Below are 521,530 nucleotides of genomic sequence, written 5' to 3'. Positions count from 1 at the left end.
TACCAGAGCGCCCCCCTAGCCAGGGAGGCCATGAAGTTATGCCAGTGGGCAGAGGCGAATCTGGACCAGCTGTCTGCGGCTCACATTGCGGAAGTCCTGAATGTCGAGGCGGACTTTCTCAGTCGCCATACCTTGGCTCCCGGAGAGTGGCAACTATCTGCTCAGGTGTTCTTGGAGATCACGAAGCGCTGGGGCATGCCGACCTTGGATCTGATGGTGATCTCGGCCAATTGCCAAGTGCCGCGGTTCTTCAGCAGAGGACGGGACCCTCGATCTCTGGGGGTCGATGCTCTTCTCCAGCAGTGGCCGGTACAGGAGCTTCTCTACGTGTTCCCGCCTTGGCCTATGCTGGGCAGAATTCTCGGCCGGGTGGCGAAACACCTAGGCCGGGTGGTCCTGGTGGGTCCAGACTGGCCCAGATGCCCTTGGTATGCGGACCTGATCCGGCTTTCCGTAGACAGTCCTCTGCGGCATCCAGCGGAGCGGGGCCTCTTACATCAGGGTCCCGTGGTGATGGAGGATCCCTCCCCCTTTGGTCTTATGGCCTGGCTCTTGAGCGGAAGCGGCTGAAGAAGAAGGGCTTCTCGGACAAGGTCATCGCCACTCTGCTGAGAGCACGGAAGCACTCTACTTCTACTACTTACGCCAGGGTATGGCGTACCTTTGTATCATGGTGCGAGGCAGGATCCCTGTCACCCTTCACGGCGCCAATTGCTTCAGTGTTGGCGTTCCTGCAAGAAGGTCTGGAGAAAGCTCTCTTAAGGTGCAGTTAGTGGCTCTAGCTTGCTTCAGGAGTCGTCTGAAGGGTGCTTCCATGGCTTCTCATCCAGATGTGGTGCGTTTTCTCAAAGGGGTTAATCACCTATGCCTTCCTCTGCACTCGATAGTGCTTACGTGGAATCTCAATCTGGTGCTGCGGGCCTTGCAGAATCCGCCCTTTGAGCCATTATTGTGGCTGTCTCTGAAGGACCTGACGTTGAAAGCGGTCTTTTTGGTGGCAATCGCTTCAGCCAGGAGGGTTTCCGAGCTCCAGGCGCTCTCGTGTAGAGAGCCGTTCCTGCAGTTCACGGAGGCAGGAGTGTCTATTCGCCCAGTGCCTTCCTTCCTGCCCAAGATTGTTTCTCGCTTCCATGTGAATCAGCAGCTTTGTCTACCATCCTTCCATAGGGAGGATTATCCAGAGGAGTATCGTGCTCTCAGATGCCTGGATGTTAGACGAGTTATCAGATACTTGGAAGTGACCAACGATTTCTGGAAGTCGGATCACCTGTTCTTGCTGTTTGCAGGCCCCCGTAGGGGTCTGCAGGCATCTAAACCTACCATGGCACGTTGGGTAAAGGAAACGATTGCGGTGGCTTATGTGGCCGCAGAGAAGTTGCCTCCTATCCAGCTGAAGAGCACAAGCGGCTTCAATAGCAGAGTCCAGGTCCGTTTCCTTGGAGGAGATTTGCAGATCGGCGACTTGGGCGTCGGCTCATACCTTCTCACGGCATTATCGCATGGACGTGGCAGCACGGGCCGAGGCCCAGTTTGGAGCTTCAGTGTTGCGTTCTGGGATTTCCATGTCCCGCCCTGGGTGAGTACTGCTTGGGTACATCCCACTAGTCTATGGATTGATCTGCTTGATGATATGGAAGGTAAAATTATGTATCATACCGGATAATTTTTTTCCCATTAATCATAGCAGATCAATCCATAGTCCCTCCCACATATCTGTACTGTTTGTTCTAGTTCAGTTATATTTCAGGTTCAAGTTTAGACTTCAGTTCCTGTTCAGGAGGACTTCGAGTTCAAGTTCTTCCACTTGGATTTCCCTGCAGTTGGGACGACTTTGTGTTACAGTGAGCTGCTGCTTCTTTCCCCCCGTTTCGACGGTGGTTGGATTCATAACTAAATTATGCCAGTGCTCCCTCCCGCTTCGTGCGGCAGTAGGGTACCTTTGTTTCCCTCTCGCTTTGGCGGTGATGGGTTAAGCCAGCTCCTCCCGCGGTTGCGGTAGCAGGATATGCCAGTCCCCCCCGCGTCGGCGGTGGGTGGGTGGCGGAGTGTCCCTTTTGTGGGTGTAATTCTCTGTGTTTGGTGATTCCTGCGGATGGAGCTTTGATATCAACTAGTGATTTCCTGGTAGCACATGACCACATATAGAGAGGCAAAAGATTGCTCTCTATCTCCACCTGCTGGTAGATGGACACAACCCACTATGGATTGATTTGCTGTGATTAATGGAAAGAAAATTATCAGGTATGATACATAATTTTACCATATAGGTTGTTTCTCCTAGTCAAAGGGACTTTTTCAGCTCCCAGGGCAATAGCCCAGAGTTTGTGGTCCCTGGGTAAACATGTCTCAGGCAAACAAAAAAAGCAAACACTGGGCCTTCAGGATTGAGAAAAATGTAGTCCTTTAATATCACAAATACCCGACACGGGCCGTGTTTCGGCGTACAACCGCCTGCATCAGGGGTCAATAAACTCCTATCGGTCAACTTGCAAACTGTGGCGCAAGAGGTAAGTGAAACAATCGGGGTAAAACTCCTCTTGTGTTATGGCGAAAAAGCTTAACATAAGAGTAAAGTCAAAGTTCTGGCTGTTGAGCCTCTGTGAAGTCTGTGTGGGCTATGTCTCAGAGCAGAAATCTTTAGGCTGATTTTCCTGGTCGAGCTGGACCTCCTCCTCCCAAAGAAAGTGTGTGGGCTGTCTCATCCGGTTGAGCTAAAGTTGATCTTCTCTTACTGGGGCCTAGGTTGGTGGGATGGTTTAACAGAGTCCACAACAAACAGGAAAAACAGAAGAGTAGAAAGTGCAACACGAGCTCTAACATAGAAAGTGTTGATCAAAACAACTTTATTGCATCAAACAGACCTGACAAGGGGCTGTGTTTCGGCGGGACAAACTGCCTGCCTCAGGGGTCAAAGGTTTACACTGTATAAAAAGTGTGGTAAACATAATGTAATTAAAAAGAAAGCATATTATTGAAAAAACATTGTACACAAAATTATATAAGAATACATTTAAAAGAACACATTGGACTGCATATTAAAATGTAAAACCAGATTTAAAATCTAGACAATGTAATAATCATAGTAGTGAGGCAAGACAAAATATAAGTAAAAATAAAAAATGGTGTACATTATGTATATGATATCAACCTTAGATATGATATTACTGTGAAAAGTTGAACTAGGAACACATGTGTAATGGTTTGAGCATCACTCATAAGAAGAAAGAAGGAACAAAGAAGAATCACTCATATACAAAAAAAGAGCTGGCAAAATAAACCCACCTGCTGGTGAGACAATAAGATAAGGGTGCCTGTGGTGAAATGATCCTTTTTGGATGTTTTTTCAATAATGCGTTTTCCTTTTAATTACATTATTTTATTACATGTGTTTTTATACAATGTAACCTTTGACCCGTGAGGCTGGCGGTTTGTCCCGCTGAAATACTGCCCCGTGTCGGGTCTCTATTTGGTGCAATGAAGGTGTTTTGATCAAAACTTCCTGTAATGGAGCTTGGAATGGTTTAACACTATATTGCAGAGCAAATTAAATCGGTCCTCATGACCTGCTTATGATGTATTAGTGTTCCTGGTTTAGCTGCTTCAGACTGCTTTACAAATTGTGCACATGTTAAGCAATATTTAACACTTTTGAGTTTTAAAAATATGTACTGCTCTTTCATTAAAATATACAAAAGTCTTCACCTGAACAGGAACAGAGGAACTTTTTTAAAAAGAAAATCTAGAGATCCAATGGCCTGTTTAGTCAAGTGTAATAAATCTCCTTTCCTGTTATCATTTTTTCACTCTTAATGTTGTATTGGACATAATATAGATATTCTGCAGAATGAACTCTGGTACTACAGACTATCTCTGCTTGGTTGCAGTGCGCCCGTGCAAGCATGGAGACGTTAACCCTGGCCCGGTTCATTTGCGAGTTGACCCTGCAGGAGTATGACTTTGTCCAGGAGAGCGCCTCCAGGCTGGCAGCCAGCTGCTTGCTACTGGCTCTCAAGATGAAGCACCTTGGGGGATGGGTAAGTTTCACTGCATACCTTTTCCAGTAGAGGAAAGGAGGATGAGCTCTCGTAGACCCCTAAGAGTGGGGCCAACTGCCAAAGTTCAGGCCCGTTGACTGTTGAAGCATGACAAGATTCCGGTCATCCCAATACCACCAGCAGGTAATAGTGTTCAAAATTATGCATATCAAAACAAGGAAAGTAGCCTCTATACAGGGCTGTGGAGGGGACTGATAGTATTTGTGCCTCTCTGCTAGGAAAAGAGATTTAAAAAACAACAACAAAAAACTCCCTTTTGTCCTGTTAAATGGATGGGAAGAGGGTACTGCTTTTGTAGAGGAATGACAAGGGGAAGGACAATATTGAACCGATGCTGTTGAAAGTCGCTAGTTTCACCAGTCAACATGCTTTCCATGATGTTTGACGTGATAGTGAGCATGTGTATGTGATGGAGAGGAGGAGCTAAGCGACAAGTGACAAGTCTCAGGGCCTAGAAGCAACTATAATTGTACCCTGTGCAACCTGCAGACCCCCTCCTCTTCCCCCTCCTCCCATCCTCTGTTTCTAATGAGCAAGTGGTGTGGCAGTGGTGTGTCCGTTACTAAAGAAGAACAACCTTGACCAGGACAAACTTGAAAATTACTGGCCAGTATCTAACAGCCCATTTCTAGGAAAACTTATAGACATCTGTGTTCAACTCAGTGATTGGCTAGAAAAGAGAAACTGGCTAGATCCATGTCAATATGGATTCAGACCCTGATATGGAACAGAAACGGTCCTCATATCCCTACCAGATGATCTTCACAAAAACCGAGACAGGGATTTGCCATGGTGTTAGTGCTGCTAGATTTCTCTGCAGCTTTTGACACTGTGGATCATGATGCGCTAGCATAACTGGCAGAAACAGGTATCAGTGGAACAGTACTTGCTTGGTCCAGATCCTATCTATCAGGCAGGCAACAGTCCATACTGTTTAGCAGCAGCTCATCACCACCATGGTACTGACCTGTGGGGTATCACAAGGATTGATACTGTCACCCACTCTGTTCAATATCTACCTCAAGCTATTAGCCGAGCTGATACAGTTAATAGACAGTTTAATATTTATGTAGATGTGCAGCTACTCATACCCACAGCCCTGAATAAACTGACTACCTGTCTAATGTCAATTCAAGATTGGGCTAAAAACAACAAACTTTGCCTGAACCCAAGTAAAACCAAGTTTCTATGGGTCCCTAACACAAGTAGGTACATACCTGACATCAAAATCTCTTTTGGGAATTCGAGCTTCCCCTCAAATTACAAGTCAGGAACCTTGGAATACAGTTAGATTCAACACTTACTCTGATCCCCCTAATCCAAGCAACCTTTAAAAGCTACTTCTATCATTTGCAGCAACTATGCTGCCTTTTTCCTTACTGTCTACAAAGGGTCTGCGCTAGCTCCAAATGAAGTAAATCTGTGGCATGACTCGACACAGCCGTGTTTTGTCACTAAGCCTGCGTCATGCGGCAAACAGTAGTACAAAGAGAACATCGGACAGTCCAAAAACCAAAATATAAGTCTGTTTCTATATTTGTTATTACATAGTAAAGCTTATAATGAAAAGACACGAGTTCATGAATAAACGTACAATGTGTCATGTGATGGAAGTGTTGATGTTTCCTGGCATCTTTTAATAAATAATATAGAGGGTATTTTCATTGATTAAACAAAAAACTAGAATTCAAGACACACAATTCTGAAAAATAAGTATAAAAGAAACATACCCAAACTATGGTTGTAGTTCTTACAAGCAGTAAGAATCTTGTTAGATGGACTCAGGCAAAACCAAACTTCAAGGTAACACCTAAAATATAAACACATACATAAATAAAATACAATTTCTGTGGTTATGGAGGTTCTCCGAGGACAAGCAGGCTGCTTGTTCTCACGACTGGGTGACGTCCGCGGCAGCCCCCACCAACCGGAAGAAGATTCGCGGGCGGTCCGCACGCAGGGCACGCCCACCGCACATGCGCGGCCGTCTTCCCGCCCGTGTGTGACCGTTCCCGCTCAGTCTTGTTTTTTCTGCGCTGGAAAGAGTTGTGCGTCACTGCTCTCTCTTGTCAGCCCCGAAAAACCGTCGCGTTTTCGCGAATTTCTTATTTTTTTGTTTCTGGTTCCCGCGCGTTCCGGACCCTTTTCTTTTCTTGTTTAAAAAAAAAAAAAAAAGTGAACGCGCTTGTTTTTCCCTCGTTTTCTAGCGGGGGCGTCACGTTGCGGCCACGCGCGGTCGATTTATTTTTCGAGGTGTGATTTACCGCCACCATCGACGACTTTAATTTCGCCGACGCGATTTTTCCGTCGATGTCCTCGAAGGTCCCGAGTGGATTTAAGAAGTGTGATTGGTGCGGCCGGCCTATCTCGCAGACCGACACCCACGTTTGGTGCCTCCAGTGCCTCGGGCCGGAGCACAATATCAAGTCGTGCTCTTTGTGTCTTGGTCTCCGGAAACGGACTCAGGTTGCGAGGCAAGTTCTTCGGGACCGTCTTTTTGGAACTTGCGCCGGCCCCTCGACGTCTACCTCGACGGCATCGGTATCGACGGCAGGTTCTTCGGTACCGGTATCGATGTCCGCGAAATCGGCACCGATGGCATCGACCCCAGGAGCACAGGTCCCGTCGGCCTGCCGGTCCTCCGGTGAGGGTAGGGGTGAGAGGCCGCGTGGGCAATCGGCCCCGGTCACTCCCTCTGCCCATGGCCCTCGGGACCGAACCCTGTCTGACCCGGTCCCTCGAGACCGAGGGGGATCGACCTCCTCCTCCTCCATTCCACCTGGCGCTGATGACGGGCACCGCAAAAAATCAAAGAAGCACAGTCATCGGTCGCCTTCGAGGCATCTGGCTCTCGGTGCCGGTGAGGAGTCGACGTCGAGAGGAGAGGTCCCCTTCGGTAGTGGACGTATCGACGCGTCAGGGTCCCAGCACTTCGGTGCAGTCTCCTGGACCCGAGCAGCTTCCGGCACGACACCTCTACCGCCCCCCGCCCCCCCCCCCCCCCCCCCCCCCGTCTTTCCCGACAGCGGGCCTGGACGAGTGCCTCTGAGCCATCCTTCCGGGGATCCTGGAAGGGCTGATGCGCCAGGCTGTGCCAGCGCCGGGGGTGCTTGCGCCCTCGGCGCCGTTGACTGTGGCGCCGGCGAGCTTTAGCCCGGTGCCGAGGCCTTCGACACCGCCGCTGCTTGCGGCGCCGGTCTCGACCGCCACGCAGGTGGAGTCGATGGAGGGAGCTTCGTCCCCGCCGGCGCGGGAGTCCACCGTTCGACGACACCGAGGCCTCGGTGCCTCGACGTCGAGCCGGGCCCGATTAAGGACTCAGCTACATGAGCTTATGTCCGATACCGAGGAAGAGGCCTCGTGGGGGGAAGAGGAGGACCCCAGATATTTCTCCTCAGAGGAGTCTGCGGGCCTTCCCTCTGACCCCACGCCTTCACCAGAGAGGAAGCTCTCGCCTCCTGAGAGCCTCTCCTTTGTAAGGGACATGTCCATTTGCATTCCCTTCCCCGTGGTCTCTGTGGATGAGCCGAGGGCTGAGATGCTCGAGGTCCTCGACTATCCATCACCACCTAGAGAGTCCTCCACTTTGCCGTTGCACAATGTCCTCAAAGAGACACTGCTTCGGAACTGGATGAGACCATTATCTAATCCCACCATTCCCAAGAAAGCAGAGTCCCAGTACAGAATCCACTCGGACCCAGAGTTAATACGGCCCCAATTGCCCCATGACTTGGCGGTCGTGGATTCTGCTCTCAAGAGGGCACGGAGTTCGAGGGATACCGCCTCGGCGCCCCCAGGGCGGGAGTCTCGCACTCTGGACTCGTTTGGGAGGAAGGCCTACCAATCTTCCATGCTCGTGACCCGCATCCAATATTACCAGCTCTACACGAGCATCCACATGCGGAACAATGTGAAGCAACTGGCGGACCTGGTTGATAAGCTCCCGCCGGAGCAGTCCAGGCCTTATCAGGAGGTGGTCAGGCAGCTGAAGGCGTGCAGAAAGTTCCTGTCCAGGGGTATCTATGACACCTGTGACGTGGCATCTCGTGCTGCGGCCCAAGGTATAGTGATGCGCAGGCTCTCATGGCTGCGTGCCTCTGACCTGGACAACCGCACCCAGCAGAGACTGGCTGACGTCCCTTGCCAGGGGGATAATATTTTTGGTGAGAAGGTCGAGCAGCTGGTGGACCAACTGCATCAGCGGGAAACCGCTCTCGACAAGCTCTCCCACCGGGCGCCTTCAGCATCCACCTCAGCAGGTGGACGTTTTTCCCGGGCCCGGCAGGCAGCGCCCTACTCTTTTACCAAGCGTAGGTTCACCCAGCCGGCCCGAAGGCCTCGTCAGGCACAGGGACAGCCCCAGCGCGCTCGTTCTCGTCAACAGCGTGCGCCTAAGCAGCCCCCTGCGCCTCCACAGCAAAAGCCGGGGACGGGCTTTTGACTGGATCCACGGGAACATAGCCGCCCTCAAAGTGTCCGTGCCGGACGATCTGCCGGTCGGAGGGAGGTTAAAATTTTTTCACCAAAGGTGGCCTCTCATAACCTCCGACCAGTGGGTTCTCCAAATAGTGCGGTACGGATACGCCCTGAATTTGGCCTCCCTGCCACCAAATTGTCCTCCGGGAGCTCAGTCCTTCAGCTCCCATCACAAGCAGGTACTTGCAGAGGAACTCTCCGCCCTTCTCAGCGCCAATGCGGTCGAGCCCTTACCACCCGGGCAGGAAGGGCAGGGATTCTATTCCAGGTAATTCCTTGTGGAAAAGAAAACGGGGGATGCGTCCCATCCTAGACCTGAGAGGCCTGAACAAATTCCTGGTCAAAGAAAAGTTCAGGATGCTTTCCTTGGGCACCCTTCTGCCAATGATTCAGAAAAACGATTGGCTATGTTCCCTGGATTTAAAGGACGCTTACACTCACATTCCGATACTGCCAGCTCACAGACAATATCTCAGGTTCCGCCTGGGCGCACGGCACTTTCAGTATTGTGTGCTGCCCTTTGGGCTCGCCTCTGCCCCACGGGTGTTTACAAAGTGCCTCGTGGTGGTAGCGGCGTATCTACGCAAGCTGGGAGTGCACGTGTTCCCATACCTCGACGATTGGCTGGTCAAGAACACCTCGGAGGCAGGAGCCCTCCGGTCCATGCAGTGCACTATTCAACTCCTGGAGCTGCTGGGGTTTGTGATAAATTACCCAAAGTCCCATCTCCAGCCAGCCCAGTCTCAGGAATTCATAGGAGCTCTGCTGAATACCCAGACGGCTCAGGCCTTCCTTCCCGAAGCAAGGGCCAACAACCTACTGTCCCTGGCTTTGCAGACCAGAGCGTCTCAGCAGATCACAGCTCGGCAGATGTTGAGACTTCTGGGTCATATGGCCTCCACAGTTCATGTGACTCCCATGGCTCGTCTTCACATGAGATCTGCTCAATGGACCCTAGCTTCCCAGTGGTTTCAAGCCACCGGGAATCTAGAAGATGTCATCCGCCTCTCCACCAGTTGCCGCACTTCATTGCTCTGGTGGACCATTCGGACCAATTTGACCCTGGGACGTCCATTCCAAATTTCTCAGCCCATGAAAGTGCTGACGACGGATGCATCTTGCCTGGGGTGGGGAGCTCATGTCGATGGGCTTCACACCCAGGGTCTGTGGTCTCTCCAGGAAAAGGATTTGCAGATCAACCTCCTGGAGCTCTGAGCGATCTGGAACGCACTGAAGGCTTTCAGGGATCGGCTGTCCTACCAAATTATTCAAATTTGGACAGACAATCAGGTTGCAATGTATTACACCAACAAGCAGGGGGGCACCGGATCTCGCCCCTTGTGTCAGGAAGCCGTCAGGATGTGGCGTTGGGCTTGCCAGTTCGGCATGTTCCTCCAAGCCACATACCTGGCAGGTGTAAACAACAGTCTGGCCGACAGACTGAGCAGAGTCATGCAACCGCACGAGTGGTCGCTCCATTCCAGAGTGGTACGCAAGATCTTCCGAGAGTGGGGCACCCCCTCGGTGGACCTTTTCGCCTCTCAGACCAACCACAAGCTGCCTCTGTTCTGTTCCAGACTTCAGGCACACGGCAGGCTAGCGTCGGATGCCTTTCTCCTTCATTGGGGGACCGGCGTCCTGTATGCTTATCCTCCCATACCTTTGGTGGGGAAGACCTTACTGAAGCTCAAGCAAGACCGTGGCACCATGATTCTGATAGCGCCTTTTTGGCCCCGTCAGATCTGGTTCCCTCTTCTTCTGGAGTTGTCCTCCGAAGAACCGTGGAGATTGGAGTGTTTTCCGACTCTCATTTCGCAGAACGACGGAGCGCTTCTGCACCCCAACCTTCAGTCTCTGGCTCTCACAGCCTGGATGTTGAGGGCGTAGATTTTGCTTCGTTGGGTCTGTCTGAGGGTGTCTCCCGTGTCTTGCTTGCCTCTAGAAAGGATTCCACTAAAAAGAGTTACTTTTTCAAGTGGAGGAGGTTTGTCGTTTGGTGTGAGAGCAGGGCCCTAGAACCTCGTTCTTGCCCTGCACAGAACCTGCTTGAATACCTTCTGCACTTATCAGAGTCTGGCCTCAAGACCAACTCAGACCAACTTAGTGCGATTAGTGCTTACCATTATCAGCCTGCTGTCCTCGGAGAACACCTGCTACAGGTATGTATCATTCACTTTATAAAAGACTGAGGAGAGCTGCCTTATATAAAATAAAACTACTAGGGAGCTGTTCGTTTTGGGTATATTTCTTTTATACTTTGGTTTTTTAATTTTTGGTTTTTGGACTGTCTGATGTTCTCTATGTTCATGTTACACATGCCTTTTGGGGGATATTGATGTTCCTGGCATCTTTTAATAATTAACACTTATATCACATGTGACACACATTTTGATTGTTGGATGTTCTGTTTGTACTATTGTCTGACTCTTAATGCATGCCTGGTGCCGAAACATGGCAGTGTGGAGTCCTCTGTGCCATGGATTTACTGCAAATGTGCGCTATAAGTTGTCATTATAGACTGCAATTTCTAATAAAGATTGATTGATATGACTCTTTATCATCTGTTGGCATTCTTCGCTGTTTGTCCTTATTTTATCATCATGGGGACTGTTTCCTTTTTGTCTACACCTGCTCCAGTTGGTTCAGAATGCTGCAGCAAGACTAATAGAAGGTTGTAAATGGCACATTACACCATTTTTGCAAAAGCCTCACTGGCTACCAGTACAATACATGGATAAATTATGTCTAACCTTCAAGGTCTTTAAAGGAAATGGTGTAAAATACTTGAATAGGATCACCCTCTACACACCTCCAAGGACACTAAGGTCCTCCCAAGGAGTATCCCTAACCACACGCTCTCCAAAGGATATCATATGATGTGATACCCATCAGCGATCTTCTCCGGCCCCACATTCTGGAATGCACTCTCTGAAAGGCTTTGCTTAACACAAGACTCTGTCTTCCAGGAAACAGGTGAAAGCTATGCTCTTCAATCAGGCCTTTAATGGAATAAGTAACTTGCTAGAAACACACACAGGCACCAGCTGCACATGTTATTCACTCTATCCTAGCTAAGATAATATTCTAACACCTTTCTGACCTCGTGCAACTTTCTTAAATGAATCCTCTTATTTTCTTACTCCTGTTACTCTCTTACCTATCTATATGTTCCATCTTTGCTTATACCCTATACTGTCTATTAAATGTTGTTAATCTGGTCGTGAGCCCAGTCAGAGGCCTAGTATAGGGTTTTGGCCAAGGCCTAGGGTAGACCGAACAGGGACTATGCACTACCCCAGCCACCAAGCCCCCCACATACACAACCAAACTAGCACCACCAGAAAATGGGAGATAGGCCATGAGGCCCGCCTGAATGCTCTATCCGGAACCCACTCGCACAGTGTTCAAGTGTGCGGGCCTCACGGCCGAACAGGAACCGAGTCATACACTGGGAAGGGAGACAGAACAATGAGGGGTCCCCAAAGGGACAGGAGCACCAGCAACACACACAGCGCTAGCTAAGAACGCAAGAGAAAAGGGACTGATAGACGTTTCTATAGGAAACACAAGGCTGTGTCACAGGCAGTCAAGGATAAAGGAAGCCATTCTAGGCTGTACCATACAGCACACAAGGGAAAGGGAAAGCCACTTAAGAATACACAATGCTAACCTCACAACATACAGGGATAAAGGGAACTGCTAAAGAGGAATAAACAAGGCTGTTCCACACAGCACTCAAAGGTAAAGGGAATCCACACAAAGGAAAAAAGGAACTGCAATAAAGGAATCCACGAGGCTGTGCCACACAGCACACAAGGGAAAGGTAAGCAAACAGAGAACGTTGCCTTAACACACACAGATCAGATGAGGAGCAGTGCTCACCAGAAACAGGAGACAGACACAGCAAAGAAGGAATTAAAGCAGGCTAAAGGAAAAGACTGCTTCAAAACACAACCTGCCAGAAGCAGGGCTTCCACTGCAGACAAAGGGTTAACACAGAGGAAAGGGAAACTTAAACACAAACTGGAACATACAAGGGACAAGCTTACCACAAAGAATACAACACCAGCCAAGCAGAGAATAGACCCAGGTGCAGTGTAGTGAGGCAATCAAGCACTCGCTGGGAATACCCAGCACTCACACAGAATCTAAGCGACCAGGAGAGAAAGCAAATCTCCAATGTTAACACAGTGTGCACTAGCACAAACAGAGAGAGAGGAAAGCTGGCTTCAGCTAACAGCAATCAAAGTCTAAAGCAAGAGAGGTAAGGAGAAGTAGGCTTAAGTAGATCAGGCTTCTGACGTCTGCTGCTTCAGCTGTCAGCTCAGCCCCTGACAAGCCAATCAGGAGCAAGTCCCAAACATCCCCTTGTCTGTCTAGTAGCAGAATCATAACAAATGTTTTATTATGTGTTGTGTTGACATTGCCTGGCTCTATGGCAGCCAGAAGGACATGCAATTAAGAGTGCTCCAGCTGCTAGCTGCAAGGAAGGACGACTGATAAATTGCACTGTAATTCACTGGGCTCTGTGTGCCTGGTAGCAACTCTGACCATTTGTACTGTGCACGGGTCTCGGCTCCTCCCTCCTCTCTTGCTCTGACACATCTGTAACGTAATTTTGCATCCCTTTCATATTTGTGCCCTGTATGGCTGCACCGTTATGGTGCTGCCTAGAAGAAAGGGGATGATCTTGGGGAAAGGTGGAGATGAGCTGATTTTTAAAGAAGCAATACAAGGAAGTAGTTCTGAAGTAACTGCTCAGTATCTCACTTCCTAATCTGTCACTTGTGCTCAAGGTTTAGTTAGTTCTAGGAATTCATATTAAAAATAAAACCTGACAGCAAGAGATTCATTCAAGTAGCTTAGTATATTCTGTATCGATGGTAACTAAACCTCCCAATCTTTCCCCATACCAAACATATCCCCTCCACCTTTTGAATTTAACCTTATTTCCTGTTCTGGATTCCTTGATGCTGTGACTGGCCTGTCAGGGCAGTACAATAGTATATCTGCAAACACTGGGATAGAAGCATTTGTATTCCTTCACCGAATGAACTTGCCATGCACATTATTATGCCCTTACTATGTGTTTAATTTCTTGACTCCTCTTCTTTCAGACTCCTACTCTGGTTTATTACAGTGGCTATGAAGCCATAGAGCTGCACTCGCTGGTCAAGAGGTTAAACTTTCTGGTGACGTATTGGCAAGACAAGAATCTAAAGGCCGTGCGGAGCAAGTACTCTCACAAGTGAGTCCTCCACTGGGGTACCCTCTGGGCTGACTGGCACAGTAAACAGCCAGTTATACTTGCAACATAAAAGTGGCTTTCCTTGCTTTTAGTATGTCATATAATTTTTCACTGCTATTCCTAGGGGCTTATTTTCAAAGCACTTAGACTTACAAAGTTGCATAGTAATCTATGGAACTTTGTAAGTCTAAGTGCTTTGAAAATAAGCCTCCACATATCTTAGGGTTAGCTCCAAGGACCCTGGGAGGTGATTTTATAACAGGGGCCTAGTGTAAAGTGACAAAACTTTACTCAATAAAATAAAGGTGCTTACAATACTACTTTCCATATCATCAAGCTGATCAATCCATAGACTGGTGGGTTGTGTCCATCTACCAGCAGGTGGAGATAGGGAGGCAAACGTTTGCTCTCTATATGTGGTCATGTGCTGCCGGAAACTCCTCCTGTATGTTCTCTATCTCAGCAGGTGGTGGTCACACACAGCAGCAGCTCTGGCTAGGCCTCCAAGCCTAATTTTTAGGTTTTGTTGAGTGCCTGGGGTTGAGGGCTCTTTTGAGCAAGTGCAAACCTGGTGGTGCCAGGTCCCTCCTTTTCTCCCCCCTCCCGCTGGCTCCGTTTAAAAAAAAAAAAAAAAATTTTTAAACGTCCTTAAAGGCGTTTATTTCGACGTTTATTTAAACGTTCATTGCAGCTACTCACTGGGACACCAGTTCGTTACAGCTCGGAGCGGACAGCAGGTAATTTTTACCTTTTTATAGCGGGCAGGGGGTTCCCCGATTCTTCTCCTCGTGGCATATGGCGTCGGAGGGCGAGGGCGCAAAGGGTCGCTCCCCGGATCGCTTGAGCGCTTCTAGAGGGGATGCGGGGGTCTTACAGCCTAATTTGCCCTTGTTGGGTGACAGTTTCGTGACCGATGAATGTCCCGGTCCTTCCTCCGGCGTGGCGGTTTTTCCCGCCATAAACGCCCATCCCCCGCTCCTCGCCTCCGCCATCTTGGCCGGCCACGCGGCTCGGATGGCTTCTTCGTGGGCCGCCCTTGAGGTTGGAGACATTAATGCCATGAACGCCCTTAATTTGGGCGACGGCACAAAAGCGGCTAAAGTTAAGCGCCGTTCTTCCCGCGCGGCTCCTTCGCGGAGTGTCGCGCCGGACGCCATTTTGGATGCGCAGCATGTCTCTCCCCCGCTCTTACGAGCGCCGGTTGAGGGTGCGTCTAGGGCTGTTGCCCAGGCTGCGGACAGTCTGGGGGGTTTCTCCCCCGAGTTTGTTTTGCTGCTGCATCAGGCTTTCCTCATGCAAAACGCTGCCCCTGCTCCCTCGTCTGGTAAAGAGGTTGAGGTTCCCAGAGGTAAACGCCCTCGGGTTGATTCCCAGGCCTTGGAGGAATTTGTCTCCTCCGATGTAGATGAGGGCAGCGTGTCTGAGATCTCCCAACGGTCCTTTGCGGATTCCTTGGAGGAGACGGATCCCCGCTCGGATGGAGCGGATGACCCCTCTGCAGCGCGGCTTTTTAGCCCAGGGGATTTGCCCAACCTGTTGTTACAGGCCATGGACACTTTGAAGATTTCCTCTCCGGAGGACGTCTCTCCCTCAGCCCCTGTTGGCTCTGCCATTATGCTGGGGACGAAGCGCCCGCCTAGAACCTTCCACATGCATGATGCCATGCACTCCTTAATTTCGGCTCAATGGGATGTCCCGGAAGCGAGCCTTAAAGTGGCTAGGGCTATGTCCCGCCGCTATCCTTTGCCTGAAGGTGAACGTGAGGCCTTTCTGTGGCCTACCGTGGATTCTTTAATCACTGCGGTGACTAAGAAAACGGCGTTACCAGTGGAAGGTGGCACGGCCCTAAAGGACGCCCAAGACAGAGGATTGGAGGCGGCCTTAAGGTCGTCCTTTGAGGCGGCTGCTTTAAGTTTGCAGGCCTCAGTTTGCGGCTCCTATGTGGCCAGGGCGTGCCTGACTATGGTGCAGCGGGCTTCCCCCTCGGATCATTCCTTGAGGGCTGTTTGGCCGGCCCTGGAATCGGGCTTAGCCTATTTGGCAGACTTGCTGTATGATGTCTTGAGAGCCTCAGCTAAAGGCATGGCTCAGACAATCTCTGCGCGGTGGTGGCTTTGGCTGAAACATTGGTCTGCTGACCATGCCTCTAAATCCCGCCTGGCTAGATTGCCTTTTAAAGGCAAGCTGCTCTTTGGGGTCGAGCTGGACAAAATCGTGACCGATCTCGGCACGTCTAAGGGCAAGAAGTTACCAGAGGTCAGGGCTCGGGCTAGTACTCGCCCTGGTACCTCCAGAGGACGGGCTCAGGAAGCCCGTCGGTACCGCCTGGGCAGGTCGGGCTCCTCTGCCCTCTCTTCCTTCAAGAGGAACTTCTCCCCCAAGCAGCATTCCTTTCGCAGAGACCGCCGTCCCGGAGGTGCTCCCTCCGGTCCTCCCCCAGGGTCTCGTACCCAATGACGGGGCCTTGGTCCACGCCTCAGTGCAGATTGGAGGACGGCTGTCCTCGTTTATGGGCGAGTGGACCACAATAACTTCAGACGCTTGAGTGCTGGAAGTCATCAGAGACGGCTACAAGCTAGAGTTCTGCCGACCCTTAAAAGACGGGTTTGTACTCTCTCCCTGCAAGTCTCCGGTCAAAGCTGTGGTAGTGTAGCAGACCTTGGACAATCTGTTCCGCCTGGGGGCGGTCGTTCCGGTGCCAGAGAATCAGCCTGGCAAGGGACGTTACTCCTTTTTCTTTGTGATTCCAAAGAAAGGAGGTTCTGTACGGCCTATCCTCGACCTCAAGGGGTCCATTGGGCCTTGAAAGTTCGGCACTTTCGCATGGAGACCCTCCGCTCTGTTATAGCGGCAGTGAAGGCAGGAGAGTTCCTGGCATCCTTGGACTTCAAGGACGCGTACTTGCATATTCCCATCTGGCCTCCTCATCAACGCTTTTTGCATTTTGCAGTACTGGTCGACACTTCCAGTTCAGAGCCCTCCCGTTCGGGTTGGCTACTGCTCCGCGGACCTTCTCCAAAGTAATGGTGGTCATCGCGGCCTTCCTGTGGAAGGAAGGAGTTCAAGTCCATTCTTATCTGGACGACTGGTTGATCCAAGCCCCTCTTATGCAGAGTGCGGCAAAGCTGTGAACCGGGTGGTTGCTCTTTCGAGCTCCCTGAGGTGGATCATCAACTGGGAGAAAAGCCAGCTGCGCCCGACTCAGTCCCTGGAGCATCTGGGAGTTCGATTCGACACCCAAGTGGGCAGAGTGTTCCTGCCAGACAATTGGATTGTCAAGCTTCAGGCTCAGGTGGACTAGTTCCTAGTAGCCTCTCCTATTCGGGCTTGGGACTATGTGCAGCTGTTGGGCTCTATGTCGGCCACGATGGATGTAGTGCCCTGGGCCAGGGCTCATATGAGACCACTTCGACAATCTCTGCTGCTGCGCTGGACTCCGATGTCGGAGGATTATGCTGTGCGCCTTCCCTTGGACCCAGCAGTGCGCAAGGCGCTGAGCTGGTGGACGCAGACAGACAGGTTGTCTGCAGGAATGCCTCTGGTGACCCGGGAGTGGATTGTCGTCACGACGGACGCCTCTTTGTCGGGCTGGGGAGCCCTCTTCTTGGGAAGGACAGCGCAGGGGCTCTGGTCTCCTGCAGAGGCAAAGTGGTCTATCAACCTCCTGGAACTCAGAGCCATTCGGTTGGCGTTTTTTGGAGTTCATCCCGGTACTGGCGTTGAAGCCAGTACGGGTCCTGTTGGACAATGCCACGGCTGTGGTCTATGTCAACCGCCAGGGAGGTACCAAGAGCGCCCCTCTAGCCAAGGCAGCCGTGAATCTATGCCAGTGGGCGGTAGCGAGCCTGGAGCAGCTGTCAGCAGCCCACATTGCCGGAGTCATGAATGTCAAGGCGGACTTTCTCAGTCGCCATACCTTGGATCCCGGAGAGTGGCAGTTATCGGCTCAGGCGTTCTTGGATATCACGAAGCGCTGGGGCCAGCCGAGCCTAGATCTATTGGCGTCATCGGCCAGTTGCCAAGTGCCGCGTTTTTTCAGCAGAGGACGGGACCCTCGATCTCTGGGAGTCGATGCTCTCCTCTAACAGTGGCCAACACAAGAGCTTCTCTATGTGTTCCCGCCCTGGCCCATGTTGGGCAGGGTGCTAGTCCGATTGGCAAAGCATCCGGGCTGGATAATCCTGGTGGGGCTGCCAGTGGAGCAGGGTCTGTTACATCAGGGTCCCGTGGTGATGGAGGATCCCTCCCCCTTTGGGTTTACGGCCTGGCTATTGAGCGGCAGCGTCTGAGGAAGAAGGACTTCTCAGACAAGGTCATCGCCACTATGCTGAGAGCGAGGAAGTGCTCTACTTTTACTGCTTACGCCAGGGTTTGGCGTACCTTTGCAGCGTGGCGAAGCAGGCTCATTTTCTTCATTCGCTGCTCCAATTTCTTCAGTGTTGGCATTCCTGCAAGAAGGTCTGGAGAAAGGCCTGTTGCTCAGTTCCCTTTAAGTCCAGGTAGCGGCCCTGGCTTGCTTCAGGGACTGCCTGAAGGGTGCTTCCCTGGCTTCGTAGCCAGATGTGGTGCGTTTTCTCAAGGGAGTTAAGCACCTGCGCCCTCCTCTGCACTCAATGGTGCCTGCGTGGAATTTTAACCTGGTGCTCAGAGCATTACAGAAGCCGCCTTTTGAACCCTTGTTGAGGGCATCTCTGAAAGACCTGACGTTGAAAGCAGTCTTTTTGGTGGCTATCCTTCAGCCAGAAGAGTTTCCGAGCTCCAGGCACTCTCATGTCGAGAGTCTTTTCTGCAGTTCACTGAGGCAGGAGTGACTATTCGCACAGTGCCTTCCTTCCTGCCCAAGATTGTTTCTCGCTTCCATGTGAATCAGCAGCTCTGTCTCCCTTCCTTTCGTAGGGAGGACTACCCAGAGGAGTACTCTGCTCTTAAATATCTGGATGTGAGACGAGTCATCATCAGATACTTGGAAGTGACCAATGATTTCCGGAAATCGGATCATCTGTTTGTCCTGTTGGCAGGTCCTCGTAAGGGTCTGCAGGCTGCTAAGCCTCCAGTGGCAAGATGGGTCAAGGAAGTCATTGCCGCGGCTTAGGTGGCCGCGGGGAAGGTGCCGCCTATCCAGCTGAAGGCTCACTCCACTAGAGCTCAGGCGGCCTCGATGGCAGAGGCCGGGTCCGTCTCCTTGGAAGAGATATGCAAGGCGGCAACTTGGGCGTCGGCCCATACATTCTCCAAGCATTACCGCTTGACTGTGGCGGCACGGGCGGAGGCCCGGTGTGGAGCTTCAGTGTTGAGTTCAGGGATTTCTATGTCCCGCCCTGGGTGAGTACTGCTTCGGTACATCCCACCAGTCTATGGATTGATCAGCTTGATGATATGGAAGGTAAAATTATGTATAATCATACCTGATAATTTTCTTTCCATTAATCATAGCTGATCAATCCATAGCCCCGCCCAGATATCTGTATGGTTTCTATTCTGGTTGCATTTCAGGTTCAAGTTTAGTCTTCAGTTACTTCAGGAAGACTTCGGGTTCAAGTTTTTTCACTTGGATTCTTCAAGAGTTGAGACGAGTTTGTGTTACAGTGAGCTGCTGCATTCCTCTCCCCTCCGTTTTACGGGGCTGGATTGAGACATAAATTCTGCCGGCACTCCCTCCCGCTTCGTGCGGTTGTAGGGCAGTTTTGTACCCCTCCCGCTTCGGCGGTGCTAGGGTCAGTCAGCTCCTCCCGCGGTTGCAGGATAAGCCAGATCCCCCCGCATCGGCGGGTGTGGTGTCCCTCCCCCGCTCCACGGGGATGAGCTGGACGGATTCCCCTCCCCCACTTGTGTGGGGATGAGCTGGGTTAATTCCCCTCCCCCACTTGTGTGGGGATGAGCTGGGTTAATTCCCCTCCCCCGTTTCGGCGGTGGTGAGCTGGGCAGAGTGTCCCTTTGTGGGTGTAATTCTCTGAGTCCTGCAGATGGAGCTTTGATATCGACATACTGAGGAGTTGCTGGCAGCACATGACCACATATAGGGAGGCAAAAGTTTGCTCTCTATCTCCACCTGCTGGTAGATGGACACAACCCACCAGTCTATGGATTGATCAGCTATGATTAATGGAAATAAAATTATCAGGTATGATTATACATAATTTTACCTTGGTAGCTATAGACTTTATTTATTTATTTTGGTGCATTTTTACCCCACATTTTCCCACAAGAGCAGGCGCAATGTGGCTTACATTAATTCAAGAGGATACAATACAGTACAGAGATGGCACAGATACGGAATGAGACAGGAGGGGAAGGAACATGGGATAACACGAGGTGAATGTCAGGGGCGAAGCAACCGGCGAATAACCTGTACAGTCAACGAGAGAGAGGTTAAACAGTGGAGAAGGGTAGTTAGTGGGGTCCCTCAGGGGTCTGTGCTGGGACCGCTGCTTTTTAACATATTTATAAATGACCTAGAGATGGGAGTAACTAGTGAGGTAATTAAATTCGCAGATGACACAAAGTTATTTAGGGTCGTCAAGTCGCAGGAGGAGTGTGAAAGATTATAGGAGAACCTCGCAAGACTGGGGGATTGGGCATCCAAGTGGCAGATGAAGTTCAATGTTGACAAGTGCAAAGTGATGCATGTGGGTAAGAGGAATCTGAATTACAGCTATGTCATGCAGGGTTCCGTGTTAAGAGTCATAGAACTAGAAAGGGATCTGGGAGTCATCGTTGATAACGTTGAAAACTGCTCAGTGTGCTGTGGCGGCTAAGAAAGCACACAGAATGTTGAGTATTATTAGAAAAGGGATGGAAAACAAACACGAAGATGTTATAATGCCGTTGTATCGCTCCATGGTGTGACTGCACCTCAAATATTGTGTCCAATTCTGGTCGCCGCATCTTAAAAAAGATATAAAGGAATTGGAGAAGGTGCAGAGAAGGGTGACGAAAATGATAAAAGGGATGGAACAACTTCCCTATGAGGAAAGGCTAAGAAGGTTAGGGCTCTTCAGCTTGGAGAAAAGGCAGCTGAGGGGTGATATGATAGAAGTCTACAAGATAATGAGCGGAGTAGAGCGGGCAGGTGTGAAGCGTTTGTTTACACTTTCAGACAAAAATGAAGCTAGAATATGGTAGATTTAAAACAAATAAGAGAGAGGTTTTCTTTACTCAGCGTGTAGTTGGACTCTAGAACTCGTTGTCAGAGAACGTAGTGACAGCAGCTGGCCTTACAGAGTTTAAGGGGGGTTTGGACAGATTCCTGAAGGAAAAGACCATTGAACATTATTTAAAAAAAAAAAAAAAGTAAAACATTATTTACTTTTTTTTTTTTTTTTTTTGGGGGGGGGGGGGGGGGGGGTTGCCGGGTTCTTAAATTGGCCGCTGTCGGAGACAGGATGCTGGGCTTGATGGACCCTTGATCTTTTCCCAGTATGGCGGTGCTTATGAATAAGCCTTGTCAAATAAGAATGTTTTTAAGGTCTTCTTGAACTGTTGGTGGTTGACTAGCTCTTTTAGTTGTTTTGGCAGGACATTCCAGCTATAGAATTTTGTTTATATATTGATTTATTTTTGGTACATTTTCCCACAAGAGCAGGCGCAATGTGGCTTACATGAATGCTTTATTCAATGTAATGCTGGTAGGAGCCTTTATCAGTGAAGATTTCACTTGTAGTTTATCATTTTCTTTTTTTTGTGATGTGGTGTTATTTTTTTCTAGGGGGCTATTTTGTCTAGGAGCCATTTTGTCAAGGGTTATTTTGTGGGAGGGGCTATTTTGTTAGGGGCTGACTTGTCAAGAGATATTTTGTTACAAAGCTGTTTTGTCGGTGCTATTTTGTCAGGGCTATTATGTTGGGGTGCCGGGTGGCAATACATACTTTAAACAGACATTTAAAAACTTTATCCCATTGTTTTGGGTTGCAGGTCTGTGATTAAAGTGTTTCCCATTTACTAATATATTTCTGAACAGATATATCGTCTTTCAACAATGCTTGATATAGTCTACAGATCTCCCCTTTCCCAGTGACCGAGTTCATGGCCAGTTCTATACAAGTAAGGAGAGCTCCTCCCTAGCCCTATGCAGTATGAAATCTCTCAACTGCATACAATGAAAAAGGTCAGTACTGGGCAAGCTATAGTCATCTTGGAGTTCAGAGAAGGAGAGGAGTTCATCCTCAACCCATATCTGCCCAAGGTACTTGGGATCATGCAGCCCAGAGTGCATAAGTAGTATCAAGGAGCCCAGGGGTAAATCTAGAAGCGTACTGGTCCTGTGGCCAGATCTGCTCAATATTTGGGTGAAAATCGCAACAAAATTATCCCAAAGTTACTACTATTTTTATAACTGGTTGGACCATGAGATAGCAAAGACTGTAGCCCACTATAATTTCAAACAGCACTGAAATAGCTCCCAATCTTTATGGGTCCAGTTACTAATTATCAATCTTCTTAAAACTCTTTCTGCAAAAGTCTTTATACAGAAAAGAACATTTAATTAAGCATAGTAGGAAACCTTCCTCAACATGAACATATTGCGTATAAAATGCATCAGGACGGAGGTTCCCCAGTTCTTCCTCCAAAGTTTGCAAGTACAGCTCGCTTCTTATTCTGTTCAGTATGGTGGCTGCGTTCTCAAAGCAAGGCCTCCCTTCCTTTAACATACCCATATAGTTGTGGACTTTGTTAGGGGGAGGTGGTATCCCTACATTCTCATTGATCTGGTAGATTCTTCCTCCTGCTTCCAGATCAATGGAGAACCAGGGCTGGGATCTGGCACCACAAGTCTTCCTTTGCAACCATACAAGCAGTTCACTCTCCTCTCCCACCCGTTCAGTATTCCTACATCCTTTGCCCCCCCCCCCCCCCCCCCCCCTCAGCATACCTAGTGTGGTCCTGGGCCAAGTGCCATATACAGGGCTCCTTTCAGGTCCCTGAATCTGGCCACTAGGAGTCACTCTTAAGCAATGACTCATTAGCCCACGCAAGGAGTAGAAGAACCCATCCTGGTGATCAAACCAGGGACCTTCCCTATAGCCACTAAACTACCAAGCTGACTCTCATTGTCTATTTTGATGGCTGCATTCCCATAAAATGCCTCATATATGTACCCTTCCTTGTCCTGGCTTCCTATCATAGATCTGAATAGCTTTCGCAATATGGTGTTAATTTTTTGTTATGGGTAACTTTGTTAATGTGCTAATACCTGGCTCTTCGATTTCAGAGTCTTCTTTGAAGTAGCCAAAATAGCCCCTTTGGACATGATGAAATTGGACGAGGAGCTGAAGAGAGATGCTGAGAGGCGAGGGCGCCCCCCAGGAAGCACGCTTTCCTAGATCCTTGTTTACTTTGTATATAGTGTGTAAATATCTATATGTATATTATAAGTTTTGTAACTTTGTGGACTAAGCTAATGTAAATATAAAGGTTTTAAAATACCTCCATATAGAAGGAGGAGCAGAAAATAGGAAATGGGCACTAATTAAAAAAAAAAAAAATCAGTCAACTGTTAATAAAAGATGCAAAGATTGTATCATGCTTTGGCCATTATTTTAGAAACATCCATTTGTAAATAGTGCCATTTACACATGTCTCGCACTTGTGTAAATATCTATTTTAGAGAGCTGCTATTTACACATGGAGATCTTTCCCATGTAGAAATTTGAAGGGAGCATGGCTTGGGCAGTACTCAAATCTGTGTGTGATGAGGGAAAACTTGCCATGTTTTGGCCAGAGCTTTACATGAAGGATTAAGGTAGCCATTCTCCTTAATCCTCCGTTGGTTCTATTTTGGAGGCAGAAAAGTTAAATTTGTTACTTAAATATTTAGCTTGCAGCACTTACACCTGTAGGTTTATGAAATGGGGCAGCTACATATTGAAAGTGATTCCACATATACATGGAAGCTGTGAAATCACCACTCCATGCAGAAGCTTCCGGATTCCTATTCATTTTTTTCAGTGTGTACATCTGTAACATTGCAGCTGTAAGACCCTTATTGCAATTATAACTTTTAGCAAACAGTGGGGTTCTTAACACCAGAAATCCTAGTCGGATTGCTTCAGTTACTGACCTAGCATGACAGTATTTGCTTTTTGAGGTCTGTATTTTGCTGCTTGGTAAAGGATTCTTCTACATGTCTGCAACCTCACTGAAATCAGTTCTTCCCAAATACTGCTTTTTATATCAAACCTCTGCTCCATGTTGAGACCTGTGTGTTGAAGCCATAACTTCTAGGTAAGCTATCCCTCTGCTAGTGGACATGCCTTTTGCTTGGACTTTGGGGTTTGAGTTCATTATGTATGACGGGGAAGAGACTTCTGGGCAGGTCATCGGAAGGTTCACACTTCCGTTTTATTTTCCTATTGTTTGTGATTGCTAATCTCTCTCCTTGACTCTTAAAGCTGGGAGTCTGTATCCCCCATTTCACCATTGCTAAATGTATCCGTAATAAGGAAGGTATTTCCAGATCAAGAGGTGGTTTTACTTATCCCTCTATTAAATTGGTGCAGAAAAATGCCAGTATTTTTTTTTTCTTTTTTACTGCACATAGCAAGTAGTGCAGATTCTCGGCTTTCACAAACACTTGCACTGTTACTCTAGTTATTTCAGTTTTTAAGATATGAAGATATAAGGCTCAAAAAATACCCAGTGTACCTGAATGTAACTCACCTTGAGCTACTACTGAAAAGGTGTGAGCAAAATCTAAATAATAAATAAAGAAAGAAAAGTTGTAGGTAGAAGCTAGTTCAGCAATCAAGGTTTATATTTTTTATCAGGTTAGTACACGGACCTGTGTCTTTACAGGCCTGAGAAGAGAGCAGAAAAGAGAAGTGAGACTCTTAAACCTGGTTAAGTCAGTATAAAGCTATTACTTACCATTTGACCTTGTATTGCTAATATTCAAGTGGACTAATATGGAGGGCAGTTTATAAGTGGTAGTAGGGAAGAGCATCACCCATCAGCACACCATCAGTCTGCAGATGCATCTTTACACTTCAGTGAGAGTAGGTTTAAAAGGTGGACGGGCTTTTCTCCATTTTTCTTTGTGTTGTACTTATGGTATTTGCAGTGGAGCATTCTAAAATCTTGGGTTTCCCCATGGGTGCTTTTGGATGACAGTACCAGTAACATACAGTGTCACCTGTGACCCATGCAGCTGCTCTTGTTCTGTAAGACCTCCCCAAATTGAGCAACCCTGGTTCATCAGCTGAGACCTCTGTTTTATGAGGCTTCCATGGTTCTGTTACATAAGGGTTTAGCTGCCTTTAGTGCTATCAATTAACTTTAGGCCAGTAGGGACAGCCTAACCTAGTCCTGGGTTTTACTACGTTGCATACAATGGACATGTAACATAGCAGATGATAAGTAGTTATCCAGTCCAAATTGCTACGGCAGGGGTGGGCAATCTCGGTCCTTGAGGGCTGCAATCCAGTCAGGATTTTCTCAATGAATATGCATGAGATCTGTTTGTATGCACTGCCTCAATTGTTTTGCGGATAGATCTCGTGTGTATTCATTGAGAAAATCCTGAAAACCTGACTGGGTTGCTGCCCTCAAGGACCAAGGTTGCCCACTCCTCTGAACTAAGGGATATATCCCAGCTACCTGCTGTAGAAGCCTGATGCTTGTGGGATGCTGCTGTTTTTCTAAATCTATTTTGATTGCAGAAAGCTTGTCCTGTGTGGTAACGAATGGTTTAAATATTGAGATTTTGTTGTCTGTGGCAGGCATTTGAGACTCCTCCTTCAGAGCAATAAGGGCTTACCATTTGCAGCTGATGAACGAGTAAACAACTGACATTTAAGGTGTAGGCAGATCCTTGAAAGAACTTGTGTTTCTGTACAGTTCTAGCAGTTGTGATTAGTCGTAGATTAAAAATAAAAAAAAGGGGGGGAGGATCTTGTTAAAAACCAAATAAAAATTAAGAGGCTAATAAAAGGGTGTCTCTAGGCCAGTGATTCCCAAACCTGTCCTGGGGGAACCCCAGCCAGTCAAGCTTTCAGGATATCCACAATGAATATGCATGAGATGTGCATACCAAGGAGGCAGTGTATGCAAATTGATCTCATGCATATTCATTGTGGATATCTTGAAAACCCAACTGGGGTTCCTCCAGGACAGGTTTGGGAATTGCAGCTCCAGGCCCAGGAATTGTGAGACCCCTACAAGTGGGATCTGAAAAAGGGACTTGCGAGGGTAATCGCAAAAGGTCCCAGCTCTAACACATTATTTTTTTGGTCCTGTTAAGATTCTGCTTTCTGGGTAATGGTAGTAACCTCAATGATACTCTGCATATTCTGATACTGTTGGATGTATATCATATGATTTGCAATTTTTGTATTTCCTACTGTCCTGACCCCCCCCCAAAAAAAAAAAAAAAAAAAAAAACCAAAACTTGGCACTCTGTAAAATTTGTAATACTGATGGTTGTATTTTAATCTATACACAGTTTGTTAAAAGTTAAGTATTTATGAAAAGCTTGGATTGGGGGGGGGGGGGGGTATAACCTTGGCATTATGTAATTGTTTTATTGAAGTGACTCCCCCAGCCACAGCCTTGTAATTCATTTTTATACATACATATTAATAGAAAATGTTTCTTGTTTTGTTGTTTTTTTTTAAATAGATAAATGTAATAATGTATCTGTTTCTAACCACAACTGTCTTGTGTTGTCCTTGTTTGGTGTGAGACAGTACTGGAAGTAAAAATCTCTCCATTGGCAGTCCTTGCTTAAGTTTTGTCTGTACCTGAATCCTGTTTAAGACAGCTTGTCCCGTGACATCTTAGCTTGCTGTCTAACATACTGTTTGCTTTTTGGAGAACCGAGTAGAAGGGAGTTTCCTATTCCTCAGCCTGGTTCTCTCTCCTCCCAGCATTTGCGTCCTCCCTACTCCAATTCTACTATTACTATAAATCACTTCTATAGCGCTACCAGTCGTACGCAGCGCTTTACAATTGAACATGAAGAAAGACAGTCCCTGCTCAAAAGAGCTTACAATCTAAATCAGATTCACCATGTCTCTTTCATTCTCCATCTTACTCTTGCCTTGCTGCCACAGCAACTGCCCCCTGCCTCAGTGGTGTAGCTAAGTGGGGGCCTGCCCCTCCTCCCCCCAATTTCCTATGGGCCCCTGGTTTTGCTGGCAGGGGTCCCCAACCCCCACCAGCTGAAGCCTTGTCCAGCACCGGTCTCCGGCACCACCACGCTGCCTGCCCTGCTCAGTTTCACTAAAAGAAGTGTTCAGGTCCAGGACGTGAGGGGAAGACAGCAGGGCAGGCAGCGTGGTGGCACTAGAGACCGGCGCTGGACAAGGCTTCAGCTGGCGGGGGTTGGGGACCCCCACCAGCCAAGGTATTTGCTGCAGTGGGGCGGCAGACCAAAATGTCCCCCCCCCCCCCCCACCCACCTTGGGCTCTGGCCCCCTTCCACCACGAGGTCTGGCTATGCCCCTGCTCTGCCTGTGCATCTTCAATAGGAGTCAGTGCTGCTCTTCCCAGTCTGTGTTTATGGGTAATAAGATTTGTTCCTTGTCAGCAGCAGATGAATCCATTAACTGATGGGTTGTGTCCGCCTACCAGCAGGTGGAGATAGAGAACACTGAAAAACCATAGTGCTCTATGGACGGCTACCTCCATCTGCCTTCAGTATTTCTCTATCTCCCAGCAGGTGTGGACGTAGCTTGATCAGCTCCTGGAAAAATTTCTGCCTGGGGTGGCTCTTGTGCTTTTGCCAATTGAAGCTGGGGTGTTGTGACTGGTGGTGCCCACTTTGAAGGCATATAGGTTTGCCCTTTCCCTGCCTTACCCGTCCCCCTGCCTACTGGAGTACCTCTGTTGCTGCCTGCCTCCAACTTTCATCACAGCGTTTAAAAAAAAAAAAAAGAGTACGCATTGGTTCTGCATAGCTATTCTGAGGTTATTTTCCACGTGCAGCTTGACTGGAGCTCGTTTGACTCAGTCTTTTGAGGTGAGAGTGGTGCCCAGCTCCTCCGGGGAGGTCCCGCGGACGCTGTTCCAATCAGGGTAAGTTTTGGTGCGAAGCCGCCATTTTACTTATATAATTCCATCCGGTCTGTTGATGGCTGCTGAAGCAATTAAACGCTGCTCCCGTTGTGGTAAACGTAGATCAGCGGCGGGGCTCTGTAAGACGTGCTCTTTAGATGCCAGAGCTGGTACGAGTATGGCGAGGGATGATTGTTCCCGCTCAATGGAGCTGGCAGCGGGCGCCATTTTGGAAGCGCCACAGGCCTTGACCCTCGCTGTTGTGGAGGAGTCTGAGTGCAGGGGGACGCCTCGGTTAGAGGCTACCAGAGGAACTCCTGTTCCCGTTTCTCCTGATTCGGAGACGGAGGGTCAGGGTGAATGTTTCTCCCCGGAGTTTGTGTTTTTAATGCATAAAGCTTTCATGCTGAAAAGAGCTCTGCCGCACGTGTCTGATACTGCAATGCTACCTGGTTTCCCACCGGGTGTTGATGGCCCAGGTCTGGCTGATTCCCCCCAGCGTTGGAAGGACGCAAAACATAGACGGGTAAATTCCCCGTCGGCGAGCCGATTTTCTAAGCAGGCATCAAATCGACCCAGCGGAGTGGGAACTGGCAGACGAAGTGTTTCTTCAGATCTGTGCCAAATGGGGAACCCCCGTAGCGGATCTAATGGCATCAAGCGCAAATGCCAAAGTCCTGTGCTTTTTCAGCAGACGGAGAGATCCTCGCTCGGCGGGGTTGGATGTGTTGGCTCAACCCTGACCCCTGGGCCTCCTGTATGTGTTCCCTCCTTGGCCCTTGATAGGGCGAGGAGTCCTGCGAATTCGGCTACATCAAGGAGTGGTGATTCTCATTGCCCTGGATTGGCCCAGGCGGTCGTGGTACGCGGACCTCCGACGGATGCTGGTGGAGGCCCCTCTTCCTTTGCCTCTGGTACCGAACCTGTTGATGCAGGGACCGATGACCATGGAGGATCCCTGCCGCTTTGGTCTTACGGCATGGCTCTTGAGAGGGCGCAATTGAGAGACAGGCTATTCTAACAAAGTCATCTCCACTCTCTTGCAGGCCCGCAAGCGGTCCATTTCCGTTGCTTATGCTCGGATCTGGCGCCAGTTTGAGGTGTGGTGTGTTTCAAAGGCGATCACACCCACACGGGCTACTGCCTCACCGATACTGGACTTTTTGCAGGATGGTTTACAAAAAGGCCTGGCCTACAATCCCTGCGAGTGCAAGTGGCAGCATTGGCATGCTTTCAAGGTAAGGTCCCTGGCTGCTCATCCGGACGTTGCCCGATTTCTAAGAGGGGCACTCCGGCTCCGCCCTCCAGTGCGGCTGCCGTGTCCGGCTTGGAACCTGGGGCTGGTGTTGAAGGCTCTCCAGTGTTCGCCCTTCGAGCTGCTGAGGCGAGCTACAGAGAAGGATGTGACTCTAAAGGCAGTCTTTTTGGTGGCCATGACCGCGGCGAGAGTGTCTGAGATCCAGGCTCTGTCCTGTCGAGACCCCTTTCTGCAATTCTCAGAGTCCAGAGTAACGGTATGTACTGTGCTTTCCTTCCTGCCTAAGGTGGTTTCAGCGTTCACCTAAACCAGCCTATTATCTGCCCTCCTTTACTAGGGAGGAGTTTCCGGAATCTTTTGGGCAGTTGCATCTTCTGGATGTTCGCAGGGCTCTCTTGCAGTATCTGCAAATGTCAAATGACTTCAGGACCTCTGATCACCTGTTTGTCTTGTCAGGTCCTCAAAGAGGGTCTCTGGCGTCTAAGGCCACTATAGCCCGTTGGCTCAAGCAAGTCATTTTTTCTGCGTATCTGCTGTCAGGACGGTCTCTGCCTGACGCATTTAAAGTGCATTCCACGAGAGCGATGCCCTCTTTATGGGCCGAAACAGGAGCACTCTCTTCAGGAGAGCTGTACTGCAGCTACTTGGGCTTCTAAGCTCTCCTTTGTCCGGCATTACAGGCTGGATGGTGCAGTGAAGCGGGACGCGCAGTTTGGAGCGCAAGTGCTTGCTCGGGGAGTGACATTCTCGCCCTAACTAGGGAGTGCTTTTGTACATTCGATCAGTTAATGGATTCATCTGCTGCTGATGACAAGGAAGGGAAAATTAGGTTCTTACCTTGGTAATTTTCTTTCCTTTAGTCACAGCAGATGAATCCATGATCCCTCCCTGTCTGATTTTTGTTTGTTTGTTCAGTTGTTTCCTGCAGCCATGTTCCCTCATTGGGAGAAGTTGGAAAACAGTCTTCAGGATTTCTGTTCTGTTACAGGAGGTTGAGATCGTCCCTCCTTTGTGTGGTTTTTGCTCCTGTTCTGGGGCATTTGTTCGCTGTGAGGAAAGTTCATGTTATTCTACTTTGAGGATACACTCTACTTTGGAAGTTTCAAATACTGAAGGCAGATGGAGCTAGTCGTCCATAGAGCACTTTGGTTTTTCAGTGTTCTCTATCTCCACCTACTGGTAGGCGGACACAGCCCATCAGTGAATGGATTCATCTGCTGTGACTAAAGGAAAGAAAATTACTAAGGTAAGAACTTAATTTTCCCATATACCACTTTTCTGTGGTACTGTCAAAATGATTTACTATTATTATGTGCAGGTACTTTCTCTGTCCCTAGTAGGCTCACACTCTGTTTTACTTGGGACAATAGAGGCTACTCCTCCCTTAAAATATATCAAAACTTGTGGAAGCTAGAACGTTGCTGATCTTATGTGTTGAGATCAGCATCCAGTAGGTGGGAGTCACTGACTTTGGAATAGGCTCTTAATGCTAACTTAGTCTGCGAGGAGTAAGGGCAGCACTGGATTGGGATCTAGAGAGCTGCACGGGAATGGGGTTAGCGGGAATCTCCTCCAGGTCCATGGGACTTCTGAGAAGTGTAGCGCCAGGCCCACCTTTCTATCCCTTCCTTGTGCCACAGCAATTATAATAGCACTAAATAAAATTAATGAATATGGTTGATAGCATTGAGGTCCCCATAACCACTGAGAGGGGAAGTTATCAACATGGGCTACTGTTAAGTTTGGTTATTTTAGTACAGGGGACGGGCGGGGATGGAGGAGATTCCAGCAGGGATGGGTGAAATTTCTGTCCCTGTGCAGCTCTGTATTGGAGAACCCTGTCATTTACTTTAAAAGGAATAGTGCTCCTATCATCAGCTTGGTTAAAACTTGCCTCCTTTGGCGGGATCTGCCAAGCACTGCTCAGGCCTCAAATGTACAGGTGCCTTATGCTGGCAACCTCCTATCTACCACCATGAGTTCCTGCTTGACATCAGTAAAGTTAGATGGTTTGCCCGGGCAAGGGACAAACAACTTTAATGCTGGAAATATCAGACCCAGCCTTGTAATTTCAGGAAATGAGGATAGCCAGCGTGTCTTGCTGTGAGAAAGCAGTTTCTGTATTCAAACACCCACACCTTTGCAGTATTCTTTCAGAAGCTTGGTCTAGGTGTAGTAATGGGCCGATGCTCAGAACCAAATGTGGGCACTTGAGACAATTAGCGCCCGCATAAGTGCGTGCAGAATACTCAGAGGATCCAGTATGGGAGACACTATGCATGACAAAGATTGGTGCAAATATGCTAATGTAGTCAAAATGGATGTTAATGAGGTTATTTCCTCCCACTGCTCAGAGAACAGTGCACAAAACAAAGCCACCTTTACTGCTGAAAAAATAATGCCAGATCAGAGCAGGCATTAGAGTGTTTGAAGAGAGGATTTCTCATGATTCTTTCTTTAAAATCTGCTGCAAACAATTAACGAAATAACCAACTTTCACAAATCTCTGAAAACCTATCTCTTCAACAAGGCCTACAGCGAAAAGCCATAGCTTAACTACACCACTTCACCACTCCACCATCATTCTGAAAGTCACCTTTCTATAACTGTCTGCTTAGACCTTATTTCTCATCCTTGATCTTTTTGTAACACCAATTGTATCTGCTACCCTGGAATGGCGATGCCATAACAGGTCTTTGTAAGCCACATTGAGCCTGGGATACAAATGCAATAAATAAATAATTTGGAAGCAGAAGGAAACTTGTGCAAGCCCCTAAGAGCTGGTAGTGAAAGACGAATGTGTGTGAGTCAGAGCAAACCCAAAAGTGAAAGCACACATTTGTGCCTATTTCCTCTGTTTAAATATAAGCATTCCAAGTTAAAATTGAAATGCTTATATTTAAAAGCACAGAAAACATGCCAATGTGTGCTTTGCTTTCCAGTTTGCTAGGCTAGGCGCATGTGCAGAGCAGCTGAGTTTACTCTTCCGCGTATGTGCTAAGCACGTTCCCTACACCCCCCCCCCCCCCCTTGATTTTGACCCCTGCATTAAATCGGCAGCGCCTCAGCTGCTCTGGTTGGAACGGGCAAAGCCAGACTTTGGCGGGAGGGGGGTCCAGAGCCTGAGGTGAGGGGGCACATTTTAGCCCCCCCCCCCAGTGCTGCTGACCCTGCCCCTTGCCATTGCCACCCCCCCCCCCCCCCGCCAATCACCTCCTTGACCCGCCGTCGCCTACCTTTGCTGGAGGAGGACCTCAACCCCCGCCAGCTGAGGTCCTCTTCTTGCGGCGCAAGGCTTCGTTCTGTTTCTAAGTCTAATGTCCTACACGCAGCCTCACAGAAACAAAACGAAGCCTTGCAGATCAGCCAGTAATGCGGCCGCTGGCTGATCTGCAAGGCTTCGTTCTGTTTCTGTGAGTCTGACAGCCTACAAGTACAACGTGTAGGATGTCAGACTCTGAAATGGAACGAAGCCTTGCTCCGGAAGAAGAGGACCTCAGCTGGCGGGGGTTGGGGTCTCCCGCCAGCAAAGGTAGGTGGCCGGGGGAGGGGGGGGGGTCGAGAGGGTCGTCGGCAGGGGCGTCCATGGCCAAATCTACCGGGGCCCAGGCCCCACATAGCTATGCCACTGCGTTGGAAAGGCAGATCGCCTCCCTTCAGGCCTTCCCTCACTGTGTCTCGTCCTCGTCTGATGTAACTTCCGATTTCTGTGAGGGCTGGACACAGGGAGGACCCAAAGGGAGGCGATCTGCCTTTCCAAAGGGAGCTGAGGCGCTGCCGATTTTAATGCAGGGGGCCCGGTGCCAGATGGAGCTGAGGGCAGGCAGGTGAGACCAGGGACTGCAGCGCTTGGCGGCCTGACCCTGGCGCCGGGCCCCCCTTGGAGGTCTGGGGAATTTTGTTCCCCCTGCCCCCCCCCCCTCTCAGCGGCCCTGGTTGGCTTACTGCAGGAGTTCTGAGCATCGGCCCCATAAATGCGGAATCAGTTGTAAATTGCTAGACAATGTTCTCAATGTCCACTACAGTATATGTGCCCCATAATAGACTTGAATGTTTAAAACGTGTACTGTGCAATTTGCAGCAATTTCAGTAGTTCTACATCATCTTCGGCTTAGTAAAAGCATTCCTTCCTTCAGCTCACTGCAATGGTCACCAGGAAATTCTCACTTGGGCATGTTGGTAGGAACTGAAAAAGCATTTATTTTTCAGGTGGATACATTATCTGATTCATAATAAATATATGATTTGCTCCTGATGCAGAAACGGGCTAAGTTATAATTGTTTGTGGAAGTCTGGATATTTTACCTCTGGTATTACTTTTGATATATTGGTAAATTTGAATAAAGCAATTTTTGATCCTTTCTAAGCTACTGCACTACTTATTTTTTACCTGTGTTAGTTACAGAGCACGAATAGCTCCTGGGGAAAAGCAGCTACTTGCTGCACCTATGGTTAACCTAAAACCAGTTCAAAACTTTACCTTTTAATGTACATGTTAATTTTTTGAGGGGCAGGGAAGCAGCAAAAAAAAAAAAAAAAGAGCTTGCTTGGGGTTATGAACCTCCTTCTCCATGGAAGTGTTAAGAAAATGAACATTCAAAGGTACAATAGTTAAATTCTGATCCCATTTTTATTAATATTTTTAAAATTTTTTTAGAGTTGTATAATGTTGAAATACAGACCATTGCAGTAAGTTAATTTTCATTTCAAAATGCCCCTTTTCAATGCGTACCTTCCAGTGCTAGAAAGAGGTCCCTATCCCTCTCTCCACAAGATGCCCAGGGCTCCCATTTCTGAGATTCTCACCTTTGGTACACTAGCTAAGACAAGAAGCCTTAGAAGTTTCCTCTTAGCATTCACATGCTCACTCAGGCCAAATCCAGGTTTGCCATCAGTCCTCCTGTAGCCCTACACTTGCATGAATTGCAGAGCTATTTCAGTACTTCCTTCAGAATGAAGAAGCACAGGATTATCTAATTGGTATGTACTGAACACTGAAAGCTGACATCCTTTGCAGTGTGCACTCCCCCAGTTACTGGGGACAATTTTTTTGTCTTGGTGGAATTATAGTGAGATTTGGTTGCACTGTTCTCTGTGTGTTTGCCTGTTGGTTATTAGAAAGCAGCAGGGGCTCCTCTCTCTTCTGTTTTCAGTCACTTGAAAAATGTTTAGATGAAACCTAGAAGACAACTTAGGGAGGAGGGTACCTGTGTGGTCACAATGACTCGTTCACCTACAACATACCCGGTTCCAGGCTGGAGCCTTTTGGGACAGTTCTGGATTTCTGACCACCCCTTTCTAGTGCATTATGGGACTTGCAGCACTGATTTCGATGGGCAGGATCAGGCACTACAAATTTCATACTGCTTTGGGATGTAAGTTCAAAACCAGGACTGACCAAAAAGTTTCCAGCCTAGAACTTGGCATCTCGGATTCTGTTATAGTCTCCTTTAAAAGGTGTTGCAACCTACACCGCCAGTACACAGGAAACCAAATTTTCTTTTGGCAGTTATCAAATTCAAACCATACATGCAATTGGCAGAAAAGGCCCACCTGGGACAAACAATCTGATCTGATTTTAGTTGGGAAGTTGCATGATCAAACAAAGCAGGGAGGTATGGCCAGGTGCAGCAGGCTTGAAATGTGATGGTACAGGTTGGGCAAAGTATCGCTATTTTCAGAATTCCTGAAGGTGGTATCTTAAGTTAGGAGGAAAACCTGGAGTAATTGGGTAGCTGGTACATAGGCATCAGAATGGGGAGGGGGGGGGGCACGGGTGCTATGGCACCTTTAAAACTTTCCTTCCTTCCTGCTTGCTCCTCTGCAAGGTATGTGTGTGTGTGGTTTTTTTAAACCTTCTGCCCTGGGGTGGCAATGCTACTGCCAATTTAACAGAAGTATCATAGCTGCTGGTGTGAATCCTTGAGCATCGGCACGTGCTCAAAGCCTGCTGGCTTCCACTTCCTATGAAACAGGAAGTTCAGAGGGGGAAGGAGCCAGAAGGCCCTGAGTATGCACCAATGCGTGAAGCCTCACGCTGCTGCAATTAATTCCTCTTCTCATGCTGACTGTAGTGTTGCCACCCAGGAGAGGTGGTACGAAAAACACTGCATGTGTGGATGGGGACAGAAGAAGAAAGATGCTATAGACTTGGTGGGTGGGGGGGGGGGGGGGGGAGAGAGAAGAAAGATGATATAGACTTGGTGGGGGGGGGGGGGGAGAGAAATGCTGGAAACCATGGGGCAGGGGCAGGGGCAGGGATGCAGGAAAATGCCGCAGGCCAGCGGGGGGGGGGGGGGGGGGGAGAAGGGATGCTGAGAAATTCTGGAGACAATGGGTGGAGAGGAGAGAAGATAAATGCTAGAGACCTTGGGGGGGGGGAGGGGAAGAAGAAGAAAAATGCTACAGCCTACTGTGAGGGAGGAAGGGAAGAAGTGCTGGAAACTTCCCAGGGGTGGAAGGGAAGAACAGAAAATGCTGGAGGACCCAGTGGAGGGAGAGGACGAGAGAAATCGTAGAGACCATGGCGGAGGGAATGAGAGAAATGCTGGATACTTGGGGGGCGGGGAGGGAAGAAGAGAAATGCTGCAGACCACAGAGGGTGAAGGGAAGGAAAATGGTGGAGACCACCTAGGGGTGAAAGGGAAGAAGAGAAATGCTGGAAACCCAGTAGAGGGAGGGAAGGACAAACATGCTGGAGATCATGCGGGGGGGGGGGGGGGGGGGGGAAGGAGAAGGAGAGAAATGCTGGAGACTTAGTGAAGGGAGTGGAGAGAAATGTTACAGACCACTGAGATAAGGGAAGGAGAGATGCTGGAAACCAGCCAGGGGGAAAGGGAGAAATGCTGGAGACCCAGGGGAGGGAGGGAAGGAGAGAAATGCTGAAGACTGAGAGCACAGTAGGGAGTGAGATACTGCAGACCATGGGGGAGGAGGAAGAGAGATGCTGTAGATCACAGTGCTGGGGGGAGCAGTTGGAGACCAGGGAGGTGGAGGGCAGTAGGGAAGAAGAGAAATTCTGGACACCCTGGGTTGGGAGAGGGGGCACAGAAAGAAATGTTGAAGATCATGGGGGGGGGGGGGGGAAGGAGGTAGGGAAGGAGACAAATAATGGACACCCTGATGGGGGGGGGGCGTGGTATGAGAGGGAAGGAGAGATGCTGGATGCAGGGGCAAAGCTGGTGGTGGGGTTAAGGTGAAGTTGTTGGAGCTTAGGCACCCCCCCCCCCAAAAAAAAAAAAAAAATTAAAAAGTGTTCCGTTGCCCCTGAGTTGGTAGGTTGACCTGGTCAGGCCGATTGAGCTATTTTTTTTTAGTAGCAGTAGTCTTCATTTGTTGTTTTGTTGTACATGTTAATTTCATTTTATTAACATTCATCACTTGGGGCAATTCTGTTGTAGACCGAGAGAAGTCTATACAAATTTTCAAAAGATATTTAAATAAATAAGGTTCGATCGGTGGTGGATTTAAGATTTATTACACGCCTTATTCACATTGGAGCTCAAAGCGAGTTACATTCAAGAACATAAATTATCATTCCTCCTTGCCCAATTGGGCTCACAATCTAAGCTGTACTTAAGGCAATGGAGGGACCTGTGACTGTTAGACTGAGATTGAGGACCTGTCTGATGGGAGGGATAATGTGTTGCCACCTAATCCCTTGGTTTTGGGGGAGGGGTGAATTTCACTCATTGGAAATGTTATGCTGGCATTAACCACAGACTAGATTTGTTACTGGAGGTGAAACTGGAGTTTTCTCATATCTATTAATTTAAAAGGAGGGGGAAAATCTACCTAGTGTGCACATGAAGGGTTGTACATATATTTGAAACCCTAGTGTGCACGCACACATAAAAACTCATGACCTTAGTGGGTATAAGTGATTTTCATTTCTTTCTGACCATCTTCTTCCCATTGCAGGTGAAAATGGGTAGGGGATCCAGCTTCATGGTCTTCCCATATTTTATATATCATTGCAGAGATAACCCTTGGCAGGGGCCACACTAAGGTTATTTTCAGAATTCTGCAATTATGGACCCTAAATCTAGCCACTAGGTGTCGCTCTTGTACGATGACTAGGACTTGCACTCTATAAGGAGCAGAATCTTAGCACTACAAGAACAACCATAATCAAGTGTATAATATCATGTTCATTGTTGATTTAAATCTTGAAATGATAATGAATGTGACTGTTGGGCAGACTGGATGGACCATTCAGGTCTTTATCTGCTGTCACTTAGTATGTTACACCGATGCTGAGCTACTGGCCCAAAACATGTATCATTGTTAACAAATACTCTTTTTAACTGATTGCATTACTGTTGTGAGTGTTAGGGCCAAGACTGCATTATGTACGCAGGCCATGAATTATGATCATGATTTTTTACTTTTAAAACCAATTGTGAAGCAGTCGGTAAAAGACTGCAGGATTTTTGTGACTATCTTGTTTGGAAGATTTTGGACATGCTCTCAAAGCAATGGTTGCTAACAGACACCAAGAAAAAAAAAAACTCTGTTAATGAGTGGAAGTTCTGGACTGAGTCTCACCTCGCAGGTCATTGACTTTCCTTCATCTACTTCCTTTTTCACCTTTGCTGATCACTAAGCTAGCTAGAGTCAAAGAGAATACTGTCAATGTGTTTGTAGCTCTTCCTGCTTGATTTCAGTCAGGTCTCAGAATTAAGTTCCTGTACCATCCTTCACAAGTCATTGCTTGGTTTGTGACTTGAAATGCCATAGACACTGATAAGGAAAGCCAAGCAATGTGAGAGCCAGCACCCAGGAAATAACATGCACTGACTGGAGAGGGTACAGGGACTGACACCCAAATGTACAAAACTTAACAAGCCAGCAATGTGGTTTTTACACTAGTTCTAGTTGGTTTAGCGAGCAAGCTGTAAAACGAGACATGCACAAAAGGGTTTGAGCTATTTTCCTGGCACAGTAGCAGCAAATGAAAATTGTATGCAAAGCTGTTATAATGAGCTAATTACTATACAAATGTGCATGCAAAGCACTGCACAGAAGCAGCCCCTAGCTTTAGTGCTGAAAATTTAACGGGAGGTCTAGAGCTGTCAGTACTGCCTGACTGGAGCTCAAAACCATTGAAAACACAATTGCAAGCAGTGTAGAAGTCAGCCATAATGCCCAGCATCCACAACACAGCAGAAGAAGGGTTAACAGACAAAGGACAAAGACTTGAATTTTCCCCTTTCCCAGAGCCAGGGTGGCCTCTGCCATGTATCTAAAGATCTCTGCCTTTTTCTCCTACTCCAGCAGCGACCATAAGATAAAAGGCTAATATAAATAAGGAGGGGGTTGGAGAGGGAGACCAAAGGCAAGAGAAACTGGAGATACTTTTAATTCTTGCTGTGCTGTAAGTGGAGAGCTGTAAAGTAGCTCTAATCAGGTCTAATTAAAACATACATGAAACAATAATCGATGAACACCTGCAGTAATAAGCTGTGTTTGTTTTAAAGCCAGGGGAAGTTCTTCTCCAGAACTCTCTCCCCACCCTCCAAAGGCTGGGTTCTAACTCGCTTCATCAAGACTGCCAACAAGCATCAGCACTGTTGATTTCTCTTTGCCAGTGTATCTGAGCGGAAAACAAACAAAAAAAAGGCTACCTGCTTTCATACACTCAACTTATCTGCATGTATGACAGCCACCTGTGGCATGAACAGAGCAGCCATGCTTAGCTGACTGACTTGCTTCCTCTCATAGCATGCAAATGAGCCTGTTTGCAAAAGCAACGAGCAGCTCGTTTGCATGTGCTTCTCTTTGGGAATCCCTCTGCATTTCCAAATCGGTAATTTTTACCGATTTGGAAATACAGAGAGATTCTTAATGTGGACCTTTGTGCATCTGGGCCTCAGACTAAACCCACTACTACAGGTCCATTAGGAAAGACCTGGGATTTGATCTAAGCTTTCCTCCTATTCTGGTGAATGTGGAAAATCTTTGATTATTTACACCAGAGATGGGTAATCTGCAGCCTGTTCTACATCTAGGCTGTAACAGTGGATTATATTACTTCTGCCTAAAAGAGTCAGAAGCTATGTGAGGCCATTATACTGCAGTTCCCCCTGCCCAGACCTCTTTGGTTACCTCACCTGGACTGGGTTCCCACTATAGCCCTTGAGCCCAAAGGTTTGCCTACCCATGAATTAGACTTTCTAAGAGTCAATAGCTTGACACAGTAACATTCTTTGTTATATACAGCATAGAAGCAGAAGTAAGGAGCCTCTGACTCTGGCGGCACGAAAACAGTGTCAGATATTTCAACATTTAACATGTAAACCAAGCACCCCTTTCTTCCACATAGGTACAGTAATTTTAGCAGAGGTTCTAGAGAGACCAGTCATTCACTAAAATAAACTGAACTTTATAGACTAGAGAATACTATGACATTATCCACTGCTACAATTACTAAGTCTGAGGGAAGAAAGATGTAGCCCCCAAACATCTGTTAAATATATCTGTACTGTATAATTTTAATTAAACCTCCCACTTTATATTTGCCATCATTTGGTCCATATTTGGTGGAATTATATCATTAAATAGTACTTATGTCTGCTTTCAAGTACTCACCCTTCTACAAATGTATGCATGCTCCATCAAGGCAGGGCATCTATAGCAATGGACACGCTCACTCCATCAATGCAGCATGCACATCATAGCAGGTCAATAACAGGACAAAACGGTGTTTTTTTTTTGGCACCTGCTTACCTTTTCAAGCTTATATGTTCACAGACTAACTCAAGAGGGTGGTGTAGTACTCCAGGCTGGTGGTTCTCTTGCCCACCTCTTACAAAAACTGTGGGAATGGGATATGCATGCTCCATCAGTGCAATACACATAGGTCATGTGACATTTTTTCACCTCTGCAATGCATATACATCATGTCCACATACAATCAATAACTTTATGTAGGAGCACTTATGGCATTAGTAGTTTTTCTGCACATTGTTATGTCTACTGCTTGACAATGGAATCCGGCAACAATGAGCCTTATCATTGGTCAAGAGGCTACAGTAATAACGCAACAGACTGCTAACTAGAGTGATTTGGAAATGTCAACCTTGTTTTTTATATTGAATGTGTAATAATGCCCAAGACCCACCAATCCCAGTGATTGTTCAGCTCCACTGGAAAACAGCTGGATGTGAATGGCTTCCAGAGCAGTTTCTACGTGATGGTGGTATCTGTATATGTGGCACCTTCACCTAGACACTGCTTCTGACTGGAGATTTCATAAGTGTAGGCCAAAGATTTGTGTATGCAGGACAGTATCCAAGCTAGAACAGGTTTTCTTAATACAAAAGATCCACTTAACAGGGAGGTAGCAGACACATGCAAACCATGTTGCCAGGATCAGCAGTCCTTAGCAGAGAGTCATCATACCCTAACTCTGATCAGACGAGCTGCATTGTATGCAGTTCTTAAGTATTGCACATTCCCCATCTTTATTCTATGATGACTCTCAGCTGAGGCACGAAGAACAGCAGAAAAAGTACAGGCACCAATGGGGGATCCACCCCACCATCCAGTTCTCACTAACTACAGCAAGAAGCACAATTTCTTCAATAAAAACAAACAAATAAATATTGCTTCAAGGTATCACAGGTAAGCCGTACTACCACAGCCTAGAAGGTGGGTCACAGTTTCACAAACTTCATTTAACTTAAAGTAAATAGTCTTTTTTTTTTCTGGTTCATGTGTTCCATGCAGCAGACGCATCATCATTTTCAGCAGTGAAAACAGAACCTTTGGCGCTGTTTTGAAGTGGGCCCACAGCATAAACCCAGTGCAGTGGCTGGGTTATTATGAATAGCTGAGGCCTTAGTGTTCCTCCAAAACCATACACAGACTCTGTTACAGCTTGTTGTCCATTTTCTAGAAATATGATCTGATATGTCAATAAACTGGCTCATTCGAACTGTCCAGCCTTGGTAAACATACATAAAAAATACAAGGAAACCTTCTTTGGCCAAACATGGAAATGTAAACCTTCTGAGAAGTCTTCCTCTTCAAAGTCCTTAAGAAATATTCCAGTGTAAGATTTTAGCGTTCTCTTCCATTGCCCAATGCCAGGTGTCTTCTAGATCCAAAAATCCTTTAGAGTTACTGCCTAGATTCTTCTCAATCCAAGACACCTCCTTCTCCTTGGTCTCCAGTTGCTCTACAGGTGGCAACTAATATCTTTAATTCCCTGAAGAATCCGCTTCATATGACCCACTTTTGTTATCCCAAGATCCTTCAAGAAACAACACAAAAGTTTTATTATTTTTTTATGAGGGTAGGAGCTACTTGCACAGTTCAACCACTTGACATTTTACAAGTCCACTGGTCAATGCGAGAGGAGATTTTGTGATGAATGTATAAGAAAGTCATCTGAGGCTTTACTGGGCTCTCACTTTTGTAACTCTGCTTGTTTTTTTAATACCTTACTTAAAGAATCTGTTGTATTTAGAGTTTCCAAAAATTTTTCCTATTTACTCCCAATAGTACATTTATTTATTTAAAACAATTTATAAATTGCCTATCCAACACTACTCATGTGGTATATAGAAAAACTTACAAAATTTATAGTGTTAAGTACGAGGCTTGTCCAATTCAGTTCTCAAGGGCCTCAAAGAGACCAGATTTGCATTCCCTGGCCCTTTGTAGCACTTCAGGCCATGCCTGATTTAAGGAAATGGGGAAAATGCTAAACTGATGCTCTCAGAAACCCAGTTGGGCAGTGCAATGGTACGTGCTTGCACAACGGAAAAGCAGACTTGGGGACAGATATTTGGAGAGATCTATGAAAAAAATTAAGGGTCCGATATTCAGCTGGTGGTGATCAGTATTTTACTGACTGCCACCGGCATTAAATCCGGAAATTCAATGCTGGGCCATGTCTGGGCACAGGCATTGAGCTAATGCATAGCCAGTTAAGTGTGATATTCAGCACCTAACCAACAATGGGTTTCGTACTTAGGGGGTGTTTTAGAAAGGCACACTAGCGTTTTTAGTGTGCACTAAGGATTAGTATGTGCTAAATGCTAGAGATGCTCCTAGAAACGCTAGTGCGCCTTTGTAAAAGGGCCCGTTAATTGGCCAAGTGCTGATTCTGCCCCTGGAACTCCCCCAAAATAGCCGTTTTTTATTTTTATACTAAATGGTTATTTTCAGTAGCAGTAAGTGTCACTGAAAATGAGCAGTTAGCTCTGAACAGGGAATTTAACCGGCCAGTAACTGTTTCTGGTTGGTTAAATTGCTTTGAATATTGACCCCCCCCCCCCCCCTAAATACATTTTTAATTTTCAAATAGCATACAATGCAAACAGAAGACAAGAGCCTTCAGGGGAGGAGATTTTTAATAGTTGCAAAAATCATAAAAAAGTTAAGAAACCCAGTTGTGCAAAAAAACAAAACAAAAACCCACCTACAAGCCCGAACACAGAGGAAGCTAGAGAGCCAGAATTAAATAAACGGATATTTGGATGAATTTATTAGGTGTAACAGGGCAATTTAAAACATATGACTAAAAACACATATGTACATTTTAATTTTATGGGGCTATGAAAAGAATGATAGTGGGATAAGGATGTGTCTGGTGGCATTTTAGGACAATTTCCCATAGCTTGCCTGAAGGTAGGGAGAAGTGCTAGTCCCAAAATTATCAGCCTGACAAGAAACAAATCATTTTGCAAACTGTCCACTCAATATTCAGCACTATTTAACCAGCCAGGAGTGGCTCCTGGCCGGTTAAATAGCGCTTAACTAGTTATCCACAAATATTCAGCGGGGAAATAACAGGTTACCTCCCATTGAATATTCGCGGTCAGTGCTTAGCAGATGACTGGCTATATTGTGCAATGTAGCTGGCTATCCACTAACATTCAGTGCATCGCTGGCTAAGTGTGGTGGCCACACTGGGCTGCCAAAATAGCAGGCCTATCTTTGGTCAGTTTCAACTTGACCAGCCAGAGCTGAATATTGATTTGGCCAGTTAAGTTGATACCGGTCAAAAATAAACTGTATATTCCACGCTGGTCACCGGAAGCTGCCCAGCACTGAATATCCAGGCTCAGCATTGACTGCGGGAGGCAGCCCAGCTAACTCCCGTGGTCTGAATATCGACCCCTGTGTGTCTAAAATAGGCATTCTCAACCCAGTCACGTTTTCAGGATATCCACAATTAATATGCATGAGATACATTGGCAATACACTGCCTCCATTGTATGCAAATGTATCTCAGTTCAAAAATAAAGAGGCTGGTGCTCTACTAAAGAGGACGAGTAAAGTAAAAAAATGCATTCAGTTGTTAAACACGCACACAAATATGCTCTGAGTTTTAAATATTCTAATACAATTCAAAATTCATATCACACCTGACATGTTTCACCATCTGACTACATCAGGGGTAACTGTTATGTTCAACACTGAAATACACTTCATACACAAACTGTTGCACAGGTATAGAAGAATATTCCCAGCATAAGACTGTGCTCAATTATTTATACCCTCTTATGGTACAATCACAATGGACTTGAAGGGATTTTTTTAGGAGGAAAAGACCTCGGAAGCCTACAGTGCTCAGTGCCGAAGCACAGACAATTTTAGCACTTAAGAGGCACCTTGCTCAATCATAGGTCGGAAAAGCCTCCATTTTTAAAATAAATTTTGCAGTTGAAATACCCAACTGAAAATATCAAATCTTCAAGCCCAAAAACATCCAACACTTTGCTTAATGCAGCACTCCTGACGGGGACCCGTTTCGCCCACCGGCTTTTTCAAGGGAACCAGACAGCTTCTATCTTGTGCTCATGGGCCATCTGTCATCTCTTAAACAATGCCGAAAAAAATGTTGTTTAAGTCAGAGAAGAGGAGGAGGTTCTAGCAAGAGTAGCAGAAATGAGATAGCTTTGGACCCTAAGCACTAGCAGCAAACAGAGGCAGGGGCAGGACCATGTGGCATGCTGGCGGCAGGGAGAAAGCAGCAGCTGTGGGTATTAATGGCTGGCTAAGAGTTTGTCGCAAAAATTCTATGGTCTGGGACAAATTCTTTGGCAATAGCAGCTTCAGAATTGCAACAAACTGTGAAGGGGGTGGGATGCTATTCATATTACATGGCAAGTATTTTTTCTACTTGTGGACTTTGCATGCACAGTGAACATATGCACACACTTCCGCCTGGAAAAACTGCCGAAGGAAAATGCATCTGCACACATCTGCACCTTTATTGTTCCCAGCTAAAATAATGTGCATGCTTTTGAAAATATAAGAGTAAGCATGTTGTTGCAATTCTCATCCCTGGGAACTGACTCTGCTACACGCAGGCATAAGTCTGCTTACCGGCACACAGGGTGGGCAATTTTCAGACAGCCCATTTGTGCAAGTAAAATACTGCTTTACCCATGGGAATGGCTTTGAAACTTGCCCAGCCTATTTCCATAAAGTTGTTGGAAATCCGGCTTTGTTCAGCGATACTTAGAAACAGGCAAAGCTCATTGCAGATTCTGGGCTTCATTTGGTTTGCAGTATTTTGCTTCTCCATTGCAAAAAGTACAAAAAAAAAGGGATTTCTGTGTACGAGTACCTTCAGGTCTCTTCTTTCCAGTAGTACCAGTTCTGAGCCCTGGATGTCATGACGGATAAAAATATCTTTGTATTCCCCTAAGCCAAGAGCTTCCAGCCAAGCAGCCACCTCCTCTGTGCCCCACTTATCCACTAGCAGAAAAAAAAGAAGGAAGATGGAGAGGACAGACTGAGAGAAGATACAGCCCATATGAACATAAAACTAAGCAGGCTATTAGCAAAAGCAAAGATGACAGTGCATAGCGGGGTGGGCAGCTGGAAAGTGCTCATTTTGTGTCATTTCCCATATTCTTTTTGGGAATTATCATTTTATTCAGGTTTTCATGGCCATGATGTTGTTATGGGACCAGTGTTATTAAGAGTGTGCCCTCTTTGCAAGTAATGGGGTCCTTTTACTAAGCTGCGCTAAAAAGTGTCCAGTGCTGCTGACATTGCATGGGTTTCCTGCGTGCTGTGGCCACTTTTATCGAGGCAGTAAGATTGTTATTTTTTGTAATGGCCATGCGCTAATTTCCCCATTAGCATTGTGGCCATTACTGCCGGGAGTCCGTACTGCCACCTACTTAGGAGGCAGTAAGGGCTTCCGTGCTAATTGGGTAGCATGCGGTAACTTACGCATCCAGTTTTTCCTACATAAGCACACAACTGTGGAACGCATTACCAAAAGCCTTGAAAACGGCTTATGACCACCTAAACTTCCGGAAATCACTAAAAACTAGCCTGTTTAAAAAGGCATACCCTACCGATCCAACTTAAATGCCTGATCTCTGCAACACAACCAAACTAAAGCACGTAATGGACATAACACAACTCCTCCGTACTACGATTCCCTAATGTGGCTGTACCACTTTATCTTACCACAATATCACTTTGTATTTGCTCTCACCGGAGTCTGCAAACGCCTCTCCGGTACTATGTAAGGCACACTGAGCCTACAAATAGGTGGGGAAATGTGGGATACAAATGTAACAAATAAATAAAATGCCTGTGCTATCCAATTAGTGCAATTAAATCCCTGGGTCTGACATATTGAGATAAGTAACAAATTTAAAATTTGAAAATTATTACTACATAGAAGATTATAAAATTGGGTGAGCCGATGAGGAAGTTGGTGCTGAATACATTGCCATGCTTTTGGGTTTGAGCAACAAGCACTGCTGAGGTCACCAAATGTGTAAAAATGAATAAAAGTGGAAATGCTCTTGTGATGGACTAAAATGGATTTATAAAGTTTGTTGCACTGAATCTCTTAAGAAGAATACCAGTTGGTGCATTGTGGGATTCGAGTGGAAGTTGTTTGAATCATTTGCTAGTGATTGGGGTGTACCCAATTAGTGCAGGCACGCCTATTCCGTTCCCAGACACACCTCCCGTGCTGGAACATAAAAAATATGTTCCAGCGTGGGATTAGTGTGCGCTATGTGGAACACTACTGCAGGCCACTTCAGCGCGTCCTGTGGTAGGTGGTTCTTTTAGCTTGGGGTAGGCCTACTGTGGCTTAGTATAAGAGCCCCAATGTCCACTGTTGCAAAGAGCATGCACTATTTGCAAAGGATCAGCAAACAACCCCCCCCCCCCCCCCCCCCATCAAATTTGTTTTTTTTCTGCTCATTTTTTTTTTGTTAACAACATGCAAAAACATGTGGTATATTGTTGACATTTTCTAGTTTGTTGCAAATGACAGCCCATCTCTAGTGCAGCACAGGTCCTTCTTATGTGGTATGCAGCAGGTTCCTCCTATACTGTACAGCAGCCCCTCCTACAATTTATGCAAACTCCTCCTACATGGCACCCTGCAGGGCTCTTCTACATAGTATACTGCAAGCCCCTCCTACACTGTACATTAAGACCTTCCTATATATTATTCAGCAGGCTCCTCCTACACTGTACAGCAGCCCCTCTTATAATTTATGCAAACTCCTCCTACATGGCACCCCGCAGGGCTCTTCTACATGGTATATTGCAAGCCCCTCCTACACTGTACATTAAGTCCTTCTTATATATTATTCAGCAGGCTCCTCCTACACTGTACAGCAGCCCCTCTTATAATTTATGCAAACTCCTCCTACATGGCACCCTGCAGGGCTCTTCTACATGGTATATTGCAAGCCCCTCCTACACTGTACATTAAGTCCTTCTTATATATTATTCAGCAGGCTCCTCCTACACTGTACAGTAGCCCCTCTTATAATTTATGCAAACTCCTCCTACATGGCACCCAGCAGGGCTCTTCTACATGGTATATTGCAAGCCCCTCCTGCACTGTACATTAAGTCCTTCCTATATATTATTCAGCAGGCTCCTCCTACACTAGGAAAGAAGACAATTGGGACTGGGGAGGGTGGGCTCTGGATCCCGGACAGCCTAGATTTAGTCAGTGAAGTTAGGAAGCTAGGACTACAAATCAGTGCTAGCTGTTAACTTTTTCCTCTAATCTAACACAACACGATTTTCATTTCTACGATCCGTTGATGGGTCTGCATTCAGGCACTTCAGTACAGTGACAGAGAAGATCTCTTTACTAATTCAGGGTTTCACATTCACTAAGGAATGGCAGAAGGAAAGAAGCCCCACAGTGTACTACAGATTCTAGAGATCTTAGGAAATGTTTGCTCCAGTATGGCTCTGCCCTCTAGTGCGTTACAGGTAAAAGAGAGATGCTGGTCAACTTTCTGAAGGCCACTGAAGAGTAAACCAGTGGAAGTGCTTGATGTCTGGTTGCCAACAATGAAATGGCTCAAACAAGCAAAAGCTCAGTGTCAGTAAGTCCCTGGAAACTCTGCTTTGCCTGGTCTGCTTTTCACAATAGCAACAGTGAACAGTCAACAGATGGACCTGTATGCATTCCGTCTCAGGAACCAATGAACTGGTATGTATTGGCTATCCTGAAAATAAAACCCATTGGCAGTTCTTAAGAATCAGAGTTGGCTATCCCATAAAAACAAGAACCCCCCCCCCCCCCCCCCCCCCCCGTCCCTTATATATCAGTTTGCATGTAGAATGTAGAAAGTCAAGGGCAGGAGGAAGGAGATTCAAATTTACTCATGCTAGGACTACTACTACTACTACTACTTAACACTTCTATAGCACTAGCAGATGGCTCACTTATTGGGCAAGCTAAGCCCAGTGCATCTGCAGATTTTGTTTGTACTATGATCAGCAAAAACCAGGAGAGGCTTTACATGTTCTAGAGAACCTGGAGCACAGACGAGAGACTTCATCATACTCCCTGCTTTAGAGAGGCCCAAATTGTAACCTACCTTAAAGCCTCAGTCCTGCTGTGGCAGCCAAACCATTCAGCATGATGTTGTGTCCATGCTCTGAATTCAAGAAGTTAGGATAAAGCAGTACTTCTCAACCTGGTCCTCAGATACACCCTATATCAGTCTGCTTTTCAAGATATCCACAAAGAATGAGCAGGAGATAGATTTGTATACAATGGACACATGCATTTTCATTGTGGATATCCTGAAAACAAGAATGGCCAAGTGCATTCTGAGGATTGGATGGAGAAAATTGGCTTAAAGAAAACACAAAAATACCAGGCCCCATGGCTCAGTGTGCCACTAGTGGTTCAAAACCTATTTCTAGAGGACATCCTAGCCAGTTTGGTTCTCAGGGTAGATTTGAATGCATTTGCTCCATTGTATGGAAAGCCATCTCATGCACATCCTGAAAACTAGACTAGCTAGAGGCTCCTCTGGGACAAGACTGAAGACCAGTGAATGACCTAACCATGCATGCTGCAGTGCAATAGACCCAGGTTCTAGTATGCCATCTGGAGTGCAAAGCGTAAACTGTGAAAAATGGGTTAGAGAGAGAGAAAAGGGTCACTAGAGAAAAGCAGCCTGTGAGCAGCATCCTGGCTATCTTAAAGACAGTGTGGACCATATATTGCTTTTCCATAAGATTAAGGATTATAACTCTGATAAATTCTAAAAGAGCCGACACACACCATCCTCCAGAGAAAGTAATAGGTCAACTTGCAAATAGACCCTTAACATTTAGAGTTAAGGGCCTAGACATTTAGGATTTCAAAATTTGCTAGCTCTGAGCACCTAAATTCAGACACTCATGCTGGGACTACCAGTTGGCTCACTTATTGGGCAAGCTAAGCCCAGTGCATCTGCAGATTTTGTTTGTACTTTGATCAGAAAGGCTCCTAAACTGAGGCATACTAAATGGGGGCAGGGGATTAAAGTTAGGCACCCAGTGCTGACTTCAAGTGCTGGGCACCTTAACTTAAGCATCTCTATAGCAGGCCTAGCTTTAGGAGCCTCACTTTACAGCACCTAAATTCAAAAGTCAAGGTGCCTTTACTTTCTGAATATAGGTGCCTAAGCTTAGCTCCTAACTTAGGTAATCTTAAATGAGGTGCTCAGCCCTTTCTGAATATTGGGCTCTCACCTGATAATATGACTAGCTTCCCAGTCCAATACAGGAAAAAGGCCTGCCTGGGAATGAGCAACATCTCTGGCATGCATGGAAGTACGGCACCTCCCAGCACTAAGCGCTGAATAAGGCTTCCCACTCAGGAACTCAAATCACCTGCTATGGAGCCACTGGACTTCTGCTTCTGAAGCTTCTCTTTCTCCTTCTTGGGCTTTGGAATAATCCGTAACTTCAAGCTCCCCTTGGAACCACTCCTGGTGCTTTCCTGGAACCCGAGAAAAGAGATCTGGGGATCAAGGATTATTCCAGCTTATAGAACGTCAATGGAACATTCTGCACCAAGCAAACCAGGGAGTCCTTTTACTAAGGAGCAGTGAAAAGTGGCCTGCACTGGTGTAGATATGTGTATTCGATGCACGCAGGTCCATCTTTCAGTGCATCTGCAAAAAAGGCCATTTTTTTTTGGCCAAAAATGGACGTACGGCAAAATGAAAATTGGGCCTGAGACCTTAACGCCACCCATTCACTTAGCGGTAAGGTCTCATGTGTTAATCGGGTGGTAATCGTCAGCGCGCGTACAATACCGATTACCGCTTGGTTATCGCCACATGCCAGAAAATAAAATATATTTTCTGGCGCACGAACTGGACGCATGTAAAAAATGAAATTACTGCCCGGGCCATGCAGAAGCCGGGCGTTAGTTCTGAATTGGCGCACGTAGGCACCTACACGGCTTAGTAAAAGGGTCCCTAGAAATGATGTTCCCTAACTAACCACATATTCCTAGGTAAATTTCAATACTACACCAATTGGTAGGGTGATGAGGATGGCCGTGTGATAGGAGTGGCATGATGGGACTTCAAATATGGCAGGGATGGTGTGACAGAGCTGAAGTGAGGCAAGGATTGCAGGATGGGACTGGAAGTGAGGTGGGGATAGTTTGAAAGGACAGAAAGTGTGACAACGGTGGTGTGATGGAACTGGCATAGTGGCAAGGGTAGTACAAGAGACATTTATTAAAAAATGACAAGTACAGCATGAGAGAACAGCAGCACTCAGAGGAAGGGAACAAAGAGAGAACAGAGAGAGAAAAGCACAGACAGAGAAGTGGAAGGCAGAACAGAGGCTGAAGGTTAGTAAGCAGAGGGACAGCAACAGCAGCAGAACAACAACAACAAAGAGGAAGGACACACATAGAGCATCTACGTATAAGCATGAATGAGGATGAAAGAAAGGCAATCACTTTCCCTGTCAGTTTCTAGCTAGGATATAAATAGAAATAAAATAAAACATTGAAAAGAAAATAAGATGATACCTTTTTATTGGACTAACTTAATACAAATGTACTGTTAGTCCAATAAAAACAGGTATCATCTATTTTCTTTCCTCTGTTTTGTTTATTTCTGTTTACTACCTTTAAAAGTGGACTAACACGGCCACTACAACACTTGACTCTAGCTAGGATATGTTGCTATTAGTGCTGAGCAGTCCAGCAGGCTTTCAGCATATGACGCCAAGTTTCTGAACGTGGTCCCCAGACTCACCTCCTCAGACGAATTGATAATATGCGCCATCCAGTGGTAATCAGCCACTTTCTGCAGGTTGTGATTTACCGTGTTGAGCAAGCACTGTAATCCCTCCTCCTCCTGTACGGAGTCCAACTGCTGAGAGAGAGAAAAAGAGAGAGAGAGAGAGTTGTGACTGAGCTGGTCAATAGCAGGTCCATAAACTGAAAGCCAGAGAGCAATGCATGGGGGGGGGGGGGGGGGGGGGGGGGGGGAGGGGGGAGGTCTTTCCAACCTGCAAGGAAAAACTGACCACCTACCACAATCATCTGCCTATTTAATATATGGGATCAGACTGCTGATGTGCCATTCTACATACAAGAAATACTGCCTGCCTAGCTGTGCACAAGCGTGAACAGAATGCAGCTATAGACCTCTACATTCATCTAGTCTGCCTTTTGCCTTATCTGTTGCAGTACCATAGATCTAACAGTCTCCAGTGTTATCTTTGCTTTTCCCCTGCTAAAGACTCTATAGGGGAAATTCTATAAGTGGTTCCTCCTTTTAGGCGCCCTGATACTGCATGGTGAGATCCTATTGTATGCCCAGATTGGCCGCTGTTGGGGACAGGATGCCGGGCTTGATGGGCCTTTGGTCTTTTCCCAGTATGGCATTACTTATGTACTTATTATAGAATACTAGTATAATTTGGTATTAAGGTATCTAAAATCCAAGAACCCGCAGCTACACCAGCCATAGATCTGACATAACTGCAGGCACATAAATTGAGCAGGGGTGTGTGTAACTTACAGTATATTGTAAGTGTCATGGGTAAGAGGCAGCACCACCCACACCTTTCCCATGTTCCACCTATTTGAACAACCCTCTTTCTTTTACACACTATGCCATTAATGCGCACCCTTACAAAATAGTGGTTAGGGGTTTTGCTGCCACTTAACATATAGATGTTAGAGGCCAACTGAATTTCAGTTTTGGCACTAAAACCAGCCCAAAATCTGGGTTCGGTCATGCTTCGGTAGCCAAAACTCCCTCCCCCCTTAACCACACTCTGCCTGCCCCCATTATCACCACCACCAGAGCAAGTCCTTCTGGGCAGGCCTCCACACTCCCCTCCCTCCCCCTCGGGAGACAGCAGATCCTGCTGGGCCAGCCTCTTGCCCATCCCCTCTGACCACAACCCATATGCCCTTCTACCACCCGAAGGCCCTCCTCAGGCCTACCTTTGAATGCCCTGGTGGTCTAATGGCCTCTTCCAGGCAACAGCAATTCCCAGTCTTGCGAGGCTGCAGCGGGAAGTCTTGGCAGCCATTTTGACTGAGGAACCGGCAGAGGCAAGAGCGACTGAGGATTGCTCTTTTGCTCTTCCATGGAAGTGGCCACTAGAGCATCAAGGCCTTTTGAGTGGTGGGAGAGCAGAGGGGTTTTGGTCCGGGGGGGGGGGGGGGGGGGCGGGGAGTGTCATTTTCAGTTTTGTTTTCATTCAAAACTAAATGGCAAATTTTGACTGGTAATTCCGTTTTAAAATGGAGGAGTGGAGGAGTGGCCTAGTGGTTAGAGCACCAGTCTTGCAATCTAGAAGAGGTGGTCAGTTCAAATCCCACTGCTGCTCCTTGTGATCTTGGGCAAGTCACTTAATCCTCCATTGCCTCAGGTACAAACTTAGATTATGAGCCCTCCTAGGACAGACAAATATCCAGAGTACCTGAATGTAACTCACCTTGAGCTACTACCGAAAAAGGTGCAAGCAAAATCTAAATAAATAATTACCCTCTAGCATAAAGGTACATGTACCTGCAAAATTGCAGGTATTCTGTTCATTCATGTAGCAAGTGGCTCTTATAGAATGACCCAGAATATTGCCAGCCTGTTTTTTCTAGAATTGTGTTACTAGTTTGTTATATTTGGTGACTACTCCATGTATTTACCACCCTTTATATTTCTTTCTGTGTCTTTTCCCTTTTGCCTCATATCATGAGCTCTTGTTTTAGAACTTATTTTTCACTGATAAATGCTGACTTTGTGTGCACTATTTATACCTGTGAGGTACTTGAACATATCTATCATATTTCCCCTTTCCCTCCTCTCTTCCACAATATGCCTTCTTGAAATTGAAATGTATTACTTATCCAGGGCAGGGTACAGAAAAAACATACATAATCTAAACAAAACAAAACATACAAAATCCAGCAAATTTACAATAAAAATATGATACACACAGCACCAACAAAGGGTCCATCCTAATCCAAATCACCCTTCCTTTAGCTAGTAACATGATATGCTTGGTACAATATGACGTCTTTGGAGCCTTTTTTAAAAGCAGATAAGGAAGTCTTGCTTTTAAGTCGCAAGTGCAGTCTGTTCCGTTCAATTGGCCCACAAAATGAAATAGTTCCAGATCGAGTAACCTCCAGTCATGTATTCTGAAGTGCAGGAACAACAATTTCATATTTATGTTGTGACCTCAAAGATCATGAAGGCAAATATCATTGTATTGCGTGTCGCAAATAGAATGTACAATCCTGATAAAGGGTTTGACGAAGCATTACCGATAGTTCAAGAAAGACCGAACAGCAGACACACATCAGAATTAATAGCCACCTAAATAGCCCAAAGGCAAGAACTCGGGAGACTATGATAGACGATACTACAATAAGCTAAACTACTGAATATCACGGTCGGCACAGCTCTTTTAAAATCAGCCCGATGCAAGAGGGGCTTCAATTTACTCAACAATCTCAGTTTAAACAAAACAGTTCTAATCATCATTTGCACCTGTGGTCAGAAAGTAAAAGCAGATTCTAATAGTACCCCCAGACTTTTCACTTGTTTAGAACACTTTACTTGGGTACCCATCAAATAAATCACATCAGGGAGTTCCATTGATGCATCAGAAACAACCCACATAACCTCAGTCTTAGAAACATTCAATTCCAATCTGTTTTGTTGGAACTAAGTTGTTATAGTTTCAAAAACAGTCTGTAATCAGGGCACAACATCAGCATTAGCTGGTAACCCGGGGGGGGGGGGGGGGGGGGGGAGCTGTATCATCTGCATAGATCCTATAGGAAAGCCCCAAGGACTGAAGCAGATGACACACAGGATTGTTTGAATTATTTTGTATCTACACATGAGTATGAATGACTAGAATAGCAGCATTTATGCACATTCTTGCTGAGTAGCTTGCTCCTTATGGAATTATCCCCAATTTGTCCAAAACTGAGACTCTTCAAGTCAGTCAGTGTCTTCCACCAGCTGAGCTGAACAACATCTCCATGGGAAATCTATGCTGTCCATAGTTGGTAATCTGCAGGACTCATGTTTGTAAAGAAGTCAAGGCAATCATCAGTACTGCTTTACAAATTATGCCTGTTGCACTGCCTGAAATATCTTTTTATTTAATTTATTTAATTTAAAACTTATAACCCACACAATTTAAAAATCCTTGGCAGCTCACAATCAATACATGCATAATTCAATGTAATATAAACACATTAGACAAACATACATTAAATTAAACAAGACCCTGTATATCCATTATATTTAGCCTTATTACATCCAATTGATTTTTGCTCCATACTGCAAGTGTCTGTGCTCAGTGACATGGATTACTGTAACTGCATTCACTTGGGTTTGCCCAAGTTTCTTCTGAGGGTTGTACACGTCAGGGCTGTAGCAAGCTATGTGCAGGCGGTGTGGCCACACAGGGTGCAAGGCAGGAGGGGGGTTGCAAAAATTCTGCCTTGTCCATTGCCTTCTCTACTTGGCTGAGATGCTGTGGGCAGTCCTAGGGAGCATATCGCAAAGGACGCGTTTCTGACTCAGGACACTCATGCTGCAGGTTATTCATAACTCTTCCCCTCAGTTGAGGAGTCCTTTTACTAAGGTGCGCTGAAAATGGCCTGCGCTAGTGTAGACAAGTGTTTTGGGCGAGTGCAGAATTATTTTTTAGCGCACCTACAAAAAATGCCTTTTTAAAAGTTTTGCTGAAAATGGACTTGCGGCAAAATGAAAATTGTCGCGCATCCATTTTGGGTCTGAGACCTTACCACAAGCCATTGACCTAGTGGTAAGGTCTCACGTGGTAACCGGGCATTAATGGTCTACACACATCAAAATGCCACTTGACGTGTGTAGCTGCCACGCGTCAGAAAATATAAAATATTTTTCAGACACACGTAGTGGATGTGCAACAAAATTGAAATTACAACAAGGGCCACGCAGTAACCAGGCGGTAACTCCAATTTGGCGTGCATTGGGTGCGCATAGGCGCCTACACAGCTTAGTAAAAGGGCCTCTTAATAAGATATGAATGTGTCCTCATAGGACATAAAACTACATTGGCTCCCAGTCTGCACTCATATATTTCCACTTCTTCAAAACGGAATCCCAACCTACTTAAAAAAGGTGCTGCAATGATATGATCCGATATGTTTATTACATTCAACTAAGAAGAGCCTATCAGTGTTTCCTGGACTTAAAACAGCAGTTTAGTCAGTCACTAGGGGTTTGGCTTTCTGTGACCGGATCTGTTCTTTGGAATTCTCTTCCTGAATGTCTTACAATAGAGTTGGGCTCGTTGACACTCAGGAAGCAATTAAAGGCCTTCCTATTTCAAGAGGTCTTTAATACTTCATATCATTTAGGGGTCCTTTTACTAAGAAGCGGTAAGTACTAACGCTTGCTTACCCTGAGGGAAAATGCACTACCGCAAGGGCATGCTCAGGCATCCCGCGGTAGTGTTGGCATCTGCACATACTTCCCGTGCGCTAAAAAATACTTTTTATTTTTTAGTGCTGGGGCATGTTTGGGGGGCACAGAGTAGGTGTGCTCAGCGCTAATTGATTAGCGAAGCTACATTGCCACCTACCTACCAATTAGCGCATGAGCCCTTTCTGCCTACTAAAGACCAAGAAAGGGATCTAGGTTTCGTCGTTGATGATACGTTGAAACCTTCTGCTCAGTGTGCTGCTGCAGCTAAGAAAGCAAATAGAATGTTAGGTATTATTAGGAAAGGAATGGAAAACAAAAATGAGGATGTTATAATGCCTTTGTATCGCACCATGGTGCGACCGCACCTCGAATACTGTGTTCAATTCTGGTCGCCGTATCTCAAAAAAGATAGTGGAATTAGAAAAGGTGCAGAGAAAGGTGACGAAAATGATAAAGGGGATGGGACGACTTCCCTATGAGGAAAGGCTAAAGCGGCTAGGGCTCTTCAGCTTGGAGAAAAGTTGGCTGAGGGGAGATATGATAGAGGTCTATAAAATAATGAGTGGAGTTGAACGGATAGATGTGAAGCGTCTGTTTACGCTTTCCAAAAATACTAGGACTAGGGGGCATGCGATGAAGCTACAATGTAGTAAATTTAAATCGAATCGGAGAAAATTGTTCTTTACTCAACGTGTAATTAAACTCTGGAATTCATTGACAGAGAATGTGGTAAAGGCGGTTAGCTTAGCGGAGTTTAAAAAAGGTTTGGACGGCTTCCTAAAGGAAAAGTCCATAGACCATTATTAAATGGACTTGGGGAAAATCCACTATTTCTGGGATAAGCAGTATAGAATGTTTTGTACTTTTTTGGGATCTTGCAAGGCATTTGTGACCTGGATTGGCCACTGTTGGAAACAGGATGCTGGGCTTGATGGGCCTTTGGTTTTTCCCAGTATGCAACACTTATGTACTTATGTACTTACAGGTGTTGGTAAAGGCTCATGCACAAAATTGGCCATTTTACAGCTGTGCTAAATGTGGCCTCAACACTGTGGGAAACCTACACACTAGTCACAGCTCAGGCCACCTTTTAGCGCAGCTTAGAAAATGGGTCCTTTACTTTGCTGTCCAAACCACCATACAGATGCTGGCTAATTTGCTGTTGTACATTCAAAATTATGTTGTGGACAGTTGTTTCTAATATTATTGTTTTCATTCTGGAATTTCTGAGTTTTCTTTGGAGTTCTGACATTTTTTACTTCTTTATGTTTGTCCTGTGTGCAGTGTTTAACGTGATTATGTTCGGGTTGTGATCAGCCTTGATCAATTTTATCATGAAGCAGGTGATAAGTGCAGTAAGGGCTTCTTTTACAAAGCCGTGCTAGCGATTCCCTTGCAGCAAATGAGAGGAAGCCCATAGGAATTGAATGGGATTCCTCTCATTTGCCACACCGAGAATCGGTAGTGCGTCTTTGTAAAAGAAACCCCAAATTATTACAACTGGAGCATGTGTAAAGCCAAATTCCTTTTAGTAAAGGGATACTGTTGACTCCCTCACATATTCGTTTCTGCTGACAACCCATCCTATTACTCAGAAAAAAGGAATCTCATGAGATTTGCCCCTACTAGTAGGATAAAGCACACAACCTATTCCACCCACAATTAACAGCAAGACTCACCTGTTTCCCTTCCAGAAATGCTCTTGTTTCCGTGCACAGTGCCTTCACACTGAGTGACAAATCCACCGCAGTGTTTCTGCTCAGACCCTAGGGCAATAAAACCAAGAACATGGAATAAGAGAGAGGAGAGTGAATCTCTTCCAGTTCATCTATGGCGACACTTCATATAAGAAACTGGATTCTGAAAAGCCAATGGATCAGAATCCTGCAATCCAATTGTTACTGATAATAATCGTGATCATCTCTTTAAATACAAGATCATGGAATAACTGTATGAGCATAATCATTTTCTATTTGTGTGTTTGCAAATTATGTGTGATGTACATGCATGAGACAGATCTGCATACAGTGGCGTCAGTGCATGCAGACCTATCTCATGAATATTCATTATGGATACCTTGACACTAGAGTGGCTAAGTGTGTCCCCAGAACTAGTTGGGAATTCCTGCTGTAAAGAAAGAAGATGTGGGCGATTTGCAAACACACAAATCTAAATCTAAATTTACTGGATGTGTTCTGAAGACCAGGTTGAGAACCACTGCCTTACAGCCATCCCATGCAAATGACACCAGTTTGCAGATAATTTAGGGCTGGCTTAACCATTAGGCAGACTAGGTAGTTCCTGAGGGTGGCAGCAGAGAGCAGCTACACTCAATGCAAAACAGTAAATTTTGAGAGTCACACTAACTCAAAGAACCATCAGTGAGTACTTGTATGTGGAGGGAGGGTAGGCAAAACCAGTACTGCACAGATTTCTGTGGTCTGTGTCCTGATTGTGACTGGACAGATTCAGCTTCCATAACTGGAGAACAAGGCCAGTGCCAAGGAGACTTCTATGGTCCATGCACTGAAAATAGCAAGGACAAATCAAGATCAAGTATACATATCATACCTTATACTTTGAGTTTATTTTATTGGGCAGACAGGATGGACCATACAGGTCTTTATCTGCCATCATCTACTATGTTACTATGCTATGTAAAGCTAACTGGTAGCCCAATATCAAACTAAAAAGCTTCCCTCCCCAAATAAGAGGTGAAAAGTAAGAAACTTCCTCATGCATTATTTTCAGCCCATCTCAAATAACCCCCTGATGTAATGACATCTCAGAGCAGGGATACTGTTTGTGATATAAACTGCTGATGACTTCTTGTTCTGATTCTTGGCACATTTTCATCATTTGGTTGACCTCCCACTTGATGCTTCTGCTGGTTCTTACCTCAGGGCAGTTGTTGGATTTGTTGGGAAAGGCTTCGTTCAGCGCCAGAGAGCTGCCATTAACCACATGGGCCAGCTCCTGCTCTATGGTCTTATGTGTCTTGGCAGCCTCATGGATTCTGTAGCATGACAAAGAAAGAGGTTTACTGCAGCTCTGATAGTCAGCATGGCTCATTTCCCCAATGCTGTCCTCATCCTGTCTTTATTGTTGGTGAGTGAGCTCTTTGTATACTAATTTAAAAAATACAGGAGCGAAACACTGCTGGAAATGGAAGGAGAAAATTAAAAAAGTAAATAGTATCATACCGTTTTAGAGTCATGTTGAAAGTTGATCCTGAGACCTTTACTCTATGGGCAGTGTGCCCAGATCTGACCAACCCAAATGAATAGGATTACTCCTTGGGCAACAAGCCCTGATCCGACCAACTAAAATGAACAGGATTACTCCTTGGGCAGCGTGCCCTGATCCAACCAACCCAAATGAACCAGATTACTCCTTGGGCAGTGTGCCCAGATCTGACCAATCCAAATAAATAGAATTACTCCTTGGGCAGCGTGCTCAGATCCAACCAACCCAAATGAACATGATAATCAATTGCGCTTGTTCTTGGAGCCTAACTTGTAGCATACTCTAGAGCTCTTGGAATCTACTCTGTAGACAGATGGCATTTTTCCCATTCCTCGATGGCTGCCAACAGGTTGCCAGTTGAATGCCCTATAATGTTCAGATTTGCCTGTCTATTTTACAAGGGCAAGCTCCATCGTATTTAAGCCACCTTATAATGTTTCCAAAACTGTTTGATCATCTAGGTTAGGACATAATAAGTTACATTTTCCAGAACCCAAAGATGTGAAAAGTAAAAAGATGTTAGATCACTCATTCTCATACCGAGCTGCATTGCTGTGGAACATGTCGCCATTTCAGATTAAATAACTAGGGATTATATGACCTTTCATAAGAAATTGAAGACATTTGTGTTTAACAAATTTTTGAATGTATAATTTTCTTTTGCTTTGGTTGTAAACTCTAGAAATGGCTAGTATAATTAGTTAAGGCAACTTGTAGAATATAAGTTGATATTTTTTTGTTTTTGTTTTCAGGGTATTGCTAATGAATAGGCAATGGGACTAGGAGGCATGCAAATCTCTCTCATGTGTGTTCATTAGGGATATCCTAAAACCCCGACCCAACGGCAGCCTTCAAAGACTGGGAGTTAAAACCTAGGCTGCAGACTATAACTGAGGTTACTCTGGAGCCCAGTCTACAACTTGCCCTGGAGCCCAATGAGAACCTGAGGAATAAGTAATTACTGCACCTGCTGATGAGGGATTCTGCAGCCTGAGCTAACTGCTGCATCTGATTGTTCTCCTCCTCCGTGAGATACTCCATGGACTGTTGCGAGTTCAGCCGGGGACGTGTTGTGACCCTATAATTATCACCTTTCCTCTTGTCCTCCCATGATTTCAGAGTGTTCTCAAATGCCTATACAAAAACAATCACATTATTTACAGTCACTAACAAAAGATTTCCAGGGATGGTGACAGCAACATCTTTGAGAGACACAATAATCCATGATGTTTTATGAAGGTCAGTTTGGCTCTTAATGATCTGCATTTTGCAACAATAATTGCTTTATTTTACTTTTGATTGACTTTAACCAATTATCCAGAGTTACTTTTATGTTTCAACATTTTTATTAATGACAACTTAGAAAATGCACATACATAATATTATGCATTAACAGTCATCTGCTCCTCAACTTGTTGTAACTTCGATTTGGAGCCCAACAGATCCTTAAGGCCTTTTCTCCAGTAATGGTTGGTACTAGGGATGGGGGGGGGGGGGGCCTGCCTGGACTATTAGAGTCCAAGTTCAGGGGGGCAGGGGGGGTTAAGGAATTAAAGAGGGGAAGGAGGGTGGGCTTGAGATAGAGGGGGAGAGGAGGAATTGAGAGGGGGGATGGGGGGATAGGGGGAGGGATTAAATGTTCAATGAGATGTTGAAGGTGGTAAAATGTTAACCATAAGAGAGTGGGGGGAGGGGGAGATAAAAGTTAAAAAGTCTGATGACAGTATGTTTCATTATGTAAATGTTGAGGATTGTTTATCCAGAGTTACTTTTAAAAAAAGAAGACTGGCCCTCAACTGAAGAAAAGAAACAAAAAAAAAAAGAGTGAGGGCAGACAAAGTAAATTTTGATGAGGATCAAATTGAGAGACACCAGAATAGGGAAAAACTTTTAATAAGATATAAAAGATATAATAAAGATATAAAAGAAATACAGCTAATTTAATAAAATCCATAGGTATACATTACTTTGATGCATAGTTGGGCATCTAATAATTATTTAAAACTTAATACAGCTAAAACTAAATTACTTTATCTTTGTGACACATTGTTGGATATACCCAAAATAATTTCTTTAAATTCAGGAGAGATACTTAATTTTGAAACATCTTTGAGGATATTGGATATTATACTCAATACACAATTAACTATGGAACATCAGATAAATAGTTGGAGTAAAAGGATATTTTTCAAGTTGCGTCAATTGAGGGCGGTGTATTCATTTTTTTTCCAGAACAGTTTCGTGTGATAATTTAAATAATAATCCTTTCACACATTGATTGCTACAGTGTTCTGTACGCTGGTAAACAACAAAAGCTATTGAACAGATTCCAGTTGTTGCAGAACACCGCAACAAAACTGATATGTAGACGGAAGAAGTATGATCAGGTATCTCTTCTATCGCGAGAACTTCATTGGTTGCTGGTGAGAGCTCGGGTGGATTTTAAAGTGACCTGTTTGGTTTATAAGATCTTTACAGGCTGTTACCCAGTTTCTCATGTTCATTTGTTAACTTTTCCTTCCAGTAGGATAATGGCCCATTCTAGCTCTTTGTTGAGACTTTTCAACAAAGTCAGAAAGGCTTTGAAATAGTATTTGTTTGAGAAATATTTAGGGTTTTTTTTAAAAAATGTAACCTGCTTTGATTTCTTGGTTGACTTAAGCAGGATATAAACAATGGAATGAAATTAAATTGAAAGTGGGGATTTTTAAAAATTTGATATAAACATAGAAGTTCCCTATATAGCATGAAGAAGGAATAAAAGTATAGCATATTTCAACTAACAGTGAAACTTATATAACTTTCACAGATTTAAAGAATAATACTTAAAAAAAAAATAAAAGAGGCAAATCTAAGGTCAAAGGGGAGGTAACTCAAATGGAGTTGCAGGTACAACCATGGCTGCCTTTCTGGACAGACTGGATGGGCCATACTGGTTTTATCTGCAGTAATTTACCAAGTTACTATATTACATCTGCTAGCAGGGATTGAGTCCTCATTAGTAGACATTACAGATCAAAGTCAAAGATTTTCTTCTGCTGAAGGGGGCTTGGAGTCCCTGTTGGCACCAGTGGTGTACCAAGGGGGGGGGGGCGGTCCGCCCCGGGTGTCAGTGGGTGGGGGGTGCTCCGTTGCTGACTGCAGTCAGCCCTCGTCTCCTCTCCATCCTGTGCCTTTAAAATAATCTGAAAAGCAGCATGGCAGGCAGCGCTTCGCGTCTGCCCTGCTTGCTTGTAAAAGAAAGCGGCAAATCTCCTCGTCGACGTCATGACGTCGCGTCGGGTCTTCCCTCACTGGGTCCCGCCCTTGCGGGGGGCGGGAGCCAGTGAGGGAATACCCGACGCGACGTTGCGACGTCGACGAGGAGATTTGCCGCTTTCTTTTACAAGCAGGCAGGGCAGACGCGAAGCGCTGCCTGCCATGCTGCTTTTCAGATTTTTTTTAAAAGCCCCAGATGGAGGCAGGAGACAGGGCTGTCGTCGAAGGTGGTAGGTGGGTCGAGTTGGGGGGGGGCTTAGATGGGCGAGGAGGGTTTCAGATGGGAGAAGGGGACTTGAGAGGGGGGCCTCAGATGGGAGAAGGGGACTTGGGGAGGGGGGTCTCAGATGGGAGAAGAGGGGAGAAGGGGCCTGGGCTGGGGAGAAGGGGGGTGGGGGTCTCAGATGGGAGAAGGAGATGTGGGGAGGGGGTCTCAGATGGGAGAAGAGGGGCGAAGGGGACTGGGCATCTCAGATGGGAGAAGGGGACGTGGGGAGGGGGTCTCAGATGGGAGAAGAGGGAAGAAGGGGACTGGGCTGGGGAGAAGGGGGTGGAGGTCTCAGATGGGAGAAGGGGACGTGGGGAGGGGGGTCTCAGATGGGAGAAGGGGACATGGGGAGGGGGGTCTCGATGGGAGAAGGGGACTGGGGTGGGGAGGGGGTCTCATGGGAGAAGAGGGGAGAAGGGGACTGGGCTGGGGAGGGGGATCTCAGATGGGAGAAGAGGGGAGAAGGGGACGGGAGGGGAGAAGGGGGGTGGGGAAGGGGCCATGCGAGAAAATGGGAGCCATGCCTGGGGCTGATGGAAAAATGGGTCTGGGGCAGAAAAGGGGTCCCTAATGCAAGGCATGTGGATGAAGGGGGCTGGAACTGGGGGCTGAAAAGGAGGGTAGGTGGGTTAAGGGGGCTAGTACTGGAACTGGGGGCTGAAAAGGGGCAGAGGCTGAAGCTGGGGGGACTGGGGGCTGAAAAGGGGACAGGGAGAAGTGGCTGGGGCTGAAGCTTGGGACTGGTGAGAGAAAAGGGCTGGGGCTGAAACTGCGGACTGGTGGGATAGTGGGACTGAAAAGGGGGAGCAAGTGGGAGATGTGGGCTGGGGCTAGAACTAGGGGCAGATGGGATAAGAGGGCTGGAACAGGGGACTGAAAAAAGGGGCAGAGAGAGAGAGAGGGGACAGACGATGGATGGATGGATGGGGGGGAGAGGGAGGGCAGACCCTGGATGGATGGGGGGAGAGGGGAGGGCAGACCCTTAATGGATGGGGGGGTGAGGGAGGGCAGACCTTGGATGGATGGGGGGGAGAGAGGGAGGGCAGAAAGTGAATGGAAGAGGGAGAGAGAGGGCAGACAGTGAATGGAAGGGGCAGGGAGAGAGGGCAGACACTGGATGGCAGAGAAAGAACGAAGACAGATGCTGGATGGAAGGAAGACAATGAAAAGAAGATGAAACTAGAGACAACAAACTGTAAATAAAATATATATTTTAGTTTTTTTTTGCTTTAGGATAAAGTCGTATTGTAGCTGTGTTAATAAATGTTTATAATAGAACATGTAAATAAGGTAATCTTTTTATTGGACTAATTTTAATACATTTTGACTAACTTTCGGAGAACAAAACCCCCTTCCTCAGGTCAGGTTAGGACACTGTAACACACTATACTGTATTGACCTGAGGAAGAAGGTTTTGGCCTTTGACAGCTAAATGTATTAGTCCAATAAAATGGTATTTTATTTTCTATTTTTGTTTTATTTCTATTTGTTAATTTGTAAAGTGGTGATTGGTATTTGTTAGTTTTTTTTTTCCAAATTTACATCTGCTGCCTTTATATTTTGCACAGTACTAGGGGACATTTTCTGTTTCTGTGGTGTTGCATTGCATGCAGAGTCTGGCATCTTGGGGGTTTAGTTTAATTTTTGCCTAAATAGAAAGTTTATGATTACTTGTTCTATAGTGGATTAGGGTGTATCTGTGTTTGTGAAAAAGACATGACTTTCAGTTGGCATTGATTGTGCAGGATTGACGATCTGTACTATCTGTCTGGTTTTGTTTTACAATAGGTGAATTGTTCTAGTGCTCAATGTAGTGTTTAAGATTTCTTTTTCCATGTGTGACTCATAGAAATGACTGCTTATGGTATGGTAGAATTGCTCTATAGGTCCTGAGTGTTTTGTATTCTTGGTATGCCTAGTACTGGAGTTTGGAGGGGGGTGTTAAAAAATGACCGGCCCCGGGTGTCAACTACCCTAGGTACGCCACTGGTTGGCACATTCAAGATTGTGGGATTTCTCTTTTTTTCTTCAGATTCCTCCTCTTCTGGTGGTGGGGCCTGACTTACATGTCACTCTACTCTCCAGTCCACGCTCCTTCCGTCTCTGTTGGTATGCATAGGTTTGTTTGCAGATAGACAGAGAGACAGATGGATCCTCCCTAACAGTATCTATTACTTCAGTGAAACGTGACTATTAATCATGCCAATCCTACCAAGGATGTCAAACCCTAAAGAAACCATTGATCATGTTGAATGCAATTTTATTACGGAGAGCCTATGTACTTTTTATAACCAGTTTGGTTGCTTTGCCCTGAATCATTCTAAGTCTTTTTATGCCCTTGACAAATTCAGTCTCCAAAACTGAACACAGTACTCCAAATGCAGTCTCACCAAAGACTTGTACTAGGGCATTATCACCTCTTTTTTTTCTGCTGGTATAACCTTCTCAATGATTCCTTTTGAACTTGGCCACTGTCTTGACATATTAGTTCACGAACTTGAGATCCTCTCCAGGTCCATACACATCAGCCTTTCACCTCCTATCGAATACAACTCCTGGGGATTTCTGTACCTCAAGTGCATAACCCTACATTTCTTCATATTAAAGCTTAACTCCAATGCTTCAAATTTTTGGTAGATCATTTCTCACGCATTCCACTCCCTCGAAGCTATCCACTCTTTTGCTAGTCTTCATGGCATCCAAGAAAATGCATGCTTCTTTCTAACCAGAGGCATAGCCATGGGGGGGGGGGGGGGGGCACCTCACTTCAGCCTCAGTTCCCCTCCAAAATTGCAGCACCAGATATCTGGCTGGTGGGGATACTCAAGCCCTGCCAGCTAAAGAGATTCACCGCCTGAGCCCCCGCCCATGCTGCCTGAGCAGCAGGAAGTTAGTGTGGTGCTCCAGCCACCAATGCCAGCACTTCTGCGTATGCTCAGTTTGGGCAAGGGCTCAGGTGGTGAATCTCTTTGGCTGGTGGGGCTTGAGCATCCCCACCAGCAAAGGTATGATTCGGCAGAGGTTGGGGGGGGGGGGGGAGAAAGGGAGAGGAGAGAACCGAGAGGACATGCTTGCCCCTCCCCCCAGTCCATTCCTGCCCTCCCCCAATATCGAGTTCTGACTATGCCCCTGCTTCTAACAGTTTGGCAAACAGCAGGAAAGAGAGGGCCCAAAAGTACACAAAATATAACAAAAAAGCACTGAACGGCCTCCAGAGCTGGAACGATGGTAAATCTTTATTAGAAGTGACCTGACATGGGCTGTGTTTTGGCGCTCACCAGCACCTGCCTCAGGGGCAGGGCTTTTTTTGAGAGGGTACTTGGGGGTACTGAGTACCGGCACCTTTTCCATTGCCTGCAAAAATTGACCCATGGACCCCAACTTTTAATGAAAGAGCTCAGGCACTACATACCAATTCTGCCTCGTCATAGATTCTGTGACTGGTTGCAGGGGGGTCTGGCTATTGTGGACTTGATCCCTCAGTGATCACCGCACCCCTGAAGGGTGACCTAGCATTTGAGTACCGGCACCTTTTTTGCTAAAAAAACCAGACTGCTCAGGGGTCTAGAACACATGTAAAATCTAGTATTACAAACATAGCAGAATACAATAATTAAGAAAAATATGTATTTTAGACATAAAACTGTAAGAATAAAATTGTGTAAAATCAAAAGTATGAAATATAAAAAAACATAAAAATTAATAAATAATATGTAAAACATCATACTTGGACGAATGCTTGATACGTGATAATACTTAAAAGAGATACGTTTAACCGGTTGTGATGAAAGAGTGACTCAGTGCTAGTATTAATACTTTGTTTCTAACATTTTGGCAACATCACTTACAAAGATATTGAACAGAATCTGCTGCTGAAACCCACCAGCAGAGCATGATAAGAAGAGCCACATCCAAGCAGTGCTGTGCTGTTTGCTGGTGCTAACCCAGTCCCCACTGGCAGAAAATAATGACAAGGACCCTGGTGATAAACTCTGTGGTCTGCTGGTCAGAACCCAACATCTGTTTGTTGGGAAAAGGAAGAGGAGATAAAATGAAAGAGGGAGAGGGTAGAAAGATTTGGACGGGAAGAGAGGAGATGGAGAAAGAGAGGAGAGGGGAAGAGAAATGCAGAGGAGGGAGGAGAGAGGAGATGGAAGAGAAGGGGAGAGAGAGAGTGATGGGGAGCAAGGGTAGAAGGATGGGAGGGGAACTGAGCACAGGGGAGAGACAGATTGCAAAGGGAAGTGCGAGCTAGCATAAGTGCTTGCACCTAAAGGTAATTGCATACATTTATTTAGATTTTGCTCATACCTTTTTACATTCAGGTACACTAGATATTTTTCTGTCCCAGGAGGACTCACAATCTAAGTTTGTACGTGAGGCAATGGAGGGTTAAGTGACTTGCCCAAGATCACAAGGAGCAGCAGCATCAGGATTTGAACTGGCCACCTCTGGATTACAAGACCAGTGCTCTAACCACTAGACCACTCCTCCAATGCAGGAATTATGCTATATTCTATAAATGGCAATTGTAAGTGCCATTGTCATTTTAGAATCCACACTTAGTGAGCATCATCCCAGTACCTTTAGGTAATCTATACAGAATGACCCTCACTGAAGCCCAATACTGTGTCTATCACGGTTGCTATCACAGTCAAGCTTGCATGGCCCTGACAAAGGTTCTGATCAGGACCATTGAAAGAATCTGAACAATATCCAATACCCCTTCAATTGTTTAAGAAACATGAAATAAAAGCTAGATAGATCACATTTATTATCCAAGCAAGATCCTGCTGCACAGTGTAATAGCAAGGGGTGACCTCTTTATGTCATAAACATCTTTATCTCTTCAGCAGTGTGTTCCTGTGTATGTTAGTAAATGGCGCCTATGAACACCCAACTCACCCTGTCTCTTGTCAGCATCTGGGCTCGGTTCTTGTGTTGGATTTTGATGATTCCTGGTGGCTGGATCCAGGCTTCTCCATCCACTTGTACTGGAACACCTTCATCTCCAAGGATAGTGATCTTAACCATTCGGCACTGCCAGAAAAAGAAAAGGGAAAGTGTTGTAAAAAAACAAAGAGGTAAGCAAGGCATGAGCGGGATTACTGCACAGCATTCACCCAGGTTCTGAAGATGTCCAGTGCTTGATTCATGGTTGCACTGCCATTCGATGTAGGTTAACCTAGCTGTGTCTCTTTTCAGTTCCTTTCAGGTTAGATTTAGCAGCATGTGTTTATGGCAGCAGGGTCATAGCCCAGCAGTGGTGCACCACTGTTAAAGCAGACAGGATCTCCAAACTTCATCAACTGAAGCCATCTGATACCCCCCATAACCCCATCAGAAAAATGCAGCAGTTAGTGGCAGTATTCAGAGCTGTTAACACCAGTACTCAGTGTATGCTAGGAGGCTGAGAGTGCTGCTGCTGACTGCTGCAGTTTCTGACTGGAGTTATTAAATCATTTATTTATAATTTTCATTTTACAAGGGTCACTTGCAAACAGTAATACAGAGATGACTGTACATTAATACAATATTAGAAGAAAACAATCTCAACTAGATAAATGGATTATATACAATCTTTCTCTTTCTTAGACCACAAAATAAATAGGGAGAGTGAAACAAGACAAGGAGATCAATTAAACAACAGAAAACAAAGAAAACATGGTATTCACCTGATTATCCCCAGTTATTATTTAAATGAATCATTATTCCACATTGATCGTCTGGTTGGCTTCTTCAAACCCAAAATGGTGTATAGTCAATTAATTTTGTTGGAAACATACTTATTGTCCCAATATTAGTGAAAATAATACACCTGATTTCATTTTTTCTCTTTTAAAACCAGAAATTATTTAACAATACAAACACTTGAATCTCTAATCCATTTCCCACTGATTAAGGTAATCCCAGTTTCACAGGCTTCACTCCTTTTGAATTAATATATTAAGAGGAATCATTTCAGAGGAAAAAAACTTTAGGAGTCATACCTGGAACTCTGGGAAAACAACAATCTCGATATTCATCATCTGTAATAATATTCATTTTGTTCAAATTTTTCTGGTCTATTATCATTTTCAAAATCTTAACCGTTTCCTACTCCTGTAGAACTTCATTTGCTGTATCAATTTTTCATTCTCAAAGGATTCGAATAGATTATCCATGTGGCTCACTAATAAGATTATATCTGAAGCAAAATTATTTACTACCAACGTTAGGTCCTGGAGTGCCTTCCAGATGATATTCAATGTAACCTCCACGGGAGCCAAAACCTCCAAGCTGGTAACTCTTATGGGTTTAGGAGTGGCACCGCCGACACGGGTTCAGCTGTAAACGACTTCCGTTTCAGCATACACTCCTAACTCACTCCTCCACTCCTTTGGACATGGTGGTTAAATGATTTGGGAGCGATGAAGTTGTTTCCAGTTCCAAGAGCATCGACGCTCCTTCGCCGGCGCTAATCAAAGGACTCATCAACCCAGTCATCTGTGGGCAGCTCATCGCGCAGCAGTCCCACACTTGCTGCACAGGGGACAAAACGCTGGCCATTGGCGGCTGACCCCCCATTGTCCCCTTCCTCTCAGTTAAGGTAACTGCAAATGCAGAGAGGAAATTTCAAGTAAACAAAGACAGAACGTCAGAGGACAGCTGGGCTGTCGAGCTTACGAGCTTCAGGTCACCATCTTTCTACTCTCCCTAGTTTGGGACACTCTTTGTCTGGTTTCTCCTCAGAGGCTTGTCTGATATGGGTAACCCTTCAGCATAGCCCTCTGAGTCATTGAAACACAGAAGCCCCTCCACCACTACAAGGTGGTGTCCCTTCGGAGGGGTCTGACTGGAGTTATTACGGGCTGCAAATGTCTTCATCTGGTGGAGCTTGGGAATCCCTGCTAGTTATGGTATTTATTTTTTATGGGGGAGTAGGAGGGTGTGTGGGAGGGGGATCAGGGGAATGGGGGAAGGGGCAGGGATCAGAGAGAAAATGCATCATGCCTACCCATTGGATCACCCAGAAATTGCCTTCTGGCTATGGAATGGAACCTATGTACTAATAATGTGCATTAATGGAGTAGACTAATAGTACTGTGGACTGGGTTTGATTCCTACTATAGCTTCTGGTAACTCTGGGCAAGTCACTCACCCCTCCATTGCCCCAGGTACAAAACTTAGATTGTGAGCCCACTGGGGATAGAGAAACTGCCTGCATATAATAAATGTAAACTGCTTTGGTTGTACCACAGAAAGGCAGTATATCAGATCCATGATGCTTTAATGTAGTAGTGTATTATAGTAAATTTAGCCCTTTGATTGCATTCTGGGTCTTTCTCTACTAAGAGCATTAGATGATAAATCTCACACTGCTATTGGAAAGAGGCTTTTAGAACAACACCAAGCTTGGATCAGTCTGTAAAAATTGTTCTAGCTTGGGTGGGACATTTCTCAAATATTCTACATGATTTGGTTCATAATTCTCCTATCAAGGCCTTCTGGGAGTTGATGTCCTGCTTAAGAAAGTTGCTGAGTGTGAAGAAATAAATATCTTATAGCTTAGAAGGGGTGACCTGACTGTGTCTTTTAGTTTAGCATCAAAGATTGTTGAAGCAGTAGTACCACTTACAAGGAAGATCCATACATGAGCAGCAGATGTGGGACTCTCAATTCATTCTTCTAAGGCACTGCTACAAAACCTCCTGTACACTCCACAGGACACCCCATGCTAACTGACCCAGTCAATGGAGGAAGATTTTGGGCCACTCTTGGTGCTCCAATGCACCCTTTTTTTTTTTTACAGGTGTCCTTTTTTCATTTGCAACAAACATTACAAGTACCAAAATGCATTGGAGGTGAGGAATAGGGGTTGTAACAAAAACAATATGGCAGACTCTACGTCTTCCTTAGGAACTTGGGCCCCAGTACTCAAAGCTGTGGTATCTGCTGCAAATGCTAATTTTCAAAATGCTAACTCAGTTTTCAAGTTTTTGTTTCAGCATATTTATCACTGCCTCCACATGGTATGCTGGTACAGAAAGCAGCCCCTTGCTACTGCAAGGCAAAGCTAGCACTCCACTGCCACATCACCGCCCACTCTTTGTACCTGGGCAATGCGATGATGTTGCAGGTTGATGACTCGAGACACCGCCATCTGAATACTTCCAAAAACGGCCACCACCTCCAGCTTCTTGTCATCAAAGGATGGTGCTCCAAAGTTCTGCAAGGGACAGGGATGGTATCAAATATGAGAGGAATATGAGGGAGCATCTCCCCATTATCTAATATATATATATATATATATATATATGAGATACAACCACGAACCCTTAACATAGTTAGATAGTGCAGAGCCTTCTTCTATACACAAATCATTGTGGTATACAATTGTACGTTTGCTCCATTCTGAGTAATTTTACGATATACCCCAAGATAAATGAAGAAGAAAAAGAAAAAAACAAAAAACCCCAATGATGATGAAAAGAAAATAAACCCCCTCTGCCTTCCTTGATTAGATCATATTATAATCAGGCGAATCTCCCGTCTCCTCTGGATCTCCTCCATGGACGGGAAGAGCAACATATTAGGCTCTTGAATTCCCTTAAGCTCAGAGTTGCACAAAATTTACTCATTGTCAGAGTTGTCAACTTTTCATTTTTAAGAGTGAGACTCATGCACTGTTTCTCACTGTTCCAAAATGAATAACATTTTTTTTATATTTCTCCCACCCAAAAGTTCTTTGACTCCAATATATGATGAATTAACACTGAAAGTGACCAGATAGTTTTTGGCTCCTGAGGGACAGGCTGAGCCAGAGCTGGTTTTGCATATAGACACTTGTAGTTTTAAATTATATAAGAAAAGTGAGTTCAGAATTATAATGGGATGGACCATATCAGCATGTGATGACATGGAAGTGCCACGAAAGACTCTCCTCTTTCTTTGACCAACTCTCTATCTTACAAACTTTCAATGTCAGCACATATTTTATGACCATCACATACTGGAATCAAGACTAGCCCACTAGGATTGAGGTTTGATCTCAAAAGTATGCATTAGGCCAGTGGTTCCCAACTCTGGTCCTGGAGGCACCCCAGCCAGTCAGGTTTTAAGGATATCCACAATTAATATTCATGAGAGTTGCATGCAATGGAGGCAGCGTGTGCAAATCTCTCTCATGAATATTAATATAAGCTTTAATAAAAAAAATATATAAAAATAAATATCAGTACTAAAGGTGTCTGTATTAGTTTGGGGTGAACAGAGGAACTGCCAGATGTATGTCAGGATGGGTTTAAGCTTTAACTAGCTAGCACTGGTATTCAGTTAGTGTTAACCAGTTAAGTCTGAATGGCAAAATACCTGTCCTAAATTTAACTGAATACAGAAATCTGGTTAACTTTAACTAGGTTTATTCAAAACCAGTGACTCAAATCAGTCATCTTTTTTAATATTCCAACTAAAGTTAACAGTTAATTTAACCCAATAGCCTCTGCTGAAGATCAGTCCCTGAGTCTCAATGTACTGTAAAAACAGTTTTAAACCAAGAGCTGAGATGTTATTACATTACTCTGAAAGTGACTCTTTGGCTCCCTGTGACTTGGGGGTCTTTTACTAAAGATTAGCTCGAGTTATCTGCAGCAGGGCCCATTTTATTCCTACGGGCCCTTCTGCAGATAACTCGAGCTAAGCTTTAGTAAAAGACCCCCATAGACAGCTGACCTCCTAGTCCTCACTCTGTAGTGCTGCCTGAGGCTCTAACAAGTGTAGGATGTCACAGACACAGTGTGAAAGTGGCTGGCACTCACATTATCCTCCTTGGTGCCTCCCCAGAAGTTGATCCCTCCAGCATAGCTGGGGATGTTCAGTATGGCGATACCCTGCAAACTGGGCAAGGAGATGGTGACCCCATCACACTGAAAGAGAAACAGAAAAACATGGGTCTTTTCTACAACAAGAACTTCCGTTGGATTCAGTCCTTCTGCTGCCAAAAACCTTCTCAAAGATGGGTAGGAAAGTAATTAATGTCCAAAGTTTGCTCTTTTTATACTTTAAATATTTGGGTGTTATTATATCATTATTATAGGATGATTTCTAAGAACAGGAGATATCTCCAAATCCAGATATGTGGAATATCACTTTTAGAAGCAAAAGGGTCATGGAACTCAAGTTACCTACCCTACCCTGTCCTACCCATTACTACTACTACTACTATTTAGCATTTCTATAGCGCTACAAGGCGTACGCAGCGCTGCACAAACATAGAAGAAAGACAGTCCCTGCTCAAAGAGCTTACAATCTAATAGACAAAAAATAAATAAAGTAAGCAAATCAAATCAATTAATGTGAACAGGAAGGAAGAGAGGAGGGTAGGTGGAGGCGAGTGGTTACAAGTGGTTACGAGTCAAAAGCAATGTTAAAGAGGTGGGCTTTCAGTCTAGATTTAAAGGTGGCCAAGGATGGGGCAAGATGTAGGGGCTCAGGAAGTTTATTCCAGGCGTAGGGTGCAGCGAGACAGAAGGTGCGAAGTCTGGAGTTGGCAGTAGTGGAGAAGGGAACAGATAAGAAGGATTTATCCATGGAGCAGGGTGCACGGGAAGGGGTGTAGGGAAGGACGAGTGTGGAGAGATACTGGGGAGCAGCAGAGTGAGTACATTTATAGGTTAGTAGAAGAAGTTTGAACAGGATGCGAAAACGGATAGGGAGCCAGTGAAGGGTCTTGAGGAGAGGGGTAGTATGAGTAAAGCGACCCTGGCGGAAGACAAGACGGGCAGCAGAGTTTTGAACCGACTGGAGAGGGGAGAGGTGACTAAGTGGGAGGCCAGCAAGAAGCAGATTGCAGTAGTCTAAACGAGAGGTGACAAGGGTGTGGATGAGGGTTTTGGTAGAGTGCTCGGAAAGAAAGGGGCGGATTTTACGGATGTTGTAAAGAAAGAAACGACAGGTCTTGGCAATCTGCTGGATATGAGCAGAGAAGGCGAGAGAAGAGTCAAAGATGACCCCAAGGTTTCGAGCTGAGGAGACAGGGAGAATGAGAGAGCCATCAACAGAAATAGAAAACAGGGGGAGCGGGGAGGTGGGTTTTGGGGGGGAAAATGAGAAGCTCAGTTTTGGTCATATTTAATTTCAGGTGGCGTTGAGACATCCAGACAACAATGTCAGACAAGCACCCATCTGGGTATTACAAGGCCATTTCCTATTTCCTCTGTGCTTTCTGGTTTGTACCGTGAAGTTATGCACAAGGAGATAGATGGCACACTCAAACACCCCTGAGCATACTCTGAGGCAATGTTAGAACATAGCCTTAAGACAAACAGTTCCTTGCCATTTTGTCAAAACCTAACTGGTATAGCATCAGGGTTTAAAGAAAAAAAAAGCAGTACTCTTCAAAAAGACCTCGGAAGGAAGACAGACAAGATACTACAGCTCCCACTGGTACAGAAGAAAGATCTAGGAAATGCACACAGAGGATATCAAGTCTTCAGGGCTCTTGCTGAAAGTAATAAAGGACATTCTTCCATTCCCCAAAATTCCAAACCATGTACTTACCTCAAGCTTCACCCGTTGCTCCAAATTCTTGTAGGTCTTCTGGAGAAGCTCCTTGGTTCCCAGAACTCCATACCACATCATATTTCTGGTGCGACTGCTGGCAAGGGAGGAGAACACAACACACACAGAATTAGCAGTCTACAAATAAAATGACATCACTTGAGTTGTAGACATATTAACTCAAGCTTCATGTGACTCTTGATTGTATATGAGATGTGAATAAGTAAGGGTCATGCATTTTTAACAGTGAAAGGTACATCATCAATCCACTGAGTCTGATTCATTATTTTGTATGTTCCATTTTTTACTGGGCCTTTTTTTTTTTTTTTTTGCATTGCTGTATTTTTCTGGACCTAACAGGGATTTATTCCAGCTCTACAACAAACATTGAGACTGAAATACCACTGGACAATGATTCAAGTTGTTAGAGGTTTGCTTTGTTAGATCCACCCCCCTGAGGACTCTACGGAGACCCCAGTTCTTGATCAAGGCCTGAGCTGGCATAAAAAAAACCTTAGGGGGAAATTCTATAAAGTGGCATATAACCATGCCTTGCAATTTGCACATCTGATACTAGTCTATAAGGTACACACATTGCTAGGTGCAACAGCCATGACATGCCCATGCTCTGCCCACCGGTACAGCTTATTTGTACCATGGGATGGATTTAGTAAATGGCACTCATAATTTGGCACCAGAAAAAATCGGCACTAAGCACAATTTTATAAAAATTGTAATCGCCTTTTTGCGCCAGACTTATTCATGCTGAAACCTGGTGTAAATGTTGGCACACAAGTTAGGCATGCTGAGGTCATATTCTATAATTCTGCATGCAACTTTTTGGAACACCCCTGGCACGCCCATGGCCATGCCCTCTTTTGAGTTACACGCTAGTAGAGTTTAGGGCGATACATTATAGAACAGCATGCAGCCAGATGCACATGCAGATTTTAACGAGTGCTGATTAACTTCAGTAATTGGGTGTTAGCGCCCAATTATTGATAGCTAAGGACCCGTTTCTAAATTAAATTGTGTGTGCATCTTAGGCACCCACCTAAATGTGGGCATGAAAATCTGGGTACCATACACAGAATCTAGGGGTACGTGACTACCACACCAATATTAGAGAACAGTGCCTAGAACATACACTGTACATGCCAATATGTAATGTCATTCACGCGCTTAGGTGCGCCTGTTTTATAAGGGGTCCTTTTACCAAGCTGCAGTAAAAAGGTCCCTGCACTAGTGGCAGAGGCCATTTTTACCGTGCACTGCAGCCTTTTTTACTGCAGTGGGTAAAACTGGCTAAAAATAGCCATGGCCACGTGGTAAGATTGCTCTGACCACGTGGCCATGCAAGGGGGAGCACTTACTGCCACCCACTGAGGTGGCAGTAAGGGCTCCCGCGCTAACCCCAGCAGTAACCGGGTAGCGCACGGTGCTGCTTGATTATCGCCAGGTTAGTGCTGCACTACAAATTACAACCCTATTATCCCCAGCATGGAAAATGGCATGTGCTGGAGCTGGAACTACAGCTGATGCCTGCGTTGGGCCGGCGGTAGCTCCAGATTAGCCTGTGGTAAACCCATGTTGGGCTTACCACTGCTTTCTAAAAGGGCCCCTAAATTAATACGTGCAACTGACAGCTAGATTTAGATACCCTTTAGGTTGTGAGCCCACTAGGGACAGAGAAAGTACCTGTATATAATATATAAACTGCTTTGGTTGTACCACAGAAAGGTACATACCCATACCCATACCCATCATTTCTCACTTGACTGCCATCTTTCCTATACAAGGGATCTCTCACTGTTGCTGCTAAACAGTCTGTTACATACCTGCATTTCTTAGGGTGTTCGTCCCGTTTGTGGTTGAACTCCAGGGAAATTTTAGCATCGAGCCCAATACCAAAGTAGTTATTCATGGTACACCTTTCAGAAAATTGTCTGCAATGAGACAGGACATATCGTACTGCAATAAGTTGAAGGTACCTCACCCGAACAGGGACAACTAGTACCATAGTTATTATATATAGCAGATATAACTCCAAAATAAAATTAGTTTTAAATGTAAAATGTTAAAACAAGCTCTTGCTGCATAATTCATCCGAGGCTAAAAGAGACTTGGTGGTGATAGTTCATTTCATTATGGTTTCATAAGAACATTAATATTATTATATTGTTTACTGGACAAACTTCTGCCTAGGTCTCCAAATTTAGAAAAAAAAATCTCTCACAAGATGTTGTGTAATAGGATCTGACTGGTCTACAACAGCTATGGCTGTAGCAAATGCTGCAACACGCCGAATTAGTCAATCAGATCTCAGTGTACTATTTCCAGAACTCAGGGGAATTGCAAGAGGGCAGTTTCAAAACATTTGAAATAACCTTCAGCTCTTTGTAATGGGATGAGAACAGTTGATATCTATATGTGGGTGCTTTTGAAATGATAAAATATGCAGGGCTAGTTCACATAGAATTTAAACATTTGTTTTCAACGATACATGTTTTGTCTTTCCACGAGATGCTCAGTCTTCTCAGAGCTCTCCAATGATCCCTGGGTGAGCTCTGGCAAAAGGGTGTCTGGGCTGATTATAACTTACATGGTATTGGGATCCTCTGAGAAATGGAGCAGACTGAGTGCATCTGGTCGGTCCAGAAAGATGGAGGATGTAGTGGAAGACACAGTTCCACGTCTTGAACCTGCTCAGAAGGAAAACATCTTTAGGAATCATGCTCAGATATACAATCACACCTCGCACTAATCCCCTGTTAGGAGGAACATCCCACGTCACAGAACTCAATTCACCCTCAACTCGTGATTTTCCAGCATTTCTTTTTGCCACCAGAAACAATGATCAATAACAAGTAGGCAAGCCTCTTGAAAAAGAGCAAACTTAGAGCAACAACAGAAGAGTGAGCCAACCATGTGAAAGCCAAAACCAATGAAAAAAGAATATTAAATAACAGTAGACCCTCACTGAATATTCGGGTGTAAGATGGCCACTGGGAGTTACTTGGGCATTATCAAGATTCAGCAGTGATGTTCAAATAGCTGCTATCAAAAAGGCTGTCCTAATTAACCAGGTACCTATCTGGGAACTGCCATTGAATATCATTGGTCCCCCCTCGTCCCCCCCCCCCCCCCCCAGGTAACTCCCGGTGGCTGCCTTGTGCCCAGTGCTGATATTCAAATAAGGCCTGACAATGAATATTCAGGGACAATACAGTCAGTGGTGACCAGTGTTTAACAAAGTGCTGACCGCTCTTGGATTAATATTTCCCTCCCTCTCATGCTTTTTTCACTATACTGTCTCAGAACTATAGTGGAGAAGGAGCACTCTGATGGTACCAGAACAATAATTTATGCGGTTAAGGTCTGTTTTGAGTGTGTGTGTGTTTGAGATGGCTAGGATTGTGATAGGAAGACTATAGGGTCCTTTTACTAAGATGCAGTAAGCCTGAGTGTGCTTACGTGGGTCGTTCCCATGCGCTAAGGCCATGGGTAAAATGGCTAATTTTCCCATTAGCGTGAGGCCATTAGTGTGAGTTTAAAGTTAGGTTGAAAACTTTTTTTATTTCAGGAAACTTTTGATATAAATGCGCTGTAATTCTGTAAAGTTTTGCTGTGATAATCTAGAGTGATAATGCCTGACTTGGAGGAATATGGGTTACTGAGTGCTGATGATAATATTGTATTATGGAATTTGTTTTATTTTTTGTTGAGTCTGTTTTAGGTTTAACTATTGTGTATGTTACATTGTGTTCCGCTTGGAATCTGCAACATAGGGCCCTGTTTACTAAGGTGCATTAGTGTTTTTAGCGCGCCTACACTTAGCACGCGTGCTAATCATGTAGGTGCCTATAGAGATATTGTAGGCACTTACATGGTTAATGCGCGTACATAGATAACACAACACACTTTAAAAATGTTAACGCACCTATAACGTTGCTTAGTAAACAGGGCCCATAGTGCAGAATATAAATATAGAAATAAATAAGTAAATAAAATTACACTAATTGGTTAGCATGCTGCAGTGTAGCTGTCCAGCTTATTTTCGAAGGAGAAGGGTGCCCATCTTCTGACACAAATCGGAAGATGGGCGCCCTTCTCCTAAGGGTGGCCACATCGGCATAATCAAAAGCCAATTTTGACCACCCTCAACTGCTTTCCGTCACAGAGATGGCCAAACTTCAAGGGGGCGTGTCGGTAGTGTACCAAAGGCGGGACGGGGACGTGGTTAAGAGATGGCCGTCCTCGGCTGATAATGGAAAAAAGAAGGGCGGCCCTGACGAGCATTTGGCCGACTTTACTTGGTTCCATTTTGTTCACAACCAAGCCTTGAAAAGGTGCCCAAACTGACCAGATGACCACCGGAGGGAATCTGGGATGACCTCCCCTTACTCCCCCAGTGGTCAACAACCCCCTCCCACCCCCCAAAAAAATTTAAAAACATTTTTTTGCCAGCCTCTATGCCAGCCTCAAATGTCATATCCAGCTCAATCACAGCAGTATGCAGGTCCCTGGAGCAGTTTTTAGTGGGTACTGCACTGCACTTCAAGCAGGTGAACCCAGGCCCATCCCCCCCTACCTATTACACTTGTGGTGGTAAATGGGAGCCCTCCAAAACCCACCCGAAACCCTCTGTACCCACATCTAGGTGCCCCCCATTACCCTTTAAGGGCTATGGTAGTGTTGTACAGTTGTGGGGAGTGAGTTTTGGGGGGGGGGGGTTGGGGGGCTCAGCACCCAAGGTAAGGGAGTTATGCACCTGGGAGCAATTTGTGAAGTCCACTGCAGTGCCCCCTAGGGTGCCCGGTTGGTGTCCTGGCATGTGAGGGGGACCAGTGCATTACAAATGCTGGCTCCTCCCACGACCAAATGGCTTGGATTTGGCCGTTTTTGAGATGGCCGCCTTTAGTTTCCATTATATGCAAAAACCGAGGTCAGCCATCTCTAAGGTCGCCCCAAATGTTGAGATTTGGCCATCCCCGACCGTATTATCGAAACGAAAGATGGTCGCCCATCTTGTTTCGATAATACGGTCAGGGAACGCCGCTTTATGGGGCCGTCCTTAGAGATGGGTGCCCTTATAGATGGGCACCCCCATTCAATTATGCCCCTCTGTGCTAACCAATTAGCACAGAACATGCCTATTCTCCACCCTGACTCACTCCCAACGCTAAAAAATAAAAACTATTTTTTAGAACATGGTTTGTGTGCACATGTGGAAAATTACCGCGGTATGTCATTTAATGCTGCAGTAAGCTCACATTAGTGGATAATGTTAGTGGATGTATGCTGTTTTAATTTTGTTTTGTTGTGAACTGCCTTGAATGACTATTTTTTTCCAATGTAGCAATATATAAGTTTTTAATAAATTAAATGAAATCTTAGGCAAGGTTCCAGCAACATAAAAAGAAAATTAAGGTTCTATTGATCAATGTATACCATCTGAAAACACACTTCCTCCATGAACTATGGAAAGGAATGCTAGATCACCCTCTCCTGTGCTCAGTGTGTTCCAAAATGTGTCTATTTAATACAGCATTTTCTAGGAATATTTAGCCACAGTGAGATCACCTATTGCTGAAAGTGAGTTCATACTAATATAAGAATAGCCAAATTGGATCAGACCAATGGTCCATCTAGCCCAGTATCCGATTTCCAGCAGTGGCCAATTCAGGTTGCAAGTACCTGGCAGAAACTCAATTAGTAGCACCATTCCATGCTACCAATCCCAGGGCAAGCAGTGGCTTCCCCCATGTCCATCTCAATAACAGACTATGGACCTTTCCTCCAGGAACTTGTCCACAACTTTTTAAAATCGCCATTACCACATCCTCTGGCAACGAGTTCCAGAGCTTAACTATTCTTTGAGAGAAAAAATATTTACTCCTATTTCCATGTAATTTCATCAAGTGTCCTCTGGTCTTTGTACTTTTTGAATGAGTGAAAAATCGATTCACCTCCACCCATTCCACACCACTCAGGATTTTGTAGACCTCAATCATATCCCCCCTCAGCCATCTCTTTTCCAAGCTAAAGAGCCTTAACTTCTTTAGCCTTTCCTCATATGGAAGCAGTTCTATCCCCTCTATCATTTATCATCCATACTCATGTTTTAGATATACACATGTGGCCCATATAGAACCAAATGTACACTGCCTTGGGTGAATGTCCTCATAAAGGCGGTTAATAAATCCCAATAATCGTAGGATAGGGGAGCAGAAGCCGACTGGCAAATGGCACAAGCAGGTTGACGGGTTGGTGGAGAGCCCAGGCCTCACCAATCTGAAAAAGACCTCAGAGTTGCCAGACTGAGCCATGCAGTGGGCAGGGAGCACTAACTTTGCCAAACTGAAGATGATCCTGGACCTGCCAGCTTGAACTGTGCAGTTCATAGGGAGCTCAGGCTTTGCTAACCCAAGGAGGAAAGGGTGCTGGGGAAAATGAAGACAATGAAATAACAGGAAATGTGAGAGGGGGAAGGAAAGGTGGGGGTGGGGGAGAAGGAAAGGTGGGGAAAGGGAGTAGAGAGAGTAGAAGGGAGAAGGGGAAAGTATACAGAGTGGAGTGTGAAAGGGGAGAAGAGAGATAGGGCTGAATGGAAATCAAGGATGTGAAGAGCAAAGGTGAGGGGAATTAGAGAACTTGGAGTGGAGAGGGAAAGAAGAAAGTGTGTACTCCACATCCCTAACCACCCTACCACATACAAATTTCACATACAACCACTCCCTTTTTCACAACATTCCCATATCCCCCCTGCACAAACATGCATACAAACAAAGAGGATAATTTTATAATTGCTTTGTATGTGTAAAGGCCATGTAGGCACGGTCTTTATCTGCCTTCATTTTTTATGTGCTGAATTCGAGGCTGTTTTATAAACACGCATGAAGGCGTATTTTCAAAGCACTTAGACATACAAAGTTCCATAGGTTACTGTAGAACATTGTAAGTCTAAGTGCTTTGAAAATACTCCTCTATGTGTCTCTAATCGCAGTTAAATTGCAGCCATGTACATTTACATCTGTTTTCAAGCAAGTGGAAGAACATGCAGCTGAAATATATGCGTAGCTATGTATTTTATAATTACCTCATGATGCTGCTAACATTCCACCCTTTAATGCCTTCTTGTCACCACACATTTTATAAAAGGCCTTTATATAATTACCTCATTCTGTCCAGACTCCCATCTCCTACTCTATAACCCCCTACATACATACATTGCTCCCCCATATCCACATACCCTATAACCCCTCACACGTTCCACATACACAACCCATTGCTGCTGGATCGGCAAGTCTGCTAATGAAGGAAGGGGAAACAGCACCATTCTGTCCTACTGTAAGCCCTGCACTAACTTGTTAACATTCATGACAGCTTCTTCTGCTCCCCTGGGAGTATCCTTTAAATACTTCTGTCTCTTCCTCCCTCTCTCCCTCCTCAGAGATGCCCAGTAAAACCTTCTGAAGTGACTCTCGACTTGAGTGTGATGTTTTGCAATTGTAAAGCAAAGCATTTCTCATCAGTGTTAAACTAATGTCTCTCACTTGTTAGAAATAATTAAAGCTTTACCATTTAAGTTAGGAACCCTTTATAACTCATTTTCCTGCACAGCTCCAGTAATAAGAGCTCTCAGCAGCATGGGCTCTGCTGGTTGTGCTCAAGAACAATGCAAAATCTTTTCAGTTTGCACAGGGTACAGGACACAGGGGTCCTTTTACTGAGGTGCACCGAGAAATGACATGCGCTGGTGTAGACACGTGTATTGGGTGTGCGCAGGTCCATTTTTCAGCACACCTGCAAAAAGACCTCTTTTTTTGGCAGAAAATGGACGTGGGGCAAAATGAAAATTGGCGCATGTCCATTTTGGGCCTGAGACCTTACTGCCACCCACTGACTTAGCGGTAAGGTCTCACGCGTTAACTGGGCGGTAATCGTCAGCATGTGTACAATGCTGATTGCCATCCAGTTAGCGCCGTGCGCTGGAAAATAAAAAAGATTTTCCGTCACACGTAGCGGACGCGCGTCAAAAATGAAATTACCGTCCAGGCCATGCGGTAGTTGAAAACTGACGTGTGTAATACGTACATATACATCTACGTGGCTTAGTAAAAGGGTCCCACAGTTTGTTAGGGGAACACTGCAGTAGGACGCTATCCACCTTATAATTGAAAGAGAAAAACGCCTAGATTTCGACCCAAATCGGGAGATAGACGTTTATCTCACAAAAACGAATAAATTGGTATAATGGAAAGGCGATTTTGGACGTTTTCAACTGCACTCCATCGCGGAAGCGTACAAAGTTGACGGGGGCGTGTCGGAGGCGTGGCGAAGGTGGAACTGGGGCGTGGTTATCGGCCAAGGAGAGATGGGCGCCTTTCACCGATAATGGAAAAAAAGTATGCGTTTGTAGCTAGAATTTAGGGCAATTTTCCTGGACCCTGTTTTTTCACGAATAAGGCCCCAAAAAGTGCCCTAAATGACCAGATTACCACCAGAGGGAATCGGGGATGACCTCCCCTGACTCCCCCAGTGGTCACTAACCCCCTCCCACCACAAAACATGATGTTTCACAACTTTTTATTTTCACCCTCAAATGTCATACCCAACTCCCTGGCAGCAGTATGCAGGTCCCTGGAGCAGTTGTTAGGGGGTGCAGTGGACTTCAGGCAGGTGGACCCAGGCCCATCCCCCCCCCAACCTGTTACAATTGTGCTGCTTAATGCTTAGTCGTCCAACCCCCCCAAACCCACTGTACCCACATGTAGGTGCCCCCCTTCACCCCTTAGGGCTATAGTAATGGTGTAGACTTGTGGGCAGTGGGTTTTGAGGGGGATTTGGGGGGCTCAACACACAAGGGAAGGGTGCTATGCACCTGGGAGCTCTTTTACCATTTTTTTTGTTTTTGTAAAAGTGCCCCCTAGGGTGCCCGGTTGATGTCCTGGCATGTGAGGGGGACCAGTGCACTACGAATCCTGGCCCCTCCCACAAACAAATGCCTTGGATTTATTCGTTTTTGAGCTGGGCGCTTTCATTTTCCATTATCACTGAAAAACAAAAACGCCCAGCTCACAAATTGTCGAATAAAACATGGATGTCTATTTTTTTCGAAAATACGGTTCGGTCCGCCCCTTCATGGACCCGTTCTCGGAGATAAACGCCCATGGAGATAGACGTTTTCGTTCAATTATGCCCCTCCATGGCACTTTAGTCAGTTCAAGTGTTTCTTAGTTAATGAACATTGTCACGCAATAAAGAACATTGCTTTGCTGGTTCAAATGCTAATCCTATTACACCTAGATTACTGTAATGTCTTATTTCTTAGTATTTAAGTGTCAATATCAGAAAAAGCTGCAGATCATACAGAACACTGTGGCCAGACTAATCTTCAAATTGAATAGATACACTAGTGTTTCGTCTTTTCTTATCAAACCTCATTGGCTTCCCATAGCAGATAGAATCAGGTTTAAAACTGCCTGTTTAGTATTTCAAATCTTACAGGGTTTTACATCAGAACTGCTAACTAAAGCGTCTTCACTGGGTTTGACCCAGTCCAACAGGCTAAAAGAACAATTACCATTTTATAAGGCAATCCGATATCAGAAGATCTTTGGCTCTCTATTCCCTGTACTTGGAGTTACAATATGGAACTCTCTACCTACTACTACTACTACTACTACTAAACATTTCTAGAGCACTACTAGGGTTACGCAGCGCTGTACAAATTAACGAATAAGGACGGTCCCTGCTCAGAAGAGCTTACAATCTAAAGGACGAAATGTCAAGTTGGGGTAGATGAGATTTCCTGAGAAGAGATGTAGTGATTAGGTGCCGAAGGCGACATTGAAGAGGTGGGCTTTGAGCAATGATTTGAAGATGGGTAGGGAGGGGGCCCGGCGTATGGGCTCAGGGAGTTTGTTCCAAGCATGGGGTGAGGCGAGGCAGAAAGGGCGAAGCCTAGAGTTGGCGGTGGTGGAGAAGGGTACTGAAAGGAGGGATTTGTCTTGAGAGTGGAGGTTACGGGTAGGGTAGAGAGGTAAGGAGGGGCTGCAGATCGAGTGCATTTGTAGGTGAGTAGGAGAAGCTTGAACTGTATTCGGTATCTGATCGGAAGCCAGTGAAGTGACTTGAGGAGAGGGGTGATATGAGTATATCGGTTAAGGCGGAAGATAAGACGTGCGGCAGAGTTCTGAATGGACTGAAGGGGGGATAGATGGCTAAGTGGGAGGCCGGTGAGGAGTAGGTTGCAGTAGTCAAGGCGAGAGGTAATGAGAGAGTGTGCTCTGATATCAGAACAGATATCTACCTTAGCTTCCGGAAGAGGCTAAAAACCTTTTTCTTCCCTAAGTCTGTTTCATAACAATCATTAATGAAGCCTGATTCTTCATATTATTCATCTGATTTTCTTATAAGGTTCTTCTGTCTCATGCATACACTTTATCAGTTTACGCTTTGTCACACCTATTATGTAAATCGCACTGAACCTTGGTAAGGGGATTTTAGTGGTGTACAAGATCTGATTATATTTGATCTTCTTCAGGCTGCATGAAGGTAATAAGTTCAGGTCCCTCAGGACAGTCCAAGCTGGATCCTCTTTGGATCACAGAGGTTTCCATCTTAAAACCCCATTGCTATTAAACTACCATGTACAAATAAAACCATCACTATTCATACTTTTTCATTCTGATTTGTGTTTTATTCCAGATGACACATTGATTTGTAAAACTCACAAAGACTTTTCCTTCCACCTTTATGAATCTCATGCTATTTTCACACACACCAATAATCGAGCAGTAAATTTATTGTCACTCCAGATTCACTGTGGAGACCCCTGCCACAATATTGGAACCAGAGTATCAAATCCAGGTGTATAAGGACTGTAGATAAAAAAAAGCCCTTTAGCAAGCAATGAAAACCTTTTTTTTTTTTAAAGGCTTTTCTGTCTGTAATTTTAAAAACTTGAGTGTCAGGGGTTGTCAACCTCCTGCTCTAGGGTTTGGGCTGTCAGAGTTACTGATCCAAGTCTGAACCATTTTTTATGGTGTTTGAAAATTGACCCACTAATTTCTAAAGATCTGATTTAAGGAATTGCCAGTCAACTCTGTCAAATACTTACTCCATGTTCAGAGGGTATTGAGGTTGGAAACTTTTCAGAACTGGACCTATGAATTATATTTAGCATCTTCCAAAGAGCTGCATAAATTTAAATTTGAGACACAATAACATAAGAATATCCATACTGGGTCAGACCAATGGTCCATTTAGCCCAGCATCCTGTTTCCAACAGTGGCCAAGCCAGGTCACAAGTACCTGGCAAAAACCCAATTAGCAGCAACAGTCCATGTTACCAATCCCGGGGCAAGCAGTGGTTTCCCCATGTCTGTCTCAATAGCAGACTATGGACTTTTCCTGCAGGAACTTGTCCAAACCTTTTTAAAACCTAGATACACTAACCGCTGTAACTACATCTTCCGGCAACGAGTTCCAGAGCTTAACTATTTGTTGAGTGAAAAAATATTTTCTCCTATTTGTTTTAAAAGTATTTCCATGTAACTTCCTTGGGTGTCCCCTAGGTTTTGTACTTTTGTAATGAGTAAAAAATCAATTCACTTCTATTCATTCTACACCACTCAGGATTTTGTTGACCTGAATCATATCTCCCCTCATCCGTCTCTTTTCCAAGCTGAAGAGCCCTAACCTATTTAACCTTTCCTCATATGAGAGGAGTTCCATCCCCTTTATCATTTTGGTCGCTCTTCTTTGAACCTCCAAGCCTAAACTATAGAAGATCTACTGTACGATCGGAGGTAGGGAAATCCCACTGAGGATCCAATAGCACAGGAAGGTAGAGGTTTTAACCTTAATGGGCCCTCCTTTTTCCCCATGCTGCTGCTCTAGGCAACTGCCTGGCCTAACGGTTAAAATGGCCCTATTAAGGGGGCTCAAAGGTCTTTAGCTGCCCAGGGCTGGTGCTTTATAGTAATCTTTCAGCAGCAGATAGTGATGACATAGAATGCCAGTACAGGACCTGTGAGCAGGCATGCAGGATCACAGGCTAGACCACAGACCACTCTCTGCCTAGGTTTCCTAGGCAACTGAAAGCCCATGTAGGAGAAGAAGATGGATAACAGTTGGGCCTGTAAGCAGTCATGTCAGCTCAAGGACTCTGCACTGGTTATCTGTATTATTACTGACTGCCATGGAAAGATTGCCTTAGGGTGCTGGCTCTTGGCAGCTGCTCCAGGGTTGAGGATTGCTTGGGTCCTCTTGAACTGCAAAGGTGGCTTGGGAGAAACATACCATTGCTTCCAGACAGTGTTGATTTTCTATCTAAGAAAAAAAATCAGTTTGATCTTTATCAACCATACTTAATCTAACAGACAATACTTTCATCAATATTTGAACATCAATGTGTAATAATGAATTTGCCCAGTAAGATCCACAATCTGGGTAGGTGATTTTTAATTCCACTTAAATAAGGCAAAACTGGGTCAGCGGTCCATGTTTATCTTGGTGCTTTATGAACAAGGTAAATATATCTTACTGAGATCTTCTGAATCTTTGCTGAACTCCTCAGAGTTCTCCTTCCGAATGGTAAGTGTCGAGGGAGTTGTGTACACTTGAGTGTGTTTATTTTGTTCATCAACAGCTGGAATAAAAACACAGAAAGAGAATTGAAAGAGTGGATTATTTCACAGACTCACCTTATAGTTGAGGTGATATTGAATAGTCTCAGGTGTGTGTTTAGCCCTTTTTTTTGTTTGCCTTGTTTCAATCATTTTTATTATCAACATCAACAACTGCATAATACAATATCCATAATCAAACATGCGGACCACAGACTTTTGAAAACTATAACTTAGAATTCTTATTCTACTCCCCCCCCCCTGGCTAGCTAGCATTTGATTGTTTTTATAATGTAAACTGCCTTGATGGGCACTGTTCACCAGCAAGGTGATCTACAGGGCTGCCAAGTTACCCAATTCCACGAGGAAGACTTTTTGGCCAGTTCTGGTTTTAAACTTGCATCTCAATGCAGTATGGTATTTGTAGTCCCTGATTCTAGCCACTGAAATCGGTGCTGCAGGACCCAAAATGCATCGGAATGAGGTTGGCAGAAATCCAGGGATGGCTTAAAATCTCTCTCCTGGAACTGGGAAATTTGGAGGCTATGTGTGGGCTATGTGTCTAGCAAATCTTGGAATAAATACATGAAGAAATAGATCGAGCAGGGACCGTCTCTTCATGTTCAAGTGTACAGCGCTGCATACGTCTAGTAGCGCTATAGAAATGATAAGTAGTAGTAGTAGTAACCTTTCTGATTGTTGTAATATTCAAGATGATAGGTACAGAAACTATTCAGTACTACGCTATCCTTAATTCTCTTTTGTCCTTCAGCAAGTTGGTTGAAAACTGAGAAAGGAATCTTGGATAGCATTTAAAATGGTTTCAAACCAGTTTCATATGCATTGTAGAAACACTAGTAAAGTAAAAACAGAGGGAGGGGACTTCAAGACCACAGCAGGCCCTCCCCACCAAGAGGGATGTACTGTTTTCAAATTATCCCTGATAAATATAGAGCTGCCAAGTTACCATTTCCATAGGCGATTTGAACCAGCCCTGGATTTCTGACAACCCCACCCTGTTGCATTTTGGGATCTGTAGCGCTGATTTCAGTGGGTAGAATCAGAGACTACAAATACCACACTGCTTTGGGATGCAAGTTTTACACCAGGACTGGCCAAATAGTCTCTCCTCCTAGAATTGTGTAATTTGGCAGCTCTGATATTTATGAGATATATTTGCAAAAGAACCAGGTTAACTTGCATAGTTTGGTTATCCGGAAGTCAAGATCTGTTGGTGGCAATTAAGGATTGAATTTGCAATTGCTGATCTATGCAAAGAAATTGTGCTCATCTAAGAGCACTTGTTTTCAAACCCGCCTGAACGTTAAGCATAGTGTCATCCTGGTGAGGAGTAGGCAAAGTGCACAGGTTACATGGAAAGCTGCATAGACTGGCATTTAATGACATCACCCATGGTCTAATCTTGATATATCTCAGGCACACCATATGGTAGAATGATGAACAGATGGGATTCAATATTCAGTGTAGTTTAAGCGGGTAGGAGAGGCCCTTATGAAGAAGGTTGACACCCTAGCTGTAGTAGCATAAGACTACCACTAGGGGGCCAGCACCTCCCTATTAAGACCCAGTGCCAACAGGGTAAGCCCTGGGGACTCAAGGGATTGGGGGGGGGGGGGAAGAATCAGGGGAATTGGAATAGGTGAGCCATTGGGACTGGGGCGGGACATGGCGGCACTCACAATTGGGGGGGGGGGGGGGACCTGACATCTCCTTACGTGGGTCCCGGCTGATATTCAGCCGGGACCCACATTAATTTCCGAACATGGTCTGGCATTGAGTTCTTCGGTCTAATTTAGCCAGCAACAGTCAGTGCTAAAAAATGCTGACCATGTCTGGCTGAATATCAGGGACATAGATTTCTGTAGGGTTATGGAAAGGAACCAGGGGAGTGTGAAATGTATTATATTGAACACAGGGGTCTTCAGCATTGTATGTGTAAGCTACTGTCTTTACCAGTAAGGGCAGTCATACTTGGCTAATCTATGCACCTTACCCTTTTCTGCTTGCTCGATGATCTGTCGCAAAGCCTTCTTAAGGCTGTTGGCTCTGAGCATGAGCTGCTCCTTGGACTTGAATATCCTGGACACGGTGCTGATGTTCTCTCCCAGGTTATCTTTCTCACTGGGCTCCTTCATGTTCTTTGTCTTGTCCGAGAGACTAGATGTGTGGGTACCTCCTGTGGGGACAATGATGGCCTGCGACTCCTCATGCAACGCCTTCACCAAAGAGTCCAATTTTTCATTTAACATGGCACACTGCAGAATAGGATAGCACATAGTTGGGGGCTTTAGTTTGGAGTGTGCTTGAAACTTTGACACATCAATCACGGACTCAACTCACTCGATATAATCCCTCTTCACCAAACACTAAGACGGTAATTCTATAACTGGGCACCTGATAGAAGCCTATTCTATAAAGAAAAGTAGGCACCTACTTTCCTATATAGATTACTAACGTAATAGGTGAGATATAATGTATAACATAGTTGTAAGCATTTACTGCCCAATATTCAACGCTATTTAACCGGCTAGGAATGGCTCATGGCTGGTAAAACAGTGCTTAACTGGCTATTCGCAAATATTCAGCAGGAGAATCTCCCACTGAATAGTCACAGTCAGTGTTTAGTGGATAACTGCCCATATCGCGTGATATAGCCAGCTATCTGCGAATATTTGGTGCATCGTCAGCTAAGTATAGCGGCCAAATTGGGCCACCAAAATAGCAGGCCTATCTTTGGCCAGTTTAAACTTAACTGACCAGAGCTGAATATCGGCATGACCGGTTAAGTTTAAAGCAGCCCAAAACAAACCGGATATTCAATGTCAGTCACCGGAAATGGCTTGGCATTGAATATTCACGCTCAGCGCTGAACGCGGGAGGCTGCCCGGCTAACTCCCATGGTCTGAATATCAGCCCCTTAGTGTGTACTTAACATTTGGAGATACGCATATAAGTTATAGTAATCATAAGCCCCACCCAGATTTCACCGATATGTAGTATGCCCAACCTCAAAATACATGGAATTGATGATATGCTTATATTTATAGAATATTTGGCATGCATGCACATACATGTACACATATGCTGGGATTCTAATGTGACAGAAGCAGAATGACCTGACCTAGTGGCAAAAGAACCTGCCAATAGACTACTTCCTTCCCCCACCATCTTCCCTCAGAAAAAGCAGGAAAAGGTCTTTGGAGATAGTTGGGAACCCTGGCAGCTGTGGGAGCAACAGAAGGAATAAGAGAACTGTGGGGTGGGAGGAGGAAGAGGATCCCAGTGTTTTGGGTCATGCAGAGATAAAAGGAAGGGAGCTGTAGAGCCTGCGGGAAGAGTAGTAGATTAGATACTGTAAGTTTGAATTTTGAAGGGAGAGGGCAAAAGAACAAAATAGAAGCGCAAGGAGAGATGATGACAATAGAACCAAGGATGGTGCAAGGTCATAGAACTCTGGAATTCGTTGCCAGAGAATGTGGTAAAAGCAATTAGCTTAGCAGTGTTTAAAAAAGGTTTGGATAATTTCCTACAAGAAAAGTTCATAGGCCATTATTAAGATAGATTTGGGAAAATCCATTGCTTATTTCTAGGATAAGAGCATAAAATGTATTGTACTGTTTTGGGACCTTGTCAGGTATCTGTGACCTGGATTGGCCACTGTTGGAAACAGGATACTGGGCTTGATGGACCTTCGGTCTGTCCCAGTATGGCAATGCTTATGTTCTTATGTTAGATGAGGGAGCATTGGAACTGGAGTGGAGGAGTGGCCTAGTGGTTAGAGCACTGGTTCAAATCCCACTGCTGCTCCTTGTGATCTTGGGCAAGTCATTTAACCCTCCATTGCCTCAGGTACAAACTTAGATTGTGAGCCCTCCTAGGACAGAGAAATATCCAGTGTACCTGAATGCAACTCACCTTGAGCTACTACTGAAAAAGGTGTGAGCAAAATCTAAATAAATAAATAAAACTGGGGAGGGAGATGGGTAGGAAAGTGGCAGAGATGACTGAAAGTAAGTGGGGAAAGAAGTGATGGAACTGAAGATGGTGCTCTGAGGATGAATGGAGAAGTGGTGAAGGACTCAAGGGGGGCAAGAGGATACGAGTTAGAAGTTGATGGAACTGAGGGCTTTGTATTGGCTCTAAATATTTTGTGATGCTCACTACTCGTACTATGTGGAACAAATGTCCCAGATTCTTACACCAAAAATCTGATAACCTTACTCCAGCCCACCCCATTTTACAACAGGCTACTATTAATATACTTCAAGTGTTGTCTGTGGCAGAGGAATCGTACCTGCCTGTGGACAAATGTCTGGAGCACTGCGACTTACCTTCTTGGCCATTGTATCTGCTTCCTGTTTGTTCTCCGTGGCTCTCTCATAGGCTTTGCCAACTTCAACTACAAACTCGTTCACTGTTCCACACAGGAACCTGGCACAGAGAACACAAAGCTCACAAACAAGTGTTGAGGAGAGAGTATAAGGAGGCCTAGAGGAACATGATGGGAGGAGGTCTTAGCAGCAGTGGGGCCTATACAATGTGCTCTTACCCCCAAAGAGAAGTCACTCTTTATTTATTTAATTTATTGCATTTGATATTCCACAATAGGCCTAAAAAGTCTTCTATGCGGTTTATTAAAAAATATGCAAGGATTTAATTTATGAACACGTTCTACTGATGGTCCCATGTACCGCATATGAGTCCACTCCACATCACATTAAGGGGTGAACGTGGCACTGATCCGCTCAGAACTATGGATGCACAGACATAAATGTTTTAAATAAATAAAATAAAGATTGAGAGGTGGGGAGAGACGGAAGCACAGGGTAGGATTCCCACTGTTGTTTTTGAAATGCTAATGACCGGTTTTTGATAGCTTTTGAGGAACTATGTGAGGAAGAGGTTAAAATAGTAATATGTTGCCTCTGGGATCATTCTCAGCCCCACTAGTCAGAGGCCCAGTTACAAACATTTCGGTATCATCAGCAAAGAGGTAAACGTTTCCCAATAGCCATTCCTAAACATTGCTTACAAAAATGTTGAAAAGAGCTGGACCAAGGATCAAATACTGTGGTACGCTACTGGTAATGCCTCTATGCTCAGAGTAAACTCCGCTTACCACTATCCCTTGTCGCCTCCAACCCCACCAGTTTCTGACCTAGGTGGTCACTTTAGGGCTCATAGCGAGGATTCTCAATTTATGAGCTGCCTACAGTGTGTGGAACTGTGTCAAAGTGTTTGCTGAAATTTAAGTACACTACATCTAAAGGTCTCTGGTCACCCAGTCAAAGTATGATCAGATTCATATGACAAGACCTACTCATAGCAGCATAGGAAGGGCGCGGCGGTGGAGGCGGTCCGCCCCGGGTGCACGCTGCTGGAGGGGTGCAGAGAGCAGCCGCACGCCTGTCGGCTCCGCTGTTTCCTTGCTCCCTCTGCCCCGGAACAGGTTACTTCCTGTTCCGAGGCAGAGGGAGCAGGGAGCCAGCGGAACTGAGAGCCGCGCGGCTGCTCCCAGCAGCCAAGAATGCACCTGGGGAGGGGGGGGGTTGATGCGCTGGGGGGGGGGTGTCATTGCGCCGGGGTGTGTGTGTCGTGCTGCACCTGGGGGGGGGGGGGTGCGCATCGGTGATCCGCCCCGGGTGACAGCCGACCTAGGATCGCCGCTGCCTACTCGTAGTACAACCATGCTGTTTCAGATCTTGTAATCCACTGGATTCCAGAAACTGCACTATCCTCTTTTTAGCAGCTGGTTCTGGATTGGTCTCCCAGGACAAGGCTCATATTTGACTTATATTGCATGGTCCGGTGTTCAGAGATTTCAAAGTACAAGCATGCATGTTCTCCTTTCAAAATTTATTTACAACTGTCTTCTTTTTTGGGGGAGGGGGGTGGGACACAGATTTTCTGGGTAAAATTACATGCAGACAGTTCAATTTTCAAAAGTGCACATGAAATTATAAATTCCGCCCTCTGGAACATCTCTTCAGACAGTGGGTAAAGTTGCATGTATACAGGCTGCGTGTGCATATGCTTTTGCAGATAGGAAGAGACCTTTTCTTTTCTTTCCTTCTTTGTTTCTTTTTTATTTAATGTTTTCTGAGGTTTTTTACAATAATTAACCTCCTCCAATAGAGGGGACTAGGGAGAGGCCATTTTTGCATGTAAGCAAAGAACTTACCTGGCAGAAGAAATGACGTCACAGTGTTTGTCTGATTCTAGAATTTTAGCCAAATGACATGCCACAGAATCAGCATAGTGAGAAATGTGTGTCTGAAACCAAAAAGAAAAAAAAATCACTGATGACAACTCTATACCAGACTATTTATACCTGTGCAGAGATCACAGGGGCCTGGATGCTCTGTGGGCCTGATCTACTCATAGACACAAAATCAGGTCCATGGCTACGGCTGATGTACTGATAGAGAACTGCAATGCGAGAGTGAAATGGCCTCTAGATACAAAATCTGCCATATCTGCCAATTATGGGGTCCTTTTACAAAGGCGCGCTGAAAAATGGCCTGCGGTAGTGTAGGTGCAGGTTTTGGGCGCATGTAGAATCATTTTTCAGCGCACCTGTAAAAAAGGCCTCTTTTTTATCCCCCCCCCCCCCCCCCCCCGAAAATGGACGTGCAGCAAAATCAAAATTGCCGTGTGTCCATTTTGGATCTCAGACCTTACCGTCAGCCATAGACCTAGCGGTAAAGAATTTGGGCGGTAAGGACCTAGGCATGTCAGATGCCACTTGGCGAGCGTCTGCTACGCACGTCCAAAAATAAATATCATTTTTCAGATGCGTGTTGCGGACTCACGACAAAAATGAAATTACCGTAAGATCCACGCGGTAGTCGGGCGGTAAATCCATTTTGGCACGCATTGGGCACGCGGAGGCACCTACGTGGCTTAGTAAAAGGGGTCCTATGTCCAGCAATATCAAATGATGATGCTTTTTGTCCTGTATAGAGTGGTGCTGTCCATCTTTCAGAGTTTGCTTTTTCCCCTTGTTCCCCTTCTATTCCTTCCCCTTTTTCCATGGATGATGACCTACCACCCTCCCTCCCTCCCTTTTTCTTTTACCTTGACTTTGCGTGAATGTATGAGATTTCTTTCTTATCCAAAATTGTAGTTCCTTTCCTACTAATAGTCAGTTTTTTTAGTCTATACACTGGCTCTGGTCTGCCAGTTCATAAGGGCGGTATAGAAAGTGTAATAAATCTTCATAAAGGTGTTTAATAAATCCCAATCAATCAATCAATAAATGAAATAAAGATACTCTGGAGGTCATGTACCCTTCTACAGGTTGCATTGAGAGATTATAAATTACAGAGGGGTTGATATTCAAACATTTTTTCTTTATTGTATGCGGCTGACATTTATTTGTGCCCTGTTCAAGATTCTTTGGGGAATACTTTTTCATTACTTAGGCATTATATAGCAATAGTAGAAGATTGGGCTTCGGCTAACTTTCTTAAACTGAATACGCAGAAAACAAAGTTAGTATGGTTTGGTGACCAGCAGAGGAACTCTTCTGAAATAATAAGTCTTTCCTCAGGTACTTCTTTAAAAGTTGTTAATAAATCAAAAGTACTTGATACAATTTTGGATTCTAAGCTATTTTATGAACAACAGTTTAATGCTTTGGTAAGGAAATTGAGAGCTATTTGGGCATTCTTAAGCCCTGGTGAATTTCGAACAATAGCACAGGCAATTTTGCTTCAATTATTGGATTATTATAATTCTTTATATTGCGGCATAAATAAACAACAAATGCGACGACTCCAACTTCTGCAGAATATAGCTGCTAGATTAATCTTTGGATCTGGCAGGTTTTGTGAAGTTAGCCTCCTGTTGAATAACTTAGGGGTCCTTTTACAAAGGTGCGCTGAAAAATGGCTTGCGGTAGTGTAGGCGTGGGTTTTGGGCGCATCGATCCATTTTTTAGCGCGCTTATAAAAAAGGCCTCTTTTTTTTTTTTGCTAAACATGGACGTGCGGTAAAATCAAAATTTCTTCACGTCCATTTTGGGTCTGAGACATTATCGCCAGCCATAGACCTAGCGGTAAAGAATCTGGGCAGTAATGACCTACATGCGTCAGACGCCACTTGGCATGCATCCGTTACACACGCCAGAAAATAAAAAATATTTTTCAGATGCGCGCAGCGGACACGTGTCAAAATTGAAATTACCACAAGGGCCACTCGGTAACTAGGCGGTAACTCCAATTTGGCACATGTTCGGCGTGCGTGGGCGCCTATGCAGCTTAGTAAAAGGGACCCTTACATTGGCTAAGATTAGAACCTCAAATTAATAGCCTGTCTGGTCTATAAATGTGTTTATGGTGCTAATTCAGTTATGGTAGGAAACTTGCTTATATTCCGAAGTCATAGAGGGCATCTAAGGAGTTTTAAAAATCTGTCTCTCAATGCCCCTTCTGTAAAAGACATGCGACTGAAGTCTGTTTGGGAACATTCTTTTGCCTTCCAAGGCACAAAAATATGGAATAGTCTACTTACAACAGTTCATTTAACTACTCCTTACAGGTCTTAGAAACTTATCTGTTCATTTCTTAATGTTAGGTTTTATTGAAAATGACTTAGATGGATAATTTTTATTAAGATTAGATTATTGATTTTAATGTAATTTGATCTGGTTGGGATATTTCTGTGCTCTGTGATCCACTTTGAATCGCAAGTTAAAAGTGGAATAGAAATTGCAGAATAGAATAGAAAGTGATTTAACTGGCCAGGCTGGGGCTATCCACTGAAGTTCCGTGGCTCTTAACTTTTTAATGCCACTGAATATCAGCACTAACCACTAAAGACATAACCAGAGATTTTGTGGGCAGTCCACAGTGGAGTCAGCACTTATGCAATTAAGTGCCGATATTCAGCTTTTAAGCACCTAAGTTAACCGAACAAATAGGACTGCATAAAACTCAGTCCTATCATTTTCTGGTTTCACTTAGGGGACCAGTTATTAAGCTGTGTTAGTACTTTAAGTTGCATTATTTGCCCCTAATGTGACTTAAAGGGGTCTAATGCAGCTTGACTTATTTTACCATAGCGATATTTAAGTCACTGCGGGTTGAATAGTAATGAGATGCAAAACATGCAAATGCATGGAAAGCAGCTGATTACTATGTAAAAAACCCTAACACGACTTGTGGTGAATCACAGTAAAATAAGCAGCTGGGGTTATTTTATTGCCCGGGACATCAGGCCACAAAGCTGAGGCCTGTTGCTCCCAGATCTGCAGAGTAGCTACTCCAGCCCCCCTCCAGCTTCAGACCACCCACCCCCCAAAAGGTTCAAGCCCCCTGCCAGCTCCAGACCCCAAAATGCTCCAGCGCCCCTCCCCCCACTTTAGATCCTTCATCTCCAAAAAACCTCCAGACCCTTGAAAGGACCTATCGTGTTATTATTGGTGGTCTTCAGGCAGGAGCAATGCCTAGCTGCTCCTGCCCAGTTCAGTGCCATATCAAAATGGCTCTTCTAGGCACAACTACCACTAGAAGATCATGTTTCCATACTGACCTCTCTGGACCACCAATAATAACATGGTAAGCCCTTACAAGAGTTTGTGGCGTTTTAGAGGCTGAAGCCGGGGGGGGGGGGGGGGGGGGGAGAATGAGCCTTTTAGGGTCTGGACATGAGCCTTTTGAGGTCTGGAGCCGGGGGCAGGGGGCTGGAGCTTTTTGGAGGTGGTGCTTGAGCTGGGAGTGTGTGTGTGTGTGTGTGGGGGGGACCTACTCTGCCAGCCTGGGAACATCAGGCTGAGGCCTTGCCGTCTGATGCTCCTGGGCTTCTGGGATAATGTTGGTTGCAAGGTAGCTCACAAACAGTGTTATTCTTTTACCATAGGATTCAGCAGCTTGTGGGACTGAGATATCACAGGTTGCTGAATAGTGTGGTACATGAAGGTGCAGTAAAAGATTGCCTTTTACCACACCTTGATAACTTCACCCCCCTTAGGCAGTTAAATGCTGAATATCGCACTTAACCACATAAGGGATAGCTGGCTGCACATGACCAGATATTCAATGCTGGTGACCAGATCTTGCCTGGCATCGGATATCTGGGCATAAGCCAGTGGCTGCCATAAAACTGCTGATTGCTGCTGGCTGAATATTGTGTGTACTGCTTCAGCTCACATGGGAAGATCTGCAGGGTTCTGTAACTGGGTATAATTGAGAGTAACAAAGTAACACAGTAGATGATGGCAGATAAAGACCTGTATGGTCCACCCAGTCTGCCCAACAAGATAAACTCATAGCATAAGGTATGATGTGATATTACATATGTATACTTGATCTTGATTTCTCCTTGCCATTTTCAGGGCATAAACCGTAGAAGTCTGCCTGGCACTTTCCTTTTGTGAAGTTGTCATCGAAGCCCCAGCTAAGCCCATCCAAACGTGTCTCCAGCCAGTGTTTTCAAGTTGTCCAGAAAGACTCAAGAGTTTGTGAATACGGCCACATTACTCTGAGAGTTTGCAGGTACAGACTGTTCTGAGAGGTTGCAGCAATCCTGATTTCTACAATAGAGGCTTATTTTATCCATAACAGCCAGGGACACCTGGGTACGCTGCAGTACCTATAAGCTGGCACTAGAGTACCCATAAGCTAAGAATGCCTGAGCACACTGCAGTACCTGGATGTTGGAGTCTCCATTCTCCTCTTCCTTGATGCATGGAGGAGAGTGTTTGGGTGACTCATATGTCAAAATACTCCACCTTAGGGAAAAGAAAAAAATATATATTTTATATATTTATATTATATTCTGTTATACAATCTGTGTGGGTCCTCTGTAGTAATGAGGACTGACCAAGATGGCTGAGTAGTTCTTAGGTCATAGAGATGGGATGCAGGAAGACTGTCCCCATGATATTCAAAACCATTTAATGGTACTTAGCCGGCTATCCAGAGATATTCAGCAGGAGATAGCCGGTTGTCTCTTGCTGAATTTCGCCAGTTAGTGGATAACCGGTTATATCGCCTGATTTTCAGTGTGAGTTTGGTAGCCATATTTGGCCGCCAAAATAGATGGGATATCTTTGGCCGGTTTAAACATAACCGGCCAGCGCCGAATATCAGCTTGGCCAGTTATGGTTAAATAGGCCAAAATTAAATTGGATATTCAAAGCTGGTCACCAGAAATGACCTGACAGTGAATATATGGGCTCAGCGTTGACCATGGAAAGCAGCCTAGCTAGCTCCCTTGATCTGAATATCGACCCCTGTGTGTCCCAGTCTTTTTACCTGTCCAGCATTTTTGTGGTTGCTCGTTCCATTTTTTCCAGGATTTGCAGCAGCTGGGCATCATCGTCACAAAGGCTCCCCCAGCCCAGCACTCGGGCAAGGTCATTGCCAGTCCCCAGAGGCAGGACTCCCAGCTGGCACTGGCACAAAAGCAACACAGTGTGAGTAGTAAGCGAGAGTGATAACTTGTATGCACCAGAGGATCTTTTGTCTAAACAAGCTCCCTAGGTACTCTGCAGGGCCACCGAGAGACTGAGCCAGGCGCAGGGCAGGGCTGCTGTGCCTCCCCCCCCCCCCCGGATCACCACCGCCATCCCCCGGATCGCCACTGCCCCCCGGATCATCGCCACTCCCGACCCCTCCCCCCAGGATTGCTGCTGCCGCAACTGAGATACCTTAGGGCTGGCGAGGATCCCGAGGCCCCACCAGTGGAAGAATCCAGCGCTGCTCTTCACTCCATGCCTGCCCTGCCCCTGTAACTGCTTATTTCTCTCATCACGCATGTTTGGTTTTAAAACTGAGCATGCGCCTGAGGGGGAAAAGCAGCCGCTTGGCACGGCGGTAGAGGCAAGCGAAGAGCAGCGCTGGAGGGGGGCCCGGGGCCGGAGTTTTCTCTTTTCTGCTCCTGTCGGGATGCAATCACTCGGGGCCCATCAGGAGCAGGAGAGAGAGAGAGAGAGAGAGAGAGAGAGAGAGAGAGGCCTTGGCACCGGGCCCCCCTTGGAGGCTAGGCCTGGGGAATTTTGCTCCCCCCGTCTCCCCTCTCGGTGGCCCTGGCACTCTGTTGTCATAACATCATATAAATGGACAGCCACTCCAGGGGTGGATGTCACCTGGTCTGCCCTTTGTTTTGTTTTGTATATATAGTTGCAGCCAATTTTCCAGCCCATAAATAGACCTAAAATAGAACAATACTAATATAACTATTAATAAGGTCAATGCTAATATTAATAAGGTAAATATGAATATTAATAAAGTCAATGTAAATATTAATAAAGTAATCAGAATCATCAGAATCAGAATCAGCAGCAGCATCATAATCATAATTAGCACAAATTCATAATCCATCCTTGACAGCTGATTTAAATATACTCATCAATTAAGGTAAGCATAATGAGGTCTTAAATTGTAATTAGTGTGGATAATTAGTAAAAACAAATGTGCCAATCGATGGAACTGTTTAATCCATTAGGTTCTAATGTGTTAAGATCAAAAATCCACTTTCATCTAAAGTATGTGTATCCATGGGTTTTCTCATTTTGTGCTAGTTTCACTTCTGTTTAGCATATTCTTTATAGCATGTCTGTTTATTTAGACTCTCAGCATCGCGATCTAGCACTACGTTCCTGAAGAAGCCTTGTTTCCGGGGTGAAACGGTGGCCCCCGTCGAACACTAATACAAGAGTGCTTCATACAGTAATGTTAAGTTAATGAAACTTTACCTTTTTTGATGCTGTTGACTGATTTACAGAAGAAGCACATTAGTGGTTTATTTCAATAATTAAGAGTAAAAATACACTCTATTGCTTTGTGGAGTTTTTATGCCCAATGATAGAATCTGAGCGCGTGTTACAGATAAAATCATTTTCTTGTAATCACGCTCAAAACCTCAGGCAGGCTGCCTACGGTTTCTGAGGGCTTTTCTCCACAGCATAATAGAAGCACCATTTTCTTCAAAATTGTTCGCTAGAGTATTGTATATCATAGCCATGTTTGCATACATGACAATCTCCAGAATAAACTAGGTTCTTCTGGGTCAAAAGGTCTTCAGCTAATTAAAACTTGTGGGCAGAAAGCCCCTTTCACACTCACTTGCTTGTGTAATCCCAGCTTGTCGATTTCAGACAGGACCCAACCCACACTGCCATCTCCACCGCACACCAAAATTCGGAATGTTGAGAACTTCTGGAACAGACGCAGGCTGAAAGCAAACAGATGGAAGGGGCAGGTTTGATTAATAACCCCCCCTTGCTATATGCGGAAGGGAACAGCTTCTGCTGGACCCACAAAAGAACTGAGATGGAGCCAAGATGATTCTACAGTTAGAAAGACTGTGTCTGTTCCCCAGTTCAGCTAGCGCTTAAAGCAGGGCTTGTGCTGCCATGGGCCTGCAAGCTAATTTTTAAAATTCCTTATGGAATTTCTCATTGAAAATATGGGGACAGGGTGACTTTGCTTCTGCTTTAGAGCAAGTGCAAAGTACTGACTGTAAAGTACGTACAGAGATTAGGCTTCCACAGAGTCTGCAGGCCAACCTTGTTCTTTACATTCTATGAAAACAAAGATTTTTTTGCAAAGCATCAAAATGTCTTCAGATTCCAGAGGCCATTAAGGACCAGAAGACCCACTGGCTCAGTAAGCATTCTAAACGGGAAGCCCTTTCCATATTTTCCACTAGTTAACTATGCGGTGTCATATCAGACTCTCAGGGTGCATAGCCCTCGCAGGCCTTTGAATTGTCCTCAGGTGCTTACTTTAGAGCTAAGTACTAGCCAAGACACTCAGAGAAAAAAAATGACATGAGCACAGGCCACAGAGTATTATGATATAGTGATAATTCTAGTCAGGAGCTGTGATGGCCACTCATGAGTCACCAAAGCTTTTATGCACAATTACAGCTCTGTAACATGGAACTGCCAGTTCTGCTATTTTTAGCTGCTTTGCTTAGGCTTCCATATTGCTGTAATCCTGGCACCAAGAGCATAGAAGACCTGCAGAAAAGAGAGGGGGAATCTCTTCTCAGCTCTGAGCAACTGGAATGGAGGCTTTGGAAGGCGTGAGTCCATTCATTTAAATCCAGTGACTCTCAGGGAGCACAATATATATTGTGTCTGTTGCTAGAAAAAATATCAATTATGTTCCTCAAGCCTATTATATTTAATGAGGCACATGAAGATAATGTCTGAATCTTCTCTCCATCCTTCCCCCAGCTGAATTAACTCAAAAGAGGTTAATTTAATAACTGGGTGCCTAGGATGTGAAGGTACATAGGTGTATATGTCGTACCTCTTTTGCAAAACTACCCCACTAAAAGAAAGTAAACACAGTTACACCTGCATTGAAGCAGGTGAAAACGGCCCACCTAAGTCTGTATGGAAATGAACGTATTTTGCAAAATGTATGCATCTTAAAATTCTGCTCTCATGCCCCCCTCCCCACAGGAATGCCTATGAGCATACCATGTAAAATTACGAGCCGTGCATCAGCAGTATGTACTTTTAGGGTTTAGACTCCTGGACAATTTAATAAGCATCTGTTTCTGTTTGTAGAACACTGTCTCACATGCAAAAAATAAGGTTTAAAAAAATAACCAAGATGGTGAAAAACAAAGAGCAGAACAGACAAAATGAAAGTCCAGAATATGTTTATTGGTGGATTAAAAATCCAACAGTACCCGACACAGGCTGTGTTTCACCCACTCATGGGTTGCATCAGGGGCAATCAGTGTTGAAATTGAAACCTGGACACATCCACATATGATATGTGTAAATATTCTAAGCTTGATGATAAAACAAAGAAAACCACACAATGGCAGCATCTATCAGCATCTTCGCTAGTCATTTATCATCGAGCTTACAATATTTGCACATATCATACACGGATGTGTCCAAGTTTCAACACTGATTGCCCCTGATGCAGCCAATGAGTGAGCGAAACACAGCCTGTGTCGGGCACTGCTGGATTTTTTATCCACTAATAAACGTACTCTGGACTTTTATTCTGCCTGTTCTGCTCTTTATTTTTCACAAACTTTGATTTTGCAGAAAGACTGCCCTGTTGTTTTCTTTAAAAAAATAACCTACAAAGAAACTGCTGCTGAGGACGTAGATGACTTTAGACAGGGAACTATAATAGATCCAATGACATATAATAAAGGATTTTGGACTACAACACTTTGCAGGAGCTTTTTCCACTAAAAATTCCGTATACTTTCTCTAGGAACCTGATGAGTTACTTGGCACAGTTGTGCCATTAAGCACAGTTATTACCTGGTGTTAGCGCTCACCAGTACCTTTCCCATGTCACCACCATCAACACCTCTGGGTTATGAGGTCCACCTCCTCTCGCTTACCCTAGGTGAGGTCCTCCATTCATTAGGTCAAAGACTTGCGCTGGGTTGAGGAACTGTTTAAACTTCCGAAGGAACTTCACACCTTGGTTATCGCCACTCTTGGAATTCACAAAGACCAATAGGGGGCTGGAACAGGAGAGAGGACAGGTGGCCTTCCAGAAACCTGGAGGAACCAAAACCATAGAGATACAATTTATCAATATATAAATGAAACCCAGAAATGAAGGGGGTGGGTGCAGCAACCTATCTCTCTCACCCACAGGTCTTCTGCAGGTGTGCATAGATCTCTAGTCCCACTTATTCTGTTACTCACTGTGATTTGGGAGCAGAACATCATTCTCCAAAGCATTTAGTCTAGCTCAGTGGTTCCCAAACTTGGTCCTTGAGGCATCCCAGCCAGTCAGGTTTTCAGGATATCCACAATGAATATTCATGAGAAATATTTGCATGCACTATCTTCACTGCATGTAAATCTCTTTCATGCATCTTCATTGTCGATATTGTGGAAACCTGACTGGCTGGGGTGCCTCCAGGACCAGGTTTGGGAACCACTGGTCTGTCTCCATTCAAAAACTGGCACAAAATGAAATAAGCTAGTGTGTACATTTGAGGTTAACAGAACACTGGGTAAATGTGATACCAGTTCAGCACTTATCTAACGGAACCAAAAGGACAAAATAACACTGTGGATCATAATATCATGCTTACAAGGCTGGCAGAAACAAGTATCAGTAGCACAATATTTACATGGTTCAAATCCTATTTGTGAGACAGACAACAATCAGTTCTCTTCAGCAACAGCACATCATTACCTTGGGCACTGAACTGTGGAGTGCCACAGGGATACTGTATCCCATTTTATTTAATATCTACCTCAAGCCTTTGAGCTACTTCGGTCGATGGACATAAAATTCTATATCTATGCTAATGATGTTGAATTGCTCAGACCCATTAAACCTGATCTACCCACAGCTTTGAGTAAAATAACTGCCTGTCTAACTGCAACTCAGGAATGGGCTAAAACAAAAACTCTACCTGAACCCAAGAAAAATGGAGATTCTTTGGGTACCTAACTCAAATGGACAAATACCTGACTTCAATATACCTTTTGGGAAGTAGGAACTCTCTTTAAAATCATAGGTCAGGAATCTTGGGATACTGCTAGACTCACTCATTTTGATACCGTAAATTCAACCAACCTTTAAAAATCCTCTCTCTCACCTGAAGCAGCTACAAAATCATGACTGGACTGGACTGTACACTGGTCAAACCAAAAAAGATTTACACCAGCTCCAACTAATTCAGAATGCTGCAGTATGACTGAAAGAAGTAATGTGACCATCATACCTGTCCTACGGAAACTACATTGCCTTCCAGTACCTTACAGGGCTAAATTTAAAGCTCTATGTTTGATTTTCAAAGTCCTCAGACAAAATGGATGAGAGTACTTGAAGAATTGGTTAGCCCTCTACACACCTTTGAGACCTCTATGGTTCTCTCAAGGAGCATCACTATCTGTACCCTCATCAAAAGAAATTGCATGATGTGATACCTAAAAGAGGAGTGGAAGTCACCATAAGCAAGTTCCTAAAAAAAGTGACCAAAAATTGTATCCAATTAAAAGGTTTTATTCTTCAAACCACATTAGCATCATATCTATGTTATTCGAATGTTCTAATGCGTGCATATTAAGTGTTTCATTGCTAGTATGCTGATATTGTATTATATCTATGTTATTTGAATGTTCTTCCATGCTATTATGGTATTGTTTCTATTGTACTGACATTTATCATCTCTGTTATATGATTGATCTACAGTGTTGATAAATGTGTGTATTTCTGATACTGTTTCATGTTAGTACTATGACTAAGCTTCAATTCACCGTTTCCAACTTTACCTCAATGATTGTATTTATTCGTATATTTGGTCATTTTACTACTGTTAACAAAATTAGAGGTTTTATGTTAAACTACACCACCTTGAGTGAATCTCTCTCTACAGCAGCTCAGGCAGCAAACACTGTGTACTACAACATAGCAGGTCCCTGGTTCAATCCCCAGTTCCACTATAGACCAAACTAGGCAGGTTGGGTGCAAGTGGGGTTATAAAATAAGAGAAAACTCCCAAATAGTTGTGAACAAAAGCACATGGTACTAGGTCATGGTTCTGAGGATGCTAAAATTACAAAGGAGCAGGAGGAAGTTGTCAGATAATGAAAACATAAAAAAAAAGTAGATGGCCCCAATTAATATTTCACATTAAAGATGGGCTAAATTTTAGATTGAAACAGTCATGGGGAGGTGGGGGGGGGGGGGGGGGGGGAGACTGTTTCCTAAATTATACTATCCATTATTGGGTTTTTAGTAACTTGATGAAATGAAAATAAGCCACAAGTAAGCTCAGTCTTTCTCAGTTCAATTAAACTGCTGTATCAGATTGCAGATCAATATCCACAAAGCTGGTCTCTTCCTCCCTCTCTCCAAGCCTTTTTGACCCTTGATTGTAGCAATCCAAAAATTGGTCTAGCTGTACTTTAACTGCCCATCTGGTTGTCTCTCTGGACTTGTGATCTCTGGAAAATTTGAACTACATGACCCTATGTACTATGCAGCAGAGCCAGAACTCTTAGCCTGCCCCTTTCGAACTGGTGTCCTATGGTAAGCCTACGAAGGAAATTAGAAAAGTTTAGTAATGTAGGACTGCTAGTTCCAGAGTGCAGCTGGGAAGGATGTTGGAAGGCTGCAAATAAGCTTAATCTTTGTTATAGCCTGGAGTTCCTGTAGAATGTGTGTGAATGCTGCTATTCTAATAACTGATAGGTAATGACCAGTCCTGCTTCATGGAGATACTTCCAGTGTCAGCAGACGGGTAGAGTCATTTTCCTCTTCATCCCCTATCTCAACAATGAATGGCTGTGGAGGAGGGAAACCCTTGGCTTGATGAGACGCAAGTCCACCTTTAGAATTGAGACCTCTGTGATGATCTGAGCAGGAAAACTTGGAGGGTTTCTTGACAGTGTTCTGTCAAAGCTGGTGCTGTTTAGGGCTACACCGAAATTCGTATTCGATTCAATTCAGCCTTGAATAGTGCCCAAATATATTATTCGTATTCAGCCGAATAGTGATTTAAATTCGAATATGAATAATCAGAGGTTCTTCTGTGCTAAATCCTACTGAAATAAACACTTGATCTCTGATTTCATGTTACTTCTTTTATTATTTGTTATGTTAAAGCTCAATGCCCATTATTCGTATTCAGCCAAGTAATATTTGTTATTATTTGTATTGGGCTGAGAAATATAAACATGCTATTCAGTACAGCTCTAGTGCTGTTGATACATTACCTCCCTGACAGGCCGAAGATCAGAAGCCCCACGCTGTTCTAAACAGCACTCTAAAAAATAGCATTGGAACGGCACAGGGCTATAACGCCCCTATCATCAGAACTAATAGCATTCAAATTTAGGAACGCTATTAGTTCTGATCATAAGGGTGAACTGCTGGAGGATTGTGCCTGAGCATGCGCTCAGGCGCAATCCTCCTGCACTTGTTTGACAGGTCTGGAATTTTCTCTTGGGCCTGTCAAACCTAAGCCCACCCCCCAACACAAAGTCTGGAGGTCCAGTGGACCTCCAGGCCCCCCCACATCCAAAACACAAAAACCCTGGTGGTCCAGTGGGACTGCTAGCTTTCTCCCCTCCCACCCCCCCCCCCCCCACATTGAACAAAAATGCCCTGGTGGTCCAGTGGACTACTAACTTTACCCCCTCCCAACATTAAATAAAATGCCCTGGTGGTCCAGTGGACAGTTATCCCTCTCTCCCGACGCAACCCCCACCCTCCCACCCACAGCCTACCTTGTTGTAGTAGTTGGAGGAGGGAGGGGCTAGAGCTCTTTCCCTCCTCTTTGGGCACCTCCTCAAAATGGCGGTGCCTTGCCCTGCCCGGTGCATCCCGGGATGTGCTGGGTGATTTAACTTCCATATAAGGGTTATGCCCCACCCAGCACATCCCACAAAGGATAAAAGGACTTATTCACCCTCAATTGTGGCCATATATTTTTGTATTACTCGCTGGACTCTTCACTATATTGTTTGTTATGTTTCCTTTCCTTAAATTCACTGCAGAGAAGGACATTTAGAAGCTGATGCATGAATAACATGACCTTCCATTTAGCTTTGCAGATGTTAAGTACCTCAAATATCAGATGTCTCCATACCTCCAAGTCTGAAACTTGATTTTAACACTTAATTCTGCCCAGGACGGATAAAAGAGCTTTCCTGCTGGGCAATTAATGGGGATTCTCCTTCCGCTAAGGCAGCAGTTTCTGATGATGCAGATCCCTGTCGTTTGACACAGTTTCTTCTGCATGATACAAAACTGCCTTCCAAAAACACACGAGTTTCTGGTTTCAAGCCTCCTATCTGCCAAAGACACCAAACCGAGGAAACCCTTTTAAATAAGACCCTATATTGTTGCTGTCTGTAAGGTGTCCTGAGCAGTGCAAGGTACATCAAGCAAGCTCTGCAGACTTTTTTTTTTATACATTAACTATTATTAAAAAAAAAGCATTACTATCTGAAGAAATCGTCAGCACCATCTGTCAGCTCCAAACTAATCTGCCTGCTGTACAAGTAAAGATGATCCATCACCTATATACAAATTTTATGTGTATGACCTGTCATTTCTGTTGATTTTTCATGTTCATATGTTATTCATGAATATCATATGTGTCCTCAGTTTCTGTGAGTTCTATATTTACCAGAAACTGATCCACAAATTTGACAGCTACCCATAAACAACCCTTAACATTTTCATTTATCTGTGACTGACTGGTGAATTTCATATTCCTGCTCCTGAACTACCCATGACGTTTACATGCTTTACCTATGAAGTATCTGTGAATTCTACATGTTCAGCTAGAGCTTAACTATGCACAAGTAGACCTATATCCTACCCACACTTTTTGTTACCTGTTTACTTATGAACGTTGTATATTGCTCTGTGATTTATTGATGCTGCTGAGCTTAATGGTCAAGTTACACTCCTGCTGGACAGTGGTGGAATCTTGGCACAGAGTGGAGGAGTAGCTGGGGGAACTGGGTTCAATTCCCACTGCTGCATGATGGTTAGCAGTGAGTTGAGATCCTGAGGAACTAGCCTCAATTCCCTCTGCTGCTCCTTGTGACCCTGGGCAAGTCTCTTCATGTTCAAGTGTACAGTGCTGCGTACGTCTAGTAGCGCTATAGAAATGTTAAGTAGTAGTTTCAACCCACTATTACAGCCCGTAATGATAGGAAACATTGGGGCCTTTTTCTAAGCTTCATTAGGCGATAACGTGTCTATTGCAGCTTAAAATGGTGTACTGCGGGACACATTTGGGTAACTGCCAAATTAGGGCATACTAATCCACGTGCTAAAAAATATTTGTATTTTTTTAGGGGGTGTATAGGGAGTGGAGAGTGGGAAAATGTGTGTTAAATTTCTGTGGACGTATCTACTGTCCACCAGAACAGCAACCCGGCCTGACTAATGATGTAATCCTAGTCGACTATGTTGTGACCTTAATCGACTCTCTTTGTACCTCTCTAACAATGAAGCATGTCAACCACATTGAATCTCCTAAGGTCTTAACCTGGCTCAATACCTCCGCGAGAGACCTCTATAAATTCTCGCTGTCCCTATCGAACTGTTAACGCCACTCGATCGATACCTGTAACTGTTAACCCAACGTAATACCTTGTAACTGCCCCCATTGTTCCATGTAAGCAGGGCTTTTTTTGAGGGGGTACTTGGGGGGTACTGAGTATCGGCACCTTTTAAATTGTCTGCTAAAATTGACCCATGGTCCCCGAGTTTTAATGAAAGAGCTCAGGCTCTACATACCAATTCTGCCTTGTCATAGATTCTGTGACTGGTTGCAGGGGGCCTGGCTATTGTGGGGTAGGTCCCTCAGTGATCACCCCACCCCTGAAGGGTGGCTTGGCATTTGAGTACTGGCACTGTTTTCGCTAGAAAAAATGCACTGCATGTAAGCCACATTGAACCTACCAATAGGTGTGAAAATGCGGGATACAAATGCAATAAATAAATAAACAAATAAATAAATAAATAATAAACCCTCCATTGCCCCAGGTACAACAGTAGTACAATGCACTACTTAGACTGTGAGTCCACTAGGGACAGACCCAGTACCTGCAAACGGACCTCTAAACTGCTTAGGTCTAAGTGATATATAAATACTTAAATGAATGATCAAATGCAGCTTTGGAATGACAGCATTTAACATAGTAAATGATGGAAGATAAAGACCTGAACGTTTCATCCAGTCTGCCCAACAAGATAAATTTGTAAAACAAGTCTCCTGACAAAGCTTTTCAGCCCATTGGCCCCGTTCACTAACAATGAGCAGTTTTGTATTCCTCTTGTACAACATTAGTTCTCAGAGGGAGATCAGATCTGCACTTATCTTTCATGCCATAGATTTGAAGGTTCTTGGTCTTTTTTCCCCCCCCTCAGAAAGATAAAGCACTCTGTTTGACATATTGGAAGGATTTTTGCAGGTCCCCTGCTTCGGTTGCAGTTGAGCGGAGGGAAGGTGGGAAAGCATGATGCTAACGCTGGCTGACATTGGGTCTTTGCAAGCGAGAATGAAATTGCTTTTTGCAGTCCATTTTAGCAGCTGTCTGTTTGATGACTGTAGCAGTGAGAGAGCTAGGAGTGCTTGCTTGATTTAGAAGGTGTGATTCAGGGCTTTTAATAAACACTTTTCCCAGTCTCCCATGTGCCTCCTAACAGTGACTCTATCTCAGAGACAAGAGATGCAGCAGGGCTAATTGAGTACAATGAATGCTGTACAGATATTGTCCATTTCCTGCAGAAAATCAATCCCACTGGAGAGCTATAGAAACAGCTCTGAGGCAGAAACAGGCTTTAATTGAAAGGAGATTAGAAGGAAATAATTCTCCTCTTGGAATACTGTGTAGATTGCTACATTATGGGACTAAGGTCCAGATGCATCAACCTTTCGTAAAAAAATGTAAAACGTAAAAGTCCTTAACGAATTTTAAAAAACGAAGAATGCACCAAAAACACAAGTCTTTAATGTTCGGTACGGTATTGTAAAGTGCAATGCATTAAAGATACGTTAAATTGGTGTAATCCCCGTTGGTAATCAGCCCCTAAAGCATGCACAGAGCAGCCAAGTGTTATGCTGGCTGCTCTGCGCATGCCACAAACGTCAAAACCAAAAAAAAAAAAACCCAACACAAACACGTGGCTCTCCGCTTTCTCCTACATACAATATAAAATCTTAACAAACATCAAAAAAGGATCAGGAGGGGCAAAGGCGCTCATCAGGAGCGTCTTGTATGGATGGCCTTGCCCCCTCCCCCCGCCCGAGGTCACCGCTGCTCCCCGCTTCTCCCTGTATGAAAAAAAACCTCAAAATAAATATCAAACCTTTTGCAGCGCCGGGCCCCCCTCCCTTCCTGTCTCTCTCTTCTCCTTCTCCCACCACTGCTCCGCCTCCCGCCATCCTCCGCCTCCCGCCATCCTCCTGGGCCCGCCCCCATTTGACATATGTTACTTACGTCAGACAAGGGGGGGCCCAAGAGGAAAAGAGAGATGCGAAGATTGGAGGCATCAGCTATTCTTTCTGCCCGTGCAGCGCCTTCACATAGAGGTGAGAGTCGCTGCGCGGGCCCGGATACGGAGGAGGGGGGAGCGGTGGAGGAGGGAGCAGCGGCGACGACCTCAGGGGGGCGGGGCATGGGGCGGAGGATGGCGGGAGGCAGAGCAGTGGTGGGAGAAGAAGAAGAGAGAGACAGGAAAGGAGGGGGCCCAGCACTGCAAAAGGTTTGATTTTTATTTTGAGGTTTTTTTTTATACAGGGAGAAGCGGGGAGCAGCGGCGACCTCGGGCGGGGGGGGGGCAAGGCCATCCATACAGGATGCTCCTGATGAGCGCCTTTGCCCCCTCCTGATCCTTTTTTTTCACTTTTAGATTGATACAGGGGGAGCGGGGAGAAGCAGCGACCTCGGGTGTCAATAAAGGACGCCCCTGACGCGCGTTTTCACCCCCCTCGCTTTTTTTGGGGTGGTTTTTACATTGAAGATTTTAGTCGGACAGCCCTAATGACAGGTACAGACCTGTCGTTAGCTTTCCGGCAGTTTTCCTGCGTTAGGACAGGAGGAAAACTTTAGTGCATCTCGTTTCAATAGGGTTTCTGCACAATTTGCTCATCTGCATTCTGTTTTCGTTCTCTGCTACCGTCGTCGGAAAATGGCCTTTAATGCATGCCACGGTTCAAAAATTCTTCTTTAAGGGTCGTTAAAGTTTAGTGCATCTGGGCCTAATTTTCAAAGCACTTAGACTTACAAAGTTCCTTGGGTTACTATGGAATTTTGTAAGTCTTTGAAAATAGTCCTCTGAGTCCTGTAGTAGATAAACTAGAAAACACACATAGATATTATTGTATACAAATGTTTCATTAGATATCATTAGGCAGTGCGCTTTTTCTAGCAAAAAAGGTACCGGTACTCAAATGCCTGGCCACCCTTCAGGGGTGGGGTAATCACTGAGGGACCTACCCCACAATAGCCAGGCCCCCTGCAACCAGTCACAGAATCTATGACAAGGCAGAATTGTTGTGTAGAGGTTGATCTCTTTCATTAAAACTTGGGGACCATGGGTCAATTTTAACAGACAATGAAAAAGGTGCCAGTACTCAGTACCCCCAAGTACCCCCTCAAAAAAAGCCCTGTCATTAGGTAATCTCATCTCATTAGATGTCACAGACTCCAAAGAATTCTGCTTTTTCTCAAGCCCAATGTGGCAGTAAAGATTTGGTGCCATTTTTTTTTCACTCTGCACAAGCAGATGTCCTGTCCATTGCTCTGACCCTTCCAAAACATTCAGCAGCTCCACGAAGGATAAAAGGGACTTATCCACCCTCAAGGTCTATACCCTTGAGCAAGTTGAGGACTTAGTTGGTCTCCTAAAAATTACTATCCCGCTGATGATGGAATTAAAAATAGTCAGCCCAATATTCAAATCAAGTTATACATTCACTGGCAGCCAGTGAACCTTGTCCATGGATTTTTGGCTGCTGTACAGATAGTACTGTACTGAAAATCCCTCTAATTATCCCAATACTATTCTAGGAAAGGTTGCTTATGGGAGGTGTGACTCTCTAGCCTTAAATGTTCTTATCAGACATTAAAACTAGATGTTTCTAGCAAGCTGTGCAAGGGACCTGGGAGACTCAGTTGTAAGGATAGTTATTTAGATCAGGCTTTAATGAAACATAAAACTAGCAGCTGGGTCTGTCTGGCAGGCTAAAGGTTAAGGGGTAAATATGCAGCCATGTACAGCAAAGGAAATGGGACTTTATATACTGCCTTTCTGTGGTTTTTGTAACTACGTTCAAAGTGGTTTACATAGTATATACAGGTACTTATTTGCACCTGGGCACTGGAGGGACTTCGAAAAAAAGATTGCGTTGGAGGCAAAAACACATAGTGAAAATTTTTCTAGGTATATTAAAAGCAGGAAGCCGGCAAAAGAATCGGTTGGACCGCTAGATGACCGAGGAGTAAAAGGGGCGATCAGGGACGACAAAGCCGTAGCGGAGAGATTAAATGAATTCTTTGCTTCGGTCTTTACTGAGGAAGATTTGGGTGGGTTACCGGTGCCAGAAATGATATTTGAAGCTGACGAGTCGGAGAAACTTAATAAATTCTCTGTAAACCTGGAGGATGTAATGGGGCAGTTCTACAAACTGAAGAGTAGCAAATTTCCTGGACCGGATGGTATTCATCCCAGAGTACTAATTGAACTGAAAAATGAGTTTGCAGAGCTATTGTTAGTAATATGTAATTTATCCTTAAAATCGAGCGTGGTACCGGAAGATTGGAGGGTGGCCAATGTAACGTCGATTTTTTAAAAAGGTTCCAGAGGAGATCCGGTACATTATAGACCGGTGAGTCTGACGTCGGTGCCGGGCAAAATGGTAGAGACTATTATTAAGAACAAAATTACAGAGCATATTCAAAAGCATGGATTAATGAGACAAAGTCAACATGGATTTAGTGAAGGGAAATCTTGTCTCACCAATCTACTACATTTCTTTGAAGGGGTGAACAAACATGTGGATAAAGGTGAGCCGGTTGATATTGTGTATCTGGATTTTCAGAAGGCGTTTGACAAAGTACCTCAAGAAAGACTCCAGAGGAAATTGGAGAGTCATGGGATAGGAGGTAGGGTTCTAATGTGGATTAAAAACTGGTTAAAAGATGGAAAACAGAGAGTAGGGTTAAATGGTCAGTATTCTCAATGGAGAAGGGTAGTTAGTGGGGCTCCCCAGTGGTCTGTGTTGGGACCGCTGCTTTTTAACATATTTATAAATGACCTAGAGATGGGAGTAACTAGTGAGGTAATTAAATTTGCTGATGACATGAAGTTATTCAAAGTCGTTAAATCGCAGGAGGATTGTGAAAAATTACAAGAGGACCTTACGAGACTGGGAGACTGGGCGTCTAAATGGCAGATGACGTTTAATGTGAGCAAGTGCAAAGTGATGCATGTAGGAAAGAGGAACCCGAATTATAGCTACGTCATGCAAGGCTCCACGTTAGGAGTCAAGGACCAAGAAAGGGATCTAGGTGACATCGTTGATGATATGTTGAAACCTTCTGCTCAGTGTGCTGCTGCGGCTAAGAAAGCAAATACAATGTTAGGTATTATTGGGAAAGGAATGGAAAACAAAAATGAGGATGTTATAATGCCTTTGGTTTGCTCCATGGTGCGACCGCACCTCGAATATTGTGTTCAATTCTGGTCACCGCAACTCAAAAAAGATATAGTAGAATTAGAAAAGGTACAGAGAAGGGTGACGAAAATGATAAAGGGGATGGGACAACTTCCCTGTGAGGAAAGGCTAAAGTGGCTAGGGCTTTTCAGCTTGGAGAAAAGGCGGCAGAGGGGAGATATGATAGAGGTCTATAAAAAATTGACTGGAGCTGAACGGGTAGATGTGAAGCGTCTGTTCACGCTTTCCAAAAATACTAGGACTAGGGGGCATATGATCAAGCTACAATGTAGTAAATTTAAAACAAATCGGAGAAAATGTTTCTTCAATCAACATGTAATTAAAGTCTGGAATTCGTTGCCAGAGAATGTGGTAAAGGCAGTTAGCTTAGTGGAGTTTAAAAAAAGGTTTGGATGGCTTGCTAAAGGAAAAGTCCATAGACCATTATTAAATGGACTTGGGGAAAATCCACTATTTCTGAGATAAGCAGTATAAAATGTTTTGTACTTTTTTGGGATCTTGCCAGGTATTTGTGACCTGGATTGGCTACTGTTGGAAACAGGATGCTGGGCTGTTGGACTTTTCCAGAGTCAGAAGCAGCTGTAGTGAGAATTGAACCCAGTTTTTCAGGATCAAAGTCTGGTGCACTAACCACTAGGCTACTCCTCCCCAGGACTTTAAGGATAGCAGCACAGACAGGAGAAAGTAGAGGCTGGCCAAAGGATGATCCACCACAGGAAATGTTACTTAAACACACTTTATTCACAGCACCAGTTTAGGGACCTGACACGGTCGGTGTTTCGGCTGTACACACCGCCTGCCTCAGGGGTCACAGTCAAATTCTCTGAAAGCCGAGGAAGGTATAAAAATCGCTGATGCACAAGTGCTTGTAAAACGCAGGTATGCAAGTAAAATCAATCAGCATAAACAAAACAGAGCAGCCTGTCTGCTCTGCTTTATTTATGCTGATTAATTGTACTTGCTTCACAGGTTTAATACCTTCTTTTGCTTTCAGAGAGTTTGATTATGGCCCCTGAGGCAGGCGGTGTGTTCCACCAAAACACGGACCCTGTCGGGTCCCTAAACTGGTGCTGTGAATAAAGTGTGTTTAAGTAACATTTCCTGTGGTGGATCGTCCTTTGGAGAGTCTCTACTTTCTCCTGTCTGTAAATATGCAGCCAGCATTTTTTAGCCACCACTGGCTCTACGCCTCGATATTTAATGCTCGGCCGTGTCCGGGCTCTGACACTGAATATTCAAGTTTGTGCAGCTAGCTCTCTTTTATGCATTTCAGTGTGATATTTAGCACTTAACCGCCTAAGCGCAATCCCCCACATTCTATATTGTGCACCTAAAGATTGGCGCATAATTAGCAAGCCTAATAAGCTAATGAGCACTGATACAAAACTACAAAACTGATCTACAAGACTGTCCACGCTGCAGATTTCACTTATCTAGGAACCAAATGGTGGACCTCCTTACCACCCAAAATAAGAAATGTACAGGAATATACTAGATTCTACAAAATCCTCAAATCGTTCCTATTCAAACAAATCCTCACAAAGGACAACCATATCTCAGACAACTAATTATTACCTGAATTGGTTCTTACTCTGTTTACCATTAACTTTCTCTTTGCTTCATGTGCAATTTCTCAATCATAATAGATTTTCTAAGTGTTAAACATCCATAGCTATCCCAGTATGTTTATGATACTGTATTGTAAAATTGGATTCTTACAACAAATTACTTTCTTATGCATTATTCTTGGTTATGTATCCTATACTGTTTATTATAAGCCACAATGAACTCAAACTTGTTTGGGATAATGTGGGATATAAATGCACAAATAAATAACAGTAGTTAACGAGCAATAATGAGCACTAATTGACACTGATTTGATGTTATGCGCACAACTTGCTAAGTGTATTCTATAATGAAGTGCATTGAATGTCCAACATGCACAGGCAAAAAGGAGCGTGGTTATAGGCAGGGAAATGGGCGTTCCGTGGGTGTTCCAAAATTTATGCGCTTATTTATAGAATATGGCCTAGTGCACCTAAATCTACGCGCAGGGACTTACACAAAGTTTTCATTTGTGTAAATGGATGCACGTAGATTTAGGCGCTGAAATATGAACTAATCTTATTCTATAATTGGCGCCTAAATCTAGGCTGAAGAAAACTCTTCGGCTGGCGGGGATTGGAGACCCCTGCCAGCAAACAAGGTACCTAATGCAGGGGCAGGGTGGGGGGGCGATGGCGGGGGGCTCAAATGTAGAGGGGGCCAGGGCGTAATCTGTGGGGGCCCATGCCCCCGTGGCCCCACGTAGCTTCGCCCCCACTAACCAGGTAACTCCTGGCTCTGACCTCTCTGCCAAGATCACTCCGGTACTAAATTAATAGTGCCGCAGCAGTTTGTGCTGATATTAAGTAGCACTAACTGGATCAGTGTCGCTGAATATTTATTTATTTAATTTATTTATAGTCCACCAATCTTCAAAATCCTCAATGGAGAACAAATAAAACATCCATAATAATCTTGTGAGGTTAGAATCGAAGTCACATGTTTTCCTTGACCCAGACCAGTTAAAAAATTTCCTTGATGCAAGAAAACCTCTAGATCTATTACGGTCTCTACTTCCAGTAGTATTTGGTGAATGAAAAGTCTTACTGTAATAATGACTGGCTCTCACTGTAAGAAATTTCCTTGATTTTCCTTAATTTACCAGTTTTAAGAAATCTCCTGCTAACTTGTATTTTCTCGAATCCCCACCTTCCCTCCTCCTTGGATTTTTCTTTTCCTTGTTTTCTTAAGTTTTGTGGTATAAAGTTCTTTGTTATTTCTTGATTCCCTTTTGCATTTGAGATGGAGAATTTTGTAATGAGGAATCTTTTTCTATTACTCAAGAATTCTCTTGATTGTATTTTGATCTTTGTTAAGTCCTGTCTGGTGGGTGTCAAAATATTTAATCATTTTGACTTCAAAGGTCTTGCGCTCCTATATTGTTTTAAAGTTTCCTTTAAATATTCTCACTATAAAATCATTAGTACAGTGTTCTGGTTTTATAAAGTGCCGTCCCACAGAGGTAACATCTTGGTTGTCACTGGCATTTTTCATATGATGTCTATGCAAATTAAATCTCTTCTTCAGCATCTGACTTGTTTCTCCAATATAGCACCCTTTGTCACATTTTTTACACGGGATGACATGACATATACTACATTGGAAGATGAGCATGTGAAGGATTCCTTTATGTTGAATATTTTTCCTTTGTGAATGACTGTGGGGTCTTGTGAAATGTTTTGGCATAGTTTGCAGCTGGTTATATTGCAAGGATGTTTGCCATTCTCTTCTTTTTGGGTCTCTGTTGAGAGCTTGCTACCTTCGAAAGGGCTACCTTCGAAAGCTAATCAAAAAATGTATTGTTAGTCCAATAAAAAAGGTATCATCTTATTTTCTTTTCTATGTTTTATTTTATTCTATTTCTACAGACTGGCTTTAGAAGTGGACTAACTCGGCTACCACATCTCTCTACTATAGTATTGAGAAACCAAGTCATATCTTAATAATGAATAAATGAGGTGCAACGCCACATTTTGAATAGTCTGCAATTTCTTTAGAATATGTTTAGATGCTCCTAAATAAATGATGCTACAATAATCTAAGGAGCTCAAGATCAAAGACTGTACTATAAGCTGAAAGTGTTTTTGAACAAAATATTTTCTTATATGTCATAAATTTCACATCAACAAAAATGATCTTTATATAAGTTTAGAAATCTGTGAATCGAATGACAACCAGCTGAATCCCCAGAATTCATATTGAAGAAGAAAAATTGTATAAATTCTGATTGATCATCACAGAGATTTCAGCTTCTTCTCTAGAGTGGCTAACTAACAAAAATTTAGTTTTATCTGAATTCAATTTTAACTCATGTTGTTTCATCCAAAAATCCAAAGTATTTAAAATATTATGAAGTCAGATTGAGAAGAAACTGAAGAGAGTATAGGAGCCATAATCATAATAGCTGTTTCAGTGTCTGTTTACTCCATAAGCTTGCTAAAATAAAAATGTTTTTAACTCCTTCTTGAATTGTCCTAAGTTTTGTATAGATCTTAAATAGAGAGGCAGTGAGTTCCACAACTTGGGACTAATAACATAAAAAAATTGAATAACGATATTCCGGCAGCCTTATCATACAAAAAGAGGGTACTTCCAATAGAGCCAACTTAGCTGATCTCAGTGGTCTGAGTGGTTGGTACATATGTAAACTTGCTGAAATTTGTACAGACACACAATTATTTAATACTCTATACACCAGAAACAAGATTTTAAATTTAATTTGCTGGTAGATTTTTCAAGACTGGGAAAATATGAGGATAGCGTGAGCAACCATTTTGCAGCATTTTGCGCCACTTGCAGGGCTTTTAGAAAATTTGGGGGGATCCCAATCAGCAACCCATTGCAATAATTGAAGCAGGGTGCGATGATACTTTGTACGACAAGTCTAAAATTAACATCGTTTAGAAAATCTCTGAGTTTCCTGATTAATCTAAATTTTGAGAAGATTAAACTAATCATCTTCTGAATATAAGTGGCAGAGCCAGCCAGGCAGCGAGATTTAACCTTCCTATGTCACTGTGTAAACTGGAGAATTGTTCTCACTCTCCCATGGGCTAAAATCCAAGTGCAGGGACTGAGATGTGAGCTGAAGTGAAGATGCTCCTTTTTTTTTTTTAACCAAGATTGAGAACTTGCATATTATGGTGAGGAGAAAGGCTTAAGGCTCTGCCACCTAATTCCATTTCAGGAAAATGCCAAAGCAGAAGATTAATCACCTCCTATTTAAAAAAAAAAAAAAAAAAAACCTCTTCCCATGAACACATGCATGCACCACTCCCCCCCCCCCCCCAGCTATAAAGCGCAAGTTGACAATGCACTGGGGCTGTGGCAGGAAGTTACCAGCTGGGGTAACACCTGCCCCCATGTCATTCCTCTATCCCTCCTCCTGTCAGCTATAATTCAGTCAGAAGCTTATCTCCTGTCCTGGGTGTGCAACCAGCTGTGCTCTGTAAATACTCACCATCTGAGTCAATGCTGTTCAGTGCGGTGGGGGGGATGATGGACACCTTGCACTGTCCTAAGGGGCATTTCTTCCCCAGCTGCTCCTTGCAGGCACTGTGCACCTGCCAAGTAGAAAGTATGAGAAAAGCCGTCAGCAGTTAGCCTGCACTTGGACAAACAACCCCTCGTTCTCCTTAGCAAACAACCAATTCTTTCCTGATCCAAAAGTGGCCTGGTGTCCTGCTTTATACCGTAGCATGCATGCCATGTTAGTTCACTCAAATCTCAAATGCATAGAAATAAAGGTTTGCAAATTTTAAAAATATATGTATTTATAAGATGATCCTCCTTTTATCAGACTAACAAATGCATATCTTCACTCTCAGAAGAAACTCCTCTGACATGAGGTAGAGGGTATGAGCTCCCACAGCAGTGTAAGTCCAATAAAAAGGTGTAAGGGAAAGGGAAATGGGACTTGAAATACCACTTTTTTGCAACTACGTTCAAAGTGGTTTACATATAGTCAGGTACTTATTTTGTACCAGGGGAAATGGAGGGTTAAGTGACTTGCCCTAAGTCACAAGGAGCTGCAGTGGGACTTAAACTCAGTTCCCCAGGATCAAAGTCCACTGCACTAACCACTAGGCTACTCCTTCAGGTCTCAGGTTTGATCTTTGCTGAGCTAACAATGGTTTCATGGGTCTTAATCCCTGATAACTTGGGTATGCTCCAGAGGTTAAACTAATGTCTGAGACATTGGTATGAGAGACTGTAAACACTCTCCATTTTCTAATAGCAGTGTGTGTATATTATTCTAATGCGGCTTAGTAATTTAAAAATCATTCTGCTCTCCTTGCAGAGTAGCTGGGGATCAAGGGCAGCATCCTGGGAAGTAGGTTCTTAGGACAAGGTGGTCTCTGAACAAAGGAAAAGATGTCCTTGTTCCAAAGATGTCCTACTTGTTCCAACCTTCCTTGGTGGAGCTGGGATTCAAGGTTGGAAGTACTCAGGCTGCATAAAGAGGGATCCTTGACTCAAGGTGGTGCCAGAACTGGAAACAAAGCATCCATGAAATGTCTCTGTCTTCTCACAGGACTCCCAAGGGAAACCCAGAAAGAAATGAATACCTGCTATTAGGGTCCATTTCCACAGGTCTCCAAGGAGTCTTGGAACCTATCACAGCAAAGATCACCAACTGACAGGTCTATGGTGGTTACACACACTGGGGTCCAGGGCAGAAACTAAGGACTAGTTCTAGCCAGTGCCAGGCACTCTGAATCTGACTCAGGGATATTATTTAGCTTAACCAAGGATGCTCCCTGGGGAGCAGGAGCCTTAGGCAATTGCCCTGATTGAGGACTGAGGGGATGGTGAAGCACTAATATCATCAAATCCCCTGACTGTCATATTACATGGCTGGTTGAGGACCAGGGAAACATCTAGCTCCATATGATTTATCAGAAGAAAAATGTAAGGCACAAGAAAGAGAGAAAGAGAAACTGTGTCTTACAATAGCTTTACACCAGAGACACCTCCAGTCTTGCAGCTTGCGGACACTACCACAGGCTCTATCGCACACGGCACACTTGGCGCTCACGGGCAGGTTCCCTTCCAGCCATTGGTGAGGCATGGTGACCTGGAGAGAGACAGAAGGCAGGGGGAGATGAAAGCAATTCCCCAAACCAGAACTTTATCAGAGTAAGCAAAATGCATATTTCCCTGACCATCTTCTCTTCAAGCCCAATGATTTAGTTCGTGAGTTTGCTTTCTTGTTTTCTTTCTAAAGATAAATTCTGAATTTCCATATTGTTTTACTCTATAATGCAAAATGGGAATCCAAACTTGATTAAATGACAATTCTATCAACTTAGGAAGTTTGAACTAATAGTTTGCGGGTGTCTCTCATATGTTAAACAATTAAATAATTAAATAAATTGGAACCTCAAATCTCCAGATAAAGGAAAATACAGATGCCCTTACTTCTAGGAGTGGACATTAACCCCCAGATTCTATAAATGGCATCCAAAATTACACACAATCCTAAGATCCACATGCAAATATATTAGTTAATGAGCCGTTAACAATCAACAATTGGCTGTTAACAATCAATTATTGACTTTAATTAGCTCTAACTTGAATTTGCATGCAGATCTGTCTACAAGTGATTCTACAAGGATTTGTGTTCAAATCCTCTCATGTGCAACCCAAAAGGGGGCATGGCTATGGGAGGGGCATGGGTGTGTCAGGGGTGTTTCCTAGAATTACGCACACTGTTGCAGAATTTGGGAGCTGAGGGGCAGATGCACTAAACGTTTTTCATCGTTAAATGAGCCCTTAAGGAAGAATTTCCTATCCTTTCCATGCACTAAAGCCTATTTTTCGACGGTAGTAGCAGCTAACGAAACTGGAATGCAAATGAGAAACTACCATTGAAATGTAGACAATTCAGAATGCACTAACCATACCGACGATAGCAACGATTCACTTACCACCAGAAATTTAACGTCAGCTCAGACCTGTCGTTAAAGCCTGAGCTGTCATCTCCCCACTGCCCCCTGCACGATGAAAAACCAAATTGCTGGCATGTTTTAAAAGAAAAGTGGCTCCCTGCTTCCCTGTGCCCCCCCCCCCCCAAAGTCCCCGCTGCTCCCCGCTGCTCCGTTTGTGAAATAAAAGCTTTTAAAAATCAAACCTTTGCAGTTGCTGGGCTCCCCCTCCCTTCCTGTGTCTCTCTTCTTTAGTCGGCAATGCTCCGCCTCCTGCCCTCCTCCACCTCCGTGCCCCACCCCCCCCGATTTCGTCCCCGCCGCCCCCCCCCCCCCACCGGACCCCCCCTCCACCATAATGGCCGGTGCAGCGCCTCTCACCTATGTTTGAAGGCGCTGCACAGGATGGATCAGCTATTCTTTAGCTCTTATGTCTCCTCCGATGTCTCCTTTTTCTTCCAGTGTCCGCCCTCCTCTGACGTCAGCTATCTACGTAGATAACTGACGTCAGAGGAGGGCGGACACAGGAAGAAAAAGCATGCTTTGCGCATGCTTTACGAGCCGATTACCGACGGGGATTAGTGCATCGTTCTTTCCAATACCGCACCAAACTTTTTGGGGCTGTGTTTTTGGAGCATGCTTCGTTATTTGAGATTCGGTAAAGGTTTTTACGTTTCTGATTTTTTTACGTTTGCTTGATGCATCTACCCCTGAGTGCCCAAGTTACGTGCCACAGAGAGAATCCTTCTTGTAGTGACATACAATCCACGGCTAGAAAAATTTAGAAGATTCATAAAGGATCTACAGCCACTACTCCAGGAGGATGAAGTACTGAAAGAGATAATCCCAACCCCACCAGTGCTGGCCTTCAGACAGCCACTTAATTTGAAACAGAAATTAGTGAAAAGCAAAATTCCAATAGAACTACTACTACTACTGATATGCATGCTGTACACATTATATATAGGTACTTTCTCTGTCCTTAGAGGGCTCACAATCTAAGTTTTTGTACCTTGGGCTATGGAGGTTTGAGTGACTTGTCCAGGGTCACTAGGAGCTAAAGTGGGAATCGAACCCAGGTTACCAGGATCAAGGCCTGCTGCACTAACCATTAGGTCGCTCCTCCACTCCACTCTTTGTGGAGCTTAAAAAGAAGAGAATGGCATACACCCCTGCAATATTCCCAGCTGCAAAGTGTGCCAACACGTTTTACAGGACCCTACAGTCACTCACATGGGAAAAACATTCAGAATAAGGGGATCATTCACATGCCCATCCTCAAAGGTGGTATACGTCATTCAATGTAAAAAGTGTGAAGAAGGATGCTATATTGGAGAAACAAGCCAGATGCTAAAGACACAGCTCAGTTTACACAGACACAATATTAAACACTCCAATGCCAACCAGGATGCCACCTCTGTGGGACAGCACTTTACAAAACCAGAACACTGCATCAATAATCTTATGATAAGAACACTAAAAGGAAATTTTAAGACAATCCAGGAATGTAAGACCTTTGAAGTCGAAATGATGAAATATTTTGACACCCACCAGACAGGACTTAACAAAGATCTGGGCTTTCGATAAACCATAAAATTCTACTGCATTGTCACTCTCTTATCTGCCATACATTTCTCTCTGTCTCTCATCCGCCCAGTTTTCCCTGTTTCTCACCTAACCTACCCCTTTCTTTTCCTGTGAGACTGTCATTGGAATGCCTCTGTGTTTCACTTTATATTCTGATATTTGTCAACATTTGCTTATTTCCGATCTGAAGAAGAAGGGTTACCTTTGAAAGCTAATCAAAAGATGTATCAAGTTAGCCCAATTAAAAAAGGTATCATCTTATATTTTCTTTTCTCTGTTTTGATTTATTTCCATTTATTACCTAAATCAAGCCTGCAGTGAGGATGCTTTCCTGTTATCTGTGTGCTGTGTGCCACTTAGATTCTCTTTGTAGTGTCCTTAACAATTAGTCCTTCAGTGTTGCCTGGATGGTTTCCATGGCCTGGAACACCATTAATAAACAAAGATATCATTTTCTCCGTTGTTCTGCTTTCCTCTAATTAATTGCTTCTTTAATGAATGCAGATCTAACAGATTTGACTTTGGTCTTGATACTGTTGGTGTTTGCAGTAAGAAGGCTGTTATTACCCCATTGCTTCTTAATGAAGACACAGCACGTCTCCGATTCCAAGAAATGTGGCTGCAATTGATGCAGTGCACTCAGGGCTGCCAAGAGACTAGGCTGGGCCCGGGGCAAGGCCGCCCCACCTCCTCCCCCCCCCCCGCCGCTGCCGCCCTCCATCGCACCCCCGCCGCTGCAGTCCCCGGTCTCACCTGCCTGCCTCCACGGCTCCGGGCCCCCTGCATTCAAAGCGGCAGTCGCAGATCGCCTCTTTTCTGGCCTTCCCTCCCTGTGTCCCGCCCTCGTCTGATGTAACTTCTGGTTTCCACGAGGGCGGGACACAGGGAGAGAAGGCCCAAAGGGAGGTGATCTGTGACTGCCGCTTCAAATGCAGGGGGCCCGGAGCCGAGGAGACAGGCAGGTGAGACTGGGAACTGCAGCGCCGGCGGCCTGACCCCGGCGCCGGGCCCCCCTTGGAGGCCCGGGCCTGGGGAATTTTGCCCTCCCTGCCCCCCTCTCGGCGGCCCTGAGTGCACTCACAGGTTTCACACCTCCTATCCTCTCCACACTGAGATCTAGAGTGGAGGAAGGTGCTTGAGAAGTACTTCTAGAAGGGGTGAAAACCTTCCTTAATTATGTTTTATGCTTTCCAATTGATGCCACGATTCTCTTATAGAACACTAGCGTAATGGCATTGGCGCATCCGTATGTAGGTTTGCTGTCTTACATCATATCAACAGGAAACAACAGGGCAGTTGATCTGCAAATTCCAATGTGGAAAGAAAAAAAGCAGATCAATTGCAGATACAAGCACATCTTTATTGGTGAAACACAAACCAAAGTAATGCCTGACACAGGCTGTGTTTCGCCTATACAAGGGCTGCGTCAGGGGCTATGTGGTATGCATAACTATTCATCACCAAAGTCACTCTTGGATAAGGCACCATAGAAGACCAGCAAAATGGTAACACATCTAACAATACTCGGAAAAACTGGAAGAAAACTGGAAGGGACTCTGCTGTTTGTTTGCGAGAATGCAGTCATCTCCTGGAGATCTGTAGGTTTAACCTTTCAGTTTATCTGAGTATTGTTAGATATGTTACCAATTTGCTGGTCTTCTATGGGGCCTTATCCAAGACTGACTTTGGTGGTGAAAAGTTTTATGCACACCACATAGCACCTGATGCAGCCATTGTGTGGGTGAAACCTACATTCAACAAGGCTTATCACAATGATCAGCAATTGTAAATGTAACACATCTCCACATTAACTATGATCAGAACTGTCTTTTCCCTATACCTGCTTGTTTAAATTTCTATTATGTTAATCATGGTCTTTATGTAACACTAATTGTCATCTACCTATCTATTATATACCAATTATGATACATTGTAAGCCACATTAAGCCTGCAAAAAGGTGGGAAAATGTGGGATACAAATGCAATAAATAAATAAACACGGCCTGTGTCGGGCATTCCTTTGCATTGTGTTTCACCAATAAAGATTTGCTTGTATCTCCAATTTATCTGCTTTGTTTCCACATTTTACATCATGTCAATGGCAGACACAGGTTAGCACACCTAGGTGCATCAAACGACATGCATAATTTATAGTATTCTATAAATTATGCACATATATACCCCCTTTGTAGTTAGGTGCAATGGCACTTAGATGCTACCTTACAGAATAGTACCTAATGCACATAGGTGCCTAACTGATAATAAGATAAAATAAAGGAGAGAAAACTAATCTGCAAGCAGCACCAAGCAGTCCAATAAGAAGGCAGAAAACATGTCTCAAACGTGGAGGAGCTTTATTCCAACAGATTCAAAATAGCAGAAAGCCCAACATGAATCACGTTCCGTCCTATCAATCAGCTGCATCAGGGGCCAAAGTGGTCCGGTCAATCATATAACACTTGCTCTTTAAAAAAACCATAAGTAACTAGGAACACTCCTAAAGGGAAGTCCCCATGGGATGATGGCTACCCTGGTGAATTTTATCGGGCGCTTGGATGAGAAGTTTCTCCTCTTCTTTGTAGAGGAGTGTGGTAGCCGTGTTAGTCCACTCTCAAGGTTATCAATAGAAATCAAACAAAATAAAACATGGAAAAGAAAATAAGATGATACCTTTTTTATTGGACATAACTTAATACATTTCTTGATTAGCTTTTGAAGGTTGCCCTTCTTCGAAGAAGGGCAACCTTCGAAAGCTAATCAAGAAATGTATTAAGTTATGTCCAATAAAAAAGGTATCATCTTATTTTCTTTTCCTCTTCTTTGTAAAACTTTTAATGGGGTCTTGGAAGGGAAGCAGCACCCAAAAACCATGTATCAAGCCAATGTAGTAGTTCTATCCAAACTGGTCCCACTGATTCTCTCCAAAGACCCGTGCAGAGTTCACGGATGTGGGGGAAGCTGAGCACAGTACAGGTGTTATATGAGTGACCAGGCCACTTTGGCCCCTGACACAGCGCACTGATAGGACGAAACGTGATTCACATTGGGCTTTGTGCTATTTTGAATCCTAAAGCTCTATCACATGTGAAACATGTTTTCTGCCTTCTTATTTAACTTTTAATTAGTGACATCTTTGCCATGTGTGGCACATACCTCTAGGTAAAAGTTTATAGAATTGTCTCAAAAGGATGTATCTGGTGGCAAGATAATTCTCCAAGGAAGGGGTAGAAAGTCACCAGGTTTGGCTTGCTGGAAGAGAAAGGGAATTTCTTGCACGAGACTGAAATCCGAACACATTTGGGCTCATTTTCGAAAGAGAAGGGCGCCCATCTTTCGACACAAATCGGGAGATGGGCGTCCTTCTCCCAGTCGCCCAAATCGGCATAATCGAAAGCCGATTTTGGGCATCCTCAACTGCTTTGCGTCGCGGAGACGACCAAAGTTCCCAGGGGCGTGTTGGAAGTATAGCGAAGGCGGGACTGGGGTGTGCCTAACACACGGACTTCCTCGACCGATAATGGAAAAAAGAAGGGCGTCCCTGACGAGCACTTGGCTGACTTTACTTGGTCCATTTTTTCTTCTGACCAAGCCTCAAAAAGGTGCCCGAACTGACCAGATGACCACTGGAGGGAATCGTGAATGACCTCCCCTTACTCCCCCAGTGGTCACTAACCCCCTCCCACCCTAAAAAAAACTTTAAAAATATTTTTTGCCAGCCTGTATGTCAGCCTCATATGTCATACCCAGCTCCCTGACAGCAGTATGCAGGTCCCTGGAGCAGTTTTAGTGGGTGCAGTGCACTTCAGGCAGGCGGACCCAGGCCCATCCCCCCACCTGTTACACTTGTGGTGGTAAATGTGAGCCCTTCAAAACCCACCAGAAACCCACTGTACCCACATGTAGATGCCCCTTCACCCCTTAGGGCTATGGTAGTGTTGTACAGTTGTGGGTAGTGGGTTTTGGGGGGCTCAGCAAATGGGAGCAAATTTGTGAAGTCCACTGCAGTGCCCCCTAGGGTGCCCGGTTGGTGTCCTGGCATGTCAGGGGGACCAGTGCACTACGAATGCTGGCTCCTCCCACAACCAAAGGGCTTGGATTTGGTCATTTCTGAGATCGGCGTCCTCAGTTTCCATTATCGCCGGAAATCGGGGACGACCATCTCTAAGGATGACCATCTCTAAAGGTCGATCTAAATGCTGAGATTTGAGTGTCCCTGACCGTATTATTGAAACGAAAGAAGGACGCCCATCTTCTTTCAATAATACGGGTTTCCCCGCCCCTTCGTCGGGACGTCCTCAGGAAAACTTGGGCGTCCCGTTCGATTATGCCCCTCCACAGATCAGTATTTTCAGAGAGTAAACCCTCCCCAAAAATTCTCATTGCTTTATTTTGTGAAGTAGCTAGAGGCTGTGAAATGTTAATGACTATTCCACTGCAGAAGAGAAAGACAAAACCAGGCAGGGATAAAAAGACATGAAATGGGTGGGGTGATAGTTGGGAACTTGGTATGTAGGCTGTTGAAAATTGAATTATATTTATATTATTAATCCGTGGATTTTCTGGGTGGGAATGTATTGATGTTACTGTTTTGGTCTCTATTGCACTCTGTTGTCATTCCCTAGTGAGAGTAGGGGATGGGATAGACTGTAGTAGGGAACTTATATAAATCTTCTATCTACCTTGATGTATCTTTATATTTACATTTAATGCTGATGTAATTGATAATTGACATTGTGTTATGTATTGTAATACACCGGGAACAGTTTATTCATAGAAAGGTGTGCCCCAAACTGAAATGACATAACATGACATTAGAGAACAAGAGAAGGTGCTAGATTCCTTCCTGATACAGTATATGTTTATGTTTCTGAGCTGTTGAAACTCTACAAACTGTTTGTTTCTGTATTACCAAACTCCATTTTTTTTGTCTTCAGTAAATATCATTTTTATTTTGGAACAGCTTGTATGTGGACTATTTAATTAATGGCAGCTTTGTTGACCCATAGAAGAATCCTGAATCCATTCCTGCATTTGCATTAAATAATGCTCACCAATACTCAAAGGTGGCCCTTTCTTGTTTTCAGGGAATACCTTGAGAAAAGGAGGCTACAAACAAATCACTGTAGGAAAGCATTCCTGAAGCCACACCTCTGCATGCTTTCCCCACTTATTTAGATTCCTTTAATGTTCTGGTTCTTTAGGTTGGTTTGGTTGGCGACATGAGTATGGGAAACTGCATTGTCCTGCTATTGTGAAGTTGGTTTCATGAAAAACAGAAGCCCGCTTTAAGCAGAGTTAGTGCAGCCCCCCCCCCCCCCCCCCCAGATATTGATCATTAAACTCAACAATCATGATCATCACAAAAATGTAGGTTAAAGGATGTGTTGATGGTGCTTTGTGTTGCTGTCAGGATCTATTGATTTGCTTCCACTGCAACTGCTCTTTGCTGCCCTAAGAAGCTGCTGACCTAGGTAACTGTTTCGTTTGGCCTAATGGTTGGAGTGGCCCTGACTTAAGAAGGATATGCTGTAGACATTGAGTTAAACATACTCCTCTATGAGCACTGTCAGTTACTGGCTCATGCAGTCTGAATTTGTACCAACCTTTTTGCTCTTGCTCAGCTTGAGTTTAACAAGGAGTTGAAAACTTAAATCTGTTGAACTGAAACTCCTCCATATCTCCAGGGGTATCAAAGAACAGTTCAATCAATTTTGTTAAGTTTGTGTCCCCATTGAGTTCTAGGACTTATAGAGCAGCTTTTCACGGTGCATCTGAACTCCAAGCCCCAGGATGCCGTAAGACAGCAATTAAACAAGCGGCACTGAATCATCTTTTTCTCATGAGACAGAACCATCTGTTGATTCGATTTTATGTCCTTTATCACATCTATTATTAACCTTGACATTTATCTGAAACATCACACACCCAAGGTTTTATGTTCCAAGACAAAGGCTGCTCAGTTTCCGAGCAACGCTATACCTCCTAGAACAAGGAAAAATGGGTCTCATGCTTACCCCATCTTCATCTTCAATTATGTCATTCCCAACGGAAGCCAGAGTGGTCCACTTGCAGTTGCTGATTGCCCTCACAGCACAGCGTTTGTGGGCTTTGAATTTGCAAACTAGAATTCAGAGATGAAGGAAAGTTACATGAGCAAGGGACACTGATTTGTTCTTTATTGTCTACTCTCAAAAGAGCTTCAGGGATAAAATATAGAGAGGGCCACTGAGAGACTGAACCGGGCCCAGGCTACCACCTCCGCCGTCGCCCCCCCCCCCCCAGATCAAGGCCACCACCCCTTGGATCTCCGCCACACCCCCAGATCATGGCCACTACCCCCTGGATTGCGGCCACCCTCTCCCCACCCTAGATCGCAGCTGAAATACCTGTTAGCTGGCGGGAATCCTGAGGCCCTGCCAGCAGAAGATGATTTCCTCCAGCACTGCTCTTCTGCTGACTGCCTGCCCCTGCGGCTGCTTTTTCTCTCAGGGCATGCTCGAGCATGTGCCCTGAGAGAAAAGCCGCTGCTCAGCTGGGCAGAAGAGCAGCGCTTGAGTTGCTCCTCCGAGTCGTCCCCAGCTGCCAAGAGGGGCCCGGCTGCGGTACCGGAGTTTTCTCTCTCTTGCTCCTGTTGGGATGCGATCACTTGGGTCCCGGCAGGAGCAGGAGAGAGAGAGAGAGAGAGAGACTCCGGCACCAGGCCCCCCCTTGGAGGCCCAGAGAATTTTGCCCCCCCCCCCTCTCAGCGGCCCTGAATATAGATGGCCTCTTATACAGTCTTGATTATCCTTCCTTCGGTAATCTGATCATCCGTCATATCCGGCAGACCCCCCCAGTGATGTCATCACATTGCTATTAAGAAGTGCGGAGGTTCTCTTCCTGTTTTCCGGCTTCACACACTGCTGGTTAGCGTTAATAAACAATACTGTATTTTAAATACAGGTACCCTATGCCTGTTATTTATGCATAAAGCGTGTTTTCTGTGCATTTATTAAGGGGTTATCAGTGTTTTCCGTATTATCCGACTTTTCACTTATCCGACAACGGCTCTGTCCCGTTTATGTCGGATAACTGAGACTGTACTGTACTTCCAAACATAGGCGTTCAGCCTTTCAAGCAGTGTCACAGCTCTTCTGGAGTACTTTTCAAATCATTGCTGAAGACTCACATATATCGAGTGCTTTCTAAACTAGAGAGTCACATATGAGAAGCCCTATTTTACAGAGAACGTAGAGACTGGAATTGAGACATCCAGGTCAGGACATGCTTAATTCCGGTAGTATTTTAGAAAAAGATCTGCTGACCCAGAGCCTTTTCAAAAATATCTGCAGGAGTGGACATGCATTTGCCAGCATGTGCACCAGGAACAACCATTTTAGAAAGAAAAAGTGAATGGCAGAGAGCCTGTAGCTTCTAGAAGGAGGTGCTGGCATTTACAAATGGAAGGGCTGATTTTACAACTTCTATATATGAGTGCTGACACTTACACATGGAGTTGCCCCAATTTACAACCCTGTATATGTAAGAGCAGCTAAGCAGTAAGGCTGCAGTTGTAATGTTGTTTCATTTTGGAGGTGGCCAAACCTACATGGGATTAGGCAGAATGACTCCCTCAATCTCTTGTTTAAAACCCTGGCCAAAATGAGCACTTTAAAAAAATCTATATGTGCTGTTGAGCAGGTGGAAAGCCAACATGGAACTTTTCCGCTATACACATGTACATTTTAGCCCCACCCAAGCCAGGCCCAAACCACACCCCTTCAAAGCTCTTCGTAGTGGATCTCCAAGTGTAAATAGCAGCTTTCTGAAATCGATTTTTATACACGTGTGTGATATACACAAGTAAATGCTGGCAAACAACCCTAATTATGCAGATCCTAAGTTCAACAAACAAATATTAATGTATTTTAAAGTTATTTTATACGTTGCCTTTTCCTAGGATAAAGAAATATGTAAAGTACGTACTGGCCGATATTCAGTGCTATTTAACCGACCAGGAACGGCTCCCGGCTGGTTAAAAAGCACTTAATTGGCTAAGCGCTAATATTCAGTGCAAGATAGCTGGTTATCTCCACTGAATATTACTACTTAGTGCATAGCAGCTAACTGGCTATATCGCGCAATATGACTGGCTAGCTGCGAATATTCAGCACATCGACAGCTAATAGCAGGCCTTTCTTTGGCCGCTATACACTTAACTGGTCAGCATTGAATATTGACTTGGCCAATTAAAAGTTTAAACCAGCCAAAAAAACCTCTGGATATTCAATGCCGGTCACCAGAAACGGGCATTGAGTATCCGGGCTTAGCGCCGAATGTGGGATTTTACTAGCCTGCCTCCTGTGGGCTGAATATCGGCCGAATAGTATATAACATAATGCGGAAATTGCCGAAACTGTGTGGCACATGATATTAAACTGTAACAGAACAATGAAATTCCGGAAAAAAGTTGCAAATTGCATAATCTGTGGAAGAAAATGCATCAACTGTAGAGTGCATTGTAAGAAAATATATAGCTGAGTACTGAATATCGCAAACTCTTACCTACAACTAGTAAAGAGTGGAGGTGGTACCTGATGCATTGGGAGGGAAGCTCTATAAAGAGACGTCTATCTGGAATCTATTCTATAACAGAATGTAGGCGTCTACTTTTCTTTATAGAATAGCAGTGGAACTGGGTACATATGCCTGTATGAGTTTAGGCGTGAGCACTTATGCCAGCCATAGAGCCGGTGTAAATGCTCCCACTGCATCCCCTTGTGACTTTGAGCAACTCACTTTACCCTCCATTGCCCCAGGTACAAAACAAGTACCTGTACGTAATATGTAAATGCTGTTATTGTAACCACAGAAAGCCGGTATATCAAATCCAATCCCCTTTTTCTTCTGCTTAGATTCAGGACATGCATGCAAAACGTACAGTATTCTATAAGTTATCTGCATGTGAGCCCTGTCCATGCTGCACCCAGACTCCACTCATGTGAATGCCAACCTGCAAACTACGTACTATTGAAGATTGTGTAGTTAGATTATTATTATGAGCATATGTGCTTAGATACATACATAAATGACTAAAAAGCCAGCATTTACATGTGTACTTGTCACCTAAGTTTAGATGGCTCCTTATAGAATTACCTCCTAGGCAGGGTAAGCTGGTGCCTACTTCAAGCCTATTTTATAAAGAATTGAAGGTGCAAACACTTACAGCAGCCCAATAGCTGCTATAAACGCCACATCTAGATGTTACAGCAAAACAACAAAGATCTGAAATCTAGGCGTAGTAACAGAAGACATGCAGACCAGCAGTCTGGAAAGATGTGCAGCTTTATTCTAAACAGTAACCCGACGTGGCCACGTTTCACCCACAGGCTGCATCAAGGGTAGGAACTAATATTCAAACAAATATACAAATCAAAATCATAAAAATCCATAAGTGTCAAAATCATATAGAGGGGCATAATCGAAAGGGGCGGGGAAACCCGTATTATCGAAACAAGATGGACGTCCATCTTTCATTTCAATAATACAGTCGGGGACGCCCAAATCGCAAAATTTAGGTCGACCTTAGAGATGGTCGTTCCCGGTTTTCGGCGATAATGGAAACCGAGGACGCCCATCTCAGAAACAACCAAATCCAAGCCATTTGGTTGTGGGAGGAGCCAGCATTCGTAGTGCACTGGTCCCACTGACATGCCAGGACACCAACCGGGCACCCTTTGGGGCACTGCAGTGGACTTCACAAATTGCTCCCAGGTGCATAAATCCCTTACCTTGTGTGCTGAGCCCCCAACCCCCCCAAACCTACTCCCCACAACTGTACAACACTACCATAGCCCTAAGGGGTGAAGGGGGGCACCTACATGTGGGTACAGTGGGTTTCTGGTAGGGTTTTGAAGGGCTCACATTTACCACCACAAGTGTAACAGGTAGGGGGGAATGGGCCTGGGTCCGCCTGCCTGAAGTGCACTGCACCCACTAAAACTGCTCCAGGGACCTGCATATTGCTGTCATGGAGCTGGGTATGACATTTGAGGCTGGCAAAAAATATTTAAAAAGTTTTTTTATGGTGGGGGTGGGGGGGTGGGGGGTGGGGAGTAAGGGGAGGTCATCCCCAATTCCCTCCGGTGGTCATCTGGTCAGTTCGGGCACCTTTTTGAGGTTTGGTTGTAACAAAAAATGGACCAAGTAAAGTCGACTAAGTGTTTGTCAGGGATGCCCTTCTTTTTTCCATTATCAGTCTCGGACGCCCATGTGTTAGGCACACCCCAGTCCCACCTTCGCTATGCTTCCGACACGCCCCTGTGAACTTTGGTCATCCCTGTGATGGAAAGCAGTTGAGGACGCCCAAAATCAGCTTTCGCTTATGCCGATTTGGGCGACCCTGGGAGAAGGACGCCCATCTCCCGATTTGTGTCAAAAGATGGGCGCCCTTCTCTTTCAAAAATAAGCCTGATAAGCATGCATATTATCTTAAAAGCTAAAAACTTAAAATAAAAATGATCCACACCAAAGAAAATTAAAATCATACATAAAAACACAGATAAAAGTGTCTTAAGAAGTATTGTATAAGTGAAAGTCACCATAAAGGCTATATATTCAGTGATAATGCAAAAACAGCAGTAATCCCAACTTCCAGCAAAATTATATCAGTTTATGTGCACAGTATTCAGGTAAACCACAATAGTGACAAAATTGTGTTTACATGTATTTGTTAGAAAACATCAAGAACAGGGCACTGAAAGGGAGCACATACCTATACGGGAATCAAACCCACTTTCCCCTAATACTTAAAAGCAAATCCAAACAACCTAAAAAATGAATAAATAAAAGACTTCTTTTAAAAAGGCAGAAATAAAGAGAGTCCCTAAACTTATTTTTCAACAGCCAAAGTCAAACAAAAATAGAATATAAATATAATACTTACAGTGACGCTTTGGTATGGATGGTTTTTATGTGAAGTTTGTACTTGTAAGTTAATATGCATGTTTTATATGAGACTTGTATGGATTTTTGTGATTTCTATGATTTTAATTTGTATGTTTGTTTGAATATTAGTTCCTATCCCTGACAGACTGTGGGTGAAACGTGGCCATGTCGGGTTACTGTTTAGAATAAAACTGCGCATCCTTCCAGACTGCTGGTGGTCTGCTTGTCTTCTGTTACCACACCTAGATGTTAGCCAGACCAAGCATAAGTTATAGAACACATGAGATAGAAAGCAGCTAATTCTTATGCAAAATGAATAATACAGCTTGTTGGGTTAAACTCTGCAAGCTGCATTATTAATTGAAAGTTAACACCTCGGGAAGTACCAGTTCTCCCAAACTGACCATGAATCTCCTGGAATTATCTTTGTCTTTCTGTAGAGGCCCCAAGCTTCCGGAATGACCTTAATACTTAGTTCTCCCCACTTCCACTTTGGGTGCAGTAAGAAGAGCAGATGCGGTGCAATCTATGTTGCTGCCAGCACCAGTGACAACCTATTTCTGTGGCTGCCATTCTCCATCTCCACCCCCTCACACTACAGTTGATAGCTCACTCCTCCAGTTCTCTCTTCACTCAGGGTTATTAATTGAACCCTACCTATCAGGCTGGCTCTTGGAAATGACTAGGCAGAGGAAAGTGAAGAGAAAAAAGACAACAGGACATATACACATACATACTTAGTTTGATTGAAAGAACACCAGTGCTGAATCAAGTCCAGCCTACTGATGGATCAAAAGCTTTATTTATACAGTAAGCCAGGGGAAGGTTAAAAAACACCTTTTTTTTTTGTTACATTTGTACCCCGCACTTTCCCACTCATGGCAGGCTCAATGCAGCAGGCAATGGAGGGTTAAGTGACTTGCCCAGAGTCACAAGGAGCTGCCTGTGCCAGGAATTGAACTCAGCTCCTCAGGACCAAAGTCCCCCACCCTAACCACTAGGCTACTCCTCCACTGCCATACATCTGTCAGCACTTCTACAACAGTGAAAAAGCATCTTCCTAATCTCAACCGTGTCAATTGGCTTAGGGTTGCTACAGCAATACATTTGCCTAGCTTGTTATGTCATTTCCTACCATTATCCACCAGTATCTTAATTTGCTATAAACTTTTGAAAAATGGAGAAGAACATGCAGATACCTTCACAGGACAACCCATGGGAGGTGACACCCGAAAGGGCTTCACGGCATACATTGCAGAAGGTAGGACGGGCATGGGAGCATGCATACCAGTTATGCATCCCAGAAAAATGCTCCATGTTGAATTGAGTTGCCTATAAAACAGAGAAGAAAGCTGATTGATTTTTGCAAATTTTTTAGGATGTGTATCAGGGGCTTAGAAGTAGAGTTGTTCAATAAACTCCATGCTGCCAAAGATAGGAACTGAGCTGGTCCTGGTTGCCCAACAGTTTCAATAGAAAATTGGACTGGTATTTCATTTGTTTTCCCTATATGAGCCTTCCCTAGATATGGGCTGGCATTCTGTGGACCTTGTGGTAGTGACTTTACCACTGGGCTTCCTGCTCCTAATAGTTCATAGATGCTATGAGATAAAACCGGAACCGGCTAAGCCTGTCTCATGACATAGAACAAGACCCATTATAGTCACTCAAGCAAGAAAATCAAAATAGCAAAACAGAGCAGCAAGGTAACCAGTGTTATTTTACCATCACAGCACCACACCGAAGGCATTGCACTTATTTATTTATTTATTTATTTATTTTATGGCATTTGTATCCCACATTATCCCACCTCTTTGCAGGCTCAATGTGGCTTACATTTCGTCATGGATACTGGAAATAGCAGTGAGCATACATTTGGTTTACAGAGGGTTTTGTGTTACATGGTGGTGAAATACATGAGGGCGTTAGAGCAGAAAGACATTATAAAACATTAAAAGACAGTCTGGAAGTTTTAAGACTATACAGTTATACATGTTAATTTATACAGTTACACATGTTGATCTTTGTGATATATCTTGTAGAAGAGATAGGTTTTCAATAGTTGTGCAAAAAACCTCAAAGTATCATTTGAATTTTGAAGGATTCTTGTTTATTTTGTGTACTTATTGATTTTGTTTTAGCTTCTAAGTGTTTGAGGTGTAAGTCTGGCGCCCAGCGTTTGGGCACGGGAATCAGCGCTACAAGTGATTCTATATAGGGTGCACGCTCTTTATAGAATTGCACTTAATAGTAACATAGTAGGTGATGGCAGAAAAAGACCTGTAGGGGCCATCCAGTCTGCCCAACAAGATAAAATCATATGCGCTACTTTATATGTATACCTGACCTTGATTTGTATGTACCATTTTCAGGGCACAGACCATAGAAGTCGGCCCAGTACTAGCCCCGCCTCCCAACCACCAGTACTGCCACCCAATCTCCGCTAAGCTTCTGAGGATCCATTCCTTCTTAACAGGATTCATTTATGTTTATCCCACACATTTTTGGGGTGTTTATGATGAACTCTAGTAGTTTCAGCACCCGACTAGTTCTCTGCATTGACTCCCTGCCTACCTTTTTTGGGTGTCCATTTTTGAGTGCTATTTACAGAATTCTCCCATAGCATGTATTTGCAAGGGGGTATGCACAGGAGTAAGTCATAGGCAGGGCTCCCATTTACTCATGTAATTTACACAATACTGTAAGTTATGTGCGTTCCTGCTGCATTTAGGTGGCCGCACTTGCACCTGCTCTGTTAGGTGCACTAATACTGGGTTATGCCTTGGGGTACCTAAACGGAGGCACCCGGTTATAGAATTGCACCCCCCCCCCCCCCCACCCAAAACTCTAGCCACTGTTCCTTCTAAGCTGAGCAGGAGTCCTCCAACTGCATTGCCGCCACTAGAAGGCAGTGCTTCAGTATTGTGTTTTCAATCCCTAGGGACAGACAGGTTCCCTGGAGTCCTGCAGAGCTTGCCGGTCCCTCACCAATGAAAATGTGATTGTGAAATAGCACCTCCTACTGGCAGGACTGTATGTGGAAGACTCCCATTCAGCTTAGAGGGAACAGTGAGTGCTGTGATCATATTGGAGAATGACTGTATTCAGGTCAGTAATTAGTCGCTATAAACCTTGTCTAGCAGGAGTAGCTCACTTATCTCTTTCTAGGATGGAGGGACCAACAACATTATTCTCTTCCTATTTCGGGATGGCCTCCTCTTATTCAAGCTGTCCTCCATGAGATGTGGCATGTTACCTTACAAATACTTGCATAGGTGCCTGCTCCAACTTTTGGCTTAAATTTAGAAAAACATTTAAGCCCCAGTGGAACCCTGTCTTATTGTTGCTAGACCTACAAAAATGGAGTTCTGAAAAAGCAACTAACCCAAAGAAAACAGAGAAACAACATTTGCAAACAGAGGAAAAAAGAGAAAGGAGCAGGCAGTCTGCAGACGTGAAGAATCAGTTAGATAAGGATGAAAAGAAAGAGGATAATGTGAGCAATTATTCAATCAATAATGGTAACAAGAGGATGCACAGAGAAAAACGTTCTGCTCAGGAATCACACAACAGCTTCACAAAGCATTAAATTGTATCTATCTACAGGTGACCAGATATAGGGGCCCTTTTACTATGCCGCTTAAGCATCTAATGTGCGCCCAACGCTTGCCAAAATGGAGTTACCGCCCAGCTACCGCGTGGCTCTTGCGGTAATTTCACTTTTGGTGCACGTTCGAAAAATAATTTTTATTTTCTGACACGTATCCGCTACACGCGCCAAGTGGCATTTGACGCATGCAGGTCATTACCGCCTGGTTACCGCATGAGACTTTACCGCTAGGTCAATGGCCGGGTGGTAAGGTCTCAGACCCAAAATGGACGCGTGCCAATTTTGATTTTGCCGCACGTCCATTTTTGGCAAAAATAAAAAAAGGCATTTTTTGCAGGTGTCCTGGAAAATGGATCTGCACACGCCCAGAACACGCACCTACACTACCGCAGGCCATTTTTCAGCACACCTTAGTAAAAGGACCTCTCGGTAATTTACAGCCTCATAAAACCATCTTTCTTACCTCATTAATATCCCACTTCTGGACAGATTTGAGAGCACTTATCCAGTCCTCCATCTCCTTCCTGTTTTCTGCACAGAGGATGAGTTTTCGGAAGGGGGTTATGACCTGCAGAAGAATTTCCCCCACCCTTGTCAGTCTCACAATTCTTCAAAGTTAAGAGCATCAAGTACAGTGTCTTTGCATAGGGACAGGCTGTGAAAAAGCCGACTGCTGTAATTGTTCCCACTCCTGTAGTGAAAGTATAGTGCTCGTTGATTGGGACCTCAGGGTTCAAGGGAGGTCATAGCTGACATAGCGCAAGTCTTATATACTTTTCTGCTGGAGCTGTCCTGTCTAACATGGCTGCTCAGACAGCATGCAAAACAATTCTTTGCTACCAGGGCTCCTACTGCACCAAAATAATTACATTATTCTTGTGTCAAGAAGGACTTTTCTCTCTAGTCATGATCTTGTGGGGCCTGCTATTCACATGCACTTATCGGGATAAGTGGATAAGTGTCACTGACCAGGCCATCCCTTGATTTTCAGAAACATTATCCACATAGTGCTGATAAAAATCATTACAGATCACCCCAGCACAATCCAGATAGTGGTACAGAGGTGGAGCAAGGGCTGAGTCAGAAGTTATCCAGTTAGCAGTGCTATTCAGAACACTAACCTCCTCATTCTATATAGTGTGCCTGACATAGGCGCCAATTAGTCACATAGGACTAGATTCTATATATGACGCCTAAAAATCAGCACCGAAATGAAATACGCCTAGGTGTATTCTATAAAGTATACTTAAATTTAGGCATACTTCATAGAACAAACCTAAATTTCCACGTGGTTTATAGAATATGCTGAGTGCCTGACTGAGCAACTAAATTTAGTCACGGGAAGTTACGCCAAGTAAAACTTGGAGTAAATACCAATGCCTAAATTAGATGCAGACCGGGTGATAGATTTTAGAAATGCGCATAGATTTTAGAAATGCCTGTGACCAGCCAATTCCACACCCATGGCCACACTCCCTTTTCAGCTATGTGACTTAGAATTTACGCGTATCACGTTATAGGATACACTTAGACAGTTCTGTGTGTAAATTCTAATTAATGCCAATTAATGTCAATAATTGAATGGTGAGTGGCAATTATCGGCGCTGATTGGCTTGTTAACTAATTAAGTTGCATGTATAAATCCATAATATGCCTGGATTTGCGTGCACAACTTAAGTCACGCTATAGAATCCCGGGGAGAATATCTGTGTTAAAACAGCAGTTACACAACTAAACAGTGAGAGTATGGCAGTTAATCACACAACTGCACTTAGGTGCTATTCTATAAATTCATGCCGAGGTGCTTTAGTGCAGTGGTTTTCAACTCAGTCCTCAAGGACTACTTGGACAGTCGGTTTTCAGGATACATATGAACATAAGAGTAGCCATACTGGGTCAGACCAGTGGTCCACCTAGCTCAGTATCCTGTTTCCAAACAGTGGCCAAGCCAGGTCACAAATACCTGGCAGAAACCCAAATCGTGGCAACATTTCATGCTACAAATTCCAGGGCAAGCAGTTGCTTCCCATGTCTGTCTCAACAGCAGACTATGGGCTTTTCCTCCAGGAATTTGTCCAAACCTTTTTAAAACCCGGATACACTAACCACTGTTACCACATCCTCCAGCAAAGAGTTCCAGAGCATAAATATTCGTTGAGTGAAAAAATATTTCCTCCTATTTGTTTTAAAATTATTTCCATGTAACTTCTTCAAGTGTCCCCCAGCCTTTGTACTTTTGGAACGAGTAAAAAATTGACTTACTTCTACTCGTTCTACACCACATAAAAAAAATATTCATGAGAGATAGTTGTATTCAGTGTAGGAAGTGCATGCTAATACATAGTAACATAGTAGATGACGGCAGAGAAAGACCTGCACTGTCCATCCAGTCTGCCCAACAAGATAAACTCATATGTGCTACTTTTTGTGTATACCTGACCTTGATTTGTATCTGCCATTTTCAGGGCACAGACCATAGAAGTCTGCCCAGCACTAGCCCTGCCTCCCATCACCGGCTCTGCCACCCAATCTCCGCTAAGCTTCTGAGGATCCGTTCCTTCTGAACATGATTCCTTTATGTTTATCCCACACATTTTTGAATTCCGTTACCGTTTTCATCTCCACCACCTCCCGCGGGAGGGCATTCCAAGTATCTACCACTTTCTCCGTGAAAAAATAATTCCTGACATTTTTCTTGAGTGTGCCCCCCTTCAATCTAATTTCATGTCCTCTAGTTCTACCACCTTCCCATCTCCGGAAAAGGTTTGTTTGCGGATTAATACCTTTCAAATATTTGAACGTCTGTATCATATCACCCCTGTTTCTCCTTTCCTCCAGGATATACATGTTCAGGTCAGCAAGTCTCTCCTCATATGTCTTGTAACGCAAATCCCATACCATTCTTGTAGCTTTTCTTTGCACCGCTTCAATTCTTTTTACATCCTTAGCAAGATACGGCCTCCAAAACTGAACACAATACTCCAGGTGGGGCCTCACCAACGACTTATACAGGGGCATTAAAAGCTCAAGGCAGGGCTGAAAACATGATTGTTCCAACAGGCCTATGCTTATGTCGATGAATAATGAGGCAGGAAGGCCTCAGACAGAATGTGAATGAGTCTGTGATTGAATGTCTATTCTACTATCTTTTTGGTTGACTATATTTCTTTCCTATTTTATATTGTAGTTCTTTTCCTATTCTGATTAATTTTACTATAGTATTTGTTAACCACTTTGCTCTGTTCATCAGTTAAGGCAGTATATCAAGTCATGAATAAATAAATAAATTGCATTTTCAGATCTATGCACATTATCGGAGTAATTCTATAAGGTGGATGCCTACCCTTATGTGCCAGATATGCATGTAAATGTTTAGAATATATGTATATCTGCATGTATATGGCAGATATCTTTGATAACATGTATTTGTGGGTGAGCATACACACATGATGGAGTCTGGGCGGAGTATGGGCAGGGCGCAAAGTTACACATGTAACTTATAGAATAGTATAAGCTATGCACATTACCTCTAGAACCCAGGTGTACACAGTTACACCAGCCCTATGGATGACAGAAGTGCTCATGCCTGCATTATACTGGTGTAACTCATCTGTTATGCCTGCCCTCTGGACACCTTCTGGTCAATATTCAAAACCAATTAACTGGCCAGGAACTGCATCTGGCTGGTTAAATGGTACTTAGCCAGCTATCCGCTGATATTCAGCAGTAGATAGCCAGCTGTGTCCCACTGAATATTCCCAGTTAGTGTTTAGCATATAGTCGATTATATCATGTGATATAACCACTATCCACTGATTTTCAGCTAACTTTGGAGGCCTAATCTGACTGCGTCAATATACTAACTTTGGTCACTCTGAACTTAGCTGGCCAGCACTGAATAGCGGCTTGGCTGGCTATGTTCTTAGTGGCCAAAAATAAACTGGATAGTCAGTACCAGTCACTGGAAACAGACCGGCATTGAATATTCATGCTCAGAGCTGACCGCGGGAGGCAGTCCGGCTAGTCCCCATGATCTGAATATTGGGCCCCTTATATATAAGTGAACTGTCATAGAGTCATCCAAAAATTCCAAGAAAAAATGTACTCACAAAGAAAGCAGATGCAAAATTCAGTGGGTATAAAAGGTTTTAAAGAGAATTTGTTACAAGGTATGTGGGTAAAAAAAAATGTCTAAATTGCCATCAAAAATAAGAGTTAGCAAGAGAACCTTAGTAAGAAATCTGAAACTCCTCGGGACCCTCCTCATTCTTGTCATCTTTGCTATTTGTCAGCCGTTTTCCTTTGCATTTTCTAACCACTGCAAAAGGCAGTGGCTTCAGTTCCACAACTAAGTCTCTTGATTCCTTCCACCTAAAATTACACTGTGACCCAATTAACTCATGTTTGCCCCTTTTCCCCTGCAATATAAATACTCTTACCGTGAAACTGTTATTAATATTCTTGATGCTGGTTTCTGCCACACTGGCATCAGAAAGATCCACCTCATCGAATATTAGAGACTGTAAAAATACATGAAAGAGAGACAATCAAAGAGGGCAGACAACACATAAAAAGGGGACCAGGAAGAATCTAAAAGTCAAAAACGTAAGTAGGAGGGAAATATGGGTGAGCTCCTACTACACTGATATAGACCATAAAAACTCAGTTAAGGGGTTCCATAATAATGCACACTTTTCAAATCTAAAAAGCTTCTCAGCTATATACATCTCGTATCTACAGTGGTGGAAATAAGTATTTGATCCCTTGCTGATTTTGTAAGTTTGCCCACTGACAAAGACATGAGCAGCCCATAATTGAAGGGTAGGTTATTGGTAACAGTGAGAGATAGCACATCACAAATTAAATCCGGAAAATCACATTGTGGAAAGTATATGAATTTATTTGCATTCTGCAGAGGGAAATAAGTATTTGATCCCCCACCAACCAGTAAGAGATCTGGCCCCTACAGACCAAGTAGATGCTCCAAATCAACTCGTTACCTGCATGACAGACAGCTGTCAGCAATGGTCACCTGTATGAAAGACACCTGTCCACAGACTCAGTGAATCAGTCAGACTCTAACCTCTACAAAATGGCCAAGAGCAAGGAGCTGTCTAAGGATGTCAGGGACAAGATCATACACCTGCACAAGGCTGGAATGGGCTACAAAACCATCAGTAAGACGCTGGGCGAGAAGGAAACAACTGTTGGTGCCATAGTAAGAAAATGGAAGAAGTACAAAATGACTGTCAATCGACAAAGATCTGGGGCTCCACGCAAAATCTCACCTCGTGGGGTATCCTTGATCATGAGGAAGGTTAGAAATCAGCCTACAACTACAAGGGGGGAACTTGTCAATGATCTCAAGGCAGCTGGGACCACTGTCACCACGAAAACCATTGGTAACACATTACGACATAACGGATTGCAATCCTGCAGTGCCCGCAAGGTCCCCCTGCTCCGGAAGGCACATGTGACGGCCCGTCTGAAGTTTGCCAGTGAACACCTGGATGATGCCGAGAGTGATTGGGAGAAGGTGCTGTGGTCAGATGAGACAAAAATTGAGCTCTTTGGCATGAACTCAACTCGCCGTGTTTGGAGGAAGAGAAATGCTGCCTATGACCCAAAGAACACCGTCCCCACTGTCAAGCATGGAGGTGGAAATGTTATGTTTTGGGGGTGTTTCTCTGCTAAGGGCACAGGACTACTTCACCGCATCAATGGGAGAATGGATGGGGCCATGTACCGTACAATTCTGAGTGACAACCTCCTTCCCTCCGCCAGGGCCTTAAAAATGGGTCGTGGCTGGGTCTTCCAGCACGACAATGACCCAAAACATACAGCCAAGGCAACAAAGGAGTGGCTCAGGAAGAAGCACATTAGGGTCATGGAGTGGCCTAGCCAGTCACCAGACCTTAATCCCATTGAAAACTTATGGAGGGAGCTGAAGCTGCGAGTTGCCAAGCGACAGCCCAGAACTCTTAATGATTTAGAGATGATCTGCAAAGAGGAGTGGACCAAAATTCCTCCTGACATGTGTGCAAACCTCATCATCAACTACAGAAGACGTCTGACCGCTGTGCTTGCCAACAAGGGTTTTGCCACCAAGTATTAGGTCTTGTTTGCCAGAGGGATTAAATACTTATTTCCCTCTGCAGAATGCAAATAAATTCATATACTTTCCACAATGTGATTTTCCGGATTTAATTTGTGATGTGCTATCTCTCACTGTTACCAATAACCTACCCTTCAATTATGGGCTGCTCATGTCTTTGTCAGTGGGCAAACTTACAAAATCAGCAAGGGATCAAATACTTATTTCCACCACTGTATATACTAAACCAACATTGTTCCACCACACATTATAGCTTGCTGACCCAAGGTCTTTCCAATTTTCCAAAATAACTTTAGTAGTCAATGTTAAAAGAAGATCAAAAAGTGGACCCACTTGCTTAGGAGTAATGTGGGGAATGTCTACGGATTTGAAGATGATAATTTGAAAAGAAAGTGGAGTAGAAGTGAGAAATAAATCCTAGATAGTACCCCATCCTCTTTCCAATATAAACTTAGATGAGGGCAGGAAAATAATATATGACTCACACTGTCCAACTCCGTCTTACAAGACCAGTAGAGATCTGAAACTTCACGATGCATTATGTGCGTGTACAGAGGTGCCCAGAAAGCTCAATGAGCTAAACAGTATATAGATTGCTTATTCGAGGTTGATCTGGTGTATGAAAATTTTGAAGCCAGAATTCCACCCAGGTCTCTGGCTATAGAGCCTGATTTAAACTCACCCTCCCAAATTCTCTGTAACCCTATGATTGTAGATGGGGCATACATTCTAAGGAGTTTATAGAACATAGATGCTTGATGCCCCAGCAAAGAACTTGATCACATAATACTTTCTAAGTCTGGAATAGGTTGCAGCATTAAATCAAAAATCCGTCTCACCCACAACACATGAATTACCTGAAACCACATAAAAAATTGGATGCCCAGCAGTTGAAAATACTACATCAACTCAAAGGATAGCAATCTGGACCCTTCTACAATTTCTGCAGATACCTTTAGATTGCAGTAATAGCTACCATAAAGGAGTCTTACCTGTAGTCTTAAAAGGTTCAGTAGTTCTACTGCCGCTCTTGTCTCTCTGCACTGGCTTCCTATTCATTTGAGGCTTTTATTTAAGTTGGCTTGTATAATTTTTTAAATGTTTGATGGTACATCCCCAGATTATTTTTCTTTAGTTTGATTTCTTTTCCTTTTGTTTGTGGAATCTCGAGAGTTACAGATCCATTCTGTCTGACTTTACCCTCTTTTTCAAGTATTAGATATAAAAAGATTTTGGGGATGTCCTTTTGTTATCAGGCTCCTCATTTTTGGCTTTCACTTCCTATTGAACTTTGAAGTTCTTTTAGTTATTTTTCATTCCACAAAAATTTAAAGACCTAGTTGTTCAAAATATTCTTGTCTTAATTGTTTTCTATGCTACAGTCCTTTATTTTAGTTTTGTTGCTTTGAACTACTAATAAGTGGGAGTTGGCGGGATACAAAAACCACATCACATCATATCACATCATACATCACGTCTTGTCAATCAAAAGGTCCGTGTTGTTCCACAGGGAACAATGAAACAAATTATGCCAGAGGACAGGAAGGCATTTGTTCAGGGAATCAAGAGCAGAGTGTATAGACTGAATAATTGGATTTGCTCTAAGACTAGCTGGTAATGATATGGCAGCTAATTTGTAACCCTCTCTGGGAAAACATGACTAAAGTCATTAGACATTAGTCATTTTTTCCCAGAGGCGGTCACATTTATTTTGCTTTATAATTTTTAACATTCAGTTTGCTTTTTTGGCCACCACTGCACACTGAGCAGAAAATTTCAGTGTATTTCCACAATAACACCTTGATCTTTTTCCTGGATGGAGACTTTTAATGTGGAACCTAGCATTGTGTAGCTTTAATTTGGATTATTCTTCTCAGTGTGCTTCACTCTACAACTGTCCACATTAAATTTCATCTACCATTTGGATGCCCAGTCTTCCAGTGTTGCAAGGTTCTCCTGCAATTTCTCACAGTCTTCATGAAATTAAAAATGTGATTAATTTTGTGTCATCTCCAAATGTGATCACTTCCCTGGCCTCATTGTTTGCAATTTTAAATCATTTATAAATATGTTGAACACTGATCCCACTAAAGATCCTTGGGGCACTCCACTATTCACCTTCCTCTATTGAGAGAAATGGTCATTTAACCCTACCCTCTGATTTTTATCTTTTTAACCAGTTCCTAATCTACAACAGAGCACTGCATCCTATCCCATAGCTTTTTAGTTTTCTTAGGAGTCTTTCTGAAAATCTAGGTATACTACATCAACCAACTCTCCTTTATCCACATGTTTATCAAACCTTCAAAAAATGTAGCAAATTTGTGAAGCAAGACTTTCCTTGAATGAATCCATATTAACTCTGTTCCATTAAGGGGCTTTCAACCGGGGTACGAATGTAACAACGTGGAGGAGTGGCCTAGTGGTTAGGGTGGTGGACTTTGGTCCTGAGGAACTGAGTTCAATTCCCACGTTAGGCACAGGCAGCTCCTTGTGACTCTGGGCAAGTCACTTAACCCTCCATTACCCCATATAAGCCACATTGAGCATACCATGAGTGGGGAAGTGTGGGGTACAAATGTAACAAAAACAACCCAGTCCTCAGGGCACACCCAGCCTGTTTGGGTTTTCAGGATATCCCCATTAAATTCAATGGGGATATCCTGAAAACCCCAACTGGCTGGGTGTGTCCTGAGGACTGGGTTGAAAACCTCATCTGTTTTTTCCTGGCACTGACATCAGTCTCACTGGCCTGTACTTTCCTTGCCACCCCTGAAGCCATTTTAAAAAATTGGCCACAAGCCAATTTTCAGGTCCACAGATGATTTTAAAATGAAAGGTAACAGGTTACTAATAGTAGATCTATAATTTCATTTTTGAGTTCTTTTTGTACTCCAAAATGAAAATGCAGATATTCCCATTGCGCTGGAAGAAAAAAAAAGGAATATTTAGCCATAAAAGATACCAGCAATGTCATTGTCTGATGTAGGAACATTACCTGGGTAAAAATGATATGTATGGTACTATGAATTGGTACAATACTTTATAATTAGCTAAACTATTGAGTGGTATTTGTTAGACACTTACATGACTGAGGATGAGATAAAATCAGAGTTAGAGAGAAGTGATGTTGGAAGGAAAGGATATACATGACCTTCCACTGAGATGAGGGATCTTGTAGCACTCAGATCCTCTGTACACAGTGTAAAGAATAGCGTGTGTGAGAACTTTCTCGTTCTCATGTTGCAAAGGCAAATTTCTGTGCACACAACATCTCTATAAAGATTGAAATTAGCATTCTCAAGAAGCACGTTTGTTTGACCCTCCATCACTGCGCATCTTTCTTTCCTTGGCTGTCTGCATGTCACGCTGTGGGAGCCTCAGCACTTGAGCTCTGCATGCAAATGAAGATGTTTCCAGTCCAACACTCAGAGTGAAAAACATGACAAAACCAGAGGGAAAACATGAAAAGAGCTTGTCTACCACATTCTAAGGAGATCTGGATATTTTAAATAAATATAAGCTCCCCTTCCCCCATAAACAAATCAGAAAAATATGATTTTTAATAGTAAAATTGCACTTGTGTTCACTCTCTGCTCCTGGGGCTAGGGGTCCTAAGGAGGGCAGTCTTGTCCCCAGGTTCATTCACTCTGGGGTCCTTTTACTAAGCCGCATAGAGGGGCATAAGTGAACTGTGCCGGCCAAATAGCTGGCCAGCCATCTTCTGGGCCGGCGCCATAAGCGGGCGAAGCCAACCATATTTTCGAAAAAGATGGCCAGCCATCTTTTTCTTTGCTAATATGGTTGGGCCCGGCCAAATGGCCAGGTTTGAGATGGCCGGCATCGGTTTTCAGCCATAATGGAAAATAATGCCGGCCATCTCAAACCCGGTGAAATCCAAGGCATTTGGTCATGGGAGGAGCCAGCATTTGTAGTGCACTAGCCCCCCTCACATGCTAGGACACCAACCGGGCACCCTAGGGGGCACTTCTAAAAATTAAAAAAAAAAAATCAAAATAGCTCCCAGGTGCATAGCTCCCTTCCCTTGCGTACTGAGCACCCCAAATCCCCCCAAAACCCACTCCCCACAACTCTAAATCATTACCATAACTCTAAGGGGTGAAGGGGGGCACCTACATATGGGTACAATGGGTTTTGTGGGGGTTTGGGAGGGTTCCCATTTACCACCACTAGTGTAACGGGTGGGGGAGGGGTGGGCCTGGGTCCACCTGTCTGAATTGCACTGCACCCACTAAAAACTGTTCCAGGGACCTGCATACTGCTGTCATGGAGCTGGGTATGACATTTCAGGCTGGCATAGAGGCTGGCAAAAAAATGTTTTTACATTTTTTGGGGGGGTGGGAGGGGGTTGGTGACCACTGGGGGAGTAAGGGGAGGTCATCCTCGATTCCCTCCGGTGGTCACTTGGTCAGTTGGCGCTCCTTTTTGAAGCTTGGTCGTGAAAAAAAAAGGGACCAAGTAAAGCCGGCGAAATGCTTGTCAAACCTGTTTTTTTTTTTTTCCATTATCAGGCGAAGCCGGCCATCTCGTGAGAATGCTCCCACCCAGCCCCATCCCACCCTCGTCCCGCCTTCACTACCCTACCAACATGCCCCCTTGATGTTTCGCTGGCTCCGCGATGGAAAGCAGTTGAACCCGGCCAAAATCGGCTTTCGATTATACCGATTTGGCCGGGTTCAGGAGATCGCTGGCCATCTCCCGATTTGTGTCGGAAGATGGCCGGCGATCACTTTCAAAAATGAGCTGGATAGGCGCCCAGGCATGCCCAACATGCGTCAATTTTGAGTTACTGCCCAGCTACCACGTGGCCTTTGCGGTAATTTCATTATTGACACGAGTCCACTATGTGTGCCGGAAAATATTTTTATTTTCTGGTGCACAGGCGGTAATCGGCATTTTACGTGCATAGACCATTACTGCCTGGTTACCACGTGAGACCTTTCCGCTAGATCAATGGCTGGCGGTAAGGTCTCAGACCTAAAATGTACACATGGCAATTTTCATTTTGTCGCACGTCGATTTTCGTCAAAAATTTTAAAAAGGGGATTTTTTACAGGTGCGCTGAAAAATGATTCTGCGCGTGCCCAAAACACACATCTACACTACAGCAGGCCGTTTTTCAGCATGCCTTTGTAAAAGGGCTCTTCTGCTTCTAAGATCCAGAGAGAGGATCCCCCAGCTCTGTACCACCTCTGTCTTCTGTCCCTATTCTCATGCTCTCTGTGTTCCTGGGGACCTGGGACAAGATTCCTTGGTTCCACATTTTCTACAGTTGTGTTCTTAGAGCCCAGAGAATGGCTCCCTTGGCTCCCCTCCTTCTTGGACTGGAGCAGTGGAGACCAGGTGCTGCATTCACTTTTCCCCACCCTGTCAACATGAGAGGAGTCTGCAGGTAACATGTCAGCCATTTGTATAGTGTTTGCTGTAACACTGTAACACCGCCTCAAGGGGATGTTTTGCTCTTTTTGGATCATGTCACTTTATCTTGCAACACTGGGATTTAAATTCAAAAAGACTTATGTAATTAGCATCAGATATTAACTGCATAAACCCTGTGATTTGAAAATTCAGAGCTGGCAAATGAATTTCAGCCAGGCATCAAGAAGCCTGCATAACTACATAGCAGCAATATTCAGGTGCTATCTGGATAACTTTAGGCAGATATCTGTACTATAGAGATTGCAGGATTATGATATCCAGATAAATTATTAAGAATCTTTAATCACCTTTTAACCTATGATATTCAGTAGTCTGGGAAATCCGCATATCTTGCTGAATATATGGGTAAAGATGTTGGGGGTTAAAAACCTTTGGTGGGGGGGAGAAGAAGAAAGAGGCGGATTGAATCAGGAAATGGGTCTTTGGTCTAGAGAGGAGGATGCTTTGACCTGGGGGTGGGGGGTGGGGAAGAGAAGGAGTGGACTCTTCTTTTGAGGAGGGGATGCAGAATGGAGTGGGGGGGGGTGTGATTGGATTTGGGGAAACCTAACCAGAAACACTTATGCGCATCTCAGTCCATATTCAACCTGGATCCATATAAGTATCTTATGCAGGTCCCGGCTGAATATTGGCCGGCACCCGCATAAGTTCTGGGAGCTAGCTTCAGTCCGGTCAGGCCCAGACTTTCAATGCTGGTGCCTGCACATGGCTGGCATTGAATATTCTGGGCTAATTTAGCTGACAAGAGTCAGCGTTTAAAGAAATGTTGACCACTGTTGGCTGAATATTAACCAGAAACTGTTCAATTGTCAAAAGGAATTATATGTTTACTGGTGACTGGCAAAAGTATAACTCCTTAAGCCACCAATATGCAAGGTATTATACGGATAGTGGCAAGCAAAAATTGACCTAACTGATTTGGCACTAGTTGTATAGGGGACAATTTCTATATTTGGGTGTCTCCATTTAAGCACCTGAGCTGCACAGTATGAGCACACATACATGCACATATATAATGATTTTAAACATTTATGTGTGTTATGTGTGCATAAATATGAGCCCCCAACCCCCCAATATTCAAAGCCATTTAACTGGGCAGGAACGGCACCTGGCTGATTAAATGGTACTTAGCCAGCTATCTGCGAATTTTCAGTGGGACGTGGCTGACCATGACCCACTGAAAATTCACGGTTAGCGGCTAGCCAGTTATATTGCACGATATAACCAGCTATCTGCTGATTTTCAGCGTGGGTTTGGCGGCCATGTTTGGCTGCACGCATACCTGGTATATCTTTGGCCAGTTTGAAGTTGACCAGCCAGCGCCAAATATCGGCTTGGCTGGTTAAGTTCAAACCGGCCAAAAATAAACCAGATATTCAATGCTGGTCACTGGAAATGGCCTGACATTGAATATCCGGCATCACCGTGGACTGCGGAAGTTAGCTGGGCTAACTCCCGCAGTCTGAATATTTATAGAATTGCCCTTACAGTGCCGGGGCAGAGTGAGGGCAGGAAAAGAAAACTCTTTGTATGGTGGCGGTACGCAGTCTCTATAATCTCCAGGTCTTGGCAGTTCTCTGAAGCTACCCGGATAAGGCTGATACTTGGTGCTGTACCTGCATAGCTAACTGGACATAGTTAGGACTGCCTTTTATGCAGTCCAACATGCCCAGTGAGCACCACTGGGCACCAGCACTGAATTACACCAGCTCCACCCTGACTCCACCTCCGGACCACCTTGACACTCAGCGGACTGCCACAGTGGTCAGAGCAGACAATCAATGGCACTGTCCAGTTAAAGTGCCACTGAATATCAGCTCTTGGGCCAGCCAGCACAAATTTAACAGGGCACAAATCTCTCCTGCCTGGTTAAATCACTTTGAATATTGACCGCCTATATGGATAGTCTATGCTGCAAAGCAGTCCTAAAGTAAATGGCATAGAATAGCCATATAGCAGCTGAATATATGTATTTTCTAAAATGTCATGGCTGGTGTTTAAAAAAATACACTGACCACCAGGTTTGAAAATAGACTCCAAAGAGCCCTAGGATACAGATCTCCCAGCTAACATGGCGGACTCATTTAATGTGCTAGAATCTCGACTATAATTTAGGCTATAGAGATGTGAAGGAAAGAAGTATGAGAAGAAGGGGAGGGGGGACAGCTATATTCCAAACAGGAACATGGACCATGATGGCATGGGATGGAGGTTTAGCGCCCGGACCCCAAGGATGGGCAGAGTTTTACCTTTGAGTCTTTAGCGTAGTAAAGCGTCCTGCCACGCAGCTTGAAGTATCGTCTTTTCCACCTCTGGAAGGAGCTGGTTTGCTTCAGTAAAAGGCCCTCCTTTACGCTTTTCTGTGAAAAGAGAATTAGCAAGGAATGAAAGGGGCAGCCAGGCTCATCTTCCTAAAACAGGGATCTCATATCAAAACACAGCTGCTGTGCTCAGCCAGTCCTTCCCAGCTTGCCCTACTCTCTTATGCCCTGCCTGGGTACAGTGACAGAGCAAAGTTGCCTGGGGACAGCACACAGACTCCTGCCTCTTCCAACCTGACTTCACTGCTAACCTGGTTCAGGGCAGAAGCAAAGCCAGTCCGTAAACTTGAAGCCTCCATTCACTACCTCTTGGGAGAAAATAGCATAGAGAATGCATGTGAGGATCAGGGGTCAGAGAACAGCTGGTGCCTACATTTATATTGATGAGGGGGGTTTTATTTTGTGAAACTGAAAAAGTATGCATCATGTGTTAGAGATGTCACCATTCCCAGAAGCCGAGCCCAGTTCTCTCACACTTTGTATTGCCACTATGGACGCTGCATTTTCTTAAGTGCTTCTTCGTGTTTATTAGTTCTTAAATTTAATGAGCATGTCAAGAAAGACAGAGAGCGTGAAAGACAGGCCGATATACACAGATGAACAGATATGTGAGTAAATGGTAGTTTCACTCAACTAAAGTTGCCCATTCCTCAATTAATCCCACCTATTATTCAGCTCATTTAGTTCTTTCTAATCACAGCCTCCCTGATTTAGCTGTTATGGGTTTTCTATATGGGTGTCTGCTGTGTCTGTCTCAACTGAACTATATGCTCAGGAAGCAGGGACTTTTAGTGGGTTTGTAGAACGCTGTATGACAGTAAAACATGAGATCTAATTTAAAATACACAATGCTATATTTGATATATTTCAAATAGCGTTCAATTAGAAAAATGAAAAGAAATATAGAAAAAAATTATATTAATGGAAAATAGAGCCAATAAAATAATTTAAAAAATCATTTAGACCACAAATGGGGCCAATAAGAAAAAACAAATAGAAAACAAAGGTAAAAATATTTTTTTTGTTACATTTGTACCCCGTGCTTTCCCACTCATGGCAGGCTCAATGCGGCTTACATATTATATACAGGTACTTATTTGTACCTGGGGCAATGGAGGGTTAAGTAACTTGCCCAGAGTCACAAGGAGCTGCCTGTGCCTGATTGAGACAGGCCTAAAGAGAAGGCCGCAACTACTAACTTAAGCAAAGTACTACTTGGAGTTCTTTATCATCATTACTCTGGGCTCAGTGAGCTGTTGGGGTTGAAAAACAAATTCCGCTACCCCCCCCAAGGAAACAAAACATCAAAATACATAGAAATCTTGGTCCCCCCCAAACAAATTCTTAGTTATAGTCCTCCCATACACTATCACAAGCTATTGTTAGAAGAGGATTCTTGGCTCCCAGTTCATTTATTGTTAAGTAGTTACTCCCATTATTAAGATATGGGGTGCGTTTATTTGACACTGGTCTATGATGGTGTGCATTGAGTTTCTCTCTGTATCAAAGGCCTCTGTCCTAGTCAGAGAAATTCTTAAACCCAGTACAGCACACAGACCATTTTGGCAGGAAACAGAATCAGAGCCCCCACCTCCCCCAGCAGAGCACCAGCACTTTCCGCTCACCTGCCCTTCCTCTATGATAAGGGCATAATTAACTTCTGCTTACTGGAAATAAGCGTAACCCCACTCAAGTTTGTAAGAGGACCCTCCCAGTCTATTCATAGAAACAAACAAACAGGACTAACTCTATGTACTGCCCTTCAGGGACACCAAGTAAGAGGCTTAGGACACTTTTTGGTGTGGAGCTGAGATCTGGAGGATTACAGGCTGTCAATCAGCCCCACAGATAGAGGACATTCACCATGGAGGCTGGCCATTAGCACCAGATCAGTCAGTTGCTTGCATATTGAGTAACAGAGCACAAAACTTGTCAACTGCAACCTGCAGCTAGATCTTTCTATCCCATTTCTACTGCAACCTTGTGCTTTCACCAAGGTCAGTTCTGACACTTCGAGCACTGATGTTTCAAGGTGTTTCTCAAGGACACAATTTCCTCCTGCCTAGTCATCTACAACATAATGATGTTGTGTCAGACCTTGAATCTTAATAACAGTGCCTTCACTTTTGTTTGCTGAATTTTACAACTGCTCCTATTTGCAGTTAGGAGAAATGTTCCTGTGAGAAAAACAAAATACCATTATTAGAATGCAACCTAAGAACATGAGATGTGCCAGACGAATGGCTCATTGAACCCAGATTCCTATACTTGACAGTAGCCAATCTGGGGGCCGATGCAGAAAGGCTTGTGGCAGAAGTGTAGACAGGTTTTGATGTCAAGGGGAGCAAACCCAGTGGAGTACTGAGGGGGGACAGTGGGGGGCGGTCCGCCCCAGGTGCACGCTGCAGGAGGGGTGAAGGGAGCAGCCGCGCGGATGTCGGCTCCGCTGGTTCCCTGCATCCTCTGCCTTGGAACAGGAAGTAGAGGGAGCAGGGAACCAGCGGAGCTGACAGCCGCGCGGCGCACCCGGGGGGGGGGGGGGGGTCGTGCTGCACTCAAGAAGGATGGATGATGCTGCACCCAGGGGGAGGGGGTGTGCAGCGGCCATCCGTCCTGGGTGGCAGCAGACCAAGGAACGCCACTGAGCGAACCTTTTGTAAAATAGGCACCAGTGTGAGGCTGAAGGGCTGAGCCACATAGGTGCTGTTTCAGCCAAAATCTGTTTAGGGGAACAGCTGCTCCCCTTGCGCCCCACCCAGCTATGCCTCTGGTTTGCAGTAGAGCCCCACGTGGATGTGTGAATATGTGGCTTCAATACCGAGTCATGCAGAAAGCTAATGGCATACAAATTTTATGCGCAGAAAACTTGCAGCTAATGGGCACGAAGTGTGCTGGACACATCTATACAAATGTTTTGTGGTAAGTGTGGCTTTTGTGTAATGATCCATCCTAAGTATTGACAACTAGACTCTTCATGAACTAGACAAAACCGAAATCTCCACACTAGACTGATAACCTACGTGCTACTAATGAAAGTTACGCAATACGCACTACCACTTTATTTCACATACCGGAAATGAACTTTCTATAGTTGATTGTCTAACTTATTCTATAATTCACTTTATCATTTAGGAACTTCAATGCAATACCACTGTGTATTCTACTTTACCATTTATGCACCTTAATGCAATACCACTTGTATTTCTCTATCCGGAAATGGCGATCGCCATTACAGCATAATATAAGCCACATTGAGCCTGCAAATTGGTGGGAAAATGTGGGATACAAATGCAACAAATAATAATAATAATAATGTTCAAACAAAATCTGGAAGTAAAAGCACACAATGGTGTCTGCACTTCTGCACCTAAATATGAGCCCCACAACAAATTGTTTATATATACGTTTTGAAACATTCATATTTAAGCACATAAGAACAGGGACTGGTATGTGTGCTTTCACCTTTTTCAGACACGCGCACATGCCTGCTACCGTTTGCCTGCCTTTGAAACTTGCAGGGGCTTCCTTCTAGTTGCAAAACAAGGCAAAACCAGCAGTTAAAACTCAAAATCTGTCACGAAATCCTCTCCATAAACCCATGTCCACGGTCCCGGTGCTGGCAAAAAAAAATTCTCCTGGGAACTGTGCCTCAAAAGCCCCTATTTATCTCTTTGCATTGCTGTGGAATACTCAGTAGCCCCATTAGCATTCATTTTCGTGCAAAGGGTGGCCATGTATTCTGTGCCAGTTTATCCACTCCTACCCTAGTTGAGATAATATTTAACCATCTCTCTGACCTCATGTGCACCTTCCTTCAAATCAGTCACCTTACTTTCTCTTTCTACTTTCTTACCCATCTATATGTTACAACTTTGCCTTATCCTTCACTATCAATTATAATGTTCTATTATGTATTGTGTTGACATTGCAAATAGTATACCATGCCATACTTTGTATTGTTAGTTGAATATTTTTACTGCTGTAACTGCCTATTGCTCATGTTTGATCTATTCTTACTGTATACCGCCTTGAGTGAATTCCTTCAAAAAGGCGGTAAATAAATCTTAATAAATAAATAATAAATAAATAAGTTAACACCAGTGCTCAATCCTCCTCTGCATTGCTCGGCGCATCACGTTCACTCCATGTTAACCATATAGCTAGGCCTTCAGTAGCCTTACGCATCAGCCTCTGGGTTACTCAGAAGATCTACTCTTACACGGCTGTGTAGAGAAAGAGAGCAGCGTTCCAAAAGAACATAAGTGTTGCCATAATGGGACAGATCGAAGGTCCATCAAGCCCAGTACCCTGCTTCCAACACTGGCCAATTCAGGTCACAAGTACCTGGCAAGATCCCAGGACAGTAAAAAAGATTTTATGCTGCTTATCCTAGAAATATTGCACCTGTAACTGCCAGAAATAACACATGGAAGTGGTGATTTCGCAATTGCTCTTAAAAGGACTGACAATTATTCAGATAGGGGGCAATTTTCTACAGGTTGCCTCAAGTTCGGTGTCGGGATGATGTGCTCTAAGTGTGAATTCTACAATGGCAATTATGCATGTAATCGCTTTTATAGAATACTAGCATAACTCCGCAGTTACATGCCTAACTTTAGGTATGATCAGTTAAGTTAGCGCAATGGCCGGTGTAAATGCTCACACCGAACTGCTTCCAGTTATGCACTTACCTGATAGCATTTATAATCAGTGCACATAAGTTCTAGACACGCCCCTGACCCGCTCATGCCTCTCCCTAGTCCATGCTCCCTTGCAGTTGCACACTATGGATTTTGCATGCAACTGCAAATGATTGCAAATGAGCACCAATTAATACCAATTATAGTCAATTATGGGTTGTTGATGCCATTTTGCATCTAATTTAGCAGTTAAACTATACACTCCTAATTCTATAAAAGTCACTGAAAATTATGTGCGCAACTTAATTGAACAATGAGCTAATTAGTGCCAATAATGGCTTTTTAAAAAGCAATTATTGGCACTATTTAGATTTAATTGGCATTTATACAAGTAAATCTTGTGCCTAAAATTTACACGCGATCTGAAACAGGGGGCGTAGAAAAGGGCGGGTCGTGGACATAATGGGGGCATTCCTAAAATTTATGCAAGTTGTTATAGAATAACAGGGATATGTGCCTAGTGTAGGCATGTACATCTGCATCACATTTCAGTTGGTGCAAATGGCCACGCTTAAAGTTAGGTGCAATTTCTGGGAATAAATGCTATTCTATAAACCATGCCAAAGATTAAGCGCAGTTTATAGAATAGTGCTTTTTTTCCAGTACCTTTTTTTGGTGCCATATATAGAATCTAGCCCCAGGCATCAAATTGTATGCAGAACTTTCTAGAATTAGGAGAACGGAGAGCCCATTAAAAAAAAATTATAAATAGAATTGGATCCTCTTAAGCAGTGAAGCCACAAAAGTATTTTTCCCCCATGTTGATGGTAAAATTTTAAAATGAGGGGTTGATATTTGCCCTCTCAGGAGGTCTTTGACAAAGGTATGCTAAGGTTTTTAGAATGCGCTCATTAGCATGTGATAAATGTTAGAGATGCCCATAGGAATGTATGATCGGCAAATCTTTTTTTCTTAAAAGATCTTTTGGATACAAGCTAATAGTCCAAACACTTATATTGTATCCCACTATAAACCTTAATAATCACCTCAATTCATACAACAAGAAATTTTTTGAATTTTTTAAATTTTTTAAAGTATTTAAATGGCCTCAGCGATGTCCATTGCCATCCAAAATTATCATAATGGCAATGTTACACGACATCCATCATCTTCATAAGCCCACTTAAGTTGCTCTTTATTTATTATTTCAAAAACTATTATTAATATAATGTTAACTTAGCTTCTTTGTCTTAGATGTTCATTTCTTCTAACTCAGGGGGGAATGCCCGACATATGTTTCGCCCGAGACCGAGCTGTCTCAAGGACCACCCCCTAAGAATTTTTAGCGCCAGCTCTGCCCTGAATTAGTTTGAACATAGGAATGTATGGGCATCTCTAGTGTTTAGCGCACGCTAAAAATAAGCACCTTTGTAAAAGGGGCCCTCAATCCCTCCTTTTAATCCCTGGCCAAAGCAAGCCCTTTTCTAAAAGTTATGTGCAACTCAGAGAAGATATAAAACCCAATGGGGCAATTTTGAATATTTGTGTATTCCCACTGTAAAATGGAAAACACACATATAAGTGTTTCGCCTGCCCAAACCATGCCAATGACAGCCACTCTGTGCATTCCTGGCCTCTACGTGTGTACAATATTGACTTTCTGAAAGTGCCATGTACACCTCAAAACAATTAACATGTGTAAATATTACTACATGCACGAAAGCCACTCAAGGCTTTTAAAATGATTCCCTTAGTCTCTTAACTCTAACATTAAGGAACTGGGTTGCTTTCCTGGTTTAGGGATAAAGTATTAACTGTTAGCCCCTACTGATAACTATACACAGATCTCAAGTATGGGAGATGAAATGTTTGGGTAGTATCAGTAGATGGCAGCACCACGGGACTATAAAAGGGAATGAAGCCATGAAAAAGGGGAATGATCACCTCACTCATTGCTTCCTTTTACAGATTGTTTACCAATATATTAAAAGCATCACCGCCAGTACAGATCAGTGGGGTACTCTGCTACTCACCTCCCTCCACTGGGAAACATTACCATTTAACTCTCTTTTCAGTCCATCCTTTAACCAAATACCAGTCCACAACAGGATATAAGCCCTACTATCCCATTACATTTTCATTTCCTCAAGAGTCTCTCATAAGAGATTTTATCAGTGTTTTCTGAAACTTCAGACACATTACAATGGATACTTTATCCATTTAAAGTTAAACAGCTGAAAGCCACGGGAATATTTCCCTCCCTATATCTTGTCTATGTTTCTAGTCAGTGTGTTTGTCTTATGAGATTGTAAGCTCCAAGGAGTAGGGGCTATCTGTTATGTGTGTCTGTAATGACATGTATCCCTGGTAGCACTATATAAATGATGATAACAACCATAATACAGAGTTGTGTGCAAAACTTTATGCACCCCTGGCCAAATTATGGGCCCCTTTTACTAAATCGCTCTAGCGATTCCCGGCATGGCAATGCTGAAAGCCCATTAGCATAACCTCTATATGGTGCAAAAAGCCATGACATCTTTCAGCAAATTTTTAATGGATAATTACTATTTATTTGCAGTATTTTACAGATTCAAAATAAGAAAACAGAAAACATGGTAGATGCAGAAGTCTGTAGACAAAAAAACAGGAGTGGGAAGTGGACCAATGACTCCAGAGACTGGGACAGGAAGGTAAAACGAGAAAACCTTTATTACAGACTTGACACAGATCCATGTTTTGGCCACAGGCCTGCCTCAGGAGTCTCTGTGAGATGAAATCAAAAGGAATATGTCTGAGAGATTGTGGGGTCTTGAAAAAGACCTGAAAGTTTACAATCTTAACAGCACGTAATTTTGCTCTATCAAACGGGGCTCAGACGGAAAAGCGAAAGTATTACTGCTCTTTCTGCAAAGTGTAAATGTAAAACGGATCTGTGTCAAGTCTGTAATAAACCCTTCTGTCCCAGTCTTTGGAGTCATTGGTCCACTTCCCACTCCTGTTTTTTTTTTTGTCTGTTTGATTTGTGGGATTTCATTGTTCATCCACCTAGGTGGATTACCTGTCCCCTACCCCAGATGCAGAAGTCTGGACATCCTTTCAGTCAGTACCTTATATCACTGTCTTCTGGCAGAAATAACACCCTCTAAACGCTTCTTGTAGCCAGCTAAGGGCCCAGTTTACTAAAGTGCACTAGCGTTTTTAGCACGCGCTAACACAGAGACACCCATGCCTATAGTATGGCTTAGTAGACAGGGCCCTAAGAGTCTTTGGGCCCTGTTTACTAAGCCATGTTATAGGCACGTTAGCATTCTTAACATGTGTTAACCATGTATGTGCCTACAATATCCCTATAGGCGCCTACACGGTTAGCGCACGTGCTAATTGTAGGCACATTAAAAGCGCTAACACGTCTTAGTAAACAGGACCCTTTATGTTCTTCTCTTTTAAACTTTTCCCCTCACTCTTCCTTGGAGTCCTCTTCTAGTTTAGAAATATTCTTAGGTCTGTTTGCATACACTGCCCTTAGGGATCTCACAACAGATTTTCAGTCTGGGGACTGTGAAGGCCATTCCAAAACCTTTAAGTTCTTTATGGTTGATATTGAGGAACGCTTCAGATCATTGTCTTGTGAAACTATCCATCCTCTTTTCAGCTTCAATTTTTTAACTGACTTTGGGACATTAATTTCTATGATGCTGATATTTAATTGAATCCATTCTTTTTCCCGTGTGCATAATATTTTCTGTGTTACTGGCTGTAACATAACTCCATAGCAAGATAGATTCATCCTTGTGATTGGCAAGATGTTCTTTTCTTTCAATATGTTACCCTTTTTTCTCCAAATGTATCTTGTGTGGTTTTGGCCAGACAGTTCCATTTTCATTCCAAAGCACTTTGCTCAAAAAAGTTCCAGGTTTATCATGGTTTTCTTTTGCGTACTTTAGATGAAGACTTCTGCAGATCACTTGTGTAAGTAGCACAAACTACTCCAATGTCACCTAAACTTTTCAGCAGGTTGTTTGCAGTGATCTATGGGCTCTGTTTTGCAGATTTGATCAGTTTTCAGGCAGTTCTATCTGAAATGTTTCTTGTGGATTAAAAACTGGTTAAAAGATAGAAAACAGAGAGTAGGGCTAAATGGTCAGCATTCTCAATGGAGAAGGGTAGATAGTGGGGCTCGCAAGGGATCTGTGCTGGGACCGCTGCTTTTTAATATATTTATAAATGATCTACAGGTGGGAGTAACTAGTGAGGTAATTACATTTACTGACGACACAAACTTATTCAAAGTTGTTGAAATGCGGGAGAATTGTGAAAAATTACAAGTGAACCTTACAAGACTGGGTGTCTAAACGGCAGATGACATTTAATGTGAGCAAGTGCAAAGTGATGCATGTGGGAAAGAGGAACCCGAATTATAGCTACATAATGCAAGGTTCCACATTAGGAGTCACTGACCAGGAAAGGGATCTAGGTGTCATTATTGATGATATGTTGAAACCCTCTGCTCAGTGTATGGTGGCGGCGGCTAAGAAAGCAAATAGAATTTTAGATATTATTAGGAAACAAATGGAAAACAAAAATGAGGATGTTATAATGCCTTTGTATCGCTCCATGGTGCGACCACAACTTGAATATTGTGTTCAATTCTGGTCACCTCATCTCAAAAAAGATATAGTGGAATTAGAAAAGGTACAGAGAAGGGTGACAAAAATGATAAAGGAGATGGGACGACTTCCCTATGAGGAAAGGTTAAAGCAGCTAGGGCTCTTCAGCTTGGAGAAAAGACGACTGAAGGGAGATATGATAGAGATCTATAAAATAATGAGTGGAATGGGTAGATGTGAATCACTTTTTTACTCTTTCCAAAAATACTAGGACTAAGGGGCATGCAATGAAGCTACAAAGTAGTAAATGTAAAATGAATTGGAGACAATATTTCTTCAGTCAACATGTAATTAAACTCCGGAATTTGTTGCTAGAGAATGTAGTAAAAGCAGTTAGCTTAGCAGGGTTTAAAAAAGGTTTGGATTGCTTCCTAAAGGAAATGTCCACAGACCATTATTAAAATGGAGAAATCCACTGCTTATTTCTAGGATAAGCAGCATAAAATGTATTGTACGTATTTGGGATCTTGCCAGGTACTTGTGACCTAGATTGGCCACTGTTGGAAACAGGATGCTGGGCTGGATGAACCTTCGGTCTGCCCCAGTATGGCAATACTTATGTACTTATGACTTGGACAGTTCCATGTAACTTACATTTTTGAACAAAATTTCTGATAGTTGAAATTTCTAGCTGGAAGCATTTAAAAAAAAATAGTCTTCTCCTGCTTTGTAAGAATAAATTTCAAATGTTCAGACAGCTGCTTAGAGAAGTTCAAGAATGGTGAAAGTAGATAGAACAACAACAACAAGCTGAAAAGGGTCAGAGTATTTGTTCAACCACTGATTTGTCTTCAACTGACTAAATGATGGACTAAGAACTTCTCAAAAAAGTAATAATGAATTAACTGTAAGGGTGTCCAAACGTTTGCACTTGCCATATTCTTTTTTTTTTTTAATTATAATTTTCAATCTGTTAAAAAAAACATAGCACAAACAGACAACGAAACAGCAGCGATCCAGGGAAGGACAAACACAGCAAGAGAATGTCCAAATGTCAACGTTAATGGAAACAGGGCAGATCTAAAAAGCTCTCGCTCGTTATTACTTCCCTTTATTGTAAGAAAAATCCCTTTTCAGGGCTTTTCTAATCATTTTTCTTTTCGTCTTCAGCCTGGTAGTGTAACCAGTTAATTTGCTATTTTAAAATTGGTTTCCAAACTCACTGAGGAAGAAAGATAAACAAGAACTGGACTGCATACAAACAGCCCCCTCTGTCATTATGCTTCAGCCTTCACCTAAAATACTCTCTGCTCCTCTCTACTCCTACAACGCACAGCAGAAATTTATGACTCATTTTAGACACAGTAGTTTGAAAGTTTTCTTTTTGTTACATGAGAAATTTTTTTTTACAAAGAACTGAATGGAGAATATATCTCCAAAACCATTTATCACCATAGCAACTGCTAATTAGTTTGAATTAGAATACTAAGTAAAATCTCCATTTTGTTGGGCATCAGGTTTCTGATGAAATACTTTATTTCCCCTTACAATAGCACCTTCTTTTCAGTTTTTAAACTGCCTCCTCAGATGCTGTAGGACCACAGATAAATTGCAGGAAAAATCAGCCAGGGCACAACCCTCTTTTCTTTCTTCAGACACTCCTGTCTTTCTCTCCTTCCTCCTCCATGATCACCCTCACCTTGCTGCTGCACCAGCTGCTATGGCCTCAGACCTGCATTGTAGTCTTGCTTTCCTTAGAGAATCCAGTTTGGAAATCCAAACTACAGGTCCCTGCATGCAATGGGGTAAAACCTGGACTGGATCAACTACGGCAGGAAGAAGGACCTGTGGCCAGCAGAGTTAATGCGATAACTCTGCTCTGCGGCACACAGGAGCAGGAGAGCCATGGTAGCGCCAGGCGGGGAGACCAGACCCTGGGGAATTTTGTCCCCCCCTGCCCTCCCTCTTGGTGGCCCTGAAGTCAGTGTTCAAATCCTGCTGTGGTTCCAGACTCACACCTCATCACCTGGCCCACATCAGATGTTGCACATCCAAGTCCTCCTCCCTTAAAGATGCTTTGGATTTTCCCCACAATGTATCTGTGGTCCTACAACATCTGAGGGGGGAAGTTTAAAAACTCACAAGAAGGGAAATGCTGCTATTGTATGGAAATATTTAAAACAAATCAGAGAAAATATTTCTTCACTCAACGTGTAATTAAACTCTGGAATTCGTTGCCAGAGAATGTAGCAAAAGCAGTTAGCTTAGCAGGGTTTAAAAAAGGTTTAGCTAGTTTCCTTAAAAAAGAAGTCTATAAGCCATTATTAAGATGGACTTGGGGAAAATCCACTGCTTATTTCTAGGATAAGCAGCATAAAATGTAATGTACTGTTTTTGGATCTTGCCAGGTACCCGTAACGTGAATTGGCCACTGTTGGAAACAGGATGCTGGGCTTGACGGACCTTCAGTCTGTCCCAGTTTGGCAACCCTTAAGTTCTTATGTAAGAAAGTATTTCATCACAAACCAGCAAGAATTCCAAGGTTGCCAGCCAGCAAATCCTTGCACTTTGATGGAGTAGATTTGGAGTAACTGCCACCCTCACAGCACTGGCCTGCACTACCTCTGCCTGAATGCCAGATCCACTGGAGGATGCCTGACCTCCTGATACAGCTGTGGAGTACACAGGGTAAAAATAAAAGCTCTGAAATGCCAGCATGAAGCTTCATAGTCGCTTTCAGTTGTGAGGCAATTGAATGCTGGGCAGCAGAATGAGAGTCGACCTGAGGTCTAGTGAGGAACATTCAACCTCTCGAATGAGGATTGCAGGTTCCTGAATGAAACAAGGTGTACTGTGGCTATAGAGTTGCCGACTGGCTCCAGATTCACCCAACAGAGTTGACTCATTCCAGATTTTACCCCATTGCATGCAGGGACCTGTACTGATTTCTAAACTGGATTCTCTACAGAAAGCAAGACTACAAGTCCCTGCATGCAATGGGGTAAATCAAAGGCTGGATCAACCCTGTTGGATGAATCTGGAGCCAGCTGTTAACCTTATGTGACTGTGGAAGATTGAGTCTACAGCAGACCTCAGTTTACTTGCCTTAGGTATTCCACTGGGTGACCATTAATAAATCATGTAACTTTCCTATACTAAAAAAGCCACACATATAGTACTTGCTATTCCAATTATTGTTTCTGACCAGACAGTTTCAGCGCTGCCAAGTTACCCATTGCCGGAGGGAGACTTTTTGGCCAATCCTGGTTTTAAGCTTACATCCCAAAGCAGTGTAGTATTTGTAGTTAATGATTCTATCCATTGAAATCAGTGCTGCAGGTCTCAAAATGCACCAGGATTGGCCAAAAAGTCTCCCTCCTGGAATGGGTAACTTGGCAGCTCTGCAGTTTCCTCCTGCTCCTTTGTGCCTCAAGTTCATTTGGTATTGGGACTGAGATCTGGATATATGATCCTTCATTTGCAATTAGACAGAGGCAGGGCCCGCTCTAGGTCTTCTGCCAACCAAGGCAATTTGTGGCTGGCCTCCCTCTATGAACTTTTTGTAAGTTTTTACACATGCCTGTGCTTTGCAGTTTTTACAATTGTCCTTAGCACTTTAAAATGTGCAGAAATTGGCTGTATGCACACTCATGAGTTAACACAAGCAAAAGAGGCAGTGATCTGCAATCAATCGCAGTAGAGAACAGCACAAAGTCTTATATTAGTTGATGTTTTATATTCATTTAATTTCTGTGATTATTTATCATTTAGATAATATTATTTGATTTTTAATTGTGTGTGTTTGAATTAACAGCCCTACCCCTGTTGAGGTGAAACGTGGCCACATCGAATACTTCATGTTGAAGAAATTATATGTTTTCTACATCTACTGGTCTGCTTTGTGCTGTTCTCCACTCATAAGTTAATGCACCTTAACTCATAAATTAATGCACTTTAACTTCGTAAGTTAATGCACATTAATTCATAAGCTAATGCATGTTAACTTGATCTTGCATGCTCTAAAAGGTTTAAGGCATGTTAACAAACCAAGGGCCTGATGCTTAAAAGTTGCCGTCAAATACCGCGTGCGTCTATATCTGTGGTTGAACTTACCAATTTTGAAACAGCAATTGATGGTCAAAGAAAATTGGATGCAAATGAGATATGTGGAAATTCTGCAAGTGGCTTGGTAGGCAAAGCACCTAGCACATGCGTAGAACAGTCTCATGGTAAGCGCTGATGTTATACGCATGCCCAGTGAAAAAAGAAAACAACCATTTCATAGAGTTCCACAACTGTTAACAGTGCTGTTATGTGTAGGACACACACACACACATACAATAGTACACACACATAGCACATTTCACACACACGTGCAGATTCTATTAACAAATGTTCCACTGCAACTTTTTCACATTACTGTTACATGTGGAACATACACATATAATACACGCACATCAGGGGCAGCCCAAGGCAAGATGCCACCTGAGGCAGAGCTAAGATGCCGCCCCCCCCCATCCTGGGCCGAGATGCTGCCCCCTTCCTTCCTCCACCCCGTTCATGTCATTTACCTTGTCATTTCATCACATTCCAAACGCTGATGGCAACAGCAATTCCCATACGTTGTCCTGCCACTGGCACCCACCTCTTCCCTTTACTGTGGCCACCTCTGATGAAACAGGAAGTTATATCAGAGAGGCGGCCGCAATTAAAGGAAGAGGCGGGTGGCGGTGGCAGGGCCACATATGGAAATTGCTGCTGCCACTGGCTTTTGGAACATGACGAAACAGGTAAATGCTGCGACGGGGTGGAGGAAGGAAAGGGGAGATGCCGTTCCCCAAAGAGTGGGGGGATGCTGCTCCCTGAAGAGTGCTGCCCGAGGCCCCCGCCTCAGGTGGCCTAATGGTTGGGCCGCCCAAGACGCACATGGCACATTTAACACACGTGCAAGTACTATTAAAAACTTCAAGCAGACTGCTCCACAGAGAAGTCACCCTCATGCAATGACAGCTTCAGACCTGCCGGAACATTTTGAATGTTAAAGGTAGGCACTCCTTTCTGCACGAAAACGTCTGTGCATCACATAGAATGCTCATTTTAATACTAATGAGCTTGTTGTAATACATTTGATAGGATTATCGGTAGCTACTCCCGCAAACGGTAAAAGTGACGCAGAACCCCTTTGTTCATTAGGCGCTGAATAACGTGTGCGCTAGGCTGGCTACAACCAGTCCAAATCAAATGTTCTAAGCACGGTAAGCTTTGAGCATCAGGGCCCAAATGTGCACCAATGAATGCATATTCATAGTCTTTTACTTGTCAAAATGATGACCATAATGTTGGCCCTAAGCATGTGGTTACTTTGTTGATGCCTAGAGTCAGCCCTGACAGGGAATTTTCTCTTCTTCCCCCAATATGTCTCATCTAGTCCTTGCAGCAAGGGCTCTTCAGCCAGGGACCCTGCCACAGGGCTCTTGCTAAATCATATAATCATAAGCCTTGAATAGAGCCACTATTAGTATAATTGGTAATCAGGACTCTGACTCCTCCCCCATTCCAGGGGATGTATATGCTTCATTTACAACATCCCCAGCCCCAGCTAACCCAGGGAGTAGAAGACCCAGCCTCAGGCTTACCTCATACTGTAAAAGAAATAAAGATCCCAAAGAAACCTTTTAAATATTTTCGCTGCATGCCTGGAATGGACTTCCTGAGCCTGTACGCCTAGCTCCATCTCTACCTGTTTTCAAATCTATGCTGAAAACCCACCTTTTCACCACTGCTTTTGGCTCCTAACCACTACTCAATTCCCCTATCCTTGTTCCTTCTCACCCAGTACTTTCCTCGCCCTTAATTGTCTTGTCTGTCTGTATTTTTAGATTGTAAGCTCTATCGAGCAGGGACTGTCTCTCTGTGTCAGGTGTTCAGCACTGCGTGCGTCTGGTAGCGCTATACAAATGTTAATAATAATAATATGGAGATTCCACAGTTAGTGGGTGGCATTGCTACCCAAGGGCATTCAGAGAGATAGTTACAGAGGAGATTCCAATATTTGTACCTGGAGACACTCTCACTCATACTTCAGTGCCCAAACCACTACAAAACAAAGAGGAAACAACTAAATACACCTGAACAAGTTCAGTGTCAGAACATAAAAATATTCCTCCCCATATTTCTTGTTTTCCAGTAGCTCTGTTTGCATTTTCTACAAGATTGATTTGGCAGAAACTCTGGTAGAAGACAGTTTGGATTCAGGAACTCATTGTAAAGCTACCAAATCCTCTTTTGTGAGAGTTACAAAGAGATCCATTACATTTATTTATTTAGATTTACGCTCACACCTTTGTAGTTCAAGTGAGCTACATTTGAGTGCAGTAGCTAAGTCCCTGTTTCTGGACGACTCACAATCTAAGTTTGTACAGGAGGCAATGGATGGTTAAGTGACTTGCCTAAGATCACAAGGAGCAGCAACATGATTTGGACAGGGCTTCCCTGGTTGTCAGCCTGCCTAAGAAAATCTGTGCTGTTTTTTCTCTTTCAGGCCCCACCATCCTGAAAGTTTCCTCAAGTCTTCAGTGAAGAAGAGACTAAGCCACTGTCTTCATTCTCTCATCAAATTTCCACATTCTACAAAAAGTGGAGGAACAGCTTAGCAGTTAGAGCAGCAGGCTGCAAACCAGTAAAGTCAGTCAGGGCCGCCAAGAGGCAAAGCCGGGCCCAGGGCAAACACTCCCCCCCCCCCCCGGTTCTGTGACCACCCCCTCTTGGGCCTGCTTTTTTGCTTGCTTGTCTTCTCTCCTGCTAGCTCCGCTCTACTGCACAGGTACTTCTTCCTGTCGTGTCCAAACAGGAAGTACTTTATACAGGAGGCGGGACATGGCAGGAAGAAGGATCTGCGGCTGGCAGAGCAGAGTTAGTGCGATAACTCTGCTCTGCAGAACACAGGAGCAGGAGAGCCATGCTAGCGCCAGGCAGGTGCCGGGCCCCCCTTGGAGGCCAAGCCTTGGGGAATTTTGCACCCCCTGCCCTTCCCTCTCAGCGGCCCTAAAATCAGTGTTCAAATCTTGCTTCTCCTTCTGATGTTCCATAACCTTGGGCAAGTCACACTCCAGCCAATATTCAGCCCACAGGAGGCAGGCCAGCTAAGCTAACTGCCATGATCAGCAGTGAGCCCAGATATTCAATGCCAGGGTGTTTCTAGTGACCTGAATTGAATATCCATTTTTTTCCAGGTAGCATAAACATAATTAAGTTAATACAAAGATGTTGCTTTGCTTCATTTCCAAAGCTAAGGAAGTCTGTTGTAGCTACCACCAGGTCACTTCCGGAACAGCCTACCGTGTATTATCGAGTACCGTGCATTAATTTTATGATTTTGGGAGGCAGGTTATTACCGCATATAAAACGATCAGGCGCTTTAATGGTGTGCATACTAACGGTGCTCCACTGTGTTCAGCACTGGCCAATTAAGTTTATAGCGGCAAAGATAGGACTACTATTTAAGTGGTCCAATTTGGCCTTTCAAGTTAGCCAGCAAAGCGCTAAATATTTGCGGCTAGCTGGTTATATCGCGTGATACAGCTGGTTAGCCACTATGCATTAAGTGCTAATATTCAGTGGAGATAACCAGCTATCTCATGCTGAATATTAACCCTTAGTTGGTTAAGTGCTATTTAACTGTCCAGGAGCCATCCCTGGCCAGTTAAATAGCACCTGAAAATCAGCCAGATTATCTTTCACTGCTTCAGGTGAAAACTGAGACAAGCAAGTATCTATTATACCTTGCTTTCAGCTTAGCTTTAGAAACGTGAATAACCAAATGCAATATGTTCTAACATATAAGGCTGGAATATTCGGAAAGATTTGAACTACTCCATGACATCTTGTCAGTTAATATTCTCTGAAAAATTAGATGCACTTTGACCATGATTTTATTATTAAAAGTAAGTCAGAGGAAATTCAGCTTACAGTAAAAAAAAAAAAAATAAATTTTTTTAAAAACTTTGTTGAATCTATAATGTCTCTAGTCTCTTAGGTTAGGTGGTTAAGTACATAAGTAATGCCACACTGGGAAAAGACCAAGGGTCCATCGAGCCCAGCATCCTGTCCACCAGGGGCATAGTCAGACAATAGATTTTGGGTGGGCCTAGGCAAGAAGTTGGTGGGCACCGAGTGTTCTCCACACCACCACCATCAAAAAAATATCTAAGCTGGCATGAAAACGCTTCTTTCCACCTTGGCAGTCTGCAGAAGGCATGCGCTGAAAACTGAGAATGCACAGGTTCCGGTATCGTTGAGAGTAGCGTTTTTGTTACCATTAGGTGGAAGTCTTCAGCTGACGGAGCTTTGGATCCCCACCAGCTACCACTAAATGTGTGCTACTGTTGGGTGGGCCTGAGCCCTAAGTGGGTGGGCCCTGGCCCACCCAGGTCCACCTGTGGCTACGCCACTGCTGTCCACGACAGCGGCCAATCCAGGCCAAGGGCACCTGGCAAGCTTCCCAAACGTACAAACATTCTATACACGTTATTCCTGGAATTGTGGATTTTTCCCAAGTCCATTTAGTAGTGGTTTATGGACTTGTCCTTCAGGAAACTGTCTAACCCCTTTTTAAACTCTGCCAACCTAACCACCTTCACCACGTTCTCCGGCAACGAATTCCAGAGTTTAATTATACATTGGGTGAAGAAACATTTTCTCTGATTTGTTTTAAATTTACTACACTGTAGTTTCATCGCATGAACTTCTCCCAGAAGTACACCTAGTTGGTTGGGTTTTCAGTATTATGACAATGAATATGCATAAGACAGATGTGTATACAATGACTCTCCAACAACTGAAGACCCATCTCTTTGACAAGATAAACCACAGAGATCAACACATGTGAAACTCCCCACATATATCCAGAAGTGTTTTATAATGCCTTTTGTTACATTACTATCATGTATTCTATTACCATTCAACCCAAAATCCTTCTGTAATACCAAATATCTATTCTCTTCTTACTTCCACTATCCATGATGTATTGTAAGCCACATTCAGCCTGCAAAGAGGTGGGAAAACGTGGGATACAAATACAATAAGTAAATAAAATAAATAAATAAAATATGTAATTTTCCTCATGCATACTTGCATAGTCATTATGGTAACTGGCCAAGCATGCATCTAGGAGAAGCTTGACAGGCACTTCAACAGTCCACGACTCTCGCTGTTCACTATTGTTTGGTTTCTTTAAGTTTAAGACTGGATAAAATATTTGCTCTGTGCCTGCAAATTTTCTTTTAGAAAGCTAGGCTTTTACAGCTGACCCCTCCACAGGCCCTCAGTGACTGAGTACAGCACCCCTGCATACTCATTAGCTTTTCTTGGCTGCTCTGCCTGCTTTAGGAAGTGACCAGAAAAAGCAGTGCTTTTAATCACTGGCATGGGTACACTTTATAACAACCAAAAAATGTTCTTGATCAACAGACGTTGCTCTCATGGGTAGGTATAATGCAACTTGTCCACTTGTATTTCTACACTGTAGCAAAGCACCACTTCTGGGAAGGTATGGGTGAGGGAGCAACCGACAGCCACTAAAGAAAGCCAACTCAGTGGTTTCCCAACCTGTAACTCTGGGTCAATACTCAGTCTAGGCCAGCAGGATCTAATATTTATGACTGAAACTGAAAAACACTTGGCAGCTTATGTGAAATGAGTCCATGGTCACAGTCCAGTTCCCAGGTATCCACCATATCACTAAAGAACCAATATCCCAATGGCAGAGAAGCAAGGCTAGAGCTATTATGAACTTACTTTAGACGAGATTCCTCAGGAGTAGGTAGGAGACATAGCACAGTGGCAGAGCAGTCTTCAGGAGAAGCTTGCAGGGACACCGCCTGAGCTGTGTCTGCTTACATAGAGGACTCTGGTACTCAGAGGTGCTTATCAGATTCCTCTCAGCGACAGTGCATTCAGTTAGAAATGAGAAAAGAGAAACCTCCACAAAGTACATGCCATTTACAGGAAGCTTTGTCAAGCTTCATGGGGCTGAGCCTGGCCAACCACAGCAGTGCCCTGTCCTATCTCGTAAGCCCATGCAGTCTTCCACTTCATGTGTTAAAAAAAAAAAAAACAGTTCAAGCTAAAAACAAATATCTGACAGCCCAAACCATTTTCTGGACACCAGTTTTGAGGACATAATGCTGCCATAACTCACTTATACAAATGTAAAGATCCTTTCAGGAGCATCACTAGCCCACTACACTCCTGGTTTTAGGCCCATACCAACTTATTGTAGTAAGGAAGTGTATGCCGGGGTGACTGCAATTTTTCTGCCTGTCCTCACATAAACTCATGACCCCCCTGAGCTGTATTACAGATTTCCATCAGTGGTTGTTTTGTAGTGTTGTTTAGAGAATCAGCGCTTTTAGTAAAGGCTCAGCTTTTAGGCCTAGTTAATTTGTGTCCAGTGTGAAGCCTCCCTCAACTTTAAGTTAATGTCCTGTATGAACTGTATGTGAAAATCAGGGGTGTTGCCTGCCCTTCTGCCTGACTGTTGAATTAACGAATGAACTCAGGAGCTTGAGCCACAAGCAAAAGGCTGAGGGACAGCAAGACTCACCAGCAAGACTCCTGCTTAACTGCAGGAAAAGGTATTGTGGGGAAACAATTCCTATGTAGAGAGAGTCTATCTAGAAGAGGATGCCAGAGAGGAGGGAAAAAACCCTGTGGAGTTTCACTCAGAAGGAACTACATTTTTGCCCAGTAATCAGGAAGCTCCTAACCCAAAAGTACTGACAAACAGTGAGAGGGATGACAGAAGATGTAAGATGTGTGACTAAACAGTGTTTATATAATGCTGAATGACCTGAGGAAAAAAAAGCCTACTCAAAGCAGTACTTGTTTTGCACAAGTCATCAGTAAAGTTGGTTGTAGCACTCTCACATCTGTCTTGGAGTGTTTGTGGTAAAAGAGAAATCTACACCTGGTCCTTGAAGAGAATTCCTTGCCCCTTGAAAAGAACCTGCTCCTTTAGAGAAGAGGGGAGAGAATCAGGACTTTAAAAAATTTGTTAGGGATGTCATTCAGAGTAGGTACACCCACAGGCCACCCCTTTTACACAAAGAAGGAGCTGCAGAACTGGCTGGGTCTCTGCTATACAAATGTTCATCCAAATCTAATTTGATTGTGAGATTCAGATGTTGTCAGTTTGTTACTCAACTTCCTTCTGCTACACCCAAGAGTTAAGTAAGAGATTAAGAAAAATATTCCATTGATTTATTTGCCTCTTGTATTGTAATTTCTCTGTCTTGAGTGATTATGGTTTCTAAATATATTGCTGCTTCTAGAACAATATAGCCTGTTCACCTGGAGAAAGGTGAACAGATAGCATCTCTCTACCTTAAGGAACACATCAGAACAAAAGACAGTACAGGAAAAAATTAGTGGACTGAACTGCTAACTGTAGTACATTTGGATTTTCAGTTTTACCACCATGAATATGCACGAGAGAGATTTGCATACAAGGGGTCTCCAACGTATGCAAATTTCTCTCATCCACATCCTGAAAACCTGTGCCTCCAGGAGAGGGTTGAAAAGGACTGACTTAGATAATATCAGGTTACTATTAACCACGATGGTGATCATGTGTTTTTTTCAATGCCAGAAACAGAGGAGTAGCGTCATCAACAGGACGCTTCCAAAAAAACCAAGGAGACGAAGAATAAGTAGTAAAAATGTCCTTTAATACTAGAGTCTTATTTTCTACTATTAAAGGACATTTTTACTACTTATTCTTTGTCTCCTTGGGTTTTTGGAAGCGTCCTGTTGATCACACTACTCCTCTGTTTCTGTTCTTCCCCTCGTAGCAGATCCAGTTTCTCCACTTTTGTGGTTGTTTTTGTTTTTTTTCAGTGCCAGCCATGACATATTGAGAGACACTATACAGACAATCAGAGGCACTGAACAGAGGTAGAGACTGACAATCATGGCTGCCTATATGCTTAGTGGTGATATTCAGCCTTTACAAGGGTAATTTTGTAACAGGGCACTATGGGTAAATACTGACAGAGGTGCCTACATAGGTGTTATTTTATAAAGATAGTATATGCCTACTAGTGTCTAAAATATACTAGTGTATGTGGTGGATAATGTGTCTTGAATGTAGGTAACCACTCCCCCACATTAATTGATTTGCTTGCTTTATTTCTGTCTATTAGATTGTAAGCTCTTTGAGCAGGGACTGTCTTTCTTCTATGTTTGTGCAGTGCTGTGTACGCTTTGTAGTGCTATAGAAATGCTAAATAGTAGTAGTAGTAGTAGTAGTAGGTGTGATTTACACCTGCCCAAGAGCTGTTATAAATGAAGGTTTGTACTTTACACACGTATGTAATCTATGCACATGAGTGACCTTCCCTGGGAAAAATAACAGATCCAAAATGTGAAGAAATAAAAAAGTTAAAGAGGTTCAACCGTAACTTATATGGACTGCTTATGAACTCATGCAATGAAAAATCAGCCATTCCCAACATTTTGGATCTGCTGCTTTAGTCACCTTTTCCCAGAGACGGTCACACAAGTGCACTGATTATGAAATACCTTCACTTATGCTCTCAAGCAGGTGTGTATCACACCTACCTTCAAGACACATTCCCCCACATTCTATATATCATGCTGAGATTTCCGTGTGGAAATAGAAATGTATTCCATAACAATGCTTATAACTCAGTTAACAAGATAATCAGCGCTGATAATTGGATGTTAACATGCAATTATCAGCTCTAATTGGCATTAATTAGAATTTACCCACACTACCTGCTAAGCTCATTCTGCAAAGCAGTGCGCATAAATTCTATTGCACGCTGCTGAAAAGGGGGCATGGCTATGGGCGTGGAATGGTTGGGTCATGGGCATTCTGAAAACTATGCACAGGGTTATAGAATACACCTGCTCTGTGCCTAAATAAGGCGCCGGTATTTACACCAAGTTTTACTTGGCATAAATGGCCACGCCTAGAGTTAGGCACTGTCATGGCCACTCTATATATATTGCGAGGAAATTTAGGCTTATTCTATAAAGTATGCTTAAATTAAGGCATACTTTATAGAATGCGCTTAGGCGAATTTTATTTTGGCACTGAATTTTTAGGCGTGATGTATAGAATCTAGTCCATTATCTGCCACATACACTAGTATATTATACACACTACTAGGTATGTACTATCTTTATAAAATAACATCTACGTAGGCACCTCTGTATTTACCCACGGTACCCTGTTATTAAAATTACCCTTGTAAAGGTTGAACGTCACCACTAAACATATAGGCAGCTGTGATTGTCCGTCTCTATGTCTATTCAGTGCTACCAATTTTCTGTATAGTGTCATTGAATATGTTATGGTTGGCATTGAAAAAACACACAATCACCATCATGGCTGAACATTGACATGATACTGGCCAGGTTAACCGCGTAAATAGGACCGCATAAAAAGTCAATCCTATCGTTATGTGGTAACCTATAGGTAGTTAAGTGCTGAATATCGCACTTAACTGGCTATTTATTTATTTACAGATTTCTATTCCGCTCCAGCCACAGTTCTGGGCGGGTTACATAAGAAACGCATAATTAGCAACAAACAATTTACATACAATAAAAATATAAAAGCCTTAAAATCTAGGATAAAAACCTAAGAACAATTATCACACCCTGGTGACGTTATAGACTAATCTCTCATTGCATCTCTTCAGGGTGCCTAAATGGAGATGCCCAGTTATAGAACTGCCCCGCCCCATAGTATCAGAATGTTAAGAGGAAATTTTCTGAAGCACTATCCAAATAGTGCCACCACAAATTCATAGATAAAGCACTTCTACATTTAGCAGTGGCTGCTAAATATAGTCCCTTTGACTACTGGCCCATATGTTTACACAGGGGTCTAGAGGAAGATATGAGTGCACCACTTGATACAACACGGGGAAGATTTCATTTGATGATACAGTGTATTAAGCTAGTCTGATCAAAAGGTATCACTTACAACAAATTTGTTGACCCTTATTTACACATGTTTATAATATATCCAAATGGACTAAACTGGCAACTATAATCCTTTGTATGCGACAGTAAGAAAGATTCATTTTGCTATTAGGATACAATACAATAGGAAAACTTCTATTCTGCTACTTGCCTTTAGGCTTATTGTGGATTACAAAAGGATTTAAAAAATAGGGAACATCCCTGATTACAGTTTAAACTTAGTGCAGAGCACAAGTTATGTCTAGTCAGGCCATGTTTGAATGTTGCTTGAATGAGAAGACTGGGCAATTTTATGGCAATGGCCCAAGCGTGGTTTCAGTATACCTGCTGATGGCATACATTAAGAGGAGTAGCATAGTGGTTAGAGTAGTGGGCTGAGAACTTGGGGAATTGGGTTCAATTCCCACTGCAGCTCCTTGTGACTCTGGGCAAGTCACTTAACCCTCCAATGCCCCTGGTACAAAATAAGTACCTGAATATATGTAAACTGCTTTGAATGTAGTTGCAAAAACCTCAGAAAGGCAGTATATCAAGTCCCATTTCCCTTTCCCTATATGAGATTCTAGATGGAATGTTGCTACTATTGGAGATTCTAGATGGAATGTTGCTACTATTTGAGATTCTACATGGAATGTTGAGATTCTGTTGCTACTATTTGAGATTCTATATGGAATGTTGCTATTCCACTAGCAACATTCCATGTAGAAGCCTGCCCTTGCAGATCAGCAATGCGGCCACTTAGGCTTCTGTTCTACTCACAGAATGGTTATCAATAGAAATCAAACAAAATAAAACATGGAAAAGAAAATAAGATGATACCTTTTTTATTGGACATAACTTAATACATTTCTTGATTAGCTTTCGAAGGTTGCCCTTCTTCGTCAGATCGGAAATAAGCAAATGTGCTAGCTGACAGTGTATATAAGTGAAAACATTCAAGCATTACTATGATAGTCTGACAGGGTGGGAGGATGGGGGTGGGTCAGAGGTATGCATGGGGACATCAAAGCATATCATTGATATTCTAACAGGATGGGTGTGGGTAGGTGAGGGGAGGGTGATCAACAGAGACATACAGTTTTATGGTTTATAATGGGCTAGGAACCCCAGGTCCTTGTTAAGTCCTTTCTACTCACAGAATGGAATGTTGCTAGTGGAGGAGTAGCCTAGTGGTTAGTGCAGTGGACTTTGATCCTGGAGAACTGAGTTCAATTCCCATTTCAGCTCCTTGTGACTCTGGGCAAGTCACTTAGGCTTCCATTGCTCAAGGTACAAAACTTAGATTGTGAGTCCACAAAGGGCAAAAGACGTACCTGCATATAGCATATGCAAACTGCTTTGGTTGTACCAGAGAAAGGCATATCAGATCTGTGATCCTTTACATCATGAGGTAGGATCAGTTGCACTAGACAACTAGTAGAAGACCAACCCATTTGAGAAGATCCTTTAATAAACCTAAAAATAACAGGCCTAATACCCAAAAGGGTTTAACCAGGCAGAAGAGGTTTGCGCTTGGTTAACCCCCCTCCCCCCTCTGATCTGGCCATCCACCAGTATTCAATGGCACTTAAATGGGCAGTGCCTCTGAATATTGGTTCTGATCACTGCAGCATGGTCTGTTATTGTTGGGAGGGTCCATGGCCTTAACGGGTTAGTGGCAATATACAGTTTACCAACCAGTTAAGTGGATAAAGTTAGGACAGCAAAAAAATCTGCCCTAATTTTATCTGCTAAGCTAACCATTTACTGGTCTGAATATCAACTGGTACATGGTTAGCAGCCGGGTGACCACTGTAACCTGGACATGGCCTGTCATTGAACCTCTAGGTTGAGTTCAACTCAATGCTTAAAAACCACTGACTGTGCTGAATATTGATTCGAACTGACTAGCACTATGTAACAGTAGTAATGAGAGAGTAAAAGATTCAAGCTTGCTTTGTTATACAGTTGTTAACTGGCTTCAGACTTTCAGGACAGGTTGATCTAGTTCTGGTTTACCCCAGTGCATGCAGGGATTTGTAGTTCTGATTTCCCTTCTTATTTCCTAAGAAAGCAAGTCCATGCACGCAGTAGGGTAAAACTAGGGCTGAATTAGCCCATTCTGAAAGTATGGAGAGATCTGGCAACCCTACCTGGGTAAGGTACAGAAGGTGTTGAGCAGAAAGGAGGATGATGGCAAGAGACTGAGAAGGGTCTGGGTAGCAAAAGTACGAAGAGGCTAGTGAGCAGGCTGGATGAGCTTTTGTGCCAAAAACTACCAAGTGACTGTGTTTTACTGCTATGTAATTTCCAGCTCAGTCTGGCTTTGGACATGGTCTCATTTATGTTTCCACAAAATGTTCTTGTAGCTTGCTTTTCCTGCTTGTCACTGTGCAAAGTTCACCAATGGGAACTGAAGCAAGGTATGTCTCCATCCAGCTTCTATTTATGATTTAAAAATAAATCTCAAGAAACCAGGGGACAAAGAAATAAAGCCACAAAATAAACATGAAGAGCAAGCTCCATAAACTTTTTTATATTTCCTGTTATTAATCATTATACTCTAACTACATCAAGTCAAACTAGATTTCAGATTCATCAGGATTTCTGAACCTGTAACAGGCAGAATTCTCAATATCCATGGTCTTCTCTCCTAGCACGTTTCAGGATATCGCTAATGAATATACATGAGAGATTTACATAGAATGGAAGTAATAGGCATGTAAAACTCTTTCATGCATATTCACTGTGATATCCTGAAAATCTGACCCGTTCACAGCCCTCAAGACTGGGAGTGAAGAACAAGGTTCAACAGATGTGGAAATGTCTTCTTAGATCAAGGGTGCTTAACCCAGTCCTGAGGACATATCTAGCCAGTCTACAAATACTACATTACATTGGTATGTAAGTTCAAACCAGGACTGACCAAAACATCTCCCTATTGGAACTGAGTAACTTGGTAGCTCTGGATCAGGGGTTCTCAACCAGTCTTCAGACACACCAGGAAAGTCTGGTTTCATGATATCCACAATGAATATGCATTATACCACCTACTGAGCTCTCTCTCTCTATATCGAGGTTACACAATACTTTAACTATTTTGCCACAAAGTAACCACTCTAATATATTATATTGCTTGTATAATTTTTATTTTCATATTCTTGTAAGCCTATGGCTCATCCTTACTATACATCAGTTTTACCATGAATTATCAATACCTATTTTCTCCTAATCACACATGCACTCATATCATCCACTCATCCCTTAATCAAATATAGTCTAACCTAATAACTCTCTGGTTCAATGAACATATACACAGTTACACAAGTCCATGAATAAGTCCACACACAAGGCATGAAATAACAGACTCAATATATACTTCAATGCAACCTAATAAGTGCTCTAGTCCTTTTATCAATCCCAATTTCTGTTCACTCTTTGAATCTTCTGAACAGTCTGTTCTTTAGTTGTATCTTAAATCTCTATTAGGTGGTTAAACAGCAGCTTGGTGTAAATGTTCTTCAATTATGTACATGCCTTATTGTCCAATCATATCATGCTGGAATACATATGACTCATCTCATCCCGGTCTCGTGTTGTGCTTCAGTTCAAAACTTTATAATTTGTACTTCACAAATACTGTGTAGTGTCACCGCTTATGGGTTTAATCACAGCTATGCAATCATCGTTCAACACCGGAATTTTAGGTGGTCGTACGTCGTTTTCAAGGCTTTTGGTAATGCGTTCCACAGTTGTATGCTTATGTAGGAAAAACTAGATGCGTAAGTTGTTTTGTATTTAAGTCCTTTGCAGCTTGGGTAGTGCAGATTTAGATAAGATCGCGTTGATTCGGATGTATTTCTAATTGGTAAGTCGATCAAGTCTGTCATGTAACTCGGGGCTTCTCCGTACATGATTTTGTGAACCAGGGTGCAGGTTTTGAAGGCGATGCATTCTTTGATTGGGAGCCAGTGTAGTTTTTTGCGGAGGGGTTTTGTGCTTTCAAATCGCTTTTTACCAAATATAAGCTTAGCTGCCATATTTTGAGCGGTCTGAATTTTCTTTAAGGTTTGTTCTTTACATCCCACATAAATTCCATTGCAATAATCTAAGTGGCTTAATACCATTGACTGTATCAGCTTGCGAAATGTTTCCCTCAGGAAAAATTGCTTCATGCATTTGAGTTTCCACATTGAGTGGAACATTTTCTTTGTTGTGGATTCCATTTAGCTCTCTAGTGTTAAATTACAGTCCATTGTAACGCCGAGGATTTTCAAGCTGTCCGAGATAGGAAGGGTGTGATCTGGGGTGTTGATACTTGTGTGGATGTCCGTGCTGTGTTGGGATGAGAGGATGAGACAATGAGTTTTTTCTTTATTGAGTTTTAGTTGAAATGCATTTGCCCATGAATCCATGATGTTCAGGCCGAGCTTGATTTCGTTGGTGATTTCTGTTAGTTTGGTTTTGTAAGGAATGTGTATTGTGACATTGTCTGCATATATGAAAGGGTTAAGGCCATGGTTGGATAAGGACTTGGCAAGTGGGGTCATCATTAAGTTGATTAGGATCAGTGATAGCTGTGATCCTTGCAGTACTCCACAGTCTGCTTTCCACGGTGATGATATGTTTGAATTTGGATAAAGGTAAGCCGGTTGATATTGTGTATCTGGATTTTCAGAAGGCGTTTGACAAAGTACCTCATGAAGACTCCAGAGGAAATTGGAGAGTCATGGGATAGGAGGTAGTGTTCTATTGTGGATTTAAAAACTGGTTAAAAGATAGAAAACAGAGAATAGATTTAAATGGTCAGCATTCTCAATGGAGAAGGGTAGTTAGTGGGGTTCCCCAAGGGTCTGTGCTGGGACCGCTGCTTTTTAACATATTTATAAATGACCTAGAGATGGGAGTAACTAGTGAGGTAATTAAATTTGCTGATGACACAAAGTTATTCAAAGTAGTTAAATTGCGGGAGGATTGTGAAAAATTACAAGAGGACCTTACGAGACTGGGAGACTGGGTATCTAAATGGCAGATGATGTTTAATGTGAGCAAGTGCAAAATGATGCATGTGGGAAAGAGGAACCCGAATTATAGCTACGTCATGCAAGGTTCCACATTAGGAGCCACCGACCAAGAAAGGGATCTAGGTGTCATCGTTGATGATATGCTGAAACCCTCTGCTCAGTGTTCTGCGGCGGCTAAGAAAGCAAATGGAATGTTAGGTATTATTAGGAAAGGAATGGAAAACAAAAATGAGGATGCTATAGTGCCTTTATATCGCGCCATGGTGTGACCACACCTCGAATATTGTGTTCAATTCTGGTCGCCGCATCTCAAAAAAGATATAGTGGAATTAGAAAAGCTGCAGAGAAGGGTGACGAAAATGACAAAGGAGATGGGAAGACTTCCCTATGAGGAACGGCTAAAGAGGCTGGGGCTCTTCAGCATGGAGAAAAGACAGCTGAGGGGAGATATAATAGAGGTCTGTAAAATAATGAGTGGTATCTAGATTGTAAGCTCTTTGAGCAGGGACTGTGTTTTGTGTATGGTGTACAGTGCTGCGTATGCCTTGTAGCACTATAGAAATGATAAATAGTAGTAGTAGTAGTAGGAGTGGAACGGGTAGACGTGAACCATCAGTTTACGCTTTCCAAAAATACTAGGACTAGGGGGCATGCGATGAAGCTACAAAGTAGTAAATTTAAAACAAATCAGAGAAAAGTTTTCTTCACTCAACATGTAATTCAACTCTGGAATTCGTCACCAGAAAATGTGTAAAGGCGGTTAGCTTAGCAGAGTTTTAAAAAAGGTTTGGACGGCTTCTTAAAGGAAAAAGTCCATAGGCCATTATTAAATTGGACTTGGGGAAAATCTACTATTTCTGGGATAAGCAGCATAAAATGTTTTGTACTTTTTTGGGATCTTGCCAGGTATTTGTGACCTGGATTGGCCACTGTTGGAAACAGGATGCTAGGCTTGATGGACCTTTGGTCTGTCCCAGTATGGCAATACTTATGTACTTTAGCTTAGGCTGTGACTATGCAGGGTACCTCCAGCCACGCAAAACTGGACCTGCTCCAAACATAAAACAGCCACCAAAATATAAAATTCCCAAGAGGAAATAACATGAAACAGACAGGCAAGGACACAGAATTAGAAATTAGAGAGCTTCAGGGAAGCAGAGAGTGGCTGAGTCAGTCTCTACCACATGTATAGACTCTTAGTTCCTTTTCCTGTAAGAAAAACAGGTGATATAAGAGCCGAAGGAGCTCAGCTTCTCCCTTGAGCACATGACGTTAACTGGGAATTTTAGCATAGAATGATAAAGAATCCCACTGAGAATCAAGTACTTTTTTTCTGTCTAGCAGGAAAACCTTTCACAGGTTGTTCCTGGTTTGCAGCAGGTTCACCAACGTAGCTTGTCTGTAACGTGCCAGTATTCTACGGAAGAGCAGCCAACAATTTCTTAAGTCATGTGGAACAGTCTAACCTGGTCATGGCTTAACTATAGCACAGAGATTCTCAAACTTGTTCTGGAGGGACACCAGCACGAAACGTTTTCAGGGTATCCAATATTAAGAGGCAGGAGATGGATTTCTATATGCTGCCTCCATTTCTTGCAAACCTTGTGCTTATTGCTTGCCGATACCCTGAAAACCTGGCCGGCTGGTGCTCTCCTGGGAGAGGTTTGAGAACCAGTGCTCTACTGCATGCATGAACTTATTGTTCTGACTTCCTTAAGAACAGCAGCACTAGGAAGTATATGTCAGGAACTAGTACAGTGAATGAATCACAACTCTTTAATATCATTCAGTAGGAAGAAGAGAAATCTCTTGAGGATGCATTCTTAATTAGTTTCTCTTCTCTTTCTCAGCTGCTCCAATGATGCTAGAACCAGCTGGAGGAAGGACTGATGCTAAGGTGGGGAGAAGAGGGAGGTTGTCCCTCCCCATCAGATGCATAAACACACCTACCAGCTCCCACCAACGATCTGACTCTTTTCCCTCCACAGGTCACAGGCGACTCTGTCTGAGAAACACTTTTGTATGAGTGAAGAGAGATGGAAGGTTTTACTCCCATCACAGTTATGGTTTTGCCCTTCAGGAGTTAATAGAGAGAGAGAGAGAGAGAGAGAGAGAGAGAGAGAGAGAGAGAGAGAGAGAGAGAAATGCAGATACAGAGAAGATAAGTAGGTCTTTTTGTCATTCTGAATATTCTTTATTGAATAAGGTCCAGTATTTTTCTGCTAGAATATGCTTCTCTGTGTCTGCCTGCAGTACTGCCAGCTTTAATCTGAAGTCTGAACAAACAGGGCCTTCAGAAAGAAGCCAGCAGAGGAAGCAGATTTAGGGGTGTAGATATCAACATGGGCTACTGTTAAGACATGTTATTTTACACCAATTCGTGCTATTTTCGCACAGATCCCATTTTATGCAATGAGACCTAGTTACTAATACCTAGGGTGAACAGTAAATTAATAAATCTTACAGGGAGTCTACATTGATAACTTCCCCCTTAATTTAATTTAAATCATCATTTATTTTCCGCCTTTACCCAGAAATTTGAGTTCAGAGCAAATCACATCATCAATATAGAACCCCTCCCTCAATAAAGGCTATCAACAAATATAAACCACATACAATAAACAATTCCAGCCGATCAAAATACCCGAAAGAACTAAAATGCCAGTTAACAGCCAGTTAGGAAATTCAAGGCAAAAGTCATGAGGTCAGCTTTTTACAAAATATGAGGTAATCGATCTCAGGTTCATTCCAGGGCTATGAAGCTATTCCAGCTAGCATTCCCATATGGACTGAAGATAGTTTAAACTCTTACAAACTGATGAAATATTTAAATGACAAATCTTGACTGGAGCAAAGTGCTCAGGATGGTGCAAATTCATGCAGATGCAAAGAAATGAGCCCACTGATATTCAAACACCACAAACACAGAAGAACAATCCTCTATGGATATTGAACAGCAAAACACATAATGGTGGAGGAGACCAAGCAGAGGTGACTGTTTTACTGCCTGCTGCTAGCGATATTCTTGGATATTCAATGTTGAGCCCTGTCCGGTCTTCAGGAATGAATATCTTTTTTTCTTTTGAGCCAGCTAATACATAGCCAAACTTAAAGATAGGACTGCTATTTATGTGGCCTGATTTAAGCGGCTTAGTTATACGGTGAGGGGCTGAATATTTGCACTTAATCTAACCACCCCTGCAACACCCACAAGTTAGCCACTTTTGAATTCAGTGCTAACTAGTCATTTTCAGTGAAGATAACTATTAAGTGCTGCTGAAAATGACGGGATAGCCATGAACAAACAAGTTAACCAGTTGGCGGGCATTTCCAGCCAGTTAAATCATTTTGAATATCAGCTGGGAAATTTCTAACACTGAGGACCAAAAATGTAAAAAAATACACTTATAATCGCAAGGGGAGCCAGTGAAATGCAGCAGCTACAGTAAGCTGAGAGGACTTATATAAAGAGATGACAAAAAAAAGTCCCCAAATAGTTGTAGATAAAAGCTCGTGGTACTAGATCCTAGCCCAAGGGTACATAAAGAAACTACCAGGTCAAAACAACAGCAAAAAGTAAAGCAATTGAAAAGACTCTGAAGAGATCTTAGAAAAATTATCCTAATTTTTCAAAGTGCTTCAGCTAGTGAGGAAACTTATAAGTTAATGAATTTCAGCTATTCTAGTGGTACTGTTAACATAGGTTGTGCCCTAGTTAAGGAAGAGGGCAGCAGTGCAAAATGCGTAGAGACTCTTCAAATGGTTCTATTTACAGAAGACCAGCAGTTCAGATTTAGTGAAAGGAGGCAACTTATTTCCAAAGAAATAATCAATACTGTACATAAAAATTATACACACAGAGGTTGCCTAATGGTGAAAAAGTTGAAAGAAAGTTATTGATACACTTGAAGAAAGCTGATGCAGATTTTTGCTTCTGCTGTGAATTGTATGGCTTAAATATAGCACCCAAAATAATCAAAGAGGGTTGTAATGACTGGACACGTCTCATTGAGAGAACTGGATCTCTGAAATTGTCTGAGTCATACAATAAGCTCAACAAAACTGATTAAGATAAAGAGAAGATTGCAATGAAGAAAATAGGGGGCCCTTTTACAAAGGCGCGTATGGGCCTAACACATCAAATTGGCCTTATCGCCCAACTAGCACGTGTACCTGGTGGTAATTCTGAGTTTAGCACGCACCAAAAACCCGCAGTAGAAAACAATTTTCTATTTTTTACCATGGGGGCATTCCTGGCAGTAATCGGCATTTGGCGCGTACTGAATGGTTACTGTGCAGGTAACAAGTGGGCCAATGGGTGGCATTAAGGGCTCAGGCTGGTTTTAATTTTGCCACACATCCATTTCCCAGCCCCCCCCCCCCCCCCCCAAAAAAAAAACCTTTTTCCCAGACGCGGTGGAGAAATGGTCCAGCGCGTGTCCAAAACACGTGCCCATACTACCTCAGGTGCACCTTTATAAAAGGGCCCCTAGATGAATACATGATGCAAAGATAAGGAGAAAAACATGGATAATCAGTGTTGACACATATTATAGCAAATGTATAGCAACTTGCTCGGGAAAGCTCTGCACATTGTGGAAGAAAGGTAAGACTTTATGAACATGACAGTGATCATTTTCTGGGATCAATTGACATGACAGTTAAATTCAATCTCAAGACACAAGGGTTTATCAGATGCATCTTAAGGAAAGAAATTCATGACCTTTATTTTGGACGTCATATTGAAATGAAATCTTGTTGATAGTGTTGCAGGTGAAGCAACACATTTTTGCAAAGGTGAAGACTGTCAAATACTTTGCAGTTATTCTTCATTCCAACCTTGATCTGAATTACCAAGAATAGATAACCCTACTGTTTCCATCATAATGACTTCTGAAGAAGTAAAAACAATGAAGAATCTTGTTGAGTTAAACTGCTTCGATGCAATTTTGCAATTAGCGATATATCAAGCTTCTGTAAATAAAATAAAGACCCTGATATTCAACTGGCGGCGATAAGCGTTTTGCTCATTGCCAGTGGAGTTATTTCTGGATATTCAAAGCCGGGCCCTGTCCGGGCTTCAGATATCCGCTTACTTTTAAGCCAGCTAACACACAGCCGCATAAAGATAGTCCCATTTATGTGCTAAACCTTGGCCGCTTAGGGCTAGATTTTCTATGTGGTGCCCAAAAATTCTGCGTGAAAAAAAATATGCCTAGGCATATTCTCTATAGTACGCCTACATTTTATAGAATAGGCTTAAATTTCCATGTGTTATGTAGAAGTATGCCGAGCGCCTCTCCATGAGACCAAATTTAGTCACGGCCATTTACGCCATGTTTTACTTGGTGTAAATACTGACACCTAAATTAGGCGAAGAGGGGGTGTATTCTATAACAATGTGCATAGATTTTAGAAATGCCTATGCCCCGCCCATGGCCATGCCCCTCTTCAACTATGCAATTTAGAATTTACGCGCACCACATTACAGAATATGCTTAGCAAGTTGTGTGCATAAATCTTAATTAATGCCAGTTAGTTCTGATAATTGCTTGTTAACATTCAATTAACAGTGCTGATTGGCTAGTTAAACAATTAAGTTAAGCGCATTGTTATAGAATATGCTTCAATTTCCGCATGGAAATTAAAATGCGATATATAGAATCCCGGGGTTAAGGGCTGAATATCTGCACTTAAGTGGCGAAATGCTGGCTCCATCCCAGGAATGTCCCCAGCATAACCGGCTTTGAGTTAGACGCTAACCGTGAATTTCAGTGGTTAAGTGCTGCTGAAAATTAGTGGCTAGCCCTGACGAGCAGTCAGCGCAAATCACTTTGACTATTAGCCAGAAATTTCTTCCAGATCAAAGCAAGAATGGGCAAGGACTATCCTCAGATTCTCTCATGACCTCATTGGGTAGGCTTGGCCTTCATATTTGCAAACCGCTGTGATCTGCACACCAGTCCAGGCAATATATTAAGATTTTAAATAAATGTAAACATATTAGTGATATGACGTTGGGGAACATACGAATGACCAGAATTAAGGTGTACGGATGCATATCCTTCAGACAACCACTGAATCTTTTTCATTCTGACTGGTACTGGGAGGTATGTTGAAGCTACTTCTAAAGTTATCACATTTTTGGAGAGGTGGGGGTAGGGGTTGTACAGAAGATTTATAATATATTTGCAGCTTCAACTAATAGATGCCAATTATTGCGAGTAAACGCTCCACTCTAATTCTAAGGTCATTGTAGGAAACTAGGTAGGAATGTTGAGAAGCAAGCATAAAACCAGCCCATGACCACACAAGCAGTATCAGAAATACTTCCCTTGAAGTGACTGAAGAGCATGATGACTTGAAAAGTGAGATAGAGCCCTTGATCAACTACAGACTCCAAAATTTTGAATAACCATTTGCAATGGTTGTATGCTATGCATCCTGTTTGTCATAAACACTGCCAGCAAGACATGTCACTTCTTGCTATAGAATTCAATTAAATTGATTGCCAGCATTTTATTGAAAATAGCTGCTTTCTCTTTCCTTTGGCATGAGCAGTGTTACTGTGCTATACTGTAGGTCAATTGTCTTTTTTGCTTGCTCTCATCCAAGACTTGTCCTAATCTGTACAGACAGAACCAAATAGGTGGCCCCAAGATCAGGGAACCCACCAGTAAAAGAGTGAGTAAAATATCAGTTACAGTTTCTGAGAGGGAAAGAAGAGGAAAGATTCTGCCAGACAGGCCACCAGGACAAGCTGAGAGGAGCATCTGTTTAAGAGAATCTGGATTGAAAGGTTCTGCGCGTGAGGAGAATAAAGATGAAGACTTTGTGAGTTCAGTTCTTAACTTCTGGAATTGTGTCTTTCCTTTTCACTTTTACAACTCATGCCAAATATTCCTTCCTCCCCCCTCCCCCCGCGTGGTGCTGCAAATGCAATGGGCCACCGGGGGACCAGCTATATATAGTTTAATGATTTATATAGATATGTACAAAACTATTTCTGTATCTACTGATCAAAGGGTTGCAGGAGTGCCTTCTCTGATATGAACCCTTATCCTGCTGGTTCATTGTTTTATTTATTCAGATGGAGCTCACACCTTTCCAGTGCTAGCTCAAGGTGCGTTACATTAAGGTACAATAGGTGTTTCCCTTTAGCCAGAGGACTGACAATCTGGGATGACGTGCCCAAGGTCACGAGTTAAAGTAGCAGGATTTGACCCTGCTTGCCCTGGGATTTGTAGTGTGGAGTGTTGCCACGTTTTGGGTTTCTGCCAGGTACTTGTGACCTGGCTTGGACACTGTTTAGAAAACAAAATACTGGGCTTGATGGACCATTGGTCTGACCCAGTATGGCTACTCTTATGTTCTTATGAACCTGGCTTTGCCACTCCTCCAAAGGATGGCGCAGTAATGGCAGTCATCTTCCCTCCTTCTCTAAGCCTGGGCAAGCCACTTCTGTGAGATCCCTTGTACCGTAGCAGGAAGCACTGTGGCCATAAGATTGGTCCCCTTTGGGTATGGCATTTTATATGCATAGACCCCTCAGGTCAGCTCCTTGTTGAGGGTGATCTCTGGCACTACACAAGCAATAAGATGATGGATCCTGTGGAGCGGGAAGAATTATCTCCAAGGTTCTCAGTTTTTACAGCCTGCTGGCCTCTGATTACCAAGCTGTTTCCTGCCCTGGGGTGAGGGGTAGGAGTGGAAGTGTGGGAGGGAGAGAATGTTGTTAATACAAATAAGTTCACTCCACACAAGGACAGGTAATGGAACTCCAATTTAATAGTAACCCTGCGGTTGTGCTGATCAATATTTTTGTGACCATGAAACTATCATATTGGCCAAATAAAACTGTATGACCCCCCCCCCCCCCCCCCCCCACCAAGGATGCACCTATGGAGAGCTCACCCAGGTCCTAACTCAAAATGTGGGTTTTGTGACCCCATTTGAAGTCCCAACCCCCAGTTTAGGAAGCTCTTTCTTACAGGGGTCAGACTTTAAGATCAGGCATCAGTCAAGGTGAATCGTAGCAAAATGAGCACTTGACATTTCTCCTTCTTCTGTGCAGATATATGTGGACCTCCATCTATCCCCCATTAGCTTTTTTTTGGTCCCCAATTCCATGAGAGCTCAGAGACCCCACGGGTTTGGGCTAGTCCAGCGTTTAAGCCATCTTGGTAGAAAATGAAACCATGTGTCCACTTCCACACTGTACTTGGGTGATGCTGAGCCAGGTGGGAGAGTCAAGTTTAATATTGATTTTTGTTACATTTATTTTTTAAATAAATAAATAAGTTAGGGTCTCCAGGTTAGCATGCAGATGTAAACAGCCACTTTACATTTCGTTCTCTTATTGGAACAGAGTGTCTCCCTATCCCAGGTCTTGCTACCTGAGTGCAGTAGACCAGGCAGTTGGTTTGAGTTTCAAGGGCAAGCTGCTCCCTCCTGGCTTTTCTACAATTCTTGGTGGCTGACAATACCTAACATAATCAATAGTATAAAACATAACCAGTAATGTAAAACCTAAAGCACATCATGTCATTAACCAAAGATACTTTCCCTCCAAAACTGTGAATATATAGTCTCACCAGCTACCCTCCCAGTCATTCCTTTAGGGCTTAACAACAATTCTATGGAAAATTCCCAGACCTCCCTACATGATCCAGGCTGTCCAGATCTAGGGATTAGTGACACCTGGATTACATAGAAAGTATTTCATGGTTATTACCTTTTGTAATGTCTCTCTCCAGTACTGAGGGCAATTCTCTAAAGAGGCACCTATTTGGAGCCTTTTCTATAAAGGAAAGAACATAACATAAGAACATAAGTATTGCCGTACTGGAACAGACCAAAGGTCCATTATGCCCAGTATCCTGCTTCCAACAGTGGCCAATCCAGGTCACAAGTACCTAGCAAGATCCCAGAACAGTAAAAAAGATTTTATGATGCTTATCCTAGAAACAAGTAGTGGATTTTCCCAAGTCCTTCTTAATAATGGTCTATGGACTTTCCTTTTGGGAAATTAGCCAAACCTTTTTAAACCCTGCTAAGCTAACTGCTTTTACAAAATTCTCTGGCAACAAATTCAACAGTTTAATTAAACATTGAGTGAAGAAATATTTTGTTTTAAATTTACTACTTAGTAGCTTTATTGTGTGTTCCCTAGTCCTAGTATTTTTGGAAACAGTAAACAAACTATTCACATCTACTCATTCCACTCCACTCATTATTTTACAGACCTCTATCATATCTCCCCTCAGCTGTCTCTTCTCCAAGCTGAAGAGCCCTAGCCGCTTTAGCCTTTCCTCATAGGGAAATCATCCCATCCTCTTTATCATTTTTGTTGCCCTTCTCTATACATTTTCTGATTCCACTATATCTTTTTGGAGATGCGGTGATCAGAATTGCACATAGTATTCAAGGTGCGGTAGAAGTGAATCGCTTGTTTGCTGTTTCCAAAAATACTAGGACTAGGGGGCGTGCAAGGAAGCTACTAAGTAATAAATTTAAAATGAATTGGAGAAAATATTTCTTCACTCAACGGGTAATTACATTCTTGGATTCGTTGCCAGAGAATGTGGTAAAAGCCGTTAGCTTAGCAGGGTTTAAAAAAGGGTTGGATAATTTCCTAAAAGAAAAGTCCATAAGCCATTATTAAGATGGACTTGGGAAAATCCACTGCATATTCTACGATAAACAGCATAAAATCTGTTTTGCTGTTCTGGGATCTTGCCAGGTACTTGTGACCTGGATTGGTCACTGTTGGTAACAGGATACTGGACTTGATGGACCTTCAATCTGTACCAGTATGGCAATGCTTATGTTTTTATGTTAGCTGTCTAAGCGTATTCTGTAAAGTAGTGCATGTAAATTCTAAGACGCATAGTTGAAAAAGGGGATGGCCATGGGTGTGGAATGGCGGGTTATCGGCATTTCTGAAAACTATGCTTGTCTTTATAGAATATACCTAGTTCACTCCTAATTTAGGCATAGGCATTTACACCAAATTTTACTTGGCGTAATTACCCGTGACTAAATTTAGTTGTGCAGATGGGCATTAGGCGTATTCTATAAACTATGCCTAATTTAGGCATACTTTATAGAAAATGCCTAGGCATATTTTTTTTTCAGTGCTGATTTTTTAGGTGTGATAGATAGAATATAACCGAAAATGTCCAAAATTAGATTTAGATGTCATATTGAAAATGCCCCTCCACACTTTTAACTGACAGTTAATATCTGTCTTCACTTCTTAAACAGTTATTATATACATGTGAAGTGTCATATTATTATTCTATAGCTGGCGTTGCTTAAGTACAGCTTAAAACATTTACAATTTGCTTTCTGCATATGATTGGTGTATAATTTAATGCAAAAGTTTGCAAATTCAGAATTGTTGCAGATAGCCAGCCTTAAGCTTTGGTGATAAGTGCTATGCACTGTCATGTGAAAGATGACCAACTCAGTCCCTGGGATGGAGCTTCCACTTCCTAGGCTCTCTGGGACTCGAGATGTTACAGCAGCAGTGTTTGGAGCCCTCAGAGGAAGGAATCATGGTCACTGCTTTGCCTGACAGCTGGAGGCTGAATTCAAGATTTCGGATTACAGGGTTCCAGAAGCAGCCCTGGTGTCTGATCAGCGGTCCAAAGCCATCACCACAATAAACTGACCAGGTCTCTTGGGGGAATATATTTGGGCTAATGGTGAATGAGGCCTCATGACACCAGGACTCAGACCTGGGTCCAACTGAGCTGGAAGTCAGAGCAGGATAAAATAGGCAGGTAAAATAAGTAAATAAATAAAGGAATTGCCACAAAATCTTAAAATCTGGTGCAGAATTGGCTGACACTGGTTGTGGATTCTACCCACAATTTGGCACTGACCGCTGAAGCTCTTTGTAACATATTTGGAAATTCAGCTCCATCCTTTGGAGCACTGTTCCCTCTAAACTGAGTGGAAGTCCTCCAACTGCATTGCTGCCAGTAGGGGGTGGTGCTTCAATATTATGTTTTCAATTGCTAGGAACAGGCAGGTTCACTGGAGTACTGCAGAGCTTGCCTGTCCTTCACTACTAAAAATGCGGTAGTGAAACAGCACCCCCCACTGGCAGGACTGTCGATGGAGGACTCCTGCTCAGTTTAGAGGGAACAGTACTTTGGAGAGTTACTCCCACGTGTGATTTTCTTTGCTAATCAAGAATTTATTATTCTTACTGCTAGAACCACATTAGTACAAGCAGTGGTCTAGGTTCAGTTTTCGCAAGTGTGATATCCTCACGCAAAAAAAAAAAAGAGCAGTTCTCCAGCAGCAAAAATAAATAAACAAATAAATAGATGCTCAAAGTGAAATAGATCTGTAGTTGCGACTGAGTTGCATCAGTGTAATACTTGCCAGCTTTAGAGTCACCATTCGTATGGGAAAACAATTGGTGAGTTCTTTCCCTTTCTTGCCTTTCATCTTTACACATTTTAAATTACTGCTTCTGGAGGATTCTGGAACTTAAGGAAGGATTTTTAGAATTTTACTACAAAAAAAATAGGATCAAAGCTCTCTAAAATGAGGACTTACTTGGTAACAACGGTGTTTTTCATATGCCGATAAGTGAAAACTCACTACAAAAAAATAAATACATACATGCAAAGTTGTCAAACCTCTGGAATCTTTTGCAAGAAACGTTGTTAAAAAAAATGACAATGGAAGGCCTTAGGTCTCCATATATTCCTTAAAATGCAAGTATTGTATGTTTGTTTTATATTTCCAAAAAGTATTTACTGAGTTTGGTATACTAGGAAAATAAACCTTTGAATTATGATGAAAATTACTATTGCAGCTCAAATTCTGTCATAGATGAATGATCGTCACTTGAGCAACATCATTTCCTGGCACTGCTTCATTCCCTTTTAGGGGCTGTTTACTATAGTGTGGTAAGCACTTTGAATGTGTTTTATCGTTCAGCAACTGTTAGTGCAGAGCCACCATAAGGGGCTATATGATGTTCTCAGGGTTAGTGAGCAGCAAACTGTGCATTAAGGGGTCCTTTTAGCAAGATGAGCTAATGGATTTAGAACGCACTAACGAATTAGTGTGCGCTGTGCCATGCAGCCTTTAGGCATATAATGGGCTGAGCAGCATTTAGCGTGTGCTAAATCTGTTAGCGCACCTTAGAACATAAGAACATAAGCATTGCCATTCTGGGACAGACCAAAGGTCCATCAAGCCCAGTAGCCTGTTTCCAAAGATCCCAAAATAGTACAATACATTTTATGCTGCTTATCCTAGACATACACAACCTAAGTCAGACAAAGCACATGTACTGCAACAAGTGTATATTGATTATTGAAGGTGTCTCATAACGTCACAAAGACATATTAATGTCAAAATTGCTTTCGAGCTCGCCGGCTAGTGACTTAGTATAATCATAGACCACCTCCTACCAACCAATAGTGCACATAAACTGCGTCTTGTGCAAACCTAAATCTCTACGTGTCCATCTGTGTACTCAACAACATGTATATTTTTTTTCAAAAAAGATTTTTGGTGTGCACTACGGTCAAAAAATTAAATATTGTTGCAGTAAATTTACTGGTAATGCAAAATCCACTTAACTTGATAGCTCTAAGCATTACTCGCCGTCATCCTGGACTAGAGCTTATCTCCTGGGGGCTGGAACCTGTCACATTGCCAGAGTCCAATATATCCCATGTACATAAAGTCTCCGGTATCACTGTGTGCCCGGACACGTAGAGATTTAGGTTTGCACAAGACACAGTTTATGTGCACTATTGGTTGGTAGGAGGTGGTCTATGATTACACTAAGTCACTAGCCGGCGAGCTCGAAAGCAATTTTGACATTAATATGTCTTTGTGACGTTATGAGACACCTTCAATAATCAATATACACTTGTTGCAGTACATGTGCTTTGTCTGACTTAGGTTGTGTATTTCTACAAAGGTACTTTTGGACAAAGCAAAGCCATTTTTTGTTTTATTTTTTGGTATCCTAGACATAAGCAGTGGATTTTCCCCAAGTCCATCTTAATAATGGCTTATGGACTTTTCTTTTAGGAAGATAGCTTAGCAGGGTTTAAAAAAGGTTTGGCTAACTGCTTTTACCACATTCTCTGGCACTGAATTCCAGAGCTTAATTACATGTTGAGTGGCCTGAATACAAATCAGTCAGATAGCATCTCTCTTGAGAGCTGAAAATGGACCATGCATGAATAGTTGATTGTAAAGAAGGACTCCTGACACAGGCACATATGTTGAAACACGGCTGTGTCAAGTCACCTCCATACATGTTTTTTTTAATTTGGATTTTATGAGTGCATATCTATTAGGCTTGGACCTCCTTCCATTCTTTTGTTTGGCATGCCTTTTGGCACAGTAGAGTGGGTTTGTGCTGGTGGTCTATAATGACTTAGTTAAGCCTAAGTGCCATTATAGAATTGGCACTAAGCACCCCATTGTGGAGCCTAAGTGTCATGACCACAGTCATGCCCTGTGCCCCAACTCACCTTTGGTGGGCAGTGGGTGTCAATGGCTCTTCCTGGGCCTCCTGTTCGCCCCTCCAATGCGGGAGGCTGCTGGTGTCGCAGTCCCTGGTGCCTTGTGGCATTCTGCTGCTCATGTGGCTCACCTGGGTTCTGCTGCTTCTAGCACAGGTTCATGCTGATCCTTCCTCTAGGCATGCACGCGCACCCCAGCTCTACCTTTAAAGGCCCATGGTGTGAATTATTCAGGATGCCCCCTCCAATGATATCATGGGCTGGGGGTGTTATAGGGATCCTCTGACCTGCCTGCATTGCCTTTGCAACACAGGTCTCCAGCATTCCTCTGGTGAAAGTTGCCTAGCCTTGTTCCAGCTTGTCTTCAGCCAAGCCTTGCTTTAAGCCCAGCCTTGTCTTCAGCTCCAGTTTGTCTTCATCTATAGCTTGTCTTTGGCTCCAGCTTGTATGCAGTTCCAACTTGTCTCTGGGACCTCTGCTGACTTGTCTCCAGCCTGCCAGACCAAGCATTGATTAGACTGCCTTGTATATTGCCCAAGAGTGACTCGCCTTCCGCTGGCTGGGGCCTAGCTAATCCTCAGGTTGGCTAGGCAATGTCAGTCCAGCTGTGGCCTACTTTTGGCATGACACTACTTCTTGGTGCCAAATGATAGAATTGGCCCCAAAGAATTATTAGAAAAGGAATGGAGAATAAAACAAAGAATACCATAATACCGCTGTATCACTTCATGGTTCAACCACACTTTGAGTAGTGTGTGCACTTCTGGTTGCCACATATATAAAAAAAAAATATAGCAGAATTAGAAAAGATAAAAAGAAGAGTGATCAAAATGATAAAGAGGATGGAACGACATCCTTATGAACAAAGGCTACAGATATTAGGGTTCTTCAGCTTATAGATGATACAGGGGATGGGACGACTTCCCTATGAGGAAAGGCTGAAGAGGCTGGGGCTCTTCAGCTTGAAGAAAAGGCAGCTGAGGGGAGATATGATAGAGGTCTATAAGATAATGAGTGGAATGGAACGGGTCGATGTGGAGCGTCTGTTTACGCTTTCCAAAAATACTAGGACAAGGGGGCATGTGATGAAGCTGCAGTGTGGTAAATTTAAAACGAATCGGAGGAAATTTTTCTTCACTCAACGCGTACTTAAACTCTGGAATTCGCTGCCGGAAAAAGTGGTTAAGGCGGTTAACTTAGCGGACTTCAAAAAAAGGTTGGACAGCTTCCTGGAGGAAAAGGCCATAGAATGTTATTGAATGGATGAGGGAATAATACACTATTTCTAGGAGGGGCGGGACAAATTGCTTGTTCTTTTGGCCGCTGTCGGTGACAGGGTGCTGGGCTCGATGGACCCTTGGTCTGTCCCAGCATGCGATGCTTATGTACTTATGTAGATGGCTGAGAGGAAATATGGTAAAGGTCTATAAGATAATGAGTGGAGTAGAATGGGTAAACATAAATCAATTTAATCTTTCAAAACATAACAAAGATTACTGGGCACACACTGAAGTTTCTAAATAATACGTTTAAAAATAAATCAGATAAACATTTTTTTCTTCCAATGAATAATTAAGCCCTGGAATTAATCTCCAAAGGATGTGGTAAATGCTGTTAGCATAGCTGGATTTACAAAAAGGTTTGGACAAGTTCCTGGAGGAGAAGTCCCTAAATCATTTCTACAGTAGACTTGGGGATAGGCAGTGTAAAATCTATCTACGTTTTGGGTTCCTGGCTTTTCACAAGTTTTATTAACCTAGCTCTGATTCATTGCATTTTGATTATAATCGCAGATTGTAGGGCCCTTTTAATAAGCTGCATTACTTGCTAACATGCACCTAATGCAAGAAAAATAGCCTAACACAGGACATGCTAAAGAGTTCTACATTAGGTTTTCCATCTGCTTACGCTAATTGCATGGTATTTATTTTTCGCGTGCCAGGGGTATAGAATGGGTGTGGATGTGCGGGACCTCTTAGTGATTTCTAAATAGGAAGCGGGAGGTGCTCTTGCATGATTTAAAATGGCTGCATGCTAATGCTAACATAAGCGCTCAGCTAGAAAAAGAAATAATACAAATAGACCAAATTTACAGCTATGCTAGAAATAGGCTTAGCGCGGGGAAAAGACCTGCATAAGGATGTGCTAAGCCCATTTCATAGCGCAGCTTAGTAAACGGGCCCTTGTGTAAATGGGTTCGGATTTAAGTAAGTCTTGATTTATAACAGGATGAACAGTACAAAATCTAGTACTATGTAAGCCGCATTGAGCCTGCTTTTAGTGGGAAAGTGCGGGATACAAATATAATAAATAAATAAATGAATGTAGGAATATTACTGTGACTTGGTCTGTGTGAAGTTTACATGGTTCAGTTGGGTTGCCTGCAGATTTATTGCTGGGACACTGAAAGGATGACTGCATGTGACATCAGCTGAGTTAACATAAACCTAATTGATGGAGTGGGGGAGTAGCCTACTGGTTAGTGCAGCGGACATTGATCCTGGAGAACTGGGTTTGATTCTCACTTTAGCACCTTGTGACTCTGGGAAAGTCACTCAACCCTCCATTGCCCCAGGTACAAACTAAGTACCTGTACATAATATGCAGGGCGACTGAGACACTGGACCCTGAGGGCTGCTGCTACTGACCCCCCCCCCCCCCAGACCACCGTGTAGCTAGACTACAAAAATTGGGGGAACCATAACCCAAAGTGTGTGTGTGTGTGTGGGGGGGGTCCTCCCAAGCCCCATCAGCAGAAGCCTCTGTGAGGGGAAAAGCAGCCACAGGGCAAGCAATGCGGTGGAGAACAGCGCTGGAGGAAGGCTTCTGCTGTCATGGCTTGGGGACCCCCCTCAGCCAAACCAGAGGCCCCAAAGCCCTGTGTCTGCTCCTCCCCAGCCTCTAAGGGGGGCCCAGAACCAGAGTTTTTTCTCTCCTGCTCCTGTCAGGATGCGATCACCCGGGTTCCGTCAAGAGCAGGAGAGAGACAGACCTCAACGCCAGGCCCCCACTTGGAGGCTGGACCTGGGGGAATCTTACCCCCCCTGCTCCCTCTCAGGGACCCTGATAATGTGTAAACTGCTTTGACTGTAACCACAGAAAGGTGGTATACCAAGTCCCATTCCCCTTCCCTTTCCCTTTAATCACAAGCTGCTTCTTTGATTCAGTCTTCCTCAAAACATATTAGACTGAATTCATGCTTGTCTTGTGCAGGCTCATACTTTTATAGCCCTTGAGGCCCACTCTTCAAGTGACCGCCTCAAGTTCAGGCAACTTGTTAAACCTTTTCTCCCTCCAAGCTTTTACCTGATCCTGATTTAGTAGGAATGGATTATTCTACCATGACCCCTTGCAGATTCACTATTATTTTTATTACTCTGCTTTATTGTTAATTTGTCCTTTCAGTAAATGACTTTAGATTTGATTTGTATTAAATGCTCACTGTGGGACGTATGGCTGCTTTTATGCATCACCTTTTCTATGATTAGGCTATTTTCTCAAATGTGATATAGCTGTTATTGTTTGCTTTATTTTCATTTGTGCTGCTATTCAAGTGTATATTTGCTGACTATTCTTATACTGTACATTTGGTAGTACCTCGCTGAGAGTACCTTTGTATTCTGGTGAGTAAAATGCTTGAAGAAATGGAATGAAATATAAAATGGAGTCCTGTGGTGCCTCTATGCAATTTGAAAAGACTTCCAGAAGTTTCCAGTGAAATGCAAAGAGCATGCAGAGAATGACTGCATGGAAATCCTATAGATAGGTGTCAGTACATCATTTAACTTTGAACGTGAACCTATGAAAAGCCTATGACTTGAACAGAAAAGGTGTAGATGAAGGTCTTTCAGAGATTCACAGGAATCTGACACAAACCCCTCCTAAAACTGAAATGAAACTGCCATCCAATTTCATGTAAGCCACCTTAGCTAAGATTTGAACTGGATGCCTAAAGTTGAAAGACTGCAACATTTTAATCATGCTCCTGGGCCATACACATGTAAGAAAATATATTGTTTTTGTATAAACTTTTCTATTAAAAAAAAGATTATGGGAAGGTTTTTTTTTTGGGCTGATGAGATCACTACCAATGAAGACTAAAAGATAATTATACATTTCAGACTGGGTTCTGAGGCTTTTCCCTTCTCTATAAATTATTTACATAGTTGAGACTGTTCTGTATTAATATACAATTTATTATTGTTGGTTTCAGTGGAAATTTGGAACAATTAGAGAATTCTAGAAAGATCCAGTTAATCTGGTATCATATGGAAATTGCTAGATGAACTACTGTAGATCTTGTTCATGCAATGATGTGATTTTTGAAATTTATGATTGTTGGTGAATCTATGCCAGGGATGCAGGAGTTCAGGCCTTGAGTGCCACAAATAGGTCAGGTTTTTAGGATATCCTTAAAGAATATGCATGAGATAGATTTATATACCATGGAGGCAGTATCCATGCAGATCTATCTTATACATATTTATTAGGGATCTCCTGAAAACCTGACCTGTCAGTGGCACTTGAGGCCTGAACTCCTGCATACCTGATCTATATCAAGGATTTTGAACTACTGAATATGTAGTTTCAGTTAAAAAAAAAAAAGACCTGGTTGATTTATCTGCAAAGTGTAAAGGCTTCTGGAGAGTTCCTGGGAAATGCAGCAAAAATGTGGAATAAGAACTATGAGACAATGAATCTCATGACTTTAAATGTGAAATTTGTTAACAACCACAGTTTTGTTTGAAAATTTGGAGAAGAGGCTTAAAATGCATTATGTTGTAAAGATTCTATATGGCAATGTGTTCTGTGAAAGTGATGCATATAGGGAAAAACTACAGGTACAAAATGCTGGGCTCTGAGTTAGGAGTCACCACCCATGAAAAAGACCATGGAGTCACTATAGACAACGGGCCAGATTCCAGGGGCGTAGCCGCGGGTGGGCCTGGGTGGGCCCAGGCCCACCCACTTTCTGTCCAGGCCCGCCCGCCCACGTCGGTCGCAGAAATTCGTTCTCCTCCCCGCCAGTGCTGCATTCTTTTCTTCGATCGTCGCCGGCAGCGCTGCCATTCACACAGGCAGCTCCGCCCCCCTTTGCTGTGTCCATCTGGCCCTACGTACACAGGAAGTGCATCAGAGTGGGCCGGATGGACGCGGCAGAAGGGAGCGAAGCTGCCTGTGTGAATGGCAGCGCTGCCGGTGACGATCGAAGAAAAAATGCAGGGACCGAAGCTGCCTTCTCTCTTCTGCTGCGCCGGTTCAAAGGGTTGCTGGCAGCGTGCAAGAATCACTGCTGCTGGCTGAGTCTGACCTGAAATCCGCGCAGCAGAGGGAAGGCTTCTGGGTCATCAGCAGCAGTGCAGCAATTCTCTCTTACATGCTGCCAGCAACCCTTTGATGCTCCTGATGCTGCACGGAGGGGGGGTTGGAGAGGATAAAATTGTTGCGCTGCTTGGGCATGGGAGTGGAGGGGAGGGAAAGAAAAGAGATGCTACACAGGGGGTGTAGGAGTCAGGGAAATTGTTAGGGAGGGGAGGGAGAGATGCAGGGGGGTGTAGGAGAGGGAGACATGCATGGGAGAGTAGAAGAAAGGGGATCATTATTGGGATATGGGGGGAGAGAGAGGGATAATTGCTGGATGTAGGGTGGGGAGGGAAGGAGGGATGAATGACAAAAGAAGGAGAAATGTTGGACCTGGGAGGGAGGGGAGGAAAAGGTACTGCACAGGGGAGAGAGGGATGAAGGAGAAATGTTTCATGGTGGTGGAAGAGATGCTGCAAGGGGGGAAACAGATATTAGACTTGGGATGCAAGGGTGAGAGAGAAGAGGAAAAGAGGGAACAATGTTGAACATGAGGGCGGAGGAGGGGGAAGAAGGAGGGAGATGTAGGATCCAGGGGTAGAAGACAGTGAGGGAGAAATGCTGGAATGTGGGTGGGAGGGAAGAGGGGGAGAAATGCTGGCCCCTGGGGGAAGGGGCAAGAGGAAAGAGAGAAAGGACAGGAAGATGCTAGGAGGGGATAGAGGGTGGAGAGAGGAGAAAGAGGGAGCAGATGCTGGGCTAGAAGGGTTGGAAGGAGGCAGACACTGGGATGGTGGAACCATGTGGAAGGCCAAGGGGGTGGTAAGGAAATGAACGAGAGGATGATAGTGATTACGGGGAGTAGATTGAAGATGAAGGCTGGAGAAGGAGTGAGATGGGGAATAGGAGAGCTAGTGGGTGAAAGAAGGAGATGGAAATCAGATAGCTATCTGAAAAGGAAAAAGGATTAGAAGATGAAATTTGAGTGGACAGAGAGCAGGAAAGAAAGAAAAAAGATAGGAAAGAGCTAAAATGAAACAAACATCAATATGTCAGGGAATGGAATGAGAGTGGAGAAAAGATAAATGAATAGCAGCTGCTTGAAGGAGAATTAACAGAAAGACAGGAAAGTGGAAAAGAGAAACTTGAACCAACATAATGGAAAAATAAAATGACCAGACAACAAAGGTAGGGGAGATGAGGAGAGTGCGGGGAGGAAGGGGGCAGAGACAGAGAGAAAATTTTGTGCCCACCCACTTTGGGCTCAGGCCCACCCAAAATTGGCCGTCTGGCTACGCCACTGCCAGATTCTATATAAGGTGCAGCAAGTAGTGCGTGTTAAAATTGTGCCTGTATCCAATTTATGCATGCTACTCGAGTAACAAGCCAATTAGTGATGATAATTGGTCGATAACAACCAATCATCACTAATTGGCAATAATTGGAATTTACGTGTACTGGGTGTATTCTAAAAAGAGGAGCGCATAAATTCCAACACGCATAGCTGAAAGGGGGCGCAGCCATGGGAGAAGTGCAGGCATGTCTGGGGTGTCAATCACATTTACGCACATTGTTAAAGAATTCTGGGGAACTCGCATATATTTAGCTGCGAGTATGTATACCAGTTTTTCAGTGGCATAAATGCCTGTACCTAAATTTATGCATGTTCCCCCAGCCTATGCGTCATTCTATAAACCACGTCTTACCAAAGATACAGTTTATAGAATTGCGTTACGTGTATTATTCCGTCACACTTAAGTTTAAGGCGCTTTATATAGAATCCTGCCAAATATCTTGACATTTTCAGCTCAGTGTGCTGTGGCTGCTAAAAATGCAAATAAAATGTTAGAAATTATTCAAAAAAGGATTGAGAACAAATCTGAGAATATCATTATGTCTCTGCACAGATCTCTTGTTCCACTGCACTTCGAGTGTGTGTGAATTTCTAGTCACTGTATTTCAAAAAGGACATATTACAACTAGATCAAGTTCAGAAAAGGTGACAAAAATGATAAAGAGGACAGAACATCCTTGATGAACAGAGGCTAAACAGGTTAGGGTGGAAAATTTAAATATGGAACAGTTGTTTAACCTTTCAAACAACACATAAACAAGAGGACACTCCAGGACACTAAAGACCAGCAGCATACTGAAAACAAATCACAGAACAATTTTTTTCACACAGCGGAAAATTAAGCCATAGGACCTGCCGCCAGAGTTTGTGGTCAAGACAACTAACACAGCAGGATTCAAAAGATGTTCAGGCAAGTTCCTGGAGAAGAAGTCCACAAAAAGTTAATTGCCAGGTAGACTTGAGTGAGTCTTGGCCAGTATTGGAGATAGGATGCAGGGCTTGATGGATCTCGGTCTGTCTCTGCGTAGCTTCTCTTTTCTTATGTTTGTAAAACGTGTTCATATGTTTGTTTTATGTTTGTGATACTTGTTTATACATTGATGCCCGGGAACGGGTTGATGTACATATGCCAGTTAAAATGAATGACTTGGATTAAATTAAGAGATGAATAGGTACAAAGAGCGAAAGTCAAAATAATAGGTCTGGAATAAGTAAGATGGTGCAAATAGAAAAGTATATATAGACCAGAAACCATATTAAATCCAATCAAATCAAAACAAAACATCCATAAAATGTAAATTAAATTATTGAAATGATATGTGCTCAGTATTTTTGGTGTATATACAAAGACTCAGGGATTGAGATGTAATAACACCTTCATAGACATCATAGCATGCCCTGCCTCCTCCTCCTAATAAAAAACTGCTCAAAATCTTTCTTCAAAATGCAAAATTGTATACAAATGTAAAGCTGTTACTTATCTTGAGCAGTAGATTTAATCCAGTTGCTTGACGTGTATTAAACATTCGGTGCAGCTTCCTGGTCAGTGCAATACTTTTATAGTGCAAAATATTTCCATTCAATCATCAAATGAAAAAACAAATTCCCAAGTTCCCTACATGGGCCATGTTTCGCCAGCAAAGTGGCGTCTTCAGGGGAACTAAAAGTGCAGCAGCTTTGGAAGGAACCCTCTCCAAATCAGGGGCGTAGCCAGAAAACTGATTTTGGGTGGGCCTAGGCAAGAATTGGGTGGGCACAAAGTGTTCTGCCTCCCTCCAAAAAAAAAAAAAATCTCAGCCGGTGGGAAAACGCTTCTTTCCACCTTGGCAGCAGGAATGCACTGAAAACTGAGCATGCGCAGGTGTCGGTGTCGTGGAGAGTAGCGTTTTTGTTACCATCAGGGGAAATCTTCAGCTGGCGGAGCTTGGGATTCCCACCAGTTACCACTAAACATGTGCTACTGTTGGGTGGGCCTGAGCCATAAATGGGTGGGCCCTGGCCCACCCAAGCCCACCTGTGGCTACGCCACTGCTCCAAATCGATCTATATCCTGGCAATAGAAAAGTGCCAGAGTGAAAGAGAAACAGGAATCGATTTGCTTTCAAAAGAACTGCTTTCAGTATATATGGGACTGATTCACTAAGGGGTCCTTTTATGAAGCTGCGGCAAAAGGGGGCCTGCGCTGGCGTCAGCTCTTGTTATTGACGTGCACTGAGGCCACCTTCTACCACAGCGGGTAAAAAGGCGTCTTTGTTTTTTTCAAGAACTGGCAGTGTGGCAAGTGAAGCACTTACGCCGTGGCCATTTCGGGGGAGGAGCACTTACCACCACCCATTGAGGTGGCGGTAAGGGCTCCCAAGCTAACCCAGCAGCGCGCTGCCCGATTACTGCCAGACACATACCAATGCTACAAAAATTGAAATAATTTTGCAGCACCAGAAATGGAACGCACTGCGGGAGGGAACTACGGCTCGGCTGCTGCGATAGCCCGGCAGTACTTCCCTTTTAGCCAGCGGTAAGCCCATGTTAGGCTTACCACCGCTTCATAAAAGGGCCTCTAAGGCTTTTCTCCCATTCTGATCACTTAATGGCCCAAATTCTGTAAATGGTGCGCAACTTTGGGTGACAAAAAAATAGAACACTGAGCATTGTTCTATAAACAGCGCTCTGAGTTGGGCACTGTTTATAGAATAGCATGTAGTGCCGGGATTCACGCCGCAAGGATTTACACCAACAGAAACCTGGTCTAAATCCTCATACATAAATTCTGAATTCTATAATAGTGTTCGTCTTTAGTGAATGCCCCTGACCTGTCCATGCTTCTCCCATGGCCACGCCCCCTTTTCAGTTGCACACTAAAAGATTTACACATGCATCTTTATAGAACAGTGCTTAGCAAGATGTGTGCATAAATCCAAATTGTTGCCAATTAGTGCCAATAATTGAAAATCGGTGCTAATTGGCTTGTTACTTGATTAAATTGTGCACCCACTGAAATTTGCATGCACAATTTTGAACGCCATATATAGAATCTGGGAGAATGTGTGGAAATGACAATATTTATTTATTTATTTGTTACATTTGTATCCCACATTTTCCCACATGTTTGCAGGCTCAATGTGGCTTACATAATATCGTGAAGGCATTCACCAAGTCCGGTATGGGATAAGTACAAAATGTTGTAGTGGGGTAAGGAAGATAAGATTCAATCAAGTTGGGTTTCAGGTAAAAGGGTTTGTCAATGTTCAATACGATCTTTGATAGTGAAGTGTTGCAGGGTTGAGTCACTTAAGTTGGGTCATTCGGATATGCCTTTCCGAATAGGTGAGTCTTTAATAATTTTCTGAATTTTAGGTGATCATAAGTTGTTTTCACCACTTGTGGCAGTGCGTTCCACAGGCATGTGCTTATGTAAGAGAAGTTGGACGCATGGATTGTCTTGTATTTTAGTCCTTTGCAATTCTGTAAGCATGCGTCAATATTCAATGGTGCATACTTTACAGGTGGGCATTCACATGGGTGGAGTTTGGGTAGAACATTGGCAAAGTAGAAAGTTAAGCAAATAATTTATAGAACACTATGATTTATGTGCTTTTATTCACAATCTAGGTGTGGGCATTTACACTAGCTCTATGGCTGATGTAACTGGTTCAAATAAAAAAAAAACAGGAAAACGTATTAATACAATAATCACATCTTTAAATGAAAATAATAATGAGAGGAGCTCCCTCAGAAAAAAACAAAACACCCATTTGGTAGCCTCACTGGACCAGTCTTGGGTGAAGCATAGCACTTCATTCATTATGTATTGTGTTGGCATCGTTAGTATACTATGAAATACTTTGCATCCTTATTTGAATATTTTTACTGCTGTAATTGTCTATTGTTCATGTTTGATTTATTCTTACTGTTCACTGCCTTGTGTGAATTCCTTCAAAAAGGCAGTAAATAAATCCAAATAAAATTGGAAGCTCACCCTCTAAAGTGGTATTGTGTATAACAATATGCTATGAGTGCTCAAAATTAGCGCAATCGTGCCCTTATAGTCTATGTTTGATATGGTTAGCCATGGTACTCTACTGAACATTCTAGAATATTTTGGAATTGGAGGAAATGTATTGAATTGGTTTCGTAGCTTCCTAACTGCAAGAACATACCAACTAATATCAAAATCGAGTATATCATCACCATGGAAACCTGAATGTGGAGTGCCTCAAGGATCACTGCTTTCACCAATCCTCTTTAATTTAATGATGTTACCATTGGCCAAATCACTATCCAACCAAGGCCTAAACCCATACATCTATGCTGATGATGTTACGATATATATCCCGTTTAAAAATGACATCAGAAATCACAAATAAAATCAATCACAGCTTCCAAATAATGAACTCATGGGCGGATGCATTCCAACTAAAGCTTAATGCAGAAAAGACACAATGCCTTATCCTTTCATCGCAATATAATAGAACCAATTATGCTAATATAAATATACTAAACCACATTCTTCCTGTTGCGGACACCCTGAAACTCCTGGGAGTCACAATTGACCGAAACCTTACTCTAGATAGTCACGTGAAAAATGTAACAAAGAAGATGTTCCATGCAATGTGGAAGCTTAAAAGAGTGAAACCTTTCTTCCCAAGGGAGGTATTCCGCAACTTGGTGCAATCACTAGTATTAAGCCATTTGGATTATTGCAAATCCATCTATGCCAGATGTAAAGCCCAAATTATTAAGAAACTCCAGACAGCCCAAAACACTGCAGCCAGGCTCATATTTGGAAAAGCGAAATATGAAAGCGCCAAACCCCTTAGAGAAAAATTACACTGGCTCCCACTAAAAGATCAAATTACATTCAAAATCTGCACCCTGGTCCATAAAATCATTCATGGAGAGGCCCCGATATATATGTCAGACCTCATAGACCTACCAGTAAGAAACACAAAACGTTTTTCACGCACGTTCTTAAACCTCCATTACCCCAACTGTAGAGGACTTAAATACAAATCAGTATATGCATCTAGCTTCTCCTACATCTGCACGCAACTATGGAACGCACTACCGAATGCCATAAAAACAACACACGATCTGACAGCATTCCAGAAATTACTGAAGACTAACCTGTTCAAAGAGACATAAAAAGAATCCTTCATAAAAGACTTAACATCAAAACTGTACCAGAACAAGCCAACATTGAACTCTTTAATTTGGTTACTTTAATCACATTGTTATTATTGAACATTATACTTTATCCTTGATCTCATATACCTGATAGGAATTATTTATTTATTTACTTCTAATTTACTTGATATTTTTGTACCTTAATTGTAATAATACTCTGTACTTCTCATTCCGTTAATGGCGATCGCCATTGTGGCATAATGTAAGCCACATTGAGCCTGCAAGGAGGTGGGAAAATGTGGGATACAAATGCAGCAAATAAATAAATAATTGTAATGCACTTTAAAATGTCACTGAAGCCAGATATAATTTCAAACCAGATGAAACAAAGAATACTAATAATGTTGAACTGTGCACTTATCTTGTGAGCCTGGCGTCTTCAGACGCTAAGGGCTCCAGAAAGGTAATCACTGTCCTCTATAAACTGCTGCTGAAAGACTGCTCTGCCCTGGATATAAAGAACACACCCGACACCGCGGGTTTCACAGCTTTCCTCAGGGACTTGGGTTAGGGCTGTCTCTCTCTCCTGGATTGTGGACAAATAAAATATAAAATATCTAAAATATAGACACTTATTAGACCTTTTGGGGGGATTCTAGGTATGTGGCGCCTAAAGAATCCATGTGGAATAAGTTTCCGCCTAAGCGTATTCTATAAGCAGCACCTAGGCGTGGTATATAGAATACACTTAGTTGATATCCCAGTGCCTAGAACTATATTGAGGTGTGCAATAATCATGCATGTATGCAAATTAGCACCTAATTTTAAGGGGGCCCTTTTACTAAGCCATGGTAGGGCTAATGCGCAAGTAGCGCATGCCAAATCAACCCTACCACAGGGGTAAGATGGGCGCCCTGCAGTAGTTTTGAAGTTGGCACGCATTGTTTCCCACGGTAGAAAATAATTTCTAAAGCGGGGGGAATGGGGTGTTCCTGGCGGTAATCGGCAACGCAGCCACATTGCCGCGCACTGCCTGATTATTACAGGAGTAGCACATGAGCCCCTACTGCCAAGTAAATAGGTGGCATTAAGGGCTCAGGCAGTAAATAGCCACGCGCTACTTTCATTTTAGCACACGGCTATTTACCGCCCCATTAAAAAAAGGCCTTTCTACCACCTGTGGTAAAAAATGGCTCACCGAGCGCCATTTTCATGTGCTCACACTAGCGCAGGCCAGTTTTTATCGTTGCTTAGTAAAAGGGCCCCTTAGCGAATCCGGTCCATAATATAAATGGCTCTGGAGGAAGTATCGTCTCCCATGGGGCATGCAGGCTGTGGGAAGAAAAGTGGAATAATAGATTCCTCTTCCAGGTTTTCTGAATGCAACTTTGAGATCAAATGCTTGTCCTAGAGTAATTTTATAGTTCGTAATTTGTTCTGGGAGGTTTCACATGCAGAAAATGCAAAAGGTATAGGGGTATGTTGCTTATCTATATTAAAATAATCTTATAGATAAAACTATGTTGTATAATGTGGTGGTTGTATCTTGCTGATGAGTTAATGATATTTTGCTCAAGTTATATTCTAAAATATTATTGTGATCTCAAGAAATAGGCATGAACTTCTCAAAAGAGCAGGGGGAACTGTATTGTCAAAAAATATATATGAACACGACACAAATATCTGCTCAGGAAGTTAAAATATAATACAGAGTGATTAAAAAAAAGGATAATTATAATGTTTTGGTCTCTTAACTGCTGAGTGATTCACTGAAAACAGGTTGATCGTATTGTTACTAAAAACAAAAGAACTGTGTGCGTGGGTCTGATTTTTCGAGGAGAAATCACTGTGTACTCAAGGGGAAGAAAGCTTTAAATAAATTGGACTCAATAGAATTTGAGAAAGGGTTGGGAAACAATAACTTTGTGTGTGTGTGTGTATATATATATATATATATATATATATATATAGATCTATATTTATATCTATTTATAGGTAGAGCTATCTACCTATGTATATTTAAAAACTCTGTTTGTATATATCTAATTATTATTTTCTGTGCTCTATTAAGGTCAACTGTTCATCTCAGCTCTCTAAAAGGAGTTGGCCTGAATTCTCTGTGGACAAATAAAATGTCTAATTTTTTTTTTAGTAGTACACGGGTATATCAAATAAAAAAAAGCTTCTTCAGCAGCAATACCCTCTTCGGGCCATAGTGGCACATAAATACTGCTTATATACAGTGATGATAGTTATAGCTTTACAATTGTAATACAAACATTTAAAAGAAACTGAAAAAAGCTACGATTGAGTAATGGGAAAGCACACACTTCCAAGACCACCCATGCCAAGAACAAAAAACTTAAAACAAAGTAAAACTCTATTATCAATTTTTAAGTATCAGATATCAGGCCAATATCCCATCTAATCCCCTGGAAGGTCGACACCAAATGCCAACATTAAATAATGTACTTTCAAAAGGCACTTAAATTGGGTAACAGTTTTCACTTCTTGCAAAGACTGAGGGAGAGAAATCCCTTCCTAGTGGATTTCACATGAGCCTCCTTTACTGATGTGACCACCAATGTCAGAGTATCCAACGACTGCAAATTTCTTGCAGGCACATAAAGACACATCACATTTGTAAGTGTCAAAGGCACTTTTTCATCAATAACCTGATAGGTAAGACCCATCAAGTTAAATCGAATCCTATATTGCACAAGCAACCAATGATAATATAGGTAACATCCTTTCAAACAATTAAAATGTTAAAACATTTACAGTAATTATTCTGTATCTCTGCTAGAAGTAATAATCTATGCAAATCAACACCAAGTCAGTAGCTAAAATAATGGATGTGGAGGGGCATTTTCAATATGACGTCTAAGTACAACTTTGGACGTTTTGCTACAAATGTCCAGAATTCAAGTGGGGAATATAGCCATTTTCAAAACAGAAAAACATGTATCTTTTTTTTCCCCGAAAATGGCTATTTACTAGATGTTTTTGTGCTGTGTGCGTTTATCTTTTTGGTCCATTTTTGAAAAAAAAAAATTCAAATGAATAACACACAAAATCAAGCCATTGGGATGTAGGAGGAGCCAGCATTCTTAGTAGACTGGCCACACAGACATCCCAGGAGAGCAATGGGGCACCCTAGGGGGCACTGCAATGCACTTCAAATAAATGCTCCTAGGTACACATCTTACTGTGGCTCCCTTATCCTGTCTACTGAGCCTCCCAAAACCCACCCAAAACCCACTATCCCCAACTGTACATCACTACAATAGCCCTTATGGGTGAAGGGGGCACCTATATGATTTCCAGTGAGTTTTGGAGGGCTCACAGTTTCCACCACAAGTGTAACAGGTAGCGGGAGGTATGGGCCCGCCAGTAAATTACTCCAGGGACTTGCTAGCTGCTCTAACGGATCTGAGTATAACATCTGAGGCTGGCATAGAGGCGGGTAAGTAATGTTTTAAATCACATTTCTGGGGGTGGGTGGGTGAGAGGGGGTTAGTGTCCTGATTCCCTCCAGTGGTCATCTGGTCATTTAGGGCAATTTTTGTGGCTTATCTACTATAATAAAACTCACCTTCAACGTTCTGAAGACAACGTTCTGAAGTCACTCAGTCACTCCCTGAAGGGTTCATGGATTCATGGTGGTGAAGCCACAACACTGACCATGTCTCTCTGCCCCGCCCTCGCATGACGGACAAATCAGAAAAAACACCCTCAACATTCTGAAACACAAAGGACCATCACAACACCGTTCCCAGGCAACGTAAGACGGACCAATCAGAGGAAACTACGTGACAATAAGGGAGGAGCATTCCCCAGCAGAATGGCTCATTATCTGTGCAGCACGGAGAGCACAGAACCACCGCTGGAACGAGAGAAGAATATTCCTGCTGTGGGTATGTGCAAAAATAGACCGGGGGGGGGGGGGGTGGAGAAATTTTTAAATGCCTAATGCCAGTACTGAAGAGTGCCAGAGGGCCCATAGCAAAGACTATATTTGGGATCGCTTGACATGGAGTCAGAGGAGCCGGAAAACAACGTGCCCGTCACCATCTGGGATGTGGGCGAACAGGACAAGCTGCGGCCCAGCTGGAAGGATTACCTGCGACCCAGCCAGCAGCAAACAGCAACCAAGGACAGCACAGCACATCCCCCAACCCCCAAGCAAAAAACAAAACAAAACAAAAAAAGACACACATCAACAACCTGCACACACACCGCACCCTCACACACTCACACAGACACACACACACACAAAATAACTCTGTGACACATACACACACACACAAAAAAAGCCACATGCTAGCGCCCGTTTCATTGGTTTCGGAAACGGGCCTTTTTTACTAGTTCATTAATAAAACAGGCGGTGAGGGCTCACGCAGTAATCCTGTGCTAACCAGTTAGTGTGTGGTAATGCACTGGAGTGACCTATGCTGTTTCCTTAGCTTTTTCTTTATAGTATAAAGTAAGATAGTTTTTCTTCGATTTCAAGTGATGTTCTTCTTGATATTCTCCCCATGATGTTGGGGACTGAAGATACTAGTGTAAGTCAGCAACAGTGCGCCTATATTTAGCCACTAACATTTATAACAAAAAGTGAGATGCAAAATGGACACACCAAATAGCAAAACATAACAGGAAGAATGAGGGGAGACCAATCTAGTTCCAACACATGGGCAATCACTTACTAAAAAATACACAGCAGACGCTACACAGTAGGCCTTTGGCTGGCGTAAATGTTAACACCTATATGTGACACGTACATTAACAGGGGAATTATATATATGGCATTGAACATTAGGTGCTACTTCTGCACCAAATTATCAACACAGAAATTTGTTCTAATGGAAGTAAGGCACCAAAATGGGGCAGACATGGCAGATCTGTGCGGAAACACATGTGCCCATTTTTAGAATAGTGCTTAAGTGTTTCCTCGTGGGTCTGCAAAGGGGGCGTGGCCATGGGAGGGGCATACATCCCCTTAAAATGTGTATAGTGTTGTAGAATAGTGTGGCTCTGCATGCAACTTGCACACTGGGATTTACTACGTCATACAAGGTTCAGTGTTGCGAGTCACGGACCGAGAAAGGGATCTAGGTGTCGTTATTCATGGTACGTTGAAAACCTCTGCTCAATGTGCTGCTGCGGCTAGGAAAGCAAATAGAATGTTGGGTATCATTAGGAAAGGGATGGAAAACAAAAATAAGCAGGGCCGGTCTTAGCAAGTGCGGGGCCCTATGCAGACCAATTTGGTGGGGCCCCATCCTAGCCCCGCCCCACTGTAGCCCTGCCCACCCTAGCTCCGCCCCCACCCTAGCTCTGCCCCATTGATACGATTATTCCATTTTTAGAACATTTTATAATGAAATTTCAAATAACGACAAATGAAGCTAAACTTGTACAAAAAAACTGATTGAAATAATAAGCACAATGCTATCATGAAACCTCCCCTCCCCAGAAATTATTCAGTTCAAGTCCACTACAATTAGTAGTTCCAATTCTCATAACAAAGGAGAATAAAGGAAAAATATTAAGAAAAGATTCAGTACTTTCAAATTCCCCTATTACTCTGTAACCCATATATGCAATAAAATAAAAATGAAATGAAAAGATATACAATAAAATTAAGTGATGTGTAAAATATAATGTACAATATAAAAACATATAAACCACCAAGGTATTAAAATTGTTTTAAAATATATACCACAACTCTCTGACTCCAGAAGACTCCGACTCTGTCTGTCATCCATAATTGTCTGACAACACATAGAAAAAAAAAAGTAAAAATAAAAGACACAATTAATACCTTATACACAAATATACCAGCTATACGGAAAATGCAGACCGTCAACAATATGAAGCTAGCAAGGGATCATAATACCACAATTCTCATGTAGAGCCACAAATCACCCTTTTAGAGGTAGTGTGTCATGATTTAGGCTCTACACCCTTTCTGATGTTTGGTGCCACCTTAGTAAGGCCAACACACTATCTCTCCACTGCAAAACACTGTACACAAACTTGTGCAAAAACACACTCATAACCTTAACAAACCATAAACAGCACTAATTCCAAGGACAGGGCGAGCTACAACCTTATGCGTGACGTGGAAAGGCAACTGTAATTACACCAGGCTCTAAAACACCAGTGCACAACCTAGTGAAAAAAAAACAAACAAAAAGGGCTGCAAACTATACTCTAGCAGAATACTGTACCTTCCTTGATCACACCTGAAAAACACATGAAGGCAAAATACTGAACTGGAAAGTTACCTCAAGAAGTCAGACTCAGCATGCAGCAATACTACAAAAATTGAAACTTACTTGAAAATATCACAGATGCACATTTCCAAAAACTATTCAAATTACAGCCCACCAGATAGAACAAATGTGGGGACTAAACTTCCATCCAATATCCTATTAGTGTCCCAAACATATATATTCACTGCAGGGTTTACAAATTTTTATAGTCATCCACGATTTACTCCAAATTATTTTCGGGGTTCATCAGATCTAACTGCCTCTCACATCCATCTGAACAGTTATGTTCTTTGCATCACAAGCGCAATGGTGTGATGCAAATCCTCATTGAATCCCCTTCTTATCATTCATATCACACTGTTTAATTTCCAAGTCGTATAATTTATGTAATCCAGCAAAACTGTTTTTAATAATAAAATATGCCCAACATATCTCAGTGCATAACAGTGGCGAAGCTACGTGGGGCCTGAGGGGGCCGGGGCCCCCGCAGATTCACCCCAGGACCCCCCTCCTGGCGAACCCGCCCCCCGCCGCCGCCTACCTTTACTTTTGCTGGCGGGGGATCCCACTCCCCGCCAGCCGACGTCTTCTCAGTCCTGCCTGCTCTTCAATTTGTTTCCTGACGTCCTGCACGTAATTGTACGTGCAGGACGTCAGACTCAGAGAACAGTTCTGTTCTCTGAGTCTGACGTCCTGCACGTACAACGTGCAGGACGTCAGCAAACAAATTGAAGAGCAGGAAGCGACTGAGAAGAAGACGTCGGCTGGCGGGGAGTGGGATCCCCCGCCAGCAAAAGTAAAGGTAGGCTGCAGCGGCGGCGGGTTCGCAGCGGGAGGGGGGGCGGCAATGTCGGCGGTGGGGGGGGCGGTGCCGGGGGGAGGGCTAAAATGTGCCCCTCCCCCCGGGCTCTGGACCCCTCCCCCACGGAAGGCTGGCTATGCCCCTGGTGCATAAACTTATCTTTAAATGACGGCAGCTTGTAAACGCTAGGGAACCCCCACCATTTCCAAAAACTGACATATTCCAATTAATAAATCCTGAATAAAATAGTTTTTTTCTACCTTTGTTGTCTGGTAACTTTGTTTTTCTGATCATGATGGCTCAGTATCCGATTGTGCTGCTATCTGTCCTCTTAACTCCGTTTCCAGGGCTTCCTTTCCATTTATTTCTTTACTTTCCGCCTTTCTTCTTCATTTCTTGCCCTACATCCGTAAGTAAAAGCTGGGTCCTCTGCAGACTTGACTGTCCAGTGGATCCCGCTTCTGCCTATTTTCTATATCCATGTGCACTTTTTCTCCTCTCTTCCTTTTCCCTCACCTCATCGCCTTCCTCACTCTTCCCTCGCCTCCATCCATGTCCAGCATTTCTTCTCTCTCCTCCATGCAGCCATGTCCAGCAACCCTCCTGTCCCCTCCTGCCATCCATCTATGTCCAGCAACCCCCCCATCCCCTCTGCCATCCACCTATGTCCAGAAACCCCCTCCCCTGCCATCCACCCATGTCCAGCGACCCTCCTGTCCTCCCTGCCCGCCCCTGCCATCCACCTATGTCCAGAAACCCTCCTCCCCTCCATCCACCCATGTCCAGCAACCCTGCTGTCCCCCCTGCCATCCATCTATGTCCAGCAACCCCCCCGTCCCCTCTGCCATCCACCTATGTCCAGAAACCCCCCTCCCCTGCCGTCCACCCATGTCCAGCGACCCTCCTGTCCCCCCTGCCCTCCCCTGCCAACTGCCATCCACCTATGTCCAAACCCCCCTCCCCTGCCATCCACCCATGTCCAGCAACCCTCCTGTCCCCCCTGCCCTCCCCTGCCAACTGCCATCCACCTATGTCCAACCCCCCTCCCCTGCCATCCACCCATGTCCAGTGACCCTCCTGTCCTCCCTGCCCGCCCCTGCCATCCACCTATGTCCAGAAACCCCCCTCCCCTCCATCCAACCATGTCCAGCGACCCTCCTGTCCCCCCTGCCATCCACCTATGTCCAGAAACCCCCCTCCCCTGCCATCCACCCATGTCCAGCGACCCTCCTGTCCTCCCTGCCCTCCCCTGCCAACTGCCATCCACCTATGTCCAAACCCCCCCTCCCCTGCCATCTACCCATGTCCAGTAACCCCCCCCCTGTCCCCCATGCCCTCCACCCATGTCCAGCACATGACTCCTCGTTTCCCTGCTCCCCCTCCAGGCACCTTAGCCCCCCTCCCGTCTGAGCCCCCCCCTCCCCGACCCACCAGACGACCCTCTTCTGCCACCCGACCCAGCTGGCACCTCACCTGACCCAACATTAAAAAAAAAATTTTCAAGCGGTGATGCCTGCGTCTGACTAGAAGAAGAAAAACTGCTTCGCGGTTTGTCCATTGGCCGGCCTTTCCTCATGTCCCGCCCTATGATGTAACTTCCGCAAGGGTGGGACATGAGGGAAGGCCGGCCAATGGACGAACTGCAAAGCAGTTTTTCTTCTTCTAGTCAGACGCAGGCATCGCCGCTTGAAGATTTTTTTTAAAATGTTGGGTCAGGTCAGGTGAGGTGCCGGCCGGGTCGGGTGGCAGAAGAGGGTCGTTTGGCGGGTTGGGGGGGGGGGCTCAGGTGCCTGGAGGGAGGGGGAGCAGGGGAACGCGGAGAGTCGCGTCGTTTGACATGGGTGGAGGGCGGGCGAGCAGCGGCAGTCCGGCGGCGAGGCAGAGCTGAGGCACGCCGCGCGAGGCCCCCATAAATTCTACTACTTGACAAATTTGAGCACACAACAGGCACATAAATTTAAACGACCTGTTATAGAATGAGGGGCATAGCGCTACAAAATGTACATAGCACTATACAGATATACACATCAGTCAGGCCCTTCTCAATGGAACTTAATATAGTCAAGAGACTCAGATAGGACAGAAAACAAGTTAAGAGTCAATGAGCAGGAAGAATTAAGGGTCAAATTTCAAAAGCAGCCTCGCAGACATGAGCGTTGAAGAGGAATTTGAATATGGATTTTATTAAGCCACTTTCCTAGGAAAGATCTAAATAAGGATTTTAGATTTAATTACCCACTTTTCCAAATGCAAGCTGAAGTTATTATTATTACAATTATTATTAGGATTTATTTACCGCCTTTTTGAAGGAATTCACTCAAGGTGGTGTAGTTGCATTCAGATGTAGTAGGCATTTGCCTGCCCCAGTGCATTTGGAAGGCAAACGCAGGGCTTTTTTTGAGGGGTACTTGGGGGTACTGTGTACCGGCACCTTTTCCATTCTTTGCTAAAATTGACCCATGGTCCCCAAGTTTTATTGAAAGAGCTCAGGCTCTACACACCAATTCTGCCTTGTCATAGATTCTGTGTCTAGTTGCAGGAGGCCTGGCTATTGTGGGGTGGGTCCCTCAGTGATCATCTCACCCCTGAAGGGTGGCCTAGCATTTGAGTACCGTCACCTTTTTTGTTAGAAAAAGCGCACTGGGCAAACACCTACTAACACGTGCCTAATGCAGCTTAAAACGACGTACCGCAGGATGCGCTCATACATCCTGCAGTACCTGCTGAATTAGCACGCTCTAATCCGGGCACTAACATTTTTTATGGAAGGGGTATGTCAGGGGGTGGAGAGCGGGTGTTCCTGCACTAATCAGTTGAGTGGGTCCGCATTACCACATGCTAACTGGTTAGTGCAGGATTACGGCATCAGCCCTTACTGCCTACAAAACAGGTGTTAGTAAGTGCCCATGTGGCAATTTTCTTTTTATTGCAGTCTTCAAATACAATCCAAGGAATAATCACTTGTTTGGAAACATGGAAAACGTAAATATTATTACCAATATAACGAGAAAAATATAAACATATCAGTACAGCAATACACTAGTAAGTCAGCAACAGCAGTTACATGTGTGGGATAAACATAAAGGAATCCTGTTCAGAAGGAATGGATCCTCAGAAGCTTAGCCGAGAGGCAGAGCTGGTGGGGGGAGGCGGGGCTGGTGGTTGGGAGGCGGGGCTAGTGCTGGGCAGACTTCTACAGTCTGTGCCCTGAAAATGGCAGATACAAATCAAGGTAAGGTATACACAAAAAGTAGCACATATGAGTTTATCTTGTTGGGCAGACTGGATGGACCGTGCAGGTCTTTTTCTGCTCTCACCTACTATGTTGCTATCCTGCTTATTTTCGAAGGAGAATGGCACCCATCTTCCGACACAAATCGGGAGATGGGCATCCTTCTCCTAAGGTTGCCCAAATCAGCATAATCGAAAGCCGATTTTGGGCGTCCTCAACTGCTTTCCATCGCGGGGACGACCAAAGTTCACGGGGGGGTGTCGGCAGTGTACCGAAGGCGGGACGGGGGCATGATTAAGAGATGGGCATCCTTGGCCGATAATGGAAAAAAGAAGGGCGTCCCTGATGAGCATTTGGCCGACTTTACTTGGTCCATTTTTTCTTGCCACCAAGCTTCAAAAACGGTGCCGGAACTGACCAGATGACTACCGGACAGAATCAGGGATGACCTCCCCTTACTCCCCCAGTGGTCACCAACCCCCTCCCACCCCCCCAAAAAATTAACACACATTTTTTTCCAGCCTCTATGCCAGTCTCAAACATCATACCCAGCTCCATCACAGCAGTATGCAGGTCCCTGGAGCAGTTTGTACTTGGTGCAGTGCACTTCAGGCAGGCGGACCCAGGCCCATCCCCCCCTACCTGTTACACTTGTGGTGGTAAATGTTGAGCCCTCCAACCCCCCCCCCCCAAAACCCACTGAACCCACATGTAGGTGCCCTCCTTCATCCATAAGGGCTATAGTAGTGGTGTACAGTTGTGGGGAGTGGGTTTGGGAGGGTTTTGGGGGGCTCAGCACACAAGGGAAGGGAGCTATGGACTTGGGAGCAATTTAGGAAGTCTACTGCAGTGCCCCCTAGGGTGCCCAGTTGGTGTCCTGGCATGTGAGGGGGACCAGTGCACTATGAATGCTGGCTCCTCCCATGACCAAATGCCTTGGATTTGGTCATTTTTGAGATGGGCGTCCTTGGTTTCCATTATTGGCGAAAACCGAGGTTGCCCATCTCTAAGGTTGATCTAAATTTCATGATTTGGGCATCCCCGACCGTATTATCGAAATAAAAGATGGACGCCCATCTTGTTTCGATAATAAGGGTTGCCCCGCCCCTTTACAGGCCGTCCTTAGAGATGGCCACCCTTAGAGATGGGTGCCCCCGTTCGATTATGTCCCTCCATGTTACTATGTTACATCAATAAGTGCCATTATAGAATAGGCTCACATTCCATATAAAGGGCCAGATTCTATATATGGTGCCTGAAAACTCTGTGTAGAATAAATTTCCGCCTAAGCGTATTCTGTAAGTGGTGCCTATATTTAGGCACTGTATATAGAATACACTTAGTCAATATCACAGTGCTTAAACCGGCAACAGAACTTACAATAGCAAAACATTATGCCACAAACAAACTGCACAACCAACACAAAAAAGCTCTAATAAATCCAAATCAACATACAAACGACAACTAATAAATGTTCCCACTTTCACCATTACAGAAGATCCATACCTTACAATTCAAATAGGTTACATCAATGCCAGATCAACCGTAAACAAAACAGAAATTATAAAAGATTGGATCACATCGGAAACCTTAGATTTACTCTTCATCAGCGAAACCTGGATCCATGACCAAAAAGATCCCATAATACTGGACCTTTGACCTCCGGGATACAACATTACACACTGGACTAGAATAGATAAAAGAGGCGGAGGCATTGCCATAATCTACAGATCCCATCTCACTTTAGAAACCACTGCTGAATCAATCAGTCCTCAACTAGAAATTGCCTCAATCAGATTGCAACATAAAAGTGTACCCAGCAATCTAAATTATGCCCTATTCTACAGACTGCCAGGCACTTGGAGCCAGGGGCGTATCTGCGTGGGGCCACAGGGGCCTGGGCCCCTGCAGATTTCGCCCTGGCCCCCTCCCGCCGCCAGCCCTCCCCCGCTGCCGTTTCTTACTTTGCACCGAGGTCCGCTTACTCCTGCGCCTTTAAAAATATTTCTTCAGCTGGCGGGGGACCCCAACCCCCGCCAGCCAACCCGAGGTGACGTCTTTCAAGTTCTTCGTGCACCGTGGCCGACATGCTGGAGTTCAGTGGCTGAATGCAGTTCGGAGTCCGAACGTTGCACGACGTCAGACTCCGAACTGGATTCAGCCGCTCAACTCCAGCACGTCAGCCACGGCGGATGAAGAACTTGAAAGATGTCACCTTGGGTTGGCTGGCGGGGGTTGGGGTCCCCCGCCAGCTGAAGAAATATTTTTAAAGGCCTAGGAGGAAGCGGACCTCGGCGCAAAAGTAAGAAACGGCAGTGGGGGAGGGCTGGCGGCGGGAGGGGGTGGAGAGAGTCATTGGTGGCGGTGGGGGGGGGGGGGTCCGGTAATGGCGGCGGGGGGGGGGGGGGGGGGGGGTCGGCAGCGGCAGTGGGGGGGCTAAAATGTGCCCCTTCCTCTGGCTCTGGCCCCCCCTACCGCCGGAGGCCAGATATACCCCTGCTTGGAGCAAAGCATATATAACCCTAATGGATTTCATATCAGCCACTTGCACATCTAACTCAAACATACTAGTCATTGGGGACATAAACCTTCATTTAGAAGACCCAAACTCAACTGGTGTCCAAGATTCTTCCAACTATGGGATTTCGAATGGCCATATCCGAATGCATACTTTGCAAGGCCATTTCAAAACAAAAACAACCTAGTCATTCTTTTGGGCTTATACTGTATTTTGCTGAGACAAAAGATCACAAAGGCAATTAGAAGCAGATTGATCATGATGCACCAGTCTTCCACTGACCTAACTGAGGGGCCCTTTTACTAAGTCGTGTAAGTGTCTTCGCGCGCCCAACACATGCCACAATGGAGTTACCGCACGGCTACCATGTGGCTCTTGTGGTAATTTCATTTTTGGCGTGTGTCCGATACGTGCGTCCAAAAAATAATTTTTATTTTCTGCCACACACCAAATGGTATTTGGTGCACGTAGGTCATTACCGCCTGGTTACCGTGTGAGACTTTACCACTAGGTCAATGGCTGGCGGTAAGGTCTCAGACCCAAAATGGACATGCGGCAATTTTCATTTTGCTGCACATCTATTTTTGGCAAAAAGTTTTGAAATAGGGCTGTTTTACAGGTGCACTGAAAAATGATTCCGCGCACAGCCAAACCCCTCACTTACACTATCGCAGGCCATTTACAGCGCACCTTAGTAAAAGGACCCCTGAATATGTAACTGTAACAGACTTGGCATACTCAGTGAAAGGATAATAACTTAGAGTTCATGCTTTCACAGGATGATATTGCACATTGTGTTTATTAGTTTGGTGCTGTCTACTAACATATGGTCTTTAAAGTAACACTATTCTACTTTCTCATGCTGCACTACTTCCCTGTGAAGGTAACAAACAGATGCAACGAAGTCCACTCCACAGTGCTTGTAAGAGAAAGTACTTTCAGATATTGTGAAGATAAAAAGGACTATAGACACCCAAATGGATATTATTATTAGAGCAAAAAAACTTAATTAGGTTAATTAAGAACAAGTTGATAACAGAAAGTTCAACTGCATAACCACCTTGTCCAGAATCAAACTTATCAGTAAAACCCGCCACAACACAACAAGAATCCGGAGGCTGGCTTGTGCCATTTCTAACATACATGTCCTTGATTGAAATACCAGTAGGAAGGATCAGCCTGGGAAGGCATTTGTCAGGAATCAGCCTGAAGTCATAAGACAAAATCTTTTGTCCAGAATTAGTGGTTCGGCTGTAATAAAAGAAACTACATGAGAAAAGAGAAGAAGGTCTGAGAACCAGAGAAAGAGAAATGGGGTGAAACGGAATGAGTGTTTAGCAACATGCCTAAGAAAAGGGACGAGCTGAAACAGAAAGAGTGAATGTATTTAAGAAAATAGTTCGGGGGGGGGGGGGGGGGGAGAGCAAGAGGTCAGAGGAGGATGGTTTAATGCAGTTGACAAGAAGAGACTGAAAGCTGAATATATTTATGAGCTTAATAAAGGAAAGAGAACACCTGTGTAAATCTATTACAATATTTTTTTACAAGAAGGAAGACAAATAAAAGAGGCTGTGCTACATTTTCTAAAGTATTCAGCTATAAAGCTTCATCCAAAGTTATGCACCTAACATTAGATGCATCAAAAGTGGAGAAAGGTTCTTTATCTCACCAATACCTTGATACAGAGTATTCTATTTTAACTTCCACATTTAAAACAAAACACGTGTATTATAGTATGTATTCTGACCTTTAATTCTGGGAATTTCAGATTTCTATCCAACATTTCGTTGCTTGTCCTGCTGCTGTGTCCAGTTCACACTGTCATATTCTCCTGAAATGGAAGCCCTCTGGACCCAGGGTTTCTGATCAGCCTTAGGATTTACAAGTCCAGCTCACAGGTAATCAAAGAATCAATGGAGACACGGACCAAAGGAAAGGAAAGGAGGAGGAGACTCCTTCTAGCCAATGAAAGGCTGATATGCAAATCAGCTGCACTAGCCTCATCCTTCCCATGCAGGTAAATAAGGAAGTGAGTCAGAAGAAATTTGAACAGAGACAGGGTAAGTTTGAGGTTAAAAATAGATGGGGAAAAGAAAAGAAGGCAGGAAGACCAGAAAAACCAGACAGGTGTTACACACAGACAGAAGTTAAAAATAGTCAGGTCGGTACGCCCTAAAACAGGGCTATATGAACACTTGCCAAGTAGTTCCAAGCACTGAGAAAGGACTGTCAGTTTGGAGCTTTCAGCTTTCCCTTGCCTAAATAATGGCTTTGCCCAAATGTAGAGAAAATCCCAGAATTCTTAGGCAAGGGAGTCTAAAAGTCCAGGCTAACCTACCTGGTTTGGAGTCAGCTGATATATTTCAGTACAAATATAGACATATATAGACATATACTCTATACCTCACATCACTCTGTGCCAACATGCATAATCTGTTTATATGCCAACACACATTACCTGTGTACATATATTTTATTTATTTATGACATACCACATTATTCCAAACAAGTTCGAGTTCGGTGTGGCTCATTTTCAAAGCACTTAGACTTACAAATAGGTTGCTATATAAATTTGCAACTCTAAGCACTTTGAAAATCGCCTCATTGTATAGAAACAATTGATAACCAGTCATAGTTACGTAGAACATGTAGTGCCAACATACATTATACTAGCACCAGCCTGCCAACTCATTTGCATCAGAGTTGTATAACACACAGTTTAGAGTGCATTAGTGCACTTATAGAATATCCTGGGCTATAAATAGATCCTTTTTTCCTTCAGCTGTCTCAGGTGAATCCCTAGAGCTATCATATGAACTGGATTCTGCAGGGAACTTTAGGTCAGTCCTGACTATTGACACCCTCTTTCTGATGCTATTGTGTTAAACCTGAAGTCGTAGGGGCCCTTTTACTAAAGTGTGGTAATGTTTTGCAGCTACTGTGCAGTAACGGCCAAAATAATTGCAAAGCTCATGCCATTCAGTATTAGCTCAAGGCAAAGTATATTCAGATAATGTAAGTATTTTCCCAGCTCAAGGTAACATATTCAGCTGATGTAAGCATTTCCCTTACAATCTAAGAAGGCAATTCTATAATTTGCCATCTCCAGTTAGGTATGCCAATGCCATGCACTGAGAGCCAGTTCTATAACAGCAGGCTATATACCCTCCACCACTGGTCCCTCTAAGCTGAGCAGGAGTCCTCCAAATGCATTGCTGCCAGTAGGGGGAGGTGCTTCAATATTGAATTTTCAATCACCAGGGACAGGCAGGTTCCTTGGAGTCCTGCAGAGTTTGCCTGTCCCTCACTATTGCAAATGTAATAGTGAAATAGCACCCCCTACTGGTCGGACTGTAGGAGTTGCTTAAAGACAATCACTTCACCTCAGTGCATTTACCCCCCCCCCCCCCCAGTTCTATAAATTTAGCACCTGATGTACCATTTGCGTGCTAAGATTATAGAATATTATTTATTTATTTATTTGTTGCATTTGTATCCCACATTTTCCCACCTATTTGCAGGCTCAATGTGGCTTACAATTTTCTGTCATGACTTATGCCATTTCAGAGTAAAGATACAATTGGTAATGGATATAGAACATGGATGATAAAGTGAACAGTCAAGTAGAAAAGGAAAAAAAAAACATACAATAGGTATCACATATTGAACATGGATAACATAATAAAATTAGGCAATACAATATAGGGAGAAAATAATCCGATTGTTAAGTAAATGATGTTGAATTATGATTCAATTATGAGTCATTATGGTATGTCATGTTAAAGAGATGTGTCTTCAGTGCTTTACGGAAGTTAATTAGGTTGTGAATTATTTTCAGGTCAAGTGGTAGAGCATTCCACATTTGCGAACTCAAGTATGAAAAGCTGGATGCATGTATTAATCTATATTTTAGACCTTATAGCATTTATACATATTATACGTGTGAAAGTGCTGTTTTACATGACATAAGTAATAGTGCCTAAATGTTGGCACACAAATGCTGACATGCTCTATTCTATAATGGAATCTGGGTGCCTAGAAGCCATAAGAACATAAGAATAGCCATACTGGGTCAGACCAATGGTCTATCTAGCCCAGTATCCTCCTTCCAACAGTGGCCAATTCAGGTCACAAGTACATGGCAGAAACCCAATTAGTAGCAACATTCCAAGCTACCGTTCCCAGGGCAAGCAGTGGCTTCCTCATGTCTGTCTCAATAGCAGACAATGGACTTTTCCTCCAGGAACTTGTCCAAACCTTTTTTAAACCCAGATACTCTAACTGCTGTTACTACATCCTCTGGCAAAGAGTTTCAGAGCTTAAATATTTGTTGAGTGAAAAAAATATTTCCTCCTATTTGTTTTAAAAGTATTTCCATGTAACTTCATTGAGTGTCCCCTGGTCTTTGGACTTTTTGAAAGAATGAAAAATTGATTCACTTCTACTAGTTCTACATCACTCAGGATTTTCTAGACCTCAATCATATCCCCTCTCAGTGTCTCTTTTCCAAGCTGAAGAGCCCTAACTTCTTTAGGTTTTCCCCATATGAGAGGAGTACCATCCCCTTTATCATTTTGGTTGTTCTTTGAACATTTTCTAATTCCGCTATATCTTTTTTGAGATATGGTGACCAGATATGTTGACCCTGCATTTTAGTGGCCCAATTTGGTTGACCTTTATAGAACTTCCCTTACTTTGCCAAGGTTCGAAAAGTTCAAAGAAACTTAACAGCAACATCAGGAAATCCTTTTTCACAGAGAGGGTAGTGGATGCCTGGAATGTTCTTCCATGGAATGTGGTACAGTCAAAAACTGTAACAATTCATAATCAATTATAAAATTCTAATGAGCTCAAATTGTATGAATTTTTTGGATACAAGTAAAATTTAGTGTCTGCTCACATGTTTAACTGAAATTTAATGCCAAAACAAAGTTGTTTAATATTATTTTAAAAACCTATATTAAAATTGGAAAGTGTAGCTGTGCCTGAGGTTATGAGAGCTGGATGCGGATTGGCTGCTGAATATCATAGGAGCTAGATACTGATTGGCTACACTCAGGGCTTTTTTGTGCTGGTACGCACCAGTATGGCATACCGGCACCTTTTTTTTTCCTTGTCGCTCATCTAATCTCCAGCAGCTGCCGCTGCTGCTTCTCTAAATGAACAGCATCAGCAGCCAAAGCAAGCAATAGCAGTCCTTCTCCCACTATGCAGAAACAGGAAGGTGAAACAAAGTAGGCGGGACTTGCAGAGGGAAGGCCCCGACACTGGCAGCCTCTCTTAATCGCTGCTCTGTTCTGCCAAGTCACTAAAGAAAAATAAGGAGGGTGGCGGGGAAGAGGGGCGTGAGAGGTAGGGTGCATGCCAGCTGCAGGATTCGCCAGGAAGCGGGGGAAGAAAGGTAAAGAGTGAGGGATCAGAGTAGAGGTGTAGATGCCATACGGGGGGGGGGGGGGGGGGCACAGAGGAGGGAAAGATCATTGAAGCCATACCTGGAGGAGGGAACAGAGGAGGGAACAGAGGAGGGAACAGAGGAGGGAAAGATGCCATAGCGGGGGAGGGCACAGAGGAGGGAAAGATGCCATAACGGGAGGGGGGCACAGCTCAGAGGATGTAAAGATTCCTTATGGGGGGGGGGGAATGGCACAGCTCAGAGGAGGGAAAGATTCCATATGAGGGGGGCAGGGAATGGAAAGATGCTGGCTACAGGGTGCGAGAACACGGGAAGAGAGGGGGTAAGCTGAACATGTGGATAAACAGTGACACAGAGAAGAGAAGGGGCAGGCAGGAACTATAAGGATAGGGATGCAGAGGGGCAATGTTGAAAGAGGAGAAGAGAAGGCCATAGAGGGGGCAATGCTGAAAGGGGGATAGATAGGGACCCAGAGGGAAATGTTGAAAGGGGGGTAAGGGACATGGAGGGCAATGTTGAAAGGGGGTATATAGGGGCACAGAGGAGCATGCTGAATGAGGTAGATAGGGACACAGGGGGCATGCAGAAGGGGGGTAGAGAGGCACACATATGGGGCAATACTGAAAAAGGGGAGGGGAGATAGGGACATAGAGGGGTCAATGCTGAAAGAGAGGTAGATTGGCACACAGAGGGAAATGCTGAAAAAGGGAAAGGGTGATAGGGATATGGGGCAATGCTGACAGGGGGTAGCTAGGCACACAGAGGAGGGCAATGCTGAAAAAGGGGAGGTGAGATAGAGACACAGAAGAGCAATTCTGAAAAGGGGGGGTAGAGATAGGGACACAGAGGAGCAATGCTGAAAAAGGGGAAGGAGATAAGGACACTGGGAGGGCAGATGGTGAACATGGGGGGATGATAGGTGCTGGACAGGACAAATAGGGATGCAGAGGGAAGATAGATGGTGTATACAAAAAAGAAAGGGGAGGTGTGGCCTAGTGGTTAGAGTGGTGGACTTTGGTTCTGAGGAACTGAGTTCAATTCCCACTTCAGGCACAGGCAGCAATGTCACAAGGTCAGGTGGGACTGGGAAAGAGAAGAAGCAAAGAAGCTGAACAGGCAGAAAATGCTATCTGTTAGTGAGCTGTGGGGCCCTTTTACTAAGGTGCACCAAAAAATGGGCTATGCTGGTGTAGGCGTGTGTTTTGGACGTGCGCGGGTTCATTTTCAGCGCAACGAAAATGGACGAGCGGCAAAATTACAACCAGCATGCGTCCATTTTCAACCTGAGACCTTACTGCCACGCATTGAGTTAGGGGTAAGTTCTGACATGCTAACCGGGCAGTAATCATCAGCGCACATAAACTGCCGATTACCACCGGGTTAGCGCCACGTAGTAGAAAATAGAAAATATTTTCTACCACGTATTTTGGACGCGTGTCAAAAATGGAATTACCACCTGGAGCACGCGGTAGCTGGGCGGTAGTTCCAATTTGACACATGTTGGATGCTTGTAGGCACCTATGCGCCTGAGTAAAAGGGCCCCTATGTGAGTTGTGGAAGCTTCCATAAGTGAGATAATTTGCTTGACTGTTGTTAAGAAGCTTGAAGGTATTTTGAGGAAAAGAAAGCAAACAAAAGAAGTTTTGGCTCTTCAGACCTGATTCAGACCTGAGGGTTGTTTGAGTGCACTGAATGCCCTGAAAGGGGGTTTTGGATTTAAAAAAAAAAATAAAAAATAAAAAAAAATTATATATATATATATATATATATATATATGTCATAGGACTTGATGTTATATCAAGAAGACAATTTATTCTGATAGAAAGGAAATTCTACTCTTGCAGGGAAGGCTCAGAAAGCATATTTTAAGCCTGTAACTTAGTCACAGTGATCGTAATTGTGTGCAATTAAGAGGCAGTAGTTGTACAGCTTCCAGTCATAGCTGGTTCACTCCAAAAGAGGACTAGATCCTGCTCTGAGAGGAATTAAACCAGGACCATTTTCTATAAGCATCTCACATGCATAAGAGTGAAGTCTGAATGCTAGTTTGAATGTTGTGGACCCTGCTAGAAGCTCTCCCTGGTAGTTAGACCAGGAGAAGTAATCAGGACGTATAGAGAGGGACCCTGAATAATTTATTTTATTTATTATTTGGATTTTGCTCACACCTTTTTCAGTAGTAGCTCAAGTTGAGTTACATTCAGGTACACTGGATAATCATCTTTTGAGATATTCCACAACCATTAAAGAGTCTATAGGCTGGAACTCAAAGCACAGCACACACCAAGGGAGGACAGTGGAGTAGCCTAGTGGTTAGTGCAGTGGACTTTGATCCTGGGAAACTGAGTTTGATTCCCACTTCAACTCCTTGTGATTTTGGGCAAGTCACTTAACCCTCCATTGCTCCTGGTAACATACATACATAGTAACATAGTAGATGACAGCAGAAAAAGACCACAAAATAAGTACCTGAATACATATAAACTGCTTTGAATGTAGTTGCAAAAACCTCAGAAAGGCAATATATCAAGTCCCATTCCCCTTTCCCTTTTATTTGATTAAAGCTAGCACAAGTATCAAAAGGCAAAGCTGGAAGAAATGAACATTTGCTGTGTCAAGACAGATGAACAATGGAAGATAACAAGAGAGTTGAAGATAAGGACAAGTTGGGATCCCAGAGCAGGTATGGGCATTTTTTATTTTACAAATATAAACAAACTTTAAACTGAGCTTAGTAATATTTACCCTATTTGGTTTCTATAAGAGCCTGAGAGACAGAAACAGATTTAAAGGGTGTCCGGTCAATTGATCGCAAACAATTGATCGCCAGTAAGTTGGTAGCGGTACAATTGACCACCAGGATTTTTGATCGTCTGGTCAGTTAATCGCATGACAATTGATTGCACGTACCATTGATCGCGAATACAAGACTTCATGAGAATTGATTGCACACAAGACTTCAAAGTGAAACGTCTTTGATTGCAAACACAAGACTGGTTGCGAAAAGATGGCATTAAATGGTGTACAGAGATTTGTATTTGCGAACGTAAGACTTCAAAGTGAAACGTCTTTGATAGTGAACACAAGGGATTACACATATGCATATAAGCTATGTAAAGTGTTAAGAAACAACAAGAAGATAGGCTATCCACAAGCAACAAGCAATTGATCGCCAAAACTTTTGATCTTCTGGAATCGAAAACAGGCCATTAAGTAGCATAAAAAGATTAAAGTGAAATGCTTTAACTACTGTTTTTATGAAAGTGAAAGCCAATAATAACGGGTGTTAGTAGGAATAGTTCATGCATTGTTCTGATACTAGCATTTGTCAGACAGACGTAGGCCTATGATAAAGTTTTCAATATTTAAAAGTTGTAAGTCAGAAAAGGCGTTTGAATGGCATTGAATATGTAAATAGTGAGAAAGGAATACCTAAACTTATAGACAATGGTTATACATTTTTTAATGAAAAATACAGCAATAATAAGATCTAATCGAAGTGTGACAAGTCAAGAGAGTCAAGCTGTAGGGTGCGGTTACATACAGATGGACATTGCATCATTGCAAGAATAGGTGAACATAATCACACGGCTGATGTTGCTCACGTTCAAGCAGCCAAGATCATGCAAAGAGCTAAAGAAAAAGCTGTGACCACTCATGATTCAGGTCACCAGACTGTCACACAAGTATCCGTAGGAATTTCTTCGGCTGTTGCTGCTAAGCTACCGGCACAAAATGTAATAAAGCATACTTTACGTCGTGTGCGTCAGAGTGCTACAACGCCACTTCTGAAACCACAATCTCGACAAGACATGCAGATTCCAAGAAAGGTAGTTATGCTAGACAATGGTGAAGAGTTTTAAAAATATGACAGGGGTGCTGAAGAAAATAGTATGAATCGAAACATGCGTTTACTTTCTCAATTGCAACATTGGTTTTAGATTGGAACTTTTAAAACTGCACCCCCTCTATTCGAACAACTTTACTCCATTCACGGGATTGCAAATGACAAACGTCATTCCAACAGAATTCGCACTGCTGCCTAATAAGATTGAGGAAACGTATGGACATTTCCTGGCAAGTCTCAAACAGTTGATTCCAAATGCAGCTCCTCAATCAATATTGGCTGATTTTGAATCAGTTGCAATTAATGCAATGTCCTCTGCTTACCTGAATGCGAATCAGCAAGGTTGCTTCTTTCATTTCAATGCATGTATCGAAACCTTCATTCAAACGGTCTCCAACAAAGATACATGAGTGATGCAGACTTTGCTCTGACAATGTGATATTTACCTGCTCTAGCATTTGATCCACCTGCTGATGTAACAGAGACATTTGGTTTGCTCTCTGAGAGTAGCTTATTTCCCCCTGAGGCACAGTCGGTACTTGATTATTTTGAGGACACTTGGATCGGTTGACCAATTCGTCGTAATAGACAAAGGCCTCCACGATTCCCATACACAATGTGGAATTGTCACGGATCTGTTATCAATGGGTTGCAGAAAACAAACAGTTCATGCGAGGGTTGGCATTGTAGCTTTGCGGAAATGCTAGGAAGTTGTCATCCTTCTATATGGAAATTCATAAATGGGCTGAAACTTGAACAGGGAAAGAGCAACGTAAGCATTGAACATTATTTAGCCAGACGACAAACTTTTATGCAACGCAAGAAATACCACAACACAGCAACACAACTTGCCAGTGTTGTGGGTCGTTACGGCAACATTGATCTATTGGACTATTTACATGGTGTGTCGTACAAATACAATTTCTAATTGACCAAATTTTTGATTGCTTATGGGTAGCCTTGTTTTTCTTATTAATGCTTCACATATGTATTTAGTTTAGTATTTAGTATTATGTATGTAGTTAAGCATTGGATAAACTGCAGTGCAACATAATGTGGCTTAATAAACATGATTCACTTTGAAGTCTTGTGTTCATGATCAATTGTCATAAGATTAATTGAACAGACAATCAAAAGTCCAGACAATCAATTGTACCATGACCAACTGAGTGGCTATCAGTTGCAGGGGCGTAGCCAGACACCCAATTTTGGGTGGGCCGGGGCCCAAGATGGGTGGGCAGAAGAACTCTGCCTTCGCCAACAAGTGATTTGGTCTCTCCCTCGCTCGCCTGCATGCCATATGGTCTCTCAAATATCCCCTTCCCCTGCATACCTTGTAAATAGCAGATTTTCACCGGCAGCGAGCAGCAGCTAATACACAATGCTCATGTTGGCCCCACAGCCTTCCCTCTGATGCAACCTCCTGTTTCCGCATAGGTGGGAATACATCAGAGGGAAGGCTGTGGGACCAGTGCAAGCAGTATGTATCAGTTGCTGCTCACTGCAGGCTAAGATCTGCTACTTAAAAGGTATGCAGGCAGGACAGTTGTTGGGAGTTTTCGGCTAGTGGGGCTTGGGGATCCCTGCCAGCCACATCATAGGTATGTTGCTACTGGGTGGGCCTGAGCCCAAAGTGGATGGGCCTGGCCTTGGCTACGCCACTGATCAGTTGACTGCTGATCAATTGTTCATGATCAATTGACCATAAACTGGTTTAAAGGCAAGGAAATTTTGGTTGTCTCTTAAAGAAGGTTATATGTACTGAAATTGGATCCAGTTACTAGGGTTATAAATTTTCTCACATTTCATATACAATTTGTAAATATTTCAACTGATCCCCCCCCCCCCCCCCCATTATCAATCTGTTCAATGTTAATAGTTGTACTGAATTGACTATCTCACAGTTAATACTACTAAGTTCAGAATGTAAAGTTGTGCAATAAAATACTTTTTGCACATTTTTATTTAACCTGTGTCTTCTTTGAGAATCTTGTAATAAATTGTGATTCTCTTTTACAGCATCCATCCCCCAGAGTTACCAATATAGTCTCTAGTTTGGGTCAAAATCCAAAGCTGCACGGTTCCAAGTTGAACTTGGCCTACTTGACTGTAGTTTTGCAGTTCACATGTAGGTGGTGAAGGCAAATGCAGTTGGGTGTCACTGCTTCCCTCTGGGCTTCCATAACCTAGCTGTGCCCCGGACTTTTATACTTCCTGGACAATGCCTTCTTGGCTCCACCCCTCTTGTGAGACTTCCCCCTTGGGCGGGACTATGGGTTTTTAAGGTGGCTCTGACACTGTGAGGGAGTATCCCTAAGAGGAAGTGGCAGCATCCTATAGACTCCCTCACATGGTGCTAGCATCAAGCCCTAGCACATACACACGTAAATGCCAATTTGTGACATCATTCACGCATGTAAGTGCACCTATTCTATAACTGCCTCTCCCAGTCACACACGCAAAGAGTCAACATACTCGCATTCATACAGGTGCTGTTACAAATTCTACTATGAAACCAAGTAACTGAATAGATAACTTTATTATTGATTTCCAGGTATGGTGACTCCTAGTAGGAAATAATTCTATAACTGTGCACCTATAAAAAGGTGTTCAGAGGGCACCTATTCTATAAAGGAAAGTAGGGGGTCCTTTTAAAAAGGCGCGCTAGCATTTTTAGTGCGTGCTAAAAATATGCTTGTGCTAAACACTAAAGACACCTATATATTCCTATGTGCGTGTCTAGCATTTAGCACACACTAATCATTAGTGTGTACAAAAACGCTAATGTGCCTTTGAAAAAGACCCCCCTAGGTGACGTAGAGGTATATTTTCAAAGCACTTAGACTTACAAAATTCCACAGTAACCTATGTACCATTGTAAGCCTAACTGCTTTGAAAATATACCTCCATATGCCTTTATAGAATACTAGCTTAACTACTACTACTACTTATCATTTCTATAGCGCTACAAGGCATACGCAGCACTGTACACCATACACAAAAGACAGTCCCTGCTCAAAGAGCTTACAATCTAGATAAGACAGTTAAACAGACAGAACAATTAAGGGTAAGGGAATGAAGAGGTGAGGATAAAGGACAGGGTAAGTGAGTTAGGAGTCAAATGCAGTGGTAAAGAGGTGGGTTTTGAGTTTGGACTTGAAAACGGCTAAAGACGGGACTAGACGTAGCTTAACAGCAAAAACTACACAACTGTAATTTAGACCTGAGCACTTATACCATGGAACTGGTATCAGTGCTTGTGCCTAAATGTCAGAGATACGAGCATAACTTTTAGTGTTCTATACTTTTCATGTGTAAATGCGAGTGACTCCATCTATGTTTACACCTACCTTAAAATAGCCAGTATGTATCTACAAAATAGTGCTTAGACAGAATTTTGGCATTTTACATACACACACACACATATATATATATATATATATATATATATATATATATATATATGTGTGTGTGTGTATGTAAAATGCCAAAATTCTGTCTAAGCACTATATATATATATATATATATATATATATATATATATATATATATATGCATAATGATTTACGTATGTGTTAGCATGTGCTTTATAGAATTACCCTCCTAATGACTGAACTGTAGTGTTTGTTACTCTCTGCTATCTGTGCAACCTCTTAATGGTGGAGAAGCATGGCAATACCTGTTGCCATGGGACAGTGGTGTCTTGTGGTTAACCTGAGAACCCATCCTTTGAAATCCTTTGACAGTGACATCTAATAATTAGATATATTATCACACATAGCTTTGTTTTATTATTCTTTCTGAACCAACAGAATGTTTGTGTATTGCTGTAGTCTAACCATCCCTAACCACACAGACGCAGAAGGGTGGTAAAAAGTTCCATGATCACGTTGTGCCTACTTTTTCCATTTGTTTGGGCAATCACCTATTAAAAACTGCTTTAGTGTACCCTACTGAATGAAATGTTATCTATATCTTAGAATCCAAACCTACTTTTGAAAGCTTTTTTTTATTTTTAGGAAATTTCTGTTATGTTATTTTTCTGTTTTTATGTATTTGATATTGGTTTTATTGCTAACTTGTAATTCTCTGGGGATTGTCTAGAATTCTTACATGTGATTGTCATCCAAACAGAACTTGATGGTTGTTGTGGAATATAAGAAAATTTTGTATTTGTGTGATTATACTTATTTGTGATAATTTAGAGTGGTATTGTTTTTTAATGTTTGAGTTTTGTGATGGTTAGCTTTGCTGTTTTTAAGCTTTGTTTATTTTATGTAAACCACTTAGGTGTAGGCAGTATAACATTTATTTTATTTTAGAATAACATAGAATAACATTTATTTTATTTTATTTATCACTCGCACACTGACACTTATATTCTACATCCTTTCCAAATGCATAAAGATTTATATTATAATATCATTCTACTTTCATTCTATTGTGCTCCGTATCAATTAACCCTGATGAATCAAGCTCCATCTCTGTCCGTCTTCAATTCTAAGCTAAAAGCCCACCTTTTTGATGCTGCTTTTAACTCCTAACCCTTATTCACTTGTTCAGAACCCTTATTTTATCATCCTCACTTTAATTCCCTTATCTCTTGTTTGTCCTGTTTGTCTATCCTAATTAGATTGTAAGCTCTGTCATGCAGGGACTGTCTCTTCATGTTCAAGTGTACAGCACTGCGTACGTCTAGTAGCGCTTTAGAAATGATAAGTAGTATTAGTAGTAGTAGATGAATCAAAGACAAAGTAACAGTTATATTAGCCAAAGAATCTACACTTATGGGATTGTACTACAATATAACAAATACTACACTCCCATTCATAGCTATCACTGTATCATACATACTTTTATATCTGTCAACAATCACAGCACTCAAGGACTCATTTATTCATACATTACTATAAAATACTATAGGACTACAGAAAACACCTGACACAACAATGTATATAGCATCATTTTTTTTTTATTCTAGTGGATTTCAGGAAGAAAACTAGAAGTCTCTGGCATACGTGCCTTCGTCCTGGTGGCTTAAGGGATTTCTGTTCTTTTCCGACATCCTTTGTCCTGAGAATATGGATGTCATTCTGCAGAGGAGAAAGAAAAACATCACTTCCTGTAGGAGATTATTAAAGCTTTATGAAACATTAGCCTACAGTGGCTTCAGTAAGGCCAGTGGTTATATCAGGCTCTATAATGCAGTTAGTCGAGGCAGAAAATGGCATATGCTAACATAATATTATACAGAAACTGAAAGCATTTAAACATACTATTACTATGTAACATGAATTAAAAAGACAAATGGAGAGCAACCCTTCCTACAAAATGGTTGTGAATGGCTTCAACAGATGGCACTGGAAAAGAACCAAGAAATGAAATATCATTACGACACATAACTCAATTAACTAGGGGAAAAAAACAGAAGCATTGAAAGCCACATAACACAACCCTAGCTTTTGCCACAGCCTGATGTACAGAAACTGATCATCGAACTCATTCCTTCATGAATTGATCAGAAAAAAGATCTATAAAGGAAAAGAGAGGGCCCAATATTCAACCACAGTGGTCAGTATTTATTTTAAACAACAGCTGCTGCAGCCAAGTCATTCTGGGGTACTCAGTACCAAATCTTGATTTGTCCTTTTTTTCAGGGCATAGACTGTAGAAGTCTACCTGGCACTGTCCATGTTCTAAAACTTCTGAAGTTGTCGCTGAAGCCCCTGAAAAGCTCCAGTCTAGCCCATCCAAATCTATTTGGCCACAATCAAGGCACTGAATATCCAGGTATAATGGACAGAGCTGGGAGTTACCCGAGTAATGATGGTATCCTGTGCTGTTACCTGGATATCATTCGGAAAACTTAGGCCACCATGGCTGGTGTCATGATCTCTGTGGCTGTCCAGGTTGTGCCATGTCCAGTTTCAGCACAATGGCTGAAATGTTGGATTCACTTACTCGGCTATGGTACAACCCGGTCAGCCACAGTGAACAGTTTAGGAGAGCTTATTTGCTATCCTAACTTCCTGATAATTATCTGGATACAGGTTTCAAATACTGCTAGTTTCTGAGTAACACCTGACCCTGGCCCTGCCCCAGACGAACCTAGATAGTGCAAGGGCAGTGCAGAGATTTTCAGTGACATTATTTTGATAATGCCACTGAAAAGCCGGGTATGACCCAGGTCATAAGTGCATAAGTAATGCCACACTGGGAAAAGACCAAGGGTCCATCAGCCCAGCATCCTATCCATGACAGCGGCCAAACCAGGCCAAGGGCACCTGGCAAGCTTCCCAAACGTACAAACAATCTATACATGTTATTCCTGGTCAGTGACATCTGTCTGATAGCAGTACTGATAAACAATTCTGAACATCAGGCCAGTAGTAGCTTTTGTACATACCTAAAGAGCGAGGGTTCTCAACCCGTCCTTAGGACACACTAAGCCAGTCTGGTTTTCAAGACATCCATAATGAATACACATGAATACATTTGCATGTACTGCTTTCATTGTATGCAGATGTATCTCATGCATATTCATTGTGGGTAACCTGAAAACCTGGCTGGCTGGGTGTATCCCAAGGACTGGGTTGAGAACCCCTACTATACAAAGAGAACAAGGAGCCTTCAGAAATGGGGGTGTCAACTCAAACTTTTATTGAACAGACCTGACAAGGTCCGTGTTTCGATGAAATTGCCTGCGTCAGAGGTCTTGCAATGATAGTGAAATCCAAAAAACATCAAAATGACAATGGAGATTGTCAAATCTTAATGTTATGCTGCTGGTTTGACAGTAGACTTTGCTCTTGTGGTATTCCTGTTTTTGAGATTACAGGTAGCAATTTTTGGCATATTTTCTGAGCTCTAAGATTTGACATTTTTGTACTTTTTGGGGATCTTGCCAGGTATTTGTGACCTGGATTGGCCACTGTTGGAAACAGGATGCTGGGCTTGATGGACCTTTGGTCTTTCCCAGTATGGCAATACTTATGTACGTATGACATTCTCCATTGACATTTTGATGTTTTTTGGATTTCAGGTCTGTTCAATAGAAGTTTGAGTTGATGCCCCCATTCCTGAAGGCTCCTTGTGCTCTTTGTTTTCATTCCTGTTTGAGTATATTTTGGATTCCCTCTCATACAGCCATGCAAGCAGTTGTAAAAGGAAACAAGACAAATACTCACAGGGAATGAGAAAGAAAACACCATATACAGCACCCAGGGCATGGTATTCTCTTGGCCAAAGTACCCTGCATCCTGCAGTTCATGCCCCCTACATCAATATGGGGCTGTTTGCTACACCTGTAAGTGTCTAAAGACCTTGTGGGGGGGGGGGGGGGGAGGTTGAAGGGAAGAGAGAGAGGGATGTTTTTGATCTGAGGGCAGTAGGGAAGGAAAAGAGATGGAAATATATTGGTCCTGTAGGACGAGGGAAAACAGAGTGAAGGAAGAGAGAAATGGAGAGATGCTGATCTGGGAAGTGGGAGGGGGGCAGTGTGGAAGGAAATGAAGAGTTAGGGTAGAGGAAGGGATTGGGACTCAGAGGCAATGCTGGTCATGGAGAGGGAGGATAAAGATACAGAGGGGTGATGCTGGTCATGTGAGGGGCTAGGAACACAGTAGGGTGATTCTGGAGAGACATGGCGGACATGGACAAAGAGAGGAAATGTTCAACTTTTTGACTGTGGTGATGTTTTGAGGAAGAAGGTAGAAGATTCTGCTGAGGAAGAGGAAGTGATCACCTAGTAGAGGGAGAAGGTCACAGGTAGAGAATGAGCTCTGCTGAAGAGGACCTGGCAAAAAAAATGAGGGCATAAAGGGCTCAGTATGAACAGCCTCCTCCTGCTGAGAAGTCTTCCCTGTGCTAATCATCTCTAAATTTGGACTAGTTATTGAGACAGTAAAATTGAATGCCTATCATTACCTTGGTACATATTACATTAAAACACAGCTTAAGGTGCATATACAGGCCCCTAAGTTTTTAAAAATAAACCAAAGCTATGAACAATCCATTAACTACACATTCAAAGACAAGATTGAACAATAACCTGCATCCTACTGTATTGCTATGCAAACTATGGCATACACGTAACAGTGATAGAAAGATACTACTTACCAGAGAGGGTAGACGTAGCTGTCAGGAGACCATGTCATATCACAGTAGTGCCCTAGATGGACGAACTGGAAAAGGCTTTGTGATACTTGTGCTTCAGCTTCTGTTATATTCAGCCAGGCAATGTAAAATAAACAATCTAGTCGATATTCAAAATGATTCAACTGTCCAGAAACAGCCGCTGACTAGTTAAATCACTTGTTTGGGGTTGTCTGCTCATTTTCAGCAGCACTTAACCGGTTAATGCTGCTGAAAATTAGTGGCTAGCACCTAAGTGAGAACCAGCTATTTGGGGGGTGTTCCAGGGGCGGAGTCAGCAGTTAGCCAATTAAGTGACAACCTTCAGCACTTAACTGGCCAGTGCAACTGCATAAATGGGACCAAATAAAACAGGTGCATAGCTGCCTAAATTCTGAATATTGACTTAATCGGCTATTGCTCCTCATAAACTGGATTTTCAATGTCAAAGCCCTGACATGGCCCTTCATTGAATATCTGTGAATAGCATCGGTGGTGGTCAGCAAAATGCTCAACGGCTGAATATTTACCCCCAAAATAACTATAGTTTATTGTATGTCTGTTAAAGTCTTCTATTCCAATATATAGCCTCTTCCCCACCAAGGTTCCTGAGGTGTTTCTTCATCATAACACACAAATAAATAGGACCTCATAGCCTCAGAGAGTAGCATGGACCCCAGGGACAGTATGTATAGGACTGCAATGTATGGACACACGTTGGTATCTTCTCAACCGCGTCCAGTTCTGAGTCAACTAATATGAATAGGTAAGTCTCCTTGGAGTATGATGGAGTAGGTAGGTCTTCTACCTAGGAGAAGGTTAGTCCATCATAAAACCTGCATTTATACACACTGATGAAACTGTGGCTACTTTTGCATCAATCAACATATGTTGTGTGTAGGGTAGAGCAGTGGCGTAGCCAAGGGTGGGCCTGGGTGGGCCTAGGCCCACTCACTTTGGACTCAGGCCCACCCAGTAGCAGCACATCTATGATGTGGTTGGCAGGGATTCCAAAGCCCCACTAGCTGAAAACTCCCAACAACTGTCCCTCCTGCATACCTTGTAAATAGCAGATCTTCACCTGCAGCAAGCAGCGACTGATACATACTGCTCACACCGGCCCCATAGCCTTCCCTCTGACATATTCCCGCCTATGCAGAAACAGGAAGTTGCATCAGTGGGAAGGCTGTAGGGCCAACGTGACCAGTGTGTATTAGTTGCTTCTCACTGCCAGTGAAAATCTGCTATTTAAAAGGTATGCGGGAGAGGGGGGATGTTTGAGACCATATGGCATGCGGGCAAGAGAAGGAGAGACCAAATCACCTGTAGGACTGGGTGGGGTTCTTCTGCCCACCCATCTTGGGTCCAGGCCCACCCAAAATTGGGTGTCTGGCTACGCCCCTGGGGTAGAGGATAGGATGTGGGTTGTACAAATCTCTCTCACTATAATCCTGTGAATTATTCAGCAATACCAGGTGACTAAGCACAGTTATTACATCTTTTAAGTCCTATGGAGACAGGCAAGTGACGTTAAGGACATGCTGAGGATGCTGCTGCTAAGAGTCTGATCACAAACCTGCAAAAGGCAGCCCATGTGTGATAGCTGTCACAAAACATCATGCATAGGTGACGGAGCATCTCTATCCAAGGATAGTGAGGCTTTCACCAAATTTAAACATGATTGCTTTGCGCTAGACGCTTAGCAGAAACAAAATTTCCATCACAGGTCTGTCTGCCCTTAACTGTTGTTAAGCTATTTACTCTCCAGTTGTTCTCATTGTACCCTGCATTTTTGTGTGCTTAATGCTCTTCATGCCTGTATCTTTCGACACTGCAGCACTGAGTGAAACTTGGCTTTCAGAGGACTTGAGTCTGGAAGAGGATGGGGCAGAGTAGATATTTTACTGGATAGGGAAACCTACAGTTCAGTGGAAACATCTGAACTAGTATTTTCTATTTATACACTGTGCATAGGCTGGCTCAACCACTAATTGGACTGAGTATCTGCCTAGGGAGCAAAATTTGGGGGGTGGCACTGCTGTGCATGCTCAAGGCCCATAGGATCCTGTACCCTGCAAACTTCCTGATTCAGAGGCAATGGGAACTGGTGGACCCTGAGCATGCATGAAAGCTCAAGGCCCTGTGCCAGCCATGATGTCTTCCATAGGTATGCTGACTGCCATGTCAGTGCAACGCTGGATGGGGGATAAAGAAGGGAAGGGAAGCGCCTGAACACTAGAGGGGGGGGGGGGGTTGTGAGTGGGAAAGGAGAGAGATGCTGCACACTATGGAGGGGGGAGTAGGGAAGGAGAAAGATACTGCTGGATACCTGGGGGGAGGGAGGTAGAGAAGAAGAGAGATGCTGGAGAGCACAGTGAAGAAGTAGGAAAGGAGAGAGATGCTGAACTATGGGAAGGGGTAGAGAAAAAGAGATGATGAACTATGGGGGTGGGCTACAGGAGATGCTGGGCATACATTAATGATAGCTCTATGGCAGACCTAAATGCTCACGCCTAAATGCAGCAGTTATGTGTATAACTGATAGTATTCTAACTGTTTAGGATATAAGTGCTTGGTATGCCTCCGCCCCTCTATGTCCATGCCTGTCTAGCAGTTACATGCTACAGAATTTAGAATTCTTATTAAGTAGACCTAATTACAAGTGTGGGGATTCTTCTCAATTAATTCACATAAGGTCCCAAACACATATCTCTCATATCCAATATCATCAAAGTAGTGATAGCATACAAATACTATTCAAACATTGTTTTCTAACTTTTATATATATTTTCGGGGATCTTCAGATATCCAATTCATTTCCACCATATGGGGAATCTTACCCGTTCTTAATGGTGTTTTACAGATCTTCATAGATCTACCCGATCATATAATATCTTATAAAAATTATCTTTTCTATCTTATCTAGTAGTTAACATTACTTAGCTTCAATTAGGAAGTAGTAGAGCAGCAAATTTTCTTTCTGACTTGGCCAGGTTTCGTATATACTTCATCAGGGGAGAGGTTTGCATCATGTGTTCACTTCCGTGTTCCCAGAAAATGGCATTTTCTGGGAACACGGAAGTGAACACATGATGCAAACCTCTCCCCTGATGAAGTATATACGAAACCTGGCCAAGTCAGAAAGAAAATTTGCTGCTCTACTACTTCCTAATTGAAGCTAAGTAATGTTAACTACTAGATAAGATAGAAAAGATAATTTTTATAAGATATTATATGATCGGGTAGATCTATGAAGATCTGTAAAACACCATTAAGAACGGGTAAGATTCCCCATATGGTGGAAATGAATTGGATATCTGAAGATCCCCGAAAATATATATAAAAGTTAGAAAACAATGTTTGAATAGTATTTGTATGCTATCACTACTTTGATGATATTGGATATGAGAGATATGTGTTCGGGACAGAATTTAGAATAGCACCAATTACTATAATTAACACCAATAATCACTGATTATTGGTTCTTAGTATTTTTGCTCTTAGTGGAGGAGTAGCTTAGTGATTAGAGCACAAGTCTTGATATCCACAGGTGGCTGGTTCAAATCCCACTGCTGCTCCTTGTGATCTTGGACAAGTCATTTAACCCTCCATTGTTTCAAGGAGAAACTCAATGTGGGAGCCCTCCAGGGACAGGGAAATACCAAGTGTACCTGAATGTAACTCACCTTGAGCTACTACTGAAAAAGATGTGAGCAAAATCTAAATAAATTTGCACCTAATCAAGGAATTAATTTCCATGCATAATTGGCACTATTCTATAACAAGTGTGTGCTAAGTTAGCACAAAAATGTGCATGCAAGATTATAGAATGAGGGGTAAGTGTGGGGGAGAGGGGAAGGAAGGTGAAATATTAATACCCAAAGATTTCTTCCAGAGTTACCTTATTCGGACAAATGTAACATTAAGTCATTGCTAGATGTAAACTACTAGCACACCAGCCTGAGGCATTAGCAGTTAATCTCTAGGTAGAGGCCATGTCCATTCCTCCCTCCCCCCCCCCCCCCCCAATACATTTTATAAAAATTACTCCCACTGCTGATTCTTGTCCCATTCATGTGATAGTGAAAGTAATAGCCTTCACCTTGATCACCATTGTAACCTTGATCAAGAAAGCAAATGCCACCAACACTCTACTGAACCCCTTCACCATGCCCCAGAATTCCCCCCCCCCCCCCCCGACCTTCACAAAGTTACTAATATTCAGCCAGCTGGAGGAGTCAGTCTTATCTCCTATTGGACCCGTGTGCTGCAATGATGAGGCCTAGAACCTTGAGTAGGACCAGGGTATTTCTGGATACCAGATTTGGAGGAGATTAGGCTCTCTTCTCCATTTGGTTTGACATTAGATACCTTTGTGGAAGGTTGTTGGAGGGGCTGGGGGGGATGGGTAAGTGGCGTTCTGGAGAATTATAATTTTCCCCATCAGATGAGTATGGAGGTGAGGGGGAATTGGACTGGGGATTTCACTCTTTTGAGTTAGTAATATGTATAGTGAATGAATGTGATACTTGGTTTGCCTTTCATTGCACATTTTTCATAAGGCTCATGCATTAGACATATTGGCCAACATTCTGCATATATCCCCGGATTCTATATATGGCACCTAGATTCCGCTCGGAGATATGCATACAACTTAATTGGCATAACAAAGTAATCAGCGTTTTTATCAGCACAAGCAATAACGAGCACTAATTGGCAATAATTGCAATTTATATGTGGAAATTGCTAAGCGTATTCCATAAAGAACTGTGCCTAAATTGCAAAGCACGCAGTTCAAAATAAACACGTGTAGCTTAAAAGGGGTGTGTTTATGGACATTTCATGAGTCTTCCAAAATTTCCACACGTAATTACAGAATATGGATCAGTGCGCATAAATCTATGCGCACAGATTTACACCAGGTTTTTATTAGCATAAATGGACGCACATAGATTTAGGCACTACGATATTGACTAAGCGCATTCTATACACTGCACCTAAATCATATAGAATATGCTTAATTCCACACGGATGTTTAGGCGCCATATATAGAATTTGGTCCATGGCACCTGAAAAATCCACATAGAAATAAACCACGCATAGGCATGTTCTCTAAAGTATACCTAAATTATATAGAATCAGCTTAAATTTCCACGTGGTATATAGAATATGCCAAGCACCTCTCCATGTGACCAAATTTGGCCATGTCCACTTAGGTGACGTTTTACTTGGTGTAAATCCTGACACCTAAATTAGGTGCACAGCAGGTATAACTATAATAATACGCATAGTTTGTAGAAACGACTATGGCCTGTCCCTGGCCACATCCCCCTTTCAACTATGTGACTTAGAATTTAGGCTCACCACGTTACAGAATACGTTAGTGAGTTCTGCACGTAAATTCTAATTAATGCCAATTAGTGCTGATAATTGCTTCTTAACATCCAGTTATCGGCGCTGATTGGCTTGTTAATCAATTAGATTATGTGCATTGCTACGAGATCCGCTTGGATTTCCATGTGGAAATCTAAGTGCGATATATAGAATCCGGGGATTATCCCTCTCATTCTATTACTCTATAAACGATGCGCTGAACTCACTTAGTGCATAAATGAATGTGGGCATTCACAGGGGAGGTGCATAGGTGAACCAGGTGCAGGACAAACATTTATATATGTAATTTACAGAATACTGTAAGTTACTCCCTAAAGTATTGCATTTAGGGGACATATTTATGCCTGCTTTCAGCATAGCCTAAGTGAGCATGCAGATGCCTATCCAGCTCATTTTCGAAAGAGAAGGGCGCCCATCTTCCGACACAAATCGGGAGATGGGCGTCCTTCTCTCAGGGCCGGCCAAATCGGCATAATCGAAAGTTGATTTTCCCCGGCCTCAACTGCTTTCCGTTGCAGGGACGGCCAAAGTTCAAGGGGGCGTGTTGGCAGTGTACCGAAGGCGGGACGGGACGTGGTTAACAGATGGCTGTCCTTGGCCGATAATGGAAAAAAGAAGGGCAGCCCTGACGAGTATTTGGCCGACTTTACTTGGTCCTTTTTTGTTCACGACCAAGCCTTGAAAAGGTGCCCAAACTGACCAGATGACCATCGGAGGGAATCGGGGGTCACCTCCCCTTACTCCCCCAGTGGTCACCAATCCCCTCCCACCCAAAAAAAAATGTAAAAACATTTTTTTGCCAACCTCTATGCCAGCCCCAAATGTCATACCCAGCTCTATCATAGCACTATGCAGGTCCCTGGAGCAGTTTTTAGTGGGTACTGCAGTGCACTTCAGGTAGGCGGACCCAGGCCCCCCCCTACCTGTTACACTTGTGGTGGTAAATGGGAACCCTCCAAAACCCACCTGAAACCCACTGTACCCACATCTAGGTGCCCCCCGTTACCCTTTAAGGGCTATGGTAGTGTTGTACAGTTGTGGGTAGTGGGTTTTAGGGGGCTCAGCACACAAGGTAAGGGAGCTATGTACCTGGGAACAATTTATGAAGTTCACTGTAGTGCCCCCTAGGGTGCCCGGTTGGTGTCCTGGCATGTGAGGGGGACCAGTGCACTACAAATGCTGGCTCCTCCTATGACCAAATGGCTTGGATTTGGCCGGTTTTGAGATGGCCATCCTTAGTTTCCATTATCGGTGAAAACCAATGGCGGCCATCTCTAAGGTCGACCCAAATGTTGAAATTTGGCCGTCCCTGACCGTATTATCGAAACGAAAGATGGTCGCCCATCTTGTTTTGATAATACGGTCGAGGACGCCGCTTTACGGGGCCGTCCTTAGAGATGGGTGCCCTAATAGATGGGTGCCCCTGTTCGATTATGCCCCTCCACGTATGCTAGTATTTTATAATGGAATCTTGGCACCCAGATACCGTTATAGAATTAGAGCTCAGTGACTGGATTTGAGCACCTAACTTGCAGTGCCCAGTTATAGAATTGCCTCCTATTAGTTTACTACTATCTGTAATTGTGTTAGTAAAATCTCTATATGACTTCATGGGTGTGGGAAGACAATCAGAAGTACGATAAAGCTGACCATGGAGTCATACTGACAATCTTGTTCTAGAGCTGATTGTGATGTCATCTACTACAGCATCTAATTGGTCCCTCCATTTTGAGATCTCTAGCCCATGAAATGAATTCCAGTGATACTGCTGGTATGGTGTTTGGGGCAGTTGGAAGTCATTGTGGACTTTTCACCCTCCATCTTGTGAGGTAGCAGTCAGTAGTCAATAGAAAACAGGGGTCCAACAGTACAAGGAGCTTTGTGTCTGTTCTTTTTTTTTTTTTTGCCTCTATCTGACTAAAAGGGCTTATTGCAGTCAACCTGAATTAGAACGGCTGTAGCAATTAACCTCCTATTAATTACTTTACGTCATACCATAACAGAAACTTGTCCTGCTGCTAAAGTCAGGTTTATTTGCTATCTGTTGCTTTAATCATTCTTGCTTTCCTGACTCAGAGAGTGTTAGTGGGTGATGCCTTCACTGCCAGGATCAGTGTATGCGCTGTAAGAAGGTGGACAAAAATCAGATGTACTGGAAGCTCAGGGAAATAATAAGGCACTCATAAATTACTTTTGGAATTCAAATGCCTGGGGCCAATGGTCTGCTCTTGAGAGATCCAGTAACATACATATCGGTTTATCTGATTTCTTTTCTGGTTCAGAACAGACCCCTTTCTACTCCTGCTTCCCTTCTGCTTCTTCACAAACAAGAATCTTCTACACTTATCTCATTTTTTGAAGTTTATTTTGTCCTTCTTTACTAATGCCAGGGTCCAAACTCATACCATCAAACAACTGCACTTCTATCTTCAAAATTACTGGTGAAGTTGCCCTATACCAGCACCTCCTCAGCACTGTTCTGTAAGGGTACATGTAAGTTACAAGGTGTGTATCTGCAAAGGGGGTCATTTACATGGGCAGAGCATGGAAGGGGTATAGTTAGAGGCTGTAAGTTATATGTGCCCTTGGCACCATTTCGTTGCCCACAGTTATATCACGTTTATTTATTTGTTGGGATTTATTAACCAACTTTATGAAGAGATTCATCCAAGGCAGTGTACAGCAGGTACAGTTTAACATGAAACTTACAATTTTGTTAACAGCTTAGCAATAGTAAAATAACCAAGAATAAACATAAATACAATAAATGAGGTAAACTTGAAAACAGTACATTGAAACCTAATAATAGAACTACCGTGAGACAATATAAAAAACATACACATTTAACAACATTGGAGTTCAAATACCAGAGATATAATACAATGTTAGCATAATACTAATGATACGCCTAATAAGCATGCATTAGAACATTCAACTAACATAGACATAATGTTAAAGATTTTCTATAATGGCTTACCATATAGCTGAGGGTCCAAGAGCAGATATATGATGGGAACAAGTTGCGTGGTACAGAGTCAGTTGGGATAATTTGATGGTTAGCTGAACTCAAGGCAAGTTTATGGCTGGTGCATAAATGTTAGATGTGCCAATGCCAGGTTACGCTAATCTTCTATAATGGAAGCTGGGCACCCAGATGCTGTTATGAAATAGACTCTCACCATATGGCACTGGAGCACCTAAATGCCTCTTTTGTATGCAGAACCTATATCATTTGATGACCCCCCGTGTACATAACGAGGACCTACAACCTCTGACAGTCATGCCACTAGGACTGGGGTGGAATTGTGACAAAAAACTGGCCTGGGCATGAGGAGCCTGTCCTAGGCCCATCCTCTCTCTCTCCCGCCTTCTCCCCACCTAACCTTGATTTTGTAACATGTGCTGCTCCAGGCTCAGGCTGCTGGGCTGTAAGGTAATGGTGAAGATAGTCCCCTGTATGCAAGTTCCAAGTTGTGAAGGACTTATGATGGTTTCTTGGCAGACTATTAGAGGAGTGGTTTGCCATTGCTTTTCCCAGTCATCGTTATCCCCTCCCCCTCTAAAGCTGGGTACTCATTTAACAAAAGTGGATAGATGTCTGAGTTCGCCAGAGGCCAGCTACCTGACAGAAATCCCAGTGTCAATCACGGGCACAGACCCTTTGCATGCCCTATTTGCCCCCCCCCCCCCCTCACACAATCCCTGGCATATGATATCTTTATATTTTCCACAGGAGGAAATGCCTTTCTTTTTTGTTTCTTTAGTGTTGTACTACATGCAAGGACTGGCTTCTTGGGGTGTCTATTTAATTTCTATTTATAGAGTTTGTGGTCACTAATTCTATATTTGGCATTTGTGTTCTGAATGTGTGACCCCGTGGTATTCTGTCACCATGAAGTTTCTATGTAGCATTCTATAGCAATTTGGCGTGATCAATTTTTTCGTTAGATGTATTGATATTTTAGGGCCCCACAGTAATATTTAGGGCACTACCTTTTCATAGATAGGAATGGGATCCTTGTTTTGGAAGTTAGTGCTGGCATGGTAGATTTGCTGTAGATTCTGAGTAACTTTTTGTTTATAGATTTTTTTTAATTACTTTACAATATGTCTATTATTGAGACTACCAAACCAGGGGTGTAGCCAGACTACAGATTTTGGGTGGGCCTAGGCAAGAAGTGGGTGGGCACCAAGTGTTCTCCCCCCCCCCCTCACCCCCCAATCTCAGCAGGTGGGAAAACGCTTCTTTCCACCTTTTCAGTCTGCCGCAGGCATGTGCAGAAAAACAGAGCATGAGCAGGTGCCGGTATCATGGAGAGTACTGTTTTCATTACCATCAAGGGGAAGTCTTCAGCTGGCTGAGCTTGGGATCCCTACCAGCTACCACCAAATGTGTGCTACTGTTGGGTGGGCCTGAGCCCTAAGTTGGTGGGCCCTGGCCCACCCAGGCCCACCTGTGGCTAAGACACTGTACCAAACTTTCTTTGTATGGTGAGTTTTATGGGAAAATGTCCTTGCTCTGCTCTGCATCTATTGTTGCTGAAAGACCAGGAGGTTCTCTGTATGCGGAATGTATTTGACTTTCAATACCATATGTGTGTTGGAGGACAGTGGCTCAATGAGGGCTGAAGATGAGTGCAGTCTCTTGTACTTCCTTTTGCTCTCAATTGGCTACTGAAGCCTGCACTGCTACCCTCATTGAAGTAATTGGGAGTGAGGTAGAGGTAGAGCATGGGGTGGGATATGGACAAAGCATGGGTGCATTAGGTGCCTGTTTTTTTTTCTCTTTCAAAAAGTTGGCAACTCTAATGCCCACCCATCCAACCTGTTGACCCACCCAAAAATTGCCTATAGACTCTGACAGCATTTTGCTCTAGTTTTTTCAAGTAACCCTAGAGATCCTAGGTTGCTTTTTTGGTGAACTTTTGCTTCCTGCACGTGCTTGGAAATCAAGACCTTCTAGCACCAGAACCTTCCAGAGATTTGGAGAAATGAGAGTAAAGGAGGGGTTTGATTTTTGAGGGCTGTTCTTGGTGGCAGTAGTGAACTCCCCCCCCCCCCCCCCCCTCCAATAATTTAAGCTTATGTATTTTGCCTGCCAAAAATGTCTTTGGTCATCTCCTTCTCAAATTTTCCTGCTATGCCTGTACTGGTATTCTGAACTGCAAGAAACCAACACAGGCACTTTCTGAGACCCTAAACAGAACTGAAAAAGTTGCTGACTGGCACTGTGTGGTGGTATGAGGAACCATTGCACCCTAGAAGGATCCAGGGAAAGGAGAGGAAGATTGTTTGGAACCATATATACCATCCAGGCTACAACCCTGCAGTGGCGTAGCCACAGGTGGGCCTGTGTGGGCCGGGCCCATCCACTTAGGGCTCAGGCCCACCCAACAGCAGCACATATTTAGTGCTAGCTAGTGGGGATCCCAAGCTTTGCCAGCTGAAGACCTCCCCCTGATGGTGCTGAGAACACTGCTTTCCACTTCAGCAGTCTAAGCTTCCTAAGCTGCTGATACTGGCCTCATTGCATTGGGGGTGGGGGGGGGGGGGGGGTGGGAGGAGAACACTTGGTGCCCACCCACTTCTTGACTAGGCCCACCCAAAATCTGCTGTCCGGCTACGCCCCTGCAACCCTGTGTAAGCTAATCATCTTATCAGAGGGGGATTTTATCTATCTTTTAGCATGCCTTATGCAAGTTGCAGTACATACATGCCTGCCTGCTGTGAACTGTCATCAAGATGGCTGCTATTATTCCATCAAGGTACCAGTAATTGAATTTTAACATCTGTCAAATGGGAACATTAACGAACATCTTTAAAAGCATTTTCTATACTGAAGAAAAGAATCAGAGGACTGATGCATATAAGTTGGCCACCTGTATACGAACAGTTATGATAATGTTTGGTTTCATCAACTGGAAATAAAGTTTTAAGTTTGGTTCAAACTGACAACTGGTGTGGACTAATTTAAGTTTGGTGCTGTGCTTGCCCGGACTGACAGGATATTCCTAAACTCGGCTCTGGTCCCAACCAAATAAATTCTTTGTGTGCCCTTTCCTCCTACCATCCAGGGCAGTGACTAGGCAGCCACCTAGACTATTGCACCAAGCAAGGGGTTACACACACCCTAAAATTAGCACTAGGGTTTAAAAGGCTGCAGGGCACACTAATCCTCTGCTAATAAGGCTATATTAAAACTGAAGCAGGTGTATTAAATTTAAAGCAGATTTCTACGCTGAATAGGTAAAAGCCATGGCAATTAGTTCATTAGCAGTTATCACAGTAATTATGAAGACGTGGAAAATATATCATTAGCACATTACCCAGATAAATTTACTCTGACCTCTAGGCATGTCCTGCCTCTCACCTTCTCATCTTTTGCTGCAGGGGCCAGGGCTGGGAAATCAATGCTATGTGTCCCTGCTACTGGCTCCCCCCACCCCCTCTTTGGCATACTGTGCCTGAATGCCAGCATGCCATGAGTGACTGAGCCAGTATAGAGGGTCTTTTGCAGCCCTTCGTGTATCATGCATGTTTTTTTTTTTTGTTTCTGTTTCTGCTGCTTCCGTTGTGCCGGCATGAAGGTTTGAGGAAGGACTATTGTTTCACCAGTTGCAGTGTGGTAAAGAAAGAGATTTCCTGTTAAGCTCAAGCCCCAGGTAAAAGTGCCTGATGGCCCGGGTCAGAAGGTTGGATAGGGGAAAGGATCCTGGACATGGTTTCAGCATGCCCCTACTGCTGGTGCTTGTGAGAACATAAGATGATGGAGGGTGTGAGAGAGGGGACAGTGGATGCATTTGTGTGGGAAAGAGGGGAAGGAATGTTCCCGGGAGGCTGGGGGGAAAAGGAAAAGGAATTTTCCTTGGGGACTGGGAAAGGGGGGGGGGGTAGAGGGATGAGAGGAAATGCACCTTTGGGGCTGGGGGGGGGGGGGAGGAGAATGGATGACTATTGATTAGTTCCAGGGAATCTTCCTTCAGCTTTATTGGCTCTTCTCCTTGGAACGCACTGCCATCTCATCTTCGTCTTGAACCATCATTTGCCAAATTCAAAATCCTGCTCAAGACGCAGCTGTTTTCTGAGGCCTTCAGCTGAACTGTACCCCCTGAGATTCCTCCCTTGTGTATCTCTGCCCCCTTGATTTTATTGTATTGTAAACTGTGCAGTAGCCATACTTAGACCCATGGGGTATATCAAGAACTTGAGAATAAATAAATAAATAAATAAATGTTCCCTGGGGCCTGGGTGGGGAGGGGAAAAGAGAGGGGAAGGAATGCTTTTTGAGGGCATGGGGAGGGGGAGAAGGGGAATGTTTTGGGGCTAGGGGAGGGAGAAGAAAAAGAGGAATGTTATCGGGGACTGGCGGAGGGAAAGAATATTCCAGGGTGCTAAGGACATACGTAATGCAGAGATGCCTAGTTACCCAGCTCTAGGCTAGAGATTTTGGGATAGTTCTGCATTATGGGACTTGATTTCAATGGCCAGCATCAGGCACTAAAAATCCCACACTGCTTTGGGATATAAGTTCAAAACCAGGACTGGCCAAAAGTCTCTAGCCTGGAAATGGGTAACTTGTCATCTCTGGTAATGGCTTTAATTTAAAATGATGGCTTCCTACCAATATAGGGCCAGTCTTAACAATATGAACCCTGAGATCTGCTTGGCTCATACCATGACACTGACTCAGATGGTGGTGGAATAGGAAAAGTTTTCTTAAGACACCACAACCCCTTGAGCTGGCCCTGCTCTTTGGAAAGGAAGAATTGTGAAGTGGGGATGAAGCTGCAAGTTCCCAAATCTACTGACAAGAAAGAATCCCTCAGGTGGGGCATCCTGAGTTGGAGGAAAGGGAGAGGATCAGGGTTTAGAAAAGGTTTGGAGAAGCTCCTGGAGGAAAAGTCCATAGTCTGCTATTGAGATGGACATGGGGGAAGCCACTATTTGCCCTGAAATTGGTAGCATGGAATGTTGGTACTAATTGGGTTTCTGCCAGGAACTTGTGACCTGGATAGGCCATTGTTGGAGGCAGGATACTGGGCTAGATGAACCACTGGTCTGACTACAGATCTGACGTGCAAACATGCCATTATAGAATACTAGCTGAATGCCCAAATTTTAGGCGTCCAAGTTTTAGCGTCATTTATTGAATTGACCCCTTTCCATATACTGTTGATATCTGGGTATAAATTTAAATGTCATAGTTACATTTGAAATCAACATTGACCATGATGTTTCAATATCAATGAATGTCTTTCTATCAGAGACTTGGCCTAGACTTGGGCTTTTGTAGTGGGTCTGAGGGAAAAGTGATTGACACAGCCAGAGAAGGAATACAGCATCCCACAAAGTAGAGCCTTTGCAATTTGCTCTTGTCCCACTGAACCCTGCTCTAGTACTCGGGAGTCTGGAGCTTGTTCCTGCCCTACAATATAAGCCTGGTGTTCACTACCTCAGCCACACAGGCCACCACATGAAAACTCTGTGAAGGTGGCGTATTCTGCACTGCCCAATGGTGCAAAACTTCCCCTCCCCAGGAGTAACTCTGGTGTATGTCACAAGCTTTACCTATCCCATTAATGATCCCATCCCCTGTGCACTGTAGCATCCCTCTGACTCTGTCTGTGGTTCACTTGTCACACTGTTTTTGCAACCTTGAAATCAACAGATACGATCAACCTGCAAACTCTTTTCTGTAAAACCGCAGGAACTTTCTAAGTCACTAGAGACAATCTGACGGTGGCAGGTGTTCTTGTAACATGCTTGCCACGAAACAGTGGTTTTGTAGCTGAACAGCATGCTCTGCTATCCGACATGAAAACATTTTTTTCTATGATGCTACTTCTAGTAGAATAGTAGAGAATCCCTCCACCATGTAGCAATGCATTCCTTTTTTTAAAGTGTGCAGTGCCTGTTTTCCTTTAGTGCTTTCTCCTTCAGATGCACGTGGAGAAGCCGTTGAGTTGCGCATGTCTAGTGTTTGCATCGGATCCGCTCAGGCTCCCTCTCATGGCTTATTATTGGCTGCTGCAAGCCAGTCTCTAAAAATAGCATGACCCTACTGATCGCATTGCCAGATTGCCTTCAGAAAGCGTAGGCGGGCAACACACACACCACCAGGCCACATCCCTTCTAAGAATAAGATTCATTTCTGCCTTGTGCGATGCTGCCGCATCAAGGACCTCACTGTGCTTGCTTTTGTTTTATAAAGCTGCCCAACCCTGGGTGTTGTCTTTTGTGCCTCTCTGTGTTTAACACATAAACAAGGGACAGGTATTAAGTGCGGGGCTTTGGTGAACCCCAATTCTGAAGATCTTTATACCTGAAAACTTCCTCTAACAATTGTTCTTTAACACTGAAGGCTTTTTTAAAACATAGAAAAATAGAAAAATTAAGTAGTTAAAGGCCATATGACCTATCCAGTCTGCCCATCCATACCATATCTACTATTCCCTCCTCTCCCTTGGCGGTCCAATGCACTTGTTGCAAGCTTTCTTGAATTCAGATACAGTCTTTTTCTCCATTGGGAGGTTGTTCCATATATTCACCAGACCACCACCCTTTCCATAAAGATTTCCTCAGGTTACTCCTGAGTCTATCCCTTTTCATCTTCATCCTATGCCCCCTTATTCCAGAGCGTCCTTTCAGTTGAAAGAGACCCACCTTCTGTGCATTTATACCACGGAGGTATTTAAACATCTCTATCATATCTCTCCACTCCTGCCTTTCTTCCAAAGTATTCATATTTAGATCTTTTATTATTTTCATTTCCAAAGACCTGGAGGATAAAAGTCTAAATTCTGATGTTTAGATGTTTCTAACCACCTCCCCCCCACCACATCTGATCCTCAAGTGAATCTTTCTCAGATGATTACAGAGCGATATAGGAAACTGATCACATCTCCAAATGTGTTATCTCAGGTGCCCATTACAGTGCCATTCCCAGTGGTGATTTTCTGTCAAGTCATTCCAGGTTGCTGACCTGAAACTTTCCCCATTAATCCAAAACTTTTTGGAACTTGCTGCCTTTTCCCTGCTACGGCTGGATTGGAAGGTGGACACCATCAAATTGACCTTGACTTGGCATCATTTTTATTTTTCAAATTATCACTGTCTGTGACAATGAGGTCCTTTCTGGTTATTGACTACATTTGCACTGGAGGAGCAGCTCTCTTTTAGTCTAAAGGATTTTGTACAGAGGAAAATACCAGCTGGAGAGCCAGCGTCGAAAAACATTCCTGCTTGACCAACAGGAGATGATCCGAGCCGACACAGAGTCATGATATCTCACATCCCATCTAGTGCCACAGCCAGTCTCTGTTCTTTTATCCAATGCTTTTTTGTATGAAAAAAGGTATTGGTGCTCATACAGGGCCAACCTTATGGGTGGAGTCACTATCAGGCTTATTTTCGAAAGAGAAGGATGCCCATTTTTCCGGAAGATGGGCGTCCTTCTCCCAGGGTCGCCCAAATCGACATAATCGAAAGCTGATTTTGGGCATCCCCAACTGCTTTCCATCCCAGGAATGACCAAAGTTCCCGGAGGTGTGTCCGAGGTGTAGCAAAGGCGGGACTTGGGCGTGCCTAATACATGGGCGTCCTCAACCCATAATCGAAAAAAAGGGCGTCCCTGACGAGCACTTGGACGACTTTACTTGGTCCTTTTTTTGTTACGACCAAGCCACAAAAAAGTGCCTGAACTGACCAGATGACCACCAGAGGGAATCGGGGATGACCTCCCCTTACTCCCCCAGTGGTCACTAAACCCCTCCCACCCTAAAAACAAATAGTTTAAAAATATTTTGTGCCAGCCTCAAATGTCATACTCAGGTCCATCGCAGCAGTATGCAGGTCCCTAGAGCAGTTTTAGTGGGTGCAGAGCACTTCAGGCAGGCGGACCCAGGCTTCCCCCCCCCCCCCACCTGTTACACATGTGGTGGTAAATGTGAGCCCTCCAAAACCCACTAGAAACCCACTGTACCCACATCTAGGTGCCCCCTTCACCCGTAAGCAGTGGTGTGCTGGAGCCGGCTCGCACCGGCTCACAAGAGCCGCTTGTTAAATTTACTGGCATCTTGCGAGCCGGTTGTTGGCCAGTGCGAGCCGGCTCACCTCTGCTCCCCCGCTGCCCCGGTCGTCCATCATCCGTCTTCCCTCTGCTCGCCGACAGACCTGGATTCCTTCCTGCGCCGCTGTTTGCCTTTAAAAATTATATTTTCTTTCGAGGCGTGCCAGCGTTGAAGGGAAGGCAGCAGGCTCAGCTCGGTTTCAGCCTTCCGTTCCCTTCCCTTGCATCATGGCTCCGCCCTCACGCAAACAGGAAATACGTCAGAAGAGGGCGGAGCCATGATGCGAGGGAAGGGAACGGAAGGCTGAAACCGAGCTGAGCCTGCTGCCTTCCCTTCAATGCCGGCGCGCCTCGAAGGACAATAAAATTTTTAAAGGCAAGCAGTGGCGCAGGAAGGAAACCAGGTCTGTCGGAAGAAGGCAGATGGAGGGGAGGAGGGGAGGGTTGCTGGACATGGGTGGATGGAGGGGAGAGGAGGGTTGCTGGACATGGGTGGATGCAGTGGAGGGGGGAGAGGAGGGTCACTGGACATGGGTGGATGGAGCATGGAGGGCAGGGAGGAGAGGAGAGTTGCTGGACATGGTGGATGGAGGGCAGGGGGAGAGGAGGGTTGCTGGACATGGGTGGATGCAGGGCAGGGGGGAGAGGAGGGTCGCTGGACATGGGTGGATGGAGCATGGAGGGTAGGGAGGAGAGGAGGGTTGCTGGACATGGGTGGATGCAGGGCAGGGGGAGAGGAGGGTTGCTGGACATGGGTGGATGCAGGACAGGGGGGAGAGGAGGGTCACTGGACATGGGTGGATGGAGGGGAGAGGAGGGTTGCTGGACATGGGTGGATGCAGTGGAGGGGGGAGAGGAGGGTCGCTGGCCATGGGTGGATGGAGCATGGAGGGCAGGGTGGAGACAAGGGTTGCTGGGCATGGGTGGATCATGGAGGGGATGGCAGGGGGAGAGGAGGGTTGCTGGACATGGGTGGATAGAGGGCAGGGGAGGGGAGGGTTGCTGGACATGGGTGGATGGAGGGGAGAGGAGGGCTGCTGGACATGGGTGGATGCAGTGGAGGGGGGAGAGGAGGGTCACTGGACATGGGTGGATGGAGCATGGAGGGCAGGGAGGAGAGGAGGGTTGCTGGACATGGTGGATGGAGGGCAGGGGAGAAGAGGGTTGCTGGGCATGGGTGGATGGAGGGCAGGGAGAGGAGAGGAGGGTTGCTGGACATGGGTGGATGCAGGGCAGGGAGAGAGAAGGGTTGCTGGACATGGGTGGATGCATGGCAGGGGAGAGAGGAGGGTCGCTGGACATGGGTGGATGGAGGGAAGGGGGAGAGGAGGGTTGCTGGACATGGGTGGATGGAGGGGAGAGGAGGGTTGCTGGACATGGGTGCACGGAGAGCAGGGGAGAGTAGGGTTGCTGCTGGACATGGGTGCATGGAGGGCAGGGCAGGGGGGAGAGGAGGGTTGCTGAACATGGATGGAGGAGAGAGAAGGGAGAGAGAAGAAATGCTGGACATGGATGGAAGGGAGGGAAGAGTGAGGAATGAGATGAGAAGAGGGAAAAGGAAGCGAGGAGAATAACTGCACATGGATGGAGAAAATAGGCTGAGGCTGGATCCACTGGACAGTCAAGTCTGCGAAGGACCCAGCTTTTACTTACAGATGTAGGGCAAGAAATGAAGAAGAAAAGCGGAAAGTAAAGAAATAAATGGAAAGGAAGCCCTGGAAATGGAGTTAAGAGGACAGATAGCAGCAGAATCGGATACCGGGCTGGCATGATCAGAAAAACAAAGTCACCAGACAACAAAGGTAGAAAAGATCATTTTATTTTCATTATAGTGTTTGGAACATGTCCACTTTGAGAATCAGGTGCTCAACATTAAAAGTTTATTTTTATTTACTTATTTATGGCATTTTATCCCACATTAAACATGAATTAGATTGCCCCCCCAGGCTCTCTCCCCGGCTATAACCTGCTCTGCAGTTTGGGGGGGGGGGCGTAGAGGTGGATGAGGGGCGCAGAGGTGGATGGGGGGGGGGGGGGGGGGGGGGGGGGCGTAGAGGTGGACCAGGGAGAGAGCCTGTTGTTAAACATTTACCAGCACACCACTGCCTGTAAGGGCTATGTCAGTGGTGTACAGTTGTGGGTAGTGGGTTTGGGGGGGGGGGGTTGAGGGGCTCAGCACACAAGGTAAGGGAGCTATGTACCTGGAAGCAATTTCTAAAGTCTACTGCAGTGCCCCCTAGCATGCCCGGTTGGTGTCCTGGCATGTGAGGGAGACCAGTGCACTACGAATGCTGGCTCCTCCCACGACCAAAGGGCTTGCATTTGGTCATTTCTGAAATGGGCGTCCTTAGTTTCCATTATCACCGAAAATCAGAAACAACAAAGTCAGGGACACCCAAATCTTGACATTTAGGTTGTCCTTAGAGATGGTCGTCCTTGACCATCTCTAAGGACAACCTAAATGTCAAGATTTGGGTGTCCCTGACCGTATTATCAAAACGAAAGATGGACGCCCATCTTGTTTCGATAATACGGGTTTCCCCACCCCTTCACCGGGATGTCCTACGAGGACGTCCTCAGGAAAACTTGGGCACCCCTTTCCATTATGCCCCTCCAAATATGGCTCCACCCCTACAGTAGCCACACCCATTTTACCAGCTATGGAGCATATAAAAAGGCATCATTGAAAATAGTAGACAAGTTCCTAGGTTCTTGTCTACTAATAAAATATGTAGACAAAAAAATCAGCTGAAAACCCCAAAAACCAGACTCTGGCATACAGGGTAACACCAGAAAAACAAAAATATTTTCCCCTTGCATTGCTTTAAAGATAGCAGATGTAAATTTCAAAAACTGACATATTCCATTGACTAGATTACATATTAATAAATACAAATAAAACAAAAAATTAACACAGCTACCACACTACTTTATCTTAAACTAAAAATAAAATTCTTTTTTCTACCTTTGTTGTCTGGCCATGTACTTTTTTTTCAATTGTGTTGGTCCCAGTCTCTGGTTTCTACTTTCGTCGTCTTCTCTTAACTCTATTGCCTGGATTTCCTGTTTATCGTTTTTCTCTCTCTTCCTTTTCCTTTCAGTTTTCTTCAATTTATTTTCTGCCTCTGCCCACATTTCTTTCTTACTATCCAATCTTAAATTTTCCCTTTTTGACTGTGTCTACCTACAGCTTGCCCCTCTTTCCTCCCCACTTCGATTGTCTGCCCCTCTCTTTCCCCCCACTTCCATCCAGCATTTCCCCCTCTCTCCTCCCCACTTCTATCATCTGCCCTCTTGGCTACAGTGTTTTTCCCCTTTCTCCCTCCTAGGTCCAGTGTCTTCTCCCTTCCTCTCCTCCCCTCCAGTCTCTGTCTCTCTCACCCTCTCCCTCCCTTCTACTCCTCCCACTGGTCCAGCATCTATCCCTATTCCTCTACCTCTCCCTCTAATACCTGGGGTCCAGCACCTCTTCCTGTCTATCTGTCCCCCTCCCTCCAAGATCCAGTAGAAGAGCACCTCCATATCTCTATCCCTGGGTCCAGCACTTGTGTTTCCCACTCCATCTATTTTTTTTTTCATATCAAGCATTTTGTTTGGATAAGGCTATCAAGGATATCTTGATTTCTGAAATCTCTTATAATGAATTCCGCAAACAGATTAAAACTTTGTGCTAAATATCGTTAAATAGAATATGTAGCTCAGGGATGTTGTGTTTTTGTTAGGTTATGTTTTGTTATTCCTGGAAATGTCCAGTCTTCTTTAATGTGTGATCCTCATTGAACCAAAAGGTATATGGCAGAATATAAATTTATTGTTAATATTAATTTGGCAGCTCAATCACTTGTCTCCTTTCCTTCCCCTCCTCCCTTCCTGGTTCCAGCATCCCTCCCCTTTCTCCTTCCACCGTCTCCCAATTCCAGTGTCTGTCCCCTTTCCTTCCCCCACTTTCTGGTTCCAGTGCTCCTCACTTCTCTCCTTCCACCCACTCCTGATTCCAGAGTCCCTTCCCTCTCTCCTTCCACCCTCTCCTATCTCTCCTCTTTCCTTTCTCCTCCCCCACTTCCTGGTTCCAGTGTCCCTCCACTCTCTCCTTCCACCTTCTCTTGGTTCCAGCGTCTCACCTCTTTCTCCCCCCCTTCCTGGTTCCAGTGTCTGATCCTCTCCCTCCCTCCCTCCCCCCAGTCCCTCTGACTTTTCCCCTTTGCCGCCAGTAGCGGCACTGCATCAATTAAATCAGCCTACTTGGGGGCTTCAGGCCTTCCCTGTGACACGTCCTGCCCTCAAGGAAGCAGAAAGTTGCATCAGTGAGGACTGGACACATCATACAGAAGGCCCAATGTTCCAAGGCAGGCTGATTTAACTGATGCAGTGCTGCAACAGGCGGCAAAGAGAAAAAAGTCAGAAGGACTGCAGGGAGGGAGGGAAAGGACCAGACGTTGGAACTGGAAAGGCGTGTGGGGAGGGGGGGGAAGGGAGAGAGTTTGTAACCAGGATGGAGTGGAGAAAGAGGGACTGGACCCAGGGAGAGTGATGCAGGCAGGTGGGAGATGGGGGGAAGAGCAGATAAAGGAAAAAAAGATGCCGGTAGACTGTACTCGCACGTACCGGCACAAAAAAAAGCCCTGCTTTTATTCCAATATAAAATCTCTACTGCCATCTAAATAAGCATCATGCCCACCCCTCTTCTCTTCTGCTGATCTGCTGTTAGTAAGCTGTAACCTGTCGTTACAGTTGTTTGTAGTACCTGAAGATTGGAGGGTGGTCAATGTGAAGCCAATTTTTAAAAAGGGTTCCAGGGGTGATCCAGGAAAGTACAGACCAGTAAGCCTGACATCAGTGTTGGGTTAAATAGTGGGAACTATTATAAAGAATAAAAATACAGAACACATAAATACACATGGTTAAATGGGACAGAGTCAGCATTGTTTCAGCCAAGGGAGGTCTTGCCTCACCAATTTGCTTTATTTCTTTGAAGGCAAGAGTAAACATGTGGATAAAGGTGAGCCGGTTGATGTAGTTGGAAAATGAGGGGTACAAATGCAGTAAATAAATAAATAGTGTATCTAGCTTTTCAGAATGCTTTTGACAAATTTCTTATGAGAGACTCCTGAGAAATTAGAGTCATGAGATAGGAGGCAATGTTCTGTTGTGGATTAGGAATTGGTTACTGGACAGAAAACAGAGGGTAGAGTTAAATGGCCATTTCTCTCAATGGAGGAGGGTGAATAGTGGAGTACCGCAAGGATCTGTACTGGAATCGGTGCTATTTAACATATTTATAAATGATCTTGAAATCGGAATGACAAGTGAGGTGATTACATTTGCAGATAACACAAAACTATTCAAGGTTGTTAAAACACATGCAAACTGTGAAAAATTGCAGGAAGACCTTAGTAAATTGGAAGACTGGGCATCCAAATGGCAGATGAATTTTAATGTGGATAAAAGCAAAGTGATGCATATTGGGAAAAATTATCTGAATCATAGTTACCTGATGCTAGGGTCTACCTTGGGGGTCAGCAGCACCCATAAAAAAGATTTAGGTGTTGTAGACAATACGCTGAAATCTTCTGCCCAGTGTGCGGTGGAAACCAAAAAAGCAAACAGGATGCTAGGAATTATTAGGAAAGGGATGATAAATAAGACTATAATGCCTCTGTATCGCTCCCTGGTGCGACCTCACTTTAAGTATTGTGTTCTGTTGTGGTCGCCATATCTCAAAAAAGATACAGTGGAATTAGAAAAGGTTCAAAGTAGAGAGACCAAAATGATAAAGGGGATGGAACTCCTCTTATATGATAAAAGGCTAAAGAGGTTAGGGTTCTTCATCCAGGAAAAGAGATGGCTGAGGGAAGATATGATTGAGGTCTACAAAATCTTGAGTGGTGTAGAACAAGTAGAACTGAATCAATTTTTTACTCTTTCAAAAAAGTACAAAGACTAGGGGACACTCAATGAAGTTACATGGAAATACTTTTAAAACAAATAGGAGGAAATATTTTTTTCACTCAATGAATAGTTAACCTCTGGAACTTTTTGCCAGAGGATATAGTAACAGCAGTTAGAGTATCTGGATTTAAAAAAGGTTTGAACAAATTCCTGAAGGAAAAGTCCATTGTCTGTTATTGAAACAGACATGGGGAACCACTGTTTGCCCTGGGTTTGGTAGCATGGAATGTTTCTACTATTAAGGTTTCTGCCACGTGCTTGTGACCTGGATAGGCCACTGTTGGAAGCAGGATACTGGACTAGATGGACCATCGGTCTGATCCAGTATGGCTATTCTTATGCTCTTATGTCCCTCTGTTCCTTAATCTCATCCTGTATAATATGCACATATTCACCAGGTACCTAACACTTCAACTCTCGGTGACCATTTTGAATCGGCGCCGAGATCAGCAACAGGAAGGATGCATGCAGGGCAGCACTCCGGGCAGGAAAGAGTGGACTTTTTCCTGCCCCGAAGGCGGAAGAGGTCACTAGAGCCCTGCCCTGAAGGCGGAAGAGGTCACTAGACCACCAGGACAGTAGTAAGTAAGGGGAGGGGAGGCTAGCAATCTGCCCGTTTGTCCAGATTTCTGGACAAACGGGTAGGCTGGCTTGTCCAGACATGTCCTCAAAAAGAGGGCATGTCCAGGTAAATCCGTTCATATGGTAACCCTAACATGGGGCAAAATGTTAGACAGGCCATAGCTCCAGTGAGTGACCCATCTCATTCAGCTGCCAGCCAATTTACTAGCTCCTGGCACTTGTGTTATGCAGTGAATGCTTCCCCTTTAGGAACTGAATTGAGGCCACCATTCATCAACCCACTGCAAAAAATGTAATAAACTTTCTCTAGTAGCAAGAGATAAGGATTCCAGTTTAAAAAAAAGGTACCAAAGGTTCTAGGGATGTGACAGCTGGGCCCTCTTATCAGCTAATTTGTACAGTTGCTATTTCTGAGCTAGATGATTCCTGATACGTGTACAGTTTCTCACATAATTACTGCCAGCATGTGGGCAGGAATCTAGTCGGTGCTTTTGCTCTGATCTGTTAGGCCATACAGCCCCCACTGGCATCTCCATTTGCAGTGCTTTAGGTTTTCAGGCCTCTTGCTCAGCCTTCATTTCGGGGTTGAGGGTTGCTCAGTCAAAACACAGCAGACTCCCACAGAAATAGGTTAATCAATTGGTCTGTTCATACATGATGTCCCAGCCTTTTGTAAACCACTATCACTGAGTCATTCATAAAAGACGTAGTGACAGTTTGGTTGGTGTGATATTATCAGAGAAATGCTAAAAATAGCACAGGAAGAAACGGTTTGCATCTGAGAACGCTTGCTGTTGAGTGTCCCCATGGAGAACACCTACTATTTACAACAAATTAAACCCTGTAGAGAACTCGCAGCTGATAAACACTATAGGCTACATTTTCAGAGGCCTATTCTGGATGCACACAGGTAATGACAAAGGAATTAAGCAGGTAGCATGGCTGACTTTGTACAAGTGGATTTTCAGTATTTTCATAGAAGACTAGATTCTGTTAATAGTGCCCAAAGAGAGATGCCAAAATGAAACATGCTAAGTGCGAATTCTATAATGGAAGTTCTGAGTGGAACTGTCTTTACAGAATACTAGTTTAAGTCATTTTCGTACCTAAATTTAGATGCAACCATTTACGCCTGCCAAAGGCTGGTGTAAATGTTCACACCTAAGTACTGTTAGGTACAGAAACTCCGCGCCTAAATCGTGGGAACGCCCTTGACCCGCCCATGTGCTTCTCTTGGCCACGTCTCCTTTGATGCATAGGAGGGGGGTGGGGTGAGGCAATTTAAATCAACAGTACCTAGCAAGAAGTTAAAAAAAATAATAATTCAGGTAGTAATTAGTGAAAACTTCAAAGATTCTGCATTTTCTTGTTATTTTTAGTGTTTAAAGTGTATGAAAATATCTTTTGTTCAGGGATGTGAAGAATAAGTAAATTGGAGCTTTGCTGTACTAATACTCATCAGAAGCCCAAGCAGAAAACAGTGGACAGGGATATGACAGGCCTTCAGAGTGATCATGTGCTGAGGTCTGGCATGTCATTGTTTTAACTACTGGCTTGTCTACTCATTCCCACTGTTCCACCAGCTGCTGATTGGGAGGGGGGGAATTTAATGCTTGCCCATACTGCCCACTATTTTGCCACCCCTCCCAAATCTCAATGCTATAGGCAACTGCCTAGTTAGCCCAGTGGAAGCACCAGCCCTGCCCATTCTAATCCACAATATTCAGAGTTGCCAGCTTTGCCAAGTCTTTTCAGAGAGGTTAACCAAGTTCAAGTTTTGCCCCGTTGCATGCACGGGCATGCAATCTTACTGTCCTTAGAGAATCAGCAATACCACTTAATGCATGTATGAGGGTTTCTTTGGGAAGAACTGGGTGAGTTGGCAACCCGAGTTATACTAAGCCTGAGCTGAAGCTACATGTGTGAAAGCTATGAAAAATCCCTGTGATTGCACGTAAAAATAAAATATCAGTCACAATTCTAACTACTCTATTAAAGGGATAGGTTATAGTAACATAGTAAGTGATGGCAGATAAAGACCTGAATGGTCCATCCAGTCTGCTCAACTGTCACACTAATTATCAATTCATGATTAAATCAACAATGAATGTGATGTCAAACACTTGATCGTGGTCTTTGTTTGGTGTTTCTGGGACATAGACCATAGAAGTCCGCCTGGCTCTGTCCTTACGCTCCAGCTACTGGAGTTGCTGTTGAAGCCCACTCCAGTCTGTCTTGTCATTTGTGGGACACAGATCGTAAAAGCCTGCCTAGCACTGTCCTCAGGTGCCATCCACTGAAGTTGCTGCCGAAACTCTTTTCAGCCTATCCTAAACCGGACTGCCATATACTGGACACAGACTGTACAAGTCTGTCCAGCATTGACCCTAGTTCATCACAGCCAGCGTCACCATCTAAGCTTCACTCAACACATCCACACGCATGCAGCCATTTAAGTTTAGGGATTTTTTTAATACCATCCATTTTCTAATTAGAGATCCTCTGTGTTTATCCGATGCCATTTTGAATTCTATCACTGTTTTTGTCTCTACCACCTCTCTTGGTAGGGCATTCCAGGCTTCGACCATCCTCTCTATGAAAAAGAATTTCCTGACATTACTCCTATGTCTATCACCCCACAACCTTAATTCATGTCCTCTAGTTTTACCATTTCCCCTTCTCTGGAAATGATTTGTTTCTATATTAATACTTTTCAAGTACTTAAACGTCTGCATCATATCTTCCCTGTCCCCTTCTTTCCTCAGTGGTTCCCAAACCTGATCCTGGAGGCACCCCAGCCAGTCAGGTTTTCAGGATACCCACAATGAATATTCATGAGATAGATTTGCATGCAGTGGAGGCAGTGTATGCAAATCTCTCTCATGAATATTCATTGTAGGTATCTGAAAACCTGAATGGCTGGGTTGTCTCCAGGACCAGGTTTGGGAACCACTGTCTAGGGTATATATATTCAGGTTTTCCAGTCTCTTCTCATATGTCTTTTATCGCAAACCCCATACCATTTTTATCACCTACTCTGAACCGCGTCTAGTCTTTTTACATCCTTTGCAAGATATGGCCTCCAAATCTGAATACAATACTCCAGGTAGGGCCTCACCAACGACTTATGCAGGGTTATGATAGCATCATTCAACGATGCCAAGTAGGCTGGTGTAATAAAATTCCTCCAGTGATGAGAGAGAGCAATTACAGAAGAGTAAAGGTTACTGGCCTGATATTCAAAATGTTTTAAATGGCCAGGAGAGGTTCCTATCTAACCATTTAAATCACCTGTCCAGGGCTAACCTGGCATTTTCAGCAGCACGTAGGTAATGCCATTAAAAATGCATGGTTAGTGTCCTTGCAGAAACTGGCTGTTTTAGGGGTGTTCTGGGGTTGGAGTTGGCACTTAAGTCTGTTAAGTGCTGAGATTCAGCACTTAGGGGCCTTTTTACGAAGCAGCAGTAAGCCCACTGTGGGATTACCATGCGTCAATCCGGACCTACCGCCGGGCTACCACAGGCCCTCTTGCGCAGGCTCTCTTTTACCGCAGCTTAGTAAAAGGGCCTCTTAACAAGCTACGATAACCACATAAATCGGACCTCATAAAAAGCAGTCCTTTCTTTATGGGGTTCTTCATAGCTGGTCAAATGCTGAATATCGCACTTAACCATCTATGTTTTTGCTGGTTCTGTATACCCGAAAATTTAATGCCAGAGCCAGGACATGGCCTAGCACTGAATTTCTGGGTATAACACTGGTGACAGTGGCAAAATGCTGCTGGTTGAATATTGGGCCCAGAAAACAACATGGCAAATGACCTGCAAACTTCAACGTGGAAACAAACAAACAAAGCAGATCAGTAGTAGGTATGAATAAATCTTTATTGTAGGGTTTCAACCTAATAAAACATCCGACACAGGCCGTGTTTCGCCAAAGGGGCTGCGGCAGGGGCTATGCTATGATCTTCATCACCAAAAGGTTAAATGGTGTATACACTAGCTTCCACTATACATAGTTGATGGCCAAAATGATAGCACAATATTGGTGTTTTACATGCTACTCAACAATTGTTTCTTTCACCAACGGTCTTTCTAAAGACCAGCTCATGTTCTTTTCACAAGATGTATCATCAACGATAAATGTGATTATCAAGTATATGCATCAAGACTCCTGAAGCAGGCACGCATGTGCCGAAACATGATACCACATTGAGTCAGCTTAAATAAACATCTATAATTCCATTTCGGCATCCCGAGTGTTTTTGAAGAGACTGATCTAGTTCCCATGCCTTGTTTTTTGGTTCTGTCCACCCTGTGAGACCTAAGTGGTTTTTTCACTTTTTGTGGTCTTTTTGCAAATGATTACGGCACCATAACAGGTTAAAAAAAAAAAAAACAGCACAGTTTTTTTTTCTCAGAACGCTCTCCAGAAGATAGCAACATGCTACCACACATTTCAGTATCCACAGACTTCACTATGGTACCATAGTCATTTGGCCATCAACTGTGTATGATGGAAACTAGTTTATACACCATTTAATCTTTTGGTGATGAAAATCACAGCACAGCCCCTGACATAGCCCCTTTGGGCAAAACATGGCCTGTGTCGGACGTTTTATTAGGTTGAAACCCTACAATAAAGATTTATTCGTACTTTCTACTGATCTGCTTTGAATATTGGGCCCTACAGACCTACAACAGCTTGACAAATAGGAATGTCTAGTTTGAGCTGACTGGAAAAGCTGTTACCTTATCTAGACCAAATGGCCATGAGAACATCCGAGTTGTGCTCACCTTACAGTTCATTGTAGGTCACCAGAAGGAGAGGCATGCCAACTTTTCTTTTTGCATTTCACACCCAATATTTGTGTATTTAGATTTTGCTCACACCTTTTTCAGCAGTAGCTCAAGGTGAGTTACATTCAGGTACACTGGGTATTTTCCTGTCCCTGGAGGGCTCACAATCTAAGTTTGCACCTGAGATAACGGAGGCTTAAGTGATTTGCCCAAGATCACAAGGAGCAGCAGTGAGATTTGACTCAGCCACTTCTGGATGTCAAGACTGGTGCTCTAACCTCTAGGCCACTCCTCCATTCAGAATACTTAGATTCAATTTACTTCTCACACATACACAATCTCTATCTTCCCTCCAGAAGACTCATAATAGGATTTCAAAAATTGTCTAAAGATTTCAGTGCTTTAAGATTTAAACAAAAAAAAGGTGGAAAGGAGATTTTAACTCCACAATAAACAGATAATGCAGTGGCCAGGAAAACTGCTGAGTGCTAAGTCTGACATGTTTTCCATTTGCAGTTTTTAACACAGTGAAGAGATTTCATGCAGAAAGAGTCAATTTATTTATTTCCATATTTGCTCAACCGTCTAACATTTTCTAGGTGGTTAACAAGCAATGCAGCAAAGACAGCATAACCCAGCAGGGCCCCTCTACCAAGAGAGAATGAAAATGGCTGTATTGCACATCAGGCAATCATGGAAGACCCTGTGCATTGTGCTTCAGTCATTAAAAATAATAACAACATCATCGAATATGATAAGGTGTATAAAGGTGAACTCCTAATATAAATGTTCCAGTCAATGTTCAGCCAGTGGCGGTCAGTGATTTTTTAAATGATGACCATTGTTGGCTACTGGGCCATGTCTGGGCGCTGGCATTGAATATCCGGGTCTCATCGGACTTTTCCTAGCTGCCAGAACTTCAGCCGATACTGAGCCAGGACCCACGTAAGCAGTGTGTTTTTTCTAGCAAAAAAGGTGTCGATACTCAAATGCCAGGCCACCCTTCAAGGGTGGGGGTGATCACTGAGGGACCCACCCCACAATAGCCAGGCCCCCTGCAACCAGTCACAGAATCTATGACAAGGCAGAATTGGTGTGTAGAGCCTGAGCTCATTCTTTAAAACTTGGGGACCATGGGTCAATTTTAGCAGACAATGGAAAAGGTGCCGGTACTCATACCCCCAAGTACCCCCTCAAAAAAAGCCCTGCACGTAAGATTAAAAAATTCAATATCAGCCAGGACTCGCATAAGTGGAGTCTACAGTTCCTCTCTCCTGTCCCCATGAACAAAGTTCAATCCCCTCCCACCCTCCCCCAAACAAAGCCTGATTCCCCTCTCCCTGTTGCTTCCTGAACAAAGTCTGAGCCCACTTCCTGGCCCTCCCCCCAAAGTCACAGCAGTTATTCCCTAGGCTTACCTTAACAGGCCTGGCGGTGGTGATTGGGGCAGGAGCACATCCCACTCGCTCCTGCCCCTTGTGGCTCCTATTGAAAATGGTCACTGTGAGTTTTAACGTAGTCTCATGGTACTATCGCTAGAGGCTGGCCAGGGCAGGAGCAAACCCCACTTGCTCCTGCCCCTTATAGCTCCTGTTGAAAAAGGCCATCATAACTTCTAGCATAGTTTCACAGTACTACCACTAGAGGTTTATCTCAAGTGGTAGTACTGTGAGATTAGTGCTAATAGTGATAGTACCATGAGGTTGTGTTGACCATTTTCATCAGGAGCCCTGAGTAGACAGGAGTGAGTGGGGTTTGCTCCTGCCTGAGCATTGCTAGACCACCAGGCCAGGAGGGATTGGCCTTTGTTAGAAGGAGCAGGACGGAGGGGGATTGAAGCATTTTGGAGGTGGGAGGGAGGGGGTTTGAATATTTTGGGGGGAGGAGCAGGAGGGAGGATGGAGCAACTTCAGGCCACAACCTGGAACGTATGAGGGTGCTAGCTGATACTCAGTGCCAGCACTTGCATAGCTAACTGGGAAGTTAGGACTGCTATTTATGTGGTCCAACATGCGGGCACCAGCACTGAATGTTGCCGACATCTACATAACTCCTGGCTCCTCTGTAACTCCACCCCTCTAACACCTTGCTGCTGCCCATGTGCAGCATAGCCGGTTAATGCCGATATCCAGCAACACTCAGTAGCTGGGCACATGCGATTTAAATGGGCATTTCTTATGTTCTTACATTTTTGGTGCAAACACTGTTTTCCATGTTTGTAAAGAGCTGGCACAGAATGTTATACAGGAGGAATTAGGGAAGCTGTACATGCTGCAAGTCAGAAAAGAGAACAAAAATAGGCTCATGCTTATTCTACACTTTCTCCTTCCCTTACTCTCTCAAAGCCCCCCACATCAATGCAAGGAGGACCAAGATTTCACATAGTACACATCTCTGAAAGCTACATCTCCAAGAAGGTTTTGAAGGATTTTACAGTATAACATCACTGTAAATACGAGTATATGAATAACTGTGTGGAATGAAGATTGAATGTAGCCTTAAGCTCTTCAAAGGAAAGTAATTAAACTCTGGAATTTGTTGCTAGAGAATGTGATAAAAGCACTTAGCTTGCAGGGTTTTAAAAAGGTTTGGAAAGCTTCCTTATAGAAAAGTCCATAAGCCATTATTAAGATGGACCTAGGGAAAATCCACTGTTTATTTCTAGCAACATAAAATGTATTGTACTGTTTTGGGATCTTGCCAGGTACTTGTAACCTGGATTGGCCATTGTTGAAAACAGGATACTGGGCTTGATGGACCTTCGGTCTGTCCCAGTATGGCAATGTACTTATGTACTTAAATAAGGGTATAGATATCTTTATTATGCCAAGTTCTAAAACCATTTGATATAAAGAAGATCACACCCATATCCTTCTTACATAATTTCATTTTACTCTGCAGTAGGGTAGACATTCCGGATGGTGTGGATAATATGAGGAAGGATCAAGCAAAATTTGAAGAACAGACTACAATTTGGCAGCTAAGACTTAAAACTAAAAGCTCCAGGGTCAAGCATTTGAGCTTCAAAAAACCAAGGGAACAGTACAGTATTTCTGCATCCCAGAATCTGAATTACAATTATAATGCTTAAAAAAGGTTTTTGGCAACACTTATGTTCTTAGGTTCTTATGAAAGGCAGTTCACTAATTGGGCATGTGCAGTTTGGCCTGCCTTGTGCATGTAGGTGCACAAAAAAGTGGCACTTACATACATGAGTGCACTACACTCTACTCTATAAGTATGTATTGCGAGGGGGGTATAAAAAAGGGCAGAGTCCGGGAGGGGCAAGGGCAGGACTCCAACTTAAATACACAACATATAGAATACTCTAAGGTATGTTCATTGGGTGAGCCCATTTATGCCTGCCATTGACCTGGCGCAAATACCACAGATAAATTTAGGCACGCCAGTGCGAGTTACGCTAGCATTCCACAATGGATTCAAGATGCCCTGTGCAGCACTGGTTTGCCTAAATGGAAGTGCCTTGTCATAGAATTTCCCTCATATTGTTTCCCTTACTCCAGTGAGGTTAGACAAAATGAGAGTTAGACAAAATAGGAGTTTTCATTTTTCCTCCTTGTGAAGATGCAAAGCAGGAGGGCACATCGCTTCATGCGAAGGCACATTTTAGAGTTTAGACATGCATCCATAGGTACTGAAAGAACTCAAACATGAAATTGCTGATCTGCTGTTAATAATCTGTAACCTGTCTTTAAAATCATCTGTAGTACCTGAAGATTGGAGGGTGGCCAATGTGACACTGATTTTTAAAAAGGATTCCAGGGGTGATCCGGGAAATTATAGACTAGTAAGCCTGACGTCAGTGCCAGGTGAAATAGTGGAAACTATAATAAAGAATAAAATTACAGAACACATAAATAAACATGGTTTAATGGGACAGAGTCAGCATAGTTTCAGTCAGGGGAAGTCTTGCCTCACCAATTTGCTTAATTTCTTTGAAGGCATGAATAAACATGAGCTGGCTGATGTAGTGCATCTAGATTTTCAGAAAGCTTTCCATAAAGTTCCTCATGAGAGGCTTCTGAGAAAATTAAAGAGTCATGGGATAAGAGGCAATGTTCTGTAGTGGATCTGGAAATGGTTATTGGACAGATAACAGAGGGTAGGGTTAAATGGTCATTTCTCTCAATGATATGGAAATTGGGATGAAGAGTGGGGTGCTTAAATTTGCAGATAACACAAAATTATTCAAGGTTATTAAAAACAAATGCAAAGTGATGCACATTGGGAAGAATAATCCAAATCATAGTTACCTGATGATAGGGTCCACCTTGGTGGTCAGCAACCAAGAAAAAGATCTAGGTGTTGTTGTAGACAATATGCAGAACCCAGTGTGCAATGGTGGCCAAAAAAGCAAACAGGATGCTAGGAATTATTAGGAAAGGGATGGAAAATAAGACTGAGAATACTATAATGCATCTGTATGGCTCCATGGTGCAACCTCACCTCGCGTATTGTGTTCAGTTCTGGTCACTGCATCTCAAAAAAGATATAGCGGAACTAGACAAAGTTCAAAGAAGCATGACCAAAATGATAAAGGTGATAGAGCTCCTCCAATATGAGGAAAGGCTAATGAGGTTAGGGCTCTTCAGCTTGGAAAAAAGATGGCTGAGGGGAGAAATGATTGAGGTCTACAAAATCCTGAGTGAATTGATTGTTTACTCTTTCAAAAAAAAATAGAAAGACTGGGGGGGACACTCAATGAAGTTAAATGGAAATACTTTTAAAACAAATAGGAGGAAATATTTTTTCACTGAACGAATAGTTAAGCTCTGGAACTCTTTGCCAGAGGATGTAGTAACAGTGGTTAGCATATCTGGGTTTAAAAAAGGTTTGGACATGTTCCTGTAGGAAACGTTCATAGTCTGTTGCTGAGACAAACATGGGGAAGCCACTTCTTGCTCTGGGATTTGTAGCATGAAATGTTGCTACTATTTGGGTTTCTGCCAGGTACTTGTGATCTGGATTGGCCACTGTTGGAAACAGGATAGTGGGCTACATACACCATTTGTCTGACCCAGTATGGATATTCTTATGTTCTTATGACAGTATGTAGAAATTAGAATTGAGATGTTCAAGTCAGGGTGTATGAAATTCTGGTGGCCTTTTAGAAAAGGATCTGCCAACATAGAGCCTTTTCTAAAATATACGCAGGAATGAATGTGTATGGCTACATGGAGTGGCAGCATCCATTTTGCATTTGCTAATGCATTAACAGAGGCAACTCGACAACATACACTTCTAAGTATAGACACTTACATGTGTAAGTTTGTATTTCAGAATACAGACATGTAAGTGTAGACAATTAGATATGTATTTCAGCCATTTTGGAAACCTACACGTCTAAATTTTTTGAATTAGGTAAATAAGTACATAAGTATATAACCCACAATCATTTGGCACTGTTGATTCAAGGGGGATTAAGGCAGCAAGCTCCCCTAATTCCTCCTGTACAGGACTGTCCAAGGTGAGCAGAAAAGCTAGACATCTCTGTGAGCAGCTGTAAATTCTGACAATGATCTTGAAGATCATTGATATACATTGTCCTTCTGAAATAGGGAATATATATATTTTTAGCCCCACCCTAGCGCTGTACAAAATACACTCAAGCCATACCCCCTTACCATATGCATGTACTGAAGATTTACATGTGTAAATCTTGGCTTTCTACCTGCATCCAAGATCCATGTGTAAATCACAAATAGGGCTTCTAAAATAACCACCATGTTATAATATGGTAAGTGGCAAAATGAGGCCATTCATGCCTTTTGGATCAATGGATAACAGTAATTAATAAGGTTTTTATGGAATTTCTACCCCCCCCCCCCCCCATCACACCTATCTATGTTTACTACCATGCATGAGAGTTCTGGTGATCGTAGGCCCTCGTCTAATTCTTTGGTCATCCAATCAAAGAAATTGTTCAGAATTGCTTGTAATTGTTGGAATGTATTGTATTTTTACATGCATTGCCTGTCACCTATTATTTCTCTGTGATTACTCTGTGACCTCTGATGTGAATTACTTAGAGAGGTCACACTGCTATGCAACTTCCTGTGGGGGATAGATGCAGCACATGCAGCACATGGAGCACATGGAGCTCATGATCTCTCCTAACCTGAGAGGATCTATGGTGGTGTGAGCATCCATTACCATCTAAGCACATGGAAGGAGCTGATAATACAAATGTATAGTAATATGTATATATAAGCCTGTCTGATTATAATCTAACTGCAAACTGTGAGTAAACAGATGTTTTGTTACTTCAACTTTAAAGTGACTCAGCAGTGAATTATTCAGGGGTGAATGAGAGAGAGATGAAGAAAGAAATTAACATTTCTAAAGCTGAAGCTGTGTGTACTAAAATCTGCTAATTATTTACTACAAATAATCCAACAAAAGGGTTATGGGCCCAGGGCCAGGAATTGAAAAAGAAGAGAAATATTACCAGGCAGAAAAAAAAAAAAGGCCACATTTTTCTCTTAAGTTTTAAAGGAAAGATTCAGTCTGTCTCTCTCTCCCCCCACACAGCAGACAGAAGGCTAAGAAAATGGCTGAGGGAAGAAATTCACCATTGTTCTATTCTCTCAAGGTGCCTAGATTAACTGAGTTTAATTATCAGCAGTGGGAATTAAGATTCATATGTCTCCTTCGAGCAAAAAGATTAGATATATGCTTAGACCAAGACAGAACAGCTGAAAATATGGCTGAATGGGACAATGCAAACTATTATGTGAAGTGCATGCTTTTGGAAGCTCTCTCAGAGAAACAAGCCATATTAGTGGAGGGAAAAGATACACCAAAGGACATTTTATATAAACTGAGAACTATGTATGCAACTACATATGCAAAGCAGCAACCAATTTGGCTGGCAGAGTTGAATGAAACCAAATTAAGGGATAAAAGTAAATGTAATGATCACATTATGCATCTTATGTCTTCATTTCAAAAGTTAGAACTTTCTGGAATTCCCATGTGTGATGCATTGAAAAGAGCATTTCTTTTTACCTCACTATCAAAGAAGTTTGATGTTTTTAGGTCTGTAAATGAGGCCATTGAAGGGCAATCTTTTGAACAGGCAACATCAAAACTAAGGCAGGAATGCATAATAAATGATTCTGAGGAGATGTGTTCTCAAAGCAAGTCAGAGAGAAATGAAACAAATTTCTTGGCAAAGAACAGAGGAAGGCGGAGCTATGGGAAAACTCCACCCAAGGGCAAGCTGATTTGCTACTCATGTGGAAAGGAGGGACATGTATCTAAATGGTGTAAGGAAACACAAAACACTCCTCTAGCTCACCTAAGCCAATGGAACTAAAGAATTTTCAAACCAGGAAATGTATGAAGGACAAAGATAAACACAAGGGCTTTCTAATGGCAGAAAAATCTTTGACTATGGTAAATAATAATTCAAATGAAAGTACTTGGATTTTGGATTCAGGGAGTACATGCCATTTAACCAATTGTAAGAATTTCTTTCAGGAAATGTGTCCAGAAGAAGGTATTCTTAAAACTGCAAACGCAGGGACTGCTAAGATCCAAGCAAAAGGTATTGGATTCTTAAAATGCAAAGTGTCTAATGAAGTTAAAGAAATTCCTGTAAGTGATGTCTTGTATATTCCCCAAGCAGTTTGCAATATGCTTAGTGTATCTACATTAGATAAGAAGGGATTTGTGATTCATTTTGAAAACAGTAAGTGCACAATCTCTAAAAATGATGAAGTGTATGCTGAAGCTTTTATGCATAATGATGTTTATAAACTGAGCATTTCAGGTGAAGCCTCACATATGGCGCAAGTAAGGAAGAATGATGGTAAATGTAGTCTGGAAATCTGGCACCGCCGCCTGGGACATCGTGATTCTAAGGTGATCCAGGATCTTTACAGTAAGCAACTGGCCACCAGCATTCAGATAAGTGCAGATGCTGGTAATATGGAGAAATGCATAGACTGTGTTACTCAAAAAGGTGTAAGACCCTCATTTCCTGCATACACAGGAAATAGGAGTAATAAAGTGCTGGACTTAATACACAGTGACTTATGTGGACCGTTTAATATCCCATCATTGGGAAATAACAGATTTGTGCTAATATTCTTGGATGATTTCTCTAGATATTGTGTGGCCTATTTGCTGAAAGAAAAAAGTCAAGTCACAGACATGCTGAAGAAATACGTAGCCATGGTGAGCAACAAATTTGAAAGAAAACCAAAGGTTCTTCAGACCGACAATGGTGGTGAGTTCACTTCACAAAGCATGCGCACATTTCTAGAACAAGAAGGCATTCAACATATCACAACAGTAGCTTATACACCAGAGCAAAATTCTGTTGCAGAGAGAAAATTTAGGTCACTTGTGGAAATGACCAGATGTATGCTGTCAGATAGCAATCTCCCTAAAAGACTATGGGGGGAAGCCATTCTCACAGCAGTGTACCTACAAAACAGAATGCCAACTAAAGGCGCTGAGCGCACACCACATGAGACATGGCATGGTAGGAAGCCAAACCTGTCACACATAAGAACATTTGGAAGTACAGCATATGCTCATGTACCAAAGCAAAGAAGGCATAAGCTGGATTCCACAACAGAAAGGGGCATTTTAGTTGGCTATGCTCCAGGACACAAAGGATATAGAATTTTGAATCTGAAAACTGGCATTGTTGGCATAAGACATGTTACATATTTTGATGAAAACAAAAGGGTTGATAAAGGCTGGATTATCCCAGATGAGCCTTATCATCCAGAATATGAAACTAGAACCATAATAGACATGCCAGTGTATATAAATGCCATACCAAGGCAGATGTCTGAAAGCAACTCACCTGTATCTAACGAGGAACAGGCAGAGGAAGCAGACACAGAAAGGATCATTGAAGAAGACAGTACAGTTGGAGAAGGGGAATCAATTGGAGAAGGACTCTCAGATTTAGAGGATGCAGAAAGGTCAGACCAACCTGTTGTCAGACGCTCATCCAGGGAAAACAAAGGTGTTCCACCCCCAAGACTGTCTTACCTAACAAAGTCAGCAGAAGCTCAAGAGCCCTTAACATGGGATGAGATTGAGAAAATGCCAGCAGAAGAAGCTGCTGAATGGCATAAAGCTGCACAAGAAGAAATTGATGCATTGGATAAAAATAATACTTGGATTCTTACAAAATTACCTCCTGGCAAGAAGCTATAGGATGCAAATGGGTATTCAAGTTAAAAAGGAATGCACAAGGAAAAGTGGAAAGGTATAAAGCCAGATTAGTGGCAAAGGGATATCTTCAAAAATATGGAGAAGATTTTGATGAAGTGTTTGCACCTGTAGTGAAACACACGACAATTAGAACACTTCTGAGCATTGCAGTCTCAAAAGGCATGCAAGTCAACCACATTGATGTGAAAACAGCATTTCTTCACGGAGATATAACTGAAGACTTGTACATGGAACAGCCAACAGGTTTCATAAATACAAAACAAAGACAGCTAGTATGTAAATTAAACAAAGGTCTTTATGGATTAAAGCAAAGTGCAAAATGTTGGAATGAAAAATTGCATGAAATATTGACAAATTTAGGATTTAAGCAAGGTGAAGCAGATAAATGCTTGTACACTAGGTGCACAAATGGACAATATGCATACATTTTAGCTTTTGTTGATGATCTGCTCATTGCAAGCGAAAGTGAGCAAGAGTACAAGGACATTGTAAAATGTTTAAACCACAATGTTGAGATAAAAGAACTGGGTAATGTGTCATACTATCTTGGTATAGAAATTGAGAAACAAAATGATGGTTCTTATCTTCTAAGCCAGAAGCAGAAAATAAATGAGCTTATTGAAAGTTTAGGTATGCAAGATGCCCAAGTTGTAAGCACTCCCATGATCACTGATTTTCTGAAGGATGAAACAGTAAGAGAACCTTTACCAGATAACATCCAATATAGATCAGCCATAGGTAAGCTTTTATATCTAGCTACCACATACAGGGCTGATATAGCAAATGCAGTAGGAATTTTGAGCAGAAGGGTCAGCTCACCTACCAAATCAGATTGGACTGCAGTTAAAAGGATGGTAAGGTATTTAAAGGGTACCATTGATTGTAAATTAAAGATTTCAGCCAATAGTAATCCAAAACTAATATGTTACTATGATTCAGATTGGGCAGGGGATCATTCTGATTATAAATCCACAAGTGGATATGTGTTTATGTATGGAAATGTACAAATTTCATGGGCCAGTCATAAACAAAGTATTGTGAGTTTGTCTTCTACAGAAGCTGAATATGTGGCCGTATCGGAAGCGTGCAGAGAACTGATGTGGATTGAAAAACTTTTGCTGGATTTTGGAATAGCTGAAAAGAGACCAATCCAGATAATGGAAGATAATCAGAGCTGCATCCGACTGTCACAGAATGACAAGGTTCAGTCACGCACCAAGCACATCGCAACGAAATACCACAACGTGCGAGAGTTGGCAAAAGAAGGGGTCATCAGTCTACACTATTGTCACACCAGTGAGATGACAGCTGACATCATGACCAAACCGTTACCCAGAGAACGTTTTGTGAATCTGCGTATAAAGCTTGGACTTTGTATGAATAAATAATTGCATGACAGTTATGCATGAGAAGGGGTTTGTTGGAATGTATTGTATTTTTACATGCATTGCCTGTCACCTATTATTTCTCTGTGATTACTCTGTGACCTCTGATGTGAATTACTTAGAGAGGTCACACTGCTATGCAACTTCCTGTGGGGGATAGATGCAGCACATGCAGCACATGGAGCACATGGAGCTCATGATCTCTCCTAACCTGAGAGGATCTATGGTGGTGTGAGCATCCATTACCATCTAAGCACATGGAAGGAGCTGATAATACAAATGTATAGTAATATGTATATATAAGCCTGTCTGATTATAATCTAACTGCAAACTGTGAGTAAACAGATGTTTTGTTACTTCAACTTTAAAGTGACTCAGCAGTGAATTATTCAGGGGTGAATGAGAGAGAGATGAAGAAAGAAATTAACATTTCTAAAGCTGAAGCTGTGTGTACTAAAATCTGCTAATTATTTACTACAAATAATCCAACAGTAATGACCTTCCTCTGCCTTGAATTCAGGAGCCCATAGAATTCAACAAACTTCACTATTCTTTCCTTTAGTAGTAAGTCCATTAATTTACCATTCAGTGAGTCAGACTAATTGGGCGGTAGTTGTTTTCCTTTTTCTCTCCTTGGTTCCACTTCTCCTCTGGAACCATTCTGTCTGTAGTGAATGATTAAACAGAATTGTGATTGGGACTTCCAGAAACTTTCTGAGTAGCATTAATATCATAGAATCTGTCTCATCTGTCCCCTCCCCCCTTGCCATGTCTACTTTCAGTTTTTCAACCCTATCTCCTGTAACTGAAGTGATATCAACAGTATCAGTGGTCTTTCTCCAATCCCTTTTTTGGTGAATATTGGAGATTAGTATTACTTCAGTGCTACTTCTTTTTCTTGGCTGGTCTCCACATATTTGTCCTTTTTACCTCTCAGTATTTCAATTCCACCTCTGCACTTCCTCTTTTTTACTAATGTATCTAAAAAAAAGGTCTTGTCATCTTGATTTAGTATCTGATTATTTTATTTTCTCTGTAACTACCTTCTCTGTTTCCCATTGCTTTTTCAGATAGTTTCAGAGATGCCAAGTTTCACTCATTAGAAGTGTGTCACATTAATTTAAATTTTTTTCTTATTCTCACACTCTTTGAGCCCTGTTTCTCAATCAAAAGAGCTTCAGTAGCAGTGCACTGATTTTGATTGGTGTTTTCATGAGAGGCAAGTCTTAGAGGTGTAAACCAAGTGGTTCAACCAGTAAGAAGACATCTGAACACACCTTCCTGCCTATTGCTCCCCTTTGCCCTGTCCCTTTTCCCTTTACTGCTCTGAAACTGATGCACATACTTTTAACTACTGGGTGGATGACAATTTTCAGGTCAACAAATTTACCCAAACTGCTTCCCACTTTCTCTGTGTTTTTTTCAGAGGCTCCAAAGAAAAATGAATATCACTCAATGCTGCCTTGATTCATTTGCAAATGCAAAACACTATTACACTTAAATCATTCTAGACTTATATCCTTAATGTACCGTCTGAAAAATCTCACTCCTTGGAGTGGTAAATCTCACTCTTTGGGATGGTTCACCGTTGACATCTCTGTAGTTTCCCTGTACTTTGGCCCTGTTCAGTCAGAAAATATCCGAAAATACATTGTCGAATAGTGGCCCGAGCTGAATTGCCAGATAAGGTCATCACCAAAACTTATGTGGGTAGTGGCAATATTCAGTCTGGCATAAGTTATCTGGATAAGTTATCCACATGGCAGGCTGAATATGTTGCTATTCGGATAACTTCTGGGACTGGCCTGTTTCCGCCCACACTCCGCCCTGCCGCTATTTGCATAGTGATCTATAAGGATATTCAGAGGCCCTATCAGGTAATGCCTCTGAAAATCCAGATCTGCAGCATTTATCTGGATAACAGGTGCTGTTATCCGGATAAATGCCTTTGAATATTGACTTGAGCACCCTTTAATTTAGCCCACGTTTCTTCTATATGGAGATCTTCCCACCATGGCAGTGTTTCCATGAAGTAGTGCTGTTCCAAGGGCTTTGCAAGCAGTGCAGTCACACAGAGCGCATATATGAAGACGTGCAAAAATTACTCTTGGTCCATGTTCTCCTCTCATTGGGGATGATGAAGCAGCTAGTGGGCAAGTGGCACAGGGTGCTGCTATAGCTCAGTATGATCTTGCCCTAAGGTACTACCTGTCCTAACAAGTTGGCACTTTTGACATCAAGGACCCTAACTTTTATTGATCCCTCTCTGTCTTTGATCTTATATTCAGTCACAGTGTCTTGTGATTGCTGGAACTCAGGTGACCACCAGCCTGGATAGGAGAAACATTTTTCCTTTTTCTAAACACCAGGCCCAGTATCTCACCTCCCTCATGGGTTCTACTACCATCTGCCTGAGGAAAGACCCGTGGTAGGGATACAGAATCTCTCTACTTCTAACTGATTCTGCAGATGGAATACTCAATTCAACATTTGGCAGCCCACCTCCCTCTTCATTGCAGTCTTATATATGTCTTTGACAAAACAGACTGTTGAGCCTTTGAAGGAGGTCTGCAGCAGGGCCATCGTTAGGCTGGTATGGCCTGTAGATGGAATAGCTCCACATTGGGCATACCCACTTATGCCTAGAGAGGTGAAAGTGGAAACGGTGGCAGAGCTGCCGGCAGTCAGGACAAGCAGTAGGACAGTCAGTCCAGTGATTGGTCAGCATGGCTGCCTCTCTCTCTTTCAGGTGGTTGGGCAGGTATCAGGACCACATAAGCACTAGAGCAATCAGCACTTCTGAGGTGCTGCTGCAGCTGTTGTCTTTTCACCTCCCATCTTGCAGAGCTTTTACTGGTAGCACTGTGCCACTCATTGTGTGTTTCTCCACTTATCTCACTTGTTTCTTGTGTAATAGGTGTTGGATTATTTGTAGTAAATAATTAGCAGATTTTAGTACACACAGCTTCAGCTTTAGAAATGTTAATTTCTTTCTTCATCTCTCTCTCATTCACCCCTGAATAATTCACTGCTGAGTCACTTTAAAGTTGAAGTAACAAAACATCTGTTTACTCACAGTTTGTAGTTAGATTATAATCAGACAGGCTTATATATACATATTACTATACATTTGTATTATCAGCTCCTTCCATGTGCTTAGATGGTAATGGATGCTCACACCACCATAGGTCCTCTCAGGTTAGGAGAGATCATGAGCTCCATGTGCTCCATGTGCTGCATGTGCTGCATCTATCCCCCACAGGAAGTTGCATAGGTGTGTGACCTCTCTAAGTAATTCACATCAGAGGTCACAGAGTAATCACAGAGAAATAATAGGTGACAGGCAATGCATGTAAAATACAATTACATTCCAACAATAGGGAGCAGAAATGTACCTTCTCTGTAGTAACAGAGGAACATTCTGAGTCCCTGCTCCAGAGTTGACCCCTGTGATTTGTGCAGTCATGGAAGTTGGGCCTGTCCATCATGACTTTAGCAACATGTGCCTCCCTCCGTGTTTTGGAGGGAAATAAAAGAGGTGTTAGTCTCCAGAAGCCAGGGATCTTCATTCCTAACTGCTTACTCCTGAAGGAGTCTAGGGAAAGAAAGACGAAGCTGTAGGATCCCATAACGGGCTGCAGCACTGCATCCCTAAGCCAGCTAAAAGTACTCAAAAGCTACAAGTTTAACAATGAGAAGAAGAGGAAAGACCCAAAAAATGAGGTCTGTGCCAAAAAAGCCTGGTGACAGAAGCCTAGGCCTCTAGGGAGTAGTGCCCAAGGACTGTCTACTTTCGTAGTGATTTTCCTCAGTGGATGAGTGAGTCCAAGGGGGTACACCTCATCTACCCTCCTGACAGACCCATACCAACATGCATCCTATATACTCAATCGGTAGGGTTAATTTTAGAATTTTACCTAAACTGGTTTATATTTGTTGGGGAGGAGAACAAACATTCCCCTAACCATTCTGTACTTGCATTCTGGAGATATATTTTGCTACTAGGGAGACTAGAATTCTTATTAGAGACTCCCAGGCACACTGATCCTGAAGCACTTGCTTAAGGGAGTTTTGGGAGAGTGTTTGCAGGTATTTTGCAGACACCAGGAAACGGCAGAGAGAGAAACCCAGCCTGGGAACCACTGAAGAAAACTGAGAGGAAGAAAGAGGATACCATCCAAGCAAATCAACTTCCTTTGACTTTCAAGGATTTTTGAACTTTACTGTTTGCCCTTTTGCTTTTTCCACTTTTATCTTGTAAATACATAAAGGCGATCACCAATAAAGGTGTTTTATTATAACTTGACCTTTGGAGTGTGCCTTATCTTGGGTGGAGTTTAACCCTTACTCACCCTTAGTGAGGTTCTTGAGCATCGCCTGCTCCCTTGTTCACTAGAATCCTTTTACGTTGTGCACTGGTGGGGGGGGGGGGGTGTGAGGGGGTGGAGTTTTTTCCCTGTGGTTTTCAGCATCAGTGCCTATTTACAAATATTTATATAGGGTTTCTGGCAAATGACTGCTACAGTTATGAATGGCAGCTTGATTTGAGTAGGTATACCATTAGGTGAACTAAGCGGCTGATTAAAGAGGCAGAATTTGGAGAGTGTTGAGGTCAGTAAAATCATCCTGAACCATGATCCTGCCACTAAAGAGAGAGTGGAGCCCTCAGGTAGAGCAGCACGGCTAGTAGGGTTCATCATACCCCACCAGTCAAAGAAACAGAAAGGGAAAGGAGATGGGATTTGATATACTGCCTTTCTGTGGTTACAATCAAAGCGCTTTACATATTATATATAGGTACTTATTTTGTACCTGGGATAGTAGAGGGTTAGGTGACTTGCCCAGAGACAAAAGGAGCTGCAGTGTTTTACAAATGCTGCACTAACCATTAAGCAACTCCTCCACTCCAGCAGAGCAGCCAGGTGGAGCAGTGGAGCTTGCAGGGATCCTCAGGCTGCCAGCTACAGAGACAGTACAGCTAACTCATGGGTGGGCAACCTGCGGCCCAAAGGCTGAATACGGCTTGCCATTGAGTTTTATGTGGTCCCTGAGACCATAGGAAGTCTACACAGAAAACACTATTAACCAGAGTTTTGGCAATTTAATATATTGTATCTCGCAAATATTTTCAGAACAGCCACTCTAACAGTTTGTCTCCATCATTTTTAGTTAAATAAATAAATAAATAAGTAAAAAAAAATCCCGTAACAGAAAGTCTAAGGAGTTCTGTGCACTTCCTGTTCCAACATTATGAAATGTTGTGGCCTGCTAGGGGTAGTATAGACATTGGTGTGGTCCTCTCTGTATAAAGGTTGCCTTCCCCTGAGCTAGATGCCCTGTCTTCTCCGCACTTCACCTTCTCCTTGATACAGACACCAAGAGCACATCCAGACTCATGGAACATAGTAGATGATGGCAGATAAAGACCTGTATGGTCCATCCAGTCTGCCCAATAAGATAAACTCATTATATATGGTATGAAGTGATACATATACCTGATCTTGATTTACCCTTGCTATTATTAAGGCAAAGACCATAGAAGTCTGCCTGGCACTGGCCTTGTTCTAAAATTTCTGAAGTTGTTGTCAAAGCCCCTGAATAGCTCCACTCCAGCCCATCCACATCTATTCAGCCTTGATCAGGGCACAGACCATAGAGGTCTGCTCATCATCAGCCTTCCTACCTAATCTCCGCTAAGCTTCTTTGGATCCGATCCTTCTAAACAGGATTCCTTTGTGTTTGTCCCATGCATTTTTGAATTCCGTTACCGTTTTGAATTCTACCACCTCCCATGGAAGGGAATTCCAGGTACTTATCATCCTCTTGATGAAAAACTACTTCCTGACATTATTCCTGAGTTGGCCCCCTTTCAACCTCACTTTCTAATGCTGATTTCATGCATTGCAGGACTAGCACTATGGAGGAGAACTGAGTAGAGTACTGAAGAGTGCATCAGTTAATACATTACTGTAGCTTGAGTTTTGAGCATCTGGGCATTATATTTATTTAGATTTTGCTCACACCTTTTTTAGTAGTAGCTCAAGGTGAGTTACATTTGGGTACTCTGGATATGTCTCTGTCCCAGGAGGGCTCACAATCTAAGTTTGTACCTGAGGCAATGGAGGGTTAAGTGACTTGCCCAAGATCACAAGGAGCAGCAGTGGGATTTGAACCAGCTACCTCTGGATTGCAAGACCTATGCTCTAACCACAAGGCCACTCCTCCTCTCCTATATTATAGTGTAACTGTTAGGGTGTGTGAACATGGGAGGGGTATAGGCAGGTCAGGGAGGTGCCCAGCACTTATGCACTATTTCGTGGGCATTTACACCAGCCATTGACATGGTATAAGCAGGTGCACCTAAATGTTGGCTCATAGATACTGACTTAATTCTATTATTCTGTAATGCAATTACATGTGTAAGTGCCAATATAGAATTTGTGCTTATTGCACAGCATCCCAGCGACTAACTATAGGCGACCTGTGCTTGAATTATCCCCAATATGTTAGCTCTTCCCCTGCATATTCCAGTTACAATACAGTTTTGATTATCTGATCTGCACTAAACCGACCATCCAGCATATCTGACAGACCCCCCCCCCCCCCCCAGTGACATCATCACGATTATTTCTTTTAAAAATCTTTGATTTAGAACAAGCACATGTGCAGTAATTCTGTTTTAGCGCTCCAATCGGGAACTCTATGCCTATGTCCTGTTTCAGGGGTTACGCTGTTTTCCATATAATCACTTATCCAACAACGGGTTTTGGTCCTGTTTAGGTCAGATAATCGAGACTGTGCTGTATCGCTTTTCAGGCTGTGACATATTGTCTTTTTGTTTCTAAATATCTCATGAGCATCTGCTTTTTATGACAGCCGTCGCTATTCCACTTTTGTCCAATATTCACCTGCTAGAGTCCAAAATGATCTTAAACAGATCAAGCCCAGACCGGACAGCAAAGAGCCTGGGCATAGTGATGCTGCCAGGCTTCCACGGTACAGAAAAAGGAGAGAGACCTACGCTTGCAGAGTGGAAAATGTGACTGTAAAAGGGACAGCATGCTAGAAAACCTCAAACATCCGGCAGCTGTAACTAGGCTATTTTTATCACCACAGACATGGACCAGCAAGAACACCCAGTAATAAGACAAATAATGACTTCTAAGATCTTACTAATCAAATAGCTGCTCATACCAAACATGAGGGGGGTGGGGGGAGGCTAAGAAGGCACCTATTTTGGGGCTATGTTTTAAAGACACATACCTCAATTTTAAAAGCATCTCCATATGTAAACAGCAGGGGCGTAGCCAGACCTTGACGGGAGGGGGGACCAGAGCCCAAGGTGGGGGGCACATTTTGGCCCACATCCCTGCCACCGCCGCCACTTCCACCCCTCCCCCAAGGCTGCTACTGCCTCACCACTGCCTCCCTCCTGCTGCCGCTTCCGCTCCCACCACGCTTCCCCCCCCCCCCCACCGCGATGGTACCTTGGCTGGCAAGGGTCTCCAACTCCTCCCAGCTGAAGCATTTGTCCCGCGCTGGTCTCACATTGCCTGGTGCCCTGTCCTGTTTTCAGTTGCTGTGCACACTCGTTTTAATGAAACTGAGCATGCTCGCACAAACACTTTAGTTGGCGGGGGTTCGGGACCCCACCAGCCAAATCAGGGGCCCCAGAGTTGATTTGGGGGGCCCAGGCCCCTGTGGCCCTTCGTAGCTATGTCACTGGTAGAGCATAACATATATGTGTAAATAGTGGCTTTAGAAAAACTGCTATTTACACGCAGAGATCCAGGCCACACTGAGATTTCAAATGGGTGCGGTTTGGGTGTGGCACAAATCTACAGATAAATTTCCTTCCCTTTCTCTGGGGTAAACTATCTCTGTTAGGTTGTACACCAGCTCTGAGCGACACGCAAATTTTTAAAAAGTACCTGCTTCAGCCAGGGCTTTACATGAGGGATTAAAGGAGTCATTCTCCTTGATTCCCTGTTGTTTATTTCCATCTCTAAGATGAAACTACATTAAGGGACCCTTTTACTAAGCTGCATCAAAAACTGGCCTTAGCATGGCCTTGCACAGGGCTTTCCCACACGCTAAGGCCATTTGTTACTGCAGCAGTGAAATGGCCGATTTTCCATTTTTTTGTATTAATGGTCATGCACTAATGTTATCATTAGAGCAGCCATTAAAAAAATTACCATGTGAGCACTTATCAACACCTATTTTATAGATGGTGTGAGCTGGCCATCCTTCCAGGACTGGGCCAGGGCTGACGCTGCTTAGCTTCCTACACACACAGTCACTGCTGGGCTCTACACTTCCCGGTAATTCACCAGGACTCTGCCTCACACACAGGGGAGTTCTCTGCCTCCTCTTCTCCTTTCACAAATATTCATCAACACTAGGCTTCTTATAACCAAAGGCTTTATTAGTTGCCATTTAACATAAGCTTCATGGCTTATTTCTTCTTCAACTCAAACATTTCTTCTTCAACTCAAACATAACAAAAGGCATTTACTCAGAGTCTTCTAATTAAACCCTTTTCAGACTTAAAGCAGTCCCTCAAATATTCACAGTTTAAATAGCCAAACAAAAGCATTTACTTCTCCTTCTCAGAGGGTAGTGCAGCGGTCACCTTTTCAGCAGAGCGCTTCCATCTCCCCCTTCCAGCTTTCCACCATTGTCTTAATAAAGCTGCCTGAAAACCTCTCACACCTGGTTAAATTTCCCAATCAACTCCTGGCTTCTCACTCTCCTGCCTAGAGTCCTTCCCCTGACTCTGATTCCCTTCCTGCTTCTGGACCTTGTATTTCCTGCCTCCTCACAGTGGTAAGGGCTCATGCGGTAATTCTATGCGGCTTAATAAACTAATAAACAGGGGGTATGTCTAGTAGAGGCAAATTGCTAACGAAAACCCAACGGAATGCACAAACAATGTTCCGTAATCGAACAAAGAGTTCTCTGAGGAACATAGGATGTAGTTGTTGCTACTAAGTAAGAAGGTATCTCAGTACAAAGAGCTTTATGATATAAATGTTCACGCTTAGTTGTGGGTAATACCTAGGTAACATAGTATTCTATAAGTCTCATGTGTGTAAGTTCCACCCATTCTCTGCCCATGTGAACAAGTATGACTATCAAACATATGCATGTATTTACAGACTAGCAGTGGCATATTTAAACAAGGTGCATCGGTGGCATATGCACACCCTGTCAGACCCAGCCTCCCCCACCTTAAAGTCCTCTTGGCTTTAGTTTTCACCTGGGCAGCGGCAGTGGCACTCATAGACTGCTTATGGCCTGCTCCAGGACTTCCTCCCTGAACCGCCCCGCTCCTCACAAAACAGGAAGTTGCATCAGAAGGGGTAGGACGATTCAGAGAGGAAGTCCTAGAGCAGGCCGCAGGCAGCCTATGAGTGCTGCTGCCAGGTGAAGACTAAAACTGAGAGGATTTTAAGGTACAGAGAGTGGCATGGAGGGGGGCAGCACAGGGGGCAGCACGGGGGGCATGGGGAAACACACCCCCTGTAAACCTTCCTGGCTATGCTACTGCATACTAGCACATAACCAGATTCTTGGCATGTATATGCATATGTGCTGATACTCTGGTCATTTATGCACATATTTGCTGTGCAAATGTTCTGCCTTCTTTAGAGAATTACCCCCATGTGTCTTTACTAAAATAGGCTTGCAATAGGAATCTTTATAACCTGCCCACATAGGTGCCCTGTTATAAAACTACTCTTTGTGGATGTATTTTGCTGAAAATAAAAGAAGATCTTAATGAATATTGCAAATAGACCAATTTATAGTTTATACTTCCTGAGGAGCTCATGATGAAAAGAATAGGCACAGCATGCCCAAAGCATATATTAGATTTTTATTATGAAAACCATTAATTTAAATATGCATAGTTTTTCTTTATTTTCAGAAGTAAAATACTTGTTTCCTTTTGTACAGATTTTAAAAGATTACTGGGTGAAAACACTAGGTAAAGCGCCAATTAAAATAAAATATTTCATGCACCCTGTGTTTGGCTCCATTTGTTCTGATTTTCTACCTGACTGTTGCCTGATTTTTTTTTCAGTTTTCATTTTGCCTTTCTATTTCTTCTTTCTACACCATTCATCTCTCTCACCATCCTTTTCTCTTCCTATTATCTGTTGTCACTTCCACATTCATACTTTATATTTAAGCCTGAGTCCTTTGCTTTTGGTCTCTCATCCTAACTCTTTCTGTTTCTCCTTTCTATTTTTTTTCATTGAATATTATTCATATACCCTTTATTTTCCTTCCTTCTTTTTTGTATCATTCTTTATTCTGATTCATTTTTCTCTCCTTTCTGATTTCCTTTTTCTCTGTCTACTCTCTTCCTCCCCATTCCTTGATTTTTTTTGGTCTCCATCTCTTTCTCTTATCTTTTCTTTCCATTAGTACTCCATTTCCTCTTCACTAAAGCTTCCACGCTATCTTCCCCCAACCCCATCTCTCCCCCTTACTGTTTCCTACTTGCCTCACTCCCAACACTGACTGTTCCCATTTCTTCCTGCTCAGCTTGTTACCTGTCTTCCCATACCAACTCCCCCCAAAGTCCCTATCTCTTCCATCTTTATATCTATCTTCCTATCATGTCTTCTACTTCTTCTTCACCACTGTCTTTAAGTATCAAGCATCCTCTTTACCTTCACTGTGCTATGCTATTTCTATCACTTCCACTTTCCCATATTGCTTGCTTTCTGTCCATTGCTTTATGCCATTCCATTCATCTTCCTGCTCCTTACGTAGCCCATTACCTACACTGCCCCTAGGCTATCGTCCTGTAACACTCCACCTATGCTATCCTCCTCTCCTTCATTGTCCTTATCCAATCCCTTCTTTCCACTGCCATGCATGCTACCACCTTCACTGCACTGCCCATACTGTTCTGTTCACCTTTATTACCACCTGCTGCCCTCTTTCCCTACACTGCCCCTCCCCCACCCATGCCTATCTCCTTATAACCTGTAATCTAAGGGGTTGATTCAATAGGATTTAACCAGGGGGAAGGCTCTTACCCAGTTAAATCCCACTGAGAATATGGTTAGTGCTGGGGCAGTCCAGGGTGGAATTGGAGTAGTCCCTGAAGTTATCCGGGCAGCCGGTACCCGGATAATTTCTGGAAGCTGCCGTGAGCCTGGATATACAGTGCTGTTACCTGGATATGGGCTGGTACTCAAAATCTAAATCAGCTTGCAGTGGTGTCTGTTGCCATGGGCTGAATATTGAGGAACAATTTTTTAGTGTTCATTCTAAAATATAATTCTTACTGAATGCATATGTTATGATATGCAATGAATTAGAATATGAGCAATTAGACTAAAGGCGGTGAACAGCAAGAATAAGTCAAACAGAAGCAACAGACAATTACAGCAGTAAAAATATTCAAATAATACAAAGTATGGCATAGTATAATACATTACAATGTCAACACAATACACAACAAAACATTTTAATAGACAGCATAGGGTGTAAGCAAAGGTGGAACATATAGATAGATAAGAGAGAGTATGAGGAGTAAGAAAATAAGGGGACTAATTTAAAGAAAGTTGCATATGAGGCCAGAAAGGTGCTGAGTAATACCTCAGCTTGGATAGAAGTGGCTAAACATGTCCTGCTACAGTAGGTGCAGTCGGTGATCCTATATCGTTTTTATGGTTGCCATTCATAGTAACACTGAAGTCAGTTTTCAAAAGACCTTTAAGCAGGGCCACTTTAACTGCTCATGGGACCCTGGGCAAACTTTTACTGATGTCCCCCTTCTCCTCCCCACCAGCGAAGCCACATCTCATATGCGGCATAAAGGCGCGAGACCACTGTCTAGGGTCATGATGCTGATGGCTCTGCTGGTTCTGTGCCTTACAAATAGGAAGTCCACGTCCTTTATACCTTTCAGGAAATCTAGACTGCCCCTATTTGACTGACTGTACATTTGTCCTTTAGATTGTAAGCTCCTTTGAGCAGGGACTGTCCTTCTATGTTAAATTGTACAGCGCTGCGTAACCCTAGTAGCGCTTTAGAAATGTCAAGTAGTAGTAGTAGTAGTACTATTACTACTACTTAGCATTTCTATAGCGCTGCCAGGGTTACGCAGTGCTGTACAAGTTTAAACATGGGAAGGACAGTCCCTGCTCAAGAGAGCTTAGTAGGATTTGCAGAACCATTAACTGCGCAGCCTAGGCAGCAGCTCCATACCTTTATACTGCTTTTTTTCAAGGCTGGAGGGGTATTGGTGGTTGGGGTTAGGGTGGGGGGCAAGGAAGCTACTGACGCAGGAGAAGGGAGGGGAGGCGAGGCAAGATGCTGGACCAGAATGCAGAGATGCCAAGGATGGCACATTCCAAAGACTGATATTGAAAGCCAATGAATGAGGGTTTTTTTTCTGTCGCATTCGGGGTATAAATTTGGTACAGTGGCCTCGGGAAGGGCTGTTAGTTACTTTTATTGACAAGTAATGCCTTCACATTAAACTAAAAATGGATTTCTGTATCATGGCATGTTACATTTTTTAAATTCAATTATTTCAAGCACTTACCAACACTAAACCACATACATATCTATGGAAACAATTCAACTGTATTTAAAGTCCTTATCTCCCCCTTTTCCAGCACTGCCTCTTTGTGTTCCACTTTCCCTACCCTCTCCATATCCACCATGTGTCCCTGTTCCTATGGTTTCTCACTGTCCAGCATCTCTTTTCTATCTCCTCATCGCTCCCTCATCTCTTTCTGCTCTGCTCTCCTCTTCCACTCCACCTTAGGGCCACATTTCTCCCTGGACTGCTCCTATCAGTCCTGCATCTCTCCCCCTCTTTTACCCTCCTCAGTTCAGTCTCTCTCTTTTCCCTCCCCCCTATGTGTCCTGCATCTCTCCCTCTGCCTTCTTTCACCCATCCTTGTAGTCCGTAGTACTTCTTCTCCAGTGGAAGTGATTGAGACAGACAGCCCTCTGTCAGCCTCCGGGCCTCTCAGGTGCATCCCGTCTGAGCAGAAAACAGGAAGTTATATCAAAGTAGGCGGGACGTGCATGAGGTCAGTGGGGGGGGGGGGGGGGTGCGGCGGCACGGAGAACAGAGAGAGTCTCAGGAATAAATTAGGCAACAAGGTGGCTGGGCCCCGTATATACAGGGACCTGGGGCAGCCTAACTGCCACCTAAGTTATGGTGCACTCATTACCCCCATAATGCATAGTTTACCAAGTGGTAACTGATAAATTACCACAAAGAGGGGCATAATCAAATGGGGCGCCCAAGTTTTCCTGAGGGCGTCCTCGCAGGACGTCCCCGCGAAGGGGCAGGGAAACCTGTATTATTGAAACAAGATGGGCAGCCATCTTTCATTTCGACAATACGGTCAGGGATGCCCAAATCTCAACATTTAGGCCGACCTTAGAGATGGTCGACATAAATTTTGAGATGGTCGACCTTAGAGATGGTCATCCCCAGTTTTCGGCGATAATGGAAACCGAGGACGCCCATCTCAAAAAATGACCAAATCCAACTCATTTGGTCGTGGGAAGAGCCAGCATTCGTAGTGCACTGGTCCCCCTGACATGCCAGGACACCAACCGGGCACCCTAGGGGGCACTGCAGTGGACTAACTGATGCACTAACTGAACAGAAAAAGCCCTTCCCTTACCGATCCCTTAGTGATTCGGAAAGGAACGGGCATGCATGAAGGAAATCGCATGCAAATGAGCTGCTTGCTGCAGGGGCATAGCTACGGGTGGGCCTGGGTGGGCCCAGGCCCACCCGATCTCAGCTCAGGCCCACCCAGTTTACAGCAGCTGAGCAGTCAGCCACAGTGTTGCCACAGACTTACTTTATTCTGTCGGCGCGGCCTGCTCAGCCACCTCCCACTTGCTTTTATCGGCAGTCAGCACGAGAGCTCCTCCTCGTCAGCCAGCGCGGCCTCATGTTATCTTGTGCTGTGCTGTTCTGTGCAAGTGTGCGGCTAAACACAGTTTCACGGAGTCGCAGATTCCCGGCTGCTGTTAGCAACCTCTGCTGCACACGTGCGCCACCACACTGCACTGCCATCTCCCTCTTCCCCAGTGCCACATGGGAAATGTCAGGGCGCGGCTCCAAGTCCATACTGTGCCTGCTTGTTCCCTGCTGGCTGGGTCTATAATTGTTTTCAGTTGGTTCGTCCGATCACAGTCACAGTAGCACAGTCACAGTAGCTGGCTGGTGGTGGTGGGCTTCTGGGTGGGGTAAGCACTTCACTGCCTAAGGCAAAAAAGGTATATTTAATGATTAAAATATAACTTTTTTTGCCCTAGGCAGTGAAGAGCCCACCCCCACCCAGAAGTCCACCACCAGCCAGTATTTTGATTACTCTTGTAATCAAAATGATGGCTCTGGTCTGGTGGGGGTGGACTCTTCACTGCCTAGGGCAAAAAAACCCAAACCTATATTTAATCATTAAATATATTTCTTTTGCTCTAGGCATTGAAGAGCCCATCCCCACCCAGAAATTCACCAACAATAAATATTAATAGTGCCCAGGCAGGTTCATTTTTAAAAAGTTGTCTATTTCTCACATTTTGGTGGGTTTTTGGGTGGGGATGGTCTCTGCAGTGCCTAGGTTAAAATTTAAAAAAAAAAGTGTAGGCAGTTTTCTCTAGGTGGACCGGTGCGGAGGTGGGCTCTGCATTGCCCAGGACATTAAAAAAAGGTCTTTTATATTTAATGCCATGGGGGGTGGGTAGGGAGTAGGACAGGGCTGATGCTAGGCTACAGGGAGGGAGGGGTGCGGTGGTAAGATAGGGCTGATGCTTAGATATGGGATGGATTGTGGGGAAGGGAAGGATTGATACTGGGCTACAGGGATGGATTGGGGGTAGAGAAGGGAAAAGCTGATGCTGGGCTGCTGGGATGGATGGGGGGAATAGGGAAGGTTTCTATGTTTTATGTTTTTGTAATATGTTTTAAAATTATGTGTGTTGAATTGTGATCTGTTTAGAATTGCAGCGATAGTGTGGCATATAAATTTAGAAATTAAATCAATTAATTTCTAATTTTTGGTCCTTTATTCTATAATTGATGAGGGTTGGTCTGTGGTCTGCATGTGACCGAGCACCTGAGAGTTTCTGCTGGCATGTGATTTGTATGGGGATCTATGAGTCTGACTTGTTTGGCTTTTCCAATGGATATATATCCATCTGTCATATCCTCAACCTCTCTCTCTCCACTGTAACTGTCCCTGACACCTTCAAACATGTTGTAGTCACACCACTCCTCAAAAAACCATCACTAGACCCCAACTGTCCCTCCAACTTCCGCCCCATCTCCCTCCTACCCTTCCTCTCCAAGATACTTGAATGCGCCGTTCACAGCCGCTGCCTTGATTTTCTCTCCTCTCATGCCATCCTCGATCTGCTTCAATCTGGTTTTTGCCCTCTACACTCGACAGAAACGGCACTCACTAAAGTCTGTAATGACCTATTCCTTGCCAAATCCAAACGTCACTACTCCATCCTCATCCTCCTTGACCTATCCGCCGCTTTTGACACTGTCAATCATAATTTACTTCTTGCCGCACTGTCCTCATTTGGGTTCCAGGGCTCTGTCCTCTCCTGGTTCTCCTCTTGTCTCTCCCACAGTACCTTCAGAGTACATTCTTATGGATCTTCCTCCACCCCCATCCCGCTCTCTGTCGGAGTTCCTCAGGGATCTGTCCTTGGACCCCTTCTGTTTTCAATGTACACCTTTTCCCTGGGCTCCCTGATCTTATCTCATGGTTTCCAATATCATCTCTGTGCCAACGACACCCAGCTTTATCTCTCCACACCAAACATCACTGCGGAAGCCCAGGCCAAAGTATCGGCCTGCTTATCCAACATTGCTGCCTGGATGTCCAACCGCCACCTGAAACTGAACATGGCAAAGACACAGCTTATTGTCTTTCCACCCAAACCCACTTCTCCTCTCCCTCCACTTTCTATCTCAGTCGATGGCACCCTCATCCTCCCCGTCTCATCTGCCTGCAACCTTGGAGTCATCTTCGACTCCTCCCTCTCCTTCTCTGCGCATATCCAGCAGATAGCCAAGACCTGTCGCTTCTTTCTCTATAACATCAGCAAAATTCGCCCTTTCCTCTCTGAGCACACCACCCGAACTGTCATCCACTCTCTCATTACCTCTCGCCTTGACTACTGCAACCTACTCCTCACTGGCCTCCCACGTAGCCATCTATCCTCCCCTTCAATCCATTCAGAACTCTGCTGCACATCTTATCTTCCGCCTGGACCGATATGCTCATATCACCCCTCTCCTCAAGTCACTTCACTGGCTTCCGATCAGGTACCGCATCCAGTTCAAGCTTCTCCTACTAACCTACAAATGCACTCAATCTCCAGCCCCTCATTACCTCTCTACCCTTATCTCCCCTTACGCTCCTACCCGAAACCTCCACTCACAGGGCAAATCCCTCCTCTCTGCACCCTTCTCCACCACCGCCAATTCCAGGCTCCGCCCTTTCTGCCTCGCCTCTCCCTATGCTTGGAATGGACTTCGCTCGAGGACGCCCAACTGTTAGGCACACCCCAATCCTGCCTTCGCTACACCTCCGACACGCCCCCGGGAACTTTGGTGTCCCCACGACGGGAAACAGTTGGGGACGCCCAAAATCAGCTTTTGATTATGCCAATTTGGGCGACCCTGAGAGAAGGACACCCATCTCCCGATTTGTGTCGAAAGATGGGCGCCCTTCTCTTTCGAAAATAAGCCTGAAAGCCACTTAACGCAGCTCTGCGCTAGCAATTACTGCACTGTAAACTGCATTAAATGCTTAATGTGGTTTAGTAAAAGGGCCCATGTCTGCTTGTACTCAGACTGAAAATATATCAGGGTGCTGCTGGAAAAAGATAGCTGCTCCCCAATGTACCAAAATTAACAACAGACATGGTTATGCAGGTAGTGCTTCTATAACCTCACCACTTTAATTTCCCTCAGAAACATGCTGAAATTCCAAACATATACGGCTGAATCTTGCATCTTTTTTTTTCTGCTTGTTCTAAGTGCAGATAGATTTATGAAATTAAAAGCTGTGAAAGTACCATTAATTTGTTTTATAAAGCCCTTACATCGAAAATTCTGGCAGCATGGCCATGCAAACTGAGCACTTATGGCAATTTCGGGTCCCTTAAAGTAATGAGACCATAAATAAATGAAAAACCCAGCCTGTGCTATCTTTAAAAGCCACCTCTGACAGGAAGCATGAGATGCTGTAAGAGCCTGGGAGAAGATCAAAGATACAAAGGATGGCAAAGTTGATTACAGTGCTGACTGTGAAGCTATTGTTTTCAGAAACTAATTCTAGAGATGGAGGTAAAAATAAATTGAAGTGGGGGGGGGGGGGGGGATGCAGAAAGATGCTGTGCTATGACTTTCCTTTGCATAAACTTTCTGTAGGGAAGAAGAATCCTAGCATAGGATTGTGGGGCAGGTATGGTCTAGAGGGAGGAGGAGTTGAAAGCCCTGCAAATGTATTTTATCAGGTTGAGGGCATGCGCTGGCGTTTTACAGCAGCAGTGCCATTTCTCTATGAGTCCTGTATGGATTCTGTCCTGCGGGAGCAGCCGATACAATTTTGAAGACACACTTTATGTACAAAGAGTGAGTATTTTGGAGTTTGTAACATGTGGTATTGTTTAGTTAAGATGGACACAATCCTACGCATTTAATCCATTTTCCTCGCAGTTAAACCCCTGATGACGCCTTCGGGTGAAACGCGCCGAGTGTGTTGGGTTTGACGGTGCTGGAAGAAGATGGCGACTTAACCAACTAAGAGTTTAAGAACATATGGAACATATGGAAAGTTGGTGGAGATATTTTGGATACCAAAGTTGCATGAGACTGACGAGCTAAAGCAAAGTTAAGAACAATTTGGAGATAATTGTGATCCGTGACAGCTGGGTGGTGCCGCAGATTGGAAAGACAATTTGAACTATTGACTAAGCATTGCGGATCATTACGTGATCACATGGACATGAGTGGAAAATGCATGTATAACAGAAGAACAGATTTGGAGTATACACCACAACAGTGATATAGTATCACTTGTGGAAGTAGAGAATTTAAACATTGTAATACTTTACCTAGCAAAATTGTCAGAAAGACTAATATAAGGTGTTGGATACAAGTATCTCTGTCAATCGTCAACCATACACGATTTGGTATCATAGATATTGCATAAGATTGTATATGTTGAATGAGAAGTATAAATGTAGTGTGGAATGACTGAGAGTATGACTGTTGAAGGAAAGATGGATATGGTGATGGGAAATTGTTAAAAATAGATATATGATCATTACAAGTGGTTAATAAAAGTTTAAAAATTCACAAAATAGAGAGGTGGTTACTATTGGAAGTTTATAATGAATATGAATGAGAGAGATTTGCATATAATGCAGGCAGGGGTGGCCCAAGGCAGGATGCCACCTGAGGCAAGGCTGAGATGCCACTTTCCCCTTCCCAGGCTGAGTTCTGGTATCTCCCCCTTCCTTATTCCACTCCGTTCCCCAATTTTACCTTCTTTTTATGTTTTTTGAAAGCTGTTGGCAGCAGTGATTCCCATACACTGCCCTGCCGCTGGCACCGGCCTCTTCGCTACTGTGGCCGCCTCTGAGGAAACAGGAAGTAACATCAAAGAGGTGGCCACGGTAAAAGGAAGAGGTGGGTGCCGGCGGCAGGACAGAGAATGAGAATTGCTGCCACCACCAGCTTTTAAAATACATAAAAAGAAGGTAAAATTGGGGAACACGGTGGAGGAGGAAAGGGGGGAGATGCTGCTCCCGAAAGATTGCTGCCTGAGGCCCCCACCTCAGGTGGCCTAATGGTCGGACTGCCCCTGAATGGAGGTGACAGGAATGCAAATCTCTCTCATGCATATTCATTAGGAATATCCTGAAAACCCCTCTAGCTTGAGGACCCCTTTGAGTATCCCTGCCCTAAGCCACAGCACCAGATCTATTTTCAGATACCTCAGTGAGTGTTCACTTTTACTGTGCACCTTTAGAATTCCACTTTTCTTTTGTTTTGAAAGTACACACAGGTTCCTCCACTTCGGTGCACCCGAATTCCCTTTGCCTGTCATGAGAGCACAAATACAGTTTCAGTGTTAACTGAACCAGCTCAAAGTGTTGTTACTAACCTGGAACTAGTAGGCAGCTCTCTGGATAATTGTATTGGTGGCACTGCTGAGCATATGGTGAGCTGCTGATATTCTTTACTTGTGCTAAATAATGTCTTGTCTAAGACCACAGGCCTCTGGCTTGACTCTAAATACAAGTTACCCTAATTCTGTCTGCTAATGGGAACAGCTGATGCTAGTAACAGAGGAGTCATGCTGACTCACTGAATGCTGAGTAATCTACAGATGCTCCTCTCTCCCATGCTGATTCAAAGCCAATTTTTCTCTGCATCTCTGCAAGCACGTGAACTTAGCATGGAACAAAAGCATTACAGCTATAAGAGCAATTTTATAACTAAACACATGGTTAGGGGTCCCTTTGAGTGCATATATGTACCAAAAGGTAGCACTTATGTGCAAAAGTGCCCTAAGCCAGTGGTGTAGCTACAAGTGGGCCTTTAGAGTAATTGTTTCTTTTCATGATCACTGGGATGAAGCAGACAAAGAAGCTGAGGATGGTCCCACTAAAAAAGCAAAACACAAGACAGATACATCATAATGATCACAGGAAGTTTCTGCTCACACCAACCACTGTTTCAGACCATTGTTCATTGCTCCTCTATCTAATCTAAGCTTACACTTATATCCTGCCTTTTCAATCAGAGAGCACTAGCCAAAACAAATTACAACATATAAACATACAATTTATGCATTCAATTTAAATTCATTTCCTAAAACAATTTTAAAAAATCACTAACATAGTTAAGTACATAAGTATTGCCATGCTGGGACAGACCAAAGGTCAATCAAGCCCAGTATCCTGTTTCTAACAGTGGCCAATCCAGGTCACATGTACCTGGCAAAATCCCCAAAATGTTCAATACATTTTATGCTGCTTATCCTAGAAATAAGCAGTGGATTTTCCTCAAGTCCATTTTAATAATGGTCTATGGACTTTTCCTTTAGGAAGCCATCCAAACCTTTTTTAAAACCCGCTAAGCTAACTGCTTTTACTACATTCTCTGGCAACGAATAGTTACACGTTGAGTGAAAATTTTTTTTCTTCAATTCGTTTTTAATTTACTACTTTGTAGCTTCATCGCATGCCCCCTAGTCCTAGTATTTTTGGAAAGAGTAAAAAAGTGGTTCACGTCTACCCGTTCCACTCCACTCATTATTTTATAGACCTCTATCATATGTCCCCTCAACCGTCTTTTCTCCAAGCTGAAGAGCCCTAGCCGCTTTAGCCTTTCCTCCTAGGGAAGTCATCCCATCCCTTTATCATTTTCATCTCCCTTCTCTGTACCTTTTCTAATTCCACTATATCTTTTTTGAGATGCGGTGACCAGAATTGCACACAATATTCGAGGTGCAGTTATATCATGGAGCAATACAAAGGCATTATAATGTCCTCATTTTTGTTTTCCATTCCTTTCTTAATAATACCTAACATTCTATTTGATTTCTTAGCTGTCGCTGCACATGAGCACAGGGTTTCAAGTAGCATATCATCAATGATGACACCTAGATCCCTTTCCTGATCAGTGAGTTACAAAATATATTCAGCTGACCCACAATTTATAAACGTAAGATATTAATTCCCAAAAACAGAATGCAGATATTGATGGGCAGGGGAAAAAATACATCCAACAGGACACCCTACCTCACAAAGGGGTCCTTTTACAAAGGTGCGCTGAAAAGTGGCGTGTGGTAGTGCAGGCACGGGTTTTGAATGTGCGCAGAATTATTTTTCAGCACGCCTGTAAAAAGGACTCTAAATGAACGTGCGGCAAAATGAAAATTGCTGCGCGTCCATTTCGGGTCTCTGACCTTACCACCAGTCATAGATCTAGCGGTAAAGAATATGGGCAGTAAAGACCTACGCACGTCGGATGCCACTTGGTGCGCATCTACTACACGCATATGAAAATAAAACTTATTTTTCAGATGCACGTAGCGGACACGTGCCAAAAATGAAATTACCACAAGAGCCACGCAGTAGTCGGGCAGTAAGTCCATTTTGGCACGCGTAGGCATCTACGCGGTTTAGAAAAAGGGGCCCTATATGATACTACCTCCTTATCAAGTAGAGAAAGCATACAAATGCATGACTTCAAGATTGCTTTCCTATATAAACTTGTAGAAGGAAGTTGTGTTAGTATGCAAGGACTTGCAGAAGATGTGTACTCTAGTGTGTGTAGGTAGGATGTGCAGGGTGGATTGAAGTCCATGAGGGGAGGAGGAGTGATGTGTGTATGTGAGTGAGTGCATATGAATGATAGGTGTATATATGTGGATTTGGGGTTTGTGTGGGGGTGCACGAGTATAGAAATGTGTTGATTTTGATCTGTGTGTATCTCAAGTGATCACAGCTTCTTCTTTCTCTACAATCTTGTCAGGGTTGTGGACCAGTGTTTTTCTAGTACAGCACCATAGAAAGCCCATCATCGCGGTCGCAGAAAGCACACAAGGCGTAGGCTGATGACAGATGTATAGAGAGGTCTCCCAGACTGCGACCCTGAATGTGGGTTTTGCTATTCCATGTAGGATCACGACTAGAGAATGAAACAGGGACGAAGTTTGTTCCTATCCCTTCTCTGTTCCCTTGAACTCTGTCCCCATCCCTGACTTGTCCCCATGAAATCTGTCCCTGTCCTGTCCCTGCAAGCACTGTCCCCATCCCCACGAGCACTGTGTGATCCCATCTGCACAAGCCTCGAACAGCAATGGTTTTATATTCAAATCATTTTATTAAAGTATAAAAATAAAAAATATTCTGTACAATTGTTGTTTTATTAATCACAAACAATAAATTAACAAGGATTAACAAGCCCCCTGTCTACCCTCCCCCCTCATAAATATCCCCTCCACTAGTGGGAAAACTGAACAAGCCAAATTATTACAGAATACTACATAGAAAATTCATGCTAACAGAATATCTCAGTCACACACACAAAACACAAATGTCAAAAACATAATAGCTGACCAAAAATGATAAACAAATAGTAAACCAAAATCCCAAGAAGCAACACCAAAGAAATAAAAAGAGATGCATTTCCTCCTATACCGTGCAAAATATAAAGATCACACATGCCAGGGATGGTGTTAGAGGAATGCATCTAGGACAACTGCCCTGGCCAGAGAAAGCCTTAATCTTGTTGGATGCTGAAGAAGGCACAGCCTGGTAATGGGCTTTGGGGTCACCTCCCAAATTTCTGCCCTGGGCCCCAGCCATGTCTAACATCAGCTCTGACAGAATTGTGTACTTAGCGTATTTGACACCCGGGGCCGATCATTTTTTTAACACAACAAGGGTGTACCTAGGAAAGGCAGCATCTTACACATTGCAGTGAGCACTAGAACATCAATACATCCATTGTAAAACTAAACAAGACATTAGTAAAAATGATCCTGCCAATAGAAAACCATGTCTTTTTCACAGACAGAGAACACAGATACATCCTCACCAAGTATAGAATAAGTAACCACAAACTAAAATAGAAATATGTAGACAAAAATTAAACTGAACCCCCAAGAGGCCAGATTCCGCATACAATTCAACACCACAGAAACAGTGATGCCATCTCCCCTAGTACTGTGCAAAATATAAAGATAGCAGATGTAAATTTGAAAAAACTGACAAATACCAATCACCACTTTACAAATTAACAAATAGACATACAACAAAAAATAGAAAATAATACCATTTTATTGGACTAATACATTTTCAATGAGCTTTTAGAAGCCAAAACCTCCTTCCTCAGGTCAGTACAGTGTACTGTTAAAATGGTCCTGTCCTGACCTAAGGATGGAGGTTTTAGTCTCTGAAAGTTAGTCAAAAATGTATTAAAATTAGTTCAACAAAAAGATCACCTTATTTTCATTTTCTATTTATCACCACAGCTACAATACTACTTTATTCTAAAGCAAACAAATCAATCAATCAATCTTTTTTTTCTACCTTTGTGGTCTCTGGTTTCTGCTTTCCTCATCTTCTCTTCACTCTCTCCCTTCCATCCAGCATCTGCTATCTTTCTCTCTCCCTTTCATCCAGTGTCTGTCTGCTTTCTCTGCCCCTTCCATCCACTGTCTTCCCTCTCCCCCTTTCCATATGGTGTCTGGCAGCTTTCTCTGCCCCTTCCATCCAATGCCTATATTTTCTTTCCTTTCTGTCCAGAATGTGTCTCTCTCTCTCTCTCTCTCTCTCTCTCTCCTTTTTACACGATGCATTCCAGCATCTTCCCCTCTCTCCATCTTTATTTCTCCTCTCTCTGTTCCTCATCCATTCCATCTTCTGCTTATCTCCTGTCTATTTGACTTTTTTTCTCTCCATGTCTATTGTCATTCCCTCTGACTCCCTGTCTCCCCTATCCATAACCTCCCCTCTGTGTCCCTGTCCCTATTCACCCCATGTTCAGCATTTACTCTCTGTGTCCCCGTCTCTGTTCCCCCCATGTTCAGCATCTGCCCTCTGTGTCCCCTTTCCTTCCCATGTTCCTCACCCTTCTTTCTCCCTCTCTCCTGCACTCCCACCCCAGGGCCAGTATCTCTCTTCCTCTTCTCTCCCCTGCTTCATAGTACTGCACTTCGTTCTCCCCCTCCCCAGATCCAGCTTTTTCCCAGTCTCCTCTACCTCATGCGTCTCACCTTTGTCTCCCCTCCCCCTCTCACTTACCTTTGATCTGACATCACTCTCACTCTTTTCTCCACCCCCTTTTCCCATTCCCCTGTCATCGCTTTCTTTCCTCTCTCCACCCCCTCTTCCCCTTAGATCTGGCATCACATCACATCTTCCTCTCTCCACCCCCCTTTCCCTTTCCCTATGGTCTGGCTGGCATTGCTCTCCCTCCTTCCTCCTGCTCAAAAGCAGGTGCAACTCTCCTCTCCCCCCCCCCCCCCCACCAAAGCAAATGATTAGCAAATCAGTTGCCTCCCTGGTGATCTCTCTCCTTCCCCCTGAAGCAAATGATCAGTGTCAATTCCTCTCATCTGGAACACCCATGCTTCAAGTCCTGGCAGCGTCTGAGTACCAGAGGGAGCTGTTATAGGTGAAGATGTACTTCCTAAGACCCTGGTGGTACCTACAGTACCTGGATGTCTCCCTTGAGTGCAAGGAATCCTGACAGTGAGGAGTTAAGAACTGGAGTATGGACTTCATGTGTTCAAATTAAGGCCTTCTAAATCTGTTGCGGTTTTATTTCTCTGGCTTACATAGAAAAATGTAGGCAGATAAAGACTATAAGGCTTATCCAGTCTGCCCATCCATGCCATCTATTCTCCCTATCACTCCCTTAGAGATCCTAGGTACTTGTCCCAAGTTCTCTTGAATTCAGATACTGTTTTTGGCTGCACCACTTCCACCGGGAGGCTGTTCTACAAATTCACCACCCTTTCCATGAAGAAGTATTTCCTCAGGTTACTTCTGAGTCTATCCACTTTCACCTTCATCCTATGTCCCCTTGGTTCAGAGCTTCCTTTCAATTGAAAGAAACTCGCCTTCTGTGTATTTAAGCCGCATGAGTATTTAAATGTCTGTATCATATTGAGATCTTAAAGTCTGTCCCCATACGCTTTATGACGAAGACCACTGACCATTTTAGTGGCTGCCCTCTGGACCGACTCCATCCTGTTTATATATTTTTGAAAGTGCAGTCTCCAGAATTGTACACAATATTCTAAATGAGGTCTTCATATGCACCCAAACATCCTTCTAGCTTTTGCTGTTACCTTTTCTACCTGTTTGCCACCTTAAGATCATCACATACACACATACCCAAGTCCTGCTCCTCTTTCATGCACAAAAGTTCTTCACCCCTAAATTGTACCATCCCCTTGGGTTTTTGCAGCCCAAATGCATGACCCTGAATCTTGTAGCATTAAACCTAAGTTGCCAAATTCCAGACCATTCCTCTAGCCTCGCTAAGTCCTTCCTCATGTTATCCACATCATCAGGGTGTCTACCCTACTGCAGATTTAGGTATCATCCACAAAGAGGCAAACCTTACCAGACAGCCCTTCAGCAATATTGATTACAGAACCAGCCCACCACTGGTGATATCCTTTTTCTCAGAATGAGTTCCATTTACTACTACCCTCTGTCGCCTTCCACTCAACCAGTTCCTAACCTAGTCAGTTATTTTAGGGCCCATACTGAGGGTACTCAGTTTATTTATTAGTCATCTATGGGAACTGTGTCAAAGGCTTTGCTAAAACCTAAATAGCGTTTTCCCTTGATCTAAATGTCTGGTCACCCAGTCAAAGAAATTTTTTTTTGTTACATTTGTACCCCGCACTTTCCCACTCATGGCAAGCTCAATGCAGCTTACATATTGTATACAGGTACTTATTTGTACCTGGGGCAATGGAGGGTTAAGTGACTTGCCTAGAGTCACAAGGAGCTGCCTGTGCCTGAAGTGGGAACTGAACTCAGTTCCTCAGGACCAAAGTCCACCACCCTAACCACTAGGCCACTCCTCCAGATTTGTGTGACAAGACCTGCCTCTAGTGAAACCATGTTGCCTCAGGTCCTGTAATCCACTGGATTCCAAAAACTTCACTATTCTCTGTTTTAAAAGCATCTCCATTAATTTACTTACCATAGAAGTCAGCCTTACCACTTTTGTTGAGAAGGACTACATCTGTTCTTCTGCAGTCCCAAACCTACAGAAGCATTGAATAGGTCAGCCAGTAGAGCCGCTAGAACTTCCCTAAGTTCCTTCAGTACCCTTGGATGTATGCCATCCGGCCCCATTGCTTTGTCCACCTTTACTACTGCTACTACTTAACATTTCTAAAGTGCTACCAGGGTTATGCAGCGCTGTACAATTTAACTCAGAGGACAGTCTCTGCTCGAAGGAGCTTACAATCTAAAGGACAAAAAAGTGCAGTCAATCAAATTGGGGCAGTCTAGCTCCTCACAAACACAGTCCTCTGAAATTCATTCAGGGACTACCAACCCTCTGTTGCTATTTATGTTTGCCTTCTGCATTCAATTTGTATTCATTACTACTCAATGGTATATCTATTCTCTTTCAGGACTCTGTTAAAGTTTTAGGAATAACTTCAGATAGGCTATCAGGTGACCGTAGTAGTGGAAAAGTGCTTGGCCATTATTGGTTCTTGGAAGTTGAGACGCAAACTCAAACTAAATGCTAATAAAACAAAGTTTTTATTACTCAATAATAAACCTAATCCTTTATCTGATCACATTATTTTATCTACAGTTATTAAGACCGTATGTTGATCAGACACTATCCTTTGATTCACAAATAAATGCTTTGGTTAAAAGCTCATTTTTTTTCTTAGAAAACTGAGACATGTTAGGTGTTTTTTTTGAAACAGACAAGTTTAAATTGTTGGTTCAGTCTTTAATATTGTTTAAGTTGGATTATTGTAACCTTATTTATCTTGATGGTACCAAACAATATTAAAAACTCTCCAGACTATACAGATCACTGTGGTTCATTGATTTTTTCATTAAAAAAATATGACAGGATTTCAGGGTATTATATAAGGTTACATTGACTTCCTATAGAAGGTAGGATTTTCTTAAAGTTTCTGTGTTTTTTTTTTATTTAAGATTTTAGATGGTATTGGCCCAGAATATTTGTTGGCTCATTTTCAATTTTCTTCTTTGGCTAGACATAGAAGAACTATTAATAATTCTCCATCTGCTTTTCCATCTGTTAGAGGCTGTAAGAGATTTAAGTTGCATGAAATATTGTTAGCTTATCAAGCTCCCAAAATTTGGCAGGAGTTTTCTATATGTTTTAATCAAGTTTATTCTTATCAGGCTTTTAGAAGGAATATTAAGACCTGGTTATTTAAGAAATATGTTGTAAACTGATTATTATTGTGCATTACTTTTCCTGTATTTTTATTGTAATTCCTGGGAGAGTGTCCCAGTCTCTTTGAGTCTGTGAACTGCTTAGAAAATTGTGGTTATATCAGTATATAAGTTCTATTGTTATGTTATGTTTTGTTATAGGCACTCACCTTTTGATCTACGTATCTCTAACTTTATGAAAAAATAGTTCTTTGTGTTAGAACAATTGCATAACATTTGCTCCATTTTGGATCATTCTACTCTCCGTCTTGTTCTTCATTCTTTTGTGCTTTCACATCTAGATTATTGTAATTCTATACTTCACAGCTCAAAGTTATGAACTCTCAGGAGATGATTCAAAATACATCTGTTAAACTTCTCTTTGGTGTAAAAAAAAAAAAGGATGATCATGTCACTCCACTGTTGGTAAAAGAATGCTGGCTTTTCACGTCCTATCGGATACCATTTGAAATTCTTGACATCACTCACCATGTTCATTTTTCTGGATTAACTTCATTCGTGTTTACGATTACTTACACCATATTATCCAGCTCAAACTCTGCATTGCTTGCAACAAAACCTCTTGGTTGTCTGCTCTTATCTTCACTTGCACTTTGATCTCACTAGGAACTCCTATTGTAGGATCATGGCACCTACACTTTGGAACAGTTCACTCTTGAGCATCCATCTAGAGATTTCACTCAAGAAACAGCTCTGAAAGCCAAATATTTTGGTCAGGCTTTTCTGGGCTAACATGTTTCTACCAGGCCCTGAGACCTCCAGCACTGTTCTGTCTTGTATGATTTATATGTTTTCTGTCCTTCTCCCATGTTAATTTAGTGCCTTTTTATTACTAAAATGAATGTGCTAGTGTATCTTACTGTTAACTTAGACCTCATTTTGCCCCCCCCCCCTTTATGATTTTTATAGTAAACCACTTTGATATAATTGTGATTTAGTAGTATATCAAATAAAGGGGTAAATATTAAGCTGGTGATGGTCAGCGTTTTTTTGGTTGCTACTGGTGTTATGCTTGGATATTCACTGAGTATCCAGTTATGTGTGGCTGGCTATCCTTATGTTAGTTTTATTTTTTTTATTTTTATTTTTAATTTGCAGCATTCTATGTTATGTCTTGTTTAATGTGTCTGAAGAATAGTGTATTATTTGTAAAGATTTTTTATTTTGGAAACCTTCTAGAATTGTAAGACAGTGCACTCTGGAATTCGTTGCCGGAGAATGTGGTGAAGGCGGTTAGCCTGGCAGAGTTTAAAAAGGGGTTAGACGGTTTCCTAAAGGACAAGTACATAAACCACTACTAAATGGACTTGGGAAAAATCCACAATTCCAGGAATAACATGTATAGAATGTTTGTACGTTTCGGAAGCTTGTCAGGTGCCCTTGGCCTGGATTGGCCACTGTCATGGACAGGATGCTGGGCTCAATGGACCCTTGGTCTTTTCCCGGTGTGGCATTACTTATGTACTTATGTACAAATTTTTTATATAAATAAAATACATAAATAAATGTAACCCCCTAAGTTAAACTGGGCAAAGATAGGACTGTATTTTACGTGGTCCAATGTGATAGTGAAACAGTACCACCCACTGGCAGGACTGTAAGTGGAGGACTCCCACTCAGCTGAAGGGGAACAGTGCAGGCATCTATCATCATTTCCATGAAAAGTATTTCTGGAGTTGCTTAAGTTTCCCTCCGTGCAGCTTCATGTCCTGAAGTTCTGTAGTATCTCTATTTTTGGAAAAAGTTTGTTGTTCATTAATATCATTTATGTGTTTAAATACTACTACTACTACTACTACTACTACTTAACATTTCTAAAGCACTACCAGGGTTACGCAGCGCTGTACAATTTTAACACAGAAGGACAATACCTGCTCAAAGAGCTTACAATTTAATGGACAAATGTAGAGTCAGTCAAGTAGGGGTAGTCAATTTGGGGCATTCTCGATTACATGAAAGGTATAAAGGTTAGGTTCCGAAAGCAATATTGAAGAGGTGGGCTTTGAGCAATGATTTGAAGATGGGTAAGGAGGGGGCTTGGCGTAGGGGTTCAGGAAGTTTATTCCATGCGTAAGGTGATGCGAGGCAGAATGGGCGGAGCCTGGAATTGCCTGGAAGGGTGTTGAGAGGAGGGATTTGTCCTGTGAGCGGAGGTTTCGGGCGGGAACATAAGGGAAGATGAGGGTAGAAAGGTAATGAGGTGCTGCAGACTGAGTGCATTTGTAGGTAAGAAGGAGAAGCTTGAACTGTATGCGGTATCTGATCGGAAGCCAGTGAAGTGACTTGAGGAGAGGGGTGATATGAGTATATCGGTTCGAGCGGAATATAAGGCATGCAGCGGAGTTCTGAACTGATTGAAGGGGGGATAGATGGTTAAGAGGGAGGCCAGTGAGGAGTAGGTTGCAATAGTCAAGGCGAGAGGTGATGAGAGCGTGGATGAGAGTTCGGGTGGTGTGCTCAGAGAGGAAAGGGCGAATCTTGCTGATGTTAAAAAGGAAGAAGCGACAGGTCTTGGCTGTTTGTTGGATACGTGCAGAGAAGGAGAGGGAGGAGTCGAAGATGACTCCAAGGTTGCGGGCAGATGAGACGGGGAGGCTGAGGGTGTTATCAACTGAGATTGAGAGCGGAGGAAGAGGAGAAGTGGGTTTAGGTGGAAAGATGATAAGCTCGGTCTTGGCCATGTTCAGTTTCAGGTGGCGGTTGGACATCCAAGCAGCAATGTCGGATAAGCAGGGCGACACCTTGGCCTGGGTCTCCACGGTGATGTCTGGTGTGGAGAGATACAGCTGGGTGTCATCAGCATAAAGATGATACTGGAACCCATGGGATGAGATCAGTGAGCCCAGGGAAGAGGTGTAGATTGAGAAAAGAAGGGGTCCAAGGACAGATCCCTGGGGAACACCAACAGAGAGAGGGATGGGGGTGGAGGAAGATCCATGAGAGTGTACTTTGAAGGTGCGGTGGGAGAGATAGGATGAGAACCAGGAGAGGACAGAGCCCTGGAATCCAAATGAGGTCAGTGTGGCAAGAAGTAAGTCATGATTGACAGTGTCGAAAGCGGGGATCAGAGGAACAGGTTGTGCATTTCGAGGAAGAAAGGAGGCGGGTGGTTTCCTCCTCGGTGATAACAGGAAAGGAGGAGAAAGAGTTAGTTGGTTGGTTGAGGGAGGGGGCTGAAGAGAGAAGAGGAGGTGGCTTGGTAGTGAATTCAAGGCTGATCTTTTGCACTTTGTCGTGGAAGTAGTCAGCCAGAGATTGAGGAGAGAGAGGGGGGTGGGGGAGGAGGGCACTTTGAGGAGGGAGTTAAGGGTAGCAAAGAGACGACGAGGGTTGGAGCTGAGAGAGTTGGTTAATTGGGTGTAGTAGTCCTGTTTGGCAAGGAATAGGGAGGACTGGAAGGAGGATAGCATGAATTTGTAATGAAGGAAATCTGAATAGGTGCGGGATTTCCTCCAGAGGCGTTCAGCAGATCGGGCGCAGGAGCGAAGGTAGTGAATGCAAGGGGTCAACCAGGGCTGAGGATTAGTATGTCTTATTAGTACACCTCTATCTTATGTCTCTTGTCTCTTCCACCCAGGTCCTGTCTGTCCTATATAATTATGGCCTGGGGTATTATGTACAGAATTCTACAGGTACATCATTGCATTATTTCCTGAGGTTTTCCTGATGCACTGTACCCAATTTCTACATAGTGCCTTTAGCGCTGACTTCTGAGCTGTAGGAGCTGAGCTTTCTATGCCAACAAGAACTGCTCTATAATAGCTACCTTCTGTGATGATGAGACCTGTGGTGTTTTGTGATCTAGCCCTGACATCTTGAATGTGCTCATCTTTGAAGGATATCACTTAGGGGATACCATCTCCTTGGTTTCTTTTGAGAAGAAGCTAGTTCTGGAAGAAGAATGGCATTTCAACTAGAAATGCCTCTGCATGTAGAAGAACTGAGCCACCTTTCTCACCTTTTATGTGTTTGTTAAGTGGTGAAAGTGAGTCCAGTTAGAAGGACTTAAGATCGTTTGGTGCTCACTTTCAAAGCAGATAGACATTTTAAAGTGTCTTTAAAAACTCCAGATTCAACCACAAAAGTGAAAAGAACAACGATATCCTAGCCTAGAAGCCACACCATTTAGCAATATCTTTATTGCTCAACCTCACAAAGGTCTTTCTAAAGACCACTACCTTTTACAGCTCCTTTCTAAAAATTTCATCTACAAGGATTTTTAGACATGTTTACCAAGACTCCTGAAGGAGGCACTTTTTAGTGCCAAAACATGGTACCGTGTTGAGTCACCTTTTAATAAATAGTTCATATCGACCTTGGACACCTCAGGTCTGTTTTTTTGAAGAGCCTGATTCTGTTCCCACTCCTCTCCTGCTCCTATAAAAATCCCCATCCATCAGATGGATCCGACAGAAATTGGAAGTTTCACACTGCAGTTCATCCAAACAGCAAGGGGGCGTGTTGTGGGTGTGTTTTGGGCGGGACTAGGGAGGTCCCAAAAGTAGGACATCCAATAGCGATTTTTGAATGGGAAGAAACATCCATATCTAAAAAAGAAGGATGCTTTTATCTAGACCTTTTTCAGTCACGTCCAAGTTGCTCTAATTGAGCATCTAACCATTGGAGGGATTAAGGCATGACCCGTCTTTAATCCCCAGTAGTTGCTGTTCCCCCCTTTCTCCCCTGAATGTGAAACTTGAAAGGAAAACTAGGCTCTATGTCAGCTGCAGGCAGTGATGTGCTGGAGCTGGCTCACAAGAGCCATTGTTAAGTTTTTAAGAATTTTGGGAGCTGGTTGTTAAAGTAGCCTCCCGTGGCTACTTTAACAACTAACTGCTAAATAACAACTAACTCCTGAAATTTGGGCTCGGGCCCCCTTCTGAACTCCCTTTATTTTGCTAGTAGAGATGCTAAGCCCCGCCAACCAAATAAATAGACTTCCACTTCTCCCCACTGCTTGTTTCCAGCTCAGAACAGCATGCTGGGACTTCTCGTGCATACTCTGGGCATGTGCAAGAAGTCTCGATATGCTGCTCAGAGTCAGAAACAAGTAGGGTTACCATATGTCCGGATTTACCCGGACATGTCCTCTTTTTAAGGACTTGTTCGGGCGTCTGGACAGGTTTTGCCAGTCCGCCCGTTTGTCCGGATTTCTGGACAAGCAGGCGGGCGGTGTGCCTATCCTAGCCTCCTCTTCCCTTTCTTACGATCTACTGCCCTGGTGGTCTAGTGACCTCTTTGGGGCAGGAAAGAGCCCCCTCTTTCCTGCCCGGAGCGCTGCCCTTGCCCTGCATCCTGTTGCTGTGACAGTCTCGGGATTCAAAATGGCTGCCAAGAGTTGAAGCGGCCTCGCAAGACTTCAACTCTCGATGGCCATTTTGAATCCCGAGACCGTCACAGCAACAGGATGCAGGGCAAGGACAGAGCTCCGAGCAGGAAAGAGGGGGCTCTTTCCTGCCCCAAAGGGGTCACTAGACCACCAGGGCAGTAGATAGTAAGTAAGGGGAGGGGAGGTGACCCGGTGGAGGGGAGGTGAGGGGGGGCAGGGGAGGGGAATATGTGACACTAGCACACCTACATGGCCCTTCCCCCCAAAATTGCAGGGCTAACTAAGCCAGAGAGAGAGCCCATTGTTAATTTACAAGCACACAACTGGCTGCAAGTATTATGGCCATTATGAACAAAGCAGCAAGCAGGTCAGAGGAGTAGTCTAAGTAGTTAGTTCAGTGGCCTGTAAGCCAAGAAATGAAGGTTCAAATCTCAGTTTAACTCTTTTTTTAAAAATAATTCTGAGCCTTCCAGAAACAGAAGAATACCAACTGTACCTAAATATATGACACCTGCAAGCTGAAGGCTATTGAAGTGGTGAAAAAAAAGAGCTACAGTGGGGTTTGAACCTGTGTCCCTTGATTTACAGCTTACTGCACTAACCACCAGGCTACTTCTCTGTTCGCAGGGGCGTATCTGGAATCCGGCGGTAGGGGGGGCCAGAGCCAGAGAGGGGGGGGGCACATTTTTGCCTGCCTCCCTCCCCCCCCCCCCCCCGCCGCCTCTCTCCACCCCCTGCGACGTCAGACGCCGAACTGGATTCAACGAATCAGCACTGCAGCGTTACTTCCTTGAAGCACATGGCCACGGAGGAAGACGAAATATGGAGATTGCGGGTCGGACCTCGGCTGGCGGGGGTTTGGGCCCCCCGCCAGCAAAAGTAAGCAACGGGGGAGGGTTGACGGCGGGGAGGGGGCCAGGGCAAAATCTGCGGGGGCCCAGGCCCCTGTGGCCCCACGCAGATACGCCCCTGCTGCAGAGATATCTGCAGAGATAGCTGTGTGGCCATATTTTTTAAAAATGATGCCAAACAGACCTTCATGTCCCTGGCTTTTTGTCGTTCAAAAGTTGGACGTTTCACTTTGGAAAAATGCCTATTAATTTTGGACATTTTTAGTGAAAAAATGTCCATCTCACAACCATAATCGAACAGGAAATCTAGATGTGAGATGGACATTTTTGTGGATATTATGAGCAGGAATTTTTTTTTTTTGGACTTCAATGTTTGTTTGAAATTGCCCCTCTTTATCTTGTAGCTTGTAGCCTGCAAACTGTCTTGCTCTGGGAAATATCCTAGTCTGGTCTAAAACAGCAGTAGCATACGCAGGCACATTTCTTAAAACCTCCAGGCATATTGAAGAAGTGTGTTACTAACGGGCTCATTTTCAAAAGAGAAAAATGAATAAAAAGTGGCATAAAGCAGCATTTGGATGTTTTTCTCACAAAAACATCCAAGTCAGTATTTTCAAAACCTACTTGATACATTTTTCTATGAAGTCCGTCAGAAGTACGTCCAAATCTCAATGGGGTGTTTCAGGGGTGTGTTCAGGGCGGGACTTGGGTGTTCCTAAGACTTAGACATTTTTCAGCCATAATGGAACAAAACAAAAACGTCCAGGACTAAAACGTAGACATTTTGAGCTAGACCTGTTTTTATATCGAATAAGGCACAAAAAGGTGCCCTAAATAACCAGATGACCACTGGAAGGAATCAGGGGTGATCTCCCCTTATTCCCCCAGTGGTCACTAACCCCCTCCTACCCCCCAAAAATGTGATGAAAACATTACTTGCCAGCCATTATGCCAACCTCAGATGTTATACTCAGGTTGATTAGAATAGCATACAGGTCCCTGGAATAGTCTAGTGGTGGGTGCAGTGCACTGCTGACAGGTGGACCCAGGCTCCTACCTCCCCCTACCTGTTACACTTGTGGAGGAAACTGTGAGTTCTCCAAAACTCACCAGAAACCCACTGTACCCACATATAGGTGCCCCCTTCACCCGTAAGGACTATGGTAGTGGTGTACAGTTGGGGGTAGTGGGTTTTGGGGGGCTCAGAAGACAAGGTAAGGGAGAAATGGTGAGATGTGTACCACTGCAGGGCCCTATTGTTGTCTTGGGATGTCAGGGGGCCCAGTGTACTAAAAATGCTGGCTCCTCCTTCATCCCAATGGTTTGATTTTGCTTGGACTTTTTTTTTTTTTTCTTTCGAAAATGGACCCCCCCCCCCCCAAAAAAAAAAAAAAAACGTCCAAATCACAAAACGTCCAAAAACTAAATCGTCCAAATAATATAAAAAAAAAAAAGACGTTTTTCTTTTTCTAAATGACCTTCTTTCCTATTTAGATTTTGGATGTTTTTTGCAAAACATCCAAAGTCGGACTTAGACGTCATATCGAAAATGCCCCTCCACAACAAACTCAAGAGGGAAGGACAAGAAAATAATTTTCTTTCTCTTATATTTGTTGGAGCTGGGTTGGGGAGAGGAACCAAGCAGAGCTTGGAGGAGAAGAAGAAAAAAAGCTTTAGCAGCAAGGAACCAAAGGAGCACCTGGTTGGGTTGCGAAGTCTGAGGAATAGTGAGAACCAGGAAAGGATTGGATGGGTGGAGACAAGCAGATCTCTCTTTCTATTGAAACTCCTGAAGGCAGTGGTATGATGGTTGTGATGATATGATACATTCAGCCCATTCAGTAACGCCTGCCAAGTTACACCTACACCATGTAGGAAGCAAACAGAAAAGCCTGTACTAGGTCAGATCGTGCAACTGCAGCAACCCACGTTGTTGGGAGAAGGGAAAAATTGCTGAGTCAACGTAGTGCAAAGTGATGACGTGTGGATACTTGGTGCAAAACTTGCAATCAACACAGGGAACAAAGTACCTCCAGGCTAAAGACTGTTTGTAGCTCAAAACTGAAAAGTTTCCACAACAATAATGTTAGTATCAAAGCAATAAGATCCCACAGAGTGCACACATTTATTTATAAAACTATAACCTACTTCCTTGCGATGGTGGAAGCGGATGTCATGCATGGCATACATGTCATACACAAAGGCCAATTTCAAAGATTTATGTATTTATTGAGATGCCAAATGACCCAGTTCCAGAGGGAGATATTAGACCAGTCCTGGGCTTCTGTCCCCCCAGAGTGGAGGAGTAGCCTAGTGGTTAGTGCAGTAGACTTTGGGTAAGTCACTTAACCCTCCATTGCCCCAGGAACAAAATAAGTGCCTATATATATATGTAAACCACTTTGAATGTAGTTGTAATATATCAAGTCCCATTTCCTTTTCCCTCATGACAAAGAGCTAGATTCTATCTATAACGTGCTAGGCGTATTCTCTAAAGTACACTTAAATTTTATAGAATACGCCTAAAGTTCTGCACGGTTTATAGAATATAACGAGTGCCCATCCAGACCACAAAATTTAGTAGCAAGCAGATAAACCAAGTAAAACTTGGTGTAAATGCCGATGCCTAAGTTAGGTATGGATCAGGTGTATTCTATAACAATGCGCATAGATTTTGGCAATGCCCACGACCCGCCCATGCCATTCCCCCATTTCAACTAAACAACTTAGAATTTATGCGTATCATATTACAGAATACGCTTAGACAGTTGTGCGCATACATTTTAATTAATGCCAATTCGTGTCAATAATTGCTTGTTAAGTGGCATTTATCGGCGCTGACTTGTTAACTAATTAAGTTGGGTAAGCAAATCCAGAATACAACCACTGGGTACAGTCCAGCTCTACAAAAATAAGTAAATTTTTGTAGTGCCATAAATGATGGCGCTGTATGGGTGGGACTTACTGCCGGGCTGCTGCGGTAGCCTGGCGCAGTGGCTTAGCTAGGGGGGTGCCAGGGGAGCGGCTGCTCCCCCAAACGATGTTCTGCCGGTACCGGCGCCTATTTTTTTCTCGATGTGTTGCATTGAAAATGTGTGCCAGTGCCGGCAGAAGTCTGCTCTCATGCCGCTTTCGCTCTCCCTGCACCGTCAACCTGACTCCGCTTCTGGCCTGGCAGTACTTCTGTTATAGCGAGGACCTCCGCTTAGTAAAAGTAGTCCTTATTTAGTAGTGCTGGGAATATTTAAAACAGGTACTGCAAAAATGAGATCAGTGCCTAGTGAGCACTCCTCCACAGCAATGACCAGGGCTGCTACGGAGTCTGACAACCAAAAAATGAAAACCAATCTATTACACCAAATGAAAACTAATGAACCCCATGTATATTCAGTATGAATACCCCAAAAACCAAATGAATCCACAACCCTCAAGGACTAGGGAGTCCTTTTGCAAAGGCCCGCTGAAAAATGTCTTGCGGTAGTGTAGGCGTGGGTTTTGGGCGAAAGCCGATCCATTTTTTAGTGCGCCTGTAAAAAAAGGCCTTTAAAAATTTTTGCCGAAAATGGACTTGCGGCAAAATGAAAATTGCCACCGTCCATTTTGGGTCTGAGACCTTACTGCCAGCCATTGACCTAGTGGTAAAGGCTCACATGTAAACGGGCGGTAATGACCTATGCGTGCCAAATGCCAAAATATCGTTCAGACGTGCGTATCAGATGCGCGCCAAAAATGAAATTACTGCAAGATCCTCGCAGTAGTCGGGCAGTAACTCCATTTTGGCACGCATTGGGTGCAAGTAGACGCTTACGCAGCTTAGTAAAAGGGCCCCTAAATGCGGTCTCTCCTACGGTACTGCCCTAAGAGCTAGAGAAAAGTCAAAATTAATAAAAACTATTGTGTAACAAACTTCTGTTCTCTGTGGCAATGATACCCTTTCCTAGAAATAACCGTTACAAATGAAAACTGCTGATAGTCCTATCTTTCTGTACAGCACAGATAATAGGTCAGTCATTTCAAAAGAATATGATGGTGAGAGCTTTGGGCCACTGTTCTGCGTATTTCTGATTGATTTATGATTTCTCTCTGTGATCACATTACTGAGATAGAAATGCTTCTATCACTAGCAGTACTTATCAGAAGAGCAACATGTTAGGTCTAACATTAACCCTTATACACATCAAAGCCCAGAGGAATACTAGATAGCTCTTGGTTATCAGTGTCAACCTCAATAATCATGGGTATCAAACTTTTAAAGCGTTGAAGACCCATCTCTTCAAGATTGCCTACCCCAATGATCCAACTTAACTAAATCCCGCCCACATGATCCCTGTCCTGACGATTGTTATACATTAGACCATATCTCCCATTCTCCCCATGCTCACCCCTATCTTTTCCTTCCCATTCTTCCTATACCTTCCCTCCCCATTTTCTTTCCCCTCTATGCTCAATCCCTTCTATGCTCAATTTACTTATCCTTTATCCCATTATTATTACATTTACAATAATTCGTTATAATCTCCTTTAAGACTTTGTAATTCTATTTACTTTTTTACTATGTAAGTCGCATTGAGCCTGCTATCTGTGGGAAAGCGCAGGGTACAAATGTAATAAATAAATAAATAAATATTAAACTTTGCTTTGTATGTACAGTGGTGGAAATAAGTATTTGATCCCTTGCTGATTTTGTAAGTTTGCCCACTGACAAAGACATGAGCAGCCCATAATTGAAGGGTAGGTTATTGGTAACAGTGAGAGATAGCACATCACAAATTAAATCCGGAAAATCACATTGTGGAAAGTATATGAATTTATTTGCATTCTGCAGAGGGAAATAAGTATTTGATCCCCCACCAACCAGTAAGAGATCTGGCCCCTACAGACCAGGTAGATGCTCCAAATCAACTTGTTACCTGCATGACAGACAGCTGTCGGCAATGGTCACCTGTATGAAAGACACCTGTCCACAGACTCAGTGAATCAGTCAGACTCTAACCTCTACAAAATGGCCAAGAGCAAGGAGCTGTCTAAGGATGTCAGGGACAAGATCATACACCTGCACAAGGCTGGAATGGGCTACAAAACCATCAGTAAGACGCTGGGCGAGAAGGAGACAACTGTTGGTGCCATAGTAAGAAAATGGAAGAAGTACAAAATGACTGTCAATCGACAAAGATCTGGGGCTCCACGCAAAATTTCACCTCGTGGGGTATCCTTGATCATGAGGAAGGTTAGAAATCAGCCTACAACTACAAGGGGGGAACTTGTCAATGATCTCAAGGCAGCTGGGACCACTGTCACCACGAAAACCATTGGTAACACATTACGACATAACGGATTGCAATCCTGCAGTGCCCGCAAGGTCCCCCTGCTCCGGAAGGCACATGTGACGGCCCGTCTGAAGTTTGCCAGTGAACACCTGGATGATGCCGAGAGTGATTGGGAGAAGGTGCTGTGGTCAGATGAGACAAAAATTGAGCTCTTTGGCATGAACTCAACTCGCCGTGTTTGGAGGAAGAGAAATGCTGCCTATGACCCAAAGAACACCGTCCCCACTGTCAAGCATGGAGGTGGAAATGTTATGTTTTGGGGGTGTTTCTCTGCTAAGGGCACAGGACTACTTCACCGCATCAATGGGAGAATGGATGGGGCCATGTACCGTACAATTCTGAGTGACAACCTCCTTCCCTCCGCCAGGGCCTTAAAAATGGGTCGTGGCTGGGTCTTCCAGCACGACAATGACCCAAAACATACAGCCAAGGCAACAAAGGAGTGGCTCAGGAAGAAGCACATTAGGGTCATGGAGTGGCCTAGCCAGTCACCAGACCTTAATCCCATTGAAAACTTATGGAGGGAGCTGAAGCTGCGAGTTGCCAAGCGACAGCCCAGAACTCTTAATGATTTAGAGATGATCTGCAAAGAGGAGTGGACCAAAATTCCTCCTGACATGTGTGCAAACCTCATCATCAACTACAGAAGACGTCTGACCGCTGTGCTTGCCAACAAGGGTTTTGCCACCAAGTATTAGATCTTGTTTGCCAGAGGGATTAAATACTTATTTCCCTCTGCAGAATGCAAATAAATTCATATACTTTCCACAATGTGATTTTCCGGATTTAATTTGTGATGTGCTATCTCTCACTGTTACCAATAACCTACCCTTCAATTATGGGCTGCTCATGTCTTTGTCAGTGGGCAAACTTACAAAATCAGCAAGGGATCAAATACTTATTTCCACCACTGTATCTATGTGTGTGTGTGTGTGTCATGATGGCAGTTTCCAAAAGTTATTTACTCAGGTAAATGGGCTACTTGAACACTGCAGCAAATAAGAAAGAACCTCTACAGTTACCTCCAAGGACAAACCAAAGCGGAGACAGCAAAGAACGCAGATGTGACCACAGGTCCAAATAGCAAAGACTTTATTGACTGACCCGACACAACCGTGTTTTGGCACTATGTCTGTTTCAGGGGGCATAAGCTGGACGGTAAAGTGATCAGTCTGAAAAGGTCTTTGCATTAACACTCACAAAAAAAAGTGAGTGATTAAGTGCTTAAAAATAAGTCGCTGATGCCATTGCTATGAGTGCTATGCATAGACCTTTTCAGATTGATGACTTTACCATCCAGCTTACGATCCCTGACTCCATATGGTCCCTTGTTAGCCTTTTGGCTAAAACTGAAGTATAACTACTGGGGACTAGGGATGTGCTGGTATTTAACAACAATAGAAAAATACTGTATCAATGATATGTTTTGTTTTGTTTCCAGTCTGAAAAGTATGTGTTTTGTTTCATTTCTGTCAGCATGAGTCAAAGCAATTACCCCCTAATTCTATAAATTTGCATGCCCAACTTTAGAGCAGAAAGGTACATGTGTAAGTTATAGAATTAAGTCAGTTGTGAACGTAACATAATTAAGGTTAACTAGCAATAATTGGCACCCAGTAGTGTGAACTGGCACCAATTAGCAGTTACGCAGGCAACTGACTTTAGTTGGTATTCTGTGAAATGTGCAAAATCCATAGCGTGTAAGGGAGCATGGACTGAGGAGGGGCATGGGTAGGCCAGGGGCCTGCCAAGCTGCCTACATTTAAAAGCGAGCACTTACATCAGCCTATATGCTGGCATAAGTACTTGCACCTTAAGTTCGGTGCATAAATTTATTTATTTATTTGTGGCATTTATACCCCGCTCTTTCCCGCTCGTTAGCAGTGTTAGACTGTCACTGAAATGCTTTGATGTTTCAATCATCCCCTGTCTCCGTGCATATAGACTGTCACTGAAATGCTTTGATGTTTCACTCATATATACTGTCATCTACCAACATTTGCTTATTTCCGATCTGACGAAGAAGGGCAACCTTCGAAAGCTAATCAAGAAATGTATTAAGTTATGTCCAATAAAAAAAAGGTATCATCTTATTTTCTTTTCCATGTTTTATTTTGTTTTATTTCTATTGATTACCTTTAAAAGTGGACTAACATGGGTACCACACCTCGCTACAGAATTCATACATAGTGCTGCAATCTTTAGCATCTTTCTTTAGGTGACCTTTCTTGAATTTAGCCCTTAATGTGCATGAAAGGAAGGAGATGGAACATGAAGCAGATGGAGGTTCTTCTATGGGTCTTCTAAGCAATATATTTATGACCTTGCAGCACTGGGCCCCCTTGTGTTCTGCTTTTAGTCCTGTGATGATGTAATGTATGTTCTGCAAATGGTTCAATTTTATTTTTGTGTTAGTTTAGTCATTTTTTAGTCTTGTTTCTGTTTTGTTTTGAGAGTATATCGTGCAGTCTGGGCTGCACTTCTGTTTATCACTTTCGATGGCTACTACTGCTGAAGCAGTATATAAATAGTTTTAAATAAATTAAATATAACCACCTTTCCCCCAGATATAAATTGAAAATGAAACAAAACACCAAGCAAAAGATTTTACGTGCACGTCTCTTCTAAGGGTCATAAGAAGGTTTCTATCCTCTACCATATGGGTGAATGAGTTCATCAGCTGGATTTTTGTTGCTAAGACTTTTCCAGTTCTGGGTCCATCACAGTGATTGCATAGAATAGGAGTTCTGATTTTCCCTAAGAAGGAATATTTTAGATAGATGCAAACTTATCCCACCTACTGGTGGGATCAGTCATTTGTGGGCAGAAAGAACGGTGCTAGTTAGCCCAGAACCAACCCGACTTATACTCAAGAGGCACCAAGGGCCATTGCAAGAGGTGAGCGAGAGGATGACTTCTCTGGGCATGGAGATGGGGTAGAAAAAATACAGCAGAGATGACCAAAAAAAGGAATGAAGAGGTCTGATTCCCAATGAGAATCCTTTATTATATCCAATGCCATTTGTCTAGGTAAGCTCTCCAGGACTCAACTATTTCACTCCCTGAAAGCCTTTGCGTACAACACTCCCACAACACTCTATTCACCGTCTTCAGCCAGTCCAAAATACAGCTATCCGAATTCTTACTTGCGCTACCAGATTTGATCGTATTACCCCTCTTCTCATCCATCAACACTGGCTACCTTTCATATTTCGCATTCACTATAAGATCTGAGTCCTTACTCATAAAATACACTCTTCTGCTACCCCTTCTTACCTGTCCTCTTTGTTCATTCATTGTACTCCAACTAGAGCCCTCCGCTCCCTTAATGACAACTGTTTGCGAATGCCCTCTTTGAAAGAGGCCCTTTATGAATCCACCTGAGCCTGTGCTTTTTTTTGGCTTGTTCCATCGCTCTGGAACTCCCTCCCTCCCTCCAACTATTCGCTTAGAGCATTCCTACCCTAAGTTCAAAGTATTACCGAAGACACACCTCTTCGAAAAGGCCTTAAGCATGCCTTTACTTTCCTCTTTCAATTTCTCTCCTTTGTTTTTAAATTTGGCATTCTTTTCCAATTTCCTTATTATTTTGTTGAATTGTACATCGCCTTGTTATCTTTCTGAGGAAAGGCAATCAATCAAATTTTAATAAATCACAATCATAATCACACAAGTGGTTTCAATCAGACTCATGTGACACCTCATTGGTTCTGCTGATTGATGTATTCCACCAGAACCTTGGACTTCTGACACACTCACCATTGCTGAAACACAGTCTGTCTTGAGTCTTTAGAACTGTCCTGTTGGATATGATAAAGGATTCTCATTGGGAACCAAGTCTTTTTGTTCGTTTTTAGGTCATCCTCACTGTATTTTTTCTATCTACAGCCCTGTGGGGAACTGTTTCTTTTATCTATTGGCAAGGAGAGGGGGTGCCCTATCACCATTTACAGTCAGTGAGTCTGCAAAAGGTGACTCCAGAAAGGAAAGATGCAGCAGGAGCAATCTTCCCTGGAACATCATTATGTCCAGCACCTGCCCTGTGATGCATCTTAGTCTTCTTTGCTCTTTTGAGGGTGGATTCAAAGTCAAGGAGCAGCCAGAACCAAGGGCGGACTGAGAGTGGTCTGGGCCCTTGGGCACTGAGGGTGGTCTGGGGACTCCTGCCCGGCCGCTGCCCAACATCCCTCTACCGCCACGCTGCTGCCTCCCCTACCGCCGCAGCCGATGCCCCCACTGCCCCGGTCCTACCTGAAGGGCCCTGGTGGTCTGGTGGTCTCTGTGGGGGAGGGGGAGCATGTTCTTTCCTGCCCACTGAATTGCTGCTATTCCTCCGCCTGCCAACCTCGCCATGTTTTCAAAATGGCAGCCAAGACTTCCTGCGGTAGTCTCGCGGGTCAGTCTTGCAAGTCTTCTGCAGGGAGTCTCAGCTTCCATTTTTAAAATACAGAGGGGGGGGGGGAAATAGCGGCAGCACAATAGGAGGAAAGAACGTCCACCCCCCCCCCCCCCACACACACACAGAGGCCACCAGATCACCAGCGGCACACCTTTAAAGGTAGAACGGGGGAGGGCTGTAGTGTGCGGCGGGCATCCAGGCAGAGCATCTGGGCCCCCTAGAGTCTCTGGGCCCTCAGGCACTGCCTGGTTGCCCGAATGGTCAGTCAACCCCTGGCCAGAATAAGGTATTTCATGACTGTCTTCCTCTCCTTGAGAAGTACAGAGTGTGGAATTTTGCCAGCAGTTTTTCGGGGGCATCAAGTTATACAACAAAACTTTTCAGTTGCCACCTTGTCAGAGAGATTTCACAAGGCCGCATGTTGTATTGTGGGTTGCAGGTATGCACAAAAGTATGCATTATACAGTATTTAGATAACTAACTCAAAATTAATGAAAGCAAATTTAAACTCTGAGAAGAACAGAATACGTCATTAAGGGGCCCTTTTACTAAGCTACAGTAAAAAGTGGCCTTAGTGCGCCTTTACACTGGTTTCCCCCACAGGTATTCCTCACATGCTAAGACTATTTTTACCACAGCAGAAAAATGGCTGATTTACTATTTTTCCTATTAATGGCCATACGCTAATGTTAAAGTAAATATAAAAAAAAAGAGAATCACTATAAGAATGTGCACATACCAAAAATAAAGATAGTGGATCAATAACACTTCAAATGTACTCCAGAACATAAAACCTATAATATATAATAGTCACAGATCCACACAGTCTCCATAGAACTGTGAGCTGTTTATGAATTACAAATGTCTATCTGACTGTGGGTTTGCCTGCTTTTTTGGTTAGGTAACACAGTCACAGCCAAATGAGGTCTTTCTCCTCCTTTTTTAAGAAATATATAATAGTAACAAAATATTAAATAAAAAATATAGAAAATAGCAATGCAAAAGGATATTTATTTATTTGTTACATTTGTATCCCATATTTTCCCACCTATTTGCAGGTTCAATGTGGCTTACATAGTACCTTAATGGCGATCGCCAGTTTCGGTATGAACAAATACAAAGTGATATAGTAGTAGAATAAAAGTTCATGTGTGACAGACACATTGAGGAATCAACGGAGGAGGTTGTTATGTCCAGTACGAGCTTTGGTTTCGTTATGTTGCAAGGTTCAAGCATTTAAATTGGGTTACTTGTGGGTTTGAAATGCTATGAAGACTATGTGGATGTATGAGTATTATATATTATAGGTTTTATGTTCTGGAGTACATTTGAAGTGTTATTGATCCACTATCTATATTTTTGGTACATGCGCTAATGTTGCCATTAGTGTGCAGCCATTAAAATTAATTACCACGTGAGCAGTTACCGACACCTATTTTGTAGGCAGTAAGAGCTCGCATGTTAATCCTGCACTAATCAATCTCCACCAACAAAAATGTAAAAATGTTTTTTAGTACACACGGATTTGGAACATACCACAAGATGCCTGAGTGCATCCTGCAGTAAGCCACTTTGAGCTGCGGTAAGCTCATGTTAGCACTTATGGCAGCTTAGTAAAGGGACCCCTAAGTTACTTTAAACAAAATAAGAGTCCATCTGCACAATAAGTCAAAATTAAGACCAACCCCAGTGACAAAATACACATTAAACACAATGCAATGAAAACATCTTTAAAAATGAAAAAAAACCCACCATGCTATATTTGATGTGCAATAAGACGTGACCTATAATTCCAACATGTTGCAGTTTTTAATGTTATTCATTTATTTATTTATTTATTACATTTGTACCCTGCGCTTTCCCACACATGGCAGACTCAATGCGGCTTACATAGTAACAATATAAAGAATTACAAAGTCGTAAGAAGAATATACAGTTTGTAGTAAACGCAATATTAATGGGGTTAACGGATAAGTAAATTGAACATAGGAGGAATTAGGTGCAGAAGGAAATGAGCGTTGGGAGGTAGGCGTAGGAAGATGGAGAGGAATGGATATGGGGTAGCAAAACGGATAATGGGAAACATGGTCAATGTTATTGTTGCAGGAATTGAGATAGGAATTTGTGATACTTCAGGAGTCAGACAGCACACACCAGTATGAGAGAGAAATCTTCTTTATTTGCCAGCAAACAAAGCAGGACATCAGTTCTAGCTCTCTTCTCTTCTCTTAGCTCTTTGTGTCTTTCTCTCAGCTCTCTGTGTCTTTCTCTCAGCTCTCTGTGTCTTTCTCTCAGCTCTCTGTGTCTTTGTCTCAGCTGCTTCTCTTCTTATGCTGTCTTCTCCTTCTTCTGTCTGTTCCTTCTGTCCTTCTCTTTCTTCTGAGCTCCTTCTGTCCTTCTCTTTCTTCTGAGCTCCTTCTGACGTAAACTGCTTCTGCTCCCACTTAAATAGGGTCCTAAGCCCTCCTCCTAGCCTAGCCCCCTTTACTCCCAATTGGTTAAGAAACTGATTGGCTACCTTGCCTCAACCAATCATTACTTTTGAAATATCAGTTACATAGGTTCCAGACATCCTAAACTGACCTGTGACCTGGGGCCCCTCATGCCAGACATTTGGTCTCCAGTCTCTTACATTTCTCATTATGATTGATGTCTCATCTATAGCTTAAACTGGATTCCCTTAGAGACTAAGAGGCCCCATCTAACATTGGTTATTCTCATATTCCTAATCAGCTTCATACTACCTACTAACTAAACTCTGGCATTCATTAAAGAGGTCAAAAGTCAGTCTTACTTAATAGCATACCTATCAGGCTATTACTTTCAAGATCATTTCTACATTTTACCTATAATTAATCAAGGAGAAGAGAGCTGACTAGTCCTGACCTTTTTCACCTATCAGCTCCATACACAGAACTAGCTAAGACCATAGTTAATTCAAAACACATGTTGATCTCCTCACTGCAGCCTTAAACAGCAGACAAAGGATCATTTTAAAAGTAACACAGAGTTGAACAAACATCCTACACAGAATTATTAATTTACATAGAATACAACATATTCTAAAGTAAGCATTCTTATAAGACATATCTAAACATCAGGAATATCTAGAATTATTTAGAATCTAACTATTTCCTTATAACAAAATCTACATATCAAGAACTTCTGAAATAGTATTTCAGCCTTTTAAACTTCAGCATGTCTGGCTCATTCCTTTGTTCATTCATAATAGTTTACAGCTGTGCCAGCATTTAGCAATCCATCCCTCACAAGGGTCTTTCTGACCTTTCTGACCCAGCCCGGCAAGACTTTCAAATAATATGAACCATCTGGCATACCTTCACTTCAGTTGCAAAGTAAAAAGTTAGAATTCTAACTTCAAGCTTTTAACAGAATTAACCCTTCATATGATTTCTTATATATATAATTATTCTTTGCTCATGGCTGCCTCATTCCCCCCTTTGAGACTAAAATCAGCTTATGCAGAGATAAGTCTCACATCTCAAACTCTGGAGACTATAGTGATCCTAACTAGGAATAGACTTGTGAATCACCATTACCCTACTTGTTAAGGTCCGACGGCATACTGCCGAAGCACATGAGGCCAAGAAACAAAACAACAACCCTGCTAAAACTAAGACTATTAGGGAAATGAACAAGGGACGTATCCAGGAGGTCAATGACCACCACCAGGAGGTAAGGTCTAATCCTCCTCGGTAATCCTCCACATTAAGGCTGGCCAACTGTAGGACTTTATCCATGGCATGCCTAACTACATGCGTCCTATTTATGACAATAGTACAGCACTCTGAAGAATTTAACACTGTGCAGAGACCACCCTGGGCTGCAAAGAGATAGTCAAGGCCCATACGGTTATATCTAGAAACTATACTTAATTCATTAATTTGATCCTGCAATGCATTGACTACCACGTTCAGCTCATGAACTAAAACATGGAGTAGGGATTGAAGTCTCCGGGTAGCCATACCTAGTTCAGTAATACCCGCTACCGGGCCTCCAATTGGAATCCAGGCCATGGCAGAAAGGGCTACAAGTCTCTTTTTAGTCAGAGGATAAGTAGAATTAATATACTGGAGGGCTAATTCAATCGCCTCATCCTCTGTGGCAACGGAGGAGGGTAAGGACAAAGCCTCTCGCTTAGAGCGGTGCGGGGATAGTGGCTTAAGAGGAATGACTTTAGGAAAATAATTCAAGGTTACCAATACACAAAAATCATATGTGGAGGGAAGAATCATGTGGAGGACATTATCACAGAGCCAGTAATGACCAAGGAGAGGGCGACGAAAGTTCCCAATAAATGTAGGCACAGGATGGAGATTAGGATGCCCATAATGCGAGCCCCTATCCCAGGGGGAACGAAGAAGAAATGGAGACTTTGTACACCATAGGTGCCAATCTCCAATTGTAACAGACCGCTCATATGATGCAACCCCTTCATCCCCCGGGGACTTATGAAAGTAGAAAATAGGATGGGACACTATAGTCTTCTCAGTAGTATAGTTAGGAGCCAGATAATCACCTTGGTCATAATCTACAGGTATGGTAGTAGGGCACATAGGAGTACCTGGAGAAACTACCCACACAGGTTCCTCCTTCTCTGGGAGAACATTAGTATAGTTACAGGGAATGGGAAGAACAGTTGAGATGCTTCTTGTTAAACAAAACACTCCAGAAGCTGGATAGGGAGACGTAAAAACTGGCCTTAGAGAAGAGTCAGAGGGGGAAGTAGCATTATAAAAGGACCACCAAGTATAATCCTGGCTCCAAGGGCCTGAACTCGAAAAGTAGGGAGGTATAAGAGCTGGGAGTTGCACAGGGACAGGAACAGCTGGGACATCTGTAGTATAAGGAGAAAATCGGGAACACACAATACAAGGGGAAGTAATCTTTGCCTGGCTAATTAGTTCCTGGACTGAGTGTAACCAAAGGTTGGAGCGAGTTGGGGTATTAGGAACAAGGAGGCAAGGAGTAGAAAACAACAAAAGCATCCAAACTACTAACATTTTCTTTCTTCCTAATCTAAAACAAATACAGCAAACTAATTAAGCAATAATATTTCAACAGTCTGTGCTAATCACAGATTACTCTAATATAGTGTTCTCAGTCTTTGAGTTCTTATACCAGTTGGGATAGACCCTCAACTGACAAGGATCAAGCTCTCAAATTCCAAGAAAGCCAGAATCCGGCAAGAAAGAGTCTCAGTATGAAGCCGAAGTTCAGCCGCTCCTGCAGTATGCAGTTGACCCTTCTTTTCAGCTAGTAGATTCTTTGGTTCGGGTCAGGCGCAACTTCAATGGCTCCGCTGGATCTCTTTCTGCTCTCCACTGTCTAGGCTCCGTCTGATCCGTGCTGGGCTCAGTCTGGTCAGCAGACTTAATTCGAGACCAATGGACCCATGGAGTTATCCCTGCGACCTTCACAGCTGCAGGGGTAGAAAGCAAAACAGTAAAAGGTCCTTTCCATCGGGGCCCCAAAGGCTGGAGCTTCCAGTCTTTCACCCAAACTCTATCCCCTGGCAGGAAGGAATGTACCTGAGCCTGGAAGGGGACAGGGTTTATTTCTCTCACATAAGACTGAAGCTCAGAAATTATCTTCCCCAAGAGGGCTACCTGCTCCTGCACCTGGGCAGACCCTAAAATCCCTATGTCTCCCTTAATTCCTTGTAAAATGGCTGGGGGCTTCCCATACACAATTTCAAAGGGAGAGAGGGCTGTTCCTTTAGTTGGGGTGCATCGGAGGCGGAAGAGGGCTAGTGGCAATGCCTGTGGCCATTTCAATTGGGTTTCCTGACAAATCTTTGCTAGGCTATTTTTCAAGGTTCTATTTGCTCGCTCAACCTGCCCTGAACTCTGGGGACGATAGGCACAATGCAATTTCCAGGTAATGCGCAATGCGCGGGACAGGGCCTGAAGTGTAGCTTCAACAAAGGCGGGACCATTATCTGAACCTATGGCAAGGGGCAGTCCATACCTGGGGATGACATCCCTAAGGAGAGCTCGAGCTACTTCTGTGGCTTTCTCAGTGACTGTAGGATATGCTTCCACCCACCCAGAAAAGGTACAGACCATGACTAAGAGGTATCGGAACCTACCACTCCTGGGCATTTCTGTGAAGTCTATAACTAGGGACTCAAAGGGTGTTAGACCTCTAGACTGAACTCCTGGTGGAATACGGGGTCCCTGACGAGCATTATTCTGGGCACAGAGAGTACATCGGGCAGAGGCAGTGGCAACCAGACTATCCAATCCTTCCAGCACCACTACTCGATTGAGTAGGCGGGCTAGTGCTGTTTTCCCTAAGTGTGATAGGTCATGAGCTTGAGACACTACAGGCCAAGCTAGGTGGCGTGGCACCAGAACTCTGGTATCAGGGAGATGTAACCAGCCATCAGGTCTCCTTACTGCACCTTCTTCTTGAGCCCATTTCTCTTCCACTTGGGTATATATAGGTGTCCATTCTTGCAGTCGAATTTGGAACAGGGGGGTCACAGTACTTGCTGGGGGTCCTCGAGCAGCTTCCTTGGCCACCCGATCAGCATGGCGGTTCCCTCGGGCCACTGGAGTATCTATTCTTTGGTGTCCCCTGCAATGAATAACAGCTACCTTCTTAGGGGCCCACACAGCCTCTAGCAGCTGAAGTATTTCAGGTCCATACTTAACAGGTTGGCCTGCAGCATTTATAAGTCCCTTTTCCTTATACAAAGCTCCATGAGCATGTAGGGTTGTGAAAGCATACTTAGAATCAGTATAAATGTTGGTCACCAGTCCTGCTGCTAACTCCAGAGCTCGTATGAGGGCCACAAGTTCTGCTTTCTGGGCTGAAGTTCCTTGGGGCAGGGCTCTTGCTTCTATCACCTTGTCCTCTGTCACCACAGCATAGCCTGCCAATCGCTTGGAGTTCTCCACATAACTGCTTCCATCTGTGAAATAAATTACATCTGGGTCCCTCCACGGAACATCTTTAAGATCTGGTCGACTGGAGTACACTTCATCCATAGTTTGGATACAGTCATGATCCGGTGGTCCCTCAGATGCTGGCAAAAGAGTAGCAGGATTGAATGTAGCCACTGTTTCCAGGTGTATCCGTGGATTCTCACACAAGCTGGCTTGGTACTTAACCATACGGTTATTTGTAAACCAGTGGTTGCCCTTATACTCCATGAGGGTGAGAACTGCGTGGGGGACTTTAACAACCAGTTCTTGCCCCAAGGTCAACTTATCAGCTTCCTGGACCAGTAAGGCTGTTGCTGCAATGGCCCTCATGCAGGCTGGCCATCCTTTAGCCACTCCATCCAGCTGTTTAGACAGGTATGCAACAGGCCTCTGCCAGGATCCCATCATCTGGGTCAGCACACCCAGAGCAACCCCCTGTCGCTCGTGGACATACAATGAGAAAGGTTTCTCCACATCAGGAAGGCCTAACGCAGGGGCTTGGAGTAGGGCTTTCTTTATGGCAATGAAGGATTGTTGAGCAGTAGGTCCCCATTCAAATGGTTCCTTTTCACCCCCCTTTGTGGCTTGGTAAAGGGGTTTCGCCATCAATGCAAAATTTGGAATCCAAATTCTGCAGAATCCAGCTGCTCCCAGAAATTCCCTAACTTCTCTTCTGGACTTGGGTTGGGGAATTGCAGCTACTGCTTGCTTCCTACTAGCATCCAGTCTCCGACTTCCCTGGGAAATGCAAAAACCCAGATACTTCACTTCTGACTGACAGAGTTGGGCCTTTGAGCGTGAGACCTTATAGCCTGCATCCAAGAGTAGCTCCAGCAATTCTCTAGTAGCCTCAAAACACTCTTCCTGAGTCACTGCTGCAATCAGGAGGTCATCTACATACTGGAGTAAAACTCGCCTGGAAGGCTCAGATTTAAAAGTCTTAAGGTCTTGCCCTAGGGCTGTCCCAAAAATAGTGGGGGAATTCTTGAACCCCTGTGGCAGGCGGGTCCATGTATACTGAAGCTTCCTTCCTGTTACTGGGTTTTCCCATTGAAAGGCAAAAAGCAATTGACTAGCGGGGGCCACCCGAATACAAAAGAAGGCATCTTTTAGGTCTAGTGTTGTGAAATGGGTAGCTCCAGAAGGTATCAATCCTAGCAGGACATATGGATTAGGCACTACAGGGTGTAATGAGATAGTGGATTTGTTGACCACTCGTAAGTCTTGGACTGGCCGGTAGTCCTCAGTCCCTGGCTTCTGAACTGGCAATAGTGGCGTATTCCATGGAGACTGGCAAGGTCGAATAATTCCATGGGATAACAGACGATTCAAATGTGCTTGGATCCCTTCCAGAGCCTTTCTGGGAATTGGGTATTGGCGAAGATGGATTGGCTGGGCACTTGGAAGTAAGTCTACATGTACAGGAGGAATATTTCGGGCCAACCCTGGGGGATTATCTTCTGCCCATACCCCACTGACCTGAAAGCTGTCTGCCAGGGGTAGGTCAACTTGGCCATGCGACTGATGCAGCCGCCATTCTTCTTCAAGAGGGCAGCAGAAACTCAATATACCCTTAGGGCTGGATGCTGGGGGCCGAAAGGAGACTGAAGTCTGGCCATCAGAGTCAAAAGAAATTTGGGCCCTAAGCTTGGACAGCAGGTCTCGACCTAACAAAGGGATTGGACAGTCTGGCATATACAGGAATTCATGAGTGACTATGTGTGAGCCTAATTGGCATCTACGGGTTGTCAGGAAGGGCCTCCGGTTCTGCACCCCCGTGGCTCCCACCACTCGGACAGTTTTTCCAGACACAGGCGCTAATCGCTCCGTCACAACAGAATGTTCAGCTCCTGTATCAATCATGAATGGAATTGAGCGGCTCCCTATAGTTAGCTTGACCATAGGTTCCTGGGAGCCCAGTTTATAGGAACCCGGTCTGTCCTATTCGTCCCATTCTGCCATCTCGGCTATCCCGATGATGTCAGATTCAGGAGGCTCATATCTTCCCTCTCGAACTCGGCCTCGGCTTCCTCGATCTCCTGGTCCCCTTCTCAGTCCCTGGCGCCTCTGGGGGCATTCATCTTTCCAGTGCCCTCTTTCCTTACAATAGGCACACTGATCCCTCTCCAATCTTGGTCTGGGATTCTCCCCCCTTGGCCGGGATTGATTGAAGGAATCTCGGGCCCTGGCTGGTGGTCCGGGGTCCCACTTTGGCTTCCCATTAGCTAGAAGTCGACCTCGGTTAAGGGTGGAATTAGTAATGGCTGCCGCTAAAAGGTCGGCCTTCTTCTGCATCTTCCGGTCAGCCTCTCGGCGCACCTCCTGATCTCTATTAATGAAAACCTTGGTTGCGATCTCAATTAGCTGGGTGGTATTCATCCCTGCGAATCCCTCCTGACGCTGCAACTTCTTCCGGATATCTGGCATACTCTGGGCCACCAATGCGCTATTCACCATTCTCTGGTTTTCTTGGGCTTCAGGGTCAAATGGGGTGTATGTTCTGTAGGCTTCAATTAGTCGCTCTAGAAAGGCCCCAGGGGATTCAGTTGCCCCTTGGAGAATTTCAGAGACCTTTGCCAGATTAATGGGCCTCTTTATGCCTTTCCTCATACCTTCCAGTAAGTCCCGGCAATAGCCAGACAACAGTTCATAGTGCTGCCCATCATTTGGATCCCAATCTGGAGCTGCGCGAGGAAACCGAGCTCTAACCCATCCCTCTGGGTCCTGTGTCCTCTCGGGAACACGCTCTCAGCGTGATGGCCTCAGCATTTTGCAAAATCTTCCGCCTCTCCTCAGTTGTGAAGAGGGTCAGGAGAAGTTGTTGACAATCAGTCCAGGTTGGGTTATGGGTGGCCATAATGCTAGTCACTAGGTCCACCACTGCCTGAGGCTTTTCAGTATAAGAGGGGTAATGCGTCTTCCAATTCAGGAGATCGGTGGTTGTGAAGGGTACATACTGGTAGGCCTGTGCCTGTATAACCTGACCCTGATTATTAGGATCCGGTCGAGTGGTAGTTACCTGACGAAGTGGCAGAACTCTCGAGGAAGTGGGAATGGAACCTGAGGTAGAGCTAGGAGCTACCCTCCTATCATGCTCAAAGGTGATTGCAGCAGGTCTAACCCATTCAGTGGAGGTGTGTTGAACCCCTGAGGGATGGGGAGGGGTACTCATAGACTGAGAGGTGGTCACAGGTGAGTCAGTCCATTGAAAGGGATGCCGGGCCCCTAATGAGTGGGTAGGGGTACTAGAGGGAGAGGCTGGGCTGTCAGGAGTTGAGGAGTCAGGGAGTGGAGCCCAAAGTGGGTCTTCGGAGGTTAACAGGGGAGGATGTGGCACAGAAGGGTAAAGGCCAGGTGAAAAGTCCAACCTAGGGTGTGGCAGGTTTGGCACAGGAGGGGAAGAACTATCCGGAGAAGCCTGTGCTGGAGAGGCTTGGGCTGGGCGGCGTGGATCTCTAGGGGTGGCACGGAACCCCAACAATGGGCCATAAGGTGGTGGCTCAAGATCTGAGGGATCATCAGAGAGTATGGGTTTCTCAGACAGGGTAGGGGCGGAAGCCACCGATTGGGTGGTAAGCTTCCTGGGGCTCTTTCCCTCTTCTAGTTTAGATTTTCTAATCTTTCTTTGAACACGGCCTAACATGAATTTTACTGGGGATCCCATATAAGTTTTCAACCAGGAGGGAGGGTCAGTCACAAGGCTGTCCCAGGAATCTATATAAGGGAGTTGTTCAGAATATTCTGATTCTCCTACAACTATGCTGTAGACCTTCCGGATTACTTCAATATCTAAGCTGCCACTAGGGGGCCACCCCACTCCCATAGATGGCCACTCAACTTCACACAAGGTTCTTAAAGTACCTGAGCTTAAAGTCTGTCCATAGTCATTAATTAAAAAGCCTTTTTTGAAATTTCTAAGCATACAATCTAGGGGGGTAACAATTTGTCTAGATGATGTCCCACCCATAATGCTTACAATTACAACACACAAAAGGGAGGGAGTTTTTGAGAGTGCAGTAAGGGGTCCGCACTCTCGAGACACTAGGTAGACAGACAACAATCGCTTCCTTCCGTTGCTGACCAATTGAACTCGCGTTAATTGGAAATGCAGCTATAAGAAGTCCGCACTCAGTTAGCATTCACGCATCACACATTCCATACAGAAAATCCCACCCAACAATTTCAGATTTCTCAAATACAGATAAGCTCAAGCGTTTTCGCTTCTAGTCCCCGCGACTAGAAGGTACTAGGGCCTTTGCTGAGAATTGATCAGATTCTCCTTCCTCAATTTTCTTGAGGGGCTGGTTTACAATTTCCTAGCTAGGATTACAATACAAAATACAGAATACATACCCGGCGAATGTTCTCCAGTCAGTTGGGTGCTGGGATTAATGCAGGATTCATCCCACCGCTGCCACCAAGAATTGTTGCAGGAATTGAGATAGGAATTTGTGATACTTCAGGAGTCAGACAGCACACACCAGTATGAGAGAGAAATCTTCTTTATTTGCCAGCAAACAAAGCAGGACATCAGTTCTAGCTCTCTTCTCTTCTCTTAGCTCTTTGTGTCTTTCTCTCAGCTCTCTGTGTCTTTCTCTCAGCTCTCTGTGTCTTTCTCTCAGCTCTCTGTGTCTTTGTCTCAGCTGCTTCTCTTCTTATGCTGTCTTCTCCTTCTTCTGTCTGTTCCTTCTGTCCTTCTCTTTCTTCTGAGCTCCTTCTGTCCTTCTCTTTCTTCTGAGCTCCTTCTGACGTAAACTGCTTCTGCTCCCACTTAAATAGGGTCCTAAGCCCTCCTCCTAGCCTAGCCCCCTTTACTCCCAATTGGTTAAGAAACTGATTGGCTACCTTGCCTCAACCAATCATTACTTTTGAAATATCAGTTACATAGGTTCCAGACATCCTAAACTGACCTGTGACCTGGGGCCCCTCATGCCAGACATTTGGTCTCCAGTCTCTTACATTTCTCATTATGATTGATGTCTCATCTATAGCTTAAACTGGATTCCCTTAGAGACTAAGAGGCCCCATCTAACATTGGTTATTCTCATATTCCTAATCAGCTTCATACTACCTACTAACTAAACTCTGGCATTCATTAAAGAGGTCAAAAGTCAGTCTTACTTAATAGCATACCTATCAGGCTATTACTTTCAAGATCATTTCTACATTTTACCTATAATTAATCAAGGAGAAGAGAGCTGACTAGTCCTGACCTTTTTCACCTATCAGCTCCATACACAGAACTAGCTAAGACCATAGTTAATTCAAAACACATGTTGATCTCCTCACTGCAGCCTTAAACAGCAGACAAAGGATCATTTTAAAAGTAACACAGAGTTGAACAAACATCCTACACAGAATTATTAATTTACACAGAATACAACATATTCTAAAGTAAGCATTCTTATAAGACATATCTAAACATCAGGAATATCTAGAATTATTTAGAATCTAACTATTTCCTTATAACAAAATCTACATATCAAGAACTTCTGAAATAGTATTTCAGCCTTTTAAACTTCAGCATGTCTGGCTCATTCCTTTGTTCATTCATAATAGTTTACAGCTGTGCCAGCATTTAGCAATCCATCCCTCACAAGGGTCTTTCTGACCTTTCTGACCCAGCCCGGCAAGACTTTCAAATAATATGAACCATCTGGCATACCTTCACTTCAGTTGCAAAGTAAAAAGTTAGAATTCTAACTTCAAGCTTTTAACAGAATTAACCCTTCATATGATTTCTTATATATATAATTATTCTTTGCTCATGGCTGCCTCATTATCAAATAAAAAGTCTCCTGCTTCCCCTGAATGCCCAGTGTGCCTCCCTTTCATACCTCCCTTCTTCCAACAGCAGATTTAAAAACAGTATCAAGCACCATGGAACCTTCGCACACCTGTGCCACTGAAGGTTCTGCCATTCCGCCCCATACTGCAATGGGAAGTGATGTCAGAAGAGGTCAGGATGACAGGGCCCTCAGTGGCACAGGAACACAAAGGCTCTAGTGCTTGATATTTGTGCTATGAACACATCATCAAACAAAAAAAACCACCCCAAAACTTATTTCTATAGTATACCATTTTATAGTATACATATCAGGCCACAGTTTCCTCATCGCTGTCTTAGTTCATTTTGGATATATTCTATAGAAAAATGCATATAAACGTTTCTCATTTTATCAAAGACTTTATTGTTTCCTCTGTTTTGCCATTAAACGAGTTGGTTGAGAAATGGGCCAAGCCTCTGCTTCCAGAACCTAGCAACAGCCATCCTCAAGTAAACAGCATATGACTAACTCAAGGTGCAGTGTAGGCCAGAGGCCCATCCACCATCTCTTTGCTAATGAACATAATGAAACTACAAAGCATTTGCCAGAATGTTTTCATACCCAGACAGTCACAAATGCTATAGTGTAACCAGTCCTTCTGGCCACAGCTACATCAGCTGCTTTGTTTACGTGTGTGACAGTTTTTCGGGAATCGTTAAGATTTTGTACTGCAAATCAACAAACCTAGAAGAAACAGAGGCCCAGATGCACAAAACTTCAACGACCCTTTAACGACCCTTTATCGAAGAAATTGCCAACCGTTGCATGTACTAAAGCCCATTTTTCGAGGACCGTAGCAGCTAACGAAAATGGAATGCAGATGAGCAATTAGTGTAGAAACCCTTTTGAAATGACATGCACTAACGTTTTCCGATTGGTTTAACGAAGGAAAACGCCGAGAAATCTAACGAGAGGTCTGTACCTCTTGTTAGGGCTCTCCGGCTAAAAACTCTAATGTAGAACTTTAAAAAAAAAGAGCAAGGGGGGTGAAAACACGCGCCAGGGGCATCCTTTATTGATGCCCCAGGTCGCTGCTGCTCCTTTGCTCCTGGGCCCGCCCTTGTCTAACGTTAGTAACCTATGTTGGTTACTTACGTCAGACGGGGGCGGGCCCAAAAGGAGAGAGACGCGAAGGAAGAATGGGCGAAGACAGAGGCGTCAGCTGATCTTCTTGCCCATGCAGCGCCTTCACATAGAGGTGAGAGGCGCTGCACGGGCCCAGTAAGAGGGAGGGGGGCCCGATTAGGGGGGGGAATGGCGGCGACGACCCGCGGAGGAGGCGGGGCACAGGGCGGAGGGTGTCAGGAGGCGGAGCTGTGGGGTTGACAGAAGAGTAGAGAGGAATGGAGGGGGGCCAGCCGGGGCTTCTAAAGTAAGGATTTCTTCATTTTGCTTTTTAAATTTATAATGCGGGGAGCAGCGGCGACCTCGGACGGGGTGGGGGGGGCAAGGCCGTTCAAACAGGACGCTCCTGACGAGCGCCTTTGCCCCCTCCCGGTCCTTTTTTGACTTTTGTTTTTATTTTGGGAGCCACGTGTTTGTTTGTTTTTTGTTTTGACAGTGGCATGCGCAGAATAGCCAGCATAACACTTGGCTGCTCTGCGCATGCTTGAGGGGCCTTTTACCGACAGGGATTACGGACTATTGATACCTTGTACTTTTCAATACCGCACCAAACATTTCTGAGCTGTTTTTTTACTGCATTCTTCGTTTTTTAAAATTCGCTAAGTACTTTTACGATTTTTATTTTTTTACGTTTGGTTGATGCATCTGGGCCAGAGTACTTAAAGTCAAGTCATATACTATGCAAGTTTTCCACCAAGGAAGGGGGTGCGATTTAATTTTTCCACTAGCATTCATATACAGCTACTTGAATCTTAATCCATAAACTCAATCCTCTCCCCTCCTCACCTCACAAAGACAGCAGAAAATAAAATATTCTCAGTAGGCATAGGTGCTCCTGTTCAGAGCCAACTCAAGGGTGATAGGCACTCTAGAGGAACCCAAGGTTCCCAAGAGACAAAGCCAGACCTACGGCAAACAATGTTAAAGGGCACACTGCCACCACATCCTCCATCACTGTGCCCCCACCCGTCGCCACCACCACCACCACCACCGCCACCGTGTCCCCCCTCCTCCCGCTGTCGCAGCAATGCCCTCCCCTAGACCTCTATTTGCCTGGAGTCATTGAATTGCAGGCAGCAGCGATCGAGAGAGACTGCTCTGTTGGCCACGAGTCCTTCTTCCTGTTGTGTCCCGCCTCCTTTGAAGGAATTTCTTGTGGGACACAGCAGGAAGAAGGACCTGTGGCCAGCAGAACAGTCTCTCTTGATCGCTGCTGCCTGCCACTCAATTACAGGCAAGTAGAGGATGGGGGAATGGGAAGGAGGTGTTGGAAGTAAGGGAAAAATGCTGGATTTCACCAGGGCTGTCGGCATCAGGCCCCCCTTGGAGGCAAGCCCTAGAGGAATCTTGCCCCCTGACCCCCTGTCTGCAGCCCTGGGGGAACCTTTAACTTTACATCACTTTCAGGTTCCTAGCCTGCACCCCCCCCCCCCCCCCCCCCCCCCCCCCCCCAGGATTTTGATAATTAAAGTCAATAATCCTATTCATCATGCAAACATCCTGTAAAAATGCAGATTAAAGTATGTGCTGATGGCTCTTTGTGTTTTTGTGGCTGTCAGGATCTACTGTTTTGGTTTGACTTCAGCTGATCTTTGCTCCCCCCAAGACGCTGCTGTCCTAGGTAACTGCCTAGTCTTGCTTAATCATTGGGCTGGCCCTATTCCTGTCATATGAACCTTCCACACCCTCCTGCAGCATAAATAATAGCTCATCTGCAGCAAGCTAAAGAAGGGGCATCTGAGAATATTAAAAAAAAATTGGAGCTTATTGAATGTCATAAAAATGTTCCCTGTCTGTTAATGGCCCTTTAAAATAATTAGTGTACGAGATCGCTGGACAAAACAGCACCCCAGGCAAGGGCTGGTTTTGGTGCCACCCCTACCTTTCAAGCTCATGTGTTTGCAAACAGAGGCCCTGATGCTCAAAGCTTACTGTGCTTACAACATTTGATTTAGACAGGTTGCAGCCAGTCTAATACACATTTTATGCAGTGTCTAATGCACGAATGGGTTCTGCATTGCTTTTACCATTCGCCATAATAGCTACCGCTAATCCTACACAAATGTATTACAATGAGCTCATTAGTATTAAAGTGAGCATTCTGTGCAAATGCACAGACATTTCTGTGCAGTGCACAGAACGGAGCACCTAACTTAGCATTCAAAATGTTCTGGTAGGTCTGGAGCTGTCGTTGCATGATGGCGGCTTCTCGGTGGAGCAGTCTGCATGCATTTTTAATAGTATCTGTACATGTGTGTGTGAAATGTGCCACGTGCGTGTATTATACCATGTGCATTTATTATATGTACGTGTGTCCCACACATAGTAGTAACATTGAAAAGTTGTCATGGAACATTATTTAGTAGTATCTGCCATGTGCATATATTATACCATGTGCATGTATTATCTATGTTTGTATCCTGCACGTAAAAAGTTGCCGTGGAACAAAAAATAAAAGGAAACACCGTGTGACATCACTGAATGCACGCCTATGACGTGGCCGCATTTTTTTTCCCTGGGCATGCGTAGAACATCGATGCTTACTGAAAGACGCATGTGCTAGGCACTTTCCCTACCGAGCTGCTTGCAGAATTTCCATGCATCTCATTTCCATGCGATTTCCTTTCAGCATCAATCGCTGTTTCAAAATCGGTAAATTCAATCGCAGATATAAACGCACGTGGTATTTAACGGCGACTTTTGAGCATCAGGTCCAGAATCAGAAGAGTGATGTGGCACCTCCCTCTACCCAGGATATGCCCACCCCTTGTGACAGCCCTGCTGACATGCACTTACTGATCTTCTTACTCCGTCCCCTGCACTATCCAGCCAAAGCTACTTTTCATGTTTTTTTTTTCCAGTGGTGGGCGAGGGAGAAGCTGCTTGTTCTGTGACTTTAGCTGGCAAACCACCCCCAGGCTCTCAGAAATGAACAATGGAAAGTCAAGCATCTGATGGCACCACTTTAATAAGGATTTGATTGCTGGCCCATGCATTTTGCATGCAATGTCAGCTGTTTTAATAAGGACACTGGAAAATACCAGTTACATTTCTGTCCTGACTGTTCAAGTTCCACTGCCATTAGAGGTAATTAGTTAATTGAAATTGGTTCCTTCCAGCCCTGTTTCACTTCCCGCTACTCCTGCTGTGTTATATTAGGTGCTATTCTGGGCCTCAGCTGCCACAGCTGATAACCAGCAGCCTGGCTCCCTGTACTTGTATTCCTGTCAGGAACTCAGAGGTCTTTTAACTGCTCATCATTTTCTCTTTGCCTCACTATCAACCAAGCTTTTCTCTGCTCCCTCCATATCTTTGTCCTTGGCTGGGGGAGATGTCAGAATCCATAGTCTGCATCCGTAATTGTTAATGTACTGGAGGGAAGGGGAGCAGACAGTGGGGCTCCAGGGGTGCACAACTAGATGTCAAAGTCCCTACAAGGCAGCACAAAAAGAGTAAAGGCTGACCACAGACTAAACCAGCTCTGGAGATGGTGTTGAGAAAACGCTTTATTGGTCAATCAAAGGGCCCGACACGGTCCGTGTTTCGACGCACCAAGGCATTTCCTTGCTCGTACTTTGGTTGGTTGTTCTCTCCTTTGTGTCTATATGTGGAGAAAACTTGATTTGAATTGTAGAGAGTGCACTTTCGGTAGCAAGTCTATTTAGTGTGTGTGCTCTAGGAATTTCAATTGTGACCCCTGAGGCAGATGCCTTGGTGCATCAAAACACAGACCGTGTCGGGTTCCTTGATTGACCAATAAAGCGTTTTCTCAACACCATCTCTGGAGTTGGTTTCATCTGTGGTCAGCCTGTACTCTTTTTGTGCTGTGTGGATTCGTCATAGAGGCTCCTCCTGTTTTGGTGCTTCTCATCAAAGTTCCTGCAAGGGCAACTGATTTGTTTAAGGGAGGAAACGTTGGAAACCTTAAATATGTTTTCATGGGATGGCAGGAAGGTGGCACCTTTTTCTTAACATTCACACTGTAGAACAATCCTAATGGAGGGCAGAGTCGCTGTCTTCTTCAAGTGAACCAAACGGGTTGATGCCATCCCGGTTTTTACCCCACTGCATTCATGGATGTGTGGTTCAGACCTTCCATGACATTCCCTAGGAAAATCTGAAGTATAAATCTGAATGCAATGGGGTGAAAACCAGGTCTGTTTGGTTGATCTGGGATGATTTGGCAAATGCTCTAGAGGGGTTCTTATGGTTTACACTGCAGAGTCTGAAAGTCATTTTCACTCTCACTGTATGTTCAGTGGGAACTAGCAGCCAGAACCTGCTCGGCCTTTGAAAGATCTGAGTGCAGACAGTGTTTATGTACCTGCATATTGATTAGTTAAAGAGCCTTGTATCACTTAGGAGCTAATATTCAGTCCTCAGCGGTCAGCAGTTTTTAAGTCGCTGACTGCCATGGACAGAATAAACCCTGGATATCCAATGCCAGGCCAGGTCTGGGCTCTGGCTTTGAACATCTGGGTATGTGCGGTCACCCAGAAGATAACCAGGCGCCGATCAATATTCACACAGGTGACCAGTTTGCTCGATGGATAAAGTTAAGGTAGCCATTTTTTCAGACCTAACCTTATTCACTTACTTAAGCAGTTACGGCCAGATTCTGTAAATTGCGTCTAAAATCTAGATGCATCTGATTAACGCACCTAGTGCTATTCTACATAATGTGCCTAAAGTTAGACGCAGTGTACAGAATAGTGCATAGGAATGGAGAACGTGCCTACATTTACGCACAGCCATTTACGCCACTGAAAACCTGCTGTAAATACCTACACCTAAATGTAGGCAATTCCTCAAAACTCTATAATAACGGTCATAAATTCAAGTAACGCCCCTAACACACTCACACTCCTCCCATGGCTGCGCTCCTTTTTCAGCTACGTCCATTGGAATGTACACGCACCCCTTTTTAGAATACTCTATAAAGAAACGTGCATAAATTCCAATTATTGCCAACTAGTGATGATAATTGGTTGTTATTGGCCAATTATCATCAGTGATTGGCTGGTTACTCAATTGAATAGCATGAGTAAATTAGCCATGCAGAATCCGGCCCTTAGTCGACTGAATATGGCAGCTAAGTGATTAAGTAGTGGCTTCACCCAAACTCTGCTCACAGATCGCCCCCTGGCTAGCTGGTGCACGTATGGTCAGCTAGAGCAGATATTCAGCAGCACTATCCAGTTAAACGCTGGCCGGCCAGCTCAGTGGGGTTTAATCAGGCAGGAGCCTCTCCGTTAAACCCCTTTCAATATCGTGCCCTTAATATATAAGTTCAGTCCCCTTCCCTCCCCATCTAAGTACAGTGGCCATTCGTCTCAAACTGCATCATTTTATCTAAGTGTTCACACTATACACGATGCCTCATGTTTTATTCAGAGCTACTCTTTCCTTCCAAGACAATCAGATTCAGGAGAAGATGCAGACAGCTACCCTGAGCCGAAGTACGCGGTTACTGTGGATTGTGTGCACACGTTACTGGCTGCAAAATGCAGAAGTGGGTTGAGCGCTGAAGTTAACTTGTGCGGTGTACATGGACACACATCACATTAAAATGAACGGCAATGAGGCTGTTATTTATTCATCGGCAATGCACAGAAGGAAGCAGTGGTTTGTAACATGCGCACAAAGTGAGAAATTGCCAGGTCCGGAGCAGCATAGAAGGGTTGGTCGCAGTGGCATAGCAAGGGCGGAGCAGTGGCCTCGGTCCACCCTGGGTGCATGTTGCAAATGGGTGCAGGGAGCAGCCGTACGGCTGTCGGCTCCACCAGTTCCCTGCTCCTTCTGACGTTGCTTCCTGTTCCGGGGCCGGGAACCGACAGAGCTGACAGTCACCCGACTGCTCCCTGCAGCCCCAGGAGGTAAGAGTGATGCACTTGGGGGGGGGTGATGTGGTGGTGGTGGTGGGGGGGGGGTGTTGTGATTTGCTGGGGGTGAGTGATGCGCCAGGGAGAGCACAGTGGCGATCTGCCCCAGGTGGCAGCCAACCGAGGAACACCACTGGTTGGTCGAGAGGATTGAGTACCAGTTTTTGGAGTTTAAATAACAGTTTTGCATTTTTCAGTGACCAAACAAGAGGCCTGCAGCTTTAAAAAGGCAGATGGGAGCTAACAGCTCATATGTGTGTGTTCCAACAAAAACAAAAGTGCCAGCACACATTTGCACCTGTTGTTTTACGGATAAATATCAGCCTTGCAAAAATTTTATGTGCAAGAAATTTTTGTGAGGCTAATATTTACTGCTGGACATGCCCCTGACCAACCCATGCCCTCCCATGTTCACAACCCTTAGCAGTTACAAATTAAGGGGGAGATTCTATAATGATGCCTAAAAAATCGGCACGGAAATCAATGCCGACTAAGCGAATACCAATGCAAGCGTGGCGTAAATACCAGCAGGTAGATTTAGGCACACTGGGCCATATAACTACTTGCGTAAATTTTAGAACGCCGACAAAACACCCATTTCCCCACCCATAACCACACCCCTTTTTTGCCTGCACATATTAGAAGTTAGGCACATTGCATTGCAGAATGCACTTAGCGAGCTGTGTTTGTAAATTCTAGTTATTACCAATTAGTGCTCATTATTGCTTGCTTGCTCATTATTGCTGTTATCAGCGCTGATTAGCTTATTAAGTCAATTAAGTTGCATGCATTTTTATAAAATATGTCTGAATTTTGATGCAGATCTCTATGCGCGATATATAGAATCTAGGGGTAAGGGGTGAGTTGTATATATGGTCATGAAAAAAAAGCACTATTCTGTACACTGCGCTTAAAGTTAGGTGTGGTTTATAGAACAGGACTTAAGCCCAGTGTCACTTTTGTGACCATTTCCTTGTCTGTGCTCACCTCGCCCTCTGGTGGCCAGACCTGATGGCTGCAATGGACTGTCTGTTTACTGTCACCCGTTGCAGACTTCAACCCAGTTCAGTCCAGATCTTCCAGGCTTCCAGAATTGCTTTCCTTGTTTGTACCTGAACAGCACCCATAGTTGCCTTGTGATTGCTGCAGCTGAGCTTTAGCAGCTGATGGGCTTTATTAATCACCTAGAAACTTCTGTGTTTGCCTTTGCATCGTCTAAGGTCCCTGGTATGTGGGTGTGCTCTGTGCACTTCTGCCTAGTCCAGTTTTATTCTGAGTTCTTGCCTGGTTCTTGTTTGTTTGTGTGTAGTTAGCTTTGGTTTTATTGTTTAGTTCCTAGTCTTGTTTCTGGTCTGCATTTCCTTGTCTTGTGTCTATGTTCTTTATTAGTGGCTGCTTGGCAGCTTTTAGTCCTGACTGCCTCCTGTCTGTGTTTCTGTCTTAGTGGCTGCCTGGCAGCTTGTAGTCTTGAGTCTGTTGTGTGTTTCCTGCTGGTATCCAGTTCCTGCCCAGTCCGGTAAGTCCTGCCGGCCACCTGCACCCAGGGGCTCAACTCCTGGGGAAGGGTGGTCAAGTGCAGGTGAAGCCTTGCTCCAGTCCTGTGTTCCAGTCCGTGTTCTTGTCCAGTGTGTTCCTGCTTTGCTTATCCCTGTCGGCAGTCCCTGCTTTGTGTGTGTGTTAGCCCAGTGCTGGTTGGGGTGGTTTTGCCTGCCACTGCCGCTCCTTGGCAGCGGCCCAAGGGCTCACAAACCTAGTTGCTGCCTTGAGACCTGACACCCAGGAGTTGCACTGAATTTTAGGTGCGTCCGTTTGCACAATATTTATGTGCTGAACATCTAGCGCAGATGTGTGCTGATATATTTGAGGTTTTTTTCAGACATGTGCACTGTGAGTTGCCCTGACCTTCCCCTGATCAGTTCACAAATTCTGCACACTTGAAATTAGCATCTCATTAGCTTACTGCATCACTCAGTTTTAATTTCAAGGTAGAAGCTGTGTGCTCAGCTGTATGTGCACGGCTCTACAGAGTGGTTTTCTCCTTCAACCCCTCGGTTGGCACATATGTACTTCCAGCCCCTCTCTGATTCCCCTAAACTTCGGGACTATGCCGCGTTAGAATTCCAATTGGACTTTTCCACTGTGAACCCACAGTGATGGCAAACCTATACAAGGCTGACATCTTCCTTCATCCTGAAGGCTAAATAGGTTTTTTTTGCTCACATGCTAGCTGAAAGGTTCATTGTTCTTGCTCCCTTATGTTCAAACAGCAGTTGTGGTCTGAAACCAGCAGATACACAAGAAGCAGAAAGGAAGAGATTAATGAGCAGAATGACATCAGGAAAGAGCAGAGAGGAGACTGGGCTCTGATAAGCCATGGGAGCACACATCCATTAGTCCTTCACTGCTGCAATGGGCTAGTAGCTAACGGCTTCTGGCATTCTGCATGACCTGGGGCAATCTTTTTATTATGTTGTGTCTCCGTTTAATCTACTGCAGGTGGCTAAGAATGGATAGTGAAAAACAGAGTGGCTCACAGCAGTGATACTAGAATACACAGTTTTTCACCACTAAATCACCTGTTGACTAAGAAAAGTTGGTGACTGTATCCAGTTTCCAGTGGGCTTGAATCTAGGGGAGAGTTTTGCTCTAGAGCACGCTGCTCACAATTTAAGGTAATCTATTCCAGAATTTGCCAAGGAGGAAAAGTCACTGGGGAAAAACTGGAGCAAATCTTTGGTACCTCTGTTCCCACGTCGCTATCACACCACCCCCTGAACCCTCACTCACTGGTATTCTTGTTAGGGAAGATGAGGGTGGGAACATGGAAAATCAATGAACCATGCCTTGTGGGGGGGGGGGGGGGGGGGGGAGGGGATGGGATTTGATATACCGCCTTTCTGTGGATACAATAAAAGCGGTTTAAATATTATATACAGGTACTTATTTTGTACCTGAAGCAATGGACAGTTAAATGGCTTGTCCAGAGTCACAAGGAGTTGCAGTTTCCCTTGTTGGCAGGCCACTGCATTATCCATTAGGCTATTCCTCCACTCTGATACTGGGCATGTGCTAACCATGGGCACAGCCAGACCTCACGGTGGGAGGGGGCCAGAGCACAAGGTGGGGGAGCACATTTTGGTCTGCCGCTGCCGCCCCCCACCGCCTCGCCACCCCCCACCTCCCTGCCACTTCCGCCCTGCCGCTTCTCACCCACTGCTGCAGCAAATACCTTGGCTGGCGGGGGTCCCCAACCCCTGCTAGCTGAACTGTTTCCAGTGCCGGTCTCCAGCGCTGCTGCATTGCCTGCCCTGCTCTGTCTTCCCCTCACTTCCTGCATGCTTCTTTTAGTGAAATTGAGCATGTGATGGGGAAGACAGAGCAGGGCAGGCAACGCGGCAACTGGCGCTGGACAACGCTTCAGCTGGCGGGAGTTGGGAACCCCTGCCAGGAAAACCAGGGGCCCACAGGAAATTTTGGGGTGCCCAGGCCCCCGTGGCCCCGTGTAGCTACACCACTGGTACTAACTGCTGCACCAGTGAGGTGGAACTATCCATCCATCCATCCATCCATCCACAGAATGGAGAGAGAGATCCCAGTGGGAGATTTCTCCTGCCTCTGAAAGGGAGACAAAGACAATCAGCAACCGGTACATGGGAGCATTTGCTTTCCAGACCATTCTGCTGCCTCTTCATTTGGCAATAGCAAACTACTTTTTAAACAAATTCTTTAGCAACAGAGAGATAATTACTAAATGCTAAAAACTGTTTGCCCTGCAGCATTTTCTAAAATTACATCCTTAACGTATTATATAACATTCCCAAACTGAACAAGCGTAGGTGCTGTTTAATAGCTGAAACATGCTGGAACCAGCACCTCTCATTATATGAGCATTGCCACTTCCATATTTGCATTATTGAATCTCCTCACATGCTCCTCTGGGCTGCTGTGTGCATGACAATGGCATTCTTATTTAATAAGAGGTACAGGTTTCTGCATGCCTGAGTCTTCTAAAAGAATCAACCGTGTTTCATTTCCTTCCTCTCCTTGAAATGACAACTCAGGTACTGTCATGCAGACCTCCAGACAGAGTCCTTGTGCGTTCTTACTCTTGTCCTGCTTGGTTTGGCAGCCGTTTTCCTTTAGGTACTTCACTTTCGGACTTTCCTTGTTCACTTCTGCTGCTGTGAACACTAAGAGCAGCCAATACCCAGTTTGAGGAGTACTGTCCGTATATCCCTTGGTACATTCCAGGATTTGATAGAACCTTAATCTTCTTTAAGGACCCTGAAATGTCCTGCAACATCCCCAAGCAGACATAGCAAACACAGATATCAAGCAAGTTATGGGCTACATACAATTATTTCCTGAGGTTGCCTCGATTACATGGAATTTGTTATTGGTAGAGTTCAGGATAGAGTGTGGTTACTTAAAGTTTAGGTAACAAAAAGAGGGTTCAAGAGTACACAAACACAAACAGTAAAAGAAAAAAGTACAACACGGCCTCCAAGCCTGGAATAATCGAGAGTCCTTTATTCATAAAGACCCGGCACAGGCTGTGTTTTGCTGTAACAACGCCTGCCTCTGGCTTTTCTTTTGGCACGTTTTTTTAATGCCGACAACGGTCACTGTGGCAGTCTCAATTGCTGTGCTACTAGTGCTTATGTTGGATTTGTTTTACTGTGTGGGAGTATTAGATACGCTAAGGTGTTTGTTGTCGTTTGTTAGCGTTGTTCAATTTTCTGTGTAGTTCAGTTACAGTGGGCCAAATGGAGAACTAAGTTAAAAGTGGATGCCGTTCCAGATTTCTGGCAGTTGCCCTTAACTTTTCTGAGAAATTTTTTGCCTCAAGTGGAGTCACATTTTCAGTTGTGTTGGAACTCAAGGTGTTTGGGAGCATGATCTGCAAGGTACACTGGAGGATTCCCAGTGGCAGTCTTTTTGGTATTATGGTCCACGAGCTACTTTATCTGCATTAGTAACTCAATCTTTGTTTTTCCTTTCCTTTCGTGCTCTTTGGATGCTAGTTATGTCAAGGAAATGTAAGAAGGACTCAAGTGACACATGATGGTCTGTGGGGACTTGAATGCCATAACTTGCAGGCATTCTGGAAGGAGGTTTGGCAAAAAAAATTATGAGTGTCTGCATATCGATGTTGACCTGTCATTGAGGCTGGTCGTTTGGAAGTCATTGTTTCTTATAGAATATATCCCTAGGTCTACTAAATATCTGTTTTGATTTCTTAATCTTTTGGTTTAAACTTATTGTAAATTCAAGCGAGCTTGGGACAAGTACATAGGATCTCTAAAGGAATGATAGGAAGAGTAGACGACATGGATGGGCAGACTGGATAGGCCATATGGTCTTTATCTGCCTACATTTTTCTATGTTTCTATGTAAATCATTGGAAAAATAATGGTGACTTCTATGCCAATTTATGGTAGAATTGGGTTTGTTTGTTTGTTTATTTAGAAGATATGAGGAAACTGTAGAACAAAGGTACACAAAGAGGAAAGTTAATAGGTGGGAATAGTTGGACTGTTTTATTTTGGGGGTTAACTGAGATGATTTCTGTAGCTTTCATTTTTTTTATTTTTATTTTTTTGTTGATTTGTATTTTAAGTGTGATAAATCAATAGAAGAGAGTCAAACAAAAACATGTGAAGGGAATTCTATAACCAGGTGACCATATCTACACACCATGTCTGCATGTAAATGTACAGAATACCAGCACTTTTGTGGATCAGTGAGCAGGTAAGTGACGTAGCACATAAAGGGAAGAGGGGCATTCACATGGGTGGAGCATGAGAGGGAAATGGGTGGTATTTCCACTTACATGTGCAACTTCCAGAATACTGTTGGTTACATGTGTCCCTGCTGCATTTAGGTGCTTGCAGTTTTGAAAGGTCTATGGTTGGTGTGACTGGGTTCATAAATGTAAGGTGTCCTGATATCGGGGTACACTAGTATTCTACAACTGAATCTTAGCGCCCAAGTACCATTATAGAATAAGCATTAATAGGAGGTGCCCACTTATAGAATTGCCCCCTCCCCTCCTCTTGTGGGTAGTGTATTAACTGGTACACTTGTACCCTGGGATATAAAAACAAAAAGTGAGGAGAGTGGACGAGGATACCAATTAGTTTATTCATTCACATAAAAAATAACGTAATTAACATTAAAAGTGACCCGACACGGCCTTGTTTCGGCCCGAAGGCCTGCCTCAGGGGTCTTTAAAACCTCAGAGAGTATGGCTTGGGATGTGTACTCCAAAGAAGGTAATAAGAAGGAACTCTCTTGGGTCTCCTCTCTTTAAAAAATTTTTTTTGAAAAACGGAACAACCTGGTTATACTCCTCTCCAAAAGGACGTGTACAAATGTAGAATGCTTGTACCCTGGAACAGTTTTGTATTAAGGACCCTTAGTGGATACATGGAATGCCCTCCCGCGGGAGGTGGTGGAGATAAAAACAGTAATGGAAATCAAACATATGTGGGATAAACACAAAGGAATCATGTTTAGAAGGAATGGATCCATGGAATCTTAACAGAGATTAGGTGGCAACATCGGTAATTGTGAAGCAAAACCAGTGCTGGGAAGACTTCTGTGGTCTACCCCCTGATCGTGACTGAATAGATGGGCTGGAGTGTAAATTTTAAGGGGCTTTGATGTTAGCTTCAGAACGTTTAGTACAAGTAGAGTGCTGGGCAGACTTCTACGGTCTGTGCCCTGAGAATGGCAAGGACAAATCAAACTCGGGTATACGTATAAAGTATCACATACCATGTAAATTGAGTTTATCTTGTTGGGCAGACTGGATGGTCCGTACAGGTCTTTTTAAGCCATCATTTACTATGTTACTATGTGTATATCACTTTCTATAGTGTACTAGACTACTCTTTTGTCTTTGTAAGCATGGAGAGACATCTGTGCACTATATTGTATGCAAATTGACTTGTTTCATAATGTGTTACATGTATGTGCATTTAGGCATAAGAGAACTGTATGGATCTTAAAGCCTACCTTATGTTGGGCTAGAGCACAAGGAAAGCAAAGCTGAAGTGGAAATAAAAACGAGCACTGGCCTTGATGGCTCTTCAGAGAAATAGTGTTCCAGAGATGGGACCTTTTGGTACAACAGCTGGCTCTCAGCCTTGCCAGTTGAAAGGGAGGATTAGAAAGCGGGTCTTCCCTCATGCACATCAGCTGCAATGGGAGAGGCAGGCTCAAAAATATAGGCAGTCCATCAAGTAAGACAGGCAAGAATGAAAGTACTTGGGGTATGATAAATGCTGAGGCCTGATGTGTGCTCTCTGACTGACTGGCAGATTGCAGTCAGAGGACAGTCTTTCTGATCTAACTGCAGCCAGGTATAGAGCATAAAATACAAATTCCCTCACAAGGTCAGAATTAGGTCCACATGGAAGGAAAGGGCCAGGAACTGTGGCTGCTGAATATCGACTAAGGGGAGAAGTTATCAATATGGGCTAGCGTTAAGACCCCAATTATTAGTAACTAGATCTCAGTGCATAAAATTTTATTTATTTATTTATTTATTAGGATTTATTTACCGCCTTTTTGAAGGAATTCACTCAAGGTGGTGTACAGTAAAAATAGATCAAACATGAGCAATAGGCAAAATGGGAGCTGTGCTAATATAGCACAAGTTAGTGATAAAATAACAAGTCTTAACAGCAGCCCACATTGATAACTTCCCTCCTAATTGGTTCTCAAGAGCAGGGAAAGGACAGACTTGATCATTTTGAGTGGGGATGGGCCGGGGTACCCTTCTCCCTCTGTTCTGATATGCAGCATATAAACTAGATACACGTCTGAGGTCCCCATCTGAATTCTGATTACTCGATTTAGCATTAATCAAGTATTCCCAGGTTATACATGTACAGTTTGGCATTAGAGTCATTAAAAGCCCACAGTACATAAATACAACCTCACTTTTTGGTATTTGATCTCCTTAGACTAGCCAGCATTGCAGAAGTGTCTCTGCATTTTATGTTGCCCTTTAATTATAGATGGATGTTATCAGTCTCTCTAATGCTTGTGGTTGCTTAATAATTGTTTACCAACCTAGGCAGCAAACTGTTATCACCAATAGGTTTGCTTTATGGAGTTGTGAAATATTTCCTTTTAACAGTTGTTCATTTCCTGTTTGCATTGAATTCTCCATTAATGCAATACTCATCTCACTGTAAGTAAATCTCCAAGGGCTTATACTTCAATAGATAACAACAGTGAGGCAATCAATATTCAACAGAATGACAAATACATAAAGCTGTATGGATACATTATGCAGGTAATTCTGTACAGGTCATTGAAAGTTAGGCACCTAAAGTATGTGCATGAGGGACTAAATTCTGTATATGGCACCTGAAAATTCTGCATGGAAAAAAACATGCCTAGGTGTATTCTGTAAAGTACAGCCAAATTTTATAGAATAGGTTTAAATTTCCCTGTGGTATGTAGAATAACACCGAGTGCCTCTCCATGTGACGAAATGTAGTTCTGGCCATTTACACCACGTTTTACTTGGCGTAAATCCTAATGCCTAAATTAGGTGCAGAACGGGTGTATTCTATAACAATGTGCATAGATTTTAGACACACCCACATCCTGCCTATGGCCACACCCACTTTTCAACTATGTGACTTAGAATTTAGGCAACTGAAAAGTGGTGCAAATGTACATGGCTAAATTGAGTGCATACCCCCTTATTCTATAACATAAGCAAATGCTAGGAAAGCCCCCATTCTGCCCATGACCCTCTCATTCCTGTGTCACTCGCCTAAATTTATGCATGTAAATTCCAATTAAATCTAATTAGTGCCAATAATTGCTTGTTAAGTCAATTATTGGCACAAATTAGGTCATATTCAATTAAATTGCACGCGCAAATTAGGTTCTTGCTCAAATTTGCACACACGATTTTTGGTGACTTTATAGAATTAGGGGGCAAAGGATTTATGCACTAAAGTTTACAGAATAATGACTAAGTGGAGTTACACACGTACCTGCAAATTAGTCCCACTTAGCACCAATTACCTCCAGTTATAGGTAATTATTGGTAGTTAGTACCAATCAGCACCTAATTTATCCATTATGTTACGTGTGTAACTAGCTCTATTCAATAACCTGATTGCAGAAGTTTGCGAGCTAAGTGGAAAAATGTGCAGGCAAGATTATAGACATCAAGTTTACTGGTCTATAGTTTCCCAGAGCATCCTCAGAACCTTTTTTTAGAAATTGGTATTACATTTGGCAACTTTGTAGTCTTTAAGTACATAAGTATTGCCATACTGGGACAGACCGAAGGGCCATTAAGCCCAGTATCCTTTTTCAAACAGTAGCCAAACCAGGTCAGAAGTACCTGGCAAGATCCCAAATCAGTACACTACATTTTATGCTGCTTATCCTAGAAATAAGAGGTGGATTTTCTCAAGTTCATTTTAATAATGGCTTATAGACTTTTCTTTTACGAAGATATTCAAACCCTTTTTAAACCCCACTAAGCTAACTGCTTTTACCACATTCTCTGGCAATGATTTTTTAAAGAGAGGTTACAGGTTACTAATAGTAGATCTACAATTTCAATTCTGAGTTCTTCCAGTACTCTGAGGTGTATACCATCCGGTCTAGATAATTTACTGCTCTTTAACTTGTCAATTTGGCTTATTACATCTTCCAAGTTCACCAAGATTTGTTTCAGTTCCTCTGTCTCATTACCCTTATATACCATTTCTGTCACAGGTAGCTCCCTACGTCAGGAGCAAAAAACAGGAAAAATCCCTACGGGTTGGGTCCCTTCTTTGGTGCTTTACTCAATAAAGACTGTTTGGAGATTTATCCTGTGGCTGGAAGTCACAAATCATTGTGTCATCCCCTACTCTTTTGGCTCTGTTGCTGTGGACAGGTAGCTCCCTTACATCCTCCTCACTAAAGACCAAAGCAAATTATTCAGTTTAGTTTCTCTGCTGTGGTCTTGTCCTTCCTGAGTATCTTATCTCAAAAGAAGATATAGCGACACAACAAGGTTCAGAGAAGGGCGATGAAATGATAAAGGGGGTGGAACTTCTCCTATATGCAGAAAAGCTAAAGAGGTTAGGGCTCTTCAGTTTGGAGAAGAGACAACTGAGAGGAGATAAGATAGAGGTTTATAAAATCATGAATGGGATGGAATGGGTAAACAGGGAATGATTGTTTACCCTGTCAAACAGTATTAAGACTAGGGGACACTTCAATGAAGCCAATAGGCGGTGTTTTAAAACCAACCAGAGGAAGTAGTTTTTCACCCACCATATAATTATGCTTTGGAACTTGTTGCTGAAGGATGTGGTGAAAGCATTTAACATAGTTGTGGTGGTAAGTTTCTAGAGAAATGGTAAATAAACCATTATTAGCTAGGTAGACAAGCCACTGCTTACTCTGTGTAACAAGGAAAGGACGGATTCGTTGGGATTCTGCTGAGTTCTTGGGACCTGGATTAGTCACTGTTGGAGAGCGGGTGCTAGGCTTTATGAACCTTTGGTCTGACCCAATATGGTATTTCCTATGTTCAAATGTCTTTAGGAGGAAATGATTAACACATTCTAGTACTTGTATTGGTCATGGAAAAAAACTGGATCCTTTGAGAATTATTCGATCAAGATAACGATTTCACAGCTAGAAAAGAAACTACTGTAAAGTGGACTATCAGGTAGAAAGAACTCGTCTTATAACAGGTGAGCCAGAGACTTAAGAATTAATGATTCATGTACCAAAACAATAGGTCTTCAAAAATAAAGGATTTATCCCACAAATAGATGAAAAGATAGTATTTGGAAATAAAGATAGAATATACTGTGGAACTTGTCTCGCAAGAGATTACATTAGAACTATCATCATCCTCTCAGGATGGATCTGTATATAGGCTAGACTCTCACAAGCAAAGTTCCAAGGAGTCTTCCTTTGGCTCTTCTGTTCCCTCCACCCCCCCCCCCCCCCCCCCCCCCCCCCCCCCCGACACACATTCTGGTTTCTGTAAAGAAAAGGAGGAAATCAGAATGAAATTAACTATGATGAGGTATGGATGAAACTCCTCTGGGCATTTCTTGAGAACAATAGAATTTGGGCTGTGTGTGGTGATATATTTAATAATAATTGGATTTACTGTACATAATTTCTTTCTTTCCTTCTTCAGAAACATGTATAAAGCCACCTCTGGGGTAGAATGTCTGGCTGCTATTTTGAAGCCAAACTTGTATGACGCTTCCATGGTAAAAGGAGAGCAGCAGGGAAGAAATAATTTGAGTCTTGACCGTAGCAGAGCAACTGATCAACCAGAGGCTCTCAAACTACTTCTCCAGTCCCCCCAGTCAGTCTGGTTTTAAATGATATTTATAATGAGCATGCATAAGATAAATTTGTCTGTGCTGCATCAATTAAATGTATGCCAGGCCTAGCTGATCTTCAGCAGAGCCTGGAACAAGCAAGAAGAAATCTTCATAGAGATTCACAAGAACAACTATGGACTGCAGAATATCTAGTGCTACCCAGCAGGAGTCAGCCATAAAGACCTGCCCTGGAGAAACCCTCCTGAAATTCTGATTTCCTGCTGGTACAGAAAACTCTAAGGACCTATTTCTCGTAGCTCTGCTCTAGCTTGGTTCTGCTTTCCTCCCTGTATTCTTGCCTTGATCCTGCTTCTGTTCCTGCTTTCTTTATCTCATACCTGGCTCCTGTTCTCTGTCTGCTTGGACCTCTGCCATGTTCCTGAATTTTCTTTTGCTTTGTTGAATTTCGGCCCTGTCCTATGCTTACTCCCACCCTCCTGTCTCATTGATCCTTGAGCTGGTCTTTCTATGACTTCTGCCTGGATCTGATTCTGCCGCATGCTGATTTTGGTGTGGAGAAATGAGGTATTTTCACTTAATTACTGAAGGTCTCCTATTGTCAGTCACCTATGGCCCAACTAGTTCCTAACAATACAAACTGATCTCATGCATATTCACTATGAATATCTTGAAAATACAGGCACCCAGTACAAAAGGCTTGGGAAGGCTAAAGAGTCCTTTTACTAAGCTGTGGTAAAGGGGCCCTGTGTTAGCGGTGGTGGCCATTTCTGCCGTGCACTAGGGCCCCTTTTATTGCAGTGGGTAAAAAGGCCAAAAATAGAAATGGCCATGTGGTAAGTCCATACTTGCCATACAGCCATTTCGGGAGCAGCACTTTCTGCTACCCATTGAGGTTGCAGTAAGGGCTCCCATGTTAACGTGGTGGTAACCCCCTGTGATATTAATTTTACAAAAATTCCAGCAGCACTGGAAATGCCGTGTGCTGGGGGCGGAATTACCACCAGCAGTCGCATTGGGCCAGCGGTATTGCCAGGTTGCAGCGTGCAAGTCCGCGGTGGGCTTGTCACGCTTTAGTAAAAGGGTCCCTAAGTCTTCCCAAAACCCACCCTGACAGATATGAGCAGGTGGTGGATCTGGACTATACACCACTGAGAGTTTAAGGAAGAACAGCATCTGCACTAGGAACGAAGGAGACTACTACTGTTAATTTCCTACTTCCTGCCTCTGATTGGTCCTGGCCAGCACAATGAGCCAATCATCAGTCAGAGGCTGGGCAACACATTCCTTACTTCCTACTGTGATAAGGGGGGAGGGGGGACGAGCATAGAAGGGAGAATGGAAGACAGTATTGTGATTAGGTGTTACTAACAGGAGGGAACAAATGAGTGAGGGTGGGGGTACAGAGAGAAGAAAGCAGAAAACTATGGCCTTGAGGGTAAATGGGTAAATCTGGCTGCTAGAGGCCACTAGCACTGGACTAGCACTCACATTTACCAGTGCAGGACAATCAGAGGGGTCTGCGGTATTCCGCCCGTATGATCAGAACACTGCACTCTGCTTGTATGGGTGGAATAGCGCCTTAACTCTATGCCAGTTCAGAGCTGGTGTTAGGGTTGAGACTCTCTTCCCCACTCCTCCAATCCATGCCAGGCAGCCCAGCTATCACAGCCCAGGTTACCACCATCAGTCCTGGGGCTCCAGTGGAACCCTGGACCCCTCCAGCCCCCCAATGGCTAAGGCCTGCCCTGGTGGCCTAGTGCCCCCTAGGCCCCTGGACACTGACACAGGAGAGCTGGAGGTCTGGTCCAGTCCCGAACCCCTCCAAACAGAGGCCTTGGTGAACTAGCACCCCCTCTAAACCATGACCGAACCCCCACCCCTGAAAGAAGAGAGGCTGGAAGTGCAGTGGACCTCCAGCCCCCAACTGGTGATCTAGTGGTAGAGAATGAGACAGGGACAAAGTCTATCCCTGTCCCCGCCCCGTCCCCAAGGGTTCTGTCTCCATCTCCACCCCATCCCCGCAGATTCTGTCTCTGTCCCCGCCCCGTCCGCACAGGACCTGTCTCCATCCCCAACCTGTCCCTGCAAATTCTGTCCTCATCCCTACTCCATCCCCATGGGCTCTGTCCTCATCTGCAGAAGCCTCGAACAATTATGATTTTATATTTAAATCTCTTTATTAAAGTATAAAAAGGAACAATATGCTGTGCAACTATGGTGTATAAATTACAAATAGAAAACAATAATAACAGTGGGCAGCTATAATAACCCTCCTCACCACCATCCTCTACCCTTCCAACCCCAACAATAGCTAATTTCTACTATCCCAAGGAATCCTAATTCACCCTGTTAAAATGTCCATGGGTACAAAATACAACCCGTTCTGTATGCCCTAGAGCGGAGAAATATGCCCTATGAAACACTGTTATGATTTTTTAATCTGTGGATGAATAAGAAGTCATCAACAATCTCAGGAATCAGTCTAGCTCTCCTGTCTTCCACCATCCTTCCTCGATAGAAGATGTCTTCTTAGAAGATGTGCTGGTAGCAGGATGTACAAGATCCCCCATGCAAAATTTGCTAGTTGTGGCCAGCATATTTGCTTGTTTTCCCAAAAAATCAAAATATCGTCTGCATCACTCAAACATAAATAACAGTCCAGTTCATTAACAGGCTTCAAAGTAGAAAATGACACAGGATAAAATTTGTCCCCGTCCTCATGGGCTTTGTCCCCATCCCCGCCCCATCCCCATGGGATCTGTCCCCGCCCCATCCCTGCAAGCTCTGTCCCCGTCCCTATCCCCGTGGTTACTGCGGGTCCCTGTCCCCGTATCATTCTCTATGTGGTATTTCAGGTAATCACTACCCCACCTACTCTACAGCAAGGATATTCAGACATTTATATAGCATAATACTAAAAGCACAGAGCTACGAAATGCAAGACACTTTCCTTTATCACCTTATCCTGAGGCACACTCTACTTTCTGGAGCAGGTGTACCACAGTCCTCTAATTTAGCTTGCGTAGAGCTATATTCACTCTTCATTAGGGATGTGCATTCATTTTCTAACAAAATGGAAAACACAATTATAAACCTCATTTTGTTTTGTTTTGTTAGAAAATGAAACAGGAAAAAGCTCTCAAAAATTCAGGTTTTTTTTTCCATTGTTGAATGATAATAATGAATAATAAAAAAAATAACTCCCAAACATTAAAAAACAAACTCTGCCTACCCTTGAGCCTTCCCCTACAGCTTATACTCTATCCATTGACTCTCTGTAGTCAAAAAGGGGCAGGAGTGGTCTTCAGTTGGTTTTGCCCTGCTGGATCCAGTTTTCAAAATAGAGCTGGCTGGTTCAGAGGCCAGTGAAATTTTCTTCCAAAGCTGTATTTCAGCATATAATTGTACAGAATGGGACCAAGCAGGGGGAGAAATGACTGGGGATTATCCTTGTCCACTAAAGTTATAGCAAGGATGTGAAATCTAGCGAGGCAGGATGAGGGGTGGGCGGTGGGGGCAGCATGTTCAAATTTTCAATGGATAAGGTGTTTATTTTTCTAGTTTGGGAGAGGCCTTTTTTTTGTATTTAGGAGTTTTTGGGTTGGTTGCTTGCTTGCTTATGTTATTTGTTTTGTTTTAATGTGTGTTTCATTTCATTTCAAATAAATGAAACAAATGGAAATATACATCAACGGAAATGAAAAACTATTAAGAAACAGACATCTTTGTCAATCATGCACACTACCAATGTTAGTGATTTACTGTGTAAGGGGCCCTTTTACAAAGGTGCGACAAAAAGTGGCCTTGGTCTTTCCCACACACTAAAGTCACTTTTTGCTGCGGCTGGAAAATAGCAGATTTTATATTTTTGGCATTAATGGCCATGTACTAATGTATGTGGCCATCATCATATGGACCCTTACTGCCACCCATTTTGTAGGTAGTAAGGAGAGGCATAATCGAACGGGGGTGCCCATCTATAAGGGCGCCTATCTCTAAGGACGGCCCCGTAAAGTGGCATCCGTGACCGTATTATCGAAACAAGATAGGCGGCCATCTTTCATTTTGATAATACGGTCGGGGCCAAATCTCAACATTTGGGCCGGCCTTAGAGATGACCGACATTGGTTTTCACCAATAACGGAAACTAAGGGCGCCCATCTCAAAACCTGCCAAATCCAAGCCATTTGGTCGTGGGAGAAGCCAGCATTTGTAGTGCACTGGTCCCCCTCACATGCCAGGACACCAACCGGGCACCCTAGGGGGCACTGCAGTGAACTTCACAAATTGCTCCCAGGTGCATAGCTCCCTTACCTTGTGTGCTGAGCCCCCCAACCCCCCCCCCCAAAACCCACTACCCACAACTGTACAACACTACCATAGCCCTTAAAGGGTAACGGGGGGCACCTAGATGTGGGTACAGTGGGTTTCGGGTAGATTTTGGAGGGCTCCCATTTACCACCACAAGTGTAACAGGTAGGGGGGATGGGCCTGGGTCCGCCTGCCTGAAGTGCACTGCAGTACCTAATAAAAACTGCTCCAGGGACCTGCATAGTGTTGTGATGGAGCTGGGTATGACATTTGAGGCTGGCATAGAGGCTGGCAAAAAAAAGTTTTTGGGTTTTTTTTTTTGGGTGGGAGGGGGTTGGTGACCACTGGGGGAGTAAGGGGAGGTGATCCCCGATTCCCTCTGGTGGTCATCTGGTCAGTTCGGGCAGCTTTTCAAGGCTTGGTCGTGAACAAAAAGGGACCAAGTAAAGTCGGCCAAATGTTCGTCAGGGGCGCCCTTCTTTTTTCCATTACCGGCCAAGGACATCCATCTGTTAACCACACCCCCGTCCCGCCTTTGGTACACTACCGACACGCCCCCTTGAACTTTGGCCATCCCTGCAACGGAAAGCAGTTGAGGACAGCCAAAATTGGCTTTTGATTATGCCAATTTGGACACCCTTAGGAGAAGGGCACCCATCTCCCGATTTGTGTCAGAAGATGGGCGCCCTTCTCTTTCGAAAATAAGCAGGAAGGGCTCACGCGTTAATCACCCACTAATCAGTTCGTACATGACAATGTGTCCACGCTAACTGATTAGCACATACATGTTCACTCTCCACCCTCCTGACATGGCCCCCAGCCAAAAATAAAATGTCAATTTTAGCATGTGGGTAGCATGCACATATCGAGATTTTACCACGGGATTCCTTGGCGTTCCCCGCAGTAAGCCCTTTTAAGCTGTGGTAAGCACGCATTAGTGCATACCTCAGCTTGGTAAAAGGACCTCTTAGTAATTAATATTACTGCCATTTAACGACAAAGGAAAAAGCAAAAGGCAAAAATGGAGTGTGTTGTGATCTCTGAAGGACTATGACACTTCAGCAAGCGTTCCATTCTCTGGGGCATCCTAAATCTTGACAGGACAGTTCAGGGTCAATTTTTTAACAATGCACCATGTAGGAGCCTACTTACAAAGGAATACAGAACATTGTAACCGGGACTTAAAGCACCTAACATGTAGGCAGAATCCCTTGCACCAGCCATTGAACTAGTGTTAGGCTGTGAAGTTGGAGTCAGAAGCAATTTTGGGTGGAGTTGGTTGGTAAAAATGTACAGACTCCAGCTTCAAAATAAAAACAACATTATAAAATATGGTAAATCTATCATTTTATAGATAGATAGATAGATAGATAGATAGATATACATATCTTTATCCTGCATCTAAAATACTGGTACTTTACATCCAGAAGGGAAAAAATGTAAAGCCTAATATCAGTAGGAGTTGGAATCTGATGTAATTCACCACGCCTAAATTAGGCACAGATCGGGCTTATTGTGTATTTGTGTGTATATATTCTTGGAATGCCCATGTCCCTTCCAAGGCCCTGCCCGCTTTTCAGATGCATTCACTAGAATTTACGCACGCAATCTTTATAGAATACAGCTAGCAAGACGCATGTGTAAATTATAATTGTTGACAATTTGCACCATTAATTGATTATTAGCATCCAATTATTGGCACTAATAGGTATTGCATGCAGAATTTGGGTGCACACCAAAACTTCCATATGCAATTTTGAACACCATGTATAGAATCGGGTGGATTGAGACAGACTCCTAGACCTCAATATGTATACTTTGGAAGAAAGACAAGAGAAAGAAGATATGATTGAGAGATTTAAATATCTCCATGGCATAAATGCATAGGAAGCAGGTCTCTCAACTGAAAGAAAGCTCTGGTATGAGAGGACATAAGATGAATTTGAAGAGGGATAGACTCAAAAGTAATCTAAGGAAATACTGTTTTACGGAAAGGGTGGTGGATGCGTGGAACAACCTCCTGGTGAGGTGATGGAGAAGATGACTATCTGAATTCAAGAAAGCATGGGACAGGCATATGGGATCTCTTAGGGGGAGGAAGAGATAGCAAATGATATGGATGGGCTGACTGGATAGGCCATATGGCTTTTATCTGCCATCATTTTCTCTGTTTCCATGTGTCTTAGATAGAACTGCCTTTTAATTTTGATACCTTAAGGTCTACTTTTGCTATCCAGCCAAAAATGATCCCTTAGCAACCTTACAGCCTCATTTAGTAACTTATGTTAATAAGTTAGAGTGCGTAAATGTGCATTAACACAAGTCAATTTGAGTTAAGAGCAATTGCATAGTTAGTAAATAGTCCCCATTGAGAACAATATTAGTAAATGAGGCTATTAGACTGAACAGGAAATATAATTAAAATGAGTTTCTCATGGGACACATAATGACAATGATTTTCTACACAAACACATGCAGGTGAGCATGTGTTACAGGTGTAAAGTGAGCTTTTGAGCATGTGATAGCATTAATTCTTATGCCCTTTGCAAAAAAAAAAATATGTGCTCTTTACTGGGCATGAAAAATGACTGGAAATGATCTATACTGTCATTGCACAACTTTTCTCAGTACCCCACTGTCACAGCAAATGATCTGTGCAGACACATCAGAATATTCTTCAATCGATTAAGCTTCAGAATTCAGGCTCCCACATTTCATTGGGAGAAAGTGGAATGTGTGAAAAGGTGATTTTGGAGGATAGTGAATGGATACAGTAAGCAGAGAGAATGGCAAAGACGGAATGCATACAGTGTAAGGGGAAGGTGTGGGGGGGGGGGGGGGAGAAGAATAGTTGGCTTCCCAAAATTGTCTTGGGGACTCCCACAGCCATTTGAATTTTCAGGATACCCACATAAATAGGTATGATGTAATTCTGCATATACTGGGTTTCCAGTGCGTGCACATTTATTTCATGCTTATGCATTGTGGATACTTTGAAAACCTGACTGACTGTGAGAACGCCTACCCTGGTCTAGATGCTCTAGGATAGAACTACTCAAATGATAGACCGCAGTCCACAATCCAGACCTTGGAGCCTTCCTGTGTTGACCACTTGGGGAAAGTGCCATTTTTTTTTTTAACTCTGAAGTCGTGGTAGGGGTGTACTGATCCCCTCCTTCAACCCCCTCCTCTGGCCTCAGATCCACCACTCCCTACCTTAAACCATTTCTTTGGCCAGGCCTCTGGCAGTGGCAGTGATTCACGCAAGCCATCAGCCCGAGCCTTAAGCCTGCTCTCTGCTGTGTAACTGCTTCCGCAAGGGCAGAGTGCAGCAGAAAGCAGGCTCTTGGGCTCATACAGTCTGCATGAATCACTGCCACAGCCAGAGGCCTGGATAGAGAATGATTTAAGGAAGCAAGCATTAGACCTGGGGCCAGAGAAGGGGGTTGAAGGAGAGATGTAATGAGACATTGGACCCAAGGAAGAAGAGGAGGAGGAGGAGGGGGGGGGGGAGAGGGCGACGAGCGGAGGGAAAGGGAGAGAGAGAGAGCTATACTGGACAGAGGGAGGGAGGGAAGGAAGCCAGAGGGAGGATTGTTGGACCCGGGACAGAGAGGCGAGAGAGGCGAGAGAGTGGGAGGGAGGGAGGGAAGGAAGCCAGATGTAGGGATGTTGGACCTGGGGACAGAGGCAATAGAAAGAGAGATATTGGACAGTGGGAGAGAGGAAGGGGAGGAAGGAAGTGAGACAGAAATAGAAATTGGACCCATAGGAGGAGGAGGAGAAAAGGGGAGGGAGAGAAGAGGGAAAAAGAGAAAGGCAGAAAAGAGACACTGGGACCAAAAACAAATGCTCAGGCAACAAAGATAGAAAAGTAGTATTTAATTTGTTATTTATTGATTGGTACATATCCACAGTAGTTTGCGAACCCTGGGTTTTAGATAGACAAAGTTTCCAGATCTCCATGCTAAGCATTTGAATATCCCTGCCCTAGGAGTGGGACTGTTACCTCAAGCTAGGTCAGATCCCATCCATGTTTTCCCCTTTGCATGTTACATTCAGGTGCAACAAGTATTTTCCTCTCCCTGGAAGGCTTGCAATATAATTTTGTACCTGAGGTAACAAAGAATGAAATGACTACTGTTATTCAAAGTACTAGGTCAAAGTACTTAAGTAAAAGTAAAAATACATGTATATTTTAATACTTAAGTAAAAGTAAAGCCTATAATGAAGAACACATTAAAAAATGAAAGCAAAAAAGTTATTGCCTAATATCATACTTTTTGAGTAAAAAGTAAAAGTACCGCAACTATTGTTAACATTTTTATCCCGATAACTTTATTGCTCTACAATTCTATCCACTTTGCTTTTAGTAAAACTAAATTTTGAAAATGACCATCATTCATACGAGTGCGCTTATAAGTCATTAATCTAGAACAGCTAAAAAGGTGATCAGCAACTGCACTGTCAGGAAGTGGATTGCTTTGTCTGATTAAAAGAAGTTCCTTCAACTCAGACCAGGCTGAAAAACTGCTGATTTCTTCTAACAGCATCTGCAGGTGTTGATCAAGGGAATGTCTGAAACACTTGAATTCCATTTAGCAAATAATGTTTTGTCATCATCATTGTCATTATTATCTACATTTAGAAGTAGTGCTGTATAACTCATCACTTGCATCTTGATCTTCATCTTTGTTATCATCATTATGTCCAATTACAAAGACATTCACAAAGTTGGAATCATTGTCTGTTGTTGTTCTAACAATTTTTCCTCTGGTGGCAAAGTAAGTTTGAATATCTTTGAGAACTGATGCAAGAACATTAAGAGGGACATTTTCAATATGACATCTAAATCTGATTTTGAATGTTTTGTGCTTAGTGCATCTATATTTTAGGATCATTTTCACAAAAAAAAAAATCCAAGGGGGAAATGCACAAAAACAAGCTATTAGGATATATGGGGGACTCCACGTAGACTGGCCAAACAGGCATCCCAGTAGAGCAGTGGAGAACCCTAGGGGGCACTGCAGTAGACTTCACATGAAAGGTCCCAGGTACATATCTCACCATTACCCCCACATATTGTATGATGAGCCTTCCAAAACCCACCAAAACCTACTGTACCCAACTGTGAACCATTATAATACTCCTTATGCCTGCAGGCACCACTTATATTTATTTATTTATCCAAATTTTTTATTCTGCGCAATCCTAAATTCTTGGCGGATTACAAAAATCCTAGGTTTTTGGTGGGTTTTGGAAGGCTCACATATTCTACCACAAGTGTACCAGTTAGAGTGGGATATGGACCTAGGTCCCCTTTTCTACAGTCTACTGCACTGACCACTAAGCTACTCCTGGGACCTGGCTCCTGCTCTAATAGGAATGGGCATCATATCTGAAGCTGTCATACAGCCTGGTATGTACTGTCTGTCATATTTTAGGGGGCTGGGAGGGGGTCAGTAACCACTGTGGGAGTAAGGGGGTTATGCCTTAATCTCACCAATGGTCATTTGGTCATTTAGAACACCTTTTGGCCACTTAGTTGTGATTGAAACAGGTCTAGCCAAAAACATCTTAATTTTGGCCCTAGACATTTAAATTTTGTTCCAATGTTGAGGAAAAGTATCTATATTTTGGTGCTGCCTATGTCCCATCCAAAACACGTCCTCTTGAAATTTGTATGAACTATGGAGCAAAATGACTAAAATTGGGGTGTCGAAAATTGCAACTTGGATGTTTTTGAGAAAAAACACATCCTTATGACTTTTGTTTTGAAATTGAGCCCCTAAATATATAGGAACTGTTCAGTCTTAAGGCCAGACAAACCGACTTCCTCTCTAAAGACTATCAATCCTGTGGACAGTCATTATAGTGTAAAATTTTCCATGGGCTGACCAGCAGTCTGTTGTGGTAGAGACATATTTATTTATTAGGATTTATTTATCGGTTTTTTGAAGGAATTCACTCAAGGCGGTGTACAGTAAGAATAGATCAAACATGAGCAATAGACAATTACAGCAGTAAAAATATTCAAAAACAATACAAAGTATGGCATGGTATACTATTTACAATGTTAACACAATATGTAATAGAACATTATCCACCTTATTTTCGAAAGAGAAAGACGCCCATATTTCGACCCAAATCGGGAGATGGGCGTCTTTCTCCCGTGGGCGGCCAAATCGGTATAATCGAAAACCAATTTTGGGCGTCTTCAACTGCACTCCGTTGCGGAAATGGTCAAAGTTGATGGGGGCGTGTCAGAGGCGTGGTGAAGGCGGGACTGGAGCGTGGTTATCGGCCAAATAGAAATGGGCGGCTTTTGCAGATAATGGAAAAAAATAGCCGTTTTTAGCGAGAATTTAGGGCACTTTTATTTTACCCTTTTTTTTCATGAACAAGTCCCAAAAAAGTGCCCTAAATGACCAGATGACCACCAGAGGGAATCGGGAATGACATCCCTTGACTCCCCCAGTGGTCACTAACCCCCTCCCACCAAAAAAAAAAAAACTTTTAAAACTTTTTATTTCCAGCCTGTATGCCAGCCTGAAATGTCATACCCAGCTCCCTGACAGCAGTATGCAGGTCCCTGGAGCAGCTGTTAGTAGGTGCAGTGGACTTCAGGCAGGCGGACCCAGGCCAATCCCCCCCTACCTGTTACACTTGTGCTGGTTAATGCTGAGCCCTCCAAAACCCCCCAAAACCCACTGTACCCACATGTAGGTGCCCCCTTCACCCCTTAGGGTTATGGTAATGGTGTAGACTTGTGGGCAGTGGGTTTGGGGGGGATTTGGGGGGCTCAGCACACAAGGGAAGGGTGCTATGCACCTGGGAGCTCTTTTACTGTTTTTTTAATTTGTAAAAGTGCCCCCTAGGGTGCCCAGTTGGTGTCCTGGCATGTGAGAGGGACCAGTGCACTACGAATCCTGGCCCCTCCCACGACCCAATGCCTTGGATTTGTTCATTTTTGAGATGGGCGCCTTCGGTTACCATTATCGCTGAAAACCGATAGCGCCCAGCTGAAAAATGGCCAACTCCTAGGCATTTGCCCTGCACAACCCGTATTATTGGAAAAAAGATGGGCGCCCATCTTTTTTCGAAAATACGGTTTGTCCCGTTCACGGAAATAGACACCAACGGATATAGGCGCCCATGCAGATGGGCGTTCGCATTCGATTATGCCCCTCCACAGGTGATAGCGAAGGGTAAAGCAAAGATATAACATATAGAAGGGTAAGAAAGTAGGAAGAGTTAGAAAATAAGGTGATTGATTTAAAGAAAGTTGCACATGAGGTCAGAGAAATGGTTAAATGTTATCTTAGCTAGGGTAGGAATGGATAAACATGTCCTGCTGCAGTATATGCAGCCTGAGTACTCCTTGTGTGTGTGAGTGAGACTAACATGTTAGTTACTTCTTCCAGTAAAGGCCTGGTTGAAAAGCCAAGCTTTCACCTGCTTCCTGAAGTAGAGATATGTCTGCTCACCAAGAATTGCAACCAGCTTCAGCTTCATCTCTGTATCAAAGTGACCCAACGCATTACTGCTCAGTTTGGCTAGAGACCAGTAACCAATTCAACAAATACAGGCAATTCCACTGTTCTCATCCAGATGAAGGGATGTTGGATCCAGGGGCAGAAGGAAGGGAGAGAGCTATACTGGACTATGGGAGGGATGGAGGGAAGACAGATGGAGGGATGTTGGACCAAGGGGCAGAGGAGGGGGAGAGAGCTAAATTGGACAAGGGGAGGGAGGGAAGGAGGGAGAGAAGGAAGCCAGATGGAGGGATGTTGGACCTGGGGCAGAGAGAAGGGAGAGAGCTATACTGAACAGCAAAATGTAAGATTAGATGATCCACTGTTAGTGTGACAAGATTTGCACAGGTTTTGCTGTTTCATTTGATTTACCAAGGAATCATCATTTATGTCTTGCTTCTGCTTTTACTTTTAACTGCAAGCATCAGATGTAACTGAATAAAAGTAGTTCAAATTAGTGAAATTATTTTGAAAAAGTAAATGTAATAAATGTTTCCTGTACTTCTTTACAAGTAAAGACACAAAACTTTTACTTAAGTATAGTAACTAATTACATTTACTTAGTTATTACTCAATACTGGAAATTACTTGCCGAAGGTCACATCACTTGCCTTAAGAAAATCAGGACTACAGAGCTGCCAAATTACCCAGTCCCAAGAGAGAAACTTTTGGCTGGTCTTGGTTTTGAACATATACCCCAAAGCAGTGTAGTGTTTGTAGTTCCTGATTCTATCCACTTAAATCAGTGCTGCAGGTCCCATAATACACCAGGGTGGAGATTTTAGAAATCCAGCTCTGAACCTACAAATCCCTGTAAACAAGGAGGCAAAACCGAAATGACCTGGGCAGTCCTCTCTGGAACAGAATGATGATAGAGGGAGGTGGACAGGGTGGATGGATGATAAGAAATGGATAAGAAAATGACTTGTAGTAGAAAAGGATACATGACTCGGGAGAATGATGGATTGATATGTGAGAAGGAAAAGACATTTGCATATCTCTAGATGTCCATAAATTAGAAGCACAGGAAAATGTTAAAGCAATTAAAAAGTGGAAAACAAGTTAAGCAAATTGAAATCAATCACTTTACACACCCTCTCACCGGTCAACAAAGAAGACGGTAAAGGATGTTACTCATTTGTTAATTTACATTACAAAGCTTGAAGGACCCAAAAGAGATCATTAAACACACTCATCTTCATAGACAATGCAATGTGTCAGGTAATAAAAGATGTATGTAGCACATGTACCTGACACATATTTCGCCCACACTAAATACTACTTTTCAAGGGAACAGTGGTGGCCATCAAACTGAATGAAAATGTGCAAAATACTCTCTCTGAACATTTTTTTTAAATTTATAAGCCACCCATCTAAAATTCTGAGTTGTGAATAATAAAGCAAAAGACAGCAGTAAGCTCAGCAAACTCCCCAAACATAAACAATGAAATCACAGAAAACATACTAAGATTAAAAATACAAATAACATTACATTAATTAAAAATTAGGTACAACTAGGAAAGAACAAAAATATAGGTATTATATTATAATTTGAACATAATATATATGGTCCTGATATTGAAAATGATTTGCATGGGCAGGAAAGGTTCCTGCCTGATTAAACTGCACTGAGCTGGTCAGAAGAAGATATTTAGGGTAGATGCACTAAACTCCATGGAGGAGCCCTTCCCTTACTGATCCCTTAGCAAATCGGTAAGGGAAGGGCATGCATGAAGGAAATCACATGCAAATGAGCTGCTCGCTGTTAGCTCATTTGCACGCGATTTCCTTGGAAGCCAGTCAGCCAGCTGGACATATGCAGAGCAGCCAATGGTTATGCTGGCTGCTCTGCGCATGCCAAAGATGGCTTCACGTCAAAAAAAAAAGGTCGTCCCTGACGAGCACTGGACTTTTTATTTCCCACAAATTTTTTGATGGGCGTCCTTCTTGGACGCGTTTTTCTTACATGTTAAACATTGATGTGACTCCTGTGGAATTAATGCACATTCAGCTGACTGTTTCTGCTCTTCTTTATTTTATGACGCACAAAAAATTGGTCATCAGCTCCACCAACTAAAGAACCCTCTTACTAAAGTGCAGAAGTTTTTGCACTTGCCATACATTTAACTCAAAAATTAATGTGTGGTGAGTGCAAAACATGTACAGTAAGTGCAGGGTGTGAGCTCTGCATCTGCCCAACACATACCCAACTCCCTGCCCCAACACATATCCAACACCCCACCCACCCACACACATAACCCCAATCCCCTTGACACAAACTCAATCTCCTCAAAGACAATCCCTGCTCCAACTGCATTACTGCCAGTGGAGGGTGGTGCTTCTATATGTTGGTAGGGGACTCCCACTCAGCTTAGAGGGAACAGTGCCCAAAACTTCTGTTCAAAATGGGAGCCTGCCACTACAGAAACCCCTGTCCCTCTGATCAATAAACCCTGCTCCTGAGCCAAAACCTCCCCTCACCCCCTGATTCCCCTTCAGGATTTAACCAAGGGTCAACATTGGTTGGCAGTGGGTTCCAGGTGGCAGCAATCCCCCTTTGTTGCTGCTTTGGTCGGCACCTGAATCCACAATGGCACTGATGACCCCTAAAAGTAATCTCAATACTGCAAGGGCTCATTCTTCCATATATGGAGATTAGTCAACAACAAAGGAAAATCACTGCTGCCCAGGACCCCCTGTCAACCAATGTTGACCCCTAGCTAAGTCCTGGGGAAATTGGGGAGTGGAGAGAGGATTTGAGAGGTTTGTTGGTCAGAGGGGAAGGTTCCTTTATTGGCAGGCCCCCCGTTGTGAAATAGTGTTAGGGCTGACTTTGAGGGTTGAGTTTCTGTTGTGAGGGGAATGAGTTTGTATCAGGGGTGTTGGGATTGCATTGGGTAGCTGAGATTCTGCCTGGGGAGTGAGGCCTGTGACAAGGGTGGGGTTCTGTAACTTGATTGGGGAGGGTGAGTGTGTATGGGGGCCTGATGGTAGGGAGTTGGGGGATGTGCCACTGCACTACCACTGATAGCACACGGTAAATTCAGCTGTGCTATCAGTGGTTGTGAGCAGTGGCGTAACAAGGGCGGGGCGGTGGGGGGCGGTCTGCCCCGGGTGTCAGCGGGTGGGGGGGTGCTCCGCTCCCGCTGCTCCCACCCTGTCCTACCTTTAAAAAATTTTTTCGCAGTGCCGGAGTGGCAGGCAGCGCCTCGCGTCTGCCCTGCTGGTAAAAATCTCCTCGACGTCGCATCCGGCCTTCCCACATTGAGTCCCGCCCTCCTCTGAGGTAACTTCCTATTACCGCGAGGGCGGGCGGGACTCAATGTGGGAAGGCCGGACACGACGTCGAGGGGATTTTTACCAGCAGGGCAGACGCAAGGTGCTGCCTGCCACTCCGGCACTGTAAAAAAAAATTTTAAAGGTAGGACAGGGTGGGAGCAGGAGAACGGAGCGGGTAGGTGTGTCGGGTCGGGTCGGGTCGGGTGGGAGGGGGGACTCAGATTGGGGAGCTGAGAGGGGTGCTCAAAGGGGAGAAGGGGATTTGGGAGGGTGGGGGAGCCCAGATGCAGGTGCTCAGAGGGGAGAAGGGGATTGGGGAGGGTGGGGGAGCCCAGATGGGTGCCCAGAGAGAAGAAGGGGATTGGGGAGGGTGGGGGAGCCCAGATGCGGGTGCTCAGAGGGGAGAAGAGGGTTGGGGAGGGTGGGGGAGCCCAGATGCGGGTGCTTAGATGCAGGTGCTCAGAGGGGAGAAGGGGATTGGGGTGGGTGAGGGAGCCCAGATGCGGTGCTCAGAAAGGAGAAGGGGAGAGTGGGGGAGCTCAGAGGGGTGCCCAGAGGGAAGAAGGGGATTGGGGAGGGTGGGGGAGCCCAGATGCGGGTGCTCAGAGGGGAGAAGAGGATTGGGGAGGGTGGGGGAGCCCAGATGCGGGTGCTTAGATGCAGGTGCTCAGAGGGGAGAAGGGGATTGGGGAGGGTGGGGGAGCCCAGATGCGGTGCTCAAAGGGGAGAAGGGGATTGGGGAGAGTGGGGGAGCTCAGAGGGGTGCTCAGAGGGGAGAAGGGGACTGGGGAAGGGAGTGCTCAGATGGGAGAAGGGGTCTGAAGCTGGAACTGGGGTCTGACAAGGGGGCAGGAGGGAAAATAGGGCCGTGCCTGGGGCAGGTGGGAGAATGGGTCTGGGGCTGAAAAGAAGGGATGCAAGGCATGTGGTGGATGAAGGGGGCTGGAACTGGTGGCTGAAAAGGAGGGTAGTTGGGATAAGGGGGCTAGTACTGGAACTGGGGGCTGAAAAGGGGCAGGGGCTGAAACTGTGGGGACTAGGGGCTTTAAAGGGGACAGGGAGAACTGGCTGGGGCTGAAGCTTGGGACTGGTGAGAGAAAAGGGCTGGGGTTGAAACTAGGGGCTGAAAAGTGGACAGGGAGAAGTGGCTGGGGGCTGAAGCTCGGGACTGATGGGAGAAAAGGGCTGTGGACTGGTGGGATAGTGGGGCTGAAAAGGGAGGCAGGTGGGAGATGTGGGCTAGGGCTGGAACTAGGGGCAGGTGGAATAAGGGGGCTGGAACTGGGGGCTGAAAAGAGGGGGCAGAGAGAGAGGGGACAGACCCTGGATGGAAGGGGGGAGCGTGAGGGAGGGCAGACCCTAGATGGATGGGAGAGGGAGGGCAGACGGATTGAAGGGGCAGAGAGAAAGGGCAGATGGTGGGTGGAAGGGGAGAGAGAAAGAGGGCAGACTGGGGCAAATGGTGGATGGAAGGGGCAGAGATAGAGGGCAGATGTGGATGGAAGGAAGGGAGAGAGAGAGAGAGGGAGGGCAGATGTTGCTGGAAGGGAGAGAGAGAAATGGCAGACTGGGGCAGATGGTGGATGGAAGGGGCAGAAATAGAGGGCAGATGTGGATGGAAGGAAGAGAGAGGGCAGACAGTGGGTGGAAGGGACATTAGAGAGGGCAGACACTGGATGGCAGAGAGAGAGAGCAAAGACAGATGCTGGATGGAAGGAAGACAGTGAAAAGAAGATAAGGAAAGCAGAAACCAGAGACAACAAACTGTAAATATATATTTTTATTATTTTGCTTTAGGATATAGTATTGTATCTGTGTTAATAAATGTTTATAAATAGAACATGTAAATAAGGTAATCTTTTTATTGGACTAATTTTAATACATTTTGACTTAACTTTCAGAGAACAAAACCCCCTTCCTCAGGTCAGGATAGGATACTGTAACAGCACTATACTGTACTGACCTGAGGAAGGAGATTTTGGCCTCTGGAAGCTAAATGTATTAGTCCAATAAAATGGTGGTATTTTATTTTCTGTATTTGTTTTATTTCTATTTGTTAATTTGTAAAGTGGTTATTGGTATTTGTTAGTTTTTTCAAATTTACATCTGCTGTCTTTATATTTTGCACAGTACTAGGGGACATTTTCTGTTTCTGTGGTGTTGCATTGTATGCAGAGTCTGGCATCTTGGGGGTTCAGTTTAATTTTTGTCTAAATAGAAAGTTTGTTCTATAGTGGATTAGAGTGTATTTGTGTTTGTGAAAAAGACATGGCTTTCAATTGGCATTGACTGTGCAGGATCGACGATCTGTACTATTCTGTCTGGTTTTGTTTTACAATAGGTGAATTGATGTTCTAGTGCTCACTGTAGTGTTTAAGATGCTTTCCTTTTCCTTGTGTGACTCGTAGAAATTACTGCTTATGGTATGGTAGAATTGCTCTATAGGTCCTGAGTGTTTTGTATTCTCGGTATGCCTAGTACTGGATTTGGGGGGGGGGGGGTTTGTTAAAAAAATGACCAGCCCCGGGTGTCAACTACCCTAGCTACACCACTGGTTGTGAGTTGACAGCTAGCGCGAAGTACTGACTCGTGTACTAGCTGTCTGAGCTGGCCACACCTCTGCCCACCCATGTCACATCCAGATCCCACTCACTCCCATGGGATTTTTAGCACAGCAGCTGCCTTTTTAGCGCAAAAGATGTAGCACGGATCTGTGTTACTGTCTACCGCTCAGAAAAACCCATGTTAGCTGCCTAGTACGGCTTAGTACATGTGTTAAATTAGTTTTGAAAGAAAACCCTGTGCTTGGCAAAATATCTTCCCTAACCCTTAAATGTGCTCCTGTCCCACTGGGGCCTACTTCAAAATTGCATCAGCCTCAGGTCAGCCAGTATTTTCTTGATTTGTTTCAAATGAAATCAGGAAAGGATAAATGCACAGGCAAACTAGGCCCGTACCTACAGCCCAAAATCAATAGGGGTGCTGCACACCTGCCAAGTCTCCCAGTCGAGAATGATAAATTGACAGATGCGGGAGACGGGCGCCAGAGTAAGATTGCCAACCATTTGTTTTATCTAAGTGAGGTCAGTGACTGGAAGAACCTTTAAATCAGACGATAATTACCAATGATCTGCAGACGGTCAGCATCCCTAACAGTAGACATGCCTATTTTCCCTTTTCTTTTCAGGACTCTAGTCCCTCCCCAGCCCCCCTGAATCTGTATCTTTTTTTCGCTGTCTGCCTCTGTTCCTTCTCCCTCTTGATTAAGAGGCATGGAAGGATGTGAATCTAATGCTTTTGCTCTGAATCTCGGCAATCTTTCTAGCTCTGACGTGCAAGTCCCTGGTACCGCTTGCATAGCCAACTGCTTTCTCCAGTTCCCCAACTGAAGGTTGCCAACTGGCTCCAGATTGTCAGGATTGGCTGATCCAGTCCTGGCTTTCCACTGGGGCCTGCAGGGACGTGTAGATGTTTTTATTTTTTATTTAGGAAATGAACTGGTTAACAGTCCACTGCACTAACTACTAGGCTGACGTTCTGCATTATCCAAGAATGCAGACAGGTGTCCATGTCCATTGTTCCCTCCGTTCATACTTTGGACATTCCAGTTTGTAAAATGGCTGTTCATGCTGGATGTCTCCAGCACATGGACATCCATCTTAAATATTTATGAACAGGAAATCTCAATGTATTTCCTGTTCGAAGATACATGTGAGATAGATGTCCATTTGGGACGTTCTGATGTGGATGTCCCTATTCTGAATTGGACATCCTTTTGAAAATATCCCTCCACATTATGTAATATGCAACATATCAAAAATCACTTATTAAAAAGCACTTCCCTTTTGATAGCTATATTATGAATGTCTTTGGTTAAATACATTTTAAGGAAGCTATTTAAAAAAATCAAGTTTCTTGCCAGAGTATTGGTGAAGCACACTGGTCACTGAAACCTAGCACAAGGCAGATTTGATTTGAAACTGGTCCTGTCTTAGTATCAAAATCAAATTAAAGATCCAATCAGTTAAAAAATTCATGCACATAGGTACATTTCTCTTTATTCTCCACTTCAGGTCTCTCTCCTCTCAACTTCAGCAGCATCGTTAGACATCAGAGCAGGGGTTCTTAACCATTACGGTACTATGTAAGCCACATTGAGCCTGCAAATAGGTGGGAAAATGTGGGGTAGAAATGTAACAAATAATAATAATAAACACTAACATGCCCATAGAAATGTATAGGCGCGTTAAAAATGCTATCGCATCTTAGTAAACATACCCCTAAGTTAGCAGGGATCCCCAAGTTCCACCAGCTGAAGACCTCATCCATGCCTCCGAAGGCATCAAGAACAGCAAGTTGACAGCATCATTCCGAAGCTAGCATCTAGTGCATGCTCACTTTCTGCTTATGTATGAAAACTGAGCATGTGCTAGGTGCCGGCTTGGGAAAGCTGCTGCCATGTTTGGAGGACTGGATGAGGTTCTCAGCTGACAGGACTGGGGGATCCCCATCAGCTATATTAAGGGTGCACCACCGCTGGGTGGGCCTGAGCCCAGTGGGTGGGTTTCTGCCAACCCGGGCTCACTCAGTCTATGCCACTGAACCAAATGCATTCTGCTTTCACTTTGTAGGGTATAATAATGTTAAACAGTGAGATTTGTTGATGTTATTAAAACATTTTTGGAGTCTAAAGGTCATAAATTACTTTGTCGTCTACATTCATTATTGAATGAATATCAAAATTTCAGTTAGAGGTTACTGAAAATAAAGTTGTAGATTTTTGCCATCCAAGTTCACAGATCCCCTGAAATTTATCCATGGTCTGCTGCAGCCTTCAGACTCCTGTACTGCAATGTTCTGCTGAATCTCTCCGCCCCCGCCCTTGCACTATCTAGTACAATAGTAGGAACAGTGACACGGACACCCACTGCTAGTCTATTCTTTCTTGCATCATGCAGTATTCATAAGGATGGACAGATAGACAGATGGATTTCACCATTTCCAACAGGTGCTCTCGGTCTACCAAAATATGCCCAACTAGCATCAAATCTGCATTTGGAACACAACAAACAACTAGCGGACATTAAAAACTGCAGTATAGTTAGTTGCGGGGTGTCTACTATACAATGAACAATTTCTGTCTAGGGAGTTGGGTGCGGCAATGTGAGCACTGGATGAACAACTGTGACCAACAGAACATTAACAGAACTACTTTGTATCAGTCTTTTCCCATTTCCCTCTCTCTGGTCTAATTGACTTCACTAATTGGTTTTTAGCTCCCAAATATTGATGTTAATTGGCTCATTAATTAATTTGCATGCTTCACTAACAGGCTCGAGAACACAGAATGATCTAGTGGCTCTCTGTCACAAGCCCCAAGATTCTGTATAGGTCATCCAAAATTGGACACACAATTTTTGCCACCAATCCCAGATCTGTGTGCAAACTAATTAGCCAATTAAGCGAAAAAGAATCAATTATTGGTGTTAATTGGCAGTAATTAGGCATTCTGCATGGATCTGCCCTATTCTATAACATGCGTGCTTAAATTTCATAGAACGCAACTCCAATGGGACTGTGGCCATGGGCGTTTTCAGAAATTAGGTATGATGTTGTAGAATTACCTCCATTTGAGCACCTAACTGTCAACAGTTGGGCAAAAGCACTCACATCAGCCTTTCACAGACGTAAATGCTTGAACCCAAAGTTAGGTGTGAAATGTGCATTATGCTAATACTCTGTAAAGGTCATTCTGCACAGGGTGCTCTTAAAGAATACTAGCATAGTGCACATCATTTTGATGGCTATCGTTGGGTGCCATTTACAGAATCTAGACCAAAGTGCTTTCTGTTAAGCTGTGGCTATATATTCGAAGTCAGCTTCAAGTGGCCTCATCATGCTACACCCCTTTATAACTAACCTCCCCAAAACATACATTTATAATGCTTGGCTTCAATTACCTAAGTCCTATGTATTTTCCTCATTCTGGTAATGCTAAATTTCAGCCTCCTACCATTTACATAATAACCAAGAATGGATTTAGGCAGTGGCATAGGAAGGACAGGGCAGTGGGAGCGGTCCGGCCGGGGTGCACGCTGCTGGAGGGTGCAGAGAGCAGCCGCTCTTTGCACCCTCCAGCAACCAAGAATGCACCCGGGGGGGGGGGGTTGATGCACCAGGAGGGGGGTGTCATTGCACCGGGAGGGGGCTTGATGTGCCGGGGGGGGGGGTGTCGTGCTGCACCCTGGGGGTGCGGATGCCGCTGCACCGGGGGGGGGGGGGGGGGTGTGCAGCAGCGATCCACCCCGGGTGGCAGCCAACCTAGGATCGCCACTGGATTTAGGAGTATGTGACTGGTAGAGGTAGACAAGGTGCCACCAGAATAGAGATACCATTTAGAGAGGATGTTCTTAAGCACTCAGGGGAGGCTATCTCCTTCTCTCCCCCCTCCCCCATCATCACCACTTAGATTGTAAGCTCTTTTGAGCAGGGACTGTCTCTTTGTGTCAGGTGTTCAGCGCTAATAATAATAATAATTCTTTGTGACTCTAAGGGGAAGTCCTAGTTTTCCAGTCACAAAGCAACAGTGGAGCTAAAGCCAACCCTGACAATAACACACACAGAGAAGTACACTAGGGCTGTGCATTCATAACTGCACATTCAGTTCTTTTGGGTGCCTAAAAATTTGATATGCATGCAAATTGCTTGTATGTGTGCATATTCATTAATTAATGTGTGTTCAAATGTTTTGTTTGCGCATATTGTGGAATATTCTTCCTCTGACAATTCGATCAGAGGGTTCCCTGTCTGTGTTTAAAACTTTATTAAAGGCGCATTTGTTTTGTGCTGCTTTTGAGTCTTGAATTTAGTCAGGCTAAAGCAGTATAATACTTACCCCCTTGTTTACTAAGGTGCTAGCAGCTGCCATGTGCTAATGCCAACGCAACCCATTCACTTTAAATAAGCTGTGTCGGCATTGCTGCGAGGCAGCTGCTAGCATGGCTTAGTAAACAGGGGGTTAGTCTCAGGTGTGCTATTGGGATTCAGCAAATATGATTATTTGATAAAGTTGTTAAATATTTGATTTGTATTTTATTATGTTTTTATTTTATTGTACCTTGTTAAAGTATGACTGTATTTTATTTGTATTATTACATTGATTTTATATGTACACCACTTTGAGTGCATGTCCTTAGGTGATTAATCAAATAAATTAACCTTTGAACCTTTGAAAAGCGTTATCATGCTTATACGGTAAGCATTTAAAAGAAATATGTAGAATATCACCAAAAAAATCCACAAAAATTGGGAAAAAATTTGTTTTGAATGAGCATGACATTTTTTTTGGATGTGCACAGCCCTAATGTACACTTATCTATATATAGCATGCATACAAAATGAGTTTCAAATACCTTTTATCTGCTTTCTACAGTAGTTGACATCCACTCATTTTTTCAGCTAAAATCCATTTGAAACTAGTTTCCAAACCATTGGTTAAAACAGTTGAATGCACTGTACTCACCAAGTACATTAGGAAATGGATTCCAAACCATGGAGCCTGCAAACACAATCTGAAATACACTTGCTCAAAAGCAAAACTGAGGAATGTCACATTCAAAGTTGTTGTCTTTCTGTCCCTTACCTTGCTCCGTATCTGTCCTGAGGTGGATACTTTTCTGATTAGCTTGTGGGAGTTTCCTTCCTGCTCTCCCTCGCTGTCTGAAGACTCCTCACCTCCTGCCCCTTCTGGCTGGGTCAGCCTGTCCGAGTCCAGAGAATACACCGAGTCTCTGGACTTCCTTGCAAACAGATCCACTGGGGACAACTTTTCGGCCATCCTTAGCAGCAAGTCAAGGATCAAAGGGACCAGCGAAGAATGAAGAGGAGGTCCAAGGTCTTCTCCTGGATAGCCTCATACAGCCCTTCAAAAGAAGCCCACAGAATTACTAACCTAGTCCACATCATTTCACTTCTCTTTATATCTGTACTTCCATTTGAAAATGTATCTTTCTGTTATCAAACAAAGCCACAAGTTGTAGGAAAAACACAGCTTCCTTTATTTCCCAATTCTAAACGTTAACAGGATAAGGAACTTGAATCGTTTTTGCACAGCTCAAAGCATTTGCTTCACTGATCTCTGCAATCATGAATTTCTTGGTAGAATGAGCTTTTTCTGAAATGACATACAGGGCAGTCACTGGACAAAATTTTGACTAAGGCAAGGGCTTTTTTCAGCAGTGTCTTCCTTTTGGGTTTAACATGCTGGACTCATATAGTGACTCCAATTGGCAGCAAGGTGCATCCCCCCCCCCCCCCCCCCCAGTTTTGCACCCCAGATGGTCACATTGTTTGCCTTGGTTTCATATCCCTCTAATGTAGGGGTTCTTAAACTGGTCCTTGGGACAAAAAAAGGTTGGACGGCTTCCTGGAGGAAAAGGCCATAGAATGTTATTGAATGGACAAGGGAATAATATACTATTTCTAGGAGGGGCAGGACAAATTGCTTGTTCTTTTGGCCGCTGTCGGTTACAGGGTGCTGGGCTCGATGGACCCCTGGGTTGTCCCATCATGGCGATGCTTATGTACTTATGTGTAGCCAATCATGTTTTCAGGATAGTCACAATGGATATGCATGAGATAGGTTTGCATACAATTGAGGTAATGCATGCAAATTTATCTCATGCATAATCATTGTGGACATCCTGAAAACCTGACTGGCTAGGTGTGTTCCAAGGACTAGGATGAGAACCCCTGCTCTAGTGTTTTCCAGTGGAGCTGAATGCCCTAATATGGGACAGAGGTAAACAGCCCTAGGAGTGATTTTCAAGGAAGCCATACTGAGTTTCCATCTGTTACAAATCAAGGTAAGGTATACACAAAAAAGTGGCACATTTCTTGGGCAGACTGGATGGACCGTGCAGGTCTTTTTCTGCCGTCATCTACTATGTTACTATGTTGCATCTACCTACAGTTGATCTGAGAGCCTGGTTAATTTGATTTTGTTTTTTTGGTTATCCTGAAAAGCAGACCTATTTGTGGCCCAGGTGGGCCACAGCTTACCACACTTGTTATCATGCATGAAACTGCTTACTACAACTACTTATTAAGTCTATAGTGCCACTAAATTACATATGTAGGGTAAATTCAGTAAATGGTGCCTAAAAAATCAGTGCCGAAGAAACCTGCTTAAGCAGTATTCTATAAGCCATGCCTAAAGTTTGGCAGGGTTTAGAGAATAGTGCTTAAGCATTATAGTCATGTGTAAATTTAGGTGCAACTATTTGCACCAATGTAAATATGGTGCAAATGCTTGCACCTAAATTTCCACACAGAGCACCCTTATTCTGTAATTATGCACATATCTCAAAACCACACTCCCATTCTGCCCTGAAATGCCCATGACTGTTCCCTTTCCACACCCCCTTTTTCAGGCCGCACGTAAATTATAGGCGTGGATCCCGTGCCTAACTTTACGCGCATAACACCCAATTAAATTAGTGCCAATTTAATTATTGGCACTAATTAGCTCATTATTCAATTAAATTGCACACTCAAATAGGAACTTTAACTAAATTTGCGTGCACAATTTATGGAGACCTTTATAGAATCAGGGGGATACTTTCTTCTCAGTGGAACTTATCTTTTCAGTACAAACAGGACAATTAAAAGATTTGGGCGTTTTACTTATTATGGGTAAAGTAGTGTGGTATGGTAGCCATGTTAGTCTACTTTTAAAGTTAACCGTCTCATTGGAATGCTTTTGTGTTTCACTTATATATATTCTGATATTTCTGAACATTTGCTTATTTCTGATCTGAAGAAGATGAGTTACCTTCAAAAGCTAATCAAAAATGTATTAAGTTAGTCCAATAAAAAAGGTATCCTTCTATCTTCTTTTCTGTATTTTGATTTATTTCTATTTATTGCTTATTATGGGAAATGGTTAAAAATAAGGTGGGCATGAACAGGTAGAATAAAAGGTTAAGATGTTCAAGCAGCCTAACAAAGATGGACTTTTAAACTAGATTTGAATAGGCCAGCAAGATGGAAGGAATGGAGTGTGGAGTTGACAACAGAGACAACAGGTAGAGATTAGAGTGACTTACCCAATCAGTAGAGTTCCCAAGGAGGGGTGAAGGGAGAGATAAGAGAGGAAAGGTAATGGAGAGTTGCAGAATGAATATACTTGTAAGTCTGTAAGAGAAGTTTGAATTGTATGTGGAAAACAGGTAGGGAGCCTATGAAGTGGCTTGAGAAGAAGGGTTATGTGAGTAGATACGTACTGGTTGAAGAAAAGTTGTACAGCAGAAGTTTGAATAGACTGAATTGGTGAGAGACAGTTCAGTGTGAGACCAGTGAGGATCAATTTGCAGTAGTCTAAGTGGGAGGTGATGAGCATGTGGATAAAGGTTTTGGTAGTGTGATCAAAAAGGAAGGGATGGATTTTTGTGATGTTATAGAGGAAAAAACAACAGGGTTTGGCAATGTGTTGGATATGGGAGGGAGAAGAGTCAAAGATGACCCTAATGTTACAAGCTGTGTTTCTGGGGGAAGGGGGAAGACAGTGTTTTCCACAGAAATACAGGAGGGGGAAAATGGGATAGGTGGGCTTAGGAGGAAAAATAAGAAGATATCACTTGGTCATGTTAAGCTTCAGAGAGTGATGGGACATCTAGGTGGCAATGTTAGACCAGCAGGTGAAGATTTAGGACTGGATTCCTGGAGAAATTTTTGCTGTAGAGAGATCTGGGAGTTATCAGTATAAAGATAGTACTGAGATCCAATGGATAAGGTCAGAGCATCAAGGGAACAAGTACAGAGAAGGAAGAGAAGAGGTCTCAAGACAGAGTTCTAAGATACACTGATTGAATAGTGGGAGAGCAGTGAAGGAGGATTCTCAATAGCATATACTAAAATGTGTTGGGAAGAAGAAGAAGAAACCTAAGAACAGAATGCTGAAATCCCAGTGAGGACAGAGTATCAAGGAGTAGGTGGTGTTCAACAGTGTCACAAGCAGGTCAAGAAGGATAAGAATTGAATAAAGGCCCTTGGATTTGGCCAGTAACAGATCACTGGAGACTTTGACAAGGGTTGTTTCTGTAGAATATAGAAGGCGAAAGTCAGATTGGAGTGGCTGACTTGAGATGAAAAAAAAAAAGTCAAGGCAACAGAGATGAATGGGCACTTGTGAGTAGTTTGGATATAAAAGGGAGGAGGAACATGGAATGATAGCAGAGCTGGTAGTCACTGAAGGTTTTATGAACAGTGCTGTAATCATAGCATGTTTGAAAGTGGCAGGAATGGTTGCAGAGGAAAGTGATAGTGAGGATATGATACATGGAAGGGATGACACCAAGGTAAATACAGCTGAGTAGTTGGGTCAGCTTGGATTGGGATGGGATTAGAGGAACAGATAGTGAGCTTGGAGGCAGGAAAAAGATGCACAGTTTTCTCCTCTGTGATTTTAGAAAAGGAAGAAAGGGGATCAAAGGAAGGGTACAGCAATAAAATGGAGGGAGGGAGATGGATATGATCCAGTGGAGAACTCAAGATTAACCTTGTGGACATTGCTGTGGAAGTAGTCAGCGCAGAAAGTGAAGGGGAGAAGGTTTGCACATGGAGGCACTTTGAAGAGGGAATTGAGTGTAGCACAGAGATAGCAAGGGTTAGAGGCATGGGAGTTTGTCAGATGTGCCATAATGCCTAAATGCAAAAGTACAAAAGAGAGGGAAATCCAAAGCAAAACACAGAAGCCAATAGCAAAAAAGCATAAGGAGTCTTGAAGAAAAGAGGTGTCTCAACCTTGCTATATTGGTCAGACCCGACACAGTCTGTGTTTCGGCGGCAGCCGCCTGCATCAGGGGCTTATTAATGGTACCTGAATCCAAGAAAAAAAAAAACATCCAGTGTTGCAAAACACCCTTGTCTTTAAAAAGACAGATGCTGCTGTAAACTGAAATAAATAGCGCCAAACCCAAACAGGGCAAATGCGAAACTGATTCAATAAAATCTACATGCTTTCGACACAACCGCCAGATATAGCGGCAGCCAAGCGTTTAGGAAAAATAATGCAACGGGGGGTGTATACGTGTGTGGAACTTGGACAGGACACGGGCAGATTAATTTGCAGAAACCTGTAAGTTATACGCATTTACATGACTGCACCTATGCCAGATCTATGGCTGGTGTAACTGTGGGAGAATAAATGCTATACCAGGCTACGCCAGTTCCCAGGTGCAAATATATAATGGGATCCCTATGTGGAGGCTGGCTCCTAGTTGTAGAAGTGCCCCCTTAGTGCAATGTTAGCATGCACTAAAATACAAAATGACATGAAATGCAAACAACTTTATTTTAAATGGCTGCACATCTTGAATAAATGCATCTCCTGTCACAGTGTAAAATCACTGGCTGGTGCTGGTAAGGTTAATGGACTCATGACTATAGCTCATGTTGGTTTCACTGTTTAGTTATAAATCACGTCTTTCAATGCAGTGATGTCTTTCATGAAAAACTGCAATTTCATACTTCACAGAATAAAATTAAGTCTGTGGGCGGAAAACAAGCAATATGTATTGCTATACCGCTTCATCACTGAGCAGCCAGTATACAAGGGGGCCGATATTCAGACCACAGGAGGCAGCCCAACTAACTCCCGCAGTTGGCCAGGTTATTTCCAGTGACCGGCATTGAATGTCTGGTTTATTTTTGGTCGGTTTAAACATAACCAGCCAAGCCAATATTCAGCACTGGACAGTTACGTTTAAACTGGCCAAAGATAGGCCTGCTATTTCGGCAACCTGATTTGGCTTCCAAACTTAGCCAGTGATGTGCTGTGCTGAGTATTAGCACATCACGATATAATCAGTTAGCCGTCAAGTACTGACTGGGAATATTCAGTGGGAGATAACTGGCTATTTCCCACTGAATGTTCACGGATAGCCAGTTAAGTGCTACTTAACCAGCCAGGAGCTGTTCTTAGCCAGTTAAATGGCACATGGGGGGGGGGGGGGGGGGAATAGATATCAGTAGCAACCTACATAGTTCAGTCACTAGGTATCACTGTACATATTTATTAATTTAGATTTTGCTCACACCTTTTTCAATAGTAGCTCAAGGTGAGTTACATTCAGGTATACTGGATATTTCTGTTTCAGGAGGGCTCACAATCTAAGTTTGCACTTGAGGCAATAGAGAGTTAAGTGACTTACCCAAGATCACAAGGAGTAGCAGTGGGATTTGAACCAGCCACCTCTGGCTTGCAAGACCAGTGCTCTAACCACTAGGCCACTCCTCCACTCACATAGAAACCACTGACAAAGGTATAAGCTTCAGTTACATGGAGGGTAATTTTGAAGGCAAGCACGCACCTACTTAGGTGCCATTTTGTAAACACACATATACATATGTAGCCACATATGTGCAAAAATTACTTTACAAAATGACCCCAATGGAGGGGCATTTTCAATATGACGTCTAAGTCCGATTTGGGATGTTTTGCACAAAACATCCAAAATCCGAATAGGAAAGAAGGTCATTTTCAAAAAAGAAAAACGTCTACCTTTTTTTTTTCTTTTTCGAAAACACTGTCTTGAACAAGGTTTTGTGATTTGGACATTTTGTTTTAAGGTCCATTTTCAGAAAAAAAAACAAATAGGTGCAAAACATAGAGATTCTTGCCAATGGGATGTAGGAGGTGCCAGCATTTTTAGTAGAATGGTCCCCCCAGACATCCCAGGAGAGCAATGGGGCACCCTAGATGGCACTTCTGTGCACTTCATAAAAATGCTCCCAGGTACAAATCTCACCTGTGCTTCCTTATCTGTCCCCTGAGCTCTCCAAAACCCACCCAAAATCCACTGTACCCCACAACAATAGCCCTTATGGGTGAAGGGGGCACCTATATATGGGTGCAGTAGGGTTTTGATGACCTTGGGAGGGGTCACAGTTTCCACCACAAGTGTGATAGGGAGAGGAAGATAGTGGCCTGGGTCCTTCACTGTGTACTGCACCAACCACTACATTATTCCAAGGACCTACATGCTGCTCTAATACTACTACTAATAGCAATTATATAGCGCTACCAGACTAGACCTCACTTTAACATCTGTAGCTGTCATTGAGGCTGGTAAGATATATTTTTATTCACATTTTTGTGGGATGGGAGGGTGTCAGTGCCACTGGGGGGATATGGGGGGGGGGGGTCACCCCTGATTCTCTCCAGTGGTCATCTAGTCATTTAGGGCACCTTTTTGTGCCTTATTCGTTCTGAAAACAGATCTAGACCAAAATGTCTTGGTTTTAGTCCTGGACGTTTTTGTTTTGTTCCATTATGCCTGTAAACTGTCCAAGTGTTAGGCATGCCCTAATCCCGCCCCCCTCACACCCCCTTGTGATTTTGAACACATTTCTGATGGACTTCATAGAAAAACAGCTAAAACAGGTTTCGAAAATACTAATTTGGACGTTTTTGTGAGAAAAATGTCCAGATGCTGCTTTATGCCACTTTTTAGACATTTTTCTCTTTCAAAAATGAGCCCCTAAGTCTCACAGTTAAATTTCCAAAAACAAAATGAAATACATATCAAAAATCATTAATAGCCAACCCAGCAAGAAAGGAGGTGTGGTTGGAGAGGGGTGCCGTTAAAAAAAATCATATACTTATTTGAAGTAGAGGGCATACCCTTTGTCTTTATGGGGCTGGATACACTTGTTTAATATGATTTTTGCTCCCTGCTGGTTTTATATTTTCCAGATATTGCCTCTCAATTTATATCATAGAAATGAATGGGCACTACATTGGATACTGCAGCATTATCTCTGGCAGGGAAAAATACCTAGACTTTCGCTATCAATGTTGTAGACTTCAAAAAGCCCATGGAGGTATGGGTCGCCTCAAGGGGAACTCAGCATGTTTCTGTTACTGTACTTGAGACTTGTTTAGTCCCTAGGGTGCATTTTAGTTTTCTGCTCCATGCTTCAGGAGATTTTCCCCTGGGCACCTTTAAGAAATATCCCATACTGAAAGCAGGTAGGGTAGTGTGGAAGTGGATTTGTAAATGCCATTATTTCTCTACAAAGATAATTCTTCTCTACAAAGATAGCTCCTTATTTACCTACTAGTAAAAAAGGCCTGTTTCTGGCACAAATGAAACGGGTGCTAGCAAGCTTTTCCTCGGGGTGTGTATGTTTGAGAGAGTGTTTGTGAGAGTGACTCTGTGAGAGAGAGAGAGAGAGAGTGAATGTGCGAATGTGTGTGTGTGACAGAGAGAGAGTGAGACTGGGTGCGAGTGTGTCTGTGAGCGAGAGAGTGTGTGTATGTGAGAATGAGAGTGTGTGCCAGGGCCCTCCCGCCCACCCATCCCCCCTCCCTCCCAGTTCCAGGGTCATCCCCTCCCTCCCTCCGAGTTTCAGGGTCGTCCCCTCCCTCCCTCCCTTTGAGTTTCAGATTCCCCCCTCCCTCCCTCCCTCCGAGTTTCAAGGTCCCCCCCTCTGAGTTTCAGGGTCCCTCTCTCCCTCCCTCCGAGTTTCAGGGTTCCCCCAGGGTCCCCCCTCCCTCCCTCTGAGTTTTAGAGTCCCTCCCTCCGAGTTTCAGGGTAATACCGTGAGAAACTATTTTTGTTTTGTTGGCCATGGGGTAGGGTATGTGTATGTACAGGTGTGTGTGTGTGTTATAGGCTAACTGAATTTCTGTTTCAGTTTTGATGCCAAAATCAAGCAGGTTCAATGAACAGGAGACGGTGTGATGTCACAAAGCTGAAGCTGGTCCACCCAAGGAGGTTTTCATTCTCCCCAATGCAGCCACTGCCATCTTGGTACACCCAAAACAATGTAATTGATAGGGCAACAAGTTCCACCTACTGGCTTCAGGCCAGATAATGGACCAAACACACTTCTGCCGTCTCCTGTTAATCAAACCTCCTTGACTGAAACTGACCAGAAATCTAAATTCGGTCTTGTTTCGGTTTTGGCTGAAAATACAAGTGTGTTTATGTGTGAAACCAAAACAGTGTGGCATGTCTGAAATTTGTGCAGCCTCTGCTCCCTCTCCCCAACACTGAACAGGAGCAGCTCACATCCTCCAGGCCCCCCCCCAAACAAAACTAGCCCCCCTCCCAGATCCCCCACAACCACCCATAGGCACTGTTCCCTCTAAGCTAAGCAGCAATCCTCCAAATGCATTGGTGCCAGTCGGGGGTGGTGCTTCAATATTGTGTTTTCAATTGCTATAGACAGGCAGATTCCCTGGAGTCCTGCAGAGCTTGCCTGACCCTCACTATTGAAAATGTGAAGCAGCATCTCCCACCAGTAGCACTGTAGGACTCCCGCTCAGGTTAGAGGGAACAGTGACCGTAGGCCCCTTGCATCCCAGGGCCTACAGGCATTGGTGGTCCAGCAGTGCAGTCGTGGCAGGAGTGATCCTCACTTACTCATGTCCCTGCTGATTCCCTTGTTAAAATGGCTGCCACAATTTCTAGCAGCAGTCTTGCGAGACTGCTGCTTGAAATCCCAGCAGTCATTTTGACAAGGCAATCGGCAAGGGCAGGAGTGAGTGGGGATCACTCCTGCCCCGCCTGCACTGCTGGACCACCAATGCCTGAAAGGTAGGCCCCGGGAATGGAGGGGGGGGATCAGGGCCTACAGGTGGTGAGGGTCCGGGGGAGTTGTTCTGTACAGAAGAAGGGGGCAAAGCTCTAGTTAGAAACACTCGGTTTTGGTTATGGTTTTCATTTCAGCTGAAACAGAGTGACGAAATTCAGTTGCAGTTTGTGTGTGTGTGTGCGGAGAGAGAGAAGAGGGGCAGTTTGAATGGAGCAACTCTTAGACTGCAGTGTTTCTAAGTTTCAGTGTTTCAAACTGCAGGTTCTGGAACTGCATGTTCTATAGAAATGTATTGTACCATTTCCAGGAGATTTTATTTCTCCAGTCCGCAGTCCAAAATAGCTCAATAGCAGGTGTAAATGCTCATGCCTAAATGTTGGCAGTTAGACATGTAAATGCTAGAATTCTGCCTGACACGCTCATGCCCCCCCCCCCCCCCCCCCCAGTTCCATGCCCCCCTTGAAGTTGCAAGCTCTGGAATTTGAGAGTGCAACTTATAGCATACTGACTAAGGGCAATTAAGTGTAATTTCTAATTAATGCCAATTAGTGCCAAATTAAGGCCAATTATAGCCTATTATTGCTCATTAACACCAATTAGTGGCTCATTATTAAATTAAGTTACACATGCAACTAACTGGCTTTATTTTGTATGTTGTATGCTAGTTGGAAGTTTTGACTTGCAAATTTCTAGAATTAGGGGGTATAAGACCGGGTGGTTTAATGAGTGCTTGTGGACAGAGGACTAAGGAAAACAATTCCTGAAGTAGGAGGCGAATATTGCTTTTTATAGCTACAAGCATGTACTTGATTCAATATTGTCGCTTCCGTTCTGTTAAACAGTTGAAAAAGACCTCATTCAGCTGGATATCAACTGGTCAGAAGCAGTTGATGAAACAGAAAACCAAGATGCATCTGTCTGTCTTAGATGCTGACTGATGAAGACAGTAAAATTTGTGTTCTATACAATGTTTCTCGAAGAATAACCTTTTTAAAAAAAAGTTTCAAAGCTAAATTGTCTTGCATAACAATTCTTTCATTAATGTCTAGTTTCTAAGATTCATTTCTATGTAATCTTATATTCCTTCTGATGTTCAGACAGTGACATGCAGCGCTGCTAATGTCCCCGAACCCGGATATTCAATGCTGGGCCATATCCAGTCGCCGGCATTCAATATCCATTTTTTAAAAAGCTGATTGCGCATGTTAACTTGATATTCAGAGCTAACCAGCTCAGGAACATAGCCAGACCTCACAGTGGGAGAGGGACAGAGCCCGAGGTGGGAGGAGCACATTTTGGTCTGCCGCCCCGCCGCCGCCACCGCCCCCTGCCCTGCTGCTCCCCACCCATTGCCGCAGCAAATACCTTGGCTGACAGGGGTCCCCAACCCCCAGCAGCTGAAGCGTTATCCACAGCTGCATTGCCTGCCCTGCTCTGTCTTCCCCTCACGTCCTGCATGCTCCTCAGATTCACTAAAAAGAGCGTGCCAGACGTGAAAAGACAAAGCAGGGCAGGCAATGCAGCAGCGCCGGAGACCGGCGCTGCACAACACTTCAGCTGACAGGGGTTGGGGACCCCCGCCAGCAAAACCAGGAGCCCAGAGGAAATTGGGGGGGGCTAGGCCCCCGTGGCCCCACCTAGCTACGCCACTGAACCAGCTATTCATTAGCGCATAAAGGGGTCCTTTTATGAAGCTACGGCAAAAGGGGGCCTGCACTATGTGTTTCTGATGCATGCCAAGGCCCACTTTTCTGCAGCGGGTAAAAGGTTTCCCTTTTCTTCAAGAAATAGCTTGCAGCAAGTGAACTCAGTGGCATACCGAGGGCAGGGCGGTGGGGGTGGTCTGCCCGGGTGCACGCTGCAGGAGGGGTGCAGGGAACAGCCATGCGGCTGTTGGCTCTGCTGGCTCCCTGCTTCTCGGCTGTTATTTCCTGTTCCAGGGCGGAGGGAGCAAGGAACCAGAGGAGCTGACAGCCACGCGGCTGCTCCCAGCACCTCAGCAGGTAAGAAGAATGTACCTGGGGGGGACATGGAGGTGATGCGCCGGGGGGGACGCTACACCCGGTGGGGGGTGTCGTGCTGCATCTGGGGGGGGGGGCGGATGATGCTGCACCTGGGGGGGGGGTGTGCTGTGGCGATCTACCCTGGGTGGCAGCCGACGAAGGAACGCCACTGAGTGAACTACTTGCTGTGTGGCCATTTCGGGGGGGGGGGAGGGGGGAGGAGCACTTATTACCAGCCATTAAGGTGGCAGTAAGGGCTCCCACGCTATCCCGGCGCTCACTGGGCAGCATGCGGCACTGCCCGATTACCTCCAGCTACACACAGGAGCTACAAAATCGAAATATTTTTGCAGCTCAGAAATGGAACGTGCTGGAAGCAGTGGCGTACCTAGCATATTTGACACCCGGGGCCGATCATTTTAAACACCCCTCCTCTATATGAAAATATTATTTTTAGTAATAATAAACAAGTCATACAACAAGGGTGTACCTAGGAAAGGCAGCATCTTAAACACTGCAGTGAGTACTAGAACATCAATACACCCACTGTAAAAACTAAGCAAGACATTAGTAAAAATGATCCTGCCAACAGAAAACCATGTCTTTTTCACAAACAGAGAACACAGACACATCCTCACCAAGTATAGAATAAGTAACCACAAACTAAAATTAAACTGAACCCCCAAGAGGTCAGATTCCACATACAATGCAACACCACAGAAACAGTGATGCATGTCCCCTAGTACTGTGCAAAATATATACATTTGAAAAACTGACACAAACCAATCACCACTTTACTAATTAACAAATAGAAATAAAACAAAAAATAGAAAATAAGATAATACCATTTTATTGGACTAATACATTTTTCAATTAGCTTTTAGAGGCCAAAACCTCCTTCCTCAGGTCAGTACAGTATACTGCTGTTACGGTCCTGTTCTGACCTAAGGATGGAGGTTTTGGTCTCTGAAAGTTAGTCGAAAATGTATTAACATTAGTCCAACAAAAAGATCACTTTATTTTCATTTTCTATTTATCATCACAGCCACAATACTACTTTATTCTAAAGCAAATAAATAAATCAATCTTTTTTTTCTACCTTTGTCGTCTCTGGTTTCTGCTTTCCTCGTCTTCTCTTCACTCTTTCCCTTCCATCCAGCATCTGCTCTCTTTCTCTCTCCCTTTCATCCAGTGTCTGTCTGCTTTCTCTGTCCCTTCCATCCACTGTCTGCCCTCTCCCCCTTTCCATATGGTGTCTGCCAGCTTTCTCTGCCCCTTCCATCCACTGCCTGCCTTTTCTTTCCCTTCTATCCAGCATGTGCCTTCCTTTCTCCTTTTTACATGATACATTCCAGCATCTCCCCTTCTCTCTATCTTTATCTCTCCACTCTCTGTTCCCCATCCATATCCATCTTCTGCTTATCTTTTTTCTCTCCATGTCCACTGTCATTCCCTATTACTCCCTCTCTCTTCTATCCATAACCTCCCCTCTGTGTCTGTGTCCCTATTCCCCCATGTTCAGCATCTGCCCTCTGTGTCCCCTTCCCATGTTCCTCACCCTTCTTTCTCCCGCTCTCCTGCACTCCAAACCCAGGGTCAATATCTCTCTCCCCTGCTTCATAGTACTGCATCGCGTTCTCTCCCCTCCCCTGATCAAGCTTTTTCCCAGTCTTCTCTCCCTCATGCGTCCCACCTTTCTCTCCCTTCCCACTCTTGCTTCACTTTGATCTGGGATCACTCTCACTCCTTTCTCCACCCTGCTTTTCCCATTCCCCTATCATTGCTTTCCTTCCTCTCTCCACCCTCTCTTCCCCTTAGATCTGGCATCACATCACATTCTTGATCCTCCTCTCTTCACCCCCCCCCTTTCCCTTTCCCTATGGGCTGGCTGGGGCATCACTTTCCTTCCTTCCTCCCCCGTCCCCCTCACCAACTAGTGCGGTATCGCTCTTCCCGTCCTCACTCCATGCCCGCTCCACTCCTACAGGCCTCCAAGCTTCCAGGCCCGCGTCAGCGATGAAAGTGCTGCTTTCGGCCTGCCCCGGAAGCCTCCTCTATACAGCTTCCCGCGTAGGCGGAATGCTGTACAGAGAAGGCTTCCGGGGCTGGATGACGGCAGTGCTTACATTGCTGATGCTGCCGGAAGCCTCGAAGTTTAAAGAGCTGCAGATTCGGGTGGGCATGGAGCGAGGAGGGGGAGAGTGATATCGCACTGGTCGGTGGGGGGGGGGGAAGACGTCCATGGCAGCACCCTCCTCACGACCTGCAGCCAGGGCGGGCCGCCCCCACCGCCCTGCCTTTGGTACGCCACTGGCTGGGAGAGGGCACTGCTGCCAGGTTGCTGTGGTAGCCTGACGGTACTTCCCTTTTAGCAGGCGGTAAGCTGGGCTTACCGTCGCTTCATAAAAGGGTCCCAAAAATAAGACTGCTAGTTATGTGGTCTTATTTATGCGCTAAACATGGCTGGGAGCTAACGAGGCTCCACCCTATAACGCTTCTGGAATGTCCCCGACATAGCTGGCTTGAACTTTGGTGCTAGCAGGTCATTTTCAATGAAGATAACTGGTTAAGTGCTGCTGAAAATGACCAGATAGCTGCCAATGAGTGAGCTAACCAATCGGCGGCCATTCCCAGCTGGTTAACTCACTTTGAATATCAGCCAGATTGTGTTTAATAACCCTGGAAAGAGTTGAAAATGTTAACAGACACTTCTGATTTTCTGGGCACACAAGAACCAGAAACGCTAAAAGATCATCCCGAACCTTCCTCAATCTCCACTTCCCTAAGTACAAAGGCATAAAATACAAAGTACTGCATGCATCAACCTTCTCTTATATGAGCACGCAATTCTGGAATACACTACCACGCAACCTGAAAACTATCTACGAACTAACCGACTTACGCAAACTATTGAAGACTCATCTCTTTGAGAAAATTTATTGCAAGAATCAAAACACATGAAGTCCATACACACTAATAAAAATGCATCACTACACTCTCTCCTGAATTCTCTTCCCCCGCATTTTCACCTCAGATAAAATTGTAATACCATAATGTTCTCTTGCTATTGTCTTATCACCCTATCAAATCCCCATTGTTACATTCCATTGCTCTATTCCCAAATGATACCTTGAGTTTGACTTTGTCTTCCCATAACTCTTCACAATGTAACCCATAATCGTACTGCAACAAATTGTATTTCCATCACTCACAATGTATTGTAAGCCACACTGAGCCCACAAATAGATGGGAAAATGTGGGATACAAATGCAATAAATAAATCTGCGCAGGGAGTTCAGGATGAAAAAAGATGATGCAGGAAAAGGGAAATGGGACTTGATATACCTCCTTTCTGTGGGTTTTGCAACTACATTCGAAGTGGCTTACATATTATATACAGGTACTGGGGCAATGGAGTAATGGAGGGTTAAGTGGCTTGCCAAGAGTCACAAGGAGCTGCAGTGGGAATTGAACCCACTTCCCCAGGATCAAAGCCTACTGCACTAACCACTGGGCAGGTGGAAGAGTGCAATTGATGACTTGAGTTCTCTAGAGAACATGCATGGAGCAACATAGTCATAAAAAGCTGGGGACACAGCAGCAAGAAAGTGGGAGTTAAGCTGGAGATCAGGGAAAGTCTGCACTGCGTTGGAAAATGAGCAGATTTCAAAGACATCGAGTGGTTTTTCCAGCCTATTTGAATTTTGCCCTTATTGCTGGAACCTCGGAGAAAAATATACCAGGCAAAGGTCTGCCTCTAAACAATAAAGATCCTATCCAGTATTCTGATGCCTTCCCTTTTACCTGTGACACAGTAAAGATTTCTGTTGTTTTTAATGAAATGAAATTACTTGGATAGCAGATGAAAATGATTGGTCAAACTTTTTTTTAACATTACTCAGTGACCTACTGCTTCGACTGGTTTAGCACAATCCCTTTATTTTCTTTATCATAAGGCCATTTGGACGCCTAGTAAACTTCACCGTGCTTCTCTAGTGTTAAAAACTTATGTTGGCATTGTATTCTATGTTGGGATACTTAATGCATATGTTATTTTCTTGTATACATTGCTTTTGGGGCTAAGTGTGGGATGTTATTAAATCCATTCTTCCAATTACTTCTTCTTTTTACGTGATATCATTATATTCCGTTCCTTGGCTGTCTCTGAAATTTCCAATCCTTGGCATAACAATTTACTGGATATCTTAATCGCACCCACTATTCAAATGATTCTGCATAACTGGAAATCTTCTCTTTACTGAACATTACTTTTTGGTGGTGTACTGTACTCATGATTCATAAATATGAATGTAATGCCGCTGAATTTACTAATCGTCATCGTACTGTTGAAAAGGTATGGTCTCCAATTGTTGATTTTGCTGCCACTTAATCATTTACATATCTTTATAATAATTGGTAACTCTGCTTCCCTGGATGGCTGGATGGCTGGGTTTGTAACAGCATGCTGACGTCAGCTCGCTTCCAGTGTTCCCTTCTCTCTCAGAGTCCCGCCCTCATGGAAAGACGAAATGATGTCAGAGGAGGGCGGGACACTGAGAGGGAAGGCAAGGGAAGGCTGGAGGCGACGCGAGCCCAGCCTGCCGCTGCTGCGGCCTGAGGTAAGATGAACGGCTTAAAGGCAGGGTGGCAGGAAGGACAGAGTCACTGGCCATGGATGGGAGGGCAGGGGAGGGGAGGACCGCTGGACATGGGAGAGGAGGGCAGGGCAGAGGATAATTGCTGGACATGGAGGGGAGGCCAGAATCGCGAACATGGAGGGGAGGCCAGAATCGCGGGACACAGAGGGGAGGGCAGGGCAGAGGAGAATCACTGGACATGGAGGGGAGGCCAGAATTGCGGGACATGGAGGGGATGGGAGGGAAGGGAAGAATCACTGGACATGGAGGGGAGGGCAGGGGAGAGAGGAGAAATCGCTTAGACGAGAACCTTCCTAGGGCCCGTTTCATTTTTCACGAAATGGGCTTTGTTGCTTGTTATATATAATATGTCTGGTCTGAACAAGAATTTTGTTTTATCTTATCTTTATTTTACATATATTTAGGGGTGAATCTTTTATTTTATTTTCTTTTAATATGTCCCTTTTTTTTCAATTTCAGAAATGCTGCTTCTGCACATTGCTATGCTACTCCTTGGATAATGTTCTTTGTATTGCTGTCTTTTTTGACACTACTGTTTTATTATATTCAGTTTTATACTGGTTTTCTTTTTACAAAATTAATAAAGCTGTTTTGAACTAAAAAAAATAGAAAAATTAAAGGAAAATGTTGCCAATTTAATATTTCATTCAATTTAATACAAAGTTTACAGGTACAAAAGTATATACGAACTCCATACCTGCTTTTGCTAAAGATGCAACGTATGCCAACAGGGTACAAGCAGGAATTTCAGCATCAAGTCCCCATGTACACTTTCCAGCTTATTTTCGAAAGAGAAAGACGCCCATATTTCAATCCAAATCAGGAGATGGGCGCCTTTCTCTCATGGGCGCCCAAATCGGTATAATCGAAAGCCGATTTTGGGCGCCTCCAACTGCACTCTTGTCGTGGGAACGAACAAAGTTGATGGGGGCGTGTCAGAGGCGTGGTGAAGGCGGGACTGGGGCGTGTTTATCGGCCGAGGAGAGATGGGCGCGTTCGGCCGATAATGGGAAAAAAGGGCGCCAGAAGCGAGAATTTGGGTCACTTTTTTTGGACCCTTTTTTTTTCACGAATATGTCTCCAAAAAGTGCCCCAACTGCCCAGATGACCACCGGAGGGAATCGGGGATGACCTCCCCTGGCTCCCACAGTGGTCACTAACCCACTCCCACCAAAACACTGTCAAAACTTTTTTTTCCTAGCCTGTATGCCAGCCTCAAATGTCATACCCAGCTCCATCACAGCAGTATGCAGGTCCCTGGAGCAGTTGTTAGTGGGTGCAGTGGACTTCAGGCAGGTGGAACCAGGCCCATTCCCCCCTACCTGTTACACTTGTGCTGCTAAATGGCAGCGCTCCAAACCGCCCCCAAAACCCACTGTACCCACATGTAGGTGCCCCCCTTCAGCCATAAGTGCTATGGTAATGGTGTAGAGTTGTGGGCAGTGGGTTTTGGGGGGGATTTGGGGGGCTCAGCACCCAAGGGAAGGGAGCTATGCACCTGGGAGCTATTTTATTTTTTTCTTTTACTTTTTACAAGTGCCCCCTAGGGTGCCCGGTTGGTGTCCTGGCATGTGAGGGGGACCAGTGCACTATGAATCCTGGCCCCTCCCACAACCAAATGCCTTTGATTTATTCGTTTTTGAGCTGGGCGCCTTCTGTTTCCATTATCGCTGAAAACCAATACCGCCCAGCTCAAATGTGATGCATTTGCCCAGCACAAACCGTATTATCGAAATAAAAGATGGATGCCCATCTTTTTCGAAAATACGGTCTGTCCCACCCTTCGCGTACCCGTCCTCAGAGATAGGCGCCCATGGAGATGGGCGTTCGCGTTCAATTATGCCCCTCTTTGTCTTCCCCTGTCCCATCTTTTCACCTGCAGTTCAAAGAATGCAAGATGTGAAATCTATGTGCATACTTTTAGCCACTGAGTAGAGGGCAGTTTTCAGCCTTGAAAATTTACCTACGTAAAATACAGGCAAGTCCCTTTGAAAATTGTCTCACATTGCCTTCACTGTCTATATCCTCCTCAGAAGTTTCCACGAAAGACAAATATTTTATCTCATCTATTTTAATGTAATGTAATTCCACATAAATATTCTGCCAACTCCCTCTAAAGGTTGAAAGTGGATCAGAAGCAAATATTTAACATGGGTATTCCCAAGGAATTATAATTAAAAAAGAAATAATCCAATTACTAATCAAAACAAATTTAAATAAAAAGTCTTAAGAGAGCAAACAGGAAATAGAATAGGATTGTATAGGTTTCAATTCAATTGGTAAGGAGCTTCAAATTGCAACAGCTTGAAAATTCAAAGAACTCTCAAAAATCCTTTTGTAATCCTTTAGCCAAAGGAAAATAAAATTTAAAAGTCTTCATAGGCGCCCGGTATAAGAGGCTTGGGGAGGCTAAGCCTCCCCAGCCGCAAGCCGCAAGCGTCTCTCTCTCTCTCATCCCCCCACCCACCGATGCAGCGTCTATCCCTCTCACTCCCTCCCTGTGGTCCCTCTAATTGGATTTAGATCGCCCATCGCTGCCAGTAGTGGCATGCCAGCAACATCGTATTAAAACAGCTTGCTTCGGGGCTTCGGACCGACGGCATTCCTTGTGATATGGTTTCGTAAGGTTATGAGTGTGTTTTTGCACATGTTTGTGTATAGTATTTTGCAGTGGAGAGATTGTGTGTTGGTCTTACTGAGGTGGCACCAAAACATCAGAAAGGGTGTAGAGCCTAAATCATGACACACTACCTCTTGAAGGATCTACATATAGTTGTTAGTAAAAGGAGCTCATTGTGAACACTATCCACCCTAAAAGGGTGTTTTGTGGCTCTTCATGAGAATTGTGATATTATGATCCCTTGTTTCATATTGTTGATGGTCTGCATTTTCCGTATGGTGGTATATTGGTGTATTAGGTCTGCCCAGTGTAATATTTATGGTACAGTAAGCTTCTGAGTGTGTTTTTGCACAAAGTTGTGCATAGTGTTTTGCAGTTGAGCAATTGTGGTTAGTATATGCTTTGAGCAACCACTTTATTCTTTGACATATGATACATATCTAATATCTAAATTTAATAAAAGGTATTAATTGTGATTATTTTATTTTTACTTTTTTTTCTGTGTGTTGTCAGACAATTATGGCTGTAAGCCCCACCCCTGGCCCCACCCCTAACCCCACCCCCTTTAGCCTCCCCAAACACTTGTGCCACCAACCGCCTATGAAAGTCTTCTTAAATTGAAGTAATCTGGTCTCTTTTGGAAAAGAGAAGAGCTTCACCAAAAATTCTGGAGTAATACCTTCAAACATTTTAAAAATAGTACAACCTAATTTAAACAAAATTCTTGCATGAACCAGGAGCCAGTGAAGCCTGATCAACCAAGGTGATTTATTATATTTCTTCATGCCAAAAATTAATTTCACTGCTGTATTCTGCTGAATTTTGAGTTTCAATCTCAATCTAATTGATAAACCAGAATATAGAGTTACAGTAGTCAAGATATGATAAAATAAAAGCCTATACTAATAGTTGAAAATGTTCTTCAGAAAATAATGAATGAATTTTGCAAAGTTGACACAACTTTAAAAAAAATCTTATTAACAACTGAGCTAACCTGTGGTTCAAAGAATAAAGAGGAGTCTAAAATAAAACCCAGCACTTTAGAAGATCTCTCTACAGATAGAGACAAGCCATCTGGTAAATGAATGAAGTCAGGAATGACTTTACAAGAAAAACTTAGCCACAGTAATTTAGATTTATTGGCATTCAAACTTAAGCCATGATGTTCACTCCAGTTCTTTACATTGATAATGTGCTTATTAATTAAAGCAATGGCATCTGATAAATTGCCTGAAACTGAGAAAAGTAACAACATATCATCGACATATGAATAAACACATACCGCAGGGTCTGAAAAATCAATCTCAAATGAGGACATATAGGAGTCCTTTTACTAAGCTGCGTAAGCGTCTACGTGCGCCCAACAAGTGCCAAAATGGAGTTACTGCATGGCTACCACATGACTTTTGTGATAATTTCATTTTTGGCGTACATCCGATATGTGCACCAAGTGGCATTTGGTGCTCATAGGTCATTACCATCTGGTTACCATGTGAGGCTTTACCACTAGGTCAATGGCTGGTGGTAAGATCTCAGACCCAAAATGGACGCATGACAATTTTGATTTTGCTGCACATCCATTTTCGGCAAAAATTTTAAAAAGACCTTTTTACAGGTGCACTGAAAAATGATTCTGCACGCACCCAAAACCCACACCTATACTACCACAGGCCATTTTCAGCGCACCTTAGCAAAAGGACCCCATAGATATTAAAAAGAATTAGAGAAAACAGTGAACCCTGGGGTACTCCACGGTTTGATTTCCAGCTAGAAGGACAACAATTGCTCATGCATAGAAATTAGCTAAATCAATTCAATACCTTGTCGGTGATATCTAAACAGTTCAACTTAAATAGTAGTATATTATGAACGATGGTGTCGAATGCTGCAGAGAGATCAAACTGTACTAATACCAGTTGTAAACTCTAAGCTAAAAGAAATGTCGCATCTGAAACTAAAGCGATCAATAAAGATTCCATGCTGTGAAAGGATCTAAAGCCAAACTGCATTTTACTTAAGCAATTATTATCATCCAGAAATTGAGACAACAATTTTGCCACAACAGCCTCTGACAGTTTGGCCAATAATGGTATGCTGGCTACAGGCCTATAATAGTAAGGGAGATGTAAATCCATGTCCTTATTGTTAGGTATTGGGGTTAACACTATCTCTCCGAGCTTTGATGAAAAGAAGCCAGACTGTAATAGTCTATTGATGCAAAGTATTATCCAACTGAGCACTTAAGGGGGAAGATCCTTCATTAAATATGAAGGACAATTGTCCAGACAACAAAATGAGGCAGATAACGTAATTATTAATGGCTAAATTAAGTCTATTTCATCTAAGTTTATGGTCATAGAAAGCCTAAGTTTCTCAATTTTTTGCTTAAAAAAAAAGAAACTAGAAAGTTCTTCAGGAGTTGAAGATAACTGGTTACTAGAACTACTCAGTTGAGAGGTAGATGCCAATTTATTTATAATAGCAAAATGACTCTTTTGATCTGGCTTTTCTTTCTCAATGATGTTTATATGATATAGTTTCTTGGTGTTTGGTATTGCTGTTTTATAATCTTTAATGAAATCCTTTCCATCCTAATTTCCTATTGTCTCCAATTATGTTTCAATCTACGACATTTACATTTCAACAACTGCAGTTCTAGATTATTCCAAGGAGCTGGATCTTTTTTAACCATCTTCTTAGAATAAATTGGTGCCATTTTGTCCAAAGTGCAGGAGGAAACATCTAACCAAGAAAGCGTAGAAGGATTTTGCTCATTGAAATTTAGGCAAGGCATTACCTGAGTCCAAAAGGATAAGTTGTTAACTCTTTTTTTCTGTTGGATTTATAAGAAGATGGACAAGATACTATAAAGGTAGAGTTTATATACATTATAAATTCCAAGAGATAATGTCTAGACTGTGATTGATGCAAGACTTTTTTTGTATCAGCAAAAGCATTGCTCACTGGACTACGACCATTTCTTATGTGATATTTATTGATCACAAGAATCGTGACAGTGTGTACGATTCTTTCTGAGATGTTAGACTCCTGATGAAGGCCTAGCTGGCTGAAACACGGCCCGTGTCGAGTCGTGCCTTGTTTATATTAAAGGACTTTATCAGCACCATTTTATACTACTGTCTGCGTGTTTGTCATCTTCGCTGTGCTTCTGAGAACGCTTCTAGGAAGTCGCCATCTTGGGACCAAGGATTGGCTACTTTAAATATGTAGATACCTCCAGATTCTTTATATGGTGCACAGATTTCACCAAATAAATTTGCATGCAGATCTTGCAAATGTATTTATTTATTTCAGCATTTATAGCCCACATTTTCCAAAGTGACTTTGGTTCAATGTGGCTTACAATAAGAATCACAGACAAATTCTAACAAATTAATTGCTATAACTTCAAATTGGAGCAGAGAAACAAAAAACAGACCCTAATCAAAAAGACATTAAAAACCTCAATAACTGACTTCATTATAACATTTTTTTTAAAGAAGGCTTTTAGATGTTTCCTTCAAACCTCTTAATTCTTTAGGTAAAACATTCCACCACTTTGTAAATTGATAAGTAAATCCTGCAGAATATATTGACTTAGGGGGTCTTTTACAAAGGCACGGTTGCGCCACGCGCTTATTTTTAGCACATGCAAAAAACGCTAGCTCACCTTTGTAAAAGGACCCCTTAGTTACTAGAATCTACTACATCCACATACGCAATAGAGAACTCACACTGGTCTTAACGATGCCAAAACACAGCTGCTGTGTTGTTGAGTCTTTTGATTTGTTTTCAATAAAGATCACCTTGTTATTAGCTTACAAGACAATTGCAGTTAATTGATGCTGATAATCAATTATTGCAGTTAATTGTCAATAATTGAACTTTGCATGTGCATCTCTCTCTGCCTTATTCTATATGCCTGTGTGCCTAAATCCCCTAGCACGCAACTCAAAAGGGTTGGCAAGAGAGTGGAAGGGGTATTCCTAAAAATTGAGCATGGGGTTATACAATAGCCCCACTTCCATGCCAGAATGGCTGGAGTTGGGTGTTGACATTTACACCAGGTTTCAGCTGGCATAAATACCAGCACCCAACTTTTGGCACAGAAATGGGCTCTAAGTGCTTTTCTATAAACGATGCTCACACCGCAGTGCCGTTTATAGAATGCCTTATGCACAATCCAGAATAAAAAAGCACATTGATACCACTGAATGTGAGGACTATATGCTCTGAAAAATTACAATCAGGAGCAATATATTTCTCAAGTTATTTTCTAATATATAAACTTCATTTCATTGTAATACTATTTCCCAACTAACACTATAAGCTGAGCAGTACTTCTGCTTGAAAACAATCACTGCAGGTATCTAGCTTCTGCACGTTACAAGTTTGATTAAAACTCTGCATCTTCATCATACCCAACAGAGCCTGGAAACTCTTTACAATCACCCAAATGCATCCAAGCCAGAATATGTATAATAATTTAAATAATGAAAGATCATATTCTACCTCCAAGCAAAATGGCCTCTGAACACATAGACCTCAGCTAATGAAATCTAAAACTAAAAGCCACAGTGATTTCACAATGGCTGACTTTGTGCCACATTTGGAGTGACAGCTGATGCCATATCTCCACAGAGAAGGAGATTATCATCCCAATTTTGTATCAAAAGCATGCTGCAAGAAGTCATGCCAGCCATTTTGAGGGTAGAGCTAGCATGGGCAGGAGCGACTGGGGATCACACTTGCCCTGACTACACCCCTAGTCCGCTAGAGATTGTAAGATAGGCCCAAGGGGGACACCAGCAGGGGGGGGAGGCAGGGAGACAGACAGGACAAAGCACACATTTTCAGCTTCCACCGAAAACACACAGTCAGTTTCGGCTGAAACCAAAACCTTGGTGGTAGCCTTATGGCCAAAACTGGGCAGAAAAAGGATTTTAGGCCAGTTTCAGCACCATAACCAAAACTGAAACTGAAATTTGGTCGGCCTCTAGTCTTATGTATGCAGAATTCAGCACTCAAATGCTGTTCTATAAAGTGCATTCATCCCCAGAGCGTCCTTTATAGAATAACTCTGAGTGCTGATTTTATCGGTGCCTAATTTTCAGCCATTTATAGAATTTCCCCCTATGCCACTTATGCATGTCCTTTTAGAACGGTGTCTATTCATGTTAAATGACACTTTTCACTGCATTTATATAACAAGTGACACGTGAATGCAGGCGTGCTTTTAGAGAATTGCCCTTATTGTGCTTTCATTCCACCAAGGCCATTTCCAGCTAAGCTGGAAAAAGAAAGCCAACGAGCAGGAGAAAGCTGCCAGGTCAAAATAATTATACCGGAGGCCTGTGTGCTCTTGAAAATTCAAATCAAATCAACCTCCATTTTGTAGATTATTAGACTGACCTCCATGTTTGACTTGCATAATTCAGTTCAATATGCAGGAAACAAAGATAAGTAGGGAATACAGAACTATCACATGTATTTTCAAGTAAAATAAAATGAAAGGTCTCATGTGTAAGCTACATATTTTTGCAGCAGCAAGCAGCAGAAAATCTATGAGGTTCACACAGTGAAAGTAGGTGCTCATTAGGGGATCCTTTTACAAAGGCGTGCTAGCATTTTTAGCGCGTGCGCTAAATGCTAGAGATGCCTATAGAAATATATGGGCATCTCTAACATTCAGCATATGCTTATTTTTAGCATGCATTAAGGGGTCCTTTTACTAAGGTGTGCTGAAAAATGGCCTGTGGTAGTGTAGGCGCGTGTTTTGGGTGCGTGCAGATCCATTTTTCAGCACGCCTGCAAAAAAATGCCTTTTTTTATTTTTGCCAAAAATAGACATGCGACAAAATCAAAATTGGCGCACGTCAATTTTGGGTCTGAGACCTTACCGCCAGCCATTGACCTAGTGGTAAAGTCTCACATGGTAACTGGGCATTAATGAGCTACATGTGTCAAATGCCACTTGGCACATGTCCGAAAATAACATTTCAGATGTGCATATTAGACACATGCCAAAAATGAAATTACTGCAAGAGCCACACGGTAGCCGGGCAGTAACTCCATCTTGGCACACATTGGGCGCGCGTAGATGCTTACGTGGCTTAGTAAAAGGACCCCTAAAAATGCTAGCCCTAAATCTCTAAGTGGACCAACAGCTTGCCTATTATAATATTCTCCTGATCAGCATGCAGGTACAGGAGCCATGCTAACATCCTAGGAATGAGAAAGCAAGAATCCTGCAATCAGAGCAGAAAACATTTGTGACCCGCTGAGCAAAAAGGTACCAAAAGTGGGGTTACAAATAACAGAGATAAAGGCTATAAAAGTCTGGAGGGACAACTTTCATTTTCGATAGTTTTGTGCAGGGGTGTATCTAGACTTCGCCGGTAGGAGGGTCCAGAGCCGAGGTGAGGGGGCACATTTTAGCCCCCCCTCCCAGCGACCCCCCGCCGCCGCCAGAACCACCTCCAACAACTGTGGCCCGCCCGCCTGCCGACCCTCTCGACCGCCGCCGACCCTCTCGACCCCCCCGCCCGCTGTCGCCTACCTTTGCTGGCGGGGGACCCCAACCCCCACCAGCCGAAGTCATCTTTCTTCATTCGTTTGGGTTTCTTCTTTCTGAGTCTGATTCTGACGTCCTGCACGTTGTGTACGTGCAGGACGTCAGACTCACAGAAACAGAACGAAGCCCTCAGGCATCTAGCATAAATCACTTTTTGTGCAAGTAGCAGCTAAGTGAATGCTGATGCCCTGCTTACATGAAACAAGGAATTAAAAAACAGAGATACTAAAGTTCTTGCATTGTAACTCAAGAGGTTATAAAAGAGGTGGGATGACGGTTACAGAAACGACATCTTCATTTTTCCTCTGTTTCACTTCTATTTTTACATCTGGTCCTGTTGTGCAAGCAGGTGGTTTCCTCTACAGTTCAGGCAGAGGAGAGGCAAGCGTGAGAGGAGTAATTATTTCACCCAACACACTCATTATGAATGTCCATCGGCTGTAAGAATTAATGAAGTGTTCCCAGAAATGTGAAAGTCAAAAACTGATCTTTCATATCTAGGCCCTCCCTGCTTTCATGTTAGGTTAGTTTGCTCTCTATTTGTCTGACTGACTTCACCTCAGTATATCTGTGTCCATCCTGATGTCTGGCAAGGCTCTCAGAAGCAATATCAGGAAAATGGCTGTTTCCCAGATATAATGAGTGGCACTATGGGGGCAGCTCTATAACTGGGCACCTCCATTTAAGTGCCCTGATGCCATGTAGTGAGAGCCTTTTCTATCATGGCATTTGGGTGCATGCCTTAATATTTACACACCCACAGTTACAGCAGCCTTACACCCGGCATAATTGCAGTCCTATAAATGCAGCAACGGCATGTGTAACTTAGATCGGGCTCCCATGCCACTCCCAGGCTCTACCCATGTGAATTCCCCCCTTTGCATTTACAAACTATCCCCCGGTATTAGATGCCCAAAGTGAAGCAGAGACCCCAGTTTATGTTTATGATTTATTTTGGCGCTTAATATTCTGCATGCACTCTAATTAGTTAATGAATTGTTAACAATAATCAGTGTTAATTGACACTCATTTGGGTTTACGCTCGGATCTGCCCTGCACTCTATTCTATAAAATGTGCATCTAAATTTTACAGCGCAACTCAAAAGGGGGTGTGGCCATGGGAGGGGCGATGTTATAGAATAGGGTCATTTACGTGCTCAGCTGCCATTAGTTGTGCACTAGTGTATGCACCAGGTTTCAGCAGGCAGAAGTGCAGTGCCACAGTTTGGTGCAAGATCCGTGCAAAACTAGCATCCTATAAAAGGCGCTCTGCGCAGAGCACTCTGTGTAGAATAGGAAAGCAAATAGAATGTTGGGTATCATTAGGAAAGGGATGGAAAACAAAAATTATTCTGCCATTGTATCGCTCCATGGTGCGACTGCACCTCGAGTATTGTGTTCAATTCTGGTCGCCGCACCTCAAGAAAGACATAGTGGAATTGGAAAAGGTGCAGAGAAGGGCAACAAAGATGATACAGGGGATGGGACGGCTTCCCTATCAGGATAGGCTGAAGAGGCTGGGGCTCTTCAACTTGGAGAAAAGGCGGCTGAGGGGAGATATGATAGAGGTCTATAAGATAATGAGTGGAATGGAACGGGTCGATGTGAAGTGTCTGTTTAAGCTTTCCACAAATACTAGGACAAGGGGGCATGCAATGAAGCTGCAGTGTGGTAAATTTAAAACGAATCAGAGGAAATTTTTCTTCAGTCAACGCGTAGTTAAACTATGGAATTCGCTGCCAAAAAAGGTGGTTAACTTAGTAGACTTCAAAAAAGGGTTGGACGGCTTCCTGGAGGAAAAAGGCATAGAATGTTATTGAATGGACGAGGAAATACAGTATTTCTAGGATGGGAGGGACAAATTGCTTGTTCTTTTAGCCGTTGTCGGTGACAGGGTGCTGGGCTCGATGGACCCTTGGTCTGTCCCAGCATGGCGATGCTTATGTGCTTATGTAATACTAGTTTATCGCAGATCTTCTCGGTGTCTCTAACTTTGACACCATTTATAGAATTTTCCCCCTATGCTACTTATGCGCACCCTTACAGAACAGCATGAGCCCCACCACCCCTACTCACAAATCTGGCCACTGTCTTGATCTCATCCTCTCTTCTACTCGCTCACCCTCCACTTTCTGCGTTTCACCTCTTCCTCTCTCCGACCACCATTCACACTTCAGCACCCTCCCCCTCAATCTCGCCCAACACTAACTACTACGTCCAGGAATCTCCAGGCTGTTGACCCCTCCACCTTATCCTCTACTATCTCTGTTCTCCTCCCTTCCATCTTGTCCTCCAAATCTGTTGACAAAGCTGTCTCCACTTACAATGCCACTCTCTCCTCTCCTCTAGACACCCTTGCACCGTCCACCTCCCGGCCCACAAGGCGTACCAATCCCCAGCCCTGGCTGACCCCTTGCACCCGATACCTTCACTCCTGTGCCCGTTCGGCTGAACACCTCTGGAGGAAATCTCGCACCCTTACTGACTTCATTCACTTCAAATTCATGCTATCCTCCTTCCAATCCTCCCTATTCCTCGCTAAGCAGGACTATTACATCCAATTGACTAATTCCCTCAGCTCTAACCCTCGTCGTCTCTTCGCCACCCTCAACTCCCTCCTCAAAGTGCCCTCTGCTCCCACCCCCCCTTCATTCTCTCCTCAATCTCTGGCCCACTACTTCCGTGACAAGGTCCAGAAGATCAACCTCGAATTCACCACTAATCCTCCTCCTCCTCTTCAGCCTATATCCTACTCTCTCATCCAACCTACCCAGGCCTCCTTCTCCTCCTTTCCTGCTATCATCGAAGAGGAAACCGCCCATCTCCTCTCCTCCTCGAAAGCCACCACCTGTTCCTCTGACCCCATCCCCACTAACCTACTTAACACCATCACTCCTACCATCACCCTCACCATCTGTCATATCCTCAACCTCTCTCTCTCCACTGCAACTGTCCCGGACACCTTCAAGTATGCTGTGGTCACTCCACTCCTCAAAAAACCATCACTTGACCCTACCTGTCCCTCCAACTACCGCCCCATTTCCCTCCTACCCTTCCTCTCCAAGATACTTGAACGCGCCATTCACAGCCTCTGCATTGATTTTCTCTCCTCTCATGCCATCCTTGATCCGCTTCAATCCGGCTTTCGCCCCCTACACTCGACAGAAACGGCACTATCTAAAGTCTGCAATGACCTATTCTTCGCCAAATCCAAAGGTCACTACTCCATCCTCATCCTCCTCGACCTCTCCGCCGCTTTTGACACTGTCAATCACAACCTACTTCTTGACACAATGTCCTCCCTTGGGTTCCAGGGCTCTGTCCTCTCCTGGTTCTCCTCTTATCTCTCCCATCGTACCTTCAGAGTACACTCTCATGGTTCGTCCTCCTCCCCTATCCCGCTCTGTGTTGGAGTTCCTCAGGGATCTGTCCTTGGGCCCCTTCTTTTTTCAATCTACACCTCTTCCTTAGGCTCCCTGATCTCTTCTCATGGTTTCCACTATCATCTTTATGCTGACGACACCCAGCTTTATCTCTCCACACCAGAAATCACTGCGGATACCCAGGCCAAAGTCTCGGCCTGCTTATCCGACATTGCTGCCTGGATGTCCAACCGCCACCTGAAACTGAATATGTCTAAGACTGAACTTATTGTTTTCCCACCCAAACCCACATCCCCTCTCCCTTCACTCTCTATCTCAGTTGATAACACCCTCATCGTCCCCGTCTCATCTGCCCGCAACCTCGGTGTCATCTTCGACTCCTCCCTCTCCCTCTCTGCGCATATCCAGCAGATAGCCAAGACCTGTCGCTTCTTCCTCTATAACATTAGCAAAATTCGCCCCTTCCTCTCCGAGCACACCACCCGAACTGTCATCCACTCTCTCATTACCTCTCGCCTTGACTACTGCAACCTACTCCTGACCGGCCTCCCACGTAGCCATCTATCCCCCCTTCAGTCCATCCAGAACTCTGCCGCACGTCTTATCTTCCGCCTTAACCGATATACTCATATCACCCCTCTCCTCAAGCCACTCCACTGGCTCCCAATCAGATACCGCATACAGTTCAAGCTTCTCTTACTCACCTACAAATGCACTCGATCTGCGGCCCCTCCTTACCTCTCTACCCTCATCTCCCCTTACGTCCCTACCCGTAACCTCTGCTCTCAAGACAAATCCCTCCTTTCAGTACCCTTCTCCACCACCTCCAACTCCAGGCTCCGCCCTTTCTGTCTCGCCTCACCCCATGCCTGGAACAAACTCCCTGAGCCCATACGCCGTGCCCCCTCCCTACCCATCTTCAAATCAATGCTCAAAGCCCACCTCTTCAATGTCGCCTTCGGCACCTAATCACTACACCTCTTCTCAGGAAATCTTAACTACCCCAACTTGACATTTTGTCCTTTAGATTGTAAGCTCTTCTGAGCAGGGACCGTCCTTAATTGTTAATTTGTACAGCGCTGCGTAACCCTAGTAGCGCTCTAGAAATGTTAAGTAGTGGTAGTAGTAGTAGTCACACATGTGTACACTTCCTGTGAAAGTGCTGATGTTTATGCACACTGTTGGTGTGTAAATATGGATGACCAGTTATCTTGCCTACTTACATCACCTTCTGATTCCTTACTCCCCATCCCACCTCCTGCGCTACACCTCCCGCTCTTCACCTTACGATCTCTCCTGACAATGCTTTCAGCTATCTGGGCCCAAAGCTTTGGAACTCTCTCTCTCCCCTCCCTTCAGTTCACCCCCTTCCATTCCTTCATTTAAAGTCCTTCTTAAGACTCACCTTTTTTCATTGGCTTTTGAATCCTCCCCCACTTAGGACCTTCTCTTGGCCTCCCCTCTTATTCTGGCTAGCATCTTCATCTGCATTGTACTAGAAAATGTTTCTGTAAACCAGTGCGTGTTTTCTAGCAAAAAGGGTGCCGGTACTCAAATGCTAGGTCACCCTTCAGGGGTGGGGTGATCACTGAAGGACCCACTCCACAATAGCCAGGCCTTCTGCAACCAGTTACAGAATCTATGGCAAGGCAGAATTGGCGTGTAGGGCCTGGGCTCTTTCATTAAAACTTGGGGTCCATGGGTCAATTTTAGCAGACAATGGAAAAGGTGTCGGTACTCAGTACCCCCAAGTACCCCCTCAAAAAAAAAGCCCTGTTGTAAACCCTCATAGTTGCCTGTTTGGATCTATTTTGCGGTATGTCAAACCCAAATAAATAAATAATAGAGTTGTCCTTCACATGGACGGTGCCACTTATTATCCTTCCAGACTGCCTTGGTACTATGTGGATAGTGCAGGGGTGGCACAGGGTGGGGTGTGGGCAGAGGAAGAAGGTACCTGGACACCAGCAAGATTCAACTCACTTTGAGATAACTCTCTGGATAACTTTAGGACAGCACAGCTAAAAATACCTGGATTGCTATCCGGCTACCAAATTCAACATTGCTACTATCTACCACTCTCTGGATAGCACGGTTGTTGACGCGCCATCCAGATGTTCAGCATGGCTTGCAATTCAGATCGTGGCAAATGTCTGGAATATTTTAGATGCTGTGGAAGGCACTTAAAATGTTGACCATTGTATTTAGAAAATACATGTGAGTATATTTTATATGATGTGTTGCAAACTGTATGGAGCATTTGCAGATGCACAGTACATAGATACAAGTATATACACAGTGGCGCTCATTTTCAAAAGAGAAAAACGTCTCAAAAGCAGCACAAAGTTCCAGATGGACGTTTTTCTCACCAAAATGTCTAAATCACAATTTTTGAAAAGGCAGAATTAGGACATTTTTTTACTGAATTCATCCAAATAGTAAGGAGCATGTTGGAGGCGTGTTTTGGGTGGGACTTGGGCAGGCTTGCAATCTGGACATTTTTCTGCAATAATGGAACAAAAAAAAAAAAAGGTCCAAGGCAGAAAAGAAGTACATTTTTATCTAGACCAGTCTAGTTTCAGTCAAGACTAAGTCAGAAAAAGATGTGACAGTGACAGTAGATATCAGGCTCTATGACAGCTCCATTATTATAGCTAATCCTAAGAAAGCACCAAGCAAATGGTGTAGCCCAGTGGCCAGTGTAGTGGACACTGGAACAATGGGGACCCAGGTTCAATTCCCACTTTAACTCTTTCATTTCAGTACAAATATATGAGCCCTCCTGGAATACATAAATACCTCCTGTACCTAAATATATAAGTGACTGCAAGCCTGAGGACTATTGTAGTGGTTTCCTCTGTTCCTGGAGGGCTCATCATACATAATGAAGGGGTTTAGGTAGGATTTGTGCTTGGGTCCCTTTATGTGAGAGTCCACTGCACTGACTACTAGGCTACCCCTCTGCACTGCTGGGATGTCTGTGTGACCAATTCACTAGGAATGCTGGCAGATGGATGTCCCTATGGCTTGTTTGTCTACATTTTTCCCCATGACATTTTTTTTTTGAATTGGTACTTACAGATGGACATGTACAGCCTAAAACGTTTAGTTCCAAGCCATAATAGAACCAGAAATTTAGAAGATTTTCTGGTTTGATTATAGCTGTGTGCTAGACATTGGATTGAGATGTTTTCAGCAAAACTTCTTGGCTCTTTGCCAATTTCTTTTCCTTTATCCCTGGTATCCTTAAAATGTCCTTTTTTCAGTGACATTAGTGCTCATCCTGGAATGATCACAGATTTGTTTTTCTCCCTACAAGTACGTATTTCAGGCCTGATGCTCTCCTGGCCTTAAAGTCAATAACAATATCTTGAACTAGACCCTGAATTTCAGCAGGAACCAATGTAATTGCTTTTCTACCATCATAACAAGGTTCCTTCTTTTCAGTTTAGACAAAATCTGGACCACAGATTTTTGGACCAGCTGCAACTACTACAGAATGCATTAGAAAATTCAGCCGGTGAAGAGTATATTCACAGGCTCCTGCAGCTAAGTCCCAAATCCCAAATAAGGCTGGAACTGCCTATTCCTGTTAAGCCTCTGGACTACTCTGCTAATAGGATTGTTCCATTCTAACCCTGAATCCATCCATACCCCTTAAGGACCCATGACTAAAAATGGTTTAAATTCACACGCATTTTTCTACAACTGGATCTATACTGGTCTTGGAGAATGTCCTATGCTGGTTTAGAACAAATATTAATACCTTGAGCAAAGAGACTAACCATGACCACCTTAATAAGGTACAAAATTCTTTATGTCTGGATTACGAGCGCACTTAAAATCTCTATAAGGAATTAAAGGAAAGATTTAAAATCAATTTATTTTGCATATTTAGCAAAAGAGAACAAAAGCAGGCACTTGAAGACAGTTTGCTCCTTTGGGGAATTTGTATTTCTAAAATATGTTAAGCAACTTCCCCCTATCACCAAAATATGAATACCAGTTATAAATGATCCAATAACATTTATTTATACTACATTCTACTAGCAGCTGGAATAACAGGATTTACTATATTTAATTAGGAAAAGAAACAGTATCTTCTATTGTGAAGTGATTATATAATATTTATAGGGTTATAAATGGCTATATTTTACACTGCATTCATGTTGCAGAGTTTTACAGTTTTAGCCATAGAACTGTATCCACCTTGATGCACATTGTACTGTGAAGTTGCCACCAAATCCAGGGGCACAAGACGCACTTCAGGTACTGGCACATGCCGTTGTTATTAGTAAGCTCGACTACTGTAAAGCACTTATGCATGGTATTCATACATCAGACATCTGACGCCTACAGATAGTACAAAACATGGTGGTCAAAATGATCACCAACTCCCATAAATATGATCACGTGACCCCTCTCGTACGTCAGGAACACTGGCTACTGGTCGCGCATTAGATTTCATACAAAAATCTGTTTCTCACCCATAAGATTCATAACTCTGAACAACCACTGTATCTTTCACCATTCCTGACTCCCTATGTTCCTACACAATGTCTCCTGTCTTCACAGCAAAATCGCCCACTAGTTCCATCTTTTCGCTTCATTAGATCTGATACCATTCGCTCTTGGATTTTTCGTGTACTGGCTCCCACTCTCTGGAATTCTCTACCCCTTTCCTTTAGATTAAAGCCCTCTCATTCCTCCTTTAAATCAGCCTTAAAAATGTTCTTATTCCGGGATGCTTTTCCCTCTTGAATTAGAACACCAATATCTGTTCATTTTGTACACTGGGCCCCTCCCTTTTGCACCCCTCCCCCCCGAGGTTGGCGGTTGCCACCAGCAGTCTGGCTATTGTATCCCTTCCCCCTATGATTTCCACTCTTCTTCTTCTGTTCCAGCTCATCTCTTTCCTATCATTATTTGTTGTTCCTTTCCTTTTCTTTGATTTTATTATGCTGTGAACTGCTCCCAGGTTAATATATCAAGAATAAAATTAACTTGGAACTTTGAAACTAGAAATAATTATATAAAAGTGCACCTATATATAGGCATCCAGAGGATGTCTATGTGGTGCCTAATCTATAAAGGAAAGTAGTAATCTACTTTCCCTTATAGAATACTAGCATAACAGGTGAAATACAAACCTATAGTTTAGGTGTGGGCACTTATACCAACTATATAGCTTTAAGACTATTTATGGTTTATGTCCAAGCTCTCACATTTTATCTATACCTTCTTTTTAGATCTTCATCTCGATTCTGTTCTACATTAAGCTTAGGTTTTCCCTCAGTTAAGCATTACAGTTCATTCAGTTACCAAGCAGTCTATGGAATATTATTTCGGTATCCATATGGACAATGACGAATTATCTGTTGTTCCGTAAATCATTGAAGACTTGTTTAACAAACATTTAGATTGATTTTAGGATTGTTGATATGTTTTAATTATCATCTCTTGTTCAATTTTGTTACCCGCTTTGATTCTTATGCAGATATAGGCGGGAAATAAATGCATGTATGGTATGGTATAAAGCTGGTTTAAGTGCTCGCACCTAAATGCCAGAGATATGCACATAACTCCTAGTATTCTGGAAATTATACATGTAAGTGCATGTATATGCCTACCTGTAAACTACACATTATGTAAGACATGCACGTATTTACAGAATAGTGCTTAGAAAAAATTATGACATTTATGCACACTTAAGTGAACACATATGCAGATATATGCCATCATTCAAATCATTTACGCATGTAATTAGCATATAAAGTTAGCACCCACTTTACAGAATTCTCCCCTCGGTGCCTATGCATGTGTAAATGTGAAAGTAGGTGTATTGGTTGGCGTGAGTGAGTCTATGTGAATATATGTTAGAGTGTATAGACATGTTTGTGCAAGTGAATGTGCACTGGTGAAAGGGGAGAAAGGATTAGGGAGTCTTGGGCTGTCTATATAGGAGCATCTTCAATTTTCATTCAACATCACTGGTTGCCTATACATTATAGGATTCAATTCAAGATCCTAACCTTAACTCATAAGGTCCTTCATTCTGCAACTCCATTTTATTTGTCTTTAATCTCTACTTGTACCCTTTCTCAAGCCTTACAGTCTTCATCTCATCATCATCTTGTTATTCAACCAGTTTTCTGTTCCCCGATTGAATCCACAAGGCACTTTGCTTTTTTCTGCACTGCACCATTTTCTTGGAACTCAGGTCAGAGTTATCCCATAAGAAGTTTAGATATTTATTAAAAGTTCACTTATTTTCCCAGGCCTTTCCAGGTATGTGGGTTGACTAGTGCCTTAGTGGATAACACCTTTCCCTTCCTACCTTCCCATTTTCCATTCTCCTCCTCCCTCTTGTGTTCTCTCCCTTTCATTGTTGATGAACCATTTTTTTCCTCCCCTACTGTTTTAGGCTTTCTTATAATGAATGGCGGTCCTTTATCATTTAAATAAGTACATAAGTATTGCCATACTGGGACAGACCAAAGGTCCATCAAGCTCAGTGTCCTGTTTCCAACAGTGACCAATCCAGGTCACAAATACCTGACAAGATCCCAGAAAAACTCAATACATTTTATGATGCTTATCCCAGAAATAAGCAGTGGATTTTCCCAAGTCAATTTAATAATGGTCTATGGACTTTTCCTTTAGGAAGCTGGCCAGATATTTTTAAAACCCTGCTAAGCTAACTGCCTTTACCACATTCTCTGACAACAAATTCCAGAGTTTAATTACACGTTGAGTGAAGAAAAACCAATTCGTATTAAATTTACTACTTTGTAGCTTCATCGCATGCCCCCTAGTCCTAGTATTTTTGGAAAGAATAAACAAATGATTCACGTCTACCCGTCCACTCCACTCATTATTTTATAGACCTCTATCATATCCCCCTCAGCCGTCTCTTCTCTAATGAATATTGTATACTGTTTTGATTTGTTGTTGAAAGGCAGAATATTAGAAGCCTAATAAACATCTCTTATATGCACAACTTCTCCAAGGCTCTTTTTGAATTTTCAAAACCTAGGCAGAGGGCAAGGTTTCTCTTTTTAATCCATGCAGTAATGTACCAGTACCTGCCAATCCTCAAATCCATAAGAGCTGTCCCACTTTAATTACTGGCGCAGCTTTCAGTCTGCTTATTGGACAAGGGAAATTATGTAATGTTACATAGCATAACTTTGAACATAGTTATAACAGTAAGATTCTCATGTCAGTAATGACAATTTCAGTGCAGTTTTCAAAATCTCACACTGTTAGACTTCATGAGTCTCAACATGAACCCTGGGTGGTGAACATTCCTCAGCCCTGCTACAAGGGGTACATCTGTTACAGTTCATAGTTCATTGCACCTGCTATATCGCTTAACTTTAAACAGAACTCAGCAGTGTGCAAAACAAAAATCAATAAGAAATTTAAGAAAAAAAAACCTCAATAAGTTAGATAGAAAAGCTCAGACACCCATAGACGGAAAATCAATTAAAGATCGGTACCCAAGACCAATCAACTACCAACCCCTAGGAGAGCCAAGCACCAAGGCGGCCATAAAAATAAGGATAGTTTGGGTAAAAAAAAAAATCATGCTCCATGATGATCCATATTGGAGGACCTTGCAGATGTGTACAGATGTATAGAACCTACTGCTTCTCATGTTTATAGAGCTGCCAGAGGTACAAACAGTCCCAGAACATCAGGATGAAGGATCCAACATGTCTACAACCTCTCCAACACTTGTTGGGCTGAAAACTACTTAGAACCACTGATGGGGGAAGTTATCAATGTGGGCTATTGTTGGGACAGGTTATTTTAACACCATTCATGGTATTTTAGTACAGGTCCCATTTTATGCAATGAGACCTGGTTACTAATAACTGGGGATAGCAGTGAAATAACACTTCTTAAAAACAGTTTACATTGATAACCCAAGTCTGGAGTATGGCTCCAGAAAAAGGAGGACACATTGATCCAGTCCGGGTTTTGCTTCCATTGAAAGCAATGGAAGTAAAACCCAGACTGGCTCAATCTGTCCTCCTTTTTCTGGAGCCATATGGTAACCCTAGACTATGGGTAATTGTCTCTATCTAGACCTAACCAAAGGTTACAAGCTGAGTGACCACTTCCTTCTCTGTTTGCTTTTTAAATGCAGGAAGTGTCTTGCAAATATTTTAAAAGAACCCTGAGGCTGGCTTTTTTTTTTAAATTGAAAAATTTTAAATTGTTACAATCACAAACAACTTAGGAAAAAAGCAGAAAAATTCAAAATACCAACAATAAATTCACATTATTTCCCACTAGCCCATATTATAACAAGCCATCAGGAGCATTAAATAAATTAAATCTAATATAAGAAAACAGTCAAAGATCGTGCAAGCCAAATATAATCAAAATGCCCCTACAACTACCTGTATACACAAAAAACAGTAGAAATCTCTGTTTTATCTGCAAGAAAGCACTCCAAATGCATGGGATCTAAGAAAACATAAGAGTTGTTACCCCCATGTAACCAGGCATTTACAGGGAAACTTCAAGAAATGTGTGTATTCAACCACCAAGACCTTTGGATTAAGCAGCAGGAGAAAGGCCTTACATCTCACATGGGTATGCCTGGAAACATCAGGGAACATTGATATAGTTTGACCACATAAAGGTACACTCTTTTTCTGAAAATAAAAGTTTTCAAAATCAACATCTTTTTCTCTACAGAAGGCAAAGAAACCAACAAGATTTCCCTTTTAGTTATAAAATCCTGAGATGGCTATACAAGCTTAGTGAAATCGAGGGAAGAGTCTTGCATAGTATCCACTGCAGTTATAACATTTCAAAGTTTTGTCCCTTCGCTCGCCAAAAGTATTCAGGGTTTTAGCTAAGGGCGGAACTTATCAATGTGGGCTACCATTAAGCAGGGCCACCGGGCCCAGCATCCAAGGAGGGCCCGGCACCAGAGATCAAAAGAGAGTGCTCTGCCAGCCACAGGTCCTTCTTCCTGCCGTGTCCTGCCTATGCGGAAACAGGAAGTTATTTCACAGGAGGCGGGACACGGCAGGAAGAAGGACCTATAGCCAGCAGAGCACACTCTCTCATTCGCTGGTGCGGGAGGGAAGCAGCGGTGGCAGGGGGTATGGCAGCAGTGGTGGGGCGGGGGGAGGTGGTAGGGCCCAGAAGATTCTTTGCCTCGGGCCCAGCTTTGTCTCCCAGCAGCCCTGCCATTAAGATGGGTTATTTTACTCAAGTTGTGCTGGGCCCGATATTTGGCCAGCAGCGTTCAGTGTTTTGTTGACTGCCAGCTGCATTATCCCTGGAAATTCAATGCTAGGCCATGTCTGGGCTCTGGCATTGAATTTCTGGGTATACAGGGGCAGCAAAACATAGCTGGTTAAGTGCCGATAATCAGCACTCAACCGGCTATGGTGAACTACATAAAGATAGGACTGACTTTTATGTGGTCCTATTTATACGGTTACCTTGGCCAGTTAAGTGCTGAATATTGGCACTCAACTGACCAACAGGGCAATGCTCAGAACTCCTGCGGTAAGCCAACAGTGCAGAAACCTAGCTCGCCAATGCTCCAAATGTTATATGCACTGTAAAAGTGAAAGCAAGGGGGGGACATGCTTGACGCACAGGCAGAAGAGTTTCGCGGTAAGCTCAGCTCCTGTGCACATGCGCCTGTCAAACTCAAAAGTGAAGCACACATTGGCATCTGTTTTCTGCACTTTTAAATATAAACGTTTCAATCTTTTAAACTTGGGATGCTTATATTTAAACACAAGAAACAGGCGCCAATGTGAACTTTCACTTTTGGGTTTGCTCTGACTCACATACTTTTGTTTCTCACGACCGGTGCTTAGGGGCTTGCACGGACTTACATAAGTGCATAAGTATTGCCATACTAGGAAAGACCAAAGGTCCATCAAGCCCAGCATCCTGTTTCAACAGTGGCCAATCCAGGTCACAAATACCCGGCAAGATCCCAAAAATGTACATAACATTTTATACTGCTTATCCCAGAAATAGTGGATTTTCCCCAAGTCCATTTAATAATGGTCTATGGACTTTTCCTTTAGGAAGCCATCCAAACATTTTTTAAACTCCGCTAAGCTAACCGCCTTTACCACATTCTCTGCCAACGAATTCCAGAGTTTAATTACACGTTGAGTGAAGAAATATTTTCTCCGATTCGTTTTAAATTTACCACATTGTAGCTTCATCGCATGCCCCCTAGTCCTAGTATTTTTGGAAAGCGTGAACAGACGCTTCACATCTACCCGTTCAACTCCACTCATTATTTTATACACCTCTATCATATCTCCCCTCAGCTGCCTTTTCTTCAAGCTAAAGAGCCCTAGCCGCTTTAGCCTTTCCTCATAGGGAAATTGTCCCATCCCCTTTATCATTTTCGTCGCCCTTCTCTGCACCTTTTCTAATCCCACTTTATCTTTTTTGAGATGCGGTGACCAGAATTGAACACAATATTCGAGGTGCGGTCACACCATGGAGCGATACAACGGCATTATAGCATCCTCATTTTTGTTTTCCATTCCCTTCCTAATAATACCTAACATTCTATTTGCTTTCTTAGCCACAGCAGCACACAGCCTACAAATTATATAAAAGCCAGCAGATTTTAAAGAAAGAATCATGAGAAATCCTCTCTTCAAACACCCTAATGCCTGCTCCAAGTTGGCGTTATTTTTTCTAGTGGTAAGGGTGGCTTTGTTTTGTGCGTTGTTCTCTGAGCATTGGGAAGGAATAGGAAATGACTTCATTAACATCTGTTTGACTACATACATTTGTATGCTATTTGCGCTAATCTTTGGCACACACATGATCTCCTGCGCTAGAGCCCTCTGAGTGTTCTGCGCTCGCTAACGCCGGTGCTAGTCCTGTGCTAATTGCCTCTATCGCCGGCGTTACATTTTGAGCATTAGTTTGTAAGATTTTGATAATTAAACTCAACAGTCATGGTCACCTCAACACCATCCCTCTCAGAATGATCCTGTGCGAAAGCTTAATTAGACTTCATTTTTTAAACTATTAAACCTTGCTTTCTATGTATATACATCATGAGGGCAATTTCCAAACATCATTACTCAGGTAGATGGGTTATTTGAAAACTGTTTACTGTCTTTGTGGGTACACGTATGTGCTGATGCTTCTTTGTGCTTCTGTGGCTGTGAGGAGCTGTTGCTTTGCTTTGACTTTAGCTGTCCTTTGTCATCCCCCCCCCCCCCCCCCCAGAAGATGTCACCTTAGGCCATCACTTACAGTAGTCTGCCTAATGGTTATGCTGGCCCTGGGAGTCACATTTCAGATTCAACAAATATAGACCAAGAGAAAGTTTTGATAAAATAAAGCAATCGAACTCTAAAGAACATAAGCTCCACCACACTCCGAGTTAGGGAGAAGATATGCAGATTTTGCTGTTGCTTTGCATTTTATGAAACTGACTCTGACCACGCTGTGGACTCCAGAAAACACAAGAGGCAGAAACTGTCAATCCTGGAGTCCACAGCAAAATACAGGCACTAGAGATGAAGAATGCAGGAACAACATCTGCAGACCATGACTCTTATTTTATCATCCTCACCTTAATATTCCCTTATCTCTTGTTTGTTCTGTCTGTCTGTCCTAATTTAGATTGTAAGCTCTGTTGAGCAGGGACTGTCTCTTCATGTTCAAGTGTACAGAGCTGTGTACGTCTAGTAGCGCTATAGAAATGATAAGTAGTAGTAGTAGGATACTCCAGCAGCTTTCAGAGTAAGGTGCAGTCAAATGTTGGTGACCAGCAAATTGAAGTAGACCATAACAACTCCCTGTGAAAAGGCACGGCTTGGTCTCTCCTGATGCACAGGTCTACACTGCCGTGCACAGCAAGGACTAAAACCTGAATTGATTCACACTGCCCTTTTTGGAGGTCTGATTGACTAGGCTTCCCCAACCCCATGTACAGAAAACAGTAAATCAGGCCTCACAGAGCAATGTAGTCAACCTAAATGACATCTAGAATGCGAGAGAATAAAATGATGGGCAGTTTTTGGAAGTGGGGGCAGTTTTGGGGGTGTTGAGGTTGTTGCAGAGGTAGTTTATGTGGGTGGAGCAGCTTGAAAAGTGGTAGGATAGTTGCAGGAATAATTTTTAGGGTGAGGCAGTTAGTGGGGTAGTGAAAGAGTTACAGGAGGGTGGTTTTTGAGTATGGGGCAGTTTGGCAGTTGTGGGGATGGGTTTGTGAGTGGAGGCAGTTAACAGGGTGGTGTAGTTGTGAAAGGGAGGTTTTGGGGGAGGGTGGTGGTACAGTAGAGGAGTGGGGTGGTGGGGCAGTTGTGGAGTGGGGTATTTTGGGTGGTAAGGCAGTTTACGTGGTGGTGGGGCAGTTGAAAGGGTAGCTTATAGGGGTGGGCCAGTTGTGGGAGATTAATTTTGGGGAGTAGGGCTGTTAGCTGTAGTTTTTTGTGGTGGGGAAATATATATATGGGGGAGGGGAGTTTGAGGGGTTTGGAGACCATGAAAGGAGGACTATGTCATTGTATGTAAGTGTCTATGTTGCAGAACTGGAACTTCTCCCATAGAAATGCATTGGGCCATTTTTTTTGGAGGGCATAATGCTCTGGAACCCCTAGTCCGATGTGACCCATTTTCAATGCCAAATGAATCTTTTTACTAGTCTTTCCCATATGCCAAGTTTCATCCTATTCTGTTGAATTTTTGGAGTGCTATTTTGCCCATAGACAGCCAGCCAGACATTCTCAAACCCTTTTCGATAATTCTTTCCAACTTCCTTTGGGTTGGAAAGAATAAAAACACTTCCCCATGAAATATGACTTTCAGAATGGAACTAAACGGACCAGCATCTGTTTGAGCCCAAACATGGTCCAGATAAAAGAGACACATTTTATAAAGAGAGAAATTCTTTTGCATTGCTATGAAACATCCTGATTGCAGAGGACAGCTTCTAAGACTGGGGAACAGTCTGCAATGCGATTTAATAAGAGTTGCTGCACGGAAGGAAAGGATGAGAGTCATAACATTGTTAAAGTAACTGACACATCCAGGTCCACCAGACGCAAGGATGAGCAAGGGAATCTGCCATGAGCACTAAGGCTATTCAGGAGGGGGGAAGAGGTTGGGCAAACAGCCGTAGTGTGCCAATGTAACGAGCGCACTGGTCACCTTCTCTGTGTGGCACAATCTCCCCCCCCCACCCCCCCCCCCCCCCCCCCCCCGCATTAGCAAAAATACAAAACCAAGCATGAAGGAGAAATTACAGCTCACCGATCTTTTACACCGTCCTTGTTTAGTATGCAAAACAGGAACCAAATAATCCTGCGGTCTAGAAAAAGCCAGTGACCTTAGGTGAAAATAAACAAAAAAGGGAGCCTGGTTGGTTGTACCTGGCTAAGGGATCCCTGCTTACCTTCACACAGTATCTATCCACTTGCCTCCTCCAGTCGATCCGAATCAGATACCCCGGGGGTCGCTCCTTCCTAGGATGCTCAAGCTGTCAGGGAGCCTGGCTTCTTCTGCCCATTTCTCTTGCCACCTCAGTCCAGCAGACAGATGCTAAAGATGCCCATTCAGCCTCAGCATCAGCAACAATGACATCGGTCTTCTAAGGCAGCTCCTGCAGGGCTCGGCGCCCCCTCCCCTTTCACGCACAGCCGCCCACACCTTCGCTGCCGTTGCTGCTGCTTCTTTCAATGGGCAAAAAGCCTCTGGATTCTGGGTTTTCTTCCGATTGCACAAGCTCACGTTACTCAAAGCCGAAGCTGCCTTTCTAGAGCAGAGACAGCAGCCGGGGAGGGGGGAAGGGGGAGGAGGAAGAAGGGTGGCTGCTGCTGCTGCCTCCTTTGCTAGACCTCTTTCCTTTCTGATCAGTGCGGTGCATTCCGGGGTTCCTCTGACACTTCTCCTCCTCCCTCCCGATTCTTTACCGGAGGCACTTAAGAGGATTCTCCCTTCCTCTACCCCTTTTTTGGTCTTGTTTCATCTCCCTTTCCTTTCTCAGATCTCTTGGCTTCCTACAGTGCTGGGGTGGGGGATTTGCTAGCAAGTGGTAGCCTCACATACAAGGCTGTTTACTCGGTCCTCACCTTCGCAATGTCATCTTCCATTATATTTAGCAGCAAAGGGCTTGGGGCTATTTCGTTCTTTGCTGGAGTCCTTTTTTAGAATTATAGAAAAGGGGTGAGAGTGTCTGTTTATTTGTCTGTGTAGAGGGCAGAAAAACTTAATGGAAAGGGATGAAACTAGGCATGTAGTGAAAACATAAAAACCTGTGTATGTGTGTGTACCCACGTGTGTGTGTGTGTGTTGGTACAGTGATACTTCCTTCAGTTTGTGTGGCCCTCAGGACCTATTGTTTTGCTGTTCTCCCACCCCCACCCCCAAAGCAGCTTTTCTAGGCAAATGCCTAGTCATGCCTAATGGTTGTGCCAGACTACATCATATTTGAAAATGGGCCATATCCAACTGATGGTTCCAGAGAAACAAGCCCCCCCCCCCCCCCCAAATAATAATGGCACAATGAATTTCTATGGGAGGAGACGTTTTAGCTTCTGTAACATAGAAACTTAAATACAGTGAAATGCCCTCCAAAACTACCCCTTTCACAGCTCCACCAACCTGCAAACTACCTCTACCCCAAAATCTACCCTGTAATTACCTCATTGCCTGCAAACTGCCCACACCCAAAAAAACCACCTCCATCAACTGCCACACCACCTCGTAAACTACCCCATTCCTAAAGACTACCCCTTCACTGCCCCAGCCCAAGAGCTAGCCCTTCACAGCTGACCCACCATCCCACTGACTGCCACACACCAAAAACTACTCCCACACAACTAACCCAGCACCGCGTTAACTACCCTAGCAATTGCCATACCACCCCACAAGCTGTCCCACCTCCCAAAAATTACCCCTCCTCACAACTCTCCTACTAGTCTGATAAGTAATCCCCACCCCCAGAAATTATCCCTGCAACTGCCCCACCACCTGAAAAACAACTACCCCCAAAACTATCCCTGCAACTGCCCCACCACCTTGCAAACCGCTCTACCCAGAAACCTATCCCCACAACTGCCCTACTATTCTTCAAACTGTCCCAGCCCAAATAATACTCCCTGAGAACTGCCCTAACCACAAAAATCCCCCCCCCCCCCCACAATCACTACTCCATCACCTCGTAAACTGTCCCATCCACAAAATCTTCACCCTGCTACTGCCCTACCACTTCACAAACTGCCTCACACCAAAAATACCCTCCACCCCACTAACTGCTCCACCCTCAAAACTACCCTGGTCAACTGACATACCACCCAGCACACTACCCACAGCCTCAAAAACTAACCTTGCACAACTATCTCACTACTGTATAAACAGTCCCACTAAAAGTACCCCTACAACTCTTCTTTTACTCTCCTAACTTCTCCACCCTCAAAAACTACCCCTGCAACTGCTCCACCACCCCACAAACAACCTCTACTTCCAAATCCAACCCCTGCTAATGCCCCAGCACCTGCAAACTGCCCTACCGAAATCTAGCACCAGGTAACTGACCCACCATCCTGCATGACATGAATGCTTATATTCTGCGAAACCTGGTCAGCTTGACATGGATTGCAAACAAGAGAACTAGGAACAACCCAGAGAATAATACAAACAAAACAGAGAAGCTTAATTCAGATATTTCTGAAAGAGCTAAGTTTTCAGGTGTTTTCTATAACACAAATAAATCAATAGTTATCTAAGTTCTTTCAGGGAGCAATTCCAAAAACTAGCAGACAGGTACACGAAAGATGATTTCAAAATACTCCAATAATGAACCCTTTGGAACAGGGGAAATGCAATACAAGAGGATCTCATAGTTTTGACAATACGTTTGATGTAGGATGGATGGTAAGAGAACACATGTAATAGGGAGCTAAACCACAGAGTATCTTAAATAACAGTGTAGAAATCTTGAACTTAATGCTGGCATAAATAGGTAACCAATGAGTTTTAATTAAGAGAGGTATTGCATTCTCATATTTGCCCAAAAAAATAAACCAACCTCGTGACTTTCTCAATAGAAAAGAATTGCAACCCACATACATTAAGTTGCAATAATCTAGTTGGCTTAAGATGAATGCTTGCATAGAAGTTTAAATTGAAAATATTCGAAGCAATTACAGATCTGACAGATTTCCTTTTTTTGACAAGATGAGTGATATGCTTTTCAAATAGAAAAGTGCTACCCAATATCATCCCAGGACCTTCATTTCCGAAACCAAAGGAAAGTCAGTCGTGTTAATATTCAGACTCTAATGCCACAGAGATTGAAATTGAGAAGCAGCAATGAAAAACGTAACCTATGGCTAGACACCCATTTCTCTACAATATTAATGCAATGTTCCACATGTGTTCTAATGTCAAATGTGGAACCAGAGATGGGGTGTAACAGAGTCACATCATCAACATAAATAAAATGTTTCATCCCATTTCTTTCTAACCCCCTACGAAGAGAAAATAATATCACATTAAATAGAATGTGTGACAAAGAGGATCCTTGGGGTACTCCACATCAATCTGAGCATGGCACAGAAAAAGCATTGTTCACCTTTACAGTATAACTACATGAAACCAGGAAACCTTTAAACCAAATTCAACTCTGTATCTGCAATACCAATTTCCTCAAGTAGACATAATAAAACCTGATGGTCCACAACATCAAATGTTGCAGCTAGACCATATTGAACCAGTAGGACTTTGCACCATTTACTCAACCACATCTTAGCCATAGCTTCTAAAGAACACGGAACAGTCTCTGTGCTATGGTTTCATCTAAATCCAGACTGAGAAGGGTGCAAGATTAAATGCAACTAACCAATTGAACATTCACTATGGCCTCCATGATCTTAGCAAACAAAGGGATTGAAGCAACACAATGATAATTAGACATGGCAGAGAGGTTCCCCTGATGAATCTTTCGGGATTGGAGTTAAGACAATGTGGCCTAAGTAATCAGGAAATATTCCTTGCTGGAGACCAAAATTTAGCCACTTCGTTAACCAATTTTTAAAAAACAGATGAAGGAGTCTTAAATAGAAATGCTGGTCAAATACCAAGATGGCATTGAGATGAAGAATACTTTTTCGAAAGAACTCTTAACACAATAGTAACATAGTAACATAGTAGATGACGGCAGAAAAAGACCTGCATGGTCCATCCAGTCTGCCCAAGACAAACTCATATGTGTATACATTACCTTGAATTTGTACCTGTCCTTTTCAGGGCACAGACCATATAAGTCTGCCCAGCAGTATTACCCGCCTCCCAACCACCAGTCCCGCCTCCCATCACCGGCTCTGGTACAGACTGTATAAGTCTGCCCTCCCCTATCCTTGCCTCCCAACCACCCCCCTCTTCCCCCCCAACTGCTCCACCACCCAATTTCAGCTAAGCTTCTGAGGATCCATTCCTTCTGCACAGGATTCCTCTATGCATATCCCACGCATGTTTGAACTCCGTTACCGTTTTCATCTCCACCACCTCCCGCGGGAGGGCATTCCAAGCGTCCACCACCCTCTCCGTGAAAAAATACTTCCTGACATCTTTCCTGAGTCTGCCCCCCTTCAATCTCATTTCATGTCCTCTCGTTCTACCGCCTTCCCATCTCCGGAAAAGATTCGTTTGCGGATTAATACCTTTCAAATATTTGAACGTCTGTATCATATATTTGAAAGGTATTAATCCGCAAACGAATCCGCAAACGAATCAATGTCTACAACTGAGAATGAATTCCAAATTCGATCTACTGACACTGCACTAGTGTATGAATCAGCAGGATTGGAGTAGTCACTCAGGGATAAAAAAATGTAGTGGTGGAAGGGCAGTCCTAATCTTATTAAATTTGTCTTGAAAAAACTGGCCAGTTCCTGAGCTAAAGGAACATTGATATTGCCCTGTCTAGTAAGATTTAAGACATTGGTTAATGATTTAGCTACTTGGAAAAAGAGCTTTTGAATCCAAAGCCACCATTCCGACCAAATGAGAATAATAATGTTTTCAGTAGGATTTTAAAGCTGACTTATAGGTACTAATCTGCTTCCTCCAATGTAGTCTATCCTGCCCCTTTCTCCAGTTTCCTACACTGTTGTTTTATAGATCAAAAGACGTTCTCTTCCAAACTCATTTTTTTTATTTATTAGTTAATATATTTCAACATTTCACTACACACTGTTAATATGCAATCAGCATTACAGTCAGGAATTCCATAATAAAATAAGGAAAAGTAATCTTTAAGGCCTATTCGTCCACAATTGAAGGAAAATTAGATTCCAAGAATACAGAAACATAAATAACATAAAACATTTAAAGAAAATAATTTAGCGGTTGCTACCTCGGGTTACCGACCCTAGCCTGCTAATTATAGAGGGCATACAACATTCATATCTACTCTAGCATCAAGAAATTCTTTTAACTGTTTTGGGTCTACAAACTGAAAATGTTTACCCTCAAGCAGTAAATTACATGTACAAGGAAATCGTAATACAAAATTTATTCCCACTGCCAACGCTCTAGGGCGCTGCTCCAAAAAAGCCCTGCGCCTAGCTTGTGTAGGCTTTGAGAGATCTGGAAAAATATGGACCTTTGAGCCCAAAAACAAGTTTTCTAAATGTCTTAGAGAAAGTCTTAAAACAGCATTGCGATCAGGCTCCAGCACAAAAGTGACCAGCATAGTTGACCTCTGAGTGATGATTTCCAGTGAACTCTCCAGGAATGAAGTCAGATTCATTCCATCTCCCACTACTGGGGGGTTTCCATCGACCCCCTTCGGATTCCAGATGTAATAGGCCCATGTTATGGGGGGTAGCGAATCCTTATCCATTCCAAGAATGTCTACCATATACTTTTTTACCATTTCCACAGGTGGAATTAGAGGAGATTTGGGAAAGTTAAGAAACCTAAGGTTAAGTCTCCTAGCCTGATTCTCCAAGTACGCCATTCGTTTATGCAGAAAATTATTGTCCTTAACCAATACAGTTTCTAAAGTTCCCATTTCTTGCAATTTAGTATTCACATTTTCCAGTTTCAAGGATTGCTGTGCAGTCACTTGCGCTTGGAGTAGCGCAGTTTCAGAAAGGATTTTTATATCATCAGTATTTTCTTTTAATGTAGTTTGCATAGAGGTTTGAATGTTATAAACCATGTCCCATAGTGACTCTAATGTCACAATTGCTGGTCTAACCACACCACTAGCAACAGGGAGGGATTGAGGTTGAGCCTCAGCATGAGACAATCTAGAAACAATGTCCTGAGGTAATACCTGTAAAGCTGTTTGAATTAGTAATTCTCGTGATTGAGGTCCGTTCTCAGTCGCTGCAGACCTTCCCTCGAACAAGTTAGGTTGAACCCCATCGGTGTCCGTCGCTGCTCGGGCTGCTAGCAACTCCCTCCCAGGCTGAGGCGGAGCAATACGCTCCACGGGGCTCAGGGAAGCCCCGTTAGCGCTCTCAATCGACGCCGACACATCGAGAGTTGCAGTAGGGGTCGAAGTTCCCTGAGGTCCCGGTTGTTGCTTCGAGAATCGCAGTCATCTGCCTCCACGCCGAAGATGTTTCAGGAACCGAGGGATGTTCCTTAACCTTTCCCCTCCGTTTCCCCATTGAAAAAGACGAGGCTACAGCGGTAGCGAAGAGGCTGATCAATGGAGCAAACTCAGGAGCCAACAAAGGTGCATCCGTTCACAGCGCCATCTTGGAATCGTCTCCAAACTCATTTTTTATAGGAGCTTGCTGATCTAAATATTGAGTACTAGATTTGTTCCACCATTGTTGAAACAACTCACCTGAGTTATCATCTAATGCCTTGTTGACAAATAACTTAGCTGCCTAACCCACAAAAATTGCCCTACACTTGCCTCATTACTTTGCAATCTGCCCCAACCCAAAAACTAAGTCCTCTACAGCCCTACCACCTTGCAAACTGTCCCACCCCAAAATTACCCCTTTGCAACAACTCCATCACACCACAAACAGCTCACTCCCAAAAACTAGCCTCATCACCCCTCTGTTTCCACCCTGTAAAACTACCCCTGCAACTTTCCAATTACCCCTAAAACTGTCTTACTCCACGAAAACTACACCCCCACAATTCTGCCACTATCCTGCTACTTGCGTCACCCCCAGAAAACTATCCCTGCAACTGCCCCTACTCTAAAAACTGACCCAACACCTGCTCATACTTCCAAAAACTACGTCACCACCCTCAAGAACTATGTCCCCACATCTGTCCCACCAGGGGAATAATGTGCAGAGTTATTTGCACTATTTCTAATTTTAGCAAATGAGGACCTATTTCAGAAGGTTTTCAAAGACTACAGTTTCACATGTAGTATTTTTTGTGACCATGTTAATCTGTATCGATTAAATCTGTAGCTGAACAGTTATTGAACACTGAAACTTTAATTTTTAATTATTATTTTTAATTTTAGGAGGAAAAAGACCTCAGATGTCCTATGCTAGAATCTCTAGCAAAACCTGGCATATCCATAAAGTGCTAGCTCTGGATATGCCAGATGGTGCAGGAGATCACAGCTATTCACCAGCCTATCACACAGAATGTGTATGGGACACTGCCAGACCACTGCATCATGCCGGACACCGAAGCCGAAGAGACATGCTCTTGGGAGAAGGAGCAACTATCCTCTGGAGTAGGGCTCAGACAAGGAGAGGGGGGCTGAAGCATTTCTAGACCCTCAGCCTTGCCCATTCTCTCTCCACAACTTTCCTGCACCCGATCTGGTGATGAAGGATGTAGCAGTCACATGCATGCAGTTTCTGAAGTCCACATTGTAGTGGAAAAGAGAGTATGACCCATATCACCCTAGTTAGAGCTTCCTAGTCCATCTCAGATCAGATCCCATAATGGACACTGCAGATCTAGGTCATGCACCAAGCATCGTAGATCTAGGTCCTTCACTGGACTTAGCAGATCCAGGTCCAGCACTGGGCATCACAGAACCTTCTATGCACTGGACATCGCAGATCCAGGTCCTGCACTGGATGTCGCAGATCCAGGTCTTCAACCAGACACAGGTCCTCAACCAGACATTGCAATTCCAAGTCCTCAGGCAGACGATGCAGATCCAGGTCTTGCTGCAAATGAGTACACAAAGGAATGCTATGATGATGATTCCCCAGTGCTGGACATCAACATAGTAACAGGGATCTGACCTTCAAGTGGTTGTTGCATCTGGAGCAGCTACGCACAACACTCCCATTGGACTCTCAGGAAGCAACATAACCTCTACACTGGTCGATAGTAACCCTGCAGGAACTTCTACTGACAAATGCGCTGAAACATCCACCAGTCAGCCTGCCCCCACCTTTACACCTCAGATTTCTAGCGGATCCCCTATGCAGAATTCCGCTAATACCAAGAGGTGTAAGATTTTGTAACAAGCTAGTTCCACATCTTCCTCTGACTCTTCCTCTTCCTCAACTACTTCCTCCCCTTCTGCCACCCATGAACCACAAGCACAACTCATGACACCTGTCTGACATATTCATATGACATTCCACCTGAGCATTTGTGGCAGAAGGTTCCAAAATCTTTGAGAAAGAAAGTAATATGACGAGAATATTTTGACATCTTTCAACTGGCAGACAGCAGGCACAGGTGGAATGCCAAGAATTGTGCCAAAAAGGGAGTCTTACCAGTAGACCACAACATGCAGATCCTTCGAAACCTCACTTGCTGGATGCTGTCATTCATACACATGATGAGTATCACATGCGGGAAAAGACCTGACCAGTTCAATCCAATGCTCTGCTGCTTGGAGACCATCATCATAGGCATCTATCGGGAAGAGAAAGGTCACGCTTGGCTCGCATACGATGAACACTTTAGGGACAAGATGAAATCTAACCCGAACATGGCCTGTAACATGGACGATGGAGGTCTTTGACTTTGGAATGTCTTCATACAGAGTGGGGTTGCCCCTGCCCATCCCTCCTTTCAAAGTACACTGCAGCCTTGACCTAGACAGGGGAGGACTTCCACACTATCCCAAGAAGTGTGTTGAAAATACAACAGAAGTACGTGTTCCATTCTGGACTGCAAGTTTAAGCATCTGTATACCATATGTGGAACTCCACACCTGTGCCCAAAGAAAATTGCACCTTTAAAGCCTGATGTATTTTCTAGGGCTCCTACTCTGAAATGTGTGCAAGCCATGCTTCCCTGGTTGCAACAGCACCCCAAGAAGGAGGATGCACACTTCTACACAACTTCACATCAGGCTTCATCATACCATTCCATGGATCCCTCCCACAAGCTCCCACAGCCAGAAAGCCCCAATGATGGACTTGCCCAAGTGGTAGCTGATAAACTGGTGGTGGAGATATCACTGGGCGACATTGCAGGACCATTCACCAACTCCCCCCAACCCCCCTTTCCCTAAGATTTTCATGTCCTCTCTCATGGTAGTGCTGAAGAAGGAACAAGGAAAATACCACTTTATACATAACCTCTCTCATTCCATCAGCTATTCAATCAATGACTTCATCCTGGAGAATGCTACCTCTGTACAGTATATGTCATTTGACACTGCCTTAGGCATGGTGAAAGTAGCTAGTGCTAGGACCCTCATGGCTAAAACAGATATGGTCAGCATTCCACCTGTTTCCCATCCACCCAGAATGCTTCTCACTGAAACAATAACCAATTCTTCTTCGACAAGTGTATTCTTATGGACTGCGCAGTGTCCTTCAACCTGAGGCCTTCAGCTCCTTCATACGCTGGCTGGTCTCCATGCGCACCTGCAAAGACCATCGTCCATTACCTTGATGACTTCTTCTTTGATGGGGCCACATAACTCAATGATTTTGGGGTCCCCATTGCAGGCAATGAAATTACTGGGCCCAGTCAAGTATTACTTTCATGGGAAACTGAAATAGACTCAGTAGCCCTGAAAGCCAGGCTATATAAAGACAAGTTGCTGGATTTAAAACAAAGAACCGATGGCACCATGGTAACTTCCAGTTTACTACTACATCAGATGCAGTCCGTCATCGGCTTACTGAATTTTACCTGCTGTGTTATTCCAATGAGCAGGATATTCTCCCGAAGACTAGCAAAGGCCACAGTGGGGGTGACACACAGCACCTCTACATATGGATCCTAGCAAAAGCAAACAGGATGCTAGGAATTGTTAGGAAAGGAATGTTAAGACCGAAAATACTATAATGCCTTTGTATCGCTCCATGGTGCATCCGCACCTTGAGTATTGTGTTCAGTTCTGGTCACCGTATCTCAAAAAAGATATAGCAGAATTAGAAAGGTTCAAAGAACGTGACCAAAATGTAGAGGGGATGGAACTCCTCTCGTATGAGGAAAGGCTAAAGAGGTTAGGGCTCTTCAGCTTGGAAAAGAGACGGATGAGGGGAGATATGATTGAGGTCTACAAAATCCTGAGTGGTGTAGAACAAGAAGAAGTAAATCGATGTTTTACTTGTTTCAAAAGTACAAACACTAGGGGACACTCGAGGAAGTTAAATGGAAATACTTTTAAAACAAATAGGAGGAATATTTTTTTCACTCAATGAATAGTTAAGCTCTGGAACTCTTTGTCGGAGGATGTGGTAACAGCAGTTAGTTTATCTGGGTTTAAAAAAAGGTTTGGACAAATTCCTGGAGGAAAAGTCCATAGTCTGCTATTGAGACAGACATGGGAAACAACTGTTTGCCCTAGGATTTGTAGTATGGAGTGTTGCCACGATTTGGGTTTCTGCCCATTACTTGTGACCTGGCTTGGCTACTGTTTGGAAAACAGGATACTGGGCTAGATGGACCATTGGTCTGACCCAGTATGTCCACTCTTATGTTCTTATGTACGGGTCACCCTTACCATGAAGCATGATCTTCGAATCTGGCTTAACTTCTTATGGGACTTAAACAGCCTAGCCATGATCCAGTCAGAAACAATGTCAAGTGCGACTTTAACCTCCTAATGAATGCAGCTGGCATCATGACTGGGTGAGAGCGAATACTGCAATTGGAGCCTGGTTTTGGGCCCTGTGACCACAGCATTGGACTCAAGGTTGGGGCCTCACCAGGAACATCACCTGTCTCAAACTATTGCCCTATAGTCTCTACCTTGCATGTCGGGGGTGATAGACTGGTGAACCAAAGATGTAGTCCTTCGGTCTGACTATGCCGCAGTAGTAGAGATCACACATGGCCAAACTCATTCGAGTTTTTGGTGCTATGCATGTCTAGAAATCAACTTGACAGCATGGGCCAAAAACATACCAGGAGTGAATAATTGCATTGCGAATAGCCCTCTCAACGACTTCGATTTTCACTTTTTCATCAGCTTGCACCATTAGCAGATAAAGAACACACAACAGTTCCCAAGGACCTGTAGCAATTGGGGGATCCACAGTAGACTTACTGGTCTCTGGTGCCTTGATGCCCTGTACCTGGCTTGCATATCGGAAGGATTTGACCATATCTACAACTGCCTGCTGCGACAGGGATCGGAATGGGGACTGGTTCCTGACCATTTTGTTGCTGGACTTCATCATAGATGCATTCAACAAGGGTGTCTCCTGGGCAAGTAGGTCTCCTCATGCAGGCTTTGCCTTTTTTGCCAAACTTCACAGATGAGGAATCCCACAAGCTAATTTTATGATTTGGATGCTACATAAACAGATGGGCAAGATGCATACCAACCCTGTCTGACTTCTCGTGCGCCCCAATCACCCATGAACTGCTGCACTTACCGTGGTTGTCCCTCAGGAATGACGTATGCTACTGAATATGAGACAGACTTGTTCAGAGCATACCTGATCCTGGTCTTTTTTGCAGCTTTACGCATTAATGAGTTGACTGTGCAATCCAAAATGAAAGCTAGAGGCAGGCTGCATCTCCAACGACATCACCATCACACAGGAAATGATCTATATCTGCATTGCAAGGTCAAAAATGGACCAAGACAGGATCAACCTGGTCACCTTGCATGGTGTCCTGAACCTGCTTACTTGCCCGCTGGCCAACCTCCTGGCCTACTTGGTGGACCACCTGCCCAGGGGGCAGGCTCTCCTGCTTCACCAAGATGCCAGCCCACTTATCAAATTTCAGTTTTGCTGCAGTTCTTCCGCAAGACCTCTCCGGGAGACAGGACAGAGTCCTTCCATATTGGTGCAGCTACTGTCACCTCCTAGCACAAACTCCCCTCTCTGGCTATTCAGAAACTGGGACGATGGAAGTCCGCAGCATACCGTAACTATATCAGACTGCCAGGGCAGGAGAGTCTGGCACAGTACTACTAACTGCTTCTTTCTTTTTTCAGGCCTCCAAGAAAAATGGCAGACAGTATGGATCATTGAACATTCCTACATCTTGACAATGAGTAGGCACCTGTTGGCCTGACCCCTGAGCACCCATCTTGGAGTGGACACCAAAAATGCATCTGTCATCTGGCAAGGGATTGGCACCAGTTCCTCCCTTACATCAAGAACTTATTGGATATCGTATCCCCTCCTGACGCGTTGCTCATCCACCTGGGAGGCAACAACATTGGCAAGATGCCATGTAGGCATCTTATCTCAGCAGCAAAAAGTGACATTTTTGAGTTATCCATCTTATTGGACGGAACCATGCTTCTCTTTTCCAATATCATTCTTTGACTGCAAGGGGTTGACTCCAGACTGTGGTCCTGAGGTGTAAAAAAGGTGAATTGCCAAATTGGACTGTGGATGGAATACCTCAGTGGTGATTACATCTGGCACAACTGGGGCTACGGCTACCCCTCTCATCCCAGGAAACTACCACCCAGACATGGTCCAGACATTGCAGAGGACTAGATCAGAAATGATTTCCAACAGACCTTGGAGAGACACTTCTAATGGAGATTTGATGGAGGCAATGTGTTGCAGCCATCCAGTTGTGGCAGAGGCACCTGAGCCTAGAATATGCTAGAGTTGCAGAACAGCAGAAGAAAGAGAGTTTGGCTGCACAAGGCGAGGGACCTGCTGTGCACCACTGGTGACGGACCTTGATCAACTAGTTGGTGCTCACAGCCGGTGGGCTGCTAGACCAGCTTGCAGTCAAAAGCAGACATATAGCTGTGGTCTAGCGTTGGAAAAAGGAAGGAAGGTATGGGCTGCTGCATGGACTAGTGAGTCATAGCTGCCTATTTGTGGTAAGGGACAAGGGGGGAGAAATCACCAGAATGCTGAATCTTCAGGTGCTTTCTAGGATGTTCTATAATTGTGCATTAATAAAGCTGTGGCCATTTATTCCCTGACCTGCCTCTTGTCCAGTCCCCTACCTCAGAACAGGAAGTAATGTTAGAGGGGGCAGGGGACTGGCAGAGCTGACATCTGCATGCGTGCTCCACGCACCCCCTTGATTCCTGCACTGCCCCGCCCTTGGCTGGGTGCAAGAGTGTGTGTAGCCTGCCTATGTTAACTTATCTGACAAAGGTCAGAAACTTGTATGCATTATTGCTGTAACTTCCAGGGCCGCCGAGAGACTGAGCTGGGCCTGGAGCAGGGCCGCTGCCACTGCCACCCCTCCCCCAATTGCCGCCTTCCGATCACCACCGCCCCCACGGATCGTCTCCGCTCCCGCCCCCACCCCCCAGGATCACCGCTGCTGCAACTTGGGGAAAGAGAAAGAAACAGGCTGCTCCCATCTGTCAGTGAGACACCCCACCCCAGCTCCCGTCACTACTAGCTATGTGACACTGACATCCCGGGTGCCCTAGAGGGAGCTGCACCCATGCTCGTAGCAAGGGCACGTCCAGGATGCACACAACCGGTGCAAAGAGGCAAAGGGAGATGCAGGCGCAGCACACACACAAACTCGACAAGTCCCTCAGGCAATTGTGAGCCTGGCCGAGGATCATCTGCATGGGATTTCTTACCTGTATGCCTGGCAGACCCGGGAAATAAGCCATGTTGAGCTGTGCAGTGTGGTCTCTGGGGAGGGGATGCCCCTGGTGGGATCGGGCTTGTGTGCTACAATGATCCGGCGCCTGCCTTGGCACTGCCTGCATCAGGTATCAAATGGGCTACACATGCCAGCGGCCACCTCCCCCCGGTCCGGGCTCCACCTCGTCTTGGGACTGGCGGGGATCCCGAGGCCCTGCTAGCAGAAGAATCCAGTGCTGCTCTTCCCTCCATGCCTGCCCTTGCAGCTGCTTTTTTCTCTCGTCGCACATGCTCGGTGTCAAAACCAAGCATGCGCCTGAGAAGGGAAAGCAGCCGCTCGCTCGGCACAGCGGTAGAAGTGAGCGAAGAGCAGCGCTGGAGGGGGGTCCGGCGCCAGAGTTTTCTCTCTCCTGCTCCTTTCAACAGAGAGAGAGAGAGATAGACCCCGGCGCCGAGCCCCCTTTGGAGGCCGGGCCCGGAGAATTTTTCCCCCCTGCCCCCCCTCTTGGCAGCCCTGGTAACTTCATGATAGGTTGATTTGGGTCAATTGCTAGTTGAGAGTCTGAAAAATAGTGAAGCATTTAGGGGTTCATTTTTGAAACAGAAAAGCATCCAAAAAGCGGCACAAAGTGACAGATGGACGTTTTTATTGCCAAAAGTACAAATTTCTATTTTCAAAATCCATTTTAAGATGTTTTCCTATGCAGTTCATATGCAGTGCATCCAAATCACAAGGGTGGCATGTGGGGGGGAGGGGGGCATGTTGGGGGCAGGATTTGTGCATTCCCAAAACTTGGACATTTTTCTGCCATAATGGAACAAAACAAAAACGTTCAGGGCTAAAAGTCAGATGTTTTGGTCTACACCTGTTTCAATCACAACAAAGTCACAAAAAGGTGCCCTAAGTGACCAAATAACTACTGGAGGGATTAAGGCAAGGCCCCATCTTACCTTAATCCCTCCAGTGGTTATTTGGCCCCATTTTGTACTCCCAGTGGTCACTGACTCCCTCCCGTCCCCCAAAGATGTGAAAGAAACAGTATGTACCGGTCTCTATGAGAGCTTCAATTGTTATGGCCAGACCGATTAGAACAGCAAGCAGGTCCCTGGAGTAACCTAGTGGTCGGTGCAGTGCACTGTAGAGAAGGGAACCCAGCACCATATCCCATTTGTGGTGGAATGTGTGAGCCATCCAAAACCCACCAAAAACCTACTGTACCCACATATAGGTGACATCTGCAGATATAAGGGCTATTGTAGTGGTGGTCAGTTGGGTAAAGTTAGTATTTGGTGGGTTTTGGAGGGCTCACCATACAATATAAGGGGGTAATGGGGAAATGTCTACCTGGGACCTTTTATATGATGTCCACTGCATTGCCCCCTAGGGTGCCCCACTTCTCTGCTGGGATGTCTGTGTGGCCAGTCTACTAAGAATGTTGGCCTCCCGTACATCTTTTTTTAGACTTTTTTTTTTTTTTTTTTTTTCAAAAGTGGACCAAAAAGATAGATGCACAGAGCAAAAAACATCTAGAAAATGGCCATTTTTAAAACCAAATGTAGACATTTTTCTGGTTTGAAAATCAATATGTTCACCATTTGAGTTTTAGATGTTTTCAGCAAAATGTCCAAAATCAGTTTTACACGTATCAAAAATGCCCCTCTTAATGTTATATTATTACATATGTCTGGATAGCTTTTGTCAATTAAAGTTATGAAAAATAAGCTTGCATAATTTAAAAATCTAGCATCATTTCTGAACAAAATAATTCAAAATTATGTCTTCATTAATTTATATGAAATTAGTATAAAAGTATATGTTGCCCTCTTCCCCGCTCTGAAGGAATGTTTCTTTAGTAAATAAGTGATGACAACCCTCCTTTCTCTGTAGTCGTGCCAGGAGAGTGTTCATCAAGCTCCGGAGCAGGGGAAAGCAGGCCACAATAAACTAACCTCGTCCCGTCACTGAAGCAGGGGCGGGAGGAAAAGAAACTAATTACAGGATTATGCTGATCAGGAAGAATCAAATCCAATCTTATAATACAAAGATTAGTTTATTTAAGAAATTAGCAATCAAGAAAAAAAATATTATTATCAAGAATTTCAACAACCTCTACTTTTACAGTTTGTAATGTCTGTTTTTTTTACCTTACATGAACATTTAACTAAATTAACTCTAGTTCTATTGATTTATTAACAGGTCGGACTTGCTTCAGTCAACACAGATAATTATCAGGTAAGTATTTCATGTGATACTTAAAGATCAGACATTAGAACTTAAGTACTTAATAATTGTCAAGAAAAAGAATTTGATGCTTTGTGTCTATTTCTTTCTCTTTCAGGTTACTGCTCCCTTCCCTCAAGATGTCAAGGTAAGTATATTGTTTTTCTCTTTTTTCTCTATGTCCCCAGAATTATTCCTTTAGGGATTTCTGTCACTTAGCTGTTGGTTTGATGTTGAAAGTTGCAACACTTTCTTGCGTTGGGGCCCAGATCATTGAGGTATTTTCTCTTCTTCTTCCATTCTTCTCCCTACACCTCTCTCTTAAAACTAAAATAATTGGAAGCAAGACCCTCTCTCCCTGAAAATTGCCAGCAACCTTCAAGGGATATTAAACAATGTTGCAATACTGTGGCCAACTTCTCTAATCCAAATAAAATTAAGTAGATATTCCTTTCTAACACCTAAGCTGTACTGCAATTCCCTATTCTGGGTGCTGCAGTGCTTAGCTGTCACTCACTCTGCTCAATATTCTCGCTGTCTCTTCAATCAGTGAACATTCTTTTCACCTCTCCCTTAATATTTAATATGAAGAAAACCCCCACAGCCTCCTTTTTCCCTCCTTTGCACCTAAGACTGGGCTTTTTCTTCCATTCACCCTTTATCTGTAGCCCTCCCCTTTTCACTAACAATCCCTTTCCTTTTACCCTTTCCCAATCATCCAACAGCCACTTTACACCAGGCAGACTTTCTACACACTTTCCCTATTACCCTCCTTTCTCTTTTCTCATTCCCACACTTTTACCTTAGCCATACTACTTTCCCCTTACAAATGCCTTCAAATCCTCAACTCTCTCTCAGAGCTCACTCACAACACACCTTCTTCTTCAAAGCCATAAGCACCACTCAACTGTCACAAGCTCCCATTTCCTAGACAACCCCTCCTTAGCTTCCCATTCCAAGTTACCTTGCTGACTGGCGGAATGTTCGCCAGCACAAGTAAAGACCCCATTTACTTTTGATTTTCCCATAGACTATAAAGTTATTTTTTTCCCTCTTTCCCTTCCCTTCTCTTTCCTTTAAACCCCTTGGGTTTAGATATATATATATATATATATATATAATATATATATATATACTTCTGTTGGATTAATTGGGATACCTGAGAACATCAATTGTGACATAATTAATAAACTTTTAGTGTATACTGTACTCAGCCACTAGGGGTTCACACTGGGAATGCCCATTCTCCATCCATACCCCACCTCCTAACACAAACAAAAAGCAATCAAGTGTGGTTTATTGCACGATAACTGCTAAATTAAGGCAAAACGTATTAATGTGGGTTGTGCGCTAGCAGTTACCATGTTGAGCCAAGCATTAAAAATTCAAATGTGTGGAAAAAAATTGGTGCTCAAGTGGCATTCTATAACGGGCATTCCAGAATCAGTGCCTTTTATAATATAGCTGTAGTGCCGGGATCTGCACCCAAAGTAGTTACACCAACTGAAACCTGTGTAAATTCCCATGCGACAAGTTGAATGCAGATCCGTACTATTCTATAACACCGTGTGCATTTTAAGGGAATGCCCTGACCCCCCCCCCCCCCCCCCAATACCCTTCCCATGGCCATGCCCCTTTTGCAGAATCGCATGTAAATATTTAAGTGCTACTCTATAAGTGAGCATGCAAGTGTATTATCACATGGATTTGCCGTTTTTGCCTCTTTTCAGTGCCCTGCATCCGTTAGAATGCTTTTCCATGCCAAAACTTTGGCACAGAAGTAGCACCTAATGTTTGGTGCTGTATATAGAATTCCCCATCAGTGCTTAATGTGGTTTAGTAAAAGGGCCCCTAAGTTTTATTAATTCCTTTAGGGGCCTTTTTACCAAGCTGTAGTAAGAGGGGCCCTGTGGAGCAGCGGTGGCTGTTTTTTGCCATGTGCTGAGGCCCTTTTTAACCACAGCAGGTACAAAGGCCGAAAAAGACATGGCCATGAGGTAAGGGTTCACCTACCGTGTGGCCAGCAGTAACGGAGTAGCATGTGGTGCTGCCCAATTACAGCCAGGTAACTGCCACACTAAAGAATAGGGCCCTATTTCCCCTAGCCTGGGAAATGTGCATGCTGGGGCTGGAGCTACTGCTGGTGTTAGTAATGTATCTGTGTGACGCAGATCCAAGTCTAGCATCCTGCTGGAGAAGGTGGTCATGTGGTGAAAAGAAGGGGTTTCCTGACTTAGTGGTCCTAATAGAAGGAAAGTTATCTGTTTTTATTCTATTTTGTGCTCTTCCAAGGTACTTCAATATGATTTAATATTCAAAGACTTTAAGTGAACGTTTTGGCTCCGATAAACCTGGTGTTTGGACTGAGCTACTGGAAGTGAAGAAATGGATTGAGTGGATTCTGGTGTCAGCAGCTTCCCAGTTTCCTGAGCTGCAACTCTAAATTTCTAGGTCTCAGTGTTTATCTCCCTGAATTGTGCCCCAGTTTGCCACACAGCAGAAAACTAGCTACTTTGAGGGTTCCCCAACTGACATGGTTTACATGGAGATTCTGAAGCCAGACCAGGACTGGCATTGCTTCCCTAGTTAGATAATGAGCTTAACTGACTTTTAATAAATTCCTGGGAAATCTGTTGTGGGGTCAATACTGAGCCAGCAGCGGTCAGTGTTTTTAACAACTATGACCTCCACTGGCTAATTTAGACCTTGGTATTCAGTGCTGGGTCATATATAGGTACCGACACTGATATTGGGTCAGTGGTGGTACCTGGATGTTATGCAGGGTGCAGCCAACATTCTGTGTTGTACCCATATAGCTAAGAAGGCAAAGAAAGGACTGCTATTTAAGTGGTCCTATTTGCTCAGTTAGCTACATAGGCACCAGCGCTGATTATTGCTGATATCTGCATAGCACTTGGCTCCACCCAGACTCCACCCCCCCAGACCACCCCTACAGTGCCCAGACAATGCCCTGGTAATCATTGAGTTGTACTGTTTGATTAAGTGCTGCTAAATATCTTCTTCTGAAAACACTCAGCACAATTTAACCAGTCAGGACCTCTTCTGCCATTTAAATCATTTTGAATATCAGGCCCTAACAGGAAATTTTAAATCAGGGAGGACATGGCCATAATTAAGGGTGCATGCTTTTTACTGTAAACCATGTAACAGACATCAGAATAAAATAGAAAAGACCTGGGAATAAGGCCAAACGCAGAACTATCAAAGCCAAGAGGCCAGCTTTAATTGACTTTCCATTAGTAAGCCACTGAGTCGGGAATGCTGCATTTTGATTGGTTACAGCAGTGGGCAATAATGTCCAGGAAAAATGCATTGCCATCAGCAAACAGGTTACCATGGCAACCATCTTTTTCACAGAATGCAGAGCTTTTTTTTTTTTTCAAAATTTGAGGGTGACTGATAGGTATAAAAGCTTCTGAGTCAGCCATGTCCTGTTTGTTAACGTCTTGACAACTTTGGAGGACATATGCATTTATGTCAAGTAATGCCCCCCTCACCCTTTTTTATTCTTTTAAATAAATATGCATACTATAACAGGAACAAATCTCATGTAAACCAGGGTATGTTGGATGCATTCTTAGTCTCCATCTTTATTGCTAGTGCTATTGTGCCTGAGTGTAACTCGCTTTGAACTATTGAAGAAAGGCGTGAGTTAAATCCAAATGTAATACCCCCCCCCCCCCCCCCCCCACACCGCCCCTTAATACGTCTTTCTTCAGGAGTTCATAGGATGTAATCTGTAATATAGCAGGAAACAAAGTGTGCCTGGAAATTGTTTTTACTCAGGCTAACAGCACCCACAAATTGGGACAACTTCTGTATCATTCTGCCACATTTTCTTGTCCTCTGATTGCGTTGCTTAGTATTTGAAGGTTTCTCTTTCTGCAGCACGTAGTACAGAATAGTCACTTTGTGTGGACACTTCTATTAGCAATGCCATTCATGTGCTTTCTGTCTTCAGGCTTTTATTAGTGAAAATAGAAATGTCCCACGTGATCTCAGTGTTCTTTTGGTAGAGGTATGTTTTTGTTCAGAGTGGATGAGCCATGCTATGTTCAGATCTTCTGACATCAGCAAGGTGTATGATCATTTCCAGTTCAGTGCAACAAAATCTGCATTTGTCTGTTTTCTATTATGGCTGTGAACCATCTTGTATGCAGTATACTATCCTGTGCTGATGTTGTCAATCTCTCTTCTTTAGGTTTTAAATTGGCATCACCTGTATTGTACCTGTGCTTTTGCCAATTTTATCTTGTTTACTGGTCTAATTTCTTAAAGAGTTTCTATTTTGCAAATTCCACTGCCTCTTTCTCCAGCTGTGATGGTGGACTGTCACTCATTTCTTCGGTTACTTGAAAGTGCTTATCTTCCCCTTCCCTTGATATTTTTTTATAAACTTGCCCCCCCCCCCCCCCCAGTAAGCTAGTGGCTCCATCCCTCCCCTCAGTTCCTAAGAATTTCCTGAGTAGAGAGGTGTGGTAGCCATGTTAGTCCACTTTTAAAGGTAATCAATAGAAATAAAACAAAATAAAACATGGAAAAGAAAATAAGATGATAACTTTTTTATTGGACATAACTTAATACATTTCTTGATTAGCTTTCGAAGGCTAATCAAGAAATGTATTATGTCCTATAAGAATTTCCTAGTAGCCTAGGGTTCCCTCCCTCTTCCCCAATATTTAAAAATCTTGCCTCAGTAGTCTAGTGGCCTCTCTCCTTCCCCTAGCCTACCCCCCTACCCAAGCATTTTCTCTGGTAGTCCAGAGACTCTCCCCCCCCCCCCCCCCCCCCCATTCCTTGATTACAAAAAGTTTAAATTCCTGGTGTCAAATGGCACTTATCATCTACCCCTTGCCCAGGCCCCCAGAACCCATATCTTAAATGAGGCAAGAGCAATGCCCACTTGCTCCTGCCTCAGGTACCGTCAACTTCAAAATGGTGCACCAGGGTTGGGCCAGTCTACCATATAAGGCTGTGGGATAGCTAATGACCACATTAACATGCATTTTAATATAGTTTGCGGTAAGGGTTTCCATCTGAGTTAACACCCACGGTGAAACCCTTTCTGCATTGCTATCCTGCGGTAAATCGGTGTTAAACCTGTGGAAACTGTGCAAGACATTTTCTGCAGATCAGTGTGTAGGATTTTGTGTAGGCACTTTTTTTTTTAAACTGACATGCAACACTATATAAGAGAAAGCAGTTCTGCCAGCTCTTTTTGTTAGTAATTCTGGAGAAGGAGAGGAGACTGGAGACACATTATTATTTTTCTTTTACAATACAAGAGGCAAGCAGAGTAGGAGACCTTCTTTGCTTCAGGCCATGGGCAGTGCCCACTGTGATGTATGTGTGTGTCTCAGCACAGTGCTACCCCCTCACAGGGGTAGGCACTCAGCAGCACATATAGAAGGCAGTGGGCACAGTACTAGTACTCTGAGTGGGAGCCATGTGAAGAGAGAGACACACAGATAATTTGTTCTTACCCTTTTGAACATAAGTACTTTACCATGCCGTTGTCAAGAGTAGAGGAGATATGCAGGTGAGAGAGGGCGAGAGAAGAGGGAAGGAAAACTATGGATGAGCTAGGCCGGGTGACATTAGTAGTACTACTAGTTTTAGTCCCTGAATCAGAAGTAAGCATATGTTATCAGATAGAGAAGTTGGAAGATGGATGGAGGTTGAACCTGGCAGAAGTAGAGGAGTAGAACATCAGCATGTGAAGCCAGTGAGGTACCCAGTCTGTGTTAGAGGAAATTCATGGGCGTAGTTTGACTGTTTCATTTGGGGGGCAAAAATGGGGCGGAGCATATTAGCATATTCATTTGCATATATATATTCAAATGAATATGCTAATATGGAGGAAAGAAGGAAGGAAGGGAAAAAGAGCTGGTTTTTTGGGGGAATAACCATAATGAATATGTAAGCGATATCAACCCAGCTCTTTCACCCTTCTTTCCTCTCTCCCCTGTCCCCTCCATCAATCCCTGTTGTCCAACAATTCTTCTCTCTCTCCCCTGCCCATCCTGTTTCTTTCTATCCCCTTCTCTTCCCCTCCTCATTCTATCCAGCATCTCCCTCCCCCTTCAAAGCATCTCCCAAGAACGATAATGAGGATGCAGCAACAGCTCACACAGGTTTGCTTGCTGTGTTTGTGAACGGCGATGGCTGCGCGGGGGAGTGGAAATGGCTTTCTTACTTGCAGACTGTTACAGTGGACTAGATAGGCCTGGCTCACTCCACTCCCGAAGCTGCAGTGGCGAACGGGCGGGCGGGAAAGCAGCAAGCAAGCAGCTACGCTTCCTGAATCCTGCCCTCTCTCTACATCCCGCCTTCCTCTGATGTCATTTCCTTTGGGGTGGGCGGGACGCTGAGAGGGCAGGTTTCAGGAAGCGGACGAAGTTCAGCGTGGCTGCTTGCTTGCTGCTTTCCCACCCGCCCGTTCGCCGCTGCGGGAAAGAACTCGTCTTCGCCGTCTTTGTCGTTTGGGGGGGCACTGCCCCCCTCGCCCCCCCCAGTCTACGCCCATGAGGAAATTGTATGATAATGATGATGATAATGATATGGAAGAAGTGGAAATGGAAATTTCTGGTGATATCTCATGTGTGGAACCTGAGCAGATTAGCATCCCGGTGTCAGGGGAGGTGGAGACTCCTACTAATGCAGATGCAAATGGTAGCCATAGTATCATTCAAGTTACTATTAGCACACCAGTATCTTCTGAGACACTAACGATCAGTACTTCAGTGATATCAAAGGATTTCATAGGAGCAGCCAAGAATACAGAGGAGTTCAAGGGAAAAATATCAGATGTTTGGAGGCACTTTAATGCCTTGGAAAATCAATGCTTTACAGAATGTCTAAGCTGGAGAAAAATATAATTGGCTATCTTTTCAACACTTCTATGAAATACCACTTAGAAATGCATCATAAGGCTGTGTTGATTTCAGGGAGGCTGGAAGTCCTTTTAGTTAGAAGAATGCAGCAGTAAGAATAAAAAAAGGAATAGGGGAAAGAGGGAAGATCTAGCAGCAGTGACTGTTGCTAACCCACTTTTCTAGCCCCCACCAACAGTTGCAATGCAGGCCCTTCCTGGGACACAGAGGCAGGCGACAATGGAGCAAATGGGATCATTGGGATGGTATTCTACCACACTGTCCTGTACCAAGAAAGGCAGGTTGCATCCAAAGTAGTTACACATGCATATGTGAAATGATTGCTTTGAATAACCAGCCCCTGCAGGTCATGAAAAGTGTGGAGTTTATGTGGCTGCTCAATCTGTTAGTCCGAAATTACAAAGTGCCCATCAGGGTAACATTTAGTGAACAGGTGATCCCCACTGGGTGTGCACTGGTGGCAGCAGGCCGGGCACAGAGTGGGCACTGGTAGCATCGGCAGCAGACAGGGCACTTGTGACAGTGGCAGGTAGGCAGCCAGTGGCAGCAGTAAACACACAGGGTACTGTGGCAGTAGCAAACAAAATTCCACAAACGTTTGCAGCAAATGACTCTAGTGCCGCATGCAATGTATGTATGTGTGGAGAGTGTATACTCCTCCAAAAGAGCGTGAACTCCTTCAAAAAAGTGTGAACTTATCCAAGATCATGAACTCCTCCAAAAGATTGTGACCTCCTCCAAAAGAGCGTGAACGCCTCCAAAGGATTGTGAACTCCTCCAAAAGAGTGTGAACTCCCCCAAAACAATATGAACTCCTCCAAAAGAGGATGAACTCCTTCAAAAGAGCATGAACTTCTCCAAGATCATGAACTCCTCCAAAAGACTGTGAACTCCTCCAAAAGATTGTGACCTTCTCCAAAAGAGCGTGAACTCCTCCAAAAGAGCGTGAACTCCTCAAAAACAATATGAACTCCTCCAAAAGAGCATGAATTCATCCAAGATCATGAACTCCTCCAAAACTGTGACCTCCTCCAAAAGAGTGTGAACTCCTTCAAAAAAGTGTGAACTCATCCAAGATCATGAACTCCTCCAAAGGACCGTGAACTCATCCAAGATCATGAACTCCTCCAAAAGATTGTGACCTCCTCCAAAAGAGCGTGAACACCTCCAAAGGATTGTGAACTCCTCCAAAAGAGTGTGAACTCCTCCAAAACAATATGAACTCCTCCAAAAGAGGATGAACTCCTTCAAAAGAGCATGAACTTCTCCAAGATCTTGAACTCCTCCAAAAGACTGTGAACTCCTCCAAACGATTGTGACCTTCTCCAAAAGAGCGTGAACTCCTCCAAAAGAGCATGACCTCCTCAAAAACAATATGAACTCCTCCAAAAGAGCATGAATTCATCCAAGATCATGAACTCCTCCAAAAGAGGATGAACTCCTTCAAAAGAGCATGAACTTCTCCAAGATCATGAACTCCTCCAAAAGACTGTGAACTCCTCCAAAAGATTGTGACCTTCTCCAAAAGAGCGTGAACTCCTCCAAAAGAGCATGAATTCATCCAAGATCATGAACTCCTCCAAAACTGTGACCTCCTCCAAAAGAGCGTGAAATCCTCCAAAGGATTGTGAACTCCTCCAAAACAATATGAACTCCTCCAAAAGAGGATGAACTCCTTCAAAAGAGCATGAACTCCTCCAAGATCATGAACTCCTCCAAAAGACTGTGAACTCCTCCAAAAGATTGTGACCTTCTCCAAAAGAGCGTGAACTCCTCAAAAAGAGCATGACCTCCTCAAAAACAATATGAACTCCTCCAAAAGAGCATGAATTCATCCAAGATCATGAACTCCTCCAAAACTGTGACCTCCTCCAAAAGAGTGTGAACTCCTTCAAAAAAGTGTGAACTCATCCAAGATCATGAACTCCTCCAAAAGATTGTGACCTCCTCCAAAAGAGCGTGAACGCCTTCAAAGGATTGTGAACTCCTCCAAAAGAGTGTGAACTCCTCCAAAACAATATGAACTCCTCCAAAAGAGGATGAACTCCTTCAAAAGAGCATGAACTTCTCCAAGATCATGAACTCCTCCAAAAGACTGTGAACTCCTCCAAAACTGTGACCTCCTCCAAAAGAGCGTGAACTCCTCCAAATCAATATGATCTCCTCCAAAACAGCGTGAACTCCTTCAAAAGAGCGTGAACTCATCCAAGATCATGAACTCCTCCAAAAGACTGTGACCTCCTCCAAAACAGCGTGAACTCCTCCAAAGGATTGTGAACTCCTCCAAAAGAACGTGAACTCCTCCAAAGGATTATGAACTCCAAAAGAGCGTGAACTCCTCCAAATCAATATGAACTCCTCCAAAGCAGCGTGAACTCCTTCAAAAGAGCGTGAACTCATCCAAGATCATGAACTCCTCCAAAAGATTGTGACCTCCTCCAAAAGAGCGTGAACTCCTCCAAGAGTGTGAACTTCTTCAAAAGAGTATGAACTCATCCAAGATCATGAACTCCTCCAAAAGACTGTGAACTCCTCCAAAAGAGCATGCAATCTTAACAACATTGGCCCATGAATGAAAATGAAGACTAATGACATGACAGTAAAACGAACAATGCCAGAATTGAAACAGGATACAAAACAAAACTTTGGGCTTCCATCTCAAATTTATATATTCAATCTTTTTAACATAATAATAATAATAATAATAATAATAATAATGTCTCATATATAAATTGATTCCCCTTGATTTCCTTTAAATTAAACCGTAGAGGGGTCAATATTCAGCTGCTTTTGCCCAATTATCTCATGCTGATTGATCCTGCCCAGATATTCAGCGGCATTAACCGCCTAGTTGTGCTGAATATCTGAACAGACCCCCCCCCCCCCCCCCCCGCCCCTCAGCATTATGCAGTTAGTGCTGGGGTGGCTTAGGGCAGAGTTGGCAGAACCAGAAGTTAAATCAGTTAATGGCAATTTTTAGCCTGCTAACCAGGCTGTCCTATTTTTATCCAGGTAGGTAACTGGGTATGGGTTTGGATGGTACTAGGATGCATGCCAGTGGTCACCCAATCCCTGAATATTCAGCACCAGTATCCGGGAACAGTGCCAGTGGCAGTGGCCTGCCTTTAAAAAAGGGGAAAAAAAACCCACTGATCCTTGGAGGCTGAACATCCTCCAGAAAATTTTTAATTCTCACAGTTGTGTCCCACCTCAACCTCAGGGGAGCCATTTTTATAGTTTACTATGACTATATACGGAGAAACAGTGGGACAATGATTTTTTGTATACTTTTTGTCCTGGCTGTTAAAAATAAAACAAGAAAGAAAAGAAGATTAATAGGGGGAACTCAAAGAACAGGTCTTTTCAACCCACAGCTTGCCAGAGATTACATAATTGTTTTTTTATGTAAAACAACATGGGTACAGATTCTAGAAGTATTTATTTCACACTTTCAAAATAAAAACCTTTTAACTGATGTATTCTTTTTCTCTTTTATTTTCACCCGTTTGTGTAAGGGTGTAGTTCCTTTTCTCTCTGTAGCTGTGTGAATTTTGTTTAGCATTGTAAACCGCTGTGATCTGCAAGTTAGTTAAGGGTGGTAGGTACAGCAAATCTTCTTAAATAAATAAACAAATAAGGATAATGGCTACTGCAATGTCATTTCTGATTGTTAGGTTGATGGCATTGTCTGTCAGTGCATGCAATTATAAATCGTTAAACGTGATATAACACAAATTCACCCATAACCGGGCTGCTTTAGAAGCTGTAGGCATGAATTTCAGTAGGGGAAACTGGGGCTTCCCTCGGCCTTACACACATCAGATACTTACTTAAAAACATCTTAAATGGGCTAAATAAAGTAAAGTAACACATATGGCAACAGCTAATGCCTAGGAAATGAGTCTTTTCACAGCTGCAGTCATTTGTTCACATTAGCATCACATATTTGCCACTGACTGCACAGATTAGCAGCTTTTTCAGCAGCTTTGGCAAGGAATTTAGCTGCATCCCTGAATATATTACAGTGTTGCCTGGGCAGAAGAGAAAGCAAGGACTGGCAGATAATGCCTAGGCAAGAGGAATCAGTGGTGGGATATCACAGCTGTCAAAAGCATTTGTCTGTTCTAGCTGTAAACCCTGTGACTCATGGTTTCAAATCCCAGCATGCACCACACAGCTTTCTGTCCTTCAGAAGAGGATGGCAGGAGAACTACTTATAGCAGGGTAATAATAACAGTGTACTTTATCTACAAAGCACTTTTGACAAAATACAATAACACATTATTAATGGCTACAAGTTACATAAGCCCAACATGAACAGCATATAGATATACAATGATGTTTAAGAAGTGGGGAAAGCATTTGGAGCACTGTTCAGGAAATTCTTTCCTACTCCTTTGCATGTATGTGTGTGTTTTTATTTCTCTTGCCTCTCACTCTGTGTATCTATGTGTGTCTCTGACTTAAAGTGGAGAGGGGTAGGATGTTTGGAAAGCAATAGAATGAAAGCAATTGGTTTGGAAAGAATAATAAAAATAAAACCCAAGTATGATAATACATCAAACCCTTAGATGATGACAGATTTGAAAGGATGAATTGTACAGTTTAACTACAGAATGGCACTGTCCCAAGGCAACAGCTATTGTTGTGCTTCTGCACCACTAGGAGGTCATACATATGGCAGTCATTAAGAAAGCTATACACTTCAGAGTCTAGGTTTAAAAATAGAATTTACAACAATGAAAGTGAAATACATATCTCAGTCACTAACAACAAGCCCAGCAGGGATAGGAGAGTGACTGTGGAGGGTGGAAGAGGGGGAGAGTATGTGGTGGTGAAAGCATGTAGATCATGCCTCATGGAATGATTTCCAAAGCCTCAGTGTGTGTATTTATCTGTGCATGTGTATGCATAAGTGTATATGTGCCTTTGTGTGTATCTGTGTGAGCATGTATGTATTTGTTTATATGTGTGTATGTGTGTATCTATGCATGTGTGTGTGTATCTATGCATGTGTGTGTGTATGCATGTGTGTCTCTGAATATATGTATGCACATGTTTGCCTTTGTTTGTGTGTCTGTGTTTTTATGTTTGTGTGCGTATCTGTATTTTGTGTATGTGTGTATCTTCATGTGTCTATATGTTTGTTTATGTGTGTGTGTGTTTATCTGCCTGGACTCTGTTTTTGTTTGTGTCTGAGATAGGAGAGTAAGGGTGTCTAGTCTGAAAATTTCTATTTCATATTGTTTCCCTCCCATGTTATTTACTTGAACTTTGGTTTTGTTTTGTTTGGGTTTTTTTTTTGGGGGGGTGCTTTTCCTAATTTTCATTACAAGAGCAATATTGTTAAGACAGTGCACTCATAGAAAAAGTGCACACACTTCGGGTAGAGCACAAACTCTTTTGAAAGAGTATTTGCAAAGAGAGTGCACTCTTTCGGAAAAAGCACACATTCCTTTCTGATAGTGTGCACATGCATGAACTGTTCATGCATGGACATTGGTTTCTTCATGCGTGTATTATCAGGAAAGAGTGCATCCTCTTTGCAAATAGTGTGCATTCTTTTGGAAGGGTGTGCACTATTAATGATTATGCAAAGACAGCTTGCAGTCAGTATTCCTGCAGATCCATTGCTGAAACTTGCTTTGATCAAACAATATGGCCTGAAATCTGGCAGTGTAATTAAAATGAATTCTTCCTCAGTGGAAAACTGCAGCTTAGGGAAATTGACTGTAGAGTTTGTTCCCTGCCTGCCATTCATGACCACACAGGAGATGCTTCCATCAAAGGTAAGATATGGTTGAGCAAGGGGAAACCTAAACATAAAATCAGAGGCTGTTTCAATTATTACATAGCTATGTGGTTAGGCATAGGAAGGGAGAGGGAGGAGCTGGGTGTGAATTAACCAAAGGATCTTGTAGGCTCATCTATCCAAGATGGTGGAATACAGGTGAGGATCTGTCATAGATAAGGAAAAATATCTTATGAGCAATCACAGGATGTATGCTTGCAGAAATAACTGGGGATCCTAGATGCGCCAATCAATCTTACTACTGAAGTTTATCATGAAGTAACAAGAGTGCATGGTAAAAAAATTATATTCAGCTATTAAACTATGCTAATGTAAAATGGGAAATCATAGAGAAGGCTCACATTTGCCAGTCAAAAATCTCTTTTTCAATGAGTGCTCCAAAATTATTTGACAGGTGGGTAGCTATGAATATGTGATGAGCCTATTTATACTGTGCTACAGTATATCTCCAGGAGGAAAATGGTATTAAAAGAAAACAAGTTATGTCAATCAATGATAACCTCATTTGCACATGACTCATATTAAGAGTATTTAAACCTGACACAGGGATTTCCCTTTGGGATATTTTCTTTCAGACTCCATGCAATCTTCTCTTTCCATGCATTGATCTAACCACCATGACATATGATTAGTGGTTGATCCCTTCTCTCTTCCCTTCTATCTCTTCTCTGATTTTCTCTGTCTTGTCCATTTTGTACCTCCTTTCTATTTCTAATTACTAAATTCCGTTGTTATACCACCTTTGAAAGGTATTAATCCGCAAACAAACCTTTTCCGGAGATGGGAAGGCAGTAGAACGAGAGGGCATGAAATGAGATTGAAGGGGGGCAGACTCAAGAAGAATGTCAGGAAGTATTTTTTCACAGAGAGGGTGGTGGATGCTTGGAATGCCCTCCCACGGGAGGTGGTGGAGATGAAAACGGTAACGGAATTCAAACATGCGTGGGATAAACATAAAGGAATCCTGTGCAGAAGGAAGGGATCCTCAGGAGCTTAGCCTAGAATGGGTGGCAGAGCTGGTGGTTGGGAGGCAGGACTAGTGCTGGGCAGACTTATACGGTCTGTGCCGGGGTTGGTGGTTGGGCGGTGGGGATAGTGCTGGGCAGACTTATACGGTCTGTGCCAGAGCCGGTGGTGGGAGGCAGAGATAGTGCTGGGCAGACTTATACGGTCTGTGCCAGAGCTGGTGGTGGGAGGCGGGACTGGTAGTTGGAAGGCGGGGGTAGTGCTGGGCAGACTTATAGGGTCTGTGCCAGAGCTGGTGGTTGGGAAGCGGGGTTGGTGGTTGGGAGGCGGGGATAGGGCTGGCCAGACATACGGTCTGTGCACTGAAGAGGACAGTACAAATAAAAAAGTAGCACATATGAATTTATCTTCTTGGGCAGACTGAATGGACCGTGCAGGTCTTTTTCTGCTGTCATCTACTATGTTTACTATCCAGCTTATAATCAAAAGACAAAAACGCCTATATTGCGACCTAAATCGGGAGATAGGCGTTCATCTCCCAAAAACGAATAAATCAATATAATGGAAACCAAAGTTTCAGTGCGTCCATGTCGCTTCTACGTTTACTTAAAAACGCCCAAATAAGGGGCGTGTCGGGGGCATGTTAGGGGCGCTGATACGACGTGGACGTGTACAACGTATAACGGATAGCGAAATGGCTCTGGTTGAGCGCGAAGACGGGCGTAATATGTTGCACCCGAAATAAAAGCGACCAGAGCAAGGGGGAAATCGTCTTTAGACCCATTACCGATTGTGTGTAGTTGGAGAGTGGCGAGATCATTGGTGGAAGAGCTGAATTGGTGGTTGCAGAGAGAAAGCCAAGCGTGCTGAGTACCTGTGACGTTCGTCTGTGTGCCCTGCCTCTTTTGTGACTTACCCTTTGACCTTTCCCTACTCCTACTCCTTTGCTCCATCGCCCCCTTCCCCTCCCCCTATCCCTCCCCATTCACTGTTCCCACATGTATACTCTGTTCCCTAACCTCCGTTTGTCTCTGTGTTCCTGTACTGTTTGGCGAGTGAGTGGCCAGAGGGCGTGGTGGCTGGAAGTGAGGGATCTGTGTGTGTTGGTGTTTGACTACTAGTCCTAATACTTGCACTGGTGGTGGGGATATGGATGCACTTAATGCACTTGTGGCATGCATGCTACACGAAGAGGCCACCCACCGCAGGAGGTATTCACGGCCCCGAGTGTTTAGGCCCCGCACCACCTTCCTACAACTCACTGACCAGCAGTGTCTAACAAGGTTCAGGTTTGATAGGGCCACCATTCTTCAGCTGTGTGAGCAGCTGAAACCCCTCCTTCAGCCCCAGACACGTAGGAATAAACCCCATCCCTGCCCACCTCAAAATCACTTCCTCTCTCTCTGTCCTGGCCACTGGGAGTTTTCAATCCGTATTAGCTGCTAACACAGGGCTCACCCAGGCTTCTATTTCACACTGTCTCACCCAGTTCCTGGATGCCTTTCTAACTCACACCTCACACTACATCACTTTCCCCACCACCCCCCAGGCCCTGCACAACAACATGGCTGCCTTCTATGCTCTTGCTAGATTCCCCTCGGTCATCGGTGTGATAGACTGCACACACGTAGCCCTCAGACCCCCACCCCCCCCCCCCCCCCCCCCACCCCCCGGCCACACGAAGCCACCTACAGAAATAGGAAGGCATTTCATTCTATGAACATGCAAGTTGTATGTGATGCCCAGGGGGAGATATTAGACGTGTGTGCCAGGTACCCCGGGTCCACCCACGATGCCTACATCCTACAGCATTCGGGCATCTTCCGCAGGTTCCAGCGAGGAGAGTTCATTCGTGGATGGCTACTAGGTAAGTGCAACATGCATGTACCCATACTAACCTCCTCCACTGGCCAACCCTCCGCCCTGCCTTCTTCCACCTCACTCCACAACCCACTATCCAAATCCCCCCCCCCCCCCTCCCGTACCTGCTCCAAGCAATACACACTCATCTATCTCATTCTGCTTTTCTCCAAAGGTGACCGAGGCTACCCGCAGAGGACATGGCTGACATTTCTTCTGCCCCCTGAACCACCCACAACCAGGGGCAGAAGAAACCTACAACAGGAGACATCGCAGCACCCGGGGGATCATTGAGCGGACCTTTGGTTTGTTGAAAAACCGGTTCCGCTGTCTGGACCGGTCTGGAGGAGAGCTGCTCTACAGTCCAGAAAAGGTGGCCAAGATCTTTGTGGCGTGCTGCATATTGCACAATTTGGCCCAGCGCAGAGGACAGCCTCTCCCAGAGGAGCCACAGCCACCACCAGAAGAGGCCCCAGATGACCAGGAAGAGGAGCCCCCTCCACCCCCAGCCCACAGAGCAGAGCTCAATGCTTACCAGCTTGGCGTAAGAGCAAGACAAAGCTAGGTGAAAGTAAGTGTACATTTATTGATTTATATTAAGTGCATGTGTTCCTGTGTTCACCCCCACCACCACCACCCCCCTCCCACCCCCACCACCCCCCTCCCACCAACCCTCACCCTACAGCATGTGCTATCACTTTCCCCTTCCCTTCCCCCGTCCCCTCCTACCCCTCCCACGGCCTTCCTTTGCAGCTGGTGCTGCACGGGAAGTCTGTTCAGACTCTTCAGAGGTGCTGCTCCCAGTGTCCTCCTCCGTATCCCCACAGCAGCCTGCGGCTTCGGCTGCACTGTGGAAATCTGGCCACCTTGTTGGCTGTAGGCTGGCCACACGACCCAGAATGGGAGCAGGTTTGGTGGGTGCTGCAGGAGTGGGTGCGGAGGTGGATGATCGCAACGCCCACCTCTTAGCTGGTGGTTGGTAGCCAGTGGAGGAGGAAGTTGATGGCAGGGCCTGCTCCAGCAGCACGGCTGGAGTAGGTGCTGTGACCTGAGGGCGCAGGCGTTCGATGCTCTGCTCCAGCCGTTTGAGTTGCTGGAGCACCTCCTGGTGGGCTAGGTGTTGTGCGTGCAGCACCTCCTGGTGGCCGTCGCGTTGCGCCCGGAGGAGTTCCTGGTGGGCTTGCTGCTGTGCCTCCAGTGCTTGCCGCAGGTCTAGCTTCTGCTGCCGGTACTCCTCCAAGCGCACGTTGTGGCGTAGCAACTCTGTGGCCAGCCGCAGGAGTTGCCTCGTTTGGCCGGATGGCCTCTGGCGAGGAGCTGGCCCCCTATATGCATCCTCCTCCTCCTCACCAAAGTCATCCGGTGCTGGAGGTGTGGCCTCTGCTGGTGGTGCTGGTGGAGGATGAGCCTGTACTGCAGGTTCTGCTGCTGCAGGTGGTGGAGGCAGAGGTTGGACTGGTGCAGGTGGTGGAGGCAGAGGCTGGACGGCTGGTGCTGCAGGTGGTGGAGGCAGAGGCTGGACGGCTGGTGCTGCAGGGGTGGAGGCAGAGGCTGGACGGCTGGTGCTGCAGGGGGTGGAGGCAGAGGCTGGACTGCTGGTGTAGGGCATTGGCCTTGCAGGCCACTAGGGCCAGCCTCCTCTGAGTCATCACCTGTATAGCACAAGAGTGAGGAACTGTGTTGGTACAAATAACCCACTTTTGTCTTTCAGCATTCATATACATTGGCATGTCCCCCAACCTGATGACCCAGCAAAGAGATGGTGAGGAGGAATGGAATTGACACCGGTGCGAAAGAGAAAGCCCCACAGGCAGCTAGGTAGAGGTGGTGGACAATCAGCCAAGAGAAGGACACCGCTCACAACGTTTTGGACAAGCTGTTTGTTCTATAATTGTTACCTTGAAGAACATTTCAGCATGTGTTGTGTTACTACTGACTTGCTAGACTGCATAGAACAGCTTTATGACCCCCATTACAGGCTCCTTCAGTTGAATGCATGTGGCCCACACTCACTAGAGCACAGAGGTGACAGAAGGAAATAGGCACAGTTTGGTGATGGGAAAATAGGAGGGAGTAGTAGGGAAGGAAAGGCCCCCAAAGTTGTGCCACAGTAGTAACCTACACACACCCATAGGAGCCAACTGAAAAGTATTATTGGGGGTGCTAAGCCCAGTGCACAAAACTCCTCCCTGCACAGCTACATGATCTTTCCTCAATATTGGGGATGCTCAAACACCCACAGCACCCACCCAGTCTGCTCCTATAACACACATGAACACTACCAGTACTCAAATAGAGCTTACAATTAAATTAAGATGTGCACACAGGACAAGTAGGAGGAAAGCCAATGACAACGGTAGGGATAGGGAGTAAGGGTACAGAGCAAGTGAGTAGGGGTTAGCAGGTCACAACACCATCATAAAGGTGGCCTGTTATTGTACATAAAGACAGCCACAGACACTCCCCCCCCCACCTCCCTCCTCCTGCCCCCCACTCCTCACCTCCCTCCCCCTGGCCCCAACTTCTATAACACAAGTGTACTGCAGCACAACAGATACCCCAACTTCATAATGAAAAACCTACCTGAGTCCTCAGCCTGGGCCGAGGTGTCGAGGGAGCCAATCCCGTGGATGCCCTCCTGGGGTAGGAGGGAGTGCACCATCAGCTCCATGGGGGTGAGGTTGGCTGTGTCATGTCCTGGGGGATTGGCCCCCCGCCTTCCTCCTGACATCCCTCCTCAGCATCCGCCACTTTCGCTTACAGTCCTCCACGTCTCTCCCACAATGGTACACAGCATTCAGGCTGTCCCGTACTGCCTCCCATTCCCGCTGCTTCGTGGTTGCAGCCAGCCTCTGCCCTGTGGGAGCAAACAGATTCCGGTGCCGTTGTTGTATCTCCTGCACCAGGAGCTCCACTTCATCGTTGCTAAAGTTACCCTTCTGGGTTGGGGGCTGACGCGGCGGCATTGTACCAATGGGGTTTTTGAAAATACGGAGTGGGCGTTTATATAGTCGCCAAGAACGCCCATTGACACGGGGGAATAGATGTGTCTGATATGGGCGGTTTTTTTTCAATTATACACATAATTCCTAAGCGTACCCAGCTCAGATAGCGATTTGGAGCACATGATTTCGATTATGGTAATTATCGATTAGATAATTATGGGCGTCCCCACCTGCCTTCCCTTTCTTCATTGCCATCTAACCCGCCATTTCCTGCACTGGGACCTTGCCGGTTGTTCTTAAGAATCGTTTACAGGGTTTTACCCTCACTTATAATAAGGTTTGTGTTTGGCAATTTATGTTTGGGTACACCTGTGTATTGGGGGGGGGGGGGGATTATTGCTGGCCCTCAGCCACCACGCCTTCCGTTTCCACTCTTCCACATCCCGTGAGGCTCCCTTACTTTCTCCCATTCTCTCTGCCTGCTTGTAACAGGCAGTCTGTGGGGCCGACGATATTCCTACACTCGCCCCAAATCAAGCACCCCTCGGTAAGGGACATTTCAATGAGAGAGATGTGCAGCTAATGTTCCAGATGATAAAAGGCGCACTACACAGTCTTGAAACAGACGTTCATGGTAAGCTCTCATTTGTCTGCCATCTCTTCTCTTTGTGCTCATAGTCAAGGAGTGTGCATTCACTGTATGTAGTCTGGAGTCAACTCTTAGCTGGCTGTCTTTTCACCAGGTTCCTGTGCACTGTACTGTGGGGTTGGCAGGTCCTCAGTGGTGTGGGCCAGCTGTTGGAGCTGCTGTATTGGTTCCCGGTAGGTTCCATCTTCTTTGTTTATGTGGTGAACCCCAGTCCCCATTTATGCAGTGCCCACCCATTCTGAAGCTGCATAGGAGGGGGAGGGGGAATGATATATGCAATGGATGTGTTTAGCACATTATGGAACACCTTCCTAAATTCCTCCATAGGTAGGGAACAAGAACATTTTGTCACAATTGGTAGCCTGGAAAAAAAGCTCAAGGTGGCTACAGGTACTGCCACTGAGGCCTTAAGACGTGGTGGTGAGGGAGAGAGTTCTGTGTACAGGTCGCAACCCAAAGTACCTGCAGGTGGCTACAACCTGGTGGCTGCTGTGGCCTAGTGGTTAGAGCACCAGCCTTATAATCACAAGATTACTACTACTACTACTACTACTATTTAGCATTTCTATAGCGCTACAAGGCATACGCAGCGCAGCACAAACATAGAAGAAAAGACAGTCCCTGCTCAAAGAGCTTACAATCTAATAGACAAAAAATAAATAAAGTAAGCAAATCAAATCAATTAATGTGAACGGGAAGGAAGAGAGGAGGGTAGGTGGAGGCGAGTGGTTACAAGTGGTTACGAGTCAAAAGCAATGTTAAAGAGGTGGGCTTTCAGTCTAGATTTAAAGGTGGCCAAGGATGGGGCAAGACGTAGGGGCTCAGGAAGTTTATTCCAGGCGTAGGGTGCAGCGAGACAGAAGGCGCGAAGTCTGGAGTTGGCAGTAGTGGAGAAGGGAACAGATAAGAAGGATTATCCATGGAGTGGAGTGCACGGGAAGGGGTGTAGGGAAGGACGAGTGTGGAGAGATACTGGGGAGCAGCAGAGTGAATACATTATAGGTTAGTAGAAGAAGTTTGAACAGGATGCGAAACGGATAGGGAGCCAGTGAAGGGTCTTGAGGAGAGGGGTAGTATGAGTAAAGCGACCCTGGCGGAAGATGAGACGGGCAGCAGAGTTTTGAACCGACTGGAGAGGGGAGAGGTGACTAAGTGGGAGGCCAGCAAGAAGCAGATTGCAGTAGTCTAAACGAGAGGTGACAAGGGTGTGGATGAGGGTTTTGGTAGAGTGCTCTGAAAGAAAGGGGCGGATTTTACGGATGTTGTAAAGAAAGAAACAACAGGTCTTGGCGGTCTGCTGGATATGAGCAGAGAAGGAGAGAGAAGAGTCAAAGATGACCCCAAGGTTTCGAGCTGAGGAGACAGGGAGAATGAGAGAGCCATCAACAGAAATAGAAAACGGGGGGAGCGGGGATTGCTCACTGTCAGTTGGCTCAGAGACAAACTTTGAGACAGACCCGGAATACCTGAATGTAACACACCTTGATCTACTACTGGAGACAGTGTGATCACAGCCGCAAATAATGAGCACCATTTTATTTGTGGCCGTCTGTAACACAAGTATTACATTGCAACTGTGATGAAGTAACCATCCATTTAATGGGTTTCCCATTGTTTCCCCTTTTCACCTCAGCACTATATACCATAGCTGATGTATTGAATGTGAAAATATGAGCCAGCTGTTTGTAGGTCCTTCTTGCCCCCCCCCCCCCCCCCCCCACCAATGTGGCTTGTGGGTAAGGATGTCTGGCCATCAGACAGCAAACACTGTGTATGTGCTACCTGGGGTTATGTGGACATGTCTACTTGGGAGATCACACGTGCTACACAATTAATCTCTTATTGATGGCACTCTCTGTTGTAGGTCAGTATGGTGGAGGGGACGGAGGGAAAGAGGCTGGCTGGCCATTTGTGTTCATGAACACTAATATCCATCCAGCCTCCCCGGCCCACCTCCCCTGCACATATGGCCATGCAGGTTGGAAGAACAAGTGGGCCTTCTGTATGGCCAACATTCTCACACATACATCAACTTTCTCATTCACACTGCACATTTCATGCTATGCATATTGCTGCCTGCTTCCTCTCAACTCAACAGCACCATTTGCTTATATGTAATGCACAAGGGAGACAAACACACAGACCCCTGATAGTTAAAGTGTAACAAAACATTATTTCCCCCCCACCCCAATCCCTACAAACCAACCCCGAACAATGCCCTCCTCCCCCCACACAACTCCCCACAACCCCAACAATTCCCTCCCCCCTCCACACACACACCCCCAATTCCATCCCCCCACACAGAACCCCAACAATCCCCTCCCCCCACACGAAACCCCAACAATTCCCCCCTCCCCACACCCCAACAATCCCCCCCCCCCCATTTAAGTCAAGGGGGGCACACCCCTCTGAGTAAGGCCTTCTGTAGCAGGGCAATGAGCAGCCCCCACAGTACCTTAGTGGGCCCTGGAGCTGCTCATTGCTCTGCCGTAGGGCTCGGACCTTCTGCGCAGCTGGTGCTGGCCATCTACCAGCTGCTGCAGGAGGCGCATCAGGGCACCTGCGCCTAGGGCTGGTGGGAGGTGGCCCAGGGGCTGGAGCTGGCCCAGGGGACGGAGCAGACCCTGGGGAAGGCGGTGGGGCAGGTGATTGAGGCCCGCAGGGGATGAGGATGGCCAAGGGGAGGGAGATGGCTCTTCTGTCTTACAGGTGGGGAGGGGGCCTCCATATAGTCCTCATCTATGACGAGGACCCCCCTCCTCCGAGCCCGCCGACTCCTCCTCCCTCCGGCCTCCTGTGCTGGGGCCGCTGCCTCCTCCTCCTCCTCTTCCTCCTCCACGTGGCTTCCCTGCCCTGGTTCCTGCTCCTGCTCCTGCTCCTCGTCCTCCTCCTCCTGCAGGTGGTGGCCTTTCTTCATCTGCACGCTCGGCTTGCTGCTGGTGGAGCCCTGTGTATGTAAACGGGAGTGTGATTGAGATCAGCACATACAACATGGCTTGCATAGTGCAGTAGCTGGGTGGCCTGAGATGGGGGATGGGCGACGGTGTGGTAAGGCGTGGCCTATGCCCATGGGGTCTGAGCTGCATCAGATGACATGACAAAGAACCCTGGAGCCTCCTCTGACACACACCAACAGGACATGTTGCCATACCACATTCATTGCTGACCAGCATGTTTGCATTGTGAGATGCGACAAGGGGTTGATGGGCAGTTTGTTTGTTGGTTTTATTGGTGGGGGGGGGGGCAGTGGGAAGGGTGTTGAGCACAAAACTTTTATGTGAGTTAGGCCATGACATCCACTAAAAGTAGGGCCTCAGGCTGGTCTACCAGGACACACTAATCAGCCACCCCAGAAAGGGGAATAGTAAAGTGAGGCATATCATCTCATTCATCTCAGGGGGATGGTCAGAAGTTTGCAGCCACACTCATGGGAGGACCCCTGCAACCTGCATCCTTGTTCTGGACAGATATGTTATTACTTACTAGTTGGCTATTAGCCACATGGATGGGAATTGATATTGTACAGCACATTGGAATTATTCAAGACGTGTATTTAGCATCTGTACAGGTGTCCTGTTTTGAATACTTACGCCGAGCCCTGAGGTGCCGTCGCACACGCCCAGATGAGCTCGGGCCTCTCACGCCGCACATTGCGGAAACCACCTCCTCAGGGACTCCAGGTCCCGGGCACTCCGAAGCGTCTGTAGATATAAGTTTGTAGAGCAGGGGTCAGGAGGGGGATGGTCCTTTTTGTCCTCTGCACACATTGATTTGTTATTCAATAGCAAGAGAGAGAGGTCACAAGTGTTTGGGGGGGGGGGACCACCTCCATTGTACTGAATCATAACATAGGAGCCACCTTTTTACCATTTTGGGGGTGCAACCCCCAGTGGAGATTACCCCTCCCTCCATACATACAAGGCATTTCTTTTATATTGGGGGTGCTCAAGCACCCACAGCAGCCACCAAGTTGGTTCCTATGGCAGATGATGCCATAGAGGTGGCCATGAGGCCAGAAAGTACCGTTTGTATGCATTATATGTATGCTTGTAAAACTACTTTATATGTGTTATCATTACCATGTTATAAAGTATGGTATACGTTAAATTGGTATCATGTTTCCACTATTCGGATGTGTTGTAAGCCACATAGAGGCTTGCAAAGAGGGATTGGGAAATGTGGCCTTCACAGGCAAGATATACATAAATAACGAAATACATTCTTGTAGGGATGTGGAATGGTCGTCCTTTCAATAACATACATTTTATTAGTGATATTGTGCATATTCCTATATTAGTCATTATCCTTGCATGCACACTCCAGTTACTGGTGGTAACATTGATGACGGAGCTGTTATATGTGTAGGTACAGGAGGGGGGTGGGCCATAACCTTACCTTTCAAGCCTGTCCCTAATACGGGACCAGGCTCGCATGGCCTGGATCCTGGGGGGCAGGTGGTGGTGCTGGACAAAGAGCCTGTGCCGGTGCCTTAGGCACAGGCGCACCAGCAGCAGGCTCTCCTCCTGTCCGAAGTTGGGCTCTCGTCGTTGCGCCATTTTTCCACGTGTTGAAAACAAGTGCCTTATATAGACGACCTTGCGTGAGGGACGTCGTTTCATGCACAGCTCCATATATGATGACCATCCCATATATGGCCCTATCAGCATGCGGACGCCGTCGTAAGCATAGACGTCTTTGACGTGCACATGCCTGGTTATGTGTGCGGAACGTGCCTTATATAGATGAGTATGACGCACCCCTCCCGACCCTTTTCACATGTACACATATGCATATAGCTGCATGTTCAGTAGGTGTACAGTGCATGCAGGTCCGGACATGCAGATGGGCACATATGAGGAAATATGGGTGCAGCAGCAGCATGAGTTTTCTGTTGTTGACACATATACGCGTTCCTCATATTTTCCCGTACCTGGATGGCCAGAACAACATGTACTGTACTTGCGGTACACCTATGTACATTATTTTACACACTTTCTGATTTGGTCGTTTGCACCTGCAATAATCGACCGTGTTAGAGCGCCCAATTTAGTCACGCTTATGCGCTCCTCATTTGATTGTTTTCCTACAGGGATAATCGATTATCGAAAAAACGGCCATACTATTTTTCGATTTTACATGTCTAATTTTGGAACGGTTTCTTACGAACGTCCTAATTCGTACTTGGACGTTCTTTCCATTAGGCCCCTCCACGTTTACTATGTTCTCAAGCAATCAAAATGGTTATAAGTATGCAATAAACATAAATGTGATTATTGTACTGTAGTCTCTCTTGGATTTTCCTAAGCTACACACTCCATAGAACATACCACCAAGATGACTTGCAGGTATCACCCAGGAAACATCTACTATATCTATGATCTATGGTTTATGAGAGCCACGTTGCCTCCTCGAAACACATGTAAAAGGTTTATAAAATATCTTCAAAATTAAGTTTCTTTATTTTTTTTATTGTATTTAGTGTTTGACTGAAAAAAAACCCTATTCTCTCTGTGTGCCTAGGCAATATGTATTATCTAATCCTTTCTCCCCATTCCTACTCTTTAATCAAGACATGACGAAATACTGAAGTAATGGCTCGGTCTCTTAGGCTGGATCCTGTATGAAATCACTCAGATGGATCAAAATTGAGAAAAGTACGCAACATTATAAAGCACTGTAACTATAATTAAGCTGTGCAGTCAATGAGCTGTTCAGAACCTTAGGACTCTTTCAGGCTCTTTCAGGCTTATTTTCAAAAGAGAAGAGCGCCCATCTTTCGATACAAATCAGAAGATGGGCGTCTTTCTCCCAGGTTTACCCAAATCGCATAATCGAAAGCCGATTTTCGGTGCCCTCAACTGCTTTCCATCACGGGGACAACCAAAGTTCACGGGGGCGTGTCAGAAGCATAGCGAAGGCAGGACTGGGGGTGTGCTTAACACATGGTCGTCCTCGGCTGATAATGGAAAAAAGAAGGGCATCCCTGACTAACACTTGGGCAACTTTACTTGGTCCTTTTTTATGGCTAAGCCTCAAAAAGGTGCCCAAACTGACCGGATGACCACTGGAGGGAATTAGGGATGACCTCCCCTTACACCCCCAGTGGTCACTAACCCCCTCCCACCCTTTAAAAAAACTTTAAAAATATTTTTGCCAGCCTCTATGCCAACCTCAAATGTCATACCCAGCTCCAGGACAGCAGTAAGCAGGTCCCTGGAGCAGTTTTAATGGGTACTGCAGTACATTTCAGGCATGCGGACCCAGGCCCATCCCCCCTACCTGTTACACTTGTGATGGTAATGTGAGCCCTCCAAAACCCACCACAAACCCACTGTACCCACATCTAGGTGCCACCCTTCATCCCTGAGGGCTGTGGTAGTGGTGTATAGTTGTGGGGAGTGGATTTTGTTGGGGGGCTCAGCACACAAGGTAAGGGAGCTATGCACCTGGGAGCTTTTCTGAAGTCCACTGCAGTGCCCCCTAGGGTGCCCGGTTGGTGTCCTGGCACGTCAGGGGGACCAGTGCACTACGAATGCTGGCTCCCTCCCATGACCAAATGGCTTGGATTTGGTCATTTCGAGATGGGCGTCCTCGGTTTCCATTATCGCCGAAAACCGGGGACGACCATCTCTAAGGACGACCATCTCTAAGGTCGACCTAAATGTTGAGATTTGAGTGGTCCGACCGTATTATCAAAACGAAAGATGGACGCCCATCTTTTCAATAATAAGGGTTCCCCGCCCCTTCGCAGGGATGTCTTGCGAGGATGCCTTCAGAAAAACTTGGGCGCCCCATTCAATTATGCCCCTCCACGTGGTACATGGGATCCACAGCTGAATGCTGGGTGTCATTTTCAGGGCCATTCTTTGAATATGGAGGCTTCTTGGCTTCGGAGCTTCATTGCTCTTTGTGTAATCCTTGGATACCTGGTGGACAGAGCCCAGGAATATTCGAAGGGCAGGGGGTAGCACTCTTCTTTCTCTGCCTCTAGTGCCATATTGGGTGAGAGATGGGAAAAGATGCAGCTTCAAGACCATATCTCCCCAGATCTCTTTCCTTTCATGTCCAAATCCCAGCAAGCACTCTAGTGTTCGTGCTGATGTTCTTAACAATGAAACAAACCTTTGGGTTGTTCGGATTATGGCTCACACAAAAATGAACAGATAAAAACCAGGATACAGTTCTGTGATACATCAATCAAAGCAGGTACACTCGAACATTGGCAAGCATTATGGCTGGAGTTACTAAGATGACTAGAATCTGCAGCAACGGCCCAACCGTCTTATTTTCTATTGCACAGGGTGGTATGGACCCCAAACATCTGCAAGTTTGATCCACAAAGAATTAAAAAAAAATGTAGGTCCTGTGCAAGAGACTGGTACTTTGGTTCATATGTGTGTGTTTAAAGTCATATTGGGAGTGTGATATACCATAAGTCAAGTACTTTCCTTGTCGGAACTCTTGACATACCATGTTCTTATGTTTCAATCTGTTGGACTTCGCAGTATGATCTCAGAATATCAGCAGAAGCTTTAGATGTATTGCTCTTGGTTGCATTAAAATCATTTTAATATGTTGGAAAGATATTAACATGTAGTGGTTTAACAGCTAAATATGAGCATGTGGTTGTGGTGGAAAAAGCAAATTGTGTACACAAAGTGTGAGAAGATTTGGGCTCCTTTGAAGTATTACTGTCATGAGATTGTTCGATAACATGTTTGTGTGGCCATGTTTTATTATTTAGATTCTTTGTTCATAGCATCCAGAAACTATGTTACGTTATTTTATTGTTATTGTTTTTGCTCTATATATTTAATAAATTTTATTAGATTTTAAGGATAACAAACATCCAAATTCAATACAAAATACAATGTTTTATAGCTTCCATTCCATAACAGACATTTAACTGATAAAAATTAAATAATGTTGTAATTCAAAAGCTTGAACTGAGTGAATACATAACAAGTATACAGATAAATAAGCTTATATACACTTTAATGGAAGTTATATGAAAATAAATAGTAATTTGAAAGAAAAAAAACTAGGGGGGGGGGAAAGGGGGGATTTAGATATTAGTTTTTTGCTGTTCTTGTTTAAAAATTAATAAAAAGATTTGAACTACAAAAAAAGAACAAGTGAAGACAGAGAAGCACTGAGCCCACAGGTCTGTTGAACTCTGGGGTTAGGTAATAATCCAGTTTCACTCTTCTGGATGATCTCATCCTCTCTCCTGTTGAGATTCCTACTGCCACCTTTCCATTTGCGGTCTCCTTACTGACCCCTAAGCTACTCTTCTTTGTGTGTGGTACCTTGAATCTCTCCAACTCAGCTCATAGAGTCTTCCTGGAATCTGTGAATTACAGGTCTGTGCATACCCTTTCGCCAGATTGGCCCAAGGACTCACTCCCTGATTTCAGGTGTTTCTCCCTGATCCTTGGCATTGCAAAAGAAGGGTAGAAAGAATAGACATTAGCTCTGCGGCCAAAATGACATCACCATGACATCTCCCACTCAATCCCAACAGGGGAAAAGTGGGCTATGTATTAAATCTTCTGCTACAGCATATTACCAGCAGAAACTACAGAATACTATAGATTATTAAAAGGAAACTGAATGACCAGCTCACATTTGTGAGAGTAGGGTCATTGTTTTGGAAACATATCTATATGTAAATAATGGGATTTACACATATATGCACATACACATGTTAATACAATTTCAGGAAACTGCTATTTAAACATGGAGATTTATATCATGCAAACATTTCAAGGAGGTGTGGTATGGGTATAGTTTGTGTGTGTGGCTTAGAAGAGACTAAAATCTACAGCTGTATTCCTCATTTTGCACACAGGAATACATGTGGAGGAGTGGCCTAGTGGTTAGCACACCACTCTTGCAATCCAGAGGTGGCCGGTTCAAATTCCACTGCTGCTCCTTGTGATCTTGGACAAGTCACTTAACCCTCCATTGCCTCAGGTACAAACTTAGATTGTGAGCCCTCCTGGGACAGAGAAACATCCCAAGTACCTGCATGTAACTCACCTTGAGCTACTACTGAAAAAGGTGTGAGCAAAATCTAAATAAATGTGTATGGAGAGCACAGGACATGTTGAGTTTTACACCAGCTCAAAAGCACACATAGGTTTTACATAAGTGCTCATTTCAGCCAGGGCTTTACATGAATGAATTAAGGGAACCATTTCCCATAATCCTGTGTAGTTTATTACCACCTCCAAAATGGAACCATTAAAATTGTGACATCACTACTTAATTGGCCATTGCTTACACATATAGGTTGTAAAATGGGGCAGATGGTGCACTTACATGTCAAATTGGAAATTGCCACTGTCACCTGTAGGTGTTGGACACCTCTATGTGGAAGCTGTTGTGTCTGTGTCTTTTATTTTTAACAGCGTGTATATTGTGGTTGCAACTTCTGCACATGCCAAGCAATATATATGCACCATTCAAGTATTTAAAAAAAAAAAAAAAGGCTCTGTGCTGACAGATCCTTTTCTTTACTTTTTGGCCAATTATTTTATTGATTTTAAACATGAAAATTTAATAAGATAGATCATATTGAACAATAAACATACTGCAAAAGAACAAATAATCGAGGCATTTAGAAATGATAAAATATGAAAAAAAATCAAATAAATGACGACATAGTTTATGTAGCAATGGCGTTAGAAAGATAATTTTCCAGATCAGATCACTTGGCTTCTCACCCAAAGACGTCTTGTGAGAAATGTGGCGAGATGCAGGGTCATGTGCACAGACTGATTTTGGGGTCTCATTTGCATAAGTCTATAGGAGTTGAAAAGCAGAATCCGGTGCAAAAAAAAAAAAAACAGTGGCTCATTGATAGGGTCAACCCTAATCTTACCAGTAGCATCCCCTGCTTTCCTTAAGGGAAGGGGAGTTGGCTGAAGTTTGCTGTTACAGTATCCAAACCCATGTCATTGGTGATCTCTCAATTTGTCGACAGCCTCTATGACAGATTTCTTTGACGACTAGGAGTCTGATCCTGGAGCTTCACACTTACTAACAGAAGGTAGAAATGTTGTTCCTTCCAACTTAAATGTCGCTTTCCAGGATTTCTTTTCCTTTCTGCCATTCTTTCTCTTTTCAGCTTTGAGGACAAGGTACTTCTTGCTGTGTACCCACTGCTCAAATAACAACCAAAATGAAAAACTCTACTGCTCCATCTCTCCCTGCTGCCTGGTTCCTTTCTTTCACAACTTCATGAGTAGGCAGGTTTCAATAGGAACAGTAATGATGAAGAACAGTGGAATTTTTCACTGCAAGGCACACCATGAGGGCATCTGCTGGAAGAAATCAGCAGTTTTTCAGAATTATTATATAGGGGTGGAAAAAAAACCCTGTCAATGCATTCTTTTCTTAGCTTTTGCTCTTTGGTGAGATTGCTTTCTCAGCTTGTGTTCAGAAACTGCCTCCTTTGACAGCAGAGCTATAAAGCTTGTCTTAGATAAAATGCTTGACTTGCAGTAGGTTACTAAAACACCAGCGTTTATAAAAGCCTTTCTTGTTGTCAGACTTGTGAGTTCTTGTGCCAAGTAGAGCACTGCTGAGTGTGAGGACCCGCTCACGTACTTTGCTTTGCGGCTCACCTGCCTTGACCACCGTTCCCGAAGGTTGAGCCCCCAGTGCGGGCGGCTAGCATACTTGTGCAGGAGCTGAGGAGAGGGCGCTAAGGATCCACCAGAGGGGAACAGAAGGGAAAGGTCCTGGTACAAGCAATGTCTAACAGGCAGGCAGCAGGCAAGAGAGTAATCCAGGTACAAGCAATGTTCAACAGGCAGCAGCAGGCAAGAGAGTAATCCAGGTATAAGCAATGTTCAACAGGCAGGCAGCAGGCAAGAGAGTAATCCAGGTACAAGCATGTTCAACAGGCAGGCAGCAGGCAGAGAGTAATCCAGGTACAAGCAATGTTCAACAGGCAGGCAGCAGGCAAGAGAGTAATCTGAGTACAAGCATTGTTCAAGAGGCCAGAAATCCGGGAAACCATCCAATACAAGAGCACTTACCAAATAGAAGCTGAAGCAACGAAGCAGAGGAAGAGCTTCCAGAAATAGTGCTGGCGTCTGACGTCAGCATGAACCACTGGGAGTAGAGCTGTCATCAGGCCAATAGTAGGTGAGGGAGAGAATAGCAGGAGCTCGCCTGCGGAGGAGGTGAGTCACGGCCCAGAGCAGCCCGCAAGACGGAGCGCCGGAAGAAGGACAGTGGTGTGCACACGGCACTGGCAGGAACGGTGGGCAACGTCAGCAACATCGGCGCAAGCGCAGCACCGCCGAAAGGAGCAGCGGTCCAGCACAGTGCCGCCGAAGAGAACGTCAGACCCGCTACGGAGGTGAGGGGCGTGGCACTTTTGGGGGGTGGAAGAGGGAACTTGATGGTGTTGGTGGTGATCTTCAGGACAGAAACATGTTACTTATCAGTGCCACATGCATCAATCATGCAGATTTGACATACAAATCACAGTACATACCTTACAGACCAAATTAGGAATGTTGAGGGTAATTATATAAGCAGTTGTCTAGTTTTAGGCAGCAGGAACACACGTAATTGATGTAGTTATGATGTAGTCATGATGTAGTAAATGACTAGTGGCAAAGTATGTTCCATGATTTGAAGATCCGTACTTTGCCAGTGGGTGTGTGCATGGGTAGAGTTTGTATGGAGTGTAGCAAGCCTTTTGCTGTAAGTACTCGTACCTTAAATGTAAGTGTGTTTTCTGCCAATTGTACAAGTATTCTTATAAGAAGTTTAGGTTTAAAAATAGGTGCCATAAAACAGTGCCTTTAGTTGGTCACTTGTTATAAATTTAACTGTCCACCTGTATATACTGCACAACAATGTATCCAGGAATTTCTCACAGTGGGTGCATCTGCTGCCCCCTGCAACTGTCCCCTCCCACACACCCTCCCCTATCCGTACCTTCAAATCAGCTCTATTCCAATCTGCATCCGGACTTTCATTCTGAACTGTCCTGCGGCCTGCCCATAGGCGTAGTTTGACTGTTTCATTTGGGGGGGGGGGGGGGGGGCAAAGAATGGGCGGAGCATATTAGCATATCATTTGCATATGTACATATGCAAATGAATATGCTAATACAGAGGAAGGAAATGAAATTTACAGGCAAAAATATCACAGATGCACATTTCAAAAAGCTGACACATTTCAATTAATAAATTATGAATAAAATACTTTATTTACCTTTGTTGTCTGATCATTTATGTTTTCTATTCACTTTGATCCCAGTGTCTTCTGTTTATGCAGTGTCTTCTTTCCAGTAGGCTTCCCTCTGCTCCCCACCCTCCCAGTCCCATCCATCTCTTGCTCCTTCCCTCTGCTCCCCACCCCTCCCAGTCCCATCCATCTTCTGTTCCTTCCCTCTGCTCACCATCCCTCCGTCCCATCCATCTTCTGCTCCTTCCCTCTGCTGTGCCTGACCTCTCCCAATCCCATCCATCTCCTGGTCCATCCCTCTGCTCCCCACCTCTCGCAGTCCCATCCATCTCTTGCTCCTTCCCTCTGCTCCCCACCCCTCCCAGTCCCATCCATCTCTTGCTCCTTCCCTCTGCTCCCCACCCCTCCCAGTCCATCCATCTTCTGTTCCTTCCCTCTGCTCACCATCCTCCGTCCCATCCATGGTTCCCTCTGCTCCCCCCCCCCCGCGAGGTCCAAGATGTGACTCCGTTTACCCCTCTCCTTCCTCCCTCCCTCCGGCGCAGGCAGCAGTCTTTTCCAGCGTTCCTGGCAGCGGTAGCGATGTACAACGCTGCCTTCGGTCTGCCCCGGAAGCCTTCTCTTCAAGTTCCTGTTCCCACCTATGCGGGAACAGGAACTTGAAGAGAAGGCTTCGGGGCAGAGCCAAAGGCAGCGTGTACAACGCTACCGCTGCCAGGAACGCTGGAAAAGACTGCTGCCTGCGCCGGAGGGAGGGAGGAAGAGAGAGGGGTAGACGGACACGCTCCTCTCTGTCCGCTTGGCTTCCCTGCCCTCTCTGTCTGCGTCCCGCCCGAAAGGAAATGACGTCAGAGGAAGGCGGGACGCAGATAGAGAGGGCAGGGAAGCCAAGCGGATGGAGAGGAGCGTGTGCCTGCATGTTTTTTTTTTTTTAAACTAATGGCGCGGCGGCGCCTCGTGTCGTTTGGGGGGGCATTGCCCCCCACCCCCCCCAGTCTACGCCTATGGGCCTGCCCCTTCTGATGCAACTTCCTGTTTTATGAAGGGCAGAATGATTCAGAGTGAGAGAAAGTCCCAGTAGAGGTGCAGGCAGAAGACTGGAGCAGAGGTCATGTATAGGTGTGTGGGGGGGGGGGGGGGGGGGGGGGAGAATTGCAGAACTTTGCTGGGAAGGGAAGTTTTATGTGCATTCGCCTTCCTGCCCTCCACCATGGAAGGCAGGAGGAAGAATGCACATAAACTGTCTGACCTTGATTAGATATGCCACTGCATGGTCTGTCTTATCTCTCAAAGCATTGACTTGACTGGCATATCTTGTGATTTATAGATGGGAACTGAACATTATCCCCTGATTCACATTAGTTGTTGTAGCATAACAGAAAAGCATGTGTGACCATGTCACATGCACGTTAGATGCATATGTCTGTATGTGTGGTATCAGTGACTGGAAAAGTAGTAACGATACCCGTGCACATTTTAGGAAGTCATGTAATAGTACATACATAGGCTCTGGGAAGGTTCTGATCTCTGTGGGAATCTAGGAAGCTGCTCAATTCCTTAGAACTGGTGGTGGTTGATTCGGGATATCACATGGCTCATGCTACACACTCTCTAAGAATCCCAAAGGACTTTCCATTGTTGATATGGTTTCACACCTCAGGAAGCTGACTAACCCTCTTTGACTGCGCACCCTCATTTCTGCTGGCCAATGCTACTGGATCTAATTGGTGATAGGGCTCAGAGCAGAGCCCATAAGACAGCACAAATGTGCTAAACAGTGACTTTTGCAAAATGAACAAATCAGAGCTGAAACCGTAACGCAGATGAATAACCAGCCACTGAGGAAATGAAGGACACAGCACCTAGAGAAACACTTAAATGAGACAGCAATGGGGGCAATTCTATCATTTGGCACTAATTCATAAATGGCCCATAGGTATGCCTAAGTCATTATAGAATAACTAGTAAAAAAAAGGCCCATTTCTGAAACAAATGAAACGGGGGCTTGCAAGGTTTTCCTCGGCTCCCCTGCAGCCACCCATGTCCAGCGACCCTCCTCTCCCCTGCGCCCACTGCAGCCACTCATGTCCAGCGAACCTCCTCTCTCCCCTGCCCCCCTCCTGCCACCCATGTCCAGCGACCCTCCTCTCTCCCCTGCCCCCCTCCAGCCACCCATGTCCAGTGACCCTCCGCTCTCCCCTACCCCCCTCCAGCCACCCATGTCCAGCAACCCTCCTCTGGACATGAATCAGCTGTGAGGCATGTTTTTTCCCCCCAGGTTCTGAAGCTAACATCATAATGGCTACGGTGATGTCAGCCTGATCTACGAAGCCTAGCAGACCAACTCGGAATGAGCCACGGTCCCAGGCAGAAAGCCAGAACGTTGGAGGTGAGAATTATTATCTATATAATAAAATAATATAATAAAATGCACCGTGAACATTCTAAGGACAAAGATTCTGAAGTCACAGCACACGATAAAGGGTTCATGGTTTCATGGTGGTGAAGCCATCCGACATAACACGGACCTATCAGAAGGGACCTATCAGAAGGGGCTTGCCCACTAACAAAGCAGAACTGTTACCAGGCAACGGAATGCGACATAGAACTCACCTATCGGAAGAAAAAAACAGAAGAAGGGAGGAGCATTCAGCTGTAGAATGCCTCATTGTCTGAGCAGCACAAAGAGCAGACGCGCCGCTGGAAACAGAGAATATCCCAGCACTGGGTATGTACACAAATATTGTTGTTGGACCCGGGGAAACAGGAGTACAGCGTGCCCCTCGCCATCTGCAACGTGCGCCGCCACCTGCAAAAATTAAACCCGACCTAGCCTGCATCACAGACTGACCCAGGCGGGGGGAGGAGTAGGGAAACTTCCCTACTCCTCTCCAGCCTAGGATTCGGTAGAGACTGGCTGGCAAACTGCTTGAATATACAAAACCGCTAACTCCTTCAATATACAAAACCGGAGGCAACAAAGAAAAAAAAAAAGAAGCGTGCCCCTGCCATCTGCGACGTGTGCCGCCACCTGCAAAAATTAAACCCGACCTAGCCTGCATCACAGACTGACCCAGGCGGGGGGAGGAGTAGGGAAACTTCCCTACTCCTCCCCAGCTAGGATTCGGTACAGACTGGCTGGCAAACTGCTTGAATATACAAAACCGCTAACTCCTTCAATATACAAAACCGGAGGCAACAAAAAAAAAAAAACATTATCACGCACGTGCACATAACTGGAACACCTCCCCCCCTTCACCTTCTCACGAACCAAGCAACCCAGGACGTGCAAAACCATCCCCCCTCAAAAAACCCATCACCCACCTCGAGGATGCACACACCGCGCTGCTTCCCGCTGGCATTCGTCCTGCATTCCTCCTGCATCGTTCCTACGCTGCTGCCCTATAACAACCGAAAGAGTGGCACTCTCCCTTCCGCAAACCACACCACCCAAAACAAGACGTCGCTGCTTGCCACAAGGACCAAAAATACCGTTAAAACCGACGGCCCCAGACAGTGCTGCTCTCCCGCCAACCAACAAAAAACATCCCCGGCATAAGGCAACCCCTAACCCACCTCAAGGATTCCCCGACCTCAATCACCCCGGGAAAAGACAGCCGCTTCATACAGTGCTTTTCTCTTCAAAGGAAAAACTACAGGAGAAAAAAAAAAACTACATGCTAGCGCCCGTTTCATTTGTTTCAGAAACGGGCCTTTTTTACTAGTATAGGATAGTGCAACCCTGCCTTTTCACACCAAAAATTAGGTGCAATCACTTAAATCAGGGCAATGGCTGGTGTAAGTGGACATTTAATTAATTAATTTATTTATTTCTTTATTTACTTATTTATTTATTTATTCATACTTGTATCCCACAATTATCCAAAAACAAGTTGTGTTTCAATGTGGCTTACATTTAACAGTTGTTAGAGATTACATTGATTCAATTATATTTACAAGGTTGTATGATGCTGCGTTTTACAGTGGTTGGCAAGACAACTATTAGTGCATATGGAGTAGTCATTGGGTTTCTTGTGAAGATATGTCTTAGTTCATTTCTTAAATGAAAAGATGCATTACAGTTAGAGGTTGTGTTATACATTATTGTTCCAGAATGATTAGTGCATATTTTACTCATAGAATTTCCTGAAGAGGTAGGTCTTTAGGTCTTTTCTGAACTGGAGGTAGTTTGTGATGCTTCTTATGACCATGGGAATTGAGTTCCACCATTTTGAGCCCAGGTAGCTAAATCCCACAGTGTAGGTGGACTTGTATAGTATGTTTTGCAGTTGGGCAGGTGAAGTAATAGGTAACCTCTGGTTCCTGGGTTTGTATTTCTTGGTGATAGTTTGTTCATGTCTACCACGTAGTCCGGTGATATGCCAAACAGTATTTTGAAGATGATTGTGCTGGTTTTGAAAAATAGTCTGGCCTTGATCAGGAGCCAATATAGCATTATAGTGGGGTTGCTCTATCATATTTTGAATTTTGAATATCGATCTTGCTGCTGTGTTTTGAACAGTCTGCAAAGACCGTAGTAGTTTTCTTTGCAGTCTACATATGATGCATTACAGTAGTTTAGTTGGGTCAATATCAGCATCTGTACTATAAGACGGAATGACTGTAAAGTATAGCGTCTAGTGCATATGCATGCATCATTGCTGATTACTGGTACCAATTATGTACGTAAGTGATGTGCACTTGTAGGTGCTCGTATATACAATTTTCCTGAACATTTATTGATTGAGGGACCCAACATAGCCTATGTTTCAGCTAAAAGTGGCCACAGTGTGGTGGAAACCCACATACTGACAGCAGTGCTGACCACTTTTTAGTGTGGCTTAATAAACAGACCCCTTTGTTTATTCTAATCACCGTCTAGTTACCTATTCAAACAATTCCACAAAACCCTTCAATTATGTCAACATAACCTTATACTCTGATAGATCAGTCAAAAGGGTCTACATATTCACTCATCTTCTTTTGGATTAAAGTTGGGTTTTTTTTGTCTTCGTTTATTTTAAACGTGCATAAGAGGACAAACAGGAACAAAACATATCAGTTTACTGTGATAATATGCTTTGCTGAGGAAGATGATGGGTACAATAAATAGTGCTTTAAAATAGTTAAAATAGTTAAATATTTAAAAATGTTTTAAAAATATTTAAAAGCACGTTAAAATATGATGTTAAATATACTTTTACAATTTTATAAACACAATTGATTTTAAAGTGCTCTATCAATTAAAAATACTAGATGATAAAAATGCTAAGATGTCTTGACCTTTTTAGTGGTAAATGGAGCAATTTTGTCTAGTATGGCTTTCACCTTGGTGTCCCAGCGGGATTTGATCGAACCATGTGTAGGAGATGTAGTAGTGAGGGAATCTGCATGCACAGATTCATTGTCCTCCTTTTGTTAAGAAAATCAAAATAAAGGGCTCATTCATGCTTCTGTAGCATATATATAATCCAGTACAAAAAATAAATGTGAAGAGGGATGCTACCTTGGAGAAACAAGCCAAATTTAGGACACATGTCGATATTCATAGACATAAACTATTACAGAGCAAAACAAAATGGCATCGCAGTAGGTGAACATTTCTCAAAGAATCACTCTCTTAACAAAATTACAATAAAGGTGCTTAAAGGAAACTTCAGGAGTGCACAAGAATGGACAACTTTTTAAATTAGAATGATCAAACACTTTGAGACTGGCAGAAAAGGATTCAATATAGACATTGGTTTTCTCACCCATTATCAGATGTAGGGCCTTTGAACTATGAAGTGTTACCATCTTATCATCTCTGTCTGTCCGCCACTCCATTTCACCGTGCTGTATTAACATAAGAGACTAGGTGAGTTTGTACTGTTTACACCTTTCCCTACTGATCTGATGAAGAGATGATAACTCTCCAAATGTTGTCAAAGATACGTTGTTAGTCCAATAAAAAGGTATCACATACAACTTGTTGGTTGACCCTTACTTCCTGATATCCAAAATACAGCAATCACAATTCTGTGCTTAAGAAAGTCAGAAAATCATTGGGGAAGTTGGAATTGTAGGTTCTATGGAGGCAGTGGGAGAAATTCCAGGATTGGATCAGTCCGTTCTGAAAAAATGGAGGCAGGTTGGGGCAAACAACTACTGGCAATGCAGTAATAGAATTCTTGTTGTACTTCTGTCCAGTGGCGTAGCTACGTGGGGCCACGGGGGCATGGGCCCCCATAGATTTGGCCCTGGCCCCCCTGCTGACGACCCTCTCGACCCCCCCTCCCGCCGCCAACCCACCTTCACCGTCGGGTACCTTTGCTGGCGGGGGACCCAACCCCCGCCAGCAGAGGACCTCTTCTCCGGCGTGGGCCGCGTTGCTGATCTATTTCTGTGAGTCTGACGTCCTGCACGTACAACGTGCAGGACATCAGACTCACAGAAACAGAGCGAAGCCTTCCAGATCAGCCAGCAACGCGGCTGGCGCCGGGGAAGAGGACTTTGGCTGGTGGGGGTTGGGGGTCCCCCACCAGCAAAGGTACCCGATGGTGACGGTGATAGCAGCACCAGGGGAGGGTTGGTGGCGGCGGGAAGGAGGGGTCGAAAGGGTTGGCGCCGGGGGTCAAAGTTGGTGGTGGCAGTGGCAGGGGGGTCGATGGTGGCTGCGGGCTAAAATGTACCCCCTCACCTCGGGCTCTGGACCCACCCTCCCGCCGAAGTCTGGCTACGCCCCTGCTTCTGTCAGGTGTTGTACACTGTGTACTGTCAGCTGCACAGCAACAGTTACCCAGCATGTCTCTTTTCTCCCTGCAGAGGAAGCTTGGGGAAATGTCTATATTAACCTGCCTAATAGATTGATGCATTATCTGCCAGATTCTAAATATTGTGCCTTAATTTTCATGCAGAAATTGAAGTGTATTTTATAACAATGCATGTAATTTAATTGGTTAGCTAGCTATTCAGTGCTGTCAATTGGGTGCTAATAAGCAATTATTAGCACTAATTGGCATTAAGATTTACGCACACAACTCGCTAAGCGTATTCTGTAATGTGGTGCATGTAAGCTCTAAGTTGCATAGTTGAAAAGGGGATGTGGCTACGGACGGGGTATGGGCATTTCTAAAATCTATGCACACTTTATAGAATACGTCTGCTGTGCGCCTAATTTAGGCATCGGGATTTACGCCAAGTAAAACATGGCATAAATGGCCATGACTAAATTTGGTCGCATGGAGAGGCGTTCGGCATTTTCTATATACCGCACGGAAATTTAAGCCTATTCTATAAAATTTAGATGTCCTTTAGAGAATACTTCTAGGCGTATTTTTTTCCGCACACAATTTTCAAGCATCATATATAGAATCTAGATCTATGTACACCAACTCAGGTAACTGATTTTATCTGGACTCAGTTTATACATAGCCTGGATTCTCGTATGTTGCAATTAACTGCGCCAGCCGTTGCTGTGCTGGCTAAAGTCTCATCTGTACCTCCATGTTCCTGGTGAACACCTCATGATACTCTTTTCTTTCACAAATCGTTTTCTTCTGTGCTATATTAAGCTTCTTCTAAACACTGTGGGGTGACATGACAATAGCTTGAAAATGAGGGGGAGGGGTTACACAGTTTATGATAGTTGAGTTTCTTCCTTAGAGGGTCTCTTGTTCTTTAAAAGGTGCATTAGACTTGGCAGACTGGATAAGGAACAGGGTGATTGTGTTCAAAAAAGAAAAAGAGGCAGAATATACTACCAGAAAACAATGGAGACAGCAAGAAAGGGAAAAATAAGGGGGGAAGGTAAGCGATAGAAAGAAAGCCATTTATTAGAGACATAAAGGAACACAGTGAGAAACAAAATTACAAAAGGAAGAAAGAAAAGTAAAAGTGAAAAATGGGGGGCTGATCAACTAATCAGAAAAAAAACAGAGAAACCGGAAAAAGAGATTTTATTTTTACTCTTTGAAAAGTAAGTCCCTCACTATAAATAGATCATTTACAGTGGTGGCACGCCGAGAACATTATTTTTAGACATAATAATTCAGAACATTAATATGAATCATACTTTTAGCTTGCCTTTTTATGGCCAGAAGACGGTTGTCTGTGCATGGAGAAAACAGAAATGACTCTTAAAGTGAGATCAGACAGTAAGCAGAGTAGGGATTCCCACTTCATGTCCATTCAAAATGCGCCCAGAAAGCGCTTCAAAATTATGGAAACTGATACTGATGTTGTTCCAAAGCTCTACAATATTCTGGGAGGAAGTTATCAATGTGATCTACCATTAAGAAGTTATTTTGCAGTCAACACTCTTTATTAGTATCTAGGTCACATTGCATAAAATGGGACCTGTACTAAAATAGCATGAGTTAGTGGTAAAATAATAAGACTTAATGGTAGCCCATGTTGAAAACTACAGTCCTCCCTCTTTAAGGCAATCAGACATGGGGATCAGTGATTAGATTTGCTATAGGCAGGGTCAGTTGCAAGGAGTGGTGAAACAGAGCTTAAAGGATGGTATAAGAATTACTTAAAGATTAGATAGAAGAATCAACTTCACTTTCTTTCAACCAACTGTATTACCAGAAAGATTTTTTTTTTTAAAGTCTTAGTAGCCCCAGTGGCCCTGGGTATAACTAATATTCTATAAAAGTGGTAGTACTTTTACTTGGAGCAGAAAAGAACATCTGCACCAAAAGAGCTAGTGGATACTAAAGTTGTAAACTGGATTCAGATTCAGCTGGCAGGGTTGATCTACTCCTGGGTTTGTCCCATTGCATGCAGGGACTTGTAGTCTTGCTTTTCATAGGCATGCAACGGGGAAACAGAACTACAAGTTCCTGCATGCAATGGAGTAAACCCAGCACTGTATCAACTTTGTTGGGCGAATCTGGATCCAGTTAGCAACACTACTGAATGCTTGTCAAAAAAACATTGACGTTTTAAATTCTGTTTTTAATATTGACATTTGTTATGTGACTGAAGTTTGTGCTTTTGCACTGCTAATTGTATGCCGTGGTTTTCCTTTGGATTTTATATTGTGTAGAAGAATTTCTCTCTCTGTTTTCATGGTAGTTTTACTTGAAATAATATAAGGGGTGCAAAGAAAGGCAACCAAAATTACAGAGGGGATGGAATGGCTTCCATAGAAGACAGGAAAACTCATCTGCAACTACTCCCAGCAGCCCCAGCAGAGGGCTCTAGGGGACACAACAAGTCATCTCCTCTTCATGTTCTATAGTCATGCATTCTTTCCAGCAGCAGAGGACCAGAAGGTATGCACCACAACACAATTTCCTGTGAGTTTACAAGAACAGATTTTTACATAAACAGGGAATTACTTTTTTAAAAAGAGTCAATAAACTGAATAGCCAGGTAAGTTATAAGTAGATTAATTATAGTATCTTGAAGATCGTTGACAAAGTTAAAATGGATCGACTTAAAATTAGTTTGAACACTTCCGCTCCCTAAGAAATTTAAAATCATTACCAACTCCACAAAATTAATATGTAGACTATCCAGTCCACTGAGTGCCACATGTATGATTATCTACCAGTTGATAAGAGGTTGTGTGTAGCCAGAGCAAGGAGGTCCCAGCCCTTTTAGAAAGAGTCTGATCTCTGGAGGTTATAGTGGCAGACCTGGAAGAGCTAAGAGAGCAGGCAAAAGAGGTTCTGGCCTACTTAAATTGCTCCTGATCATCAGCTGCCAATATTCAGCGGCACTTAACCAGGCAGTGCCGCTGAATATAGGCTCTGATTGGCCATTTAAAAAATGGATAGGTCAGGAGTGGTACAGGAGGCAGCATTTATGCATGAACTTGATTTGTAACAGCTAGATAACAAGGCAAATTGATAATTCTAGAACTGGATCTTCTATCACCATAAAACCTATATTTCTGAAATCCAGTAGATATATTTACATATAAGGCTGTTTATCAGACTACTTCAGCAGTCTTCCAAAGTTATATGTTTCTATGTCTTGTATCTTATTCAGAACTAATTCTCCCAGAACCTCAGTGATGTTAATCACTGCAACTTCAACTGCAGTGATATAATTAACATCAAAATCTTCATAGGTTCTTTAAACATTTAACATTCTTTGTATTTTTATATTTTTGAAAGATTTTTTACTTATCTCATCTCATTGTCGGACCCAGGGGGAAAAATGTCCGACATGCACGTTTCGCCCAAACCTGGGCTGTCTCAAGGACCTTCCCCTGCAAGCACATAAGCCCATAAGTTAAATTAATTTCCCATAATTCGGCTCAAAAACCGCCGTCTAGGAAGAAAAGCTCCAAAGAAGAATATAGTCTTTTAAACTTTTAAACTCACCCGGTCTTTTCGTTAGCGTCAGCTCAGCAAAAGAAACTTAATAGCCAAGATGGCGCCAGCGTTTTTTCGAGCACATTAAATAACAGCTGATTGATGACTCATCAAGACCCGCCCCCAGGGCATTCCACCAACAGCAAAGAATCTCCTAAAGCTGCTGCCGGTGGTTAAGAGGAACAGCTTAAACTAGATTAAAGTAGCCCACTCATCTCTAAATTTAGACCTTTAGGTGCTACGGTTTGCAGAGAGAAACTTGATTTGTATACACTGACTCCATTATAGACAACTCACTTTCCTGCATATTTATTGTGGATATGCTGAAAAACCTGACTGGCAAGGGGTACTCCAGGACCAGTCTTGGGAAACACTGATGTAAACCACTTAGATTCTTTTTAGTATTTGGGTACATCAAATAACAGGTGAAATGTGATTTCCTTACTGTTATGTAATCTGGTTTCCAAATTCGCAACACCTTAAACTGCCAAAATAATTTTAACTGTGCCCATTCCTTCACAGGGAGCCAATGCAACTTCCTTAAAGCTGAATGTCACTTTCTCAGTCTACTTATTCCAGTTAATAATCTGGCTGTGGTGATTTGGACTACTTGCAGGCACCTTGGTATCTAACTGGAAGCTCAATATACAATATATTGCAGTAGTCCAAATACTTAAGACCATCGGGTGCATGACGAAATGCAATCGTTTCCTCCATATTAAAACAATCTATAGTAGCTGTCTGGACCACCTTCTTACTTGTGCTTGAAATGTAGATTGTGTTCCAGCCCCCTCCACCTCTCAATAATTGGAATTATCTTCTTCTCATCATTGGTAGGGCTTCCATAGAAGATTAGCTGTAGATCTAACCCTCCAAAATGTAACAGCTCCATCTTTTAGTATCAATCCATTATCTGAACTAAAGACATAATTACCAATGAGCATGCACTCATCCACTCTACAGACTGCTGCACACAACTACCTAATAGTACCAGAAGTTAGATATTATCCGCATGTGCAGAGAACATGCAGCCAAACCAGATAATCCAGAATGGTTGCTGCTCATGGCCTTATCTGAGCATATCACTCGGTTGTTATATTTGCTTTATTGGCTGTCTATAGAATGGTGCATATGTTTTTAAAGTGTTATGCTACTTTTAAAAGTCGTTAGGCTGGGTATGTTTCTATCAACTCTATGCTCTATTGGTTTTTATCACCCCTTCAAACTATAAGATCACAGTCATAAGAACATAAGAATAGTCACACTAGGTCAGACCAATGGTTCATCTAGCCCAGTATCCTGCTTCTAACAGTGGCCAATCCAGGTCACAAGTACCTGGTAGAAACCCAAAGAGTAGCAACATTCCACACTACCAGTCATGGGGCAAATGGCTTCCACCATGTCCATCTCAATAACAGACTTTGGACTTTCTTTCAGGAACTTGTACAAATCTTTTTTAAACCCAGATACGCTGGGCAGTGAGTTCCAGTATAACTATTCTTTGAGTGAAAAAATATTTCCTCCTATTTGTTTTAAAAGTATTTCCATATTATTTCATTGAGTGTCCCATGGTCTGTGTACTTTTTAAAGTGTGAAAAATCGGTCACTTTTACCCATTCTACAACACTCAGGATTTTATAGACCTCATCATATTCCCCCTCAGTCATCTCTTTTCCAAGCTGAAGAGCCCTACCTCTTAGGCCTTTCTTATATGGGAGGAGTTCCATCCCTTTATCATTCTGGTCACTTTTTTAAAATCCTTTTCTAATTCTACTATATCTTTTTTGAGATACGGTGACCAGAATTGAACACATTACTCAAGGTGAGGTCGCACCATGGAGCGATAAAGAGGCATTATAATATTCTTGGTCTTATTTTGCATCCCTTTCCTAATATTCCTAGCATCCTGTTTGCTTTTTTGGCTGCCATCACACACTGAACAGAAGATTTTGGCGTAGTGTCTACAATGAAACATAGATCTTTTTCTTGAGTGCTGACTGCTAAGGTGGCCCGAGCATCAGATAAATATATGATTTCGGATTATTCTTCCCATGTGCATCACTTGCATTTGTCCACTTTAAATTTCATCTGCCATTTGGATGCCTAATCTTCCAGTTTCCTAAGATCTTCCTGCAATTTTCAAAATCCACGTGTTTTAACAATTTTGAATAGTTTTGTGTCTCTGCAAATTTAATCACATCATTCATCATTCCAATGTCCAGATCATTTATAAATGTGTTAAATAGCACTGTTCCCAGCAGATTCTTGCAGCTCTCCCTATTCATCCTCCTCCACTGAAAAAAAATGGCCATTTAACTCAACCCTTGTTTTCTGTCCAATAACCAATTCCTAATCACAAAAGGACATTCAGGCTTATTTTGAAAGAGAAGGGCACCCATCTTTCGACACAAATTGGGAGATAGGTGTCCTTCTCCCAGGATTGCCCAAATCGGCATAATTGAAAGCCGATTTTGGTGTCCTCAACTGCTTTCCGTCGTGGGGATGACCAAAGTTCACAGGGGCATGTCGGAAGCAGAGCGAAGGCGGGACTGGGGTGTGTCTAACACATGGGTGTCCTCGACCGATAATGGAAAAATGAAGGGCATTCCTGATGAGCACTTGGTGACTTTACTTGGTCCATTTTTTCTTGCGACCAAGCCTCAAAAAGGTGCCTCAACTGACCAGATGACCACCAGAGGGAATTGGGGATGACCTCCCCTTACTCCCCAGTGGTCACTAACCCCCTCCCACCCTAAAAAAACCTTTAAAAAGATTTTTGTCAGCTTCAAATGCCATACCCAGCTCCCTGACAGCAAGTATGCAGGTCCCTGGAGCAGTTTTAGTGGTACTGCAGTGCACTTCAGGCAGGCGTTCCCAGGCCCACCCCCCTCCCCCCCCACCTGTTACCTTGTGCTGGTAAATGTGAGCCCTCCAAAACCCACCACAAACCCACATCTAGGTGCCCCCCTTCATCCCTAAGGGCTATGGTAGTGGTGTACAGTTGTGGGGAGTGGGTTTGGGGGGTTTGGGAGGGGGCTCAGCACACAAGGTAAGGGAGCTATGCACCTGGCAGCTTTTTCTGAAGTCCACTGCAGTGCCCCTAGGGTTCCCGGTTGGTGTCCTGGCATGTCAGGGGGACCAGGGCATTACGAATGCTGGCTTCTCCCACGACCAAATGGCTTGGATTTGGTCGTTTCTGAGATGGGAATCCTCGGTTTCCATTATTGCTGAAAATCGGGGACCACCATCTCTAAAGACGGCCATCTCTAAGGTCGACCTAAATGTTGAGATTTGGGCGTCCCCGACCGTATTATCGAAACGAAAGATGGCCACCCATCTTGTTTCGATAATACGGGTTTCCCCGCCCCTTCGCCGGATGTCCTGCGAGGACAACTTGGGCGCCCCCTTCGATTATGTCTCCTATCCAGGAGTTTCTCATGAGGAACTTTGTCAAAAGCTTTCTGAAAATCTAGATAAGCTACATCAAGCAGCTCACCATTATCCACATGTTTATTCACTCCTTCAAAGAAATGAAGCAAATTCATGAGGCACAATAGATCACTGCCTCCTATCCCATTACTCTCCAATTTCCTCTGGAGTCTTTCATGAGGCACTTTGTCAAATGCCTTTTCAAAATCCAGATGCACAATATCGAACAGCTCACCTTTATCCACATGTGTGTTTACCCCTTCAAAGAAATGCAGTAGATTGGTAAGGCAAGATTTCCCTTCACTAAATCAATGTTGGCTTTGTTTCATTAATCCATGCTTTTGAATTTACTCTGTAATTTTGTTCTTTATAGTAGTCTCTACCATTTTGCTTGGCACCGACATCAGGTTCACCGGTCTGTAATTTTTCAAATCACCTCTGGAACCTTTTTAAAAAATCAGCGTTACATAGGCCACCCTCCAATCTTACGTTACCATGCTTATTTTTAGTGTTCTAGCATTGCTTATAGACACTTCAAATTGTGTTTTTTTGCTTGCATCTATAAGCTGCTTTGAAGTTGATAGGGATAATTTTGACATTGTAAGTAGTATACTAGCCATACTTTGTATTGTTAATTGTATATTTTTACTGTTGTAATTGTCTATTGCTTATGTTTGATTATTGTTACTGTACACCGCCTTGACTGAATTCCTTCAAAAAGCTGGTAAATAAATCCTAAGAAATAAATTAATAAATACATTTGCATCCTTTACTCTGTTCTTCCATTGAACACTCCCGGCTTTCTTTCACTATTATTGATTCTCTATTGGGAATCCATAAAGATCCTGTTTCAGAATTATCCTTCAAGGATACTTCACACTGAACCAACCGCACTCCTGGACAGCTGTCGGTCCCCCCCCCCCCCCCCCCCCCCCCATTTCCTTTTTAATGTTTAGCGCCAGCAGCCTGTTTTCAGCCCAGTTAAGGGTGGTGTCCATTCTTTCAGAACAAGCTTCCCCTTCCCAGAGTGTTATCCATTTCCTAACAAATCTAAATCCTCATCCCTGCACTATTGGTCTCAACTATGCATTAAGACTGCGGAGCTCTGCCTGTCCTCTTGAATCCTGCGTGTGGAATGGGAAGCATTTCCAAAAATGCTACCCTGAAGGATCTGGATTTCAACTTTCTATCTAAGAGGCTTAAATTTGGCTTCCAGAACCTCCCTCCCACATGTTTCTCTGTCAGTGGTACCCACATGTACCAGAGCCAGCTGGCTCCTTCCCAGTACTATCTAAATCCTATCTAGGTGATGCATGAGGACCGCCACCTTTGCACCAGGCAGGTAAGTGACCAGGCGATCTTCAAGCCCATCAGCCACCCGCTATCTTCATGCCTAATGATTGAATCACTAACTACAACAGCTGCCCTAATCCTTCCCTTCTGGACAGAAGCTCCCTTGAGACACACCCTCATGTGAGAAGATATTACATCCCCTGGTGGGCAGTCCTGGCTACAGGATTACTTCCTACTTCACCAGGGTGCTGCTCTCCTTTTAGGAGACCCTCCCTCCTCCAAAGCAGCACAGGGGCTCCCAGACTAGAGGTGGGACTTCTCTACAATGTCCCCCCTGCAGGCCTCCTCCATATACTTTCTGTCTCCCTCCACTGTCCAAAGTCCTGATTAGGTTCATGGTGTAAAAATTCAAAATATATGATTTAGTGTCAGGTCTCAGTATTTGGAATCACTTGCTTGTAGATGTTTATCTGACTTTCATATTTTACTTTATTCAAGCCTTTTGCTGGTTTTAATGCATAGTCTTATGTAATTATTTTATATTGATTTTATTGTTCTAGTATATTATTCTTGTTTGAGTTTGTAATATTGTGAAGTAGTACTGGGACCACTGCTTTTTAACATATAAATGACCTGAAAATAGGAAACAAGTGAGGTGATGAAATCTGCAGATGACACAAAATACTTCAAAGTTTAAATTGCAAGAGGATTGTCAGAATTTGCAAGAGAACCTTGCAAACTGGGAGACTGGGTAACCAAATGACACATGAAATTTATTGTGGCTAAGTGGAAAGTGATGCTTGTAGGGAAGAACAGCAAAAATTATAGCTAGTACAAAGCAAGGGTTCCTAGGAGTCACCACCTAGGAAAAGAATCTAGGCTCAACATGAATCATTTGTTGAAATCCTCTACTCAGTATGTGGCAGCAGCCAGGAAAGCCAGTAGACAGCTAAGAATTATTAGGAAAGGAATAGAGAAAAAAACAGAGAATGTCATAATGCCTCTGGTGCAAAGTTGAGTGTTCTGTGAAATTCTGATTACTACACCTCAAAAAAGATGTAGTGAATTAGAAAAGGTACAGCAAAAGGCAACCAAATAATAAAGAGGATGGAATGATTCCCCTATGAAGAAAGCAAAGGAGATTAGAATTCTGCAGCTTGAAGAGACAACTGAGTGGGGATATGATAGAAATCTATAAAATGGAGTGAACTGAGTAAATGCAAAGTTTTGTTTACTGTTTCTAAGTACAAAGACTTTGGTAAACTCAATGAAGTTGCTAAGTAGTACATTAAAAGAATAGGAAACAATACTTTTACACTCAACACATAATTAAATTCTGGAATTCATAGCTGGTGGATGTGGAAAAGCTATTAGTGTACTGGGTTTAAAAAAGGTTTGAACAGTTCCTGAAGTAAAGAGCCACAAACCATTTATTTATTTATTAAGTGCATTTATAGCCCACATATCACCTAAATGGGTTACAGATAAACATACACAAATAAAATCATAGACAAAGTACAACTCACAATAATTAGTTTCAAGCTTCGTGAGGAATAACATTTAGCATAGGCCTGTACAAATAACTGTGTTTTAACTTCTTCCTAAATTCAGATATTGATGATAACATCCAAATAGTGCCAGGCAATTTCTTCCATAAAACTGGACCAGCAAGGACAAAGCACTATCTGAAGTATCAATATAGTGCACTCATGCTAAAGCTGGTTGTCTCAACTGATGTAGCAACCTGGTTCATAAGTATCAAAATATGTTTAAAATAAGAAAGAGCAATATCAGTTAATGTCTTAAAAAGCAACATTAATAATTATATTGCACTTGATATCCTACAGGAAGCCAGTGTAGTACCTTCATTGAAACAGAAACATGATCACTTCGTTGTAACCCAACTGTCAACCGCACAGCTGCATGTTGTATTACCTGAAGGGCTTTACAACCTGCATGTGACAAGCCTAAATATAGGCTATTACAATAATCTAATCTCGCTAATATAAGACATTGCACAACAATCCTAAAATCCACTTTATGCATCATTCCCCAAATTCAACATATTGTGCCTTAATTTCTGCCTGGAAATCAAAGCGGATTCTATAACAATGCACTTAACTAGCTAATCAGCACTGTTAATTGGATGTTAACAAGCAATTATCAGCACTAACTGGCATTAATTAGGATTTACACACACAACTCGTTACGTGTATTCTGCAACATGGTACGCGTAAATTCTAAGTCACATAGTTGAAAAGGGGGCAAGGCCATGGGCGGGGCCATGGGCGGGGCATGGACATTTCTACAATCTATGCACATTATTATAGAATACACCCTGCTCCTAATTTAGGCATCGGGATTTAAGCCAAGTAAAGCATGGCTTAAATGGATGTGACCAAATCTGGTTGCATGGAAAGGTGCGCAGTCTATTCCATATACCATGTGGAAATTTAAGCCTATCCTATAAAATGTAGGCATACTATAAAGAATACTCCTAAGCATTTTTTTTTTTACCGCATGGATTTTTCTGGCACCATATATAGAATGTAGCCCTGTAGGCTTAATTTTACTCAGAACATATAACTGATAAAAACAAGTCTGACTACTTTTGCTGCCTGCAACTTAAAATTCAACTGTGGCATCTAAAGTTACACCAAGACTCGTAATTTGATTTTTTACAGAATAGTATGGCTCTGTAATTGCACCAGACTAATAACCTCTTCATTAACAAGCATCATTTCAGTTTTTTCTAGATTTACTGCTAATCTATTTTCATACATCCATGTTTGAATAATTTCCATACAGTGCTATAATTTCAATTGGCCAATAACAAAGTCACCCACAGGAAAGAAAAATTGTGCATCATCAGCAAAAATTCCAAATTCTACATCAAGTGTTCTCAATAATTCACATAATGGTTTTCATATACAAATTAAACAACATGGATGATAAGGATTGAGGGGCTCCCATTTCTAAATAACTAACCTCAGGTGGTTTGTTCATTCCATCTCAACATCATTTTCCAGTTTTGTAAATAAGAAACAAATCGAACACTTTTCCCTTCATCTCAAAGTGATCTTGGGGAAATCCACTGCTTATTCCTTAGAAAAGCATCATGGAATCTATCTGCCTTTTGGGATCCTGCCAGGTAATTGTGACCCAGATTGGTCACTGTGGCAAGCAGGATACCGACATTGATAGCGCTTTGCCAAACCCTAAATGATAAATCTTATGTTATAATTTAGATTAGGGTTCCTCAGCTTGGAGAACTGACTGAGGACAGAGAGGTCCATAAAATTAGGAGTGAGGGTAGAACAGGTAAGTAGGGAATGGGTTATTTACTGCTTCCAACAGTACTAGGATAGGACTAGCAGATTCAAAACAAATTAGAGACAGCATTTTTTGCATTTAATGATGTGCAATCTGTCACCAGAGGATGTTGTCAAGGCATCTGATAACTGCATTTAACAAGGGTTTGGACAAGCTCTTAAAGGAAAAGTCATAAACAGTTAGTAACCAAATAGATTTGGGGAAGCTGCTGCTCAATTCTGGTAGTGAACTGCAAGGAATAAATCTGTAGGGGTGGGCATTCAATGCACTAATAATTCAATTAATTTTTTAAAATTTTAAATAGGATTACATTTTTTAATCCTGATCAAAAATTTTAATTCTCTCCTCTGCCTATCCTGTTTCACCTTGGCATAACATAGCAGAGGAAAGCATTGCGTTAGTTGCAAGTAGCATGTGGGAATCACTGCCATAGACCCTATGAAGAGCCAGATAAATGTGAAAATGCGGGGTGGAGGGAGAGCAATGTGCTTTGAGAGGAAGTGTGTGTATGCTGCTACACTACTACTATTTAGCATTTCTATAGCGCTACAAGGCGTACGCAGCGTTGCACAAACATAGAAGAAAGACAGTCCCTGCTCAAAGAGCTTACAATCTAATAGACAAAAAATAAATAAAGTAAGGCAAATCAATCAATTAATGTGAACGGGAAGGAAGAGAAGGAGGGTAGGTGGAGGCAAGTGGTTACAAGTGTTACGAATCAAAAGCATGTTAAAGAGATGGGCTTTCAGTCTAGATTTAAAGGTGGCCAAGGGATGGGCAAGACTAGGGGCTCAGGGAAGTTTATTCCAGGCGTAGGGTGCAGCGAGACAGAAGGCGTGAAGTCTGGAGTTGGCAGTAGTGGAGAAGGGAACAGATAAGAAGGATTTATCCATGGAGCGGAGTGCACGGGAAGGGGTGTAGGGAAGGACGAGTGTGGAGAGATACTGGGAGCAGCAGAGTGAGTACATTTATAGGTTAGTAGAAGAAGTTTGAACAGGATTGAGAAAACGATAGGGAGCCAGTGAAGGGTCTTGAGGAGAGGGGTAGTATGAGTAAAGCGACCCTGGCGGAAGACGAGATGGGGCAGCAGAGTTTTGAACCAACTGGAGGGGGGAGAGGTGACTAAGTGGGAGGCCAGCAAGAAGCAGATTGCAGTAGTCTAAACGAGAGGTGACAAGGGTGTGGATGAGGGTTTTGGTAGAGTGCTCGGAAAGAAAGGGGCGGATTTTACGGATGTTGTAAAGAAAGAAACGACAGGTCTTGGCAATCTGCTGGATATGAGCAGAGAAGGAGAGAGAAGAGTCAAAGATGACCCCAAGGTTTCGAGATGAGGAGACAGGGAGCATGAGAGAGCCATCAACAGAAATAGAAAATGGGGGGGAGCGGGGAGGTGGGTTTGGGGGGGAAAATGAGAAGCTCGTTTTGGGTCATATTTAATTTCAGGTGGCGTTCAGACATCCAGACAGCAATGTCAGACAAGCACGCTGAAACTTTGGTTTGGATGCAAGGTGAGATATCAGGGGTAGAAAGGTAGATTTGGGAGTCATCAGCATAGAGATGGTAGGAAAAGCCATGGGATGAGATTAATGAACCAAGGGAAGAAGTGTAGATAGAAAAGAGGAGGGGACCAAGAAAAGAACCCTGAGGTATGCCGACAGGCAGAGGGATAGAAGTAGAAGAGGATCCACCAGAGTGAACACTAACGTGCGGAGGGAGAGGTAGGAAGAGAACCAGGAAAGGACAAAGCCCTGGAATCCAAGTGAGGACAGGGTATCGAGAAGTATGCTGTGATCGACAGTGTCAAAAGCAGCGGAAAGATCAAGAAGAATGAGGATGGAATATTGACCTCTGGATTTAGCCAGTAATAGGTCATTGGAGACTTTAGTAAGCGCAGTTTCGGTTGAGTGGAGAGGGCGAAAACCAGATTGTAGTGGGTCAAGAATAGCATGTGAGGAGAGAAAATCAAGGCAGCGGCGGTGAACAGCACACTCAAGTAATTTGGAGAGAAAAGGAAGGAGGGAGATGGGTCGGTAATTAGAGGGACAAGTAGGGTCGAGTGAAGGCTTCTTAAGGAGAGGTGTGACCACAGCATGTTTTAAAGGCAGCAGGGACAGTCGCAGTGGAAAGTGAGAGGTTGAGAATGTGACAGATAAAAGGAATAAGAGCAGGAGAGATGGCATTAAGAAGGTGGGTGGGAATGGGATCAGAGGAACAGGTGGTACATTTTGAGGAAGAAAGGAGAAGTGTAGTTTCCTCAATAGTAACTTCAGGAAAGGAGGAAAGGGAATGAGGGAAGGAGAGAGAGGGGAACGGACTAGTGGAGGAGAGGTGGTGAGGTAGAGAAGCAAGGTTTATCTTTTCAACCTTGTTGTGAAAGAATTCAGCAAGGGTCTGAGGAGATAATGAAGGGGGAGTTGGCGGAGGGGGCACCTTGAGGAGAGAGTTCAATGTGGTGTAGAGAGTCGAGGATTAGAGCCAAGAGAGTTGGTCAGTTGGATATAATAATCCTGTTTGGCACGTAAAAGAGCAGATTGGAAGGAGGGTCAGCATGAACTTAAAGTGTAAGAAATCAGCAAGGGCGCGAGATTTCCGCCAGAAGCGTTCGGCGGAGTGGGTACAGGAACGTAGGTAGCGGATATTAGAAGTCAGCCAAGGTTGGGGTTTTGTACGCCTTACAGGGTGGGTCATCAAAGGTGCAAGAGCATCTAAGGCAGAGGATAGAGTATTGTTGTAAGAAGAAACAGCCTCGTGACAGACGTGGATGGTGCCACAGTAGAGAGGAGGTTTGAAACATGGGAGGATAGAGATGAAGGGTCAATATCGTGAAGATTCCTAGATAAATTAGATAAGATAGGACGGGACTGGGAGGGAGGAGATTTAAGTGTGAAAGTTATAAGATGGTGATCAGAGGAGGGAAGATCAGAGGCAAGGAAACTAGAGGGTGAACAGTTGGAGGAGAAGATGAGATCAAGACAGTGACCATTTTGATGAGTGGGAGAGGTGAGCATAGTTGGAGATTAAAGGAGGACGTTAAAGCGAGTAACTTGGAAATATAAGAGTTGGATGGATCATTAGCAGGAATATTAAAGTCACCAAGGATGAGAGAGGGGGAGGAAGGATCATGGAAGAAGGCAAGCCAGGCGTCAAAGTCCACTGAGAAAGGATGAAAGGAACTTATCAGGGGGACGATAAATGACCGCTATTCAAAGAGGCAGAGGAGAGAAAAGGCGGATAGAGTGGACTTCAAAGGAGGAAAAACAGTGAGATTGAGGTGGAAGAAGGGGTTGAAATCTGGAGGAGGGAGAGAGAAGTAGTCCAACACCGCCCCCACGGCCAGCAGGGCGAGGAGTATGTGAAAATAGATAACCGCCATGACACAGGGCTGCGACTGTTATGGCGAGCAGATGGAGGTGACACAGATAAAGAGGTCCTGGATATAGGCAAGTTTGTTACAGATAGAGCGGGGCATTCCATAGGGCGCAAGAGAAGGGCAGAGAAGAGGAGGGGAGTAGAGAAATAGAGATGAGGTTAGAGAGGTCGCGGTGAGATCTGTAGAGTTGGGATAATAGTTGGTGAGGGGGGCCAGGATTAGGATTGATGTCACCGGCTGAGAGTAAGAGAAGGAGTAAAAGAGAGCGGAGGAGAGTAGGAGAGGTGTGGCCATGAGGGCGTTGAAGGCGAGAAGTATTTAGGGTGGAATGGGGAAGGCAAAATGGACGGAAGAAAGAGGCGGAGATTAAAAGCCAAGAGGGAGGAAGAGGGTAGAGAGAAGGTGAGGTGATGAAGTCGATGGATGGGCAGTGAGTTCCTGTAGCGGAGAGAGGTAGGGGGTGAGGGAAAAGATTAGAAGGGACAGGCTAGGAAGAGAATGTGAATAGGGGCCATAAATGACTGAGGTACTTTAGCAACTGGGAAGAAGATTAGATGTAAAGAGAAAAATGCCCCGCGCGGCACCTAGAGCAGAGGCCCTGAGTGGATCGGAGTGGACCTGGTGTTACCCTGGAGAAGGCTGTAAGGATATGCAGATGAGCTGCAAGTCCTCCATGGCACCTGAAAGGCAGCTGGTGGTAGAGCTGGGCACCTCTCAGCTGAGGAAAGGCTTACCAGGGGTTAGGCCGAAGCCAGCATTCCTCCCCCTGAGGGTTGCCTGATCCTAGCCAAAAAGCACCTGGAAACTCTGTGCACTTGGAGCGAGGGCCCTGGAAGATCGGGGTGGAACTGGAGTCACCCCGGATACAGCTGTGAGGAAATGCAGAAGGGCTGCAAGTCCTCCACAGCACCTGGTATGCTACTATTCATTATATTCAGCAGGTTTAAAAATGTCCATGCAGTCCTGTACAATGGAAATTTACTAAAGCCATCCTGCCCAGAGGTGCGATTAATTGTGTGATTAAATTTTTAATACCATGATTTCTTTTGATTAACAGTTTAATCATTGCCCACCCCTAATTCTTTGTAATCTGAACAGATTGGCATTGTTGGATTCAGAATGCTAGGCTTGAAGGATCTTGGTCTGACTCAGCATGGGGGTGATTCTGTAAGGAGGTACCTAGTTTAAGGTAGCAAAAAGGGGCATAAATGTGGTACTTACACATGTAAATGCCTCCTACAGAATATTGACTAGCAGAAAAGTACATGCTTTGCCTGTGGGCATACATATGGGCAGCATCTGGGTGCAACATGGGCAGAGTGCACATGCAGATGCTTAAATCACAGAATACTCTACAAGAGGAATTCAATAAATGGAACCCAAAGTTAGCTGCCTGGAAGATCCATGCTAAACTAGCATTCTGTAAAGGTTCTCAAATTGTTCTGTACACTCCCCTCCTCTTTTTATGTGCTCGATCTTGTGTGAGGGTCTGTTAAAAAAAAAATCCTAGCCTTAATGGATTTGTTGCAGTTACATTCAGAACTGTAAAGTGCAACGAGGAGTGCCCCCCCCCCACCCCTCCACCCCCCCGGGTCAGTACAAGGATGTTAGGTGTCCTAGGCAAACCTTCAGCCTCTAAATTCACCTTTAGACCCCATGGTCCCCACCTAACAATCATGATCACCCCAACACCACCCCTCCCAGAATAATCTGGGTAAAGTTCTATTTGACAGCAGTTCACCCTCCCTAGAGGTAAAAGAACCTCCTGTTTTTCTTTGAGTTTGGTTAACAGGATCTGTTGTTTTGCTTTGACTGCAGTGGCTCTTTACTGTCTCCTCCTCCCCCCCCCCCGGATTGTTGCCCTAGACAATTGCCTAGTCGTACCTAATGGTAGGTCTGACCCTGGCCTTCCCACATCTGGGTCTGGACATTCCATGCCTGCAGATCAAGGACATAGCAGAGGCTGATGAGGGAAATATACCAGGAAAGCCTAGAGAAACAAGGCTGCCACCTGCCTGTGTCCACGGACACTGTGAAGCAGTAGATCTGCGCTAGAAATTTGGGTATCTATCACCTATGGCTCCAAGAAAGAGGAAGTCAGTGTTTGTGGCTCTATGTTGCTGGTAACGTTGGCCCCTGTGCCCTCCACATATCAGAATTATTTACACTTAACCATAGAACCGGACTATCTACTATGTTCTTCAAGAATAAGCACAGGCAGTTCTGGCTCTTCACGAATAAGTACAGGCAATCCTGGCAGGTCCTTGAGTTCTCAACACATTGAATCAATGAGCTTAGACCTAGGTAAATGTAGATAGATTTCTTTTCACCTTGCTGTTACCAGAAGCCTGGAAATATAGATACTATGTGAGCACCAGGAACACCCTCCCTCCTGAAGGAGTCCAGCTGACTCACAAGATCCAGTCCATCTTTGAGGCCGATTATCCTTATGTGCCAGTACACATTATGGACTATGTAGAAAGGAATCAACACCAATAGGTAGCAGAAGTCCAAACAGATACAGGATCACAACTATAAGGACCTGATCCAGAATCATCCTATGTTGCAAAAGACAGTGGATTTGAATGTATGAGAGATGAAACAAGAACATCATCTGATGCAGGAGCCTAACTACATTGAAGGGCAGATGATCAGATGTTAAGAAACAAATGTGGGTTCTAGCATATTAGCACCCACGTTTGCTACCGCCCCCTGATCAGAGCCCCCGAGCGCATGAAATAATGCGCTCGTGGGCTCTGACCGCAAGTAGCATGCAAATGCATGCTAAACAGGTATTTTATTATTCTTCCCCAGTGATCAGCTGGCAGCTCATCAAACATTGGCGTGCTGTCTGCAGCAAACCCTAGGCCAGCTCGGAGCTGGCATTAGGTTTTGCAGAGGACAACAAAAAGAGAGTCCAAATCTCCCACAAAAACACAACAAGAAAAGCAGAAGAAACCCAAAAAGACCAGACTGAAACCACAGATGGTAAGGGCACCAAAAAACGTTTTATTGGGACCCCCTACATGGTCCGTGTTTCGGCCAAAAAGGCCTTCCTCAGGGGTCTTCAAACTGACATTTACAGATGTTCCTCCAAAATTCTCATGGAGTAGAAAGGCATGAACTTGTTGCAGCTACAGCATAGGCATTGTCATGGGTACCCCCAAAATACTGTATGCTTCCTGTAGCACTTCAGTATCACGCCCCATAACTACGTGCCGGTCCTGTGTTCTTACTATGTCTGGCACGTTACACCACTATTTTGATGCCTATACTGGCTTCCTGTACATCTTCATCTCTCATTTAAAATATTATCTCTGGCACATAAAGCATATCATTTAGGAATTCCAACCTACTTATTACCTTTAGCCATTCTCCAAGTGAGCCCGGTGGTAGGCCCGATTTAGCACATGGCATGGCAGTGGTGCAGGTACTGTCGCTTTGAAAAAGGACCCCTTACTATATTATTTCACCTCCCACCTCTGAAAAGGCAAAACTGCTTATAGTGCACCAGGTTCTACAGCACCAATACATCTCCTGTTGGGGAAAACACAACAAACCAAACTTCTACCACTCCCTTCATGGAAACTGCATACTAGCTGAATGCTTCATCTTAATCACACATGAACAGTTCTCACCTAATACAGAATAAGGGACTACTAATTAAAAAAGCAGAAGAATGCAGATAAATATTGAAATAGAAGCCCTGTCTCCAAAAAAATCTAGACTTTTCTAGAAAAATGCATTTCCTTCTGTACTTTGCAAAATACATTAGGAAAACCAAATATTTCCCAAAGCCAACATATTCCAATCCCTAAACATTTTAAATAATTATTGTTCTTGGATAAATGTTCTTGGATTGGTGAACAGAAGTTATTTTGTCCCAAAACCTGTGACCAAAGATTGAAGTGTGATAAAAGATATTATCCAGAGAAAGATTAGCTACTGCCATTCTTTGTGGAGTCCAGATTGCTCTATGATATAGGAAATATAAAGTTTGTAGAAGATGGGCAGAAGATAAAGGTTTTTCAAGTTTGGCCAAAACCACTTCCATTGTTCCAGAGAAAACTTATGTTGAACATCTTCTTCGTATGTTTGTATGAGACTAGAACACATTTGAGCATAGGTTGGAAAACATGTGACCTTTCATATATAATTTTTCAACAAAGAAAGACAGAGAAGGTTCTTATTTTAAGACGTTTTCCATAAGATTACTTGTTTTAGTTGTAGCCGTTTAGAGAAATGCTGATCAAATAAGGAAAATTGAGATTGAAGGACCTCAAAGGATTTAATATTAGATATAATCTGATTGAGAAGACAGATACCTTTTCGATACCAGTCTTTCCAGAAAAAGGGGTGACCATTAATTTTAATTTTTGGGTGACACCCATAGCAGGGTAAAGATAGTATTCAGTGGGAATGTTCATTAGTTTATCAAGCTCTAATAGACAGATATGTGATGATGATATTATAGTGTTAAGGGAGAGATGTTTGGGCAAAAAATAGGAATACGACCAGAACTAAGAATATAATTCCATACCTCTTGTTCCATAAGGAACCAATTCCCATTCTCCCTCTTTTCACCTTTCACTTATCTACCAGCTATTGCCCACTCTCACTCCCTTCCCAGCTCTCCCACTGCCTGCTCTGTCTTTTTGTCCTTCCCTGACATCCTATTACCCCTCTGTATTTCACACACTCCCTAGTCTCCCATTTCCATCCTCTGTACTCACCCTTCAAAAATCTTCATCTACCTTCTTCTGATTCTCATTCTCTCACCAGCCCCAGAACCAACCCTGTCAAAAAAACATTACTGGCATCCAGCCCCTTTTTTTCTAGCCCTTACCCAGCTTCCTGTTCTCACTCTTTCAATTCATCCCCAGTCCCATTTTCACATTCTCTCATCCCTTCAACAGTCCCGTCTTTTTATATTGCTTTCTGCTTTCTTCATCTTAGCCCCTTTAGATCCTTCACACTATCTCCCTACCTCTCCCTCCAGACAATCTTCCACATGCTCCTTCCATCTCCTAAGGCTCTTTTCCCTTCACACATGCACATTTAAGACAATGTTTCTCCCTTCATGATAACTCTTTCCAGAAACTCTTCTCCCACCTCCTTTGCATTTGCTGCCTTCCTTCCTATCTCCAAACACTCTTCCTCTATTCCAGCACTATTCTCCATCTTCCATCACCCCTTTTTAAACCTCTTTTCACTCTTCTCTTTTCTCATCACTTTTTTTTACTTTTCTTCATCCTCGCTTCCTCCTTCCTTTCCTCGTTCTCTGTCCAGAAGATATTATTGCCTCATTTCTTTCTGTCTCATGAAATTTGCCACACTCTATTCCCTCTCCCAACCCCCTCCTTTCACATGCATATATCCATTTTCAACTCTCATACATGGAAACTAAACTCTTTCCTCCCTCACACATCCTTGTCTCACACAGTCACCTGCGCTCCTCATATATATATATATATATATATATATATATATATATATATATATATATATATATATATATAATAAAAGCACCTCCAACATTCTGAAGCCAGCAGCCTTGCAGTGAAGCCTGAAGCCTGAGGTGTTGGTAGGTATCATAATAGCTCCGCCCACATTCTCAGCTGATTCCAAGGCAAGGGGAGGAGAAGGGAAACAACACCCTTTCCTCCGAAATACCTCCCCTGAAGCCTTCGCGTACCTCTGCTGAGCTGACGGATCAAGTTCTGTTCTCGGCTGCAGGGCGTGGCTTCATGATTGAGCATCAGTGGAAGTTTCTGTGCGTGCGTCTGATGTCAGACGCACGCACATAGACTTCAACAGATGCTCAATCATGAAGCCACGCACCGCAGCCGAGAAGAACAGAACTTGATCCGTCAGCTCAGCAGAGGTACGCGACGGCTTCAAGGGAGGTATTTCGGAGGAAAGGGTGTTGTACAAAGGGTCGCGGTAGGGGGGTGCAGGGGACATTAAAGTGGAGGGGGGGTTGAATGTGAGGGAGGGGGTAGTCTGGAACGCGGTGGGAGGGCTTGACAGCCCTTGAACTGGGAGGGAGGGACATATGTGTGGGTGGGGGTAGGTGTGTGGATGTGCTTCGGGTGGGCCCTTGAACTGAGAGGGAGGGGGGTCTGCAACTCGGGAGGGAGGGAGTTCTGCAACTCAAAAAGGAAGGAAGGGAGGGAGAGGGGTATGGAACTCGGGAGCGAGGGGGGAGGGGTATGGAACTCAGAAGGGAAAGAAGGGAGGATGGGTGGGAATTTACCTTGCTAGCGCCCGTTTCATAGCGTTTCGAAACGGGCCTTTTTTACTAGTATATATATAAATCCCACTTCTCTGTCCCTTATTTCTCACCTCTGCCAAGCTTCCTTGCTTGTTTTCCTTCTCTCCTTTTTTGATCTATCCATCATGTTTATACTCAGTCCCTCTTTCAAATCTCTAGTTACCCTCTCCACCAGCATCCCCTCCCTGTCCACTCCTACAGCACATCCACTTTAATTCGTTACAAAGCACCCTGTCCTCAGCCTCTCATCCCTTTCCCCACTGCCTGAGCCTTCTTGCTCTCTCCATTTCTATTGCTTTAGATTACTCCTCCCTTGAGTAAACTTGCACTGTCTAGGAACCTGCCCTGCTGTCCTTGCAACTTCTCTGGTTTCTGTTGAAAACTCCTGATCTTTGCTTCTTGTAATCTGATCTCCTTTGTGCTGCTGTATGGCGCTTTCCCTGCCTCCTCCTCCAAAATCCCAGAATCCACATGGTCAGACTGGTCACCTCATCACCCACCTCACCATCCTGTTGGTCAAATTTGGAGCCAGAATGAGGCTTGAGATGCACCATGCCTCATTCTGGCTCCAAATTCGAACAATAGGAGACAGAGTTGGAAGCAACTGATGCAAGCCTTGCTGTCGCCAACCCCCCCCCCCCCCCCCCCCCCCCGAAAAAAAAAGTAACAATCAATGACTGTAGAAAAGTGCCTGCAGGCATCTTTAAAAAAACACCCAATTCTGCAGGAAAACCGCAGAGTTGGTTGGAGAAAGAACAGGAGACAGCAGGAGCTTGCTTCATCCATTATCTGGGCTGAAGCCAGTAGGGAGAGCTTGTCGCCCTATCAATTACATTGTTTTGGGTGTACCAAGATGGTGACGGCTGCTTTGGGGAAAATGAAAGCCTCCTTGGGTGGACCGGCTTCAGCTTTGTGACATCATGCCATCTCCTGTTCTTTCTCCAACCTCCTTGAGCAGGGCAGACACACTCAATCTCTGGCTGTTTCTCTTTGGGTTAAATTTGGGCTGCTGAAACTATACACATGTGTGCACCTAAGAAGGAACTTCTACAATGCCAGTATGAAAAGAAAGAAGGCTGGTATGCACAAGATCAGATCTGGCAGGGATTGGCTTACTTTAAGCTTGATCAAATGTTTTAAGCTGGGGTGAGAAGCCATTTTTTGGGGGTGGCGCTTGCCACCCCATAGCAACACCTATGGCCCTCCCTGAATATAATCAGAAAATTCACCTGAAGGACATCAGTCTGCCTGCCTATAAATGAGGTTGGTCAGCCAGAGGTGATTTAAAGAACGGACATTGTGAATCAGACCGAAAACTGGAAAAACTTTTTTTTTAGATTTTACTCACACCTTTTCAGTAGTAGCTCAAGGTGAGTTACATTCAGGTACACTGGGGTACTTCCCTGTCCCTGGAGGGCTCATAATCTAAATGGAGGGTTAAATGACTTGCCCGAGATCACAAGGAGCTGCAGTTGCATTTGAACCGGCCACCTCTGGATGTCAAGACCAGTGCTTTAACCACTAGACCAGATTCTTGGAGGTCCTATATATAAATTAACACATTAAAAAATATCATTCTGGTTGAAAAGAATAAAAATCTTAGTGAAGTTAAAATTAACTACCATGTGTTCTGCATATCTAGATTTGGGTTTTATTACTTGTCTTTTCTAAATCCAAGCTCATAGGGTGCTGCAGTTCAGGTACTGTTATCTAAATGTCCGACAGGATTTATAATTTCAGTAGCACCTGAGCCAATGGAGGATGAAGTGATTTGGCCACAGTCGCAAAGAGCACTTAACACAGGGTTAATAAGCGCAAACAGGTTAATGTGCAACCATGTTAAGGTGTTTTGCAGAACTTTGCTTGATATTGCACATTAAACAGCTCGCTACTAAATTTTTTTCGGATTTGTTTTTTCTGACAGGAGGCGTGACATGGGCGGAGAATGGGTGGAGAAGTGTTAGCCAGCTAATACATTATACAACATTTAAGGTTATCAAATTAAATGAATATCATATGTTAATTTTTGAGGATTGGGGACCAAAATAATGGAACGAGCTGCCTGTGACTATAAGATCTATAACAGATGATGATCAGTTTAAGTGAGAATTTAAAACTTTATTGATTTGGGAAGCATATGGTGACTAAGCCATTGTTGATGATAGTTAAATTGATTATATTGGAACATCCAGTGATTAATATCTTTTTAAAGAAGGAGACAGCTTTATTGTTCTTCATATGATGATGTTTGATAAGATTTGTATTTCTGTTTGTTTGTTTTTGTTTGTTGATTCTTGATGTGAATGTTTTAATTGTAAGCTGCCTAGAACATTATGGTTTGTGTGGGTTCTAAATATTTTAAATAAATAAACATACCACATGCTAATATGCTAAATAGGAAGCGGTAAGTGCTTCCACGTTAACTGTGAGTAGATACCACGCACTAATAGGAAAATTAATGCAGAACCTGAATTTAAAAATACTAAAAGCACCTCCACTAATTGCCGCGTTAGATTTGCAGCTAACATGCAGTAAAGTAACATAGTAACATAGTAGATGACGGCAGAAAAAGACCTGCACGGTCCATCCAGTCTGCCCAACAAGATAACTCATATGTGCTACTTTTTGTGTATACCTTACTTTGATTTGTACCTGTGTTCTTCAGGGCACAGACCGTATAAGTCTACCCAGCACTATCCCCGCCTCCCAACCACCAGCCCTGCCTCCCAACCACCGGCTCTGGCACAGACCGTATAAGTCTGCCCAGCACTATCCCCGCCTCCCAACCACCAGCCCTGCCTCCCGCCACCGGCTCTGGCACAGACCGTATAAGTCTACCCACGTATAAGTCAGTCCCACGTTAAATGCAAATCTTAACACATTTTAGTAAAAGAATGCTTAGTCCCTCAATAATAAAGAAAATGTTAGCATGGTAGTTAAAAATGTGCACACATTTCAGTGACCATTTTTTAACTAGATTTTTATTGTTGTATTGAGCATACTGTATGACAATTTGCCATATGTGGCTTTTTAATGTGTTCCACTGTGAACGTTTCTGTGATTATATTAGATTAAAAGTAAAATTAAATAAATAAATGAACATTTGCACCCGAGAGAAAGGGTCCCCTTGGCAGCTTGCAGATAATAGATTGTAAGCTCTTTTGAGCAGGGACTGTCTTTTCTTCATGTTCAATTGTGAAGTGCTGCGTACGACTGGTAGCGCTATAGAAATGATTTGTAGTAGTTTTGTAGTAGTAATATCCAACGTGCTCTCAGACAAAGTTGGCTGCCCTCTCATGGTTAAAATCTGTATATCACAACAAAAGTTACAGGAAAATCATTTACAGCTGGGGGGGGGGGGGGGGGGGGGGGGGAGAGGGAGAAACAAAGTTGGGGGAAAGGGCTCAGTAATACTGCTCATAATGGAGATGTGATACATGCTGGAAACCCTGACATGAAAGTGCAATTCAAAACCAGAGCTGAAGGAGAGGACAGCAAAAAGAAAAGACAAAGGAATTAAGATTGTAACATAGTAGATGACAGCCAATAGGGACCTGTTTGGTCCATCCGGTCTACCCAACAAGATAAACTCATAGCATAAGGTATGATGTGATACTATATATGCATACTTGATTTTGATTTGTCCTTGTCATCTGCAGGGCACATACCCTAGAAGTCTGCCCAGCACTGGCCTTGTTCTCCAATTACTGAAGCTGAATCTGTCCAGATATGATCAGGGCACAGACCATAGAAGCGAGTCCAGCATTGGCTTTGCTTCTCAATTACCGGTGTTGCCATCTAGTCACCACTAAGCTTGTTTAGCTTCATGCCTTCCATACATAATTCCTTTGTGTTTATCCCACGCATTTTCTAATCCCGCTACTATTTTCATCTCCACCATCTTCCACAAGAGGGCATTCCAGGTATCTACCACCCTCTCTGTGAAAGAGTACTTACTGACATTATTCCTGAGTCAGCCTCCCTGCCGTCTAAATTCTTGTCCTTGAGTTCTACCACCTTCCCATCTCTGGAAAAGGTTTGTTTGTATATTAATACCTTTCAAATATCTGAATATCTGTGTCATATCAACCCCTGTCTCTCCTTTCCATCAGGGTATACATCTTCAGGTCATCAAGTCTTTCCTCATACGTACTGTGGTACAAACCCCATAACATTTTTGTTACTTTTCTCTGAACCACTTCAAGCCTTTTTACATCCTTAGCAAAATACGGCCTCCAGAACTGAACACAATACTCCAATTAAATTAGAAAGATTTCCTCAGTATAACTGTTTCAGTATAAATGTCTGGTTTTATTTATTTATTTTTTAAATTCTTCTTCACTGACATGCTGTGTTTCTATACAAATACATTTCAGTTTTTAAACTTGTATTTAAAACAATTACACTTATTCAAATCAATCATATCCTTATATGGAAGGTTCACCCTAGTGGTAGCATCATGAGACCTCCATCAGGGGTCAATGTTGCCTTTTTGACACCCAGAGCCACAGAGGATGAGAGTGGAGGGGACTGCTCCTGCCCCAATCCACTACATAACCATGGAGGACTCCAGGGATGGATGTAGGGTCATATGTGTGAGGGAAGTTTGGGTTAGGGAAAGGGAATGGAAATGAGACTTGATATACCACCTTTTTGTGGTTTTTGCAAGTACATTCAAAGTGGTTTACATAGTATTTATAGGTACTTATTTGCACCTGGAGCAATGGAGAGTTAAGTGACTTGCCAGAGTCTCAAGGAGCTGCAGTGGGAATTGAATCCAGTTCCCTGGGATCAAGGACCACTGTACTAACCACTAGGCTACTCCTCCACTCCACTTAGGCTATATGAGAGGGTCTTTGTAAAGAGGGAAGGGTTTTGAGGGGCATTCGGGGGGAATCAAAGGGAGGGGAGTCAAGGTGTTATGATCAGGGGTGTTGGGGGGATCAAGGTACTATGATCAGGGGTTGTGGGGATTGGGGGGTGTTGGTGGTCCTTTGTGTTGGGGCTGTTCCCATTCTACCGGCAATTCAGTAGTATGGCTGCATTTAGCAATACCATAATGAGTACAGCTACACTGTTGGCAGTCATGACAGCTAGTATATAGAACCGACCCCATGCGCTAGCTGTCACAGCTGGCCGCAGTTCTTTTTGTCACCCTAGATGTCCCTGGAAGCAGGTCTAACTGCTGATGTTATTCTCGGGGATCATAGATGTGCCCTCCATTTCTGAAATGCAGGAATACAGGTCTATGTTTTCATCCTGCCTCAGTCCCATCCAAACCACATCCCCTTGCCAGATAGTTATTTGCCTGATGGTCTATGATGTATGTCAATTAATTAATGTATTTATTTATTTAGTAAGATTTATTTACCGCCTTTTTGAAAGAATTCACTCAAGGCGGTGTACAGTAAGAACAAACCAAACATAAGCAATAGACAATTACAGCAGTAAAAATATTCAAATAACAATATAAAGTATGGCATACTTACAATGTCAACACAATACGTAATAGAACATTTTGATAGACAGCGTAGGATATAAGCAAAGAAGGACCATATAGATAGGTAAGAGAATAAGAGGAGTTAGAAAATAAAATAACTAATTTAAAGAAAGTTGTACATGAACTCAGAGACATGATAAAATGTTATCTCAGTTAGGGTAGAAGTGGATAAGTATTTTCAAGTTTCCTGTATTCCAACTGTATTCCATGTTTCCTGTATGCCAAAATAAGTACCTGAATATATGTAAACCGCTTTGAATGTAGTTGCAACAACCTCAGAAAGGCGGTATATCAAGTTCCATTTCCCTTCCCTTACTTGTGATTTGAGGGGGAATTTGTATTTCCCAAAAGAGATTTTGATATCAGGTACGTGTCCACTTGTATTTGGGACTCAGAGAAGCTTGGTTTTACTTGGGTTCAGGCAAAGTTTGTTGTGTTTAGCCCATTCTTGAAGTAGGTAGGTCAGATTCAATGGGTATGAGTAGCTGCACATCATCTGCGCAGATGTAGAACTGAATGTCCATTGATCAAATCAGCTTGGTTAGTGGCTTGAGGTATTGAACAGAATAGGTGACAGTATCAATCCTTGTTGTATCCTACGGGTCAGTACCCATGGTAGCAATGAGGTGCTACCAAAGATTATGGATTGTTGCCTGTCTGATAGATAGGATCTGAACCAAGCAAGTACTGTTCCATTGATACCTGTTTCTGCCAGTTGTGCTAGCATGATATCATGATCCACAGTGTCAAAAGCTGTTGAGAAGTCTAGCAGTACTAACACAGAGGCAAATTGAATCCTGACTTCTCAAAATCAGGTTTTAAACATTTTTCATAGCTAGATGTTTATGTGCCAGACTTCAAGTGTCTAAATCACGAGTGGAGCTTCTAAAATAAGCACCATAGTGTCTCATTTGTACACATGTGAGGAAATGGTGTTGTGGTACTAGTGTCATTTCTTGCAGTTGTCGAAAAGATAGCACCTCGTATCTTACATTTAAGAAAGCTTTGATCATTTGTATCCCAGCTTTGTGCCAGCATCAAAATTACCATGCTCTCTGTACCAAGTATAAAAGTTTTATTTCCCTGAAGAAGCATAAACATGAAGCCATTCAATGTCCTTTCCCATATTCTCTTCCAGATCTCCATAATCATTTTTACAACTTTTATTTAAACTTTTGAGGGTATTGTTGATTTTTAGCATGAAAGATCCAGTGTAAAACATATGGACTAATGTAAAGCATCTTGTGAGCATATCAACAGTGTAGTATATTATAGAAATATTTGCCAAGTGAGGTCATAGTTAACTATACCTGGAAATTCTTCTATTCCTCCTGGGCTTTGGGTGTGTTAACTTTTATGATTATTTTTCTTTAAATGTGTTAAGTTTTTCTTTTTATATCCATATGGGGAGCATGAGTAAAAGGTTACAATATTTTGGATAGATCATCACTTTGAACAATGCCACCCTCTTGAATAATGATAAAGGCAGATCCTTCTAGGCCAGGGGTGGGCAACCTCGGTCCTCGAGGGCCTTCCAATGAATATGCATGAGATTTATTTGCTTGCGCTAGCTCCATTGTATGCAAATAGATCTCATGCGTATTCATTGGGGAAATCCTAAAAACCTAACTGGGTTGTGGCCCTTGAGGACCCCTGTTCTAAGCTATAAATTCCAACTGCACATTATCTAAAAGTAGGGAGTTTTTTTTCCCTCTGAATGAAACGTAAGCTTCGAGGTATTTGAACTCCCATATATCTTATGTAGCCCACCTCTATTTCCAGGGGAAGGTTTCATGGCAATCATTAATAACAACAACACGGGGGAGTAAAATTCAGCCAGCGGCAGTCAGTATTTTTTTTAAACGTTAACTGCCGCCACTAAAATTATGCCCAGATTTTATTTATTTATTTATTACCTTTATATCCCGCATTAGTCCGAGGAAGCTCAGATTTACCCATTAGTGCTCAATGTTCCCATATGGGAACAACTCAATTTGTTCCTTATGGCTTATTATGGGAACATTGGGCACTAATGGGTTAATGAGGCTTACATAACAAACATTATTAGAGTAGTACAAATATTGAAACAGTGACAATCCTTGGTCGGCTGCCACCCGGGGCGGATCGCCGCTGCGCACCCTCCCCCAGGTGCAGCGGCGTCCATCCCCCCCAGGGTGCAGCACGACACACACACCCCCACGGCGCATCAACCCCCCCCCCCCCCCAGGTGCATTCTTAGCCGCTGGGAGCAGCCATGCAGCTCCGCTGGTTCCTTACTCCCTCTGCCCCGGAATAGGAAGTAGCCTGTTCCGTGTTCCGGGGCAGAGGGAGCAGGGAACCAGCGGAGCTGACAGGCGTGCGGCTGCTCTTCACCCCTCCAGCCCTTGGTACGCCACTGGTATTTGATATGAACAGGAATAATTTGAGTGAATAATTATCCTTAGATTCAACAATACTATTAAGGGAGTTGATGGATATAAGAAGGAGCATAAAAGCAGCAAAAAGTTATGCTGTGTAGGTATTAGGACGAGGGACTATGAATGGGGTGATTAAATAAAGGATCAATTAACCGAGAAGGGCAACTGTAATAGGGATAAAGAATATGGTATAATAGGGTCTGACATGAATTTGATTTAGACTAATTGCTTACTTTATTGAGGGGTGAACTGAAAAAAAATGAGTTTTCAATAAACTCCGAAATGACAGGTAATCATTTGTGTGGTTAATTAGTTTAGGTAAAGAATTGCATGTCTTAGTACCTTGATATGAGAAGTTGGCAGTATGAACTGTTTTGTATTCAATGCAAGGGCAATGTTTGAGGACCAGCATCAAACATCCGGGTATATGCACCTGGCCGGCATTTAACCGAAACACGTGCCAATATTCAGCCCTTAACCAGTTGAGTTAAAACTGGACAAAAGATAGGACTGTTCAGAGCCAGTTAAGTGCCAAATCTGCCCTGACTCCACCCCCGGACCACTGACACAATAGCCAGTTTGACTTCAGTGCTTAGAGGGAATACTTGATGGCACTATCCAGGTAATGCTGCTGAATGTTCCCTCAGGGCCCACTTAGTGCCAGTACACTGGAATTCTGGAGACCGCACCTTTAAAAGGATATAGACTGGATACAGTTAATGCAGAGGGTAGCTATTAAAATGGTCAGTGGTCTTCATGCTGTGCACCACCTTGGGTGAATCTCTTCATAAAAACGGTTAATAAAAACCCAATCAGTCAATAAATACATTATAAAGGACATTGAGGGCAGACGTAAACGATCTAAATATGTATATTTTGAAAGAAAAGCAGGAGAGGGGAGAAAGGATAAAGGCATTTAAATATACCCAAGTTATTAATTTGTTGTGTTTTTGACACTTGGTACTTTTTGCTCCCTGTTAAACAGTTTCCTTGCAGGTAGCTTTCCTAACTACTCTTGTTCAGAAATGAACCTTAGGGATAGAGACATCTCGAAGGCACTGGAACTGGGTAATCTGGCAGGTCTGAAATTTTACTGTAGACTCAGGTGCTGATGCAATAAGGCAGCTGTAAAATATGGTTGCCTCGGTAAAATTTAGGGACTCACAGTGAGTGATGCACAAAGGGGATTGCATGCAAATGTGCCACACAGATCCCTCTTTGTGTATCGCTGCTGTTTGCTAGTCCAAGCTGTCAAATGCATTTGACAGATCCGATGCACTGAATCACAATTCCCCTGCACCCTGTCAAAATTCCCTGGTTGTTTGGTGGACCCCATATTGCCCCCCCCCCCCAAAGCCTTTCCCTGGTGGTCCAGTGGATAGCACACCCTCTGACGCCTCCTGACCCCCCCCCCCCCTCCACCGCACCTTCCAACCTCCCCTGACAAAATTGGACAGGACCAATAGCTTCTCCCTCCTGCCTTGGCGCCACCATTTTCAAAATAGCTGCACCCTGCCTCTGTCTGGTGCATTCTGGTATGCACTGGGCGGGGCTAAATACCATATAATGAGAAAAACTCCTTTTATGGTGCTTAACCCTGCCTGGTGCATCCCAGAATGTACTGGGCAGGGGCTGGGTGCCTCCATTTTGAAAGCAGAGGCATCAAGGCAGGAGGGAGGAGCTGGTGCTCCTGCCCTCCTGTCCAACTTTTTTTAAGGTACCAGGCAGGGGAGAAGGGAAGGGGTCTCTAGACCACCAGGGTCAGTTGCTGGGGTATGGGAGGTGTGGTCCACTGGACCACCAGGGAAGTTTGTTGTTGGGGGGGTCAGGAGGCATCAGGGGAGAGGTGTGCAGTCCACTGGACCACCAGGGAATTTTGTCATGGGGAGGAGTCAGGAGGCATCAGGGAGGATGTGTGGAAATGTTGTCATGGGGAGGTCGGGAGACATCAGATGGGTGTGCAGTCCACTGGATCACCAGGGAATTTTGTCGTGGGGGGGGGGGTCAGGAGGTGCAGAGGGGTTGGGAGGCATTGGGGGGTGTGGTCCACTAGATCACCAGCCTTTGCAGCTGCCTGTTTGTCTTTCCTTCCTCTTCCAACAACTCCAGAGCAACTGTAAAAGCTTGTTAGAGAAAGGCACTCTGGAGCTGTGCATTGGCTGGAATGCTCATTAAAATACTAATGAGCTCATTTGCATGGGGTTCTCGATGGCTACTAATTGCACATGTTAGAGCCACAGAAAACCCCTTTGTGCATTGCTTTCTAAATAATGTTTGCTTTAGACTGGCTAGAACCAGTCTAAAGCAAACATTAATAGCATGGTAAGCTTTGTGCATGGAGGATATGTAACATACAGTGAATACCCTTTTTAAATACGAACCTCTATACAGAATTTAGGAAAGTAGAAGTTTTTGCTTTAAAAAAAAAAAACAAACATCCTAAAATCTGTTTTTAGTCTAAAATTTTTATAATTTTTTACACTCCTGGCTGGTCTAGTTCCCACTTTTAACAGATCTTAATGAAACTCATATTTTATTTTTACAAGTCTGGCTTGGTTCCGATTGTGCACGCCACTTTCTTTCTTAGAGTTTATAAATGGTTTATGTTGTGCACCAACTCAGTCTACCTTAAGTCGCTTCAGTCTGCCTACAGGCTCATGGCCTCCCTTTCCAACAGTTCCCCATGGCTCATCCATCCATCCATCAAGAGCAGAGCCACTGCCTCAGAATGGAAAATCAATATAAGGAACTGAAGAGGAGCAGCAGCAGTACCTTGGGAACAATAAAGATGCTGCACTGATTAGTCCTATGGCCACCTCTCCTCCTCTCCCTGCAGTATACATGTCCTTTTTGGAATAGCACTGAGCATGCTGAGAGAGGAAGAGGGAGTGAAAGAGAAGGTAGGTATCTGTAGGGAAAATTAACAGTATTCTTAGGGGCTAATTTGTTATGTTGCAGTAAGGCAAATAACACACATTATTAAGAAATTAGTGCACAGTACTCTTTCTGCAGTGCTTCACCGGGTGCCCCATAGTCTGGCCAGCAGGAAGAAGCTGTGAAGAAACTTAAGTTCAAGCTCAAGCTCAAACCATATGGATATGAGAAGGTAAGTAAAAGCTTTGAGAAACACATATTATATTGGTGATTTTGATATGAATATTATTGAGCTTTTTAAGAAAGTTAAAAAAGAAAAAATATTTATTATTAAATAGAAAGTGATTCTAATAAATATGGACAATATGCGGTGAGATGTGGAACTGAAATGAGATATGATCACACTAGGTTGGTGAAGATTGACCTACTCATATAATTTCTGATGTTCCTGAAGATTATCCAGCTTATAATCGAAAGTGATCGCCGGCCACCTTCTGACACAAATCGGGAGATGGCCGGCGATTTTTTAAAAGCGGCGAAATCGGTATAATCGAAAGCGGCATTTTTGACTGCATCGCCGCTTTCCCCGTCGCTTCGCCGGCGAAAGTTCAAGGGGGTGTGTTGGTAGATTAGCGAAGGTGGAGCATGGGCGGGCATGGGCGTGACTACCAGATGGCCGGCTTTTGCCAATAATGGGGAAAAAAAAGCGGCGTTAAGCAGTATTTCGCCAGCTTTACTTGGTCCTTTTATTTTCACGACCAAGCCTCAAAAAGGTGCCCCAACTGACCAGATGACCACTGGAGGGAATGGGGGATGACCTCCCCATACTACCCCAGTGGTCACCAATCCCTTTCCAAACTAAAAAAATAAAACTAAAAACCTTTTTTGCCAGCCTGTATGCCAGCCTCAAATGCCATACCCACCTCCATGACAGCAGAATGTGTTGTATCCTCCGACAGCCTTTCCCTGGTTGCGATGTGGCTCTCGGGTGAGTGTGACACCTTTTCTGTTAGGTGCCCTGCAGAGTCACATTAGCAATGCATTGTGGTGGGTGTAGGGTACTGGGCTCTACTCCCATGGTGCTTTTCCCCCCTGCTAACTGGGTCAGAGTGTGCCCTGTTTTGTTTCCTGTTGTAGTCCATGCGGTAGTGGCCATTTTTGTAAGCCAGTTTTAGTTCCCTTTCCTGTGTTACCCACGTTAGAGAACGTAGTTCTTACCTTGCATAGTGCTGAAAGAGGGCATTGTACACCATTGTGCCAGCTCTGACCCACTGCTAATCTTAGTACCAGGGGACTCTTTGCCAGTGGGGCACAACCTCTGATCTGCAGTTAACTGTGAGTAAACGTGGTTATTTCAAGAAAGGATTTTTTCAGAGAGATTAGTCTTCAGGTGTGAACTGGTGTGCCAAAGTTATACAGCAGCAATAAGTCCTAGAGGCTGTATGCAGGTCCCTGGAACAATTTTAGTGGGTGCAGTACATTTGTGGGTAGTGGGTTTGGGGGGGTTTGGGGGGCTCAGCTCCCAAAGTAAGGGAGCTATGCACGTGGGAGCTTTTCTGAAGTCCACCGCAGTGACCCCTAGGGTGGCTGGTTGGTGTCCTGGAATGTCAGGGGGCCAGTGCACTAAAAATGCTGGCTCCTCCCACGGCCAAATACCTTGGATTTGGCCGGGGTTTGAGATGGCCGACATAACTTTCCATTATCGCTGAAAAACAAACCCGGCCATCTCAAACCCGGCGAACTCCACGGCATTTGGCCAGACTAAACCATATTATCGAAAAAAAAGAGATGGCCGGCCATCTTTTTCAATAATACGGTTCTGACCAGCTGTAGCGCCGCCGCCAACATAGATCGCCGGCGATCTATTTGGCCGGCGACGTTCGATTATGCCCCTCTATATTACATATATTTTAGAGAGCAGTTGTTTGATGATGGATGATTTAGCTCCTACTGATCTTGAAGCATTTTAAGACCAAGGCTTGATTTCACTACAACAGGAGGGAAGGCATTAATAGAACTTCAGTTTACTCTGATGTGTGAACCAGTCTTGAGGAGGCCTACATGAGATGGGGAGTGAAAAGACAATAAAATTGGTACATACAAACAGCGTCCTTGGTCTAGTAATAGCTAATTGAATTTTCTCAGTATATTTATTACTAGTAAAAAAGGCCCGTTTCTGACACAAATGAAATGGGCGCTAGCAAGGTTTTCCTCGGAGTGTGTATGTTTGAGAGAGTGTATGTGAGAGTGACTGTGTGTGAGAGAGTGAATGTGCGAGTGTGTGTGTGTGAGAGAGAGAGAGAGAGAGAGTGAGTCTGGGTGCGAGTGTGTCTGTGAGAGAGAGAGTGTGTGCGTGAGAATGAGAGTATGTGCAAGGGCGTATGTGGGACAGTGTGAGAGAGAGTGTGTGTGAGACACAGACTCTCTGTGAGACTGAGTGTATGAGACCAAGAGAGTGTGTAAGTGACCATGTGACACAGAGAGTGAATGTGATACAGTGTGAGACATAGAGTGTGTGAGAGACAGTGTGTGAGAGTAAGAGAAAGACATTGACTGTGAGAGAGAGAGAGTGTGTGTGAGTGTGTGTGTGACAGAGATACCCCCCCTCTCTGGTGTCAGGCCCCTCTCCCTCCCTCTCTCTGGTGTCAGCCCCCCCCCCCCCCTCTCTCTCTCTGGTGTTACTGTGCAGGACGCTGAGCTCTGGCTGTGCTTCAAGGAACTGACCAATCCTATTTAATAGAATGCACCTTCAACATTCTGAAGCCGAGAAACCTCGTGCGGTTGGTCACTTCTGCTTGTGACGAACCCGGAAGTATGTGATGTCAATTCAAGAGATGGATACAGAAAGCAGGAATGCCTCAGCCATGCAGTCAGCTTCAAAATGTTGGAGGTGTGTTTTATTATATAGGATGCTCAACCTCACACACTACCATATATTCAGCTAATTACAATTGATACGTCTCATAACCATCAGTATCATTTGTATGTTTCCATACTCATTCGACCTTTCTCAATTCCCTCCTCAATGTTTTCAAACCTACAGCATACCATGGTCAATCCTCATGTCCCTTTTTAATGGTTGTCATGTCCCCTACGTCAATGCAAGCGGCGTCCTCGGGCTGCGCGGGGTCCCGTCGACATCAGGGGCGTAGCTACGGGTGGGCCTGGATGGGCCCAGGCCCACCCAATTTCAGCTGCGGCCCGCCCGCCCGCCCACCCAAGCGCACACACACACACTGCAGCAGAAACGGCACCCACTCTGGCTCAGCAGCTGATCGCTCCAGACTCGCAGCGGCGAACTGGCGCGGGCGGCACCAGTAAAAGCATAAAGCAGCCAGGCTGTTCGACTCCGTCCTTCGCTTCCCTGCCCTCTCAGCGCTTCCTGCCTGCCCGAAAGGAAATTACATCAGGAAGGCGGGACGCTGAGAGGGCAGGGAAGCGAAGGACGGAGTCGAACAGCCTGGCTGCTTTATGCTTTTACCTGCGCCGCCCGCGCCAGTTCGCCGCTGCGAGTAGAGAAGGGGGGGAAGGAACTGGAAGCTATTTAGAAAATCTCTTTCTACTCCCCCGCGCAGCCGTCGCCGTTCACTCAAATCACAGGAAGCAAACCTGTGAGCTGCTGCCTGCATCCACGTTGTTCTTCTTTATTGTTGGTGAGCAGAGGGAAGGATGGGACTGGGAGGGGTGGTGAGCAGAGGGAAGGAGCAGGAGCTGGATGGGATTGGGAGGGGTGGTGAGCAGAGGGAAGGAGCGAAGATGGATGGGATTGGGAGGGGTGGTGAGCAGAGGGAAGGAGCAGAAGATGGATGGGATTGGGAGGGGTGGTGAGCAGGGGGAAAGAGCAGGAGATGGATGGGACTGGGAGGGGTGCTGAGTACAGAGTATGGGCAATGGGGGACTAATAAAGTGGGTGAAAGATGGGAGAGGAATTTAGGAGACTGGGTAAGGGAGAGACAGAGGGGGGAGTGGGAGTGCTGGAGAGGGAATGAGAGGGAGATGGTCAAAGGGGAGAGAGGAGCATCGATGGATGGGAGGACAGGGCCCAGGGAGAGAGGAGAAATTGCTGGACATGGAGGGGAGGGCAGGGGAGAGAGGAGGGTTGCTGGACATGGGTGGATGGAGGGGAGGGCAGGGAGAGAATTGTTGGACATGGATGGGCGGCAAGGAAGGGAAGACAGGAAGGAGATGCACATGGATGGAGGGGAGAAAGAAGAAATTCTGGACATGGATGGAGGGGAGGGAAGACAGAGAAAGGAGATGCACATGGATGGAGGGGAAGGGAGAGAGAAGAAATGCTGACATGGATGGAGGGGAGGGAAGAGAGAGGAAGGAGATGATATGAGGGGAAAGGAAGAGAGGAGAAAAACTGCACATGGATGGAGAAAATAGGCAGAAGCTGGATCCACTGGACAGTCAATTCTGCAGAGGACCCAGCTTTTACTTACGGATGTAAACCAAGAAATGAAGAAGAAAGGGGGAAAGTAAAGAAATAAATGGAAAGGAAGCCCTGGAAAAGAAGTTAAGAGGACAGATAGCAGCAGAATCAGATACTGGGCCAGCATGATCAGAAAAACAAAGTCACCAGACAACAAAGGTAGAAAAAATCATTTTATTTTCATTATAGTGTTTGGAATATGGCCACTTTGAGAATCAGGTGCTCAACATTAAAAGTTTATATTTATTTACTTATTTATGGCATTTTATCCCACATTAAACATGAATTAGATTGGCACCTGGGATCTTTTAATTTTTTTTCCTGGAGAGAGTAATGCATTGCCTCCCCACCCCCCAGGCTCTCTCCCAGGCTATAACCAGCTCTGCAATTTTGAGGGGAGGTGGACCGGGGGGGGGGGGGGCGCAGAGGTGGACCAGGGAGAGAGTCTGTTGTTAAACATTTACCAGCAAACCACTGTCTAGTGCCCACCCATCCAACCTGTTGGCCCACCCAAGAATTGACTTCTGGCTACGCCACTGGTCGACATGCACACTTGACTGGCACAGCCCTGAGCCATGTGCGTGTAGTTCTTCTCTGGGTTTATTCAGAGAGACGGTGGTTGCGGGCTCCTTGATTGCTTTGCTTCCATGCACCTGTGTCTGCTCTCCTTCTGCCTGGCTTCCCTTGCTTCTCTCCTATTGGTCTTCTGGTTCCTCCTCCCTCTGCTCTTTTCCTATGGCTGTGCTCCTTCTCCCTGCTGGTTCCTGCTGATGTCAGATGCCAGCACTTTATCAGCTGAGCTCTTCCTGGACTCCATGCTTCAGCTTCTACTTTGGAAGGTGTTACTTGCTCAGTAGTTTGCTTCTTCTCTACTTTGTCCCTCGTTGTTGACTTTGCCTGTACCTGGATTACTCTCTTGCCTGCCGCCTGCCTATTGACTTTGCCTGTACCTGGATTACTCTCTTGACCTGCTGCCTGCCTACTGACTTTACCCGTGCCTGGATTACTCTCTTGACCTGCTGCCTGCCTACTGACTTTACCTGTGCTTGGATTACTCTCTTGCCTGCTGCCTGCCTACTGACTTTGCCTGTACCTGGATTGCTCTCTTGACCTGCTGCCTACCTACTGACTTTGCCTGTACCTGGATTACTCTCTTGACCTGCTGCCTGCCTACTGACTTTGCCTGTACCTGGATTACTCTCTTGCCTGCCGCCTGCCTATTGACTTTGCCTGTACCTGGATTACTCTCTTGACCTGCTGCCTGCCTACTGACTTTACCTGTGCTTGGATTACTTTCTTGCCTGCTGCCTGCCTACTGACTTTGCCTGTACCTGGATTGCTCTATTGACCTGCTGCCTGCCTACTGACTTTGCCTGTACCTGGATTACTCTCTTGACCTGCTGCATGCCTACTGAATTTGCCTGTACCTGGATTACTCTCTTGACCTGCTGCCTGCCTATTGACTTTACCTGTGCCTGGATTACTTTCTTGCCTGTTGTTTGCCTATTAACATTGCCTGTACCTGGATTATTCCCCTGCCTGCTGCCTGCCTGTTGACATTGTCTGTTCCTGGATTACTCCCCTGCCTACTGCCTGCCTATTGACTTTGCCTGTACCTGGATCACTCTCTTGCCTGCTGCCTGCCTGGCCGATATGTTCACCACCCTGCTTCCAGCTCTGTCTCATAAGTCCTGCAGACCACCCGCACCTAGGGGCTCAACCTCTGGGGAATGGCTGTCAGCGCAGGTGAAACCCGGGGTTGTCCAGCCGCCAAGCATAACCTGGTCCGAGTACTGGGCTCAGCAGCGCTCTACTTGGTACAAGAACTCACAAGTCTGACAATGGTCACCAGATGTAATGAAGCAACCACATCTCTAAAGCACCATACCAACAAGAATCTGTATCATCAAGTATCTCATTATGATTTGAAATATATGGAATCCAATTAGTTTTCAATTCATTCACCTCAAACGCTGACCTTGTCAAAAATGAATATGCTTCTGTCTGTCTGCATTCTCTAACTCATCTATCCTTAAAGAAAAATCTACCACAAAATGATCTGACCACTCAACTTTACTCACAATCGACTGATATACCAAATTCTTCATAAAATCAGAAGATAACAAGACCATATCAAGTAGCTTCACTAATTATCTGTGTCAATGAACATGTTGTTGAAACCATCAAATAACCAATGATCCTCATGCACAAATTTACTTGATGCAGCTTCTAAGGTAGATTAAAATCACCCAGGACACATAATAGCCCATTTTCAAAACAGAAAAATATCCTAAAAGCAGTGCAAAGTGTCAGATGGACAGTTTTCACAGGACATATCCAAATCACGATTTTTGAACCTCAGATTTAAGATGTTTTTCTGTGCAGTTCATCTAAGTTGTTAGAGGGCATGTTGGGGGGGGGGGGGTGTTGGATGGGATTTGGGTGGAGCCAGAATATGGAATTTTTCAACAATAATGGAACAAAATAAAACTGTCTAGGGTTCAAATTGGGACATTTTATCTGGACCTGTTTCAAACATGACTGTCTGACCATGAAAGGAATTAAGGCATGACCCTCTTAATCCCTCAGTGGTCACTGACCCCCTTTCATCAAAGACGTGAAAGTGACAGTACATACCAGGCTCTGTGACAGCTTCCAATATTATTGCCATTCCTATTAGAAAAGCAAGCTGGTCCCAGAAGTAGGCTAGTGGTCACTGCAGTAGACTTTAGAGAAGAGACCCAGGTCCATATCCCACTCCAACTAGTACACTTCTGGTGGAAATTATGAGCCTTCCAAATCCCACAAAATACCAACTGTACCTACAGATAGGAGACATCTGCAGATCTGAGGGCTTTTGTAGGGGTGTACAGTTAAGTACAGTAGGTTTGTAGGTGTTCCTGGTGGGCCCACAATACAAAATACGGTGGGATTTGCATCTAGGTCCCTTTATGTGAAGTTCACTTACTGACCACTAGGTTGCCCCTCTGCTCTGCTGGGATGTCTGTGTGGCCAGTTTACTAGGAATCATGCCACACAGCTATCCCTATGGCTTGTTTTTGTGTGACTTTTTCTAGGATGTTTTTTTTTAAGATGTATGTACTGAGCACAAAATGACTAGAAAACAGCGATTTTTGTAACCAAAAAAATATATACATTTTTCCGGTTCAAAAATTACTATGTTCGGAATGAGATTTGTAGACATTTTCAGCAAAACGTTTACAATTAAACTTGTGCATCATATCAAAAATGCCCCTCATTATACTTCCAAATCCAAAGATGGTATATTTATAGTGCAAACATTTGTCTGTAACTTTGTTGTGTGTAAAGATAATCTCATTCCACTTGCACATAAACATAGATAGTAACAACAACAAATAAAGCTGTAAATTTTCACTTTGAAATTCCAAGCAGTTGCTGAGAAAATTGCAAAAAATCTCTAGGGAGTTACTTTTTTATGCCTTACCCTGTTCAATCAGGTCTGGATAGAAACTCATACATAATCAATCACAATGTAGACAACACACAGCAGTCTAAAACCCTAAACTAAAACCCCACCTCTACTAAGCTCAATATTGAAATGTTACATCTAACATTCCTTTTAAATAGATGCACACAGTCCCAGTGGCGTAGCGGGGGCGGCTGCCACCTGGGGCGGATCGCCGCTGCACCCCCCCCCCCCCCCGGGTGCAGACCAACACAACACCCCCCCACCAGCATAGCGCCACCCCGACACGGTCCCCACCTGTCTACGAGCTCCATCCATCTGCAGCGCTGCTGTAAAAATCGCTTCGTCGGCCCTTCCCTCACTCACTGTGTCCCGCCCTCTGACGTAACTTCCTATTTCCTCAAGGGCGGGACACAGTGAGTGAAGGAAAGGCCGACGAAGCGATTTTTACAGCAGCGCTGCAGATGGATGGAGCTCGTAGACAGGTGGGGACCGTGTCGGGGGGGAGGCGCTGCGCCGGGGGGGTGGACGAATGCACCCCCCCACCCATTGACACCCGGGACGGACCGCCCCCACCGCCCCGCCCTTGCTACGCCACTGCACAGTCCTTAATACCTGTGACAAAACAGTGGGTTTTTAAGCCTGTAAAACTGTATTATTTCTTGAACTGTATTTCTCTAGTTTAGCCAGCAGGAGGGGCATGTTTATGTTTAAAGCTATTAAAAAGAACTAACTGTTCTCTCTTTAGTTAACACAGATAAGAGGTAACCAGCAGTGATGTGGGCAGCTGTTTTTTTAAACTTGTTGTTCTGGGCTCTGATTTGCCCAGGAGCTCAAAATTCAGCCACTTGCAAGCCATGCATAATCGATGATATGCGCTTAGTCAGAGTGTGCATAGCCAGAACATTGGCATTTATGCATATATCCCAATATTCCAGTAATTTATGTGTGCATTTGGCACCTATAGAATTACCCTCCTAACGGGCATCCCATTCCTGGAGTAGCAGGGAGTGCTGCAGGACTAGATTCAGGTATAAAACCTCAGTACTAGAGTACCATGGGGTGCTGAAGGTTAAGATTAAGGTGTATCGGCCAAACTGTATGTGTGTTTCAGTAATGGAATAGCATTGATAAGTTCAAAACTACCCACAGACAAGATATTCAATGATGAGAAAGTGTAAGACAGCCACGAGGGAATTAATGGAGAAAATTGGTTTTCTCACCTATTTGCAGGCATACTGGTGCCGTAGTTATAAATTCTGCTGTCTGTGTCCCTCAACTTTCTCACCTCCATTCAAACACATAACCTCCCCTTCTCTTCCCATCCCCATACTCGAGGACTCTGTACAGCTTTGAAAGCAAATTCATCCATTGTGACACAAGTTGTAACCAACTTGCTTTCATGCTTAGCTCTTTTTGTACTGAGTGGATGAAGGAAGCAATAGCTCTCAAAAGCTAGTCACAGATATATTAAAAGAGTAATTTCAGGTCTGCCCATGGGGCTGCAGCTGTGTTTTAAAGGCAGACTTCCAGTGGAGTTTCTCTTAAAAAGTCCTAAGAATATAAGCGTTGCCATACTGGGACAGACTGAAGGTCCATCAAGCCCAGTATCCTGTTTCCAATAGTAGCTAATCCAGGTCACAAGTACCTGGCAAGATCCCAAAACAGCAAAACAGATTTTATGCTGCTTACCTAGAAAAAAGCAGTGGATTTTCCCGAGTCCATCTTAATAGTGGCTTATGGACTTTTTCTTTAGTAAATTATCCAAACCTTTTAAAACCCTGCTAAGCTAACTGCTCTTACTACATTCTCTGGCAATGAATTTTAGAGTTGAATTACAAGTTAAATAACAAACTATTTTTTCTGGTTTGTTTTAAATTTACTACATAGTAGCTTTGTTACATGTCCCCCCTAGTCCTAGTATTTTTGTAAAGCGTAAACAAGGGATTCACATCTACCTGTTCCACTCCACTAAGTATTTTATAGATTTCTATCATATCTCCCCTCAGCAATCTCTTCTCCAACTGAAGAGCCTTAGCCGCTTTAGCCTTTCCTCATAGGGAAGTCATCCCATCCCCTTTATTGTTTTTGTCGCCCTTCTCTGTATCTTTTCTAATTCTGCTATATCTTTTTTGAGATGAGGTGATCAGAATTGCACACGGTATTCAAGGTACAGTCGCACCATGGAGCAATACAAAGGCATTATAACATTCTCATTTTTGTTTTCCATTCCTTTCCTAATAATTCCTAACATTCTATTTGCGTTCTTAGCCACCGCTACACACTGAGCAATGTAGCGCCTTCAGGATTCTCTTTCACCCTGTACAGTTTGCAGATGAAATCCTAATGTGTACTTACTGGGCTGATGGTTATCTCCAGTGGTGTGCTGGTAAATTTTTAAAAACAGGCTCTCTTCCCAGGTATAGCCAGCCCTGCAATTTGGGGGGGGGGGGGGGGACACAGGTGGACTGGGGGCCCCAGTCCACTTCTACGCCCCCCCCAAATTGCAGAGCTGGCTATAACCGGGGACAGAGCTGGGGGGGGGGGGGGCAATGCATTACTCTCTCCAGGAAAAAAAAGATTTTAAATGCTCCCAGATTCCAATCTAATTCATGTTTAATGTGGGATAAAATGCCATAAATAAATAAATAAAAACTCTGAATGTTGAGCACCTGATTCTCATAACATGATGTCTGTTTTAGAAGCCCTTTACCAGGAGAAAAAAAAATCTCTGCACCAATATAACAGGGTTAGGGTGTCCCTATAACCAGCCCCTCCAAATGACACACCAATTATTATTTATAACAAATTACTACTCTACCTATGAAAAGTTATTCCCTTATTATACTTCCTCTGTGTACATCCGTATGCACAAGCCGACATGTTTGAAAATACAACATTTTTTTTACTGTATCCTCCCCACGTTCCCCACCCCATTCCCATATTCCAGACCTCCTTCCTGCTCCCCTGGTTCTCTGAGCTGCAGGGTCCCAGCCACTGTGTCCCCCTGAGGCTGCCACTGGAAGTCTCAGCAGCCATTTTTAAAGAACGATGCAGCAGCAGGAGGGTCAGTGCCAGCAATGGGCAGGAAAGACTGGGGATCTTTCCTGCCCTGAAGAATCCACTAGACCACCAGGGTGGCTGCATTCAGGTATGTGCTGGTACCCTGCAGCTCGGGGGGAGGAGAGGCAACCCGGCTCGCCCTGTCTCAACAACCGGCTCACAAAATGTCACCAAAATTAACAACTGGCTCTTGTGAGCCAGTGTGAGCTGGCTCCAGCACACCACTGGCCACGTGGTTTATGTATGCTCTGTTGGAAGCCATCTTTTCAAAGCTCTGCATGAACTGTATCCCTTCATGAATTTACTGGTCCAAAACTCCAGGGGTCTTTTATTTATTTATTTATTTATTTATTTTTATTTATTTATTTGTTACATTTGTACCCCACATTTTCCCGCATATTAGCGTTTTTAGTGTATGCTACTGATTAGCGCGTGCTAAATGCTAGAGGTGCCCATAGGAATATATGGGCATCTCTAGCATTTCGCACGTGCTTATTTTTATTGTGCACTAAAAACGCTAGCGTGTCTTTATAAAAGGACCCCTCAGTTACATCCTACTCCCAATCACTGAGTGAAAATTGTTTATATGATTTTATTATTACTTTTAGTTTTGTACCCCTGAAGCAGCCCCTGTGCGAGTGAAACGTGGATCACATTGGGTGATATCTCAATAAAGTACTCTTTTGTTGAATTCGCTGTTTGCTATACCTGCTTTTGTTGCAGATCTGAAGAGCCTCTCCATCTCATGTGCTGCTTTGGAAGAAAGGCACTAGAGGGAAAATATGATAGAGTCAATTATATACCTCCATGGCATAAATGCCAGGAGGTGAGTCTCTTTCAACTGAAAGGAAGCTCTGGAATGAGGAGGCATAGGATGAAGGGGAAAGGGGATAGTCTTACAAGTAACCAGAGGAAATACTTCTTCATGGAAAGGGTGGTGAACTTGTGGAACAGCTTCCCAGTGGATGTGATAGAGATGAAAACTGTATCTGAATTTAAGAAAGCTTGGGACAAGTACATAGGATCTCTAAGCAAGTGGAAGGGAGACTAGATGGCATAGATGGGCAGACTGGATAGGCCACATGGTCTTTATCTGCTTTCATTTTTCTCTGTTTCTATGTAGCCTCTCTCTTGGCTCACTTTCAGCCCTCTTCTTCCAATTTCCTACTCTCAACTCACATACCAGTAACATTAGCAGTCTCCTAGGGATCAAAAACAGCCCACATGGAAGTTGACGCTGTCACTGTTGGTAAATGCAATGTATGTCCACTGGCCTGATTTAAAGGAATCTACTCCAAGTATTGACATTAGATGCCTGTAGGCTGTGCTTTGAGTCTCATCAGGAGCAGCAATATCCACTTCTGGTTTTCCTCCAACCTGAGAAGGAAAACTCCGGAAATATGGTAAATTTAAGGAGATTGAGAACTTCCTTTATGGAAAATACCTCTGGAAACATTAGGACACCATGAGGCATATTTTCAAAGCACTTAGCCTCCCAAAGTTCCATAGAAACCTATGGAACTTAGCCTCCCAAAGTGCTTTGAAAATATGCCTCCATGTGACACCAGGGTCACATATAGGCAGGGGTGTGCTGGTAAATTGTTAACAGGAGGCTCTCTCTCTCTCCAGCAAAGTAAAAGAGAATTCAGGAGGGGCCCAAGCCCACATTTTGGGATCCATTTGTTAAAGTAGCCATGGAGAACCAGCTCCCAAAATTCTTAAAAACTTAACAAACGGCTCTCGAGAGCCTGTGAGAGCCTGCTCCAGCACACCACTGCATATAGGTAAGAGAGAGGAAGCATTTAGGGTCTGCAGGGTGTCAAAGGAGAATAGAGGAAAGAGATTAGCAACCATAGAACAATGAATCATACACAAGGGTACATGGAGAACTATGGGCTAGAGTCTATGGCAGTGATTCCCAAACCTGTCCTGGGGGAGTCCCAGTCAGTCAGGTTTTCAGGATATCCAACATGATTGATTTACATGCACTGCCTCCTTGGTATGCAAATCTATCTCATGCATATTCATTGTGGATATCCTGAAAATCTGACTGGCCGGGATTCCCCCAGCACAGATTTGGGAACCCCTAGTCTTTGAACAGGAAATATCTGGGGGCAATTAGGAAGGGGTCATACCACCTTACTTTTTGAGCTACCAGCCTTCATTGAAAGATACCAAGGATCTTCCTAGTAAATGCCTTTTATGAAGCCCTTGTAAGATGCTGAGCACAAAAACAGATTTATAAGAATAATAAAGCCTGCATCAATATAATTTTATGCTTTAATCAAATGTTAGAGGATTCAGTGAAGGAAAATCAGCTTCCAACAAATGCATAATCATTATAAAGTGGATTAACTAAATGGTCTAAGTGTACAAAATAATTACAGTGGTTATCCAGATGGTGGAAATTGGCTTCTTCTCAAGTGTTTTACTCCATCCAGACCTGTACTACCTAGCTAATGGTGGTGCAATGTGTGGGGGAAGGCTACTTGGGTGTCGGAAACATTTAGTAAGCTGAAAAGGAGCAGAGCATGGTTTTTGCCATGCTGCCAGTGCCAATGATTTTTATTCTGTATTGCTGTTCGCAGCCGGAGTGTCGTGCTCTGTCTCATTGGCTTGTCTATTATTGACTTCTCACAGTGCTACTGGAACCCCTGCGAAGACCTTTATTAAGAGAATAAATGTGTATTGGAGTAGGCTGTCTTTTTTTATAAAACCCTTTTTGAATCAACAATTACCTTTTTCTATTAAAGCATTTTGATACTTGTGAACATGCATTTGTCATTAGTTGAGCTGCTGGGGAGGTGGTGCTTTTTATAATACCTTTTTGTAGTACTGAAGGAGCCCAAGCCTGAGGAAACATTAATATAAGACCATTTAGAGTCTGACAAGGGATCAAATATCATAGACATTTTCCCAGAGACACAAAGGGGTGAATTCTATAAATGGTGCCTCAAAAATCAGCACTGAAAAAGAATGCTTAAACGGTATTCTGCAAGTCGTGCTTAAAGTTTGACGTGGTTTATAGAATAACGCTTAAGCAGAGAGGTCGTGCATAAATTTAGGTGCTTCCGTTTGCACCAATGAAAATGTGGTACAAATGCCCATCCATAAATTTATGTGCGGAACACTGATATTCTACAATTATGTGCATAACTGGAAGCCACGCCTCTAATCTGCCCCCAAACGCCCATGACCCTCCCATTTCCCTGTCCCCTTTATCGGACTGCGCTTAAATTATAGGCACAGATTCCGCATGTAAGTCCCAATTTAATTAGTGCCAATAATTGCTTGTTAAAAAGCCAATTATTGGCATTAATTGGCTCATTATTCTATTAAACTTCACACACAAATCAGGGCCATGCCTAAATCTGCGTTCCAATTTTTGGCGACTTTTATAGAATTAGGGGGGGAAATGGGAGATGCCCATTATTACACTTTGTACCTCCTGCTTTTACTATTTTCAAACTACTGAGGGTTGTCACCAGCAGCAGTGAAGTATTAATTTAAATGCCAGTGCCGGTATTTAAATTAATCTGTATATTCAATGATGCTATACATACAGTCACCTGAATGGTAGAGAATGAGTAGAAGTGAATCCATTTTTTACTCTTTCAAAAAGTACAAAGACTAAGGGACACTTAATGACGTTACATGGAAATACTTTAAAAACAAATAGGAGGAATATTTTTCCACTCAACAAATAGTTGAGCTCTGGAACTCTTTGCCGGAGGATGTGGTAATAGTGGTTAGCATATCTGGGTTTAAAAAAAGGTTTGGACAAGTTTCTGGAGGAAAAATCCATAGTCTGCTATTGAGATACACATAGGGGAAGTCACTGCGTGCCTTGGGATTGGTAACATGGAATGTTGCTACTATTTGGGTTTCTGCTAGGTACGTGTGACCTGGACTGGCCACTGGGCCAGATGGACCATTAGATACTGGGCTAGATGGACCATTGGTCTGACCTAGTATAGCTGTTCTTATGTTCACCACTCACCATTGCCTATTCTATATATGTGAAGTCAGGGTTGGTATTAGTGGATGCAAACAGGGCAGCTCCAGGGGACCCCCGTGGGCCGGCATGTTTTCCCCTTCTCTCCACCCCCCACCCAGCATCTCCCTCACCTTCCCAGTCTAACTTTAAAATGTTTTTTTTTTCTGCACAGAAGGTTGCCGGCGTGGGAGCAATTCAAGCATGCTGCCTTCTACCTCCTCAGCACTCTTCCTCTGTAATGGTTTGCCCCACCTCTGGCCAACTTTCTGTTTCTGCCTGGGCAAACCGCAGGGGCCCCATGAAGCAGCTGTTTTTGAACTAGTCTGGAGGGAAGGGGATCAAAGAGAGGGGGTGATGCCGGATTGAGGGTGGGGGGAAGAGGAAGAAATAAAGGGTTTGGAAACAGAGGAGAGGGAGAGAGATGGTGGACAATAGGATGGAGGGAGGCAAAAGAAAGGGAGAGAAGTTGGACCTGGGGTGTGGAAGGAGGGGGACAGAGATATTGGATGGAACTGGGAAGGTAGTTGGGAAGAGAAAGGAAGAGATGGTGGACCTGGGGGTGGTGCAGAGGAAGGGGGAGAGAGATACTGGATGGGAGGGAAGTTACAAAGAGAAAGGAAGAAGCGGTGGACCCGGGGGTGGTGGGAATGGAGGGAGGGAGGGTGGGAGAGAGAAATATGGAATGGGAGGGCAATTGGGAAGAGAAAGAGACAAATGGTGGACCCAGAATGGTGGGAAAGGAGGGAGAGAATTTGGGAAGAGAAAGGGAGAGATGATGGGCTGGGGGTACTGGCTAGGGAGGGAGAGGTGCTGAATGGGAGGGCAGTCTGGAAGCAAGAGAAAGAAGTTGGCCCTGGAGATGGGAGGGAGGGAAGAGAGAGGAAGAAATCTTGAGTCTGGGGATGGAAGGGAGGGATAGATTCTGAACAGTGGGATGGAGGTAGGAAAGAGATACTGCATCAAGGGAGGAGGGAAGAAGAACAGATAAAAGAGAGAGTAATGCTGGACCATGTGGTGGGGAGAAAGAGGAGGAGAGATGGACCCATGGGGGGAGAAGGGAAGAGAGATGGGAGAGAAAGATGATAGGGGGTGGAGGGAAAGGGACAGGGAGATGTCAGGCAATGAGACTGGGGTAGGCTACAAGAGTGGAGAGAGGAAGAGGAGATTCTGAAAATGGTGGAAAGTCAAAGGCAAGAAGATGAGTGTGGTAATGGGGAGTAGATGGAAGGAAATAGAAGGCTAGAAAAGGTATGAGATGGAAAATAGGAGAGCTAGAGACCGAGAAGAGATGGAAAATTGATAGGTAGGTGAAAACTAAAAAGGAGAAGGGTGAAAGAGAGAGAGAGAGAGAGAGAGAGTGAAATTTGTGTGGACAGAGGCAGAAAAGGAAAAAAAGGGGAGAAAATAGCTAAAAGGAAAAAATCAATATGTTAGAGGCAAGTGAAGTGAAAGAATGGAACAAGAAAGAAGAAAAGAGAAAATAAAAATGGACAGTAGGCACTGCAAAGAGAATTAGCAGAAGACAGACAAGAAGGCTAAAAAAGAGAAACTGGGACCAAGATGATGGAAAAACAAAATGTCCAGACAACAAAGGTAGAAAAAATATTTTTTTGAATTTATTAACTGGAATATGTTATCTTTGAGATATGTGTGTCACAGATGGTTTTTGTATTGTATTCAATGGCATAGCCAGATGGCTGATTTCAGGGAGGGAGGGAGCATGAGCCCAAAATGGGTGGGCACCAAATTTTCTCTCCACCCGAATGCAAAATATAAATATTTTAGCTGGTCAACTGAAGACCTCCTCCTCTAGACCTGCAGCCAGAAATCTCCAAGCTGTGCAGTTGGTGACCACTGCTATCCCCCACCACCACTACTACACATGTTCGGTTTTCATGAATGCTTGAAAGATGAGCAGGTGGGGGTGGGGGTGGGGGGAGCAGCAGCAGCAGCTCTGAAATACTGCTGCTAGCTGCAGTTTGGAGAGTTCTGGTCACTGGACCTGAGAAGGAGAAGGAGGTGGTCATCAGCTGATGAGGCCTGGGGATCTCCACCAGCCACTGCAAGGGAAATGTTAATTTGGGGGGGTTCTAAATCTTCCCCCTCCCCCTTTGTGGTTATGCCACTGATTGTGTTCAGCACAAAATGAAGTGCATTTCTATTTTTATTTCTCCAGTGTTGCAGTACTTGCCAAGTTTAACTTCTTGGGGTTCCCAGTTCCGTTTTGGTGTTCATATTTCTAATTTGTGTTCCCTTGTTCTATATTTGATGAAGGTCTGTCTGTGTTATGTGTGTGAAGAAAGCACTTAAAATTGTTTTGCATGTGGTAGTAATGGTGGGTAGGAAAATCGAGAGAGGGGGCAGAGAGCAGATGGGATTGAGGGCCCCTTCCTTAATTTCTGCCCTGGGCCCCAGCATGTCTAACACCGGCCCTGAGTGGAGTCCCATTTTATATAGAATGTAGAGATCAGAGTTTGGATGTCCAGGTTGGTTGTATTTTAGGAAAGGGGTTGCCAATATACAGCCTTTTCTAAAAGATCTATAGGGATGCATGAGTATGTGCCGGCACATGCAGTTGGAGTTGCCATTTTACAAATATACATGTGGAAAAATTCAATGGAGGAAACTCAGCAAATTACGAGTAGATGCTGACACACATATGGCTGCTATTTCATTACTTGTGTCAGCCATTTTGCAAACCTGCACTTGTAAATCCTGCTAATTAAATACAGAGGCCAAACTCTTCAGTTTGGAGGGGGAAATAAACAATGGGGGATTAAGGATACCTCCCTCAAGCCATCCTGTACAGGGCTGACCAAAGCGAGCACTTTTTTTTTTACAAACATACATACCAGAAAACAGCTGTAAATTCCCATGTGGAAATATTAAGTGTAGATTTTTGACCCCCAACTATGCCCCCAACACATCCCCTTGCAAATTCTACCTATTAAGGACATTTGCACATATACATATGGATGTCATTTCCACATGGAAATACTGGAAATTGTTATTAAGGCTTCTAAAACAACCCTACTACTACTACTACTACTATTGAGCATTTTTATAGCACTACAAGGCGTACGCAGCGCTGCACAAAGAAGAAAGACAGTCCCTGCTCAAAGAGCTTACAATCTAAAAGACAAAAAATAAAGTAAGCAAATCAAATCAATTAATGTGTACAGGAAGGAGGAGAGGAGGGTAGGTGGAGCGAGTGGTTACAAGTGGTTACGAGTCAAAAGCAATGTTAAAGAGGTGGGCTTTCAGTCTAGATTTAAAGGTGGCCAAGGATGGGGCAAGACGTAGGGGCTCAGGAAGTTTATTCCAGGCGTAGGGTGCAGTGAGACAGAAGGCGTGAAGTCTGGAGTTGGCAGTAGTGGAGAAGGGAACAGATAAGAAGGATTTATCCATGGAGCGGAGTGCACGGGAAGGGGTGTAGGGAAAGACGAGTGTGGAGAGATACTGGGGAGCAGCAGAGTAAGTACATTTATAGGTTAGTAGAAGAAGTTTGAACAGGATGCGAAAACGGATAGGGAGCCAGTGAAGCGACTTGAGGAGAAGGGTAGTATGAGTAAAGCGACCCTGGCGGAAGACGAGACAGGCAGCAGAGTTTTGAACCGATTGGAGAGGGGAGAGGTGACTAAGTGGGAGGCCAGCAAGAAGCAAATTGCTAAACGAGAGGTGACAAGGGTGTGGATGAGGGTTTTGGTAGAGTGCTCGGAAAGAAAGGGCTTAATTTAGGGCTGCTGCTCAACTCAGATTGTTCTGGAAACATCCCAGCACAATGTTGGATTGTAAGTTGTACTGGAGCACTTTGCATTCTCCCCTCTTTCTCCCAGATAGGTGCTAACATTTGGGAAAGGGCATGGAATAAGGATAGAAAAATACTGGCAGCATATATTTTGAATCTCTAATGAAGGCCAAATTGTGGAAGTGAATAGAAAAGCTTTATGGAAAAAGAGAAAAGCCATATTTATACCAGTGTACTATTGTGACAAATATATGAAGCATCCTCATCTCAGAAAGCCCTGCAAGCTCTACTATTACCCGTGGCCGAATACCTCAAGCCTGCATTTCACCTCTGAGCTTGGAGATAATTAAACTAACCTCGCCTCCAAAGTCCTAGACCATGGAAAGGAAAGAAAACTAAAAGGATTTTAGAACCCAGTAACCAGACAGATGGTAAGTACAAGTTACTAGTGGTTTATTTAAACCCAATTTGGGGTATGGAAAATGTGATGTTCTTAACACTTTAGGTTCTTTTGTAACATAAAAATACATTTAAACATAAACTAATAACATAAATTTTCCTAACAGGTGCAGTAGTAGAACAACAACATTGAAACCAACAGATAAATATTAACCCAAGTATCTTATTTGTTCTCTCTCAATCTATAAATTTCCTTTATAGTGTGTGTCTCAAGAATCAATTATTTTGAATTACTTTGTCTTTTAGGTGTGAACACCCAGATTCAGTCTAGACAACAGGTAAGTCAGATTAAACTGTGACCTTTCAGTGTCCTTTTTGCATAGGAGTGAAGACTTGTCTTTGGGCTTTCTTGCAGTTTCTTCTTTCTTCTCCTTGCTTGTACGTTGGAGCTCAGGATCTTCTCTTTCATTACTGGAACCTACTGCCTCTCCCTTTAAATGAAATCAACAAAAAAAACCTTCCTTCCTGACTAACATAGTAACATAGTAGATGACGGCAGAAAAAGACCTGCACGGTCCATCCAGTCTGCCCAAGAAGATAAATTCATATGTGCTACTTTTTTTATTTGTACTGTCCTCTTCAGTGCACAGACCGTATAAGTCTGGCCAGCCCTATCCCCGCCTCCCAACCACCAGCTCTGGCACAGACCGTATAAGTCTGCCCAGCACTATCCCTGCCACCCGCCACCGGCTCTGGCACAGACCGTACAAGTCTGCTCAGCACTATCTCCGCCTCCCAACCACCAACCCCGCCTCCCAACCACCAGCTCTGGCACAGACTGTATACGTCTGCCCAGCACTAGTCCCCCCTCCCAACCACCAGCCCCAGCACAGACCGTATATGTCTGCCCACACTAGCTCCGCCTCTCAACCACCAGCTCTGCCACCCATTCTAGGCTAAGCTCCTGAGGATCCCTTTCTTCTGCACAGGCTGGGATTCAGGGATAACTGTGGCTTGCTAACTAACAAAATAAATAATAATTGTATACCCTTAAATAGTTTCTCTGTTCTTGTACTGAATTCCCTAACTAAGGAAGGGCACTCTTCATTGGATCTTGTAGTCATACTGCCCACATCAACTTGGTCTCTCCAAACTCATACAATCTTCCACTCTCATGCACCAGCAGACCATGCAGAACACACATACTGCAAGCCCAATCTTAAGCTTGGAGACCAGTTTTCCTAGTGGCTTAACTGGGATCAATCCACTTGCATAAACCTGTTTTACACAACCTTGCACAGGGTCTCTCCACCACAGTCTTAACTGCAAAACTTTTAAACAGTACACAAACAAAACACAGTTTAGTTCTTTCTTTCTCTTGTTCAAATCCAACACCTTTCACCTTCAGCACACTTCACCTGCATTCAGTGTTTCAGCACTACACACTAGCAGAGAAATTCCCTTTCAGATACTTAAACAGCACACAAAAAAACCCATCAGTTTTAGAACTTTCTTTCTCTGCTCAAATCCAACACTTTTCTCCTTCAGCTCACTTCACCTGCATTCAAAGATTCAAAGCTCACAGAAAAACTTACTTTCACATACTTTTCTGCCTAGAAATCCTGTCTGGCACTCAGAGCTCTCCCAAACACATCTTTCCTCTTCAGTGTCTTCAGCCCCTGCTCCACTTCCTGGCAAGCTGTTGCCAAGGGACACTGGGGGCCAGATGCACTAAACTTAACAAGCCAGCAACGTGGTTTTTAAACTGGTTCTAGCCAGTTTAGCACGCAAGTAGTAAACCGGGACATGCACAAAAGGGTTCTCCGAGCCTGTCACGGTAGCAGCTAACGACAACGGAATGCAAATGAGCTCATTTTTATTATAATGTGAATGCAATGCGATGCACTACCGTTTCCGACCCCATGCACAAAAGCAGTCCCTACCTTTACTGTGGAAATTTTAATGTGAGGTGTGGACCTGCCGGTTCTTCATTATTGCAAGTAGGAGAAGGGGAGAAACAAGGCAGGGAAGATGGAGCACAAAAAAAAGTAGTATAACAACTTACAAGCAGTTTCTTTGCATGTATGAAAGCTGTGCCACATATGTTTCTTTTTCAAATTACATTTACTGGCAAGAAATTGGGGGGGGGGGGGGAGGCAGGGAGCTGCAATACAGGTATGCCTATCCAAAAAAAAGCGCTTTTTTGTCTGCCCCCCCCCCCAAAAAAGGGTAAATCTGCTGCTATCTGTAGCATGCGCAGAGCAGCCATGCATAACGATTGACTGTTCTGCACATGCTCACCTCACCGACTTGCTTCCCCCATATCGCATGCAAATGAGCTTGGTCACAAAAGCAACGAGCAGCTCATTTGCATGCGATTTTCTTAGTGAATCCCTCTGAGTTTCTAAATCTGTAAATTTTTACTGATTTGGAAACGCAGACGGATCCTTAACAGCACCTTTGTGCATCTGGCTCTGAGTCTCTGAGTCACCAGCTGACCTCTGCTGACCAATAAGGTGTCAGAACACAGGATGTTTGCCTCAAGGACACTAACATTTTTTCACAATCTCCATTTTGGAAAATAACTTTTCCTAGGAAATAATAGAAAAGTTATATTTTTAGACAAAAAACCCCATAACATTTCTATACAATCAGATCAAAATATCTTACAATCACCGGTGCCATCAAACTATACATACAGTGTATTTTTTATATGTTTAAACACACATTTAAATATATTTACAGACTTTTATCATAAATCTGTCAAAACTTTTATAATGTTCACTCAAATTAAATGCTGCATCACCCCACATACATGCCCAAGCGATGCCCACTCAAGAAAAAACAAATCCAACAATCAGAGCATTGGGGCAAGCCGCAGTCAGCGCAGCTCTGTGCAGGATGTCCAGAACCGCTTCTGGAGTCACAGCACTGGCCACCAACAATCTCTGGGAGCCCAGAGCCTCCCCCAGACCCCAGGTAAAAATAAAAAAAATAAAAAAAATATAACCCACCGGGTTACATATAGCAGCATTTTACCTTTCATTCTTGCTCATGTTACTTCTTTTGAATGGTTAAATACGTCATACCTCTGTACACTACAGTGAAGAATAAAATGCTACTATTTTTGTGGGATTGTACAAAGTGAGACACATTTATGCCATCAAAGAGAACAGCAGGGTACAAAATGCCTCTGCCCATGCTGGCTGAACTGTAAATTACAGTGGCCTATAAAATTGTACATAATGGAGCTTTTCTGTTCTGTGATACAGTTTTGCTCTTACTGTATTGCACAGTGCTCCGGATTACAAGTTAAATAGATATACATTCATGGTGTCTACTGCTTCTGCATGGGGGTATCTTTAATTGGTGTACCTCATTCTTATGCTAGCGACCATAAAACAAATTGAGACTACAGGGTGGGGACAGATTGGAGAAGGGGAGTTATGAACCTGGAAATTTTAATCCATGTCTACTGTGGATGCATGTGATAAGGAGCCCTTTAAGGATACAATATGGGGGTAATTGTCAAAAGGTTGCCTAAAGTTAGGCGCCTAGGGGTGAACTGTATATATGGTGCCGAAAAAATCGGCACCGAAAAAGCATTATTCTATAAGCCGCGCTTAAAGTTAGATGCAGTTTATGGAATATTGCTTTCATTCAGGAATTGCGCTTAACTTTCGACACGGCCATTTGCACCAAATGAAACATGTTGCAAATTGTATTCACCTACCTTAGGCACATATCCCCTCCTTATTTTATAACAATGCACATAAATGCTAGGAACGCCCCTGTTTCAGTTCCGCACTCCCTTTTTTTACTTGCTTGTAAAATTTGGGCGCGGATCCCACACCTAAATTTATGTGTGTAAATTCCAATTAAATCTAATTAGTGCCAATAATTGCTTGTTAAAAAGCTAAATATTGGTGTTGATTAGCTCGTTATTTATTTAACTTACACGCGCAACTTTTGACGACTTTTATAGAATTAGGAGGCTAAACTGTGTTCATACTTAGTGCAGCGCGCTAAGTGTGAACTCTATAATGGCAATTATGTGTGTAGTTACCGTGATAAAATACTAATGTTAAGTCCATAGATATGCAGCTAACAAGGCGCACGAACTTACGCTAGCTCAATGACTGGCATAAATGCTTGCGTCTAACTGCTGTGAGTTAGGCGTGTAACTGACAGTATTCTATAACCTTAGCGTGTAAGTGCTGGGCATGCCACTGACTTGCCCATGCCCCTCTCACATCTACACGCACATAACAGTCTATTACTCTCCTGCTCCTGTGTGCCGGGACCCAGGTTATCACATTAACACAATCACCCAGGTCTTGACACACAGGAGCAGGAGACAGACAGACCAAAGGAGTAGAACCTTCTGGCACGGGCCCGTCTTTGAGGCCAGGCCCGGGAAATTGTGTCTCTGCCCCCTTCTCAGCAGCCCTGCTAGGGTTATCGAAAACTGATGAAATGCAGTTATGCGTATAACTGCAAATTAGTTCCAATTAGTACCAATTAACTCTAGCTATATCCAATTGTTGATTGTTAATGCGCAAGATTATAGAATTTGTGCGTATGGGTATATTCTATAAGTAGCACCTAAAATTCATTGCCGAAAATGTGCTTAGCATGGTTCTATAAATAGTATGCTTCCTTTATAGAATCACGCTTAGATATAAACTGCGCCTAACTATGCCGGCACCTACAGTTAGGCGCAATTTGGCCATATAATATATCAACATGCATAACATTTTGGAATGCCCCCAGAAACACCTCTATTCACACCCCCAATTATATACACGAGTTAGGATTTATGAGCACATCATTATAGTATACAATATGCATGTGAATCCTAATTATTGCCAATTAGTGCCAATTAGTGCTGATGTTTGTTATCACCCAACTATCAGCAGTGATTGGCTTGTTACTTAATTAAGTTATGCGCTTTAAATCTCTATGTGTATAGAACTGGAAGATATCAGATTACAAGGGTGAGTAGGTAGATAGAGATTGGGATTGTGTATTGTTTGGAATTCTTTGTTGTTTGAGTAGAAGGACAGTGAATATAAGTGTTCTAGATTATAATATAGAATATGAAGAATTTTGTAAGGTTATCCTGTGAAAAGAAATTACAAATGTACAATTACTGGAATTGATTTGCGATGTCATGAAATATGACACAGTTGGAAGGTCAGAGAAGCAGTGAATCTCCTACCCCAACCCTCACCCACCTTTTTTTCTCCTTGCCTAATAGAGTGGACGTTTCACTTGGATGGACCAAAGCTTTTGGCATTATGTAAACTGGGCATTGAGAGAACCAAAAAACCTTTATGGTGATGAAAACTGTGTGGAGGTGAACTACATAGGTGAGTACGTTTTCCATAACCCAGTTCCGATACCAAAACTGAATGGCTGATGACAATTTCATACTTTTATCAGGTTATCAATAGAAATCAAACAAAATAAAACATGGAAAAGAAAATAAGATGATACCTTTTTTATTGGACATAACTTAATACATTTCTTGATTAGCTTTCGAAGGTTGCCCTTCTTCGTCACGGCTACCACACCTCTATACTTTTATCATATTCTGAAGTATTGGTTTATCATTAAAACATATTCAGGTATCTTATATATGCACTTACACACCATTGGAAAATCTTCTGGTTCTCATCTATTTCTAGAATAGGCAGCATAATGTATTGTACTGTTTTGGGATCTTGCCAGGTACTTGTGACCTGGATTGACCACTGTTGGAAACAGGATGTTGGGCTTGATGGACCTTCGGTCTGTCCCACTATGGCAATAATGTACTTATGCACTTATGATTCTGAGGTATTGGCAAAGGTTGAAAAATGCAGCCCTTTACATAGAATTGATTGGTTCCCAGTGGAATCATGGGAAGTCAGGAGCTATATTGGGAATGGTAGGACTAGTGGAAAGAACAGGTATACCCATCTTTCCCTCACTGTTACCTCACCCTTGGCTCCTGTCTCTGATCCCCCAACTCTCTGTGC

The 521,530-nt window shown here is 43.9% G+C and overlaps 2 protein-coding genes across 2 annotated transcripts in view; one reads left to right on the top strand and one right to left on the bottom strand.

Moving 5' to 3' along the window:
• The window catches only part of CCNB3 (cyclin B3), a 92,452-nt gene extending 66,687 nt beyond the window's left edge, over positions 1-25,765 (top strand). Inside the window, exons 10-12 of the mRNA XM_030210455.1 lie at positions 3,885-4,034; positions 13,649-13,779; positions 22,988-25,765. Of these exons, the coding sequence (XP_030066315.1) occupies positions 3,885-4,034; positions 13,649-13,779; positions 22,988-23,099 (393 nt within the window). The 3' untranslated portion in view covers positions 23,100-25,765. The remainder of the gene's footprint in view (positions 1-3,884; positions 4,035-13,648; positions 13,780-22,987) is intronic.
• Positions 25,766-36,500: 10,735 nt separating this feature from the next.
• Positions 36,501-410,800, bottom strand: LOC115473994 (diacylglycerol kinase eta-like). The gene is made up of 30 exons (XM_030209244.1): positions 410,531-410,800; positions 368,913-369,192; positions 149,845-149,955; positions 140,460-140,540; positions 136,484-136,588; positions 133,610-133,742; positions 127,499-127,605; positions 118,922-119,047; positions 117,431-117,533; positions 101,536-101,698; positions 99,276-99,384; positions 97,464-97,603; positions 96,856-96,937; positions 92,387-92,478; positions 90,537-90,636; positions 88,199-88,460; positions 86,103-86,207; positions 76,152-76,251; positions 75,388-75,495; positions 73,550-73,646; positions 71,809-71,916; positions 70,107-70,220; positions 66,917-67,051; positions 59,453-59,619; positions 58,138-58,255; positions 56,919-57,005; positions 50,548-50,667; positions 49,160-49,268; positions 44,613-44,743; positions 36,501-41,282 (listed from the first exon to the last, which is right to left on the bottom strand). The coding sequence occupies exons 2-30, from the start codon at positions 369,105-369,107 to the stop codon at positions 41,208-41,210; spliced, it is 3,483 nt and encodes a 1,160-aa protein (XP_030065104.1). The 5' UTR covers positions 369,108-369,192; positions 410,531-410,800; the 3' UTR covers positions 36,501-41,207.
• Between the last annotated feature and the right edge of the window lie 110,730 nt (positions 410,801-521,530).

The sequence above is a fragment of the Microcaecilia unicolor genome, chromosome 7 (assembly GCF_901765095.1).
Source record: "Microcaecilia unicolor chromosome 7, aMicUni1.1, whole genome shotgun sequence".
NCBI lineage: Eukaryota > Metazoa > Chordata > Amphibia > Gymnophiona > Siphonopidae > Microcaecilia > Microcaecilia unicolor.
Note: the sequence above shows the minus strand (reverse complement) of the source record. Positions and strands in the feature narration are given on the sequence as shown.

Excerpts from the sequence above, each read along its gene's own strand:
- LOC115473994 (XM_030209244.1), bottom strand. The coding sequence starts at position 369,107 with ATGGCCGAAAAGTTGTCCCCAGTGGATCTGTTTGCAAGGAAGTCCAGA. Across the intron at positions 149,956-368,912 it reads CAGGACAGATACGGAGCAAG|AAAAGCGTAAAGGAGGGCCT; the intron begins GTAAGGGACAGA and ends CTCTTTTCACAG. Across the intron at positions 67,052-70,106 it reads AACATCATCGCATTGCCCAG|TGCCGAATGGTTAAGATCAC; the intron begins GTACAAAGAGTG and ends TTTTTCTGGCAG.